Genomic DNA, 540,929 nt, shown 5'->3' with positions numbered 1-540,929 from the left:
ACGATAAAATGCATCAATACTCAAAGTATTTAAACAAGTGCAAAGCAGTAAAATAGTCCCAGGCCATAAATTCTGTGGCTTTTTTTTAATAAGTAATAATTCAGAAATGGTCTTAAAATAAGATGGAAATAATAGTTGGAGAAGTTTGCATTAGCAGTGTAATGAAGTAAAATTGTCAATCAGAAACTTATCGTTATATGCACAAATCTTACTTCAGAAGCATGTGTTTCACAGAAGAAAACATTTGTATGTGTGAATAAGCAAACAAACCAGCCCTGAAAGAAGGGGAAAAATTTAGTGTTACTGTAAAAAGGGCCTACGAAGCTGAACAATACCATTTGACTGTGCTGTTCAGGTGTATACATAAAAATTTTTTCTGTAGGTTTCAAAGACTTTACAGGACTTCAGTGTGGAAGAGCAGCCAGCCAGCATTTTGGAGGAGAAGTATCCAAACCTGAAAGTTATTCATTCGGCAGTTAAAGGCCTCCATGCAAAGCAACATGTGAGTCAAAGCAAAATCTAGAGTGCTCCAAGGCACTGAAATAATGAGGAGAATATGTTACTGACACTGTCTTTACATGCAGGTGTTGCAGACTGAGAACAGGCAGGTATTTCATTATGAGAAGCTGTGTCTCTGTAGCGGCGCCAGACCTAAACTCCTCATCCCGGATAACCCAAACGTGCTGGGCATACGAGACACAGACAGTGCCCAGGTGTGGTAGAGCTTTGCAGTATACAGTGAATCACTGTCTTTTGTATAGAAACAGGAACTTATAAGGATATAAGTACTTTAACAGAATAGTAGAAATAATATTAATAGAATATAATATTAATAGAAATAATTACAGAAACTCTGTGAGTGTTTTATGGACTTCTTTTCTTTTTACAGGAATTTCAGAAGCATTTATCCAAAGCCAAGCGCATGGTAGTTGTTGGAAATGGAGGCATTGCTTTGGAGTTAGTGTAAGTATCAGTTATTAGAATCAACATATTTTCAGCTGCTATCAGAATATTGTCCATTGATGATGGTTCTATCTGATTTTTTAAATAGAACTTGCTAGCAATTATACTGTTGCTTACCGGGGAAGCTTCTGACGTCACTGTGATTAGGTTGTGATTTTTCAGGTCACAATTCAATGCACAAAGACAGCAATACAGTATTGTGAAAAAGTAAGAGAATGTTTTTGCATTTATTTCATTTCCAGTCAAACAGCCATTAAGTACCAGTTATTCATTTTTCAGCATGAGGAAAAAAAGCAGAAAATGCTTATTTAACATAAAATTACGCAGAAGCCTCAACAACTATACTTGGAAAATGTGTCCATCCTTTGTATTCATTACAAGTTCCATTCTTTTCACAAGTTTTTCAAAGAAGTTTGCAGGGATGTTCACACCTCCAAAGTTCAGTCTTAGAAGTTGGTTGCATTTTCCACTTCTTACAAGACTCATCAGAATATCTCCTTAAACCATTTTAGGTGCATGTAAGCAAACATTGTAAGGCTAAAGAGTGTTTGGGTAGTTGCTTGGGTGAATGTTGGTGTCTGTTTTAAGAGGAATATAAATGTCAATGAAAGCTTTTTGTACAGCTTTTGTTGGAAGGGGACAGCTGTAACTGTTTGGTAACATTGGAAGGATGGAAAGAGTTAAAGTTGCAGAAGGTGCACCAAAGTAAACACAGACAGAATTCCTTCAAAACTTGGTGAAGAACGTGTATTCTGAGGATGAAGGTGTAGTGTCTACTACTGCCATCATATCTTCATCAGTATAAAGTCGATTTTGCATTTGAGACCTAAACATCTATTGTCCTTCTTTTTTTTTAAACATCTATTGGACCTTCTTTTTGAGCTTGTTTGTGTGACGTTTACATAAAGACAAATACTGATAGGTTTCCTTCTTTCTTCTAGCACAGAAAAATAACTTGTACTTAATGGCCATTTTGACTAGTAATAAGCAAAAGGTCAGTCCCTGACTTTTGCACAGCAGTGCACAGCAAAATGACTGCATAGTAGAATATAAATGGTACTTTTATTTTTTCTTTGTATTTGAAAATGAATCCAGAATTTTAGCATGGTCAGATAGTATTGAATGTTATTGTAATCAATTGTTAATGACATTCCAAAATCAAAGCAGAATTTCCACCTTCAGCTCAATGCACCATGATGCATCAATGCATTTTTACACCTATACTGTTTCATTATGCAGTATTTGCATATTCTTTTTAAACATGTATTTAGAATTTTTTCGGTATGAGCTCAGTACTGCTTTTGTGTGGTGAAAGAATGCAGCGTTAAAATGTCACATAAATATAGTTTATGAAGAAGTGTACATTTAAAACAGTATGATTTGCAGATATACTGTACATATTAATGGAACGAATCCCAGCAGTCTTACATGATCAGATGCCCCCTTGTGGCTGGTTTTGTGATCGCACTTGTATCCACTATTCCTTGTGCTATGTTTCCTTGTTTGTAGGTATGAAGTGGAGGGCTGTGAAGTGATCTGGGCAATAAAGGACAAGGCCATAGGGAATACATTCTTTGATGCAGGAGCTGCCCAGTTTCTCATCCCCTCACTGGAGGCAGACAAGCCAGAGAAAGCACTGCCGTGCAAGAGAACACGCTACACCACAGCCTCTAAAGATGGTAAATAAAGGTCTAGTTCAGGGCTGATCTCTAAACTGCTGTTGTCTTCTTACTTGTTTGTTTTGGCTTAAAGTGGCACTATGTAAGATTTTTTTTTGTTGTTAAAATGGAAAGAAGTAGCATTACCGAGTCAGTAGGAAAAATAGCATGCTATAATATGGTGCCTTTGTGCCGTTGTGAGTCTGTAAAGCCTGAAATAGTACTTCAAAGGTCAGAGGCATCAGATCAGATAATACAGCTTTATGTAAATGTCACATGCACAGGCTCACAAAGAACATCCAGCATGATGTTTAGGTCTCAAATGCAAAACAACTTTATAGTGATGAAGATGACAATAGTAGATAATACACTTCGATCTTCGGAGGACAAGTCCTTCACCAAATTTTGACTGAGTTCTCTTGTAATTATCTTTCAGACCACTCACAATCATCAGATGTATCCAGTCAGGGAAGCACAGCTGAAGGTACAGTGTTGTTTTGCACATTGCGTGATAGTACATGACGTGCAAACCCCCAAATCTTACATTGTGCAACTTTAAGTACAGTTGGCCTTTTCTTGGGTATGAGCTTCAACACTGAAACCAAAGAAGAGGATCATGGCTTTCATGACGTTCTCTTATATTCAAAATGCTAACTTTGTATGAGAAGGAAAATCTTTAATGCAAAATAATGTGATTTTATTCCAAGTAATTTAGCACCGTGTCTATTAGTCCATTCATGAAATGTCCACATAATGTAAAGCTGGCATTTACAAAATTGTGTAAAATAAAAAAACAAGTAAAAACAGTGATGTAATGTCAATTTATAACCCTGCACTTTTTGGAAAAATACTAAAATAGATTTTTTTTCTGCCCTTGGTGGGCAATAGAACAATGATATTGTCTTTTTCCCCCTATTGTTGGGGGGTTGGTTGTTGCTTTGAATTCTGACCATGCCAGAAGTCCAAGCAAGCATAAACTGGTCCAGAAATCACAGTGAAATGTTAAATTAAAGTCTTTTTTATTTTAGTCATATTTTTTTAAAACACAACACCACTGTATACATTGTCTGTTTCAACATATCAAGCCTCTCAAAAGAACTAAAAATCAAAATGACTTATTTCTATAACTGTAGTATGTAGTATATCATGCTAATGTGTGATGTTTCCTACCAGGATCAGGAGAGCTTGGTAGTGCCTTAGGTCCAGACTGGCATGAGGGCATCAGCCTAAGGGGAACAGAGGAGGTGTATTTGCTTGTGAATGACCATCATAAATTACATCATATGCATCGTAAATGTAATTCTTGACATTCTTCATGTCTTTCTTTCGTTTGCAGGTGTCCCACAGAGTCCATGTAGAATATGAGTGCGAGATTAAAACGATCTACTCACAGCAAGACTTTATGAAATCACCACTCCATACACAGGAAACAGATTTAGGTCAGCAAAAAGCTTATAATACATGATAAACTGTTTCCATATTTATCCAAATGACACAATAGGCATGTAGGCGTGAGGGTCTGCAGACTGTCCGCACCAAGTCATATGCTATTACCTGAAGCAGCTGCAGTAGCACAGATATTGGTGCTGCTAAAATGTTGAGAAACATTGGTGCAGTTTGCTCTGTCTGCTCTTTTATAAGAAAACTAGTAAAATGTTTTATAGGTTATTTAAAGATTCACACCTGAAATAATGTTATTGTTCAAAGGCATTTTATAGATTCAGGGAAAATAAAGATTGAAGCTGTATAAGTGGGTCACTGCTAGTGCATATTGCATAAATTCACAGGGACATTTGTCTATAATAGGTTAAAAATCTGGCAACATTTGTTATATATAATTGATGTCACAGTCCAAATGCTTCTATTGCTTACAGTGAAACTATTTTACCTGAACTACAGAGAATGAAATAGTACAGTCGCAGGGAAGCCCTAATGAACAAACATGAAATGGCACAGCAGGGACTTGCTTTATGTCTAAACTAGATTCCATTGTTCTTATACTGATCAGAGTTACTGTTCTTTTCCTCAGGGCTGTGGCCAGTTTATGCCCATTTAACCAATGGGAAGACGTTTGGCTGTGACTTCATTGTCAGTGCTACAGGTGTGGTGCCAAACACTGAACCTTTTCTCCATGGCAACAATGTAAGGGTTAAAACAACTTGCTCAGTAGAGTCACTCTGTCACTGTCTGGTTGAGATTTTTTATTTCCACTTAACATAAATCACATGAGGGGGCGGCACGGTGGCGTGGTGGGTAGCGCTGTCGCCTCACAGCAAGGAGGGCCTGGATTCGATTCCCCGGCCGGGCGGCCAGGGTTCTCTTTGTGTGGAGTTTGCATGTTTTCCACGTTTCTGCGTGGGTTTCCTCCGGGTTCTCCGGTTTCCTCCCACAGTCCAAAGACATGCAGTCAGGCCAATTGGACATGCTAAATTGCCCCTAGGTGTGAGTGTGTGAGTGAGTTGACTGTCTGTGTCTGTCTGTCTGCCCTGTGATGGGCTGGCGACCTGTCCAGGGTGTATCCTGCCTTCCGCCCGAAGACTGCTGGGATAGGCTCCAGCATCCCCCCGCGACCCTGATGGAGAAGCGGCTTAGAAAATGGATGGATGGATGGATGGAAGTTAATACATCTTCTATGGAGAACACATTTCTGCACATTTTAATGCAAAAATACTGTTTGGAAAAATAAAAACATAAAATGTAGCCTGTGCAAAAGTTACAACTTTTTGTCCCCCAAATTGTTCTCAGCAAATTACAGAAATTGTGCACTACAGTGTGCACCACCATGTCATATGTAGTGTGATCTCTGGAGAGGATTTGTTACCTTATTTTTATTGATACATCTGCTGTCACGAATGTCTTGGATGAGGTAATAGTGTCATAATTGATTCTCAAACATGTGAAAGCAAATACATACGTAATATATGTGTGTATTACCATGCATTGGTTAACCTTGACTATTACAGCTTTCACTCTTAAAATAGAGGGTTCTTCAAGGGTTCTGTAGTAAAGACAGTGGTTCAACAGAACAAACAGAACACTTAAAGAAACATTTGCATGCTTAAACAGTTCTTTGCATCCTGAAAGCATTTTTCAGGTGGAGAATGTTGTATATGTTTTTTTTATAGAACATTCTTGAAAAGGGTTCTTCTATTGTTAGGATGTTAAGCTTGTCACAATAGCAGAACCCTTTTTGATGCTATATAGAACCATATACAACACGTTCTCCATCAATTTGAAGAACCCTTTTATGATGCAAAGAGCCCTTAAATCATGCAAAGGGTTCATTGAGTGTTTATGGTTCTATATAGAACCATTTTCTTTACTAAAGAAACCTTGAAAAACATGTATGGTACCAAAAATGTGTTCTTATATTGTTACAAGCTAGACATTGGAGCAGTAGAAGAACCCTCTTTGTTGCTGTATCAAAACATGATTAGTTGATTCTGCTGTCACTTCCTGATTATGTTGTAGGTTTATGTAACGCGCTAGGCCTTCTGAGAAGCCCCCGAAGGTCTAACGAAGGGCAAATCTGGATTTTTGTTTGTAGAGTTTAAATACAAGCATTATGATTTTATTAAATAACATGTCTCTGTAGGCCTAGTAGGCCTGAGGGTTCCCTGTTATTTTATTGTGCATGCAGGTGGGAGTTTTATTTATATGAATCTAGTTCTGAGGACAGTAATGGTGGTTCAGAATGATTTGCTTGAATTGAGCCAGCCAGTGAAAACGCAGAGCAGGCAAGTCAATTTGGTTTTAGGAAAAAGGAGGAAAAATTGTGTTACTTTGGTGAAGTGAGTGCTGAGGTACCATCAGCTCTGTAAGATGAGCTGTCATATGTGTGAGTACATATACTTTACTCAGTTATGTAATTTGGTTGAAATGATCTAGTCTTTCTAAAGCAGAGTTGTCCTGCCTCCTCTCCAGGTTCACTAGCTGGCTCAAGGTGGCATTTTTTATCTGCCTTGATGTTTGTGTAAGTGAAACTCCAATGTCATTGTGTATATCCTGCAACTAGTTTGAACTGGCAGATGACAGAGGGCTGAAGGTCAACGAGCACATGCTCACGTCTGTGCCAGATGTGTATGCAGCTGGAGACGTGTGCACTGCAGGCTGGGAGCCCAGCGCCCTCTGGCAGCAGGTACAGATTAATCAGTCAGATCACTCTTATACTTTTGAATCTGTTATCTCAGGCTATTTTAAGCAGTTTATTTGAACAGTAGACTATAATATGACCAGTACTATAATAAGACCAGTAAATTAGAGTATTAACAAAAACACAAGAACTTTTCTCGTTTAGTATACAAGACATCATAAGGGCTTCATTAGCGAGTACAGATCATTTTTGCCATGTCCAAATCCCAGCCAGTTATTATGGGCACAGAGTTAAAATCACAAGTGTATTTGTGGGCTGGAAATTTATGTAGTAAGTGTTGAGTGATGACTGTGTCTCCCTCTTGTGGTAGATGCGTTTGTGGACGCAGGCAAGGCAGATGGGTTGGTATGCTGCACGATGCATTGTGGCCGATGTGTTGGAGGAACCTATCGAGCTGGACTTCTGCTTCGAGCTCTTCTCTCATATCACCAAGTTCTTCAATTATAAGGTCAATTCCTTTGTCATGCATCATTTTTCCTTCCCTTCTCACAGATTCTGTGTGTTCTCTTTCCTCTTTGCTTTGAAACTGTGCATAGTTCTCAGTTATGTCCCAGTCTGATCAGGAAAAACTGTCATTGGAGCCAATAGAGGCATATTATAGCAGTTTAGATCGCTAAGCTTTTGTCAAAACACAGTTAAATTAACCACAAGTAAAACGTAAGTGCACCATTTTTATCAATTTTGCGGTAAACACAGTTTACACCATAAATTAAAACACAGACACCATAAATTTAAAAAAAGTGCAAAAACAAATATAGGTTATGAACGTATATGGAATTTTTGGGCCCAATACGATAACTGAAAATTAACGCCCTACTGTCGCAGACAACTGACAATATAAATTAATTACTTATTTTAATGTTTTACATTCCTTTATAAGGATGTTTCACATTCTTTGGCAGATACTCCTATCTAAACCCATTCACAACATTATGCAAATACAAAACAATTGATAAAAATAAAGAATATATTATTAACTCACTATAGCTACTGTTCACAATTATAATTCTCTACCAGTGGTGGGTTCCAAAAGTCTGAGACCACTAGTGGAAATGCTTTTTATATTTTGCCTTTTTTGTAATGGAATGATTTTACTATTATGAATTATAATATCATCCTACAACCTGAGTGAAAATTAGACTTTTTGAATTATTTATTATTAATCAGACAGGCACAGAGTCAGTCATCAGCCTTAGCACCCGAGAGTCATGTGAACATGAGCTTCAATTGGATGAACTGGCCTGAATAGGGCCAGTTCACAAATTTGCTAAAATTGGACAAGTGATCTACAAATAGTACAGCCTCCTTAATTTCTTCTTCCTTTTACTTCTCATAACTGTTCTTTGTTCTAAATATTTCAAAAAAACCTTTTTTTATATTTGCAGGTTAAATGCAAATGACGGTATATTTTCAAAGTGGCCTCAGACTTTCCTGTGTGTATGTGCCTGTGTGTGTATACATATATAAAAAAACATAAAAGCATTTACCCAAAAGAAAATAGTCCCCTGCATGTTAATTTGTTTGTCTCTTTTTGTAACATTCATAGTGAAGTTGAGAGCGTCCTCACTCCGTTTGCCACAGCATATCTGACACTAATCTGAATAGAGATAAAAGAGGTTGTATTTATCTCACTCACAATGAATTGAAGTTTGCTATGGACTAGGCTACTTTTAAATGTTAAATCTGAACAGTCTCAAACTATGTGTATCTGCCTTTTTTGATGATTCATCATGTGTTGCCTTCATTATTTCGTATACAGCAAAATATGAAATATTTTGATTTTAAAACTAAATATCCACTGAACTAAATAAAGTTTGTGATGGACGTTGCTGTGATCGCTGTTTTCTGGCAGAATTCAATTCTATCACTTTGCGGCTGTAACGGCGAAAGTGAGAGGCCTGCAGAAGGCAGGGGAAATTCCCACTATGGGTGACAACACATGCCTCTACACATGCGTGCGCCAGAAAAAATAGTATGCCAAGTTATCAGTTGTTATTACTAGCTGTAATTTCAATATCGGTCTGATAACAAGAATAATAATTGCATTTTTCCCCACTTACAAATAAAATATTGGCCATCAACATATCGTGCATCCTTGCTTATCACAGTGGAGGTCACACTGCACACCAAAAATGGAATTGACTGTAGCAATTTAAAGCTAATGCTTGTCTGTTTAAAGCCAAGTAGCTAAATTGGATAGGTTTTACTATCTTGTCATATTATCTTCTAAAAAACTAATTTTGGATTAGGACTCCATTTTGGCATATGTTCAAAATTAAACTACTCATGGGCAAAGAAAAAACATAATGAGGACATCCGTAATGCTGCATTGTATTACAGCAAAGCTAATCGCTTGACTGCGGATATAACAAAATTGCTTCTAAATTGCATAAAGTTATTAAAGTTGCAACTTCCACAGATCTTCCACAGAAAATGATTGTAGGTGAAAAATTTCTTCACTCCACTGTATTGTAAACACAGCGTAACAGTGATTTGCATGGATGTTCTCCCTGTGTTTATCCTCCAGGTGGTGCTGTTGGGGAAGTTTAATGCACAGGGCTTGGGCTCAAATCATGAGCTGCTGGTGCGCTGCACGAAAGGTCATGAGTACGTAAAGGTGGTGCTGAGTGGCGGCCGCATGATGGGGGCCATTCTCATTGGAGAGACAGACTTGGAGGAGACGTTTGAAAACCTTATCCTTAACCAGATGGACTTGTCCTCATATGGTGAAGAGCTTCTGAACCCAAATATTGACATTGAGGACTACTTTGACTAATCATGCTGGTTTTACCAAGTCAAGAATATTGAGGAATGATTAATTCATGGATTGTGGGTTTTTATCATTATAAGATTCAAATAAACAAACAGGGAGGAAGTGCTCTCAAAGAAATTCAGTGCAATATTATTATCTCAAGATGTTTGAGTGTTTACTTTAAAAGAAGAAACAAGCACCTTACTAGGGCTTTAGGGGTTTTGATGAACATGGTTTAGGAAATAATTTAATATTTTGATTTTTTTGTAAAAAGAGAAAAGGCACCAATAGTGTCCATGGGCTTTCAGATCCAGTCTTGCTGGACATTCAGAATGTTTTTGCTTTCAAGACTACTTGCTGTCCAGTTATGAAATAAATGATTTCATTAGATGGTCATGTTGACTAACTGAAGAAATTTGTTTTGAACCTTCTGCTCTTTGGATGTTTTAGAGTTGCTTATAGAACTGTAATACTAGTACAAGAACAACATTATTTAGCCCAGGGATCTGTAACCTGGGGTCGCAATGTGTTCCCAGCAGGGTTGTGAGAGTGGTGCTACAAAACGTAGGGTCTTGATTGACAGCTGAACTTGAAGCATGTTTTCAGCAACAGACTAAGGATTTATGGTCTGTGGTGAAGTGCTAGCTCAGAAACTCAGTAGATTTACTACTTGGTTATTCCTCTGTAATTTCTTTCATGCATTTTCACTTATTAGCACCCATACTCGAGCAGATACTCAGGATATATCTGATTGGAATCAAAGATAACAAAAATTCTGGGGTACATTTCATTGTCTACACAACTGTCATGTATGTTCTCTTTTTGGTCACCATCAGGTTTGCAGAGATCAGACTGTCCCTGCTTATATTTTCCTACAGTCACACGTGCAAGGAACATTATTTGGAGGGTATTGACTCCTGGTTTGGCAATCAAGCTGTAATTAGCAGCATATGATGCATGTTTTGCAAAGTAGGTCCCTAAAGAAAAAGAGAAGTACATCTTGTGTAATCTCCAAAATATTTTTAACAAGGTGAAAACAAAGAAAATGTCAAAACTACCTTTGCCGAGTATATGAGCACGCCTTTTCTGGTCAGAGAGGTTGCAGTCAAAATTGTACAAACAAATGCTATGTACATTGTCTCTGCTCGTGCCATGAAACAGCATTTGTTCTTCAATGTCAGGTTGACCCTTTAATTTCTTCAGCTGTGCTCTTTTCCTAAGACAACCCAACATAAATAGTGACAGACATGTAGATTTCAGACAAATCTCATTTAAACGAGATGCAGAAGCCACTGCTACACATTACAATATGCACAAAAGTTTACTTACCTACAGTACAACTCCCAGAGGTCCACGTTCTGTATTCTGTAAATGTTTTTAATCGGTTTATGCAGTAAACCCATTTCCTGAATGTATTTCTCCACTTTCTTAAACTCGTTTGTGTCCTGATTCAGACAAAAAGCCTGATGAAGACAGAACAGTGTTTTAAAAGGTTATTACAATAAAAATCATTTTATTAATAATAAGAAGTGCTTTTTACTTTACAGGTTGTATGAAACAACCCTAGGCTTATTTTTCAGTTATTCATATTAAAACCAGGGCTGTACCCACTAAGTGATATAAGCAGCTGCTTGGGCCCCCCTAACAATTTCTGCGTTATTACTATAACAATATATAGCGGCTATGATACCTAAAAAAAAGAATGTAGGGAAGATGAGAAAAGTAAGCTGGGGAAGCAAGCAATTCTAATTTTTATAGCACATTATAGTATCCAGATAGGGCTCCAAAAATATCTAGTCTCACTTTATATTAAGTGTCTCTAATAACTGTAGTTACATGTGAACAACAATGTAACTACTAATGATTTAGTCACTGTTACAGATGGATTACAGCCGTACACTTTATGTAATTACACGTGTATCAACTTCAGTTTTGCCTCATGTAATTACACAAGTGTATCAATAGTTGTAACAGCCGATTCTCTCTTTTATATAAAAGGGTACATTTACATTTACATTTATGGCATTTGGCTGACTCTCTTATCCAGAGCGACTTACAATTGGATCATTTTACACAAGTAGGCGACGGTGGTGTTAGGAATCTTGCCCAATGACACTTATTGGTATAGTGTAGGGTGCTGACCCAGGTGGGGGATTGAACCCTAGTCTACAGCGTAGAAGGCAGAGGTGTTAACCACTACACTAACCAACCACCAAGGGTAATAACACATGTAATTATGTCCCCTTATATTAAAATGTAACTTTAATGACCTTAATTAAATGTGTTTTATTTTCCCCAAATGTGTTTTATGTTCCATTATTACATTTAACATGAGTTTCTTTTGGTGTTATAAAGGCTATTTGGCTATAAAGGTGAGCTGTTGGATGGGGAATTGTTTTGTAAGTGAATAACTGTGAAACTGGATAACCAACTGCCCCACCCCCTGTCACGGATTATGAGTTTCATAGTCAAGCTTGAGTGAAAAAGCTAAATAAATTAGAATAAATATATTTTGGTTTGTTTTAATCATACCTGATAAGGTTTCTCAGGGTCCATGTTTTCCCAGTGAGCTGGAACAGATGGTGCCTGGTCAGCACATTTACATCTGTTACACACAAGGCTCACTTTCACTTTCATTTCATGGGAAAGTGAAACACTCATGTTTCCATCCATTCACGAACAGCCTGCTAGGAAGGCTAAGCAAATTTAACAGGCATATACAAAAATACTGACCTTAAAGTACGTTCAGTAGCAGTAGCGCGCTTTATTTTTCTTGTCTTCCCTGTTGTTAAGGTGGTCTGCGTGTGCTCTGTGATTTTTAGAGATCAGAAAAACACCTGATTCCATAAAGCACGTATTGCCCTACATCCAACAATTAGGACTTTTAATGATCATAATGTCTTGAGAACATTACCTGAGAAATTTATTTGAAAGCGGACTCCTGCTGCAGTAATATCTAAAACTCCTTGGGGGTTTTTCAAGTAATACCTCTCCAATTCTGAGCTGGTGAGGGAACTTATTGGATCGTCCTGCAAGGAAGTTAAAAGCCTTGAGAAAACAGCAAGCTGACAATAAACCGTTTAGAATAGAAATCACATAAATAATACAGTACCTCAATTCTGTGCCAAATGCCACATTCTGCTTGGTAGAACCAGTACCAAGGAGTGTCTGATGTATCCATAGGCTCAATCCCAAAATCCTCATATTCCATATCAGCAAACATGACAGCAGTTAAATAACAGTAATTTTTACTGTACAATACGAGATCACTGAAGACTTCATCTCACTGTTACTCCTGGTAAACTTGGCAAAGGTTTGAACTGGCACAGGTGAAAAGGGAAAGAAAAAACAACTGCCACTCCTACTTTGACATCATGTGCTTGCGTAATGGACGTCCCCTTGACAACCATTTCCTACTGGAGTAAACAGATTTGCCTAGATTATAAACATTTACAGTGTGAACAAGTGAGTCATCAATGTCATAGATGTCTCCAAGTAACTTTTCCCCCATACAAACAATCATATTGGACTGAAAAGGTGAATTCACTTGATTAACTTTCATCTGCACATGAATAAAATATACCAAATATATTACATTAACACAATTCCCGTCAATCAGTAACTGTTAATGTATTACATTTGATTCATGTGAACTGGTGTAGAATCGGGTAAATTCAACCCATTACTGTTTCCAGTGGAGACACAATAACGCACCATCTCAAATTAACCCCCCATTTCTCACACATATAGGACAATAAATTTCTCTAATGTACACGTATATATACAGACCATACAATGTAAACGATTATAGACAGTATTTTACATATGTAAGTGCATGCTGACGTGTGCAATGTGGTTTGAATTTGAAATTGCATTTAAAGACCCCACACTGGGCATTAACATAGGTTTTCTGTTTTGGTTGAAGAAATAAACTTGTTCCCAACAGCTCTGGGCTAGTCCATACATTTGATGCTAAAACCACCTACAGTAAAGCACATGGTGAATCAAGTACAGTAATTACTAAAGGATTTGCTGCTGACAAGTGTAAAGTCAGTGATGGTGGAATTCCTACTGAACTACAGGTGAAATGACAGGGGACCCTAGCAAATGTCTTGTGATCTGCAGGACTACTTGACATGAGGTAGAATTACGGTGAGGTAGATTAATGGAATACATAAATTATCCCCCCCAAAAAAGAAATCAGTTGTGCGCATGGTACATGTACACGCAGTGAATGGACAGGAGCTTCGTACACGTATACTGGACATACTAGGACACACTAGGCCGTCTATGCGTTTCCAGTCCGTTGCCCGATTATGCTGTTTACATCGAAGGCACGCCATAACTAGCGCCATGTCCGCTGAACACACTGTCACTTTGGCACTGTTTCACAGGAAAGGCATGGCTATTCAGGTCAGGACTCCGCACATCCTAATTCAGCATGTTTAATGGAACCAACTGTCCTACATGGTCATTTAAAAAACTAGAAAGCTAATGCTTTAGTCCTTCTTCTTTGACGTCAGTAAAACTCGATAAGGTACTCTGGGTAGATCTGGTTGCTGTCGAAAATCACAAAGATCTTGGGGTTGATCATATCGTCTACGCAGCTGTCAAAGAAGTTGGCGATGCTCAAGTCTTTGGAGGGTGGCCTACAGAAGTGAGGGTGACCCACTGTGAACTCCCCCACCAGCACCCGGGCCAGGAACATGCACTTGTAAGGCGGCTCGCTCTGGAAGATGGGCGGCGCCAGGCCGTGTCTCTGCAGAGTGAAGTTATGCTTGCTGGTCGAGTGACAGAACTTGCTGGAGTACTTGGCATCACGAGCGAAATAGCTTCCTGTGGAGAAGCAGGAAACATTCAGAGAACAGTATCAGTATACAACCGTGTGCAAAAGTTTGAATATCCTTGATCAAATTATGTGGCCTCTAAAGGGAACAAACTTAAATATGGGATTTGCCTGCACATTTATTTATTTATTTATTTTTTGCTGCATAACATATTGCAAAAAAATAAACCACAAACTATGAAACCTGTCACAACATTTGCATAGGCCACATGTTGTGTTATGTTTTTTCTAGTAGGTTAAATTCAGCAAAGAAACAGTAATTGTGCATGAAATTGCCCTTTCATTTTTACACTCAAATAGCAATTTACAAAAATAGCATATGCAGTACTGTGCAAACATTTTAGCCAAAAATTATTTACATCTGAGTAGTAAGTGTGTTTTGCCAGTAAAAACATTAATAACAATAGAATAAAAGCAATTAAATAAATACAGTAAGACCTAACAAGATTTCCTTGTGTTTAAAAACTTCATAATATGTATTAAGTTCATAATAAGTGAGATGAATACAGTTAAAAATACCTGGGTTTGGTTTCTGACAGCACACCTGAATTCATGTAGTGAGAGAATTCCTGTTTCCAAAACAGTTCCTGCTTTAGGGGCAGTCATGGGCTGGAGGTCACCGGTTCAATCTCCTAAGACGACAGTACATAACTGAAGTGCCCTTCAGTTATGTACTTCAGTGCTCACTGCCCTCTAGTGTGTATGTGGTGTTTTACTACATGGATGGGTAAAATGCAAACGTGAAATTTCCCTGTTGTGGAATTAATAAAAGTCACAATATTAATCTTGATTAGATAAACTGAGTAACAGATGGCAACTGGACTTCATTTAAGGAGAGATTTGGCAATAGTTAGGCTAACACATATTAAATCTCAATGGAATGTCTATTTGTGTATTTCGTGTTTTTTGGTGTTTTTTGTAACAGTGTTTTAATAAATGCTCTTTCCTAAAAAATCATAATTAAATTAAATTATTAAATTAAATATCAGGCCAGCTATTTACAGGCCTAACAATAACCACTGCACAATGCAAATGAATATACAAAGATGAGAATCCACATTACTGACCCATGACAATGGGCTTTTAAAATTAAGACTGTGTATTAAAATTAAACTTTTATGGTACCAACTAAATTACTTCAATACTACAGAGTATCAAAAACTTTTGTTTCAAAATCGAAACTGCTGATTGGCTATTTTTAAAACAATCCACATCCATTTCACTTAATGTTAGCACGTCTTGATTAGGCTGCAATCTATTATTGCCAGGAAATATACCCACATGCCAGCAGCTCACACTCCTTTCTGGTTTAAGCCACACCCACTTTTGGATTGTAATTAAAAAGATGGTATTATATAAAGTATAATTCAGGAATTCAAAGCATTTGTGTTGAAACATTTGTGACAATACCCAGCCCTATATATAATATGTATGTGTTCTAGTTTCATTAAAGCCGCACTATGCAAGTTTTGGCGATTTGGAGACCTCCCTTGTGGAAGTGTGTAATTGCACGCAGTGTACAGAAGAACATTTTATAATCTGACATTTCTGAGTGCTTTGAGAGAATATCGAATGAGAACGCAGCCAAAAGCCAGGGACCGACATATCTTTTGAGGATGTAAGTGAACCATCTTCCATTGTCATCATATCTTCATTACTATAATGTTGATTTTGCATTTGAGATCTAAGCATCGAACCAGGTCTTCTTTTTTGAGCCTGTGCACATTATGCTAAATCATAAAGACGTATGACATGATCTGAAAAACTCCTGCGAAATCCAAACCTGACCCGTCTTAAATTATTACTTTAGGCTACAGGGAGACACACCATATTTTATATTTCAATAAAACATCTTACAGTGCTGCTTTAAATTATAATAGATGCCGTATGTGGTGTAATTGGTTATGTTCATAGAACAAGATAAAAAGACTGGACCTTTGCCGTAGACGTCGCCATGGCTTCCTGTAAGCCTCCAGTCAAAGTTGTATGTGCATATGGCCTGAACGTTACTGTGGCCCGTCCCATGAAACAGCATCCTCTCATCAATGTCTATTACACGTTTTATCTTCCTCAGCTGAGCCTTTTTTCTTTAGCAAAACATAAACAAAAGACAAAAACATGGTTAAAACCTCCTGAATAGTTCATGTAAAATTATACTAATAATTAAAAACAGCTTTAAATAGATGACAAAAGATCTGCAAAATGCACTGTATATAGAGTATTTTCACTACTGTATTTCTGAACTCATGAAAAGAAGAAAATTGGTATGATTTCATCACAGTACTTCATTCACACACTTTTATCTAATGGGATTCATTCCATATTAATTGAACCCTTTGAGAAAAATGAATCAATCTGATTCAAGCTTTTGAAATAAGGGTTTTGCATGTGACCTGATCTCACACAGGATAATATCAGTTCATATATTATGTTCATATATTAAAACCTTTACATTAACCCTACATTAAACTTTACTATGGATATTACATCATTAAATTAAATATAGTTTCATAAGTAAATATAATTGTATAATATAAACCTTTCATAAGTAAAATAATTGTCTTTACTAAGTTTACTATGTACTCTCACTGTCCTTACCCCAAGTAATATTGACATAAAAATAGCTTTCATTTTCAGTTGTTATTTTCAGCACTCTGTCAGTCATATACAACAATAAGACATCAGTATTATTGCATGCATAAGTAATTGTGGAGCAAGTGATTGAAGAGAGCTGAATCCAGTATGTGAAAACACAGATAATATGCATTACAAAAAATGAATCAAAGCCTCCGCTTTGCACAAAAAAGTTCCAAAGAACCGAAACGAAACAAAAAATGAAACAAGCTGCCCCTTTTCACTCTCATCACCATTCTCTCTACATAAAAGGTAGTGACACAACATTTGAAACACTTGCTGATGTCTGCAAATATACACTAATTCACTGAAACCACTGAAGTAAGAGCAGAGCACCTGCAGAAAAACTCCCATAGGTCCAGGTTCTGTATTCTCTGGATGGATCTGATTGGCTGGCTCATTGTCCTCTCATACAGCCGGGCCACCTCTTTATACTCGAAAGTGTCTCTGCACAGTGGGATGAGCTAACAGACAGAGAGACAAGGTCACATGGGGAACTTGGTGGATACAGATATGAGCACCATTATTAATGTTGCTGTAACTCTTTTTTTACATGCTCACATTTTTAACAGCGACGGAATAAAAGTGTTGCAAAGAATTTTTCTTAATTCAAATGTGTACATCTTTTCCACATATATATATATATATATATATATATTTTTTTTTTTTTTTTAATTATGCATGCATTTGCATAAATTAAAAAGCAACACATAACTTCTTGCAGCATACAGGCCTTTATACCTGGTAAGGCTCATCAGTGTTAACTCTTTCCCAGTGGCAGGGGACAGGTAGAGCCAAGTTATCACAGATGAATCTGAGCACCATTTCAGAAAAAATATACATTAGTGTATATATCACAATTACATGATGTGATATAGACACTATAAAATACACTGATACAGCGTTTGAGCAAAGATTCATGTGGGGTTTTTTTGTAGAAAATGAAAGTAAAACTTTCCTGATTATGACACACATTATTTTATACATAGATACAAGATCATACGTTAGTGTATGTATCACGTTTACACTATGTGATATAAAAACTACATATAGACACTTATAGACACTATAAAATACACTGATACAGCATTTGAGCAAAGACTAACAACAAACCTCACATTCACTGTCATGTACTATGCATAAATATATTACCTAAATCCAGTGGCAGACTGTAAAGCCCTTTTTATTGGTCTCTGTTTTCCAGTCGTAACGTTGATTTGCTTCATGACTACAAAATCAGAGGCACAGAACAGGTGTAAGATCAAAAATATCCAGACAGATCTCAGTTAAAAAACATCCTTATCGTGTAGTGTGTTATCCCACCTGAAAAGTCTAATCTATATGTATATTTAGGTGTGTAGAAATCCATGGAGCCGTGCTGATTCCTGTTGTAGTTCTGCTCAATCTGATCGCTGGTCACTGAGCATCCTGCACTGGGATCAATCTGCAGAGAGCACAAATGTTGTCAAAATGACTGAGCATGCAAAACAACTAAATACGTGATCTACTTTAGAAACAAATGAGTAGACTACAGCTAAGCAAGAAGCGACCACGTACTTCAAACATATGCCACACTCCACACTCAGCCAGGTAGAACCAGTGCCAGTTGGGTTCTGACGTGTCCATCTCCTCCTCACAGGACTCTTCCTCAGGGCTCTTGGGGCCAAATATTGGGTTCTCCACATGCTGCTGTGCTGCCACACACTTGTCATTTGCAGCGCAATGCATCTACGGGAAAGCCATAAAAGTGAAAAGACATCAAGCATGCCACAACAGCTGGAGGTGGCCAGGTTTCTGACAAATATTGAAGCAAAGGTGGTACTGTTCATACTAATCTGATGCTAATAAAAGCGACAGTGCACCAACTATTCAAACCTTCAGTAGTGTACAGTTGTATGCAAAAGTTAATCACCCCTGGTCAAATGTTGTTGATTTACTAAGTAAAAATAAGTTAGCACATCCTCTACAAGGAACAAATGTAAATCTTCTGTAAACGTTTGCATACAACTATGACTGAAATGAAGAAAGAAAGCTGGTACTGTTTCACCAGTCTGATTATAACTGTCAACACCATGGCACCTACTACTGAAACTTTTTATATAGTTTAGACGTGTAAGTCGAGGCTGAAAGACTTTCTGATCACCATTAGTGTTACAGGCTGGCAGACACTGTGTTACACCATTCGTGTTATACACTGGCACCATTAGTGTTATGCACTTGTATGTGCATATGTCATGCACTGAGGTTCCAACAAGACAATGCAAGAGGCTACACAGCTGATTTGGTGAAATTCAGAGATCTTTTGGGGAAACTTTGGGAAATGTGTAGAGAAAGAGATTCAACCACTACAGATGGTCTGTGGACACAGTAGTGAAGAACATGTGGGAAGCAGTTCCTTCAAATAATAATAATGAGAATAAAAACAAACTTATGAAAACTATAACAAAGCAGTGAAAGGTTGTGTTCAAGATTAGAAGACCTCCAGAATGCTGATAAATCGAACACTGTCAAACATCCTGACAGTGTACACACTAAAAATGGCACAATAGGAAATGCATACCAACAACATTTTATAGATTAACCTCTCATATTTTCTTTGTTATATTTTCTATATATAACAAATGTATGTTTCAAAAGAACCACTTCCCACATATTTTTCACTGCTGTCCACACACCATCCATACCGAGTGGACCTTTCTTCTCCACACATTTCCCAATGGAGCTCAATGGGTTTTCAGCCATGCCTGAGTTCTGCGTAATGAGCTGTGTGGCATCTTGCATTGTCTTAATAGAATATTTGTCACTTGCTGTGTCATTTCTCCTAAAAGTGAACAGACAGGATGAACACATCAGAAACAGTGGTGAGACATACATGCATGAGAGCAAGGCATTTTGACAGCTGGTAAAATTGAGTCCATGATTCGGCTTTTTCCTTGTCCTGAAATGCTCGAGTTGACATAACACAATGTCACATATATTTCCATATGTGACAAATATAAGTTGAATATAAGGGAAATATATATACACATATATACGTCATAAATCTGAAATTCATCTAGAGTATATTTTATATACTTTATATATAGGGTTCGTTCAGAGAGAGAGAGAGAGAGAGAGAGAGAGAGAGAGAGACAGACAGACAGAGTGAGACAGAGAGTGAGACACAGAGAGAGACAGAGAGAGAGAGACAGAGAGAGAGACAAACTAACGTACCCTCCCATGGAAACACGGATTAATGGACATGCATAAAAACGGATTTGTTCAACAGAACGAATCCTTCCTGAAGCTAAAGATGTTAACTAGCTAACTCTGTAGTTTAGTGGGAAGTTCGTATCAACACAATATTTCACATTTCACGGGTGACCAAGTCTCTTATCGTTTACCGTCTATCTGAACAAACTGAACCCATTTTTACCGCCTCGATGCCGTTCCTGGGACTACAGCTCCCACATTAGTCTTCACAGCAGTCATAGCAGCGCTGTGACCAGCTAACCTAACCCACTGCGCTGTGCATCACACCACGTTACCCCACATTAACCCACCTCATCCGATGCGTTTTCGTGCCTCTTGGCAGGACTGATTCAGTCTATTATTTATCAGAGTACGAAGTACAGCTGCCTTTAATTTAAAAGCAGTAAAGCCCTGCTCCCGTCGTTATTAATATTATCGTCATTATTATTTTTTATTTGAGCTCTTGGTTGCTGCACTTCGTTGTTATTGTTTATCTGCCGCTTCCGCGTACGTCACTGTGGACGTAAGGACGCCAGGTCGTGCGTGTCGCAGCCGGACCCAGATGATTCACGAGGGTTCCGTAGAAAAGGAAAGTGGACCGGTCCGGTGGTTTCCGCACTGAGGTCGTCCCAACTGAAAGTACCCTTTACTTTGAAAATAAATAAATAAATAAATACAATAAAACGCTTAAAAGGTCTTTCTGCACTGAATCCATTCGATACGGAGCCCCGCTGGTGACATCCTGTATAAATAAAAATAATGCGTGACCACGCCTTATTAACGCGTGGGAACGAGGTCCATAATGTGGGGCCACGACTTAGTAAGGCGTGGGAAATAGATGCTTAAATCGTGGCCATGACTTACTAAGGCGTGGGAACGAGATCATGGTTTACTACGTCGTGGCCATGCATTAGGATCACGTTCCCACGCTTTACTAAGTCATGGCCCCACATTATGTTTGTTTATACAGGATGTCACCAGCGGGGCTCCGTAATTTAGCTCGTGCTTGAAACCTCATTTTTTTAGTCGTCCACTGTAGGAAGAGAACTCAACCCTGTTAGCTGAACCTAATCAGACATATGGAATAACTGGAATATTCTACAAGTCACATGTTCAGCAGGGATTTGCGTCCTCTGAATTTCCTGAAGATTACGAGAAGAAGAAAAGAAAGTTCTTTCATGATGTGATGAGGGCATTTAACAACAGAACCCCGTTTCATAAATTACATTTCATCAAATTTCTGTAAATCATAAGAATGCCTTTAATGTCCTAATGTCATTAGTAGGGTCAGCCGTTGCTCTCTCTTTCTGTGTGTGTGTGTGTGTGTGTATTTTGTTTATTTATTTATTTTTTCATACAAATTTTGTTTTGCAGTGATGTGTGTTGTAAATCCTCTGAAAACCTGCATCAGTTGAAATCCCACAATCAGCAAGTATGAGATATTTACGAAAAACACTGCTGTTTTACTCTTTAATACATTATTCTTATTTTGTTTTTGTACCCTTTGCTCCGAACAGGTTGCTTAGTACTTTGTGTTTTTCATGTGTTACCTCTGAGATGGAGGATGAAGTCAGGGATCTCCAGCCTCAAAGCTGGTTTTTCAAACATTTTCAGTTATTTATGAATGGAATATACACTGTGTCTGATACACAACCCCAATTCCAATCAAGTTGGGACGTTGTGTAAAACATAAATAAAAACAGAACACGATGATTTGCAAATCCTTTTCAACCTATATTCAATTGAATGCACTACAAAGACAAGATATTTAATGTTCAAACAGATAAACTTTATTGTTTTTTGCAAATATTCACTCATTTTGAATTTGATGAATTTGATGTACACTCAGCAAGTACTTTATTAAGAACACTTCCTGTTTTCTGCATTCTTTGTCCATTTTATCAGCTCCACTTACTACATTGGTTCACTTTGTAGTTCTACAATTACAGACTGTAATCCATCTTTTACAGTAGCCCATCTGTTACTGTACATTTGTGTTGGTCATCCCCTTCATTACAGGATGCTACCCACAGGATGCTGTTTGCAGCATATTTTTGATTGGTGAACTGTTCTTAGACCAGCTCCATTTTTGTTGTTTTTCAGTTTTTGACATAATTTGAAAATGCCTGTTGGCCTGTTTGTTGTGTATAAATTTCATGAAGAAAGAACCAAAAGAAACGGCCCAAATTTACTTGGAAAAATTCTGGTTCCATTGACTTACGTTAAAAGTGAAGCATATTTATTCCTTCTCCTGTAAAGTGACCCTTACAACAACAGCGATATGTTAGTGTTTCTATGCTACAACACATGACTCAACTCAGTAGCTCATTACCACATGCTTCATGAGGTCACAATCAGTAGTGCACGAAATACAGAAATCCAGTACTTCAGTGAAAGTAGAGATACTCTTTACATAAGTAAAAGTAGTAGTGCTCTGTTTGGAGTTAAAGTACAAAAGTATTTGCTTAAGAATGTGCTTAAGAATAAAAAGTCAAAATATGATGAGACATTTTATCAATCCCACTTTTCTCCTCTTGAGTCTTCTGTTTAGGAAATGGGTAAAATTCCACTCTCCATTCAAAAATGATTTAAAAATACCCCACACAACATTACTGCATTTTCTTTCATTCTGATAACTTGTCAGAGGTTTGCGGGCCTTGATTTAGTTGCTAAGCTACGTTTGGACATGTAGGAGAGGGATTTAATAAAAGATGTACTATGACTGCTTTGATTTATTTGTGAAAGTGCTTCTTATTGTTTTGTACATTATAGAAAATCTATTTTTAATGTCACAGGATGTTGCAGAAAGTGCTGCAAATATAGGATATTTTACTGTGAAACATAGAGGAATGAAGGTAAAAGTCTGAAGAAATGGAGACACTTCATAAAAGTACAGAATGAGGGGATGTCATGGGCTGGAGGTTGGGGAATCAGCCCTGTGACCGGAAGGTTGCAGGTTTGATCCCCTCGGCTGACAGTCTGTGACTGAAGTACCCTTAAGCAAGGCACCTAACCCCCAATTGCTCCCCAGGCACCGTGGATAAAGCTGCCCACTGCTCTGGGCAAGTGTGCTCACTGCCCCCTAATGTGTGTGTTCACTAGTGTACAAACATGCTATGTGGGTGTTTCATTGCACAGATGGGTTAAATGCAGAGGTCTAATTTCACAGTGTGCAAACCCAGTGACAAATGGTTCAGTATTTTATTTTAAGTTCTTAAGTGCAGTAATAACATCTATGAACTTCTTTACTGTCTACCCTTGGTTACAACAGAGCAGGGAAACATTACTTTTACAACGAGGGGTATGAATGAGAACAGGTGGCTTGTCATGCTACCACCCTGATCATTTGCTGAAACAGTGAATGCGATATGACTATGACATGAATGTGATCATTTGATTGGTTTGTGGTTTGTCTTCAAAACCAGCAGCGCTATGAGATGCACCACACTAGCAGGAAAATATCACAATGGCTAGTGCCAGAGAAACTAATTACAACATCTTTAAAAATAAAAGTGCTATAAAGGGTTCTTTGGAAGGACCCCATGGAAGAACCACATTAGGAAGAGCCATCTTTGTAAATGAGATGTGAGTGTGAGTAAGCTTTTTAAAGTGTAAAGAACCTCAACATAATGAGAAGCTCCCACACCAGTGGTTTTCGCCCTCTAGTGTGCTGTGGTGGTGCTGCTAGGGGGGCTTTGGCAGTCCATCCATCCATCCATCCATCCATGGATGATGTCTGAATGATCTCCCATTTGAGTTTAATTAGTCTGAAATCCTGAATTCCCTTGATAAGGTTAAATGCTTCCAGTGAACTTCCAAACCAGACACGCGCTCCTGCCAGTTATTTCAGAACTCCGCCTGTTTTGCGTCAAGCCCCGCCCACTGTTCGAGGACTGGCTGATGGATCAGTAATAGGACAAACTGCTAGCCAACCCTGACTAAAAGGGGCGGGGCGTGTAGGAAAACGGGTAGGAAAAGTGGATAGAAAACTATTGGCCAATTCTAGCGAAGGGGGAGTGTCTTGTCGGAAAACGGGTGGTGATAATGGGAATAAAAGGAAGGAGACTCCCACGCAGATTCCCAGCGCATTCCTCAGAACGTTTAGAGGATTTTGTCTTCAGACGCTCATTCTGACACTTACAAGGAGTGAGGACTGAACGCACTAGTGAGTCTGCACTCTTTCCATCTTACCGTTCATGCTGCAAATGTAAATATATAAATATTTTTTTTTTGCAAAAGCCTCTTATGCTTGTAGACATGCAGCCATTTTTACTCTTTTTGGAAGAAATGTTGCACTTTCAAAGCCACGTTTGTACCACCCAGACATAATCCTGAAGTCCTTAATAACGGTCATTCTGGTTATTTGATAACACTTTTGGACACGTTATGATATGTATTTATATATATTTATAATAGATATTTATATACATTGCTTATTAATTCGCTATAACCGAATTAATTATACACATAACTAAGTTCTGATCATTATTCGTCATTCATTGTAACAGGGAGTGATTTATTTGAGTGAGCTTACATGAATTATTGTAACCATTGCATGGCAGATGCTTCAATATAAATGAATAGGAGATAAACACATTGTGCCTTGTGTGTAAGAGACAGGCATTATGGAGGAGAGCAGAGGGGGAGACACTCCTAATGGGCCAGCTGCGGACTCTCACAGAGAGTCTCAGCCCAGTAGACAAGTGCCCAGAGAGAAATGGGCCAACAAGACTGAATTCTTACTGTCAATGGCTGGAGAGATCATAGGCCTGGGCAACATGTGGCGCTTCCCTTACCTGTGCTACAAAAATGGAGGAGGTGTGTATGTTCAGGACCTACAACATGCTCCTGACTTTGTAAAGGGTGTTTAAGTAAAAGCTCCATGTTTCATCTTTTTAAAACTGAAAGAGCAAAACCATTTCTTTTTTGAGGTTGGGATTGGGATCATGCATATGCATGTATATACACCGATCAGACATAATGTTATGACCATCTCCTTGTTTTGATGCTCATTGTCCATTTTATCAGCTCCACTTACTGTATAGGTGCACTTTGTAGTTGTACAGTTACAGACTGTAGTCCATCTGTTTCTCTGCATACTTTGTTATGACCCCTTTTACCCTGTTCTTCAGTGGTCAGGACCCCCATGGACAGAGCAGGTCCTATTTGGGTGGTGGATCATTCTCAGCACTTCAGTAACACTGATGTGGTGGTAGTTGTGGTATGTTAGTGTGTGTCGAGCTAGTTTGAGCTACCAGCGCAACACATACTATGTGGGTCCTGACCATTGAAGAACAGGGTAAAAGGGGGCTAACAAGAAACAGATGGTCTACAGTCTGTAATTGTAGAACTACAAAGGGGGTGGTCATAATGATTGCCTGATCAGTACATACATTTTAAGATACCATTTTGGAGATAAGAGGTTCTCTTCCGACAACATTGATATAAATATATGCATGTAAGGTGTGTGTTTGTGTGTGTGTGTGTGTGTGTGTGTGTGTGTGTGTGTTTGAAGCATTTATGACCCCTATGCCCTGGCAGTGTATAAAAACAAAAGTGTTTGTCTTAGGGTTATAGGCTTGGGTGGGAATGTTGAAGAGGATGTCTTGAGTCTTTTTGGATTCGTTGTCTTTTCATACTAATGGGGGTGGAGGGTGGGGGATTTAATATCTAAGGTCCAGCACATCAGAAAACATCTTTTGACCCAGAGCACTGAACGGGATTTGAATCCATCAATATCTCTCAGTGTTCTTTGAAACCCTCATGATGAAGAGCAGTGCATATCCAAACACAGTCCATCACGCACTTTTATTGAACAATACATTCCTCTTCCTTTAGTCGTTGTTGTCTGAAGCCCTTAAGCCAGTCTATGGATGTTATTTCCTTAACTGAGAAATAAAGAATGTTTATTAGGTTTGCCAAGATCTGTTCTGTTAGCCTAAAGTGTGGTCTTATCGTTCAGTCTCTCACCTTTAGGCTTATTGTTCAGTAATTACTATAAACACAATTGCTATGGTATGTTATGAGAATGAGAAATAATGTCAGTACCATTACATTAAACAGTTAAAACCTTAAATATAACCAGAGCCAGTCTTGATTACTATTTTTTTATTTTTAAATGTAGGTGTATTCTTCATCCCTTACTTTGTCTTTCTCATCTTCTGCGGCATCCCTATATTTTTCCTGGAGACGGCTTTGGGCCAATACACCAGTGAAGGAGGGATCACAGCCTGGAGGAAGATCTGTCCTATGTTTGAAGGTATTTTCTGTCTTAAAAAGAAAACATCTTATAAAGACATAATGGTACCTCATTTTAACAGTGTGAAGTGGCATTGTGTGATAGTTTGGCAAAAATGCACTGGTGCTTAGGGGCTACTGCAGCTATCAAATAATGGAAGCGTATGTATACCAGTTAGCGTTGTGCCTGAATGCCTAAATCTTGCCCAAGACTGCACTGAATTGGCAGGAATTAATTCTTCTTGCTTTTTTTTAAATTAAAGAGTTTGAAACTTTTTTAAAACTGTTTTTGTGATGTCAGAAAAACAATATTTTTACATATACTGTATCTGCCTTTTCAGCCTACAGCAGTTTAGCCCCATCCATTCACGCTGAAGTTCAAAGAATGAGGCACAATACAGGACAGCCAATCAGAACAGATATCATTTTCATATTTCAGTCTTAAAGGCACAGCCTGTTTAATTATAAGGGATAAAAGGAGGTTTGAAAATGGTTGTGTAAAAATGAATTGTGACTGTATTGGTACATAAATTCACATAAAACTGTTGTAAACGGCCCAATGGACTTGCTTGGGTGGGTTCTGACACTCTAGGACTATTATCAGTATCTGTTATCTTCAAAAATGCACAACTTAGGTATGCAGTTTGCACTACACTAATTGGTGGGTTAGAAGTTTCTATTAATTGTTAGCTACATTAACCTCATAGGCATAGTGTAAAATGAAGGAAGCAAACTTTGGGCACCAAAGCCTGGCTGATATTTGAACTATATTTGAGTTTGCATTGGACTATCACTTTAACTATGCATTAGTGGTAGCTTCCCCCTTAGCTAACTTCATGTCTGGTATTTGTAGGAGTTGGAGTTGCCTCTCAGGTTATAGTGATTTACCTGAACATCTACTACATTGTGATTTTGGCCTGGGATGTCTTCTACTTCTTCAACTGCTTCCGAAGCAGCCTGCCCTGGACCACCTGCGACCATGTGTGGAACACAGGTACAGTACCTAGTCCTACACGCTGAGGTAGTTTACTCAGTTACAAGCACTTAAGTGAAATTTAGTGTGTTTAAATTATATCAAATTCAGTTTGAGCACTTTTATGTTTAGCGTATGGTTTAGCTCCTGGATTGCTTACCTTGTTGCTCACACCTCTTACTTTTGCACTTTAGCATTTTACTTTAGATGAAAGAATCCCAATAAGAAAGAAAAAGCCAAACAAATTTATTTCCTATGCTGAAAGGTACTGGATGTACTAAGAAGCACTACAAGCTATTTCATAACATTATTAGGTACAGCATATCTTTGGTGGGACATGCAGCATTACCAGAGTAATGGGCTGGCAGTTAAGGACCTAGAAGAGGCCTTAACAATGCAATAAGCCTCAAGAGGCTGTGCATTACTATGATCTTATAATGGGTGTTTTTAGGCATGATGTGAAAGGATTAAAACAGCCTTATGCATCTTAAAACCACTGTTATGCATGGCCTCAAGTGGCTTATAGCTTTTATACAACAGCATCAAGATGAAATATGATAAAATACACAATTTTGCCAATAAATAGTTAAAGTTATAATGAATTCTGATCCCATTAAGCGATTAAAACCTTTAAAAATCCCATTAGATTTCTTCCACCAAGAAATATAGTTTGTCTAGAGTATGCTACTGTTGCCAAGCAACTATGGATCCCTGAAGGTGGGGCTGTTGGATTCCAGAAACTTTGGAGTTTATTCTGATTCTGTTTCCAGATGACAAGAATTGATACGGTTGATTCCACATAACAATCCAAAAACCAAGGCATAGAGACGGACATCTGGCAAAAATAAAGAAGCATTATTTATATTTGACCTTATTTGAAGGAAATTTGGAGAGCTAAGGGGAGGGGGGGGTCTGCATAATCCTTTGCCTTATAAGTAATCTTTGCTCACCAAATCCCTGCAATCCCTACAAATGCTAATTTCCAATATAATTTCCTGTGTTGCATTAGCGGAAAGAAAACACTGAAACTCATTTGTTTTTGTACACTGGGTGTAACCATTTTAAACATGTTACACATTCAAGTAACTTTATGTTATGTACTTTTATTGTTGCAGTTTTACAGTGAACTACTCAGTAAGTACTTCAAACCTTACACATATTAGTGGAGGAGCGGTTTAGCCTGTTAGCTAGCTTTTAGCCTGTTAGCTAGCTAAAATCTAGCCTTTAGCCCAATAAGTTTTTCTTTATTTTAAACAAAACTGGCTTTTTACTTCATCTATATGCTCAGGGGTCCATGTTCACAGCACAACAGTCCATTTACAGCACAACAGTTTTAGTGACAATACAGAATTGAGTTGTTGTGATGCAGTCCTAAGCATGCGTGTAAAGCTGTGAACATGGCTAAGCCAGATTTCAGGACCAGAAGTATTCATTTCATCATTTTATAATTGCTCATATTAGTCATTCTGCTGTGCATCTGCCAGTACATGTTTGCCCCTATTCAAAAGGCTGGTGAACAGTGCATTATGTTCTATGCACAATGGCTCAAATCTAATCTAGGATTAGCATTATATCCTAAAGAGAAAAAAGCCTTCAGTACTTTGAAAGGTTTAAACGTTTGCCCTTCAACAGGCAGGGACAGCTCCCTATCCCTCCAATTTCCTGTCATCCCACTGAAAGATTTCCACTCTGACTATTATTCCATGTTGTCCACAGACAATTGCCATACTTTCAACCGAAGCCTGCTGTCCTCAGGCCTGCACAGATCAGACTCTGACTGGTCCTTCCTCTACAATGTAACTGATAGCTATGGTAACGACATCGACAGGTAAATAGTCTTGCACCCGAAAGCATGGAATAAAGCTCAAAATGAAAATGCTCAAAAAAAGATGTTTTTTGCAATAATGTGACATGAACACTACCATTTAAAACTTTACAATCAGTGTTTTATCCTAAATAGAAACATTCTTTTTGCAAACAAATGTATAAAATGACAAAATAAAACATTTCAAGTAGTTTGTAAAAGCTAGGAAAAAATAGAAATGAGTTGATGAAATGAGTTGCCAGTGCGTACCGAGCCTTTCTTCTCCTCTTATGACCCCATTTTACCTGTTGTTGTTTTTTGGACCTCCCCCATTAATGCTGCCCTTTTAGTATCTTTTTAATAAACCATATGATTTATTTTACATCCGTGAGTGTCCGATTCGTTCACCCAGCATTACAGTTTGTTATTTAAAGCTGTATTAAAACTGATGCTGCTGTGAACTGTGGAAGAACTGGTTGCAGTATTGAATGTGTATGACGGTAGCAGAACTTTTATTTATTTATCATATTAACATTGGTTGTCCTAATTTAACCAGTTTTGTTTGTTCAGACTGAAATTACAAGTGTTAAATTCCAAGTGCTAAGTCCAAGTCGAGTCACGAGTCAGTGAGCATGGCTTCAAAATAATGTGGAAGAAAATCTTGTTACATTGAATCTTAATTTTCCTTTAAGATTACTGTTCCTGAGAGATTTTTCAAGCAAGGAAACTCCCTTAAATCTTGGACAGATTCATTTGAACTTGGAAAAGAATCGGCGCCGTATAAGTCACAGAAAGATTTAAAACGCCTATACATGACTACACCACCCCCCAACCCCCACCCCTGCCGCCCCACACTCACATAAAACAGAACTTTACAATCAGTGTTTTATCCTAAATAGAAACATTCTTTTTGCAAACAAATGTATAAAATGACAAAATAAAACATTTCAAGTAGTTTGTAAAAGCTAGGAAAAAATAGAAATGAACAGTAGATTGCAGAGGCATGTCACAAATAAACAAATATGTGAATATTTACAATATGAAACTGATAAGGAACAGCACCTATCATTTCATCTAAGAACAATTCATCTAAAAGCAGAGCACAAATGTTACAGCTTACTCTATAGGCAGGGTTCATTGTAACTGAAGAGCTAGTTCTGGGAGTTACTAAAAGTCTGGTAAATCAATGCAAACACAGTTTAGTCAGTCAAGCTCATGTAGAAGTGACAGTCAGGTATCAAGATACTTTTATACCAGATAGTGTATTTATCATTTAATAACAGAATTTTGATTAAGCCATTTAGAATGCAGATTAGTGTGAAGTTAATATTATTTTGATTTGTAGTGTAAAGTTATACTTTGAATGGCAGTGTCTACAGAGGTAATTTTGGTCCTCATTTTGAGAGACAACAACAGTCTCTAAATGCAAATACCACATCTACCATCAACTCTAGATCTAGATCTGAAGTGAAGCCAATTGCCCAGTTATATTTGCTCCCCTGAAGGATGTATGTGTAAAACGAGTTATGATTCCTTTACACTTCACTCACTATAGATGACAACATCTATTGCATATAATACGCCTCAATGGGACATCAACTCATAAAGAGAAAAGGGAAAGACAGTAGCTATAGCTGGATTTATGGGGATTTTAAGTGTGGCTCTTTCCCTCAGCAGCAATTCCAGCTTCTCTGAAATGCTACCATATGAAGTTATTTCCCCAGAGGAGGAGTTCTGGCTGTAAGTACAACATGAAATTCCTCACATTTTGCCTGTTTGTTTTCGTGTGGCCGTGCTTTTCTCCAGTAATTGAGCGCAATCAATTATAATGCTGAATGTGTTCTTCTGGCTAGCTTGTGCTTCTACGCAACACCATTATCTGCCTCAATACACCACACAAGGGATGAGAGAGATTATTTAAAACTTAGATATTCATTTTGTTCTTAATAATTATTATGAAGCCTTGCGATCATTAGCCAAACTCAATGAACAACATATCAACACTCAAAAAAAACCTATACATTTGAATATTCCTGAATGAGATTGATATTGTAATTTGACACAATTATTGCCAAAGAGTATACAGAAAGAGAAAATTGTGTTGATGTATTGTGTTTTATTTGTTTGGAAATTATGTACACATTTAAGCCATGACAGTTAAATGCATCACTTTTTTCACTTTTTAAGAGTATTGAGCATTCACAATAAAAAAACCATAATGTACTGAAGACAGTTGATTTGAGATTAATAGTATTGTTCAGTGTTTTGCGCAAGTTGTAGTGCTTTATTTTCCAGCAAAATAAACCAGTGAATAAATGCTGAAGAACACCAACTTAAAACCAAAATGCAAATGTTTCTTGAACACACTACAGTATTGACATGTCATAGTAACATTGTCTAGAGATGTTCACAAATTGATTCATACAAGTGTGGGTTGCATCTCAAGTCTCTGGGTTGTGAGCATTGAGTAGAGTATCTCAATTAACACCACTAAACAGGCCTTCACATAACAAGCTTTTCAGTACAGAAAAACCTTCAGTCTGGAGAATAGAACTGAAGCACTACACACAGTGAAAACTTCAGAATACAGAAACATCTTTGAAGTTACCAGTAAAATCTGACAACATAAATGGTTTGTAATACCCACAAACATATTTTTCAGCTTTATTGTGGCAATAAATATAAACAGATGCCATGTTGAACGTTACAATGTTCCCATTCATTTCCAATCCAGTAAACTGTCTCCTCCTCCTTTATAATGTCTCTGATGCTAGGCAACGTTTCAAATTGTTTTTGTTTTTTTTTCAAACAGCACATTTTCTGCTTGTAGAGTTTTGTTCTGTCCATGAAGTTTAAAGTTCTTCTGTAATGAAAGGCTCGTGTCATGCTTCCCTGCTCTCAGACAAACTGATTCTCTTATGCAATTCCCAAGATGTATTAGTCACATGACCCAGCAAGCCAATCATCCACCTGTCATCAGATCTCAGTCATTGGAATTCTAATTGCTTTCACCTGTTACCTCTTGTGTATATACCTGTCTGTTTGTTTAATGTATTGTGAAGCATTGCCTCTGTTTTGCCAGTGCGTACCGAGCCTTTCTTCTCCTCTTATGACCCCATTTTACCTGTTGTTGTTTTTTGGACTTCCCCCATTAATGCTGCCCTTTTAGTATCTTTTTAATAAACCATATGATTTATTTTACATCCGTGAGTGTCCGATTCGTTCACCCAGCATTACAGTTTGTTATTTAAAGCTGTATTAAAACTGATGCTGCTGTGAACTGTGGAAGAACTGGTTGCAGTATTGAATGTGTATGACGGTAGCAGAACTTTTATTTATTTATCATATTAACATTGGTTGTCCTAATTTAACCAGTTTTGTTTGTTCAGACTGAAATTACACGTGTTAAATTCCAAGTGCTAAGTCCAAGTCGAGTCACGAGTCAGTGAGCATGGCTTCAAAATAATGTGGAAGAAAATCTTGTTACATTGAATCTTAATTTTCCCTTAAGATTACTGTTCCTGAGAGATTTTTCAAGCAAGGAAACTCCCTTAAATCTTGGACAGATTCATTTGAACTTGGAAAAGAATCGGCGCCATATAAGTCACAGAAAGATTTAAAACGCCTATACATGACTACACCACCCCCCAACCCCCACCCCTGCCGCCCCACACTCACATAAAACAGAGTGGGTTGAAACTATACACCAAGCAATTCCCAAAGTGATTTTGAACTCCCTTCTTTCCAAATGTTCTCTCAGACTCTACCTTTCTTTTTTCAGAGGCAGGGATTTCATAAGCCTGTTTTTTCTTCACTACCCGCCTGACACATCCCTAGCTGCACATGTTGTTGGGAAATGTCTCTCTTAGATGAGAACAACATGTTTATCCTTGGTGACTAGAGCCTCTCAAAACTAAACTTTAGAAGTAAAACATATGCATCCATCATGCCAGTGTTTGTGTTTACGTCCCATGTGCGTGCAAAGGCCACATATGGAGGTCATAAAACTGTATATAAAGCAAGGGCAGCATTTTTCCACCTTTACTCATGTCAGATCAGGGAACACTGAATCTGGGAAGTTTTCAGTGTCAACTGCTCCATATCAGCCTCCATAGACTAACACTTGGGGGTTGATTACAGAATCAGATGCTTTTTGTTCGGCAAGTACAAAGTACAGAAATATAATGTCATACACAACATACAAAATAATCTGTGGATGACAGAAAAGACAAGCAATGAGTGTTTAAGCTGTGAACAGTTTAGTTCAATTTAGTTCATTTTTTATTGTTTTTTAGTTTTTGACAGAAATTGAAAATGCATGTTGCCCTTCACATTGTGTACAAATTTCATGGTGAGTGAACCAAAAGAAACAAAAATACTTGGAAAAAATGTCTGGTTCCATTGACTTACATTAAAAGTAAAGTAGGTTTTTTCCTTCTCCTGTAAAGTTGCTACGTTGGAGATTTGTTCCAACAACAGCGATATATTACTTGTGCATACAAGCTGTCGCTGTAAGAACAAAGCTTCATATCTTCAACATTCGCATTTTACAGGAGAAATAAAATGTTTATACATTTAAATGTACATTAATGTAATTCATTTTAATTATTAGTTATTAATAATTATGAGTTATTAATTATTTACAGCGTAAGATTTTATTTCAAGTCATTTTGAAACATTCCTACTTGTCCATTCCGCATGAAATGTTCACAATTAAAAGTGCTGCCATTTTCAAAACATGTTAAAAAAAGGTTTGTCCAGACAGCAGTGATATATATATATATATATATATATATATATATATATATATTATGTGCATGTGCAACACATTGAATGATCCATGTTCTACATTTTTCTTGCACTTTATATTTCCCTTGGGGTCCATTGATGCCATTTCTGTGGTTTTCTTTCCGAAAAATATTATTGATTCCATTTCACTGGCCATCTACTGATAATTTGAATTTTCTCTGGATTTATTCTTTTATATTATGTGTGTGTTCTCAGTAATCGTGTGCTGAGGGTAACCAGTGATGGTTCCCTGGGCCTGCCACACTATGATCTAACAGGGTGTCTCCTGTTAGTCTGGACTATCTGTTACTTCTGTATCTGGAAAGGAGTGAAGGTCACTGGGAAGGTCAGTAAGCACATATGTACTGTATATCCTGCATGTATTATATATTAATGTGTGTTATCAATATGTGTAGACAGAAAAGTATGACCTATATGCATTATATACAGTTGAAATTAGTTGCTTCCAGCTGTTCTCATTAAACCAATCAAACAAGAACAATTTAAATAGCTCTAAACTAAAATATGAGTGTTTTTTCTAAATTCAACAAAAAATGGCACTTTTAGTGATTACTGCAGTGTCAGAATTATTCAACCCTTCAATATAAGCATCTTTATTACTGAATGCAGCACATTCTGCTGTTCTGACCTGCTGCAGACGAGATGCACAACCAGACACCAGCTTCTGGCAGTGTTCCTGAAGAATCTTAGTCCATTTCTCATGGGCAATGGCCTCCAGTTCACTAATATTTTTGGGTTTGTGAGCTGCCTTCTTCAAATGCCACCAAAGATTTTCTATGGGGTTCAAGTCAGGTGACTGTCCCAGCCACTCCAGAATCTTCCAAGACTTTCTGAAACCAAGCCTTGGTGGACTTCGAGGTTTGTTCAGGACCACAGTCCTGTTGAATAACCAAATAACATTCAAGCTTCAGCTTCCTCACAGAAGGCATGGCATTTTTCCTTGGATTTCCTGATACTTTATTGAATCCATCTTGTCCTCCAAATGCTGCAGGTTTCCAGTGCCAGAGGAAGCAAAGCAAGCCCAGAGCACCACCGAGCAACTGCTTTGCTTCACTGTAATCAGGGTTTTCTTTTTATCCATAAGCCCAAAAGTTTTCAGTAAAGGGTTTGTATCTTTGCTTCATAGAGTAGAATCCCAAAACGTCTGTGGATTGTTTTTGTGGTTTTCAGCATGTTGGTGCCAGATGTTCTTGTCCTTATGGGTCAGTAAAGGTATATGGCTTGGAATTCGGACATGGAGACCCTCAGCATGTAGTACACGGTGCAAACTGATACCTCAGTGCCTGCTGCCACCAAATCTTGCTGCAGGTCTTTTGCAGCCTCTCGAGGGTTTTTGACCTCCTGACTCCTCAGGAATCTGGTGGCAGCCAATGCTAGCTACCTCTGCCTGCCACGCCCAGGAATTGTTCCTTTAATTTTAACTTGAAAACTATACTTTCAATGCATTTGCCATCTTTCTGTACCCTTTTTCTTGTTTGTGCAAGGCAATGATCTCTTAACTGTTTAGACTTGACCTAGCTTCAATCTTGTGCCAATCTTCACAGTCTACAACGTCCTTGCAAATCCAGGTATTTCATGTGTTTTGTCTTAAGCACACCTGATGAAACTAATAAAGCCCTTGTGCTTCAGAAAAAGCCTGATTTGTAAATGTGTGCTGTTATGAGGGATTCTACTCAGGGGCTGAACTGCAGTGGTCAGTAAAAGTGGCATTTTGTGTTGAATTTGGAGAAACCACTTGTTAATATATTAGTATTAGTATATTATATATATTAGTTAACATGATCTATTTCAATTGTTCTTGCTTGATTGTTTTATTGCAAATCATATTGTCCCATATTTAATGTATATATGTGAGTATCTAGAGTACAACCCCATTTCCAAGAAAGTTGGCACGCTGTGTAAAATAAAATAAAATGAAAAAATAATGTAAATACAAACAGAATGCAGTGATGTGCATATCAGTTAAACCCTATATTTAATTGAAATTCAATTAAGTCAATTATATATAGGGCATATATATGTATATAGGAACTTTGGATCAACTTTTTTGAAACATGTTGTTTCATGAACATATATTTTCCAAAAAATCTCAGTTTGAATATTTGATATGTCTAAAATTAAACGTAGAGTTTTTGTTTAAAAACACTAAACAGGTCAGAAGCATTTTATTGGTCTTGTAGGGCATGCCTGTTTTCAAGTACATTTTTGTCCAGCATATGTAAAGACATAATAGTGTTTGTGTATCTTTGTAAGGTGGTGTATTTCACAGCTGTATTTCCATACCTCATGCTGCTGATCCTGTTCTTCAGAGGGGTCACTCTCCCTGGTGCTGGACAGGGCATCATCTATTACCTTTACCCTGACATCTCCAAACTCGCCAACCCTGAGGTAAGTGTAGACTTGTGTGGTTGGAAGTACATCGGAAGCCTGTTTAAATTTACTGGTTTGAGAGACATCCATCCTCATAGTATGTTCACATTTGCTTGAATTTACACACTGGGCCTACCTCTCTTCATATAAATAATGCTTTAAAGTTAAAGAAGTTGCAGCCTACTGTTGAATTGTTTTTGATAACATAACTGGGTTTATATGGTAAGTCAAGGTAGTAGCTGTGGTGTTGTTATGAGATTGCTTTTGTATTCTAGCTAAATCATTGCTATATACCAGGTGGTTGATAAGGTGTTGCTAGGCCATTGCTGTAGTATCCCAGGTGGTTGCTAAGGTGTTGCTAGACCATTGCTTTGGTGTCCCCTTTGCTTGTTAAGGTGTTGCTAGGCTATTGCTTGTGTTTAAATGAATGCTGTCTGAAAACTGTATATGCTATTAGTCCCAAAAGCATAAGCACACTACTTACATATAGGCTCTATAATCCTGCAAAGTTTTGTGATTCTAGCTCAAATGGTTAAAAAAAGATTGAATAATAATAATAATGAGAAGACAATAATCAAGAATAATAAGCTGGCATGGCAAGACCATATTATAAGTTATACATTTAGTTGCATGTTGTGAGTTTCATGCTAAATAACGGAACAATAGATGGACAAACAGATGGCAGAGCAATTAGCTAGTGGGAGGTTACATCTCTTGTACCAGGACTGGGCACCCCTGCCATAGGAGAAAACAATTTTTTTCGAGTTTTATTCTTGCAACCAAATGAGTCCCACAAGGCTCAATCATGGGCCAGTTTCATTTAACACATATATCTAAATGATATTGCCACCTCTGCCTCAGACTGCAAAGTGCACTTGTTCATAGATGACACCATTTTAAACTGGCGGATCTGCTCCAACAACAATAGAAAAACTCCAGTTCTCAGTTAATGCCTTACAGAGTCACATAGAGTCACATAGGTAACCTCACTATCGGTTATGGACTATGGTGATGTAGTTTATACATATGGGTCTACCAGTAACCAAAACACTCGACTCAATCTATCATTGACTTATACTTGTAACACTCACCACTGCAGACTGTATGAAAAAGTTAGTTGATCTTCACTAGCAACATGACAGGAAATATACTCGCTTAAGTTTATTTATAAATTACTCTACAGCCATATGTCAGCTTATATCTTGTCTGTGATCTGTATAAATAATGGTAATGGTAATTATTAGACTCACTCTGGTGACTGGCTCACCTGTCAACTCACCTAGAGTTTTATTAAAGTGAGAAAATCTACAGCTACAGTGCACCAGTGAGGTTGAATTCACTGCAGGAGTCTTTAAAACTTGGCTAGCTGTTCAAACGCTTTAAACTTTTCATGTCTAGCCACTTTCAGACAGTCCGTAACTGTTTTAGTTGAGTTTAAATTCTTCTGTTCTCATTTTTAGTTCATTTTATTATTTTTCTTTCTAATCATTTTATTTTTTCTTTTTTATATCACTTTTTAAAATGGTATTTTACTTTATCTTAATTCTATTATTGTCTGTTTTATTTATTAATGTTTACTTCATTAACTTTTAGTCTGTTTACTTTTTACAGTCTCTTTACTTAATTGCTTCAAAGGTTAGTTTGCATAGTTTATCCTTTTAAGCTTAAATGTATTAACTGGTTTTAACTAATATATCTTGGTTTTATTTATTTTTCTTGTTTCCCTTCTTAATTCATTCTTAATTGCTCTTTAAATTAAAAAAAAATCTTGTTAATTTGTTATGTAGGTCAGCTTGTTTTAGTGTAAATCTGTTCAGGTCAGTTCGTTTAAGTGTAGGTCAGTTCGTTTAAGTGTAAAATCTGAAAATCTATTCGAAATACGGGTTGATTAATTGATTAATTATCCAACATCAGTACCTGACCTCACTAATGCAATTGTGGCCAAATATAACCAAATCCTCAAAGTGATGTTCCACCATCCAGAGTAAATCTTCCCAAAAGAGTAGAAGGTGTAACTGCAGCAAAGAAGGACAAACTAGAGCTGCAATCAGGCTCAGAAGAAGAACAACACATTCCATTCCAGTGAACATTGACCTCACAGTGGAGCTAGCCTGTGTTTCACTCCCCTTTCATTGACTTCCTAGGTCAGACACTGCGGCTGCTAATAAGGCTCATTTTGTTCCTGTGGCTTCTCAGTATTTGGAGTTTCTTAATCCAGCAGCTACAGCTTCGCTGCAGGGCTTATTTCTCTAGCACTCACATGGCAACCACAGGCCTTCACATTAGAGTGGTCTTGACTTTTTCAAACATGGAAAACCCACACAACATCCTCTTTGTTACAGTTCTTGATGGGAGAAGTCTTTATCTCCATGTTAGTCATGAACAACATGCTTTTTGTGGAGGGAGCTCAACTTTGTCCTCCATATGGTTTCACTTCCCGAGTCAATATAAATGAAGCTGACAAGAAGAGGAGGAAAAGGCAAAGGGAAGGGTGTGGTGGGGATCTTCTGTATAAAAGGACAAATTCTATCTGAGGTGAACAAGAATTTACTCGTTGGATATCAGACGAAAGATCACTGCAGAGTAGAGAGAGAGAAAGTGTGAATGACTGTAAATAGTAGTACATGTAATTATATGAGATTACACAGGTGCTGTTATGTAAATAACTAAAAGGGCATTAATAATAATAATAATAATAATAATAATAATAATAAATTGAAAGATCAGCTTTAAAGTTTAACCTCTTAAACTCCAAGCCTATTTTTGCCAATTTTCGCCTGAAATGACATACCCAAATATTAATGCTTTTTACTCAAATATTATATAATCCAGAGGCAATTTTAAGAAGTATTATTACTCAAAAGCCTTTACAAAATTAATTGAAAACACTTGAAATTATTGAAATTAAACTATAATGGCCAAAATATGGTAAAAATAGGAAAATAAACAAGGCGCTTTTCAAAATTTCTTTTTTTGTTTTAGATTTTATGGACCATAAACTGAAGAGGTCATGTCCATGAAATGTTTTTGCAGTTCCATATTTTGCCCCTTGGGGTCAAATTTTTACCATGTATAATTTTAAACTGATTACCCTCACTGATCAGAAGTTATTCAGTCTAGAGTAGACAGTGTACATACATGTCTGTGTACATTTCTCCAAGTGTCCCTTTGGAAATCTCCAAGGAATGGTGGTCCCCGCAAAGGAGCTAAATACATAAAGGACAGAGGGAGGGAGGGAGGGAAGAGAGAGAGAGAGAGAGTAGAGAGAGATGAGAGAGAGAGAGAGAGAGAGAGAGAGAGAGAGATTTTATTGAGCAGGCTAAGGGAAGTGGATAGGAGGCTGCCAGCTGTGCAGTATTGTTGTAAATGATAAGCAGATGTGGTGCTGACCTGCTGTGGTCTGTAGACTGTAACATTTCCCCTCCCTCACTCTGTCTCTCTTTCACTGTCTTTTTACTGTCTTTTTCTTTCTCTCTTTCTCACTCAGTTTTGCTCTCTCTCTCTCTCTCTCTCTCTCTCTCTCTCTCCCTCCCTCCCTGTGTCAGAGTTGCCAACACAGTTAAGCATTCAAATCTGTTATGAGATACTGTTTAAAAGTTCAGAATCACTTCTCATATTAATAACTATTATTCAAAAATTCAATGTTGTAAACTACAAACCCTAAAACATCAGTCAATGGTTTATGCATAGTTTAAAGTATATTTGTACCCCCAAAAAACAGTAAATGTTAAGGAAACAGTAAATGTTATGCCCTTGATCAGTGAGATTTGGTCATTGCTTTCCAAATAAGAGTTCATTACGTTCATTCTTGGTGCTTTACAGCTTTCTCAGTTGTAGTCAAGACCTCTAGAGCTGAGTCAAGACTGAGACCAGGACACATCAATTATGTACATATATCCATCCATCCATTTTCTAGCAGTCTTCGGGCGGAAGGCAGGATACACCCTGGACAGGTCGCCAGTCCATCGCAAGGCATTATGTACATATATAAACCCTGAAATTTGTTTACATTTAATTGTACATTTATTGTCATAATTAGCCATTAAACTTAATGATAACATAGTAACATTAATAACATGTAGCCTGAAATATTAATAATTATTATATTATAGTCTTAATCAAACTTTGCGTTATAATGTTCCTTTGCACCTTATTTAGAATCACCACCTTAAGTCAAATGAAAAACTACTAAACTACGTCCATTTTAATATTAAATGAAAACACAGTAATAATAACACTCTGGTCTTCACTCAGGTTATATTTGAACTTGAACCAATGAAGATAACTGGGGGCAGTCGTGGGCTGGAGGTTATGGATCTGGCCCTGTGATCAGAAGGTTACCAGTTCGATCCCCATTGCCGACAGTCCATGACTGAGGTATCCTTGAGCAAGACACCTAACCCCCAATTGCTCCCCGGGTGCCGTGGATAGGGCTGCCCACCGCTCCGGGCAAGTGTGCTCACTGCCCCTAGTGTGTGTGTGTATTCACTAATGTGGTGTTTCACTTCATGGATGGGTTAAATGCAGAGGTGCACTTTCCCCGTTTGTGGGATTAAAAAATATCACTTATAAAAAAACAAGCAATCATCATCCTACAAAGATCATTTACTTCCTCAACCAACAGATTTTATTTAAACGCATACAGCAGTGGTTTTCAACCTGTGGGCTGTGGACCCCACCAGTTGGCTGTGGTAGTAGTGCAGTTTTTTTACTGCCAACATTAATTACAATAAAGAGATTTAATCAAATGTAATTTTAAATATGACAAATGTTGTTGATTATTTGCAAAAATAATGGATTATATGTTATAATCATCTCAATCTCATTAAATGTACTGACAAAATGTGAGCTGTCATGTTTTAGCATAACTGAAATGAAGGCTTTCCTCCAGGTTCTCCGGTTTCCTCCCACAGTCCAAAGACATGCAGTTCCGCCCGATGTGTGTGTATGCGTGTGTGTGTTTGTGTGTTTGTGTGTGAGTGTGTGTGTGTGTGTGTGTTTGTGTGAAATGAAGGCAATACAGCAGTGAGTCGCAGCACCGGACCTCACATGCATGACATCTGAAAACAGGACTACAGCTCTGTGCTGTTAGCTCACGAGTCTTTTTCGAATGAAGCTTTAAAACCCAACAATTGGCACCATCATTCATAAACTAAACATACTGAATATCGGCTGCTGATGGAACAAAACCTTGTATCACCAGTTTTTTACCATTTCAGTTTTTTACATAATTTGAAAATGCCTGTTGCTCTTTAAATTTCATGAAGAATGGACCAAAAAATGGAACAAAATGACTTGGAAAAAAATCTGGTTCCATTGACTTACATTAAAAGTGTGTTTTTTTTTTCTTTTTCCTGTAAAGCTGTTATTTTGAAGATGCAAGGTTTTGTTTCCGACAACATATAAAACGCTGTATCTAAAGCTTTTGAATTGAGCTGGAGCTCCATTTGCAGCTTTCTTCTCCTAGGCCTGACATCTGGCACTTGTTAGCTGACAAATCAGCCTTCATGTTAGGTGAGTTAGAAAAACACAGTCTGACTGGAAAATCTTGCAGGTCGCAGACACTTTAGTGGTCGTTTGTTTATGCCATGAGCTGCAAAAGTTTGGGAACCCTGATGCTGAGAAATTTGCTCTGGTTTTGTTAATATTCTTCCAGTTACCTCGGATGAAGATATCACACTTGGTTGTTCTCGACAAGCCCACATTATGTTGAGACAAGACTGACTGCATATGAGGTCAAGACTGAGATGAGATTGTGATACTAGTTTATAAGAGCTAGTTATTAAAGAAAGCTGGCCTCTCTCTCTCTCTCTTTTTCTCTCATTCTCTCTCTCTTTCTTTCTCTCTCCAGGTTTGGCGTGATGCAGGCACCCAAGTGTTCTTTTCCTATGCTGTGTGTCAAGGTGTCCTCACTGCACTGGGCAGCTATAACAAATACCACAACAACTGCTACAAGTCAGTGACTCTCTGTCATCTTCATGGTGTATTGCTGTATATGTATTTATATATTTATACCGTTTTGTATTATCCATATCTTCTTATCAGAGACTGCATAGCCCTCTGTGTTTTGAACAGTGGCACCAGTATCTTCGCTGGCTTTGCTGTCTTTTCTATCCTTGGCTACATGTCTCACGAGCTGAGCTTGCCTATGGAGACCATAGTGAAATCAGGTAGACAATGCATTTTTTTCAAAGTCCTATCAACTTCTCATGACTCAGTTTTTTCAGGGGAGCCAGCAGAATCCGAGAGGGGTCTAAGACCACCAAAAACAGTAATGCTTCCCTTGTATAGACTGACACAATTGTATACTGATGTCTCAGAATGATCCAGGTCAACATACAGCATTGTGTAGAAGACACCACGCTTTAATTTATTTAATTTCCAGACCAAATGGCCATTAAGTGATTGATTTCTCAGCATCAAGGAGAAAAAAACAGCACACAACATATATTTAACAGACAATAGCAGTAAATAGAATTAATATAAACATTTAAATTGATGTTAGATGTCAGTGGGAGGAGTTGCATGCCTTGAGATAATCAAATTGAGACAAAACTATATTAGGTAAACATACTTTTGACAGTAACATTGTCATTGTATTAAGTAAAAGTAATTTTCATATGAGCAGACCCAGTATTTCATTTCATTTTATTCATATATGTTTGCACTGGGGTCCAAAGATCCTAGTTATGCTGCTGCTATGGACTGATAAAGAAATAAAAGCTTAAAACCTTGTTACATTCATGTAAATTTAAAGTTAGGAATAAATCTCTTTCCTATAAGCACCATTTCTGAGATACAAGATGTTGTTATGACAGGAGCATAATGAATGTTTTAATAACTGGAAAATGAACTGAGTGAGTATAAAGGCAGTAGTTTGCTACACTCACCACCAGATGGCACCTCAAACCAACACATCAGTCCTGTCTGTCTGTCTAAAAGTGTGAAGCTAACACAATCCTGTGGTTACTTCACAGTGCTATTGAAAGTCATTTGAAATGCATAGTGTTGAATTCAGTCTGTTTCGAGAAGGACAGCAGTGTCAAATCAATATGCAAAGAAAGTAACTGTCATATCAGTTAATATATCTTCAGTGAAATGACTGGACATTTTTGTAATGAACTAAACTGTCTTGCAGGTCCAGGCCTGGCTTTTATAGCCTACCCCAAGGCCCTGTCTCTCTTACCAAGCCCTCAGTTATGGTCTCTCCTTTTCTTCCTAATGATTCTCTTCCTAGGACTGGACAGTCAGGTACATTTACTTGCTTTTGTAGGCCTGTGTAAAAGGGCCGCACTGTATGGGGCTTTTTGTTAAAACTAAACATTAAAATGTGCTCTTTTTTATATATATATATTTGCTAAACTGTCTGGAGGGTCAAAAAATTCTATAGTAAAAAAAATAATAAAATACCTAAACAATCACAAACATACATTAGATATTTACAAGAATGCATTATGATCTATTTAGACCCAAGGCATTTACTGAGATAGTAATACATTGAAAGATTAAGATTGACAATGAGTTTAATGTTTAAGTAAGAAAACATCCTTCAAAAAAATGTCCCATGTTTTCATGTCACTACCAAAACATAAGGAGTTTTAGTCTGTGTGTGGAGCCTTATTCTTATATTAGAATCAATGTATAACACTGAGAATTGTCACTAGAGAAAATTATTTTCTGAAATGAAGAAAGCATTTTGTGTTTTAAAGTAAAAAAGTATGATTTGTAAAACTGTTCAAAGCTGTGTTTGCTAGTCATGCACTGGTTAACATAGTTCATCTCAAAATTAGATAACTTTGGCACTACTAAAACATTAATGATGATTTTTGGTCAAATCCTTTATTTTAATAAAACAGATATAATTAGGTCAAAAGTCATTAGAACTGAAATAAGTTTTGTCTAAAGTCCAAATCAGTTACAAGTCTGAATAGTTTTCAACTCTGACTTTGACCCAAATGATCCCTTTATAAGTATTGGCTAAAGACTCTTGAGAAAACACCATTGACCAATTTAGTGGCTGTTTCTAGGCAAAATTAACATTTTGCTTTAAAACGATTGACCACATTTTCTCCTATCAACACTAAAACAAGAGTGGTACTGTAATAATTCCAGAGTTTAAATAAAATTATTATTCTATTGAATAAAAATGAACTATAAGTTACAAATATATATTTTTGTACTTCCCTGAAATAATTAGGCCTAGAAGGCCCTGAGGCTTTTTCTCTGTATTGCTATATACTTGCAATTGCAACTACAGTTCAGCATATTAGCACAATATCAGTATTGCAAAGGTCAGAATAATTGTGTGTGTGTTTCAGTTTGTGTGTGTTGAAAGTCTGGCCACGGCGCTCACAGATGTGTTCCCTGGAGTTCTGAGGAAACCAAGGCGCAGGGAGATTTTGGTGCTGTTCATCGCTGTGGTCTGCTTCTTGCTGGGCCTTCCTCTCGTCACTGGGGTACAAAGACATAGAGAGACAAAATAACACTGCTGCAACTGGTGCTGCAAACAACTTTTGGTCTTGGCTGTGTTATTACATTACCAATCAAGTAATAGCCCTACTCACCCTGCCCCGAATGTACTCGATCAGACAAGACACGTGTCTGAAGTTTGCTTCTTTCATTTTCCACTGGAGCTCCAAGGCTTGTGTAACTAATGAGTAATTAAAGCCCACTAATTGGCATTGTACAAACTGCATGCCTAAATCATACATTCACACCAGCCTCAGTTTCATAACTTCAAATAGACTCACTTTGTGATTTCTGACGCTGTATACTGTTATCTACAAAATCGATAAATGTACCGAAATTTCTGGCTTCATGATGGCAGCTACTACAGTTTGTGGCTGTGCAATGGGGAGAACATTCTGGTTAGCACAGGGGTTTGTTGGCAGAGTGTTCTGGTTCTGTTACTGGAACTCAAAAGATCTGACCTCTTGAACAACAATATTGCATTTTGTCAGTAGCTCTGGATATCATAATCCGTTAATGTGGAGACATTTTGATTGTTCTGTGTTAAACAAAACAAACAACATTATAGGAGTATTTGAAAGAGAAACTATATATAAATTCATAAATTATATTCATTGTTGCCAACCAAGCCCCCAACTTCTGCCCGTTTTTATAGATAACACCGTATCAAAAAACCACGCAAGCGAGAAAATTTGAAATTATTATAGGTGACCTGAATTATATACCTGAATTATGTGTGACTTAGACATACAATTTGCAAAATGCTAATTGGTGTACATAAACGTCCATTACTTGTTAGCTAGATTAGCCTCAAAGCCCCAGTGCAAGACTAAAGAAGCAAGCTTCAGGCACCACGTCTTGGCTGATCAGCTACCTCTGAGGAAACGGGAAAATAGGGGTGTCATGACGGGTGTTTAATATGAATACAGTTAAATTTCATGATATAAATTCAGGATATAGGAAATGATTTCTATAGTTCTGTTGAGCACAATCTAAAAGTGATAACCATGAATATAAAAACACTCCCTGGAAAAGACAGACCATACTGTTGGTTTGGCTACCTTACCTTGTATGGCTGATTAGCCAAGCGGTTAGAGATGGGGAGTGGAGAGAGCAAACTTGAGCTTGAATAAATAAAATCATCCTCACATTCATGTTGGCAATTCTGAACGGGCAAAAGAAAATAACTCGCTCCATAGGGATGTTTGTAGCTGAGGATTTGCACCACTTTTTGGCTGTTGAGAGTTTTTCAAGGAGTGATTAGCCCCATTAGAAAATCCACTCTTTGATTCATTTCAGCCAGAAATAGCTTTATAATCAAATATATTATGATATGTTTTCAATGCAGAAATAGAAAAGAAATGGCCACATGTATCGTATATTTGCATATTGTTACACTCATATGGAAAATGTCTTTCTTTTTGTAACTAAAAAACAAGATAATCAAATGACCAAAAGAGACAGAGAGAACTACAGTTAAACCATTTATGTCTTCGAGTATAGGCTGATGTCTTTGAGTACAGCTTGTTTTTGCTGTCACCTTGTCGCTCTCTCAGGGTGGGATCCACCTCTTTGTGCTCATAGACACGTACGGTCCCAGCGGAACAAACTTGCTCTACATCGCCTGCTTCGAAACCATCGTCATTGCCTGGGTGTACGGTGAGTTGCTGGAGAAAGGGTTTATACATGGATTAAAATGTTTATGTGGATTACAGGGTGTGTATATATTTATACACACACACACACACACACACACACACACACACACACACATATATATATATATATATATATAAGTTGTATGAAGTTGCAATAGAGGCATGTTAGATTTGGTGCCAGTTTCGTGGACATGGATCAAACAGAGTCTTGCCAGTGGTATTTCACCTTCTAAATAATGGGAGTTCCACCATTATTGCAACTTTTTTCCATGTTAAGTTAGGATATTAAAAACTCAGAGTAGTTTGATATAAAGTCTTCTCATTTTAGAGAAACTTGCTGAGGCAGAATTGTTCACAGTAAATGTGATAGGAACCAGATTCCTTCCCCATCAAGGATTTTAAAGCCTCTAAAAGCTACATCTCAGGAAGTTATTTCATGAAGTTGTTATGAATATTTTGCCTGGCTATTATTAACATTACATATTAAAATTCAGAAGACAACATGTAAGTTCACTGGTCATTTTAGATAGGAAACGAATTGGTTATATTTGAGCTGTCGACATCGAGAGCCGTGGTTCCTATTAGCTCTAACGTGAATAAATGCAAGTCTGTATGTTTCTCTATAATGAACCATTTTACATAAAACCACCCAGTGCAGCTCAATCCACTGTGGCATGATATCATGTTCATAGAGGCTGGCCATCAAAATGCTATGTGTCAAAGTCTTTTCTCAGTGAAATGATTATGATTAATTAAAATGAGGAAACAAAGGAAATTAATAAGCCGGATGGCACTGCAGGTGCGGACCGTTTCTATGACAACATCAAGGACATGATAGGATACACTCCCATGCCTGTGCTGAAGTATTGCTGGCTCTTCATCACCCCATTAATCTGCGGAGTGAGTCACAATTTCACCTCATCTTCTTAATTTTGGGTTTCCATCAATGTTACTAAAGGAGAAACATGTGTGGTGTAAAAACAGGGATCTTTAAAGCAGATGGGAAATACATTTTAAGGCTACCCAAAGTAGCTGGTCAGCTAAGATGTGGAAAGATATGTATAAATACTTATAGCTCACCAATTAGTATTGTGCAAACTGCATGCCCAAATCATCAAATACATAGACTTGCATATATGATTTCTGGCACTATAGTTATGTATACTGTTATGTATAAACCTAAAAAGGATGGAGTTTTTTGGTTTCTGTTTGGTAGCTAGATAACACTGTTAAATCAGAAACCACTTATAAAGAAACTTATCTGCGATTACTTAACATGACATAATTTGAAGCAGCTGTGTGATGACTAGACTTGGGATTCCGTTTGAACAAAGGTTAAATCTTGATATATAAGCTTCCATTTCAGAGCTCCAGTACACAACTAAAGAAGCAAAATTCAGACCCCAGATATATCTTGGCTGACTGTCTAAATTTAGGGTAAAAAATATTTCCAAACTGTGACTTTAAAGTAAAGACACCAAATTACAACTGTTGATAAATTGTCTCTATTAATTCTCTCTGTTGATAAATTGTCTTTATTAATTCTCTCTATACTCCACCACCAGGCCACGCTGCTGTATGATCTTATTTTCAGTAGTCCAGTTAATTCCGCCTTTCACTTTGGGCTGAGCTGGTGGTCCATGTTAACTGTGCTGCTCACCCTCACTCCAATGCTCTGTATTCCTGCTTTTGTCCTGATATCTCTCAGAAGGGTAAGTGAACTATGCAGCAAATCCTGCCAAGTCCATTGCTGTCAATCATCACTTATGTTCAAATTCCTTAGTGATACTTGTAGTATTTTCATACAGGAACCCTCATTGTATAGATGCCAAGATTAAGACTTATTAAGACTTATTTTGCACATTTTGTTATTCAGTACACTTGTATAGGCTGTAGCAGAGAATCTGGTTAGTTGGCACAGGGGGTTGTTGACGCAGTGTTAACTTCAGTGTCAGTAAGGGGAGCCATCACAGAAATGGAATTCAAAAACCATACCCACATCATATATTAGTTAGTAGAAATTCATTAGTTAGTAGAAATGGCAATCAGCTATAATTTGTTTGTTGTTGCAAGCCTACAATAAGAAATACTAGCAAATCCGGGATTACGTCCTGATGTGATTGGGGTTGGTTGGGACCTTAATTTAGGGGCTGGTTAACAGATGTGTCAACCTGTCCAAATATCAGACTACTGTGACAAAAAAATATTTTTTTACATTATATGCTGCAAATCTACTTAATAGAATGAACTAATTTCTTATGTTGCACTAATTCAGAGATTTTATTAGGTTGCCATTCAATGACTGTATTTGTGGTTTGGTTTAAATTAATTAAAACAATGAATTAATATATATATATATTTTTTGCTTCATTCTTTAAAATTATAGCCCAACCATTCTCATAATATTTACCAACTAACCTTGTGTTGGGGCTGGTTGACACAACATGAATTTATTAATGACTGTGCTAAGTCTGAGTAACATTTTCTAACATTAAAAGTGTCTGTTTTTCTTTATCTAAGAAGTCCAGCTCTCATTTTCTCATTTGGTTCTAGGTGGGTTGTCCTAATCTATGGTATGCGTGTGATTTATGGCAGAGAGAACTGTGTCAACCAAACCTGCTGCTCTCTTTGGCCCAATCCCATTTCTTATTTTAACCCCTATCCCTTTTTTTTGAGTGTCACCTTGCCCCTTGGAACAGAGTTGCAAGGGGTAGTGGTTGAATTTCTCCCGTATAGAAAGCGACACTAAAGAACATTACTTCATTGTACTGTAGCATTGCTGTGTAGGCATCCCTGCCAATCTGCAGTGATAGGAGGGTAAAGTTCAGTAACTTTGCTTGCTGGGCTTTAGTTACATTTAGGTATCATTTGCCTTCAAAGAGGGGGGATGCGACAAATATTTAGTATCACCCACCCCTAATTCTTCGATGATATGAAGCTGAAGTCAGCTATTCTCCAGCTTCTTGTTCTAATTTTCCCATTCCACTTTAAATGAAGTGCCAGAATATAACTGCTGCACCATTGAAGGTAAAACGGGAAATTTAGCTAGCTAGCTACCGAGACATCAGCATAGTAATAATGACTTTATATGCTTGTTATGAAGAAAAGGATCATACAACATTGAAACAACATTAAACTAAAATAATACAAAGGTTTACATAGTTTTGTAACTGAGAAAATACACATTTGTGGGTTTCTTTGGTCAATTGATCAGCCATTTTGCCATTTTTTCTGTTTTCTCATTTGGATTGTGCCTTTGAAAAACCTCCGTTTGGGGGTCCATGCAGCCCTAACACTTCACCTTACTCATCTCTTCAACAATAAATCAGGACACCCTACCCCTGGGTGTGAACATGCAAAACAGAGGGGTAAGAGTGGTAGGGGATGACCTTTACAATGTGTTAAAATTTCATGATGAATAGTCCATTGGAGATGCTTCTTCCACCAACTTCCAAAGTTAGGAATGTTTTTTCCTTCTCCTGTAAAGTTACCACTTTGAAGATGTGAAATTTTATCATGACAATACATGAAATGACACTAAATTTGAACTGAACTGAGCTAAAGGTTAAAGCATTTATTTCTTCTTCTGCTCCACCCATGTTTTTCCAGGGTCCTGGTCAGATCTCCCCATCACCTGACCTGCAGCAGGCCAGCCCACACAAGCCTCGGCTGACACTGTGTAACGTAGTCATCATTAAGAGACAGAGGGTCCTCCACAGAGGGGGAGATAAAGGCAGAGAGGCAGAGAAAGCCATCACAGAGGACACTAATGAAGTGTGAGAAGGAGGAGGACATGGCCAGAGAGCCTCTCACCTCACCATGTCAGCACCTCAGTGGATTCAAGAAACCTCAAGACCAGCCTCACACCTGCCTAAAATTCTCATCCTAGAGCAGTGGACCGCACAATATTTATAAGAGCGCAAACTCAACCTCGTCCTTGCCTACCTATTATTTTTAACAAACGTCTACAATCTGTTAGTTTTAGCTAACCTTACATTTTGAACGTTCCTATAAACAGATAAGGAGATTTCAGGCAAAGCCTAGTCACTGAACTTAGCTTTTATCACTAACAATTTGTATATGATATCTAGACACTAAAAGGGCATAAACTAAAACTTCTATATCGTAGCTGACCTTCTGGCTTAAATCTTTTATTTATCAATTAAGGTTGCTATAACTAACTGAGCCAAATTAGCAACTGGTCTCTATCTAATGCTAAACCCGTAGCCTCGATGCTCTCAAGGACATTGTATTGCAAGGGACAAATTACTTTTTTATGACAAAGATTTGGGCAGCATAATTTGCTTTACATGTAAATGTGTATTTAATTACTTTTTTGTTCATTGTTTTAAATTTTATAAGAGTGTATTTTAGAAAACAATCAGATAAATGCCCACATGCACATTCAAGCAGACCCCTGTACTAGATCCTAGATCTGCTCTCCTTGTGCGACATTCTTTTGGGCATGTGAAGCATTTGGCCTCATCCATCACTTAGCATTTTTCAGAGGTTCTCTGTTGCTGAAGCTGAGAGCTCATATTTCAGGGTTTGACTTTGTTGCTGGTTAATTTCACTCATCGTTAAGATGCAACTGCCATTGTTTATATTCTCTCTTTTGGCTTTTGCCTCTACACTGTTAGCTCATTTAACATATATCTTGTAGTTATAATTAGAGATGCACCTGATAGGTGTTGATACTAGTTGTGTTGGTGAAACAGGTGTCGTGATTGTACATTAATGTCATCTCATGAGACTCATGAGATTGTCAGTTTGACACTTCATCAAAAGACAGAAATTAGCATTGAATGACAGTGAACCTAGACCGAGCATAGCCATTCGACTGATGACAAAAATTATACAAATGCATATTTAAGATTTATTTACAAATAGCCAGCAAGTGTTACAGCTGTAATAAGAGTTGGTATTGAGATACGTACATAATATGATATGGTATCAGAATCATTTCTGGCTGTATACAACAGTATCGGTGCTTACATGTAATATTTTGAACAGGTATGGGTTTTTTTTCTCTGCCGCACTGCAACATTGTAAACATTAAGTATAACGTAATTATAGTATTATAAATATGTATTTTTGTGGAGCTCAAGAGCTTGTTTATTCTTTTCAGAACAAAATGTATTTTACTATTAAATTCAGACTTTTATGTCACAGAAATGTTGATTTTTTTTGTTTATTATTTGTTGCTGAAAAAATTCAGGTACTGCACTGAGAGTTTACGCATGAGTTAACATTAGTGACAATATCAGTGTATCTGTGGAATGAAAGCCAAATGCCATGCATGCTACATGATAATGATGATGATGATGATGATGATGCATAATCATGTCGGAATTATATTGGTATTCGTGGAGAATTGTTTATACTAAAACATAGTTTTTAAATGGTTACATCCTCATGCATGGCTTATTATGATTATAATATAATCTTGTTCTAGTAGCAGGTAGCATTCAACTGCAGTAGCTTAACATGCTACAGCTTCTCACTCCACAACACAGGTTTATTCCAGCTCACTGAAGCTTCACTGATGCAGGTTTAGAGAATAAAGATTCGAATCTGAGTGGGTCAACCTGTGTGTTTGTGCATGGGGTTGTTAGGTGTAGCTACTTTTGCTTCAGTGTCCTTGTTAGCACTAGAAGATAGCATTAGCTTAGCAAGAAGTTTGGAGAACAAAGCCTCAAATCTGAGCAGGTAAACCTATGTTTTTGTGGAGCTGTTAGCTTGAGCTGTTTCTTATTCACTATTCTCAACTGTAGTAGAGATTAATGATTTGCACAACCACACAGGATCATTCATACATTTCCTAAACAGGTTTATTCATAAAATTACAATGGTAGCTTTGTTTCTGCTTTAACTGTTCAAGCATAGAGACTTTGCAGGGTACTGAGGGAAGAGGTGGAGTTTCGGAAAAGAGAAGGTGACAGGTCATTTACAATTTGCATAATCATACATATTCGTAGCTCTTCACATTCTGAATAAGTGTTTATATTGAGGGTAACAGAATTTTGAGGTTTGTAGATGATTAATAAATTCTCTCCCTGTCCCTAATCCTAAATTTAACCTTAATCTCAACCCAAAACGTAATCCTAACCATCACCCTGGCCTTAATCTTAACTGTAACATCAACCAAAAACCTAATCCTAACCCCCACTCTGGCTTTAATCCTAACCCTAACCAAAAACTAATCCATTTTAGATCCATATAGATGTGTCTATAACAGCTTGTTGAGGATGCTGAGATAGTCTGTACCTGGGTACCTGATAGTCTGTACCTATTGCCTATCCCAGCGTTCATTGGGCGGAAGGCAGGATATACCCTGGACAGGTTGCCAGTCCATTGCAGGGCAGACAGACAGACACAGACAGTCACTCACACCTAGGGGCAATGTAACATGTCCAATTGGCTTGACTGCATGTCTTTGGACTGTGGGAAGAAACAGGAGAACCTGGAGGAAACCCACGCAGACATGGGTAGAACATGCAAACTCCATATAGAGAGGACCCCGGTCACCCAGCAGGGGAATCAAACCCGGGCCCTCCTCGCTGTGAGGCGACAGCACTACCCACTGTGCCACCGTGCCGCCGAGATTTTAAGATTTAAGAAAAAAAAAGATCACAACTGGTCAGCTAAATTTGAATTAATATTTGATGATGTATTTATTAAACACTAAAAGAGCAGAATGATTATGCAGTGTTACTTAACTAAAATGCTATGTGCAGATTATTGCCAAAAGTATTCAATCACCCATCCAAATAATTGAAATCAGGTGTTCTAATCACTTGAACAATGACTGCGAGCCAGGCCTTCTCATCCTCACAAATGCACTTCTGGAAGAAAGGTAAAAAATTCCCATAAACACTCTCCTAAACCTTGTGGAAAGCCTTCCTAGAAGAGATGAAGCTGTTATAGCTGCAAAGGGTGGGCTGACATAATATTAAACCCTATGGGAATGGGATGTCACTTATGTTCATATGCATGTTAAGGCAGACAAGCAAATACTTTTGAGAATAGTGTATGTATTTTAATACTTTTACATTGTTTGTAACTTTATAGAAATATGCTATATTTCTCTATGATGCTAATAACATTTTAGCTGAATATTCATGTGAAATATATCTAAAAGAGTTGCACGTAGCTGATTTCTGCTGACAAAATATCTGCGCAGAGCCCTGAGAAATCAGGCAGTAGTGCTGGACACACAGCATGTGGTGATGACCAAAAATAGATACGCACTCCCTCAAGTGTTTTTTGTTTATTTTTTTGCTTCACACTAATTTTCAACTAGAGTTGCTGCCATGTATGTCTAAAACACCACAGAACCAGTGATGGACAAAGCAGACGACCTTTTTCATCCTCCTACTCTTGTTTTTGACTATTTCCGTTTCACTTCCTCTCTAATCATGAAAGTAATCATGACCATCTTCGTCACTCATCCATGTAATTCAAACAGGCACTCAATTAACAGATCATTTCACCTGACGGCCTCAAGAGCTTCACTGTCAGTCATTTTAGGAGAGGGCTGGCTTTAAGGAGTGGTTACCTCTGTGAACCAATAGGAGAGTAAGACTGAAAATCGTGTGCATTTTGTGGTCTGCATGGGACCAATTAAAAAGGGTTGAATTAGGGATGGGGTGGTGGGTATAAACTGTCAATAGAGGCTATCAGAAGATATCCTGATTGAGTATAGACTACTTACAACAAACTGGTCCAGTACAAATTACAGTTCGGTTTAATTTATTTACTGAACATAGAAGTAATGAGTGAAAAAGATGTAGTAAAAAAGAAAAAAGAAATATTGAAAAAATACTACTGATATTCTGATTTTAGCTATGCATTTCACTTTTCTTTGTATAAAGTGGCAGAAACCACTGTCTAATCGAGATTACTTATTTAAATCAACTGTGATGACTAAGGCATGTAGTTTACACAGTGCTACTAGCAGGGTATAAGCTTCCATTATTTCTTGTGGGGGTGGGGGGGTGGTTTCAGATGAGGAGCACCACATCTCATCTCACGCTCCTTAGGGGGCAAGTTAAAGCATTTGATTGACAAGTAGGTAAACGTGACACAGCAATGTTAGAGAATGCAAAAGGCCAAAATGATTCATAATTGAAATTGACATTTCATTGCTGTATTTTTGTTGTTGATGTTCATTTTCTTACATAATTTAAAAACGCCTGTTGCCCTTTACATTTTGTGTAAATTTAATGATAAATGGACCTAGAGCAATTACCCAGAATTACTCGAGAAAGTCTTCTTACATTAACTTGCTTTAAAATTAAAATGTTTGCTTTCTCTTATAAAGTTACCATTTTAGCAATATATTATATGGCCAGAAATATGTGACTAACAGACCTATGTAAGCTTGTTGGCTATCCTATTTCAAAACCAAGGACATTAATATGGAGTCAGCCACCCACTCCCCCGCCCTTTCTGGGAAGACTCCCCTGCCGTGTGTGTGTGGGAATTTGTGCTTGTTCAGTAAAGACAGCATTTGTGAGGTCAGGTACTGATGTTGGATGACAAGGCATGGCTCACATTTGACTTTCTATATTATCTCAAATGTGTTCAAAGAAATTGAGGTTAGGCCTCTGTGAAGGTCACAGGAGTTCATACACACCAACACTCATCAAATCATGTCTTTATGGCCCTGGCTTTGTGAACGGGGCACAGTCATGGCCTTCCTCACACTGTTATCGCAAAGTTGGAAGCATATATTTGTCTAAAATGTCATTGTAAGCTGTAGCATTAACATTACCCTTCACTGGAACTAAGCGGCTGAGCCCAAACCCTGAAAACAGCTTCAGACCATTATTCCACCTCGATCAAACTTTAGTGCTGGTATTATGCATTCTGGTAGTTAGTATTATCCTGACATCTGTCGAATCCAGATTCATCTATCTGATTTCCAAATAGTGAAGTTCAATTCATTACTACACAACATTTCCACTTCTCTAGAGGCCTGTGACAGTACAATTTACCACTCCTGCCAACACTTGGCAATGTTCATATTGACCTTAGGCTTCTATGTGGCCATTTCATGAAGGTCCCGACACCTGTGCTGTTGCTGCTTCCAGAGACAGTTTGGAACTCTGTAGTGAGTCATAAAACAGATGATAAGCTATTTTTATGTGCTATGTACTTCAGTAGCTGGCAACCCTGCTCTGTCCGTTTCAGTCTACTGCTTCATGGCTGAGCTGTTGTTGCTCTTCCATTTCACAGTATTAACACTCACATTTAACGAGGTCAGATCTAGCAGAGCAGAAAGTTCATGAACTGACTTGTAACAAACTGGTCATATTTAAAGTCACTGAGCTCTTCAGGATGACCCATTCTACTGCCAGTGGTTGTCTCTGGAGATTACATAGATATAAACTTGGTTTCACACAACTTTTAGAAATAGGTTTGGCTGATACACCTGAACTCAATAATAGGGAAAGGTGTGCACTTACTTTTGGTCATGTAGTGTATATTCCCACTTTCAGATTGTGATTATCTATCTCCATATTAATCAGCTGTAGATGAAGTATGACAAAAATGTAAAGCACTGTGTGCAGGGAAAGGCATGTTCACAGTTGCAGTGCACATTGTTTAATAGAAAACAAATAGGTGCATACTTCAGAGAGGTTGAAAGCCATCTTCTTAATGTTCATTAGCATCCTTACTTTAGTGCAAAAACCTGAGATCCCAAATATGTGTTTGCTGACTGACTTCATTTGGACTAAGGGGGGCTCTGTAACTATGATTTTTGCCTAAAACGTTTAAAAACAAGTTAATAGTTAATGGCATATAATCATAGTCAATAGTCACTATAATTAAGGCTGACTGTTTAAGGTTTTGGGATTGGGAGACCTCTCTGGTGGATATGTGTAATTGCATGAAATTTGTGGAAGAACATTTTTTGTATTGTTGCTTATGCTTCTGATCCCTTCCCCAAGCAGATGAATCTGATGATCGTGAGTGCATTATATAAACATAAGAACTCTCAGTGAAAGATGTGTCTTCTAAGAATGTAAGTGAATTGTCTTCTCTTGTCATCATATCTTCAACAGTATAATGATCATTTTACATTTGAGTCCCAAACATCAAGCTGGACCTTCTTTATGAGCCTGTATATGTGATGTTGATACCCAAATATGTATGACATGATACAAAAAAATCCCAAAATCCAACCCCATACCTGAAAATCTGACTTTTAAATGATTATTTTAGACTTTACAGAGTAACTTACAGCAGTGCATGAACACCGTATTGCTGCTGCCGGATCAAAACCTCATATCTCCATTTAATATCATTTGAAATTGCCTTTAACGTTTACATTATGTCAAACTTTCATCATGAATGGACCAAAAGAAATGGCCAAAAAATACTTGGAAAAAAGTCTGGTTTCAATGACTTACATTAAAAGTAAAGCATGTTTTTTCCTTTTCCTGTAAAGTTATCATTTTGGAGATACAAAGTTTTCTTCCAACAACAGCAATATTTTAGTGTGCTTTTTCTCTCATAACAGTACTGCCTCTTTTTGCTATATGAACAAAAAAACATAGTACGGCTTCAAACAGTGTAGTTTCATCAGCTGCAGTCAAACCCGGCTTACTGTGTTTGAAAGGCAATCAGCACCAATGACAGTCCATGTGCTTTCTCTCATTCAGATCAATACAAACCTGCAATGACACCATACGCTTGGAAAAAATACATCTACTGCATGCTGATAATGACCCAATGAAAATCACTCTTGACATTAGGCCAACTGCTCTTACATTTGGAAATCAAAGATGTATACATTGTTGAAAAGTTGATTCTGTGGATGGTAGACCACTGGCCATGACACTAATTAAGATAGCAAAGTGTTATTGAGGACATTGTGGAGCATTTCATAGCAGCCTCGCTAAGAGAGCATGTGAAACATGTCCTAGTTAAACATCGATAATAGCTTAACACGAATAGTTGTGCCTTATGCTGCAGACTGCCTCCCTAATGAATCACTTCACACATACTTACTTGCATCATCAAGGGTGCTTAGGTCAAAGTTCTTGATAGGGCCCTGCTGAGGAGTGGTGAGGATTCAGAATCAAATGAGAAACCCCAATGTGGTGAGCCTCTAAAGATTTAATCCCTCACAGAAGCCAGTTAATTAGTAGCACCGACAAAATAAAAGTTTATTAGTTACTCAAAAAGTAACCTCAAACTGTAACGGGATTACTTTACTTAGAAATGTAATCTCACTTCTCATTCATTTTACTTCTATGCTGCTCTATAAAAACCCCTATGCAGAGAAATTCATGACTAATTCAAATGCAATCACTACAGTGGAAAAATGTGAAATGCAATGCATGCATGACATTACACTTTTCCATAGTCACATGTAGAATGCATGTCAGAATGAAAAGTAAAACCACTATCACACTGTTTTCATGTGACTTGATTTGAAAATGATGAGGATCAATGCAAAAATATATTGTTTTCCACCACACAATACACCAAATTATATCAAAACAATGTAAAGGATCTTTTAGTTTTCATTTTGGTGTATTTTCTGCATGTCACTACTTAAACACAATTTTACTGTGCATTGCATCTGACTTCATTGTTATTATTGAATTTCAATAAATTCTATTCTGACATTAAGTCAGTATTTCTTTTTTTAACTAGTTTTTACTGATTTGCAATAAAAATGTCAAGCTACATAAAAAAACGTACAAAGCTGTTCCTGAATGAAAATGCAGTCTGGCCTGTTTAGGTGAACTTGATGCTCACTCTTTTTCAGCACAGGGATCTTTACCCAGTTTCATAATAGCAATATTAGAAAATAGATGCTTCAGCAGATTACTCATCAAGTTTACAACACTTCCCATACTCTGCACTGGTGATGGTCACAATCATAGACCATTTAGCCAGCTGACACAGGCAGCACACGCTTGCACAAATTACATACAATGTCAGACACAGATAATCTACATAGAGGAAACATATGTAGCATCTTATATAATTAATATTGATCTCCTAAGAGACAAATAAGTAACGCATGTAAAAAAAATCTTAAGTCAAAAAACTTAATGTCTTACATGACTGTTACTGAAAGAAGTAATAACATTAAGGTAACAATCTTTGAACCATGTTAACCCCAACACAGATTAATTGTATTTAAGAGTGTACTATACTTAAAGGAAAAGTTGTTCATCCTAATCTATATCTGCTGCCAGGACTGGACCTATCCTTTTGGGGGCCCTAAGCAGGATTTTTTTGGGTCCCCACCATCTTGCTACCTGATGTACCGTAAAACTAAAAGCTAACTAATAACAATGATTCTCACAAACTGTCTGAATTACACATTAACTGGCTAATGGTGTATTGCTAATTACTAGATGCTTGTTCAGGGTTCTAATGAGTTACAGTTTAAATAACATGTAATCTCAGCATTCTCGATCCAGGACCTTTCTCACCACCCAGTTCTTCTAGCTTCCCCATCTAACTTTAAGCTTAGTTAGATTTAACCTAGTGGAAGTGGAGACAGCGCTGCATTTTAGATGCTACTTTGGTGACCTCTCTTCATGTCTCACAGGATTGGCTGATCATACATGTTACTTCCATGTGCGCATGAACATTAATCACAGCCTCAGTATCTAAGCCTGGATTAACAGAGTTGCAACCTGCTGTTGTAAAATGAATCAGGGTTTGTGAAGTTGAAAAGTAGTCAGACAGCCAGTCTACATTGACTGTTCCATTACAAAGGCTCCAGATTGAGTACTTGGTATCCAACTACAAGACAAAACAAATGGTTCAATACACCCCCCCCCCCCAAAAAAAAGCTTCTTTTACGTTTGTTATTTGGCTCCAGATGCATGCATTCTTTGTGAAACATGGTTAAGAAGTTGCTTTTTATCACCTCACTCAAGCATCTTAGACAACATAATGACAGAGCAATAACCCAGGCATTGATAGGGAGCCCCTGGTGGCCACAGGACTCTAAGCAAGGTGTTTTACACCCTTACAATGCTTATTAGGTAGAGCTAGTGTTCTCAGCCACACCTATATTATACAGTAATTTACAGTCATTTCTCATACATGAATTCACATAAAACATACTAACTCACAATTATTGCATAATACAATACAAATTATATTATACTATAATTCAAGCTTAAGGTCAAATGCTACACAGGGAAATGTAATGAAACCAATTTTCTCAAGGTGAGCAAAAGCACACAAAAGGTTGGCACTACCTAATTATTCCTAAGACAAAGTTACATTTGTAGGTTGGTGAGAAATGAAAGGTTCAATACTGATATTCCACTGTCGACTTCATATTTGCACAAGTTAAAAATGATCTATGGTGGAAGTGATAATGCTCTTTTACATGACAATGATGAAATACTTCAAAAAACAGACTTGAAAATCTAAAATCAATATAATTCCTACTCACGTCCACACACAAAAATGTAGAAAATGAATCATACCGAGGAGGCGGACACATATGCGGAGATAAGCGAGATTTATTATGGGCAAATCGAGGGTCATGGTCAAGACAGTCCAGGTTCATGTAGCCAACACAGACAGCTTTGGGTACAGGCATGACACAATAAACACAGACTGAAATCTACAACAGAGAAACAGAACAAACAAATGAAACACACTAGACTAAGGAAAACACAGGGCTTAAATACAAGAGGGCTAACAAGAGTTCACAAGACACAGGTGGAAAACACAGGTGGGAACAATCAGGGGCGGATTAACCAAACAAGGGGCCCGGACTGGGATCAAAACAAAAAGCACACGGACTAGATCAAAACACAACACATGGACAAAACTGGGAGGGGCCAATCTTGACAACCAATCTATGCTTAATTTGACTAACTGCATGTTCGTGAGCCAGTTAGAGGAGTAATCTAATGTAAATGCTAAAATACAGTCAACTCTGCCTGTAAAAGACACCTAAACCAAAATACATGTAAATAATCCACACTAACATAAGTGGTTTTATTTATTTATATTATTTATTTTGAATGGTACAGCTTATTTCAAGGATGGTAGCAATACCCTGACAGAAATTATGGTCCACAGTCAATCTGTCAAATTAACATATGCTGTCTGACATGTTCTGCTGGTCCAGAGGGAATATACAACCTTCTTAAATGGCTCACTATAAGGATAAAGCACCAGTCTTTTTTTATTGCACATGCTCACTGCTTTCTCTGGAGCTCTAAGGTGCAAATGCAGCAGCCTTGATCTCTCCGTCTCTCTCTCTCTCTTTCTCTCTCTCTCTCTCTCTCTCTCTCCATTTCATTATGATCATCTGACTTTGTATAAAACGAAAACTGTGGATTAGAGTCTCTGATTCAAAGGTAGTTCAGCATGCATGCTTTAGCTCACCCTCCACCCACAGGCAGTGTAATTTGTGCTTTAGTGCTGTTTGAGAATGGTTTTCAGCGGAGATAGACCACTCTATAGTTCTCTTCATGCCTGTGTTGACAGCTTATACATCTTCATTATAGCCACGGTTCTGAGCGGTTTCCTGCACATGAAAGTGGATCGAATGCAAAGAAATTTAACATGTCTCATTCCCTCAAGACACAAGGAATGCCATTCCACTAGAAATGAGCTGAACCTCGGCTACTACACAACATTACTATACAAAAGAGTTAAGAGAATCTAACAGTACTCATTAAAGCTAACTGACCTATTTATGCTCTGCCCACATGTATTGGACCATTTTTACAAAATTTCACCAAAAATCACATTAGTTTTTGTCAAAACACGTACATTTAGAGTGTATTAATGTGAAGTTATATTTATTGTGCATGTGTGTGAAAGGTCATACTGTTAAAACATATCATATTTAGGTTTTTAAGTGAGGTTTTTAATGATGAACATCTGATTGATTGGCTTAAAGTAGAACGCTCACTGAGTTCAGTTAGTTTAATGTTGCTACACTACAGCCTACAACACTTGCATCTCTGGCATGGCCGAAATTACTCTAAGGACCCTGACACACCAACCCAACAGGTTGTCGGTGGCTGGCCTTTGCTTGCAGTTTGACTCTGGGCTTTCATCAGCATTGTATTGGCTGATTGAGAAAAGGGGGAGAGAAGGGGGTCTGATGACACAGTAACGTAAAACACAAGATACTAATTTTTAATTGTTTTTTTTTTCACATAAGCATAGCTGCTCGTTTAATTTCACAGTTTAATGTTGGACACTGAAACAATATATTACTAACTTTGTATGCTGCAGTTTTACAGACTACTGCTGCTCTTGCTATAGATAACAGTTCCCTTTCATGCAAGTGCATTCATTTTATGAGTGCCATAGAGTTTACTGTGTATTTCAGTACAAATTTTCACAGAAGACATGAGCCAATGGTGAGAAGATGGAAGGCAGTCATCAGTTGGCATTAGATGGCACTAGTTCTTCCTCACTGAGTTGGTGTGACTGAGCCAAGGCAGCAGCTCCCAACATTTGTACCAGTGTGGACTGAACAGTTGCCCACAGCAATTTTGATGGACCGGCAGAAGGCGGGGTGTGATGCCCAGCATACATGATTAGCGCTATGCTTTGCTGTTGTGAAGGACTGCTTTTCTACATATGGAGAAATAACAGGATAGCTTCTTCGACTCATTCATTAGCCTGTCCCGACATAGCACATACAATGCATTTGCTTCATTAGCATTCCCACTAAACATGAACCCATATTTTATGTAGCTGTCAGCATATTTTTGACTGATTGGTACCTTTTGAGTGGCGTTTTCATTCTTGTCTTGGATATTTTTTCTGCGTAAAATGTTAAAATAACTTTTGAACATTTTAATTGCAAAAATGAATCCTTAAAAAATACTGTTCTGATAACATTAGTTACACTAAGAGTAATATTAATAAAAAAGTGGGTCAGCATTTAGGCTACTAACTCTACCCCTACTCATTGCCACATTACCTTGGCCTAGTATTAATCAATCCACAGCTAAGTACCTGCCACATCCCTGCTTTAAGGGATTTGTTTTATATGATAATATGACAAAAACAGAAAGTACAACAAGCATGGACTGGTCAGTGCTTACAGAAAAAAACACATGAACTTCCCATGTGAATAAGCACATGTTATGAATCACATGAAAAATGTGACGAACGTCTTTGCCCTCTTCACATGTGAAATATATGTGACTAGTCTTTACGTGAATCTTAAGCTCATTTTAAAGATTCTTCTTGCTAGTAGATCATCAGAATATGTAGATTGCACTGTCCGGTCACTATCAGCTGGACAGTTTCCTATGTGTGGCTTGGTCTCTAACTAACACAGAGAAATTGGATTTCTCCTCAGTGAGTCCCTTAGGAGAGAAATTTGCTGAAGTGGCGGATTTGCTGAAGGCTGAGTTGTACATCAGGTGAGTAGTACATAACATCACCGTACATCATCACACTCCCCCTAACCTCTCTCTCTCTCTCTCTCTCTCTCCCTCTCTCTCTCTCTCTCTTTCACTGCAGATGGCTTCATTACTGCACCAGATTTATACCCCCTGTCCTTGCATGAGTGGAAAAAATTTAGCAGGAATATTAGCTTCTGATATACAGCATTCAGGCCAGTCAGATGTGGAGTCCAATGCACTACAATAACACTGACATTGATTAATTTAACCAATAAACATGACCTGCATTAGCACACAGATAGAAGGAGGAGCCAACGACAGCAGAGTTGAGGGTGAATGGGATGAAACTGTGCTGTAGTTTCACAAAAGCATGAATACTGAATATGTTTGACAATGGATATGCACAAATATTTGTCCTAGAATCTAGACCATTATAAAGAAGCTAAAATTTCACTATATATTTTGCTGTTGTCAGATCAAAACCTTGTATCTCCATTTTAGTTGTTTTTCAGTTTTTGGCATGATTTGAAAATGCCTGTTGTCCTTTATATTGTGCGTAAATTTCATGAAGAATGGACCAAATGAACCGTGCCACAATGACTTGGGGAAAAATTCTGGTTCCACTGAGTTACAATAAAAGTAAAGTAGGTTTTTTTCCTTCTTCTATAAAGTTACCATTTTGGAGATACGAGGTTTTGTTCCAACAACAGAGATTTACTACATACTAAGTAATGACATAACAAGCTGGCTGGCTTTTTGTAACATTATATGTACGTCCATGCTTGTGTCCCTAGCATTCACAGATAAATCAAACTTGAAAAACATGCCATGGCTACAATTAATTTATATTTTAATAAAAAAATTAGCTATTTTAACAATTAAACTTTCATGTGCCATCAAGAGGCAATCATGGTTTTTAAATCAAGCTCAAAGCACCACAGAAGTGCTCATCCCCACAGTCTTGTGTAAAGGGTGAATGCCATATTTTGAAGTAAAAACATTTTTTTTGCTACTTTAACAGCAATAATCTACACTATTATATTATATATTCTGTCAGAAGTGCAGATTCTAACATATATTATATTGCCAAACGTATTCACTCATTCATCCAAATCATTAAATGCAGGTGTTCCAATCACTTCCATGGCCATGGGTGTATAAAACCAAGCACCTAGCCCTGCAGACTGCTTCTACAAACATTAGTGAAAGAATGGGTCGCTCTCAGGAGCTCAGTGAATTCCAGCACGGTACTGTGATAGGATTCCACCTGTGCAACAACTCCAGTTGTGAAATTTCTTCACTACTAAATATTCCACAGTCTGTCAGTGGTATTATAACAAAGTGGAAGCGATTGGGAACGACAGCAACTCAGCCACAAAGTGGTAGGCCATGTAAAATGACAGAGCAGGGTCAGCGGATGCTGAGGCGCATAGTGCACAGAGGTCAGCAACTTTCTGCTGAGTCAATCACTACAGACCTCCAAACTTCATGTGGCCTTTAGATGAGCTCAAGAACAGTGTAAAGAGCTCCATGGAATTGGTTTCCACGGCCAAGCAGCTGCATCCAAGACTTACATCACCAAGCGCAATGCAAAGCATTGAATGCAGTGGTATAAAGCACCACCACTGGACTCTAGAGCAGTGGAGATGTGTTCTCTGGAGTGATGACGCTTCTCCGTGTGGAAATCTGATGGATGACTCTGGGTTTGGTGGTTGCCGGGAGAACAGTACTCGTCTGACTGCATTGTGCCAAGTGTAAAGTTTGGGGTTATGGTGTGGGGTTGTTTTTCAGGAGGTGGGCTCAGCCCCTTAGTTCCAGTGAAAGGAACTCTTAATGCTTCAGCAGACCAAGAGATTTTGGACAATTTAATGCTCCCATCTTTGTGGGAACAGTTTGGGCATGACCCCTTCCTGATCCAACATGACTGCACACCAGTGCACAAAGCAAGGTCCATAAAGACATGGATGAGCAAGTTTGGTGTGGAAAAACTTGATTGGCCCGCACAGAGTCCTGACCTCAACCCAATAGAACACCTTTGGGATGAATTAGAGCGGAGACTGCGAGCCAGGCCTTCTCATCCAACATCAGTGTCTGACCTCACAAATGCACTTCTGGAAGAATGGTCAAAAATTCCCATAAACACACCCCTAAAAAGAGTTGAAGCTGTTACAGCTGCAAAAGGTGGGTTGACATCATATTAAACCCTATGGATTAAGAAAGGGATGTCACTCAAGTTCATATGCATGAGAAGGCATATGAGCAAATACCTTTGCCAATATAGTGTATATGTGACTATGAAATATATATGAATTAAATTATATAAATCAAACATATGACAAAGAAATATTATAGACTATATGATGAAAGTTGTTGTCCCTTGGAGTCGTGTCACTGGTGTAACCATGTAACAAAAAATGTCTGATGACATCACTTGACTTCCTTTTACCTATTTTCTGAAGATATATGAAGAAAAGCACATGGTAAGTCCACTGTGTCTTTTCAATGATCAGAAAGTTTCGCATTTAGCTCATGATTTCATATGAAGCTTTTAGTTTGTCACCTCTATGACCTACTTTATTCTTAGGTAATTGTAAAAAAAAGGATTAAATTACATATTTTAGTGGATGTTTTATGATTGACAACATGTGGTTTGATGCTCTGTAGCAGGCATTTTGTAAAATGCATTTTTCATTAAAAATGTCACTGGTGTTACGGTCTCTGGTGTTATCTTTGTGTAACACCAATGAGGACTGGTAACACTAGTGACACCTATTGATAGACAGAAAAGTGATTGTTTCTGTAAAATGACACAACTATGAAACTGCCCCATTTTTAACTGGATTACTGTAAACATTTTGCAGTGCAAGACATCGGCTCACTGGATTTTCTGCAGGGACTCTAGCAAAATCTTTCAGTGTGGGCTGGTGCAAAATGGATCATTGTAGAGAAACGGGAAAGACAGATTTCTTTACTGTGGCTGTGAAAGGAACCAGGAGTTACTATGTCTGCAACACAAATATAGCCAATTCATTTCATTTTTCATTTCATTATCCAAATCTACCAACGAACATACACACTCTTAAAAATACAGGTTCCAAGAAGGTTTTCTATTGGACGATGCTGTAAAACCTTTTAATGGATTGTGGCATTTTGTAAATGAGACGTGTGAGTGCACCTTAATGTAAAGATATGTCTCCAATCCATCATAAAAAATGACTCAGGCATCTGGCAGCATATTTATTAAAATTTCATGTAATAACATCTAACTAAAAGCTTAGTCTTTATGTGAAGCTGCAAAAATGTGATGCCAGAAAAAATCTAAGCATTTACATATCACTGTTCTCGGAATACATATCACTGTTCTCGGAATACATATCACTGTTCTCGGAATACATATCACTGTTCTCGGAATACATATCACTGTTCTTGGAATACATATCACTGTTCTTGTATCTCCATTTTTGTTTTTCAGTTTTTGACATAATTTGAAAATACATGTTGCACAATACAACATACACTCACTGGCCACTTTATTAGGTACACCTCTCTAGTAAAATGTTGGACCCCCTTTTGCCTTCAGAACTGCCTTAATTATTCGTGGCACACTTTCAACAAGGTGTTGGAAACGTTCCTCAGAGATTTTGATTGGTTATTTGAGTTACTGTTGCCTTTCTATCATCTCGAACCAGTCTACCCATTCTCCTCTGACCTCTCACGTCAACAAGGCATTTTCGTCCATACAACTGCCACTCGCTGGATATTTTCTCTTTTTTGGGCCATTCTCTGTAAACCCTAGAGAAGGTTGAGCGTGAAAATCTCAGGAGATCAGCAGTTTCTGAAATACTCAGACCAGTCCGTCTGGCACCAACAACCACGCCACATTCAAAGTCATTTAAATCCCCTTGCTTCCCCCATTCTGATGCTCGGTCTGCACTTCAGCAAGTTGTCTTGACCACCTAAATGCATTGAGTTGCGGTCATGTGATTGGCTGATTAGCTATTTGTGTTAACAAGCAATTGAACAGGTTTACCTAATAAAGTGGCCGGTGAGTGTATATTAATTTCATGAATTGACTAAAATAAATGACCTCAAATGACTTGGAAAAAATTATTTTTCTATTGACTTACATTAAAAGTAAAGTAGGTTTTTTCCTGCAAAGTTACCATTTTGGAGATACAAGGTTTTCTTCCGACAACAGCTATATATCTGCCTATTCAGACTACAGCCCATTCATGCTGAAGTTATAAGAAGTGTTTCAGCCCAAACAGTTTTTTGAGTGAGGTGCAATACAGATCAATCCTAACAGAGCTTGTTTTCATATATCAGTCTTAAACACACAGTAACAAAACTAGCCTGTTGAATATTATAAAGGTTGTTGAATATTATAAATGGGTTAATGTGTACTCTCCGTGCTCAAAAGGGTTGATGGCCAATTTCGCTGGTATTTGTGACTAGTGACAATAAAGGTTTCATCATCATCATCATAAAGTTTCATCATCACAAAGAGAGGCTGGAAATTGATCATGTGTCATGAAAACGTACAATCAAGTGGACCTCATGTGAAAAATAATACAATAAAACTGAAGGACCTTTAAATGCTTCAGAATTCTGGCTCCTAACAGCACCAATGTGAGCAATTCTTACTTGGTAAGTTTCTTTAGAACTTTAGAATGTTTTTGCTCTATTCTGAGTGACTTTGTTTACATCTTAACTATTTAATTATACATAAAGTTAAATGTGCAAGTTGTAAGATTTTTGTTGTAAACATTACAAAAATAACTAAAACTACCAACATAATGTGAAGAAATAACAGTTTTGAACTTAACTCAAAGATGTCTGTATATTGTGTTGCGGAGCAACAAAGTTAGCATGCTATCTAGCTAGTCTAGGTCTGTCCTGTCTCGCAATACCACTTTGTACCTCAAGAGGTGATAGTGCGTCACAATGGTGTTGAGTAAATACAATGATGGCTGAAGCACTTGGCAAGCAAGCCTTATCACAACTGCTGCTTGCTCCCAGCAAGAAACCACATTCTGCTGCAAAGAAAAAAAGTGACATAATTAGAAGTAAAATGAGAATTCAAATTGGCTTGGTTTCCACTGCTGTAGACAGTGCTTGGTGTGTAAAGGGATGAAGTTTGATGCTGAATTTGCAACATTTCTTTTAGACTGGTAAGTACACAGCTGTTAATGCTAACATTGGCTATTTAACGATAACAATTTAGCCAGCAGTGAACAGGGAGGAGGAAGGACTGTGCATTTATTTGTCTCTTACATTAGGGGTGGGCACAACAACTTTCTGCTGATGCTGCCCCATATTTGTTTGAAGTGGATTATGAATGTGATAGGGTGTGTCATCTTACATATTGCACTTTTAAAGCATAGGTGGAAAAAAGCTGTCTGTTTCATAAGCTAGTTTGAGGCATAATGGAGATTTTGCTGATTTCAGAGTTAAGCAATATAGTGGTCAGATGTTCTCATTTAAGTGACCAAGTCAATGTGTGTGGTCACTTATTGACAGACCAATAAAGCATTATGTAACCTGTCATTAACATACATATAAAATTCAATGACCTATTTCCAGAAGTATTATGCAATTGATAATCATTTCAGTTTGGACTGCTTCCAATCCACTGCATGAAAATCCATTAGAAGATTAATTACATTATACTGTGCATCCAAAAAAGGGGAACGTATAAGATAGAGGACTACCCCAGTCAAAAAGTGAAATTTGGCAAAGGGAGTTTGGTCCAGACAATTTTGTGTAGAGTGAATAACCAACAAATGTGGTAGATCAGAGAAGCAAGAGAGAGAGAAGCAAGCATAGCTTAGAGAGGCCTAGCAACATCTAGTCTGCCAGGATTATTAGAGCAGACTGAGTGACTAATAATAAGTAGAGGGAAGCTCAAAACCAATGAAGAGAGATGGAGTGACAAATACAGTACTCCACATGAATAAAAATGGAGAGAAGTTCAAGGACTGCAGTGGTGAGGAAGATGAATGGAGGAACGCCTCTGTACTGCAGAGTGCAGGAACACTTCTCTTGTCACACAGCTTCTGATGGCAGCTCCTTTAATTCCGAGCTTGGAGATTCTGCTCTACACTCGAAAAAAAAAAATACATCTTTCATGAGAACATCCTTTCATCTGTTCTATATGGTATCACTACATGTGAAGAACAGAAGTGCCTGATTACATACATTTTTATCAGAACAGCTACACTCCCCAGCCACGTTAATAGGAACCTACCTTTTACTTCCACTCATTGGTCACTGGACCTGAGACTTACAGTTTGTGAAATTTCAACCTGAGAAAAAAACGATAGGAAAGCATGAGAGAGAAACCTTCAATCTGATGGACAGAATACAGCAGTACACACAATAAATATGCTGTTTAAAGGAAAGATGAAAAAACAATGCTTAGGATGCTGCCCCCACAACCCGAACCCCGGAGAAGCGGAAGATAATGGATGGATGGATGGATGGATGGATGGATGGATGGATGGATGGATGGATGGATGAAAAACAACTTTAAACAGTAGGCCAGCATGCTAGTGTGCATAGCGAGTATGTTAGTGTAACAGGTTTTATTTTCTTTCATTACGTTTCCCTCCAAATCTTCATGCCTTCTCTGTTTGCATTTATTTAAATAATAGAGAGAGAAAAAATTGAATATATAAATATATATATATATATATATATATTTTTTTTTAAATATATTTTCATGGGCGTTGCTGTGACGTCATCTGGTGCATCACACACCCTCTCTTGAGCCTGGTTAGAGCACTGCTGAGGTTGGTGTAGCTTCAGCTCTTAGCCATAAAGTGGTCATCACTTGTTTAATATAGTGTAAAAAGTTATAATAATGGTCTAATATGAAGCGAGATACCATTAGGGATCTCAATGTGGATGTTTTATAGATAGATTTTTAATATTGTCCAATGTTTTACAGAGTAAAAAAGAGTGAGGAGTATTAGTATGCTGTAGCTGCCTGTAATATGGGAAGCTAACCCCTCCCCCTGTATATATATATGTGTGTGTGTGTGTGTGTGTGTGTACATGCTTACTATCTTCATGATATGATGGTAGCAACATATACAATAGTCTAGAGATATAACTTTAGTTTTTTATTATTTATAATGTTTATAATGTTTAGACTGTTTCCCGTTTCTATTACTCTGCTGCTGTAATACTGTGAATTTCCCCGCTGTGGGACTAATAAAGGATTATCTTATCTTATCTTATTCATACATCTTATTCAAATTTGTATAATATGGTAAATACCATACCTACTGTGGGAGTGATTATTGGTTTGGTATTTTTTTTCTTTTCTTTTGTCTTTCATATTTATTCTATCTTCTCTTTTTTTGGTGTTGTATGAAAAAAAAAACACCTGCCAATGGTCAAGATAGTACCAATGTATTGAATTATTTTAAGAATTTTTATTTTTGTTATGTCAGTCTGGTTAGAGCACTGCTGGAGAGAGAGAGAGAGAGAGAGGCTAAAGCAAGCAGAAAGGAGTCTGGGAGCCATTTCTCACTGTTTTTCTGTCGTATACATCCAGAGCACGCTTCAAATAAATGATCCATAGAGTTGCCACCAGCATCCAAGTCTCCCTAGTATTATAACGTTACAGATCACATTCCTTTAATACGACCTAAAACTTCAGCTGGGCTAGCTGTTGCTAGCTGGCTAGCGTATGCGCTACATAAACTACAAACTAGCTAAATGAGCTGTTTACCCTCTTTTCCTTCAAACACTACATTAACCGCGTGTAGTGGCTCACTCTGTTTTTCAGACTGAAGGTTTTTCTTTAATAAAAGACTTGAATTTGAAGCTGCATTGAACCTGACAGGTTTTTAGTAGGTGTTTACTTTTGTACAACACAGCGCTTGCAGCTAGTCATTAGACTAAGCTAAAATTCACTACTAAAGGCTGGAGATTCGACCCAAAAGACTCACAACTGGCCACTTTATTAGACGTGTACTTATTTTCATTTAATGATCAGTTGTTAGAAACACCTACCTGATAGGCAGGGCTGCCAAACATGACCACTATTATGGTTGTGTACACAAGGGCCATATTAAAAAATCTCACCAAATCTGTGGGAACAAAATGTTTTATTTCATTTTAATTAACATTTTGCTATAAACTGAACTGAGCGTTGTTTATTCATAATACGCAAAAACAGTCAGATATAGGCACCTGTAGTAGACCTTGGAAAGAATACTTGAAATGTCCATCCATCCATCCATTTTCTAAGCCGCTTATCCCTCAGGGTCGCAGGGGGGGTGCTGGAGCCTATCCCAGTGGTCATCTGGCGGAAGGCAGGATACACCCTGGATAGGTCGCCAGTGCATCGCATACTTGAAATATTGAAAATTTAAATGCAGTCTTTTAAACCTACCAATCTGCTTGAATTAGACACCTGTTGTCTTGTCTTTGCTGCAAGTTCATTAATACCTAATACTGATAACTCAATTTCTGAGCTGCTGAGCTACCATTAGGTGTTTATAGTGGCTGACTTGCAGTTTTGGTGACATGACAGGTGAGAAATTGCATAAAATTGTGGCGTTCTAAGCTGCAGCCGCTGTCCCTTAGATTGTTGTTGGGGTAAGAGAGTCAGAGAACACATAACATTGCAGTGAATGCTGAGGATTGTAGTGCAGTGCTTTGTGAAATGGGCAAATATTAATAGAAAACTGAAATACTTTTGTGGACTGTTTGTGTCATGGGCGTGATCTAGCCTGCAGCCCTTGTGTTTGACACATAGGGTCTACTGTATAGGTGTATCATCCTAGCTAGAGGAACCATCAAAACTGGTCTCCACCAAAATCAGTATATCACCACTGTTGTATTTCTGTTTACATATATAATTTCATATATATCAAATATAACTCCAGTTATGCCTTGCGTTGTGTTAAAATATCATGATAAATAGACCAAAGAAAAGGCCCACAATTGTTTAAAATATGAATACATTAACTTCTATTACAAGTTGTCTTTCTTTCAATAAAGTTACCAATTACAAACATATGATGCTTTGTTACAGCAGCAACAATATGTTTTGGATGCTGGTATGCTGGTCATCCAGCAATACTGGGGAATACCAGCAAAACCAGTACCACACCAGCATAAACCAGCTAACTGTGGGTGTAGATGTAAATGTATAAGGAAAAACTACGAGTACAGACAGAAAGAGAATGAAGAGAAAGTTTAGAATGGTACACAGCGACTGAAAGGCAAATTGTAGAACACACCATGGCCCACATCATTATTTCCTCATTTGTCAGCAAAGTTTGTTCATGTGTTAAGCAGTACTTTAAGTTCTTTAATTCTTTACATCTTTGTGTGAAGATTGCAGGCATATGAAGGCATAATTAGCCTCTATTGATTAGGGGGCACCACAGAGAGTGACGAAAACCAGCTCTGACAACTGCAATTCTGCGCTCGTCGCATAACGATTGTGGTGAATGACAAACCTAATACGAATCACCTCTGATTGGCTATTGATGGGGAAATGTGCTGTGGGCGTAGGCAGACTATTGTCATTTGAATCTTTTTTGTGTGTGTATGTGTGCATAACACAAGAGAGACAGAGAAGCACAAACAATAGAAACATCCCCCACATTCTCGATTTTTCAGTCAATAATTCTGATTATTTGGTTTCGCAGTAGTGCTGGTGCCATGAGCCAGAAGTTAGTGCTCCTGCACTGCACGCCATGAAAATGCAAACACCAGAACAGTCTGACTGTGAAACCAGACCAGTGTCCTTGGTCAGTGTCCCAGCATTACTCATAGCTGAGGATGCTGATTGCTATTATGAGAGCTGTCCAATTCTATCATTAGGACGCCCGACGCCCAAGGTTGCTAAAGCGCTAATCAAAGGAAAAGCTGAAAGCTGGCAGTGATGCCGTTACAGTCATGCTGCCAGCATCTCTCTCACTGCAGGGCCCTGGAGGGAGATGAAACCTGAGGAACAAACCAGGGACCAAGGGTCATATGAGTGACTTGGGATGTTAGAGACCAAATTACATTTTGAAAGTTAACATCAGTGTGAAACAAATCCCTCAGGAGGCATGACTGTAATAGCATATTATTAAACATGCAATGCAAAATGTCAAACATCCACCTTGTGCATCAATTTACTGACCACTTTAATAGAAACACCTGGCTTGTACTTTCACACACTGGTCACTTTATTACAAACAATTACTTTGTACTTATTGACCTCAATTACCTTACTCATTACTTCCACTCACTGGCTTCTTCATTAGAAACACCTACCTTGCACATATACTTGTTGGCCACTCTATTAGAAACACATTCTTTGTACTTCCTCTTATTGACACCTACCTTGTATTTCCACTCACTGGCCACTTAATTATACATACATACCTTATATATATATATATATCCACTCACTGGCCACTTTATTAGGAACACATACCTTGCACTTTGTTAGAAACCCATTCTATGTACTTCCCATCACTGACCACTTTCTAAGAAATACCTACCCCGTATGCCCTCTCACTGGCCTCTTTATTAGAAATACATTCCACATACTTCCGCTTATTGGCCAATTATAGTCCTTATAGGTGTACAATTACACACTGTAGTATTTCATCAGCAGCTTTCTGCGCCATTCACCATTGGTCCATTTCTGAATTCAGGACCACATATTATTTGGGAGGTGGCCCATTCCCAGCATATCCGTGACAGTGACACGGTATATCGGTCACAGTGATGTCGCTGGACATGTCAATGTCATCGCACGGCCCACCAGTCATGTCAATATTAGAAAATATCTTACATTTTCTTTCTCTCTTTTGATCTTCACTTGATCTTATCCCTGAGACACACACACACATCTTCACACACATACTGGGCCTCCAGAGCTGAGTGACATGGCTCATTTGGCAGCCAGGCAGGCAAGTGCAAGCAGAAGGAGAGAGCTCATAGCCTGAAGACTGGGCTTTCCCTACAGCGAGAGATGACTGACATATGCTACTGTTCTTCTTTTTTGCAGCTTTCACAGTGCCTCCACCACCGCCGGCACACAGTCTGTTCTATACACTGTATCTCTGCCACTGCTGTCTATTTATCCACATACAGCCTGTTCACTATAATGCCAAATGCATAGTGGGCCATCAGCTTGGCGGCAAGCTGTGCTTCTCTGCATTCTACAGTGATATAACTTATATAAAGAAATCAAGAGAGAAGCAGCAGTGTGCTTCTAAGTGTATTGTAGTATAGTATGGAAAGTCTCTGGAGAAACAGGATGTTTCAGACAGAAGTGCAAGCAAAGTTCAAGCATGACTTCGGCTTCTGGAACAAATATAACCCATGAAATAAGTTAATATGGAAATAAATAGCTTTGACCATATTTTCTGTGACACTGCAACAGAGATGGTGAATCAACTCACCCTTAAATGATTTCTGATTTGACTTGGAATAAGAAAAAAATGAACTGGCTAAATTAGGACCAGCAACTTTAACATGATAAATGAATGAAACCTTTCTAAACTTACCTGTGCGACTTTGCCTGTCAGATTTGCTGCTAACATGCGCAGTCATTACTGCAATGCCGTTCTCCTTCAGCTCACAGTGGTGTCAGATCAGATGTGGTAGATCTTCATAGAACAATGCTTTCATTAGAAGTTATTAGACTGATAGACAGAACAAAACACTACACAGAGTCAATGTGGTGTTAAATGGAAAGAGGCAAATCTACTTGAAATGGGTTTGGGTATATTTTGGATAGAATATATGCTAGCTAGCACAAAAGCTATTTTAGCTTAAGTTTTAGTATTTTACATTTACATTTACAGCATTTAGCAGACGCTCTTATCCAGAGCGACTTACAAGAACTGCTTTGTGCATTTAGAGAAAGTGTCTTTGCTAGTTATCAATTGGTTAGGGAAAAAGACCTGAGCTCAGATACTGCTAGAAACAAAGAGTCACTGTAGAAACTGAGAGAAAAAGGAACAGAGCTGAACACAGAACTCTGTGCTGTACAATGCAATACAATACAATACCACTAAACTGCAATACACAGTGCATTCAACAATAATCATACAGATCATATTTCTTCACAATTTACTAAAACTTGCGAAAAATAGCTAAATTAGCTGTTGTGTTAGTTATCTAGCATACATGTTACTCATACTACATACTAGCTAACCGTATCAAGTTGTTTTGCGTTTTTCATTTGCAAATATATACTATGTTCATACAGAGAACAATGCGCTAGATTAAAAATACAAGCTGTTAGTTCAGGTAATTAGTGCATTTAACTTTTTTTGAATTGCTTTACATACAAAAATTAAGTAGCCTGAAACTCACTACCTGCATCTAGTCATATAAAAGTTTCAACCTGTAAAGCCAGACTTAATTAATAAAGTTGTGGCTTTGGGCTTTTTTTTTTTTTGAGCCCGGCCTCATGTTGTCTGCATTTCAGGCCTTGTGCCTACTTGATTTTTCAAAATTCAACAAGCTCTTTCACTTCTTGCATGGAGTTTTCATCTGAAGGGATATCCCATGGCAACCGCACTGGCAGAAGCTGGCAAACTAAGCACATGCTGACACACACACACACACACACACACACACACACACACACATATCCACAGATGTAAGCCACCATAATACATATGCATACACACTTACACACACACACACACACACACACATACACACACAGTGTACCAGAAGCAGTAGACTGAGTCCTCTCTGTTAGCCCCAGGCTCTTACTGTGGTGAAGCAATAATCATATCAGACAACAGGTCGAAGCTTATTATCTGTGGCTCGATACCAGCCATGGGCTTTCCAGGGAACAGGGGCCCCAGCAACTGAATGAGAGAGAGAGAGAGAGGGAAGCTTGCCTCAGTTGGAATACTGGGACAGTTTCTTTTGGCTTTGTAATGCAGATGGATGGACTAGTCAACTGGCCATTGGGACTGACTCTCCTCTGGATGTTTTGACTTCACCACTTCTGGCTGTTAGCTCTGCCATCCACTTGACCAAAGGAAAGACACCTTCACATCTCTCAGGTACAATAGTGCTCCCTCTCTTATCAAGCATTCCAGAGAACCACATTACTAATTGGTTCTGGGCTTTTGCATACAGTCCTAAGAAACTTATGCATGGAATTCTAAGAAACTTTACACTCATATTAGTATGAAACATTTACATGATGGATCTTTAAACTTCAGAGAAGAAACATCCATTGAAAGATTCTAAAAGTTGTTTAAAGTGGTTCTACTAAAGAATCACTCCAAAAACCCCTTTTTGACACCTTGCAGAGGTACATGAACAAACTACTGGTTAGACTTGTCTAGAGTTCTCTACTGGTGTTAGCTTCTGTAACTGCAGTTATGTGGCAGTAGTACTATAGTGCAGCACTAAATTGATGCCACATGTAAAGAAACTCTTATACCCACCTACATAATTGGTGCCCAATGTATGGAAACTCATTACTCATTACCTACAGTGGCCATGGTTGAACAACTAAAACACAAATCCTGAAAAAAAAACACACTGATACTTTTTATAAAGTGGCCACTTTGAATTGGATTGAGTTTTGAATCTTCGATTAAATCTGTAATGAGTGATGCTGTTTGAAGCCTGTCAAATTGTTAATGGACAATGCAATTGCATGGGGGTTGACTGAGGATGATTCGAGAGTATTTTCATTCGAGCCAGAGAAACAGCTGTGCATTAAATGGAGATTACTTTCAGCACGATATTTTGGTGAATGAAATCGATGTGTCTGTCACCAGTCGGTGGGAGTAAACAAAAACAAATGTATCTCCACAGTCATAATTTGGCTATAATTGCCATGTTTGTCAGCAAAGTGAACGGCTTATAAAAAGTCATTGGGCAGCTACGCATTTGTGGGATAGGAGGGATAATTCATCAAGGGGAACCATCAAGCAAATACATAAGATATTTCACTCTAATTTTCTTTCTTTGAAAACCGTAGAGTGTAAGAGAATGAAACAGCTTGGGCCATTAGGGCGAAGAGCATAAGGAATCTTGAAGTCGGATGTCTTTCTCAGAAGATTAAATTGCATTACACAAAATGAGGGGAATTTAATGTATGACAATACTGAAGAAACTGTAGAATGAATGACTTGAATGTGATGTTTGGCTTCCTTCAGCTTGGGTTACTTGAGATTAGCTTGGAGATGCTATAGAATAACCTTTAGATTTTTATGGAAATTACAAACCCACAGCTCATTGGAGTGATAGGCATAAAGTATTGGAATAGAGTTTTTGACATTAGGCCCCAAATAAACACTTTCATCTTTCTCTCCTCTTGCTGAATTTGATCTGAATACCATCCACTGAAGAACATCTCAATAGACAAGAGTGAACAGTTGTTTCGTTGTTGTAGCGGAGTACTGGACTGTGTGAGTAGACCCCAGAGGACACTAGCTGGACCGTGGTCCTGCCATGGGGAAGACAGGGCAGAGCACAGTGGACCTCAACTCGCCCACAGAGGTCAAGCAGGCTGTGCCGTTCGAGGAGCTGAACCACAACATGACTCTTCCTGCAGAAGAGAAGAAACCGGACCTTCCTGATCGGGGAACCTGGAAGGGCAAATTTGACTTCCTGCTGTCCTGCATCGGATACGCCATTGGCCTGGGGAACGTCTGGAGGTTCCCCTACCTGTGTGGCAAGAATGGAGGCGGTAAGGATATTTTGCCTCAAGGTGAATGCTGGAGGGTTTAGAGGGTTTTCTCTTACACACTGATCTGGGATAGGCTATTAAAATCTCAGACATATTACCCTCTGGCGCTGCAGTGTACCATTTTCTTTGATCTATACATTGGATTCAACTTGACTTATTTAGCGTTATTTCAAGGCTATAAGATTAATTAGATCAGTGCCACATCAGTGTCACAACCCTGCCACAGTTAATTACATTTCATTTGCCTGAAAATAGGCTTATAACTTATTACACATTTGCAAGGCAAACCCTTGTTACGTTACTAACAAATGAAAGTTCAAGTGTTTGCATTTCACTTTTGAGTATACGTATAACCTGAAGGCTGTAAGAGAAGTCTTTTGTGTACTCAAAGGTTTGCAGCTCTTCTCTTTTCTTCATCTTCCAAGTTATTGTGTAAGTGAGCATGACTAAGTAAACAGATTGGCCTCTTCACTTAAAATAACAACACTTGCATGAAGGAGCATCACCTGCAATTGCTCAACATTTAACCACTGATAATAAACTCGTGCATTGATATTGTATATAGAGCCTGAACCCATACTCCACTAAATACATTCCAAAATCAACCTGAAGTACAAAAGTACTTAGTAAAAAAGACATCAGTAAAAATGTTTAATAACTGACTAAAATGTAACTGAGTAAAAGTTACTTTCCTGTCAATTCATATTAAATGTACTTAGTTACTGCCCAGCTCTGACATTGAGTAAACTTGCTATGCAATTTCTAGTAAGCAGGGGTCATTTGACCTGCTTATGGGCCATGAGGCTGCAGGTGGTCATGAGCCCTATGGGTATAGTTACACACATAGTGCCCAAAAATGTAAAACTTGTTTTAATACAGATGCACATATTGACGCTACCAGTCAGAGACTCCAGCACTGTAACCCATTACTGCACAAACTTAAACCTAGAACCAGAGCGTTAAAAGCCGTAGACAATCATGCTTGGAAATTTGCATTGAACCAGCAATTCATTGCCAAATTAAGTCCGCTTTGCCAGATTGTTTTGAATGGTCTGTTGCACCTTTAATGGTGCTGCAGTTACTGTTGTCTGTAACTGTTGCCCCGGGCACGAAAAATGTTCATGAGCCATTCATGTCTTACCTGTAATGCACTGAAGTAATGACAGACATCTGCTTTGGCATTTTCACAAAACCTGTTACAGTCTTTGTAGTGAAAAAACATTGTAAATGCCAAATTCACAGAAAATTGATGATAATGTTTTTTTGGCTTTGGATGGGTAGAAAATGGCATAATTTACAGGACTAAAACCTTCTTTTAAAATGCCTGCACATTTGTCTTTCAACTTCAAACACTGGTACACTGATAACAAACTTAAGGCTTGGGCAATGGTTGCTGTGCAATGACTGGAGGGCTGAAGAAAGGAGCTTGGAGGAAACTGTATTATTTGATTGGTTATAACACAAAGACAGCACTCACAGAAAATAAATCAAATTTAAATAAAAAAAAAACTAATCTATTTAAATATTCTTTCTATTTTTGATCGGGTAAGCCTGAGATCAATCTGGTAGGCCTATGTGATGCAGGACCAGTGGAACTCACCCCAGAGTGTCAATTTGGGGTCATTCAAGTCAGGGAATGGATAATTAATTCCTGATCTAATGTCAGGAGACTCCGTCCTACACATGTCCTTCTTCATCAGGCCCAGTGCCACAATTCTGCTGCATAGGCTAGTGCCCTCTAAATATACTGCACCGACTGATTGATTTCTTTTGAGCTGCAAATATGTGACTGACCAGTTCAATACGTAGCCAGCCATAGAAACTGGTGGGAAGCCACAGTAAGATTCACTCTGTTCTTGAACTTACTGTAGGACATTTGTATGTGAGTATATATATATAGGTGTGTATATATATATATATATATATATATATATATATATATATATATATATATATATATATATATACCAAACTCAGTAAAGATGAAGGGAGCTTCTTTTTCGCTCAGTTTCTTGTTCAAATTTTCCCATTACACTTTAGCAGTGCAGCAGTTACATTCTAGCATAACCATTGGAATAACCAGAGCCTACACAACCAGCGCACCTAACAGAACAAAACAGTCAAAAACAGATAAATATCTTGTAGATGTACTGTTGATACATTACTTAAGTATTGTACATACTTAATCTTAAAATTAGCTGTAACCTTAACCTCAACCCCTTAATCCTAACTCTCACCCTGGCACCTAACCTCAACCCAAAAACTAATGCTAACCCTAACCTTAACCAAAACCTAATCCAGTCAAACTCCAGTTACAGAATGTTGTGAGCAGCTATAACTGCTTGTTGAGATGGTCTGTATTAAGCCTATTACAGTGACCTCTCAGGTCAACATCTACAGATCTGAATTAGGATTCCATTGACAATTTTTTTTTTATTTCAAGAAAGCTGCTATCTGTTTTTATCTCGACCATCATTGTGGAGAGGTTTTAATAGTTTTCACCAGGATTGGAAGAGATTAAAAGAATGTATGTGGTTATGATCAACGTTATGGTTTATGTCTTACCTTACTGATAATGTGAGCTTTGACATTTTCACAAAACTCTTACCAGCTTTTGTAGTAAATAAGCATTCTAAGTACCAAATTTGCAGAAAACCAACAACAACAATGTTGTTAGACTTGTGTTTTTGGTTTTGGATGGGTAGCAAATGACATACGTAAGCAACATATATATTTTATACATCCTCAATTACATCTTGCAACCACAACTGTAGCTTCAAATAAAAAATACAAAAAACTGGCACATGATAAAGAACTGAAAGCTTGACACAAATGTTACAAACTCTCTAGAGCGCTGTCTGTTATGTCAGCTGGTACCAATCTGGACAATATTGCGGCCAGATTCACACAGTTGCATTGAATTTTATACTCTAACCTCTTGAGGCCTTTAATTTGAATTTCTGGTCCACCTTAAATAGCGCAGTAGCTGCATGCTATTACCCGTCCAGGCATCTGAACATAACTGCTATATCATTTAAGGAAGAACAGAAATTATGAATGGGAAGCTAACTTTATCTTATGTAATCTCTATTTACTGTCTCAGGTACAGTCAGTGAACTGAGGCTGTGCCACTTGAGGTGTGGGCCACAATGTAACATTTATAGCCTGTTCATATGCCTATATAGCTCTTAGTAACCAGCTGAAAGCCACCAGGAATTCTCCGACTGCCCACTCTGGCATTAGTTGTCAATAATGATTAAGTACCTGTTTTAACATATTTGCACCCAAAGTTAAAAAATTATTAAAGAATTTCCACAAATCATTGCTCTCTAGCAGCTCAACACAGAGTAACAACATTTCACACACAGAGCCAACATTGCCCTGGTTAATGGGATAACAGAGGTACGGCAAAATAATTTATTAAATAATTTTAAATTCATGAAAAATTCTCCAGTGGAGTTCCATTCTGCTGGCACAATGACCACCAAGGGAGATACAAAAAGAAGTTAAAGGGCATTAGATTACCAGCATGTGAACACAAAGAAGTTAAATCTCCAGGCACCAAAAGTTTGATTTTGAAACTGAAGACAGAAATATTTGCATGTATCATAGGTCTTACCACATTAGTGCTGGGGCTGTTTTAGTGATTTCTGAACATCTTAAATTCCCAGGAATACTTGCAGGCCAAGGCTTCCATTCCTCACTACTATGACACAATTTGCATCTCCCAATTTATATCTAAATCTCGCAAGTATTTACTGGAAAATAAGCCATAGGACGTAATAAGCCAGGACACCCCCCCCAAAAAAAAAACATTGTTTACATTTTTGCTATCTTTTTCTCATTTCTTGACTTTGAAACAAAGTTAAAAACACTGGATATAATTGAATGTGAACATAAAATGGTGGATATATGAAGTGCTCTTTTAAACACATGTTTAACTGAAAGCTGGACATTAACATTATCATTTCAGGAGCATTTCTGATCCCGTACTTTACTACACTGATTTTTGCTGGGATTCCTCTCTTTCTGCTGGAGACAGCACTCGGACAGTACACTTCAGTGGGTGGATTAGGGGTGTGGAAACTTATTCCCATGATGAAAGGTATGTAACACACATACACGTTTTGACCAAAATCTACACTCTAAAAAATTGTGAAATTTACTGGCACCCAGTGTATATTCAGTATTTTACAGTTCACTCTTATTTACTGTAAATTGTAAGTACTTTTACTGACAACTGCAAATAGCTATGAATTGCGCTGTTTGATATGTTACTGTAAACCGATGCACCGTTTTAAAAAATGTGCAATATTTTAGAGTATGATCTTGTAAAATAACTAGGTATTTTACTGTAAAATACTGTAAATTAAAAGCATTTTTTACAGTGTAAACCAATTTATATTATCTACAGTAAAATACATTTTATTTATATTAAACGATGAATATACATTACTTTTCTGGCAATTTTTACTGTAATTTGTGTCTAGTGTATAAGTATAAAAGTCCTTCATTCTGGTACTGATATAACAGAAAATACTTTTGCCTTGTAAACCTTCTGAAATGAAACTATAGGGGTAAACAAAAAATGTGAAAATGGTATGCATCAATACCAAGATCACCTCATAATCAGGCCTTCCACCAGGGGATCTCTCAAGTTGTATGCTAAAGATAGCTTAGATTCTCTCTTTCTTCTCTCTGCCTCATTTGTGCACAGCAGCTGTGCATGCAATATAGCCAAAGCAATTCCAATATAAAAGGCAGCACTTGACAAGAAAACCTGTTTAGCAGCTGACATTTACATTGTGTGAACATCCACGGTAGATGTACCAATACAAATACTTGGGATAAAATCCAGCTTTCCACAGATACCATTTTGGGTGTACCAATAAAAAATGTACACTTTTACAAAACCAATGATTTTACTCTCTCCCTCTCCCTCCCTCCCTCTCTCTCTCAGGTGTAGGTCTGGCTGCTGCTGTTTTGTCCTTCTGGCTCAACATTTATTACATCATCATTATCGCCTGGGCACTCTACTACCTGTTCAGCTCCTTCAGATCAGTAAGCCCCGCCACTTTCTTTGATCACTAACGGCTCAGTCATCCTCAGCCCATCTATTCATTTGTTACTTTGAGCTCTGAAGTGCATTTTAAAGTGTGTTCAATTGTTCACTTGTCCATTCACTCAAATATGAATGAGCTGATCTGAATGATTTAGGAGCAAATAATGATTATGATTTTCAAAGTTATTCCATCTTTTTGCTCCACGGAGCACAATGTCCTGTTCTTATTGTTCTGAAAAGGGAGTTATTTCTCCAGCTCCGGCAGCCATTGTTGCTTTCATGGAGTTCCCTATCTCCCTGTTTCTCGTTCCTTTCCTCCCCACCCCCTTGACCCGGCTCTTTGTGGCAGTCTCTACTCCAGAGTGCACTTTAAAAGCCGCTGGAGAAATAATAAGCGACTGGATGTTTTTGTGCAGAGCGGAGCACTCGGCGAGGGCTCTCTGCGTCATGGGAATAAAAACTTTCACTCTTCGCTGCAGAACACAGACTTTTAAACAAGCTTCAAATAGCACTCTTTTGGACTTAAGTCTGTTCCTTGACTTCTTCATCTTTATTTATTTTTTATCTATAGCTTATGTACAGTAGTAGCTCTGCTATTTTTGACAGTTTTCTCTCAACACTCATCTTTCCACTTTCTCTGATGTTTTATCTATTCTCCAGCTCAGTGGTTCACAGCCCCAGTCCGGGGACTCAATGTAAAGGCAATTTAGTGTTATCGACACTCTACGCATGTGTCGGGCTCCAGTCCTCACAGGCCAAAACACTGCAGACTTCAGCACATTGCCTTACTAAACACACCTGACACAGCTCATCAGCTAATTAGCAAGGTCTTCATTAACTGAACTCAGAGCATTAGATGAGGGTAAATGCTAAACTCCACAGCACTTTGGCCTGGAAGGTCCAGTTTGACATGCCTGCTCTACACTATGACCGATATAGAGCTATGCAAGTGTACAGGACCTCCATATAATATAGTGGCTCTATAAAGTTTATAGAACTGAATGTTCAAGCCAAGAATTATTTAGAAACTTTCATATTTTAGAGTGAATTCTTGCTCACTAATTTATTATAATTTTTTGTGCTATTTTACTCATTTTGTCCATTTTAACCTTGCCCATTGCTCTCTAGTACTGCTTTTATTGTTTAAGCAATGCTGCTTGTGTCCACAGCATGGCACTATGTGCACAGCTTGTAATGTGTTCTATAGCTAGGTTTTCTGTACTGTAGAGCTTTGGGTTTTAGAAAAATGCTTTAAAACCAACTTCATTATTAGTATCCAGTTTCACATCACCATCTTTGTCCCTTTGTAGGAACTGCCATGGCAGAGCTGTGATAACCCCTGGAACACTGAGAACTGTTTTTCTAACTACAGCCTGCCAGACACCACCAACCTGACCAGCGCAGTCACTGAGTTCTGGGAGTGAGTGAAGTCTAATCAGTCTTGTCATGTTGAATCAGTGGCCAAACTACATATTTTGATAATGTTTCAATTAAAAAAAACACACAACCTCAGCAGAATCCTTTTTAAATATCACATTTTCCTGCAAGTGTAAATGTAGCTACTAATAATAAAAAAAAATAATATAGAAATTCCCCAGCTCTGGACATCCAATATCAGTATTTAGTAACTCCTCCTTTTGGCAGGCCTTTTGCAGCCAGCTAGGATATTTTCTGTTCTTGATCTGTAATATTCATGGGCCAGCTTGCATGTGCAGCACATTTTAGATCTGCCCCCAGAATTTCAATGATGTTCAAGCAAGGGGCCATTCCAAAACCTTCAGCTTGCATTTCTTAAAGTAGCTCATGCTGGATTTTGAGGTATGTTTTGGATGATTGTCCTGTTATAGCAGCCAGCCTCTTTTCAGCTTCAGTCTCATGACTGACTGTGTCACATTTGCTTCCACAGTGTGCTGATATTTAGTGAACTCATTCTTCCCGTTACCTGTGTAATGCCACACAACCCCACTGTAATAGATACAGTTAGTTAGGTGTTAGTTTAATCAAATATTGTTCCTTTTTTTCTCCACACAAACCTTTTGGATTGTGGTCAAAGAGTTTTTTACCAGTCAGTCCACTGCATTTATCTCCAAAATGCCTTTGGCTTATGCAGAGGTAGTTTCAGATATTGACCTATGTAATGAGGTCGCCAGTGAGGTTTCCTTTTGATGACTCCTCATTGCAGATCATTTTTGCAAGCAGCACTGCACAGCAGAATGATGCACCTCCACCTTGAAATATACAGCATGAAACTTATGAGAAAGAACATTTTCAGGAAACACACACATGTTCTACACACACATGTTCTACACACACATGTTCTACACACACATGTTCTACACACTTGTCCATGTAACTGCTGAACAACCAATTGACCAGTTACTTGTGGGCACCTATTGTGATTGCTGTTATGATTGTAATTCCCACACTTGTTACCCCAATTTACCCTCAAATTAAAACTAAAACTCTGCACGTTGAACTCATGTTTAACATTTAATTAACAATTAAAACCTCAATAGGCTGTGATAGACAACTAAATAATAAAACCTGTATGTGCTGTTTATGTGTGTCCCACCAGGAGAAACATGCACCAGTTGACCAATGGCCTGGAGGAGCCGGGGGAATTGCGCTGGCCACTGGCTGGAACTCTAGCCCTGGCCTGGGTCCTGGTCTACTTCTCTATCTGGAAAGGGGTGGAGTGGACCGGAAAAGTATAACTACCAGAGCCTCTTACACTACATATGGCCTTGTTTTAAACTGTGGAATTCTCTCAATCTTGATTTCCTTATCCCTAACCATCATTTGTGCTCATTTGTATGACATTCAAGTTTTTCAGCTACACTGAACCAAATGCTGCATTCGGTTTACTTAATTCAAATGTGTACGTCATTTCTACATGATTCAAATACATTAGATGAATGCAGCAGCCATAATTTTATTTGTGTGGCAATAACTGTGTTGGTAATACATTTTATTCTAGTGGAAATGATGAGTACATTTAATGCATCAGTTTTTTTCCAGCGTAAATAATGTGATTAATCCAGAGACACTGCAGCCCACCAAGCCATAATGCAAGAGAACATTCAAATAGGAGAGAAAATCATTCCCTTCCTGTTGTCAGAGGATAATTCGATCTTAATGTGAACTGTGCATGTGGATTAAATTAACACTCCAGTGGCCTACAGCCTTCATAGACATTACCAATTAAGCATGATCATTAACCTACGATGGGCAAATCATGTTCCTACGCTGAAACAAATCATCATGGAACCATTGCCGTCCGAACATCTGAATTATACTGTCTGCCAAATAGCCTTCATGTTATTCCTCTCTCCATTTCCCTCCTTTTATTACTCCCCTCAGGTGGTGTATTTCTCTGCCACTTACCCTTACTTCATGCTCTTCATCCTGTTTTTCCGAGGGGTCACTCTCCCCGGCGCTAAAGATGGCGTTCTCTTCTACATCACTCCTGACTTCAAAAAGCTTCTGAAATCAGAGGTAAAGTTTGCAGATGTGTGTTATTTCTGGACTATATGGATTTTTTCAGATCTGAAGCAGTGCTGTTTGTCTGATGGTGACAGTTTTGATGGTGTACCGCGTCTTGCAATGTTTTTAGGTGTCCCATTTTCTTGTATCTTACTATTTTTTTTTAAAGTTCAGTTTTCAAACACCTGTTTTTTCATCATTTTCAATTTACTTAAATCTAGGTTGCTTTGGAATAATGTCTTAAGATTAAGAACTATAACTGCCATCTATAGAACTGCTAGCAATAACTTCAACTTCTAAGGATTGATATGACTGAAATAACTGAAACACCCCAGCCAACACATGGAGACAGTATAACTCAAATGTACATTCTCTCTGTGTTCTGTGTTTCTTCAGGTGTGGCTGGACGCTGCCACTCAAATCTTCTTCTCGTATGGTCTAGGTTTGGGCTCTCTGATCGCTCTGGGCAGCTACAATCCCTTCAATAACAACGTCTACAAGTACATCCCTTCTTCTACATGTGCCAGAAATACTGCATCAATGTAGATCACACTTGGGTCATGCAATGTCAGATTTTGGGTTCCACATTTTAAAAAGTCATGGAATCAAATAATGTAGACCATAAGATTAAACATATATGTTCTTACCTGAAAATAAGATGTAACTGCAAATAATATGAATATGTTATCAATTTGTAAGTCTACATGCTACACAGTTATAGTGTCTTGAACATAAAATCATGAGATTTTAACTAACCTGTATACTAACCATAAGACTCCTCCATGTTGTAGAGATGCTGTGATCGTGTGCTGTATAAATTCCTTCACCAGCATGTTTGCCGGCATTGTCATCTTCTCCATTGTAGGATTCATGTCCTACATCACCAAAAAACCTATCCAGGAGCTCGCTGCTTCAGGTTAGAGTCACACTGTCCAACAGCACACACAGTGTAATCTGACCAGCCACTTCGTTAAGTACACCTCCTTGTATGTACAGTCTTTGTCCTTTTTATCAGCTCCACTTAACATTTGATGCCACCTGTAGTACAATTTTAGACTGAAGTCCATCTGTTTTCAGCATACTTTATTAGCCCCTTTTACCCTGTTCTAATAGTTAGGACCCCCATAGGACCACCACAGAGCAGGTATTATTTATTATTTGGGTGGTGGATCTTTCTCAGCACTGCAGTAACACTTTTGTGGTGGTGGTGTGTAAGTGTGTGTTGTGCTGACTGGGTCAGACACAGCAGTGCTGCTGGAGTTTTTAAACACTGTCAGGGTCACTGCTGCCCAAATATCCGTTGCTGGCTGGATATTTTTGACTGGTGGACTTTTCTCAGTGCAGCAGTGACACTGAGATGTTTAAAACTTGCAGCACTGCTATCTGTTCCACTTGCAGAAGCATAGCACACACCACCACCATGTCAGTGTTGCAGTCCTGAGAATGATCCATCACCCAAACAATACCTCCTCTATGGTGGTCCTGACCATTGATGAACAGGGTGAAAGGGGGTCATGTATGCAGGAAACAGATGGACTACAGTCTGTGCACCTATATAGTAAGTGTAGATGCAATGTTGGTGTACTTAATGAAATGGTCAGTCAGATTATATGTGATAGCTATTTGACATGCATTATTGACAATATCTTGCAAGCCATTTGTAATAATGCTACAGTAATTTATCTATTATTGCTGAGTGATGGTCAGTGTTGGTCTGAGAGTGAGTCTGCTATCATTTTAAACATTAGGCCCAGGTTTAGCGTTCCTAGCCTATCCCCAGGCAGTCACTCAGCTGCCCATGTCATCCCTGTGGGCCATCCTGTTTTTCTCCATGCTTTTAATGCTGGGACTGGATAGCCAGGTAAGATGTGCACACTTACACACAAACAAATACTAAGGTGCCAAAACACATGAGCCTATAAATACACAGAAATGTGACAATTAATACTTTTCTCATCTACATCGTGCAAGAACAATTATACATAAAGACCAATTATGAAACAGATAGTTCAAGTTCTAAAATCTGATTGGATGCCACATATTCAAAGGTGTTATCTTATTGAAAGGTATCTTTAGATGTTTATAGTATTTTGGGAATTTGGTGAAGAAGAATGTTCTGCTTACATTGTCAAGTTATCTATCTTGAAGTTTCAGTTCTATTTTTGAGATATAAATTATGTATATTAACTTTATTCGAACTCAGTGTTAACAGCTTTCAAAGTCATTTAGAGTTATCTACAGCCCTGCTTGTTATTCTAGACACATTCAACATTTCTTCTGTTGTGGTCTATGCAATATTAATTTTATTATTGCTCAAACCTTTAGATGAGGGTGTGAGGTAACCTGGATTTATGGAGTCCACAGACCAGGGCAAGAGAGAGAGAGACGCTGGCATTGAGGATGCTTTGAGTTTATTGGCTAAATATTAAACTACCTTGGACTCCATTCAATGACAAATGAAAGAAAATACAACCCCAATTCCAATGAAGTTGGGACGTTGTGTAAAACATAAATAAAAACAGAATACAATGATTTGCAAATCCTTTTCAACCTCTATTCAATTGAATACACTACAAAGACAAGATATTTAATGTTCAAACGGATAAACTTTATTGTTTTTTCAAATATCCACTTTTTCAAAAATCCAGTCTAGTACCCGCATTCTTTTACTATGAAGCCACGCTGTTGTAACGTGCAGAATGTGGCTTGGCATTGTCTTGCTGAAATAAGCAGGATGTCCCTGAAAAAGACGTTGCTTGGATGGCAGCATATGTTGGTCCAAAACCTGTATGTACCTTTCAGCATTAATGGTGCCTTCACAGATGTGCAAGTTACCCATGTCATGGGCACTAACACACCCCCACACCATCAGAGATGCTGGCTTTCGAACTTTGCACTGATAACAATCCGGACAGTCCTTTTCCTCTTTGGCCCAGAGGACACGATGTCCATGATTTCCAAAAACAATTTGTAATGTGGACTCGTCAGACCACAGGACAGTTTTCCACTTTGCGTCAGTCCATCTCAGATGAGCTCAGGCCCAGAGAAGCCGGCAGCGTTTCTGGGTGTTGTTGATATATGGCTTTCGCTTTGCATGGCAGAGTTTTAACTTGCACTTGTAGATGGAGCGACGAACTGTGTTCACTGACAGTGGTTTTCTGAAGTGTTCCTGAGCCCATGTGGTAACATCCGTTACAGAATGATGTTGGTTTTTAATGCAGTGCTGTCTGAGGGATTGAAGGTCACGGGCATTCAATGTTGGTTTTCTGCCTTGCCGCTTACTTGCAGAGATTTCTCCAGATTCTCTGAATCTTTTGATGATATTATGGACTGTAGATGATGAAATCCCTAAATTCCTTGCAATTGCACGTTGAGAAACGTTGTTGTTAAACTGTTGGACTATTTGCTCATGCAGTTGTTCACAAAGTGGTGAAACTCGCCCCATCCTTGCTTGTGAATAACTGAGCCTTTCAGGGATGCTCCCTTTATTCCCAATCATGACACTCACCTGTTTCCAATTAACCTGTTCACCTGTGGAATGTTCCAAACAGATGTTTTTGAGCATTCCTCAATTTTCCCACTTTTGTTGCCCCTGTCCCAACTTCTTTGGAACATGTTGCAGGCATCAAATTCAAAATGAGTGAATATTTGAAAAAACAATAAAGTTTATCCGTTTGAACATTAAATATCTTGTCTTTGTAGTGTATTCAATTGAATAGGTTGAAAAGGATTTGCAAATCATCGTACACATATGAACATCTACTCACAGCACATCTACTGAATTCTGTATTAACGTGACAAGTGCAGCAAACCAGTGATCGATTCATGAAATAATATTTGATTATTATCTTGCTTGGCAATTATACATAGCTTACTGTTAAAGAAATACATTAATTGGCGGAAATGTTTGTTCTAAATATTATTTAACAATAATGCATTTAGTCATGTATTGAACATTTTTTAATCAGATTGTATGTTGTCCCTGTTTTATAAAACCCACTTCACAGTGATCTTACCATGGTTAAGAGGATTTTACTTAACCTTATCTTCACCATGGTAAAATCACTGTAATGCACACAATAAGTGGAGTTCCTTATTGCTTTATCATGACATCACTGTCTCAGCAGAGTATAGACATGACAAAGTAAATGAATGATCTCCACAGTTCTGTACTGTGGAAGGTTTCATCACCGCTCTGATGGACGAGTACCCCACCGTTTTGAGAAAGAGGAAGAAAGTGTTCATCCTGATTGTTTGCATTATATCCTTCCTCATTGGCTTGTCCAACATCACACAGGTGAGTTGCAGCCCTGAAGACTTTCCACTTTGTGTTTGTGATGCATTTCAACATAACAGACCGAGTCACATTTTTAATGTAAATTGACAGTAGTTGCAAAAGTCAAAGACCACCCATCATTTATTTAATTTTCAATCAAAACAGCCATTAAGTATAGCCATAGCATAGTAATGAAGTTACTATAATTAAATTAACTATAGTAAATTATGTTACTGATTTTTCAAGAGATATGTCTGAGGAAATCAGATATAATTCACATGCAGAACAAAAGGAACGTCAAAGGACAATCAATGAAAATAATTTCCAAAACTAGAATTTTTTTTTTTCCCCAAAAAAATTAAAAGACACAGAGAAACAAGCACGCGAGACCTGGCAGACCACCAACACTGTCAACATCAGATAAACAGAAATTTAAGCTTTTATCTTTGAGAGAGGGAAGAAGATCAAGCTCCACTCTTGCTTCAGATCTGAAACAATCCACAAGTGTTTCCATCCATCCTTCTACTGTGATAAGACAACTCAACACTATGAGTCTGAAAGGATGTGTAGCTGCCAAGGAGCCCTTACTGAGAAAAGGAAACAGACAAAAAAAGAACATTTGCAAATCAAACAAATAAGCTGCTGGTCTCATAAGAATGGACTGTCCACTCCAAAGTCCAGACCTTAATGTCACCGAATGTGTTTGGGATTACTTGGATTCTGAAAAGCAGAAAATGCAACCAACTTCTAAGACTGAACTTAATATTCTATTTAGTTGTTGAGGTTAGGTTAATTTTCTTTTTAATACATATTTTGTCTGTTTATTTTCCTAATGGCATAAAATTCTACATTGTAGCATTAAATGGAAGTAATTAAATAAATGAAAGGTGGACTTTCTACAATACTTTGTCTTGTATTTTGTATATATGTTTTATTGGTCTATTTTCTTTATTCTGTGCAACCTGGTGAAAGAAAAATCTATTCTATTCTATTCTATTCTATTCTATTCTATTCTATTCTATTCTATTCTATTCTATTCTCCACTGACAGACATGGTTGCTTCTCCTTTCAGGGTGGCCTGTATGTGTTCAAGCTGTTTGACTATTACTCAGCCAGTGGGATGTGCCTCCTCTTCCTGGTCTTCTTTGAGACAATCTCCATAGCCTGGTTTTATGGTATAAAACTCCCAGTGGTCAACCACATTATTACAATTTGCAGCCAATTCAACCTGATTTAAATGTGTTCATCATTTCTACATGATGTATATTAAAGCAACACAATTATTGCCTAAACTAAGTTAATTGCAGTACAACACGGTTTTCATGTAATGTATTTTGGTTCTGTCACTGGTTTTCAGCAAAGTACAATAGCACTATGGTGTCAGATATAAATGGCTGGACAAATTACGTGAACTTATGTGAATAGGCAATTTAAGCACTTAACCAGTAATGGGCAACAGAAGAAACTGACCCAAAATTACAGTGTGAATACAGTGTGATTCTTCTTGTAATCTTCTTCAATGGCATACAGCGTCTGCAGAGCAAACTGACTTTCTGTCTTTCTCTGCACTTAAGGAGCAGATAGGTTCTATAATAACATTGAGGACATGATTGGCTACCAGCCGTGCAGCTGGTGGAAACTCTGCTGGCTCTACTTCACACCGCTAATCTGTCTGGTATGAAAAATATACTTTATGAAAACAGTCAATGCAATTCAACATATTTATCAATATATATATTTATCTAATCTCGCTGATATTTACAACACACTGTGTTCATGGAAAAGCTATGCAATGCAGCAATTATTTGTTAACCAATATACATTCACTGGCTCCTTTATTAAGTTCATCTCCTTGTTTTTACACTCATCATGCATTCATTAGCTCCACTAACATATAGGTGCACTTTGTTGTTCTACAACTGCAGACTGCAGCCTATAATTGTACAACTACAAAGTGCAAATAGTAAGTAGACACTCTGTGTAGATAGATAGCACACATATATTTATCTAATCTATCTGGTATGGAAATTATACTCTACATGCATGAAAACAAGATCTTTAGCAAAATATATGTATCTGATCTGTCAGGTCTGTTTGCAAAGCTACATAATTGTCATTTATGTTATGGATGCCACAGCAATATCTAATGAAGATCACATCTGTTTACTAATTTATTCCCTCACTCACCCTCCATCCATCTGTTTATCCATCCATCTATTCATCTGTCCTATGCATCCATCCATCTGTCCATTCTTCCATTCCTCCATCAGTGTATTGATCACTTCTTTGATGCAGCTGATGACTCAGTAAAGCTGCCTCTTGTGTTTTCTCTGTTATAGGGGGTTTTCACCTTCAGTGCCATAGAGATGACCCCTCTGACTCTGGGGAAATACGTGTACCCGGCCTGGGGGCAGGGCATCGGCTGGCTCATGGCCCTCTCCTCCATGCTGCTCATCCCAGGATACGTCATCTACATGTTCTTCAGCACCAAGGGCAGCATACGCCAGGCAAGGCTTTTATTAGGGCCTGTTCTATCAATCTGTGGACAAACACAGCTGATAAACACCCAGGCTTTCCCTTTTTGTGCTCCTTCTATGCTATCTTATTCTCTATTTCCTTCTCTGTTTGGTTTGCTTCACAGGATCAGATTATAAGTCTTGGTGCTCAGTTCCTATTTTTGGGTGTTTTCTTGCTTTGATCATTCACATCATTCACATTTGTGTTTGAAGTGACCAATACATGTAATACAGTAACCATGCACTGTAAAAAAGAAAATGTTGAGAGAACTCAAAATGTCAACGGTAACTAAGGTTACTTTATTTGATCAAGTTGAATTATGTTTTTTTGAGAGAATCTAGAGAAGCCTACAATATATTATGGGTAAAGATGTCTGCCAAATGCAATGAATGTAATGTTATTGGCAGCCTAATGTTGGATAAACAAGTAAACTGTACTAAGGTTGACTTTAAAGCAGCTGTTGAAAAAAGCTCAAATATCAACGCATTATGTTGTTGCATTCTGTTGTATACTGTAGCGAATTACTTGGTTCAAAGGTGCACGTAATTTCCACATGAATCTCATATACTACACAAGTTGTGTTTTTCAGTTTGCTTACTTTTGCCAAGTTTTTTGATGCAATACATTTTATTTATGTGGAAATTATTTGAATCATATAAACTTAATGCATCACTATATGCATCACTCGCAATATTTCTTTCTGTCCACCACAGCGCTGGCACAAAATGACCACGCCCACTGAGGAGATCCAGACAGACAAGGACTTCACAGGGCATCAAACAAACATTGGCGAAGCTTCCGTCTGACATTTTTCCTGTCCCGGGTTCAGTGAAGGCCTACTGGGAAACTAAAGAAAAGCATCCTGGCTAACAGCACAGCACCAGCACTGCTTCCTTCTACACATCTCTTTCACTGTGAGCTGGAGAGAGTCTACAAAAAAGACTAAACTGAACTGAATATACGCTCATGCCTATTTTCCAGTCACTTTCAATTCAAAGCATTTGCGTGACTCGCAGTGGGCAGACTGCCAGTGTTTAATCTGAATGTATAAACCAATTTCTCTGCGACATGGACATGCAATTACAAAATATATCCATGCAGGAGAGGCATTTTTCAAGCTTTGACCTTTTTCGTGAGCGTGTAATGGATGGAGTGTTTGTGATTCTGGGCAACATCTTCAAAGACTCAATGTCATCTAAATTATACACAGCTTAGCACATTTTGAGAGACTGCATGACATTTGGGCCATACCCAATACACAACCACATAAAAGAGCCACATTACTGTGATAGTATGAAAGTAACCAGTGGTGAACCTTCTATTCATCTATCCATGCCCCACGCACAAATGTGGTTCTTCATAGCAGTGTTGTTTTACTTACACCTCGCTACATAACATTGATATAACCAGTGAGAGATGTTTGAAGTTGATAAAGCTGAAACATTGGGGATTATCTTAATATTTATTTAAATAAATATTTTGTCTCCCCAAACCTCCTGCATGGTTTTTTTTACCACTCCTCTCTGGTGGCTAGTAAATGGGATATCCTCGCATGTATACCTCATTATTGCATGTGTTTTTTTCCTGTTGTAGTACCAAACTGCCTGCCACTATACATTTTAACTGTACATAAAACGACAGTCTGTGATGGGCTCTTTCCTCTCAAGGTAGGCGGTTCTTGACCACATTACAGAGAATTTCAGACCAAGCCTTTTTAAACATAAAGCGCACCGCTTCTTGTGCTTACAGCCAGAAGAATACTTATCCCAGGTATGCAAACGCTTGTAGTACTCTGAGCGTAGCAGCAAGAGGTGGTATAGTGACAGCCACGCTGTCTTGTCCTGCTAGCATACTTTTACCAGTCAACTCTCACGGCAGAGTCTCTCACAGAGGTATTAAGTGATACATAATCACCTGTTCACTCCAGCAGGACAAACAAATCAAACAAATCAAGCAAACGTTCCTCTGTTGTCTCATGTTTAGTTGTTTTGGCTGTTGGTATAACAGTAAGTCATGTCCACAGATGCTCTAAAGTTCATTGACTGCCCCTTTGAAAACCAAGTGTTTTAACTGTAATGTAAAATGCTTGCAATGCATTGGCCAGACTTTGTCCTTTGCCTTCATGTTGAGTATGTTTCTGACCTAAAAAGAGACCTGAAGCCTTTCTTAGGGTGCAGGTTAATGCATATAATGCAAGACGGAAGACAAGGAAAATGTCATATATACCACTAAGTAGCAAAGTTTTTCATGTGTTCAGAATGTGATAATATTGTGTGCAGTGTTGTACAGGGCCAGACATTCAAACACAACCAATTCTAGCTTTTCCTTCATGTTGGATGAGTGATTAAATAAAAGGTTGACACTTTATTTTGGGTGGTCCGTTTACAAACACTCAACAGACTCTCAGTCACACGTCAGAAACATTTGAGGGTTAGGATTAGGTTTTGGGTGGAGGTTAAGTTTAGGGTTAGGATTAGGGCCAGGGTTAGGGTTAGGTGTTAGGTAAGGTTAGGTTTTGCTTAATGGAAGTAACATATTAACAAAACACTACTACTTCAGTGGTATGTCGTAGATGTGTAACTGATAATCCGTTAAGAGTTTATTAATCACCTACAAAAGACCACTCAAATAAAGTGTTACCAACAAAAGGTATCCTTAATGTTGAATGGACAGTTGTGGATAATGAGGTGCTCTTTCATGGGTTGATGGTTCTCTAACTTAAATGTGCAGCTTAAAAATGCAAAGCCCAGGCAAGAGGAGCATTTTCAGTTGTTTCAGTTGTTTTTCAGTTGCTCCAAAGATGACAATGAAAAAAACGAGTACTTGAGAGAGACTGAAAATGATACACAGAGGTCTGGTCTGTGACACTACTGTTAGCATTGTGACAAATTTCTCATTGTCATTTCCAATCTGCCATGTTTTGATTAGTCACAAGAACACAGTCCAGTTCGGTAGCCTAGCATTTTAAACTGGGCACTCAACATTATATAGAGACAAAAACAACAAAATGGTCCCATTTGAATAATTTCCATATTCTGACAACTGACCTGTGCACTACACATTTCTCATTAGGCTTAATGGGATTTTTTCTAATGTTCTGTAAAGCTTGTCCAATCTAGTAACAGGACGCATTTGTGGGCAGAGCATGGATAGGCCGATTCCACCTGAGACATAGTTTTAATCCTCTGAGGCATCAGATCAGATTGATCTGCCTGAATCAGCACCACCTTTGCTTGTAGTAAAAGGGCTTTTTGACCTAAATCTGTTTAAATGACCACCACTGAATACTTGTATGTATGTATATGTATGTACATTCAGTAGCATTCATTTGAAGAGAGTTATTCAACCTTCCATGAATGTTGTAAAGACTAAGTTAAACTGTTGATTTCTGATCATAATTTTGTACATATTCTAAAGGTTGTCAATGATAAGACTGATTAACCCTAAAGACGTTTCATAGTCATGTTGTGCAAGTGTGTATAGCTGCTCCTTTCAAACAGAGTATGCACAATAAAACACTAAAAGATTTTATTTCAGCCTAAAGGAATCATTATTCTGCTTGTTGTGCTCTCAGAAGCGCTTCAGTCTCACAAATAACACAAACAACATTCTTTACACTATTGCTCTGTGTATGAAAAAGGGATTTTATCCTGTTATACTGAGCAATTTTGCCATTTTCAATAGGCAGCTGCAACTCCTAGACTGTCATTTCTTAAAAGGATTGTTATTGAAAGAGTAATAGCAGAACAAAGATCTCTGATTAATAAGTACTGGATATGAAGTAGAATATATAATCAGCTACGACAGCATCAGCTGCTGAATGAACAACGTTTTGTAATCATCCAGTAAATTATGAGGTTTTATTCATATGGAATTTAGAAAAAAAGGAATAAATAGCATCAGAACCATGCACTGCGTTATTTATTAGAAGCCAAGTTGATTTGTTTAATAAAATGCCCAGAAAATCTTATTTGTTCATTTATCTTGTGTTGATTCATACTGCTGATCCACTAGGGGGCAGCACCACAGTGGATGCCATAGAAGGATAAGATGAACAACACAGTGAAAAGATATCAGAGACATTTCCCTACAGGACAGCTTAGACAGAAAATGCTGTCATTCATCATTACTTAGCTGAAGCTCTTGTGCCTGTGGCCTGGCACCCCGAGTGCGCACTTCAATCGGAATTACCCAGGAGCAGCCTGATTTTATCAGTTCAGAGCTGAGAAGTGAGAGTGGAGGACAGGCATTTGTCAGCCTGATGGATGCAGATATTTAGGTAGTGGTATTAAAGTGATAACGCATAATTGTAACAAATGTCTGAGATCATGTGTCGTTTTTGTAGTTGACATGTCCAAATAAGACATTTTAGTCTATGGAAAAACAAGAATGGAGTTTTTGAAAAGGCCCTGTCACACCCTGTGGTAAAAAAATACCCCCTTGGAAATTATAAGGTTCTATCTGACATTTTTGTCAAAATTGAGTTAGTCACATATTCTTATTCATAACTTCTTAACATTATGTGAGGTGTTTTTTTGAGCTGTGTTTGTTTCAGGACTCTTTATGCAGAAAACAAAAAAAAAGCTCCACAATCAAACTCTAACTACAGTTCTATCTGTGAGGCAATCAGCACTTTCAATACACACAAGAGGCCCAATCACGTTCTGCCTCTTTGTCGTCACCGCACTGCTCAGTGACCGCGGGAAAGGTTTTCAAACTTTATGAAGCATGAAAACATGTCACTGAAACACTGCCTGTCGTCTTGTACTATTAATGTCTTAATTTTAATAATATTAGCCTTAAAGGCCATGAAATACTACATATTTGAAGTGATGACATCTTAATTACAACATAAACATTCATTTTATTTATTCATCCATCTCAAAATTAGACATTTTGATGCATTAGAGTCACATTTCTGATATAAAACAACCTCATACTGCTTTTATACTGTCCTGCTTCACTTACTTGCTAGGACAGTTCATTACAGTAGCTGGTTGCTGTCTCACCTAAAGCAAACTTAAACTAATGGTTTCTGCCTACAACTGACAAAATATTTACCACTGAACTTTATACTTAATCTGCAATGTTTTTTTTAAGAAAATGATTATTTGTTCTAAAACATGAAAAAAGTCATAAAAAATAAATAAATAAAGCAAATAATGTTACAAAATGTCATAGAAAGCATTAGAGTTAACTTTCTGATAATGTAGAAAATATGGTCAAATATAGTAAAACAATATTTTATGTTTAAAACAAATGACAAATAAAATGTTTGTGTTCCTTTAAAATCATAGCTTCTTTTGCCAGATAAAACATTTTAATTCAAAGCAGAAATTAAGTTCTTAGTATTAGAGGGTTCTATATGTATATGACCTGTTCCAAAAACATTTATAAATTTGATAGGATTTTGATATTCTACATTTAGAATACATTTAGGGTGTCCTTCATTTTGATGTATGAAAGACCACACATACCAGTTTTGCTGTTTGGGATACAAAAACTTTGAAGCTCAATAACTCAAAACTGTTCAGAATGCAGTCAGAGCCTTGTAATTACAAGGGAATGATGTCTTGACCAACAAAGGTCACATGGTACAGTCTATGCATTGTATACTCTATACACTATTCTCTAATTTAACACTATTATATAATAACACCAGCTGCTCAAATTGTAGCCTATCACTGCCAAAGCCATTAAACCCCTTAACAGGCCCAAAAGTTTTAATACACACTTCTATAACCCATGAATAGCTGAACCAGCTTGCATTAAAGTCCCTGTAGTTACTATATAATAATCCTTATTATATAACAAGCCTGGGATGTTAAGGGGTTAACTACACTTGACAGTTGCAGGATATTTTGGTGAGGCTGCCAGTCTTATAATGTCAATTAAATGCTCAAGATAACATTACCTAGCATGTAACTTATACTATATGAGGCAAAATTCCTATTTCAACTATGCCATGGTCTTGTTAATTAAACAACATGGTAGCATTTTGGGGAAAAAAGATATATAACACATACATACAGTCTTCAGAACTTGTTGGTAACCAGAGAGCTTCACTATTTTTCCCCATAGATCAAAACAGCTTGGAACCCAGGCTTATCCGAACACTAATGTTGAACTACATGATGGCAACAACTCCTTAGCGGTCAATTTCAAACAGAGATTATAATATATTAACTTAATATATAACTAGATTGGTATAGAAAGTTTAAATACTCCAAAACAAATTACGTTTTGTTGATATTTTAAGTAAAAATAAATGAACACAAAATACAAGGAACTGATATTTCTCAGCAAATTTTAGGACACAATTTTGCCAAATGGGTCACACTTTATTTGGATGGTGTCCTATAGATGCTCTACAGAGACTTAAATCATGATGTTCAGTTGATTATCAACAACGTGATGGTTAGGGTTAGGAGTAGATGTAGGTCTTACTTGAGGTTAAGGTGAGGGTTTAGATTTAGGGTTAGATTTAATACATTGTTCCACACTAAACTTGAAGTTCAGTAGAATTTAATGGATATTTAGTTGAATGGTACTTAAAGATATACTTAACATTTATCAAGAATCTACAGTGAACCATCCAAATAAAGTTTTACCGCTAGATATAAAATGTTTTTTGGTTAAATTGTGCATTAAAATGTGCAAAAGTGTGTTCTCTGCAGAAGATGTCCTCTTACTTCCACATAGAAAATCAACAAAACACATAATTTGGCTGGGATGCCAAAACTTTTGCATATGACTGTACATTGTAAAACCCACAGAAGATCAAATCCATAAATACTGTAGTGTAAAACAAAAGAACCAGGAAAGCAACAGCGTTTACTCACTTTTCCCCAAAATCATATGTTTGCTTCCTGACAGCCAGGAACAGCAAAACATTTAATTGTTTTCCACTTAAAGAACTCTGCCACAGGTTATCTGCAGTAAGAAAAAAAAAAAAAATAAATAAAAACAGCACTGCCCAGGGTTAAGAGTATAGACAGAAATCATTTTAATAGCATGTAGTTAACGCATAGACAGAGAACAAAAAGGGTCGAAGCATATGGTAGAATGTGACCAATTAATTTTAAACCGTGTCTGAGCCCCTCAAGCACACCCTGCCAGCCTGATTTAAAAGTCAGTACCATTGCGCTAGCCCTTTCGTTAGCAGTGAAATTCAGAGTTAGCATTAGCATCTTAGCCTCTTTTTTGACAAGTCTCTACTCTGCACAGTTCTGATTATGTCTGAAGTTTCAGGCACTGCACACCTGTCATGAGTGCTACAACACAGTTCATCAGGATGTCTGCAGAACCTCCATGTTAACCCCCTGAGGGAGTATGTGGAGGGCTACGAGAGAGATAGAGAAAAATGAACTTTATTCATTCAATATTTCATCTGCGTGTTATTACAGAAACTGGTTCGGTTTTGCGACCCTCTTTGATGCTGACTTGGCTGTGGAGCAGCATTTCTTTAAAAAAAAAGAAAAAAAAAAGAATTTTTTTTTTAAAAAGAATTTCAGATCTCCAAGGTCATGTCCTCAAATTCAATCTAGGGAGAGAAAGGGACGGATAGTGTTCTCCTTGATGAAGGACAGAGGTCAGCTAGGTAGCCCATCTTGTTTATTTTGGGGAGGCAGAGTGGTGCTGTCTAGGGAAGATGGGAATAGATGGGAATAGTCAATTTGCTGCTGTCCAATCGACAAGTCTGGGCCGGCTAAATCAACACTGACTTCACACCAGCTCCAAAGAGATTGGCTTACTCTGCTTCTCCTAACAATGGTTTCCAACTGCCTCAGCCATCCATTACGCTATATGGAAATGAAATAAGAGAGTGAAAGGGAATGAAATAAACGAGACGGGATCAGATAGCGGAGGGCTCCAAACAGCAGCAATGTAATTATGAACAAAGCACTCGGCCTGATAACAGAAGAGAGGAGCTCAGAGGAACATCTATTCAGCACATGCCGATGGTGCTCATGATTAATACATTGAGGCTTCCAGACCAGACAGATGATGACCTACCTCAGATAAGGACGGCTTTGTGGACTGTTAACATTTACCAGATCCCAAACGTGACTTTAGCTCCCCAGACTCTGAATATGATATTTACACATTTGGAATAAAACAAAAAAAACAAACACAAACAATGCCATTATTCATATTTTGTTTTCCATCCAGCTCGAACGAGAGCAAAGCAGACAAACATTCAGGTTTAAAGTGTTTTTGTGCCAACGACGCGCATCTCGTGATGTTTCAAGTGTCACTTAGTTCAAAAGGCGAAACAAAATGTCATCAAGAGTTACAGAAAGAGAACAAACTAACAGTGGAACTGACTGAACTGTATGTCTGTTGGGTGACTGTTCAATATAGCCGGTGAGTACTGAATATGATACACTGACAAAAAGAGAGAGACCGAAAGTCTGTATATCTGTCCCAGAAATAAATGAAGTCATTCTGCTGTCTGTCTTTTTGGATCACAGAACATCAAGCAGATACACAATGTCTCCAAAAAAAGGGAAGCTGGATAAAAAGTCCTCTTAGTGAGTGCCTCCTGCTTTCCAAAGATGCTACATAAAGTTCAGACTTGACGAAGACCAGTCTGACGCTGCCTTTATATACGTTCCAGGATTCCTGAGCAAGAGAACAACAGCCACTGCAAAGGGCTCCAGAAAACTGGCTGGGATCGGCTCTTGGTTTGGCAGTGAGCCGTGATTGGTCATCGTCCTCAAACTAGATGCACTTGCTAAGTATGAACATGTGAAGAAAACAGGTTTAATTTTCCAGATATCAAGCCATTACGTTTGGTGTTAAGTCCTCACTTCAAAAGAACACAAGGTTGACCACATAACAGAGGCAAAAGGTTAAAGAGTTTGAGACAAAATATTGCAGGATAAAAGGTTTTTCAACTGATTGGGTTTCTTTGTTCGTATGTTCTTTTTCATCGTAGTCCTTGAGGGAAGCCAAAAAAGATACAGTATAAGCACAAATGTCTGATCTAGCCCTAAGCTTTCAGAGAGTGCAACGGTTCATCGTGGGGGACGTGTTCTCATTTTGGAACGCACATCATCCGTTAGTCCAATGCTCGCACATACACACAACAGGTTATTACAGTAAGGTAATAAAAGACTAAAAGGTATCAGTACTAACTCGTAGACAGGCTGTCGCTGGGATTAGGGTATACTGTTCTTACCTAGCTCTAAAAATGCCAGAGAAATTCCTTCCAAGCAATAAGCAATGCAACCTGTCTGGAGTTTAACTGGTAAAGAAATTTGTTAAAACTACATATCTGTTTTTCAAAATACACAGGAATCAAGTAAATCTTATTTTCACTTATTTGTTATTTGACATATTTGAAAAGTTGATAAAGTACATATTTAATTTCTTCTCTTATCTTTTTTTAAATTTGCTTAGCTTAAATATATGCATATAGATATTATTTTTTCTATCTTTTTTCATTATTTCTCTTTCTGTTTACATATATACACAGGTGACGTCAAGGGTAAGCGCATGAAGGTCTTTTATTTATTATTTAGAATCATTTTCACAGGAATTTATTTTGAGCTCTACACTATACTGCGAGAGCCACTGGGGGTCCTCTGTAGGGCTAAGCGGGGGTCTGGAGGGATGTACTGATGTGGGTGGTTGTAGGGTGGTGGGGGCGGAGGCAGCGGGGGCTGGGAGCCATCCTTGTCCCGCTGAGGCCCGGCCCCATCCAGCGAGCGTACAGGCGTGGAGACGACGGACTGGATGAACTGCTGGTGGTGGTGGGAGGGACTGTGGCTGAGGAAGGCCTCCACGCGCCCGTGGCCGCCCTTGTCCAGAACGATGACCTTGACGATCTGCTGGCACTGGATAAGCGTGTCGGGCCGCAGCTCGCTCAGGGCGGCCACAGGCTGGTGGGAGTGCAAGGGCGTGGGGCTGACGCATTGCAGCGGCGGCTGATGCTGGGGCTGCTGGTAGAGCTCCCCCCGATGGTTAAGAAGGGCCACGCTCTCGGGGCTCCGTGGCTGCACCGCCGCTGCTGCTGCTGCTGCCGCGCTGAGCTGGTACGTCTGAAGCCTGTTGTGAATTGACACCTAGTTTAGAAAACAGCCAGAGACAGCATCACATGTTATAAGACTCTCCTCCTTCTATGGCCATTAGCCCTCTGGTGAAAACACATCACAACAGGCATGCGTGGGGAGCTTGGCGTGGGGGGGAGCGGGGTCACAGGGAGGTGGTGGAACACCTCCTTAGAGTGGGACAAGAAGTGGAGGTCTGCATGTAGGTCACTTAGAAGGTGGGGAAGTGTCTGCATCTCTTATGTGTTGGTGTGTATGTGGCTGTATGAAGGTGGTTGTTAAGAGGACACTGAGGGCCCCTGTGTCTCCCTTGGAAACCACCCCAGCATCACGGGGGGCAGAGGGCATGAGGAACATTCAGCTACACGTGGGGTGTGAGGGGTTGTGGTGGGGTGGGGTGATAGGGGGTTAGAATAGGAGGTCAAACATGGGGGCAGGTGAAAGGGGGTGGACATCTACAGACGTCACAGGAGACACACGTCCGAATGCATGCCTTCATTTCACACTTTAGTTCGATAAGCCTGCTTAGCCCCCCACTGTGGCTACACCCTCAGCAACTGTCTCCTGTTCTCTTGTTAGGATGTGATATTTCAGTAGCTCTGCTGCCTCTGGGCAACGTGATTAGCTGAACTGGTGAGACTGTATTCTATGTTTTTCACTTATTTCAAAAGTAACAATAAATGAGTCTACATTACTACGTTTCAACCATCTTCATGCTTTTGTCACTGCCTTTAAGAAATATGTAAATGTCCTCTGTTCTGATAGGCTGCCCTTACTGTGCTTTTTTCAAAAAGAAGTTCTAGCTCATATGTGGAACAAACTGCTAAGCCTGAGCTGAAATCCTCAGGAAGAAAAGTTCACCTGCCCCTTTTGAATGTGTGGATCTTTTGTAAGGCTACAATCATGCGTTTGCTTCCTGACAGCCAGGAGCAGCACAACGTTTAACCGTTCTTCCACTCCAGTGATTCTGCAACAGACTGTCTGCTGTGACAACACTCTGCATCATTTCAATGACTGGGCTGCTAAACTAATGCAGGCTGAATCGAAGGTCATATGAAAATGTAAATTCAAAACATGGATGATCAATTGCCTTGTGCCATAAGTACAATTAACGATTTATTTATTTATTTTTTTGTACACTCTATTAAAGTACAGCCTAAAGTGGCCAAATTAGCTGGTTAACAATTTTGCTACTCAGCTGTCAATAGCTCCCAACTGATGACAGAAATGACTTAAGCTCAAATAAACAAACATTACTCATACCCTCTAAAGGTGTAACAGCACCAGCCAGGCATATGATGTCCAAAAAATACTGTTTTGTGCTTTGTTTCATTTAAATGTATTTGTCAGAACCAAATACAGATTTTGTTTGTTGCAACATAAATATATGATTGTGAAAGCTAATAACTGTGGAAAATAACTGGGATTAGCTGAAAAAACTGCAATCAGCTGAAGGGATTCTCTCAGGCCTATTAACAATGTTTATATGGTACAATCTCAAGGAAAAGCAAGGAAAACTCCATGACATGGCCCCTTTAAATTCACACTTCAGAACACCCTGACTTCATAACAGCACAGGTATAAATTCTCAAAGGTTAACTCCAGCCCTCAAGGCCCATCACACCCCCCATCCCAAGAACCCATCACTTTGACTGGTGGAGACAGCCGATGGGCCAAATGAGTGACAGGCCTTTGGCCTATCCAGAGGGAAGAGGGGATGAGGCAATTTCAGCCAAAAGGAGAGAAAGTGCGGAACGTTCCGGTGATTATCTGTGCTCTCCGTGCTGGGCTGGCAGGGTAGAGTTCCTTGGGGACCTGGCCTGAATTCTCCATCTCCGGCTGACTGATGGACAGAGACTGCACTTGGTGAACACTCTCTCTTTCACACACTCTCTGTAAGGCAAACACTTGCATACGCATTCTCTGAAGGAATGGCCCAACAACCGTTTCAGCTTCAGCTCAATTATTTCCAGCCACGATAAAATATTAATGCAGAGAATGCTTTGCCAGCGAGTGTGGCTTAGTTATCAGAGGATTGCTTAGGGTCTGTTTGCCTAGTCTAGGGTCAATGATATGGTCTACAGTACAGATGGTGGAGGTAATTATCTGACAAGGTACTTTAAGAAGCTTGAGGAATGTAACACAAATATGCTAATTAGCTGATCTCGAGATTTCGTTGTGTCCTGAATAAGTGTGGCTTCATTATGGAGAAAGTGCTTCCCCAAAAACAAGCAGGAAAGCCCTAATCAAACTTTTTCTGTCACACCCACCCACTCACATATTATGCAAACCACAGTGTTTATTCCTCTTGGGGTGAGTCTTTAGCCTTCATAAGCTTGCAGGCTTGTGCCGAGGTAGAATACATTATCGTCATTAAGGCAGTTGCAGCGCACTTAACATGGCAACACCAGAATTAAAATAACATTAAGACATCGCCACAAGCGATGCTGATAAGATCTCAAGGGAGGACATGATATTAAAAATGACAATGATGAGAAAATGGCTTAAAAGCCACTTTGTAAACCATATTTAATTAGCAGTTTTGCAAATGTTTAGTCTGCCACTGCAAGTTCAAGGGGAGTTTTTATATGTGTGTTAAATAGATTACAACTCTAACAACTCAGAAAAGCCTGGTGAGTCTAGATATGGGCTCTAGCTCTATTTAATTTGGTTAATTATGTGTCTCTGATAGTAGGTAGGTATTGCAACATATTTATCTTACTGAATATGTTTTTGTTTATTTTTGTACCATGTAGCAACCACACTGACCTGCAAAGGCACTTCATGTCCACTTATTTATCTCTGCTGCTGTACTGAATCAATGCCTCCACTGTATCACCCCTACACATGTCACTTTAAACATGTCACTTTATACATTACCAGTATTAAGACATACACCTTCTACCTCGTCCTCATGCTGCTGTGTCTCATGCTGCTGTTATTTGCACCTTACTATTTATTGCTTATTGTTACTTTTGGGATCATAAAGATGCAAATGTGTCTGTAAGGTCAACCTGGACTGGCTAGTAAACAACTTAAAAACAACCCATTCAATCCAATGTAATTTGTGTCAGGTTTTGAGCTCAGTTATTATGGAGCATTAAGTTCACATTTTACATGTAAGTTTTTTTTTATTTTACCCTGCATTTCCCCCTGCTTTAGTTTTTCCCTTACTTTACATTTACATTTACATTTATGGCATTTAGCAGACGCTCTTATCCAGAGCGACTTACAAAAGTGCTTGTCATTACTTCAGAATATCTCATGTTAATAAAGGTCGACATAATTTTAAAGAGCTTTGCTCTAAATTGCTACCTGAATTTATCTATGCATTGAGACCTAAACAAATACAACAAGTAGAAAAATACTATAATATAATAGTGAACAATAAAAGAGGTGAAGATCTTTAATAGACATTCAGTCACAAACAGTGACCGTTATTGCTAGGCCTGCAGTTCGAGCCATGAATGTAGAACACTTTGACAGAAAATTATACTTTCTACTAGCACCCCTATGGGTCTGTAGCAGGTTGTTAGCACTAAGCTAACAGCAATTCTCAGGACCATTGATTGGTCATTCTAGATTAACCCCTTAAAATCCCAGGCTTACTACATACTAAGGCTTATTAATCAGTAACTACATGGACTTTGGCCCTGCAGTCAGGCCATTTAAGGGGTTAAACATGGACATCTGAAGCTTGTAAAAGACATTCCATGGTTTATTTGAAGCTTGCAACAGACTGTAACATATATTTTACTTTGTATGTTGGAGTTTTACAATAAAGAGTCCTGGCACAGAGCTGCTCTTTTCCATTTCTAACAACTGACTGAAACACGTTGACGTATCTAGGACTTCCAAGAAGACCTAGGTTGACATTTTCACACATAAATGGACACATTGTAAACACATGAAACCTGACTGGTTGATTCTTCTGTTGCTTTCTAATTATGTTAGTATTAAATCTGATGCACGAGGCCTTCAGTCCTGCCCTCAAAGTCCTATCCAATAAGAGAGAGCTCAATTGGCTGTATCTGGCTTGGCTTTATCTACTTTGGGAAAGAAAAGTCTGATCTAACACTTTTCTGTTTGATGGTTCAAGGACTTTAATTTTCAGCCAAAAGGTAACTATGAAAATATACTTCTGAAGGCCTAGAAAGCACTGAGGCATTCCACTAGGTTTCACCATTATAAAAGTCTTTGTATTTTGACACGCTTGAGTCACAATGTGAAACAATTCACTATCAAGGCCCACAACTGTGAGCAAAAGGATGCTCAGGAAATGAAAGAGATTTGATTCAGGGCAGCCACAATATTATTGTTTGGACAAATTATTTTTTATATGTGCAATATATTAAACAGAATATTTTCTATTTACGATTAAACAGCTATATTAGCACTGCACAATAAATAATATATTTGTTAAAAATCTTAATTTTGGATACCTTGTTATTTTAACATTTTATTTAAAGTTATTTTTTATCCATGATCTAATGGCAGTTATTATTGTCACTAATTTAACCAGCTGCATCATTACAAATATCTCAAAACATGCCTCGGGTCAGGTTGGAAATCTTTAGTTTTGGGTTTGGAAGATTCTGTGGGTCAGTCTGGGAGGTTTTCAGAAAGGGCTGTATTCTGTTTCAGACCAAAATTTTAGATCTGACTGAAATTCTACTGTCAGCATTTCAAATCTCTCTGTCACACAAATGTCAGTGTGTATTCCTGTCCTTGTGAGGCGTTTCTTCTCTATGAGTTTTTGCAATTGTGGCTGCACTCCACATGACTTAACTCTGAACTTAACCTCAGCAACCAAAAGATCAGTGTTGCCCTCTCTTCCTTTCTTTAATAAACAAGACAAATGTTCACAGTTTCCATTATTTTGGGGACAATGGGTCCCCACAAATAGCTAAATATGCACACACACTCTCCCTCTGGTCTCTAGGAGACGGCTGGCTTTTTCTCTGACCCCCCGTCCGGGCTGCAATGTGTTCCGACAGCACCGTAGCCCTCTGGGGAGGCTTGACATTTACGTGCAGTTTCACGGTTGGCGGAGGTGGGGGTTCTGCACCACTCACTGAGCCCATGCTGTCACTCTGATCAAGTCAGCATACAGCCACAGCCAGGCGCTAATACGCTACGTCAGGCAGGGGCCAAGACCCAAGCCTGGTCCACTGCAACCTGCTCCACCCCTGTAATCTCCACCTCAGTAGTAGTTTTTGCCAACAAGCAATGGAAACTTACAAAGACAAATTAGCACTGAGTTGTTATCTCTTACAGACTTGCTTATGTGGTTTCTAGCTAGTGTTGGCATTTCAGTACCGATGGTTATGAGGGTCAGGCTGATATGGGCGGAAAATGCTGGATTTGATAGAGAGAAAAAGAATGAATCGGATCAAATACTATAACAAATCTGTCCTCAAATAGCAGATACTCACATTGTGTGATATGATGTTGTCAGCTGTGCATTTGATCCTGTGAGGTGGTAGAGTATTTGAGTAGTTTGATAATGATAGACCGCTCATCTTAAATCTTAAAAGTGTTTCAAATAAAAAAGGTCATTTTAAGGCTTTAGTTGTTTTTCAAAGAAGAAATATCAGCTGATACTCAATATTTCAACATGGGTACTGGAATTGGAAAAGTTTCTCACATTATGGCATACTGTTATCTACAAAAAATTGACCAATGCAGTATATCATGCAGTAGAAGCATCATAAGCAAGTCCAGAACAAGTATTTTCAAATCATATTACTTTTGCTCCTATTCAAGCATTTTAGTGATTGAGTCCACTTTTTACTCAGTTACGCATCATATCACATGACTATAACCAAAAGTATGTGGAAACTTGACCATCACTACTATATAAGCTTTTTGGACATCCCATTCCAAAATCATGGGCATTAATATGGAGTTGCCCCACCTTTGTGGTTATAACAGTCTCCACTCTTCGGAGAAGGATTCTGTCTATGGGATTTTTGTGCCCATGCAGTCAAAGCAGAATTTGTAAGGTCAGGCACTGATGTGGGACAAGAAGGCCTGACTTGCAATCGACATTTCAATTCATCCAAAAGGTGTTGAGTGGGGTTGAGGTCAAGGCTCTGTGCAGATCACTTGAGTTCCTCCACAACAAATTTCTCAAGACCGTGTTTATGGACCTTGTAATGTCTATGGAGACTGCATGGCTATGTGCTTGATTTTATACACCTGTTAACAATGAGTATTGCCATTCTTATCTACAACCCCATTTCCAAAACAGTGGAACTTTTTTGGAACATGTTGTTGGCATCAACTTCAAAATAGGCATATATATTTCAAAAATTTACTATGTACAATTAAATATAGGGTTTACATTATTTGCACATCATTGCGTTTTGTTTTTATTTACATTTTGCACAGCACGTGCAGTTTTTTGGAAATGGGGTTGTAGTTACTAGTTATTCTTTTGTGTCTTATTTCATTATGTTTTGTTGGTGACAGCATTTGTCTTTGGGATGGTGACATGTCTGACTTTGGGGTTTTAGTATTTCACTGTAGACTAAAAGAATCCTGAAAAGAGAACAATAAGGCCTAACAATCTTCAGTGAATATGATGATAGATGCTGTACATACTAAAAAGCTCTATTGCACATACTCAGTACTTAAGTAGTTTTTTGACCTGATACTTTTGAACATTTACTCCAAGTGTTTTTTTGGGAAGGTACTTTTACTTGATTATTGATTCAGGCTACTTCACATACCTCTAAGCAAGTCTATCAATGTGGTTTGAAGCAAATTTGTAATGATTTAGGCATGCTGTTTGCTCAATAACCTCAACAACATGGCAGCTAAAAGTTTTGCAGCTTCAATGCAAAACTAAAGAAGCAAATGTCGGGCACCAAATATGTCCTGGCTGATCAACTACAATTGAAGGATGTGGAAAATTGGGTAAAGTTGTTGCCCAACTATCACTTTGAACTCCATTCTTATTATTCAGTAATTAATCTTAAGGTTTTGAGTAGCTACTATGAATAGGTTGTTAACTGCTTTGAAATCTTTATGTAACATTTGTAGTTAAGAAAGTATAATTGACAAGAAACTTGTCAACGCTTCAAAGATGAGCCTCGCCATGTTGGGAAGGAAAAGAACTAGAGAGAACTAATTTATGTGAAATAGCTTGATAAATAATATAAAATAATATGTACACACATATTTACTTAAAACAGTGGATTATTATGGTGCATTATTAAGCCATTAGATGATGGTGGAAAAAATTCCCTACTGTCTCAGCTGGTTTCCCAGAGTGCAATATATTGTCTTAGGAAACTTTTTCTAGAGCTAAAGAGCACCTTCACCATAACAATCTATTATATATATATATATATATATATATATATATATATATATATAAAATAGTATTGTAAAGCACTTGTATATGGCTTTGGAACTCATTCATTTAGAACATGTCTGGCAGTCAGCATGAACCCATACCAGAAGGAGTTCATGAATGCATGTGATTGCAGTAGCAGCTTTCAAAACAAAAGGTGATATAATTTTTAAAAGATGCTGAATTACTCAGTATTGTTATATTTACTTGACTGTTTGTTGATTGTATTAAGATTTAACTTCATTTGATTTAAAATGTTTCACTATAGAGAAATTTTCAATTTCTTTACAGTGGTGGTTATAGGAACCAGGGGTTGCAGTGTCTACAACACAAACATTGCCATTTCATTTACTTTCCAAATCCACCTGTGAACCTACATGTGTCTTCTGAGTTTAATGTGTAATGTTGATGATGGTAAAATAGTCATAAATCTGAAAAAAATATTATTGTGCTACGTTCTTCTCCGCCATGAATGACCAAAATAGCTATCATAAAACTGTAAGTTCCTCTAGAATGGAAACACTCTGAATGACTTTGTTTACTTATATTAACTATTTAATTGCACAAAAGCTTGGAAGAAATCAGAGAAATTCTCAATTTATAAACAACGAAATGCCATACTATTCTATCGCTCAGGCCTAGTAAAGAACAGACTTCTGGACCCACAGAAAAGTAAGAGAAAAAGAGGGTTTCTAAGTATGGTAATTGACTTTTATCCTAGGAGCCTGCTGAGATATGACAAGCCATTAATCAAAGCTGTCATGAAAGGCGCTGCTGTTTAGACATTCATCTGGCGTTACAGTGACCCTGTGTGCTGGCTCTGTCCCCTTTTCTCCTTAAATACATACACTTACACACAGTCCTGGGGTTACAGAGGCAAAGTTAAGGTCACGCGGCACCATCAAGATGCTAAGTGTGTGGCCCCCTGGGTAATGTAGTTTGAATTGGATTTGGCGGCTGAGGAATGTTTAATATTCCCACAGAGAGGTTGCAGAGGAGATTGTGACTGCTTGCATTAATGTTAGTGTTAATGCATGTGCTAATTTTGATGCTGCAGTAGGAGCGTGCCACTCACGCACACACACACACACACACAGCCGCCCTCTCTTTTGTTCTTTTCCCCTTTTAATTTCAAGCACTGCCCTAAAAATCTAGAATTCATAAACAATAAACCCATTTGCATGTTTTGTCTCCTTGAAAGCACTGCCATAGAGGCAACGAGCTCACATACAAATCATTTATAGCAGGCTGCCTGCAAGTTCTTCATCATCTCTATTGCATACAGCAGTGTTTTTTTGGTCGTGGTCCTGAGATACCCCTGCCTTGCACACATTAGTGTTACCCTGATCCAAAGCTGTATTCATGACAACTGGGAACTCCCACCTCCCACCTCAGAGCATTCACACAACCTCAACTATATGCAGTAAAAAAATGGATGTTCCCAGTGACCTATTACTCATACGTGCTGTGTGAGTATAAAAACACAGCGTTTAAACTCTTTCGAATAGCTCTGGAAATAAAGAGTTGTTTGGTTAGTGCTCCATTCAGTTTTAAAGAGCAATTTAACATTATGGGTGCTGAAAATGACACGTAACCCTGTATTTAGTAGTCCTAAGACATATCACACACAACCCCCCTCCCCCAACAACAGCTTTAAAGTTTAGCCTCATAACTGCACCCTAGGGGCCCATACGTCAATTCCCCACTCTCATAATTTACATATGAGCTTCATACTTAGCTGAATAATTTACAGCTGTTACTGAATAATTAATATCAGTTGCTAAATAATTCATGGTAGCTAGTAATTAATTCGCAGTGCATAATGAATAATTCATTATATTTACTAGTAGTTACTGAATAATAATTTTAAAGGGTTACAGAATAATCCACAGTAGATACCAGATAATTCTTACTAGGTGCTAATTAATAGTTAACAGTAGTTAATTAATAATTAACAGTAGTTACTGAATAATTGATAGTGGTTATTGAATAATTCATAGCAGTTACTAATTAATTCATAATAGGTGCTGAATATTTTATAGGAGTTATCAAATAATTCATAGTAGTTACTACTTAATACACAGCAAACATTGAACGATTCATAGCAATTACTAATTAATGCATGCTAGGTACTTAATAAATCATAGGGTTTACTAATTATTTACAGCAGTTGCTAATTAATTCACAGTAGGTACTGAGTAATTCATAGGGGTTACTAATTAATTCACAAAAGGAACTGAATAATTCATAGGGGTTACTGAATAATTTACAGGGGGAGCTAATTAATTCACAGTAGGTCCTGAATAAATTATAGGAGTTACTAAATAATTATCATAGGTACTGAATAATTCATGGTGCTTACTAATTAATTCACAGTTGGTACTGAATAATTCATAGGCCATACTGAATAATTCACAGTAGTTGCTATTTAATCCACAGCAGACACTGAATTCATTTATAGTGATTACTGAATAATTGACAGTGGTCATTGAATAATTCATAGTAGTTACTACTTAATACACAGCAAACATTTATTAATTCATAGCAGTTAATAATCCATAGTATGTACTAAATGATTCATTGTAGTTGATAATTATTCATAGTAGTTGCTAATTAATTCATAGTAGGTACTGAATAATTCATAGGGGTTACCAAATAATTAATGGTGGTTACTAATTAATTCGCAGTAGGCGCTAAATAATTCATAGGGGTTACTGAATAATTCATAGGGGTTACCAAATAATTAATTCATAGCAGACAGTTCACAATGTTTGCTGAATGATTCATAGTAGGTACTAATTACTTCACAGTAGTTCATAATCGTTACTGAACAATTCACACAGCAGACTCATTCATAGTGACTACTGAACAATTCATAGCAGCTACTGAATAATTCATAGTAGTTATTCATTATTTATCCATTATAACACATTTCTATTTCCTGCTCTTGCTTTGCACTGTGAGTGCTGCTATGTTGAAATGACATCACATAACTGTAACTTGAAAAAGTTGGTGCTTCTATCCAAGTGGCAATTAGAACCGGAGACCCACTTTCTACTGTGTTCTACTTTATATTTAAATATTTTTAATTAAAACGTGATGATCTTGTGCACTGTGCTGTGTGGAGGCTACCCTTCATTAATGTATCAGTAAAATTGTGCATGCTTGTGGTTTTATTGATCTGCTGTTTGTACTGTCAGATTTTAAACTCACTTTAAACGGTTTCACTAGAGAAGAAAAGGAGGTGAAAAGAGCAGAAATAACCGCCTGAAGCAGTCGCGTTAGCTAAATCCGAGTCTGTGTGGATTTTGTGCTCAATATTTTTTTAGCATCTGATAATTTAACCTGCTCCCCTGCATCTAATTTCTCAGGCATTTAGCTTTTAGCTTCAGTAGTAATGCGGGAAGCAATGTAGTTTGCGAGGTGATGTAATGCCTGGCAAGATTTTATGATTTATCCAAATAAACCAGCCATTAATTCCCATATATTAACAATCACTGTTCCATCTAAAATCATTTGCCAAAGTTAGGATAGAGAAAACACTACAATATGCAGGGAAGTGGTTGGAGGATTAGGAGGCGCTGGCCTACAGGACGTGCCTTCTGAGCTACACCAACATATACACATGTCAGTTTCTGCTCTGTCTGCTCAGCGTAAGTAACTCTGCTAACAGAAGCATAAGGCTGTTAAAATGCCCTATTCACAGACTGTATTCCCCAAAATGTCTGAGAGATAACTGCTAAAGGACACAAACGTTCCCCTTCTCACTGCACTTAACAGGCTGGCTCGAGCAGCAGGGAGACTTAGTATGCTCAAGTTTGACCTCCAGTGGACCACTGTTGGTTTTGGCTCCAGGGCAAGTCTGTCTGAAACAGCTTCAGGGGTGATGTACGCTCTAGAGAATGGGGCACTACACCAAGCTTTTAATGCCAACCCAGTCTATGGCTATTGTGGCCCATTACAATACATCAACTACTAAGCGTGCAAAACATACTATCTGCTATGAGCTGACCCTTCTGCTGTATAAAAGGCAGTGCAGGGACTTACCTGAGGAGACAATGGTCACTTACCTCTACCGCATTGTGTCCAGTCTGTGCCGTGTCAATGTCCTTCTTACCTGACCAACAAACAGAAATTATACATCAGACAATGTGAGAGTTCACAAGCGGTCATAAGTAATATCCTACACTAATCTGTGCAGTTCACTGAAGCTCCACTCATAGCCTTATGAGATCAACCACATCTGTATCATAGCATGCCTGTCAAAAGTTAGCTTTTCAAGCTTAGCTTTGATTACGTCACCATGCACTAGCGGGAGGAAAAATTATGTTACACCTCCTCCTCCCACCATCCCCACCTACCATCAATAGAAATCACTTAGCATTTAGTGACTCTTCCTCAAATGCGATCACCTCTGTTTCAAATTGACTTTGAACAAATGATTGTCAGTTTGCACCAACGTAAACGTATTAAACAGATGTTTAAATCTTGCCACATTTCTTTGTTAAAAAACCCTGTCTTGGGAAGGATTAGCTCACAAAATGTGAATAGCGTCTTCTTTGATAACATGAAATTTGTGTTAATTTTACGTATTTATGATTATTTGCATCTATTTTAATGACAGTGTTTAATGTCTAATGTTTAACTGGTACAAAATAATTACTTTTTCATGATGTGATTAGTTGACTAAAACATTTTTACAGTATTGTATATTTAAGAGACCACAGGAACCTCCAACACCACATTGATATTATACTATTATATGAGTATAATATCAAATTTATCAGTATTTAACCCCTTAAAATCCCAGGCTTACAACACACTATGGCTCATTATTCAGTAACTACAGGGACTTTAATGAAAACTAGTTGAGCTATTCTTAGATAGTAGAACTTGGTAATAACAATTTGGCCATTTACGGGGTTAACTGGTCCACTGTGTCCTTTGTGTTCCCCACTGATATTATGGTCCCCTTCAAACAGTAAAGTTCACACAAACAACTACCCAAACACTCCTTAACTGCATATCTTCCTCATGTGCATCTAAATGCCGAAAAATCTACAAATGAGAAATTTCTGAGATTAGATATGAGATAATCCACTTGCACAAGTAAGGGGAAAGTAAAAACTACTCAAGTTCCTAAAACTCAATTCTTATTTCATACAGATACAGAGAAAATGACCCCCAACAAGACCTAGTAGATCAATAAAACTACCACCAACTGATGAACAGTTCTAAAATCAAGCTCCACTCTTAGACATCTGATTTGAGGAGTAAGGTTTACAGACGGATGAGTCTAAGTTTGAATTTTGGATCATTGCGACATTTAACCAATTCTACAACTAAATTTCTATGACCGCTAAGACTTTGGAGGTGTGGAAAAATATTCTTGCAAATGAAAAACTAAAGCAAGTCCACTTGGATAAAACTATAATAAATATTGAAAAAAGCCATTATTATATTTAGTTGTTGGGGATTCTGTGTGATTTTCTGTTTTGTTTTTTTGGTTGTTTTTCTGTTTTATTTTTTTCCTGGCACTGAAAAATGAATAACACACTTGGAAAGGCTGTATTGAGTGAAGGTTAAATAAACAAAAGGGTGGTCTCTGACTTTTGGACAGAACTGTTTATAATTAGCTATGTAATTACTTTGTTTATATATATATATATATATATATATATATATATATATATATATACTGCTCAAAAAAATAAAGGGAACACTTAAACAACACAATGTAGCTCCAGGTAAATCAAACTTCTGTGAAATCAAACTGTCCACTTAGGAATCAACACTGATTGACAATCAATTTCACAGCTGTTGTGTAAATGGAACAGACAACAGGTGGAAATTACTGGCAATTAGCAAGACACACTCAATAAAGGAGTGGTTCTGCAGGTGGGGACCACAGACCACTTCTCAGTACCTTTCTGCTTTCTGGCTGATGTTTTGGTCACTTTTGAATGTTGGTGGTGCTTTCACACTCGTGGTAGCATGAGACGGACTCTACAACCCACACAAGTGGCTCAGGTAGTGCAGCTCATCCAGGATGGCACATCAATGTGAGCTGTGGCAAGAAGGTTTGCTGTGTCTGTCAGCGTAGTGTCCAGAGGCTGGAGGCACTACCAGGAGACAGGCTAGTACACCAGGAGATGTGGAGGAGGCCGTAGGAGGGCAACAACCCAGCAGCAGGACCACTACCTCTGCCTTTGTGCAAGGAGGAACAGGAGGAGCACTGCCAGAGCCCTGCAAAATGACCTCCAGCAGGCCACAAATGTGCATGAGTCTGCACAAACGGTTAGAAACCGACTCCATGAGGATGGTATGAGGGCCCGACGTCTACAGATGGGGGTTGTGCTCACAGCCCAACACCGTGCAGGACGCTTGGCATTTGCCAGAGAACACCAGGATTGGCAAATTCGCCACTGGCGCCCTGTGCTGTTCACAGATGAAAGCAGGTTCACACTGAGCACATGTGACAGACGTGACAGAGTCTGGAGATGCCGTGGAGAGCGATCTGCTGCCTGCAACATCCTTCAGCATGACTTCAGCATTGGCAGTGGGTCAGTAATGGTGTGGGGTAGCATTTCTTTGGAGGGCCGCAGCCCTCCATGTGCTCACCAGAGGTAGCCTGACTGCCATTAGGTATTGAGATGAGATCCTCAGACCCCTTGTGAGACCATATGCTGGTGCGGTTGGCCCTGGCTTCCTCCTAATGCAGGACAATGCTAGACCTCATGTGGCTGGAGTGTGTCAGCAGTTCCTGCAAGATGAAGGCATTGAAGCTATGGACCGGCCCGCCCGTTCCCCAGACCTGAATCCGATTGAGCACATCTGGGACATCATGTCTCGCTCCATCCACCAACGCCACGTTGCGCCACAGACTGTCCAGGAGTTGGCGGATGCTTTAGTCCAGGTCTGGGAGGAGATCCCTCAGGAGACCATCCGCCACCTCATCAGCAGCATGCCCAGGTGTTGTAGGCAGGTCATACAGGCACGTGGAGGCCACACACAACACTGAGCCTCATTTTGACTTGTTTTAAGGACATTACATCAAAGTTGGATCAGTCTGTAGTGTGTTTTTCCACTTTCATTTTGTGTGTGACTCCAAATCCAGGCCTCTATTGGTTAATAAATTTGATTTCCATTGATGATTTTTGTGTGATTTTGTTGTCAGCACATTCAACTGATTTGTACAGAACAAAGTATTCAATGAGTATTTCATTCATTCAGATCTAGGATGTGTTATTTGAGTGTTCCCTTTATTTTTTGAGCAGTGTTTATATAATTTTGTAATGTAATTTGAATGCATAGCAGAATGTCAACTCATAGCAAAAAAACTCTAGATGGGTTTAAGTGACACACACACACACACACACACACACACACACACACACACACACACACTCATTCCTTTTCCTATTTCCTTTACTTCTACCCATCACAGACACACACTTCTCATTTACGCATTTATGTGTGTGTGTATGTATGTATGTATATGTGTGTGTGTGTGTGTGTGTGTGTGTGTGTGTGTATGTGTGTGTGTGTGTGTGTGTGTGTGTGTGTTTTACCCGATGGAGAGCTCTGTCTCCCCCGGAGCTCCAGCTGGGTGCCGTTGTTTTTGGAAGAGTGAGTCTTCACCCCCTGCTGCTTCTCCAACTCCCCTACACAGAGAGAGTGTGTGTGAGAGAGAGAAAGAGAAGAAGATGATGAAGAAGAAGAAGAAGAAAAAGAAGAAGAAGAAGATGAGAAAAAGATAAAGAGACACACAGAGACAATGAGAAATGTAGTGTGAGTGAAAGCTGGTAACACAGAGATACAGGCATAGAGAAAAGAGAGAAAGAGAGACACAAAGAGAGGAACAGAAAGAGAGATATGAATGAAACAAAGAGTAAGTAAAAGAGGTAGTGACAGAGACTGAGAGGGTGAGAGAAAGAGAGAAACAAAGATAGAGGGAGATGAAGAGATAATGAGACAGATAGGAGAAAGATCAGGAGTGATACAGAGACACAGAAAGAGCATAGAGGAGACAGACAGAGAAATGGAAAAAGAGAAAGCAGGACAACTGAAAGAAAACGAGAAGACGAGAGGAAAGAAAGATACTCTCTCTTTCCTTTTCTCTCCCACTCTCAGTGTATCACTATCTTTCACTCTCTCCTTTTCTCTCCCACTCTCAGTGTATCCCTCTCACTATCTTTCAGTCTCTCTCTCGCTCTCTCTCTCAGTGTTTCACTGTCTTTCACTCTATCTCTCCCACTCTCTCTGTGTCTCACTAGCTTTTACTCTCTCTCTCTCTCTCTCTCTCTCTCTCAGTATCTCACGATCTTTCATTCTCTCTCTCTCTCTCTCTCCCTCTCTCTCTCTCTCTCTCTCTCTTTCATACAAATACACAAATACACACACACACACACAAAAAGTATCAAAACACCATGTCCTCATAACTGTAACTCTGCAGCCTCTCAGCGTGATTTTCTCAAAATCAGTGCAGTTCCACACATACTCAATATGCAAAAAGCACAGCAAAACACTCACACATTTCTAAAGACGAGAGAGAGAGAGAGAGAGAGAGAGAGAGAGACCTATAGCAGTGGAATATCTCCTTTACCTCTCCACTGAATGCTGAAAAAACACACACACACACACACACACACACACACACACACACACACACACACACACACACACACACACACACACACACACACACACACACACACACACACATTATCAAAGCTGCTTATCCTCCTGAGTTGCAGGGGCTGCTGTAGCACATCCCAGTGGTCATTGTGCTAGCCACTGCACCTCTGTGCTGCCCCTCAATAAACACAGATGAAGTTAAATAAGTAATTAAAGGCAATAAAAAAATAGGCAAAAAACAAATTTACATAATTTCCACATTAATATGTTTGGAGTCTGACGTTTGCTTCTTTTGTTTAAGACAGTTGACTGTTTGCAAATTCAGACTAGTTCCTCCTCTGCAATTTACTGTCACTAAATCGGTCGACCTTTCAGCTCAGGCAACAAGATAGCATCCACAACACTTGTGCTAACAGACTAAAAAGTTCTGCAGCACAAAGTAAAATGTAGAAGCACTCAGTGTACCATGTTTACATTAATCAAAACATAGAAATATCTTGGCAACTGGGTTTGGACTAGATTTTCAAAATGTCTAATAGTCTAATAAGGAAGAGGCTTGTGGAACAGAAGCTACTCTGTCAAATTAGTTAATAGTAAAGCCAAAACTAAAACTAACACTGGAGCTAACTGATGTAGCATGGCATGCTGAGGAGTTCTCATTTTTTACACTTAAAACAACATAAAAGCATGTGCACAAGTGCATTAAGTTATGAAAAGCTTGGTTAGCTAACTGATATTGACATTGTTCTGTAACATTATTGTTAGAAATCACATTAATATCAGAGTTAGCAAATACAGTAATCCAGAAAAGGCTTAACCTAGAGTTTCCTAGTTTTTCCTTCGCTCGACTGAAGAAGTAGCAGTCATTCTTTTGCAAAGAGTCAATAAACCAAGTCGTGCATCATTCCAGTGTCAGCAACATGAAGATATTTACAACTCTGACTCTAAGCTTAATTGCTCTATGAGAAAAATGAATGGGATTTTCAGAAATCACTACTACAAAGTGCTGAGGTACACAAAAAGCTTCCAAACCTATGTATATTTTTCCACTGAATGTCACTGCATCTTCTCAATTATGAAATTGTTATGAAGTCAACATATGAATGTTGCAACACTGCTGCCATAAGTAAATCTATTATTAAATGTTAACAATATTATATAATAACATCAGCTACTTCTAATGTACACTACTACTACTGCCAAAGCAGCTTAACTACCACACTTGGTAAAGCTTATGTGGGTCATTCTTGTGTACTTTTACTATCTTATCATGTTAGTTTAGATAGCAGTGTTGGGCTGCATAAAGCAGCATTCATATTTTAACTCCTTTATCCTTTAAATGGCCAGGGCTCAAAGTTTTGTAACACACTTTTATAATCTAAAAGCTCAGCCAGTTTGCACTGAATAATAAGCCTTAGTACGTAATAAGCCTAGGATTTTAAGGGGATAACAAACTCATAACTCCGAGTTTCCAGAGACATTAAGTGGAAAAATGTATGTAGGTTAAAATGTATCAAGTTTGTAGCTGCTGTGTTAACCACAGGGCATGATAGTGGCAATTCCCATTAAAAGCATGTGGATGGACTGGCTTGAGAAATCAAGCTCAGACCCAGAGTTTCTAATGTGGGCATGAAGCCAACTACAGAATGATGACATGCCTTTAGTGGTCTATTAACTTTGTGCAAACTGCTGTTTTTTAGACAGCAGTATGCTTCTTCAGACTGGCTGTCTAACTGTATGAGTAAATAGAACTCAGAGAACTTGGATGCTGTTCTGAGCAGCTTCTGCTTTAAGCTAGAAGGCCACATCCACCCCTGCACCCCAGCACAGTAGTAGGGTATTTCAGCACCAGCCACAGTAATGTTTTTTAAATGTCACATGATGCATAACCAGACTGATAAACCTGAATGTATATGTGTGTGTGTGTGTGTGTGTGTGTGTGTGTGTGTGTGTGTGTGTGTGTGTGTGTTCTTGCTGTGTCTGAAATAGAAAAAAGGAGAATGTGTCAGCTCTCCTGAGAGAAGAACAATGGAGAAGTTAATCCAGAGAGAGAGACAGGAGAAGACAGCTGTGATCAAAACATGAAAGGAGAGCGAGAGCAGAGAGATACAGATGTTTTCTTAAAGGAGAGTAAAGGTGTTTGTCTTTATGTTTCTGAAAGGAACTGCTGACACACACACAAACACACACACACACACACACACACACACACACACACACACACACACACACACACACACACACACACTCACGCATAGAAGCCAACAGATTTCTCCTGGATCTGCAGTGTCTCTGGATCTAATAAACACTGGCCAAACTCAGCAGGACATTCACTTTGAAGTCCACTTATGCTACAGCTGCACTCCCTCTACCTCCCTCGTACTTTCTCTTCCTACCTGCCCCCTTTTTTCTCTCTTTTTTGCCTTAAAAAACACTTTTGGGTACTTCCAGAACCTCTCTATAATGGTTCTATACAAAACATATGATAAGGTCATGTGGTAGCATGTCTATATTTTAACGAACCTCAACATAATATAAGGGTTACACACAATACCTCATATACTATATTTCTCATGTATGTGTCAAAATCGACAATATTTCATTTCCATTGTTATTTTCCATCCTCTATTTAACCCTTAGAATTAAACAGGCTGTTTTGGTTACTGTGCCTTTATAATTGAAATTAAATACAGGATTGTTTGAACATTAAAGCTTATTATTCTTTTATCTTCAGTCTAAACAGCCATTAAGTAAAAGTAATTAATTTTTTAGCACCAGGAAAAACAGAAAACATATATTTAACATAAAATTGCACAACCAAAATGTTCAGCATTTTTTCTGTCACACATCCATTCAGACTCATAGTGTTGTCTTCTCACAGTGGAGGGATGGACAGAAACACCTGTCTCTCTCAAAGATAAAAGCTTTAAGTTCTGTTCATCTGAGAGTTTATTTTACTTTTTAACTCCAGTTTTGGAAGTTCCTGCATTCCCCTTCATGCTTCAAGTAGATTATCTTCTATGTAATGTCCTCAGAAACATCTCCTGTAAACAGTGCAACTGTGGGGGGGGGGGGGGGGCATCTCTGACATTTTCACAGTTCTCAATCAGTAGCAGTCTGGGCTGAAACATTCCTTATAACAGCAGCATGAATGATTGGAGCTAAACTGCTGTAGGCTGAATAGGAGGCTGTTGGTGAATTCAAACAAAAACAGGAAATTCAAAATGGAATATGTTTTCAGCTTTGTTTCCAAATACTGACCTTAGGTACAAATTGAAACTACACCTACTATAGTAACCTTTTTTTTTAAGTATTTTTTTTATATGAAATATAAATAAAATAGTCTTTATTAGCACAAAATAGTGTATGTCTTTTAGTGTTACCAAGTGTCAGCCCAAAAAAGAAGGGTGCTGTCCAGTGTGCTGAACATGCATCCTCTGATCTGGGTTAGCACAGGCATTGTGGACAAACCGATCCACGTGGCCTGACCACAGCAGTCACTAACCCGAAACAGCTGTGACTAATTCACTATCCCATGAAGCTTAGGCTTAAATGATGAAGTTTTCTTTTTTGATTGCATTTTGTTTAGATAATAGAGCTGTTGTAAGAAAATCAAACCTTAACTATAATACATTATTCTAATTTTCTTTTCATCATTAAATGTTCATATAACAGACAGCTGTCCTTTTTAATGATCCAAAAGTATCCAGACACCTCCTCGAATAAGTGATGGTGCACCCGTTGCTGGCACAGGTGTGCATTTATGCAGACACAATTTAGAAGATCATTGCCAATAGAATGGAGCAGCTGCACATGAGCCTAAAATCATCACGCCCAATCCCAAGCATCACCTAGAGGGGTATAAAGCTCCCAGCATTGGGCTATGAAGCAGTGGAGCTGAATTGTCTGGAGTGATGGAGCACCATCCAGTACCTTTGGGATGAGGTAGAGTGGAGTTTGCAATCCTGAACTAATCATCCAACATCAGTACCTGACCTCACTAATAGCTGAACGCAATCAAATCCTCATAGCTATCTTTGATGTTCACACCTAGTGAGAACATCAGAGACTCTTACTGCAGCAAAGAGGGAACAAACACTCTCATTTAGTGTCCCTGATTTCAGAAGAAATGCTGGATAAGCAGGTGTCTGCAGACTTTTGGGTAAAGGTACATATCTTACGTACATACTTTCTCGCGTTCTCTTTTCCTCCCTGACCCTTGTGATCTGTTTCCAGATCTAGAGCTCTGGTCCCTCGCTCTCTGTCTTCCTTGCCTCTCTGTTTTTATCTTTTGAAAGGTGCTTGGAAGCTTGACTGCTCTGCAGCAGAGGAAACAAATAAATGGAACATCAAAACATCTCCACTTTCTCAAAGGAGATGCACACGGGCAAAACAGAGACCACACACACATACAGACATAAGCACATGCACCTAATCTGTTTCAGGTGTTGTGCTGAGAGAATAAAGACGAAAAGACAAAAAGATCAAAGAGCTAACTCCCATGTAAGCACTATATTAAAATACCTTAATATCTCTCACACGCACGCTGTACCTGCACCTGATTAGATTACAAATCAGGACCTGCCTCTCAGAGGCATGGAGCTTTGGAAGATGAAACAAGGTGCCTGAAGAAGTAAGAATTATGTATTAAAATGTGGTTTTATATGTGCTGGACACAGCATTAAGGAGTCAGCATTAAATTCAGTATAAGCAAGTCTCTTAGCTACAGTCCACACCTCACACAAACACATATTTACATTATATTTCCAAAAGTATTCACTCACTCATCCAAATCATTGAATTCAGGTGTTCCAATCTCTTCCATGGCCACAGGTGTATAAAACCAAGCCCCTAGGCCTGCAGACTGCTTCTACAAACATTAGTGAAAGAATGAGTCACTCTCAGGAGCTCAGTGAATTCCAGCGTGGTACCATGATAGGATGCCACCTGTGCAACAAGCCCAGTTGTGAAATTTCCTCACTACTAAATATTCCACAGTCAACTGTCATTGGTATTATAACAAAGTGGAAGCGATTGGGAACGATTGGGTACAAAGTGGAAGTGATTGGAAGCACCGCCACTGGACTCTAGAGCAGTGGAGATGTGTTCTCTGGAGTGATGAATCACACTTCTCCGTCTGGCAATCTGATTGATGAATCTGGGTTTGACGGTTGCCAGGAGAACGGTACTTGTCTGACTGCATTGTGCCAAGTGTAAAGATTGGTGGAGGGGGGATTATGGTGTGGGGTTGTTTTTTCAGCAGTTTGGCTCGGCCTCTTAGTTCCAGTGAAAGAAACTCTTAATGCTTCAGCAGACCCAAAGATTTTGGACAATTTCACGCTCCCAACTTTGTGGGAACAGTTTGGGGACGACCCCTTCCTGTTCCAACATGACTGCGCACCACTGCACAAACAATGTCCATGAAGACATGGATGAGCAAGTTTGGTGTGGAAGAACTTGACTGGCCTGCACAGAGTCCTGACCTCAACCTAATAGAACACCTTTGGGATGAATCAGAGCGGAGACTGTGAGCCAAGCCTTCTCATCCAACATCAATGTCAGACCTCACAAAAGTGCTTCTGGAAAAATGGTCAAAAATTCCCATAAACACACTCCTAACCCTTGTGGAAAACCTTCCCAGAAGAGTTGAAGCTGTTATAGCTGCAAAGGGTGGGCTCACATCATATTAAACCCTATGGATTAAGAATGGGATGTCACTCAAATTCATATGTGTGGGAAGGCAGATGACTGAATACTTTTGGAAATATAGCGTATTTGTCAGAGCTAAATTAGTGCTAGACCTTCAGTTCAGGCCATAAATGACAAAATCATAGTAAAAAAAAATCACCCACTTCAACAATAATGCTGTATTGCTAGCATCCCTATGAGGTTTCTTGGGGCAGTTGTGGGCTGGAGGTTAGGGATCCAGCCTCGTGACCGGAAGGTCGCCGGTTCGATCCCCAGAGCCGATAGCACATGACTGAGGTGTCCTTGAGCAAGACTCCTGCTCCCCGGGCGCTGCGGATTGGGCTGCCCACCGCTCTGGGCAAGTGTGCTCACTGCCCCCTAGTGTGTGTGTGCTCACTAGTGTGTATGTGGTGTTTCACTTCACAGATGGGTTAAATGCGGAGGTGAAATTTCCCCATTGTGGGACTAAGAAGGGTCACTTTTTTTATTTTATAATATGATAGCGCTAGACTAACACTGGTGCACAGTAACTTTTTTTCGGCTGTTTTATATTAAACACAGAGTTTCTAAAAGACACTCCAAGACACTCCAAGACTCCAGACACTCTTTTATTTAAAGCATACAACATAAGTTAACTTAAATGTGACCCTGTATGTTGCAGTTTCATGGTGACTTTTTGAGTAAAGAGACCTGACAAAGTTGCTGACACTGTTTTCTATTTCTAACAACTGGCTGAAACCTGGTTATGCCACTGTTCGTATCTAGAACCTTTCTATCTAGGTCTTAGAGAAGGTCTGGAGTAATGTCCTTCTCATGATCGTGGTCCCACTCGTTGTAAATCAACATGACGGGTTGATACCATAGTCACTTCCCAATTATGCTAGTTAATCTAATGTGTAATGAGAGTGAAAAATCCTGACTGGGCAGTTTTCCTTTTGGTGTTTCAAGATTTTAACCCCTTTATTTCCATCCAAAGCTTAACAATGAAATCAGAGCAGCACTACAATACTTGCAGAGTTTAAAAACAAAAAATCATGATAGTCACATTAAATACAAATGAACTAAAAATCTCTGACGTGTATTTTTATATCTGCCAGAAATCATTAGGCCCTCTGTGAAAGCCTAGAAGACCCTGAGGGTTCTCTACTGATATTTATACTCCTGTGTGTGTGGGGTATTTGAGTGACCTTCAGCGTTACTAAATACTGCTCTGATCCACATAACCCAACCATACCCTTAACCTTAGCAGCCAAAAGATCAGCTTTGACTTATATTGTTTCTTTTTAAATAAAAGCTGCAGTATTTTTGAGGAAAGTATTTTTTTCTGCTGAAGCAACCAAATGTCCCCACAAAGTCAGATGTTCATGTTCTTATCTTGGATGCATCTGGTACTGACACAGAGCTGAATACACAAGCATACATAACTGATTATGGCTGAAAACCTAATATGTTTATTTTTGAATGATATCTCAATCATTATCTTGAATATTTATGTATTCTACATACCTGTTTCCAAAAATCAAAGAGAAATGTTATTATATAAAAATATACACCCACTTTGGAAACAGTGCTGTATAAAAAAAGATGTTTCATTTAAATAACTGAAGAGAAAAACTTTTATTCTTATAGATATTTAACAAATACTTAAAGCATGCACATTTTGAATGAATTGCTTTTGGCATGTCACAAAAAAATGGTGCACTTACATACACCTGCCTATTCAGTCTACTGCAGTTTAGCCCCACCCACTCTCATAGAAGTTAAAAGTAGATCGCAGGGGAAGAAATAAAATGCAAGTAAAATGCAGGATATTGTCCCTTTAATTATTGAGATGCAGGAGAAGATATCGCTGCATTTCAAGCAAGATTTTTTGCTTAGCTGAAAAACGTCAGGAAAAGCCAGCACTGTCCCTGACCTTATTCTCCTAATGGATCGTTTCTTAGGTTATATAACTTTTGCTTTAGGGATCCTGCACTCACTTCTCCACTGGATTAAAGGAAAACGTGCAGACACACACACTGCTCTCCACTTCAGCAGTCGTGAGCTCTGTAATGGTGTCTGGATTAGGTACAATTTTACTGTGCACTTAAGCAGAGCCAGGCTGATTGGTTGTGTGCAACATGCGTGACCAATCAGAGAGCTAGAAGGTGTGACTGACAGCTGTAAATCCCACCCTATCCCATCTCTGTAGTAATTTGATTCTCTAGACTGACTCATAAGATGCTTCCTCATCCCCCAAATCCTGATTTCATGGTGGAGGTGCTACATGTCCATAGTACAGCCCTACCTATTTTTATGGATACAGGTAGAGAATTTAAAGGAATACCTCAGTGTTTGTCTAATCTATATCTACTGAATCTGTTTTATACAATCAATTACCATAGATTTAAACTTCCCTAAAGAGATGAAGAGAAAACTCATTAACTCACTCCTCTGTTCTAAAACTAAACCAGTATATGCTTTAGCTTTTGATTTTTATTATTTATATAATAAAAAATAAAATAAAGAATATTAAATGTGCTATTATATTTGCAGAGGCCACATTTCCTGAAGGAACTGCAAGAGTGCTTGAAAAGAGCTGCAAGTGTGTATGTGTTTGTATGTGTTTCTGTGTAGGTGAACAACACCTCCTTAGGTATGTGTCTGTGTGTGTGTGTGTGTGTGTGTGTGTGTGTGGTGTGTGAGAGAGAAAGATGTATGTGTTTGAGGGGGGGTGGGGGGAGAGTCATTCAAATTAACTGTCACTCTGTTATTATGCAGCTCTTAGTGGAGAAGCCTTGTTTGAGTCTGATTTGCACCCTCTGATCAAACAGTCATAACTCGGGGAATGTTTACTCTATCGCTTAACCAGATAGATGGTGTGAGATAAGACCCCTTGAGGATTATGTTGGTCTAATGTTGTGAGTATTGAGAAGAAAATGTCTGAGTTATGACAAGTTAAACACAGAGAAGATCTTGAAATGAACTGATTCTGATTTTGAAATTTACATGGGAGTGAATGGGGCAGTTTTCTGTGCCTAGTGCCAAACAAATGCTCATAACTCTAAAGCTAACTGATAAAATGATGAGATATTTTGAGGTTTCAGAAAGGACAAGTTTCTCTACCATTTAAAACTGGCGTTTCTAGGTGAAAGTGTAAGGATTTTAAAGCAGATTCCCTGCGTGATCAGCTGTGTCTGTGAGACTGAGTGGCCTGCTGTGACATCATCGATGTCAGAATTTGAAGTTCTGAACATTCTGCCATTCATTCTTATGGGAGGTTTTTCATTTTTAAACTTAATTTTATTAAAAACTGCCAATCCGATCGACTCCAGAAATACATAGCACAAGTCACAGCGCTGAGACCTTTGAAACGCAGTTTGAATGGAGTCTGTATGTTATGCGGTTTGGGCTGTATTAATCACAGAAATGTGTGGAAGAAGAATAAGAAGAAGTATGAGAGATAACAATAGCACTCCACATTTAATACACACACACACACACACACACACACACACACACACACACACACACACACACACACACACACACCTTCTAAACTGCTTATCCTTCTGGGCCACGGGGTAGCTGGAGCCTATCCCAACAGTCATTGTTGGGATAGGTGGAAAGTAGGATGCACCCTGGAAAGGCCACCTGTCCATCGCAGGGCAGACAGACAGACATATACAGTCACACCCACACTCACACCTAGGGGCAATTTAGCGTGTCCAATTAGCCTGTCTGCATGTCTTTGGATTATGGGAGGAAACTGGAGAACCCAGAGGAAACTCACACAGACACGGGAAGAACATGCAAACTCCCTACAGAAAGGACATGGTTCACTCGGCCGGGAAATTTCCCATATGTAATTATGCATTTTTACACATTACAGTGGCAGTGGCACATCATCTAAGAGTTAGCACTGGATGATTTTTCCAGCTGAATGGTATTGATTTGGTCTATGGACTAGGTCCAGAAACAATGATAATGATGTTCAGGCAGTGGTTCACAGTGTTGCCTGGACACCTCTACAGACACACACCACTCAAATGTTGGAGAAACACACAAACATAGGCTGTCCTGCATTGAACGGTGTACTCACATTCGATTCGTATCTGTTCCATCTCAGTCACCTCAGCAATGGACTCCTTCAGGTCTTCCACAAACTTGAGGAGCTCCTCTGAGCTCTGGGCACAGAAGTTCAGAACCTGCTTCTTATCTGAGCCGGAAATTGGAGACACGATGGTTATCGCATGAGGATAGTCTGCCAGAGAGGGAGAGCGAGGGATAAGAGGACAAAAGAGATGAGAGGAGTTCTCTTTTATGTTTCTCAGTTTTTCTTATCTGCAGATCATAAAAGTGAGTTCCATTTTGTGTTCAGTCACTGCTTAAACTAGCACTAGCAAAGTTTATTTGAGTCCAGCTGGAGTTGATTCAAGGGATTCTCTCCATTCCTACTGCCAAAACAACAAACTAATCCATTTTACTAATGTGCTTTCTCAAGGCTATTGTGGTAATCATTTTAATATGTAAACAATCAGATTCAACAATGCTACTCTGCTTTTAAGCAAGTAAACACACAAACAGGAATATACTCTACTTCAAACTTTAGGTGACTTTTATTGTTACTCTAATGAAACAAATCAATAAGTGTTTTCACAGTGATGCTAACTGCATTCTAAATGTAGGAGCATGCTTATTTACATTCTATCACAGTGCATCCAACAGTAAAGGCAGTATTAGCACTGGAGGAGGACAGCATTAAAGGTGTTTTTTTCACTGCACATTCAGCAACAAGAAGTGGCCCAATTGTGAACCTAATTCTAGTTTATGGTTCTAATTTCCCATGAAATTGAGAGACGACTAGAATGGTAATGACAGAAATGACAACAAAAGAGACTCCTAAATGATAGTGATGTTAGTATTAGCTACATAGCTTAGCTAATACCTTACAAATGGATAATTCTAAAGAAACACCACTGGTGAAAAAGGTTATAATTAAAATTATATTACCATCAAAACATTTAGAGAGACAATTAGAATCTTTGAATTTTTACATACATTTCTGAATTTCTCATTATTTCTTGGTATGTCCCCCTTTTGCTTTAATGACAGCTTGCACTCTTGCTGGCACTGACTTTATAAGTTTGCACAAAAGCTTCTGATCAGGAAAAAACAAATATACAAATTAAAAAATCTGACCTTTTTGTCCTTAACATGGTCAATTTCACAATTTGTTTTTAATAGTGAGCTATAATATTGCATCTTTATATTTACATTGCATATTTCTACTGCCTAATCAGCACTTTATGCAGAAGGTCGCCGGTTTGATCCCCTGAGGTGAGAGGACATGAAGTGCCCTTATGCAAGCCACCTAACCCCCCCCAGATGCTCCCCAGGTGCTGTGGATAGGGCTGCTCACCGCTCCGGGCAGGTGTACTCACTAGTGTGTGTGTGTTCACTACTGTGCATGAATGTGGGTGTTTCACTGCATGGGTGGGTTAAATGCAGAGGTCTAATTCCTCTGTGCGCAGTGGTTCTAAATTCTATTCTGCTTTGTTTTTATTGTAATAACTTTCCTTTGTTTCAATTTTTTTGCAAAATCCAAAAAAAAATCTTGTTTTCTTCCAGGTTTAAAGAAAAAGTACAAGATTTTCAATGCAGTCTCAGACTTTTGGACACCACTCTACACTTTTGTGTACATTTTCTTCATCTTCACCTGGAAGAGTAAATAATTTGCTTAATTGTCTGTGGGCTTCAGCTACAAGTGTTGTTGATGATCTAGTTAGTTTATGGCTTGATTTCCCACTTATTCCCAATGTCTTTGTTAGAACTGTATTAAAACTATGCTTCTTTCTCATCACCAGAGACCTCAGATGAAGAATGTTCCCCTCTGGTGGCCACCTGTATTTGCAAATAAATTACACTTTCATCAATCCAGGAGCTGTCTGCATTTACTATGGAGTTCTTGATAAACTGCGATCTAACAGTACACACACACACACACACACACACACACACACACACACACACACACACACACTTCCTAACAGTGTGTTTATCAAAACCTCTTGACAGTAACTGATTTGCTGTTATTGCCTATTGCAGCACTCTCTGTCCCTCTGGACATGTGTGCTTGATTGTTTGGATTTTAGTCTCTTTGAGTCTGATCAGCTGAATCAATCAAAGCAGAGCTGAGTAAAGTGGAGGGGAAAAATATGCGCATGACTTGCAATGATCTCACAGCGACTAATTAAGGCAGAGCTACTGAGAGGGAGAGTGGGAGAGAGAGAGAGAGAGAGAGAGAGAGAGAGAGAGAGAGAGAGAGAGATGTTTTTGCTACTGTTTATGGGAAAATGACAGAGCTAGTTATGACTAAATACATTTCTGTCCAAGAGAAAATTGCTATAGATTCACAGGGCGGGGTCTAGAAAGAGGCAGGGGATTACTACATCATACATTTCCAATACACTACAGCTTGGCAACGTGACGATGTATTGACTCCTCTGGGGAGACTCTGTTTGGACCTGCTCAGCTACTGCCTCCACCCCTCCATCATTACACACACCTACACACATCTGAGGCTGATCAAAACTCTTACATATATCTCACATCTTGCAAAGTCCAGGGCAGTATGTGCAATATTTGTGGTTTTAATTAATTTATTTAGTTTTAGTCTTTTTTTGTAAATATATACTAATTTCAAATTTTATGCCTGTAACTTATTCCAAGTTGGGACAAGTTTCTTTTTGACAATCCATCTGGGGTTTGAAGGCACCAACTGATCCAGTTTTGAAAAGGAATTGTTGCCATTACTTTGTTATATAAGTCTTTAGCTGTGCAACTGGGCTTTTGTTGACATATTATCAATGATAAGCAGGACTGTACTGGAATTAGGCCACAGCACTTCCTCCCCAGCTTTTTGTGACTTGCTGCTGTCATGTTGAAATAAGCATGCACATTTCTGAAAAAGACAATCTAGAACGTAGCATATGATGTGTTGCTCCAAAATGTGCACATATCTTTCTTCAGCGTTAACAGTGCCTTCACAGATAATACAGTTACCCATAATATGAGCATTCATTAATTATTCAATCATCAATTATTTAATCAATTATTAATTATTTCCTCATCAGACCGCAGTATAAATTTCCACAGTCCATTTCAGATAAGCTTGAGCCCAGAGAAGTCGGCAGCATTTCTGGACATCGCTAACATATGGCATCCGCTGGGGCCATTTGCTGATTATGATGCTCTAATGTGAAGGGAAGCTATAATGTTCTCATAAACGCTCCCAAATCAAAATCAAACCTTATGAGCACATCTCTGTCCATTACCGCATATCAAAACCCATCAGACCGTAACTGTTAGCACAGCTTGTATCTATTACATTTATTTTATTTGCACAGAAAAAAAATGAGAGAATAATTGGAATGAATTAAGAAAATGTACCCACAAAAGAAAAAAAACGTGCATGATTCAAAGAAAATGACAATGAATTATTCATTCTGGGAATTAAGTAACTTTATTTGTGGCCAAAGATATTTTACCCTGGTCCCCTCTAGGACTTTGCATCAATAATAATAATATGTTATATAACAATAACGGTGTGTTTGTGTTTTAAGAAACAACACGTAAACAGACAAACAATGATGACAGCAAGTACCATAATAACAGTAAAATAAAACGGTGCCAGGCTCTTACATTCGTTCTCGAAGAGGTGGAACTGCATGCCCAGCAGGCCCATGGCTTTGCAGAAAGTGTACGCAGCAGAGCTCTTTTTCTTTGGACACAGCTTCAGTATCTGAGGGTCAAAGCAAGACAATTATTAGACACATACATGAGCAAAAACTACATAGCATGATGGTTGCTGCTGATTTGTCTTTCGAGAGCTGAAGTTCTGACTACAGCAGTGCTTTTCTGCTGTTACAAACCTGTAGCAATCCTGCATTTAAATAAATAAAAAATTTAGACCAAAACAAAATTGATCAGCCTTGACATGCTTGGTAATGTATTATAGAGTTCCCTCAACAGCTGTTGGCCACTATAGAGGCATGTCGCTACAACACACACAGGTTGAGGTTCAAAGAGAGAAATGTGTGCATGTGGTCAGTTCTGAACCCCAAAGCAGCCTAATATTGTTTATAAACCAAAAAATAATAATCTTCTATAATAATACCATCTTATCAACTGTTATTTTTCGCCCTCAGTGTGCTTTACAGTGTCAAATCACACCACATGGCTGTGGGTGTGACATCATCAGTTACCGTACCACATACAAAAACTCCAGCAGCATTGCTGTGTCTGATTCACTCAGACCAGCACAACACACACTAACACTCCACTACCACATCAGTGTTACTGCAGTGTTGAGAATGATCCACCACCCAAATAGTACCTGTTCTGTGAGGGTCTTTGGGGGTCCTGACCACTGAAGAACAGGGTAAAAGGGGGCTAATAAAGTATCAGAGAAACAGATGGACTACAGTCTGTAATTGTAGAACTACAAAGTGCACCTATACAGTAAGTGCAGCTGATAAAATGGACAGTGAGCATAGAAACAAGGATGTGGTCATAATGTTATGTCTGATCAGTGTATATGAATACATTTTGGTCTCTCACTTCATCACAGTGCATTATGACACATTTTGTTGGATGTAAAGCATGAAAAAATTCAAATGGGCAAAAGGCAAATACTTTTGCATGACATTCTAGTCCAAATAATCTAAATGCTGCATGAAATTTCACCATAAAAAGCTTAAAATGCTTTCCTGCATATCTGCTATTGTCTATAGAAGTGGACAAAATTATGGACCAAATTCATGCATCAAGACAGGTGTTATTACTGTTTCGTGTACTCTTCTCTGCAAAACTACCAAAACTAAAGAAGTAAACTTCAAATACTGGACGTATCTTGATCAACCACGCTTGGACCTGAGGGAAAACTGTAAATTTTATTCCTCTCCAAAATATCCCTTTAACTCAAAGCAAGGGGAAAAGAGCTAGACAGAGTAAACAAAAGAGAAAAGGAAAGAAAGAAAGTGGGGTACAGATAGGAGAGATGAGAGCCTACTGTCTACTTAGTGTACCTCCCACAGGCCTACTCACAAAGCTGGAATATTAAAACTATACATCACTCTGACACAGACGTCCAGGAGTGCCAAGCCTCTTTGAAGAAGAGTAATGATCGACTCTCTAATGTCAGTCTCTTCGCAATTAATACCTCAAACCCCGCGTTAGCTTAACTCTGAGCAGCCATCGTGAGAACAACATCATAATTACATAACTGGAGCATAATTATGTGTAATTGACTCATTCTTGTTAGAGCTTTGGATTTCCTTTCCTTGTTTCATATCTCTCAAACCTCATAACCTTCATATCGAATTCAAAATAAGAAGGTTAGTAATTTGGTTAATTAGGACTTTTTTCCTCCCTCTGAGTCACGCCAAACTGGTTTTGTCCTGAACGTGATGCGTGATTTGGAATTAGCGTTGGAAACACACCCCTTCTATGCACAATCACTCTCCTCAGCACTTTTGGGAAAAAAAATGCAATTGTTGATTTTTTTTTCTTGCTGGAAGATTAAGATGGGAACTTGTAATTATGAGAATAGTTTAATACTCATGTGCGATAACCTCTCAAGTCGCCCTAATGGCTACATTAATTATAATAGATGTTTAATCTGTGATTAATTTCAGGAGCCATTCTGTGTGACTCGGACAAAATTAATGACTTAGCTAGACAAGCTTGTGTGGGGGGAGCAGAGAGAGGACTTTATTATTGACTCCGAAGTTGTGTCCATGCAGTGGCCGATGGCTCGACATGACACCTTTAAACACAGACCTCGCCTCAAACTGTCCATTACAAAGATGAAAACAAAAATTACAGCACAAAACAGTGAGAGAAAAAAAGCAATAACATTTTCTGCTCTGAAGAAGGCTGTAATTACCAGCTCTGAGGCACAGAAGGACACTTAGCACTTACATAAAAAAGACATGAAAATGAAGCAGCTGAAAGCGTTTATTAGGTCAGAAGGACTGCGTATCCCACAACGCAAAAATGACCAAATGTTCAATGACCAAAAAAAAAAAAGAACATTTAGAAAGCGTTCTGCTTGAAAATATCTAAAAAATAAAAATGCTACAAACAGTTCTTTGAAAAATGCTAAAAAAGCATCATTTAGCTCTCAAGAGAATCTTCCCAATCTTCCAGTGGAACCATTTACTGTAAATGGTGTGTGCATGTCACGAACCTTTTTAAAGTTTAACAAACTGCCACATAAGGTGAAGGTTCTAGGAAGACCTCTTGAATATGCCTAGAATCTGTGCAATATGTGAAGGCTTGTGGTAGAGTGGACTCAAAGTGGCCTGGAGTTACCGTGTTGGCATGTTTAGAAGACGTTTGAGCAGAAGGCTGGTTAAATGATTCTCTTTCCCCGTTTCTTTATTGTGCACATTAGCAAAAATCCAAGCAGCACTATAAAAGATCCTTCACCACCTAAAGGTCCTTGCACACAAATATTTACACACAAAAAAATAATCAAATGCATGACAGGCATTTTGTTACTCTTCCTTGACTATTCTCACTTAATGTCCCTTTCTACCTCAGGGTACATATCAGCAGCAGTTAGTCCCATTTTCCTAGACTGGGCCTCTCCTTAAATACCTATAGCCCCTCCCAGTGGACTAAACCAAAACTAAATTCAGGTATTCATCAGGCAAAATAGTCACATTCCCATTCACAGTACACACATACTCAACATTTACTTCAAGTACATATATCTACTGATGTCATTCATGGCCAGTGTTCAATATTAGTAATTCATTAACAGTCTTGTTCTTCTTTTTCCCAGGTCGACCTATGCAGACCCCCCCCCCCTCAAGAGAACTGCATTGAAGAACATCCTTATAAACTTGTTCCTACATTGGAGCTGACCAAACTATGCCTAGGCTACAGTCTGTAATTGTGTATGTATACAGAGGATCTAGAAGGTAGGTTGATCTCATAAAGTGACAATGAAGTATAAGCACAAGGTCAATGTTTCTTATAAAGTGCGTCATGAATGTATATAATAGTACTGTTTGTTCTTTTTTATTGTGTTGTCATAGTTTTTTCAAAAGAGGTGGTAATTATCAATGATGTACAGGCATTTTGTACTGGTAGGGGCAGGGAATTATGCCTGCTAGCTTTAATGTAATTAATGTAATCAACAAATCGTGGCTGTCCAAAGAAAAACAGATATCTTTTTTTTCGATTTTTACTTTTATACATCATTTGAGCATGACAGCTGTCCTTCACATTGTGAGAACATTTCACGATCACTGGGCCACTATAAAAATAAATATATATATTTTGGAGATACTTGGGGGCAGTCGTGGGCTTGAGGCTAGGGAACCCGCCTTGCAACCAGAAGGTTCCCGGTCCGATCCCCTAAGCCGACAGTACGTGACTGAGGTGCCCTTGAGCAAGGCACCTAACCCCCAATTGCTCCCGGGGCGCGATGGATAGGGCTGCCCACCGCTCTGGGCAAGTATGCTCTCTGCCCCCTAGTGTATGTGGTGTTTCACTGAATGGATGGGTTAAATTACGGAGGTGAAATTTTCCTATTGTAGGATTAATAAGGGTCACTTTATCTTGATACATGGTTTTCTTTGGACAGCAACAATATGAGCAGCAAAATCTAAACCCCTGTTTAACTAACATCCTTTGTCTCCCCTCTTTATTTAGCGGAGGTGTGTATACAATTTTAATCAATGACTTTTTATCTCAAAATAATGACTTGCCTTACTCCAATACTTTGACTTTGTCAAAATAGTGACTTTCTCAATTTGCACTTAATGAGATATTAGTCACTGAAATTGTTTTATATAATATTGATATAATATTGACATATTATTTTCATAAAATATAAATTATTTGAACTAAGCCAAAATATTTTGAGGCCAAACATAATCCAAAATTGAACAAAATTGCTCCCCCATACCCACTAACACAAGGCAAAATGTAATATGGATGTTAGATTTAGTTAAAAAGGTTCAAGGAGAATGTACTTTTAAACATGTTCTCATATTCTCATAGCAATGTTTTCTGCATGTAAACTGAAAACTTCAGAGTTAGCCCTGCTAAAGTGCAGCCTTCACAAGGCTGGATTAGCTCTGCATTTGATACAGAATCTTTTTGATAGTCACATTAATTGTGATGCATATTTTCTCTGTATTTAGTTTGGAGAGCACATCTGGTTCAAAGTGTTCCTAAATGGTAGGAACTGGACACCAATTTCACGTCACTTTTTAATGCAAAAAAATGGGTTTGTGACTGTGTTATGCAGCTGTTGTTATTTGTCCCCATTTGTGCCAATATGTTTCACTAATGTTACACAACATGTTTCACGTCTCCATAGAGAAAATAAAATTTCTTGATGTGCACCTTGATGAGCACACTTGATGTTCACCTGCTGGGAGTGTAAGGAAGACTTTCCCCAAACTCCTCAACACCACAATTTTTCCTCATCAGACACCTTTCAAGTCTCAGGGTCTTACCACAATGAGGTCGTTGAAGAGGAAGACCTCCCTCTGGTGAGCAGCTTGTTTCTGGGCCTTGTTGATGTCGGTTACTTCGAAGAGGCGGCTACAGCACACCAGTCTTCTGTGGGGCACTGAGAGCACCTGAGATTGAATGGACAAACAGAGGAGGATGAATATTGATGAATATTTAAGAAAAACAGTGAAGCAGCATTGCAAGGATAAGCATGGGCATTAACCATAAGTTTACTGCTAGAAAAAAATAAACTTTTCCAGACTGATTACATGTGTAAATACATTTGTGTTATTACCCTTGTATAATTACATGAGAGAATAGACAAAGCTATTAAGATACGCTTGTGTAGTTGCATAAGGCTAAACTGAAGTTGATACACAACCGTAATTACATATGGCGTACTTCTGCAATCCATCCAAAACAGTGACTAATGTATTACTAGTTATATTGTTGCATATGTTGTTCACATGTAACTACACAGTTATTAGAGACACTTAATATAAAGTGGGACTGATGTAAACTATATTTAAATATTTTTTTTACATAACTAACTACGTGATTAATTATGCAATAACCTAAGGCATCTAAGGATTTCTCAGTATCTCAGTAAGTCAAACCTCCGTAACTCCAGCTATGACAACACTTGAACCTTATTAGCTCCACAGTAATATTTGGTAACACTTGAGTGGTTCTTTGTAGATTATTAATAAACCCTTAACAGAGTATCAGTAACACATCAGGAGGGAAAGGGTGGAGAGCCCTCTCTGGGTCTGGGATAAGCTCTTGCCTCAAGTGGAGGAGTTTAAGTATCTCGGGGTCTTGTTCACGAGTGATGGTACAAGGGAGCGGGAGATTGACAGGCGGATTGGTGCTGGGTCAGCAGTGATGCGGGCTCTTTACCGGTCTGTTGTGGTAAAGAAAGAGCTGAGCCATAAGGCAAGGCTCTCGATTTACCGGTCAATCTACGTTCCCCCCCTCACCTATGGTCATGGGCTTTGGGTAATGACAGAAAGAACGAGATCGCGAATACAAGCGGCCGAAATGAGTTTCCTCCGCAGGGTGTCTGGACTCTCCCTTAGAGATAGGGTGAGAAGTTCAGTCATCCAGGAGGAACTCGGAGTAGAGCCGCTGCTTCTCCACGTCAAGAGGAGCCAGCTGAGGTGGTTCGGGCAGGGTGGTTCTTGTTAGGATGCCTCCTGGACGCCTCCCTTGAGTCCACCCGGGAGGAGACCCCAGGGAAGACCCAGGACACGCTGACGTGATTATATCGCCCAGCTGGCCTGGGAGCGCCTCGGAACCCCCCCAGGGAGCTAGTGGAAGTGGCTGGGGAAAGGGAGGTCTGGGCCTCATTGCTTAGGATGCTGCCCCCGCGACCCGAACCCCGGAGAAGCGGAAGATGATGGATGGATGGATGGATGGATGGAGTAACACATCAATAACATATCAGTGAAGTAGCAGTACTGCAGCATCTGAATACACTGAAGTACATGTTTTGTAGATGTTCTGTTGATACATTACTTACATTAAGTAGATGTATAGATAATATGTTACTTCCATTGCACAAAACCTAACCTTACCCAACCTTATCCAAAACCTAACCCTAAACCTATTCCTAACCTTAACCTTAACCTCAACCCAGAACCTAATCCTATCCCTCATGTGTTTTAAATATCTTACTGAAAGTCTGTTGAGTGTTTGTTTCATCTGAAAAGGACCACCCAAAGTAAAATATGTAACAGCAACAATCCCACAAAGACAATCTAACTATAACCACGCATTAAGACAAGCACTATAATTTCACTGTAAATGAGAGAAAGTGAGGTGCCAGAGATGAAGAAATAAAGTAGTGCCAATGAGACTTCTTTAACAATGAGAGTGGTTGTTAAAGAAAGCGTGGACTGGGTACATTGATCCCTCTCTGCTCCATTGGCTCTCCTAAATGAACTCTGTCTCTCTCTCTCTCCATCTCTCCCCCCAGCCCTGACACACACAAACACACTGCCTCTCTCTAGGGGTAATAAGCCTAAAGTCAGGCGTGTGTGGAGGGACGAGGCAGAGAGAGAGCACAAGACAAATAGCAGTGTGAAGGCGACTGATGTTGTGAGATGCTGATGGGAAATCTATAGTGTCTGTACACACACACACACACACACACACACACACACACACACACACACACACACACAGAGCTGAGAGAGAGAGGAGAATGAGCAGTGTATCACAGGCTAACACACAAATATTGGAACTGTGGTCCCAATGCAGGCAGTTGTACGTCTCTTCAACTGGAGCTTAAGGTTCACTGAACTTCAAATAAAACACAGATTATTGTTCTGTTAACTGACTAATAGATGTTCAATACACTTGAAATATCAAGGCAACCAGGGAAAAACTAAATTCGTCACCATGCTAACATTAGTTTGATTATTACACATCAAAAATGCATGAATAAATAAATAAATAAACCCAGCTCACATTTGTTCCTTGAGACCAAGATTTTGGTTTAGGACAACATATTTTGACCCAAATAGCATAGAATGCATGAGAGCACTGACAAGGAATGCAAGGTATACAAGGAATACAACTTTAAATATCATTTATTAATTTAGTTCAATTGGTATCAACTAACTTTTCATGAACTCCTATCTTCTAGCTAAATGATATAAGGTGAAAAAACACTAGAAACATTACTTGTTGGCATTTGTTGGCATTTTAAGAACTGCCTTTCATGACTTATGCAACATGCGGCTTTTGTGGTCTGGTTCTGAGTTTAATCAAGTTGGCTTGAAAAAGCCAACTTACTTTAAATTATTTTCTTATTATTATTATTCTATGTATCAATGATACATTTGCATAATTACTCCTCCTACTGCTTGAGCTAGAACCATGAAACATAGAGGATTGTAGGCTAAACCCCCAAAAAAAAGACTTTTTGGTTAACCTTTTTTTTAAAACCAATTTGGTATTTGTACATAATGCTTTCAAACATTTTTTCCCTGGGAATTAATGGTAGAATGCTCCACCCACTCATATAGTACATCATCACTGTCTAAAGAAAATCTCTCTAAATTGATAAGTTTACAGGAGAGGACCTATAAGCAATGCACTAATAACAAGCTAGAATTCCATAGCAAACTTGCAGCAAAACCATAAAAACTACAAGGAATTTCTATAAAAATCCAAGTTTTCTAACACAACCAACAATTGTCTGAAACTGCATTAATGTTTTGAAGCATTATTAGTTGGCCTTGTCAAGTCAACTTAAAGTTTCACAAACTTTCCCTTTCTAGTTTAATACAGAAATGACAAAATGATAAGGAGTGCACTGGGGCACAGAGAATCTGAGCAGTGGTTGTCGACACAGAATGTTGGCAGTTTTATTGAAAACAATACTTCCTCAATTTTTGGATGCTGCATGATGCTCCACCATGCGGTGGTCCTAACTAAGCCTGCTAAAGAACTAACCTGCAATGCTATGAAGTCTCATGGTTTAGTTTAGAACTGCTGGTTTACTGTAAGACTCACATTTTTTGCCTTTGCTGTGACACCATCACATTAAAGCAAAGTGTGTTGATTTTGCACGCTATATTTAAACAGGCTACCATAATGGGTGCTAAGCAATACAATCAGCAGCTAATGGCCCTCCTATATAATAGGAAAATCTCCAGAATGGAGCATTTAATTTGATTGCATTAAGAAGTTAAAACTAAGGGAAATTGCGTTTGAATTGTTTGTAGGGTGCTGTGAAGATCACAGCATCAGGGATATTTGAAATTAAAATGCAGTGGAAAGCAGCATGCACACTCATTAATCTTTAAGGACTTAGATAATGTAGGAAGAATCTGATTGCTGAATTAAACGTCCTCGCTGACTGATGGGAATATAAAAAAAAGTTCACTCGATCTATCCTAACGATGCTATTGTTGTTATTGTATCCTAACAATCTTTCACATGGAGAGAAAATACAGCTGGTGTTCGAGTTCAGTTACGTGACCTTTAATTGCAGCGTCATAGTAGTGACTGAAAAACATATGTTCAAAAAACATGAATAATTGTTTTGATTCATATGTAGTTGACAGTAGTTATGGATGTGGACAACACACTAGCCAACCTACAGGAGACCAGTATTTTCCCCATTCAGACACAAACTTCGCTGTGATAATGTTAAGATAATATAAAGTTATCAAAAATATTTTTCTTTCAAATCTCTATAGATAACAGTGACGGCTTAAGACACAAATATAGAATACTAGACTATACCAATGAGTCCTTGGGCCAGACTCCCAATGCTACATACACTATAACATGGTTTAACTGGACAAGAGTGTCTGCCAAATGTAGTAAATGTAAAATCATAATTTGCCCAACATTCCAACAGCTGCCATAAAAGAAAGTATTTGATGTCAGTGATGTCAACTGAGCATGTGTGCTGAAATGCTTGTGAGACACCAGCATTCAAATGATTTTTGACTTTTCAATGGTAAGAGGTTGTTTTTTTGCCAGTACCATGTTACTGAGACATGACTTGGAGTTAGGGACTACGCTAGATCAAAGCAAATCACTCTAAACCAATTTGACATTGCATTCCATGCCAATTTGAAGTTTCATCTCACTCACAAAATAGTGAGGCTGCAATTTAAAGAGCACAGCTACATTTGATCAAATCCCCAAAGGAAATTCGGAATAAATGCTGAGTTTGATTTAAATTTCATATGAAGGACACTTGCGCTGTGCTCAAAAGTGATGGAGGTCAGTAAATTCTATAAGCTGCTGTTCTGCTACAATCAAAACAAAACCATAGGTGGGCAGTTCTGGCATAAGTGAGGTTTAGTCCAGGTTCCAGGACAGAATATCCTCCTCCAATTCAGCATAAGGGAACAAAGAGAGAATGGCCTTAATCTCAACACAGCAACCAAGCTGACCTCTGCTGATCAGCGGATTGCTCTCTCTCCCCCTCTCTCTCTCTTCCTCCATTTCCATGGCCTTCTGTATGAATGCATGGAAATCCTATAGTGCTATACTGAACCCAACCACAGCCTTAAACTCAGCTACTAACAGATCAGATTTGTCCTCGTTTACTTTCAAAAGATAAAAGCTGCAGTTTGGGGGAAAAGCATACTCATGTCCAGCTATACAACCCCTAACTGTTCCACATGTGTACGTATCAGTGAATCCAGTTCACTGACAAATACAAATGCTCATACAAAGTATCACTGAACCATGTGAAGACAATGTTTTCCATATATAGTACTGTGCAAAATTTGGAGACCACTCTTTCCTGTTTATTTTCCAGTCAAACAAGCCATTGTACAAGTTCATCTTTTTTCAGTCTCAGGGAAAAAACAGACAATAATATAATACCATTTATACAACAGTTAGTTCCAGCCATGCAAGCAGATTGGTTTAGAGGCGTTCTAACTGGCCTGTTATTTCGCCATAACATCACGGTTTTTTCACAAACATCGTCTCACTCTACTAAGACGCTGTTGCTAAGCAACGAGTTTGACAGCTGTAGGAGCCAACTGAACATTTCTACTTCTTACTTTGTGAACGTACAGAAAATGGATACTTTTAAGAATACATTTGACCGATGGCCGATTTGAATGAGAGAAGATGACTCTGAAGATGAGACTGAGCAGCTTTTCAGTCAACAGCTGTGACAGAAGAACACCTAAACAACCTGGAATCAGCCAGAAATGAACCAAATACCATTCACCAAATGTGTAGTCTGATGTTCAGCGTCTGACCAAATCAGACTGAGCCATAAAACTGACGCAATAAAAAACAAAAAAGCTGCTCAGTGGTGGTGATTTTGAATGTACTGTAAGGAGCTGGAGAACAAACTGCCAGATGTGCAGTGAGTGAGCGGAGCTTGTTACTCTGGCGTAGCAACAAGCTGCTTATTAAGGAACTGTAATTCAGCAGAAGGAACTGCTGACATTAAAACATATTAAACGACACGCTCACGGACCAATTTATTAATTTCTTTCTTTATATATTTAACTGTTGTGTAAAAGCAATTGAACACTCAAGGTCATGTGTTATCGCTATAAAATCACATCATGATCTACTCTGACCTAATCATAGCTGTGATGTTATTTCGTGGTAACACACTCCCTCTTGTGTCCTATTGCTTAAATGAAATAATGCAATAATTATGAAAAATGCTATTTTGCTTATTGCACTTTCTATTCTTTATAGTAGAGTTTTTATATAGTAGATTTTTTCAAAGAAATCTGCAGGCATACTTTTATACACCTCTGAAGTTCAGTCTTAGAAGTTGGTTACATTTTCTGCTTCTCATCATCATAATCCTCATTCAAAATTTAGGCTCATTGGACCATAAAGGTTTACTCCACATCTCAGATGTCCAATTTCAGTGTTCTAGTGCAAATGTTCGTCTTACTTTGTCTAATCTCTTTTCTCAGTGAGGGCTTTTGACAGCCACATGTCCTTTCATTTACTTCTCACAGTGAAAGGACGGACAGGAACACCTGTCACTCCTTGAAATCCTTCAGGGTAGAGCTTGATTTTCTGCTCTCAACGATGAAAGCTTTAAGTGTTGTTTAGCTGATGGTGACAGTTTTGCTGATCTACCAGGTCTTGCACGACTGTTAGGAGGCCTGTTTTTTCAACTCCAATTTTGAAAACTTTATCAGGTTTTTCACTTTTTATATTATCTCATATCAAATATCACAAATATCTCCTTTAGCCTTTTTAGATGCACATGAGGATGAAATACAGTTATAGAAGTATAGCATAGTATATAGAGTTTGGTCAGTTACTTGAGTGAATGTTAGTATCTGTTTGAGGGGGGAACATAATGTCAGTGATATCTTTGGGAGCAGCTTTTGTTGGGAGGACACAGCTGGAACTTGTTGGTTTTAAGATTGGAAGGAGGGAAGAGTTAAAGTGGCAGAAGTAAAGAGTGGACAGATAAATAGTGATAGATTTAAAATGACACAATGTTGGAGGCTTCTGTGTTTTTTTTTCTTCAAATTAGATGCTTCTTTCTTTACTGACATTAAAAAATGAAACACTTAATGACTGAACATTACATAAATGAAAGGGTGCCCTGTGACTTTTGCTCAGTACTTTAAAGCAGAACAATGACTATATAATAACGTAATGACTTAAAACCCTTTAAAACCTTAATAATTAAGGACCTCTTTGCAGGTCCAGAGTTCAGGTCCCCACTCTGATAACAACATTCTAACAATGAGTTTCACAGTACACTGATTAAAATGCCAGATTAATAACTGAACAGTTTGTTTAAAATTGGGGCAAAGAAACTGAAAAAGATAAAGATTCAAATGCAAGTGAAATGTGGATACATGTATCCATCAGTGACACGGATCATTGGCTACAGGCTGATTTATACTTCTCTGAAGATGAGCGTAAATGTATCTGCTTTGCGAGGCAGATAAGAGGGTGATGGGAGACGCTTGCAGAAGCCACGACATGCCACTAAACTATGTTGTGTGAATCTGTGGAAGCTGTGCCTCAAACTAATGCCGATTGGTGCTTCAGTTACACTGAGGGAGGAATGAGTAATAAAAAATACCCAACCTGAACCAAAACTGGAGCAAAATCAAATAGAGCAGCCTGAGGCATCTTGACGACCCCTCTCTAAAAGATTACAAACACAGTGACATCAGTATTTATTCTTGGAGCGAGGGAGAAAAAAAGAGACAGTCCTATTTGTTTTCTGAAGACTGTTGTTTGGATAAACATGTTCATTTCTTCCTTCCTTCCTTCCTCCCTCCCTTCCTCCTTCCTTTTTCTTTCCTTTCTCCTTCCCTCCTTCCTCCCTGCCTTCTGTCCTTTCTTTCTCCCTCCCTCCTCTTTCCTTCCTCCCTTCCTTTCTTCCCTTATGCCCTCCCGCCCACCCACCCTCCTTCCTGTCTCTCCTTCCTTCCATCCTTCTTTCCTCTCTCCCTCCCTCTCTTCCCTTCCCTTCTTTTCTTCCTTCCTTTCCCTCCTTCTTACCTTCCTTCCTCTCTTCCTCCCTTCCCTTCCCTTCTTTTCTTCCTTCCTTTCCCTCCTTCTTACCTTCCTTCCTCTCTTCCTCCCTTCCCTTCCCTCCCTTCTGTCCTTCCTTCCTTCTTTCCTCTTTGACTCATTGCTTTATTGCTCAGAAACATTATTTTACAAACATTATCCCATTTTCTACCCTACAAGCTCTGTATTTCCTTCAGGGCTTTTCCTTTAGCTCAGACTTCTGAACCCCACTGTATTTGACTCCAGTATGAACACTGTCTCAACATGAGTAAAATGTATGTTTTTAAAACAGTTTTGTCTTTCAGTTTACTTACTTTTGGCAACAACTGAAAAATATAACAGCTGGAGTATAATATAAAACATGTTTATTTCTCTAAATGGTGATGGTGGTGTTAATCATAGTATAGCACTGTATTTTTATATGTGTAAAGCCCACATCCATCAACTTTCATCATGAAAAAAGAAGAAAATTCTGCAAGCGGTCTCTGATGCATTTTGCTGTTTTGCTGTCAGCCAATCCAAATGCAGCTGCTGCAGGCAGTGGAGGGTGCAGATACTGAGCATGCTCAGTAAAGCACACAGTGTGTGTAATTGGAGGCAATATTCAGTGAGGCTGTCTGTGTGTGTGCACTAAGGCAGTGGTGTTTGTGATGATTAAGCTAAGCAGAGCTGAGGTGATGTGTTCATTAACTGACAAGAAATCCTGTGTGTGTGTGTATGTGTGTGAGTGTGTATGTGTGTGTGTGTGTGTGTGCGTGTGAGTGTGTGATAAACTTAGTGCTGTATTGCCTGAGAGCAGCCACACTGCAGCCTGCAGTTACACTGAATCACCAGAGTGTGTGTGTGTGTGTGTGTGTGTGTGTGTGTGTGTGTGTGTGTGTGTGTGTGCGTGTGTGTGTGTATGCATGTGTGTGTATGCGCGTGTGTGTATAGGTGTGTATGTGTGTGTGAACTTTAAGTGTGTATACTGAAGCATATGAGTCGACACATCATCACAGTCACGTGTGTGTGACACCCACACCCAGCAACTGACAGCGCTTTCACTCTCTCTCTCTCTCTCTCTCTCTCTCTCTCATTCCTGCTCTCTCTCATATTCTCTCTCACTTTTCTTTTTTTCATTCTTTCTCCTCTCTCATTCTCTCTTTGTCCTCCTCTCATTCTCTCTCCTCTCTCATTCTCTCTTCCTTTCTCTCTCATTCTTTTGCTCTCTCCCCTTTCTCATTTTCTTTCTCTTCTCACCACCCTCTCCCTCTCTGATTTTTTTTCCTTTCTCTCTCCTCACTCTCATTCTAAACCCCTTCCTCTTTCTCTTCCCTGTCTTTCTCTCTATTTCTCACTCTCTCTCTCTCAATTTTCTTTATCTCATTCTCTCTTTCTTTCTCTTTCTCCCTTTCAAATTTTCTCTCTCTTCTCAGTACCCCCTCACTCTCTGATTCTCTCTTTCTTAGTCTGTATCTTTTTGCTCTCCTCCTCAATCTCTTTCTTTCTCTTCCCTCTCTTTCTCAATTTCTCTCTGACTTACTCTCACTTCTCTCTCTTTCTCCTTTTCCTCCCCTCTCTTCCTTCCTCTCCCATTCTGCTCTTCTAACCCCACCCCCTCTCTGCCATCTTGTTAATATACAGAAGTGAACCACTGGCTTCATAAACACACTCACAAAAGATGGACACATATGGGTGGAGCAACGTCTATTAATCAGTGCCCATTCAGTGACAGGCACTCATTTATCCACAGAAGTGTGTTCACATTCCACACACTCCCGCTATAATCCACTGTGTGTAAAAAATAAGAAAGCACTTTGTCTTTCTTCACTGCAACTCAGACTACATACTGATACACATCTGATATTTCTTCTTTAAAAACTACTAAGCTTTAAAAATAATTATTATTACTTGAAGTGCTTCACATAAGACGATCATCTAAAAGTAGTCTATCACACTTTTTCCACTATCACTCTGTCTGTTAAGACTTGGAACAAGCTCAGTGTGGGAATGTAGTACTTTGTCATGAACTGCCACTGAAAGAAACTAACAAACACAGAAAAATGTAATGTTTCAGGTGTACTTTGTTCTCACTCTGAAGGGACTCGAGTTTCCGACATCAAACAGATGCCATTTATGATCTGAATATGGTGCTGAATATGGCTGAGCGTGTTCTATAACCAGACTGCATCCAATAGCCACAACATCAGCATCCTTCCTTTTTATATAGCAGTTATATAGCAATGTACAACATGGATATTTACATTGTTATTTTGTAGATCCCACCATCTCAAACACTAGGCGGTCTAACCATTAACTGGCCAGGACGTGCAGCATGTCCAAACATCTGTCACATACCTCTGTACATTAAAGTGGCCTATTGTTTGCTATCTGGCTTCCTTCAACATTCACCAGTTAGCAAAACAAACAAAAAAAGCAGCCGATCTGCAACTGCAGTTTTTCAAATGTTTAAACATTCAAATTGTGCATTCAGATCTCTGTATTATTATTTTTATGTTTTTTAATAGTACTGAAATCAGGGACTCCCATCAAGACCCCCCCCCCCCTTTCTGTGTCCCTGGATGAAGCTGAGGGATGCAACACTGCACTATAGAGAACTGCATAAATGACGGTATGTAAAATAACTAGTTTTAAGCTGACATGCACCTTTAAGAGCAACTCAACCAGTTTGCATTGTATTCAGTGTAGTTACTTAATAATAAGACTTTAGGATTTTAGGGGCTTAACCAGAAGAATCTGAAGCTTGCATTTTGTCGGCAAACATGTAGGTATCTTCTATCCTTCAAAGTACTTCAGAACTATTTAGGCTACAGACATGATACACATATTAGACCATTCTGCAGATCCAGTTGAACATCAATGAACTGTGACACCAGTAACAATGAGTAATTTGGCAAGGAACATCACCAAAAATCCTGATATTATTTCTTTGTTTTTTGGCCTTTATATTCCAACAAAGGGGTAAAACAGTGACATCACTCATACATCCGATGACTCATCAGACTACTCACCATCCAGAGAGATTTAAACTACCACTGACCCTCCATCAGCCAGCAATTCAGCTCCAAAATCACCCAAATCCACTTATTACTGTTCACTTCTCTGCTTTTAGCCTTAATATTATAAATAAAGGGTTAAAAATAGTAACATGATTCACACACCAGGACACTCAGAGGAACCTGCCATCACTAGCCAGAGTGAGAGAAACCAGCTCTAACATCCCACAAACCACAAATACAGCACCTGACACAACCATAGCCACTGTAAAATCTGCTAGCAGCTCTCTGCTTTACCCTTCATATGACAACGGAAGGGTTAATCAGGAAACTTTAAAAGTATATCAGAGCTTGGACTTCCACCCACAGTAAAAACAAAGATGGCATCTTTTCGGTCCTATTATTCTGCACCTATGTTATCGAACACTGTAAAGCAGATTTATTTAAGATGATTTTATACCTTACTACATCTGTTGTAAACATCCTCACTTCCTACGGAGGAGCTATAGTGGTCTCTAGATTAAGAATTTCCAGTTTAAAGACTAGAAGAACTGCTGATGTACATTGAAGGTGGGAGGAACATTTTAAAAACTGAGACTGTAGGCAGGCTGCTTGAGATGTGTGTTTTTCCTGCTAGCTGGCGAATGTAGAAAGAAGCCAGGTAGTGAAAAATATTGTATTTCTACAACAGTGCATGCTGGGTACTGTAGTGAGAGAACATTGATGGTCGAAAATGCAAAAAAGATGGAAATTACTTCCATATCAAATTAAGGAAGCCAGAGATGCAGGAAGGTGTTTTAATTTGGGGTGCTGAAATGTTAAGCAGTATATATATATATATATATATATATACTCCAATAGTTAGAGACAATAAAATGTTCATATTTACAGTTACAGTTCCTGAATTCAGAGGGTGCAACATTAGAGTACAACATAAGCTGGTATGCCTCTTTAAGAACAACTCAACTAGCTTGCATTGTAGTCAGTGTAGTTACTGAATAATAAGACTTAATTTTTATTTATTTATTTATTTAGAGTAACTGAATAACAAGACTTGTTAAGAAGGTTGGCTTTCAGGAGTTAATCAGGAAACTACTTGGAAAGCATATCAGAGCTTTGACTTTCACCCAAAGCTAAACAAAGAAGACGTCCTCTCTGGCCTATGATTCTGCATCAGTGTTAGTGGACACTGTAAGGCGGATTTATTTAAGAGGATTTACAGTACCTGTGAGCTTTAATCATGGAATAATGGTGGACTGGAAATCAGTTTCTCTGGGTTTAGCTAGTGCACTGTAATAACAGAGCATTTGTTGGGGATGGTGAGAAATGTGTTAACCCTTAGAAGCCACAGGCAGCATTAACAAAAGAAGGCTATGGACATTATATATTAATTCATTCAAGACAGTGGTGTAATTCTAAAAAAGCAGGTATACTAACAAAGGTTGATAGGCTGATCATTAGAAAGAAATATACACAAACAGCCTGATAAATGTGAGTATATGGTGAACACAACCTTTACTCTCAAACACACCACTGAAAGTTTCAGTCTATATTGTTTCAATCTATATGTATAAGTGGAAGATGATTTTTTTATAATGATTTGAACTGGGATTGATTACATTTTTGCCAGGTTTTTTCCTTTTTTTTACATCAAAACAATTGTCAAACAATCCAAAGTGAAGTATCAAACCAGTTACTACAGAATGTAACTCATATAAAAATGTCATTTTTTATTTAACTATGTAAGCAATTATACGATTATCTAATACCTTTAAGCTTCTCAGAGTTGATCGGGTATAAGTAAACCTGTGTGACTGTGAATATGGTGCTGTGGGGCCTGTCCTGATGAAATTACAGAAATTGTTGTTATTACGGAGATTTCATTAAATTTGCTCCCTGAGAATGATTACAGAGTGACTTACTCAAAGCTTTTAGCTGAATCAAACAGCCTGAGCGAGAGGTACCTAAAACAAGCGTACTGCAGCTCCAGGCCAAATACCAGTCTTTACCCTTTCAAGTAGTTTTGTTTATTACCAATTTGCAAAAAAATGGCATATTTAAGTTCCCTGTAGACTATATTTAACTTATTTTCATTTACAAAATCAACAAAACATGTACTTTGGCTAGGCATGTTCAAACTTTTTTCCACACCCCTGTATAACGTAGCTCATTGCTATAAAGTAAAAACAATAGGTCTGAATGAACAGCATCAGGGGCTCACTGAGTTTCACTCAGATAACTAATTCTGCTGGGTAACGTCTCTGAAGATCAACGATTCTTAGCTTAGACAGGCAGCAGTCAGGAATACAACGAATGATATTTAGTAAATTTCACACAGTGTGACAGACGTGCATAAATATTAGATTGTGCTGCACAGTAAAGAACACTTAACACATTACAAGCACTATAGTGAGCTGCAGCAGTCCTCTCACTGAACACAGTCACACATGTTTTACTTTTTTGGGAAATGTCCTGCTCCCCATCTAAAATGAAGACTGTAATTGGTTGTGCAACTGAGTTTGACAGTTCTGATCTGTCTTCTTGTGCCTATATATCAGTGGTCAGTGCAGTTGGGGAAAGTAGAGACTTTTGTGGATTAAGCAGCCTGAATTTCACCAAAAAGTGGAGGGGCATTGACCCAGTGCTTTTAGAAGTTCTGGGTCAGTTACGTCATTCCAGCAGCCCATGGGGACGATGCATTCTCAGTATTCAATGTTGCAAGCTATAGCATTCATATTTCTATCACATGACCAAAATACAGTTGCATAAACTTCAAAGACTGTAAGTGGATGGTAACAGTGTAAAAGCTATGTGGAGGAAAAACAGCCTCACCGTCTTCATTCCCACAATGCTCTGCTCCACCTTGGTGACATAAGTGACGTGGTCTTCATTTGAACGGAGCTCTCTCTGCTGAATTCGCTCATAAATGCCCACCACCATGTCCCGAGGGATGTCTGCTCCGTCATCTACTCCTGTACGCAGTGCACACGTGCACACACTCACACACACACACACACACACACACACACACACACACACACACACACACATACACAAAGCACTGATTAGAGCACGCTCTGCGTGTTGCTCATGCAAACATCAGTAATCAAAAATATCCATGTGTTTAGAAATGACATCCATGATTTTTAGAATTTTTAGTGCCGATGATTAAATATTCTGATCAGGTTAAATTGGATTTTCCCCAATGTTTTGTGAAAACTGTTGAACCTATGAAATGCATTGGTGGGTGGAGTATAGTTGGGTTTATATCTTGCTTTTCACAACAGATGCTGTCCCAAAGCAGCCACCAAGAGAGACCAGTGAGAGAGACCAGTGGAACATTTTTAAAGAGTTTTAAGAGTGTTTGAGAAACTTTATCTTAGAGAAACCTTGTCACAGCTGCTAAAATAATAACACAGCAGGGTTTACTATTGAAATTTACACTTTATAAGCAGCCTGGGTACCACCACTAAGCTAATGATTATCCCTTTTCAGTGACTTCACACTGTACACACTGTACATTGTAAGGTGCTGTGTCCCTTCGCTCTGTTCTCCTCCTACATGGCCTGCTGTTAGTGTGTGTGTATGTGTTTGTATATGTTTGCATGTGTGTGGACAACATGGACAGGCTGCTGACTGGCTACAGCTGCTAAAGTAAAAATATTTAAGTTGTGATATTTTAAACATCTGGTATTTTTACATAAATTGTTATGGTTACATTGATTAAAAAAAAAAACAATAGTGTGGTGGGTCCACCAGACCACTGAGTAACAAAAACATCAATGCCACACAAGGGTTATTTCTACTAGTGCTTCTATAATAAGTGTTTTGTAAGAAGTCTACACTTTAAGTAGCCTGAGTTCCACTACTAAGACAATGCTAGCTTATGCTAGTGCTTCTACAGGAATTTCAATGTTTTTTAAAAACTAAAGTAGCTGGGTTACCACAACTAAGATAATGTTAATTTACACCAGTGCTTCTATGGGAATTGCAATATTATGTTGGACATCTACACTGCACAAGTAGCCTGAGTACCACTGCTAAGATAATGCTAACTTTCATGAGTGGGAGTTTTGTTAGCATCAAGACAGTGGTGGTGTTCAGGTCCTACACAGGGTTTAATATTACTTAAGCCATCTCTGATTAAACAGAGATATCTTAAGCATTTCAAGCTTGCAACACACATTCACGTAGCATATTTTTGACTTTGTGTATTGCAGTTTTACCATAGGTCTTTTGATAAAGTGTAACTGAATATTATTGGCCCAGCGATGGACTGGCGACCTGTCCAGGGTGTATCGTGCCTTTCGCCCGAAGACTGCTGGGATAGGCTCCAGCACCCCCCCGCGACCCTGACGGAGAAGCGGCTTAGAAAATGGATGGATGGATGGATGGATGAATATTATTGGAGTAGCCTGTTAGCTTGTTAGGTGTCTGCTGAGCTTTTCTGCGCAGACCTAACTAAACAAAACCTTTCACTTCATGTAAATGCAATTTGTAATATTAAACATTTCATTTTACTTTATATACATTCAAATCCTGCTAGTGTGGGTTTCCTCTCTTTCAGTGATGCTCTCAAAAGTGTTTAACTTAAGTGTTAATAGCTCCTCCTTGTGGAGAGTCCTCAGCCTGTCAAGTCTGCCTCTGTTTTAAATGATCTGTGGATACCTGTTCATCATTTCAATTGCAAACTAATCACTAAATGGATTAATCAAGAATATAAATTTGAATTTTGTAATTGATTAGAATAGAGCAATCATAACAACCCTAAGCCACATTTTAATTTCCAAGCATATTCATTCTCTGCTGTGCTAAAAGTGCTTCAGTAGTGCAAGTGTTAAGAATGCACTCTCATTCTCTCTCAGTCTCACAGGAAGAGATGAGACATGAAAAAGGCCTAGCATCATCTGGAGCACACGGTGTGCGTGTATGTGCTCGTGTTTCCAGGCAACCATGCGTGGGTACCTTCAGGCATCCACCCACACACACCTAAGGTACACACTGGAATGTGCCAGCAGGCAGATGCTGCATCGACCTGAGGAAATCCCAAGATTAATAAATGTTTGGGGATGGCAGATTAGCAGCCGTCTAATGAAATCTAATATAGAGGTTAGGAATCAGCGAGGTGAAATAAGTTGGGGCAAAAAGGTAACATTAAGTTGAGTCATTATGTTCCAAAATGTCTCTTATAGTGCAAAAGCACCCACGCAAACAAAACTTTAAATTTATTCCACTCTACTTTTGACAGGAGAAAATAACGAACAACATTTTTGAGAATTGGTTCATTATGATTAACTCATAAAAATTACATTCACATTTGCTATAATGATGAAGCCAAGCTCTTCATAAATCATAGGTAAGTTCTATTAACAATGTTTGGCACAATGAATCATTTCATAGCTGATTAACTAGTCAAATGTAATCAAAATGTAAAGAATGTACAGCAAAAAACAATAGCTTTTAGAGACCCGACAAAAACCCTGGGGCATTTAATACACAAACTTGGCCAATTTGGGGAATTTTCGAAATAATATTTGCAGATTTTTATGGGGAATCCCACTAGTTTTTCAATTATAATTAAATCAGTAAGGTGTACAGAAAGTAATTCAGAGTGGTTGATGTGAAATGCTTCATTCTAAAGAAACTTCCTGCATCAGAATTCTTCACATTTGTGATGAAGGAAACTAGATGTCTAAAGAGTTTAATGTCTCTAAATGTCACCTCACAGAAAGTTATTACATTAAATTGTTAGGCATATGCTGCTTGGTGCCGGAGACAATTGATTTTTCAATAGTTTTGAGATCAAGTTTTGGCAAAAAACATTTTCTGAATGCATTCATGGTTGAGGCATACATGCAGGTCATTGTAAGACAATATATGCCCCTCAGAAAACCTTTCTTTTTCTATGATGTTCAACATCACATATAAAATTGTACATGAACATGTAGGTTCACTGGTCATTTTGGACAGTAAATAAAATGCATATACTTGTGTTATAGGCATCGCAACATCTGTAAAGAAATCTAAGTTTGTAATCCAAATACTAATCTCAAACAGCAGAAACTCTACTATTTAAACTGTAAAGTTGGAAAAAGTCACCTTAATACCAAAAAGGTTGGGACACTTTAAAACAAAAGCAATGATTTTTATAACATGCTTTGACCTGCATTTGAGTGAAACAGTGCAGAGATAAGATGATCAACTTTCATTTATTTTTTTAATAAATATATATTCATTCTTAAATTGATGCCTGCAACACGTTCCAGGAAAGGCCTAGTCCTTTATGAGTAAGGCTTAATCAAGGCTCACCACCTTGTAAAAAACTGCATCATCAAATAATCCAACAGTTTCATAAAAAAGTTCCTCAATGCAGGGATTTTAGTTATTTCAATCTCCATGGTACATTATATTATCAAAAGATTCAGGGAATCCAGAGAAATCTCTGCTTAAAGGTCAAGGTCAAAAGCTACAACTGAATGCCTGTGACCTTTAATCCCTCAGACAGCACTGCATTAAAAACCAGCATTTGTCTACAATGGATATCACCATATGTGCTCAGGAAAAGTTTGACAAGCTGTTGTCAATAAAAGTTGTTTATCAGTACATCCTCATATGCATCCATATGTCAACAACGTCCAGTAATACTGCTCACTTGTCTGAGCCCATGCTCATCTGAAATGGACTGATGCAGGATGGAAATGTAATTTGGTCTGACAAGTTAACCTTTCAGATTGTATATGTAAATCATAGACGTCAACCAGTGAAGACAATGACCATCTCAGATGTTACCAATGTAAAGTTCAAATGTCAGGATCTGTCATGGTATGAATGTTTGTCAGTGCCCACTGTGTGGGTGTGGGTGACTGGCACATCTGTGAGGGCACCATTAACGCTGACATTCCACATGAGCAACAACAAAAAAACAGCATAATCAGAGTGTGGGTGCTAGACTGGCCCGAGTGCAGTCCACACCTGTCTCCTATGGAGAATGTGTGGCACACAAAGTGCAAAATACAACTTATTTACAAGACTTGTATAATGGAAGAATAGCATAAAAGGTGCTGCCTTTCCAACTGTGAGTGTATATTTACCAAAAAATAAATAAATAAACATCAAATATCACATTTTTATACTATTTTCAATGTAATGCAGGTCAAACAGAAATTACTAATCACTTCTTTCTGTTTTACACATACTGTTCCAATTTTTTTGGAACTGACGATTACAGAAGTGATGTACATTTATTTACATTAATTTACCACATTAAAAAGCTTCATTTTTATTCATTATACTTAGTGGAAGTCAGAGGCATATATTTGTGTTTTAAGTGGCAAAAATATTTCTGAAAGTGAAAGAATGTCATATAATATTTTGATGAACATGCCAAGAACATGAACAAAACAAACGAGCGTGATCATGTGGCCTCAACCATTTGCCCTTAGGCTACTACATCATCATGAAAAATAGCCAGCTCTAAGGGCAAATAGCCCATGACTTATTTAATCTTACATACACCCCTTTTAATGAGCACTAAGCCTACACTGACCCAATGAAGTAGAGGTCATCCATGCGCAATCACCTAATATTATAAGTGTGTGAATAAGCATTCTGTTGAAATATGGCTGCAGGGAAGTGCCTGAAACAACCATTACTAGAGGTAAGTGACATTGGCAGGCCAATGAAGCTCAGTGTGTTTGGGAGAAATGATGGCAGTGATAACTGCAGCAAAGCACAGCAGGGGACATCACTCACAGGCAGCATTACATACAGGTACAGATAGAGGAGCCACGAAGAAGAGAGAGAGAGAGAGAGAGAGAGAGAGAGAGAGAGAGAGAGAGAGAGAGAGAGAGAGAGAGAGAGAGAGAGAGAGCACTGAGAATAAAGCAATACTAAGACCTGTCTTTCATTCGTTTTCTTTCATTGCATGATGCTTTTCTTCAGTTGTCATGTCACTGTCACACACTCGTTCAATATTTCTGTCATTTAAAAAATAGCATCAGTTTTTGATCTGCCACTTCTTTTTAACTCATCTCTTCATGTGCATGCACTCTGAAATGATGGGACTTCAGAAAGAAATAAAAAAAAATAAATAAAAAAAAGAACAACACAAGTAGAGAGAGAGTTAACGAGACTAACCAGCCATAGATATTTCTCTCTTTGCTTTCTGTTTCAACATTATTGCCACTATTGATATTAATAACATTACAATTCATGCGAGTAAAGCTATTAGAATTTAGATATGAATCTGACCGGGGGGGGGGGGGGGGGGGGGGGGGGTATCAGACTACAGTATGACATCAGGAGCCTCTTCACACAGATGGTTTGTACGTTTCGGCTCTGCTCTCATTAAGTTAGCGAGCTTTGGAAGGTCGTTCATTAACGTCCTTTTTTGATTCTTAATTGCATTTCGTCCACTCAATTAGTCAAGTGAATAATGATGCCTTCTGCACCAGGGAAAGGAAGAGAGAGAGAGAGAGAGAGAGAGAGAGCGAGAGAGAGAGAGAGAGAGAGAGAGAGAGAGAGAGGGAAAAAGGCTACTAAAGAAAGTTAAAGTCAGACTGAAGGTGTAGAAAGAGAAAATGGAGTGAAAGTCCAATCATGCAGCATATTCTAATCAGTTTTGGGTGCCAGCATCGATTTTCCAGTTTAATCTAATAGTTAGCAGCAGTTCAGCTGAATCCATTAAAGACATTCACTATTGATTCAGGCTTTTCATTGATTCTTTCAAAGTCAAATTGAGACCGTGATGCTTTGGAATTTCCAATGACAAACTAAGCATGATATCATCTACCGGCAATGTTCCAATGAGTCAGACATTGGCTCCTCCCACATCACGTGTAGCCACACCCACTTGTGGAGCTCCCACCTTGATAGCTCACCTCACATCATTTGCAGCAACTCCTCAACCATAGATATGTCATGAATGTGCTGTTTTAATGTACAGTTACTGGCTATTTTATTAGAAGCCCCTATGTTTATATCCACCATGCTGGGACTGTGCCCTGTATGTTGATGCACAGCTTGAATCAGGCCAGAAACAGTGTCAACGCTTCAAGATACACAGACACGGTTTTGTGCATTGTTGCGTTCCAACATGTGTCACAGCACAATTCAAAATGGAACACAAGTGCGAGCTGCACTGTGAGTGTTACAAAGGTTTCGGCAGTGATGTGTTATCATATGTTGTTATCATATCTTGTTCTATACAGCAAATATATAGCTCTTCTCTGCATTCAACAGCCTGTGTTTGACAGCGACACTATACTCTGAAGGAGCTGCATTTTTTTGTCAGAATACTTGCTTTGATTATTACTAATAGTAACTTACATTATTTTCTAAATTAATTTATTTATTTCATCATATTTTTATGTTGGCCGCAACAATTTTTAATTTTAGAATTCTTTGCGTCATGCCTAGGAGCACCCTGCACCTGTGGTAAAATCTCAGTAACACACGACTTTTAAACAGTATTATATTAGTTCATGACATTTTGTTGTGTTACACTGCAAAATAAAGCAATTCCTTCAGAGTAGGTCTATAACTTTAGTTACCTGAGCAGTTCCAAATGTCACTGCTGTCATATCAAAACCTCATAACGTTTTTTTTTTTTGCCATTTGAAAATGTCAGTGGAGACGCGATGGAGTGCATGACAAATGGACCAGTAGGAATGGCTGAAAATTGCACGGAATAAAGTCTTGTTACATTAACATACATTAAAATTTTATATATATATATATATATATATATATATATATATATATATATATATATATATATATATATATATATATATTTTTTTTTTTTTTTTACTATAAAACTAACATGTTACAGATATGAGGTTTTGTTACAACAGCGACAATATGTAAATCAGAACTGACCCCCATCTCTCCCTCTCTCACCCCTCAGATTGCGAATAAAGTCCTCTAGCATCATCTTGCGGTCAGGTTTGATGTTGGGGCTGTACATGTCCGTGTTGAGAAGGATGATGGCGAAGGCCAGGATGAAGATGGTGTCTGGGTTGTGAAACTGCTGCACCACATCCGGGTTGCACATACAGTAGCGCTGACTGTTAATGGAAAAAAAAGGAAAGTGAGCACACAGAGACAACATACACAGCACCAGTCAAATGTATGTCGTGTGTGTCACACGACTGAATGTATGTTTTGTAAATCTGCATTACGTAAGACTTTAAATGAAAGTTCATAATAAAAGTTTAAAAAGGCATATGATGCATCACGTGACTTCACAGTCATAATGTCCCACTATATACAGCACCATTCACAAGTTTGGACCCACTGATTGAACTGGTTTTCATATTTATTAAATCTGCACTATGTAAGATTTTTTTGTTAAAACCAAAAGAAGTAGCATTACTGAGTCAGGATGAAATATGCTACAGTATATGCTCTGCGTGCGCTGCTGTACGTCACCTTGTAAAGCCTGAAATAATCATTTGAAGGTCAGAAGTGTCGGGTCGGATTTTGTGGGTGTTTTTTGACCATGTCATACGTTTTTATGTATTAACGTCACATCCTCAGAAGATACCAAGTTTTAACTGGGCTCTTATTGCATACACTTTCAACGCATTCACAATCTCCAATTCATCTGCTCAGGGAAGAGATCTGAAGCACAACCCACACTACAAAATAGTCTTCCCCATATTGTTTCAAATTATACATTCCCAGCAGGGAGACTCCATAATCCTACATAGCGCAGACTGAAGATCATTTGATTTACAGGATAATTCATAATGCTTGCATTTTATTGAAATGCCCCCCCATTAAGTAATTCTCAACAGCCAACAAAGTATCTGTGTAACTTCTTCTGGTCTGTAGGAAAAGCATCCCAGGTGGCTGCTGAAGCTGCTTGAGAAAGTGACCAAGAGTGTTTAAAAGCTGCTTCAAAGCAAAGGACAAGCTTCTTTGAAGAGTCTAAATTGCAAGATATCAGAGGGGTTCTCGGGCGGCACAACCATGAAAGTATTGGTCCTATTGTTTGATCCCTTGTGATGCCACAGCCATCCACAGATGACAGTCCAAAAAAAAACATAACTGACCTCACTCTCTGAGTGGGTAATATCGTCTTCCCTCTCCCTCATCACTCTACATGAGGCTAGTCAATGCTCATGTAATGGAGCTGGTAGTTAGCCTTTTTTTTCAAGTGTGTTGAGCTGTCCAATAACATCATTAGCAGCAGTCTGAAAATATGTGATGGTGCTTCATGTGACATCATGGCATCATTGTAGAGCAATGCTCAACCAACCAATCATAAGACTTTACGGTCTTTAGTTTAAGGCACTATTTTGTACATGTGTCTACAGTGGCAAGCATTAAAAACAGTGAAAATAAACAGTTTTTGCTGTGTATTTGCAGTGTCTGCCAGGTATAAAAGCATAGGATGGCCTGCATGCATCACTTTATACTGGCTGCCATTTAGAAATATGTTGTATGTTGAAGAATTAGCATATAGATGTTTGGAGATTTACAGTAAATGTGACTCTCCTGCTGATTTTCTCTTCTGTGGACACCTGTGCTGGCTCTGGGGTCATAGTAACATCATGTGGTTGGGGGAAAGCTAGCTAGTGAGAACATGGACATGACTATTACATTACATTACATTACATTTAGCAGACGCTTTTATCCAAAGCGACTTACAAATAATGAGGTACATAGAACAAACATAGTCAGGCCTTAAAGGAGGCCAAAGGGTAATAGCGAGGTAGAGAAGGGAAGGAGATCAGGTTGGTAGTGGTTAGATTGCAAGAGGCGATTAGAGTAAGTGCTCCCTGAAGAGCCTAAATTAAGGGGAACATTTTTCAGGCCTTTTGATGACTTCACTATTGTTGTAAACATGTGAAAACATTAAAAATATGTTTTTTTAATAACAAATTGGTTGATAATATAATTATTACTTGTGCATTTATAAGCTACTACAATTTTATTATTAACCATTTAAATTGTGCATAATCATGCAAATCATTAAAGCACTGTTTTTCATAACTGTAACTAGTAATACAATATTTCTTTATAAATACATCATAAAGATGCAACTTTATATAGTGTTTCTGTTCAAAAAAGTATATTGTCATCTCAGAACAAAACCGTGTATTTTCAAACAGGTAACTTTATAGGAGAAGTAAACTTTGAATGTACATTAATATAAAAAGAAGAAAAAAAAACAAAAGCTATAAAAATAGAGATACAAGGTTTTGTTCAATAGATAAAGACATGATTATAAACAATCATTAACAGAATATTAGATAACTATTAATTATTCCCAAACATTTTTTAGAAGGAGGTGAGTACTAGACAAAAACTCTACAAAACAGACCCAAATGGCAGGTAGCCTAGAGGATTCAAATCTTAAGACTAACTCAGTATTCCTGGTTGTGCCCTTGGGCAAGGCACCAAACCCCCCCCACTGCTCCAGGCGGTGCTGCTCTGCTGGCGATGCTGTGCTGCTCCCAGATTGAGCATAGTTATGCAGCACAATGACAAATTTCCAATAAAGTATTTAACAAATAACATTAACCCAATTTTTCAATGGGTTAATTTGTCCAAAGAATTGTCTCCAAATTGTGTAAAAAAATCTAAGTAAATAAAATGAAAAATGGAATTATGATGGTTTTTTAATGACAGCATCAATATGGCAATTCTACACTACAGGCTTTTAAAGGCTGAGGCTCCATTGCCCTGGCAAACTCCAGTACAGCCACCCTCTAATAGTCGCAGGTAGAATATGTCTCGGGGGTGGACAGCAGACCTTAAACATCCCCAACAGTGCGGCAGAAGGATTTACAAGTGTGGACATGAAGCAGAAATTCGAAAGCCCTTAGCTCTGCACTTCCCTGGTGAAGATGAGCCGTACATCGATGTCTTGTCGCTCGCCTCATCCTTCAATCTGATCTCAGAGGGGAAATGCTGCTGGTCTGGCAGGCAGCACTGAGCGTGTCTAATCTAATGTCTTTAGACACCTGAAACACTGTGTGCTGGCCTGGGATGGGTCATTACAGGCTAAAGCTGACCTTGATAAGAGGCCAGGCTGAGTGTTTCTAGCACAGGGGATGCTGAGTCAGAGAAGAAAATGGACAAATAAAGGTTTCAGCTTGTTATTAGAACTGTAGACATCCCAATTTCAGTTGGACCTGCTCTTATCACGGGTCACCTTTCTGCTTTTTTCTGCCTTATTCTTTCTCGCGATCAGATTTTTGCTGCTAACAGTAAAGTCACATTCAATCAAAGCAGCAGACTTCAATAAAGGATTGAAAAATAAGACAAACACAAACTCTAAGAGTCTCATTATTGTTGTTTTGCTATACGTTGGAATTAATAACATTTTGCACTTATATATGCACATATTCACATTCTATACCATTTTACATTCTGTTTTTAATGTAAGAAACTGTAAGAAACACAATTATGACTTTTCATTAAATTCAAATCATAATAAAAGAGCTCTTCTACAACCCCAATTCCAATTAAGTTGGGACATTGTGTAAAACACAAATAAAAACAGAATACGATGATTTGCAAATCCTTTTCAACCTATATTCAATTGAAAACACTACAAAAAAGGTTTTGGAGCAACATATGCTGCCATCCAAGCAACGTCTTTTTCAGGGACATCCCTGCTTATTTCACCAAGACAATGCCATACAAGACAATGTTGTACATGAAGCAATGGGAAAGAATTCCACCTACAAAGCTTCAACAATTAGTGTCCTCAGTTCCCAAACGCTTATTGAGTGTTGTTAAAAGGAAAGGTGATGTAACACAGTAGTAAACACGCCCCTGTCCCAATTTCTTTGGAACATGTTGCAGGCATCAAATTCAAAATGAGTGAATATTTGCAAAAAACAAATATCTTGTCTTTGTAGTGTATTCAATTGAATATCGGTTGAAATGGATTTGCAAATCATCGTATTCTGTTTTTATTTATGTTTTATGCAACGCCCCAACTTCATTGGAATTGGGGTTGTATATCTTAGCTATAATTTGTATCTCTGCTACTATAGACACACGTGTGAAGTGGATTCTGCATTTTCAACAGAATTTCTGTGCTTGTCTTAATGAGTTATGATTGAAAAATAATTCACATAGATTTAAAATATACTTTTGTGATCATAGATGATTGCTGCAACTTCAAAATGTTAACATATCATTGGTAATTTCATCAGAATCTCTGTCTAGTAGATGATGAGTGTGCCCACATTAGTAAGAGTAAAATAGATATATAATTGGAGCTTACTGTGTGATACTGTGTTTCCAATCACTGTATAAAAGAAGCTCCATGCTCCTTGTATTGTTGGAAGCACTGTGATAAGCCACAATAATCCTACAAGGTGAGATTTGTTTTTCTCCTCTATGGAGTCCATACCAGTTTAAGAGCATGCTGTCATTAAAGCAAATGGGGAGATACAAAATGCTGAGAAATTATGAAATTCAAGTAAACAGTCAAAAATTCAACTTTTCATTCATATTGTTATGCTGATAATATAATGTGCAATAGCAAATGTTTTCAATTAGAAAAGCGGTGCAAAATAGATGCATTTTCACTAGTGGTATCAGACTTTCTGACCCAACTGTAGTCTAGATAACTGTAGTTTATTACAGTTAAAGAAAAAAGTATGAAGTAAAAGAGCATTAATTGAGTTACAGATACATCACTTGTATAAATATTTTACTTGGATTGCATTTAAACCACTCTTGATTTTTATGATGTCGAAAATGCAATATTTCGTTCATCGCCTTTCAACCTTTCACAAGCAATATGACCTCACTCCACCCATGTCTATTGTGCTGTGTGCGGGTAGCACAGCAACAGTCAAGCTCACCAGACAGTTATGTCTCAGTAATTTTTAACACACCTCAAGTTTGTCCTCTGCTTTGTCACCTATAGAGCATATTTCCAAAAGTAGCTTAAACTGGACAAAGCCATATGTGAAAACTCTCAAAGCTTCAGCTCCTGAATGAGGGGGTGAAACTGTAAGTGCTGCTTTCACTTTTTCAAAATGAAAAACAGCCCACTCGATGAACCTGCCTTTTTTAAGGAGCAAAGGAAATCTTTAGCTCATGAAAATCTTCTATTTCTTTTTTTTCTCTTCATGGCATGAACAACAGAGCAGAATCAAAAAATATTAATGAATACATATCTCCCAGCTTCCAGGGTGCAACCTTGGGAAACCTGTATCATTATTAATTTTAGAATTATTTAATTTGTTAAACTGTTAAACTAATGCTCAGCCAGGCTTGTTGGATGTTTTCATTTGGATGGTCAGAGTGTTTCAGGTGTTCTGTTTGTTTCCATGACTTGAGGGCATTTTTTATTTTTACACAACAGCAAACATCAGAATTAATGCAGGGATACTAATCTCAGTGCACATATGGAAACCAGTGATCTCCAAAGGCTGCTTCTGGAAAGTCACCGTGTAACATACCTGACTCAAAATCTCATTGAAATTCTCAAAAATACAGCTTTAGAAAACTTTGAGTTGAATATCAGAATATAAAAGAATACAGTCTGTTGATAAAATATCTGAGAGAAAGATTGCAGGTACATAATGAAATAAAAATGTACTGAAGTCATGGAATAAAAATGTACTGACATCATAAAAATAAAAAATGCCCTCAAGTCATGGAAACAAACAGAACACCTGAAACACTCTGACCATCCAAATGAAAACATCCAACAAGCCTGGCTGAGCATTAGTTGCACTTAACACCTAGAAGACTTTAATCTGTCTGACTATCCCAGGGGTTGGCGAACAAAATGTTAAGAAGAGCCATTTTGCCAAAATAAAAAAAAACAAAACCACCTTGGGAGCCACCACATTTTATGTCCAAGTAATGTTTTACCTTTAATCTTGGTGGTAAATACAGAATGTCTCTGTATGTGTTGATGTACTGTACTAACACAGCCTGACATTGCTCTGCTTTAAGATTTAGCTCAGATACAGCCACTTTTCTTGCATCTCTGGCAGAAACCATTTCCACAAAAGTAAAATAGTCTCTCGATGTCTGTGTCGTGATTGGCCCCTCCCAGTCCTACATCTGCTTCTGTTTTGTTTTGGTCTTGTCCATGTGATTCCTTGTTTTGTTTCTTCCCGGTCCTGCCCCTTGTTTCCAGATCCTGCCCCTGATTGTAACCACCTGTGTTAAACACCTGTGTCTTGTTTACCATCGTTATTCCTTGTATTTAAGCCTTGTGTTTTCCACTGTTAGTTTGCTGGTGTCACGATTGGCCCCTCCCGGTCCTGTCCATGTGTTTGTGTTTTGGTCTAGTCCACGTGTTCTTTGTTTTGGTTTCCTAGTCCAGCCCCTTGTTTTGTGACTCCGCCCCTGATTGTCTCCACCTGTTTCCCGCCTGTCCCTGGTTTATGCTGTTATTTAAGCCCTGTGCTTTGCCCTTTGTTTTGGCTGGTCTTTGTTGTTTGGATGATTGTACTGTTTGGTTGTGTTTGTATGTTGGTTCGGTGTTTCTGTGTTTATCATATCTGACCTGCATTCTGTTCGTGTTGGCTATTTGAACCTGGACCGTCTTGACCATGACCCTGGATTTGCCCACAATAAAAGTCGCTTATCTCAGCGTATGTGTCCGGCTCCTCGCTCCCCAACCGTTACAGCTGGTCTTTGTTTGGTCTTTGTATTGTATTGGTTAGCATCATTCTTTCAGCCTCTGTTGTGTTTTTCCTGTGTTCATTTTTGTCATGTCTGTCCCATGTTCTCTCCATGTTGGCTCGTTGACCCTGGACCGTTTTGACCCTGATAATGGATTTGCGCTTAATAAATCTAGCTTCTCTCAGCATGTGCGTCCGCCCCATCATTGCTCCCCGGCGTTACAGTCTGGTTTTTTTTCACGAGCTTAGGTTGGTTTCTAACTTGCAAGCTTGCAAGAAATACAAACCTAAAAACAATACTTAAAACTTATATGTAAATAAAAACTAATGTTTGAACTCTTACTTGTCTTATTTAAGTTTTCTGTTAATAACTGGGATCAGTTTGAGTTTCCATACACCTGGTTGTTTTAGCTGGTTGTTCTAACTTTTCTCATGTACAAAAGAATAAATGATAATTATAGATTGGAAAGCAGTAAATAAACAAGACATGTATTCAGAGAGTGGTGCTTCAGAAAACAGTTCAATCATCTTTGTCTTGTTTAAAGACATCTTGTAAAAAATAAATTTTTACTTAATTTTATTAAGTTGTATGTCAGGTAATCCAAATGTAATGGAAAGTAATCATCTTATGTTAATACCATAATCCTATAACAGATTACATTTTTCAAAAGGCAATCAGAAATCTGCACCCGAATACATTACTAAAATAACCCTCCCTACCCAGCCTGTTCTTTTGTTTATGCAACATCACTGAGAAATCACATCATTAATAGAGAAGTGTAGAATAAACAGCAGAAACACTCTTTATTTGCATTGACCTAAAAGGGTTAAAGGTGATAGCCTTTAATGTGTAAATCTAGAGCAGATGCTTGTGCAATTTAAGGATGCGATTTATTTAGTCTAGCATTTGTTACATTATAGCACTACAAGCTGTCAGAGAAGGTATAAAAAGAGACCTGTACTGTAATAGAGTTGCAGAATTGTCTTTTTAGCGCCCATAAAACCACCAACTGAGCATAAAAGTTATCACTCTGAAAACGCAGGCATGAGCTGAGCTCATATTACACCTCAGTCAAATGTTTTATTTAAAAAATGATCAACATTTTTTATTATCAAAGGTATGAGCTTGTGACCTTCTCTCCTCCAATATTTCTTCACAATGCACAGCACTGTGTAGGTTATAGGAAAACTACACTCATGCCTTATTTCTCTTCATGCTCATGTATCAGATTTAAGAATTCTTCTAAAGCGAGTCTGGCTGTGCATATGCAGATGGACAAATGTTGCATATAAAAGATTTTAGTTGTATTTTGCCAATATTTTGAAAATGGGGCTTTGGTATTACTAAATGAACAGCAAACCATGCTGACTACAAAACTTTAAATTACAAAGAACACAGCTTGGAGAAGGCTTGAAATTAACAAAACTATTTTGCTGCTGTGTTATTTTTGCACTGCGGAGTTGCTGAGGGGCGTGTGCTCAAGTGAAAACTCTAATTTCATACTAATAACTCAGCGTTTCCAGGTATGGTTTCACCCCAAGGCCTGTGTCCACTGAGCTGGATGATTGGAACTTACATTACCAAGAGCCAGAACACACACGCACACACAATTATTTTATACTTCATCAGGATGTTTATATATATATATATATATATATATATATATATATATATATATGTATATATGTGTGTGTGTGTGTGTGTGTGTGTGTCATGCTATATACATGTAAGCATCTACAGTACTGTGCATAAGTAATCTTATCAGTAATTGGTTTTTGACTTAAAACCACCAGATACCATTATAATACATTCAACTATACATGAATACAGTAAAAAAAAAAGTAAAAAGTATTTTGAAAAGTAGTGAATAACTTGTTCTAGTTTGAAGAGGAAGATTTTGCCCCCAGCCATCACATGGATCCTTTCATCATCTCATCACGAGCACACTTAATTCAACACAGTACTGGATAATAACAACACTGGTACAAGTGGATCTGTCACGGCAGTGCAGCTGGAGTTTTTAAACACTGTGTACACTCACTGTCCATTCTATTAGATACTCTTATCTTGATGATACACACTGTAGATGTAACATCAGAGACAGAAGCTCATCTGTTGCTGTGCAGTTTGTGTTGGTCATTCTCTAGTCATTCATCAGTGGGCACAGGGTGCTGCCCACAGGACACTGTTGGCTGGATCCAGTCGTAACAGTGTCACTATAGTGATGAGTGACCCCACCCCTCAAATAGTACCTGCTCTGTGGTGGCCCTACAGGAGTCTAGACTATGGAAGAACATAGTAAAAGGGGGTTAATAAAGTAAGCATACACAGAAACAGATGGACTAAAGGTCTATAATTATAGGAATAAGAAAAGAGTTGGTGGAGCTGATGAAATATATATATATATATATATATATATATATATATATATATATATATATACATACATACATTGTATACTAAAACATGCAGAGAAATGTCACATTTCACTGTTTAAACTTTTCTTTTGCTTATTTGCTTATGTGTATATAATGCGTGTGTGTGTGTGTGTGTGTGTGTGTGTGTGTGTGTGTGTGTGTGTGTGTGTGTGAATACAAGATATCAGTATCAGCTTATTATTAATATGATGATATTGATACAGCCTGATCTGCTGTATAGTTCATTCAGAAGAGAACCACAGTGATATCAGCATGAAGCAGTTCATCTACCCAACACCTACAAAAAGTCCACACCGCTCAGCACTGCTCTTTACATCCATTGTAATGGGGAATATGAAGAGCTGACAGTCACTGTGACTCATTTATTTTCTCATTCATTAAGAGAACAGCCGCTTTGGGTGCCATTGTTTTTCTCCTCACATCCATTTGTCTCTTTATATCTCCATCCCCCTAGGTTTCTTTTTTTTTTTGTGAAATATCAAAGGTAGCAGTAGGGGGAGGCAGGCAGAGACAGACTGGGTTCTGTTACGCAATCACAGTTATTTATAAACCAGCAGCACACACACACACACATATGCAAGCATGCATGAAGCACTAAAGACTCACAAACATCTCTGTGGTTTCCAGCATTTCAAAACAAATGTGTACTTTTCCTAACCGTGGAAATGATGAGAGAAATAAACGGTGCATTTTTCACAACTGCACCCAAATGAGAGTGAAATGACTTATCCAACCTTCTTAGGATTATTGGTGCAAAGCTCTTTTCATAACAATTTAGCCAGTGGACTGAATAGTGGAAATGCCGGTGAAACACTCTACCCTGCAGCGTTCACTCAAACATGTAAACACATCATTTTAGCCAGAATGTTTTCTCTACAGGTTATCATTCTCCAACAAATAATAGTCCAGACATCCTTGCCTGAAATACAGTAGTATGAAAATATGATTCTTTCAGCAACATACGTTTTCAATCTCTTTCTAACGTATACAGCTTGTCTCTAAATAGGTCTACATGAGAGCTAAAAAGGTCACCTTCATCACAGCAGAGGCTGAAGCCCTATTCAAGCTGAATTGGTTTACCAGAGGAGGTCTGGTAATATAGATCCAATTCGCTACACCCTAATTTCCCCAATCAGCCTGGATTGAAACGTCATCACACAGATGTTGACGTCAGCATTATGCGACAGGTGACACTTCTGAACAATAACAACATGTTCTGCGGCAACTGGCAAACTGACTAGCATTAAACTAGTACAGTGGGTCCATTCAACTTACAAAATGCCACCAAACGTAACAGAAAACATACTACATTTCAAGAGGTGCTTTTGAGTTAAGTTTCCTTTTCCTTGTGATTCAGAAGTCTCGTCATGAACTTCAGGATTATATTAAAATCCGAGGCTTATGACATACTAAGGCTTAATATTCAGTAACTACAGAGACTTCAAATACATTTAGCTATTCTTAGGTTATAGAAGTGTGTAATAGACCTTTTGGTCTTGCTAGTGTGCCCATGGCCATGTAAGAGGCTAAGGAATTGGGTAAAACCAAGAAAAAAAGATAAATATGTTATATGTTGTTATAACATGTTTTGGGCTGATCGACTACAATTAGTTTGAAGGGATCTGGTAAAATTAGATTTTATGCCAAACTTTTGGATGCATAACATACAAGAGTTTCATCCAAATGCTGGTGTAAAAAAAACACAGGAGTGGGGTCTCTGTGCATTTTCTGAAGTAGGCTGTGCTCTATTTTTCAAATAGAACTTATTTGGGAAATTATTGAGACTCAGACTATCACTAGTGGTGAACATGAATGGTCACTGGGAAAGAAAAAGCTTGATTTATTTTGCATCTTAGTAAGCCAGTGCTGAATGGGTTTAAAACAGGCCTAAACACCTGGCTTATTATTCAGTGTTAACTCTTAATCTGACCTTTTTACTCTGTACATATTCAAAAACATTAATCCAGTATAGTCCAGTAACCTTGAGTAAATAATTTGGTATCTACTATGACACTAATATGTACGAATTTAAGTGTGGGCCCACATACAGAACCTTACTATTTAAACCAGGACCATCTAAAGTGTAGTCTGCAGGCCAAAGTTGGCCGTAAGGAGGTTGATTTGGCCCACTAGAAGATAACTCTAAACTCATCCCCCCACCAGCATTGACGTATTTTAGTAAGAAAATAGAGTGTAATATTATAACATACAATTTTTACTCAATTCTAAGCCCCTTACCTTCTTAATCTGTATGTTGTTTTGTAGTTTTTGCACCTGGCAAAATTGTGGCTCCATGAGACAAAAGGTTTAAGTTCTCCTGGTCTAACCTTTTATGATCAAAAAAGAGCCTATGGCTGCATTCAGACAGTGTATTCGCAGTGTATTCTGTCCAAAACGGAATATCATATCCTATAGCAGGACGCAGATGTTTTTTCTCCCCGCTGATGAACTTCTGTGGGAAAGCTCTGCTCATTGCCTATCAATTTTCAGGTTGTAATCAATCAGAAAAGAAGGTGGGTCAAACAGAATCAGAGGGCGAATATAGAGCTGGACAGTAGGACAGATTTGCTTGTACATTTGCAATGTAAAAATATTCACTGCTTAGGGTTCCTAACATTCTGTACGCTGGTATCACTGAAGTTTGCTAAAAAAAGACTTAAAACAGACTACAAGTGCTCTTCATCCCAGCTTAGTGAGTAGTTTACTTTAGACCCTTAAAAGCCCAGAGTTATGACATACTAAGTCTTATTATTTAGTAACTACAGGGACTTCAGTGCAAACTGGCTGAGCTATTTTTGGGTTATAGAAGTGTGTAATAAAATTTTGGGGCCCCTCGTGCTCTCACTCACAGTGCATCCACCAATAAAGGCAGCACTGAGCTTCTTTTGCACAGTGATTGGAAACACAGTAGCACACAGAAAGCTCAGATTTCACAAGCTGATCCATTTTGCTATCACCAACATGGACATGGATGCTCACAACTACTCTGGGGCAGGTTTTACTGAAAGGGGATAAAGAGTCTGAATGGATCGCCAGCGAGACATTAGTTAGGATGAAATGAAATGTAATTTTTTAGTATCACTGAATAAATACATTCCAGTTTTATGGCAGCTGGGTCTGGCGGTTTTGGCCCGAGTGAATTTTCCTAAACGCTGCATTAGAGGTATGAGCTCTGGTGTATAATAGCTTTCAGTTCTTATCTCAGCCTCGCATATGGAGGTGGTGAGGGCACTGAGTGTGTGAGGGGCAGCAGAGCCAGGTCTGTGTGTGTATGTGTGGTCTCACCTGAATGCCTCAATGAGCCGCTCCACTTTCTGCGCCTCACCCTGCACACGGATATGAGCCTGGAACTTTCTCAAAGCCTCGTCTAGCTCCATTCCAGAAAAATCCATCTCATCCACCACACAACTGCACAGAGAGGAGGGAGGGCGAGAGAGAGAGAGAGAGAGAGTGATTAAAAGCCACATAATCATCAAAAAGTGAATATAAGAGAGGAAGACATACAGAGAGAGAGAGAGAGAGAGAGAGAGAGAGAGAGAGAGAAATTGAGAAAGAGAGAGTCATATTGAGAAGGGGAGAGAGAGAGAGACAGAAAGAAGGAGAGAGAGGGGGCAGAGAGACAGGCAGAATGAGAGAGGGAGAGATTGAGAAGGAAAGAGAGACCTACTGAGAAGGGGAGAGAGAGAGAAAGAGAGAGAGAGACAGAGAGAGAGAGAGAGAGAGGGAGAGGGAGAAAGAGAGAGGAAGAGTGTGAGCAGAAGAAAGAGAAGGCAAAAAAGAGAAGGAAACACAGGAAAGACAGAGACAAACAGCAAGAGAGAGAGAAAGACAGCAAGAGAGAGAGAGAGAAAGAGAGAGAAGAGAGAGAGGGGAAGAGGAATGTAAGTTGGAAGAAAGAAGGAAGCAGAAATAAAGAAAAAAGAGAGGGAGAAGACAGAAGACAGAGAGATGAGAAAGAGAAAGGAGATGGAGAAAGAGTTGAAAAAAGGAGAGAAAGAAAAAAGGAAGAGATGGGGAGAAAATTGCAGAAAGACAGAGAAAGAGACTGAGAGAAACAGAGGGGGACAGAGACAAAAAGAGGAGACAGCTATAGAGACAGAGAGAGTGAGTCAGAGAGAGAAAGAAAAGATATAGAGAGGAGAGAAAAAAGAAAAAAGAAAGAAAAAGATAAAGAGAGGGATAAGGAGAGAGATAGAGAAAAAAGGAGACAATTGTAGAAGGATGCTGAGAGAGCAAGACAGAGAGTAAGACAGAAGAAGAGATAGAGAGCAAAAGAGGCAGCGAGAGGAGGAGAAAAACAAGAAATAGGAGAAAAAGAAAGAGGGAAAAGAAAGAGAGAGATAGAGAGAAAGAGAGAGAGAGAGAGAGAGAGAGAGAGAGAGAGAGAGAAAGAAAGAGAGAGACCTATAGCAGTGACATCAGTCTCCTTTACCCTTTAGCATCAAGGAGGAAATACACACTCATACAGACACATAAACAAAGTGTGCCACATGGTTGAACTGCAATTATAAAGATCACGACACTACTGCCTGAAGACTCCTCTGAAAGAATGGCACCACACTGTTTGGGAAATTCAGGAACTTTCTACTTTCTGCAGAAGTGATTAATAAGGAGAAAACATGAGCATCACGATCCAGTGCAAAACGACCTGCAGTGCAGATCCAGACTGGGAGGAATATGCTAATTACCGTCTGTTGCTGCGGTGCTGTCCATAAGTAACTGAAAAATATATGAATAATGACACACTTTTTGTGCTGGATCTGGAACAAAATTATGACTATGAGCTTGAAGTGCAGCATGTCAGCTTTAATTTGCTGTTTACATCTATAATACACTGGGCACAGGTATAAATCTCTGACCTCACAACCACTCAGCTCCAACTCCAAATACTTACTGCTGAATGAAATCTCAGACAGCAGAACGAGTGACAGAGAAGATTTTTTGCTCAAATTCAATCTCTGTGACATGATGGTTCACACTTGTTTAGGTAATTGATTCAAATCTGTCATTAATGTGAACAAACCAGTGCCCTGAGATGACCTGCATGCGCACAACCTACTCAGTAATGTTACATGAATGAATCAAATGCTAAGATCTAATTCCGATCTAAGTGTTCTCATTAAGGTCGTATGGCCACAGCCCAGATATGCATTCGAACTAGGACCACATATGAGAGGCTATGTTCACACCAAGTTGAAGTGGTGCAAATGTGATTTTTTGCCCTAATGTGACTCAGATCTGATGTTTTCAGGGCTGTGTGGACACACATATCTGATCTTTTCAAATCCGACATATGTGGTCCTGGATCACATACATATCCAAATCATGGCCATCTGTTCGAATGATCGGAATTCATGTGCTTTTTTTCCCACTGAGCATGTGCCATCATCCAGCATTACTATGGCAGCAGCGCCAAAAAGTTTGTAAATGGTGGAAAAGCAACAAATATCATCCTTTTCACCTTTGTTTCGGTCTAATAATAAAGAGCTGAGACCTGCTTAGAGTTAATTATCTTTGCAGCAAAGGATAGGTCTCATTTTAGGGTGCCAGTTCGTTCACATTAACGACAGATTTGAATCACGTACCTAAACGAGTGTGCGGATTTGAGCAATTAAGCTTATGATGTGAATGTAGCCAAAGTGGCTCAGGTTGGATTTGAAAAGACCAGATTTGTGTGTCCACACAGCCCTGAAAATATCAGATCTGAGTCATATTAGGGCAAAAATCAGATTTATACCACTTTAAACTGGTAATGTGAACAGAACCAAAGAAAGAGAGAGTGTATGTGAGAGAAAGATGGAAAGAGAAAAGACAGAGAGAGTGCAGAGTAGAGAAAGGTAGAGAGAGGCAATCTATAGGGAAATAAATCACTTGGAACAGAGGTAATCTGTTTCTCCCTCTCTCTCTCTTCTGTTCATCTATCAGTATTGGTGAGGAGCTGATGAAATGAATTTCAGTTAGAAAGAGAAAAGCACTCTCGTTAATGGTTGAGCCAACTTGGGAGTCAACAGCAAACATCTAAGCAATGATGCACACACACATGCACTAACACACATTTTCTTGGTTAAAACTTAACATATTACATTTAAAGCAATTTAGATGTTTTGCTCTTTTGAAGAACAAACTGATAAAATCAATGACAACATAAGTTAGAAAGAGCCTGCTCTACATGTCTAATGAGCATCTTAATGAATAGTTGCTCAGAGATCATAAGATCACATATACATGTGTGTGTGTGTGTGTGTGTGTGTGCGCGCACACAGGCTGATCAGAACATGCCGCGAGCATTACACAGGTCTACACAGCGCTCCAGATGGTGTGCTGTTTGTTCCGATGTAAAAGTGACAAGCAGAACATCAACCTCACTTTTCTCTGTAAACAAGACTGACTACATGCTCACACACACATGCCTGTTATAATACACTGTCAGTACATGGGTAATTCATATGGCCCATTTGTATTATTTATATTTACCTATATTTACCGGCTAGTAAACTCCCATCTGAAGCTGCTCAGCCTCTCTGTATACATACTAAAGTGCACAGTCACCAGTACACACACAGCATACACACATATCACACACCCCGGCACCCTAAAATAGCCTGCCTCTGCTCCTCCGTGTGGAGCTAAAAAGCAAATCTCTGTAGCCAAAACACACAGCACTTTACTCAAAGTAGTAAAGCCAGAGCTGCCTCAGCCTTCCAAGAAGTCTCCAGCTTCCAGACTTTTTCTTGGGCTGTTCAGACGTCAAGAAGATACTCAAAGAAAGAGACTCAAATACAGATGGCCTAATCAAGTTTCTTCAGTCATATTGGAGATAGATTAGCTTTATCTTAGTATGTGCTAAAATATGAATTACCAATGAGATCTGTGATTTCAATCCAGTATGAATCTGGGGTTTGTGTGGTTTATATAGACTGACAGTAATGATTGTGGAGTGATCTCAATCAAGTATGAAATTGCAGTGTAAGAAGTTTTTAGAGTCTGACAGTAATAACTGTGGAGTGACTTTAATCCAGTATGAATCTGCAATGTGTGCAGTTTTAGAGTCTAGCAGTATTAACTGTGGTGTGACTTATGTATGAATGAAAGTATTTGCGTAGTTTTTGAGATTAATAATTGCGGAGTAAATGGTCCTCCAGTCTGGGCCTAGTAGTCCTGTTTCAATCCACCTCAAGCTTTTTGGACCTGTGAGCAGACAGGGCTGTGAGGAGTGTTGTTATTGTTGTTGAGTGTGTCGAGCCATAACGCTGATGAGAACATCTGGAATATGACCAGTCTGGGCTAGCTGTGGGAATTTGGTTACACACAGATCATTTAGTCTGTACCAACCTTCTCTGGTACAACTAATCTAGCTCCGGTAGTTCTTTTATCCTTTAATGTTGAATATCTGCTGATTTCAAGACAGGTACTTTATATTATTTTCATGCATAATACAGCTGCACATAAGTACATTATATGTAGCAAAATCAATACAATTTAGGTGGGAAGTGTTTCAGTATGAGCACACTTTTTTTTTAATAACATCTTAGGGTTTCTTGAATATGTTACTTTTGTACAACCCCATTTCTAAAAAAGTTGGGAAGGTGCAATTGTATCATATGCAATCATATGAAAATCATGTAAACCATATTTGGAGCATGTTGGGTGTCACTGTACTCACGGATGTTGTAATGGTATTTTGGAGATCATCCAGTGTTGTGAAACGATGAACGCTCTGAGCTGTTGGAGGTTCATTACCAACAAAAATCACATTGCACAGTTATGACGGATTCACTCTTTCTGCTCAGGGGTCGCATCTCCCTGCAGTCTGAAGGGAGCCATCTTCAGGTGACAGTCAGAAACTCTATGACCCCCTCTTTCTATTGGTGTGTGGGTGATTCCTAGGTGGTGCCATGTGGTTGTAAAAGTATGGTGCATTGAAATTGGATGAATCTTTTTAAAATCATCCTGCATTTCTTACAGCTCAGTGGCTAGGCTGGCGAGAATTGGTCGACGCCACAGGGATTCCTAGTGGTTGTATGATATTTTGCATAATGCATGCTGGGTATTGTAGTGATAAAGGAAAACATGAAAATGATATAAAATCATGAATTCCGTCAAACCAAAGAAGCCAAGGGATGCAGTGCTGCATTTCAGAATACACAACAAATAACAAACTTTAGCTTTAGGCCCCTTTAATATAGCCAATACAGATCAACTGAACATGCCCAAACCAGCTCCAACACTCATCTTTCAAATTGAATAGGCACATCCTTAGACTCCAGACATTAATCAGTCAGTATGAGGCCTTTTGGAAAGTGAGGTACTTTGGCTCTACGGGACAAATAAGGTCTGCTGCTGAGCTCTTGTCAGAAATGCTTTCATTTTCATCGCAGAACAGCGAAAAAGTTAAACCAAAGACTACCTGCTGTGTCTGTGTGAAGGAGAGATGAAAGAAAAGGCATGCTAATGGATTTGCGTGAGAGATGTTGCCTTCTGTTTTTTGTCTTTTTTTGTTTTTGCTCCTATTCCAAGGCCAGACGTTCATCCTCCTGATCTTTAGGGAGTCTGGTAGACACATAAACACACACCTGAAAGACTGAGTCTGTCCCATCTGTCTTGCTGTCTCCAAAACTGCTGGTGGTTTTCAGCTTTTTAAAAGCCTCCAATAACAAAAGAATCATTTCTTTCTTAAAACTTGCCCCCATCAACAGCTTTTTCAAAGGGGGGAAAAAGTCACTCTGAAGCGTTTCTCTATTACAGTTTAATCTGCTTCTTACGGAGTGTGTGATGATAGACACAAACACACACACACAGAGTAAAATGGCTGTGCGCTTTCATCCCCACCTCAAAGCTGAAGGGTACAGAGCGAGGCCGTTATGTTCTTTCTGAGAGCAATCAAGCAGCCCACCGTACCTCTGATATTAAAGGGCCTGTCGATTGAGGACAGTTCAGTTGATTTCCCCCATCACCACTCTCCCCATCGCTAAGACCACATTACCGCTTTCTAGCTTTTTTTCTTTCCACGCTCACTTTCTGTCTCTGTCCATTTCTCTAGAGAACAGGTTTTAATGGCAGCACACAGGCCAGTGTGTACGTGGACTCTAAAAGCTCTCTAGTGTGGACACACACTGGCACAGTAATGACAGTGTCTGCACACACTGAGCACAGTATAGTGGAACAGTTACACTAAGCCAGGAAAACAGCATTACCATTAATCCAAATATACACAATCTTTCATTCATTTATATTTCATGCAATGAATCTCACTCAAACATACACATACTCACACATACAGTGACTGCCAAAAAGAATCTGTGCCTCTATATGGCCAAATGTAGGCAGATGACAGACTATCACACCTATATGAGCTTGTGGGACATTCTATTCCAAAACCATGGGCATTAATATGGAGTTACTTTCCTTCTGTGGCTATAAAAGCCTGCACTCTTCTAGCAAAGCTCTCCACAAGCTTATGAAGTGTGTTTGTGGGAATTTCTGGCCCTGGCTCGCAGTTCATTGCAAAGGTGTTTTGGGGAAATTGAGGTCAGGGCTGTGTGTAAGCTACTACTGTTCCTCCACACAAAACTTGCTATGCCAAGTCTTTCCTGACCACGCTCTGTGCACATTCAAGCTGGACCAGGAAAGGGTCTTCTTACACCACTCCAGCTGATGCTTGGTATTGCACATAGTGGCCTGTGCAGCTGCTCAGTCATGGAAACCCATTTTATAAAGCTCCTGGCACACAGTTCTTATGCTGATGATGCTGAAACTCTGTAGTGATTGACGCAACAGAGGATAGATTTTTATGTGCTACATGCATCTAAGTCTGGTGGCCTCACTCTGTGACTTGGTATGGCTTACCATGATTCCTAGACACTTCCATTTTACAATAATAGCACTTACAGTTGACAGGGGTAGATCTAGCAGGATAGAAATTTTATTAACTGACTTGTGGCAGAGGTGGAATAATATGACAGAGCCAGGTTTAGTCAATGAGCTCTTCAGTACGGCCCGTTCTACTGCCAGTGGCTGTCTATGAAGAGTGCATGTGCTTGATTTTATACAGATTTTCTACAGCTGTAAGCAATGGGTGTTGCTAAAATGCTTGGACTCAGTGATTAGGAGAGGTGCCCACATGCTTTTGGCCATATAATGTATGTGCCGTATGAAAAACCTCCACCTTTGCGCATTCCAGAACCTTTAACGCAGTCTAGCTGATGTCCTTTTCCAGTCTTTCTCCACACAATGAGTTTACCATCAGCTTCATGTTATGCTAAAAGTGTTTTTCTCAGAAACATTCTATGAATGTCTTTAAAGTTTACCCATGGTTGAAGTGTGAAAATAATTTGTGGGCTCCTACAATAAGGGGAAATAAGGGGAAGTATTCAGACATTTTTGGTTTTATTTTATATATTTCCACTCCAAAATATGTTTAAAGGATATATATTTTATATTCTTAAGTAAATGCGTAAAGCTAATCACTGAATTGCAGAAGATTTTAATATTCACTTTGAGAACACAGCAAATCCATTAAAAAAGGCATTCTCATCTATCTTGGACTCTGTACGCCTTACTCAAAATGTAATAGGGCCTACACATGACTGTAATCACACTTTAGATTTACTTTTGACTCTAGACTGCCTCAGTCAGTAACTGCCTCTACCAGTGCAGTTTCTAAAGCTTTACCATCCAGTCTTCAAACAGAGATCCTCTTAGTGTTGACATACATAATCTCACTGTTCTTCCACAAACTTAAGTAGGTTCAGATCATTACCTAATTTCTTATGAACTAGGACTTAGTGAAAATGTATATACATCACCCCGTTATTACATGAAGCGTTCAATAATGCCAAATACAGCTCAGCACTTTTTTGAAATCATTCCAGACTTATCAACCATAGCTTTTCCTTCATCAGACCAACAGAGTTAGACAGATTAACAGACTGCCTAGAAAATATGTTTCGATCAACCTTAAATTAAAATGATGAAACAGAAAAGGCCCGCTCCATGGTACAACAATGAAATACGCACCTTAAAAGTACAGAAATTAGAGCCCAAATGGCAACTAACCAAGTTGGAAGTATTTCACTCTGCTTGGAAGGACAGCCTTAGCAGGTACAGAAAGGCACTTATCAAAACACGCTCAGCATACCTGTCCTCACTTATCCAAATCAACAAAAACAATCCTAGAATTTTATTTAGCGCAATCACAAAGCTCACCAGAAACCAGGCCGGATCTGAACCTCAAATACCCGCCAACTACAGCAGCAATGACTTCATGGACTTTTTCAATAACAAAATCGAGAATATTAGACAAAAATTCAACCGATACCAGTAACCTACCCATCATGTGGTTTGGCTGAATCAACACAAAATGTAGTTATAGAACAGAAACCACTTCAGCAGTCAAAACTAGAAAAAATGATCTCTTCCTCAAATTCTGCAACATGCACACTTGACATGATTCCAACAAACCTATTTAAACAAGTACTACCAGCTAGAATTAAACCCATTTTAACAATAATTAATTCTTCTCTTAGCCTAGGTCATGCACCCAAATCATTCAAACTAGCAGTGACTAAACCTTTGATAAAGAAGCCAAATCTTGACCCCAGTGAATTGTCAAGCTACAGACCTATTTCCAACTTATCATTTATTTCTAAGATTTTAGAAAAAAGCTGTAGCCCAGCAACTCTGTTCCTATCTACATAAGAACAACATATATGAAAAATTCCAATCTGGTTTTAGGCCCCACCACAGCACAGAGAGGGCTCTAGTTAAGATAACAAATGATCTTCTTCTTGCCTCTGATCAAGGCCACATATCTCTTCCAGATACTATTCGATCTAAGTGCAGCTTTTGACACTGTAGATCACTCTATTCTCTTAGCGTTATCCTGGTTCACATCCTACCTCACTGACCAGTTTCAGTTCATACGATTAAATAATGTATCATCTAATTATACAAAAGTGAAATATGGAGTTCCACAAGGTTCTGTTTTAGGTCCTCTGTTATTCGCGTTATACATGTTACCATTAGGCTTAGTTATAAATAGACATGGAATTAGTTTCCACTGCTATGCTGATGATACACAGCTGTACATATCAGCCAAACCAGATGATAAATCCAGATTAAATAAAATAGAAGATTGTGTAAAAGATATAAGAAACTGGATGCTGCAGAATTTCCTTCTTTTAAACCCAGATAAAACAGAAGTTCTCCTTCTTGGTCCAAAGGCTGCTCGGAATAAATGCTCAGATTTAATGTTAAATCTTGCTGACTTCTCTGTAATACCTGGTTCAATAGCTAAAAATCTTGGTGTGACGATTGATTCAGATCTAACGTTTAATCAACACATAGGTAATATTACAAGGACAGCGTTTCTTCACCTCCGAAACATTTCAAAGTTAAGAAATGCATTATCCCTACATGATGCTGAAAAATTGGTACATGCCTTTATAACTTTAAGGCTAGATTACTTTAATGCGTTGTTGTCAGGATGCTCCAACAGGAACCTAAATAAACTTCAATTAGTTCAGAATGCTGCAGCTAGAGTTCTCACTAAAACCAGGAAATTTGATCACATCAGCCCAGTTTTATCAGCATTACACTGGCTTCCTATCAAATTCTGTATTGACTATAAAATTATCCTATTGACGTATAAAGCCCTGCATGTTATCTCACTGGAGTACCTGCAAGATCTTATTTCCCATTATGAACCATTTCGTTTACTCAGATCCCAGGATGCTGGTTTTCTACTGGTTCCTAAAATTCAGAAGACTTCAGTGGGGGGAAGAGCTTTTTCTTACAAAGCCCCCAAATTGTGGAGTAATCTCCCAGTTAATGCTCGGGACTCTGACACAGTCTCAACCTTTAAGTCTAGACTGAAATCATATTTGTTTAGTTTAGCTTTTGATAATTAGCCTTCCCCTTTAGATAAGGGCAGGAGATCCAGGGGTTCATGGGCATAGAGGCTTATGGTAAACTGAAATGTTGGTGCTGTTGACCCACCACTTCACGCGATAACACAGGTTTGTTGGTGGTGGAGTGGGGGGATCCCAGTGTTTCAGGGTGCTCTCACATCTATGTTACCTTCTGGTTCTCTCCTTTTAGTTTACGCTGTTATAGTTAGATCTGCCGGAGTCAGCAGCCACACTCTGGGGGAAATCATATTTATTACAGTCATACTCCTGAGCAGAACTAATTTTGTCTCTTTACTCTTCCTGAAATAATGACTGCCCTCCCATCCTGCTGAACACTGTTGGAAGACTGACCATCAGGGCCTCCTCACCAACCCGCTCTCCTGTTCATTTGTGCCAACTGCAACACCCTCAATTACATCACTGTGCCATCCAGATGTATCAGCATTGAGATAGGATGGGACTGTTTCAGCTCACTACCACTTTTCATAAAGACTCAATCAGAGACTGCTTCGGTCAGAAACTGCCTCTACCAGTGCAGTTTCTAAAGCTTTACCATCCAGTCTTCAAACAGAGATCCTCTTAGCTTCTATTTGGTATTTAGCTTATTAAATTGTAAACACTGTTTGACCAGAGGAGGATGGATCTTCAGGACCTCTGGCTTGCTCACTGGGGATATATGTTATAACTGTATGTTTTCAAACTTCTGTAAAGCTGCTTTGTGACAACATCATTGTAAAACACTCTATACAAAAAAACGTGAATTGAATTGAATGTTTTATATATATATATATATATATATATATATATATATATATATATATATATATATATATACATATATATATTGTGCTATGCTACTATGCTGCTTGGATGGACCACCAAGTCATTGATAACTAAAGCGAGGACCTTGTTTTGTTTAAACTGAGAGGCTGGCAACTTATTTTCTGAATAGCTTGGCTGCATCAACAAAGAAATCAGTTGTTGTGCAGCGGTCATAGGAGTACATGCATCGAGCATTTTACAACAGCTTTGATCGCAGCTCAGCTACTCAGATTTTAGGGCTGGAACTACTTGTCATAGAATGGTCCTATATTATTAAAACAGTGATTCCAATTGTGTGAACAGTAGTTATATTCACAAACATGTACATACATGCATAAACACTTTCACACATTCCCACACAGACACACACACATATACACATACATATACTGAGTATGAGAGTCACAGTAATGTGAGCAGTGCAGCATTCCCCCCTGTGTGTGTGTGTGTGGTGGGCTCAGCTGTTGAGGAGCAGATCTCATTAAAAGATGCCACAGCTCTATAGAGCCACTGAAAAAAACAAACCAAATGAATATCTCCATTTCCCACACACTACAACCCCCTCTCTCTTTCTCTCTCTTTCTCTCTCTCTCTCTCTCTCTCTCTCTCTCTCTCTCGCTCACACTCTGTCTCTCTCTCTCTCACTCACTCTCTCGCTCTGTTTCTCTTTCTATTGACTCTGACACACCATTCCTGTTTTTCTCTCCTTCTCTTTTTGTTTCTCTCTCCCTTCCTCTCTCTCTCTGTATGTCATTCTCTCTAGCCCTCTCCCTCCTCTCTCCCCTTACTTTCTCTCTTCTTTCTCTCTCTTTCTCTCTCTCCTTTTGCTTTTTCTCTATCTGTCTTTCCTTCCCTCTGTCTCACCCTCTCCGCCCCCCCCCCCAGGTCTCTCTCTCTCTCTGACTCTCTGATGCTTGTTCCTGTCTTCCTCTTTTTTATTTTTTATATCTCTCTGTGTCTCCCTCACTCTCTCTCTCTCTTTTGTTCTCTCTATCACTACTTTTCTCTCTCTCTCTCTCTCTCTCTTTTGCACTCTCCACTGCTGTTCTATCTCTCTTTCTTTTCCCCACCTTTTTCTCTCTGTCTGTCTCATGTTCTATTTCTTCTCTCTCTCTCTCTCTCTTTTTTCTTCTCTTTGATTCTTTCTCTTCCTCCTTCTCTCCATTTGCCCAACCCCGCCCGACCACCAACCCCCCCCCCCTCCTGTCCCCCTCACAAGGCCTTTTGCACAATATACGTTTTTAATCACTCACTCCAGGACGTCTCTGTTGAAAGGTTTCTTGCTGTTGCCAAGGAATTCTCCAATCATCTGCCGGCTCAGTCCCTTCCTCTGCAGCAGGAAGTGAGCCACACCTATGGGCGTGTCCGGAATGAAGCCACGGGAGATGAGGAACTGCAGACCTTTATCCGGATTACTGTAGAAAGAGAGATCGAGAGGATGGAAAAAGAGAGAGAGAGAAGGAAAAGAGAGAAAAGGATTGGAAGACAGAAAAAGAGAGAGATAAGAGATAGTTCATATTTATCAGGCATAGAATAGGACTCAACCACAGTAATCAATGCACTGCATCATTAGCCACATCAAAATGACTGTGGACATAAATGGCGCTAATAAAGAGAATGAAAAATGAAGGCTGTAAAATTACAGTGTGGGAGAAAAAGCCAAGACTGCAGGCTTACAGTCTGCAATAAAAATTGCACTGAATTTACTTCACATCATTTATTTATACTAGGGCTGTCAAATGATTAAAACAATTAACTGTGATTAATCACATTATTTTTGTGTAATTAATCATAATTAATTGTGTTTGATTGCCTCAAATTTGACCCTATAAAACATGTTTTTCCTTTTAAAAAGCAGGGCATTTTGTTATTGCAAGCTTTGTTAAAATGTATTACTTTCAATAATTGAAAAAAAAGAAAAATTATTTTCATTATATAAATGATACTTTTTGAAAAATAAAATCTCACCAGGTTAACTTTTTATACGATTAAAACTCAACGAATAGTCATGGAAAGTTAATAACATTTCATTCTCCTACCAGAAAGTTACCATTTCTGTGATATGAGATTTTGTTCCAGCAGTGATGATATATTATTCATGTGGAAATGATGTATACATCTGAATAAAGTAAAGTGAATTCATCCTTTTTTCTTCTTTCAGTGTGCTTCCAGCAGTCAACAGTCAACTCCAACTAAATGCTCAGCTTCATTTCTCACCATCATGCTGGGCTGAGGTGGTACATCATCAGCAGAATTCAGAGCCCACTGCTCCAGCTCACACAGCACACAGACGACCCTCTTAGCAAAGGTCTGATTTTCCCAGCTTTATCTCTCCATATAGTACAGCGGGGCGATCACTGTATTAGGCTTCAAGCCTCTATCTGTCATACTGCATTTCTTTTGTTCTTTGCAAAGCGTGACTGCCAGCCATGATGAAGCACTCCTTCTGTGGCTCTGCAGCCTGCTTTCAGATACGGCGGATATTTATAGCAGAGAGAGACAAGCTGGAGAGGAAGAAAGTGGCCACTGCAGCTCTTCTCTCATCCTCTGTCTCATATTACAACTGTTACATAAGCAAAACAGATAACAACAGAGCTCAGAGGGAGAGAGAGAGAGAGAGAGAGAGAGAGAGAGAGAGAGAGAGAGAGAGAGAGAGAGAGAGAGAGAGAGAGAGAGAGATAGACAGACACAGAGAGAGAGACAGACAGACAGAGAGAGAGAGAGAGAGAGAGAGAGAGAGAGAGAGAGAGAGAGAAGACTCATGCAGATGTAGTGCTGAATGGACAGCTCCTTACAGCCATCATTCTTCAAAAGGAAAACATACACAAACAGGGTGGGCATGTTGTTCTTCTTGTATATTTTAGGCTACATAGTATATTTTATTTCTACTTGTATATTTTACTTGTATATTTTAGTTCTACTCACTTACAGATGTTCACTTGATTAATGCTTTGATTAAAATTCTACAGTAAGAAACAGGACCTGAGGCTCTGTTCTATATTAATTTTTGCCACATTTTATAAATTATTATATCTTCTTACTTTACTGTGTGAAAGATTCTCCTTCATTTCTTTAATTACCAGCCAAAAAGGCCATTAAGTACAAGTTATTTATTGCTGCTGTAGAAAACCTTGTATCTCCATTTTTGTCGATTTTTGTCATAATCTGAAAATGCCTTTTGCCCTGTACATAGTGTGTGAATTTCATGACAAATGGACCAAAAACAAAGGCTCAAAATGACTTGGAAAAAAGTCTCGTTCCACTGACTCATATTAAAAGTAAGGAACACTATATTTCCAAAAGTATTCAGTCACCCATGCAAATAATTGAATTCAGGTGTTCCAATCACTTCCATGGCCACAGGTGTATAAAACCAAGCACCTAGGTCTGCAGACTGCTTCTACAAATATTTCTGAAAGAATGGGTCGCTCTCAGGAGCTCAGTGAATTCCAGCATGGTATCGTGATAGGATGCCACCTGTGCAACAAGTTCAGTCGTGAAATTTCCTCGCTTCGGTAGTGTTGAAACAAAGTGGAAGCAACTGGGAATGACAGCAAGTAGGCCATGAATGGTAGGCCACATAAAATGGCAGAGCAGATTGGTGCTTGTCTGACTGTATTTTGCCAAGTCTAAAGTTTGGTGGAGGGGGGATTATGGCATTGGGTAGTTTTTCAGGAGTTGGGCTCAGCCCCTTAGTTCCAGTGAAATGCTTAGTTTCAGTGAAATGCTTCAGCAGACCAATAGATTTTGGAGAATTTCATGCTCTCAACTGACAGAGTCCTGACCTCAACCTGACAGAACACCTTTGGGATGAGTTAGAGTGCAGACTGCAAGCAAGGCCTTCTCATCCAACATCAGTGTCTGACCTCACAAATGCGCTTCTGGAAAAATGGTCAAAAATTCCCACAAACACACTAACCCTTGTGGAAAGCTTTCCCAGAAGAGTTGAAGCTGTTATAGCTGCAAAGGGTGGGCCAACATCATATTAAACCCTATGGGCAAAGAATGGGATGCCACTCAAGTTCATATGCGTATGAAGGCAGACGAGCAAATACTTTTGGCAATATGGTGTATGTTTTTTCCTTCTCCTGTAAAGTTATCATTTTTGGAGATACAAGGTTTTGTTCCAACAGCTATGTTATGTTTTAGACTCAGGAAAACATATACCCATTTGGGTAATGGATGTTTTTCCACACTTCCAAAGTTCAGTCTTAGAAGTTGGTAGCATTTTCTGCTTCTTACATTCAAACTAATCCTAATTATACATTTAGATTTATCAGTTCATTACAACTGTGCTCTACATCTCAAATGTACAGTTTCAGTGCTCTACTGTAAATTTTTGTCTGTTTCCTTATAGTGTTGAATTGTCTTCCAACAGTGGAAGGATGTACATAAACACCTGTGGATATTTTCAGATCTGAAGCAAGAGTGGAGCTCAAAGCTCTCAAAGATGAAAGCTTTAATCTCTGTTTATCTGATGGCATCAATTTTGGTGGTCTGCCAGGTCTTGCGCGGTTGTTAGGAGACCTATTTTCTCTGTATCTTTCAATAACTGTTTGATCTTTTCACTTACTTTCCTTTGACTTTACCCTTCCTTATGCAAGGTGATTATCTTATATGTAATCTCTTTAGAAGTTGGTCTCAGTACTGTACACTCACTAGCCACTGTATCAGGGACACCATTCTAACACTGGGTAGGATCTTCCCTTTACTCTTAGAACAGCCTCATTTCTTTGTGGTATGGATTTAACAAGATGCTGACATGACTGCGTCTCATAGTTGCAGCAGACTTGTCAGCTGGAGAGTTATGTACATTGTCAACTACAATTCTCAGAGAGGCTGTGCCCTTCAAATGATGCTTCAGGAAGCAGGAAACCATTCTTCACAAGATTATACCACCACCAGCTGCATGACCAGTTAACACATATATAGTTGGATCCATGGATTCATGCTGTTTAAGCCAAATTTAGACCATCTGCATGTTGAAAAATGAAATTTACCAGTCCACACAATATTTTTTCCAAGTTTCTTGAAGATGAAGGTTTTTGCATGACAGCAATGGTTTATTAAAGCTTTTTGAAGCTTTCAATGTTTTTTTTTTCAGAAAAGCATTCAGTAACATGTGGAACTAACTATGAATGATTTGTCATTGTTCAGTTAAGACGATTTTCATTTCACTGGCCTGTTGTTACAGAGTTAATTCATCTATCATCAAAATAATTGGAAGATTATATAATTTCTAGTATAATTGATAGCATAAAGTAGTGTACAGCACCAATGACTATAACTGAACACTGGAATTGTAACCCACTCAGTCTAGTCAACATCAAGAAAAGTCTACAATCTGCATTAGTTAATTTATATGGTCAGTACGTTTCAGTTGGCGCACAATAAAACCAGCAGCGATGCAGTTTTATAACGCTGCTCTTGACATTGCTGTATGCGGGGAAGTCCATGCACTGGACATAAACTGGATTTACACATAGACAGCAGCCCTACATCTGATAGAGAGTCTGTTAGGTCCTTCCATCCTACAGCCCCCCTCTCTCCCTCTCTCCCTCTCTCTTCATTACTGGGATTTACCACTTACACAAAACGGTCTTTTACAAGCCGAGACTTGCCAGAGTCAGCGGGCAGCTGACATGCACTCCCTGACACTTTATGGACAGAACATCCAATTCAGTGGAAGAAAATGGCTTATCGTTTTCACACTCATCATATATCATGCGTTACGTTTCCAGGCTGGTAATCATTCAGTGAAATGCAGACTGAATATGTTCCTTTTCTGTGTGTTAAGCAGCGTTTCAGAAATTTAGCTGGTTTTACAGAATAAAAAGCACTTTCTGCTTTCTGCTGCCACCTTCTTTCGCCCCAAGCTCATTTAAAATGGACTGAGGGGAAGTGGAAAAGTGTCCTGTAGTCTGATAAATCAACATTTGAAATTCTTTTTGGAAATCATGGACACTGTGTCCTCCGTGCTAAAGACCACTCAGCTTGTTATCAGTGCACAGTTCAAAAGCCAGTATTCATGATGGTATAGGGGTGAATTAGTGTGCATGGCATGGGTGATGTGCACATCTGTGAAGGTATCATTAACGCAATTGATAGATACATGTTTTAGTGGCATATGCTGCCATTCAGATGATGTCCTTTCAGGAAAGGCCTTGATTATTTCAGGAAGATGAGGCCAAACCACATTCTGCATGTATTACAACAGCATGACTCTGTATTAAAAGAGTCTGGGTGCTAAAATGGCCTGTCTGCAGTCCAGATCTGTCACGCACCGATAACTTTTGCCACATTATTAAATGAAAAATACGACAAAGATGACCCCGAACTGGTGAAGAGACGAAATCCTATATCAAACAAGAATGGGAAAATATTTCACGGTCAAAACTACAGCAGTCGGTTCCCAAATGCTTACAGAGTGTTGTTAAAAGAAGAGGTGATGAAACACAGTGGTAAACATCCCCCCATCAGAACTTTTTTGGAACCTGTTGCTGGCATCAGATTCAAAATGGGAATATATTTTTCAGAAAAACTTTTTTTTTTCAGTTTCAACATTTGATTTGCTGTCTTCGTAGTATTTTCCTTTAAAAATATGGTTTACATGATTTGCACATCATTGCATCCAATTTTTATTTACATTCTACACAGCGTTCCAATGTTTTTGTTACATATACATATATATATATATATATATATATATATATATATATATATATATATATATATATATATATATATATAAAATATACACCCACACACAAACACATACATACATATATATATATATATATGATGTGTGTATGTATGTATGGAGAGAGAGAGAGAGAGAGAGAGAGAGAGAGCTAAGCTCAATACTTAAATTCTAGCACATTTTTCTCACAATGTTAAAAAAAATAACAGTTCTTGGGATAACAAACACTTTGTGATTCTTTTCTCACTTTTGGAAAGTGATTCTTTTCTCACAGCATTACAAAACACTCCTCCATCAATCAGCACACACACAGACAGCAATGACACACTCTCTCACTCTGCTTGTCCCTGGTCTCTTGTGGTTTCTCTCTCTTCTGTGAAAAAGAGACACACACAGAGTGAAAAGTCATTTCAGAGAGTTGTACTCTCTCTACTTAATCCTGAGGCCAAAAAGGCTATTTCTGCCCGGTTAATCTACTCTTCTCCTTTAATAAAGTGATTTTTCAATGCCGTTCCCACATTTCTTAAAGACCATATAGAATATGTCCAAAATGTCTTCTCATCCAGCATTATTCCTGAGATCAAAGGTATTAATAAACAGTTCACCCCCTTCCACTCTTCTGGCAAGGCTTTATACTAGATGGTGGAATATAGCTCTAAGGATTTGACTGTATTCAGTCAAACATCACACTATCTCAGCTCATCTCCGAGGTGCATTGAGCTCCATCACTCAGAGAATGTAGCTACACTGCTCCACAGCCACCAGGAATCATATGAATACACTTCACACTTTGGTCTCGTTTTATTGTTACTCTGATAAAACAAATAATTGTGTGAAACATGAATTGCATTGTGAATTAACTAGGATAGTCAATCCAACAATAAAGGCAGCATTGAGCTTCTTTTATACAGTGATAGAAAACACAGGAGAACACAAAAAGCTCAGATTCCACATGATGATCCATTTTAATATGACTAAAGTGAATGTATACACTCACCAGCTACTCTGGGGGCAGATTTTAATGAGTTAAAGGGGATAAAGACTCTGAGTAGATCACCAATGACGTGTTAGGTACGGTAGGGTTAAATTAAAGGTAGAGGTAAAGGTAAAGTTCCCAGACGTCCTTTATTTCTCCTTTTCAAGGCTTTGAACCACACACACACACACACACACACACACAGATGCAACCCGACTCCACCTCACACACACCCACCCTCTCTCCGCTCCCTGCCCTTTCTTAATTAGCTATTAAGGGGAAGAGCACGCGGCCCCTCTATTCAGCCCCTTAATCCCAGCCTATCTGTCCCAGTGCTGTCTCAGCCCGCAGCACACACACCTGCTTCACATGCAGCTGCAGCCTGCCACACGTATTAGGCTGAAAAAAAACTGCTGGAACTAATAAGAGTCTCTCTCTCTCTCTCTCTCTCTCTCTCTCTCTCTCTCTCTCTCTGTCTGCCAAACATCAGTTTACAATGATTAAAACGTAGCTTACGCTTATCTCTCAGAGAACGTGAAGCGAAACAGTCTTGAGAATGAGAGTGATAAAGTTTACTTCCTTCGTCTTTAGTTGTTTCCAAACTTGAGAAAACTGCTGTGTCGATAGTGTACGTGGCATACCAGACGTTTCAGTGATGGAAGTATCACTGGAGGGCATTTTAGTCATACACATATTGAGACCCCATTGTTTTTACTGCCAAGCTGGCAAAAAAATAAACATGAAAGAAGCCATTGCGCTAACCCACACAGTTGGGCCCAGCATGACACAGCTTGGCAGTGGTGTTATTGCCTTACATTTCATAGACATACACAGATGCGGGATGTTCCCATTGATGCTCCATTCCCCACAATACTGTAGCACTTGCACAGAAATCAGGATATCACAACGATCTGAAGTGGAAATTAACGCTGCTATAAACTCACTGAAATATAGCACATCTCTTGCGAGGAAAGACTACTACTGCGATACAAGTTGGAGTTCTAGTTCTCATGCTTTTAGGGAGTTTATCCTTTTGGGTCATGACTTCTCTCAGTGGTTCATCTAAAGGCTCCTAATGAGTTTTTTCTTTTGAGTCTTGGTTCCTCTCAGTGGCTCTTCCATATTAATTTACACAGCTTTTCCTTTTGAGTCTTGGTTCCTCATGGTGGCTCTTCCATATTAACTTTTGAGTCTTGGTTCCGCTCAGTGGTTCTTCCATATTAACTTACACAGCTTTTCCTTTTGAGTCTTGGTTCCTCTCAGTGGCTCTTCCATATTAACTTACACAGTTTTTCCTTTTGAGTCTTGGTTCCTCGTGGTGGTTCTTCCATATTAACTTTTGAGTCTTGGTTCCTCTTAGTGGTTCTTCCATATTAACTTACACAGCTTTTCCTTTTGAGTCTTGGTTCCTCATGGTGGTTCTTCCATATTGACTTTTGAGTCTTGGTTCCTCTCGGTGGTTCTTCCATATTAACTTACACAGCTTTTCCTTTTGAGTCTTGGTTCCTCATGGTGGTTCTTCCATATTGACTTTTGAGTCTTGGTTCCTCTCAGTGGTTCTTCCATATTAACTTACACAGCTTTTCCTTTTGAGTCTTGGTTCCTCTCAGTGGCTCTTCCATATTAATTTACACAGCTTTTCCTTTTGAGTCTTGGTACCTCTAAGTTAATTCCTCATGCTCTCAGGGAGATTTTCCTGTTAATTAGGGAGTTTCTTCTTTTGAGTCTTGGCTGCCTTTAGAGTTCCTTATTCACATACTTAGGGGGCTTGTCCCAACAATGTCACACTTGGAAATGCTTATTAAGGGACGGGACTAACTTTTCTGGAAGTGTCTATGGTAAAAAGCATTACATAGATTGTAAGTCAAAGGTTTGGGCACACCTTGCCTCCTTTTGTTATTTTCCAAGTAGTGCATGAGCTTCACTGTTACTCTAATTATTTACAATCAAGAAAAAAAAATCCTGAAAGGGTTTCATTAACATAAAACAGCTGTAAAATGTGCCAATTTTACTTTGGGTATATTTAGCTGCAAAGATTTGAAAGTTTTATTCCAAGCTGTTAAAAGCACATATCGAAATTATTTTGGTCTACAGGTGAATTCAACACCTGAAAGCACTGAGTATTGATAAGACATCACAACAAGTGGATACAATGCATGATCTGTGTGGTAGGTCTCAAGGTTGGACAAACACTTTGTCATAAATATTTTTCTAAAACCTGCTTAGTATTTAAAATCTTACATCCTTTCATTACATTATTTTTTTTTTAAGAACTTCTGAAAAATCTGAACGTTTAGTGTCTCCTTTGACTTCACTGAGGCTGGTGGTTATGAGTATATTTGATGACCAAAAAAATCATCCTACACATCAGTGGCATTTCTGTGTGACGGAGACAGAAAATTGGAAATCATCTATAATAATCAAGAGAAAGCAAGAACAAATGAAAAACAGCTCTGTACTCTGTGTTCTCTTGAGCTGCGAAATAAACAAGCAGCAGCAAAAAGGGAGAAGAGGAGCTCCTCGTGAATGACATAACCATCAGAGTAATTCTGAACAGCCGTTCTTACCTGGGGCCTCATGACTCAGCCCGGCCTATGAGGACCCCTGCTCTCCTTCTTCTGCTGAGCTGCTGCACTCACAATTACTTCCAGTACAAAGAGCATTCATTAAAAAGGTAGGAACAGCATGTTGTATTTTGGATGCAGAAGTTGAAATGGAGGGACCAGAAAAATCGACTTGGAACGGGGAGAGAGATCTAGAAACAGGGCCGGCGGGAAGAACGGAAAGTGCTATGTCATCTCCAAAGTTTTTCAGCAGTGCTCCCTTGATGGCCATTTTCACAGTGGCTGGAGAACTTTTTAATTACTACGGCAAGATTAAGGTCCTTGCTTTAACGGAATGACTAATGAGAAATCGGACTTTGAACCGCTCTTTCTTGCACTGACCTCGGGTCAGTGCGGTGTTGATTGAGGGCTGAGGCTCAGGAAGGTGACTGGGTTCTTTCACTAGCTATGCACAAAAGAAAATTGTAGCAATTCACAGTGGGAAACAATTAGGCTACAGAAACAATTCACAGGTCCTTATCGTCACCAATGACTGCAAAAATCATACTGCTATAAATTAGGCCTGTCACAATCATGAGGTTTTAGTTCACGATTAAATGCCATATTAAAGTGTAAGCCTAAAGTAGTCAAATTGGCACCAAGTCAGGAGCAAGAATGCTCATTGTTTTTGTAAGACCCTTGATGTGTCTCAATAAGTGTATTTTCCACTTTCTTTTATTATTGGCATGTATTTGCCTGAAACCAATTGGTGAAAATGCATGTAATTCACTTTGTGTTTGTTGTCACATAAACTAGTAGTGGGAGTATACAAGTTCACCCAGGATACCAGTTGAAATTCTTCCTCAGGTATGAGTTTTGTTATAGCAGTATGCCACAACAAGTGCAGATAACATGGCATGCAAACAGTGTAATCTATGTTAAGCTGGTACGCTGTTTACTTGAGTGGCTGAATCAGAGATGTTTCACTCACATTTCAAATGTAAATGAAACCACAGAAGATCCTCGATCGTCTCCCACTGTCAGTCTAACACATCTGAAGTAGTCGATCTTGTCTTTGAGGCAGTGGACATATAGGAATGGTCAGTCTTTTGGGGTTAGCCAAAAGACCAGCTGTCATACTCCCTGATGTACCACCTGAGAATCCACTTGACTCAGTCAGCTACTTTAGATGAAGCCGCCATGATATAAACTGGATCAGCTGGTATTGAAGCATGAATGACTGTAATATTTTCCAAATTCCAGCAGTGTCTGACAGTCAGAGGTGCAAGTTTATAGGACATATATGAAAATCACCTGAGAAATTCTATGAAGCTGAAGTTTTCCATTCCACCTTAAATGGTGCAGCATTTACATTCAGGTAACTCTGCAGGTGGTGGAATGCCACTGCAGAAAATTCAAACAAAAAGCTCCCCAATAAGAAGCCACCTTCAGCCATGGGCCTGCAGAGCTAGTATTGGAAAGCAATACTGACAGAGGTTTATCTATACATTTTTTGGTTTTGTTTTTATTACTTTGCTTAATGTAATATTTCAAATTTACTTTGGTTATTTTTTATTTAAAAACTAAAAAGGTACATCTCAGAATAATAAGACACTGTTAACTAAAAAAAAAATGGTTTACATAAGCATCTAAAATGAAACCTCAGAAATTTTCATTATAATGTGACATATATTTTTGGCCATACCACCCTCAAACATAAGCATATGATTGCGAAAGCCAGCTGCGCAAAATAAATGTACTGCACTGAAATAATTGTGGTTGTTGTGGTGATTATGTAACAACTGTGACAGGCCTACTTGAAACTGAAGCATGTAAAACTTGAACTGCTTCACTGCCTAGTGTGCATGTATATATATTAGGCATTAAAGGTGCCCTTACACATAGACAGCCAATTATTTCACCATTCTCAGCATCCGCTTGGGTGTCGCTTTGGAGTAGAGCTCATAGTAGGTCCTGTGACCTTCACTCAGGGAAAAAAGAGGAACAGGTAGTGAATTTTAACAGGCAGTGAGGCCAGAAATATGTAAAAATATGCACAGTGGAGAATGCAATTTTGGCTACACAACTGCTAGAGATGGGCACTGTTATTCAAATATATTAATATCTCAACTCATCTTAATGTTTGTGTAACTAATCAATTAAATGAATAAGTCATGTGTGGTTTAGACTAAGAAGGAATGAATTAAACCTCCCTCAACGTCAACCTCCTCCATAAGAGAAAACTGCTGCATTGCATAATTGATAAATCTATAAGGCATGTGAAAGGGTCAGGTGTCAGCGTACCCAAAATGACTCCAAATAAGCCACACAATAAGCACAATCCTGAACTACACAGAGTTGTGCCAGAGCGCTTTTCTTCAACACAAAACTTGCAAAGAGCTTGGGCCTGACACTTTAGGCATATAGTGGTGTAGTATAGTGTGAGCACATCCTTAAAGAAACAGTATCAAGTTCTTGACAGTGGTGGTGATGGGAACCAAACGTCTAAAGTGTTTAATGCCTCTAAAGTTTCCCTCACAGAAAACTATGACACAAAATGATAGCAAACATTTTGTCTGATACCTGAGATTTTCTTCATTGTTTTGATTCGATTAAAGTGTATCTTTAAAATCTATTCATAGTGGAGAGGCACATAAGAGTCCAGAAAGAAAACTGGTCTCAGATGGTTCCCTATTTCCTCTGTAGTGCTCTGTGTGTGTTATGAAATATGGCTTCTTCATTCAAGTGACTAAATCCAATCCAAATAGCTTTGTGAGACATATGATTCACTCTTTAGGTGCAGGAGTCATTGTTTAATTTTTCCTTTTTAGTGTCCTGTGTAGAGAGTTAGGAGCCAACTGAGATTCAGCCTTAGGCTGTCTTCGCACAGCTGGTCAAAGTGGCCCAAATCCAATCTTTTTTTCCCCATATGTGACTTAGATGTGTTATCTGTGTGGTAGTGTGAACAGCAAAAAACACACTGAATCTGACATTCACAATTCCCATTTGAGATGCTTTCACAAGTAGTACTGAAATCTGGTCTGTATCTGTAGCAATGTGACTCAGTCTGAACAGCCAGATTGGAATTCATGTGACTTTTATGACAATCTGAGCAAGCCCGAACACATTCCTGTTGATGAGCCCAGCTTTTATTCAATGAGGCTTCAGACGTTCGTTGGATGGTCATGATCGTTTACCTCTGGATGAGGACCCCACATGAAGCATTGTTCTGTTTAGGAGTAGTTCCTTGTTTGGAGCATCATCTGTTCAGACTAACATCGCATATAGGTCATGTTTAAAAGATATTGTGAACAGCCAACCAAAAAAAATTGGATTTGGTGAAGGGCCACTTTTACCTGCTGTGTGAACATAGCCTTAGTTTTCCAGATTTAATTAATTCATATTTTACCTTCACCAACATTACATATGAAAACTCACATGCAGACATGTTCACATTCATAAATAAAAATGATTATATTTGTGCAAAAGACATTGTGACCCCTGGTTCCTATCACCACCATTGTAAAGTAAATATCAGTCAGTAAGGTGCTCTAACTACTTCATTAACTATTAGCTACTTCACATAAAACTATGACTGAATGACGTTGACATTACCACAGATTAAGCATGCAGAAATGTTGTTAAATATGTGGTTGAATTTCCCTTTAAATTACATACATCTACTATACAAAATTAATCAATTGACTGAATGGGCAGGCATGCATCATGTTTTATGCTGGCTGCATGTCAAAAGGAAAAATTAAGCCTTATGTGCTTTCATTGTTTTAGTTGAAGTGATATATTTGCTCCTGGAGATATTCAGATGCAATTAATTCAGAAACGCAGAAATTCAAATAACAAACACGGTCAAAATGCCCATCTGTACTACATATTGAAGGAAGTGGAAGGAATCCAAAATGATTTTGTGTTGATTGCAAGTGCAGAGAGAACAGCCACTGTTTGTAAGAATCACTGAAAAAGCACAGGAGTTGACCAAATGATGCAGTGCTCTCTTACCTAATTACATGCTTAACAATTCATAACACGTCGATGTTGGCTCTTACGTACAGTAAATCTCTCGATTTATCTCCTCAAAGGTAATTATGTTGCGTTATCCTGCACGGTTTCTTCGATCAATGACTACAGCTATTCATGCACTGATCTGAATCTCCCTATGGGTTGAGTAATCTGCTAATATTATGCTTGTTATTGCCACTAGCACTCAGGTGCAGACTCAACATCATATTCCAATGTTTGCCAGGAGATTACCATAATTTCCTTCATGCATGAGCTCATGTTCTTTGAGTGTAAACCCACATAGTATTGTTGTAGTCTGACACAGATGCAATAAAAAGAACAAAAAAAGTAACACACTACAAAAAAGAGGCATTCTTAATCTTTCTGATCACTTTCATAGTGATTAGTTAAAGGGCCTATATCATGAAAAATCATGATTTAATTTTACTTTCTTTAAATAAAAAAAAAGTTTGTCATTTCAAAACATACCATTTACTCTCCAGACCAAAAAGACCATATTTGGGAGCTAAGCTGCAAAAACAGTTCATGTTTAATTCATTATTTTGGTGATGCCACAAAAAACACCACACACACACACACACACACACACACACACACACACACACACACACACACACACACACACACACACACACACAGGCCACTTTATTAGGTACACCTTGCTAGTGAAAGGTGGGCCCCATTTTGCCTTCAGAACTGCTTTAATTCTTCATGGCAGACTTTCAACAAGGTGTTTTCGTCCACACAACTGCCGCTCACTGGATATTTTCTCTTTTTCGGACCATTCTCAGTAATCCCTAGAGATGGTTGTGCATGAAAATCCCAGTAGATCAGCAGTTTCTGAAATACTCAGACCAGCCCGTCTGGCACCAACAACCACGCCACGTTCAAAGTCACTTAAATTACCTTTCTTCCCAATTCTGATGCTTGTTCTGAACTTCAGCAAGTTGTCTTGACCACCTCTACATGCCTAAATGCATTGAGTTGCGGCCATGTGATTGGCTGATAAGCTTATTTGTGTTAACAAGCAACTGGACATAATACCTAATAAAGTGGCCAGTGAGTGTGTGTGTGTGTGTGTGTGTGTGTGTGTGTGTGTGTGTGTGTGTGTGTGTGTATATATATATACACACACACACATATATATACACACACACACACACACACACACACACACACACACATACATATATATATATATATATATATATATATATATATATATATATGTAAATAACTTACAAACCTGTAAAAACAAAAGTGCATTTTTCATTATACTCCACATTTTTCAGTGTTGTCCTAACAAGTTTAACAAGTTTTAAACTAATAGAGGCTCTATACTGTCAGGTTCACGCACTAAATTCGGCATTCAAGTAAAAAAATGCAGGCATTCTTGGCAATAACTTAAATTGTAACACTTTTAGCTTAAAATTGTAACACTTAAATCTGTAACACTTTATTTGGATATGCTGTGGATACTTTGTAGATGCGTATCTTGTATTTAACTTTTTTTTTACTTCCAAGTATATATTCATGTCACCTCAATTTCCTAATGCTGATCCTAATCCAAACCTTAAACACAACCTAAAACCTAAATATAATCCTCCCAATTGCACAAATCCTAACCTTAAACTTAACCTCCACTCAAAGCCTAAACATAATCCTCACTGTGGCACAAATTCTTGACATAAACTTAACTACAACTTAAATCCTAAACCAAGTCCACATCTTAGTGCTAATCCTAACCATAAACTTAACCTCAACCCAAAACCTAAACCTAATCCTCACCCTGGTTCTATTCCTAACCCTTACCTTAACCTCAGCCTAAAATCTAGACCTAATACGTCCAGCAATATGAAACATAATGAACAAGAGATACAAAACATGACAGAGAGGCAGCAGGTACCAGTGAACTAATGAAGAAATTAAAATTTAACTTTATCTTTTTTAAAATAAATGCATAACAGCGATATGAGATGGTAAACAGACATGCAAGTGATCTTGAGCCTTAATATTTTGTCTTCGTATTTCTCTGTAGACTCCAGAACTAAACTGTGACATATAAAGTTATAAGGTGACATATAGAGTATTCAGTAACACTTTACTGTAGGGTGCTGTTCATAAGGCTACATGACACCTACATTTGGTTGTCATTACATCTGATGTAACTCTACATAACTGTTCATAAATGCTTGTCAATAAGCACTATTCGCAATAAAGGTTACATTTGCCAACTTTAATCAAAGTCAGCTAAAGTAGCCTTTATGAAAGATGACCCCTGTTGTAATAAGCATTTATAAACAGTTGTGTAGGGTTATGTCAGTTGTAATGACAACCTTATATAGGTGTCATGTAGCCTTATGAAGAGCACCCAACAGTAAAGTGTTACCGAGTTTTCTTCTATTATACAAAGAGAGCTGATGGAAACTCAGCCTAACTTTTTCTTTGGCAACATTTCAGCTATTCTTGAATCTGAATTTAATTCGACAGCTGGATGGAAACTTGGCTACAGACTTGGCTACAGCCTGCTAATCTTCAGTAATATGGATGTGAACCATACAGACGTGTGATGAGAGAAGCCGTCTTCGGACAGAAACATGGCTATTTATAGAGGTTCAGGCAAACTCAAGGTGACAGACATCAGTGAGGGGGTGTTAGCCACAGCTGGAAACATGTCGGAGGGTGGCGAGTGTGTATGTGTGTGTGAAAGAGAGAGAGAGAGCAATGGAGAAAGAGAACGGGGGTGGGGGAGCAGAGATGTGCTGTAAACCTGAAACTGTAAATCACTGTATTAAACAAAGGACAGGGCACATAAAGAGAGCAAGAGCACCTCAAAATATTACATCAGTGACACACTCAGTTTACGGATGTTATTTCATAGAATTACACATCAATAAACCTACAGGTGCTTTCAGTAGCAAGTGCTACATGAGAAGCACTGTAAGTAAAAGAAGTACAAAGCACTGAGAGTACTCACATGTTGAAGAGGTTGAGGCCGATGCGGTAGAGGCGCTTGCGCATAACGTCCGTGGAGAGGGTAGGGGATTTGCAGCTGGCAGGGTTCTCACAGTGGTAACGGGGTAGACTGAGCATCATGGTCTGCAAGGCTTCTTTGGACGAGGCCTCAGAGGCAGATCGGGCAGACGTAGATGTGCTGCTGCTGCTCATCTGCTCTGAGCTATTGTCCGCTGGGTCTGATTCGCTACGCTTGGCCTCTAGAACCTCCACATTGGGGGCCACAGTACTTCCCACCACCTCTGGCGGAGGCACATCCTCTACTACTATCTCTGCTTGGGGTGCTACCTCTGGCCCTGGGACTTCCGTTTTCTCCAGGGTAAGAGGCGGCAGATCCTCTGCAAACTCCTCCTCGCTTGGTGGTGGTGCTGGGAAGTCGCCATCTGGTACTTCCCCAGGGTCCAAATCTGGTGGCGGGGGAGCCGGCTCCTGGGGAGGCTGTGCAGGTGGTTCTTGTGGTTTTGCTTCTTCCACGGGGGAAAGTTTTGCACTCTCAGTCACTGTGGCCCCCTGCTGAACACAGTTTCCGAGAGATACTGAGGTGGAGGACTCCATGACGGAAGAGGACATGCGGAAATTCTGACTATCAATCTGGACTGTCACATCCCGGAAGGCCATCATCAACTTGCTGGCACTCCGGGACACGTTCTCAGGGGTGTCCCCCTGGCCCATACCAGTCTGAAGGGCAGTCGGATCTGTGAGACCACTCTCTCCGATAGTCCCTGTCACTGCAGGCTTGCCACCCGCAGCACTGAAGGCCTCTGAGCTGAACTGGTAGGTGCCTCCCTCTTGCAATGAACACATGGTCTTCAGGCTCCAGTTGCTGAGGGCATCGTCGATGGACTTGGCTAAGGATTGCACCTGCTCAGTGAAAGAGTCCTCCAGGTTGGTGAGGGTGCCTCCTACAGTTGCAGGAAGGGAAGGGGACCGGACCAGGGGGATACCCGCCATAGAGCAGCCTTCGGCCAGCGCTCGCTCAGCCGAAAATCCCTCAGCATTTTGCACGCGCACCTTGCGCAGGGATATACGACGAGGCAGGCGACTCTCCAGCAGAGAGTTGCGGATCTTCTCAAAGTTCTTGCTGAGCTGGTACTGGCGGAAGGCTGTCTGAATCTTGCAGGCAGCACGGCGCGAGATGAGGTGGCCTCCATATTTGTGCTCTAACATTTCGATCTGCAGGGAGAGCAAAGGGGGAGAAAGAAGAGGAGAGAGGTCAAACAGGGTGATGCGAAGACACGCATGAACAGCTGCAGACATGATAAGTACAAAGAGCAAGAAGCATGAAATTAAATCAACAAGGAGAATCGAGCAGAATCCGCTAAGTACCATGACATGCTGAACATTAACGAAAATCTAAAAAGAGAAAAACAGTCATTTCCACAACAGTACAACACAACAAATCTGCGGTAAACTCTTGCCGTATCAAACAGGATCTTGGGTGCATAGATGCAAGAATTGAAAATAGTAAACAAGACAACAATTGCTAACAGCATGAATGTTAAAATGATGCTTAATCTAAAGCTGATATTAATCTTCAGACAGATTACTAAAGTCTAGCAAAAGGTAAAAGTATCATTGTTGAAATTAATGAACAACAGTAATAGACTGCACATATTTACCATTCACATCATATTTCACACACCCAGAAATACTCTTTCAATATTAATCTAACAATCTTGACGGAGGCTGAAACTGCAGATGAAGAACAGGAAACACAATGTTCAGTGTGGAATGCAGTAAATGAAAAACCACAGAAGATGATCTATGACTTCTGCAGGAAGACGCAGAACCATCTGGGTTCTATTAGACTACACAAGCACTTCATCCACAGCTAGTGATCAGACCTCTGCTTCACACAACTAAAGCCTCTATTCAACTTCACGTCTGCACTGCTGTGCATCCTGCGAATCATCAATCTCGCTTGCAAAAGAAAAGCTTTATTCCTTCGTGAAAGCACACTTGCGGTGGATGTGATTTGGCTGCAGCTCAAAAAAATAAATGAAACTGTCTTCCATCTCTTTCCTGGAAATGATTGGCTTTGGAGCTTCTCTGACACATTGGGAGGGAGAGAGAGAGGGAGGGAGAGAGAGAGAGAGAGAGACACAGGGGGAGAGAGAGTGAGATAGAGAGACAGAGAGAGAGAGAGAGAGAGGGAGGGAGAGAGAGAGAGAGAGAGAGAGAGAGAGAGAGAGACACAGAGAGACAGAAAGGCTGTCAGAATATGTTCCATTGTACCCTGCCCGCTGCTTTGTTAAGCAGAAATGACAGAGTACGGCACACAATATGCCATTTATGCACTTAGATGCTTCTTGCCATTAAGGCCATATTTGAGAGAGTCATCTTCCCTAATCAGTCTACTCTCTCGGTGAGTCATTACTGGGAGATGGACAGTAAAATAAGAGAGGTTCTTTCATTTATAAATAAGATGTCAGGATGTTGAAAAAGCAGCTTTCTAGTATCCATCCCTAATTTGATGTTTTCATATTTTTTTCTATCAGGCTACAGAATTTGTAATGCATGTACCAAACTTTGAGGAAGTCTTTTCTGTTAATACTCTTGACAACCATATGGCTCAGAAAAGGAACGGTGTGTTCTGCTTGGTATCAAATAGAGAGTAGAAAAACATCTAGGCAGGTCTGTTTGATGCTTCTAGTGAGCATCTAAACTACATTCATATGTGGATCCCAAATTAGTTAACAGCCAGATAGGACAGTACAGTTTTGCTTTGAATATACACCAGTTCTCAGTTCTGTTTCTTGAGCACCACTGCTCCATACAGTGAATGATCAAACGTTTTAATATTGAAATAGCAAAATGTAAGTGTGCAATGTAGAATTCAGCACTACTGTGGGATTCCTGCTGGACCCTGGGGACCCACCACAATATCTTGAGGTGCGCGAATAATTTTCAGCTTTGTGCGCAGGAGCAGGCAGGTAATCAGTCCACTGCAGGTGGGAGCGGGACCAAGCATGCAGGAAAAGAAATCCTGCAAATTAATGAATAGCCTAAATAAAGTATATATGTATATTATATGTATATTAGGGGTGCAGGAAAAACTCGATTCTTAGATGCACCGTGATGCGGATGTGAATGATTCTGAATTGATTCATAAATGTCAAAAAGCGATTTTCTAAATGTTTAATTAATGCCATAATGTTGACGGAGTGTAAAAAGCAGAACTTGGAACTGGGTAAGGACAGCGCCCAGACAGTCTGTGGCAGCACATATCAAAAACACAGCTGGATGAGTGAGAAATCCGACTAGCACACTGTGCATTAAAGCCAGGTTTGGTCAGGAGTCACAACCCAACTGTTAAGAAGAGCCATTTTGTCCTTTCAACAAAAACCACCTTGGCAACCACAACATTTGCTGATGTCCTAGTATAGGATAAAAATATAAACGAGAGCGCAGGTTTACTTTGCTTTTAGCTACAGTCACTTTCCTCCCATCTTGGCCAGAAAACTTTTTCTGAGAAGTAGAGCAGCTTATTGTAAAATGTCTCTCAACGTTCGACTGATTTATGAGGCTGAAGTCGCTTCTTATACTTCAGCTTCTTGTTTGAATTTTTTTTTTTGAATCTTCGCAACTGTTTAGTGTTTGACAGTCTGGTTGCAGATTTAACGTTACAGAAACGATCTGCGAAAAAGTCCATTCGCCAAGTGTTCGTCTTAAATCTATTTGCCTTTTTTGTAGCTACTAGCCAGTCGAGACTCTGCTATGTGACCTGCAGTCTTCTCTGTGGTTGAGAAAAAGGGCTTTCACACTATTTACTTTATTAGGTACACCTTGCTAGTAAAAGGTTGGACCCGCTTTTGCTTTCAGAACTGCCTTAATTCTTCATGGCAGACTTTCAACAAGGTGTTGGAAACGTTCCTCAGAGATAGCTCATTAGATATTTTCTCTTTTTCCAACTGTTCTCTGTAAACTGTAGTGATGGCTGTGCGTGAAATTCCCGGTAGATCAGCAGTTTCTGAAATACTCGGACTAACGACTTAAATCATCTTTCTTTCCCATTCTGATGCTTGGTTTGCATTTCAGCAAGTTGTCTTGACCACCTCTACATGCCTAAATGCATTGAGTTGCGGCCATGTGATTGGCTGATTAGCTTATTTGTGTTAACAAGCAACTGGACATAATACCTAATAGTACCTAATAAAGTGGCCAGTGAGTATGTGTGTATATATATATATATATATGTACAGAGTAAAATGATAACACTGAAACAGTTACAAAGTTAGCAACAATGATAAAAAGTTTTGATGTAATGGATAACGTGAACAACATGCAAATTCTTTTAGCTTACAGAGATGGAGGAGCCTCCAGTACAATGGCCACAGCTGCCAAGCCAAGTAAAATACCAAAAATAACCAAATTGTGGTTTAATTTTTACTTGGTAAATACTATTTGGAAAAGTTACTTCGACTTTTACCATGTCTTAACGGAATTGGTGAGTGGGAATGGGCAAAAATGTTTCATTTGCAGGCAGAAATGGGACAAATCATCCCAATTTTCTGCTGGAGTGGGTGGGAGTGGGCTAAAATCTTGTGTATGTGTGCGGGAGTGGGGTTGAAAAAAGTCCTGTGCAGATCTCTAGTGCAGTTTTCAAATCATAAGTGCTGCACTTTTAATTATAGTCTATATTCTTAACAGTATTCTCTTAAAGGTGGCATATATGTCAGTAGAAAAAAAAAACTATCACAACAAAAATTGTCTCAAGGCAACTGAGGAACCTAATGAACTAATTAAAAACCCTTCTTGACATGAACTTCGGTGTATTAGAACAGGGAGATGTCTACAACATGCAGGGCAGTGGTACTCCAGGACCAGGATTGAGAACCACTGCTCTAACCATGAGCCATCCAGACCTACACACAGCATCAATGCTGAAGCAAGCGCTAATGTGTTCTGTCAGTCAGAGGCACGGACCTTCACCTGCTAATCTGCTCACCGTCAGTTGATGGACATACGCAGAGATTAATCCAAGTTAAGACCCACTGTGTGGTAACGAGTCAGCTGTGGTCTGTTTGATTGACCTTTGCAAAAATGCCCCAGTTAAAAAGGTCTAAAGAGAGCTTAAAAAGACTCGGAAAAAGGCATCTTATCTATGCAATGTATATTTCAGCTCTGCTCTGGTAAGAAAAGAGACGTACGCCTGGGGAATGCTAAGGCCTACGTGAATAGGGTGTGTGCTTTGAGCTGTGGTTCATCTCTTTTCACAGAGAGAGGCTCGAGTCGCGCACGTTATCCCTCCTGACTGGCAGAACCTGCCTTGAATATTCATCATCTTTATCAGAAATTTTCGGCAGTGCAGACTCAATGTGACAAGAACTCAAAACTTCCTGAGAAAAATACATAAAAATCCAGACCTCAAAAAGAGGGAGTGTGTGGTAATAACCGGTGACTGTGAACCTGACTCCGGCCAAAATGGAAAATGAGGTTGTAATGCACAGAGGTGGCCTTGAACACTAGATGGGGTCTTTGAGGGAGTGGTTGATTAGCCAAGGCACATTGGATTATTTGTTTTTTCCGCTCTGTGGAAGCCTTCAGAAAAAATGGTGAATAAAACAGGGCATTTCCTGAAGAATATATCCCTTTGACATTCACTGTTTGTCTACCTAGAACTCCAGGAAAGGTAAGCCTGAAAATAAAGGCTATGAGTGATAACCATACGCTAGAATGGCTAGGATGGAAAGAGTAAAGACGTAAATGAAATAAGGGGAATCTTTACAGATCGGGGAGAGGAAGTTGTTGAAAATGACAGAAAGGAAAAGAGAGAGAGCAAGAGAGAGAGAGGTAAAGTGAGAGCTGCAACTGGCGCAGTCCTGCTGCGAATCCACCCATTAGCGGGCTGCCAGTTCTACTTCTGATCACTTCACTAAGCACCGACGGATGGAAAGATCATTCCGGAAACGACGTGGCCGTGAAAGGAGAAGGAGTGTAATTGTGAGGAGGGCAGCGATGATATCGCTCACTTCTAATCAGCATGCCAAATGCAGCCTGGCAGCTTGATCAAGTCTTTTGGCCTGTCACCATCCCAGCAGAGTATGACTTACCACCCGCACCCAAACAAGACATGCCCCAGAGGGCTGAGTGACAGGCATTGTCACTTCTTTAAAAAGCTTCTTACATTTGGGTAATTTTTACTGTTGATAGCAGAGGCGTAGGTTCCATTTCAGGTTTGGGTGGGACGCACTGCTCAAACCACCTGACCCATGATGACTGCTTCATATGAATGATAAGCGCTATGTTGCATTTGTTACATTCAGAATGAGCTATTCAATACATTCTTACCTTGTGCACTCCAAATGGCTGTAATTACATTTCAACAAACATCCTGAAGAATCAATCTCCCTGTCAGGAATAGAACCAGGCATCTGGCAACCCTAGCTGGATATACGTTGGTGTCACACATATGCAGAAGTGCAAGCTTGCTTCTAGGTTTAACAAAGTAAATAAATCTGCTAGACTTTCTGAAATAGCTTGCTAGCTATTACTCACAAGCAAGGCTACAGCATTAGTGTCTTTACTCCTGGGGAGAGCTACAGCCTACAGTAAGCTGACAGTATCTTATATTATTACTTTTAAACATCTTTGACAGTGTTAAATATTTGAATAGTTGAGCCTAAAAATATATTACAAGCTTCATTTAAAAATGTTGTACATGCATTTGTGACCATCTTGGATTTAAAGAGCTGTTGAAAACAAAAACAGTTGACTTTAATGGAAAACAGATTTTTTAAAAGTATGTATTATTTGTAATATAGCATTAACATTTCTTAAACATGTAACGGTCACTCCAAAAATGTACATTATAGAAAAAAAGGTACCTTTAGAACATTCTTCACATTATGTGAAGTTTCTTTAAACCTTTTTCACACTCACAAATCTCATTTCCAGCATTATTCTTTAGTAGTGATGCACCAAAATGAAAATTCTTGACTGAACCCGAAATTCAGGACACAGCCAAAAACCAAGACAAAAAAAGAATGAATTTTATATATAATTTGCCATTACATTTTTGAAAATGGTCAATTATGTCAACCCTTATACACACACACACACACACACACACACATATATATATATTTTTTTTTTTAAGTGAAAGAAGTTTCCTCATAATAATCTAGATTTGCTTAAAATGTAACATTTCTGTCAGATTTCTATGGACTTTGCTTAGTTAATTTCCCAGCCACAGGCTTCTTCAAATCAGATTTTGTAATCTCAGCATTAAAACATGGACCAAGCCTAAATATGGCAAAACATTAGGCTTTGAATGGTTTTAACAGCAAATCATTAGACAATAAATTAGCAAGAAGTAAACAAGTAGACACAGTAACTTAGTATAGGGTAGATTTAACCTTTGATTTCTTTAGTCTTGTGGGTAAACATGCAGACAGCTTTTTACAGGAAGAAGAGTTAATAATGTTCCACGCATTAAAAACATTAAAACATTGCCAAGGTAGTTTGTGTTTAACATGAGAGCAAATATTCTCTACACTCTCAGAAAAAGGTACCAAACTCTCAAAGCTAAGAAGGCAAGATCTGAGGCCTTTGTGTTTGAACCCTGTGTATGGCTTTGTACACTATCAACTAGTTCAAGACTTTGAAGACCTAGAGTTGCACTTTTTCTGTAATGGTCTCATGGCGCTCTCAGATAGACCAAATCCTGAGCCTATTTAAAGGGAAATAAGATTATTGTTGTGTTGGCAGAAAATTGAAAAGATTTCCAGAAGGAAAGGTCAGCCGGAGCACAGCTCTCTTCACAGATTTAATCTTTTCTTCGCCGCTCTGTTTAGCTGATATTGTTTTCCAGCTAAATGAAGTACAGATGCCATTGCTTCATCTTTCTCTCTCTTTCTCTGTTTTTTTTATTTATTTATTTTTCTATTTGCACAACTCTCAAAGGACGTTCTAGCTGCCTCTGCCACATTATGCTACATTTCTCTTAGCAAATGTCACCATACAAGTGGACCTGAATTTACTCATCTGGCTAAAGTCATGTCTGAGAACTGGCCGTGGTGCTTAGGTAAATGATTGTGAAGCAAATACATTCATGCTGGAGTGAACTGAAAACTACTGGTTTTCTGTCGCATGCGTCCATTTTTGGTGCTTGACATTAATCTCTCATTTGCATCAATGCGTACCTCACGGATGCATGTATATTTATGAGCCGATCAGCATGAGACGGGGTAATCAAAGGTCTCATTGGGAGGCTACATGGGCCTTGATTAGCATAAATAGGCAATCACGCAGAAGAAGTGTGGTTGTAGCTATCTGTGGAGCCATCAGAATGCAGTCTCTGAGAGACTGTCTGGAGTTACAAACACTAGATTGTCAGCATGTATGCATATGCAAGGGAACTTGCTTTGTTTGCAATGAAGCACAGAACGTTGATAGGGAAGATGAACATAATGTGGACCTTACTGGAGAAACTTAATCTGATTCCTTAAGGTAGAACGTTTTTGAGCATTGATGAGATTTTTCAGATACTCTCTAAAAATAAAAGTGCTTTGCAGTGCCATGGAAGCACCACTGTGAAGGGATGGTGCTTTAGAGAACTGTTTGTAAATCAATGATTCTAAAGAACCTTTTTAAGGTTCTTACAACAATGTAAAATAATGTTAAAGTTCTAAAAAGTACTCTCACACAGTAACTTAGTATAGGACACAGTCACTTAGTATAGGACAGACTTTCCCTTTGATTTCTTTAGTCTTGTGGGTAAACTTGCAGACAGCCTTTTACAGAAAGAAGAGTCAATATTGTTCCACTCAGCACTGACAGCTTCAAACAGTTGAAAAAGTAGTTTTTGTTTAACTTGAGAGCAAATATTCTCTATAATTCTCAGAAAAAGGTATCAAACTGTCAGAGCTAAGAAAGCAAGAGCTGAGGCCTTTGTTTATGAACCAGGTGTATGGCTTTGTACTGTATCAAGTAATCAAAGACTTTGAAGACCTAGTGTTGCACATTTTCACTCTCAGATAAACCAAATCTTGAGCTTTTTTATTTATTAAAATAATGAAAAAGTTCTTGAAAGAACCCTCACATTGGTTCAGAACCTGTATATTATGTGAAAGTTCTTTAAACCATTAAAAGATTTAAAGGAACCAAAATTCAGGCCAACATCCAATACTGGAAATCAAAAAGAATTTCATATATAATTCACCATTTTACTTTTGTATTAACATAATAATGCTGACCTTCAAAGGCAAAAATCACTGTTCTGGAAAAGAGATCTGAGAGAACTACAAGAGGAATTTAAAACGGAACAGCTTGCTAAATAATATAAAATATAATACTTTTTGGTTTCCCAAATGCATGTATATATATTTGAATTCCAGAATCCCTGTGCTATAAATCACAGAAATCACCTGCCTACTTAATATGTAAAGCATGTGAACATGGCTTGTTTTCCAGCAAGGGGGCATGCAAGTCACTTTAGTGTTCATCACTTCAGCAGGATCTAACATGTTTGCATTAACGACTTTCAAATTGAGAGGTAATTTTTTTAACAAAACATTAAGTTACTCTGTATTATTTGTGATTTCCATGTACAAATTACATTAAATAAGTTAAAAAGTATGTAAGCTAAAGACTGTTTAAAGCACAGCTCCAGAGGATTATGTTTGTGTTTCACTGTTGATCTGCTGCCACTCAAACTGTTTGAATGCATCTGTGCTGACCATTGCAGGACAGCAAAAGGCTTTTTTCTCGTTCTAAACCAAAACTGTCACTTTTAACCACTTCTGACAGAAAATGTTCAGTGGCTGTAATTTCAGGGCATCCCAAAGATGGTTCTTCAATTACTCAAAGAACCATTTGCTGCAGTTTGTAGTTGGACTGTAATAAAGGCCTTCCACTTCCAAATTCCATCGTACATGACCAAGAACTATCAAAGAACCCGACATGTAGGGGATTATTAGCAATCAACAGTTCTTAATGTAGTTTCAATCACTGAATTCAAACATTCTCCCTTTTGCTGTAAAATATAGGTTATACATCTGAGACTAATCCAAACCAGTGACCATACGTGAAGAAAAATTGGACACAAAATCTGGTGGCAGGGTCTTATCGACCCACTGTGAGGGAGAAATGTAATCTCAGGACTGCAAGAGCGTCAGGGGAATTGCGCACAGAGGACAGGAGAACAAATGCAGGATAAGATCTATTTTGGGCTCTCTCAGCACTATGTCATCAAATTTGCTAATCCTCTTGCTTTTTTTAAACATCAGCAGACTGGAGACAGACGTGCAGATAAACACACTGAACATTTCCCCTGGAGAACCTGTTGGGAAGTTTGGTTGGGGGTGTGAATTAATTTGTCTAGGACATTCTCAGATCTCATTAATACTTCTTTCTCCCCTGGCCGGGTTCGTCAAAATCAAAATCCACATCACTGATGAGCATCATGCCCCCGAATCTGAAGTGCTTTAAAAAACTGTTGTGGTTTGATAGAGAAGCTAAAACAAAGAAGGGTATTCTCCAGTGATGGTAATTCTTCCAGGAGGTAATCTGAATGGAAATCTGGTAACTAAAATCTTGACGGAATAAAATTAGATAAACGTTTTGCTAAGGAGATTGAAGATTCTTTAAGTAGCATATTTGCAGCATCTAATCCTAGTAATAATAATGATAATTAATCATTATAATAGTCTAGGTCAGAGGTCGGAAACATGCAGCTCTGGAACAGAAATAGATTTTTTTAGGTAAAAATAAAATAATCCTCCCTTGCAGTAAAATTAAGCTCTGCTGATTGTTCAAACATAGTTGTAACAGTAAATGCTCTTAAATGCTAAAGTTGTAGCCTATATCTGCTAATTCACCAACCTTTAATCCTGAAAGTTGCCATGCAGACTGCTGGTCATAATAGCAATGCAGACAATGATCACACCTAGCTAGTATCCAATGAAATGGCAAACAGAAAGATTTAAGAACTCTGGTAATTCGGTGACGAATGAACTTACACCTTCAATGGTGCAGCAGTTACATTCTGGCACCTCAGGCATCATTTAAGGTGGAAAGGGAACATTCAAATAAGATGCTGGCAAATGAGAAGCTGGCTTCAGCCTCGTAAAAAAAAAAAAAAAAAAGATTCCTGCAAGAGATGTGAGAAAAGCGAATGTTGAGAGATGCTATACAAGACACTATTCCACTTTTGCAGAAAGGCTTCCTGCATGTGAGACAAGCGACTATAAGTGAGATGAACTGAAGCTTAAAGCAGAGCAAAGCAAATCTGTGTTTTAATCTATATTATATATATTTTTAGCCTATACTAGCACATTAGCACATACTGAGACATATTTAAAGCTAAGATAAAATGTTGTGGCTCCCAAGGTGGTCTGAATTTTGTTGAAAGGACAAAATGGCTCTTTTTAGCATTTGGGTTGCGACCCCTGGTCAAGGTCAACATCCAACTATTTGTATGAAAAATCACTGCATATTGCAACTGGTATGACAAAGTCAATGTCTGCACAAATGCTACTGTTTGTGTGCATTTATGTTCTGTTTGTGTTCTTGTGGTTATGTGTGCAGCCCAGGGGTCTGTTTCATGAAGCAGAATTTATTGATTGCCCAGCTTCAGACGTTCAATCTAACCTTAGTTGTTCTGTCTTACAGTGGTGGAGGGTGCATCACCATGGCAACCTATGCTGCACGCCAAACCTGGGGCTTCCCTCACAAAGAAAGTTCAACAAAAACAGAGTTCCAGGCTAAGTTTCAGAGTCACAAACCTAACAAACACAACAACAGTTAACTCATTATACAAAGACGTGATAGACAAAACCTTGTGCCAAAATGGTAACTTTACTGGAGATGGAAAAAACATAATTTACTTTCAATGTAAGTCAAAGGATCCAGAATTTTTCCCAAGTCATTTTTGGCCATTTCTTTTGGTCCATTTATCATGAAATTAACACAGTATGAAGGGCAACAGGTATTTTCGAATTATGAAAAACAACCAAAATGGATATTTTTCGTTCAACAACAGCGCTATGAAAGCATGGCATTTATGATGAACAGCCAGCCATAGCAGTGGAAGTGAGTGCTGTTAGTGTCATTATTTACTGGAGTAATAATCGTTTTATATTCGTAATATTTATGTAGTCTAATTTGTTTCTCTGCTAAAAAGTGCCATTATTCAAGTGCACAAAAGTCACATAAAATGTCAATCTATCTCTATCTGCCTCCTCACCCAAAAATGTCCCATACATTTCACACATGAAAAAATGCTGTTTCTGCACATTTCACATGTTAAAAATGTATTATTGTATAAAAAAATAATTTTAAAAAATATGCTGTTCACACGTCATGCATTTATTCATGTAAACAAATTTTCACATGGTCATATTTTTTTCAGTTTTTATTTAATTTATTTTTACTACTGTAAAAAGAACTAACACAAAGGCAGTGTCCAGATCATTTTGTTGTATCATCATAATTATTGTCTGTCACTGTCTGTGTCTGTCTGTCTGCCCTGCGATGGACTGGCGACCTGTCCAGGGTGTATCCTGCCTTCCGCCCGAAGACTGCTGGGATAGGCTCCAGCACCCCCCCGCGACCTTGACGGAGAAGACGAAGAAATGGATGGATGGATGGATAATTATTGTATTCTCTACAAATTTTTGATTATTTCTTTTTCCTTCTTTGAAAATCCTGCCACTTGACTCCTAATGTTTCATGCCACTGGCTGTTCATCGTAAACGTCACATTCCCATGTACAAGTGCCTGAGCGTTAATCACAGCCTCAGTATCTACAACTGGGTTAACAGAGAAAGTCGTTAACCTTATCTAGACCACTGTACTGGTACCGGCACACTTGTGTCAAAGTATTCACATCTGGTTTTAACTGCAAATTGCCCAACAATACAGAAATGCAATATGCCATTAGAAACCATGTTTCTGCAAAACACCATATGATCCACAGTCACAATCAGTTCATTTATGACACAAAGAATGAGCAAACACTAGCAAATCTGTGGGTCTTTACCTTCAAGATCTTGCCACTATCCACAGAGACATCATAATCCAAAACATGCAGTCTGAGTCAGGGATCAGTTTAGAGATCTATGAGTCAGGAAATAAACTCCATTCTAGGCGCTGTTACTGTGTGTCAGTAATTCATACAATTATTCTGATGGTTGGGGAAAAAGCGCAAGAGTGTTACCTTTAAATGAGACCAAAATCATGACAAGTACGTGAGAACAGTGCTCCTTTAACATGAGGTGTGCCGTTTCAGGCAAAAACAGGCTGACAGTTAACAGGTTAAACACTGTAAAAGGAGTGAAGCTAGATTCCGTGAAGCCTGAACTTAGTCAGGAACCCTGTCTAAGGTGAGCATGCTTTGTGAGACAGGCCCCAGCTCTGACACTAATCCACAATATCCCACAACACTTCCACTTACTTTAGAAAAAAGACCCTCGCTGAAGCTCAGCATATCTCTTGACAGACAGAAGATCAATTAGGACATGCAGATAGACAGCCTCACACACACTTGCGTGATAGTCAACTGCAGAGACAAAGATAATGAAACTGTGATAGATACAGACAATTGTATGGCCCATATAAACAGAAGAAAGATGGCGTGCCAATGTCTCCACATTGCAGCCCTGCTGATGCAGTTTTTTGATTAAACAGTTATACAATATGGTTCATTTCAGATGTCGATAAGGAAATCATGCAGCTGAAATGCAAGCAACTTCAGCACTTATTAGGAGGTAGAACGGCTGTTTATAAGCCTTGGTGAGGTTATACAAAGAATAATAAAGTTATAATTAAGGATATGCCAATCCAGGTTTTGGCCCCCCAGTGTGCTTTGTGTATTTTTAATGCTGAGTTTCAGCAAATACTTATCTGGTCTTTGTATATAGCTTTGTTTGTAGCTAATTTAGGTAAGATATGCTAAACTGCTAGTTAACACCACAGTAAAATTATGTGTGAGATTCTGCACTGACATATTTTGATTGATTTAAAATGACTATAATATATATTATGCTTAATATTGGCTTTCTATCAAATTTGATTAACCAACCTGGGCTACTACATATTCAATGCTTTGTTTCTGCTAACGCAAAATACTTCAACTGTAGGTTTTCAACCTAGCTGTTCACATTCTACATACCATATTTGTGAATAAACGTGGTTTAAACATAGTAGAAACAGCAGCACTGCATTATTACGCTTTCATATCACAGCTCTCTCCATTTTTGCCATTTTCCATTTTTTTTGACTCAAACACCTCCAATAGCAAAACCCCACTGCAAAGGTTCCCTCTTATATATCTTTCATGAAATTTGTCAGTAAAAATGTTGATTTAAAATTCAACTCAGGAATTATTTAAAGCCTCATGACCAGTACAAAGTCCAATAAAGTCCAATAAAGTCTGGTGAAGACAGACATTGCATGTTTTAAAGAGTATGCTATTGTAGTGTTGCTGTGGTATCAGAACTTTCTCTCCCCAAAAAAGGGAAAAGGTCTGGTTGAAACTAAAGTGGTTCAGAGGTCAAGTAGCTTTCACTCTGTATGATTTTACAGGTCACGGCTTGCTTGAATTAGGCCCAATCAGACAAACGCAGAGCACGCTAACCTCTAATGATCTAAGGCTGCCATCAAGACAACTGCTTAATCTTCTCTAAATCAAATGCAGTAATAAAGTACACAATATGAATGCTCAGCACGAAGGAAGTGCAGCCATGGGAATTTTAGGCCCCCTCCGTTACCATGACAACACAATCTCTCTCTCTCTCTCTCTCTCTCTCTCTCTCTCTCTCTCTCTCACTCTTTTCAAAAGTCTCAGGTTTTCTCCTGCAATATCTCTCCATCCTTCTGACATTAACTTGTATTCTTCCCGGGTAACATCTGATACCAAACCTAAAGGTGAAGTTTATGTTCAGTCTGTAAATTCTGGCTGTCCTCTGATAGGCAGGGATAACAGAGCCCTGTTCATGAAGGCCCAGGTATGGAAAGAAATACAGAGAGAAAGACACATATCCATGTGTATCCATTCCACAAATGCATTCTTTTGTAGTGAGTTTGTAAACTTTACAGAGCGCTGGCAAAGTTTATTATAAGAATTTGGTAGAATAAAACTCAGTTTTTACATTTAGATAAAGTTACTGATTTGAAATCTCCTTCAATTTGCATGTGCGTGAAAGGTCACATTGTTAGGGTTGATCAATTTATTTTGCTATGCTATGATGTTAGCATGGTTGCAAATTCCATGCCACTGTCTTTTCAAACCTGCCTATTTTCAATTAGCCACAATAACACAGTCCAGGTCAGTAGCAAATCATTTCAATCTGGAAAGTCAATGTTAGCAACTGTACACAAACATCTTAGCAGCCCATCTTAGTGTGAAAAAATGTAGGTATTCTTACAGTTGCTACAAAAGAACGCATTTCTTGGTGGAGCAAGGATAGTTAAATTATTAGACTCTTAGTGCCAAACTGATGGAAATGATGAAGATTAGCAGCTAATTTTGACGGAGATGAATGGAAATGAAGGAAATGATAATGAATGATCAAACCAGAAGAAAACAGCCAACTCCAGCATAGCCCCAAATGACCAGCCTGATGCTAACCTTTAACCATTTAACCAGCATTGACTAGCTTTTTGCTAACCCCAACTGTAAAACTAGAATCCACTAGGTGGATGCTAATCCGCAGACGTTTAACCAGCATTTGCTAATCTGATACAAACCTCCACAAACAACATTCTAAATTGCCAAGACACAAGTCTCACAGGGAAAAAGCCTCAGATGCACACATTCCAGCAAGCCTCCGACAGCACATCAGCAACCAAACCTTCATGAGCCACAGTCACACACACCCAAAAACTCCATCCCCCACAGTGCCTTGCGGCCTACCTGCTTGTTTTTGAGGTCGAGTGAGAGTTCGTAGTCGGAAGCGGTGGAGTGGCTGCAGGCCCCGTTCCTCTGCACCCTGATCGGGGAGGCTGTGTGGTGCAGGCTGGGCCTCCTGCCACCCCCCGCACCTCCTCGTCCTCCTCCGGCTTCTTCATCCTCAGCTTCTTTCTTCACTTCCTCCTCCTCCTGCTGCTCCTGCTGCTCCTCCTGCTGTTGTTGGGCTTGAGCCTGATCCGGAGTTTTGTCTTCCTGTTTTTCACTCTCTCGCACCTTCACTTCCACCTCTGCCAGCTCAAGCTCCTCAGCTCCTCCACCGTCCCCCCCTCCTCCTCCTCCATCAGCAGGCGTGGCTGGGCTCCCTCCATCCGGAGGCTGCTGAGGGCCCTCAGGGACCACTGGGGCCCCGGGGGATGCTGAAGTGACTGGAGAGGCGGAAGGAGTCTCTTCACTGCTTAAAAAAGGAGAAAACGCAGAGTCAGCCTGCATCCCTGGCCATCGTCTTCCAGCTCAGTCGGCTCTCTTTCTCCCTCTCATCCTCCTGTTTGCTCCTTCTCTCGGAGGAAGAGGGCAAAAAGAGAGAGATGAAGGAATCTGGGTGGCTGCGGGCCCCAGCATCCACTGTGCAGGGCAAGCCTTGCACAGTTAGCCCACAAGCAGACGGAGAAGGGGAAGGACACACAGTGACTGACTTGTGACACCCCACATGTGACACACACACAGACGACAAGACACAGTCATGCAGCTATCAGTGCGTGTTTGACGGCAGGTGTGTGTGTGTGGAGGGGGTGGGTGTATGAGTGTGTGCGTCATGACCCGGTGTGGCCGTGCTTTCACTCTGCCTGACTAAAGTGACCCTGCTGGGGGAATAGCGTAAGCTATTTGTGCGCTCTATAGGGATGTAGATGACAGCAGGATGGACTCTTTATTTTCTTTTTCTAGTGGCCTGCTGATATTAGTGTGGGACCAGGGGACTCCCCGTCTGACATCGTCCACCTCCTCCACCCTGCCTTTCACTTTTCACTGCTTCACTGCCTGGATTTCTCACACCTCAGTTCACTGAAATGATCACTTCTGAACAGAGGCACAGGTAAAGTAAGGGTGTTTTTCCAAAGCACAAAGTGGAACTTGAACCGAGCTTTTTCCATCTGTCCAATACTATAGGTTTCAGTTTCATGTTTTTTGGTGGTCAACATTGGTACCAAAAGCAATACTACTCAAGGACGCTCTCCCCTGTCTTTGGTAATAGTTGCATGAGAAGCAAAACACTGAGCCAATTCTTTACTCTTACAGGTGAAGATAAAGTCACCAAGCACTAATACATGACCAGCAGTGCATCATAATGTAATCTAGAATGGTATGTTGGTGTGCTGATTGATAGTTTTAGAAGCGTTACTTTGTAAAGAGTTCATAACATAAGCTAGTTATAAAGCTAATGCTAATGCTTTTAGCATTTCTGCTAGCCTCTACACAATTAACGTTTTTGCTCACTTTTTCACACTTTACATTTCCGTAAATTCCAAGCTGGTCTAAGCCAATGCTAGTCTGGTGCTGGTTTAGCTGGTCACTCAGCATGGCTGTGCCGACCAGAATACCAGCATCCAAAACACAACATATGCTGGATTTGCTGGTGACCATCTATGGTGGTCTATGCTGTTTTTCTATCTGGGATGTGCAGGCAGGGGAAATGCACCATAGTATTTCATATCAGCACAGCTAGTGCTAAGCTCTAATAAACAATATTGTAGGTTATGTAGGATATGAAGGTATGTTTTGAGTGTGCACAGGACAGTGCAGTATACTAGAACTAGAACTATACAAGAACTAGAACCTTAAGTACTGTTGGTTACTATTTAGATCAGTTTTTGTTGTTGAATGTGCAGTGGAAAAGCACCCAAACTAAACAGTTCCACAAGCTACTATCTGAAATATGAGTAGGCTATATTATATTTTTATAGAGCCCTCCTGTTGACATCCCATATAAATAATAAAACATGGCCACGCCATATTAACATGTGGGAATAAGATCCTAATGTGTGACCTTAGTATGGCATGGCAATGAGATCATGCCTTATTAAGCTATGGTCAAGGCTTATTCATGTCATTCCCACGCCTTACTAAGTGGTGGCCATGTTTTAATTATCTTGTTCCCACAACTTACTAAGTTGTGGCTATGTGTTATTTTTATTTATTAAATGTAATAAGTAAAGATTGATTCAAAAGCACTCAAATTAGCAGATGATAATTTGAGCAGTGACATAAAGGTTTACAACAATAGGCTACAATAATATGTGGAGCTTGCCTAACTACTGTTTGCTCATTCATCCTCTAAATGACTAACATGAGGGTTGCTAGATTGCTCATCCTCTGAATCTGGTGTAGTTGTGGTAGATACATCCAACAGGCCTAATCCTAATCTCTCCACTACATTTGCAGTGCATGAATAAAATAAAGCTATTTTCTAAAAATGTTTTATTTTTCAAAAACAATGTCTTAAGTAGTGCATCATCTCATTGGCTAGATTTTGGCTATATAACAAGAGAGCTGAACAGAGCCAGTCTTTCAAGGAGGCTAGGAAGGAAGCTTAGTTCCTTTACCCCAAATACTCATTCAAAAGTGCAAATCAGTTGCTGATCACCAACCCCTACATTCACGCTCCTGCACCTCTTTCCCTGAGTGCCCACCACTCGTTCCATCCATTCCCTCACCTTACGTATTCTCCTCACTCGCTTCTCTCTGAGTGCGAATATATGTGTGTGTGTGTGTGTGTGTGTGTGTGTGTGGTAAAAGAAGCACTCAGGGCAGCGTGCTCCTGTCTTAGTGCAGGCCAATATCAGAGAGTGCTGCTGTATTCAGACAGGTCACAGCTATAGCTGCCGTTCGCCCAGGCTTTTAACAGAACGTCTTCCAGCGCCTGCATGAATCTATGTATGAAGCAGAAACTCAATTATCCTCCCATCCTGATACTCAGCCCAGCAGAGGGGACGGCACACAAAGAGCTGCTGCCTCCAACTGCAATCTGATATGAACTTTTGATACTGTTTCTTTCTTCCCCATAAAGAACTGTGTGTGGCGTGTGCTAAGACGTCGAGTGGGATGCTAAAAGTGGAATGATTTTCTGACATGGCGAGCAGAAATGGGATGTGCATGGTCACACGACATGCCCTCAGAACAGTCCTGTGAATCGGAAAAGGCAGCTTATTAAACATAATATGATGATGCCATTGTAAGGCAGATGGATATGGCTAAAACCTTAGCACAATGTAGTTTATTATTATTCCATACTGATAAATATTATAGAAGCACCGTAAAGTTGAATTTAAAGTCTGAATAATATTTTGAACCCTAAAGAAAACTAAAGGCCCCATCTGGTTGCCCTGCATTACAAAATGCAACACAACAATTCATCAAATTCTTATTTTTGTTTCTCTCTTATTTAATTTTAATAGTCAAAATATATAGTTAGCTTATTCTGCTAACTATGCCGCGTTTTAATCTTCATTTTAACATGCCCTCATCAGCTTGACTTGTCGTTTGCCTTCAAGGGGATCCCTAACGTCATCTGAAGGGGAATTCCATTACTTTATTAGATCAGATTTTGATTCAATCCAACTCTTACTTGGCAGAGGAAAAATGTCTGGGGATTCCTGAGAATTGGTTGGATAACCACTGTCTTAGATGAGCCGTTGGAGGGGCAAGGGACTGAGTGAAGACAAGTGCTGTCCTCAAGAGAACTTCCTTTTCAAACTCCCCAAATATAGTCGTATGCAAAAGTTTGAACATCCCTGGTGAAATGGCATGTTTGTTGAAGTGAAAAGAAGTTAACACATTTTCTACAGAGAATGCTTAGTGAACAGTTTAATATACTGAAAAAAAAGATAAAACATAAAATAGAAAATGTGCTGTTACTTTAGCACAGGCCTTAATTTGTTTTATTTTTTCCAATATGTTAAACTGAGCAAATGAACAGGAATTGTGTATTAAAATGTGCAGTAGTGTAGGTATTTTTCACTCAAACAAAACTTTTACTCTGACTGGGGTGCCAGAACTTATAGAACTACAAATGGCAGACAAAGCTGTAAAAGCAACAAAATACTTTTAAAATGCATAATATTTCAGAACTATAGCATTCATTTTGCTATGTTAATATAGGGATTTATGTATCAACCAACTCCATCTGTCATACATGACTGCTGACACATTACTCAGTGTGTTAGTTAGCATAGGTAACTAAGAAGCTAGCAGAGCAAAGTAACAAAGTAGGCTATAAAGCTGGCAACAACAACAGAAAGACAATACACCTAGTTTTAAAACAAATTTTATGTAAGTAGGCAAAGCAGTTAGTCATACATATGTAGGTTGTGTTCAGGGAATATTTTATAAAAAATATTGGTGTAAGTTGTGTTGTAAGTGAATGGCTAGACTTCGTCTCTTATTCCCTTCGAGTGAGTGAAAGTTTCACATTGCCACCTAGTGTAGATAGAAGTAGATATTGCCCAACATTTGAGTTTGATATGACTGGACTGGGGAATAATGCAAAATAATTTTATTGAAAATTGCTATAAAAATGTTTGATCATCATAAACATTTTTCTCCCCCAGGCCTGTGTACCTCAGAATTTCTTGAGTCATTTTTCCTACACACTGTCTGCTGCCTAGAAGCAAAAGCACACCATTATCAGTTAGCATTAACACGACACCCTTAAGGAATCATATTTAGACACGACAGAGGTTTAAAAGATTTTTATCACGGAAAGTATTGATCAAAAAAATATATAAAAGTTATTGGTTGAAATGAGCAGGGTTAAAGGTATGAGCCACGGCAGTATCTCGTTTCAACAGGCGTTCCCGGCATCACCGGAGGGCCACAAGATAAAAGTCAAGAGATATAAATCTGTACCTTCCCGAAATGGCTGAGGAGATAAGTTGGGAGTCAGTGAGCACAAAATCTGAACATTACTGTGAGCATATGCAGCACTGCACACATACAGCACATCTCCCCCCCGGGTGTAGAGCGGGCCTGCTGGCCAAAAGATGAAACTAGAGCCAGCCAAAACGAAACCATACTGCAGCACTGTACACATATGGAAGTGTATAACGCAAAGTGACTCATAAAGCTCACAGATGCCTTGAACATAAGTAACAGAAGGTCCTTATGTGAAACTGCAGGAGTCTTTCTTTTTTCCTCCACAACATGTATCTAAATACAGTATAAAATAGAATGAAGTAGCTGTTCTTCACCCTTAGAAGCAGCTATAACAAAAGGATGTTGTAATAGTATATGAATAATTTACGCTCAGCTGGCTCATCATTAAGAATGTGAGAGTAATCTGTGATGACCATTCTTGCTTTACCTCTTAGCATGATTATAAAGTACATCTGTTTGATGTGATCTTACATTTAATTACAAAAGAAATTCTTTTGAAAGAGTGAATTCTGAACTTTCAATCCACATTGAATGTGTGTTTATAAGTGGTAGAGATGTTTTATTATGATTTGAATTTGATAAAAAAAACTTATTGCTGTTTGGACAGCACTGTTTTGCATTCTTTACACTTTTTCCATGTTTTTGTTATTTCTTTACATTGAATCAAGTAGAAATGTGCCAAAACTGACTCTAAATTGGATGTAAACATACATAAACAGCTAGATAGTAATTAACACTTTTAGGCCAACATAAAACAAGGCTTTGTATTTCATTGTGTTGACTTAATATGTAAAGTATATAATCTAACAAAGATGAATATTCATAGATTTTTATGCAGTATGTGTTACAATTTACATTTTTGAACAACAAAACATGAATAAGAATATGTTGCATTTTATTGCTGTTGTTGCGAAGGTTTATACTTAAGTCCTTAGTTAATAGCTAGTTTCAAACTATCCTTTTACTAAATTTGGTTGCACTGCAACTCCCCAGGTAATTTTTTTAACTAGGAACAAGAATCTAATGTGTATGTCACTTTAACATGACAATAACATGAACGCCATGGAAACACAACAGCAGCTTGTAGTGACTTTTTCCATTAAAAAAGTATCTAGCCTAGAATGTGTGTACCAGTTAAACTGAATATAGCTAATTATCTGTTTATTCTTTAATATTTCCCTGAGATAAATACACAGCTTTTTAATTGATGGTTTCTGGATAACCGACATAACAGCAGCCTCTGTTTAGCAGTTTTTGCAGCTGCCAAGTCTCACTGAGATGGAGCTGTGGATGTTAAGCTTCATGCTTGTGAGTTGCGTATGCTTCATGGGTTAAAACCAGGCCATGATTAGAGCTGTAAGTAAAATCACAGCATATTGCATTTAGAATGTTTAGCTTAGTTAACCAAAAATATTCAAGTTAGTATTTTTTGTGCTTTCTATGTGATTTTTGATGGTTTCTCCAAAACTTGCACCTGCTCAGGATGAGGTGTAAAAATAACTATTAAGTATGATTGCAGGTATAAATAACTATAAGTATAAATTTAACTACTAAGCTCAACATTAAAACTAGTTTGTTTTAGTCGGATTTAGTAATATATAAACCTGAACTTAAATAAATAAATAAACTTAAGTAAATACTTACGTTACAATTAGCCTACATTTGAACTTATATAATATCGGCCACTAAACTGCAAAATGTGCCTCCATCTATAAATGAAGCATCATGCATCTTTTTCTGCAGTGACAGGCAAAAACATAAAAAGGGCTGAATGACCTGCTGACGTGTTTTGGTCTTTTGCCTTTTGTCACTAGAGTTACAGCTCATGCGTGATCCATAACTCTAGCAGCAAATGAGTTTAAGAGACCACAATGGATCATCAGCAAGACGCTCATTTAAACAAGATTACTTGTATAATTATGTAGTTGTTATCGAATGCATAGCAAAAAGTCACAATAACTAAAGGCTATTAATAGCTATTATTTTCTTAGCACGTTAGCACATACTACAATTATTACGTTTACCAACACATTCCAGCAAAATCTGGTGGATTTCCTGCAAAAACACATCTGATTCAACTCATCAGTTAACTGCCAGATTTAGTTGAAATATTAGAACAGGGGAAAACACCAAAGTGTGCTGGACTGTGCACCTCAACTCCCCACCCCTGATTTATTCTTTTCCGTGTAAAGACGAAGCATGAGGATGAAGAATGTCTGGTTCGGTGTGGATTCAGAAAACTCCATACAAAATATACCCATGACAGCACTTTCTATACTTGTGCATTCACCATTCAGCTATAAAGAGCAGAATCCTGTGAGTGTGTGTTCTGGCTGAGAACGAGAGGAAGACGGAGGCTCTGTAAATAATAAATGCAGAAATAAAGTCTCTCTCCTCAGCAGGTGGCTCAGGGGTTGGGGATTAAAAATAGGCAGAGATTTAAAAAAAAAAGAAAGAAAGAAAAAGAAAACGCTCCCGTTATCTGAGGTCTCTTTTTTTGTTGTTGTTCTTCAGAGCTCTTGTTGTGTCTGACAAGGGTTCAAACAGGCGGGTCAGACACTGAAGATTTTGTTCAATTTGTCTTTCGTTTTAAAGCGATGGGGTGACAGATCCTTCTGACAAAGAGACAAACACGGGATGAAGAAAGAAGCAGAAGATGAGAGAGGTGAAAGTAATGGCCACCGCAGCAGCGGGACACCAAAATACACTGACCAAGAAGAGGAAGCACACACATATAAACAAGTTTGCTTTTAAATATCATCAAGATGTGTGTCTTATGTGTTATGTATCGGTCATATGTAAGTACGTACATGTATATATCCCTGCTGCTGTTTATTTTTTTTAATAATCTGAAAGTGTTAGTTGACACTGCAAAAGTTCATGAACAGACGAAAAGAAATGGCCCAAAATAACTTGCAATTAAGTCTTGTTACATTAACCCACTTTAAAAGAAAGTTTTTTATTCTTTCTCCTGTAAACTTTACAGGAGAAGACAAAAATCTGAAGTTTAATGTAAAGAAGTGTTTCTCTAATCTATTTTGGAGGATTTCTATTTGTCCATTCACCAAGAAGTTTTCACACAGGGTAAAGGACAACTGCCAAGTTCAAATAGTGTAGAAAAATAAACAAAAAAGGGAGGGATACACTCACTTTGGACAGCAAGAAGAGACGCTAGCCCATGAGACATCAACTACATTTTTCAACTACTATCACTTTTTACTGTATACTGTGCAATATATATATATATATATACATACATACACACATACACACACATACATATACACATGCCATGGGCACTAATGGAACCATGGAACCCCATAGAATCAGAGATGCAGGCTTTTGAATCGTGCACTGATAACAAGCTGGATGTTCCCTCTCCTCTTGAGTCCACAGGTCTCTAGAGTCTCCATGGTTTCCAAAAAGAATTTCACATTTTTATTCACCTATTGATGAAGTCAGTGCAAACCACATATTGCTAGGCAACAAGAGCTACACTGAATGTATATTAACATTGCCATATTGATAAGGTAATACAATATGGAAACTTTCAAAATAAAACCTCCCGACATTAAGACATGAATGTCAGGTTTATTTACAGAAAAAACAAAACAGCTATTGCTGAAACTCATGAAAGCCATGAGCCACTAAGGCTACATTTAGCCTTAGTAATCAAAGAGACATTAATGTCTACAGATATATACACTGAATGTTTTAAGGTTGAGGTTAGGTTTAACTAACCTGAAAGTAAAAGTGTACTGTATGTAAAATGCCTTTTGTCAGTTTGGTGTCCCACTTTGGCTCAAACTTTTTCTGTCTCTTTTTTCTCTTTCTCTCACCATCATCACCAACTCTTCTTTTGACACGTTCTCAGCTCCTGGGCTCTAATGGATCGCGTCTGTGTTCTGACCTGCTGTGTGTCTGAATCTCCAGAGGGTGTGAGACAGATATATTTCTTCTTCTGTGTCTGTCCTCCTCTCTCACCTCCTCCTTTTCCTGTCTCACAGCATCAGAGGGTCATTTGAGGGATCTATCATCATCAGGCACCGCTGAATGCTGATTCATTTTGCACTTACTATTATTATGATGATGATGATGATTATTATTATTATTAGTATTAGTATTACTGTTATTATTACTATTGTTGTTGCTGATGACCTTTTATTACTAAAGTCATCAGCTCACAAGATAGAAAAACATTTTTATTCTCCTTTTATTCTCCTCTTTTTATGATCTGAAGCACCCAGTCATTTGTCTTGTCTTGCTGTCCGTGTTTAGATCTTTAACTGCCTTTGTTTATTGTTTTATTTATTTAATGAATTTATTTCATCCTCATTTCAGTTTTATTTGTATTTTGTTTGGTATTACTTCATTTTATTGTGCGACACTTTGACTAGCACTGTTTTTGTGCTATATAAATAAAGGTGATGACTTCATTTTAAATACAACTGATGTGTAAGCAAATCTATACAATAAACATAAAATATATGAATGATATTTGTGAGCGATTTTATATCATTTCTTTACAGTAGGACACTTGCTCTGATTTATCCACATTCTCATAAGTTGGCACTGGCTTGCGTATTTCCACTAGCAAACTAGAAATTGACTGCTGAAATGAGAAATGAACAGCTGATGTGCAACTTGAAACATTTGATAATATCGTCTACACAGATACGGCTACTTTATAAAGTAGTTTTGAACCACTAGCTGATTCTATTGTGAGCACATTGTTGCCTGTCTTGTCTTTATCATTTCTTGTTTGTATTCAGGGTTGTGTATTGCTCCTGTACAGCTCCCCATCTATGAGTATGCTGGACCCTCAGTGCCTTTTTGGATGTCCTGGTCATGGTTTAGTTCTGGCACCGATCCCGTAGCCATTGTAGTGCATTGTGAATGGAGATGGCTGCTTAATCTCACTATAGGAAGTGACTGCATGGCTGCGGGACTGGAAGGACCGCAGTGTTCTCTGTTTCCTCTGCAGCAGATTATTGGCTTGAGCCTCATGCTGCTGGGAGGAATACTGATAGATATGCACTGCACACACTCTACCACTGAACGCTGGCACTTTACCACTGCAATGCAACACAGGGATGCAGGGAGCCTCTTGCTTGCGTGTAAATGCATGCGTATTTCTCTATACATTACACTGTATGTGAAAATGCACTTAAACATCATTTCTGACTCCATGAATGGGCCATTTAAGGCACACAATCATCCATCCACAACATTTTTGGGGGCTACTGATGCAAGTCTGGACAAGTTACAGAGGACGAGGCCTAACAGGAATTAGTTGGAAACAAAAATGTTAAGATCTTGAAAGAAAATTGTCCAATCAGGAAGATTTTTCTCCATGATATCCTGGCTGATGCAGCCAACAAGGCTCTCCCATTGGTTAGGACTTAAAAGCTGGTCAGAAGGTCCAACATAATAAGGAAGAGACAGCGGAATCAACCAATCAAATGCATATTCTGTTTTTCGTCTGACACTGAAAAATCAATGACTTGCGCTTAATGGCGGTGTGGAAACCAGATGAATGAATGGTGGTCTCTGGCTTTTGTACAGTACTGAATGTTAGGGATCATTACTGAAAGAGCTGCTGTAAAACTGCAGCATATAAGGCAAAATGTATTTTAATGCCTGTAGTAAAGTTTATTGCAGGCTTTAAACACCAAAAAGTATTATATTTTTTACTTTTTTGAGCATAAACATCTGCTTGATATGCAATATGTTCAACTACTTAAACAAAGCTAACTAGCTAAGTTAACACTGTAGCCTACACCACTATCTAGAGGTGGGCAGTACAACAATATATTATCATTATCGTGATGAATTGTGTCACAATACTGATACAAGCACATCATGGGTATCGTCTTTAAAGAACACTGACCAATTATGTTTCATTCAAAAGTGAGCAGAATTAGGCCTGTTTAATTGAATTTGGTCCAGTCCAGTTTACAAAGCGCTGAATAAAAATCACTGTAGTTGTATGTTTATTATTTTTATCATAGTGTAATAAGTGGCACTACAGGTTCCATTTTGTCTGTTACATTTTATTACATCTCAGAAAAATGAAATATCATGATGCATATAATGTATTGTGAGAATATCTTGAAGTATCTTAATATAACATTTTTGCAATATATCACCCGCCCCTACCACCAGCTAATGTAGTGTGGTCATCTCTCACCCAATAATCACACTGTACGTAGTAACATTGTAAAATATTGTATTTGTATGGTTTATTTACATGCATTTAACCTTAAATCCTTAACCTTAAAAAAGGATATTGACCATTAAATTTTACAGAACTTTTGCAAGATTTCTTTACTGTGTAGACAAGCTAAATAAAAAATGAATTTTCAGCTTTGTTAGATCCTATTTGTTATATATAAAATAAATGCAACAGCACCACTGAAAAACCAAGTGATTAACACAGAAGAGCAGATTAAATGGCAGAAATAGCCTTTTTTTTTTTTTTTGCAATGGCTTATTATCACTTCAGCCTTTCACCAGCCACACATGCCTAGAAGTAGAGCAGTACAACTCAAGCCAGTTTACTGCCCCTTGCTGCAAATGCAATGGTAGTGAAGTTTACCTAGAAACATCACATAATACAACATACATGTTATATCGTCCACTGTAGGCCCACAATCCTAACAGCAGGTGGTATATATTATAACTTGTAGTACTACTGCAGCAACAGTAGCCCTAGTAGGCCGGGCTGGTGGTAATCACAGCAAGCTAGCCTGTAGCACACACCCATCAACAACAAATCAAACTGTTCTTGGGGAAACACTGTATAGTATATCTGTGACTGTGTGTGTATTGTGTGTTTGTGAGTGTGTGCATGTGTAAGAGCCCCCGCTGCTTGCACCTCCCCCGCATTGTCACAGAAACAGCTTATCTGCTAGAGGAGAGAAAGAGCAATCTCTTTTAATGATTCCCAGTCCACCCACAGCAAGTGTGAAACACTAACTGAGACTGCGCTCTTGGCACCCCGCGCTCCCAAACGAAACGCCGATTATTAATGAATTTGATATCCCGCGTCTCTGACCCTGCCCTACGGACAAACGCCAGAGCCTAACGCACCAGTTCACTCACTCCCATAATCCCACAATGCCCTGTGTCTGGCAGGCATTCTGGGTTGCTGTGCGACAGTTAAAGAGCCCCCTGTGTTGTTGGAGCTGCTCTTCTGCGTGCTCGAGCCACAGCTTCTTATTTGCATGATACACTCTTTCAATGGAGTATTTTTGTTGTCTGTTTCTCATGTTCTTTGATCACTGATCTTGTCCAGCCGGCGAAAGTCTTTCTGATCATTAATTGACATTGTTTTTAATACTCTGTAACATATTTGCTTTTTTTAATCTCACATTTTGAATATTTGCCAGGTGTTTTTTGCTATAAGTGTCAAACACCGCATTTTTACAATACTATGCAAATACCAGTGACCTCCTTCATTTATTGAACTTTCAGTCAAAACAGCCAACAAGGACAAGTTATACTTTTTCCCATTGCCAGGTTAAAAATGAGAAATACATATTGCAGTTTTCAAAGAAACCTGCAGGGATATTTTCCGACTAAGTTCAGTCTTGTTTGCATTTTATGATTCTCACTGTCCAATAAATCCCAAACATATTCAGTCATGTTGAGGTCTGGACTCTGAGGTGGTCAGTCTGTTGAACATCAACAGCTTCTTTGTTTCATTTTCTATTTCCTTTTCTCAGTGAGAGCTTCTTAACAGCCACACATCCTTTCAAATTCAGTTGTCTTCTTACAGTGGAAGGATGAACAGAAACACCTGTGGATGTTTCCAGATCTGAAGCTAAAGTGGAACTCGATTTTCTCCTCTCTCTCAATAATGGAACCTTTAAGCACTTTTTATCTGATGGGGACAGTTTTGGTCTATCGAGTCCTGCATGTTGTTATGAACCTCATTTTCTCCAAAATTTGAACCATTTTTTGAACTCTAGTTTTGGAAGCTCCGGTTCTTTTCACTCCATTTTGTTTGACTTTATTTATCCTTACACAAGTGGATTATCCCATATCCGATCTCCTCAGAAATATCCCTTAAAAGTGAATGTCTTGTACTTAATGGATGTTTTGTCTGGAAATGAATTAAAAGGGGTGATCTCTGACTTTTGTACTGTGTATACATTGCTAATAGTTTTAGGGCCACATTGACAATTAAGCAATACTGATAAAAGCAAGGTGTTAAATAAACCCTCTCCACTGTGGCTGACCTGATGTCATGCTGCTTTTATTTCAATTATTGGTCTAGGTTACAAGCTAATTTAGAGACTGTTTACTAGACAATGCTTAAGCTTCAGCTTTGGGGCTCCCAAGGACACCGTATGTAAAGTCCTGTATTGTCTAGCAATCCCATGTGCATGATTTGTAGACTTCTGTCCCAGTAGCTAGCTACTAGTTAGAGCAAGGCCAAAGGGCAATTTGATTTTCTGCAGGTTTTTGGCCTGGATTTGAGCCAGGCCAGGCTGTAGGCCAGGTTTTGGGCAAGGTTTGGACTAGAACAGCAGCAGGCAAACTGGGGTGTACATCAGCAAAAGCTAGCAAAACAATACTGGTGGTGTTAAGGTCAGCGAAAACTATCAGAACAACACTGGCGGGATTTAGGTCAGCAAAAGTTGGCGAAATAGAGCTGGAGGGGTTTTGGTCAGCAAAAGTTGCCGAAACGGCACTGCTGGGGTTTAGCTCAGCAAACAGCACTGAGGTTGCACAGTCCTCCGATGCATTCACTCTAGTTTTGCACTGCAGAGAATACCTTACAAGCCAAATCAATGGAAGTAACCCATAACTTCTGGTACATCTGCTGTCCTGCTCTCCTCCTACATCCCTCACTTTTACTGTCTTCCATAGCCAACACCCCAACACTTTTCAAACAAAATAGGAACCTTTTGCCTCTCCTCTTTTCTCCTCTAAAAACAATCACATCTCCATGTTTTTCTGCATGCTTATGAGAAAAAAACTTTAACTGCACTGCTGTGTGCAATACAAGGACAACCCCAAAAAGCAGTTAGAGCATGAATCCACATAAATCAGTGCAGGTCTGTTCCTGTCGTCCTTGGAGGAAGTGGAAGAGTACAGTGTATCTGTACACAGCACAGAGTGATCCCGCTCTCTCTCACCATTATTTATACAACACGCTGAATGGACAAAGTGTAGATACGTCATCAAGAGAAGAGATTTGTATCAGGGAAAACTGTGTTAACTGGTGGCTGCCACTGAGGATGCTTGTATATGCTGAAAGTTGGAAAAAGCTGGGAGAGGAAAACAAAGGGGGGTGAGTGAGGGAGTGAAAAAGAGAGATGCACAGCAGGAAGTAGAGAATGTTATACATCTGTGAAATTATGATGCAAGATGAAAAGAGCTGACGCTACAAGATCAGTGAGCTTACCACTAAATATCATCTGTTATCTCAAAGGAGTGGAAAAACATCACAAACGCGTGACTTACAGGCACAATAAATACTGATAACTGGGTAACAAGCTACTATAGCTTAGGGTAAAATGAATTAGTAAAGCATCTTTTGTGGATTCATGTCACGCATTTCCCTGCTTTGTGCTGCTATAGGGAAGGAAAGTCATTAGATGGACCCCTGCTGTTTGCATTCAAAATGTAGGTTAACAATTGGTTGTATATAGCGTGCAGTGTAGCCCCTGTATTCAGTTGCATTTGCCACTATGCAATTGTCAGTGTTCTAAATGATTAAAATAGACAGAAATAAAATTTTTACGAGTGTTGTCACACATCCGACCAAACCATGGGTTTTGTAGTTCAACTGCTGGGGTGCATAAAATTATGATATTCTATTATTAGCTCATAATCTGCTTTTTTTAGTCTGTACTTACAAAAACACTACACTGCACGTTTAATTACAATAAGAACATAATTAGTCAGATCAGTATATGAAACACTGAATAAAAATGATTGTATTCATAGTTTTGGATAGCGTTTTTCAAATGTGGCACTAGTGGCTCTTTTGTGTCTTGTTACAACTTAACACACCTCAGAATAAAATTAAACATATATTGTATATTATATATAGTGATCAGTGATATTGGCATTTCCAGGTGGTCATTCGGCTCGAGGGGACATGAGGATATTCCATCTTTAGTGATTATCAAATCGTACCATTTAAATGTCATCATATTTGTCTTGTGATCCATTTTTTTCAGGGTGTAGTTCCCGTTCTAGATCAGCCCTGATATGTGCAATATTGTCTAGCTTCAGAAAATGCTGTAGCAGTGCAAGGCAGCACTTTTATCCCCGCTCACAGTGGTGCTTGTTAAACTGAGTGCTGTGCCGCAGCCAGCCACACATAGAACACCACCTTCTCTCTCTCCGCTTTGACCATCTGGTTACATTAAAGTCAATAAAAACAACAAAAAAACCACTATTATAATAATAATAATAATAATAATAATAATAATAATAATAAGCTACAGTAACAACAACCTTTAGGCTATTTTTCACAGTAAGTATCTTATTGATAGACTTATAAGGAACAATAGATATGTCAACATGCAATATCTTAAACATATAGCATGAACCAAACCAAACCATACCAAAAACTATGAACTACATCCAAAACGAAGAGTAAATTTAACAACATTTCTGAGCAGAAACACGAGTGTGTCTATTTTATCATAAGCAGCATCTCTGTGGTGTTACCACACAACCTGCTGTGTTGAAACGGAAGGTACCACAGATCTCAATTAAGAGGATCCTCAGCTGGTGTTAGGAGCAGCCTTTCAAACAGTATTTGCGGATCCTTCTTTCTGTGTGTGCTCAGATGACGTGGTGATGAGAAAGCAGCCCTTTTTGTTTTTTGGGGGTTTTCGTGGTAGAAAGTGGCTCCAAACAATAGTATTGTGTATAGCATGAATGACGGTCAACTAGTGATGGGTAGGGGGGTGTGATGTACAATAGTACAATAGTACAGTAGTGCACACGATTTCACCTGCCATGGTCATATTCTTTCATGAAGGTCTGTCTTTGTTATAGCACAGTTTTGACAGCTGTCCGCCTTTACACGTCACAAAAAACACTTCTTGTTTGCTTTGTGTGTCAGTAAAAGCAGGTGGTTATGATTACTTTGAACAACAAATTTAGAAGACCCTGTGGCCATGGCCAGAAACTATGGAGGTGGCCTCATGCAGCTTTGATTCTTGCCAAAGGACTCTACTTTGTTTGCTACATGGAGGGCAGCAGTGTTATCCACTGCACTATTCCAACTTTCACACTTGTTTTTGCACTTTGTTCATTCTAACTTGGTGGTGAACCTCAGAAAAATGTGGTTTTCTAATGGAAATGTCTTCAAATCTGGTGATTAGTTTTGTCAAACCACCAACTTCTACACCTCTACTCCAAGATAATGAATTGAAATCCACTGTGATATAGTACAGTAATGAAATAATAGGCATGTAATAGATCAATCAGTGTACATTCAGTGTAAAGTAAGACAAGCTGCTGTTGGAACAAAACCTCGTATCTCCATGTTTTACAAAATTAGAAAATGACTGTTGGCCTTTATATTCATGAAAATTCATGATAAATAGACCAAAAGAAACAGCCCAAAACTATGTAGAAAAAAGTCTGGTTACATTCATTTGAAAGAAAAATTAAGCAGGTTTTGTCCTTCTCTTATAAAGTGATCATTTTGGAGATACAAGGTTTTGGTCCAACAGCAGCAAAATATTGGTTAGTGGACATATTTATAACAAATATAAGAACAACCTTTTGTCCACTAAAAGACTTCTTAAGCTCTTCATTGTCTCAGTTAGACACAAAAGTCTACATGAGCTCAGAGCTCAATATCTACCCTGATCGATACCTGCCTGGTCTTTTCTGACTCTCTTTTCTTCTCTCTCTCTTTTTCTCATCTCTCTTATTCTCTCTCTCTGCGTCTCTCTCTCTGACTCTCTCACTCTCACTCTCCCCTATAATGTCTTCAGGCTGGGTGTGATGGGAGCACGTCAGCGCTGGGTCTGACGTGGTTGTGACGTGGTCTTAAGAGAGGGGTCAACACTATGGTAATGGATGATAATGGCAAATTTCCAGAGCCAAAAAAGAGAAAGAGAAGGAAAAAAGAGGAATAAACAGGTTCACATCGTCATCAGGGCACAGTTATTTAGGACCTGTGACATTTCGCAGCGGCACATGACTCTCTTATCTGCACACACACACACACACACACACACACACACACACACACACACACACACACACACACACACACACACACACTTTCTAAGCCACTTCTCCCTCAGGGTCGCGGGGGGGGTGGTGCTGGAGCCTGTGCCAGCTGTCATCGGGTGGAAGGCAGGACACACCCTGGACAGGTCGCCAGGGTGTATCCTTATTTACTCAATCACACAAAAACACACAGGAGTGGGGACAAACACACAAAGGCAGGCACTGGGTAAAATTAAGCTGAGACCATTTCTTTCTCTGCACCATACAAACTATGTGCAAACACAAAGAAGACATCAACAATGACAAACACTAGAAAACATGACTTGGCACATTTTGCCGCTCATCATGCACCAACAAATGCAGCCCTAAATGATTCTCCTCTCGTCTCCTCTGCAGCTTTTTTTTCTCCACTGATGATTGGACATTAAAATGTGCATTTTTGAGGACCAGCAGGCTCCAAGCAGGAAAACAAGCAATTTTTTTCGCATTTGATCTCATCACAAATTATGGAATCTCTCAAAACCCGTGCCCGGAGTCATGAACAAATAAAACACAAATAAATAAATCCTTTACATTAAACAGAAAAAAATATAGCATATATTTATAATGAGGGAGTTTTTACTACTCCAGTCCTTTTGGAAATTATTCAGATTCAGATTCAGATTCCTTTATTGATCCCAGGGGGAAATTGCAGTTGTTACAGTTGCAGCCATTGATACAAAAGAATAAACACTTTAATAATTTAAAACAATATAGAGAAATTTGCAGTATGTACACAAGATTTAAGTACTTATGAATACAGTAAAGTGGCGGTGATTGTGATAAATATGAAACATCTGGTATAAGCAGTTCAACTATTTAAGTTATTTAAATTAGGTTAGTGTCCCTCTGAGTTATTGCACACACAATTGTTGTTATTGCACATATGAACAGTTTGGTATTGAGTTTATCTTGTTTCATTCCATTTCCTCAGGAGCCAAAAGGCCAAAGAAACATCCAGCACCTGCTCAGAGAAACAGGCCATTTGTACCACCTTCAGTGACTTGCAATTTCTGTGACCTTGGCTAGCTAACTGATGTTTTGGGGGGATAGTGAGGTCTCAGAGCAGCATGTTGGCCTCTGCACTCCTCAATCAAATTCAATCAGTTCTTTTATCAGGGGAAAGTCACTTATATGTGGCCCATTTTTACTCCTCCCCTGAACAAAGCATAGCAAAATTCAATGAACAAAAACAAACATACTCTACAGGTCAAAGACAACTGTTATAAAAGGTCATGTGGATGGACAGATCAAATTAATAATCATATACTAACCATTTGCCAATGCTGTTTTCCATTTATAACAACTGACTGGAGCTAGTCAGGCTACTGCTTGTATTCACAGTCAGTGACAGATCTAGGACTTCCAGAAGGCAAAGAGTGGTTTTTTCTCACAAGTTTGATCCCATCCATCGCAAATTAAGTGGGATTCTATGATTGAGACTGCTGTCACTTCCTAATGATGTCTGTGGTTAACCTAACATGTAAGGCCTGCAGTTCAGCTCCTGAAGGCCTAACCAAAAGGATAGCTGGTTTGGCTGTGTCAACCAACACACTGTTTAGACAAAATGATTGGACTATTTGCCAATAGATGCCTTTGCTATTGTAAACATACTATTTAGCTCTGAAGTGTTTGGATTGCCTGTCACTAAGTAAATGGCTGACTTAATAATTCAAAAGGTACCATTTATTATTATTATCATTATATAACTAATTCAACTATTAGATTATTAAGTTGCTGTTTGTAGGACGATTATCAATTATTATTTCTGATTATTGATTATCAAACTGCTTTAACCACAAAAACACAAGAGAAAAGACAGAAAGAGGGTGATAAATACATATTGGATGTTATGCTTGTTGAACAAGCCGCGTTGTTCAGTTCTGCAGCCTCTGAAATCTGGCAACCCTCCTGGAACCTTGTAAGTTCCTTGAGGTTTCTTCAGCTGTTTCTTCTACCACAAATGAAAGGCAATTAAACAAGAGAGCTCATATGTGAGTCTATTTATGAAATCATTTATAGGAGGTACTGGGAAAAAAAAGTGTTAAAATTGTTATTCAGTCAGATTTTAATTCCCAAAGTCAGCCTCTCAAAATGAAAAACACCCTCACAAACATGATTGTCCACTTCCATTTGTTGCTGAAGCCCCAAAGAACACAAAGGTCTATGAGCAGTCTATGACCTTTATGAGAGTGCCTGCTTCCATTTAGATCGGACCACCCTATTCTCTTGCTGTGCTGAATCCCAAAGCGGGCTGAGATGGCGTGAGGCACTGAAGCATTCAAAGTGGATTTTTTTTAATGACAGTCTAAAGCAGGCTGGGTGAGTGAGGTGAGCTGTGTGCCCCCTGCGTCCTCCAAACTCTACTCACTGTAATTAACTCTCTGATGGCTCATCTGTTCTGCTGTCTCAAACACACACATACACACTTTAGCCTGCACCAGCACCTCTAAAAGCCCTCACGCCGCTCCACTGATCAGTCACAGGATGAATGATTGATAGGACAGCTGATCAGACCTCAATGAGCAGATCATGGTAGGATCACAGGAGCTGAGGCAGCACAATGAAATATTCATTTTGTGCTTAAAGCAACGCTTAGCTGGCTCACTACAATGAGCGTGAGAACAGTCTGTGATGCCCATTCATGCTTCATGACACTGCTTGATTTGATTCGCTTGTACTTGTAGAGACTGTTCAATGTGATTGGTTAACCATGTTAGGTTCCCCAGAGCTTTCTGCCTCAAAATGCCTCTTTTTACATTGTGTTTCATTGTTTTTTACTCACAGCTCATTAAAACTCTATCAAAAGTGCAGATTTCACACTTTCAAGTCATACCACATTTAAAATTGTATAAGCAGATATGATTTGTATTGACAAAAAGCTGTTTAGCAGAAAACCTTGAAATGTTGTTACACATTTGTTTTTCCTGGACATTGAAACAAACAGAAAAAGGTCCAAAATGCAGCTTCAAATTCTGTCAGTAAAGAACATCAATTTAATACAAAAATAATTAATTACATTTATAGTCATGTAATTAACTCATTCATTTCCAGCAACTGAGGGAAATACTACGCTTTTGTTCTGACAGTCTAATTTCATATTGTTATATCTTGGACAGCCACTTTGCCACAGTGCAGCACCCATTTTAATGTTTTTAATTGTGTGTAATTTTCATATATTTATTCAGAGCCAAATTTGGATTGTGTCATTACAGTCCCATGTGACCAAAAAATAAAATGAACGTGGCCACATGTCAAATTTGATGTTTCTACATATGTTTCTCATCTTTGTGATGATATAGTGCAGAAGTACATTTCCTGAATCTGTAGAGTCTGACCTTTCAATCCCATCACAAGACTGTACGTGACTCACGTCTGTAGTTATGTGGCCATGAAAAAGGGCTGAGATACACATCATCTGCCTCTCACTGTGTGTGATTTGCGGATTCATGTGTCTGTTTACATTTTGTATGAAACTGACCAATAGACACTCAGTAAATTAGGACTTCCCATCCTGTCAGAAACCCTTCGTTCAGTCGACATCGGAGACACATGAAAGGGCATGCAAAAAGTTGAAGTTGCCGCAGCAGTTTTGGAAAGTAGCAACAAAGATAATGGAGCATTTTGATATGAAACATATGGGTTTCATGTTACATGCTATTGCCTTTAAAGGCCAAGTTAAGAAGATGTGCAAAAAAAAGAGAAAATGCCCTCAAACCCCATTTTAATAAGAAAATCTGATAATCACCATGTGGTTTGATTTATCTGAAAACCTTCATTAGATTTGAGCTTACAGAACGTATAGACCAAAGGAGATGCAAACCAAACATGACGTGACTATGGATATACTGCCTGAGAGCTGAGACACTGAACTGTGATAGTTTTAGATAAAGTTTTCACTTTTTAAATTATTTTTTAAAACAGAAGTGTGCATTGCACAGAAGCTTTTTTCTAGATTTAACACTATTTTACTGTCATTAACATTAAATATTTAAACGCAGAAGACACATGTAGGTTCACTGGTCATTTTAGGCAGTAAATAAAACATATTTGTGTTGGTGTGACACCTGTTCCTATCACCACTACTGTAGTGTTGGCAAGTTTATTCTACGATGCATCACTTCACATCAAACCACCCTAAATCTCTAAATGCCTTCATGTTTACATCTTCATGGAACAATTGGTTGAATTTCCCCATTGGTCTGTAAGTGGCTGAAAGACTGAGGCTAGAGAAACCTCAACAAGGATGAAGAGCTGGAGGCTGCGTGTCTGGATACCATTCAAATTGGCTGGCATTAGACATATAAACGTCTGCTTTTTGCCACAACTCACCCAAATTTGGCACCCTGTGAAAGTCTGCTATGCCAGAGCAGGTGTGAAGGAGCCACAATACTACAAAGGAGATTCTTTCTTAGTTGAAAGCCTTTGTAAAAACCACCCAGAGTCACTGCCACATGCGTGCAGATGAAGGACTGTGAAGATGAGGGAGCTATTTTTTTTATTATTTCTGCAATATGAGTAATAAAAATGAAAAATGATGCACTGAGACTGAAACATGAAACCGCTCGAATCACGCAATGTCATCTCGACCCGCTCTCAGCCATTATTCATTTGTCACCGAGAAAGGCATGGAAAGTTCTGGAATATGCACGGCACGATTCAAAACTAATCCCTTCCCATACTGTCTGGTCAGGAGCAAAATAAAGCCAGTGTAGGAAAATGAGGGAGACGGAGAGTAAGAGAGCGAGGAGAGGAAAATGGCCAGTGTTTAAAGATGTATGTCTGACATTCAGTGAAAAAGATTCCTCAGAGGCTGCAGCTAAATCACAATAAATCAGCACCAAAGGGCTTTAAACGCATGGCTGGATTTCGCAAATACAGCATACATGACTCCCACAAGCACTAACACCTACAAAAGCGGTATTAAGAGCAGATCATTACTCAAAACAAGAAAATACTTGCCCTGCTACACAATCTAAATATTACTCTGAGCCACTACGAGGCCTGAAAGTGGCGCCTGAGCCAAGAGAGAGGCCACGGATGTCGAAGCAGAATAGCTCGCTTTGATGTGGCCTATAATAAAGCGCTGTTTGAATTTTTAACATGGTTTTTGTAGCTGCCGTTCGCCTTGGTGCTGGAAAGCTCTGTATCATTATCCTAGCAGGGACCCTATTTACAGCCCTGCATTCTGCTGGGTTCATTCACATCTCAATAAGCACAACGTCGCAGGACTATTTTTACTCTCTGGCGCACAGGGGTGGGGTGGAGGGCGGGGGGGTGAGGATGGCATGACTGCACGGAGGACAGGAAACACAATTTGACAGCCTGATTATGAGCATGGGGGAGAGGATAAAAAGAAGGGGAGGAACAAACAAAGAGCAAAGACCTGCTAGATTTCACTGCTATGAGGCTGGATGTCATTTAAGAAGGCACAATATATCATTTGTTAATTGTTATCTTGGTAATGGCCTCTAGAAAAGTATTTCAGAAGGCTGTAACGTTCAAAAGCCATCCGACCAATCACAATGCTTTTTGCTGTGTGCTGTGAGCATTTTATGCTTCAGTGTTTCACACGATTAAAAGGAAAAAGTATTTTGGGCAAAGTAGGCAACAAATCTTTAACTATGTTCCATTATTGTCATACACTGTAATGCAGTGTAATTAAAATCTGTGAAAGATTTTACTTGTTTACTTTACCTTGTTTTTTAATAACATTTTCCGATTCCAAAAGTGTCCGAAATGTCATTATAGCAACACTAAATACATTCCAGCCAAATGTTTATATATTGTTTTTTTCTTCAAATGTACTTTTCATAATCATAATAAAGCTAATTATTAAAACACGTTTTACAAAATATGATATTTTGCAATGCCCTCTCATTAGTGTAACAGACTGACGGCCACTGAGCTTTTTCTTTTTATCTGTGCCTCGCTTTACAGTTCCTTACAAAGAAAACTAAAATAGAGATTCAACAGTTAGAAGTAATACACACCCATTGTTCTAATTACAAAAACTAATAAAAACACTACAGCACCGTGCAGAGGTCAGAGATTACTATTCTGCTTAATTTCATTTCATTTCCAGTCAAAACAGCCTTGTGAGTCATTTTTCTGCATCAGAAAAAAGCAGGCTTTGTAAAAAAGTACCATCCGTCCACTGGGAGAAGAAACCTCAACACTATGAGTCTGAAAGGATGTGCACTGTCTAGAAGTCCTTACAGAGAAAAGCAAATAAACAAAGGCAGTACATTTGTTAGAATCCGTTGCAGTGTGATATCAACCCATCAGGAACACACTAAATACCACTAGTGGACACCCCCAGGAACCAAACGAATGGTTTCTGTGCTTTTTTCCAGCAAGGATCTGAGAAGTGGATTAAGCTTCTATGGACTGAGGAGTCTTGGTATTTGCAATTGGGATTATTTGGAATGTCAGAAGCTGAAAACCAACGCCTAAGACAGAACTTTAGAAATGTTAAAAAACATCCCTGCAGACTTCTTTGAAAAACTGAAAGCAAGACTCCTGAAAAGAAGTTGTAATAAAGGCAAAGTGTGGACACACTTAGCACTGAAAAAGCTCATGATGTATTTAGCCGTCAAGATTTTGTGTAATGTTCTGCTAAATGTGTGTTTTCTGCTTTTTTCTGATGCTGATTTTTGATGCTGAAGTAAATGAAAGGGTGGTCTCTGAATGGCATAGTTCTGGAGGTAGATGCACTGCAGTAAAGAGAATTAGGGCAAAAAATAACAATAACTATTTTTTTTCCTTTACAATACAGGGTTCATAGTTAATCCTCATATTAATTATAAAGCGCAAATAATTATGTGCATAGTGTGAGACCCTTTCATGAGAATGGCCATTAGCTTGACTGTGGAAGCTTGAAAAAAATACAAAGGCCTCTCTACAACTACACTGTGAATAAAGACACCAACATAAACTAAGCTGCTGTTTCCTGCATAATCTGTAATGTGTAGTCAACAGATGTTTTTCATTTTTATGTGACGTTTAATAGCTTTGATTCAGATGGCAGTAATGTTATGGAATAGGGTTTCAATGTGTTTCAACTGCGTGCGAGGGCTGAATGGAAGAAGCCGGCAAGTGACACGTCCTCTTGCAAAAGGCAGCACGCTGGTCTGGAAGCACATAAAACACAATCCAATCAGCTCTGCTTCTGTGTCACCATCTCACACATGCACAGAGAGAGGATAGAGAGGAGAAAGGGCTGTTGAGAAAAATGAAGAGAGGAGAAGATGGGAGAGAAAAAGAGTGAAAGAGACAAAAGGGAAGGAGAAAGAGAGAATAAGACTGAAGAAAATGGAAGAAAAACAGTAGAGAAGGAGAAATGAAGATCATGGTATTGGCTTTTCCAGTATATGGATCACAAATCTGCATATACAAATATTGGATAGTGAATAAAATGGCTATGTATGCACATAATCTGAGAAGAAATCTGAGTTGGTAAGTCTCTCTACAGTGAACCACTTCATGTTAAACCACTCTACATGACTTTGTTTGCATCTCCACAACGGAGTCGAGCAGAAATATTGAAAAAAAATCAATGGAATTCCCCTTTAAAAGGTACAAAAACAGCAGGTTAATTTCATTTGGATGACAAAAGCTTGGAAATGTGGTCATGTAGAAATGCATGGCACACAAAACCCCTGAAACATCTTCAGGGAAGTGAAAATGAATAAAATCCAAGAAAAATGGTAGCATAGGAGCCCATTAGAGGAATAATTTGGTGAAAAATCTTAACCCAATTTCCACTTACCCCATACGTAAACAAATAAGCCAAGACATGCTTGGTGTAAGAGTTTTAATTTAAGACTTTAGTTTAGCAGTGAAGCAACAAAGCTAATGTAGCTAACAAACAAGAAGTCAAGACACCAAAATCTTTTCTGTAAATACATCTCCAAAAGTTCTCCTTCTCAACCCACATCCAAGTCATTGATGTGGTTTAGGACACAGCGTGACTTACTCTGAACTATAAAAATGAACAGAACCTCCCCGTGTAGTTAAATGCAGTGGACATTCATGTCAGACAACAAGGTTGTTGTGCCAAATTTAAACTTTCATCTGCGTGTACATCACATATATAGACACTACAGATTAGCATCACAATATCTGTTATTTTTATTTATAAATAACTGTTAATTTCAAATTCTCAAACTGGATATATATGCTCATTAACAGAGGCAACAGATACTGGAAAAGGTATTCAGAGGCCTTTTCGAATTGAGCACAACATCTGTGGTGTGAAGTGTCTGCCCACAGCACTCAACTAACATGGTATTGTTTTGTTCAGTTTTATAGTCATCATGTGACCATAATGAACATTGCTGCTAACACTGTGTTTACACCGTTTTCCTACCTCAGTAACTGCTGTGTTTCTGTATGTTATCTGACTGTGTTTACTCACAGATCACAGCATGTTATATATCTCTGCATCTTATTCCACTACATCATGCCCAGAAATGAGTGCTGTGTCGGTGCTGCACTGTCCTGTCTGTTTACTGTGCCTAAAGTCTGTTCATTTATCATATTCATTATATTGTTTCTAGCTTAATTTTTGTTGGCACACTATGTCTGCATGTTCGCACTTTGTACTTTTGTTCCTTGTCGCACCGTGTTGTTCCTGGAGGAACGTAATTTCACTCCACTGTGTACTTGTATATAGATGGAATGACAATAAAAGCCTCTTGACTCTTGAAGTCCTAGATGTATCTATTGGGTGTCTACTGACTTCTAGTGTTCGTTAGAAATATTCCCCTCATAGCTTCAGCACTAAAGAAGCAAAATCTGGGCACCAAACCAGTCTAGGCTGATCAACTACATCTACTTATTTTGTTTTTACGCTAATCTTTCCCTTTAAAGGAATGTCACATAAGGTTGACTTATGTGCTTTCAGTGTATGGAACATTTGATTTGTTGCAGTCGCAACGTGCAACAATTCAATTACACCGCAAATGCCTCAATTCAGCCTGTGTTCAGTTCCTGTAGCATTTTCTTCTCCATCCCTACTTTCTTAAGCGATTTATCATCACACTGGAGTCAGCGGTGTTGCTGGCAGTCATGTCCACAAGGTTCACCTTTGAAATGTTGCAATATTTACACAAAAACCTAAAATACTGTGATGCGACTTTTTCACCAGCATCATTCAAGTCCTTGAAAAAAACTGTAATGCGCAATATTTCTCGCAAACATTTAAGTTATAAATAAAGCGCTTGCTTTCCCGAACAGCACTAAGCCTTTACCGAGCCTCGTCGTCTCCAATGTGCTTTGTGTGTGAGAAACAGGACTGGAGGCAGGCGTGTGCGTGTGTCATGATGTCTTCTCTCCTTTCTTTCTTCAGTTCCTTCTCTCACAATCTTTTCATTCTGTTCCCTCCACCCTGGGGACTGGAACAAACATGCTTATGTGGCTCAGCTTGCCTGCCGTGTTAACTTCAAGGACGCGCTTCCTCTCCACTTTCTCGGATTGGGCTGAGGAAGACGAGTCCTGCTCAGTGTTCAGTAGAGTTGAAAGTAAAAGAGGAAGAAGATGACCAGCAAGCAGATGGATGGATTGTGGACAAGCCATTCAGAAGCTTGAAGACCCAAACAGAATACAGGATACTCTGGAGAGACAGTGTCCATATGAACATGATGTTGTACGATCAGTTCTGGATCACAAACCCAACTCCAACTCATCCCAGCGGTATTGGATGGAGCCCCATCACTCCAGAGGATGCAGTTCCACTGCTCCACAGACCAGTGCTGAGGGGCCTTACACTCCAGGGTTTAAACTATTCTCTGTCCCCAATACACTTGATCCAGCTCATGAAGAGCTAAATAATGATCTGATGGGATCAAGTGTGATGGGGCAGGAACGGAATTTGAAAACCCCTGCTCTTACCAATGCTTGCCATTGGTGACCAGTGTTCCAGTTCATTGAAACTTTATTTAGAGCCCGATTCCAGCCCCAACCCACACACACACACACACACACACACACACGGGACTTACAATCAAGAACCAATCATAGATACAAAATAGGACACATGAAAATTGAATTACATCATTCACAACTTAAACAAATATTGTTGAGGTAGTATAAGGGTCCTGAATTCAGACACACTGTAAATCCATGTATGAAGAGTTTTAGGGGCAGCATTGCTAATTCTTGCAGATGATAGTTCCAGATAGAAGATATCCAATAAGGTATGGAGCCAGTGATGTATGGACAGATTGTGAGGGGGCAGCCAGTGCTGGATGATAAATTTTTTTGCTGCATTAAGCCAGCCAGCCATGTTTTCCAGGATCTTTCCATAATGGGGAATTTAGAGCTATCATTAAGTAAATGATGTTCAAGGTCTATGAGGAAGTATGTTGGTCAGTGAAGAGATAAAAAAAAAAACATGCGCCCAAAAAGCATAAACTTTTGGACTACCCCATATAAAGTCGATAAAAGCCCCCAGAGTCCCATCTGGACCGAAAGTAGAGAAGAGGTGATGGCTTAACCCCATCAAGTGTCTTACCCTGGGTGTCAAATAAGCCCTGTGCCATATGTTCAGATGAATGAATGGATGACTGGGGTTATGCGACGCCCATCAGTATTTGACTCTTGCTTTTCAGGGTGGTATTTGGGGAGGCCTACTTCAAGATATGTCCAGAATTAGGCAACATCCTAAGCTTAACAATAAGACTAACTGCTAATCAAAGACAAACAATACATGTACCAGCTAACATCCATACAAACACAATGAGAAACTCTTCCTACATTTATGCAGACAGAAACAAGATTTTATATAGAATAAGTTAAAATGGCAATAGCAACACCTAAACAATGTCTGAGAACAGCCAGAACATAAAGAGGCATGAGGGAGGCAGGAGAAATGGATACTCCCCACATCTGCCACCACCTTTCACTCCACAGGCCAAACTTTACATTTTAATAAGGGAGGGAGCTCAAGTCTATTTGGGGAGCGCTAAGCACCTCCTATCTCCCCTGTTATCAGGGTGCTGATGGTGATTCTTTTCTCCCATTCTACTAGCAGTGATTTTCTGATAATACAAGCTGTGTGTGTACAACTAAACACCTGTCATGCACCTTTAAGGGCACATATCATTGAAAACTCAACACACAGTAACAAGGCACAGTAACAAAAACAGGTTAATGCTAAGGGATAAAGCAAAGCTTGAAAATGATCCAAATGACCATTTTTGTTACAAAAATTCAAAATCATACAAATGGCTAAGACAATTTAAAGACAAGAAAAATGCAGGATGTGGGTCTGTTAAAGCCACTTAATTCATTCAGTATAAGGAGACTCTGGATACATTTAGACATACAGAGTAAGATTAAACAATACTTATACATTTGTAATATTTTGTGCATGCATTTTTTAAGATGTTCTGGTGGGTAAAAAAAGGTAGTCTGTTGGTGGACAGTCTCAAACACTGACCATTCTTATTTACAATATTGCTTCTAGCATGAAGTGTGAAATCACAAGGCCTTTAGGCAGGGTTAGATATATATAAAAGGTTGATTTGGTTTGGACTGGTGGGGAAGTTCTCTTAAGCAAAGGCCACATATTGCATGGATGGGTGGGTGGTGGAAGATACGATGAACTGAAAGAAATAAATCCAATAATGTCAGGGTTGGAAAAGAGGTTACACCTCCAAAGTGGCAACCTTTTGAAGCATCTTGGTTTGTCCTGGGTCATAGGTCTGAGACTTTATTTTCCCAGCATTCAGAGCTGGCAAAGACTGATATCTTGGTGGATATTAAAGGTGAATAGAGGAGGTTACGAGACTAAAAAGCACTCTCTACACCATTTCACCACTGAGAGCCTTGGGAATCAAAAAGAGAAAAGCAAAAGGAGAAAAAATTATGCTAAAGGGTGCCAATTCAAAAAGGTGGAATGCAATCAATCAATCAATCAATCAATTTACTTTGCCTTGGAGGTACACTAAGGGTGACCCTCATTTGCAATGTAGGTAGATTAAACAGGCAAAATAAAAAATAGAACAGTAAAATAATTAATACGTATTAAAACAGTTGCAGGCTGACTGCAGGAGGTTGAAGACTAAAAGTCTAAAATGGTCGAGTGACACCAGTGAGCAGAGCTTAGAGTTTCTTGTAGTGTATTCTAGTTCACTGGTGCACTGAAACTAAAAGTAGATTCTCCCAATTCAGTAAAAACTCTCAGAACCTGACAGATACTCACATCATTAGAGCGAGTCTGATAAACACCTCCCTATAGATAAAAACAAATCGATGAGTTTCCTGTCACACCGTTAGTTAGAGAGTTCCAACCAACATTTCCACACAGGGCGCCGTGATGAGTTCTGATTGGATCTCCAGTGATGAATCTCAGAACTGAGTGACAGACTGAATCTAGTGGTTTAAGGTTACTGGTAGACGTGTGTCTATTGATTACATCACCATAGTCTAGTATGGATAATAAGGTTGTTTCATCATCCTCTTCCTAGTGTGTATGGGGAAACGCTATATTCCGGTATAAATATCTGAGCATTCGTCTATGTAAACAATATGAGTGGATGCACACCAAAAAGTATAATTCTCCTGCCTGTCCTTAATGAATAAATATCAAAGGAAAACCGTACAAAGCCAGCCTGTATCCACTTTTCTTTCCCACTACTGGAAATCACTGGAAAGGCAAACATGAACCCATATTAAACTTTAACCCATCCCAAACTTTATCTAAATCTGAAATCAAAATAGACCTCAACCTAATCTAACTAGCTTACAAATAAAAACATTTTCAACAGTTTTTAAAATGTTTTTGCTTATTCCCTATATGTAATTAGTATTTTATGATATTATTAGTAATAAAAAGGTGTATAATAAGTAATAAGGAGCAAATTTAATAATAAGAGCAAAATGTAACAACTGGACTACATTTCATTTTTATTGTGGCTAAATACAAAGGCTAAATACAGAACAGCTTATCTGCACTTATGGAGCTAAATATTGTTTTATGTCTAAATTTCTCAAGTTATTTGTCCGATATGTGCATATGTCATAAGGTACACTCACGCTTGCATCTGCGACCGTCAGACTCTGCTGGAATTTGTACATATTACAGTCACCAATACAAGAGTCTTTCAGTAGCACCTGTTTTCAGTGGATTTCTCGGCTTGATAGCACCATGCTGCTGTCTGACGCAGCTGAATGACGGAGGTGCACCTCAGGAGGGGTTGGTGGGCCCACTAGACTAGCTATTGGGCTGCTATTTGAAAAGCTAAACCAAGGCTAAAAGCTACCATTACCCAAGAGACCAGCAGTTCCTTCCATATGTTTCTCTGATGTTCGCTCCCTCACTAACTCAGACTGAAACTGACTACACAGCAGGGAATCAGGATTACTGAAAACCGTTAAAGTAAAAGGCTAAAGTTAGTGTGTTTAGCATCGCATGTACATTATTTTATTTGAATTTTTTGTGGAATAGTGATGAAACTAATATCTCAGCAAGTATTATAACTAGTATATCATCCACCACTGCCTTCCTTCAAAACACTGGTGCTAAAGATTTTGCCATGAACACTAGTAATACTGCTCGTCATCCAGCACCACCAATGTGTTGCTTGCTTTAGTGAGGTGCAAACATCACTCAGTATCATGCGTTCACAATAGGATTCTCTATTGCCAATACCATTAAGTTTAAGTACGTCTAAGTGCCAGTATTGATGCGAATGTATAGCCTATACTATCATGTTTTACCTCCCCCTCTCACCACCCCTGCCTATCATTGACAGAAAACACTCAGCTAGCTCAGATTCCCTCTCTGATGCTGTGACTTCTTCTGAAATACATCACAGTACAGGAGAGAAATACATAATTTCCAACACATGTTGACTAATATTCTGGAACAGACGCATCAGGCCAGTGTAATCATAACAGAAAGCACAGGTTTAAAAATGAAAATATGCAGCAATAAAATGCCTATTTTCTTCAAAGGACATAGAGCACTGTGTATTGCACAGGGAGGTGTTGTGTTTATGTGCTCTTAATAGACATTATTAATGGAAAATAATTACTACCAGGCACGTGTAATTCCCAGAGCACCGTTCTCTCAGTGTGACATGACTGTGTAATTATGAACACGATGAGGGAGGAGCGTGAGCGTGGATCATCACTATCTCTTACTCTACTGCTTCAGTGGAGTGCATGTGACTTACAGCTTGAAATATTTGTCAACAGGACCTGACAATTCACTTTCAGTTCAGACATCATTTCTCAAATCACTGTCAAATCAAACATTGTTCTTTTTATCTTTACATAATTTGAAAACACCAGCTACGTTTTATGTGATGTGAGCACTTAGTGAAGAATGAACCACCAGAAATAAAATACAACAAAAAATGCACAATATTTCTCTCAATTTCTATAATATTACCACAAGGCTTTGATACTACAGCAACAAAATATTTCATTGAGGTTAAATTTCATAGCAGGGTTTCACTGTTTTCATGAAAGTATTGTATTTACCCCCATTTTAGTTTTCCCCAGTTTGATTCTTTCTTCATACTAATGCTAATATAAACTTATATACTTATTACTTTGTATATACTTATAAATGATATAAATGCAGATATACAATCTTAGTCTGCAGAATTATTGGGATGGGAGATATTATTGTGATCTAAATTCAGTTTTCTTGATGATGATATATCTATCATATAACCACCAATTAGTATAGCTTCTTATATTACCGAACAATTTCTAATGACTACGACTATATTCTAAACAGACAGGAGGTCATGTTGTTAACAACCAGTAGCTTTGCATGTTTGTTTGGTTGGTAACTGTCAAGATAAAATGGTAAGAATTTTTACAGACAAGCTCATTCTTTACACTTTATTGGAGAGCAGATCTCATATAGCACAGTTGTTTTATTTGCATAATTCTCAGTATTCCCATCATTGTTGTGGGCACTGAGGGCATGAGGACATCACGCATTTTTCCAGATTACTTTTCATGTAATTATTGCTCAATGTTGGTGAAGTTATCCATTACAAATTACTTATTACTTCTCTCACAACTGCTTTTGGACCTGGAAAAGGTGAGCTCATTACTCACTACTTTTCCTTATGTTGCTCTTTGAACCCCAAACACATCTGTGCCAACTGTACAAGACAAACCCAGCAGTCATTTCAGTACTTTATTCAGAAATCACAATAAACATCATTTAAAAGACATGTCAGTACTCCTGCCTTTGAACAACACACAGTATGTTATGCTGGTTAAACTTATGAATGGATGACGTTGTTTGAAACTTGAATTAACAGAAACAGATCAAAAACTGTCAACATCTTCATAAATAAAATGTAAATGATTGCTATTTCTGAAGGAAAACTGAGTCTGGCCTGTTTAGGTTTAGAGGTTGGGGCTCTCTTCTTTATCACAGGGGTCTTTTTTGATCATTAGCATGATTAGATACCTTGACAGACTGCTTGCTGACCCAGCTTTCTGTGTTGGGCCAGTCAGATTTACAATCAATGTAATGCAGTTAGATGTTGCAGGAAGCACATGTGGAAGAGAATTACATACAAGGACAGGCATGAACAATCTACATAGAGGAAATACGCTTTAAAAGCATTGTGTGTAATTACTATTCTTCTCTTAAAGACGCAAGTAACATCAGTGACTGCAATGTGATTACAAGGATTTAAACTGTATCATGTTATACTTCTAACTTACAGGAAAATAATCAAATTACTGTAATGTGTTACTCTGTACTACATTGATACCATCGTGGATGCGCATGGGTACTCAATTTCGCAGTTATCTATGTTTTAACTTCCTAAACTTTAAAAGTTTTGCTCATATTTACAAGTGAGTATGTATGGGATACTTCGTTACTCCAAAACACGAGGGCCTCAATATAGGAACACAAGAATGTGACTGAGAAAGCAGAAGCAGCGTGGCTAAACAGACTAGGCTAATGATACAGAAACAAATATATTTGACTACCATATTGGCACTGAAAAGCAGTAATTACCAGAGGACTGGTCACCATCAGCCTCCACTGTTGTAGAGATTGGCTGCTAAATTTTTGCACAATGCCAGTGCTGTCACCTAAAAAAGAGAGTCATCTCAACAAAAGCTTCAGTGAAAGGAATAAGATTTCTGCACACAGTCCATTTAACAAATCTGATTCAGTTTGAATGGTGACCTAAAAATTTAGAATGTTTAAACATGTAGACCTTAGAATGTGTTCTTTATTTTAATTATTAGAATTAGAACTTTTAATGTTTCATAATACATTTTTCAAGATCCTAAAACTAGTTGTTTATTTCCAGGTTTAAAGGGAAAAAAAAACAGTTTTAAATGTGATCTCAGACCTTTGGGCTCCACTGCTTGAGTTCAGACAAATTTCAGGCCAGTTCAAAGCTGTAATGTGACTGAATGCAGGCACTCAAAGACTCCGGAAAGGTTAGAAGAGACACAGAGTCAAAAGTTTATCGGTCATCTCTTAAAAGCCTTGTGCTGCTCCAGCTCCTATCTAAGTGTCGTGTGTGCGTGTTTGAGTGTGTGTTTGTGTGTAAGGGCAGGCTAGTCCTGTCAGAACGTGGCAGAAGTGAGTTATGTGCAGAGGAGTGTGTGGGACAGAAAACACTCACACCTCTCTCCACAGAGAACACACTGTACCCTGACTGCAACACTCTCATCACCGATTTCAGAAGTGTTCAGTGTGTTTTGGCCAACGCTGCTAACGTATCTCGAGTGCACACTGTTAGGACAGTGGGGGCGGCAAACAATGATGACTAACTGGAGTTCACAGATGCCACTCTGAAAAAAGCGTGGTCATGGTCCTGCAGATCGCCCCCTGCTGGCAGTGGCACAACAGAGCTGTGTTTCTGAAAGTCTGGGGCAGTTTGTTCATTCATAAGAACTTTAAAGTTTACTAGTTTGAAATTCACTTATGATGTTTGTCTGTTTTTATGTACAACAGCATCATAAATCATTTTTACATGTTCATTTTCCAGCCTCCCTTAGAACTAAACAGCAGTCACACAGTCGTATGCAAAGGTTTGGTCACTACAAAAATTATGTCAGCACATCCTTTAGAGAGAACACACTTCTGGTCAGTTTAATGCACAATTACTATTAATTTACTGAATTTAAAATACAGGCAAACATACAATATAAATTGTTGATGTGCAACAATTTAAGGCAAATTTTATATTTTGCATGTTATTTTCTCCTGTTATGTCAATTTCAGCAAATAAATAGAAATTATGCACTAAAATTTGCAGAAAAAATGTTTTACATTAAAATTTGTTCCTGTAGATTATGTGCTGTTTGTAAACAGCGGTATGTAAATGTGCTCATAACTGTCATGACCACCATGATAAATTCAACGCAGGCTGCAGTTCAGATTTCCATATTTGAACTGTACTGACTGGTAAGTAAACATTACCAACAGAGTTGCCAAATGTGTTACCCTGCTTACAATACCAACAGCTCACAGTCAATAGAAGTAGACCTGTGCTTCTCAAACTAGTCTTCAGAGATCCCCACCCTCCAAAGACACCTGAACCTCAAGCCAGTAAGACCACTATAGCACAGGTGTGTTGTGAGTTGGATTACACAAAATGTATTTCGAGACAGCAGCTAGCTTCTAAATTTTAATGTAGCTATTCATAATTATAGTAAAGCATAACTGTCTTGTTCAGATGCCTTTTAAATGATGTGTGACTATTTTAACTTTTTCATCTCTAACTAGATCTCTAACTCAGCCTACTGTGGTTTTATTTTATATTTTATTCTTTTAGGGCGGCACGGTGGCGTGGTGGGTAGCGCTGTCACCTGGGTTCGATTCCCCGGCCGGGTGACCGGGGTCCTCTGTGTGGAGTTTGCATGTTCTCCCCGTGTCTGCGTGGGTTTCCTCCCACAGTCCAAAGACATGCAGTCAGGCCAATTGGATGTGCTAAATTGCCCCTAGTTGTGAGTGACTGTCTCTGTCTGTCTGCCCTGCGATGGACTGGCGACCCATCCAGGGTGTATCCTGCCTTCCGCCCGAAGACTGCTGGGATAGGCTCCAGCACCCCCCCCGGGACCCTGACGGAGAAGCGGCTTAGAAAATGGATGGATTTTATTCTTTTAGTTGGTGGTCAGATTTACAAGTAAAATTTTAATTGAATCTTAGTTGCTCATTATCCTAATTTTCATTATTATTATGTTTACATCTACAGAAGATCTAGCCAATATTTTATAAACACACTTCACTCACAGAAAAAAAGTATAGTAAACGGTCACTTGGCTGGCACCCATAATCTTCAGTATCATATTTAATGCAATTTTTTTTAGGTTATGCGCTTTTTTTAAAAAGTTATCCTTCAGCAAACGTGCCAGCATTGCAGATGACCACACTGCATGTCCTGCACTTTAAATTCTTTGAATCCTGCCTTCACCACTCACATTCACCCATGCATGGCTGTATACATACAGTGACTGACCACTTCATTAAATGCACTTCATTGTATCGACACTCCATGTCCACTCTACTTACTATATAGGTGCACTTTGTAGTTTTACAATTACAGACTGTAGTCCATCTGTTTCTCTGCGTAATTTGTTAGCCCCGTTACCCTGTTCTTCAGTGGTCCCCAAAGGAGCACTACAGAGCACGTATTATTTGAGTGGTGGATCATTCTCAGCACTGCAGTGACACTGATGTGGTGGTGGTGTGTGTTGCAGTGCTGCACTGTGTCCACTCACTGTCCACTCTATAAGACACTGCTACCCTGTTGGTCCACCTTGTAGATGTAAAGTCAGAGACAGCAGCTCATCTGCTGTTGCACAGTTTGTGTTAGTCATCCTCTAGTTCTTCATCAGGGGTCACAGGATGCTGCCCACATGACACTTTTGGTTGGTGGCCTGTCAGCACTGTCAAATAAACATGCCACTGCCAGTGCAGTGCTGAGAATGATCCACTATAAAAACAACAAAAAAGGCCCCTCAGATGTAGAGAAGGTAGACATATCAAGAACCTTAAAGTTATCACTCATATCACTAATGTCAGCTGGCTAGCTTGTTGTTAACTACTCAGGTTCATGGAGGCATTCATGTTTTCTCACTTTGTAGCTTGAATGTGCCCAAACATGACACAGTTAATGCCTCGACTTCCCACCTTCAAGTCAAGTTGATGATAAGTTGCTAAGCTAGCACTAGCATAATAGACTTTGCTTCCCTTACCGCTGTTTAACCTGTAGTTGTTCAACTTGAATATTTATGCTATATTACAACCAAAGGTAAAAAACACAGGGTGCCTGGTAGCAAAGGGAAAGAGGGAAATGTGGGGGCCTGGTGGCAGGGGGCGTGTACAATTTGCATAATCATGCATATTCATAAATCTTCACTTTACACATTGATTTTTTTATGGTTTATATTATGACTTCAGAGATATTTTAAAACTTATTTAAGGTACATCATCAAACCGTGAGACCTCTCTTGTACCTTTGAGGGTACAATGATATTGTTTGTGCCTTGATAAACAAAAACATACTTTTTTTTCTGACCCAATCAGTTGTCATCATACAGAAAGAACAGTAAATAGTCACAGAGCCAGTAGGATGGCTGGACATTCACTGGCCTGAGATTTCTTTGCACATCGTGAGCATGAGTCTCCTGCCAAAACCATGAGACTTGGCATCGCTCTTAACACGTTGATGATGTAGGAAAAATTGCAGGGCCCTGGTTGGTTAGTGTAGTGGTTAACACCTTTGCCTTCTACGCTGTAGACTGGGGTTCATTCCCGCAGCAGGGCAAGTACCCTACACTATACCAATAAGGGTCCTTGGGCAAGACTCCCAACACCACCTTCGCCTACTTGTGTAAAATGATCTAATTGTAAATCGCTCTGGATAAGAGCGTCAGCAAAATGCCATAAATGTAAATGTAAAAGGCTGCGCGAAGCACTGTCATTAGTTATCTTTATCATTATGAAAGGCTTCATGTGCACAGGTGAAAAAATATATGAGTCAATTTACCAGACTCAAATTCATGTTACCGAACCAGACTTTTTACTCTGAGGTTTCACTTTTTCACTTTAATATTTGTGCCATTTGCACTAAAAGTCATAACCAACTTAATTTAAAATGAAAAGCAAGTGAACTTAATGGAGTGGAGTAAGTGTAGGGGGGTGCGTTAGCTCTAAGAAAAAGCTCTTGCTCTCACTACGGCTGCACATCAGCCCCAGGAGACAGCAGTAGAGGACTTATCGATGAGCTCTGCCCCTGCACCCTGCATCCACAGCCTATGAGTAATCTCACAGCAGGCCATTAGAGGGAAGAGAAGGGAGAGATGGAAGGGGGAAGAGGGACAAAGTGTACAGTGTGAAAGGCTGCAAAGCCAGCCCTCTCCCTGCTTCAGCTCAATGGCTGAGTGTTAGCGCAGCGCTAACACAGGACTCTGATCAGACCTAGCATCACACTGATAATGATCTGCTCTTCATTATACTCCATTTGCGTCATAACTTCCACCCAGGTGTTCAATTTGAAGCCCAGAGTGGAAAAAAATAGCATTTCCCGCCCTGTTTTCCATCTTCCTCCAGCCTTTGCTATCGCCTGTATGGGGCAGTTATCAGTGAGAAATAAGATGCCATAGTAAATTGACCAGAACAGCCAAGACCCCAAGAGGCTGGAGAGTTAGAGAGACATACAGAGTTAGTTTAGGAAGGCATTTGTCTTTGGCTGGGTAATAAAGAAGAAGTCCCTCAAATGAAACAACTCAAGCAAAACACATATTTATATATTATTTACACATATTTATATACTAGGGTGGCATGGTGGCATGGTGGATACATGCTGCAATCCCCCTAGGGTGGTTGTGTGTGTCTGTCTGTCTGCCCTGTGATGCACTGGCGACCTGTCCAGGGTGTATCCTGCCATCCACCCGATGACCGCTGGGATAGGCTCCAGCAAAAGAATATTTTGTTTGATTTGCAAATTAAGTTCTCAGAACGAGGTACTGACCACTGACCTCAACATCAGTGAATGTGTTTAGCATTATTTAGACTGTAAAAAACAGAAAATACAACCAACTTCTAAGACTGAACTTTGGAGGTGTAGGAGAATGTGACTGGAGATTTCTTTATAAACTGAAAGCAAGTCTCTTAAAAAGAATGAACGCTGTAATAAAGGCAAAGGCTGGACATACTAAATACTGCAAAAACTGATATTTAGTTGAGGCTTCTGTGTAAATAAAAATTAATTAAATATATGTTTCTGCCTTTTTTCTGATGCTGAAAAATTAATAACTTGCATGTAATTGCCATTTTGACTGGAATGTTCCACAGTACTGTACATCATTACAATTTTAAAACACTTGAAATATAAGACTTCTACAAATGTATCCTGGTTTAGTCTATAATATTTCAGACTGTACTGTATTTATTATTACATATAAGAAAACAAAAATTATTAATCAACAAGCTAGATTTGAGAGGTGCAGTGGTATACTGTCCCCTTAGTCCAAAATAAATCCCCCTTGAAAAACTGCATCATGTTTTATATCCGCTTTGTATAAATGTTACATGATATAACCTGAAATGACTATTTTTCATACCATTTAAAGGTGTATAACTATCTAAGCATTGCACCTTTTCTCACAAGTTCGATCCCTGATGATGCCACAGCTATATCTGGTAGGTCCTCTTCCCGTCACACAGTGAGATGCTAGCCAATGTGGGTGTCTGTTAGCTGAAGTTAAAGGCTTAGCACTTAGTGTTCTCCTCCAAGCATGTTTAGCTATTCAATGAAGTTGTGTTTGTGGCACTTGAAAAGATATTGTGGCGCTTCACATGTCTTGGATGAAGCACGTGCCAGACCTCACCCTCTTAAATTGGCAGCACTGAGCAATGGATGAGACCCAACTAGCTGGTGCAATTGGACATGACTAAAAAGAAAAGATTTTTTACAGCCTTATCACTATTAATAGCGCACAACAAGTGATTCCAATACTTTTATATAGTAGTGTAAATTCCTCCCAATCTTTTCTAACATTCTTTCGCGGGAAGCTTTCTCAAGTCTGCCCCTGTGAATGTCTCTCTCACCCACACACTTTCGTCTGGTGCCTTGTAGTGGCTGCTGTAGTGCCTCCAGCACAGTGCTGGCTGGCTCTACCGTGGGCCTCTGCCCTCCCTCCGTGCCGCCTGAAAGCCCATTCACTTTGCGGGGCGCCTTTAGCTCCTCAGGCGGGATGAAAGCGCTCTACGAGAATGAAAGATTTATTCACATTTCGCAAGAAGGAGAGAGTCTTCTCAGATATCGCCGCTTCCCCAGCGATCCCCTGAGCTTGAAAGCTCTTCAGACCACCACCACCGTGTGTTGGCTTCACTACATCAGACACAGACATTGGCAAAGTCATCAGAATGATGCAGAAGATCCATCCAATCTGGCCTTCTCCCATTCTTGACAGAGCTGGGAGAAGAGCTCCATCTGACCGATGCCTCTCGGCCGGGCCAAAATAAGTGAATAGAAACAATGCTCTTTGCAACAGGGATGCTGTTATTGTATAGAAGAGAGAGTTATCATTAATATGGTCATTATCTGTCTGTATCACAAAGACTAAAAAGCAATTTCACAGTCTTGTCCAGGATACGCTCATCACTATGAAAGAGAGTGAAGACGATCAATACAAACGTGTGGAATGGCTGCTGAGGTGTTGAAACCACAGCTGTGATGCAAAACACCTCTAAGTAAAGCTAACATTATGATTTGTCTTTTTGTATGCGTGTAGCGGGCATCCAGCAGGAGCAGAGATGGAGGGGAATGTTTTAAAAGTGCATGTCCTCTGGGGCACATTCAAAACACTTGATGCTTGCAACTGATTTGACAGCTCAATGATGCATGCATGCACACCAGTCGCTCTCTTGCTGAAAGGAAAATGATGCCCAGGAGATTTAATCATGAGATTTCACACTTTGCATACTATACACTGAAAAAATGATGCACTGAATTTACTTGATTCAAATGTGTACATCATTTCCACCTAAATAAATCATTATCATTTTCATCATCATCTAAGCTGCTCATCCTCCTGGGTCACAGCAGGTGATGAAGCTCATCTCAGTGCTCATTGGCTGGAAGGCAGGAAACACCCTGGACAGGTCACCAGTTCATCACAGGGCAAACAGACAGACATACACATTTACATATACATATACATTCACACCCAGAGGCAATTTAGTATTTCTGTCTTGCCTGACTGCAAGTCTTTGGACTGTGGAAGGAAATTATATTTTATAGTATTAGAAACCATTGTTGAAGAAAAGAAAAGTTGATTGAGGCTTCTGTGTCATTTTCTGTTAAATATATGTATTCTACTTTATGCATTCATTTGTCAATGTAAGATGAATAACTTATTATAATGTGTTTTTTACATAATGCTGTATTTAGTGAATAACTTGTTTGCACATGAATTACATTGTCAATTCAAATAAATATATAAATAAAATGTGTGAAATGTTTTAAATTGACTTTTTTGGTACTTATACACTTGTTCTAGATTTTGTCTATGTTTTTATATTACTGTTCCTCATATTTCAAACATACTCCTTTACACACACACACACAAAAAAAAAAAAAAAAAAAAAAAAAAAAAAATATATATATATATATATATATATATATATATATATATAAATATATAATCAGTTTCAATTAGTTCATCTTTGTGTGTTAACAGTGTTACTACTGGTGCTAATCTAAGCTATCAGGCTCATTTGGATGCTAAACAGGTTGGTGGAATGATTAAATGCAATGTGGCGGATAACTGAAAGGGCTCGGTGTAACAAATGTGTTCAAAAAGCTGTTAAATTCAGCTGCCACCTCCTTCTGGTTTGAATAATTTTACTTGAGCAGAGGCCAGGGCTAATTGGCTGCGGTCTTTGGATGCCATGAGCAACATCTTGTGCTACTGGCTGAGAGGAGAGTCATTTGCGAAAAAGCCAGGGCTGATTGGCTGACATTCAGGCTTGTTTATGCCATGCAAGACTGAGGAAGAGGGGCAAAAGATGAGCAGATGCTTTCAGCAATCATAGCATCACGCACACAATGCACGAAACGTCCATCCCTCTGCCTGTCTGTCTGTCTGTCTGTCTGTCTCTCCCTCCCTTCCTCCCTCTCTCCCTCCCTCTCTCCCTCCCTCCCTCCCTCTCTCCCTCCCTCCCTCCCTCCTCCCTCCCTCTCTCCCTCCCTCCCTCCCTCCCTCCCTCCCTCCCTCTCTCCCTCTCTCCCTCCCTCCCTCCCTCCCTCTCTCCCTCTCTCCCTCCCTCCCTCCCTCTCTCCCTCCCTCCCTCTCTCCCTCCCTCTCTCCCTCCCTCCCTCTCTCCCTCCCTCCCTCTCTTTCTGTCTCTGTCTGTGTATCTCTCTCTCTCACAAACGTGAGCAGATCTTATTTAAAAGCTGATGTACAGAAGTGAGAGAAATCAGCTCCTCCTCCTGCTGCCCCTTCAACCCCCCGTTCCCATGACAACAGCACAGCAAGCCTGCAAGGTCACATTGCTGGACAGAGGTAGCACACAGTCACTGAGAAAGTCACAGCGAGAGAGAGAGCGAGGGGGGGGAGATCAAGAATGGCCGTATAAAAGGGGGCATGAGGAAGAGGAAGAGGAAGAGAGAGAGGAAGAGAGAGAGAGAGAGAGAGAGAGAGAGAGAGAGAGAGAGAGAAAGAGAAAGAGAAAGAGAAAGAGAGAGAGAGAGAGAGAGAGAGAGAGAGAGAGAGAGAATGAGAAGGTAAGACAGAGTGAGAGACAGAGAAGAGAGACAGAAGAAGAAAAGCATAGCCATGAAAGTAAAAAGGAGAGGGATAGAGAGAGTGAGCAAGGGTTACAGTAAGAAAAAGTGTGAGGCGGAGTATGAGAGAGAGAGAGAGAGAGAGAGAGAGAGAGAGAGAGAGAGAGAGAGAGAGAGAGAGAGAGAGAGAAAGAGAAAGAGAAAGAGAGAGAGAGAAGGGGAAAGAGATAGAGGGGGGATACTGACATTGAGAAAAAGAGACAAAAAGTGTGTGAAAGACATGGAGGTATAGAGAGAGAAAAACAGGGATAGAGAGGGATTGTGAGAGAGAGGAGAAAGAGAAAGAGAGGGAGAGAGAGAGAGGTATTGACAGTGAGAAAAAGAGAAAAAAAGAGTATGAGAGAGATGGAGGGATAGAGAGAGAAGAGAGGGATAGAGGATGATAATGAGAAAGAGAGGAGGAGATAGAGAGAGACAGGGAGGGAGAGAGAGGGGAATAGAGTGTGACAGTGAGAGAGGGAGCAAGAGAGAGAAAGAGAGTGACAGTGCGAAAGGGAGTGCAAGAGTGTGTGAGAAAGAAAGATAAAAGAAAAGCAGGAGGGAGAGAGAGTGAGAAAGAGAGGGAGGGGTAGAAAGTGAAAGTGAGAAAGAGATGGGGGAGGAGTGACCATGAAAAAGAGAGTGAGGGAGTAAGAACTGAAAGTTTAGAAGAACTTTGATTAAACAGAAAGCAGTGCTCTCCTCAGCCTCACTGCTGTAGCAGCTGTGCTTTACCCTGGGCTGCCAGTAGAAGGCGATGTGTCTCCTTTGTCTCCTCCTACCTCTCTTATTGAGCATGCAGCATGGGCGTGAAAACTGGCTTTAAACTGAAAATGGCCAGCAATAAAAAAAAAAACAAACAAACAAACAAACAAAAAAAAAAGGTAGGGGCGAAACAACAAAACAAGCAGCGAGAGAGCAAAAGAAAAAACAGTCAAAGAGCAAAAGGACAAACAGTAGAAAGAGCCAGCAGGACTTAGAAAGAACACACTCATGTATCTGATGACCTTCAGGAAACAACTGAAGTTAAAAGAATACTCCAGCACTCTGTCTGCTGCATCTGTACTGTTTGCTCCATTTACCATGGACTATTAGAAAATATAACTTCCAACACCTCTATAACCAGTGACTGATTTGTGCCAGAACAAGCACGATCCAGATTCGGGACCAGACTAGACCTATTTATTGGATCCAGCTTCTCTTTCATGTATTAGTTACATTTATGCCCATTTTTTGGATTTTGGCACCACATTTGCATAGTAAATACATTCACCTCACTCCATGGCCTGCACACACTTTCACTTTCAGTCCCTTTTTGTGTGTATGGAATTACAGAAGTGGCACTAAAAAAAATGAAAACAATACTGGTGCTGTTTATCACTCGCAAGTGCGAGTGTTCATCCCTCAAGAGAGCTCAGTGAAAAAAGCACCAGCTTGTGATATTGATTTATTGACTATTCATGCATTCAACGTTTTTTTTATAGCTGTTTGATGAATAATGAAATGAATGCAATTTTCTACGTGCCCTAAATGTAGCCAATCACCCGAGACACTTGCGGAGCCCAAATGTTGCTTCTTAAGTTTAGCAATGGAGCTATGGGGCTAACATTGTTTACAAAACACCAGAAGTCAACAGTCTCTACCTGAAAATGAGTCCCTGAAACGTCTATCAACCGGCTGAAACTGCATCTAGTAGTAGAAGCCGATGAGCAGGTGCTCCATCAGCTTCTCTTACAACTATATTGTGAGGCAACAGCCTTTCTGTTCCTCAGTACAAGAAAACTGTTGTCCATGGTAATCAAGTGTGCTACAGATAACACTGAAACATTCTCTTTAGGTGAACTTCACTGTAAGTTAGACTGAAATTAAGCTTTTATGCACACCAAATGAAGATCAGCTGTCGCCTCAAGGTGGTTCTTATTGTACTGATACAGACAATAAAACAAAAGAGTTATGAGGGTGATGGTATGAGACATGATTGCTCAGAGGAGCTCTCTGCATGGCTTCAGTCAGATTGCTGAATCTCTGCGTCATGCTTCATTTGCATAAAGTGCCACCGTTTCGCCTCGCAGCCTGTCACTGCCGCGGCAACTGTAGCTTTGAGTTCATGTGGGGGAGTGAAAGGTGTGTGTGTGTGTGTGAGTGAACCTAAAACAAACTTTGGTCCTTGAACTTTCTTGCAAATCCACATCAGAAATGACCTGTTTGTGTTTGACCTTCAAGCAATAAGGCCTTCATCCTGTTTCTCTCACATGTGCACTTGTGTGGTGTGTGATATCTGCTGTAGGGTTGCAGTCAAGACCACCACAAGTGAGTCCAAGACAAGACTGAGACCTGGACACACTGAGTCACACTGAGACTTTGTAGTGGTCGAGACCAGAATAAGATTGTCAGACTACAAAGGGAGAATTTTTAAATGTATTTGTAGTTTATACATTCATTATGATTCATTATACATGATACATATTAATACATTATAGCATATTTTATATATTGTAAAAAATAATGTTAAACAATATATAGCCTAAATCTAAGCAAAGATTATCTATCTTTTCCTCAAAACAAATTCTTCAGAATCACCACGTAAAGACAACTGAACATGAACCAAACAAACACACAAACATTTTTATTATTTCATAAAAACACACTAATTATTCCATATGCCCTGAGGTGCTGTTGGAATTTTGTAACCAATGAACAACAAAGAAATAACACACAGTTAAACCATCATGGAACAGATCAATTAAGCGAGGACTATTTTCTGTTTAAAAGGTATTGTTAATATTCAACAATGACAAACAAAAAGTTTCCAGTTACTTTCAATAGGGGCATTTCACATGTCTGGCCTTGAGAACAATTTTCAAGCCTATCTTACCCCGGGGCCAAATGTCAAAATGATGTTGAGAATGAGAAAAGAATGATTCATTTACAATCTCGAGATCAAGGCAAGACACTAATTTACAGAGTGCATAGTGCTCTTAAAGTTCAGTGAACACTCAAATACACCATTGTTCTATTCCTCTAAATGTAGTCAACTAAGATATGTTAGGTGTCTAAAGTTTGTTTCTTTGGTTTTCTACCCATGGACCAAAAATGGTTGATGCTGTTAAATGTTGTCGCAGGCTCTCACAGAGTCATCTCACACGTAGAACTGTTAATGGTAAAAGCTGACACCAAAAAAATGCCAATGCACAAACATTTATTCTAAAGTATTACAGGTAAGTCTCATTAGCCAGTGAGAGGTACAAGGTAGGTGTACCTAATAAACTGGCAGCTCATTTCTCGCTATAATGTAGTGTCTTGTATGATTGTGCCATATTCAGAGTGGTAAGACTGTTTATAGATAATGCTACATAAAATATGGCGCTTTTGGATACTTTTGTGTTTAAAACAAGCTGTCCATGTGCTTCACATTCTTAAATGTACAGTCTTCTTCTCAATGCAGGACTCTGTAAACTCATCGTTTTTGCCATAGCAGCATGGAACTTTGAATATGCCAGATATTTACTGTGTGCATTTGGAGAATTTATTCTTAAAGTTTCAATATTTAAAGTCTAAGCAGTCATTCTGGGTGGCCATATGATAAAAGTGGTTGGGCCTAGGCCAGAGGTCTATAATTAAAATAAAAAAAAATATATAATAATATTTCAACAACATTTATTGTCAGTTTTCTCTTTTTAGAAGACGTCAATTAAAATAATCTGGCTCACTTTCTTGCTGCCCGTCTCGTATCGTCCTTCCCCTGTGTGTGCGTCACTCACTCGAGACTCAATGACTCAACATTGCTCAATGTAATACACAGATCCGATTGGCTGAGTAGTGTCCCGTGTGATATTTACAACGAATGAGATTGGTCTGGGAATTTCCTGGGCCACTAAACCTACCGTAAGCTACACCAATTAAAATGGGACCATCCAATCAAAAATAAATAATTCTCCATAGCTTACCAGTTACAGGCCCAGATCCATGTAGGACAGCTTGGGTCTGGACTCGGACCGTGCTCCACCTATCACTGACCTCTGGCCTAGACCCAGTCACAGCACCACCACTGATAGCAGCCTGAACTTTGTCCCAAGGTTTTTATACATAACAGTATGTTAGACAGTGTCAGAAACCACATAAGCAAGTCTATTTGAGATAACAACTCAACACAGTTTGAAGCAATTGTGTCATGATTTAGATATGCAGTTTAATCAATGCTAGCTGCTGTTTGCTACGTTAACCTTGCAATTTCAGTGAAAAACTAAAGAAGTAAACTTCCGACACCAAACGTCTTTGCTAGTCCACTCTATTTTGTATAAGGGCATTTTGGGCTAATTTGTTTTTTTTCACCAAACTATACCTTTAAAGGAGAGGTGAAGCAGATACTATCCTGTTTCCAAGATGTGTTATGTGGTTCATTACAGTAACTATCACAACCGTGCCCAGCCATTAAAAGTGATAACAGTTGAGTGCATCAGCATCCAGGATGTTTAAATGAGTAATTAGTTTGTTGTTACAGTTAAGGACAGCAGAGGGTAAGTCGGTAGACCAACGGCTGAAAGAAACATGTGAGAACTTGCAGCCTGTGCCAGAACACAGGACGCTTCCAGGCTGAGAATTAGAAACTAATTACAGCGTGCATAACACTGATGGGGCTACAGCTGAGCCAAGGTGGCATGGGAAAAAAAGAAACTGTTAGCCATGTGACCTTTCTCGTCTCTACAGAGTCCTTATTAACTAGTCACATCGAAATTTACATATGCTACACCAGGTACACTGCACTGTCTGTCTTTCATTACCTCTGTCCACTCCCCATATCTGTCCATGATGTGCATACATATGCAGTATATACTGAATAAACTTTCCTGTTAAATAAAAGGTCCATCCATCCATCCATCAATCGTCATCCTTATTTCCTTATAAATAAAAGGTATTCCTATTAAATCAGCTCAAGTTATTAATAAACTTGGTTTCATTTTGAATTCTTTACATGCATTCAAGTTCCATATTCCACTAAGACTGCATTTTATCATCTGCATAATATTGCACGTCTCCACACTCTGCTCAGCAGCTTTGATACAAAAATGATGGTAAACACCTGCTTTTTCGAACACATTGATTATTATAAACCCCTCTTTAATGGTCTCCATGTTAAACTGCTCAGCTGGCTTCAGTTCATTCAAAACTCAGCAGTCAGGATCCTCACTTTTACCAAGCACACTGCACACATCACTCCCATCCTCTATCAGCTTCACTGGTTACCAAGATCTTCCTGTTTCAACTACAAATGTCTCCTGTGAACTTTCAAATCCCTTTAATGTCTCATCCATACATACTGTACCTTGGATGGCTCCTTCATCCATACTCGCTACCTTAGGTCTTCTGGCACTGGACTTCTTGAGGTTCCACATACATGACTCTCGTCAGTAGGTCTTTCTGTGCTGCTGCACCTAAACTTTGAAACTTTCTCCCACAATATTTTCATGCTCTACCCTCTCTTTCTTTAAAGCTCAGCTGAAAACATTCCTCTGCATGCTCTTCTTTCTTCGAGTATTCGTTGTGGTTTTGATGGTGTGCTGCTGTTCAGCTTCTGAATGTAAAGCATAATGGGTGCTATAGAAATAAAACTTAAAATGTATTGTTTTTTCTCTCAAGTACAATGTATAATACAATGTTTGATTTTAAAGTAAATTAAACCACTCTAATACTATAATTATATAAAGAATTATTGCTATGGCTCCTTAGTGTGGAACCATCTAAGAGTTGGCCCTATCATTAGAAAACTGCAAGTTCAGTCCCTGGTGATGCTACAGCCCTCCGTGGCTAGGAGTCCAAGAGAGCACAACTGGCCTTTGTGGCCTCTATGGGTGGGTAGGATGGCCCCGCCTCTCCCCCTTCACTGACATAACAGAACAGGCGGTTGGCACTTTCCTACAAGCGTTTTCAGCTGTCCAATGACGTTGCCCAAACAACTTCTTCTTTAGGCTGCTCCCTTTAGGGGTCGCCACAGCGGATCATCTGCCTCCTCTACTTTTACACCAATCATCTCCATGTCCACCTTCACTACATCCTCTTTCTCTGAGGTCTACCTCTTCTCCTTCTGCCCGGCAGCTCCATCTCCAACATTCTTTGACCAATATATCCACTATTCCTCCTCAACACATGTGCAAACCATCTCAACCTGGCATCTCTGGCTTTATCTCCAAACTGCTCCACCTTCACTGTCCCTCTGATCTGCTCATTTCTAATCTTGTCCATCCTTGTCACTCCCAACGAAAATCTCAGCATCTTCATCTCCGCCAACTCCAGCTCAGCCTCCTGTCTTTTAGACAGAGCCACAGTCTCCAAACCATACATCATAGCAGGACGCACTATTGTCTTGTAAACCTATTAGAGCCCTAACTAGTGAGTGGAATTGGAGGCACCTAAATTGGGGAATAAAATTGCAAAAAAAATTATATATATATATATATATATATATGTGTGTGTGTGTGTGTGTGTGTACACACACATACATATACACACACACATACAGATAGAGGTTCTGAGTTACAAGCTTTTATGTGAACACTGCATTAACTTCAACACTCAGCTCCCTGTTCATAAAAGTGTCTTCCTTTGGTACGAAGATTAATTTTGTTAAAATCATAATTTAATTTAATCATCAAATGATCAGACCTCTAAGATCACCACTGACTGGTCAGATAAACAGAATTAGCAGCAAGCATGCTGTTCAAAACTGAAACAAGCTGACAGAAGATCTCATAAGTCTCAAATCTGGTCCTGGCCACTTAAGCACACTTAAACACACTTTCTGTCTAGACTTTGCACTTGTTTAAAGCCATTTATATGTCTAATTTGGTTTTTGTTTCCTTTTTATACTGTTTTTAGCTTGCTTTTATTTATGTAAAGCACTTTGATTTACCTCTGTGTACAGACTGTGCTATTTAAATAAACTTTGATGGTTTGCTTTTTGTTTAAAGCACATATTGAAACTCTTGACTCAAAAGGTGGTTTAAACACTTAAAAGGTTAGAGTGCTGATGAGTGCTGACATCACAACAAGGGATAAGCTGTGTGAACTTTTCCAAAGATAGCACTGTCTCTGGTACACATGTCATACTGTTTCCTTGAAATAAACCCGTTTAGTCTTTTATATATTAAAAGTCATTGAAAACTGTCAAAGAACTCTGTAGGATGTTATTATTCAAGCAATCTATCAATTATTTTGATGACGAATTAAACTAAAGACAAACATTAAAATTGGGTTCACTCAAAAGCACAACAATACATATAGACTGCTTCACTGGAAAAAAAGATGACAAGCTAAAAGACTCTCAAAAGATGTAGCACTTAAATGTCCATCAGCCTGTTTCTTACTGTAGGAGAGAGCAAGAGTATTTAAATATACATTACTAATCACTGTTGACAAGTTTGACTGAACAATGACGACAGTGCTGTTAATTTCTGTTGAGATTATTTTGAAAAGTGAGGGGACCCCCAGCTTTGACAGGCAGTGCACTTCAAGAGAACTGAGAAATGCAGAGCTTCCTTTCATATGGTCTGAAGAATAAACTCAGTAAATATGAAAAGGTAGCAGAACACCTGGGGGGGTGGGGGGGGTGGGGTGGGAGGGGATTAGCTCCAGTTGTATCGGCGTGTGGAGAAAGCGGTGTAATTGTACGCTGTTGGGAGGTTTTCCAGGGATCAGCCTGACTTCACCTCAACACTCAGCACTCCCAGAATACAGCCATAAGCTAATCAACATGACACTGCAGCCTCCAGAAAGAGAGAAAGAGAGAAAAAGGGAAGAGAAAGAGAACAGAAGAGGAGGAAGACAAAACAAAAAAGAGTAAAAGAGTAAGAAAACAGAACAAGAGACAGAGAGAGGAAGACGGAAAAAGGGAAAGAGAGAGAGAAAGAGGGAGAGACAGAGAGAGGGAGTAGAAATAGGGAGTGAGAGAAAGAGAGAGGGGAAAAGAAGGAGAGAGCAGAGAACGAGAGCTAGAGGAGACAGAATGACAGAGAAAAAGACAGAGTCGAAAGAGGAGAGAAGGATGGTGGCAAAAACAGAAAAAAATGCAAAGTTGGCATGAAGAAAAAAGAAACAATGAATAATTAGATGCATAATTAGAGGGAAAAGCAACAGAGAGAGACAGAGAAAAGGAGGTGGGAATAATCTCTGGCATCGGCACACAAAAATAACTCAGAGTGGATTCCTATAGTCACCCCAGTCTGTTAGCATGAGTGAGCAAACAGTGAGGAGAGCTCAGCTTATGAATTCAATTTACTAATTGCCATTGTGTTATTAGCAGTGCGACACTGAGGATAAATCCACATCTATCAGTGTATAAATCTATGATCATTAAAGTGCCTCCACAAAGGAAAAAGTTTAAGTCGACCAATTATCTGTTCAGCCAGTCAGTCCATTATTGGACATTGTGTGAGGTAATTAGCATACGGCGGCTTGTTAAGGTGTGTCTAAATGGTGAAAGGAAGCACCGCTTAATTAAGATGCAGTCGCGCTGCTTACTGAGCCAGTGCTTCATTACAAGCTACCATGGTGAACTTGCACTGACCCCAAACCTGTCAAGTCTTACTGTCAGTTGGTTTTATACACACACACCTACACAGACACACACACAGAATAAAAGAAGCTGTGTGTAGTCTCTGTACTGTCAGGCAAGACACACTGCACTGAAAGTTCCTTTTAACCCTATTAAACTTTGTCAGCGATAGACTCAGAGAATCTTCCTCCCCTTTAACTTATTAAAATCAATGTGATTTGAAAATTGTGATGCATTTTCCTTCCATACTGTGACATACATTATTGTGCAAAAGTGAGGCCACCTTTCATTTTCTCAACATAGTCTCAACAACTAAACAACAAATTTCTCAGTATTCAGTCATTACTTTTATTACACTTCATTCTCAGGCTGTGTACTGACGTGTTGAGACTTCAGTTAGACAGCCAGCCAAACTCCGTACACATAACACTGGTGTCAGGGAATAGCCTTTAGCTCCTTTTATTGCAGACTCACTGAGAGTGAAGATGGGTCACAAGAGTGAAACTGAAAGGACAACAAATAAAATATTCTTAAAACAAGTTCCAAAATAAGATGTTTCAGACACATAAGCATTAAAGAAACCCACTGGTACACATCTAGCATATGTTTTAAACAGGCAGCTGCATGTAAAAAGCCAACACAGCTAGCATGCAATAAAGGCTCAAATCTAACATTGTTTTTCCTCTCCTGACCACTAAATATGACTATATATCTATAGATAGCATATCAAACAACATAATTTCTACTTACAAGCAACACCTCCACTGGTACATCAACAGGATGGCTACTGATTGTCTCCAGCTCTACTAACAGCTCTACACATGAATATAGGCTTCCTACTTCCTGCTTCCTGTCTAAACAGGAAGTATAAAAAATATATACAAATATTGCCTAGATTTTCAATAAGGTCACACAACCCTCAAGTTCAAAACATTATGAACAGTCTTCCACAGGAAAGAGCAAAACAACTTCAGAGACATGTCTCAGATATGTCTTTGCAATGCCTGTGGTTGCAGTCCTGACTTCAATTTTCCGAACCTTACCATCCCTACCAGAGAAGACAGAATTGATAACAGCAAGGGGCCATTCATTGCAAGCGACTTGATCATCCCTAAATAGGACGACATCGCCTGCTTGCAGGTCTCTGCGAGAAACATTACACTTGCGACGTCTCTGTAGAGTTGGGAGATATGGCTCCAACGGGTCCAAAATCTGTCAGCAAAGGCTTGCACTTGTCTCCATGTGGGAGGCATAAGGGGGGCAGAACTCCCACGTGCAGCCCAGCATGCCAAGGTACTGTGGCACGGCCGTGCTCTGTGGATTCTTTCCCAGACCCAGCTCCCTAGCAGCACCTACAAAATTTGTGCCACAATCAGAAAAGAGGCTTTTTGCTGGTCCACGGATTGCGAAAAATCGCCTCAGTGCATTAATGCAGCTTGAGGTATCCATTGACACCAGTAACTCAATATGTACTGCTTAAACAACTGAAGAGCAATGCCCATCGCTTGCTTTGGGCTTGGCTTCCTCTTGTGTGTCTGGCAGTGACTGCCCAGGGACCAAACACATCTAACCCAACATACGTGAAGGGTGGGCATGCGCGACTTGAAAGATCTGGGATCTATATGTACAAGGTATGCCATAGCTCTAATGAGTGAACGAAGGGTTGAAAAACACCTGAAACATTCAGGTCTCAGGTTCCTCTCGAGTTTTGCTATTGAAATTGCTTACTTGCAGACGAGTCTCTGGGTCATGCTCAGCATGAACTAAATCGAACTCTGACTTATCAGCTGAGTCATCCGCAGGGAGTTTGTGAAGGAATGCAGGTCCAGTTTGCCATGTTGTCTGCACCAGGCGTGATGCTGGAACTGACCTAGATGCGTGATCAGCTGGGTTATCCTTAGTGCAAATGTAGGACCACTGTTCTGGCTTTGTCGACTGATGTATGCGCTGGACTCTATTATGAAGCGCCTAGTCTCGTTGTAGATATAGCCAAGTACCACTCTACTGTCAGAGTAGAATTTATGTTGCGTCCAGTTTGAGATCCAACTCATCTTGGATGAGTTCCGCCATTTCAACAGCCAGCACAGCGGCACACAACTCCAGCCTTGGAATGGTAGGTTCAGAAGGTGGAGTGAGCTTAGCCTTACCCATTACGAACCCAACGTCAACACGACCATCTTTGCAGATGACTCTAAGGTATGCCACAATGCTGATGGCCTTTGTTGAGGCATCTGAAAACACGCACAATTCTTTATGCACTGCCTTGGATAGGGATAAACGTGTGTATGCTCATGGGACATGAAGTTCCTTCAAATCTTGTAATGAGTCTCTCCAGGTTTCCCTTCGGGTAGCAGTGCATCCCAATCATTTGTGTCCATTGTAAGTTCCCTTAGGAGAGCTCTGCCTTGGATAATGATGGGAGTCACTAGACCAAGGGGATCAAAAACACTATTCACCACAGACAAGACTTCGCGCTGAGTGAATGGCTTGTCACCAGTGGATACCGTAAAGGTAAGTGTCCTTTGCTATCTCCCAGCAAAGTCCTAAACTACGCTGAATGGGAGGTGTTTCTCCACCAAGGTCCAGGTCCCTGACACCTGCAGCACAGTCCTCAGGTGGGAATGCATCCATTACACCTTGCTGGTTTGAAGCAAACTTGTGCAAGCGCAGGTTAGACTCACCAAGGGATGCCTGAGTCTTCTGCTGCAGATCAAGTGCCTCTTCTTCAGAGGGCAAGGAGATAAGCCCATCATCCATGTAGAAGTGGCGTTCTACGAACTCCACGGTGTCCACTCCATGTTCTTGCACACCCTCTTTGATGGCTCTCCTTAAACCATAGATGGCAACTGCTGGTGATGGACTGTTGTCAAAAATGTGCACCCTCATTCTGTAGTCCATGAGGTCTTTAGACATGTCATTGTCTCTATACCACAGGAACCTAAGAAAATTCCTGTGGTCTTCACAAACATAGAAGTAATGAAATTTGCTGTATGTCTGCCATTAGAGCAACTTGTTCCTTTCTGAATCAGATTAAAACTCCTACAAGGGAGTTGGTGAGGTCGGGGCCAGTGAGGAGCACGTCATTGAGTGAGATGCCAGAGTGCTTGGCACTAGAATTGAAAACTTTTCTAAGCTGGCAAGGCTTTTTGGGATAATAGACACCAAAGGTTGGCAGATACCAGCATTCTTCATCTTCCCTCAATGGCGGTGCTGGTTCAGGATGTTGATTTGTGATCATGTTCCCCATAAAGGTGACAAATTGCTCTCTCATTTCAGGGTTTCTCATCAGTGTGTGCCTTAGTGTGGAGAGCCGATTCAATGCCAGCTGTCGGTTGTTGGGTAAACGCTGTCTCGGTACTCTGAAAAGGAGAGGCGCAACCCACCTCTGCATCTTGTCTTGGTGGACTTCTTGGTTCATGATTTCTAAGAAATTTGTGTCCTCGACAGATGGGGCAAGTTTGTTGTTTGTCACGGTCCTGTTGAACACAGTTTGTCCAAAATTGTTCTCTGTTACTCTCCTGATCTGAGAGGATTTTGCTGTTTGCCAAGACAAACTTTCTCTTTCAGGCTTATGAAGCTTTCACAAGAGATGAGGTGAATACAATGACCATTTTCCAAAATGGTTGTTTTGAATGTACTCAGTGTTGGCTTGTGTGTACTTCCCAGGCATACGTCACCCACCAGGACCCAGCCTAGATCCACCCTTTGAGCAAACGGGGCATCTTGTGGCCCGTTAACCTGCTGCCTGACCTTATGGACCCTGATGATATCTCTTCGAAGCAGCACTAACTCTGGAATGTGTGCTGTCAAGTGCTTCAGATGCGGATGGTGGAGAGCAGATGGTGGAATGTAAAAAGCCAACACAGCTAGCATGCAATCAAGGCTCAAATCTAACATTGTTTTTCCTCTCCTGACCACTAAATATGACTATATATCTATAGATAACATATCAAAAAACATAATTTCAACTTACAAGCAATGCCTCCACTGGTACATCAACAGGATGGCTACTGATTGTCTCCAGCTCTACTAACAGCTCTACACATGAATATAGGCTTCCTGCTTCCTGTCTAAACAGGCAGTACAGGCTGTGCTCAGACTGCAGGCAAATCAGATTTATTTCTCAAATCACATGTTCTGAGATGACTGTCTGCACCGCTTTTTCCAAGCAATGAGATCAAATTTTTGTGTCCAAACATCATCAACCTATCTGCATGGGTTACTTGAGGTAACAACATAGGTGTCAGTAACTATATAGCTATGCTGGTGATGCAGATTTCAAACATGGATGAAGGAGAGATGGAGGTGCATCATCTCGCCCTCCAAACTCTTCAAAACTCTCCGGCATAAGCACTCTTCTTGAATCTTGGCACATCCATCACTAAATTGACATCGTCATTGATTTTTGCTCTGTGAGGGACACAAAAGAGACTCTGAATCTGATTTGAGTGGTCAGAGCGTCCAGACTGAGACACATCTGTAATAATCCAATTGGAATTGCATTTCAAACTCCAAATGTGGTTTACATCTGATTTGCAAAAATTGTATTTCACGTGCTTTCTGCTGATCAAATTATCAAAAGTCAATTTGGATACAATCTGGATATGCCAAACATCTGGGCTGGCAGGCTGAACAATGTGAGTCTGAAAGTCTCCCCATTTAAAACTGTATTTGAACAAAAGGGTTAAACTCTTGAGCAGCTGAGCTTTATCCTGCTCTACCATGGATAGTTCAAAGGGTCATACTAGGAAAATGTGTTACCACTGTAAAAAAAAAAAAAGGACACTGTTGGTGATAGTACAATGGATCTGCATATGGAATTTGAGCTTTCTGTGTGCTACTATGTTTCCTATTACTGTTAAAAAGAAGCTCCATGTTGCCTTTATTGTTGGATGCACTGTGATCACTGATCAGCCTTAAGATTAAAACCACCTCAGTGTATCGACACTCACTGCCCACTTTATCGGCTCCACTTACACAGGAGCACTTTGTAGTTCTACAGTTACAGACTATAGCCCATCCGGTTCTCTGCATACTTTGTTAGCCTCCCTTTCCCTGTTCTTCAATAGACAGGACCCCCACAAGACTGCCACAGAGCAGGTATTATTTATTATTTGGGTAGTGAATCATTCTCTGCACTGCAGTGACACTGACATGGTGATGGTGTGTTGCGCTGGTATGAGTAGATCACACACAGTAGTGCCTCTGAAGTTTTTAAACACTGTGTCCACTCACCGTCCACTCTGTTAGACACTAGTACCCTGTTGGTCCACCTTAAAGATGTAAAGCCAGAGATGATAGTTCATCAGTTGCTACACAGTTTGTGTTGGTCACAAACTGTGACTGTTGCTCTAGTCCTTTATTCAGTGGTCACAGGATCATGCCCACAGGATGCTGTTGGCTGGTTGTCTTCGGTTGATGGACTAGCCCAGCAGTGACACTGAGGTGTGTAAAAACTCCAGCAGCACTGCTGTGATTGATCCATTTACATTACATTTACGGCATTTGGCTGACGCTCTTATCCAGAGCGACTTACAATTTGATCATTTTTACATAAGTAGGCCAAGTCTTACCCAAGGACTCTTATTGATATAGTGCAGGGTGTTTGCCCAGGTGGGGATTGAAACCCAGTCTACAATGTAGAAGGCATTGGTGTTAACCACTACACTATCCAACCACATCCATGTCATATTGTATATTCCTATGTATATGTTTCAATGCTCAAAATGACAGTGACACATAAATCTATACATTTTATGTTTTGTTAGATGATGTTTTTCACATATCAACATTAATGTGACCACAGTGCTGAGAAACCCCAATATTAAAAAAAAAGGAGTGGAACAGATATAGCAGTTTTTTGTCTCAGCATTAAAGGGTTACATAATGTCTATAAATTAATAAACTGCGATCAATACACTGTGACCTCCTGAGAGTGATTTGATTGATTGTTGTTTTAAGAAGAACTCAAGTGACAGCACAATAAAATGCTCTGTTTATGGTACAATTACATTGATGTGTTTTCATTTCTGACTAAATGGAGCTCTATGAGAACAAAACCTTTGCTGCAGGTAGGTACATCCATCTAAAATGACCGATGGCTGCTGACTAACACCAATTCACTCCTATTTCCAGTACTGAGTAAAAAAGCCCACACCCTACATTTTTCATATATTTTATTTTCTCCTGAGAGCCACCTTTGATGTCTGTGTGTGTATGCTTACTTTAACATCACCATTTTCCAACCTCCCTTAGAACCCATGTGTCAAGCACAAGGCCTGCAGGCCAAGTCAGGCCCATGACACAGTCCTATTTGCCCTGCAAAATTATTTAAATTCTCTATTCTTATCAGTCCATTTCACCCTAACATGCACTACAGTCCCCAGCATGCACTGCAGCATATGGGTTAAACAAAAAGAAAAGATGCCTGGAGTCTAACTTATGCAAATAGGCAATAAAAAAACTACATAAAACAATTAATTTTTTTAGAATTATTTCTGAACAAGTATTCAATCCCAATTTTGCTGTTGTAATTTGGCATATTTCAAATAAACAATGGCCAGTTCAGGTCATGGCAAAATGTTAAGTAAAAATAAACACAGCTGGCCCATTTATTTGCTGAGATTTGGGATATGGCCCTTTTTCCTGGTTGAGTTTGACACCCTACCTTAGAATATTTCCCTACTCATGCAAATGACCTTTGCTCTGATTGGCTGCCCTGTATTATGCCTTTTCGAAAGGCAGTCCAGGCTGAAACACTCCTTATAACTTCAGTATCAATGGGTGCTGACATGCTATAGGCTGAAAAAGCAGATATAAATGTCTTGATTTTTGCGACATCACAAACACATGAATTTAAAATGGGCCGTTTCTCAGCTCTGTTTGCATATATGGACTGCATTGACTGGGGACTGAATGGTACATTTTGAAACTTTAACAATATTTATATACTACATCAAACTCACACACACACATTTTCTAAGCTGCTTCACCCTCAGGGTCACAGGGGGTGCTGGAGCCTATCCCAGAGGTCATCGGGCGGAAGGCTACATCAAACTCTTTTATTTTAAAAAAATGCCTATATACACATTTTCATGATGTGGGCCCTGTAAGCATAACTGCCTGGAAAAGCTGAATTTTTCAAAAGCAAAGCAAGTGAGAAAACTAGCACGGCAACAGTTGTGTTCCTGTCTTGTGCTCACTCATATTTCTGTCCTTCGGGGGCGAGAGGGCAGCCTCTTAAAGCTACGAAACGATATCAGAAGTGACTTGTTTATCTGAGGGGGAAAACAGCCAGTGCTGATTCGTGAATAACAAGCCCTCCATCCTGTTCCTCTGTTGCACAAGGGTGTGTGTATGTGTGTGTAATATCCGCAGGAGCGCATGTGCTTTTTAAAGAAGGCCGCAGCTGCTGCTTGTCCTGGCGTGTTTGAGTTGGAGTGTGGTTTTTTCTTTCTCTGACTTCCCATCCCAGACTTGGAACCATATTGCTGTAACTATACCTCCTGCAGCAGTGCTGCTCCAAAATCCCCGTGCTACGATGCCAAGGGATCAGCCAGAATTCCTCACAGCCCCCAAAACACACAATACATGTGCTACAGGATTGAATACCACACAGTGCAAGTATTCAAAGTGTTCTTCAAAGGATTTTCAATGTAAGACACTCATACTTGATGTAATCAGACTGTGTCCAAAAGCAAATGGTCAAAACACAGCAAATATAACTATCACATCATTTCGAATGACACCACATTGAGTAATAGTAAAGGAACCAGGGCTGGAGCAATTTGATATGTTAAAAACAGACAAATATATTGAATTTTACATATTGAAATAAATATAGATTTTTTTCATTTAAAACCACAGGTGCATCACAGCTATATTCAATATACATGAAGGTGGCAAAAGACCGCTCTCACATGATGACCAGACTAACAGGAGTCAGTGGAATTCACACATGAGGCAGTTAACTTCCATTCAATTCTTAATAAATGATTGAACTACAGTAGGAGTATTCTTACAACTCCACACCTCATTAGTTAGCTTGTGCCTCTTTGACCACCTTTAAAGGTGTAAGAACTGCAACCTCACTATTACTCCTGGACCCCTCAACAAAGAGGCTATTACAAGATATGCCAGCTCAACTCTTCACTAATATAACCCTCCCATCATTAGAAGAGAAACCATTGTTCCACGGCAGAGTGAAACAGCCCATCAGCGGCTGTGCTGTTTGGGTCATTGGTCCGATCTAATAGGGAGGGGCTTCATTATTCCCCAAGCAGAGATTGTAGGGTGTGGAGAAGTGATAGAGGGGCTCTTTTATATGCTAATGAGGCCTTGTTTAGGCAGATAACTGGAAGCACCTCCAGTATACAAATGCACTATTTTCTGATTTTTGGTTTCTGAGCCTAGCTTCCTGACCCACAAATGAACGTCCCTTAACAAGGCAGGCCGGCCCTCTGCCACTCATAGCCAGTGGCAAAAGGTCTCAGAGTCATGGTACATTTTTCTGTCCCACAATGCGCTCACTTATCCCTCATCTCCTTTCCGTTTTCGTGGAATGAACATGATTGACGCTTGCCGTCGGGTATTCGCTACTTGCTGGAGTATGTGAAGTGTTTGGGACAAACATAGAAACAAAGACAAGGAGCCACTACTCTCTACAGAGCCACCAGCATGCAGGATGTAGCAGGACGATTACCATTTTCCCCCCTAGAGCTGGTCATGATCCACACAGAAATGTTTGACATGTACAGCGGGTGGATTACTGAGGGGATTTTGTGTCGACTGCTGCATGTATGAGAATTATTAAGCAGAAATGAGAACTGGACCTGATGTGGTGATGCGTAATTAAAAACGCAACATATGCAGCATTGAAACACTGAAAGTAGAGACAGAATGTAAGAAGAATGAAAATGACGTTTGTGAATGCACTGAGCATGTGAAAGCATGATGATGAGGAACAATTCCCTGACAAACATCAAGGTCGAAAACAAAAGACAAAAAAAGAGCTGGATTGTTTTTAATTAACCAAAAAAAGCAAACATACTACAACCAGCAACCCACATACTGCCTTGAGCGTTCTGTTTGAAGTGGTTTGTCATCAAAATCCTTTCATTTCAGATGCGATGCCTCTAAAGCTACCAATAAAATAATTCAAGTTGGATCTGCGATGACATTATTCTGGACATGGATGTTTATTTGGTTTGTTTGAGATGCCAGACAGCTGCTGTGGTTCTGAGATTTCTGTCCTTGATGGATTCTTTTAGCACTGTCAGTTGATTATATTAATAATTAAGTAATTGACTAGTTAGTTATTTTGATTATTGGTCATGTCGCTGTAACTGAAATTTTTTAAATTTGAAAATAGTATCTATCCAGACGTTGCATTTACTATTGACTGCAGGTGACAAACTGAATGTTTCACGCTTTTCAACGGAGCTGTGATGTAAAATTCCACCACCGCCAGTGGTGATGACCGTGTGCCACAGCACCCAGCAAAATGTTTTTGTTTAATTTTCTCAGCGTTTGCCATCAGTGGAATTTGTGGCAGTGGAATAAAATGTATGTAGATTTTTTGGGGAACTTTGAACTGATTCTTCTCATTGTTGAAGTCCAGGCAACCTCTGTATTATACCACAAAAATAGTATAGAAGCCTATAGAACGTCCTCCTGCCATTTTCCAGCTTAAATAAACAATATAGATCATTCACATTTTTACTATTTATTGTGATGTCAGTAAATTAATTCAAACATGCTTATAACTGATGATCTTGCATAGTAATCAGCACTATTTTTTTTTGCCTCTTAAGTTTTTGTCATAAACTTAATCGACCAGTCACTGTTTTGTCACAAGATCTCCAGCAGCAGCTCGAATTTGTTTACAGACATCTGAGCTGTGTGTAAAAAAGCTCATAATGTTGAAGCTCTCCGGCCTCCTTCTACTTCTCCAAAGCCATGTCTCATCCAACATAAACTACACTCCCAAAAGTATTCGCTCGTCTGCCTTCACATGCATATGAAATTGAGTGAGATCCCATTCTTAATCCATATGGTTTGATATGATGTTGGCCCACCCTTTGCAGCTATAACAGCTTCAGCTCTTCTGGGGAGGCTTTCCACAAGGTTTAGGGGTGTGTTTAAGGGAATTTTTGACCATACTTCCAGAAGCGCATTTGTGAGGTCAGACACTGATGTTGGACGAGAAGGCCTGGCTCACAGTCTCCGCTCTAAATCATCTCAAAGGTGTTCTAGTGGGTTGAGGTCAGGACAGTCAATTTCTTCCACACCAAACTTGCTCATCCATGTCTTTATGGAACTTGCAGTCATATTGGAGCAGGAAGGGGCCATCCCCAAAGTGTTCCCACAAAGTTGGGAGCATGAAATTTTCCAAAATTTCTTGGTCTGCTGAAGCATTAAGAGTTCCTTTCACTGGAACTAAGGGGCCGGGCCCAACTGCTGAAAAACAACCTCACACCATAATCCCCCCTCCACCAAACTTTACACTTGGCACAATGCAGACAGACAATTACCGTTCTCCTGGTAACCACCGGATTGCCAGATGGAGAAGCACAATTCGTCACTCCAGAGAACACATCTCCACTGTTCCACTGATGTAATGCTTGGATGCAGCTGCTTGGTCATGGAAACCCATTCCATTAAACTCTCTACGCTGTTCTTGAGCTAATCTGAAGGCCACAAGGCATTTGGAGGTCTGTAGTGATTGACTCTGCAGAAAGTTGGCAACCTCTGCGCACTATGCGCCTCAGCATCCGCTGTCATTTTACGTGTCCGACCACTTCGTGGCTGAGTTGCTGTTTTTCCCAATCGCTTCCACTTTGTTATAATACCACTGACAGTTGACTGTGGAATATTTGGCAGTGAGGAAATTTCACGATTGGACTTGTTGCACAGGTCTTGTCCTGTCACTAGTCCTATCACTGAATCTGGTATTCACTGAGCTCCTGAGAGCGACCCATTCTTTCACTAATGTGTGTAGAAGCAGTCTGCAGGCCTAGGGTCTTGGTTTTGTACACCTGTGGCCATGGAAGTGATTGGAACACCTGGATTCAGTGATGTGGATGGATGAGTAAATACTTTTGGTAATATAGTGTACTTCATAGTCCTAAAGGGCCTACACCATAGAATACTGAATTTTCCTTACTTTTTTGAAAATAGTCCATTCCAGTCCATATGTAAAATCTAAGCTACAAAGACAGTCCAATTTGAATTAACTGTATTTTTGTGATGTCACAAAAACCAACACATTTAAATATACCTAATCATTTAGCCTATAGTAGGTTCAGCTGTCCATGCTGAGGTTATAAGCAGTGTTTCTATGTTTTACAATATAGGGCAGCCAATCAGAACAGAGGTCATTTACATACATCACTCTTAGAGGCACTGTAATAACAACTGCCTGTTTAATTCTAAGGAATAAATAGAAGTTGAAATAAATTTTCTTGCTATATAAAAACCACAGAGGAAACCACAAACTACAAAAAATTGAGGATATGGGCCTTTTTTTAAAAAAATTCTTTCCTAGGTTCTATTTGAAGGAATCAAGAAATCCCTTTAATAGATATAGAACATTTATATCTTCACACTCATAAATCTCATTTGCAAAGAACCCTTCATGGCACCTTGTTTTAAGAGTGTAGGTGCAAAAAGAGCTGTGAATATTACACCATTTCATATCATTCATTCACATCGCATTCAATGTGTAACAGCCTTAAAGAGGAATTCCTTCTGTTTTAAAATGTCCTGTATAATTAAACCACTAAGATCTAAACAAAGTCATTCAGAGTGGTTTGATGTGAAATGCTCCATTCTAGAGAGACTCACCAAGTCACATCTGTCCACAGTGGTAGTGATGGGGAGCCAGAAGTCCACCTCTAAAAGCTCCCTCATAGGAAGTTATTAGATAAAATGTCAGTGAATACACTACCAGATGTCTGAGGCATTTCGAGAAAATGTTCAATATAAAATGTAATAAGCGATGCACTACGGTGCTATGAAAACTTTTTTTTCTTCACATTTGCCACTGTTTTATCATCATCAACATTACACATGAAACTTATGAGACACGTACAGGTTCACTGGTGGTTTTGGACAGTAAATAAAATGCTATATGTGTTGTGTTGTAGACATTATGACCGCTGCTTCCTATCACCACCACTGTAAGGAAATCAGAGTTGGTAAGTTTCTCTAGCATTTCTCATCAAACCACTTTGAATTACTTTGTGTACATCTCAACCACTGAATTATACAGACATTTTGAAAACTCAGTGAAATTAGACAGGGGAGCAGAAGACAGGGCAGCAGGAGAATCTGAAATATTTATCATATAATTATAATTTTTAACCAATTATAACCAAATAACCGATTATACGATTAACTGCTAAATCATCACAGACCTATAATCTTACTCTGGATGAGATGTGCCCTCATTCAGGCTCATAACCTTCTCATAGTTTCTCACTGGCTGTGGTAACTTTGCGCTGTCACGCCTACCCAACCACACATCTCTTTGATAAACTGTGTTTTAATTCCGCAACTGCGGAACATGAAACCTAGACAAAGATACTATAGTGGTGCGACTACATCTCTCTTCTCTGTTCCTCTCTGGCCTCCTCTCTGGGACTAATTCAATAACGGCAGGCCTCTGCAGCACTTAGGCCGTGATTTAGAGGCTGCTTCTCAGACCACCGCTGAGTTCTAACCGCTACTTATTGTGACCAGCACCTCGGGGGGGTGCGGTTGCCATCAATACTGCTTCGCCTTTGTTTGCTCGTTTCTGCCAGCTTTTTTTTTTTCTCTCTCTCTCTTTGATTCAGTTCTTCGACAAACCGCAGCTTCTGTAAACACCCAGCATGCACAACAAACATTGCAAACATTTTGCTTAATTACTATTGATGCCTTTTTTCTCCAGTCAGTGCAATTTGCAAAGTTCTGCAGCTGTGGGAGATGAGAAACTGAAGAACTAATGAGTTTATTAAAATGGCTCGGATCCAAAACCATATCGGTATGCACTTGTTGGTCATTTGTAATACGAGCGTGCATGTTCATTTGCATTCTTTGCTGCACATGTCTGAGGAAAACATATGCTCTGTGCTACGGTGTGTTCTAGAGAAGACTAGGGCTATAAACAAAAATGGATCCCTACTCCATCATTAGTGTTGTGCCAGGGCTGGGACAATTAGCAGTTTAAAAAAACAATAAAATTGGAGCAAACTGGCAATAAATATTTATTTTTTATTACTATCTAAAACCAGGGTATTTTACAAAATCGGTATACCTAGAATAGTTTCCATTTGCTTCAGCGAAGGGATGACAAAGCCAAAAGACTGTCTGAGCTTTAGACAAAAAAGTCCAAGTTTCGGGAAAAAAGGGTCAGGATTTTAAAAAGTACACGTTAACACTAATAATAGCATCATCAGAGCTCATATGCTTGTGTCTTGTGGCTTATGCGGTTGTTGTTGTTTTTTAGCAGAATGGGCTGTAACCAGTCTTGAGAACAGACATTTTGGGGTGCGTGGATTCAAAGGAAAACATGAAAATGACCTTAGTTTACAGTATATTGCAATCACTCTTATGAAGAAAGACAGTGAAACTGTATTTCAGAGGAACCCAAAATGCAGTGTTAAGAATTTAGGCAGCCAAAGCACTAATTTATATGCAGGTATTTGAATCCCAGCTTCCTTCTAGCTACACTGTGGTAGTATGTAATTATAAGTAGTGTGTGGTTGTCTTTGTCTACATAGTATGTGCGTAACATTTAGTTATAACTCTACTTAAGAGCTTTACAGCCTCTCAAATAATTCCTTTTTTCACACTCCTCAGTGCTCACATTATGTTTGGTTGTTGTTTAAATAACCATGTTACTGTGAATGTGCCCAAGACTGATGAATAGTAAACCAAGCAAATAGTAAACCAACTTTATTCCAAGGGGGGAGTTTCATCTTGCTGAAACAGATCTTGGAGAATGGCGAAAGCAATGTCATATTATACAAATGATATTACTCTAATATATATAAATTAAATTAAATAATTAAATTATTCATATTTTTCTATTACCCTTATTATACACACCAACCAAAGGGCATCATCTGAGGGCAAATTGGTAGGGGAGGAAAGTCCATTTTGTGATTTGGATTAGCCAGATGTATGTCACAGCACCCTCAAACAGATAGGGATCCATTTCTGTCACATCCTATAAGCATGTTAAAGTCTGTCTAACTGCTATGCTAAGCTAATTATTGTGCTTATAATTGCGCTGTAATGATTTATGTTCAGCATCAAGGATTACTATCAATTGTATTGTAATAATTCCCTCATCTATTTTATTTTGCTTCTTTAAACCTTGATTTGAGTTTGACTTGAATGCTTGCCAAGCAAGAGAATCCCCTGCTGACTATCTCGTAACAGTTGTAAACAATACAGCACATGCTGAATGAGAAATTACTTTGGCCATTTTCTAAATTCTAAAGGCAGCCAGAAAGGTAACATTTGGGCTGTCTATTTACGTTTTAATCACACTCTTGGCACATTTTGTCCTATTTTCTGAAAAGCTCAGGTTTGGACTCGTCTCACAGCGGATGGAGAGCAGTCGTGCAAGGAATGGGCATGAAAGGACTAACAACCACTTCAAGACAGACGTAACTGGGGCAGTTGTGTTGCCTAGCACCACCATAAACCAGAGAAGGCCTGTGAGTGCCGTGGTAACGGCGGGGTCGGTGAGGAGGCAGGCAGCAGCTCTTACCTGGGCACGCAAGCCTGAGATTCAGCCTCTGGAGCGTCCGGGGCGGGGCAGCAGAACTGGTGCAGCACCGTCTGGTTCCTGTCCGAGAGAGAGAGAGAGAGAGAGAGAGAGAGAGAGAGGGAGAAAGAGAGGGGAGGTAAGCATTAGGGATGAACAATATAACATTTGTTAATCGTTACTGTGATATTTGTCTTTGCAATACTGACATCACAAAAGGCAGCAACATAGAAATGAGGCCTCTAACCAGTCACAATGTGTTTACTGTGTGCTATGAGCTTCCTGACCAATCACAGCTTGACCAATCACAAAAGACTCTTATGAAATTAGTATGTAAGTAGTTATGAGAGTGAGCTGTAGACATTTGGACCTGCTGAAGAGTCCTTAGAGTTTAAGGGGTTAATAATGTGCAAGTAGCGCAGAGCAGAGAAAAAGCCAGTGGCAAAGATCAACTCATCGAAATGCAGCTGCAAGGTCCATGTAACATGGCAGGAAAAAAAAGGCAAAATTATACTTTGACATACAACTAAACCCTTTACTTTATCTCCAATAACTGCGTACTTACATGTCAACAACACATGCAGCAATAATGCGACAACTTATGATGTATTCATTGTTATAGATGGATTGCAATAGTACAGCTTATGTGCATAAGTACATGTGTGTCTGCATAATTGCAAAAACATATTATCTCATATGTAGTTACGCATGTATATTAGGAGCAGTACGCGTGTGGCATAGTAACCCAACCATATTTCTGGCTTTAAACCATACTGTAATACTGTCTTTATTATATGTTTGTATCTTCTAGATGTGTTTGTATCTTCCAAATGTAATTACTCTCACTCAGTCATGCATGTGTAATTACAGACAATACTGCTGTAAATTTGCTTCTACTTGTTGATACCCATGTATATGCTTAAGCTGTACTGCTGTAATTTGTCTGTTACAGTGAATACACCCCAGTAGTTACACTGTTGTTACATGTATTATTTATGTACAATTACACAGTTATTACAGACCCTTCATATGAAGTGGGATCAACCAAACCATTCTTTCAGCTTCAGTATTTAGCTATGTGTATGTGTCTGCTTCCACACTCTACTATCTGGCTGAGGCCAGGAGGCTCTCGCCAAGTGTATGAGGACAGACACAGCAGATGGTCATGGAAGACAGAGAGACAGATTCTACTCAGCCCTTTTTCCATTTGCATGATGCAGGGGGTAGAGATGACAAACTGTATGTCAACAAACACAGCATTTCCTCCTAGGCTTTAAGAAAACATGCCATAACAAATGGAATATGCTCTGGCAGAAATTAACACCATACTTTATATACAGACAGTTCTTTATAGGTATTTTGTTTAAGAAACAGAATTGTTTGGGGAGGATTCACTTTATATGTGTAATATTCTGTAAATTTAGTCTCATCTGTAAAAACGTGTACTACTTTGAATCTAAGACAGAAAGGTATAATGAGTGCAGATATATGTTATCACCATAAATGTTTCATTCCTTGAGCTACAAAGGGGGAAATGGTTTAGTTTATTGTGTATCTTTCAGCCAGTATTGTCACTATAAGAAACAGTCCCAACAACAAATATGATACAGCAAAAAAGCAAAAAGTCACTGAATGACTTAATCTCCAGAATAAATGCAATAAACAACCCTTCCTCCATGTGATATAAGCCCTGTTCAATAACTGTAGGCTATTTTTAGATTTTAGAACCAGAAATGGCCTGTGTTATAAAGCAGTGTTTCCCAGTCCTGCTCTTTGGAGTCCCTCTTCACAGCATATGGTAATGTTTCCCTGCTCTAGCACACCTGATTCAACTCAGCAACTCATTAACAAACCCTTTAAAGCCTTTATAAGGATAGACTGGCTGTGCAATAGCGGGGAAAATACTGCTGCACATAATACTGTTTTCACCACTAGGTAACATTAAAGAATATGCAATATGGCAGTTCTTATCACTGTTGAAGGAACTAACACATTTAACTGGTAATAAACTTCAGCTGTTTTACAGTCACCAGTGTGGTTTACTGGCGTTAAACACAACAGACATAGTGTTCAGTCAAAACATCTCATTTGTAACTGGGTGCCAATGGACTGGAATGGCTTTTAGTAACTTGCTCATTCCAGAGAGGGAGGCCTAATAACAGTTTGCAGAGCTGTCAGTTCTACAAAACACACTTGTGTTTTATGCACAACAAACAAATCCCTTTTATGTACATATTGCTCTTGAACATTTGTTAATAAAACACACTTCTTCTAGGGTTCTTTAATAAAGGGTAAATGACAAAACGTTATATATATATACACACACACACACACACACACACACACACACACACACACACATATATATATATATATATATATATATATATATATAGTTTGAGTCCACCCTTTTCCAGTCCCTTATTTCCTTCACCTGTTTTTTGTTTGTCTGCATTTATATCTATGCACATTTTGCATCTTAAATATAGTTAGTGTTGTTATATTTAATTTAAAAAAAAACTGTGCTGGTCTGGTTGCACTAACTGACCTATCTGGTTGTGCCACCTGACTTTTCAAACAAATTTCATCTTAAACAGGCATCTACTTAGACACTCCTAAAACACTTGTGCTTGAACTTGTGTTTTTATATATATATATATATATATATTTTTTTTTTTTTTTCTTACATTTTATGTAGCATATAAACAATGTAACATATAAACATTGTTATCATTTGTATTGCATTTGACCTTGGCGCTGCAGCATGAAGGTCGCTTGGGGTCTTCATTAACATGCAATATGCCGGCCCCTCTTTTGTAAAGGCATGTCAAAAGAAAAGTAATTTTTTTTTGGTTGAGGAACGTAAGAACTTGTGGAAAAATGATTTTTTCAGTGACTTGAGTACTTTTAAAGTTGCCTTCTATTGCCACATAGTTTTCATTTCAATGTTTTCAAACAAAATGATGTCTATATATATATATATAGTTTATTATTTTATATTATATTTTATTGAGTTGTCGAGATTTTCTGTTCAATTTATGCTTTTCTGATGTTGAAAAATGAATAACTTGAACTTAATAGCCATTTTGACTCCCAGTTAAATAAATAAAGGGTGGTCATTTTTGTTTAGTCCTGCACGATGTACCTGGTAAAATAAAAATTCAGTCTATTGCCTGGAAAACCATTAGGCTCTCATAGCAGTGTCGACTCTGACGCCTTCTGCACTATGTTACAATGGCTCGAAGGACAGCAAGTAACAGCATGACACAAACACAACTCGCCACAAACTGTACAATGCTGAGAACATGTCAGAGTGAGAAAAAGACAGACTGAGACAGAGCATTTCAGTGTAAGAGGAGCTGACGGATCCATACACAAGGGGCAGATTCTCCAGTGGCCGTATATAATACCAATGCAGAGAAGACAATGGATAATTAATCATTATTGTAAATGGCTTTGCTAATTGTGTTTTCCGTAATGACCATGACCCGAAACAGCTTTAATAGGCCTTGCACACAACCTCAAAAGGGAACACATTACTAGGGCGAGATGAGAATCCGTGTTGACTTGGATAATGACTGTGTCTTTTTTCTTTTGAGGTGTAAAATAAACGCAGGGATGGGATGCAGTCATTGATCAATGAACTGACAAAAAGCTGTGCCCACACAACTGATTAAACTGGCGTAAAGGTCATTGACCTTGAAAACACGCCCATACCATATTTGCATTTCAATTTGCATTTAATCTAGTAGGCCAATTGTTTGCTTCATAGTGATGGCTTTTTTTATGCTGTATTGTAACGGAACAGAACCAGCCAGACGCTTGCAGTAAAAAAAGGAATTAAGATTTACTAATTAAAAGGGCTTCACAATACTTGTAGTAAAAAGACAGGTAGTGGTCAAACCCAAAGAGGCCAAAATATATAAAAATACAAACATGATCTGAAAGGGCAAAGACAAAAGGCAAAGTCAAAAAGTCAAACACAGAAGGCAAAATATAGAATGAAACACTCAGTAGCTCTACAGAGAGAAGCAATGCCTCGCAGTTATCCCATACTAAATCTTGGGCTTATATACTAAACTACAGCTAGTCATATGACATACATCACAGGTACAACAGGTAAGAATTTGGGAGAACTGGAGCATTAAATGGTGGATCATGGAAGTACCTGGTTCATGTGATCTTTTGTGTTTCATGATGTGCTACACATTTTAATGGTAGACAGGTCTGGACTGAAGGCAGGCCAGTGTACACTCTCTGATTACACAGCCATGCTATTGTCACATGCAAACTGTCTTGGCACTGTCATGTTGCTATTAGCACAGACATCTCTGATAATGACGTCTAGAAGGCAGCTTATACTGCTTCAAAATGTGTAAATATCTTTCAGCGCTAATGGAGCCTTCAGAGATCAGCCTGTCAGCCTATGGCATGGGTGCCAATGCACCCAAATATCATGAAAGACCCTGGGTTATGAACTTTACACTGGTAACAACCTGGATGGTTCTTTTCTTCCTTGGCTTGGAGAGCATAACAATTGTAACAATCATTTCCACATACAATCTGAAGGGTCGACTACAATACATACAGTTAAGGTCAACATTTTTAGCTACCCTTATGAAATCAAACAAAACTCTTAGCTTTTCCAAGGAAATGACCAGTACCGAAAGTCTTTATACTTAAATTGCTTTCAAAATACAAAAATGTAATTACAACCCCAATTCCAATGAAGTTGGGACGTTGTGTAAAACATAAAAACAGAATACAATGATTTGCAAATCCTTTTCAACCTATATTCAATTGAAAACACTACAAAGACAAGGTATTTAATGTTCAAACGGATAAACTTTATTGTTTTTTGCAAATATTCACTTATTTTGTATTCGATGCCTGAAACACATTCCAAAGAAGTTGGGACAGGGGCAACAGAAGACTGGAAAAGTTGAGGAATGCTCAAAAAACACATTGGAATGTTCCACAGATGAACAGGTTAATTGGAAACAGGTGAGTGTCATGATTGGGTATAAAGGGAGCATCCCTGAAAGGCTCAGTTGTTCACAAGCAAGGATGGGGTGAGGTTTACCACTCTGTGAACAATTGCGTGAGCAAATAGTCCAACAGATCAATGTTTCTCAACGTGCAATTGCAAGGAATTTTGTTAAAAGGAAAGGTGATGTAACACAGTGGTAAACATGCCCCTGTCCCAACTTCTTTGGAACATGTTGCAGGCATCAAATTCAAAATGAGTGAATATTTGTGAAAAACAATAAAGTTTATCCATTTGAACATTAAATATCTTGCCTTTGTAGTGTATTCAATTGAATATAGGTTGAAAAGGATTTGCAAATCATCGTATTCTTTTTTTTTTTATGTTTTACACAACGTCCATTGGAATTGGGGTTGTATTTCCCAAAAGCTAAAACAAGAAAATAAAAACTGACAAGGCCAAAATGATTAGCCTTCTGACAGTTAACTGTCAATAGTGTAACATTTCTGACTCACAAGTGACAGCAACTTTTTATCGTAGTTCCTAGGTTGTAGTAACTGGGTGGCATATGTCTCTTGAGGAATCTTAGCCTATTCCTTCACGGCAAATTGTTCCAATTCATCCAAATATCATGAATTCCCAGCATGGACCTTAACCTTGAGCTCATGCCAGGGCTTCTCAATAGCCCAGCTCTGGGCTTTAAGAGGGCCACTCCAGAACCTTGATTTTGGTGTCCTTCAAAATATTTTGAACCAAAATGGATTTGCACTTTGGGTCACTGTCTTGCTGGAAGACATAACTGCAACCTAAAGCCAGACAGCAGATTTTTTCACATTATCAAAATGTCAACATAACCTTCTTCCTTCATGACCCCATGTACCTGAACAAGGCTCCCTCTGCATGAAATAGCAAAACAGCCCTACTGCATTGTGCTCCCACCACTATCTTTAACTGTGGGAACTGTGATTTTAGTACAGAAGGCCTCTCTGTTCCTTCATCAAACAAAAGCAACATCCACTTGCCTTAAGAGTTCCAGTTTAGTCTCATCAGACCAAAGGATAGACTTCCAGAATTCATCCATATGTTTCAAATGGTCACAGGCAAATTTCAGTGTCCGTTGTGTGAGCAACGGAGTTGTCTTTGGGCGATGACCTTGATGCCCACCACAGTGAAGCCCTCACAACAGTCTTTGCGAGAAATCCAGGGGTTTTTATTGACATTTCTAATCATTTTTTTCTCAGAAGTCTTTGACATCTTGCACTTGTGACCATACCAGAGTTTGTTTCTAACAGAACATGTCTTCTTTTACTTTGCGATGATGTAATGCACATCTGTTTGGGAAAGGGCAGTATAGCCTTCTCCCTTGAAATGAGCATCCACTACCTTCTTTCTCAGGTGCAGACTTCTTTCTTTGCTTTTTGATATGATGAAATTACTTGTTACAAAGAATGTAAGAGTGGTGCCTCTCAGTCTAGCTTTCAAGTGCCACTGTCCCTGTTCACTGGAGTCCATTTATTAGAGTTCAGTGCGGACTGATTGTGCAAATCAAGTCAGATGGTGTTCAGGTGTGTTTGTCACCTTTCCCCCCAATTTTCAACGCGTTTGTTACACAGCAATTTTGCAAAAAATCAAAATGTACCAAAAAGGGGCTTTGGATGGATAAATGTTTTACTCTGTAAAGTTTCATAAATGATGTTAGCATTTCACAGAATTTTAGGAAAATGTTCAGTATCTCTTTGGGGGCCATTATTTACATCCTTAGTGGTGTTTATTGACAACTTTGTGAAAGTATTAAAGTATTCCTGAGCTCATGTGGTGATATCCATCACAGCAGCATACCAGTTTTCAATCCAATACTGTCTAAGACATCGAAGGTCACAGTTGTGGTTTTCAGCCTTGCCCTTTATGCACAGAGGTTTCTCCAGATTCCCTGAATCTTTTGATGATATTGTGCACTGCAGAGAGTGAAACACCTATCATTCTTGCAACTGCTTGTTGATTAATGTTGTTCTTAAACTGTTGGATTATTTGCTGACGCATTTTTTGGCAGAGTGGCATGCCCTGACCCATCCTTGCTTTAAGGCTAGACCTTACCTGGATGCTCCTTTAATATCCATGCATGCCCCTGCTCTGTCCCAGTTGTGATTATCAATGCATTATGCTTGAATGTTATGTATTAGAGCACAGCATTTGGAAATCCTGAGGGATATTTCTCCACTCACAGGACAGAAGAGCACAGAATTGGAAGTGTCAGGACAGGAATGACTCATTAAATATTTAGTATTCTCATCTTTGTGTTAATTGTACCGTAAAGCAGTTGGTATGAGCCTGACAGTTCAAATGACTATTTCAAATATTCTGCCTCAAACTGCCTCAAAGAGCACTTAGAAAATAAAATGGAAGAGGTATTTATGACATGGCCCAAGTGTTTTTCCCCCACAGATTGTCAGAATGCATATTCACTAGCCTTCTAAAGTGTTTTAGATGGCCTTTAGAATGAGTTTTCATTCAGTGAAAACTACACAAACTGTTTCTGAAAAAAAAGAGATAAATGTTTGCCTTTGCACAGCGACAATATGTTTCCTGATGAAAAAGACACAGCTGTGTAACAGTTCAAGATACGTTTAGGTCGAGCAGATCTATTTAAAGTCTATTCATGGTGGAGAAGTACTTGTAGGATGTTCCAATAATTTCCAACTGAAACAATAAACAATTTGAACATATGCACTGGTCATACGTGATGTTTTATATTTATGTTCAGTTGTGTCCTTCTGAATTTCAAATAGTCTTCAAAGCTAACTGAAGATTAGCTGTTGTTCAATAAGCATAGTTTACTCCTTACTGAAACTCTTCTGACATACAACTAGTGTTACGCTATGTCAAGTTATGTGACACTGTCGTTATTGATGAAACAAGATTTTTTTCCTGCCTTATTTTATCTCCTGAATAAAAAAAATAAAGTTACCATAACACTTTGTTTTACGTAGACCTTATAGGACCCTTATTAAGGTTTATTAAGCCAGTAGCTGTCAATTAACTGTCTGCTTATTACTACTTTATTAAGCAATAACTGTGCTACATTAAGGATTTTCCAAAGCAGTTTTATTTGTATATTATAACAGACACTCTTTGGTAGATTATTTACAAATGTAGACATCCAACTACTGTTTTGCTAAACAATCTGACAAGACAATTTCAAAGAGAATTTTCTGAATAACTACATGAATAAATCATTAAGATGTAAACAAAGATATTGCATTTTATCAAAACTTACCAAGTCAGAACTGCTTGCAGAGGCGATAGGAATCTAAGGAATCTATAGGAATCTCTGTCTAAAGGCTCATTCACAGAAAGCTATTGCACAAAACGGTTATAAATATTGTCACTGTGCAAAAGAATTTCCAAAATAGTCATTTTACAGGAGAAGACAAAAATATTCTTTACTTTTAATGTCAGTGAACATAAAGAGATGATTTTCTAAGTAATTTTTGACTATTTCTGTTGGTCTATTCATCAGGTTTGAAAGGATGTAATGGATAGTGGCTGCACTGAAAGCATATCAAGAAATTGGAAAAAAAAAAACAGAAATGCATGCTTTTTATTTTGACAGTGATGATATGCTTCCAGTATGATATATCACATTTATGTTTGTTTATGTTTAAGCTAAGCTTCTGGCCTAAAACATACAAAGTCTATTTATAGTAGAGAGGTACATGCTGGATGATGCTCGGCAAAATAATTCCCTTTTTTCATATTCAGATTTACCACTACTTTACTATCATCAACACTTGAAAACTCAAAAGTTTTGGATTGTAAAGAAGGGCTATAATGGATATATTTACATTGTAGATATGTGAGAAATCAGAGCTGCTTCTCTGCAATGGCACTCTGAAAAATTGAATGCAGAAATTTTGAAAAATGGCGGAAGTCTCATATAACAGCTTAGTTAGTTAAGGGTTACGCACCAGCACTGCTAAGTAGGTTTAAGTGTTAGCTAGAAATCAACTTTTAGCTTGTGGCTATTTAGGGCTGAATGTTAATTACTGAGGTATTCAGTGATTCAGCATGATACTGAGGAACTGACAATAATCTAAAGAAAACAATCACATTCCTACAAAGCAAGACAAGACAAGTCTAGACTGTCAATACTGAAGTGAATTTGCTTTCCTGATCATAGTCTATAGAACACACACACACACACACACACACACACACACACACACACACACACTTTCATCTTCAGTGTGACATAATCATGACAGTCAATATGCTAAAAAGCAATGTTAGCTAAGTTAAGAGCAGTATTTTGTATTGCCCACTTGCTCGGATATGTCCTCATCTTCCTAAAGTAGTGTTTTTAAAGTAGCTTTTTTTTTTTTTTTTTTTTGCAATTCTTTGTAACATTGGATTTGTGTGTTAATCTGATGTTGGCTTCTTATTCAAATTTCTATTCCACCTTAAACAGTGCATCAGTTACTCACAGGCACACACCAGCCATCTGAATGTAACTGCTACATCACTTAAGGTGGAATAGGAGAATAAGAATAAGATAACTTTGTTAAATCTCTATCCACTGTACAGCACTCAGTCAGTAATCTGGGGCTGGACCACTTGAGGAGTGGGGCCTCTGGTTTAACCCCTGCATTAGTACAGGTAGCCACTTGGATGTGGCATGTAGTTGTCTGGACGTTCTTGTGCTTATATGCTTGTGTTTATTCAGTAGCTCACAGTAATCAACCCAAAATGTTACCGGCCCAATAGGAATTCTCTTGACCCTCCTGATTCCCCACTCCGGCCTTGTGTGTTAGTGTGTGTGGAACAGGGCACGTATATTCCTCAGTGGCTCAGTTATCATGCTTGTCTCTGTTTATTCCCTCATCACCTTCCTCCCCATTACTGCACTGTGACTGCTTGTCCATTGGCTGTCATATTTGATTGTAGTGGCTAATCGCTGAAATGCCGGCCGCTTCTACCTTGTCATTTCATTCGCAGGGGATGCTCACACTGAGCCTTTTTCTGTAGGTAGACAGAGGGCACCTTTGTGTCCTCCCTCTCTGTCAAAGTCGTTAATTAAAAATCAAATGAGTCCTGCCTTTATTCACTGCGAAAAGACAAAAAACCATTAGCAAGCGAACAATGAGGAGTGTGGAGCTGAGAGCGCCAGGGGGATGCCAGATCGCGTTTAATTCAGAAAACCACAATTTAGCTTTGAAGTGATAAGATTTCAATTACACAAGCTTGAGACTAATGTTGCGTTTCATCCATATTAAAAATGATGTGTCCCCTGCTTTGTGCTGGAGAAAGGGGTCTGGTTGGATAGGGTGAGTGTTCAGGGGCAGTGGTCCTGAGGCTTCCCGCAATGGTTTAGAAGCAACAGTATTTAAAGTGATAGTTTAGTCAAAGAAACTAATGTTGCCAACATCAAATGAAAGTAAAGAGTCATCAATGCTTTGCATTTGCATTGCATTGCAACTGCTCTGAAACTGCTTGTGAAAATGCCTAAATTTAGAGTTAGATCTGCTGTGTATGTATTTGTTTGTCATACAGTGCTAACATGGCTGAAAAGTCATCACTGTCTGATCTGTGTAGTTACCATTAGCTGCAACATCATAGTCCAGCTTGGCAGCATTAGATACTTAAATTTATGTAGTGACAAATAAAAATCGCCACTATATGCCTTTATATTGAAAGTGATGATAACCATCCATCCATCCATCCATCCATTTTCCAAGCCGCTTCTCCGTCAGGGTCGCGGGGGGGTGCTGGAGCCTATCCCAGCAGTCTTCGGGCGAAAGGCACAATACACCCTGGACAGGTCGCCAGTCCATCACAGGGCAGACACACAGACACAGACAGTCACTCACACACTCACACCTAGGGGCAATTTAGCATGTCCAATTGGCCTGACTGCATGTCTTTGGACTGTGGGAGGAAACCGGAGAACCCGGAGGAAACCCACGCAGACACGGGGAGAACATGCAAACTCCACACAGAGAGGACCCTGGTCACCCGGCCAGGGAATCGAACCCAGGCCCTCCTCGCTGTGAGGCGACAGCGCTACCCACCACGCCACCGTGCCGCCTGTGATGATAACCAGTATTCTTTAAAACATTTCAGTCTAGCAATCCACAAACAATGCATTTATGAGCAGGGCCAGTGGTGTAGCAAGTCAACCCTGGTCCTGTATGCAAAGCTTTTAGAATAGGTTCACTTTCTCTGAGTAAACAAGTTTGGAAGTATCCACTGATAATTTACAACCCTATTTCCAACAAAGTCGGGATGCTGTGCAGAATGTAATCTACAGTAATTTATTGTAAGTACAGTGTAATGATATGCAAATCATGTAAATCATAGTCTTAAATGAAAATACTACAAAGACATAATACATGCACTGCAATACGTGAGCTCTACTGTATTGCTGGGTGATTTGATGCGTAAAAAGAATGGAAGTGAACGCTTGGATGGAAGTGTGCTGGTACCTGTACAGTGATCTAGTAAAGGTTAATCTGCACACCCAGTTGCCATACCATAGATCGGTTGGTGTCTACTACCTTACACTCATTGTTGGCCTTGTTAACATGTTTGATATATTCCTTGGTTGATATATTCCTTTGAGAGCATGTTAATGATTCGAGTGCTGGTGTTTCCCCAAAGCTTCCTGCCTGTCTCTCTCTAGAGCTGTTATGTTGGCATAGCTAATTTGCTTAATCAGGTGATTGGTCAAGCTTTTGATTAATTTAATCTCATGCTTGTCTGTGTTTGTTTGTATATGTGTGTGTGTGTGTGTGTGTGTGTGCGCGTGTGCGTGTAAGGGGAAATACACTTCGCATCTGGGGATACGCTGGACTTTTTCATGCAATTGATGCACAGTAGTTTGTAGTTAATTTGGGTGACTATTGACTTCTGTTATTTGTTAGTAATGTTAGCCTCATAAGTCCAGTGTTAAACTATAGAAGCAAAATTCTAACACCAAACATGTTTTGGCTGATGTTTTGCATTTTCATGACGTAGGAGGAAACTTAAAATCATTTAAAATCGTTGAAATCTTTTTTTAAAATACAAATTGTAAAACAGCCATCCCTTGTGTTTGGTTTTTTATAGTTGACAGTAAGTTAAACTGTGTCCTAACCAATATGGACAAGTCTGCGTGACCTTGATTAAGAGAATTCACATTGTATTAATGTGTAATTCTGTATTCTAGCAGCATCCAGCACCATGCAGCCATTTACTCACAGACAGACTCTTCCCTGATAGACAATGAGAGGACAGAGGATCACAGCATGAGTTTAATACCCAGTAAGAGCAGCTTAGGACTGGCGAATATGTTTGAATGTTTAGGTGTGTGTGTGTGTGTGTGTGTGTGTGTGTGTGTGTGTGTGTGTTGGAAAGGGGATTTAGAGTGAATTTGTACAAGGTTAAAGAAAAAAAAAAGGAATTGAGAGACCCAGGCTCTTTCCTGAATTCGTGAATTTAAGCCCTGAAGTAATGTTACACCTCTTTCTCTTTCATACTTACATTTATAACCATGACTTCAAAACTCAAATTAGAAATTGCAAGTGACTCTCTTGCTTCCTTTCCCTTGAAGTACCTTCCTCTCTGTGTTTGCTGTTGGAATGTAATTACTCTCTCTGGCTTACTGGGTAAAGTCATGCACACAACAGTGTCACTTGTGATGCTCATCATTGTCACGACTGTCAGTGTCAGTGCCTGTTTTAGATTTCATTTATCTGAGCCTCATTTTGATGAGGTCATCACTTCCTGTGCATCTTTTTTGAAGGGGTCAGCGCTGGCCACGTCTCTGAATATCAGGTCAACGGGCTCATTCTGAGATGTGATCAGTGTCCAGGATGAGTCTGAGAGCACAAATGCATTGCCAGTCACTCTCCAATCAGACAGCTTCACCCTGTTTTGTGTGGTTAATACCTCATAGAATAAAAAATCCCCTAAAAGCCATCTGGAGGATTAACCTGCATCCAGAGCTCCATTGCACTCTTTTACATTCATTTTATTCACTCTCTTTCATTCCTCTTACAAAGAACCTCTACTGTCTAATATAAGGAGGACTGAAGACCTCCACAGTTTACTGCAATTGCAATTAGTTGAAAATTAAGTCAAGCACTCGTCAATGATGTTGATTATGGAAAAAGGGAATGCATCAACTGGTCCTTTACTTAAAAGGCCCATAACATGAAAAAATCCACTTTATTGCTACTATTTCTTTAAAAAAAAAAAAGTTTAATGTCGACTGTACTGTTCAAATTTCAAAACATCACTTACTTAACTCTGTTTCATCTAGAGAATCTATAGAGCACAACATTTGACCAGACAGTGTTCAGACGCTTACATATGACTGTATATCAGAGTTAAAGAAACAGTCTACATAAGTCGAATGAATAAAGACAGATAGGAAACTGGTCAGGTTGAAAGGTTGTGGTCAGGTTATGACAAGAAACAGTGCAAACTGTTCGTGATCTCATCATTATTTAGCCAACATTGACTCAAACCTAACTTAAAGTTCAATGAAACTTTCAAGGGAAACAGTTTCCAGTTTCCAACCCTCATCACTGACAGCTACTGAGAGCAAATGACTGAGAAAGAATTCCTGAGGAAGAAAGAGTGAAAACTGAAGTAGGGCATCAAGCATTTCACCAACCAATTACTGCATCACCAATGTCAGTTCTTATGCACACATTGTGACGACTTTTTAATAAAAGGCCAACTGAGTGAAAGCTGTACATGTCATTTATAATAACCACTTCTTTAAAAGTATTGCCTAAACTATCTCCAGCTGAACACTTCACAGAGGTGCAAAAATCGTCTGAAGTGTCCCGAAACATCCCATCCCCTCACACGGGACACATAGCTGATTATTTCCTGTCAGTCTCAAAATGCGTCTTCCTTATGAAAAGCTGACAGAGCCCAACATGGAATCATTTTTGCATTTAAGCTATTTTGGTGAACTGAAAAAAAGAAAGAGAAGCAAGCAAGATCAAAATTTGACCATTAACTATTAAGTATCCTCTTAGATTTCTTGACACTTAATAGAACAAATAAACAAGCCCATCTGAAAAGAAAAAAACAGAAATGTTTAAGGATTTAAATAAAGGCTTGGTCATACTAGCTTTTTTATGAATGATCTCCATGGAAATCACTGCATCTTTGACTTTTAACAGCAATGAAATTCTGTATGCGAATTCAACACAAACCTGCCCTACTGACCAATAGCACACTGCTTTGGCTGTGTTGACCTCTGAAGGGGCGAACATAGGGAGGCCTGACCACTTCCTACTCCACTCACTCTACCAAAAACATGACTGCAAAATGCCAGAAGGTGCCTGTGAGTGAGTCCTAAATAAACAGAGGTGAATTGAGTTCAATGGCTAAAAGTCTACTCCTTGTCCTTCTTTCTAGTCCTTCTTGTGGAATATACATGACGGACTGATACTGTCCTATAACTGGAGTTTAAAAAGGTTCTAAAATAGAAGAGCATGCAGAAACACTGAATGCCATTCTTTGTTGACACAACAAGTGCATTTATCTGTATTAAAAAAATCTACTTACAAATGATTATTTTGCACAAAAGCTTCATAGGAACCTATTCGTTCTCGGTTTTCTTAGGATCACCCTGTCATATTTGAACAACCCAGCAGAATTACTGCAGGGGTCACAGACAGCTTCCTACATCCCAGCACATATTTAAAATTCATTCTTAAATCTGGGCAAATCATATTTAAATTTTTTTGTGGATAAATATTTACATTTGACAGGTAGATTTGATTCACCCACCAGATACTGTGGCTGGTTACCCAACATCAGCTATGGAAAATCAGCTTAGACTGGAAGCACAAATAGAGCACTGCACACACAATGAATAATTTAAAAGATAACTGGACACAGCATGAATGATGCACACTGAGCAGTCATGGCTGTAATTTAGCTACAGCTAACTTAGCTATGATTCTAATTTAGACTGATTCTAATTTAGACTGATAGACTGATGATAGAGATTAGTAAAAAATCCACGAATGCAGAATTAACTGCTCTGTATTTACCTACAGACCACTCACAATTCATTCACATTCAGCAGGAACACCAATGTTGTCACATTAGGAGTCCCACTTAATTCTAATGTTAAATGTACATTTCTTGGTTAAATTGAACACTAAAATATTTAACAAAAATTCTAAGCATTTACACTATCACTACTACCAATAATAATAATAGTAATAATAATAATAATAATAATGACATGGTAATGCCTTGCACCTGTGTCTTGTCTGTTGCTCTGCTCTGAAATAGTTCCCAGGTGTTTCTCATTTGTTTTCCTAAGTATATTTTCCCCTTTGTGCCTTGTTTGGGACTGTTTATTCTCAAGCTCTGGTTTTGTGTCTTTATTTCATAGTGTTTTGTTCGGTTGTGTTTGTTAGTTCTTTGTTTAATAGTTCTTAAAAAGTCTTTGTTTGGTTTTCATGTTTAGCTCTTCCTTTTGTTTATGGTCTACCCTGCTTTCATCCTGGACAACAATAAAAGATCAAGCTCGCATCTGCATCCTGTCACATCGTCTCCTTCATCTCCCACATCACACTAATAAACAATAACTAAGATGCACCAACGTGTGTAGTGTATACATTTATGTAATTAAAACTCATTTGTGGTAAAAAAATAAAAATACAAAATCCAGGATACTTATTTTCCTATATTTTTTCAAGCTGCTCCTCTATTTTATATAATTCTCCCTGACTCAACTATAAATTAGTTGTAAACTTTATTTGGAGTGGTCATTTGACAATGATTAATAAACTCTTAACAGATTATCAGTAACACATCAACAACATATCAGTGAAGTAGCAGTTGTGAAGCATCTTAATAAACTGACGTAAATATCTTGTAGATGTTCTGTTGATACATTTTGTGGCATGCGCCTGCCCCACCGAGCCCCGACTATGACGGCCGCAAGAGTCGACAGGAAGGCAGGGCTCGAACACCCAGCGGTGACGAACCTCGGCGAGGATGCCAGGGAGAGAGCTGCGAGTGTGGAGAGGGAGGAGCGCAAAGCCCAAGCTCCCCCGCCTGGGCCCTTCCCCCAGTTACGCAGCAAAGCCGTCTCACTACACCTCACGTTCGACCCAGGTGGCCGAGCTGCCAGCTGGGGGCGGTAGCGGGGAGGCGGAGCGGCGAGCTCTCGTTCCCTCTCGGTTCCAGTGCTCAACTTTTTCAAAAAGAGCTGAGAGGGAACAGAGAGAGAGAGAGAGAGAGAGAGAGAGAGGGGGGGGGGGGGGGGGGGGGCGAGCAGCAGCAGACTGAAGAGCTGTAAAGCTTGAGGCAGAGACTGAAAAGTCTAGCTTAAGCCACTGGAAAGTGGCCAGCATAGCTTTGGTTTTGATTGTTTGGGTTGTGTATATTTGGTGTGAAAATAAAGAAACACGGCTGCTACAACCCTAAACCGTGCCTCCAGCGTCCTCCTTGAGCTCGGGGTAGCACAAGCCATGCTACACATTGCTTAGATTAAGAAGATATATTACTAATATGCTACTTTCATTACACAAAATCTAATCTCACCCTAGGGTTAACCACTACCTCTAACCCTGACCATTAATCCTAACCCTAACCTTAACCTCAACCCAAAACCTCATCCGAACCCTCATATGTTTTCTGAAATGTTACTGAGAGTCTGTTGAGTGCTTGTTTCATCTAAAAAGGACCGATCCAAATAAAGTGTGACCATAAATTAATACATAAAAGTGAAGCAGCATGGTTGACGGCATCAATGAGCTTAATTAGATGCTGTTTATTGTATTATTGTATTATGAAAGAATCTCTAATGAAAGAATCACAAGCAGCAATTATGGGGTCCAAGCACTTTCTGGCAATAAGGTCCCAATTTGCAATTACTCTTTATAGCGCTTCCTGATCACATAAAGCTGCTAACTTCATACTAATGTGGCACAAATGTGTTGTACCATGCATGTGATGTGATTGTACCTAGGACATTCTGTTCTAACTATTTTTGTCTAACACTACATGGTCATGTCTGTCACACCTGTCACTTGTCATGTACAATGGGGGCCTAACCTTGACATCAGTCCAGCCTACAAAATTGTTACCATCTACTTTTCAGTGGGCTGGCTTAACATCTGAGGCCTGCACAAAAGAAATATACTTAAATTCCCCAGACATACGACTGCACGCTGGTTTTTGGAAGGTTTGGATTCTTCATTATTTACTACATATATCCTCCTCTCTGTATAAGAGATGCAGAATATGCCATCTATCTCTGTAATGGCATCCTATTTTGAACATATCCTTGCTCTGCCTGCTTTGTGCTTCAGGGTGAGTGGAAAAGGCAGTGTTGGCATGACAACACTTCTCTAGCTCAATACCCAAAGATGACTTTGCCTCTTAACCCCCAGCAAGCAGGTAGCATGCCCCACCTCTCTCAGGGTAGCAGGTGCTATCACACTGAAACTCTCCTGGTCCTCTGCAGTAAGAGGTTGGAGGTAGAGTAACCAAGTCTTGAGCTCAGTTTTGGCTGACTCACTGTATTACGCATCATTTTAATAAGTTTTACCAGTACAAGCAGCAGCAATGTTCTCGAGAGAGGGGGAAAGTGAAGAGCACAGAGACAGCACTTACACTGCAAAGAGCTGCACACCCACTTCTACTGGGGTGAAGAAGAAAGCATTGCGAACATCAGGATTATGCAGCGAAAATAGCAAAGAATCGAGCCCTGCTGGCCTGCACTCAACAAAAAACCTCTCAGCTATGCCTCTATAACTTCACACACATACACACAGGCTTACTTTCATTCAGCATCAGTATACTAAGCTTCCATGTAAGGCTTGCGTCAGCAGAGAGGCTGGAGCTCTGATCTTCATTCACAGCAGAGACCGAGAGAGAGAGAGGAGGTGAGGATTAGGGCTGGAATATATTCCATTCGTTAAGTGTTATCCAGATGTTGGCCTCTGCAATACAGATATTGCAAAAGGCTATGATATATAAGTGAGCCCTCTCACAACATGTTTAATGCATGCTGTTAGCTTCCTGACAAATCAAAACTGCAGTCCATTGGGCTCCCGAGTGGTGCAACCATCTAAGCGTTCACCTTATCATCAGAAGATCACAAGCTCGATCCCTAGTGATGGTACAGCCATCTGTAGCGTGGAGTCCAAGACAGTATGACTGGCCTTGCTCTCTCTGGGTGGATAGGATGGCCTCCCTTTCTCCCCCCATCATGCATCAGTTAGCTGGTGTAACAGATCTGGCGGTTGGCACTTTCCTCCAAGCGCATTTAGCTGTCCAATGACATTGCGTGAGCAGTTTGAAAAGATGCAGTGGTGCTTCACAGGTCTCAGCAGAAGCCTGTGGTATCCTTCACCCTCCTAGTGTTGGTAGTATTGTGTGTTAGGGGAGTCCTAGAGGGTGGAATTGGAACCGGGAAAAAACTGGATTAAAAAAAAACTGTAGTCCATTCTTTAACCCTGTCACATTACTGATTCCCCAGTGTGTTTGTCATATATTGCATAAGACAAGACTAATGACAGCCACAACATTCAGAACTCCTGCATGATTACATAGTTAGGATGTGAAAGTAACATGTAAGTCGTTCAGAGTGGTTTGGTGTGAAATGCTCTTAAAGAAACTTATAGATGCAGAATTGTTCATAGTGTTGATGACAAAAACCAGACATCTAAATAGTTTAAATGCCTTTGAAAGCTAGAGAGAATGAAAGAAAGAAAGACAAGGGTAAAAGGAATGAAAGAAAGAAAGAAAGAAAGAAAGAAAGAAAGAAAGAAAGAATTACAAGGTAGAAAGAAAGAAACAAAGAAAATGAAGGAAAGATGTGTAGATTGACAGAGAAAGATAGAGAGTGAGAGAGATAGAGAAAGAGTGAGAGAGAGAAAGAGTGAGAGATAGTGAGAGTGAGAGAGAGTGAGAGAGAGAGTGAGAGTGAGAGAAAGAGAAATAGAGTGAGATAGTGTGAGAGAGATAGTGAGAGGGAGTGAGTGAGAGAGAGTGAGAGTGGGAGAGAGAGATAGTGAGAGAAAGAGAGAGAGATAGTTAGTGAGAGAGAGTGAAAGAGAGAGTGAGAGAAAGAGATAGAGTGAGAGAAATAGTGTGAGAGAGATAGTGAGAGAGAGTGAGTGAGAAAGTGAGAAAGAGTGGGAGAGAGAGATAGAAAGAGAGGGTGAGATAGTAAGAGAGTTAGTGAGAGAGAGAGATAGTGAGAGTGAGAGTTAGTGAGAGATAGTGTGAGAGAGAGATAGTGAGAGAGTTAGTGATAGTGAGAGAGAGAGTGAGAGATAGTAAGAGAGTTAGCGAGATAGTGAGTGAGAGAGTTAGTGAGAGAGAGAGAAAGAGTGAGAGATTGTGAGAGAAAGAGAAATAGAGTGAGATAGTGTGAGAGAGATAGTGAGAGGGAGTGAGTGAGAGAGAGTGAGAGTGGGAGAGAGAGATAGTGAGAGAAAGAGAGAGAGATAGTTAGTGAGAGAAATAGTGTGAGAGAGAGATAGTGAGAGAGAGTGAGTGAGAAAGTGAGAAAGAGTGGGAGAGAGAGATAGAAAGAGAGGGTGAGATAGTAAGAGAGTTAGTGAGAGAGAGATAGTGAGAGTTAGTGATAGTGAAAGAGAGAGTGAGATAGTAAGAGAGTTAGTGAGAGAGATAGTGAGAGTGAGAGAGAGAGTTAGTGAGAGAGAGATAGTGAGAGTTAGTGATAGTGAAAGAGAGAGTGAGATAGTAAGAGAGTTAGTGAGAGAGATAGTGAGAGAAAGAGAAATAAAGTGAGATAGTGCGAGAGAGACAGATAGTGAGAGTGAGAGAAAGTGGGAGAGAGAGATAGTGAGAGAAAGAGAGAGAGATAGAGTTAGTGAGAGAGAGTGAAAGAGAGAATGAGAGAGAGATAGTGCGAGAGAGAGATAGTGAGAGAGAGAGAGTGAGTGAGAGAGAGTTAGAGAGAGTGGGAGAGAGAGAGACAGCTATTGAGAGAGAGTGAAAGAGAGAGTGAGAGTGACAGAGATAGTGAGCGAGAGATAGTGAGATAGAGTGTGAAAGAGACAGATAGAGTGAAAGAGATAGTCAGAGTGTGAGAGAGTGTGAGAGAATGAAAGATAGTGAGAGAGAGAGTGAGATAGTGAGAGAGAAAGACAGTGAGATAGAGAGAGAGATAGTGAGAGAGAAAGAGTGAGAGAGATAGTGTGAGAGAGTGAACGAGTTAGTGAGAGACAGAGTGACAGAGAGTGAAAGAGTAAGAGAGATAGTGAGAGACAGAAAGAGAGATAGTGAGAAAGGAAGAGAGATAATGAGAGAGAGTGAGGGAGAGAGTGAGAGATAATTAGAGAGAGTGAGAGAGTAAGAAAGTGAGAGAGAGAGCAGGTGAACACAATCAGAGGTGAGTGAGTGATGGATGGACCAACACTGAAGAAACATTCAGTTCATGACTCTTTACATTCAGCTCCTTTCCTAACAGTGATTCAGAGCCATTTACTCTCACTGCAGGAATTTAAACCACTCAGCCTCAGAGCCGGAGAGAGCAGCACTCACACACAGAGTTAATCCACACACAGCGCTGACTGTGGAGGAAAAGTTAACTCTTCTCTTATCAGTTCTTGTCCAACATTAGAGAACCACTGGGATACACACTGCTCACTACACTTGCTGCTGCAGTGAATTCAATTATAGAAGTAAATACAAAGATGAACAATGTGGTCATATATGTTGTTAGATGATATAGATACACCATATTTCCAAAAGTATTTGCTTGTCTGTTTTCACACACATATGAACTTGAGTGACATCCCATTCTTAATTAATTTAATTTTATTAATTTGATGTCGGCAAATGATTGCAGCTATAACAGCTTCAACTCTTCTGGGAAGGATTTCCACAAGGTTTAGGAGTATGTTTATGGGAATTTTTGGCGGTTCTTCCAGAAGTGCATTTGTGAGGTCAAACATTGATGTTGGATGAGAAGGCCTGGCTCACAGTCTCCACTCTAATTCATCCCAAAGGTGTTCTATTGGGTCGAGGTCAGGACTCTGTCTGGGCCAGTCAAGTTCTTCCACACCAAACTTGCTCATCCATGTCTTTATGGACCTTGCTTTGTGCACTAGTCATGTTGGAACAGGAAGGGGGCATTCCCAAACTGTTCCCACAAAGTTGGGAGCATAAAATTGTCAAAAATCTCTTGGTGCTGAATCATTAAGAGTTGCTTACTAAGGGGTCGAGCCCAACTTCTGAAAAACAACACCACACCATAATCCCCTCTAGACCAAACTTTACACTTGGCACAATGCAGTGAGACAAGTACTGTTCTCCTGGTATCTGCCAAACCCAGAGTCATCCATCAGATTGCTAGACGGAGAAGCGTGATTCATCACTCCAGAGAACAAGTCTCCACTGCTCTAGAGTCCAGTGGCAGCGCTTCACACCACTGCATTTGACGCTTTGCATTGTGCTTGGTGATGTAAGGCTTTGCAGCTGCTTGGCCATGGAAACCCATTCCATGAAGCTCTCTACGCTGTTCTTAAGCTAATCTGAAGGCCTATGAAGTTTGGAAGTCTGTAGTAATTGACTCTGTAGTAAGTTGGAGACCTCTGTGCACTATGCGCATCTGCTGACCACGCTCTGTCATTTTACGTGGCCTACCACTTCGTGGCTGACTTGCTGTCGTTCCCAATCGCTTCCACTTTGTGTTAATACAACTGACAGTTGACTGTGGAATATTTAGTAGTGAGGAAATTTCCCGACTGGACTTGCTGCACAGGTGGCATTCTATCACGGTACCATGCTGGAATTCACTGAGCTCCTAAGAGCGAGCCATTCTTTCACAAATGTTTGTAGAAGCAGTCTGCAGGCCTAGTGATTGAAATACCTGAACCCAGTGATTTGGATGGGTGAGTGAATACTTTTGGCAATATAGTGTAAGTGCACTTTGAAGTTCTAAAATTACAGACTGTAGTCCATCTGTTTCTCTGATACTTTGTTAGCCCCCTTTTACCCTGCTCTTCAGCGGTCAGGACCCATGGACCCTCACAAAGCATGTACTATTTGGGTGGTGGATCATTCTTAGCACTGCAATAACACTGACCTCTTGATTGTATATTAGTGTTTCTTGCACTGGTACGAGTGGATCAGACACAGCAGCGCTACTGGAGTTTCTAACTCTTGTGTCTTCTCACTGTCCACTCTCTTAGACACTCCTACCTTGTCAATCCACCTGGTAGATGCAAAGTCAGGGACGATGCTGCACAGTTTGTGTTAGTCATCCTCTAGTCCTTCATCAGTGGTCACAGGATGCTGCCCACAGGACGCTGTTGGCTGGATATTGTTGGTTGGTGGACTTCTCAGTCCAGCAGTGACACTGAGGGGTTTAAAAACTCCAGCAGCACTGCTGTGTGTGATCCACACAGAACAGTGCAAGACACACACACCACCACCAATATATACAATATCACAATATATTGCACCATGATTTTTTTTTTTCTGAACATATTGTGGGAGCTGTCAGAAAGAACACACATCAACTGCATGCTTTAGGTGGAGTTCCCAACCTGCATTAAGCTGTTTTAGGTTTCACCACGTTATAAGGTCAAGACAGTACATTTGGTTGTGTTTGTGTGCTTGTAGTGACGTACAGTACAAAAAAACATAAACATCATTGCACACAGTTTTTGACAGCACTGTTATGAGAGGCACTACTGTTTTAGTGGTGCATTGCATTTTAAGAATACTGTGAAATGTACATATTGTGATATATGTTTGTTTTAGCCATCCTGAGTAATTCATTTCATTTTCCACAGCAAAATAATACTCATGCACAAGCATATGCAAGCAATGTATGTACAAGCAGCTGTAAATCAGAGGTCTTTGTGCTTGGAGGTAAGAATGCAGATGATGCTGAGCTGTCTGAGCACTCAGGAAGGAAAGAGGAGGAGGAGGGACAGAGCTGAAGGACAAAAGGCAGATGAAAAGGTGATGAAACATACAAAAACTGTGTAATCCAAAGTGTGGAATGCACATGAAAAGAGAGGAGCAGGGTATGGATAATGCTGGAACAGCTCTAATGAAAGAATCACAAGCAACAATTATGGGGACCAAGCACTTTATGGCAATAAGGTCCCAATTTGCTATTACTGTTTATAGCAGTCCCTGATCACATTAAGCTGCTGTCTTCACACCAGCGTGATGCAAAGAAAGAAGAAAGAAAGAAAGAAAGAAAGAAAGAAAGAAAGAAAGAAAGAAAGAAAGAAAGAAAGAGAAGAGAAGAAAGGGCCAAGTCGTAATCCTTGAACCATGCTGACTTCAGGCTTCACACAGCTTTCAGATCCTCTTCCTGGGCGCTGCCAGGCTCTCCAAACCCTCTCCATACAAAACGCCTTTGGTCTGGTGTTTAAATGAGGAACACACAATTGCTCCCAAAACTGCAGCACTGCAGGCTACAGCAGCAGCAGAAGCTCCTCATGGCCTGTGTGTCTGATGATGTAACGTTCGGAGGAACATTGGGAGGGGGGTTCCTTGAGGTCAGAACACAGAGGGGCTTATAGCGCCCTCACTCTGCCCCTCATTCACAACCCCACTGCGAGTAATACTCACAATTTCTTTGCAGTTTGGCATAAAATTCTGGATGTCATTTCTGTGAACTGAGGTTTTTTCTGCATCTCTGAAGACATTTTTCTGACTGTTTTAGCTGTCATTTCTTCACAAGGGCACAGATATCTCAAACTGGTAAAACAGAAAACAATAAACACTTTCCTTTCTGCACAGTGAGTCAAAATATAAAGCACTGTGCAAAAGTCAGAGACCACCTTTCATTTCACTTACTTTCAAAAAGGCCTTCATTTTCTGGGAGCGCCCGGCATTCTACCACAGGGATGGACTACACCGAGCTGCCATGGGCCTGTTATCTGGGAATATCGAGAAAATACTACACCAGGCCTGACTGGACGTAACTGCAGTAGACAACGGAGGAGTAAGTAGTATCATCAGCAGACAGGTTAGTGCCTTTATTGATATAGAGAATGGTTAATTGCTTTAACCATTTAACCTTAATTGCTACCATTCCCCTCTGTTTCTGCGGTCTTAACACTAAAGCTTCGGCTAGTTGTGTAGGGAGATTTTGCTCCAAAAACGTCATTAGAGTCATCAAACCCAGTGTAATTAAAAAATCAAAGAAAAACATGCGCGGTCAAAACCCTGATCATTTAATTTGTGCAGACCTTAAAAAAAGCAGTCCCCCTAAATACATAGTGTAACTAGCAGAAAATCAAACCTTGCTCTACTCAATGTAAGGTCACTAAATAACAAAACCCTGCTGATTCATCCATCCATCCATTTTCAAAGCCGCTTCTCCGTCAGGGTCGCGGGGGGATGCTGGAGCCTATCCCAGCAGTCCTCGGGCGGAAGGCAGGATACACCCTGGACAGGTTGCCAGTCCATCACAGGGCAGACAGACAGACACAGACAGTCACACCTAGGGACAATTTAGCATGTCCAATTGGCCTGACTGCATGTCTTTAGACTGTGGGAGGAAACCCACGCAGACACGGGGAGAACATGCAAACTCCACACAGAGAGAACCCTGGTCGCCCGGCTGGGGAATCGAACCCAGGCCCTCCTCGCTGTGAGGCGACAGCGCTACCCACCATGCCACTGTGCCGCCCCTGATGATTCAGAATCTTATTAAAGAGCATAAGCTAGATTTTATGTTTCTGTCAGAAATGTGGCATAGTGATAATGGCATAACAGCAACTCTACTTGAAACCACCCCTGAAACCTACAGATTTATGCATACAGTAAGACAGGGCAGAGGAGGAGGAATGGCCTGAATTTATAATAGTGACTTTATCTGCAAAAGTACCTCTGTTGGTGAATTCATGTCTTTTGAGTATGTTGCAATCAACCTTTTTGATGATACACCTGTGTTAATAATCGTAATATACAGACCTAGTGATAGAAATATGAAAATAGTACATTTTTGTCAGATATTGCAGAATTATTATCAGTAGCATCCACAAACTACGAAGATCCTTCCATCTGGGGACTTACATATCGATAGTCCTTCAGATAGTAATTCATTAGAATTCATTAGACTACTAGAGACATTTCATTTGAAGCAGCATGTGGGCAGCTCCACCCACAAGCTAGATCACAACCTGGATCTGGTCATCACTAAAGGTTTAAACACAAAGGTGTCTCAAATCTCTGATGTTTTCATATCAGATCACTTCTGTATTTTCTTTCAAATCAATTTAGAAGTAAAGAAGAAAGTGCCTGAAAGTTACTTTGAAAAATGCTACGCTGTCTCAGAAATAGTTGAGGAGTTTAAAACTGTTTAAAATAGTTCCGCGAATACAGATACGACTCCATCCTGTAATGATCTAATCTCCGATCTAAGTGCTAGATTACGGGAAAGCCTTGACTTTCTCGCTCCAGTAAAAAGGAAGAAAAGCTTGCGCTCTCTTAAACATCCATGGATGAATGCGGGAAATATGCCAGCTTAAGAGAAATTGTTGTAAATCAGAGCGATTATGGAGGAAAACTAAACTGCAGGTACATTATGATATTCTCAAAGAGCAAATCTCAGTCTATAATAATGCTATGAAAATATGCGACAGTCATATCTCTACAGTGTAATCAACAGACACAAAGATAATACTAAAATCCTTTTTTCCACCATAGACCAACTAATTAACCCTAACTTGTCTGCTAGTGCATTTAATGATGATTTATCTTCTAAAGTCTGTGAAGAGTTCGCAATTCATTTTCAAAATAAAATGGACCTTATACGACAGGGTGTAGCTCAGCAGACTCAAACAACACCTATAATCAGTAATGACCCCCTACATCAATAATGACCCCTTTTTCTGCTATCAACTATGAGGACTCACAACTACTTCAAACAAAGTAAGATCATCCACACGTGATCTTGACCCTGCTCCTACTTCATTCCTTAAGATGGTTTTGATTATGTGCACAATGATGTTTTAACTATTGTAAATTGTTCTCTGCCAACAGGTGTTTTTACAGATGCTTTTAAAATTGCCCTGGTGAGCCCTCTGCTAAATAATTTTAGACCAATTTCAAACCTAAGTCTAAAGTCTAAGTAAAGGTTGTTTTCAAACATCTAAACAATTAAATGCGTATCTAATATCAAAAAGTTTGTCAGGTTGTCGTTCCAGCCTTAGTACAGATTCGCGTTATGAATGACACTGATGCACAAAATCCTTTTGTTTTGGTTTTATTAGATCTTATTGCAGCCTTTGACACTGTTGACCATAAGATTTTAATACAGAGTCTTGAATGATGGGTCGGCCTCTCTGGCACATTTTTAAATTTGGTTTCAATCATATTTCAGTAATAGGCAGTTCATGGTTTCACTTGAAAATCATTAATCAAAAAGATTTGCCGTTTCTTGTGGAGTCCCTCAAGGTTCAGTCCTATGGCCTTTGCTTTTCTCTTTGTACATGCTACCCCTAGGTGATGTCATTAGGAAGCAAAATATTCGTTTTCATAGCTATGCTGACTACACTCAGCTATACATTTCTATTCCTTCTGAAGATCAAGACTCTGTAGACAGACTAACCAGCTGTGTGTCAGATATTTCTCAGTGGATGTCGCAAAATTTTCTACAATTAAATCATGAAAAAACTGAATTACTGATCGTTGGTACAGAAACTCAGAGAAAAAAATGTTTTTAAGAAACTTGTTTCTTCCTGCGATGGACTGGCTCCAGCACCCCCGCGGCCCTGACGGAGAAGCGGCTTAGAAAATGGATGGATGGATGGATGGATGGATGGATAGAAACTTGGTTCTTTAGCTTCATATACCAAACCTGAAGTACGAAACCTGGGTGAGACTGAGCTCTGTGTAAACACGGTAATCACATGTAAACGCGGTCACTAAAGTAGCTTTTTATCACTTAGGAAATAGCGCTAAAATTCGGCCTTTCCTTTCTCAGAGCGACACAGAGAAACTAGTTCATGCATTTGTTACAAGCAGATTTGACTACTATAATGCTCTTCTTCCTGGACTTCCTAAGAAAACTATACATCCCTTACAACTCGTACAAAAACAAAAAATAGAGATCACATCACTCCCGTTTTGAAAGAACTGCACTGCCTGCCTGTATCATTCAGAATAGATTTTAATGCTCTGCTACTAGTCTTTAAAGCTCAAAACAACCTACGACCTGCTTACATCACAGACTGTCTGTCTGTTTATGTTCCGGCATCTAACATGAATCTTAATCTAAGATCTGCAGATAGTGACCTTCTACAAATACCCTCTGTAAAACACAGAAAACATAGAGGCCTCTTTCAGTTATTATGCTTTTAAACTGTGGAACTCCTTTTATTAGACAGTCAAGCTCAGTGCTCACTTTTAAATAGCACCTAAAAATGTATCTCTTTAAATTATCATTGAATTAAAACTGATTGTCTTGTGGTGTTTATCTTTATCTTGTAATTTAGTCTTCATTTTCTTCTGATTCCAATTAAATACTAATGATCGCTTCTAGAAATATGTTTAGTATAAGTATGTAAAGCAATTTGAGCTGCCATCAGCATGAAAAGTGCTACTTAAATAAAATTGTTGTTATTATTATTATTATTATTATTTTAGTATTAGGAACAAAAGCAATAAACATATTTAAGAGAAAATTACACAGAAGCCTCAACAACTAAATATCAAAGCTTTCAGTATTTAGTGTGTTCACCCTTTAGCTTTATTACAGCTTTATTTCTTGTCAGAAAACTTGCTTTTACATGTTTCTTGCTACAGAAATCTGTAGATAGTATAATTTTAACATATCCAAAGTTTAGTCTTAGATGTTGGCTGCATTTTCTACCTCTGGTATAAGAGTCCACCTCTGATCAGTTGTGGATTCCATAGTTTGCTGAGTGATTAAGCATGTTAGAAAAACTGGTAACACTTTCTATGAATCCTGCATTCATAATCCTTTATAAACTAATTTATAAAGCATTATATGGCATCAATAATACCTTATAATGCCAGATACAAGTTTGTATAATTGCTTATAAGTAGTTAAGGGTACATGCATAGCACTTTATGCACTATAATAACAACAGCCATACGTCCATTTCAAATTTTGTTGGGTGTAATCACTTCTGCCCCCAGTATATATGGGGCAGACATATGAAAAGACAATGTACTTAGTGAGATAACAAAGGCAGATTTTGGTGGATCTGGTAGTGCTTTAAACATGGTTTTCATTTGCAGTGAAAATTGACTAAATTGGTTTAGTATTAACTGGAAACTGTAATGCTAGGCTAGCTGGCTACTAGTGCTAGACTGTAGCAGTTAACTACACTGTTAGCACAAAGAGCTGCTTTATGACAACCAGTACATAACATCTGGCTTGTTTAGGAATACAGCCAATGTTAGCTATGGTTTTAAATTGCTTTGCTAATTTAAGCCTTAAACAAGTCCTGAATTTGGAAGATAGAGCAGAGAAACATATTCACATTGTACGACCTATATTACCAGTAGTGGATGTATGATTTCAGATTTTCTAAAGCAGACAGTTATGTGATGAAATTTTAGTCGAGATTGATTAATCTGCCCTGGATTACTTTACTAGTCTTCAGGAAACTGGAGATATGGACCTGGGATTCTTGCAAATTTGTACCTGACTTACGCCAATCCAGGATGGCCTTGCTGAGACGCCTGCCAATGGCAAGCGTCTGGAGACCCAATTCTGCCGCAATTCTGCAAAAATACTTCATACTTTACAGGATTACAGGATGTTATGCCCCCTCTCCAATCACTTCAATCACATGGCTTTTATTATAATCTTCACTAAACTGGAGATAATGACATTCAGTATCTGATCTTTAAAGCACTGTAGATCAGCAGAGAAACCAAACTCCACAGGTCAGTACAGCATGATGTGCCCTTTCCAACTAACTGCATTGCTAACCAGAGATATGGACCCAGAGAGTCACCTGTTGTCTTCTCTGAGGCACCTATTTTGTTAGTGTCAATCACATGATCAGCTACTAGTCAACGTCAAGCTTAAAACTTCATTGCCGGACAGTAAAGTCAACAAGTCGACTAGTCTGTGGAACCGCTAATTACCGGTTACATATGATAACCTCACTTCACTTCTAACACCCTATGAAGTATCACATACTGAAATGAACTTCCCTTAACATTTAAAATACAATTCCTTAAACTTAAAAACATTTAAAATACAATTAACACCAGAATGACTAAAGCTACGAACATTTTCCTAAGGGAAAGCAGCCCCCATGTAGCCCACTCCCCTGCTGTGAAGCGATTAACACCTATTGTCCTGGTAATGATAAGGAATGGGTTGCAAGCACCCCCGACCCCCCCCCCCCCCCCAAACCCCCACACACACACACACACACACACACACACACACACACACACACACACCAACCCCCAAAGCACCTAACCGTGACACAACTTGAAGGTGAACTTGCAGTTACAGCCCAGTGGGTATGTTACCGATCCTACAGCGCGACGGAGAATCTGTAGTGTTCTAAGTTATAATTCAAGGGCGCGGAGCAGCGACGGAGCAGCGGCGACTTCTCTAAGACTGCAGGGGAAGCTCAGCTTCCCCTAAAATGTCAAACATTAAACGGTCAAATATGTGCAGCTGTGTTAACATTTCATTGACTACAAAAGCGTCAGAACGCTTTAATCTCGAAGCCGAGCTCGTTCAGAATCAGCTGCTTATCCCGTAGCGTCAGTGCATCCGCCCGGAGAAGGTGAGCGTCTGTTCACGTCAGCGGGACCGCATGGACCGGGTTTTTTCACTGCTTCGAAACTCGCCGCTCATTGGATAAACGCCACGATTTTGCCCCGCCCCCGGACGCTGAGCGTCTCTGGGAGTGAATGGAGCTGTGGGCGGGTCTGGACGCGGAGCTTCTGCAAGATGATTGGAGGATCAGTCGAAAAGCTGAATCCTGTTTTGATTGACAGCTATTTTGACCTATTTACGTCGAAAGACAAAATACAACCCATTTTGCTTGGTGAAATTACTCATGCATTTCCACTGTTCGCTGTGTGAATAAAACACACTCATAGTATTTCCTTGTTTCAGTTTTTGGCAAATTTAGTAGTACTGTATAACTGTATCCAAAAACGGCATTTATTTATATATATATATATATTATAAGGCATTATAAGGTGTTATGCATGTTATCAAACACCTCATAAATGCATTTAGTTCAGCATGAATACAGGATTCATACAATGTATTACCAAAAATCCTCTCTGACATTCATTTCAGCCAGAAAATAACATTTCATATACAAAGAGAAGATAAGATTATAATTTTTTCAATATATTGCACTTTTGTTTATATTTGTTTTTGGAATTATTACATGTTCTAACTCTTATTTCTTTTCTAACTCATTATCAAAAATGTATCATATTGTATGCAAAAATGACAATATGCATCATATCATGACGTGAAAAGTACCTATTCAAAGTACTGATGATTCCTACAGGGCTATTAAGCACTTGATTCTATTCCCAACTTAAATTCCAAGACATACGACTCCTCCAAGTGAATAAAAACATTGGATTAATCTCCTGAAGTGTCCTTCAGTCTTCTCACTGATAATGTCTGCTCACTCACTAACTTTAGGTTTCAGCTCCATTAGCTCTGTGTGTTCTAGCTAATCACACTGTCTGTTCTAGCTAATCACTATCTTCACCATCTCCTATCATGTTTCTATCACTTGAAACATTCCTTACAGCTAACATGAATTCATTTGCATGAGCAGAGAGAATTGTAGAATGTATTTACATGTAAGGCACTTAGTGACAGTTACAACTTTTTGTGTTGAAACTGCACCTCATAAGAGCTTTTTATTCAATTTAATGTGCATTTCAATTGGTAGGTATTTAAAAATTTTAACCCAAGACTTTTTAAATCAGGGGATCTCATTTGAACAGATTGTAACCTGAATTAATCATAAATAATTATGAGCCTGGTTGCTCAAAGCATATGAGCCATCAAAGCGTATCAGTATTGGTCTGATTAATCATTAACCAGCCTTTTACATGATCTCCTTATTTAATGGCTTTAGAAAAAAGCTGGCCCCAATAATGTTGAATTCGTTAGGGGTGAGGGTTGCAGACTGCAGCACTACAGACTTAGACTTTCTCTTTTTTGGTTCTTCTGTCCTACTAACATTAAAATGACAAGTACACCTTAGAAATGGGCTGAATAGTTTCAACCTGACTTTCTGGCGTGTGGATGTGGGAACCCAGAGATTTTCAAAACTGCTATCTATAGTTCTGTGATAAGAGTCTGATTGTCACACGATCACAGTTCAAACATATCCCAAATTGATCTGTGCTGTCTGTTGTGGTCACTCTTTAACAACTGAACACAGCCATGTTTACAGCATTCCTTAATAAAAGAAAAAGTTCTTTCTCATTGTCCATCCAAAGAAAGCAGTCTGACTTGGTTCTGTTGCTTAGTTTAGCCATCTTTGCTGGTGCACACTACAGTGACCCACTTGAAGTGAATGGCTAATGCTCACAGCTGTAAATTTATAAGTAAAAAAACAAATGGACTAACCAACACAATATTACATTTCTTCACTTACTGTACTATGGTAGTGCACTAGTTTTGAAATAATGCTTGTTATGGTCGCATGCGGGGTGGCACGGTGGCGTGGTGGGTAGCGCTGTCGCCTCACAGCGAGGAGGGCCTGGGTTCGATTCCCCGGCTGGGCGGCCAGGGTCCTCTCTGTGTGGAGTTTGCATGTTCTCCCCGTGTCTGCGTGGGTTTCCTCCGGGTTCTCCGGTTTCCTCCCACAGTCCAAAGACATGCAGTCAGGCCAATTAGACATGCTAAATTGCCCCTAAGTGTGAGTGTGTGAGTGACTGTCTGTGTCTGTCTGTCTGCCCTGTGATGGACTGGCGACCTGTCCAGGGTGTGTCCTGCCTTTCGCCCGAAGACTGCTGGGATAGGCTCCAGCATCCCCCCACGACCCTGACGGAGAAGCGGCTTAGAAAATGGATGGATGGTCGCATGTAGATGTAACTTTGGTGTTTGACCAGCCTTTTCTGACTGCATATAACACACCTGAGGCACACAGACAAGGGATAAATGTGTAGGGATATCGATATCTATATCTATTTCTATATATATATATATATATATATCCATTTTCTGTGGTTTCTGAAATGTGGTTCATTATCCACTGAATGCTTGATTTTGATATACATCTTTTTTAAGATGTCAGTGAAGCACCTGTTAGTTGGCTATCCTATTAGTATCCTCGTTTCTATTGCTTTTCTTACACTTTCACTGAAAAAAAGAGACAGATGTTTTGTGTGTTTGTGTGTATGTGTGGACATGGCCCTTCATCAGCTGATTTGTCTCACAGCTTACTAGAAAACTTTTGAGAACAGTGCAAAAACTGACTCGTGATGGGTAACTGATGGGTTTGTTTTTAAACCAGTTTATCAAGCGAAAGTGGATGTGAGAGTGAATCAAGTGATACAGCAGTGCCTATGAAGACAGGAGAATGTCTGCAACAGGCTAACCAACTGGCATAACTGAGATAATGACACCATTTAAGTATTCATTAAAGCTGTTAAAATGATGGTAAATGTATGAGTAACAGTTAAATATTTTTGTCTAAAGATGTTGAAAAGGTTCATTAATACAACAATAGAAAGTTCTCAGTCTACTAAATTGTCACCCCCTCCCTCATGATAAGAGCCCTGAAGGAATGGAGTTAAATATTTAAATACAATAGTCTCTATGCATGTTACTAAGGAGACAAACTGCTGTACTTTGGAAAGTAAAATGTTTTTGCTTTCTTGCTTGATATATGATTTCAGCTGATCAACAGTTCAGGGTCTTCTTGTTGTTTCACAAATGTTTCCAATGAGCGACAGGTCTGGACTGCAGGGAGGCCAGCTTAGATCCCAGACTTCTACTACAGACCCACGCTGTTGTAATACATGCAGAATGTGGTTTGGCAATGTCTTGCTGAAATAAGTGAGTCATCTAGATGGCAGCATATGTTGCTCCAAAACATGTATATATCATTCAGCATTAATTCAACTCATTAAAGCAACTCATCCATGCCATATGCACTAAGGCATCCGTATACCATCACAGATGCTGGCTTTTGAACTGCGTACTGATAGCAAGCAGGAAGACATCCATCCATCCATTTTCTAAGCCGCTTCTCCGTCAGGGTCGCGGAAGCAGGAAGACATGATTTTCAAAAATAATTTACAATTTTTTATTCGTCAGAGCACAAGACACTTTTCCACTTCACCTCAGTCCATCTAAAATGTGCTTGGGCCCTGAGAAGGTGGCAACGTTATGTATCATAGATGATGAAACATTATTCTTGCACTGTTGTGCTACTTGCCTGCACTGTCTTACAGAGATTCAGCCTTTCGGGAATGCTCTTTTATTCCCAGTCATCTTAGTGACATTTTGCCACTTGTCAAGGATTTTAACTTAACTGTGTACTTGCTTTACTGCATTTATTTACAAATATTATTAAGGTCACAAAAGGTCAAGCACACATATATGTGTCTGTTCCTTTTGAGGTTCCTTCCAGAGTTGTTGACTAAAGGTTCTGATATGTATGATTCATCAATAACACTACAAACATCATGACAGGAAACTAAAGGAAGTAAGATCAGTACAGGGACGTATGATTAGACTCCACACTAACTGTGCAAACTAGACTAGCCACCTATGCAACAGAATGCTCTGGAATCACATCAGATAAAATGTTATTATGGGGAAAACTACTGTGGCGAACTCTGACTAGTATACTGCAAGCCTATGGTTCAGGCCATAAATTAAGAGACCCTTATTAGTCCCACAACAGGGAAATTTCACCTCTGCATTTAACCCATCTGTGAAGTGAAACACCAGGTGCCTTGCTCAAGGACAACTCAGTCATGTGCTGTCAGCTCTGGGGATCGAACCAGCGACCTTTTGGTCATGAGGCTGGTTCCCTAACCTCCAGCCCATGACTGTCCCCTTCTTCTTCTTTCAGCTGCTCCCTTTAGGGGTCGCCACAGCGGATCATCTGCCTCCATCTTGCCCTATCCACTGCATCCTCTACTTTTACACCAACCGTCTCCATGTCCACCTTCACTACATCCATAAACCTTCTCTGAGGTCTACTTCTTCTCCTTCTACTACCTCTTCTCCTTCCCCCAAAATGTCAAAACTCAATAACTGATTTCTGCTAACAACTCTATGGGATATGGGATATATATGATAGTGCTAAACTAACAACAATTCACTAGATTTTAGGCTTTTATCTAGATTTTAGTTTTACCTTGCTTACAGTGACAGAGCTGCTAATGTTTTCCATTCCTACCATTTGACTGAAATGTGTTGGTCAGGCTGCCACTCAAAGTCACAGTCAATGTTATATCCAAGACTTCTAGAATTCCTAGAGCGACGTTTATTCTCACAAAACTGGTCCCACTGACTGGACATCAAATTGTGACTGAGAAATCAACCAGTCACTTCCTAATTATGCTATTGTTTAATCTGACAACTTCTATTTTGTTCCTTAAGGCCTAACCAATGGGAGAGCTCACCTGGCTGTATCTAAATAGAATGAAATAAAATCATCAATCCTTCTATTGAGTGTTTCACCTTTGTTTTCAACCAAAACTTAACAATGGCATACCTGGATTACCATAATACCTCTAAAGTTTAAATGCAAGAAGCATGATAATATGAAATAAAAGTGCAGTTTATTACTTCAAATAGTTAAAGACAAAGTGTATTAGAAGGTTATATGATTACACAGATTCTATTATAAGTAATTTCCTTCTCTATCAAATTATACAACAGGAGCGCAACTCTAATTGCTTTGCACTTAAACCAAAGGTGCCAGAGCACAATTCAGGTGCATTTTGTCCCAACTTGATTGCTGGTAGTGGTGAAGCAAGCAGATTATGCCCTGTCTGTGTTTTACAAACTGGAGTATTCCAAAAGTAACATGACATACATGACATAGCCAAACGTATGTGGATGCCTGACCATCACACCTAACTTATTGGACATTCCATTAGGAATCTAAAAAAGAGCACTTGTGAGGTCAGGCACCGATGTTAGATGAGAAAGTTTGACTCAAAATCAACGTTTCAGTCATTTCAAAGGTGTTAAGTGAGGTTGAGGTCAGGGCTCTGTGAAGACTCCTCATCATGTCTTTATGGACCTCGCTTTGAACACAGGGGCACGATCATGCTGGAAGGAAATTACCTCCTCCAAACTCTTGCCACAAAGTTGGAAGCATATAATAGTCTAAAAATATCTTTGTATACTATAGCATTAACATTACTCTTCACTGCAACTAAGGGGGTGAACTATACCCTGCAAAACAACACCAGACCATTTCCCTCCTCCTCTAAACTTTACAGCTGTCACTATACATTCCAGTAGGTAGCATTCTCCTGACATCTGCCAAACCCAGTTTGATTCATCACTCTGGAAAACATGTTTCCACTGCTCCAATGTCCAGTGATGACATTCTTTATATCACTCCAGCCCTTGCTTGGTACTGTGCACAGTATTATTAGGCTTGTGTGCAACTGCTTGGCCATGTAAACCAATTTCATGAAGCTCTCAACACACAGTTCTTTGCTGATGTTGCTTTCAGAGGCAGTTCTCTGGAAGCGTTTGATGCAACAAAGGACAGGCGGCCCTGTTCTGAAAGGTTGTGTAGTCAACGGCTTGTTATTAGCATTTACAGTTGACTGGTGCAGCTCTAGCAGGCCAGAAATTTAATGAGCAGACTTGGCAAATGTGGCATCAAATATCAGAGCGTTCAAAGTCGCTGAGCTCTTCAGTAGGAGCCATTGTACTGCCAATCCTTGTAGAAGTGTAGGTTATATTCATACCAGCATACTAAACAATACACACTGAGAAATAATGGTTAACAAACCCTTCACATGCTCAGTAACTAAGTTTAAAAAAGAAGGCGCTCTGCTAGCTAGGCTTGTCCTTTCACAACTGCAGCTGTAACATGACAACATCCTGCGGCAATTACATGACCTCTTGTAAATACCTGAGGAGTATGCGCATCGTTATGTGTGAGTGTGCATGAATGACTGTGTCAGATATAGAGAGAGAGAGAAAAATCATGAGGCAAACAGAGAGAACATGGCAGTGGAATGGAAAGGGTACATAAATCATACGACTAGAGGCTGGGCAATGGCGGGGAAAGGAAGGGGGAAAAAGGCGACTGGACGTTTTCTGTCGGCTTTGATCACCTGTGCAGTTCCCTGCAGGATGCAGTGGATGGATTTTGCCATTAGTCTTGCTCAGAAATATAATATCACCTGACATTTCCAAGGAAACAGCCAGTGAGCTGGGAAAGAATACCCTGTTCTACGTGATCTCATGGCTGTGGAGATCACTCGGGGTAAATCACAGCACGGATCAGCTCCGATTTCACAACATTCGCAAACAAATCAGCAATAGTATGAAAGGTGAAGAATGCACAGTGTAATACAAATGGACGGTGCTCTTGCAGGACTTTTTCAGTAATTGGAAACTGATGGCATTGCAGTAGTTGTTATAACATCTGTAACCAATTACTTTATGATCGTCTGATAGATTCCTGAAAAAGACTCACACATTGAACTGACCTAATTCAAACATGTACATCATTTCCATGTTAATATAATATATTAAGTCAACACAGTTTCACCTTTCCGTTTAATTACTTTTGTGGAAATGAGGTATACATTTACATCAAATGCAATCTATTACTGTATTCATTCAGAGGTGGCAGTTTGAAAGAGTCTAACCGTGTGACAGTGTAAATGAAGTACAGCCTAAGTGAAGAGTGATTCTCAGTGTCATTCTGCATTCTGAATTTGTCCTAGCTGAGACTGCATGTGATAGAGATTGTTGTCTTGATTGCTTGGTAAAAGAATAGTTGATCCCATGCATAGCCTTTCTGGAGGCACATATATTTTAGAGGGCAAAGGCTTAAGAGGACAAAAAGAATAACATGAACATTAATAACAATTGAATTAACTATATATTGCAATAGCTCTTATCAAGAAAGATAAAACTTTTAATAGATAAAAAGTTTTAGATAAAAAATTTTTTGCAAAGGCACCCAAAAGCAATCACATTGCTATCTATGTAGGGATTTGAACCCTAGAAGCCAATGTGAGCCACTGCGGTGTTGCTCACTACCCTATTAATTACTGGCACTATGTAGTTATAAGAGCTTCACAAAACCTTGTATGAATCTGTTTTTTTGTAATAAAGAAACTTGACAGAGTCATTAATACCCCTTTGCTGACATTATGTTTATTTTTTTGTTCAAAATAACCATTTTTTTTGGATGTGGTGCTTTCTTATTGAGTTTATCTGAGTCATATTGTTGGGATTTCCAGTGCTGTGGTGATGCTTTCATGTTTTTAAGAAGAACCATAGGTGGGTCAGTATTGCACCAGAGTGATGAAGCTTGTAGAATCCAAGCCAACTCATAAGCACTATTCCCAGGGCAAGACTGAGTTCAACCACACAAAACTGGATTTTGAAGAATGTATAAAATACATTTATTATACACACCAACAAAAAGGGCACAGTCTGAGGGCAAAGTAGCAGCAGTTTTGGTCTCTCTGTGCATGTGTCTGATCCTAATTACAGATACTGTTCCCTTGGAAGGATAAAGCTTGGATAAGCTTGGTTATGTGCAAGTCAACGGACAAACACTCACCAAACAGTGAACCATTTCACAAATCTATCTTGGGACAGTTGGAGAAAGTTTCTGGTTGGCTGTTTTTACCAGCTGGAAAAGCACGGCCAAAATTTTTGTAATGGTCATAATTTAGGAAAGAAAACAGATTATTTTAGTTGTGTGGTGACGAGCACTCGGTTATCCCGTTACAAATGCTAAACAAGGCCAACAACAGTGTTAAACTGTTTAGTTTAGCAACAATGTGAACTTAGTACAAACAGCAAACATTAGCTTGGTAGGTCAGTGATGGATCATGCCTTACTGCCATCACTCCTACAACTTCCATGTCAGACCATATCGCGGTATTCAAACACCAGCTAGCAAACATCTGGATTTCTCTATAGTAATTTGAGGGGTGAACTGCAATATCTCTGACATCAGTCAATCAGAGACCTCCTTTTAGGTATGTTTAAACTGAAAGCGGTGCTTTTGTGTATTGTTTAATCTACAGTATCATCTATTTGCCGTATTGTGTGAGTGAGCTGTTGGAGCGCTGCCTCAGCCAGCTGCTAAAAACAGCTAGCCAGGAAAGATAGCGATAGATTTGGTGACTCATTTTACCCGTCGCCCCCTCCCTCTCTAATCATGTTGAAAAATTTGGAAGTGTGTCCTCTCCTGGTGACAGCAGAGTAGTGTTGCTTTCCTTGCAGTAGAAAATGCCACCAGGGCAGTCGCTAGAACATGGAGGTGTGAGAATGGTGTATTATATTGAAAAGTTATCGAACATTTCTTATAGTTCTATCGAGGAAAGTTATATTGTGATAATTTTAATAATCATCATTTTATCGCCCAGCCCTACGTAGTGGCTAACCTCATGGTCAGCAATGCTACTGTCACACCAGCAATGCCAACAACAATAGCATTGTTTACACGGCTACATACAACCTTCTACTGTGTACTATTGCAGTTTATACCAATACAATCATACGCAAAAGTTTGAAACATTCTGGTCAGATGCCATATTTTGTTAAATTTGTAAGTGAAAATAAGTCCTAAAATCCCAGGTTTATAACATACTAAGGTTTATTATTCAGTAACTCCAGTGACTATATGCAAACTTGCATATGCAAAAGATTGAGCTATTCTTAAGGGGTAGACACATCCTCTAAGGGGAGTTCATTTAAATATGCAATTAATCATATGAAACTACACAATATGTTTGTTTTGACCGGTCATAACTGTGATTTAAGCTTAGCATAACCCACAGGTGGTGAACGCAGAAAGAACCTCAACATTTATTACACTTGAGTGCTATATATACATTTTCTTCACCGATTGGGGTGTAGTGGAGAACAGGAAGAGTGTTTGACCTTATCGTCTCTTCTGAAAACACTGTGTAGGACACAGATGACATTATTCAATACTTCGCAGGCTGAGTGCATCACTCGCTTGTTTAGTTCACTGCGATAAACAAACCATGACAAAAGAGACCAGCCGAACAAACGATTCACAAAATAAAAACAATCAGAGCTGAATTACTGTCATTTTCTGTTAGCATTTAGGAAATTGTCTCTGAATGACACTTATAGGGGAAAAAGGCGAAGGCTAAAATAGAGCAATCCAGTTTGAACTGAGTGGGACTGATGCACAATTGCACTGTTCTTGCTGGCATCAGAACAGCATCATCCTTGAGATTTTTTATACCCTCCCGTCCTCTTACAGATTCTCTGCTGCATTACTCACTTTACAAAAATACAAATACATAAAGAAAACCTTAAGAGTTGAGCAAATTAAGGCAAAGAGAACTCCAGTGTGCATCCCATACATGTACACCACGCTACAACAACTAATGATAAGCTTAAAGAGTATATTGTTCTTGTGGTTGTACTGCGTTGTATAACCACAAGGGTCCAGCAGTCGAGGCTTCACTCAATGTCTCTAAACCAACAGTTTAAACCCCTGAGCCTCTTAGAACCAGTTATTAAGTATAAAAATAAAGTCCTCTACACTTTATTGGACAAACTCCAGCAGTTCTGCTGCAGAACTGCTGTGCCTGATCCACTCATCCCAAAAAACACTAACATGTGGCCACCACATCAGAACTGTGGCAAACAAAACTGACAGAGAGGGACCACTGACGTGTTTCACAGCTTGTGAATAAAAACTGCTTGATAAAAACCGATGTCAACGGAGGTCCTTCACAACCAATTTCTGAAAGAACACTCCTCAGGGAACTGCATACAAAGAACATATGGAGCAGAGTGTCACCCAAGAGGGCTTTGCTCACTCCTGCTCACAAAGTTGCCCGGTTACAGTGGGTGAAGAGACACAGAAATTTGACTGTTCATGACTGGAAATGTGTTATCTGGTGAGATGAATCTTGTTTCTGTCTGTATTAAATGATCCTCGGCATCTTGTTCATCACAGACCTCAGGAAGCCTTCAATGAGGACTGTGGCTCAAGCTGGAGGAGCTCTGTGATGAATTTGAACCACAGTTCCTACATTGAGCTGCCAACCAGGCTTTGCCTTTTATTTCATCATCTTACCAAGGAACATCTGATTCCTATCCCTGTATTCCGAGAAGACAATTTCATGTTCACTGGGCTGCTCATGTAACTGATCAGCATGATGAACACTCAGGAGCATTCACACATCCCTAGATTTGAATCCTCAGAAAATCTTTGGGACAACCTAGAACAACATGCAAGACACCAGGGAAGGCATCCATGGAATCTGGCTGTACTGAACAATTCTTTGACGCAAAAGTGGCTGAACACTGAAGTTGCCTACATCTAGAAACTTGTCCAAATCATGTCAAATCGAATCACAGCTGTTATTTGTGCTCGTAGAGCACGCAATTATACATTACAGTCATAGGTGACTTATTTTTTTGTCCAGTTAACTCTGCTATATATAGAGAGAGAAATCAGGTGGAGCCACCTTCTCCATTACAATGATAAAGAATCACCAGCTTTAATTACAGCTTCATTTCTAAACATTTGACAAAATTCATGATAAAATGCAACTTTCACATAAACCATACTGATGGACAAACCAGGGCCCCATCCACCCCATCATATTTGTTTGTTTGTGTATAATTAATAATTTTTCAGTGTATTTGCACCTTCCAGAATGTGTGCAGGCTCACCACTCTCACTTCTGTCAGATTGCAAGTCAAATCCATCTCATCTGCTGCTGCTCTGTTTGTCGTTTTCCCGCAGTGAACTGTAGAAATGTGCAAATATATCTCAAGGAATCATCAATGCCCCCAGTTCTGGTTTCATTCAGTAGGCTCTCAATTTGCTAACAGTTTGCTGCTTGATGAGGTGGCTTGACCGAGTTACCTGATTTAAACGTTTGCCTGGTTTAAACATACAGTGAGTAGAAATGTAGTTTGTTCTTCTGAAATGTATCTCTGAAGGGACAGAGAAACTCAAGTTACAAAATAACCGTACTTAAGTAAAATACAGTACAGTTTAATGTGCAGTACTTACACTTTATTACATCCCAGGTTTCTGTTTTAAGAAATGGGTTTGTTGTTCCTCTTTACATACATACAGGAATGAAACAAGTGAAAATTCTAGTCCATTATAATTGACCTCATGCTACAGATACAGCATACTAAAAAATGCTGAATTAATCCTTGAACAACTAAATACTGAGCCCAGGGGGGTCAACTGAAAACTGCTTATATTAGTATGCCACAGATTCACAGGCAGAGGAGAGGCCTGACACATTTACTGTGGTGCTAATGAGAGAATAAGGCAAATATATATACACACATATGTATATATATATATATATATATATATATATATATATATATATGCTTTATTCGCTCATTAGCACCACAGTAAATGTGTAAATGTATTTGATCATTAAACATTGCATATGACAGCAGACAGAGCCCTTGCTGTGTGATGATTGTATTTCTGTCATTATGCTGACATCTAGCTGATTAAACTCCATGGTTCTCTCGCATCCTATCTGATGTGCCATGATTAAACATACACATAGTTCAGTTTTAGCCTAGAGAGCAGTGATTTAATTTTTTTTAAATATGTAACAACGAAGGAAGTGATTCTGTACTTGCTGAGCAGAGCAGTGATGCAAGCCTAGCAACATCGCTTGCTCGAGTCATGATTTAATTGTTGATGACAGCTCAGCTAGTCAAGGACGAAGTCCCATCTAGCGCCCGCGCCTCTGAATGGTGTTCAAAGGACATGCAGTGTAAGAGCATTTCTACAGTACATTCCTTGAGATGAACGCGAACGTGACACTGCAGTGTCTCCCAAGATTCATAATCATAGGCCAGTGTAAACTGTTATTCAAGCTGAGTCATGCCTAATGTCAAGCCAATTCAAATTCAGCCTGTGTACCCTTAATCTCTCTCTCTCTCTCTCTCTCTCTCTCTCTGTCTGTCTCTCTGTCTCTTTCTTTATTGCTAAACCATTGTGGAGGATGTCACGTACATTCATTTGTACAGTCGCCTTGACTATAACTATTCAGTTTCTCTATTTCTCTATTTCTCTATTTCTCTCTCTCTCTCTCTCTCTCTGTCGCTCATTTTACCTTTCACTGCCATTCTTTTTCTCTCTCATTCTCCTCTCTCATCCCTCTCTTCTCTTTCCCTCCCTCACCCCTCACTCTCTCCATCCTTCATTCTATTTCTCTCCATCCTTCTCTCTCTCTCTCGCCTACCCTCAACTGTTTCTTTTTCCTTCCCTGACCCACTTCCTTCTCTCATCCCTCATCTCTCCCTCTCTCTCCATCCCTTACTCCCATCTCTGTCTCCATCCATCTCAATCTCTCTACTTCCCTCTACTGTTTCTCTCTCTCCATTCCTCCCTATACTCTTTTAACATCCCTCATCCTTTCCTCTTTCTCCATCATGATTTCTTCTTTCTTTCTTTCCATCCCTTGTCCTTCCTTCTCTCTATATCCCTTCTTCTATCTCTCCTTCCCTCAACTGTTTCTCTCCCTCGTTCTTCCTGTTCTCAATCACTCATCCCTCCTTCTCTATCCACCTCTCCTCTTCTTTCTCCTTCCCATCTCTCTCCATCCCTGACTGCCCCTTCATTCTCTCTCTTTCTCTAACCCCCTTTTCTTTTTCTCTCTCCTTCTTTTGTCTCTATATGCTTCTTATTCATCTCTTCCTCACTCTCCATTTCTCTCTCTATCCCTCCCTCAACCCATCATCTCTCTCTCTCTCTCTCTCTCTCTCTCTCTCATCTCTCACTCTTCTTATGCTTATCTATATCTCACTCCACATTACCTACTTTTCCCCTTCCTCCTTCTGTTTCCATCCCTCATCCCTTATTCTTTTTCTCCCACCTTCACCACCCCTTCCCCAACTTGCCATCCTTTATCACCCATTCTCTCTCCCCACCCCTTCCACCTATCCCTCTTTTTTCTCTCTCCCTCCAGTCCCTCTTCTCCCTCTCCCTATCCCTCTCTAAACCACATTTTAATTCCTCACCCACCACCCCTTATCTCTCTCTCCTCCTTTTCTGCCTCTCTCTCTCACTCTCTCTCTACTTTTCTCTCTCTCTCACACTCTCTCTACTTTTCTCTCTCTCTCTCACTCTCTCTCTCTCTACTTTTATCTCTGTCTCTCTCTCTCTCTCTACTTTTCTCTCTCTCTATACTTTTCTCTCTCTCTCTCTCTCTACTTTTATCTCTGTCTCTCTCTCTCTCTACATTTATCTCTGTCTCTCTTTCTCTCTATCTCTCTCTCTAGTTCAGTGCCACTTCATTGACATGACTGTAAAGGACAGTGACCACAATGACAATAACAATATGAACATACAATAATATCAAACAATAACAGTAATAACAACATTGTTGACACTATTAAACAAAATTTGTATAATTAATAAGTATAAGAATTTTTTTTACCTACATTATATTTCCAAAAATATTCCCTCACCCATCCAAATCATTAAATTCAGGTGTTCTAATCACTTCTATGGCCAAAGGTGTATAAAACCAAGCACCTAGACCTGCAGACTGCTTCTACAAACATTAGTGAAAGAATGAGTCGCTCTCAGGAGCTCTGTGAATTCCAGCATGGTATCGTGATAGAATGCCACCTGTGCAACAAGTCCAGTTGTGAAAATTCTTTGCTGCTAAATATTCCACAGTCAACTGTCAGTGGTATTATAACAAAGTGGAAGCAACTCAGCCACAGTCTTAGGCCACATAAAATGACAGAGCAGGGTCAGCGGATACTGAAGCACATATTCTGCAGAGTCAATCGCTACAAACTTCATGTGGCTTTCAGATTAGCTCAAGAACAGCATAAAGAGCTTCATGGAATGGGTTTCCAAGGCTGAGCAGCTGCATCCAAGCCTTACATCACCAAGTGCAATGCAAAGCGTTGAATGCAGTAATATAAAGTGCAGCCACTGGACTCTAGATCAGTGGAGACGTGTTCTCTAGAATGACGAAACACACTTCTTCGTCTGGCAATCTGATGGATGAGTCTGGGTTTGACGGAGAACGGTACTTGTCTGACTGCATTGTGCCAAGTGTAAAGTTTGGTGGAGGGGGGATTATGGTGTGGAGTTGTTTCAGCAGTTGGGTTCAGAACCTTAGTTCAAGTGAAAGGAACTCTTAATGCTTCAGCACCAAGAGATTTTGGACAATTTCATGCTCCCAACTTTCTGGGAACAGTTTGGGGCGCCTCTCCAATAATTATTCTCAATTTGCAACATTTTTTAAATTTTGGGCTCAGCTTTTAAATTTGTGTAAATATTCTATGTTTAATTTTTCACAGTGAAAAAGAAAGTGCATCGTTGTCTCAATGTCACCTGCCAAATAGTGACCACACAGCCTCTCCTCTCTGGGCAGCCAGGGCTTTTTATACCTGTCCTATTATATGGCCAGGTTGTGGTCACTGAGTTTGCACTTGGTCAGTACCTATCTCTGCTCTGAATCTCTTACAGTCAGGAGCCTCTCTTCCCATTCATATTCTGTTTTTAGAGCCTGGCAGTGATCTAGCTTATACTGAGTTTTAATTTCTTTTTCCCAATGTTTCAGATATTCATTCTTACTGTATTTGACGATGTGATTAATGTTCAGTTGAAGCTATATAGCAGTGCTGGTATGAGGCTGCTGTGTGTTAGTAGCCGTTAGAGGGTTAACAAACCTCAGAACCAGCTGTCTGAGGGAGCTCCTCAGGGTTCAGTTCTTAGCCGTGTAGCACTCTTCAAGCTCATCCAGAAATTTAGAGCTCTATTTTGAATGTTTATTAACAGAGGGAATTGGCCTAAATCTGTCCGGCATGCATTAGTTTGCATTTTTCTTGTCCTATCTAGTGTAGCTGTGCTCACTGAGTGGTACCCACACCTCACTTTCGTACAGTGAAATGAGCTGGATCACACTATCAGACAGTTTACACCAGACTGAGATGGGAATGTCAATGTGCCCCCCCCCCATCCCCCCACCCCACCCCCTTGCTGTCCATACAGAGCAGTGGGGCGCACTGCCAGGATTTGTAAGTCACCTTTGTACAGTTACCTCTTCACAAAGCGTGACAAAACCTCCCACTCAATTCACATGGCAGATATATCAGCTGGCTAATCATAGTGAATGCCAGGACTAAACAGAGGCATCACCGCTCCTATGTCTATGGCTGTGATGAGAAATACAAGGTGCCAACCATTTTGACTAACTACAGACGTGTTTGACTGCCAAGTGTAAGTGCATGTGGCTAAAGTCTTATGAGCTTTCCATCGAGATACAGTCCAATGAAATGACCAGGTATAAACTGGGCCTCATATACCTCAGTTTCGGTACTGCTGACAGAATGATTAAACAGATTAAGTGACCCTTATTAGTCCCACAATGGGGAAATTTCACCTCCGCATTTAAGCCATCCATGAAGTGAAACACCACATACACTCTAGTGAGCACACACACACACTAGGGGGCAGTGAGCACACTTGCCCGGAGCGGTGGGCAGCCCAATCCGCAGCGCCCGGGGAGCAGTTGGGGGTTAGGTGTCTTGCTCAAGGACACTGTTGTTGGCTCTGGGGATCGAACCGGTGACCTTCCGGTCACGAGGCTGGTTCCCTAACCTCCAGCCCATGACTGCATGTGTGGTTGGTTATTGTAGTGGGTAACACCTCTGCCTTCTACACTGTAAACTGGGATTCAATCCCCACCTGGGTAAGCACCCTACACTACACCAATAAGAGTCCTTGGGCAAGACTCCTAACACCACCTTCGCCTACCTGTGTAAAATGATCAAACTGTAAGTTGCTCTGGATAAGAGCGTCAGCCAAATGCCATAAATGTAAATGATTAAAATTACTTGCACTTGAAAACTCTGCCTTTCCTCTAGAAGACAGCCCACACAAGATCAAAAATTCTTTAAATATTTCCCTAATTAAACATTTAATGCTGGATCCACAATTTCATAAATAGTTCCACATCCACAGTTTCATAAATATATGAACACGATGAGCAGAGTTGCAAAATAACACTTGAACACCTTTAAAATAAAGGTAAATAGAAAGGTAAATAGGTCTGTATGACCTCATATCCTCAAGCAAATAAAACTGCAATTAAATTGTAAACAATCAGGTATTTCTTCTTTTATAAACTTAGAAATGATACTAAATCAAGCAAAACTTTTTTTGAAGTTTTAATAATATTGGGGTTAGATTACATTTGAAAATATTTGACTTGTTTATAAATATTTGCACCATCAGGCTCCACATGTTCTTCATGACCTGGTAAAGCCTCTTCAGGCTGCGGCGCTGCTGTAATGGCAGAACATCCTTTGCTCAAACAGTTTTACAGTAAAGGGTGCTAATGTCCGGCATTCCATTCCTAATGAATTGAAGAGCTTCCAAGAACAGGATGAATGTAAAGGCAAGTTTTAAAAAGTACATAAAAAGCTGCTGATTTTGTGATCATGTGTAAATTTCCTTAAATTTCATTTTCTTTTACTTTGTTATCCCCTCCTTTTAAAGAAATGGTGTGTAACTAAAGGCCCATATAGAGACAAACACTGCATCAGTACACATCAGTGTAATGTTATGATATCCGGCATCAGACAATTCTTTGTAATTTTCTATAAATTTTCTGTAATTTTCATGTTTATGTCAGTAATGCATGGTGAGCTTGTAAATATATACATAAAAACCGTTATGGTCAGCCAAATGGCCAAAACACATAAAACATATCCAAGCCTTACACTTAGTATGCACAGCAGTGAGCTAGTGACTATCAGAGCTAGGCCGTAAATTTTTGCGGTAAATGTCAAAACCCAACCTCAATGAGAGAATGAAAGAGCTCTGTTACCACAGCTGTTTTCCGTTTCTAACAACCATTAAGCCGCTGCTCATATTCACAGTCAGTAATGTAAGTATGACTTCCAGAAAGCATGACTGGTAGAGCCCTGTGTCACCTATATATGCTGATGGTTAATCTTCTGCATTAGGACTCTTCAACTCTAAGTCTTAACCAGCAGAAGAGCTCACTCAGCTATACTGTATCTACCTAGACATGGAGAAACACAATTTCGGTTTTCAGCAGGGCAGTTTTAGCAATTTAACCTTTTTGTTTCCATCCTATACTTAACAGAACACTAGTAGAACCAAAGAGTTTAAAACAAGTGAAAGAATGATTCTTTTGACTAAAAATGAATGAAAACAAAAAATTATAGGCAGGGATTTTTAGTTCTGGAGATCATTTGGCCTTCTCTGAAGGTCTAGAAGGCCGGGTGTTTCCCTGTCATAATGTATTACTAGCGATTGTACAATACCACTTTTTTTGTCTGCACCTGTATTCAAACTTTGAGTACTGGCCAATCACCTCTCTTAATTATTGAGATCATATGTTTCTGTCACACTCTTTGCTAACAACTGTATAAATTCAAGCACATAGCCATGTGACTTCAAAGAGTCGTGGGATGGCCTTTGCCACAAGTCAATGTCAATGTGAAATTTCTGCCATGCCAGATCTGCTGAGGTCAAATGTAAGTGCTATTATCGTGTAATGGAAGCATCTAGGAGCAACAACAGTTCAGGTTCAACTGTGCATTAATCTGAAGCTGTTTCCCAGGGTTTGCTACAGCATGCAAAGACATTTTAAACATTTTACATGCTTCTAACTTTGTGGTAACAGTTTGGGAAAGGCCTTCTTTCAGCATGGCTGTGCCCCTGTGCACAAAGAGAGGGCCATAAAGACGGTTTGACGAGGTTGGCATGGAAGAACTAAAGTGGCCTGCACTGAGCCCTGACCTCAACCCCACTGAACACCTGAGGATGAACATCCATTGAAAGCCAGGCCTTCTCATCCAGCATCAGTGTGGGGTGGGGGGAGGTACCTTCATATTAATACTTCATAATAATACATATTAATACATATTAATATTTTGGAATACGATTTCCAACAAGCTTAGCATAGATGCGATGGTCAGGTGGATCATACTTTTGACCATATAGCATATGTTCAATACAGGTACTAAGCATTGGTCATATCATTGGGAGCTCGAACTACAGCCATCCATGGCCGGGAGTCCTAGACAGCACAATTGGCCTTGCTCTCTCTGGGTGGGTAGGATAGTCAGCGCAGGCGTCTATTGGCTGATGTAGCAGATCTGGTGGTTGCCGCTCTCCTCCGACCACGTTCAGCTGTCCAATGACGTTACATGAGTGGCAAGGAGGAAGCCTCCTAGCGTTGGTAGCATCATGTGATTGAGAGAGTTCTCAACGGGTGCAATTGGAAACAACTAAATTCTAGAGAAAATTGAGTTTAAAAAAACGGCAAGGGCAAGGGGAGGGATCTGGTGCTGAAAAGTGCAAGTAGACACGTACCTTCTAAGTCTGTGTTACCCTAAATCTTTCAAACTAGATTTGTTACAGGATTGTATTCATTATTTTTCTGTTCATATTAACTTGATACAGATGTCCTTTGATACCAATATGGCTACAAAAAAAAAACTTACTCACACAGAGAACAGACTAATAAAAGTTAAAAAGTACATCTGAGCTGAAACAGGCTGCACACACGCAGGCCTCAGCTAATGATGCGAGATGAATTCACAGATGCAATTCTATCTACAAATCCACAGAAAAAGGAAAACAGTAAGGAAGCAATCTAAAACCACTCGGCACAAAATGTGAGACTCATGATTTGAATTTTTGCAGAGCGCAAGCTCAAGCCAGTCACCTTGTCATAAACAGAGAGACGTGCTTAGCATCAACACAGACAGAAAAGCTTGATGGTCGTCTGCTGGGCAAAAACACAGAAAGAGAGAGAGAGAGAGAGAGAGAGAGAGAGAGAGAGAGAGAAAGAGAGGGAGACAGAGAGAGAGAGAGAGAGAGAGAGAGAGAGAGAGGGAGACAGAGAGAGAGAGAGAGAGAGAGAGAGAGAGAGAGAGAAGGAGAGGGAGACAGAGAGAGATAGAGAGAGAGAGAGAGTGAGACAGAGAGAGAGAGAGAGAGAGAGAGAGAGAGAAAGAGAGAGAGAGAGAGAGAATGAACATTAACATAGCTGCAACTTTAAATGCTTCCTTTTATGATCATGTTCGAATACATTTGATTGTAACCTGTGTACAATGTTCTGCTGACATGTTAGCTCCCTTATCGCCTCAATGGAAAGATTCCTAATAGTTTATTTCTATCTTTATTATTTCTTTATTCTTTTATGACCACACCTGTAAACCATCCCAAATGATGCTGTTTAACATTACAGAAAGTCCATTTTCAGTCAACAACATTTGCAGATATTCCAGAGGAATTCCTAGATATCAGCAAAATAATGTTCTATCAAACTTATGTAGCCACTACTGAGTGTTCTGCATAGTCTCATTTTTAGGTAGCTGCACTGCAGCACTGAGGAATATTCCCAGCGCATCTATGCGACTTGACAAAATAGCTTCTCAGCCAGAAAGAAAACACTCCCCAGAATTAACCTGGAGTGGGATTTCATCGCTGCACTGATGTTTCCTTAAAGTCTCTATGAAAAGTTATGCAGAAAGTATGTGTATGGAAATTGTTTCTGCATAATGTTCCATTTAGGTTCACGCAAAAGAGAAATAATATGTTTACATCTTCACGTTTATTAGTTAAATATATCTTTAGACTATTGTCAGGCTGTCAAGAAAGTGTTGTTGTCTTGATCTTCTCAAAAAGATCCCTGGAGATTCATGAATTCCAGGAAAATATAGCTTGTTCAGTCATAGAAAACTGCAAAACATAACCACAGCCAAATGTTCTAAGGCTCTTTCATGGATAGCAGCACTTTCTACATTCCCGGAAGATTTGTAGAACTGCTCTCTTGAAAGCAGACAACAATTAACAAGGATCATTTTTGCACAAACAAGTGCCAACAGCGCAAGGAGCAGTTTTGTGCAGGAAGTGGGCCGCCTCTTGACTTCATCATGCAGTGCTTTTACAGCTGATGAAAAACCCAAAGATTACAGCCTACTTTAACAAAACATTCAGGAAACAATGCACTCACGTGTGCTGCACACTGTGAAGAGCACATTTTTTTACTTAGTCATCTTCAGTTCCCAGAGATTTTCTTAGTGTACATGAGTGCAGTGCGTCATTGTGTGTCAGTATCGGTAGACTAGACAGAAGGCAGCACACAGACATTTTAGCATAAACAATTCACCAAATAATATTCACCAGGCATCACTTGTTACTAGATTTAAAAAGCAGCTGAAAACTGTTTTATTTAGCTCAGCATTCTGTTTCTGCTCCATTCTGTTCCTGTTTTTATTTCAAATCGTATTCATCCTATTGTTCTTATATTTTATTTTTCACTTTCATTATTTTCATTAAGTTTAATTTTTCAGTTATTTCAATGGGTTTTATTGTGCTACATAAAGCTATTATTATTATTATTATTATTATTATTATAGCCATCAGATAAACATTCTCCTCTTCTGGAATAAAATAAGTTAACAACAGTTAACAGTCCCAGTACCAAAAGCCAATATCATTGTGATACAGAAATAAATTTTATTCACAATTAAGTCACAATAAATAACTCTTCTCCACCTCTGGTATGGATTGAAAGCTTAGAATCAGCACTTTCAAGGGAAGTAATTGGCTTGTTTCAATGAGCTACGCCTGAGAAAACAAAATGAAAGACGAGGGTTTAATGACCTATTTCGATCTGCGGTGATACCACAGCCATTCATGGCCACATGTCCACTCACTGAATAGATAAACCCCCTCCCACACCCACCCACACACACATACACACACACACACACACACACACACGGAGATCACTCAGTGCAATGTTAGCCAGTGTAATCAACTATAAGCTGATGTAATAGAACATGCATTTAGTGTTCTCCTCCAAGCATGTTTGAGCTGCTCGATGATGTTGTGCTTTAAGAGGCCGTCTGATTGTCTGAAGGCTCCAACATCTTTGTAGCCTAAAAGAAAGTAAATTGCATGTTGCACAAGTGATTGGTTGCTTAATTATTTAGAATGAGTTGATTAGTTCGTCAGTTTGCTCTGGTATGTTATTTACATATCATCCCTATCAGGGCAAAACCTTGTATCTCCATTTTTGTAATTTTTCTGTTTTTGGAAATGCCACCTTCTTTCCTTTTCCTGTAAAATTATCTTGGAGACATGGTTTTTGTCACAACAGCAATGATAATTATTAATGTACTGATCATTTTACTTGGGATATTCATTAATTTGAGATTTCTTTACTCATATATGTTGTCCTGCTCCCACTCACATAAAATAATAATAATAATAATAATAATAATAATAATAATAATAAATATAATATAGTAAACAAGTATTTAATTATATATACTGTCATATACAAAAGTTTGAATAACACTGGTGAATTACAGGTTTTATTGCTTTTCTAAGCAAAAATACGTCAATACAATCCTTTATACAGAACTTAAATATGATATTTTTCTGCAAATTGTAGTTCACAATTCACATTTATTTAGTGATTTTAATATGGAAAAAAATTCCATAACATTTGCACAGGCCACATTCATTTTGTTGCATTGTTTTCCAACATGTTACATTCAGCAACTAAACAGTAATTGTGCACATTCATGTAAAAGACGTGTTCACTTATTTTCACTTAGAAAATCAACAAAACATAATCTGACTGGGGTACCCAAACTTTTGCATACAGCTATATGCTGTGGAGGATCTAGGAGGGTTAACAATGATGGCTGCTGCACAAGCAGCTACTGCACTGCTAGCTGTGAAGAGATAAACAAATATGCCACTGACTGTTATGGCCTTCCTCCAAAGAACCTGTGAGGAATCGCAGCCTCACCACAGCTCAGAGAACATTTACTATCTCACTGACAGGATCCTGTACAGTATAATTAATCTAAGTGCATAAACGCATTGGTCTAGAGAGAGCGAAAGAGAGACATGCAGGCTCTATAATTGATTAGTGAAGTGGTGTGCACAAGCGGTGGTGGGCCACTCGTAACATAAGCTCAAACAGATGCAGACCACCACGTCCACTCACGGCCATACCTCCCTCAGTCCTGGCATACAATAGGCAACAGCCTACAGCTCCTAAGGTTCAGAATGTTCAGACATGCTAGGGTGTCCAGACATCTGGTTCTAGGCCAGACAGCCTGGGTTTTTGTTATTTCTCTACCCTCCATCTGGCACAGTGTCTACATGGACACCTAATTGTCCCCCTTTTGGAGCACACTGAATAAAAAAGTGCTTCTCGCCAGTGATGTTATTTCGCATGTTATTAGCTCCACTTCCCTGTCAAATTAAATATATTGTATTTCTCTGCTTTAGCTGTGGCACCTCATGACAATGTAAGTTATCTGTACTGTTTAATCAAAGAAGAATCAAGCTGCAGAAGAGGGGACACATAGGTCCTCTAGAATACTCAAGTGACTGCATTCTGATTGGTCAACACAGAAAAAAGTAGCCTGGAGAGTTGACCAAGAAAAAACATCTCTCAATATCCAAAATTAGATAAATATTACTTTTACTATACTAGTTGCTTTGCCTACACCAGTAAAAATAAAGGTTCTGTGAAAGCACTTTTTTCATTCATCAAGGAACAAACGATGTAAATGTACCCTCAAAGGTACAACAGTGGTTTTAGGATCCAACTGTGTACCTTACATAAGTTTTTCCCAGGTGAAAAGTACGTTTTGTACCTTTTCAAAACAGAATGCTTTAAAACAGAACAATACAATAAAAAGCCTGGAGACAAGGCAGGGTTTGTGGAGTCAGTAAAACTTCATTTCAAATATCATTTCAATGGATACCTTGATTATTGTACAATTATGTTCCCTGACTGAAGCTCTTGAGAGGTACCTCTGAGGGTTCCACACCAGTGACAAGAGGGGTACTGCCCCAATGACACTTTCCTACCTTTTTTGTGAGAGTAGTTACTAAACCCAATGGTTCTCAATGTCTGTGCTGTTGACCCTCAATTTCTGTCTACTCATTAATGACTTTGTGTGTGTTAAATGAGTAAAAGAACAAGGATGTATGAATTATAGGTTCCTGAGAACGGACTTTGGAAACCCTTGGTGACCTAATGTGAAGATGTGAACATGAGTATTCAACACAATATCCGTTCATTCTAAAAGCTGAATAGACATGATGTCTTTATTTCTAGAGCTGACCACCCTAACCAGCCTGTGGAGCTGCACCAAGCATATGGAGACAGGTCTGGAGACGTACGTGTGTCTGTGTATGAAAATGAGAATGTGCTCACTCTGGCAAACACCTGTGTGTGTTTTAAATGAGGTTAGATGCTTCAGAGCTATAGAGGTTTTGAGCTGCACCTGCAGCTATACTCCAGAGCCTGGGGGTAAGCCTACAGCAGCCAGGCCACCTGCCACACACAAACACTTACACACACACATAATCAAAACAACTTCTGATAAAATCCTGGCACCGAGTGAGCAAGGCCAAAGCTATGGAGCTGGTCCCAGACCTGCAAAGGCACCAACAGGCCAAATTCAAAAACAGAATCTGAAACCACAAGCTGATAGCACTGGCCAAGGATAACTTAAAAGCAATACATAAGGGAGAGGAAGCATTTGATATGCCTTGTGGCTAAGGATAAATTCCAATTGCTGAAATAGATATTGCAGGTTTTTAACCCTTATGCTGTGCTTACTTGTTCACTGTCCTGGTCCACATTGTGGTACATGACTGATATAGCTGTGTAAAATGGTTTATCATCAGAGGAGATTATCGGTGCTGATTGTTTATTTAAGGTGGAAAAAGACAGGTGGATACTCTATACTGGGTGCACTGGACTTCAGGCTTTGTTTGGCATCCCTGCAGACTTTTTACCATTTTTTCACTGTAAAACCATCTGTAAATCTGTATGTTTATGCAATGACATGAGCAGGATCATTCATTTATACCAAGATTATATGTAGGTGTGGGAGAGATATAGAATTTATACACGGATAAGCTTAGGATGATATTCATTGATCTATATTGAAGGTAAGATTTTTTTTTTTCCTTCTCCTGTGAAGCTGCCATTTCAGAGATGTGACGAAATGTTCCAATACCTGGAAACGTTATTGGTACTACAACCCCATCGACATCTGTCACATTCACTTAGTCTGTTCTGGAACGCGCTAAAAAAGCAGAAGTGATGTCGGGCCAAGCTGCCCTCTTCCTCCCCCCACCAGCTCTGTCCACCTGTCCATCACAGAATCGAAGTGGAAACACACCCCCCCCCCAGCCCAGCTGTGCAAGCCTGGTGCACTGAACAGCACAGCCAAATTAAAGCCGCACTCATCTTTGAGCTACACGGTAAAACAGGCTTACCCATGCTTTCCCTTTCTTCCCAGCTTGGAAACGAAGACAAACCCCTGTCTGGAGTTTATTCAAATTCGCCTTTCTGAAGCTTTTTTCCACCCTACTGCGTCTCAGCAGAGAACAGACCAGCAAACACGACACCTTCGGAGACATCTCTGAGTCTCTAAAGTACTAAGAGGATCTGTGCTAACTGCTGAAGCACTCCGATTGCACCGCAGGACATGGTAGCCAATCTGTTAAAAATAAAAGCTCCTACAAGGTTCTGGGCTTAGCTGTACAGTTGTACCAATAAACCTTGGTGTAGAAACTTCATATTATGTGGAGGTTCAGCTTTTAAAGGGTTTTTTTTACCTCTTGTACATCTCAGTCACATACTGTATAACTAATGGACAAAGTGCGTTTAATTATTATTTTGAAAACTCATCAAAAGAAAATCATACAATGGGTCTCAATTTAATTGGTGGACTGGAACATGGAATTGATGTGTGCTACAAACTCCAGCTGTCCACCAACACAAAGCAGACTGTCCATAAAAGTTTAAAGGTATAGTTAAGGTTCTCAACCTAATGGCTATGCTTTACAGTTACCCAATATGAAGGTGAGGTGCGTGAGGCAAGAGTGCAGGAGGGTGAGGCAGTCCACTCAGGAATGGACTGATCATCAGGGAGAAAGGGATAATTCTGAGTGAGAAAGAGAGAAAGTGTAGTATTCGTTTGGCACGTGTGCTGCATTGTCGTTTCTGATGTAGTCCCAGATAAAATGAACGAAGTTCCTCAGCACTAACAACATGTACTGGGAGCATACTGGAGCACACATACCTAGACAAGTTAGTGGTCCACTGTATCAGCGTGTGGCCACTGGCCGATGACACCATAAGGTAAATTAGCCTGGTCAGAGGTCAGTATACACCATATACCTACATACACGCACCAATAGACTAGGGACTTCAACTCAATTTATCCCAATATAACTAACGTCTATCTATTTAGTCCCCTGTTGACAAATGTAGTTAATCTGATATCATTGCACTGTGACATGCATAGCATGAATATAATGAATGTGAAGGACGAAAATAATGTTAGTGCCTGGTTTCTAGTACCATGTCACCTGATACGTACTAAACAACGTAAATCACTTTTTTGCTCATGTCTTTCAAAGAAAGAACATGAAAAAGCGAAGCTGAAACCAAAGTGGGTCTTTGTTTCCTTGTTAGTTTGTGCCTCTGAGCATGATTCATCATAGTATTCCATTTAAAAGACAAAATCCCTGCAATCTTCTATTGAAAGTGGCGTTTCTAGTGACGTTTTTACCTCTCATTTTAGGCCAGCCCACTACAATCATATTGACTTTTGAGTTTTTATTTACAAAAACATGCACCAGCCGGCAGGACAAACTAATATTAACCAATAATATAATTTTTCAGTAAACACTTTCCAGTTAGCTAAGAGACCCTCCCTGGTTCCACGTACTTGGAAAATGCCTTATGGCTTCAGATTCACATTGACTTTAAAGAAAAAATAAGGCATTTGCTTCCAGCCTCTGCCACTGTTATGATGTGTTATCAAACTTTGTGGACAGGTCTTATGACTCATAGCGTTTAAATGTCTGCTATATTTTAAAGAATTAGCTTAAACATATAGAAACAATAAGAAAACTGTTGGATCACTTAATAATTTGTTCTGCATAATTAAATCATTGAGAAAACATGTAAAGAATGTCATTAAGACTCCATTCTAGGGAAACTTATTTACATGTACTTATCAGTCTCATAACTGCAAAAAATCAGATTCTATCAGTAATTCATTGGATGCATTTACAGGCACTTGGTTAATCATATAATGAGTAAATGAGTCAGACAATCAGATTTCTGCTTTCTAGCTTGCCAGCAATGTGAACATATTTATTGCCCTTTTCATTAAGCATGTAGTTGGTTTCAACTTGGTTGGTTTCAAAAGTGTTTTGTTGCCATTGGCAACTGTGTTAAATGCTGCTGTTTCCAGGAGAACGCTACTCTCTTTTCATCTTTTGTGCATGCACAGACTAGGAAAAATAAAAGAAATCAGAGTAAGGATATGCAAGCAGTGAAAAACCTTTCCTTATTGAGCTAAAATCCAGCTCTCTTTATTAGAAGTCTTGAAATTTGATACTGGCCTTTTTATTATTTTAAGAGTCTAAGAAATCAGAATATGTTTGACCACATGAATAATCAGATAACTGCTGAAATCTGTTAACAATCATACTATTAGAATAGAATAGAATAGAATAGAATTCAACTTTATTGTCATTGCGTATGTCACAGGTACAAAGCAACGAAATGCAGTGTGCATATAAACACATTCACTGAGACAGAACTTTTGTCTATATGTCTGAAATATTTAATTATAGTTTAAACCTACTGTATGAAATTATTATGAATTTGCTGATTGTTGAGACACTGTTTTTGACAGCTTTCAGATAAAGTTTGGCCTAAAACATATTTTTAAAAATCAATTCATGGCAAAAAGGTACATGCAGGGTAGCGTAAGGCAAAACAGTTCCCATAGAAAACATTATTTCTTATTTTTCTCTCTATAAACGTATAAATATACATAAAACCTCAGAAGACGTATAAAGATGTGGTTTTGTGTTGTACACACCGAAAGCCCTTGCTCCTATCAGCACCACTGGAAAATAAGTTTCTCTACAATGCTTCACTTCATATCAAACCTCTCTTACTGACTACATCTCAACCATTGAATTATGCAGTATTTTGAAAAACAAAAAAACAAAATGGGAAAATTCCCTTTTAATGACCATTTACAAATCATTTATTCAAGTATCTGAAAATGTAATCGGTTTTTAATGTAACAGTTTAACGTAAAAAGCTTTTGGTTCCTGTCAGTTCAACACTTACACTGTCACATACGTTTAAAATATGTCAACTGTGATGAGTTTAACAAGGCAGAAAAATAGTGAATGGAAAAAAATGGAATATTAAATGCAAAGCAACATCATGTGGGTGTGCATATCGTAATGACACTCTGTGTGATTTCATTGCTCAGTGGTATTTATAGTTTGTAGACGAGCACAAAACAGACTCACCACATTATCCTTAAACCCTTTTCCTGACTCGCTCTGGATATCTGAGCAAATATAGATGCCAAAGAAAACAACAGATGGTGTGATGGTGTGTGCATGAATGTTTGTGTTTGTGGGATGGGTCACATGACGCAGGCAGAGACAAATCAAATGGACAAGGTGAGAAAAACAAAAGCTGAGAAAGGAGGTGAGATCTACACTTCAATCAATTCTCTCATTAATTAATCGTTTAAAACCTTAATACGATTAATCAAAGTGATGCTCAAGATTTGGCTGGTCGTGTCGCGCTTACATAGCTAAATCAATGCTCTCCTATATAGCGTGTCTCCATTGACCTCAAGATAGGGGAGAGGGGGCACAACCTAACACATTTTGTCTTTGCTAAATACTTTTTAAAAGTATTTAAGCATCATTTTTAATACAAGTATTAATAAATACTTGTAAATATATGTAAAAATAAATACATACATCAAGAGAGTTTTGAATTGAATTCTATGACATACCTTTCTTCTTAAACAGACACTGTACATACTTAACTCAACAAATGAAAAATCAAAAGTTGGAAACTAATCGTTTGATGAAAAAACTTTCATGACAGAAAAAAACAGTCATCAGCATGAATCTCGGAAAATATCTGTCTGGCTGCTTTCAAAATTCAGAGATAAGGCTGCTGCAGTAATATGAAAAGATGACCAAAAGCACATAGTACTTGATCTACTTAAAGAATTAACATTATTTTTACTTTACCACACCAGTTTGTGCCCTGTACCTCTTTACAGCTAGAATTTTTAAACTTTGCTCACTTCATAAATCCTGCAAACTCTTGCCCGTTTTGCAAAAGTCTGCCATCTGGTATGGAATATTTAGTACATAACCACAACATCTGTCCATGTTTTAGGACTACAAGCAATTCTCTGAATGCTGCCAGCGCACACCATCTGACTCCTGACCAAATGACCATGACCTACGATCAAATAAATTCTGTCAAAATCAAACCAGTAACCAAGTAAATAGGCTCACACACCTTTTCACCAAAGTACAAACATACATCATGCAATGCTTCTGAAGTGCACTACGGACACACTTCCACCAGCACAGCACATGCTACCATGTCAGTGTCACTGCTGTGCTGAGAATCATTCACTGACCAAATAGTCTGGTCAGTGGTGGTCCAACGGTTGCTCCTTTCCACTGTTTAGAGGGGGCATGATAAGCAACAGATGGGCTACAGTCAGTAACTGTAAACCTAAATACAGTCTTAAGACGTTCAGAAGCCTCAACTGCCTCACTGCATGTTGGGCCAAAAAAGTGGATATGATTGGTCATTTTACATGTGAGTCAAACGGCCTGTTCCTAACAAGTGAGGCAGTTCTTGGTCATGTTATGTAGTGAAAAGCCACGTACACTCTGCTGATAAACTTAAGTCTGGTTTGTGAGACTACAATAAATCATTGCAGTCCAAAGAAAAGCAAAGTACCTCGAAAATAGCAACTTTACAGAAAAAGGTAAAAACACTCTTATCTTGTAATGTAAGTTAATATAAAGAGGTTTTATTCCGATTTATTCCGAAATGTGATTTTGGAGCATTTCTATTGGTCTATTTATCATTAAATGTTTACACAATGTAAAGGACACCTGATATATTGAAATTAAATTGGACAAAAATTAATTAAATTGGACAAAAAATGGAGATACTTTGTTTGAGATACTTAGTTTTCTTTGGACAGCCACGAAATGTACAAAGTGCACCTACAGTTGTACGCAAAAATTTCAACACCCCCAGTCAAATTACGTTTTGTCGATTTTTCTAAGTAAAACTCTTTCAACACATTTTAGAGCACAATTTCTATTTATTTGTTAAGCTTTAACGTGTAAGTTTAAAAATGAAACTTGTGCAAATGTCACATTTTATGTTTTATTTCTAACCCTGATATGTTAAATTCCACAAATAAACAGTAGTTAAGTGTGCACTAAAATGTTCATAGGTGTGTTCTTTGTTGAGTATGTGTACATACTTTAACTCAGAAAAACATGGCAATATAGGAGTGCCCAAACTTTTGCATACACCTGAAATGGTTGACAGTAAGGCCAGAAAGATACTCAACGCAAGGACGTGAATGCAAATGCGAACGCTCGGTCCTTCTGTACAAATTCACAGATCAGAGAGGGATCTACTGTTATTCCAGCAGCCTCAACGGCTAAACGTGGACAGTAGAGGGCGTGAGCTGCTTTACCTCTTCTCTTGGATTGGAAATGTGATAGTTCATCATATTTTTAAGCCATCTTTGCGTGAGACTTAAGTGGTCATCTGTTATGGTAGCTGAGAAAGCACGCTGGCATTCGTTACAGCGCCCCTTGCTGTGACGCTCAGAATGCAGCTCACGTTTGCTTCACGTTATGAAATGCGTCGTGAACTTCATGTGAAACCCCGTCTGCGTAGCTTGAAACGTCTGCATTCACGTCCTTGCGTGGAGTATGTTTCAGGCCGAAAGAAGGACATATCCTTCATTCACTTGTCAAGTATCAATATTTTATTAATGGTTTTCCTTTATTTGAGAGTTTTACTTTCACTCCATCATATTTCAGTAAAATATTGTACTGTTTTATTTCACATCCTTCTGCAAGATACTCTGAATTTTTCATAATATCTGAAAGAATATGAGGCACTTTCACAAAAACATAAAACCAATTATAGTGCACCTTTCACTAAATCCCTCCCCTAAACATCCCTCATACATTAGTAACTGTAACAAGGTTTCAGTATTAAAGAAAATGGTATAATATTATGCAGGGACTTCAAATCAGCTACTCGATATTCCAAGAGCATTTATGATAATTTTACTCCTTTCCTTCAAAGATTTGTCCACATTTGTCCACCACTGCCTACATCGTAGGTGTTTCTCATGAAATGGCCAATAAGTGTACATACAAGGTATGTGTGCCTAATGAACTGGCAACTCAGTGGGCATACCATTATAAAGAGATACCTCTATTATCAAAATCCATTTATATTTAGTTTTAAGATCAAGGCTTATCAGGAAAGCTATCAGAGCCTCGACTGACCGCCCGAAGTAGTGATCTCATTAATAAATTTGTGCTACGCTGTCAAACAGTCAGCTGCTGGAGGCTTCAAAAGCGATTTAAATAAAATGTTTACCGGTTCTGAAGTTGCCTATGTAAATAAATAAACAGTGTAAAACTGGCATCAAAGGCAAATCAAAGTAACGCTCGAGCAGAAAGCTAAGGCTGCCTTTCCAGATTATGAAGTAAGCTAAATCTAGTTTGGACTACATGGAAGGTTAATTGGCATTTTTGAGTAAAAGTTATTTTTAGTCTAAGGCTAAGCTTCATCTACAACTACAAAATGAACCAAGGGCCATGTTTAATAGAACTGGTAATGCAGTTCTGATTTGAGTGCGCGAAAGCTGAATTGAAAAAAGTGTTTCTGCAAAACATTCAATTTACACGATTTCCCTCGCAGCCCAAATGAAGACGTTTGGTATCCAAGATCCGCTGCTTCAGTTTTAGCACTGGAACAACAAAGTTCACAATAGTTCCAAACCACGTTGAGTTTTTAAGTAATCTCAATTAATATTTACAATATGGTTTCTGACACAGCGTGACATACTGCTACCTAGAAAGTCAGCCAAAAGTACACTGTACGCCTAATAACAGTAGCAGCAGCCATCTTAAAGCCTGAGCTTTGCCTGTATTTTTGTCAGAAGATGAAACGTTCAGATGCTAAACATCTTGACTAATCAACTACATTTGGGAACTTTTGTGGTCAGGGAACAAAAACATAGTTAAGGGATTAGAAATTTTGAGTCAGTGAAGTGCAAAATGCTGGTAAAAATGAAAAATGAAGCTGTTATGTGTAAGAAAAGAAATTGTCATGACTTCAGAAAGCACACCTACGCTTTAAAATCTAAGATCAAAAGATGCCTCAAGCATTTGGGAAGCATGAATACATGCTAAGACAGCTATGGATTAGTCCACCTAGTCATTTTAATGGCAGCTGCCTCAGAGCACATGAAGCAACAGACTGAAAGCTAACATCCTGCTCCTGAGCAAAGAGCCAGCAGGTCCATTCAAAGCAACCAAAATATCAATGGCCTCATTGACATCAGCCATCAATGTCATATGATTTATTATGACGTAAACAATCATAATAAATTCCAAACTCCCATATGCTGTCTACTTATAACTTGTACTGAAGGCCAAAAAATAAATTTTTCTTTTTTTATAAATCTTGAAAAAGAAAGATTGGTGCACAGTGATGCTAACAAATGCAGAACACCTGCTGTTTTACTTTACTTAATGCTGCCAGACTACATTCTTAAACAGACGTGCTGGCCAAAAAGAAAAATGTAACCATTGCTACATCTGTTGCAAACACCCCTCCTTGCCTCTAATTGAGGTGCCTCAACAGTTTTCAGAGTGACATTTTTCAGTTTAAAGACTAGGAAAATGCCCTTAGGATGATGTATCTTGAAGGCGGGATGAACTTCTGAAAATCTACAAGTGTTTTGGGGTTGAGTGGGCTGGTTGAATTTATATATATTTTTACTGCTATCTGACTGATACACATGGAAGCAAGATAAGAAAGCCAGATAGCTAATACTACTGCTACCAAATTTGATGTCTATATTTATTAGCCTCATCACACCAGTGCATTTATTTCTCACTAAGCAAGGAAATTACCACTGGTTGAATAACATATCTGGCAGTGCATGCTGGGTATTGTAGTGAAACACTGATGCTGTACTATTGAAAACTACATAACATCACTAATGACAAATTAAATGCTAGTTTCGGGGCAGAAGGCCCATTTAGTTTGGCACAAAATTTGCTAAAATTTCGTTATATAAAAATAAATGTTAAACTGTTTACAAATGCAATCTTCCCTAGAAACTACTGCATAAGATTTACAGACAAATCCCATTCTACCTAATGGGAGACTTGGGGTAATGGACCTAATGGGAATTTTGGTATTGCAATAGTTCTACATTTGGTCTTAAGTACATTTAAAAGCAACTAAAAAAATCTAAACAGAGCATTTATGAGTAATTTTACCAAAAGCCTATGTTTCAGGTGCTTTTGATAAAACGGCCAATAAGTGTACATACAAGGTCATACCTTTATAAAGAGATGCTTCTCTTCTCAAAATCAAGCCATGTTGGAAAAGTCCGTTTGCCACTATGCTACTGTTAGCTTGATTACCTGGAGAAAGACTACATCCCAAGTACACATTTGAGATCAACTGAGATAGATGACATGCTCTAAATGGAAATATTTTGACAAACCCTACAATTTCTAATGGAGGTGAGCATTATTTTCAGGATCAACGTTCTAGCAACAACTGCATTTATGAACTGAGCAAGTTTTCTTTTTTTGGAACATCATCCGTTCTGTGTGCAAAAGGTTATCTTCACTGAAGGTCATACTGAAAAACAGTGTAAGCAAAAACTGCTTTGTTATAATAGCGCAATAGCCATATGCAAACAAAAAAAATGTAAAAAAAGAAAAAGAAGCATTGACAGCTGGTCAAAAGCCAGACCAAAAAGACCTTTCTCTGGAAATCTCCAGCACAAACCTGCGTTCTGGGTGAGTCCTTTATTAATCTCCACCCTTTAATCTGTGAATGTGATTTATGGTAGTCATTAATCTCTGCCAGCGCATTAATTCTTCCACATGTGGCTGATCTGCCCTGTGTCCTGCCATCTCTCAGCCGTGCCTACAGGCTGTGTCAAAACCTATTTGTCATCTTGCCCTCTGGAATGCAGGTCTCTGAGGAGACTTTAAGGAAGCAAAGAAACCTAATCATAAAGCCCATTCGCTGCAGCAATCCTGAGTGGAAAACGGGACTTTCTGATGACTGGAACTAGCACTTGTTCTTTTTGATGAGACTGTACCTCACCATTTTGATGGAGGTTCTAAAGCCAACTGACATCTTGTTTAAAGCGATAAAGCGTTAGGCTACACAGCGGGTCAAGAACAGTTGCAATGAATTAGAAAAGCTGCATCAGCCATTACGATCTGCATTACATTGCAGTGCACTCTGCCATACATGTCTGCGTGTACACATAGGCAGTAATACTGACTGTGCAGTACTAATGCTAGACCACATCTGTTTCCTTCATCACTAGACTGGATTAAACACATTTCAGTTTCAGATCTATTTCTACTGGTGTCACTGCACCACAGAAGAAAGAAAACTTCACAACAGCTCAGTAAAGACCGGCTACTGGACAGACGATCATTCCAGCTTTTCTCACTGAGGAGCATTTCAGAACATCAAGGGGGACCCAGCTACCGAGGTACACGTGGTGCCAGACGTTCAAAATAAATAAATACATTAAGGTCTTAGTCGTGGTCAGTGAACAGTATGGAGCATGTCGCAGTATTAAATGCAGCTAGTTTTACACAGCCCAGCTGCAAAAAAGCCACGAAGTAGCCTCGTTTTATTTCAATTGCATGTATCACTGACTGCGCTGTAGCCTCGATATACTGACGCTAAATGAAGCTCATCTTGCGAAGGAAATGGACATTAAGTACTTTTTTGTGCAGATGTGCCAACACGCAGGATGTTGGAAATAAGGCAGAACAGGCGAGTCTGTGCAGCTAATCTGGCTAAACACAGCTACTCCGGCTAAGAAAAAGACGTTGACTACTTTTACAGATGTTTAACACGCAGTGTGGGAAATTGATGAGGCAGCAAGCAGGAAATCTGGCTAAGAAAAAAAGACGTTAAGTACTTTTCAGCTGTATCGCCACAGCGAGCTGGAAATCATGTAAAATATGACAGCATGCGCGATAAATGCAGCTAATCTTGCGAAGCTGAACAGAACCAATAGGAAGCGATGCGCTCAAGGTTAACAGCGTTACAGGGAAACAGACTCGCGTTTTGAGAAACCGCGGCTTCGGACTCACTCGGCTTTCCTGGCGAGACCGACTGAGCGGCACAGGCTGGTGGGTGTCTGCGGCAGAAGGGACTTGCAGCGCGGGCTTCTCCTCTCGTCCTCCTCGGTGTCCGGGCTCGGCTGGCCGGGGGAAGGCGGCACCGGCGGCGGAGTCGAGGCAGGCACGAGCTGCAGCTGCTGCGGGGGTGGAGGTGGAGGAGCAGCGGCAGCAAGCTGGGCCGGAGCTCCGCCGGCTTTGCCCGCGGCCGCGCGCTGAGGATGTGGAGGAGGATGAGGAGGAGGAGGGTGGTGGTGATGGTGGTGATGCTGGTGGTGGTGGTGCTGGTGCTGCTGCTGCTGCTGCTGCTGCTGCTGATGCGGATGAGGATGCGGGTCCCTCAGCCGGCGGTTCTCGCCGATCAGATCCTCCACCTTGCGCTCGAGCTCGTCGATCCGCTGCCTCTGCGTCTGGATGAGGCTCTGCTGGTTCTGCACGATGGTGGTCAGCTCTTTCAGGTAAAGCACGGCTTTCATGGGGTTGTCCAGCAGACTCTCCATGACCAACGAAGGGAGCAGGGACGGAGAGCGGCAGCTGCCTCAAGCCTCAGGCGTCTCGGGGAGGAACCTCGAGCGGTTCTGGGTGGCAGGATTGGGTCGCTGAGTGGCTTTGAGGAGCGATTTCCTTCCCTCTCTCTGAAGCCCCTGCTTACGCCGCGACGATGCGGATGACGGTGCTGATGCGGGGCGTTAGTGGGTCTTTGCCCCCACCCGTATTCGGAGAAACCACGCCCTCTTTCGATTAGAGACCACTCCAGCGGCGCTGGATGGAGTGATGCGTTAGCTGCTCAGACTTCATTCAAATGTGTGTATAATTTCCACATTAATGAAATGTATACAGTCAACGCAAATGTCTCTTTCAGTTTGCTTAGTTGTGGCAATAAGTGATGGACTATATTTTATTTATGCCGAATTTACACGCTTTCATTTTGACTGGATTCGTTGCATTATTTTTTTTAGCTATTTATTTGTGTGTATTTGTATTTAAATGCTAACGTTTTTGATACAGAGGCGGGTTTACGCTGCATTTAAAAATATAAATTGATTAAATAGCTTGCAGCTGATGGAGGTTAAGATTGGCTAGAGGTGCCCCGCCTCCTTCACTACGATTGGCTAGCATCTTATTCTCACCAGTCTCTGATTCAGCAGCGCAGTAAACCACTGACCAATCCTAGCCAATTGGGCGAGGTTTGTCGGAATACGGGTGGGAAGAAAACAACACTGATGCGGAGGATCAGCATCAGAAGAGAGAGGAGGAGCTGTAGTAGGAGGATGACGCCTGCTCCGTGACCAACAACAGAAGAGCGTGTTTTGATCTTAACACTTAACCCCATCGACACCTTTATTTCCTCTCTTGGCAGATGCCCACCACCACCACCACATGAAACAAATTAGTTTAGAAACAAATTACTTTTAAGCTTGAGTGCCAGACAGTCCTAGACTGAGCCACACAGCCAAGAGCAACAGACGTAGAAACTGGAAATCTCTACTTTCTTTTTAGTCTAAGATTGAGAACTGCACACTTAAAAAGACGCTTCTCCATGGGTTATTTTAGTAAACGCAATTGTTCTAATAAGAACAATGAATTCTACACTCTCAAAAAGATGTTTCTTCAAGGGTTGTTAAGTGGGCAGTGGTTCTATATAGAACCATGAACACTCAAAGAACCATTTGTATGCTTTTAAAGGGTTATTGTTCTTCAGATTAATGTAGAATGTGTTGTATACAGTCCTTTGTAGAACCCTTTTGAAAAGGATTCTACAAAGCAGCCAAAGGGTTCTGCTATTGTTACAATGTCAAGAACCCTTGATTGATAATGAACTGAGCTGTAGATGATTCCATAATAACTGAGACAACTGTATAATGTTGAGATTTTACTTATGACAAAATTAAAATCCACAATGCCTCACACTGTATTTTGAAAAACAATCATAACATGGCATGTGATTGAAAGATTTTCAAATGGTACATTATGTGAGAACTAGAAACTGATGAGTGCAGAACCAAATCCAGGTGATAAATTTCCAGTTTTTTTTTATTTAACAGCGTTATGTAAGCCTTTTCTATTCAAAAGGAATAAAAGCAGCATTACTGAATTGGGAGGAAAAAACATGCTAAAATATACTGTGCATGCACTGCTGTGAGTCACCCTGTAAAGTTTGAATCAATCATTTAAAAGTCAGAGGTGTCAGTCAATTTCTCAGAAGTTTTCTAGACCCCATCGTACGCCTTTACATACTAACGTCATGTGCACAGATGTTCAGGTCTCAAATGCAAAATTAATATTATACTATGATATAATGATGACAGTACACAGAGATGTACTGATACCAACTCTTTCTTACCAAACTATCTTATTATGTCCTGATATTTCCTGATAAGTCCACTTTTTAAAAATATTTCTTTCTGGTAAAGCCATGTTCTGTGTCATGCATAAAACACACACACACACAATATATACCAATATATACCTAACAAAAAAAATGGTGCTGAATGTCATTTCACATCTATTTCACATCTAAGTTCTCAGCTTGTTCAGGCAGAAGGCCATGAGACCATGCTGCTGTGTGATGCTGCTGACCAATGGCAGTACACCACAAGTGAGGCAAGTGGAGACACTAGTCCAGCTAGCACGCTGTCATTTGTGTTTACATACTTGCATTGAGTATGTTTCTGGCCTACCATTCACTCCCTGATTAAAAACTTGGATTAACTCTTTACTGACTTCTAAAAGAAACGGCTCAGCAAGTGCAGGTACAGGGATCCCATTAGCATGTTTTACACTGTTTGTGTGTTGTATTATCTGTTTTATGTGTTAATTCAGTGAAGATAATAATCTTTGGTAGACGTCCAACTAGTATACCCACTTTTATACCTTCCCCTTAAATGCTTGTGTTATAAATTTTGCCATCAGCATTTTTGCTGCTGCTTGTCTACCTACACCACCAATGAGCTGGTAAATTCTGTCTACTTGTAGACAATTTACTTACATCCTCTGAGAACATTGTCAAAACCTTGTGAAGAACTTCTCTTTGAATACTCTTGGAATAATTTTAGTGCACTCACAATCATCAGATTCATTCACTCGGAGAGTCCACTACAAAATGTTCTTCCACACACTGTGTGCAGTTACACATTTTTTAAATCTTATATAGTGTAGCTTTACCAATCACAGCTGTAACTACTATCATAGATCTAACTATGTTACTAAATGAATCATTTGAATGTATGTTTAAAACTTTATTGTTTTTGCTTTATAAGTGGCAATGCCTAAAATACTGCCAAATTCCTACAGTTACTGTTTATGGGCTAATTCACATGAATTCAAGTGATTTTAACATCAGGGAGGTATGGGTATGTTCCTCTATCCTCCCTTAGACTACACCCCTGGCTGGACTTCAAGCCCTATCCTATAAGCAGCATCCCCAGGGACTGAGACTGCATGTTAAAATGTGCCTGTAGGCATAGCCATGCACTGCTATTAAACACTGACGGGATTATTCCTCTGCCTTGAGGAACAATCATTAGACCTACTGCTGTAATACTGGATTCTACACCTCACTTACGAATGCAAACATAGTTATCAGAACAAAAAAATAAACTTCGCTATGTAAATCGTCTAATTACTCGCAGCCATTAATACATTCTGTTCGATTATAGCCCATTGGCTCTGTAACATTTACTGTTACAACTCAATAAAGAGCCTACTGAATTAAGATGCAATTGAGTATCGGCAATTAATCTGCCCTCTGCTATGAATCACATTGATAGAGCCACAATTAAGAATTTTGAGACAACCTCCAAAGACTCAAAGATATGCTGGCCATTGATTTCTAGCCTATTCATTTCCCACTGTTCACTCATTTGTGCAAATGCTGGACATTGAAATGATGAATCTCTGTTTGCGTTCCCTGGATAAATTGACAATGCATTGCTCAGTGCGCATGTCTCGCCAGATCTGGCAGGATGTCCTCCATTTCTCCAAGAGCACTGCCAAAGCCGTGATTCATGTCACTGGAGCTTGATTGAGCTCAACAGCAGGCATTTTAGTACAGTAAATGATCCCTTAGTGTGGGAAATTTAAGCTTTTTTGCTCTGACTACTCATATAGCAGTTCTGCCTCAAGGCAATGGAGAAATCCTTCAGCAGAACATGAAAGGTCTTAGTTCCAGATGTTCATTCAAGTTACCTCCGTTCATACTTACTTAAGATAAGCTTGCCTGAACCTTGCTAATGAAGCCATTCACCACAGCTGCACAACTTGCAATACAAATAAAAAGAAAAAGAAACTGTCCAAAGTATGTGATAGGCCAGTGATTAACATTTCCTTAGGCCAGTCATTATGCACTTATTTCATTACAGTACACAGTCTTTTACACAATGTGGCAGCATATAAGTGTTTATAGGCCTTTCATGTTCTATTCAAATTATTTGAGAACTTGAAGGGCTCTCAAATCAAACATGAGTGAACTGCTGCTAATTAACAGACCAGTGCAGAGCATTTAATGATGTTCTTTTATTATTGGTGTATTTGACAGTATTGATGAACCAAATCTCCTACAATAATATGCTTATGTTAATATGTTATGTTACTTTCACAAAGGTATTCACTCACCCATCCAAATAATTGAATTGAGGTGTTCCAATCACTTCCATGGCCACAGGTGTATTAAACCAAGCACTAAGGCCTGCAGACTACTTCTACAAACATTTATGAAAGAATGATTCGCTCTTAGGAGCTCAGTGAATTCCAGCATGGTACAGTGATAGGATGCCACCTGTGCAACAAGTCCAGTCATGAAATTTCTTTGTTACTAAATATTCCACTGTAACAAACACAGGGGCAAACACAGGGCTTAAATACATGAGGGCTAACTAGGAATAATAGGACACAGGTTGAAACACAGGTGGCAATCAGGGGCAGAGTCACAAAACAAGGGGGCTGGACTGGGAATCAAAACAAAGAAAGCACATGGACATATAAACAGATGCATATACACAGGCTAATTGTGACAGAAGCTGAAGGCACAGACACAGAAGAAGAAACAGAAGACACAACACCAGACACAGGAACAGACGAAACATGAACAGAACAAGGACGAAACACGGGCCAGGAGGGAGGACAAGAAGAACGTAAAATGGACCACGCAAAAGACAAGGGAACAGGAACCAAAACGGACACAGGCACAGAAATAGAAGAAAAGAAAAAGACAGACACCGCGACAGAAACGGAAGGAGAGACAGGAATGGCAACCACAACAGGAACAGACACAGACACAACAGAAGGGAACAAGACAACACCAAGGACCGAGGAGGGCAAAAACACAGGAAAAGGCAAAACAGGGGACACAGCAGACACAGGCAGAACAGAAGGCTCAAAGGGAGCAGCAGACACAGGCGAGCTGTGATATCCTCAGAGGCAGGTGGACCTGCAGCAACAAGGCTTGCTCCGGGATGCAGCCACGAGATCAGGAACTTGGGCGGCAGACTGCTACAACAACCTGGAGGAGCACACAGAAACAGGACCCTCTTGGCCACTCCCAAGGCTCACTTGAGGTATAGGAAGCTCGCAGAGGTGCTTGAGAATGAGCCGAGTACCATAGTAAGGGCTATCTGAATGTTCCTTTAGTCTGACCACATCTTGAGCTGCAGGTCGCTCCTACCTGCAGCATTGCTCAAGATGGGCAGACCAAAGTCACTTACCTGAGCTCTCGTCATCCTAATAGAAGACAGGATGGTCCTTCACCTTCTTACGGGACTGACAAGACGCTCGTGTCCCCTCAGCGCCAGAGGATTTGCTTTCTCTGGCTTGGCAGCGTTAGCACATGGGTAACTCAGGCTGTGTAGAAACAGCCACAATGGAACAGCCAAAAACTAGAATCTTGCTTTCTCGATGCATCCTTGATAGGTTGGTCTTTCTGTAACGAGGAGTGATGACGCGCACGCACGTGCTGAGAAAATCCAGGGCTGTGGTCAGAATAGTCCAAGGTCAACAAGCCAAGACGAAGAGACCGGTGGGCAGACATAACGCAAAGAACATACAACAGAGGCTAGCAGAGAAACAATACATCAAACATACAAAACAATCAGCACATATCAACCAAAGACCAACGACAACAAGGCGCAAACACAGGGCTTAAATACACGAGGGCTAACTAGGGATAACAGGACACAGGCTGAAACACAGGTGGCAATCAGGGGCGGAGTCAGAAAACAAGGAGGCAGGACTGGGAATCAAAACAAAGAAAGTACATGGACATATAACAGAGGCACATGGACATGACTGGGAGGGGCCATTAGGACATCCACAGTCAATAGTCAGTGATTTTATAACACAGCGGAAGCAACTGGGAACGGCAGCAACTCATCCATGAAGTTGTAGGCCACGTAAAATGACTGGGCAGGATCAGTGGATGCTGAGACGCATAGTGCGCAGAGGTTGCCAACTTTCTGTAGAGTCAAATGGCTACAGACCTCCAAACTTCATGTGGCCTTCAGATTAGCTCAAGAACAGTGCAAACCTTCATGGAATGGGTTTCCATGGCCAAGCAGCTGCAAAGCCTTATATCACCAAGCACAATGCAAAGCGTTGAATGCAGTGGTGTTAAGCACTGCCACTGGAGATGTGTTCTCTGGAGTGATGAAACACACTTCTTCGTCTGGCAATCTGATGGATTAGTCTGGGTTTGACGATTGCCAGGAGAACGGTACTTGTCTGACTGCATTGTGCCAAGTGAAAAGTTTGGTGGAGGGGGGATTATGGTGTGAGGTTGTTTTTCAGCAGATGGGCTCAGTCCCTTAGTTCCAGTTAAAGGAACTTTTAATGCTTCATCAAACCAAGAGATTTTAGACAATTTCCTGCTTCCAACTTTGTGGGAACAGTTTGGGGATGGCCCCTTCCTGTTCCAACATGACTGCACACCAGTGCACAAAGCAAAGTCCATAAAGACATGGATGAGTGAGTTTGGTATGGAAGAATTCCTAAAACAGACATTTTGCACTATTAATCTTCATCTCACCAGAAATACACAGAGAAGCAGTTCATACACTTCTGTTTATTATTTAATATAGTTCCACTGTATATAAACAAATTTTTTTGACATTGTACATGCAAGTTTTCAGACACCAAAATTAATCACATTAGTACTTTTAGTACCAAAATCTCTCTGTATATAGTGGAATTCATTATTTCACAGATTTTCACAAAAGCCACTGGACCACTGGCAGCAAAACAGCCCCAAAGCCTCAATGACCCAACGTCATATTTGACAGTGGGTTGATGGATGTTGATAGATGACAAAGGGATTTTACATGTGTAGTACTTTATATTAAAATCCCAGGGAAACAGGAAATGGTTATAGACAACAGACTTCCTAGTAACAAGGAGCAATTAAAAAAGGATTTTTGCACAAAGGATGCACATTTATTTGGTCTAATTTACATTATTCTTTAGCCAACAGTTCTTCTCCAGATATATATTTCTAATTAATACTGTATTCTTGAAATAAAGCAACATTCATGTGGGAATGATTTCTATTAGATAAACATTAAGCAATTTCTCTAAACATCTGAGGAACACATTGATCATTATTAATATTCTTTTTGCCTAGTTTCTTGAGGTGTGCCGGTAATTTTGGAGTTGACTATATATCTATGGTCCTACGGCACCTGTCTTTTTCCTTCTGCTCCAACACACCTGATTCAGCTAATCTGTTAATTAGCAAGCCCTTCATGAGCTGAGTCAGGCGTGTTCGATCAGGGAAAACAGGCATGTGTGTGGAGTTTCCAGGACTGGGGTGGAGAACTGCTGATGTGAAGCATTTTTATTACCTTAAAACATGCTGCCAAAGTCTTAAGGCATTTTTAAGGTGATTTTTTTAAATTACATCTTCTGGATCATCATACAAAGGTCATACTGGGGTCCTAGAGAGATCATAACAGCAGCACAACCTTGAAACTCCATGAAGGTTGTCAACCAATGGAAGAACAGCCAGGCTCTTTCATCAGCCTCCATATGGTCATCGCTACAGACTAATATCCAAAAGTGGCCTAATCATCCATGCAGCCAAATTTCATTTATACCGCAAGTAGGGCCAAAAATGCTTTTTGCAGTAGTGCTGCAAACCAGAATAGCTGGAAGTTGCCGAGCACAGCTAAGCAATTATTGTCCAGCTTGATGTTACAATGTGCTTTCCACGCTTGTAATGTTCAAACATAACACGTTTAAAAAGGTATTGAATGTCACCTTTAGTATGCCAGGCATAAGCCAGTTTTTTTTTTTTTTTTTGAAAGGCTATATTTTACTTTTGCCAAGCAGTGGCTGCAAAGCTTGTCATCCATCTTCACCTGTTTACCATTTTCAGTGCTTCTTTGACCGACAATATGCATGAACATTCTATAATCTCCAGTGAGGAAATACAGCCAAAGGCTTTGGTTGCTATTATTTCTAATGCAGAGAGTTTTCACACTTCTCAGACAAATTGTTCCTTAAGAAATATTATGCCATTTGTGGCAAGTATCCCTGTAGCTTTGTACATGTTCAGATTTGCATGTGTATTTGACCAATTTTCAGCCTAGAGCGCACCAGTATAAGTACAAGCATTTACTCACTGATTTTGCATAGTAGTGAATGTCATTAATGCATACCACTTTATCCAACGACTGATCTAAAAATCTGCATATGTAGATAACCTTCTAGATTATGGTTTCCTTTGGGCATGTTTTCACTGTAACAGGCTTTAGATAGATTCACAGCTTTATAATTCTCCACTGAGCTCCATAAAGAGCCCTTTGTTGCTTCTATAACCACAACATGGACTTTTATTTTGTAGGCAGGTATGCAAAGGTTCATCATAGGATTTAAATAAGACTTGGTTTGTTCACTCATGTTGTTTGAGCAAATCTTGTAAAGATCAAGCCTGTTGTGTGCTGTTGATAGAATTACAGTTATAGATTTACAGATGGAATTACATGTTGATACAATTACAGTGCTGTGAAAAAGTATTTGCTTTCCTCCATGATTTCCTCACACTAAATAGTTTCAGATCTTCATACAAACGGTATTATAAGACAAGGAGATCAATGGGGAAACACAATCCTGGTCCTAGACATCTCCCTGGAGTTCAGAACCAACGCACCTCGCTTTAATACTCAGATTCCTTTGAAAACCTACACTGGATTGGAGTTGTAGCTCATCTAAACATGGATCTCCAGTACCAGGACTGGGCACACTTGCCTAAAGAATAGTCCCTTGGCAGGCAAAAAAGAAGACCTTGAGAACCCAGCATCTAATGCATGTTCCGAATGTCATCTTTGTTTCCTCTTTATCTCACACTGTAAGAAATTAATTTGTTCTTCGCTGAAGTGTGGTCACACGTCCATATGCTCTAAGAAGTCTTTCTACATCTTATAAATCAGTACAGGATTTATGAGCTGAGGACTTAAGCTGATCTCAGAGTAAATTGTAATGCTTCCTTCTCAGGTTTGCTTTTCATGTTTTGGTCTTTCAATTCATTTTCAGTCCTTTCGTTTCTCCTGGACTGCTTTGGCATTCCACATCGGGTTTGTTTCAGTTGAACACCTTTTAGTTGAGGCAAGAGTGATGCATGCAGCATACTGCTGGTCTGCTGGAGTCCAGTTTTGCGTGTTTTAGTCTTTCAGCAGTGCATGAGTCATGGTCAAAAGAGTCCATGTTGCATCAGTGTAACATCCCGAGGCCTTAGTGAGGGAGAGTAAGAATTTCCTCATGAAATGGTAAAATGCACATAGTCTTTGTTTTCAGTGTGGACTTCAGCTTTCAGACTTTGTCTAGAAAACTGGATTATTTAAAACCTTACTCTGGGTTTGGATGTGGCTATCTGTTCTTCACAATTCTAAGGAGGTAAAACTGCAGTCATGCAATTTGGAGATGCTAAACTGGCATGAGTGTGTGTAAGAATGTGTATGTCTGTGTCTTCCCTGTGTCCGACAGGTAACCTGTCCAGGGTGTTTTCTGCCTTCTGCCCACTAATCACCGAGATATGCTCCAGTAAGCTCTGCAACCCAGAAGGATAAGATGTTTAGAAGTGTGTGTGTGTTCCTTTAGCCTCATTAAATTAAGCAAAAAGTTACATCTTAAACCCTAAGGGCCAGTATGGGAAATTAACCTGAGTTCCTTATGCACAGAACTACATAACTTACATATCTGCTTGAATGTAGGTAGCAGGTACACTTAACATACACACAGAATTAAACAAATAGTGAACCTGCCATTTTAGCAGATAAGCTATTTAGTCCCATGTAAGTATGTGCATTTTACTCCTTGGACAGCCCCATCACACAAACTGTATGTCTTTTATGAAAATGTTTTGGAAAAGTAAAGTAGAGGGTGAAAAGATTTTTCATTGCAAAATAAACTGTTTTTTATAAGATGTTCAGTGCATACACATGTTAGAAACTTGGGAAATATGGATGTTGACCAATTTTGATGAATTTAGAGGTTTAAATTATTTCTAAACTCTAAATGGTGCATCCAGGTCGTTAATTTCATCTTTATTTATCAAGCTGGTTAGCTAACTGATCTTAACACTTTTCTGTAATGTTATTTCTCATAAAGCATCATATTGTCTTGATTTTTTTAGCAAGGATAACTCATAACGTTTACTTTACCTTAGAGGCACCACAAAACTGCCTTTTAATAGTTTTACCACTGATCTGAGAGAATGGTCCCTCACATGTAATAATGAGCTTCAGGAATGAAATAACAAAAATCATCATATTTACAGATGATCAGGATAGCATGTGGCAGCTTCCTCAGCAACATCTTTCCACAATTTCTAAGCCTCAAAACTCAGATAATCTGACCAATTTACTGCCTGCACCACTCTCACTGCAGATTTGTTTCAAAGAGTCCCTGACAAAGGAAGGAAAGCTCAGATACTGTTGTGAGAAGCATGTCAGTCATAATTTTGTAGATGGTGTAGTGTGAGCACATTTTCTTGCTTCTCTTGTTTGTTGGGGCAGTCGTGGGCTGGAGGTTAGGGATCCAGCCTTGTGACCGGAAGGTCACCGGTTCAATCCCCAGAGCTGACAGCGCATGACTGAGGTGTCCTTGAGCAAGACACCTAACCCCCAACTGCTCCCCGGATGCTGCGGATTGGGCTGCCCACTGCTCTGGGCAAGTGTGCTCACTGCCCCCTTGTGTGTGTGCTCACTAGTGTGTATGTGGTGTTTCACTTCACAGATGGGTTAAATGCGGAGGTGAAATTTCCCCGTTGTGGGACTAATAAGGGTCTCTTAATCTTAATCTTTTATGTCTGCCTCTGTCAGGTGTGCCTGTTTTCTGCCAACAGTCATGTGAGGAGGACCTATGGCTCGTGTGACTGGGGGAACTAGCCTAATCCTTAGACTCCATTCAAGACAGCTGAATTAGAGAGGATTACTGCCACATGTGTGCTGTGTTTTAGCTTGTTTTTGTCTTTAATCTCTTGTGTTAAGAATTTGCTTTTGTTTTAGTGATGGCAAAAAGGAAGCTTCCTAAAGTAGTGAAGTTTTCCTTCAAATTGTATTGAAAAAGGGTTCATTTCACAAAGCTTTAAAAACTAGTGCACATTAATGACACCTGGTGGTTAAAAACATGAGCAGCAAAAAGTACTCTGCCCAATGTACTCTACTAAACTGTCATCACATTGTGATTTAAAAGTTTTATTATTAATTCCTAAAGCACTAAAACAATTAGTATCATATATATATGACGCAGGTGTGTTACATGTCACCCTAGAGGCAATATTTACAGCTGGTATTTATCGTAAATCCCATGACAAACTTATGTATAACCTTATTCACATGTAACTTTGCCCTATAAATTCTTTCATAGTCAGTGTATGGTCTTCATGTATGAAAGCCAAAGTAAGATATGAATGTTTAATGCATGAAAACCTGCACCAGTTCATTTCTGTTGCATTAGTTTTCAGAGCAGGTATGTGTGTTCTTGGAAAGTGAATCAAGCATCGATAGACTGTTTCAAAGTGAGGTGGTTTTTTGACATGTGCGCCTAAACTTCAGCACCAGGGATAACATCACTAACTTTACCAGTACTTCGTTAAACTCAGTTTACAAAAGACCGTCTCTTGTGTAAGTGGAGTACTTCTGTTTTGGTTTTGCACCACCTGGGGTTTTACAAACAGGTACGAGGGGCACATCCACACAGAGGATTCTGCTCTGTCTACTTACTTAAGTCAGAAGACGAGCACCTTGTATTTTTGATTATGGGGAATGTAGAGTAGTTGGATTTTGTTTCATTTTGTTTTTTGTTGTTATACACTTATATGCATATGTTTCGTTTTGTTCTTTTCTTTGGTGAAAATTTGAATTTTGAGATATCACTAGATATCATTGCAGAGTGTTTTTATGCGTTTTTTAATGGCTTCAGAAGATTTGACTATATATCTTTTCTTCACCAATTCAACAATACAGTATTAATGCCAAGTTATAGATCCCACAAAATGTGAGGTAACTGTGGTCACTTGTGAGCAGTGAGAAATAAGTCAAAACTTACATTAATTGAATAATCAGACCCAACTGTATCAGAAGTAAGAAAGAAACTGAAGTGGAAAAAACAAATGGAACTATTATACTGATAAAAAAAATGGAAAAGTTTTTATTCGGAAGGTGTATCTAAAAATATGCATCTAAAAAATGACAAATTTACATGAGAAGGCAAACCGTTTATTACTTTGAATGTAAGCTAATGGAAAGAGATTTTATTTCAAGCAATGTGGGAGCATTTCTATTGGGCTATTCATCTTTAATTTTGAAGCTTTGTGAAATGTGGCTGCTGTGCTGACATGTTTGAAAAATAAATAAACTGAAAAATTGAGATATTTGCTTTTTTTGTTTGTTTGTTTGTGACAACATCTAAACCAAAAGTCAAATCATGGAAAACAAAGCAATTGATAGGATTATTGACAGCACATGAGCCACTGTGTTACCCACACTGTTTAATGTTTTCATAACCTGGTTACCTTAACATTGAGTTCACTGAAGCTCTAATAGCAAGTTAACCGAACAACAATTCTGTTAACTTATTATTTGAAGTTCTATGAACTCAAAATTTAAGGTTACTTACTTTTTTGGAATGAACTTACTTTTACAGGTTACTTGCTTTTTTCCCATGTTTCTTAAACCCATCTTAAACCCTTTAAACATTTTATAAAGTTACTATCACAGTCGTATGTTTTTATTTTTGTGGCTGCAGACTTCTCAAGTGCATGCTAAATGGCTATGGTCATGTGACTAACTAAACCACTGACATAAAATGCTCATATGAAATCAACAGAATCTCTAATTTAATTCTGTGTTAATTTTCTAACAGTTAGTAGAAAACACATCAACAACTGCTTTAGAGCTTTACATGGAACTTTGGGATTTAAGGAGTTAATTTCCTGCAGTATCACAGTACATGTATCAAGAGAATTGTTGAAAACGGACTTGCTGTTATGTTTGATTTAAAGAATATATTTCCACCACTGCTGCATCACTTATACTAGCAATATTGGCATTGAGCCAGAGCCGTTTCAACCAATTTGATGTTTGATCCTTACCAGAACATAAAAAGGTCTTTCAAATCATTTAAATGGTGGTGTAATGCATATTGCTGTGATGGCCATTATCAGATGGTTACTGTCATTTAGTGATGAATTGTTGCCTACAGTAATTTTTAATGATTGATACTAGAGGTATCTGCAAAAATACTGTTCAAGCACTTTTCCATATCAGATCCTGGTTCAGTCTATCCTCTCAGATTCAGATTTTCATCATTTCTGATCTCTGGTGGAATGATCTGCTTCACCAGGGTTGGTCTGAAATATGAAAAACTCTGTACTCCTGGGGTTGGGGTATGGAGCTTCTTAGTGTGGGCGCTGATGGTGTCAGCTGTGTGACATTACCTCCTAATGAGGACTCGCATCACTCCGGAATTCACCTCTCACTTTCTCTTAATGAGAACCCCCAGTGTCTTCTCTCTGTCCTTCGTCACTTCAAAAGCGAGCTGACACGACTCCTGATCACAGCCTAGTCATATCTACATTGATTCAGAAGCTTCTGGAAGAAGCGGCCATTTTAACAAAGGACCCTCCTCTCTGCTGTCCTCCTGAGGAGCAGTCGGAGAGTCCCAAGGTTGCATAACACTCTCATTTGTGCCTCTCTTTTTGATCTCCAGCACTTTGTCCCAGCTCGTGGATTTCAGCAGCCTAACATCAGGCCTCTGCAACAGGAGCAGTTGGAAGTGTGAGTGCTAAAGCCAAAAAGTGAGCCGTCACTAACGCTCCACTTGATTCATTTCCACTTTTGAAGGTGAAAGGCCTCAGGGTACCTTTTCCCTTTCTCTTGATCAAAGCAAAGATGCTCAATCAGAAGCGAATATCCATGCTAATCTGTAACGCACTGAAGCATTTACCCATGCCAGAGTTTCCCCAAGCCTAGTTTAAAGTGCCTGGGTTGCCGGAAAGGGGGAGTACAACCTAGAAAACAATATATTTAAGTAGAATACCTTCAGTTCAATGTGAGTTCACAGCACACAATGTCCTTGGATATTCAAAACTAGTCCTAAAAAATGAGCAAAACAAAACAACTCCATAAAACTAGTCCCACAGATTAGCAACGCAACACAGTATTTGCCCTACAAATTAGCAAAACAACAGTCCACAAATTAGCCTCACAAAATGATCCCTACAAAATTAACCACAAAACTACAGCTAGAAGTTTAAGATCTCAATGTGTGGAAGACCACATTACTTAAACTAGAAAAGATCATTTCCAAAAGAATTGCTAAAACAAACATTTTGTTGCCATTGAAGTTAGCATCAGTGCCACTATGACAAGGGAGTTAGCAGGTAGCCACTGGTGGAGTAGCCACCCAACATTGGAGCTACAAGGGGATATTTCACACACTGGTCCTCAGTGTATTCAAAAACACACCCAGAGATGCGTTGCAAATAATATACAGGCAAGAAGCATTAGGTGATGCGAATAAAACAGTGAGTAATGTCCACAAATTAGTTGTGCAAAATTACCTAAACAAAATTGTCCACAAAACTACTCCTAAAAATGAGACGAAACAAAACTGTTCACAAATCAGCCCCACTAAACTACTCCTAAAAATGAGATAAAACAAAACTGTTCACAAATCAGCCCCACTAAACTACTCCTAAAAATGAGACGAAACAAAACTGTTCACAAATCAGCCCCACTAAACTACTCCTAAAAATGAGATAAAACAAAACTGTTCACAAATCAGCCCCACAAAACTACTCCTAAAAATGAGACGAAACAAAACTGTTCACAAATCAGCCCCACTAAACTACTCCTAAAAATGAGACGAAACAAAACTGTTCACAAATCAGCCCCACTAAACTACTCCTAAAAATGAGACGAAACAAAACTGTTCACAAATTAGCACTCATAACAGCACAACACACTAACACACCACCAACACATCAGTGTTATTACAGTGCTGAGTGTTACTACAGTGCTGAGAATGATCCACCACCCAAATAGTACCTGCCCTGTGGGGGTCCTGAGCACTGAAGAACAGGGTAAAAGGGGGCTAACAAAGTATCAGAGATACATATGGACTACAGTCTGTAACTGTAGAACTACAAAGTTCACCTGTATAGTAAAAGGAGCTGATAAAATGGACAATGAGTGTAGAAACAAGGAGGTGCTCATGATGTTATGTCTCATTGGTGTAGTCTACATATTAGCCCCACAGATTGTTCAGGGCTGGTAATTAAGCATTGCTGAAGAAATGACTTGCCAACATGGAAATCAGCATGGATATGATATGTTTATATATATGCAATAACATACATGCATAAAGCCACTACGGTGAGTCATTAGTCATTAACATGACCCTCATCTTAAAATACCTTCCCACTTCACTGATAAACTGCCAGACCACAGAGGACTGCTTGTGCTTGTGTTCTATCAGGTCCCACTTCCTTTTCACATGCAAATTCACTCCTGGCCTTTTCTGGGAGCGCCTGAGAAAAATTAGTCATCACAGCTCATCACATGTCTCTGTCCTACAGAGCGCCACACAGGCCACTGATGAATGTATGAGACATTCTACAGATTATTTTACAGTGAGATCGATTTCCAGTGTCTCTTTTCACAGGCACAAAATCTAGTTAATTATAGTTGCTAATTGTCTAGTTTTGCATATAATGTGTACAGTTATAGCATAGAGTCATAGCATTTCATGATGAATGGACCAACATAAATGCTCCAAAGTAGCTAGAAATAAAATATTTTTGCATTAACTTACATTAGAAGTAAAGAACGTTTATGCCTTCTCCTGAAAATCTGTCTTTTTGGAGATAATTGTTTTTTGTTGGACGACAACGGTACACAAAAGTTTAAACCTCAGTCAAGCCACAATTTTTCGTTGATTTTCTAAATGAAAATAAGGTGAAACATTCTCAACAGACAACATGCTAAAATATGGCATATTCTGCACATTTTAGTGCACAATTTCTACCAATTTTCTGAATTTATGATTGGGAAAAGAAAATACGCACAGAAACAGAACTTCTGCACTTTTGCACAACATTTTAAATTTAGCAATAACAACGTATTATTTTAACTACTTTCACTCATAAAATCAATAAAACATGTCATATGACCCTTTATATAATTTTGGATTGTTTAAGTGGTCAATGTGTCCTTTAGTGGCAAGAATATTAGTTTGTTTTATATTTTATAAACTTATCTTTTAATCATAATGATTATGCACTTGTGTCACATTCTATTCCGTTAACAGGACCGTGACAGTTATTACACTGCTGGATCCCAATCAAGTTTATCATAATTATTTTCCACAGGTTTTAGCTTTCATATCTTTACATCGCAATAAACAACGTGAAATGAGTGCATTTTCATCAGTTGAGTTGAGGAAAATGCATGTAAACAAAAGAAAGCAGAAAACGCATTTATCAAGAAAGTCATGGGAAGTGACTAGAACTGACAATAGCAACTAGCTGTTTGATGAGTTCTTGTTTGTCATGTGACTTAGTGTTTTTTTCTTCCTTTAAAAGGGTAAATACATTGAGAACATTGGATACATTGTGTTTAATTATTCTAGTCTGCAATGTAAACTTTGGGGACTTGGCGACCTCTTTGGTGGAAATGTGTAAACGTGTGGAAGCACATTTTGAAACAGGCCCCTTCCCTGAGTGGATGAATCTGATGGCTGTAAGAGCTTTGAAAGAGCATTCAATAAGAACTCATTCAAAACTGAAGGACGTGTCTTTCGCAGAAGTGAATTATCTACTATTGTCATCAAATCTTCACCAGTATTATATTCTACTGTTGTAACCTAAACATTTCTGTTTGAGCGTTTGATATTAATATGGAAAGACATAAGATGTGGTCCAAAAAAACTCCCACGAAATCTGACTCCTGAATCAGGAATGCTATTTCTTTCAATTCTATCAAACATTCTTACATAGTGCAGCTTTAAATAGGCTAGTAATATAATATTTTCACAATCAAAGGTTACATGTACCCATTATTTTAATTAACATGGTTTCACATATATTTCTTTAATATTTTTTGTATATATTCATCAACAAAAAGTCCTCTATAGATGTAATGCCCCATCTCTCTTTACAGCTAGTAGATTTGATTGATGTTCTTCTTTTCTAACGTGCCCCTGGGGGTTTGGAGGGGTGAAACCGCACCTCCATCTTGGGGGCAGTGGATTTCTCTTAAAGCCACCTCTGCCGTTTCCATAGTGACAGTTTGGCAAATGGCAGTGTTCTCATATGCTGTGTTATATGATGAAAGAAAAGGAAACAATGAAGAAAGAAAGAAAAGAGATTAGATAAGGAGTGCGAGGAACTAATGAGTAAGCTAGCAAGCATCACAATACCTTTTATCCATCTGAATAGGTATAAAAATGAAATGGAGTTGCTGTCTCTGTCTGTGCGTTTTAAGCCTCTTCAAAATGTTTTCTGTTTGATAGAACGAGAGGAAATTACCTGCACTGTGCATTCAGATTCTGATTAGCAGGAGCATGGCCTAAGAAGTCAAACAGGAACTAAATATGAAAATTAACCAAGAAGTAACAGCATGTGATAGTTTCAGAGGCCTAGAGAAGGCCCATGGAGATCAGTACTGATTTTAAGAGTGGTCTGATGCCAAAGTCAGCCCTGAACGTTTGTCTAGACCCACCCACTTCTACCACAGTGACCCAAAAAGTTACAAAAGAATTTATTTCATTTCAGTTTTTCATAATAACACTTTTGTTACAAAATACAACAAACTACGGCTTCTCTAAGAATACTGACAGGCTGCATGTCCAGCAAGCTCCAATATGTAGCGTTTAAGTTCGCGCTGCTCTATTAAACTCAGTGTGGGAAAGTGCATGTTCACCACTGTAAGCTTTGTGCTAACACGGCATTGCCAATCCCATAGAGGCTAAATCCCATAGCCATCTTAAATTAGCATTACTGCAGCTGTGGTAATCAGATATATACAAAGAAAAAGGACACGTACATAGTCAAAGTTTCTACATTAAAGTCTGCTACATAATGCCATGTATGATAAAAACAAAGTTCATAAACTCACTTAAATACCCCTTACTTTTGCGTTGGTGCAGGTTGTGCTAGGTAAGCTAGCATGCTTTAGTTGTCAAGATAATGCTTAATTTTGACCAAGTTTATCACTAGTTAAGTATGAGCTTGATGCATTTAGTCTGGGTTGCGGATGCCAGGAGAACACTACCTAGTGGAAAGCATAGCGCCAAACAAAATTTGGTGGATACGCACAGCAAAAAATGGTATCTTTATCCTAATTTTAAATTATCCTAAATCTAGTCAAATCTAATATTTTTTCATCATTTTGAGATTCCCATAGTGTTATTATAAGATTATTAAACTTTGAAACATTAAACAAAAAAAGTCTAAACATTTGTACTTGAGTTATTTTAGTAATTCAAATTATCTCCCTATATTGGCAGGTAGTTTTGCTTGTTGCAAGAAATGTGCTTGAAACCAGCCAAATTATGTTCCAATACAGTGAGATTAGACACTTAGTAGATTCACTAAAAACAAGTAATAAGTGAATGTAAATAAGTTAAATAATCTTATGAGGAATTTACTGAATCCAAGATAACTTCGCTTGCCACGACCCAGTGAGGGATAGTGGTCTGGGGCTGTTTTGCATATATATATATATATATATATATATATATATATATATATATATATATATGCAGATATATCCTACTTTCCTTGTATTAACAGTTTGAGGAAGGCACTTTCCTATTCCCTGTGCACAAAGTGAGGTGTCCATAAAGGTATGATTTAATGAGTTTGGTGTGGAGGAACTCCAGTGGTCTGCACAGAGCGCTGACCTCGACCCCAATGAATACCTTTTAGATGAGCATGAATGCTGATTGCAAGTCAGACCTTCTCGTTCAACATCACAAATGCTCTTTTGACTAAATGGACACAAATTCCCTACTCCAAAGTGTTGTGGAAAGCTTCTCTGAGGCTATTATAAAAGCAAAGGGGCACCAACTTCATAATGATGTCAGTGGTTTCGGAGTAAGATGCACCTACAAGTGTATATAGGTGTGATGGCCAGGTGTCCACATACTTTTGGCCACATATTGTCATCACATGGTAAGTCTTTCCTATGAGTTTTCAGCTTCATGTATTACATTTATGGAGGCATTAATAAAGTAGCAAACTAACATGAGGTTGTTCCCTTCTATTATTTGCCAATAGTTCTCTCTCCATCATGTGGTGAGATGGAGAATTGCCTTTCTGCAGCAGAGCTTAAGAGTCTATACTATGAATATAATTGAATTTTTTTTGAGCATTTAGTGAGTATGTACCATTTAGTGAGTATGTGTTATTTCATTTTAAATAAATAAAATGTTGCTACAAATGTGCAATTTCCACACTTTTTCCACATTGAAAAAAGTGCTGTATTGAATGCATTTCATGCTAATGTGTACATCATTTCCACGTTAATAAAATCAGCACAGTTTATTTTTCAGTTTACTTACTTTTGGCAGGAATTGTGTTGATGGAATATTCAGTCTTCAGAAGCTACCTTGTATTGTACAGTGCAAATGTCAAGCAGTGTTTTCATCTGTGTGTGAACACATGTTTCTGATGAACTGGATGTTTTGCATATTTTTTGCACATGTAAATGTATTATATGTACACACAGAATTAGAAGTGATTTAAAAGGAAGATAATTGTGATAATTCCTAAAGCGAGAACAGAAAGGCTCCTAGCTGCAAAGAACGTTTGCAAACTGTGACATCTGCAAAAAGGCATGTTACTAAGTATTTTTTTATTGTTGAATTTAATCATACGTAATGTAATTTTTTTTCAATAGTTTGCTGTAGAGGTTGTATTTACTTGTTCCAAAATCAACAATAGTCAACTATACACATTAACTTGGAAACAAGAGAGAAACAAAAAAAGACAGAACTACAGACACTACTGAACTAGCAACAGACAGATGAGAGCAAAAACATACTACGCAGGCCAACAATTGAATATGCACAAATCATAAAACAAACACAGGACTCATTATATTAGATCTTGAGTTATGCTCCTTGCAGCACTGAGTCTTCTAATATGTTTATAAAGTGGGAGAACAGTTTAGTCATTTGTTTGTTTTATTGCCCTTCACTGTCATCAGACATCAAATTCTAAATTTGTTTATATTTACAAAATACAATTATGTTGGTCAGGGAAAGCACTGGAAATCTTTTCTTTTCCATTTTCTTACTTAAATAAAGATTCGATAAAATACTTGTTTTTATTGCATTTTACAAAATGTCCCAACTTTTCCAGAAGTGGGGTTAGTTTTTGTGGTAAATAAAAACTTTGATTATATCCACCTGTTTCCAGCCTTGTCTAGCTGAGGTCAATGTTTAATAAGGTCACCAATTTGTTAACACATTGCATTGTACGCCTCACTGTACATCTCTGAACAATTTTCAACCTCCCATATAGTCAGTATCAGATCTGCTAAACATCAGTGACATTTTTTCAGTGATTTTGTTCTCTTCTTTTCCATGAGTGCCAATTTATTTTTTATGTAATCAAGGTCATCTAATGCATTCTTAAATTGTATGCTATTTGTAAATTCAACAAAGAGTCCAACATTAATTTGCAAACTACAAATCAAAAGCATGAACCAAAATAGGAGGAAGTCGCTAATGTAAATCCTTTGGACTTCCTTTCTAAGCAGCCATTTGCTGTTGCCTGTGTGTGTTAAAAAGCTGGAAAAGTCTTAATGAAAAGTCTGGATGAAAAAGATGTCAGGCCTGTGGCTGTTGCCTTCATGAACCAATTGAACTCAACAAAGAACATCAAGAACATTAGTTTAGCAGCAGCTTAATCTTGTCAGTCTATGACAAGGGTTGGCAACATGCAGCTCTTTTACTGCCCTGTTGCAGCTTCACAGCACAATTAGATTTCTAGGTAAAACTAAAATAATCCTCCTTTGCAAAAAAAATAAAGCTTCGCTGATCATTCTAACAAAGTTTTAACACTAAATCATCTTAAACGCTGGAGTTAACTTAGCCTATATGTGCTAATTCACCAACCTTTAACCTTGAAGGCTGGCATGCAAGCTGCTGGTCACCATAACAGCGCAGACAACAATCCCACTTAGTTAGTAGCTAACAAAAGGGCAATGAGAAAGAGTTAAGACAAAAATCATTCAGTTAGAGATGAATAGACTTATTTGCATTTTCAAGCACTCAGCTGTGTTTTCGTTTATATTATACAATGCCATTTCCAAAAAAGTTGGTAGCTTGGGTGAAATGTAAATGAAAACAAAATTCAATGATGTGCAAAATCATTTAATATCATATCAATACCCTAGATATCATTGAAAATAGTACAAAGACAACATATGAAATGTTGAAACTGAAAAATTTTATTCTATTTTGAAAAATATTATGCCCATTTTGAATTTGAACCTCTTTTTTTAACAACACTCTGCAAGTGTTTGAGAACTGAAGAGACCAAATCCTGTAGTTTTTAAAGTGAAATGTCTTCCTGTTTTTGCTTAACATAAGATTTCAGCTGTCCAACAGTTCGGGGTCTCCTTTGTTGTATTTTTCATTTTATTTCAGTGGTCATAGGTCTGGATCTGCAGGCAGGCCAGTTTAGCACCCTAACTCTTTTAGTATGGAGCAATATTGTTGTATTATGTGAATGCCATTGGACATTGTTTCAGGAAGACAATCAAGGCCTTCCCTGAAAAAGACACCATCTGGATGGCAGCATGTGTTGTCAAAACATGTAGATATCATTCAGTATACCTTTACAGATGTGCATGTGCACTAATGCACCCCTATACCATACTGGCTTTTGAACTGTGCACTGATAATAAAGCTGAGAGATCTTTAGCCCAGAGGACACAGTGTCCATGATTTCCAAAAATAAATTAAAATGTTGATTTGTTGGACCACAGAACACTTTTCCACTTCCCCTCAGTCCATTTTAAATGAGCTTGGGCCCAGAGAAGGTGGTGGCATTTCTGGATCCTGTTTATGTATGCTTTTTTCTTTGCGTTTATGAGTTTTAATTAGCATTTGTGGATGCAGTGCAAATAACTTTTTCATCATCTACAGTACATAATGTTATTATGTACCATAGATGATGAAAAGCAAAAGTTCTTTGCTATTTTATGCTGAGAAACTTTATTCTTGAAGTGTTGCACTATTTGATCATGCCGTCTTTCACAGAGTGGTGAAGACATCCTCATCTTTATTTCTTTATTTCCACTCTGAGATGTTAATTTTATACCCATTCATGCTAATGACCTGTTTCCCATTAACCATCAAGTGTTTTTTTAAGCATTACACAATTTTACTAGCCATTTGTTGCCCGGTCCCATCTTTTTTGGAACATGTGGTTGGCATCAAATTCACAATTGGCAAATATATTTTAAAAACAATAACATTTATCTGTTTCAAAATTTCATATCTTGTCTTTGAAGCATTTCAATGAAATATAGGTTTAAATTATTTGCACATCATTGCATTTTGTTTTTATTTACATTTTTCATATATACAGCCAAGATGTTAAGATGACATAAAATTTTGTGGTTCCCAGGGTAGTTTAATTTTGTTGAAGGGACAAAATGGCTCTTACCATTTGGGTTGCCAATAGTTGGTACAGGGATGGGGTTTGTAAATTTGCAAGTTGTAAATCTGTCTTTGTTTGTCCATGCATGTTTTCATTGGTTGACGTGCCTTACATCAGTTGCAGCAAAATTTTAAATGGTTTATTTATTTATTTATTTATTTTAAACAGATGCACAATGCAGCTTCATTTCTCTACATAGAGATATATTTTCTAGTCCAAGAGAGCAAAGCAGTGTCCTAACCATCAAACGTGGAATGAGCTATCTTTTTGACACTGTATCAGCTGGACAACCTCTCCTGTAAGAAACCCACATCCACACCACTGGCCGTATTACTGCATGCAGACATTGCAGGTAATGAATCCTGCTTTGCAGTCACTGCAAATCATTTTTAATTGCTCGGCCTGGGTAGTGAATTGTTTTTTCTCCCTTTCTTTTTCCTTTTTCTATGGAATGGTGTGGGGGAGCGAGGCATAAAATGTTTGCTGAGATGATCTGCATGTCAGGTACATTTTGAATATGTTCTGGAAGAGCCTAATCAAGACTGCAGGGACTAATGCTTCTGACTAATGCTCTAGTCGATTATTGTACCCCAGTGTGTGTTTAATTTTAGTTTAGTTTAATTAAGCAATATAGCATTTAATTTTAAAACCCTGACCTGAAGTCCACAAAACAATATGGTAGAAGGTATATAGGCCTATAATTGTGGGATATTTAAAATATCTGATGCTTTTCAATTACAATAATCTTGCCTTAAACCTCAGTAAATCCAAGTCTCCATTAGGTATAAGGTAAACCTTCATTAATCCTGAGATGCAGTGACATCTAATGGCAGTTAAAATCGCAGGTTTGGTTTAAACTTTAAAGCAAGGTTTTATTAAGGTTCAAACTCAGATTACATTCGAAACCAAAGCAAAGCTAATGACAGTGCAATTGGGTCGCTCATTCTCTAGTTGTTAGCATACACTCTAACAGTGTTGGCTGTCATCACCAAATTTTCTATTGATACACTGTATGGACAAAACTATTGGGACACCTAAACATTACACCTAGAGGTGCTTTTACGACATCCCATTCTAAATCCATAGGCATTAATAGATAGATAGATAGATAGATAGATAGATAGATAGATAGATAGATAAGGCTTTATTGTCATTCGCATCACATGTGGTACATGAGGTGGAACGAAACATTGTACTCACGGTCCCAGTTAACTCCCAAAAGTAACATAAAAAATAAATAGAAGGCGCAGATAAAAGGTGCAAATAACAGCAGCATGAGTACGAGGTAGAAGGTGTACATCTTAATACTGGTAATGTATAAAGTGACATGTATAAAGTGACATGTGTAGGGGTGATATAGTGGGGGCACTGATTCAGTACAGCAGCAGAGATAAATAAGTGGACATGAAGTGCCATTGCAGTGACAACCAATTGCAATTTAAGAGTCTTACGGCTTCAGGGAAGAAGCTGTTCCTCAGTCTGGTTGTTTTACTCTTAATGCTCCACAACCTTAATATGGAGTTGGTCCCCATTTTGGAGCTATAAAAACTTCCTCTCATCTGGAAACTTTTGAAAGATTTTTTGAGTGTTTCTGTGGGAATCTTTTCACCCATTCATCCAGAAGATCACTTGTGAGGTCAGACACTGATGTTGGACAAGAACACCCAAAGGTGTTTGATGGGTTGAGGTCAGGGCTCTGTCAAGTTCTTCTATACCAAGCTCACCCAACCATGCCTTTATAGACCTTGCTTTGTGCACTGGGGCTCAGACATGATGGAACAGAAAAGGTTCTTCCCCAAACTGTTCTTACAAAGTTGGAAGCATACACTGTACATGTACAAAATGTCTTTGCATGCTGAAGCATTTAGATTTCTCTCCTCTGGAAAAAAGCAGCCTAGACCTACCCCTGAAAAACAACCCATAGCATTATCCCTCCTCCACAAACTTTACAGTTGGCACAATGCAATCCTGGCAGGTAAATATTCTCCCAGCAACTGCCAAACCCAGACTTGGCCATCAGACTGCCAGATAGAGAAGTGTGATTTGTCACTCCACAAAATGAACTTTTATTTGGAAGAGTGACCTAATACTTTTGTCTATGTAGTGGATCTGTAGACAGATCATTCAGTTCAACAAAGGGAGTACATTTTCCAAGCCACAGGATTTGACTTCAGCATTAATGTTGTAAATTACAGCAGTATTGACATTGATATACACGAGACAATTATACAATGTTTTATGTGACATATTTTGTGGGTGGTTTATTTCCATGGATTAATTCTGCAACTGTGCAGCTACCAGCACTGGAAGCTGGAATTAATCTTCCTTAAACAACTTCCTAAAACAGCAACTGATCTTGTCAAAGAAAAGAAAAAAAAAAAGTCCATAAAAAGCATCATGATATACTGAGAAGTGCACCAGCCCACCAATCTTCAAAATAGCACAAATTTATCAGGGACTCGCCTGCAAGATGCTGAAAGCAGGAATTTTGTATCATATAGGTATGATTGTGTTGTGTAGATGTTGCATTCTAAACAGCTGTGCAGTCTTCCTCATCTGAAAAATACTTATAGGCCAGGAAACCAATAAAAGCTCACTGTTTTATCCTGTGACATGAATAGATAATTAAAGAAAAAAAATTATGCACCAAGTGTGGATAAACTGCAGGCATGAAGGAATGATCTTGGTTGGAAATGCTGTTTAAATACAATGTGAATTTCAAACCTTCCTGAGAAGGCGTGGAGGGTCTTAATGTGTGCCAGAAAAGCACTGTCCACATTGTCACAGCAGAGGGTGACAGCAGCAAGCGGTCCAGCCTGCACCACCTGATGCCAGCAGAGGGCGACGGCAGCAAAAGGACCAGCCTGCACCGCCTGCTATCAGCAGAGGGTGATGGCAGTAAGCAGTCTAGCCTGCACTGCCTGCTACCAGCAAAAGGCAAGGGCAAGGGGTCCTCAGGCTGATTAGGTCCAACTCGACACACCTGCGGACTCCTCTACTTAAGGGTGTGGCTAACAATAGTGCTTTGTCACACCTTAGTAGAGGGCTGACCAGTATGGTACTTAGTGTGGTTAAAGAAAGGATGGCTGAGAAAAGAAATTGCCCCAAAACTAAAGTGAGAAAAGAGGGCCACAAAGAATAAACTGTCCCAAAGCTACAAACAGCTCCAAGAAATAGAAAGGGTGTTTGCTCAACCAAGAGCAAACAGCTCAAACAAAGTTGGTCTTCCCTTCGTTCTTACAAACGAGGTGTATTTCCTTTTCTCTCTTTTATTTAACCGTTGTAGTTCAGCTTTTGTTTGAGTACGTTGGTTTCAGCCTTTCTTTTGTTTGATTGTTTTTCCACCTTTTCATTTCCCCTTCCTTGAAATGTTTTACCTGTTATGACCTGTGCGTCCCAATGGTTCAACAGTAACTCCATGAACCGTTGGCCAGTATGGCGGCGGTTTGAGTCTGGCTCCGTGTCACCTCAATCGCAATGTCCCAAACAATATATGCCCCAATAAATGTATATAGTCCTCTCTCGCTGGTTGTCATTTCTGCACTTGGGTCTACCTCCCTGCCATCCCGTAACAAGTATGAAGCAATCTGAACAAATCAATGCACAGTGTGCTCCTCAGTATATGTAGCTTCGAAAAAAGGCAGGGTGCCTCTGCGTCGGTGCGATGAGGCCTCCATTTGGAACTTCTGGGTGCATACCCCCATAACCCCCAGTATTGAGCAGCGCGTCTTTGTGATGCAAACCTACTGGGCCATCAATTTATTTAAGCGATGTCCATCAATTTAGGAAGAAATATGCTGCCTTATTCAGAAGCGTTATTCAGAAAATGGAACAGAAACTGGAAATGACAGGATCCTTGATCCCTTCTCATGGCGGAGGCCATCTAAAAATGTCACAGGACACAATTGATGATGTGCAACATTGTCTACAGCAATTGCCTATCACAGCAGACTGGGAGGTCTTATTTTTTATTTTTTTTGGTTTAGATTGCTTCATCCTAACAGGAGTTACAACAGAATATTTGGGGCCTCTTTCAAGTGAATCTCCCTGTACAACCAGTCTGTACCACATGACACAAAACAGGATGGCTCAATGGACCTGTTGCTTTTGGCAATTCACAAAAGTAAGTTCAATGCAAAAAAAAAAAAACTAGATTGTGTATTTTACACTTCCAAGTGATTCAATATTGATACTCTGTGCCCACCGGAGACTCTTCTTTCTTCTCACTGGTGCTTTCTTGTTCCTTTTTAACATTAGTAACATGGTTGGAGGCCTTCAGCTTTGCACTCTACTAAAAGCCTTGGCTGGATGACATGGAAACTAGTGAATTGAATTAAACCCAATCATGGATTTAATTCTGTTTAGTGCTCTCTAATCTTGTATAGGTTTCTAGTCATTGGGCTTTATTGTATTTATTATAAGTGATGAGTGAAAGAGTTTCACATTCAGCTTGTTGTGACTTTCTGACTAGAGGCATGCTATTAGGTGCTGTGCACATTGCTTCACAGGCAAAAATGAAAAACATGCTTGACAGAGCTAGAAAAAGGCTTCAGATGAATACTACCTTAACCTTTCTGCGGTTGTGCTGTTTATCATGTCCCAGCTTGACCTTTTGTTATCTGTGACAGGTTTCTGGAAAACTGATGGTTCTGGTCTGATGGGAATTTATTAAACAGGCATAAACCGCATTTGGAGGCAAGGCATTAACACTAGAGACTTCAAAAATAAGTGGGGAGGAGTGGACTGGGAGTTCCTAGATGTTCAAAAGTATGTGCACGCCCCTCCTAATTATTGAGTTCAGGAGTTTCAGCTACAATAATTTCTCAAAGGTGTATATATCAAGCACATAACCATGCAATCTCTATAGACAAACACTGGCCGTAGAATGCGTCGTACTGAAATGCTCACTGACTGTCTTAGGATGCTGCCTTGGCCACAGGTCAGTTGGTGAAATTTCTGCCCTGGTCAAATTTAAGTGTTTTATTTTTCTGACATGGAAGCATCTAGGAGTAACAACATTTCAGCCATGAAACAGTAAACCACACAAACAGTAAACAACCCTGTATATACACTTCAGAATGCCTGTATTCATACATTCTTTGTATGAATACTTGTCCTTCATTTATCTTTCACTTTTTACTACATAGACCTTAATTCATTTCAACCCCTCTTGGTACATACACATGCTGTTGTACTTTCTCTCAGTGCTAACTTTAATATACTTAGTTTAAGTGCTCCAACCCACAGAAATCTGTTGCTTTGAATATTCAAGATTGAGCCATTAAACTTGCCATTACCATCTGCTGAACAGAGCACAAGCCTAGCACTCCTCTAAGTCTTCTGTCCTTTCTTGCATCCCACCATCCTCCCTTTGAGGCCCAGTGATTTTGGTCCTTCTTGAATTACCAGGATAGAGATGACCAGGCATTCATAACTGCCCACAGGAATGAAGCATGATGTCTTGCTAAATGTGCTGCTGAAAAAGTAACAAGCTTGAATTCCAGTTCAATGGCAACAGCAAAACTATATCATTCAGCCACAAGGTGGCAATCAGATACTTTTGAGCATAGTTTGTCAAGCTGATTCTTCTGGAAATTCTTTGTTTTTATAACAATGTGTAATGTAAATGGTGAGAATTCTACCTCTGCTGTGCTGACTTGATTGATTCACCATAAGAACTATGTATTTATAAATGAGTAAAATCTTTACGTAGGTGTACCTGTGGGAGTCACTTTTCTGCATAGTGGAGGGCTCAGCGATGGCTGGTCATAACATGGGTGACGGGGCTAAAAACAATGACACATCATTTGTTCCCACATTTGCAGCATCATATCTGAACTGTCTGGGTAGCTACTGGTCGCACTTCAGTGTTCAGATGTTGAAGTGGACACCCTCTCAGAGAAAAGTCACTTGTGTGTCACACAAAGTGTGCAAAAGCCATGTATTTACAAGTAATCACAAATCCTCCCTCACATGAACACAATTTCACAAGTAATCCCAGGTTTTTTTTTTTCTTTCACATGTCCACATTATGTGAATACACATTTGTTTGGGACAACACTTAACATATGAAGTGTATCTTGTTTCAAAGGGATTACCTTACAGCTACAGCAAACTAACATAGCTGTCAGTGTTTCACAGCAGCACTGCTCTTATCCATCACAGCATGAACAGAGCATAACAATAACATAGCTTAAACTGACAGGTCAAGCTTTTACAGTTGCTGCAGCAACAGGCATCCTCGGTGACCTTTATAAATTTCAAGTTTAGAAGGCATGATAAATGACTTGCTGATTGAGGACCGAGAACCGAAGGGGGACAAATTTAGCACATTATTTGTACAGCATTTGTTTTTAATCTGCTATATGAATAAAATGTATGTACGTACTTACTTACTGGTGCTATGGTATGATGTTTATATGTCATAGTATGGTGTTTGGAATAATGTTTCTCAAATTACAAAAAGCTTAAAGGGGAATTCCACCAATATTTCAATTTATTCCACCAATATTAATCATAAGAGTACCATCACAGAGAGTGATATGATGTGAACTGCTTTGTGCTACAGAAACCCAGTCAGAGCTGATCACAGTGGAGGTGATGGGAACCAGACATCTGAAGAGGTTTCTTTTTGTATATGGAAGTGATACATACCTTTTCCCATTATAAGCATAACATATAAAAACTGAAAGACATGAAGGTTTTGGACAGTGAATAAAATGGCCATATTTGTATAGGACATTGGAATCACTTTCTCATTAATAGAGCTATAAGGAAGTCTGAGTCAGTATCTTTCTCTACAATGAACCTTTTCACATTTGTTTCACTCCAAATTATTTTTAAACCATTAGTTATGCAGGCATTCCAATATTCCTCCCTTTTAATAATAATTTATTACTCTGGGATGTCCCCTCACTTTCAACAAGTCCTATTTTCTATGTTTTATTTATTTATCCATCCATTATCTTCTGCTTCTCTGGGGTTCGGGTCGCGGGGGCAGCATCCTAAGCAATGAAGCCCAGACCTCCCTTTCCCCAGCCACTTCCACCAGCTCTCCAAGGGGGATTCCGAGGCGCTCCCAGGCCAGCTGGGCGATATAGTCGCGCCAGCGTGTCCTGGGTCTTCCCCGGGGTCTCCTCCCAGGTGGACTCGCCTGTGACACCTCCCGAGGGAGGCGTCCAGGAGGCATCCTAACCAGATGCCCGAACCACCTCAGCTGGCTCCTCTCGACGTGAAGAAGCAGCGGCTCTACTCCGAGTCCCTCCCGGATGACTGAACTTCTCACCCTATCTCTAAGGGAGAGTCCAGACACCCTGCGGAGGAAACTCATTTCGGCCGCTTGTATTCGCGATCTTATTCTTTCGGTCATTACCCAAAGCTCATGACCATAGGTGAGGGTGGGAACGTAGATCAACCGGTAAATCGAGAGCCTTGCCTTATGGCTCAGCTCTTTCTTTACCACAACAGACCGGTAAAGAGCCCGCATCACTGCTGACCCAGCACCAATCCGCCTGTCAATCTCCCGCTCCCTTGTACCATCACTCGTGAACAAGACCCCGAGATACTTGAACTCCTCCACTTGAGGCAAGAGCCTATCCCCGACCCAGAGAGGGCTCTCCACCCTTTTCCGCCTGAGAACCATGGTCTCGGATTTAGAGGTACTGATTCTCATCCCAGCCGCTTCACACTCGGCTGCAAACCGATCCAGCGAAAGCTGAAGTTCGCGGCCTGATGTCCCCAATAGGACCACATCATCTGCAAACAGCAGCGATGTGACCCTGAGGTCACCAAACCGGACACCCTCCATCCCTTGACTGCGCCTAGAAATTCTATCCATAAAAATTATGAATAGAATCGGTGACAAAGGGCAGCCCTGACGGAGTCCAACTCTCACTGGGAACGAGTCTGACTTACTGCCGGCCATGCGAACCAAACTCCTGCTTTGTTTGTACAGGGCCTGAATGGCTCGTAGCAAAGAGCCATGTACCCCGTACTCCCGAAGCACCTCCCACAGAATACCCCGGGGAACACAGTCGAATGCCTTCTCCAGATCCACAAAGCACATGTGGACTGGTTGGGCAAACTCCCATGAACCTTCCAGAATCCTGGAGAGGGTGAAGAGTTGGTCCAGTGTTCCACGACCAGGGCGGAACCCGCACTGTTCCTCCTGGATCCGAGGTTCGACTATAAGCTGGACTCTCTTCTCCAGTACCCCTGCATAGACCTTGCCAGGGAGGCTGAGGAGTGTGATTCCCCTGTAGTTGGAACACACCCTCCGGTCCCCTTTTTTAAAAAGAGGCACCACCACCCCAGTCTGCCAATCCAGTGGCACCGCCCCCGATGTCCACGCAATGTTGAAAAGGCGTGTCAGCCAAGACAGCCCCACAACATCCAGAGCCTTGAGGAACTCAGGGCGGATCTCATCCACCCCTGGAGCCTTGCCACCAAGGAGCTTCTTAACTACCTTAGCGACTTCGGCCTCAGTAATGGACAAGCCTATTCCCATGTCCCCAGACTCAGCCTCCTCACTGGAGAATGTATCGGTGGGATTGAGAAGGTCCTCAAAGTACTCCTTCCACCGCCCAATGACGTCTTCAGTCGAAGTCAGCAGCACACCATCTCCACTATATACAGTGCTAGTGGCACACTGCTTTCCCCTTCTGAGTCGCCTGACTGTTTGCCAGAATCTTTTCGGAGCCGACTTAAAGTCACTTTCCAAGGCCTCACCAAACTCCTCCCATACACGGGTTTTTGCCTTGGCGACAACTGAAGCCGCAGATCGCTTGGCCTGTCGATACCTGTCAGCTGCCTCTGGTGTCCCACAGGCCAACCATGCCCGGTAGGACTCCTTCTTCAGCTTGACGGCATCTCTCACCTGGGGTGTCCACCACCGGGTTCGAGGATTACCGCCCCGACAGGCACCAACTACCTTACGGCCACAGCTACAGTCAGCCGCTTCAGCAATGGAGGAACGGAACATGGCCCATTCTGAGTCAATGTCCCCCACCTCCCCCGATATCTGGTCAAAGTTCTGACAGAGGTGTGAGTTGAAGATCAATCTGACAGGTTCTTCTGCTAGACGTTCCCAGCAAACCCTCACTATACGTTTGGGCTTGCCTGGTCTGACCGGCATCTTCCCCCACCACCTGATCCAACTCACCACCAGGTGGTGATCAGTTGACAGCTCAGCTCCTCTCTTTACCCGAGTGTCCAAAACACATGGCCGCAAGTCCGATGACACGACTACAAAGTCAATCATTGAACTGCGGCCTAGGGTGTCCTGGTGCCATGTGCACTTATGGACATCCTTGTGTTCAAACATGGTGTTCGTGATGGACAAACTGTGGTTTGCGCAGAAGTCCAAAAACTGAACACCACTCGGGTTCAGATCAGAGAGGCCATTCCTCCCAATCACACCCCTCCAGGTCTCACTGTCATTGCCCACGTGAGCATTGAAGTGCCCCAGTAGGACAATAGAGTCTCCAGGAGGAGCACCTTCAAGCACCCTTCCCAAGGACTCTAAGAAGGCTGGGTACTCTGAACTGCTGTTCGGTGCATAAGCACAGACAACAGTCAGGACCCGTTCCCCAACCCGAAGGCGTAGGGAAGCTACCCTCTCGTCCACCGGAGAAAACCCCAACATACAGGCACCGAGTCGAGGGGCTATGAGAAAGCCCACACCTGCCCGCCGCCTCTCACCATGGGCAACTCCAGAAAAGAATAAAGTCCAGCCCCTCTCAAGGAGATTGGACCCAGAGCCCAAGCTGTGTGTTGAGGTGAGCCCGACTATATCTAGCCGGTATCTCTCAACCTCGCGCACCAACTCAGGCTCTTTCCCCGCCAGTGAGGTAACGTTCCAAGTTCCAAAAGCCAATTTCAGCAACCGAGGATCAGAACGCCAAGGCCCACGCCTTTGGACACTGCCCGATCCAGTTTTATTTATTTATACAACCCCAATTCCAATGAAGTTGGGATGTTGTGTAAAACAAATAAAAACAGAATACAACGATTTGCAAATCCTTTTCAACCTATATTCAGTTGAATACACTACAAAGACAAGATATTGTATTGTATTGTATTGTATTGTATTGTATTGTATTGGCTAAGCTGCCAATATAAACCATTTGACTGGTACAGAATTGAAGTGTAACTGCTGTCCCATAGACTGGTGTTGGAGTAGGAGAGTTGGAGCACATTATGTTGGAGTGCATGCTGGGGACTGTAGTGCAGCACATTGTGAAAAGGGCTTACATTAACAGAAAATAAATACTTTTGTGGGCCAGATAGGATTGCGTGGCAGGCCTGATCTGGCCTGAGGGCTGCATGTTTGATTGTTTAATATGAACTAGCTGACGGTCCGTAACACACAACCAAATAAAAAAAAAAAAAAATCTCAGCAACCCATTCAAAATCCATGCCAACACACTTCAAACAAGTCTTTGCCTAAGTACTCCAACATCTACAACACAATACAATTCTTTACACCAAATCTATTACATAAACTCTGAAAATTCTCACTGTTTATCTGAAGTGAGCCTTCGCTAGGAATACATAACAATCTCTCAGCAGCCTATTGGTGCTTAAAGAATAGGAAGATAGATGCTAAAGCTTACAGCCTGTCAAAATATCAAACCTCATCAAACAGCAATCCATGTAGTGGTTCACTGGTTCTACCAAAAATCAAATGACCTTGGGAGCCACAAAATTTCATGCAATAACATTTTACCATCTTGGTTGGAAATATGTCTCTGTATGTGCTGATGTCCTAGTATAGGCTGAAAAAGAAAATTGAAATGAAAATGCAGACTTACTTTGCTCTGCTTTAATATTTAGCTCAGCTTTTCTTGCATCTCCAGCAGGAAACATTTCCACAAAATTCGAATCATTTCTTGTAAAATGCCTCAACGTTCGACTTCTTTTAACAAAGCTCAAGTCAGTTTCTAACAGCTTCTTGTTCATTTTCCTGTTGCACCTTAAATGGTACCTGAGCCGCCAGAATGTGGCTAACTATGTAGTGCACTGTTGCACCATTTTAGGTGGAACATAAAAATTTGAGCAAGAAGCTGGCGAGTGAATGAGTGACGAGTTTCTTGTTGAAGATTAAACATTTCAGGAAACCAGCTAGAGTGTTTGTAAATGCAAACAATTTGCCTCTAATTCCATTGGCCTCAAAATTATCAATGTTCATCTTAAATCTTTGTGAGGAAGACTCCCCAGACTGATTAGAATACATAATCCCATTTAATCCAAAATACAAGAACCAGAGTCAGTCAAAAACAGTCCAAAGGTCAAAACACTAGAAAAGCTCAAAACCAGCAAAAGCAATAAAAGGGAGATCCAGAAGCAGTCAAAGAGTATAGAAAAGGGTCAAGGCAATCCAAAAACCATCAACAAGGCTTGGTATGCCAGTAAACTGGCAATACTTTGCACTGAGTCAGTGTACTGAAGGTCCTTAAATAGGCAGGTGAAATGAGCTGCAGGCGAGGGGTCAGGGTGCAACTAGGGAGTATGTCAGTAATCAGGTGAGGCTGACGGGTGAGGTGAGGACTGGTATTACACCGGACAATCTTTCTCTTTGCCTTTTCTTTAGCTACCAACTAGATGAGATTTTGTGTGTGTGTGTGTGTTGCCAGCTATATGACCAGCAAGTCTGCAGCCAACCTTCAGGGTTAAAGGTTTAAGCAGTTATACATAACTCCAGCGTTTAAGACCATTTATTGTTAAGAAGCTTTATTTTACTGCGAAAAAAGGTTATTATTTTTACCTAAATACGTAATTCTGCTGTGTATCTGTGTAAATCATGTTAAATAAGAAAGTAACTGCACATTTTACAGCTTAATTAAAAAGATTCGAGTGGTCTGTCAAGGTATAAAGTTCTACAGTGAACTGGGCTGAGCCCCAGATCTTTACATGCTCAGCCAACACATCTTCCCATCCGTACCTCTACAGAGTGGACGCAAAAGTTTTTATCTGCTTGTGAATTTCCACCAAGTGCATGATGGGAAATCATCTCAAAAATCTAGTTGCAGTCTCGTACATAGTGACACTGCAAGATTCCTAGTCCTTGCAAAGTCAATTGTCTGTGACTAAAAACCGTGACACTGTCTTTAGATATGAGCGGGTATAAGACTTTAGTCTTTCAAAAGTCTTCTCAGAATCTTCTAGTGTATGATCAGCCTTAGCTACACATGACCTGTGCCTTGACCTTTTTTATTTTCTCATGTTTAAATAGTCATGCAGTGTTCCACATTGTTTAATCCACAACCCACCCCAAGCAACTGAGTACAATTAGAGTTCCTGTTGCGAAGCCACAGTTGGTCAGTCAGTGTTTAGGGCAGGTTTTAGTAAAAGGTGGGGCGTAGGATAAGAGCAGTCAAGAGGTGCCATTCACAGCTTGACAAATGCTGTTCTCTGTGATCAAGTTCCTCATAGGTGACCAAATAATTTGGTACATTTGGCATGTATGCCTGTTTGGACATCCCGGCCTTGCTTGATAAGATAACTACATACTGGTCGTATCTTTTGTGTTTCCTGTAGACTTTGTGCCATTTATGAGAGAGCTTTAACCAAGGTGTGTCCTTAACTTGTTCCTTGTATGGAAAGAAGATGGCTGTCAGATGTCATTTTCATATGTGGGTGTCAAAGGTATTAGTTCCTTCTACAAACGAGAACTTTATCATTTAACACATCCAATAAATGAAGCATTTGAAGGATATTTTAGCTTTTTACAAATACATCTTTAACTTTTTCACCCTCAGGGCAGCACACACAGCATTTTTGGGGAGAAGGATGGAGGTGCTGAGAGAGGCTGTACTCTTCAGATGGATGAAGTAATTGTCAGTCTGGGAGAATAGAGAGCCGACACAGATGAGTGTAAGAGAGGAGAGCCTTTACAGATTCAATTATGCACCACTGAATCCATGCCTGCCAGACCTGCTTACCATACTCGCCAGACCTGTTTGTGAGCCGTTACAGGTGAAGACTATTGTACAGAGGAATAGACTGAAGCAGTCAAGCTTCAGTACATTGTACCAGGAAGTCTAGCAAGATTTGTAGGGCTGGGCCCTCTAGTGCAGAGGCTAAACGTGGTGTTTTTATCCCTGTATAAAAAAACAAAAGCATTACTCACTCTGTCTTTTCTTTCCTAATCCTACCACCACACCTGTCTTCAGGTACTTTTAGAATAAAGGTCCCTATCTAACCCACCAAAACTAGACTAAATATTTGTTGCTTTTTATTTAGCTGCCTACATGTGGCATCAGAACAGTTATTTTGTAATTATTAATTGTTTGAAATTTTAAAATAGTCTGGGTTTTTTAGCTGGTCACACACACACACACACACACACACACACACACACACACACACACACACACACACACACATCTTCTGAAACTGCTCATCCTTCTAGGTCACGTGGGGTGGTGGTGGGTTGTGGCATATCCCAGCAGTCATTGGGCAGAAGGCAGGATACACCCTGGACAGGTCGCCAATCCATTGCAGGGCAGAGGTCAAACAATCTGGACAAAAAGATTAAAGCAGCAAAGAAAATACTCAGAAAAGCCACATTGCTGCTAACGATCCAACATCAGTCTGGTGGAAGCTCAAAAAGACCATCAGCTACAAGGTGAGAGACTTCCTTTCTCTTGAATGACCCAAGCTCCCCAATGACCTGAATGAGATCGACTGCAGATTTGAAGACACAAAGGACAATCTTCAGCCTCCGTCTTTGTGCCAGCCCACCGCATTTCTCCCCCTTCCCTGGCTCTCTCACCTCCTCCCTCACTCATTGCAGAGCTGGTAAAGGCCAAATGGTCCCAGCTGTCTGTACCAGATCCCATGTGGATCCTTTTGGATCTTACTAACAAACAGGAGACAGCAGGTATGGCTGCTGAAGATCCTGAAATTTGTGTTTTCATGCACTTTTTTTATGGTTGAAGCCAGATCATATTAAATTGAAAGTTTCATAGTAAGCTGACAACTTTTACTTTGTGATGTCATGATCAAGATCAGATAGGTAGTATGGGTAACGTTAGTTACTAACAAGCTCCAAGTAACCAGCACAGCTAACTAAATAGTATGATGACCTTATGATGAACCTCATTACACGGCGGTTCACTTTATTTTCCTGCATGTCTTTATATGTTGCTTCTGTGTGAGCCATTGCAGTGTGTCACTGTAAACCAGCAAATCAGAGCTGAACTCATCAAATTTTTCATGACCCCCCCGAAAAAAAAGAGAATTTTTCATTCTAGGGCCAAATCATAGGCTTGTATAAAATGACATATGGTCATTTTTCACCTCGACCAAAGTCTCATGCATTCTATGCTCACATCAGAGAACAATTAAAAAAACTGAATAAATTGTTTTCTTTGGCACCTTCAAAACAAAGGTTACCTAAAGGGAAAGAAAAGTTCTTAATTAGACCTCCTCATATGCTTTTCTTGTAGACATGGTTGAGTCCTGCTTGAAATCAGAGAAAGTCTAATTTTTTTTTATTCAACAGCAATTTTCCAGAAATGAGAACGCTTAGATTTTCTCTGCTCTAACCTAGGTGACCTCAGCAGTGTCACCAGAACCATGGGAGCAATCCCAATTTCAGAATCTCCAATGCAGTGGCAGAACCAATCACAATCCTCATTTAAACAGAACTAATCAGTCCCCCTTTCAGCAGCAGAACCAGTCAGAATCTCAGTTTCAGGGGTGGAAACGATACGAATCTGTTTCAGTGGCACAAACAATCAACATCTCCTCCAATTATTTTAGACCTACTTTGGTTGGTGCGGACCTGTCAGTTTTTCTTTAGTTTGGTGTTTTAGTGTGTGAACACTCCACAGCCCTACTGAAAAAAACAAATGTTTCATTATTTCTCAAATCATTATTTCAGTTGCAGATGTTTTTGTAATTGATATTGTCAAGGATCCTAGTTGTTGAATAGGTGCATAGTATAAAGCTTATTTTGGTAAATAAACTTATGAATGTCTCAAATTGCGAACAATTGGTTCTCATAGAAGACCCGATTTGACTTAGATAAGGCCAAATTGTTATGGCCAGACGACTGGGTCAGAGTATTTTCAAAATGGAAAGGCTTATGGGGAGCTCTCAGGCAGCGGTCGGCAATACTTACCAACAGTGATCCATAGAGGGATAAACCACAATCCGTCGTCAGCATGTTGGGCAGCCGAGGTTCATTGATACATGAGGCCGACAAAAGCTATCTTCTCTGGAAATCACAGAAATGTTTATTTACAGCTATGGAAGGAATCTTTCAACAGTGTCTCATCCTGCTGCATATAGAGCTGTGTAGCCACAGCCCGGTCAGAGTGTCCATGCTAGCCCCTGTCCATTGTCAAAAAACCTACAATGAGCATGTTCGCTTCAGAACTGGATCTTGAGAACTGGAGAAATGAAAAGGATGCCTGATCCAATGAGTGCAGAGTCAGCTGAACGTGATGTGAATAGTCAGGTTGTATGGGGATGTGATGGCACCACAATGCACTGTGGGAAGAAGCTAAGCTGATGAAGGGACCAGATTCCTGACCCCTAGAGTCAACTGCATCACTATTGCCATTTCTGAAAACATGGGGAAAAATGTCTCTGGTTAATTAGCTGATTAATTATTACAGTGAAAATGGGGAAAAATCTGGCCTTTGAAATAAATTTAGTCAAAGAAAACTAAAATACAATGAAGGTATTTCAACATTCTAGGATATTTAACCATACTTAATCATTTTGATGGCTAAGTCATTCAGACAAATCATTCATATATGGGGTGGGCAAATCTTTTAAGGATTATTTACAGTTCCACAAATATGTTAGAGTGGAAGCAAAGTCCTTGTAAACTGAACAGAGAGGAAGCAATAACTGCACTTATACTTTATCATAAGCATTCATGAATAAATTTGGGGCTCTTACTAGTGGTTTGCAATGCTAAACACCATTATTGTTATCGGATTTATAATCTGCTTCTTATTTTTCTGCCTGATTTTTTTTTTGTTTGTTTTTTTGTATGGTTTTGTACAGGTTTTTTTTTTTTTTTTTTTGCAGTGAAATGAAATGGTGTAAAAAAAAAAAAAATTCAACATCCAGCTACTGCACTTCTGCTCGACCAAAAGATGCCATTTCGCATATGCTATCTCAGGGCAGGCCCTCGAGCACGAATTCAGTGCTCTGACCTGAACAGTGAGCAAGCCATGATTCACAATGAATGTATTTCAACACCACAATAGCCTTTACTATCATAGACAGCACTGATGAACAAAGCTGGGAATTTCATTTAATTTTATTTCTAAATGCATGGCATTAAAAACTTAACAAATTGGGCCGTGAACGTGTTTAATATGTTTTAATGTCAGCAATTCCTTCTGCCGAATTATAGTTCCTTAATAAGCAGCCTGTTGCTACGAGAGAGTAACGAGCTCCGCTCCCTCGCTGCTATAATGCGTGGGAGCAATGATGAGGCGGACGCATATGCTGAAAGAAGTGAGATTTATTAAGGGCAAATCCAATATCAGGGTCTAAACAGGCCAGGGTCAAGGAGCCAACATGGAGAGCTGAACGGACAGACATAACAAAAAGGAACACAGATTAGACGCAATGGAGGCAGGAAGAAACGACACCATATAATACAAAGGCCAGAAAAGTCACAGGGGAAAACACAGGGCTTAAATACAGGCACAGACTAACAAGACATGGGTGGTTAACAAGAGAGTTGACCAGAAACAGGTGAGAACCAATCAAGGGCAGAGTCTAGAAGCAAGGGGGCAGGACAGGAAAGAAACAAAACAAGGAAGCACATGGACAAGACCCAAAGGTAAGCTGTGGTCATGCTGTGGAAGGAAACTGGAGCACCTGGAGGAAACCCACGCAGACACGGTGAAAACATGCAAACTCTGTACAGAAAGGACTCTGGTCGCTCGGCCGGGAAATAAACCCAGGCCCTTCTTATGAAAATGACAGAGCACCCTAAATGTATTCTAAATGAAGAACATCAAAATCTTATCAAATTTGCAAATGATGTTTTTAGGAACAGGTCAAATACAAATAGAGCCTTCTAATCCTAAGAACTTACCTTCTGCTTAGAATCAAATCATGAAAAGAAACGATGGTTTCCAAGGAACACAAACATTTAACATTTTAATGTATTTCAAAACCGAATAAGTGCTATAATAGAGTTTCAACATGTCTACATCAGTTACATTTATCACTTTCTATGACACTCATTTTTATTACTTGTTTTTATGACATTTCTTGTTTTAGGACAAATAATCTTCTTATTAAAAAAAAAGTTGCAGATTATGTATGAAGGTCAGTGGTAAATATTTTGTCCAGTACAGAGGTCAGTTGTAGGTAGAAACCATTAGTTTAAGTTTCCTTTAGGTGAGACAGCAACCAGCTACTGTAATGAACTGTCCTAGCAAGTAAGTCTAGCAGGACAGTATAAAAGCAGTATGAGGTTGTTTTTTATCAGAAATGTGACTCTAATGCATCAAAATATCTTTTTGTAGAAAGAAGAAAAAAAGATGAACGAATAAATGAAATTGATGTTTATGTGGTAATTAAGACCCAATCAATTCAAATGTTCACTATTTTATTTCCTTTAAGACATAATGTTTATCAAATAGGGCAGGCTGAGCTTCAGCAACATTTTTTCATAACCTTTTACACAGTCACTGAGCATTGCTGTCACATGACAAAGAAGCAGAACCCGATTAGTCATTAGAAGATAAGAGGTAAGATAATACTTCCTTAGTCCCACAATGAGGAAATTCTCAGTGTTACATCAGCAAAGGGTGACCAAGGCACTCAAATATTTTATACTGTACAGATATTTCAAAAATGCTGCACGTGGAGTAATTTATTGTATTGCATACAGGAAATGGTGATGAATTCCACAGTTCAACCTAAAACTACAGTGGGGCAAAAAAGTATTTAGTCAGCTACTGACTGTGCAAGTTCATCTACTTAGAAAGATGAGAGAGCTCTGTAATTTTCATCATAGGTACACTTCAACAATGAGAGACAAAATGAGAAAAATCCAGGAAATCACATTGTAGGATTTTTAAGGAATTTATTTGTAAATTATGGTGGAAAATAATTATTTGGTCACCCACAAACAAGCAGGATTTCTGGCTCTCACAGACCTGTAACTTCTTCTTTAAGAAGCTCTTCTGTCCTCCACTCGTTACCTGTATTAATGGCACCTGTTTGACCTTGTTATCTGTATAAAAGACACCTGTCCACAGCCTCAAACAGTCAGACTCCAAACTTAACCATGTCCAAGACCAAAGAGCTGTTGAAGGACACCATGAAGAAAATTGCAGACCTGCACCAGGCTGGGAAGAGTGAATCTACAATAGGCAAGCAGGTTGGTGTGAATAAATCAACTGTGGGAGCAATTGTAAGAAAATGGAAGACATACAAGACCATTGATAATCTCCCTCGATCTGGGGCCCCACGCAAAATCTCATCCCGTGGGGTCAAAATGATCATGAGAACGGTGAACAAAAATCCCAGAACTACATGGAAGGACCTGATGAATGACCTGCAGAGAGCTGGGACCAAAGTAACAAAGGCTACCCTCAGTAACACACTACGCTTAGAGGGACTCAAATCCTGCAGTGCCAGGCGTGTCCCCCCCTGCTTAAGCCAGTACATTTCCAGGCCCGTCAGAAGTTTGCCAGAGAGCATATGAATGATCCAGAAGAGGATTGGGAGAATATCATGTGGTCAGATGAAATCAAAATAGAACTTTTTGGTAAAAACTCAACTTGTCGTGTTTGGAGGAAGAAGAATGCTGAGTTGCAACCATACCTACTGTGAAGCATGGAGGTGGAAACATCAGGCTTTGGAGCTGTTTTTCTGCAAAGGGGACAGGACGACTGATCAATGTTAAGGGAAGAATGAACGGGGCCATGTATCGTGAGATTTTAAGCCAAAACCTCCTTCCATTAGTGAGAGCATTGAAGATGGAACGTGGCTGGGTCTTCCAGCATGACAATGACCCCAAACACACCCCTCGGGCAACGAAGGAGTGGCTCCGTAACAAGCATTTCAAGGTCCTGGAGTGGTCTAGCCAGTCTCCAGACCTCAACCCCATAGAAAATTTGTGGAGGGAGTTGAAAGTCCATGTTGCCCAGCGACAGCCCCAAAACATCACTGCCCTAGAGGAGATCTGCAGGAGGAATGGGCCAAAATACCAGCTACAGTGTGTGCAAACCTGGTGAAGACTTACTGGAAACGTTTGACCTCATGTCATTGCCAACAAAGGTTATGTTACAAAGTATTGAGTTGAACTTTTGTTATTGACCAAATACTTATTTTCCAGGATAATTTACAAATAAATTCTTTAAAAATCCTACAATGTGATTTTCTGGATTTTTTTTTTCTCATATTTTGTCTAATAGTTGAAGTGTTCCTATGATGAAAATTACAGAGCTCTCTCATCTTTCTAAGTAGGAGAACTTGCACAATCAGTGGCTGACTAAATACTTTTTTGCCCCGCTGTAAATTAGAAATGTCAAAGAAAAAGATTATGTAAATAATTAAATTGTGACAAAAATACCAGATAGATATAATTCCCAAGGGACAATTTCAATAAAATCAGCTTCCTGTGTTAAGATCTATGCTCTGAGATTAAGGACTAGATTTAAATTAAATATGGCTTTGAGCCTTCCCTTTTTCAGGGTGAGCCAACAGCATGATACAGCTTTAACTTGCATTTGTGGATTGCACAGCGAACTGTGTCCAGAGACAATGATTTCAGAAGGTGTTCCTGAGCCCATGCAGTGATTTCCAGTACAGAATCAAGCCTGCTGTTAATATAGTGCCACCTGATGGCCTGAAGATCACAAGCATTCAATACTGCCTGTCAGCCTTGTCCCTTGTTTTCCCCCTGTATGCTTTTCCCTTGATCTCAGTCCAGTCCATCATCTGTAGAATGCTGTAAAAACCAGTCAGACCAGTGGTGGCTCCACTTTTCAGCTTCAATGGGCAAAAGCCACCAGGCAGGATGTCCCGAGGAGTCCATGCCTCGGCAAGTTGGACTTTTTTTGGAGGCACAAGGAGGAATTATATTATATATTGTATTAGGCAGGTGGCCATTGTGTTTTGGGCTTAATGGATGTATGTGAACTTGTGTTGACCCAAATGCAAGATGAAAGTAAACATCAAGGCTAGTCACAAAGTACTTAATACAACAGACCTGACATTAGTCAACCCACTTGAAACCTTGAAAGGAGAATAAAACCTCTTTTGTTGCAGATAAATGCGCAAAGTGATACTACTACTTCAAAACTTCATGGATTAAGACTGCGTAGGAAACTGTTAAAATGAAAATATTTTAGGTGTGTCTAGATTGAGGCACAGTCAATGTTACAGATGTTTATTCTAAAATGTTGGTTAAAAGTGTCCGTCAAATCTCAATGCAGATGATATCATAGAAAAAGTCATCACGTCACTACTGACAAAAAAAAAAAAACTAAACTTTTTTTAATCTTTGTTCATAGCATTTCAGTCTACACTGGTAACTGTGGCAGCTGATTCATCCAGTGATAAGATTTTTTCTGCCTCCTTTTGTACACGCCTACAACTACATGTTGTCCAGCAGGCTTTGCATGTCTCTTGTGTGCATGGACAGCGCCCACAGTCGAGAAACTTTCCAAATGACAGCGCTGAGAAGCTGACAGCAGTATTCTTGTGCTGAGGACAACTCAGAAAAACCCCCCAAAAAAAACATGAAGTATTTTTTATCAGAACTTTCAGGGTTTTTTAGCTACAGAAAGTTGAAAAATTATGTAGTGATTCTGGTTTTGAGTGTGCTGATCTTTGTCATCTACTTGGCTTTCCATGGCAATTATATGGAGCGAAAGGACTTCATAAAAAATGGTGAGTATTTCATTTTTATTTGTGACTGTGTGAATTTCATATCTATGATTACTTCTGGTACAGTTTTTATTCATTGACATACAAGCAATGTAAATGTTCCCTCAGAAAGTACAACAGTGCTTTTAAGGTCTGGTTGTGTACCTTAAATATGTTTTTCCAGGTGAAAAGTACATATTTTATACATAAAGTACATGTTTCATAACCTGATGTTTAAAATGGAGCAATGAAATACACAGCTTGATGATGAGACAGCGTGTGTGAAGTCAGTACAGAAAATATAATTTCAATGGATTATGGTACAATTATGTTCCCTAACCAAAGGTACCGAGATGTACTCTCGAGGGTACCACCCCAGTGACAAGAGGGGTCCTGCCACAGTGACAGTTTTGTACTTTTTTCTGAGGGTGTAGTCCCTCATCCCACTGTAACATCCCACTGTACTACAATTCAACTCTGAGTTATGGTGAAATGACTGAATTCAAAGATGATGCCCAAGTTAATGCTTTCTGCATTGCATGGAAGTTAGACACTCATGGGTATAAACCAATTTTGACATTTTAATGAAAAAAGGGAGAGTCGTTGTTAAATGGGTGAAGGTCGCAACCAAGAGAGAGTGAGCAAAATCCAAAAGGGAACCAGAAAAGACAAAACATTACAAAAAGGTTTAGAGACAAATAACAAATCAGGTCAAAAACACTAGGACAGACAACTGAACAGTGCTCAGTATGCTCAGTGAAACTGAGGCAATGCTTTGAAAAGAAATTAGGACAAACATATACAGGGCTAGACCAGGTGAGGGGAATAAGTAATTGGCAAAGCAGTCTAATGTCTGATCAACTCAGAGTCCTGTGATCCTTCTCTAAATTCTAAGAACTGGAGTTTCAAGAGTCTGAGAAGCTTCAGCATTAGAGGAAGGTGTGACAGCTGGTATAGCAAAAACTGGTTCTCTGTTTCCCAAAAATTTGGCATGCTGTGCACAATGTCAATGAAATCAAACAGCGATGATTATGCAAATCATTTACTCCTACGTTTCATTAAAAACAGTACAAAGACAACATATCAAATGTTGAGACCGAAATTTCGTTTTATTTATTCATGTACATGCATAAAGATGTGCAATCCCATAAAAGATCCACTTTTGATTCCCTAAAGAACCTTTTTCTATGTTGTTTCTAAGTTGATGTTCTACTATTGAAGTTTAAAAACCTTTCAGGAAGAACGTTCATGAATCCTTTGGTGAATTATTTGAAAGTTTTTTTAAACATTTAAATGGTTCATCTTCTGTTCAAATATGGTTCCATGATTCTTAGTGAATCACAAGTGGGGCGTACACTCTCAGAAATAAGTATGAAACTGTCACTGGGGCAGTAGCCCTCTTGTCACTGGGGTATTACCTTTAAGGGTACATCTTAGTACCTTTAGTCAGGGAACATAGCTGTCCCCATGTCACATGGTAACTTGCTCTTACCATTGTATTTTACTAAAGCACACAACAGATTCTGTTCGACATTTACATACATTTGTTGATGTTAACAGAAGAGGCAGTATTAAAACGAACAACAGTGAGATTTTATCATTAGCGCAGTGTCAGTGGGGGGGTGGGGGTTTCACCAGGAAGTGCACTGTAAAATTTGCATATGGGCAGAATTTATTAAGTCTTTTCTTCTAAATTATAGATACAACCATCTTGGCAAAAACATAATCACATGTTAAAAGTTTAGGTGCATCTTACATTGTTTTGCTATTTTCACAATGATGGTTTTGTGTTGAAGTTTACCAGTTTAGCTGTGAAAGCTAACAGAATGGCAAATAGGAGTCAAGCTGTTGGAGTCCGCAGACAGGAGCTTATAGCTTTATCTAGGCCATTTCTTTATTAGTCTACAAAGCAGTCCATTTAATTTAGTGGAATAGTTTAAATTAATGCTTATACATTTATCAAGGAAGAATATTTGATTCAAATCAATTTAAGTGTGAGCTGATGTTGATAAAGCGGAGTACTTATTGGTCAAAGGCATGTAAATTACTAATTAAAGTCAAATTAAATTAATAAATAACTAATTAAATGGCCAGTTCCTGAATATCAAAGCCTGGCATTCATGGCAGGGTTTGCAAGTTGCCAGTTTAGGTTTGGCAAGTGTTTGTGTGGAGGAAATGGTGAGAGAGAGAGAGAGAGAGAGAGAGAGAGAGAGAGAGAGAGAGAGAGAGAGAGAGAGAGAGAGAGAGAGAGAGAGAATGCGGGCCTTTGTTGTTTGAGAATTTCATGAAGGATGGGACTAAAGAAATGGCCCAAAAAGCCTTGTAGCTTTGTAACTGGAGGCATACCACCCACATGTAGTCTCTCACTGCATTTGTTGTCAGACAAAAGTGTACCACAAGTCCATTTTTCATAAAATGTAAGGGCTGTTACAAACAATTAGACCATATGCGCTGCTAGTGCGACTTGTAAACAAATGGTAGAGGAGACCAAAGATGAAGCTACACAGCTACTTTAAGGTGGTCCTTTCATGCTGTTAAGGGTGTATCAAGACTCTTTAGCCTTCACACTATTAATCTTATGTGATCATATGCATCTCTGACCACCTCTGAAGGTGGTGTGGGTGATCGGATCACAATATGTCTCTGAGGCACAGTATACCCTATTCATCAGATCGCCCAGCATCCATGTTAAGGCCAAGAGACTTAAGATTTAAATGTTGAAGTTTTAAAATGCTGAATATACTCGTGTGGTACCCATGTGTGGGATCGATGATGAGGCGGACGCATGCGCTCAGATAAGCGAGATTTATTAGGGGCAAATCCATACTCATGGTCAAAACAGTCCAGGGTCAGAGAGCCAACATGGATAGATCGGGGAACAGACATGATGAAAGGAAACAAAGACTAAACACACAATGGAGGCACAGGGCTTAAATACAGGCACAGGTGCTTCAGAGTGGCACAACTGTCTAAGCGTGGCCCCATCATCAGGAGATTGCGAGTTTGATCCCTGGTGATGCTACAGCCATCCGTAGCCGGGAGTCCAAGAGAGCACAATAAGCCTCGCTCTCTCTGGGTGGGTAGGATGGCCGCCATCACTCAATGCGATGCTAGTCAGTACAGGCATCTGTTAGCTGATGTAGCAGATCTGGCGGTTGGTGCTTTCCTCCGAGCGCGTTCGGCTGTCCTGTGACTTTGCGTAAGCGGCAGGAATCATGTGCTACCCTCCACCCTCCTAGCGTTGGTAGTATCGTGTGATGAGGGCAGTCCTAAGTAGCGGGTGGAATTGGAGATGATTAAATTGGGGAGAAAATTGGGTAAAAAAAATAAAAAATAAAAAAAATAAATACAGGCACATGTTAATGAGACACAGGTGGTTAACAAACAGGTGAAAACAATCAAGGGTGGAGTAGAAACAAGAGGGCAGGACCGGGAAGAATCAAAACAAAAGCACACGGAGGACTGGGAGGGGCCAATCGTGACCGTATATATCTCTGTATTCATCTGTGGATTTTTAAGAGTGCGCAAGCTTTTCTTTCTTTTTATTGGAGGTCAAGGCTTTCCCATAATCTAGCACTTAGATCGGAGACTAGATCATTACAGGATGGAGTCGTATCTGTATTCGCTGAACTATTATAAACAGTTTTGAACTTCTCAACCGTTTCTGAGTCAAAATAGCATTTTTTAAAAGTAACTTTCAGGCACTTTCTTCTTTACTTCTAAATTGATTTGAAATCAAATACAGAATATGAAAACATCAGAGATTTGAGACACCTTTGTGTTTAAACCTTTAGTCATGACCAGATCCAGGTTGTGATCTAGCTTGTGGGTGGAGCTGCCCACATGCTGCTTCAAATCAAATGTCTCTAGTAGTCTAATGAATTCTAATGAATTACTATCTGAAGGACTATCGATATGTAAGTCCCCAGATGGAAGGATCTTATAATAGTTTGTGAACGCTACTGATAATAATTCTGCAATTTCTGACAAAAATGTACTATTTTGCTTTGGATGTCTCTATATTATAATTATTAACACAGGTGTATCATTAAAAAGGTTGATTGCAACATACTCAAAAGACATGAATTCACCAATAGAGGTCTTATGTGTGTATAAATGTCAAATCAAAACATGTCAAAATGAAAGAAGCACAAAGCAAGAACATCAATGAGGGCACAGCTCGCACTTTGTTTTGAGCTTATTTTGACCTGTTGGACATACTGACCCAGTGCAAGTGTATGGTTCAATGTCAGTGCAGCAGCGTAAAATTTTGGGAGAGTCTGTTCAACATAAATGATGGAACTAACCGAACTTTGTGTAAATAGACCACAATATAGAAATATGTCCACATATGCAGTCGTGACTGATGTCTTTTTTCTGAATTTATAAAAATACTATTTTGTTTCATAGTAAATTTGTTTTGGCTAGGTTATGTTTATGAACAGAGACCTACAGATGCAGTCAGGAAAATAAAACTCATTCGTGAACCTGTGTTTAAAGCAAGTTTTTATTAAACAAAAACTTGTAACTAAGTTGCAAATAAATCTTAAACTGAAACTTTGCTTGTTTGCAAAAAGTTATTTCAGAGACACTCAGTTCTACTTGATGGAAATGGTGTGCCTTCAGGGTTTTGTAATAATATGACAGTCATAATTACTTAATAATTACATACTTTGACTTGTGATACTTAATACGTTTAACGGCAACTTCTTTTGTACTTTTACTCAGGTGGAGGTCTCCTTTCACTGGAGAAATATTTTACCTTGAGAATCTCTACTTTTAACTCATTTGCATACTTCAACCACCATTGATTGTTACTAATAGAATCTAACAATAAAAACCTATGCACAAATGTCCACATGATAGTCTACCATGACAGTAATCAAATTCTTCCACACTGTGCCATCAGCTTTACTATAGAGAATGCGTTACTGCACTCATTACTTTGATGAAACTACTTTCCTTCAATTATTTGTTCTAGAAGTTGTAATGACATAGATTTACATGTATTAGATCATTCAGATGATAGAAAGCCTAATACTAAAGTCATCAACTTAAAAAAAAAATAAAAAATAGAAGGATAAATCCTGGATTACTCAGGGCAAAAGCTGCTTTGAAGAGTAATAATATAAAACAAAGGGTACAAATGAGAACAAAGTTTGGTATAAATGACAAACAGTTGTTGCTATTCATTTTTTTAGAACATAATTTTATACAGCTTTTTGAGTCATGTTGCAATTATCTACAGATCTGTCCCTCATCGGACACATTTCTTTACTTTTAATAAAGCTTAAATATAAATGTAATATAAACAAATCTTACACAGGAGACTTTCTGTTTACTTAGTAAACTCTTTCCAAAGAGACTCTGAGTGAACTAAAAAAGGCACTTGTTCTGCAAATACAGAAAAAATAAAAACCATTAAAGAGAGCTTCCTTTGCAGAGAACACACTGACATTTTTCTGTAAATTTTAGTGCACAAGTTCTTATTTTTTGTTGACTTCAACATATGGGACTTTCGCACAGGTCACGTTCTATGTTTAATTTCTTTACTAAATATGTTACTCAAATTAAATCCAATGAACAAATTATGTATTATGTTTTTTTTTTATACAAAGAATGTGTTCTACTTATTTCACATAGAAAACCAACAAAATCTGGTGCATTTGAATAGATGCACAACCTTTTCATGCGACCATATAAAAACAACAATTTAACTGCAGTTATCTTTCTGAAGAATACGGCCCAGTTTTACCACCTCAGCTCTCAGCCTGTTCCCCCTAAGGAATCAGTTAGCTTTCTGGAAACAAACGTATCTGCTAAAGTATACTTGAATTCCAAAAACCAAACCAAAGGTCAGTCCATTATGTTTGTCGAGTTTCTTATGTTTTTTTTTCTACAGCTTATTGCAGACATCACTGGAATGCTGACTAACAACTCTAGGCAAGTCACAGAGAGAATACAGCTTTAGAAGAGCTAAAATAAAATGTAGACCCTCAACTTCTACAGTCACACATGCCTAAGAACTCGAGAGAGCAATTCTAGACAAATAAAAGCAAAGGAACTTTAATGGTCCATTGGTGTGCACAAGGATTGTCAGCTTTTGGATAACATAATGAAGCTTTAAAGCTCATTTGTTTGCAGCTAGCTTACCCAAATTCACAGTACACTTGCTCTACAACATCTATCTAATGTGTTCTCTTGTGTTTCAGTGCCCAGAGAAAGTCACCAACAACAGCCTATCGATGATGAGGTGAGATCTAATTTTCCCCTACTTTTCCTAAAGTTTGGCATTTTGATGAATAATATTCCTCTCCTTCTCACTGTCTCTCTATCATTCAGTTTATTAAGCAGGAATTTGAAGAACCAGATAACGAGAGTCTGCCACCTTGGAGACCAGAGGTGCTAAAATACATATGCATGCAAATATGTGAATATGCAAATATACTTTCAATGCAAATATTTTTAACATTTTCTGTAATGTGACCAGCATAAAGGAGGAGTGAACATGCACGTGTTTGAAGACTGGTGTGCAACTTCCATATTACAGCTGAGGAAGAATGTGCTGTACCCTCTGTATCCACATGTTAGTGTTCACACCCACAAATTCCACAGATCCATCCACCATAGCTTTTTGAATTACATATATTGATGATTAGAGATTATAAACAAATTAAATGTTCATATAAATGAATCATTCCATGGCCACTCGCCTAAAAGCAATTTAATTCATGCAACCATGCAAAAGCTATGCTCCAGTTAGTTTGCTCCAGCAGGTCCCATTTAACTGCTTACTGAATAACAGCAATATTAACTGGATATAATTACAACACCAAGAATAATATTTTACATAAAATATTAATATACCCAGTTAATATTTCAACTCTGTCTAGTCAGTTCTGTCTAGTCTAGTAGTTCCAGACATATAACAAGATTACATATCTGGGAGCAATTTAAGTTTTTAGTGGTAGACTGCATCAAAATCCAAGGCCTCTCTAAAACACCCCCAAACTCCTCTAGTCCATGCTCCTTTAACGTCTGCAATACAATTGATAACATACAGTGTTGGCATGGAATGATCCATATGCTTTATGCTATACATGTTCACCAAAGCAGACGTGTGTCATATTCTCAGGTCCGGACCACAATAAAGACGCTTGCGATATATCCCAAATCGACAAACTATGGAGTAAGGATCTTCGGCTATATTCATCCAAATGTCAGTGGTGGGTACAACATTGGAAAATAACTAGAACTTCTGCATTTCTACTTTTTTCTAGTTTGAGTGCATATTATAATAACTGTGATGATCCACAATCTGCTTTTGTGACTTTAACCAATTACAAATAAAAACTCTGATGTTATACAAATGAGGACACATGATGACCATTTACTTTTAAAGCATCTGCAGAGTGGCATTGTTGACTATCTTCTGCTTCTGTTTTCCCAGGCGAGTACATTTTTGCGATTTCCTCTGATAAGAACTCTGAGTTCTGGCTAAGTTCAAATGAATCAACCAAAGGCCTCAGACTTCAGGCATATGTTGGAAAAGTAAGTGTTACTGCCCCAACTACACTGTACTGTGCAAAAGTCAGAGACCATGCTTCATTCATTTAATTTCCATTAAGAACAGACATTAAGTGCAAGTCATTTCTTTGTCATGAATATTATTTGTTGTCAGTGCAAAAGAAACTCAGGCCATCTTGCATAGTGCCTAGCGCTGACATGGTGGTGGCCTGTTAGTGCATGAATGGATCAGACACAGCAGTGCTGCTGGAGTTTTTGTACACTATATCCTCTCACTGTCCACTATATTAGACAAAAAATTAAATTTTTTGTCCACCTTGTAGATGTAAGGTCAGAGACAGTAGCTCATCTGTTGCTGCACAGTTTATGCTGGTCATCCTCTAGTCCTTCATCAGTGGTCACAGGACGCTATTTGGCTGGATATTTTTGGTTGGTGGACTATTTTAGTCCAGCAGCAACACTGAGATGTTTAAAAGTCTAGCAGCACTGCTGTGTAAGATCCATTCATACCAGCACGACACACACTAACAAACATCCAGTACCACCTCAGTGTCACTACAGTGCTGAGAATAGTCCACCATTCAAATTATACCTGCTTTGGGGGGTCGTGACCACTGAAAAACAGGGTAAAAGAGGGGTAACAAAGTATGCAGAAAAACAGATTTTAGACCTACAAATTGCTCCTGTATTCTAAGTGGAGCTGATCAAATGGACAAGTGTAGATAAAAGGATATGTATTTAATAAAGTGACTGGTCAGTGTGTATCCATAATAAGCAAATGCTGTCTTTTTTACTTGCACCTTGCAAGACATGTTACATCATATCCTCATGACTAAAGCTACTATTCTATTTCTGGTCACTGTGAGTTAAACAGAGATATCATGGCACAGCTCAGTGTATATTTGACTAGGCAGATTAAGCTTGAACAGAGCATCCTTGTCACTGACATATAATGTTATGAACAGTACTTATAATGTAGACAATTTTCAACTTGGTTATAAAGTATAATGCATTTTATACATATTTATATGTGAATATTTAACCATGTTTATGAATCATTATATATATATATATATATATATATATATATATCATTATTATTTGTTTTTTTAGTATTATACACTATATGTAATTCAGAAAATGACTAAAGTTAAGGCATAACTAAGGCCTATTTCTAAAGTTGTTCAAATGTTGTTGTTATACCAGACAGGAATGGAATGGGCAGGTCCAGGAGAATATGGGAAATTTGCATCACAGATATCGAAGCCTGTAAAGTAAGTGACTGTTTTTACCAGTTTTGAGCTGTTTGTTGCTTTTTTTTTTCTAACCACTTGATGGGACCCAGATTTAAATTTCCTAATATGCACCTAAATGAAGGGTCTAGAAAAAAAATTGAGCTCTTCTACTTTGAATAATTTGTGGGTCTACATGAATTCATTACATCTCTTTGTTTTCAGGCTGTTGAAACACAAGCAGTATTTCTTTGAAGTCCTCTTACAGCACAATGAAGGGGTAGACCATGTGGAAGTAGCAGTATGTCACTTCACTTTCACTTAGATATTTTAAAAGCATTGTTGCCCAAGCTATGGGAAACAGTCATTTTATTCCAGTCTTCAACAGAAGTCTTTTTTTCTTGAATGTACAGCCACTTAACTAAAATGTTTGCACTTTTTTTTTCAAGTGGCGTCTGAACCAGAGAAACAGCATCTTTACTGTTATTACCTCAGAGTATCTGTCTCTCTATGTCAGTAAGTTTCAGGACTAGCAAAATGTTCCTCTTTACACACATAACACTACACAGCACAGCACAACACAAACTTGTAAAGTAACATGCTTGTAAAGTCCTCACCTATGGAGCAAATGAGACTCATTATAGAAGCATCTTGAAAGATTGACTTGTGACTGATTTTAACACCTTTTAGCCAGGCAAATACATAGAAACACACCAATTGTCCTGGACCAGTCTCTTTTCACACTTCAAAAAATCATATCTTGGAAAGTGAAATTATCATAAATCTAGTTAACATACATACAGGGTCCTCCACAAGTATTGACACCCCTTGCAAACATGAGCAAAAGAGGCTGTAAAAAACATTGTTTATGGCTTATCCTTTTGACTATATGTATATATATATATATATATATATATATATATATATATATATATATGTACACACATATATACATATTAGGGGTGCTGGAAAAACTATTTTTAGATGCATCGCGATGCGGAAGTGAACAATTCTGAATTGATTCATAAATGTCAAATTGATTTTTCTAAATTTCAATTTAGAACGTAATGTTGACGTAAAACGTAAAAGGCGGAACTTAGAAGTGGGTAAGCGCGGCACCCGGACAGTCTGTGGCGGCACATCACAGAAACAGCTGGATGAGCGAGAAATCCGACCGGCACTGTTTACTTTGTTCTGCTTTAAGCTTTAGCTATAGCTGCTTTCCTCCCATGTCCCAGAAAACTTTTTCTCAAAGCTAGAAGTTTCTTGTAATATGTCTCTCAACGTTTGACTGGTTTACGAAGCTGAAGTCACTTCTTATTCTCCAGCTTCTCGTTAGAATTTTCCAGTTCCATGTTAAATTCGGCCTAAGCCACCGAATGTAACTGCTGCACCATTTAAGTCGGAACAGGAAAATTTGAAAGAGAACTTCATCTTCGCAACTTTTTACCAGGCTCTCGTTACAGATATAACGTACCAGAAAGCCAACTGCAGTGCTTATAAGTCTGAAGTCCATTCGTCTCTAAATGTACATCTTAAATCTCTGTCTTTCCATTCTCTACTAGCCAGGCGAGACCTCGTTGTCATGTGACCTGCAGTCTGCACGACAGTCCTCAGTCATTGAGAAAAAGGGCTTTCGCGCTATGCTGCACACTTTGTAGGCGAGATTCAGCGTCCAGTCTCGAATATTTTACTGGCACAGCGATACCCCCAGCCTCTACAATGAGACCAAAACTGAGGTTATAAAATCACTAAAGAAAACAGGCAGGACGGCTGTAACGTGCTGCGTGGACATCCACTGCCACTGGATCTTATTTCATTGTAACAGCGCATTTTATCGCAGATGAGTGGCAGCAGCATTTAATGTGCTCCAAACAGCAGCAGTGAATGAGAGCCTTCCAGTTCACTTCCATTTGATTTATTAATAAAATATATTGCAAGTAAATGCATTTTGGATCATTACAAATGATTTGCATTTAAACTACCAAGAATGTAAAAAATATATAATAATTTTATAATATAAGATAGTCGTTTTATAATCGCATTGCAGCCCTTTGAATCGTAATCGAATCGTGAGGTGCCTAAAGATTCCCACCCCCTATATATATATATATATATACACACACACACACACACACACAGTGGGGCAAAAAAGTATTTAGTCAGCCACTGATTGTGCAAGTTCTCCTACTTAGAAAGATGAGAGAGCTCTGTAATTTTCATCATAGGTACACTTCAACTATGAGAAAAAAAATCCAGGAAATCACATTGTAGGATTTTTAAAGAATTTATTTGTAAATTATGCTGGAAAATAAGTATTTGGTCAATAACAAAAGTTCAACTCAATACTTTGTAACATAACCTTTGTTGGCAGTGACAGAGGTCAAACGTTTCCTGCAAGTCTTCGCCAGGTTTGTCACACACTGTAGCTGGTATTTTGGCCCATTCCTCCTGCAGATCTCCTCTAGAGCAGTGATGTTTTGGGGCTGTCACTGGGCAACACGGACTTTCAACTCCCTCCACAAATTTTCTATGGGGTTGAGGTCTGGAGACTGGCTAGACCACTCCAGGACCTTGAAATGCTTGTTACGGAGCCACTCCTTCGTTGCCCGAGCGGTGTGTTTGGGATCATTGTCATGCTAGAAGACCCAGCCACGTTCCATCTTCAATGCCCTGGAGGTTTTGGCTTAAAATCTCACGATACATGACCCCGTTCATTCTTCCCTTAACACAGATCAGTTGTCCTGTCCCCTTTGCAGAAAAACAGCTCCAAAGCCTGATGTTTCCACCTCCATGCTTCACAGTAGGTATGGTTGCAACTCAGCATTCTTCTTCCTCCAATCACAATGAGTTGAGTTTTTACCAAAAAGTTCTATTTTGATTTCATCTGACCACATAATATTCTCCCAATCCTCTTCTGGATCATTCATATGCTCTCTGGCAAACTTCTGACGGGCCTGGACATGTACTGGCTTAAGCAGGGGGGGACACGCCTGGCACTGCAGGATTTGAGTCCCTCTTGGCGTAGTGTGTTACTGAGGGTAGCCTTTGTTACTTTGGTCCCAGCTCTCTGCAGGTCATTCATCAGGTCCTTCCGTGTAGTTCTGGGATTTTTGTTCACCGTTCTCATGATCATTTTGACCCCACGGGATGAGATCTTGCGTGGGGCCCCAGATCGAGGGAGATTAGTAATGGTCTTGTATGTCTTCCATTTTCTTACAATTGCTCCCATTAATACAGGTAACGAGTGGAGGACAGAAGAGCTTCTTAAAGAAGAAGTTACAGGTCTGTGAGAGCCAGAAATCCTGCTTGTTTGTGGGTGACCAAATAATTATTTTCCACCATAATTTACAAATAAATTCTTTAAAAATCCTACAATGTGATTTCCTGGATTTTTTTTCTCATATTGTCTCTCATAGTTGAAGTGTATCTATGATGAAAATTACAGAGCTCTCTCATCTTTCTAAGTATGAGAACTTGCACAATCAGTAGCTGACTAAATATTTTTTTGCCCCACTGTATATATATATGGAATCTGCTATACGCATCCACAGTATCACAGATCCACCACCATACTTCACAGTAGGGATGAAGCAAGTGTTCATTAAGCTCCTTCTGCTATGAACTGCAGAATTAAGTGCTTTTTTCACTTGTTTAGATGAAACCTCTGTCCTGGCGGGGGACACGGATAACATCCCCCAAACGGTAGCCAGTCATGAGATGCATCCTGACCTCATCTACATACAGCGTGACCCTGTAGTGGACATGGCCAGAGAAGACCTACGGGACTACATCTTCCAAAGTAAGTATTTTTAAATCTTACAAAATTACATGTAAAGACCTACTGATGGTGTTAGGTGAAATTCTGAAAATATTGTAGTGTTCAAGAAAATTGAAGAAGAAAGTTTTGTCATGCTAGTTTTGGGTAATGTGTTCTCCAGATTTTATTGCTCTTGGTTAATTTGATACGGACCCATACTGTAGTTGACGAGGCTGGGAATTACCCAAGGTGTGTGTGTGTGTGTGTGTGTGTGTGTGTGTATGTGTGGGTGAGTCATAGAGCAAGCTCTTGAAAAAAGAAATCTGATCATGTGCATGCCTGTGGCATGGCGTGGCTGTGACCAACAACAAGAGCTGGAAAATAAAGCACATTGACTTTTGCAAATAGTGCTACAAAATGTTCCTTGCACCATATGTTCCAGATCTCATTAAAGTAATTCCAAGCTTGAATTTGTGGTAGTACCTTTTAGCATTAAATGCTGCTTATGCTGGTAAGGAGATAAGTCAGAATAAACCTGCATAAGAGCATCTGCCAAATGTTGTAAATGTAAATTGTCTCTGTTGTTTTAAAAATTGGTATATGTATTTGTCATTTTTTAAACCTTTTTTTGCATGATTTGAAATCTCAACCTGCCCTTTACAGTGTGTTCAATGTTACTGATGAATGGGCCCAAAGAAATGGCCTACAATATTATTATGAAAAAACTTTGTTCCATTACCTTTCATTATAAGTTTAGGAAGTTTCTTCCTTTTTCTGTGAAGTTACCATATCATACATATGAGGTTTTGTTCCATCAATGATAATATGCTGTGAAACATTTAACATAATCATCCACTTGTTCCACTTCATCCTTTTCTTCTCTCTCCAGTACCCCTGATGAATGATTCCTATTTGAAAAACATCTTTCCTCAATGCAACTACAAGCCCATTAATGTATTTGACGGAGCACAAATGCAAAGATTTCATGGTATATACTATGTGAGTATGCCTTCACATCCTGTTGTATGAACTTAGAGTTTATCAAATGATGACATTTCTGGAGATTAAATGGAAAATATGATACGCTATTACAGTATGTCACAGACAGTTATGCTGTGTTTTGTGTATTCTTTTTTAAGGTTCACTACTCTAGAGTGTACCCCAATGACCACACAAGACAGGCTCATTCAGCCGTTGATGAGATGTGTTTCTACAACCAAGATAAAGTATTTAAAGAAGGGTAGGCTTTCACACTAAACTACTTCATATCTTGCGTCGTGTAAATTCTTTTATAAAAACACTCTTTAAATTAGTTTATGCTTGAAGTACAGCGAATATTTACAGCAATGTATTTACTGTTTTATTCTTGTATGTGACATGTTGTTTCCATGTTTACCTTTCAAGAGGCGGGTTTGTCCAGTATCTGAAAACTGTGGACGGAGGTAACTAATCTTTCTTACGTGACTGAGTACATAAGAACTACAGCGTTCTTGTAATTACTAGCTATTGTTTAGTTGCACAATGCCAAAAATGAGGTTTGGCTTTCATTGGCATTCCTATAAGAAATACTTTGACCTTCTGTTACGTTTGATAAAGATGAACAGATTTTCTTCAAGTAGGACTTCCAGTTTCAAAGTCACAGACAAAGGTCATATACACAACAAAAGATCCTTGATCAAAAACTATAAAACACAAAGTAGGGTGAAGGGAAGGGAAACAACAAAAACAAGAAACCAGAAAAAATGGCTCAGAATTGCATAGACATATCTGGGAGACTTTGCAAAGAGAGAGATTAAACACCTAGCTATACTACTCAGATATGAGTGGGTGGAGCCAGGGTGTACATGGGCCATTCCCAGAAAAGCTTCCAAAAGACATGCATAAAACCACAACACTATATTATATGCACTACACTAAAGGAAGCGCTGCTAAAAGTGGTGTACAATTTTGACATACTACTAAGTGTGGTAAAAGTTCTGGGTTTAACCACAATAACAGATGTGTTCTTGACTCAGGTTTCCTTTGTTGTTCTTGGAACAAAATTCCTTTTTACCAGTATGATAGAGAAAGAAACAGTAAAACAGACATTGATGAGGCCATGATACCAGGTGACCACATAATAACCATTAAATTGCAGGAAGGCCTAGCTGCCTTTGCAGAGCATAAGGGATGCATTCAAAACAATTCCTGCATAATAACAACTATGCATGTGAGAAGGTACGATATCTGCACTGTTTTACTTGTTTTAGCATCCCTCTCCTGTACTTTTTCAAGCTTATCTTCTAGTCTCCTCTTGGTCTCCATCATTTCAGATGATTGTTCTTACATATCTTGGAGTAGTTTGCAAAAGTTTCAACCACTGGGGAAATTATATTTTCTTGTTCTCTTGATTTTTAAGTGAAAAATATAACATATCCTCAGAGAAAACCTTTAAAATGGTATTTGTCTGCAAATTTTAGTGCACAATTTCTGCTTATTGCAGTTTCACATATAAGAAAAAATAAGCCATTACTACTGCAGATTTTATGGTTGACCTTTTCCCTGATATGTTAAATTCTAAAAAGAAAAATAAAACGGTAAATGTGTATTAAAGTGTGCAGAAATGTGTTCTCTGTAGAGGAGGTGTTCATTTATTTTCACCTAGAAAATAAACAGAGCAGGTCATTTGTCCAGGGACACCCAAACTTTTGCATACAACTGTATATTATCTTTTTTAACAAAATAAAAGTAAATAGGAACATTTAAAATTTTCTTTCTACTCTCTTTAAAATTGTGCAGGACAAACATTATATTCTAGGACTGTCCCACAAAATACAGTATGGATGGCCGCCCTAAATGTCATATATTGCTGTCGCATATCTTTAAGTGATATTAGCAGGTTCTCTATGTGCCAAATGGGCTATATTCTGTACCACAGTAAACTGACCAGCTGGAAAAATCAACATCCAAACATGAACTTCCAGTGCAAAGAACATCTTACCTGAATGTCCTTGAAGAAGCTTTGAATACCTATGTTTGATACAGAGCTGCTACAAAATGAATATACAATATTATTAGCTTGGAGCTAACATAACACAGAAAATAAAAATAAAGTTCAAAGTCACTTGAAAAATGTCTTGAAACAACTGAGAGTGGCCAGATGCTCCTACTCATACCTGTCCTACTTGATGAAATCATGTTCACCCTTTCATAAGGTATTAGAACATGTAGTTAGGGATTTCAGGTCATTCCTCACTACTGAATATCTTCAGATACTGCTCTTTGTCCTCATTTGGGAACATGTTCTTTATTTCACTCCTAGATTTTCTGTAAGGACTAGTGATGCTGATTACAAAAGCTTGATATTTTTTTTTCTGAACATATAACCATCACCAATTTCTAATCACAAAATATCGTCTACTTGCAAACATGAATGTAATATCAATTGAAAGTTTTGACTGGATTTGAGATATATTGAGATTTTTTTTTATATTAGAACGTGCTCATTATGGGTTAAGTGGGTAATCAGTAAGTGCTCTTATTCATCACTTTCAACTGTTTATGAATTCACTGAGGTGCCTAACACTATTTCTCAAATCAAGGAGAAAAGTCTGATTTAAACTGGGAGCGGTCCATCAATGTAAATCCCACAGACTTCAACTTAAATCAGCCCACTGTTGTCATCCATACCTGCAAGAGAGTTGGAAATGCCATACTAAGTGAAGAAGACGTCATGCCTGTAGTTGACGCTGTCATGAATAAACTGCAGTTAACAGAGCACACCAGGTACATACTTTTGCATACTTTTAGTTTACATCATCTTTCTCTATTAAACTTTTTATGATGTGACAGTCCATTTAAACAGTTGGAACTGGTTCCTTGTGTGCAGTGAATTGGTTCTGAAGCGTATAGTGAATGTGGAGAAGAGGGTGGATGGTGATGCAGGTGGTCGTTACCTGCTGGAGCTGGAGTTGGAGGATGCGAAGGGCCAGAACATGCTGCTGTCTCGTTATTTTCATGTAACTACGAATAAGGAGGGTAGTCCAGAACTACCAGAGCCAATTTCTTTCTGTAGCCCAGAGGACTTCTCCTGGAACCCAGCAGCCAGAGTCCATGTCATTCTGCCAGGTCAGAACTCTAGCTCTATCTTTTCATATATTTGGAATTTATTTGTTGCATCTGTTGAAATCCACTAGCAATTCTGTACTGTATGTTGGGGTTCCTGCATCATGGTTATACTGGAAAAGCCTTCAATCAGCTTTGTTTTTCATAGTTGCTCACCGCAAATCAAATGGCTGGAAAACACAACGTGATTTTTTTAAACATCTATTTGAAGTAGCATTTAGGGAAAAAAAACAAAAAACAAATATATTTCACAGAAAGTTACACAGATTCTTTTTTCAGTATTTAGTGTCCAGCCTTTGCCTTATGCAGCTTTCACTGTTTTAGGGCAAGTTTTCAGAGAAATCTGCATTGATATTTTTCCACACTTTTAAAGTTGATTCTTAGAAACTGGCCACATTTTCTGCTTTTAGATGATGTTATATGTCCCTAAACGTGCACTAATCCTCCACTTTGCCTGATTGATGGTTACTATATACATTCTGCCTATACTGTTGCTTCCAAAGACTTCACATTTTGACTACATAAAACTTTGCTCCGCATCACAGCTGTCCAGTATTCTAGTGCACATGTGTTGGGCTCCAGTCCTCGCGGGCCAAAACACTGCAGACTTCAGCACACTGCCTCATTTAACGCACCTAATTCAGCTCATCAGCAAATTGATGAGGCCTTCATGAACTGAATTCAGAGAGATAGATGAGGGTAAATGCTAATCTCCGCAGGCCCAGAAGGTCCCCAGTTTGACATGCCTGTTCAAGTGCAAGTTCTGTGTTTTTTTTCTTTTTGGTTTATTTCATTTTCTCAGTAAGGGCTTCTTGACAGCTAAACCTCCTTTCAGACTCAGTGTTGAGTCGTCTTCTCACAGTTGAAGGATGGGCAGAAACACTTTTTGATCATTTCAAATCTGAAGCAAGAGTAGAGCTTGACTTTCTCCTCTCTCTCAAAGCTGAAAGTGCTGTTTAACTGATGGTGACAGTTTTGGTGGTCTACTAGGTCTGGCATGATCGTTAGGAAGCCCATTTTTATATCTTTCAACATTTTTTATTATTCATTATTATTTTAATAATTGTTGAGTTTGATATTTGATATTATATTTAGTTGTTAAGCCTTTGTGTAATTTTCTGGTAAATATATGTTTTCAACTTTTTTCCTGATGCTGAAAAACAAATGACATAATAATAAATACTTAATGGTGGTTTTGAATCGAAATCTAAAGAGGGTGGTCTTTGACTTTTGCGCAGTACAGTAGCTTTGTGCTTTTGTTTTAGTACAGATACTGCAGGCAGTTTTTTAAGCCACTGTTTATTTGTTGTTTGTTCCATCCATCCATTTTCATATCTGTATCCTAACAGTGAAAAAACAGGGCAGATGGGTCATTCAGTTCATCAGACAAATGGAGAAAGTGTACAGAGTCACAAAAGATGAAAATTTCAACGTCATCATCATTGATTACAGCAGTGATGATGTTGACATACACAAAGCACTGAAAAAGGCAAATCTACCAAGGTGCAACTTCTTATTATTCTGTAATTATGTTCTATTTCTGAACATCTTAAATTAAAGCAATCAGTCAGATTTTGTTTTGAGAGGAATGTGACATGTGTATGCTCATTTTCTAATACTGCTACTATATATTTGCAGCTTCCAGTACAGGAGGCTGGAAGGAACTTTCCTGAAAACAACAGCAGTTCAAACAGCAATTGAACTTATTGAAGTACGGAACTGTTTTTCTCTAAATCGAACTTCATGATCACTTCTACAATGTTTTGTACTCTCGTTTCCTTTTAACATTTTGTATTAGATTAGTCTTTAACTAGTTGTACTCTTTTCTTTTCTCCTCTTAGGATGAGAACAGCATTTTGTTCACGACTGACCTGCATCTCAATTTTCCAGTATCAATAATCCACATGGTGCGTAAACACTGTGTACAAGGGAAAATGATTTTTGCCCCAGCTGTAATGAGACTGGACTGCGGAATCTCAGCACATGATCCCACAGGTACTGATCTAATATCTCCTATGTTCGGTTATGGACAGCTAAATGACCTGAAATTTTTTTCACATGAAACTAAAAGGAAGCTGATTGTTTTAGCTACAAATAATTCAGAATTTACACATATTAACATTTTTAACTCATCCTTAATCTATTGAAGAAAGACACCATGGTGAAAATGAAATGCCCTTCACGAGACTGTGCTGTCTTTTTTCAAACTGCTAGTTAAAACTTGTCAGGTTAAAGTTTTCAAGTTAGATTTTATTTCCACTCAAACTGTAGAATGTTACAAAGCATCAAACGAGAATAAAGATCAAATCAGCCTGCAGCTGTAGAACCTGGTGGGATGGAAAGTCAGGATAAATCTCAGTTTTGTTGATAAAAATGAAATGCTTGCTTAAATTTCTAAAGACTGGCTGTATAAAACACCGTAAACTGCTGCGGAGCAGAGGATTCTTCAGAATTCTCTCCTGGCAGCAGGAGCACTCCACCGTCTTCACCCGAAATGAAGAACTATTCAAATATTTATTATTAAAATGTTGACTTTCAGGGAATGTGAAGGTTTGCATTTGAATGTAATCCTGTTGGGAATCACCCTGTTTTTATAATGTACCTGTGATCTAACTACTGTCCTTTTTTCGGTAACTGTATTGGAACACAGTTAGCTCTTTTTGTATTCTGATTACATTAATTCAACTTTATAGTCATTGTGCAGAGTACAGGCACAGAGCCAATGAACTGCAGTTAGCATCTACCCAGAAGTGCAACATACAGTATTATTTATAGTAAAGTGTAAGAAAGTAAAGTGAAGCTGTGGTTACAATATGTACAATTCAGGACACTTGAGTAGTAAAAATATAGATTTGCAAGTATAAATGTAATATACAGAGTGAGTGGAGTGTAAATGTAGGTAGCATGTAATGTGGAAGCAGCGTATATACAACAAAAAGCACACAGAGTAAAAACATGTACAGTGGCTGTGCATATATGAACGGTGCTGCAATAGACTGTACAAATATTAATAGTGCAATAATACTTACACTTAATGTACAGTAACAGTGCAGTGAGTGAAAATATTTGATTAAAGTAGTGGTGTGGAGTTCTTCAGCGACACAGCCTCAGGGAAGAAGCTCTTCATGAGCTTGCTGGTCTGGGATCGGGGGCTCCTCTAATGCCTGCGTGATGGGAGAGGGTAAAAAGTCCACGGTTAGGATGAAAAACGTCCTTGATGATGTTCCTCGCCCTGCTAGGGCAGCGCTTGGTTACTTGGTTGCTCAACCCTGGAAATTGATTCTTTCTGCCACAGCTATTCTGATCTTCAAATAAATAATAGACATAAGTTTATAACACCCAGTGGTGGCCCTTACCCATCTGTGGCAGTAGGGTAGCAGGTGGCAACCAGTAAACAGGGTGGTTAAATGGAGAGTAAACGCGATGCCCATTGTTCTAACTGAAGACCTCATTTACTATGTGTAGACTTTTTCTGAGGACCTTTTTCAAGGACAACAAGGAAAAGGTCCTAAGAAAAAGAAAACTTAAACAGAACTAAGCAGAATTGTTCATACTTTTGTGAACTTATCCCAGATGTGAAACACTGGTGAATGTCAGAATCTTTGTGAAAACTACATAAGTGGGTTTTGAGAAGAATGGTTGGTGAATGAGGCCCAATGTTCCTGATTTGTAGAAATCACATTTGAGGAACAACAATAGTTGCAGGAACAACAAAAGGACATGGCTCCACTTCCTTCTGTTGTTGTTCCTGCAACACAGTTTCTAAGAAGCATCACTGCCATCTGATGTCATTAGTGTCCACCGGCTACTCCTCCCTAAAGCTTTTTAAAATGCCTCCCTTTTGGAATTTTTATTACTTTTTTATTTTCATGTTTTAGTTGATGCATTTGTTTTTAATTCTTTAATTTACTTTTAAGGTTCTAGTACTGAACCAGTTTGGTTGTTTTATTATTCAACTTATTATCATTTCTAATACCTAGTAGTTTCTTATTTGTGCTATTGTCTAGTTTTCTTAAATCGTTTTATTCTTATTGTTTTACTCGACCATATTGTAAATTAGGCCTTTATCTCAATGGACCTCTGAGTTTAAATATGAGTTGCATAAAAGAATGAATGACTTTTGATTTTACATTTCAGTTAGTTTCAGGTACAGAGTTCCTTTAAATTTTTAATTTTAGTTTTGTATTCCAAAAATAATTTTATTTATTTGTTTTTTTTGTAGGTTTTACTATTATGGTGACTATTTAGTTTAAATCAAAGCATAAACTCTAGGACAGTTTGGATCTGTTATTTCCTTTTGATGAGTTTTGCTGTGCTTAATTAGCATAAGAATAGATTGTGCTTAGCTATGCTAAGACATGGTATTTAAGATCTGAAAATGCAAAAAATATTTTTTTTCATAATACTGTTTAGTTCTTGTTCCTGTTTAATTGGACATTTTTGTACAGTGGTTTTGAAAACTGTGAATTTTATTTTTTGTCGCAGTTAATGAGTATATTTTTTCATTTATTTTAGTTTTTGTTAACAATAACACCATAATAACATTCTGCACTGAAAGTCATAAAATAGAACAAAATTGTTTATTAGCTGACAATAATGAAACATTTACTACGCTTTGATGCAGTAAGCTATTGAAAGTAATTGGAAATCATAGCACATCAGAATCAGAACACTTTATTGATCCCAGAGGGAAATTGTAGTTATTACAGTTGCAACCATTTATGTAAAAGAAGAAACACTTTAATAATTTTAAACAAAAGACGACTTTTCCTTCTGTACCATGAAGGAATCTTGGCTAGCTTGAGTGTATTTGCTTGATGATAGGAGGGTGGTAGCAGGGGGAGATGAAATATGATAGTACTTTAGTTACAATTTAGTAGTCATTTTCAAGACTCAGGAGTCGCTCAAGAATTTTGTTTTTAAGTTGATGTAGAATGATGTGTAGTTCTTACCCTGTGGCAGAATCCCATTAAGCCCATTCTGTGCTGGTAGCTGGTTTCAGATGATCTAAGTTGGTCTTTTATGGTCCTGGTAATGGTCAAGTTTGAAAGCTTCTCATCCAGTTGAACTTGGTGGAAATAGAGTAGACAGAACCAATTCTGGCTCACATCCGTGAGTGTTGGTTGACTTCCGGATATACAGTTGGCATGTGGGCCACAACTGGGCCAGATGCTGGACAGCTGTGTATGACTGTGACTCATATCTTAGTTCCTATTAGCATATCCTTATATCATATATTAGTTCCCAATTCTGGTGTGAATGTTGCGGCCCAGCAATGTGGCTGAAGGAAAAGGGCCACAGCACAATTAAGCTGCTGCAGATTCAGACTCAATTGATTTATACCTCAGTACTTTTGGCCCTAGTCTGGTATGTCATAAGTGGCCCACTAGAAAGCAGACAGTTTTGGGACGATTTTGGCTTACATGAGTGTTAGTCGACTTCCAGATAGATATTATGGCATGTAGGCCAGAACTGGGCCAGATGTTAGACGGCTGTGTATGGTTTTAACTTTACATTAAGGGTCAATTCTGGCATTAACATTGTGGCCCAGCAATGTGGATAAAGGAGGAGGGCCACACCTTTATGTTGCGTTAGATCAGTGCTTGGATGATTTATGCCTCAGTACTTTCGGCCTAAGTCTGGCATGTTATAAACGGCCCATTACTGAAGTTACGCAAAACAGCTGACACTCGCCGTTTAAGAGTAAAAAAACGTTAATTTAACAAATTTTTCCACACAAGTTCATCATTTTGATTGGACAAGCCAGCAGCTTGGTCTTGAAGAGAAGACAAATGGAAGAAGGTTTTAAAAAGGTAAGTAATGTTTTACGTACATTAACCTGAATTATTTTAAAACTATAAGGTTGCAATATGGAAAACAGTTATAACTACAACAATACCACTACACTTTGACTTGAAAAGCACATGGTAACTAGGTTAATGAAATGGCTTTCTGCTCAAGGTTTAGTTATGTTACCGTTAATTGCTAATTCATCGTTGCTAATGTTAACTTATCCTTTTTAAATTATCAGAGTAATTAGTTAGCCTTAAGAAAAAATTAGTTAGCTTGGGGCTAAAGTGCTGTCCGTGAGCTAAGGGGCCAGGTCAGAGCCGAAGCGCTGTCTGCGAGCTAAGGGGCCAGGTCAGAGCCGAAGTGCTGTCTGCGAGCTAAGGGGCCAGGTCAGAGCCGAAGCGCTGTCCGCGAGCTAAGGGGCCAGGTCAGAGCCGAAGCGCTGTCTGGGAGCTAAGGGGCCAGGTCAGAGCCGAAGCGCTGTCTGGGAGCTAAGGGGCCAGGTCAGAGCCAAAGCGATGTCCCGCGAACTCAGGGGCCAGGTCAGAGCCGAAGCGCTGTCCGCGAGCTAAGGGGCCAGGTCAGAGCCGAAGCGCTGTCTGGGAGCTAAGGGGCCAGGTCAGAGCCGAAGCGCTGTCCCGCGAGCTAAGGGGCCAGGTCAGAGCCGAAGCGCTGTCCGCGAGCTAAGGGGCCAGGTCAGAGCCGAAGCGCTGTCCGCGAGCTAAGGGGCCAGGTCAGAGCCGAAGCGCTGTCCGCGAGCTAAGGGGCCAGGTCAGAGCCAAAGCGCTGTCCGGGAGCGAAGGGGCCAGGTCAGAGCCGAAGCGCTGTCCGGGAGCGAAGGGGCCAGGTCAGAGCCGAAGCGCTGGCCCAGCAAGCTAAGGGGCCAGATCAGAGCCGAAGCGCTGTCTGCGAACTACTCAAGGAATAGCTCTAGCCTGACTTTTCAAGCGGTATGTCGTAATGATGCACTTTAGTGTGTGGTTGGCGTTTTAGCTCAGAGCTAGCGCGTTGGTAACTGCAGTTGCGTGTCCCCCCGTTTGTACTCACAACACCAGCAGTAGAGCTAGAAAACAGTTTAAATACGGGTGCTGTGGTTGTTTACCTGAGGCAATATGTCCTGGCTCATATGAGGATTCGTTGTCAGGATGCTTTGCATTAGTTTGAACTGCAAGTAGCTTAATTCTGATTATGAGTTTGTAAATGTTAGTTAGAACAAAAGCGTTCTTGTTGTTTACAGATCTTGCTTCTTTATTCCGTTTCTAAAGTAACACTCCTCTCTTTCAGACCAGCTGTTATTGGAGCTCTGTGACTGCCTCCAGCGTGTGTCAAGTGACAGAACTCGTTCAGGCTGCAGACAGATCTGATGGAAAAGTTGATTGTAATGTTGTTCCAGATTGTCAGATAAAGAGGTTGATTGACACCCAAACTGTTTTATCTACCGCTCGTTTTAACTTGTGTCTTTACGTAAGGTTAATCTACAACAGACCAGAACATTTCTGTTTTGAATATCGATCATTTTTGTAATTTGAAAAAATAAATGTATTTATTGTGATGCACAATAAACACATTGACTACTTTCTGTCGTTGTTTAAAGGATTCTGTGCTGGTGAAAATGATTGTATGCAAAACAAAGTATTATGATTATAATATATCTGCCTAACATCATGATGAAAACAGTTAAACGTCTCTGAATAACTTCATAGGCTGCCACCACCAGATGAGGGTTTAGAAACCCCCGCTTGCTGAAGTGGGGGTCCAGTGCTCAGCCCAAAAAGGTCTGGGTAGCTTGTAACATATCGGGTGACATTATGTACTCAAAACCATCAGCAAAGCAGCAGTTTCTCCAGTTTTGTGTTTTGTTTATTTTTTACCCGCTACTTATTTCACACAGAATCAGAAAGTTTTAGTACGAAGCCGTGTCTCTCACACAGTTCGTTTGACCTCGTGTGTATTTAATAAAGGCGCACCGAACCGGCTGAGACTTTTCCTTCACACATCTGCTTTTATTAAGTGTCATTTTTCAGACATCTCTGCTGTAAAATGAAATGTGTGTGAAGTACATTCTAACCCTAGTTGATCAGCCAAGTCCTGATATTCAGGGTGTATTCCAGTGGCCCCTCAGGAGTTTTTCTGCCCACAGGGTGTATCCTGCCTTACGCCCGATGATACCCCCCCCCCACCCCCCACCCCCCGGAGCCTGAGGGAGAGGCGGTGTGTGTGTGTGTGTGTGTGTATAAACTTTGATTCAAGGCAGATAAATAACAAAGATGAAGCCCTTTATTTTTTTGTTTATTTATTTATGTACCGTTTTTGTTTATTTAACCGAGGGCGTTGAGAATCTGAGAAGCGGCTGACTTGCAGCGGTCAGGAGAGCGACTTGACGTGGACCCTCACATTATAAACATGTCGACAGCTCTTCTCGCCCGTGTTTTACACGCAGCTCCTCTCTCCTCTCTCCGCGTTATTCGGTCACGGCCGCTCCTCTGGTTCGTGTCCTCGGATTCTCTAAGCGCCGCAGCCGATTCTCGGGCTTCTCCGGCCGCGCTCGGCCGTTTCGTTCTAAAGCTCTTCGAGCGGCTGCGATGGGTTTCTTCTGTTTTTTGGTGCAGCAACATCGGCCTGAACGTTTCTGAGCCTGAGCAGCGCCACATTATGGCGAATGCCGAGTCGTATTGGCGTAAAAGTCGCATGAATTCCGATGTGGCTGTTCAGACCGAGTCGCGTCGCCGGATACGGATCGGATTTCAGCAGCGCATGTGAAAGCGTCTCAGATCGGAATTAAAAATGTCATATTCAGTGCGGTTTTGCTGTTCACCCTGCCACACAGATACACATCTGTGTCACATATGAGATAAAAGATCTGATTTGGGCCACTTCTACATGCTCTCTGAGCGTAGTAGTCTGGACACTGATCTGCGCAGTCTGAAGGTGGACCAGCTTGACAAACTTGACAAACTTGACAAACTTGAAATCTTTCCAGAACTTGCCTCTCTGCAGAGATGAGAAATGATGTGCATCATCCTGCGATTCTTAAAATGTGGAGATAAAGAAAAATTCCTGCAGCTTAATCTAGAACACTTACAGAACCTAACAGTCTTAGCTAACATTATAACTTTAGCTAGGCTGGGTAACATGCTAGATAGGTTAACTTGATAAGCATCATTGTTGGGTTGATCCTGGAAATATTTGTTATACTTATTAACTCGCACTTGCATTTAACATGGCAATGATGGCCCTGAAGCAGCACATCGCTGCAGTCTCCACTGCATATCTCCATTTTTGACGTTTTTCAGTTTTTAATATAATTTGAAAATGCCTGTTGGTCTGTACGTTGTGTGCAAATTTCATGATGAATGGCCCAAAATTGCTTGGAGAGATGTCTGGTTCCACTGACTTCCATTAAAAGTAAAGTAGGTTTTTTCCTTCTCCTGTAAAGTTACTATTTTGGAGATTGGAGGTTTTCTTCCAGCAACTGCGATATACAGAGTTGGTGTGGTGATGATGGTCCTGGGTCAGCATTGTCATTGCTAATGCCAAGGTAGTAGTAAGCTCACTCACTGACATAACTTGCATTCTCCCTGGGCAGATAAGACCACTAAGAGTCCTTATTTAAAAGAATGACTGACTGAATACATGCAGCTTCAGTATTTTCAATGAAGCGGGGATCATTTCTATCATGTCTAGGAGCTGCAGTGAGCTTTAGAGTGCTCTCTTTCTGCAAAATGATTTTTTTTTCATAAACACTGAGCTCACGCTAACTAGCTATGTATTCAGTCTATTAATAGTGCTCCTTTGGTTGACTGCAGCTCAATATGAATATAGTTTTAATATTTTCAATAATCTGCTAAAGCAAATCTGCTTAATTTTGTGAGCTAGAATGCAGACGCTGACTGGTGCATTCTGGGAGTAATTTAAAGTGGCTCACCGAGGAGTAGCAGACACACAATGGCATGAAATGGCACATATGGATTAAAGTAAATGTTAGTACAGGAACAACGAAGGGATGTTGATCTAAGAAAATGTTGTACTTGTAAATCTGGTTCACCTCTGAAGCAGGAAAGCTGGTGTGATGACACATCATCACAAAATTTCAGGAGCACCTGTATCGCACACAATATGTCAGTTTGTCTATAAACATTGCTTTTTGCAAGTTTCCAAGAATTTTGTTTAAACTTAACCTTTGTTGTGTATGACAGGTTTCTGGGAAATTGATGGCTATGGTCTCATAGGAATATATAAATCAGACATGGATCGAATTGGTGGCATGAACACTAAAGACTTCAAAGACAAGTGGGGAGGAGAGGACTGGGAGTTGCTTGACAGGTAAGATGAGACTGAGCTATCAGAGAAACTTTAAGGATCACTTGCTTATTATGGCAGGTGTATTGGTTGATTGATTCATTGATTGATTGATTGTTGTAAATGTTAGAGCTCACCATTAACTCTGACCATGTTACATATTTTGGTGATTTCTGAAGAAGTCAACAAAACCCCTGTAACAAACTATCTAAAATTTCTGCAAATGGTAATGCACAGTATATTTGATTGAATAAAAAAAATAGTAATTGTGGCATCTGCAAAAGTTTGGACCCCCTTCAGGTTGTAAAGTCTTTGAACTTAATTAACTCATTAGGACTTAAGTGACTTGTTAGGAGGGTCAAAAATAGTCATTAAGAATTGTCAGCTGATCAATTTCAGAGCGTAATAAATTCTCTGACTCTTTAAACTTTGTACCTTGTGCTTGTTGATCTGAAAGTAGAGCTAGTTGAAGCAGCAGGGGAGGCTGCAAAAAGCAATCAAAGCATTTACGGTTTGCCATTTGTAGTGTCCAAACAATCAACAGGAAATTGCAGTTAAATGCGTTATGGTTAACTGGACTTCATCTACAACAATACATAATATACTTCCCCTCAAAAGACTTGCTTGGAGAATAAAAAGATTAAGACGTTTCGGACGTGTTCTTGGATTACACCAAAGCTGCTTTCAGAAAGGTGCTACAGTGTTGAAATGGAATAGCTAATAATGAGTGGCACTGTCTCATTGTACTTTTGTGCTACTCTGAGTATTAATGTTGATAATTATTGATTGCAGCTATTATTACTGTTGTTCCCTATTTAAATTGTTGATTTCTATTATTCAATATGTAACAAATGTCATCACAATGCATTGCACATCATGTCGTCATACACTACACTCTGGTTGCTATAATGAAAAACGAGGCAGTTAAGGGGAACGGTAAAAGTCCAAGCAAGAAAATTGGAAAAACAAGAAAATTCTCAGATAGAATTGCATGCAGGTCAGAAAGGTGACTGCAAAAAGATTCCATTGACACAAGAGTGGTGGGCCCAAATTCATCCAACCTTATCTACACCCTCAACGCAAAGGTCCACAGGGGTGGATCTATTACACTTCGGAAACATTGCATGAGTAAACGGAAAATTGGTTTCATTAAGTTTTGGAAGCAAATGTGACAGTCAAGACACCGAAATTTAAAAGAGGCTGGCTTTTAGAAAAATGATCCTAAACATACCTAAAATCCACCCTGAGCCCTAGGAATGTAAATTGAAGCTGTTGGAATAACCCACAAAGACCCACTGAAAATCCCTAGGTAGATCCAAAGAATGTCACAGAATAGGAAGTGAAGAAAAAGTGGGTGAAAATTCCTAAAACAAGAAAGGGAAAAATCCCAGCTAGCTACAAAAACCTGTACAAGCTGTCTTAATTAGAATGACTTAGTAGGACGTCCAAGCTTTTACACTCGCAAGAATCACTGTTTATTTATTTTCTGTATTAAAATTCAAATAGAAAGAAACTGTGCATTAATATTTGCAGATGTTTTTTATCAGTCCACCTAAAAAATTTTGGGGTGCCCCAACTTTTGCGTACACCTTTAGATGCACCTCTAAAGACCCCCCTCACAATCAATCAATCAATCAATAGATAAATACAATCAATGTCAAGGCCTTATCTGTCTCTTAGAATCCTAGAGAACAGGCTGGAGGTGGAGCGACTAAATCTGAGGAACTTCTTACACCATCACCATTCAAAGCGGGGAATGTGGAACAACTAGCTAAATGGATTTAATTTTTCTGCTCAAGGAAGTCGTCTTGTGATTTACAGACAGTGCTTTTCTTTTATTTATTCTTTCTTCTTCCGTTTTTTTCTACTTTTTCTTATCATCTATAAAAGAAGAAAAGTTATAAATGCCTTTTTTACAGGGCATAGGTCACAAAATTATTAATGCTTTCCTGTATCAAGAGAGGATATATGTGATACAGACGGGGGGAAAAGGGTAAAAATATAAAAATAACCTAAAACCACACAGAAGAATCAACAGGAACAGGGCATAAGCTCTTCAGAAAACACAAGTACATGTAGAAAAATTCAAACATGACATCATTGATCAATCATTTGGTGTGTGTGTGTGTGTGTGTGTGTGTGTGTGTGTGTGTGTGCGTGCGTGTGCATTTTAATGATGAATGAAAGGAAGGGGGCGGGGGGTTGATTGTAACTTGCAGAGTGTGTGGTATAGTTTTTATGTGGTGTGGTCTAGTTGTGCTTAGTTATTGTAATACAGATTGTGATAAATAGTTGTAAGAAGTGTCCAGCCTAAGTCAAACCGGGAGCTTTTGTTTTTGAGAGATGCAGGTAGTTTTTCCTTTTAATATGTGAGTGTATAAGTACAATGAAATGTTTTGATTTCCAGTTCATGAGGACAGGCTTCTTGGCAATGATTAGAACTTCATAGATCTAGAATAGATAGAATAGATATAGATAAAGAATATTTATATCAGTTAAACTGATTACTGATGTGTATCTGTGCAGAAAAGTGTTGGATATAAGAGGATATGGGCATGTAATGAGAGTGACAGGGGATTAATAACACTTACCAGAAGTGTGTGATAGGTAAGCAGTGCCAGATGGCATGGTTGTAGATATCTGCAGTGTGTTAGTGCTGGTGGTCCTGTGAGAATCATTCTTACATATCTGAATCCAGAAATCGGCCTTGGGAGTAATTGATAGTGTTCTTCCCATTGTCTATTTGGTAATGTTATAGGTAGATAAATAGACTTGAGCCTTAAGACTTGTACTGTGTTTTTAGCATCTGTGATTGTATTTTCTGGGATACCTGAGAATATGACGTTGTCTCTCATAATTCATGCTTGAAGTTCAAGTGTTGTCTTTTGAATTTTTTTTTTATTTGTATGGGATGAAGGTTGCATTGCATTTGATTTGCTTTAGATAGGACTTTAAATTCTTTATGGAGGACTTCTATTAGTGAGATCCTTGCATCAAGACTGAACAGTTTATAGAATGTAACTCATGCCTGTATGGAACGAGGATGTTACTTGGTCTTCTGAGACACCGGGTGAGCTAGGTGGACGTGGTCTCTGCAGTAAGGGAGTTGGGTTTTTCATGCCTTTGTTCTTTCCTTCATTTTTGGCTTCATTTATCCATGCTGACATTGCAATGGTAGAACTGGTCGAGGAAGTCTTTCTTTGCTTCCAGCACATAAATGAATTGACTGATTGAAGAGGTACAATAATGATTAGTTATTCCGATGTTTGCTTGGGTTTTAGTTCAGGGGCTGGAGGCCACCATTTAAATTGTTGCACTGTGTTTCACGAGAGTGTGCTAGTGCAATTCCCATGGAGAGACCCAAGTACACTCTTCTGTTTGATGAGAACTGACGTGGCATTCTTTTTTATCCCTCCTTTATAACATTTTCAGCCCTACCAATAGACTTTAATGCATATGTCAACTGACATATGAATTCATACGCTCAAAGTGAAAATGGACATTTTGCTCTGAATTCCATGTGTGTAAATTCCCAGCAGGAACAGTGAAACATTACGGCCAAGAATGTTGTATATTGTTGTACAAACATGTGCCTAAAAATGTTATAATGTTGTTACATTTGTAATAAAAAAAATGCAGACAAAAAAATGACTGTGGTCACTGAGTATCTGGGTTCAGCATTAACAGTTGCCTGATTGTCTGCACAAAATGCTGGGATTAAAGTGCACTTGCCTGGTTGGGCAGGCTGACGTTCAATCATAGAGCAGTTTTGATAGAATTGGGTTTCACAACAGAATAGAATTTGTTTTTCTTTTCGCACATAAGAACTAGGACACAATGCTGAATTAAAGTTATCTATTTTCACCTGTCTCTGTGAAAACACAGATTTACCTATTTACTTTCCATCAGTAATAATGTTTAAGGTTGACTAAACAAAGCTTCATAATATGTATGCTACATCTGCTTTCCAGGACAATAAGGGTCAATCAGGAACAGTAAAGGTTAAGTAAGTGTGTTGAAAGAAAAACACTTATTGTAACAGTAGTGAATGCATTACAGCAATACTCATTTGCAGTATCCCATGTAGTGGACCATCCCCTGAGCCACCATCCCATGTAGTGGACCAATGTCAGAACTGCTTCCAATAATAATATTTCTCAGCAATAAGGCACAGAATTCAAATGTAACAAATGTAATACCATATAAAAGTCAAAAACATCCACGTCACCTCTTGTTTCAAGGAAGTATACACATTTATCCGTCCAGCAACTTCCCTGAAAATACTGGACTAGTCATTATAATGTCAACCACTGAAAAACAAAATGTTACAACTTACCATGCAATCCTGATTGTAAAATATTACATCTCAACAACAAATATGTCATCAGTAAATAAGTTGATTTCAAGTTACCTCATTTGGGTTGTGTAACATCATGTAGTAATGACAAAAACCTTAATAGATGCAACTCAGGCCATGGTAATGCACTTATATTAAGTCGTTCTGTGACTGTAATGTGTTTATTTATTTAATCTCACTGTTATGACACATTGTGTGATATGCAGTGACTTTCTTTATTCCCTCACCCCCTTTATTTTTTGTTACATTGTGTTTTTGTGCATATCTCTGTGTTTGTGTTATACTGTGAAAAAAAACAATAAACAGTTATTAACAAAAAGAAAAAAAAGCCTCATATTTTGTATGCATACAGCCATCGTGCAACTCCTCCTTATTTCACACCCACCATGTTGAGAACCACTGGAGGTTGGTTGTGTTCTGATGGGGGAAAAATAGGGTAGTTTTGGTTAAATAGTAGACAATCAGGCACAAATGGCAGAAATAAAATGGGTCAAAACTGTCCCTCTAGCAAGCTCCTGTACAGTTGTGAGCCCTAATAAAAGGGTTATGCCTTTTTCCCATAGAGAAGAGAAGACATGTAGCGGTTTGCTTATCCAAAGTCTAAACACAGCACATTTTGTATAGCAGCCAAAAGTGGATTTGACGTGCACTGGTGCCTGGTTGCCTTGAAGCAACCAAGAGTGCAGATCTCTTATACACTAATCAGTAGCAGTAAGGTAAAGAAGACTAGGGAATTGAGGATAATCCACCTGCTGAATGCTGACTGCTGACTGTGCTAAGATTTATCAATGATGACCCATTCTGACAGTCTAGCACTTACCAGTTTTTCAGAGAGAAGGTGAGATGTAGTCCTCTAAATGGTTTAAGAAACATGGTATTCTTCTTTCAGCTTTCAGCAATTATTTGATAAGGACATGTAATATTTGTAATATTTTCTGTTAAGAAAATCAAATTTGAAATTTCCAAAAAAAAGTTGTTTGTAAGGTCAAAATATTTTTGTACCATTTTAATAGAGGTCAAAAGATTATTAGCTTCCACATAATGTCCCAATATGTTGAGTAACATATTCAACATTATTTAATTGACATACCAAAAATAGACTGAGCTACATATTAAGTTGTCATAACATGCAATGTCATTTTGTCAACCCTATGACAAAGCCTAATGTCAGCAAAATCCTATGTCACTTGGCATAGATGTTATGTCAACTTAATAAAAGCAAGCTTATTGACAACTGCAGTTTATTGGAAGAAGGCTTTATGCCTGTTTATTGCTGCTGTCGGAACAAAACCTTATATAACCTTGTAGAAATATAAAAAACTTTCAATATAAGTCAGTGGAATCAGACATTATTCCAAGTAATTTTAGGTCTTTTCTTTTGGTCCATTTATCATGAAATTTACACACCATATAAAGAGAGGCATCAGGCATTTTAAAATTATGTCAAAAGCTAAAAAGCAGCAAAAAATGTAAATGAGGTTTTATTCCAACAGCAACATCATATCAAAAGTCATGATATGATGAAAGTTTTTATTAGCAGGTGAGGTTGGGAAAGTTCACCTCAAACACCCAGACCATCAGTACAGGTGCTCCACAGGGCTGTGTCCTCTCACCATTGCTCTTCTCTCTGTACACGAATGACTGTACCTCCACGGACCCCTCAGTCAAAATCTTGAAGTATGCAGATGACACTACAGTCATTGGTCTCATCCGAGATGGTGACGAGTCTGCTTACAGATGGGTGGTTGATCAGGTGGTCCTCTGTAGCAGCCACAATAACCTGGTGCTGAACACAGTGGAGATGACAGTGGACTTCAGGAGGAGCCCTCCAGCCCTGCCAGCGCTCACCATCCTGGACAGAACTGTGGTGGCAGTGAAGTCTTGCAAATTCCTGGGCACAACACTTACCAGGGACCTGAAGTGGGACAGCAACATGAGCTTCATCATCAAGAGAGCCCAGCAGAGGATCTACTTCCTGCGTCAGCTGAGGAAATTCAACCTGCCCCAGGAGCTGATGGTACGGTTCTACACAGCTATCATAGAATCTGTCATCACCACGTCTATCACAGTGTGGGGCAGCTCAGCTACCAAGCATGACCTCCACATACTGCAGCGCATCATCAGGTCTGCAGAGAGGACAATTGGGGTTGAGTTACCTACAGTGCTGGAGCTGCATGCCACCAGAACCAGGAAGCATGCAGAGAAGATCTCCACAGACCCCTCTCACCCCGTACACCACCTGTTTCAGCTCTTTCCTTCAGGCTGGCGCTCCAGCCAGATGAGGATCAGGACATCCAGGCTACAAAGGAGCTTCTTCCCACAAGCCATCACTCTCTTGAACAGTTAAAATATTACACAACAACGATATTCCAGCTTCAACTGCACTTCCAGATACACTCGTATATAGTATCACTCCATCCTCTGGAACTGCTGCTCAAAACAGTGTTTATTCTAGCATCTTTTCACCTGCCATATTACCCCACCTGTCTGACTGTCACCTCATTGATCTCTTTCTCTGCCACCATACACCCTATAAATGCTGCTGCACTCAGCACTTTAACTTTAGACTCATACATTGCACAATGTAAGGTTTACAGGTATGACTGTGTGTATGTGTGTGTGTGTGTATGTGTGTGTGTGTGTGTGTGTGTGTGTGTGGGTGGGTGGGTGGGTGTGTCTGAGTGAGTAGGAATACAGGTTGTTATTTTACTTTATTTTGTATTTATTTTATCTTATTCCCTATATGTGAATGTCTGTCTGATACTGTGCACTGTGAGCTGTAACCACAACCAAATTCCTCGTATGCATAGCATACATGACCAATAAAGCTTGATTCTGATTCTGATTCTGAATCTGAAAGGTTTATGTAATTGACATGTAGCCTAATGAACGTAGTCTACAGTCAAGTGTTACTGAACGGTGCTTAAAGAGGTCATTGAATTTAAAATTAGGTCATTTTGATGGTTTGCCTAGTGTCTATCAGAGCAAAGCCAAACGAAAATAAGTGAATAATTAAAGAGAAATGTCCTTACTGAAAATGGCAGAACCTGCTCAGTGTGTTTTCTGCCCTCCGCCCAATGACTTCTGCGATAGGCTCCAGCAAGCCCCACAACACAGAAAGCTAAGTGTGTGGGTTTTGGGTGTGTGTAAAAATGGCAGTGCTACTTTTCATGTTATCCTTTTCACAGATGAGGAAGAATGTGCTGTACCCACTATATCCGCATTTGTGATGACACATACATGACTGGAAAAACAAACCAGCCTTGTTTTCCCCATCAGCTTCTAAATAACATTATAAATTATATTAAAGGGGATTTTTCAACTATTCTACATAATTACATTGTCAAAATATAACCAGATTCATTTAGAGTCAGGTTCTAAACTACAAGTGCACATAGTGTATGACCTCAATTCTATTATATCTGATATTACTTTCATTTGGTATTCACGGTACATCTGCTGATCCACAAAAAGTTTTCATGACTTATTATGAGACATGATTAATATAAAGCATGAGGATCTTTAACATTTGTGAACTTTGCTGGGTGGCATTGTTGACTCTCTAACATTACTGTAGGGTCAGCATAGACATGGGGAGGCCATGATTCCACCCTGACAAGTGCTCTTTCTTAAAGCCCAGGGCAGAAAGACGCACACAAACCACTGAAATCGTTAGTCACCACCAGCCACAGGCTTTACCCTGGTAGTATCTCCACCCACACACTCATACAACCCCAATTCCAATGAAGTTGGGACGTTGTATAAAACACAAATAAAAACAGAATACAATGATTTGCAAATCCTTTTCAACCTATATTCAATTGAATACACTACAAAGACAAGATATTTAATGTTCAAACGGATAAAATTTATAGTTTTTAGCAAATATTCACTCATTTTGAATTTGATGCCTGCAACACATACCAAAGAAGTTGGGGCAGGGGTATGTTTACCACTGTGTTACATCACCTTTCCTTTTAACAACACTCAATAAGCATTTGGGAACTGAGGACACTAATTGTTGAAGCTTTGCATATGGAATTCTTTCCCATTCTTGCTTGATGTACAACTTCAGTTGTTCAAAAGTCTGGGGTCTACGTTGTTGTATTTTGCGCTTTATAATGCGCCACACATTTTCAATGGTAGAGTCTAGTACCCACATCTTACTACGTAGCCACGCTGTTGTAACACGTGCAGAATGTGGCTTGGCATTGTCTTGCTGAAATAAGCAGGGACATCCCTGAAAAAGACGTTGCTTGGATGGCAGCATATGTTGCTCCAAAACCTGTAAGTACCTTTCAGCATTAATGGTGCCTTCACAGATGTGTAGGTTACCCATGCCATGGGCACTAACACACCCCCACACCATCAGAGATGCTGGCTTTTGACCTTTGTGCTGATAACAATCCAAACAGTCCTTTTCCTCTTTGGCCCGGAGGACACGACGTCCATGATTTCCAAAAACAATTTGAAATGTGGACTCGTCAGACCACAGGACACTTTTCCACTTTGCGTCAGTCCATCTCAGATGAGCTCGGGCCCAGAGAAGCCGGCGGCGTTTCTGGGTGTTGTTGATATATGGCTTTCGCTTTGCATGGCAGAGTTTTAACTTGCACTTGTAGATGGAGCGACGAACTGTGTTCACTGACAGTGGTTTTCTGAAGTGTTCCTGAGCCCATGTGGTAACATCCGTTACAGAATGATGTTGGTTTTTAATGCAGTGCTACCTGAGGGATTGAAGGTCACAGGCATTTAATTTTGGTTTTCTGCCTTGCCGCTTACTTGCAACGATTTCTCCAGATTCCCTGAATCTTTTGATGAAATTATGGACTGTAGATGATGAAATCCCTAAATTCCTTGCAATTGCATGTTGAGAAACGTTGCTCTTAAACTGTTGGACTATTTGCTCATGCAGGGAGGACTTTAAATTCTTTATGGAGGACTTCTATTAGTGAGATCCTTGCATCAAGATCGAACAGTTTATAGAATGTAACTCATGCCTGTATGGAACGAGGATGTTACTTGGTCTTCTGAGACACCGGGTGAGCTAGGTGGACGTGGTCTCTGCAGTAAGGGAGTTGGGTTTTTCATGCCTTTGTTCTTTCCTTCATTTTTGGCTTCATTTATCCATGCTGACATTGCAATGGTAGAACTGGTCGAGGAAGTCTTTCAGTGCTTCCAGCACATAAATGAATTGGCTGATTGAAGAGGTACAATAATGATTAGTTATTCCGATGTTTGCTTGGGTTTTAGTTCAGGGGCTGGAGGCCACCATTTAAATTGTTGCACTGTGTTTCACGAGAGTGTGCTAGTGCAATTCCCATGGAGAGACCCAAGTACACTCTTCTGTTTGATGAGAACTGACGTGGCATTCTTTTTTATCCCTCCTTTATAACATTTTCAGCCCTACCAATAGACTTTAATGCATATGTCAACTGACATATGAATTCATACGCTCAAAGTGAAAATGGACATTTTGCTCTGAATTCCATGTGTGTAAATTCCCAGCAGGAACAGTGAAACATTACGGCCAAGAATGTTGTATATTGTTGTACAAACATGTGCCTAAAAATGTTATAATGTTGTTACATTTGTAATAAAAAAAATGCAGACAAAAAAATGACTGTGGTCACTGAGTATCTGGGTTCAGCATTAACAGTTGCCTGATTGTCTGCACAAAATGCTGGGATTAAAGTGCACTTGCCTGGTTGGGCAGGCTGACGTTCAATCATAGAGCAGTTTTGATAGAATTGGGTTTCACAACAGAATAGAATTTGTTTTTCTTTTCGCACATAAGAACTAGGACACAATGCTGAATTAAAGTTATCTATTTTCACCTGTCTCAGTGAAAACACAGATTTACCTATTTACTTTCCATCAGTAATAATGTTTAAGGTTGACTAAACAAAGCTTCATAATATGTATGCTACATCTGCTTTCCAGGACAATAAGGGTCAATCAGGAACAGTAAAGGTTAAGTAAGTGTGTTGAAAGAAAAACACTTATTGTAACAGTAGTGAATGCATTACAGCAATACTCATTTGCAGTATCCCATGTAGTGGACCATCCCCTGAGCCACCATCCCATGTAGTGGACCAATGTCAGAACTGCTTCCAATAATAATATTTCTCAGCAATAAGGCACAGAATTCAAATGTAACAAATGTAATACCATATAAAAGTCAAAAACATCCACGTCACCTCTTGTTTCAAGGAAGTATACACATTTATCCGTCCAGCAACTTCCCTGAAAATACTGGACTAGTCATTATAATGTCAACCACTGAAAAACAAAATGTTACAACTTACCATGCAATCCTGATTGTAAAATATTACATCTCAACAACAAATATGTCATCAGTAAATAAGTTGATTTCAAGTTACCTCATTTGGGTTGTGTAACATCATGTAGTAATGACAAAAACCTTAATAGATGCAACTCAGGCCATGGTAATGCACTTATATTAAGTCGTTCTGTGACTGTAATGTGTTTATTTATTTAATCTCACTGTTATGACACATTGTGTGATATGCAGTGACTTTCTTTATTCCCTCACCCCCTTTATTTTTTGTTACATTGTGTTTTTGTGCATATCTCTGTGTTTGTGTTATACTGTGAAAAAAAACAATAAACAGTTATTAACAAAAAGAAAAAAAAGCCTCATATTTTGTATGCATACAGCCATCGTGCAACTCCTCCTTATTTCACACCCACCATGTTGAGAACCACTGGAGGTTGGTTGTGTTCTGATGGGGGAAAAATAGGGTAGTTTTGGTTAAATAGTAGACAATCAGGCACAAATGGCAGAAATAAAATGGGTCAAAACTGTCCCTCTAGCAAGCTCCTGTACAGTTGTGAGCCCTAATGAAAGGGTTATGCCTTTTTCCCATAGAGAAGAGAAGACATGTAGCGGTTTGCTTATCCAAAGTCTAAACACAGCACATTTTGTATAGCAGCCAAAAGTGGATTTGACGTGCACTGGTGCCTGGTTGCCTTGAAGCAACCAAGAGTGCAGATCTCTTATACACTAATCAGTAGCAGTAAGGTAAAGAAGACTAGGGAATTGAGGATAATCCACCTGCTGAATGCTGACTGCTGACTGTGCTAAGATTTATCAATGATGACCCATTCTGACAGTCTAGCACTTACCAGTTTTTCAGAGAGAAGGTGAGATGTAGTCCTCTAAATGGTTTAAGAAACATGGTATTCTTCTTTCAGCTTTCAGCAATTATTTGATAAGGACATGTAATATTTGTAATATTTTCTGTTAAGAAAATCAAATTTGAAATTTCCAAAAAAAAGTTGTTTGTAAGGTCAAAATATTTTTGTACCATTTTAATAGAGGTCAAAAGATTATTAGCTTCCACATAATGTCCCAATATGTTGAGTAACATATTCAACATTATTTAATTGACATACCAAAAATACACTGAGCTACATATTAAGTTGTCATAACATGCAATGTCATTTTGTCAACCCTATGACAAAGCCTAATGTCAGCAAAATCCTATGTCACTTGGCATAGATGTTATGTCAACTTAATAAAAGCAAGCTTATTGACAACTGCAGTTTATTGGAAGAAGGCTTTATGCCTGTTTATTGCTGCTGTCGGAACAAAACCTTATATAACCTTGTAGAAATATAAAAAACTTTCAATATAAGTCAGTGGAATCAGACATTATTCCAAGTAATTTTAGGTCTTTTCTTTTGGTCCATTTATCATGAAATTTACACACCATATAAAGAGAGGCATCAGGCATTTTAAAATTATGTCAAAAGCTAAAAAGCAGCAAAAAATGTAAATGAGGTTTTATTCCAACAGCAACATCATATCAAAAGTCATGATATGATGAAAGTTTTTATTAGCAGGTGAGGTTGGGAAAGTTCACCTCAAACACCCAGACCATCAGTACAGGTGCTCCACAGGGCTGTGTCCTCTCACCATTGCTCTTCTCTCTGTACACGAATGACTGTACCTCCACGGACCCCTCAGTCAAAATCTTGAAGTATGCAGATGACACTACAGTCATTGGTCTCATCCGAGATGGTGACGAGTCTGCTTACAGATGGGTGGTTGATCAGGTGGTCCTCTGTAGCAGCCACAATAACCTGGTGCTGAACACAGTGGAGATGACAGTGGACTTCAGGAGGAGCCCTCCAGCCCTGCCAGCGCTCACCATCCTGGACAGAACTGTGGTGGCAGTGAAGTCTTGCAAATTCCTGGGCACAACACTTACCAGGGACCTGAAGTGGGACAGCAACATGAGCTTCATCATCAAGAGAGCCCAGCAGAGGATCTACTTCCTGCGTCAGCTGAGGAAATTCAACCTGCCCCAGGAGCTGATGGTACGGTTCTACACAGCTATCATAGAATCTGTCATCACCACGTCTATCACAGTGTGGGGCAGCTCAGCTACCAAGCATGACCTCCACATACTGCAGCGCATCATCAGGTCTGCAGAGAGGACAATTGGGGTTGAGTTACCTACAGTGCTGGAGCTGCATGCCACCAGAACCAGGAAGCATGCAGAGAAGATCTCCACAGACCCCTCTCACCCCGTACACCACCTGTTTCAGCTCTTTCCTTCAGGCTGGCGCTCCAGCCAGATGAGGATCAGGACATCCAGGCTACAAAGGAGCTTCTTCCCACAAGCCATCACTCTCTTGAACAGTTAAAATATTACACAACAACGATATTCCAGCTTCAACTGCACTTCCAGATACACTCGTATATAGTATCACTCCATCCTCTGGAACTGCTGCTCAAAACAGTGTTTATTCTAGCATCTTTTCACCTGCCATATTACCCCACCTGTCTGACTGTCACCTCATTGATCTCTTTCTCTGCCACCATACACCCTATAAATGCTGCTGCACTCAGCACTTTAACTTTAGACTCATACATTGCACAATGTAAGGTTTACAGGTATGACTGTGTGTATGTGTGTGTGTGTGTATGTGTGTGTGTGTGTGTGTGTGTGTGTGTGTGTGTGTGTGGGTGGGTGGGTGGGTGGGTGGGTGTGTCTGAGTGAGTAGGAATACAGGTTGTTATTTTACTTTATTTTGTATTTATTTTATCTTATTCCCTATATGTGAATGTCTGTCTGATACTGTGCACTGTGAGCTGTAACCACAACCAAATTCCTCGTATGCATAGCATACATGACCAATAAAGCTTGATTCTGATTCTGATTCTGAATCTGAAAGGTTTATGTAATTGACATGTAGCCTAATGAACGTAGTCTACAGTCAAGTGTTACTGAACGGTGCTTAAAGAGGTCATTGAATTTAAAATTAGGTCATTTTGATGGTTTGCCTAGTGTCTATCAGAGCAAAGCCAAACGAAAATAAGTGAATAATTAAAGAGAAATGTCCTTACTGAAAATGGCAGAACCTGCTCAGTGTGTTTTCTGCCCTCCGCCCAATGACTTCTGCGATAGGCTCCAGCAAGCCCCACAACACAGAAAGCTAAGTGTGTGGGTTTTGGGTGTGTGTAAAAATGGCAGTGCTACTTTTCATGTTATCCTTTTCACAGATGAGGAAGAATGTGCTGTACCCACTATATCCGCATTTGTGATGACACATACATGACTGGAAAAACAAACCAGCCTTGTTTTCCCCATCAGCTTCTAAATAACATTATAAATTATATTAAAGGGGATTTTTCAACTATTCTACATAATTACATTGTCAAAATATAACCAGATTCATTTAGAGTCAGGTTCTAAACTACAAGTGCACATAGTGTATGACCTCAATTCTATTATATCTGATATTACTTTCATTTGGTATTCACGGTACATCTGCTGATCCACAAAAAGTTTTCATGACTTATTATGAGACATGATTAATATAAAGCATGAGGATCTTTAACATTTGTGAACTTTGCTGGGTGGCATTGTTGACTCTCTAACATTACTGTAGGGTCAGCATAGACATGGGGAGGCCATGATTCCACCCTGACAAGTGCTCTTTCTTAAAGCCCAGGGCAGAAAGACGCACACAAACCACTGAAATCGTTAGTCACCACCAGCCACAGGCTTTACCCTGGTAGTATCTCCACCCACACACTCATACAACCCCAATTCCAATGAAGTTGGGACGTTGTATAAAACACAAATAAAAACAGAATACAATGATTTGCAAATCCTTTTCAACCTATATTCAATTGAATACACTACAAAGACAAGATATTTAATGTTCAAACGGATAAAATTTATAGTTTTTAGCAAATATTCACTCATTTTGAATTTGATGCCTGCAACACATACCAAAGAAGTTGGGGCAGGGGTATGTTTACCACTGTGTTACATCACCTTTCCTTTTAACAACACTCAATAAGCATTTGGGAACTGAGGACACTAATTGTTGAAGCTTTGCATATGGAATTCTTTCCCATTCTTGCTTGATGTACAACTTCAGTTGTTCAAAAGTCTGGGGTCTACGTTGTTGTATTTTGCGCTTTATAATGCGCCACACATTTTCAATGGTAGAGTCTAGTACCCACATCTTACTACGTAGCCACGCTGTTGTAACACGTGCAGAATGTGGCTTGGCATTGTCTTGCTGAAATAAGCAGGGACATCCCTGAAAAAGACGTTGCTTGGATGGCAGCATATGTTGCTCCAAAACCTGTAAGTACCTTTCAGCATTAATGGTGCCTTCACAGATGTGTAGGTTACCCATGCCATGGGCACTAACACACCCCCACACCATCAGAGATGCTGGCTTTTGAACTTTGTGCTGATAACAATCCAAACAGTCCTTTTCCTCTTTGGCCCGGAGGACACGACGTCCATGATTTCCAAAAACAATTTGAAATGTGGACTCGTCAGACCACAGGACACTTTTCCACTTTGCGTCAGTCCATCTCAGATGAGCTCTGGCCCAGAGAAGCCGGCGGCGTTTCTGGGTGTTGTTGATATATGGCTTTCGCTTTGCATGGCAGAGTTTTAACTTGCACTTGTAGATGGAGCGACGAACTGTGTTCACTGACAGTGGTTTTCTGAAGTGTTCCTGAGCCCATGTGGTAACATCCGTTACAGAATGATGTTGGTTTTTAATGCAGTGCTACCTGAGGGATTGAAGGTCACAGGCATTTAATTTTGGTTTTCTGCCTTGCCGCTTACTTGCAACGATTTCTCCAGATTCCCTGAATCTTTTGATGAAATTATGGACTGTAGATGATGAAATCCCTAAATTCCTTGCAATTGCATGTTGAGAAACGTTGCTCTTAAACTGTTGGACTATTTGCTCATGCAGGGAGGACTTTATATTCTTTATGGAGGACTTCTATTAGTGAGATCCTTGCATCAAGACTGAACAGTTTATAGAATGTAACTTATGCCTGTATGGAACGAGGATGTTACTTGGTCTTCTGAGACACCGGGTGAGCTAGGTGGACGTGGTCTCTGCAGTAAGGGAGTTGGGTTTTTCATGCCTTTGTTCTTTCCTTCATTTTTGGCTTCATTTATCCGTGCTGACATTGCAATGGTAGAACTGGTCGAGGAAGTCTTTCAGTGCTTCCAGCACGTAAATGAATTGGCTGATTGAAGAGGTACAATAATGATTAGTTATTCCGATGTTTGCTTGGGTTTTAAAGGGTGAAAGGGTTATGCCTTTTTCCCATAGAGAAGAGAAGACATGTAGCGGTTTGCTTATCCAAAGTCTAAACACAGCACATTTTGTATAGCAGCCAAAAGTGGATTTGACGTGCACTGGTGCCTGGTTGCCTTGAAGCAACCAAGAGTGCAGATCTCTTATACACTAATCAGTAGCAGTAAGGTAAAGAAGACTAGGGAATTGAGGATAATCCACCTGCTGAATGCTGACTGCTGACTGTGCTAAGATTTATCAATGATGACCCATTCTGACAGTCTAGCACTTACCAGTTTTTCAGAGAGAAGGTGAGATGTAGTCCTCTAAATGGTTTAAGAAACATGGTATTCTTCTTTCAGCTTTCAGCAATTATTTGATAAGGACATGTAATATTTGTAATATTTTCTGTTAAGAAAATCAAATTTGAAATTTCCAAAAAAAAGTTGTTTGTAAGGTCAAAATATTTTTGTACCATTTTAATAGAGGTCAAAAGATTATTAGCTTCCACATAATGTCCCAATATGTTGAGTAACATATTCAACATTATTTAATTGACATACCAAAAATACACTGAGCTACATATTAAGTTGTCATAACATGCAATGTCATTTTGTCAACCCTATGACAAAGCCTAATGTCAGCAAAATCCTATGTCACTTGGCATAGATGTTATGTCAACTTAATAAAAGCAAGCTTATTGACAACTGCAGTTTATTGGAAGAAGGCTTTATGCCTGTTTATTGCTGCTGTCGGAACAAAACCTTATATAACCTTGTAGAAATATAAAAAACTTTCAATATAAGTCAGTGGAATCAGACATTATTCCAAGTAATTTTAGGTCTTTTCTTTTGGTCCATTTATCATGAAATTTACACACCATATAAAGAGAGGCATCAGGCATTTTAAAATTATGTCAAAAGCTAAAAAGCAGCAAAAAATGTAAATGAGGTTTTATTCCAACAGCAACATCATATCAAAAGTCATGATATGATGAAAGTTTTTATTAGCAGGTGAGGTTGGGAAAGTTCACCTCAAACACCCAGACCATCAGTACAGGTGCTCCACAGGGCTGTGTCCTCTCACCATTGCTCTTCTCTCTGTACACGAATGACTGTACCTCCACGGACCCCTCAGTCAAAATCTTGAAGTATGCAGATGACACTACAGTCATTGGTCTCATCCGAGATGGTGACGAGTCTGCTTACAGATGGGTGGTTGATCAGGTGGTCCTCTGTAGCAGCCACAATAACCTGGTGCTGAACACAGTGGAGATGACAGTGGACTTCAGGAGGAGCCCTCCAGCCCTGCCAGCGCTCACCATCCTGGACAGAACTGTGGTGGCAGTGAAGTCTTGCAAATTCCTGGGCACAACACTTACCAGGGACCTGAAGTGGGACAGCAACATGAGCTTCATCATCAAGAGAGCCCAGCAGAGGATCTACTTCCTGCGTCAGCTGAGGAAATTCAACCTGCCCCAGGAGCTGATGGTACGGTTCTACACAGCTATCATAGAATCTGTCATCACCACGTCTATCACAGTGTGGGGCAGCTCAGCTACCAAGCATGACCTCCACATACTGCAGCGCATCATCAGGTCTGCAGAGAGGACAATTGGGGTTGAGTTACCTACAGTGCTGGAGCTGCATGCCACCAGAACCAGGAAGCATGCAGAGAAGATCTCCACAGACCCCTCTCACCCCGGACACCACCTGTTTCAGCTCTTTCCTTCAGGCTGGCGCTCCAGCCAGATGAGGATCAGGACATCCAGGCTACAAAGGAGCTTCTTCCCACAAGCCATCACTCTCATGAACAGTTAAAATATTACACAACAACGATATTCCAGCTTCAACTGCACTTCCAGATACACTCGTATATAGTATCACTCCATCCTCTGGAACTGCTGCTCAAAACAGTGTTTATTCTAGCATCTTTTCACCTGCCATATTACCCCACCTGTCTGACTGTCACCTCATTGATCTCTTTCTCTGCCACCATACACCCTATTAATGCTGCTGCACTCAGCACTTTAACTTTAGACTCATACATTGCACAATGTAAGGTTTACAGGTATGACTGTGTGTATGTGTGTGTGTGTGTGTGTGTGTGTGTGTGTGTGTGTGTGTGTGTGTGTGTGTGTGTGTGGGTGGGTGGGTGGGTGGGTGGGTGGGTGGGTGTGTCTGAGTGAGTAGGAATACAGGTTGTTATTTTACTTTATTTTGTATTTATTTTATCTTATTCCCTATATGTGAATGTCTGTCTGATACTGTGCACTGTGAGCTGTAACCACAACCAAATTCCTCGTATGCATAGCATACATGACCAATAAAGCTTGATTCTGATTCTGATTCTGATACTGAAAGGTTTATGTAATTGACATGTAGCCTAATGAACGTAGTCTACAGTCAAGTGTTACTGAACGGTGCTTAAAGAGGTCATTGAATTTAAAATTAGGTCATTTTGGTGGTTTGCCTAGTGTCTATCAGAGCAAAGCCAAACGAAAATAAGTGAATAATTAAAGAGAAATGTCCTTACTGAAAATGGCAGAACCTGCTCAGTGTGTTTTCTGCCCTCCGCCCAATGACTTCTGCGATAGGCTCCAGCAAGCCCCACAATACAGAAAGCTAAGTGTGTGGGTTTTGGGTGTGTGTAAAAATGGCAGTGCTACTTTTCATGTTATCCTTTTCACAGATGAGGAAGAATGTGCTGTACCCACTATATCCGCATTTGTGATGACACATACATGACTGGAAAAACAAACCAGCCTTGTTTTCCCCATCAGCTTCTAAATAACATTATAAATTATATTAAAGGGGATTTTTCAACTATTCTACATAATTACATTGTCAAAATATAACCAGATTCATTTAGAGTCAGGTTCTAAACTACAAGAGCACATAGTGTATGACCTCAATTCTATTATATCTGATATTACTTTCATTTGGTATTCACGGTACATCTGCTGATCCACAAAAAGTTTTCATGACTTATTATGAGACATGATTAATATAAAGCATGAGGATCTTTAACATTTGTGAACTTTGCTGGGTGGCATTGTTGACTCTCTAACATTACTGTAGTGTCAGCATAGACATGGGGAGGCCATGATTCCACCCTGACAAGTGCTCTTTCTTAAAGCCCAGGGCAGAAAGACGCACACAAAGCACTGAAATCATGAGTCACCACCAGCCACAGGCTTTACCCTGATAGTATCTCCATCCACACAATCATACAACCCCAATTCCAATGAAGTTGGGGCGTTGTAGAAAACACAAATAAAAACAGAATACAATGATTTGCAAATCCTTTTCAACCTATATTCAATTGAATACACTACAAAGACAAGATATTTAATGTTCAAACGGATAAACTTTATAATTTTTTGCAAATATTCACTAATTTTGAATTTGATGCCTGCAACACGTTCCAAAGTTTGATTTAATTTTCATTATTTGTCTTTGCAACATATTTTGCACCTTCTAATGCTTAATATTTTGTTTGTGGATTTTATCATTTTATTTGAAACTTTTGGCAGGAACTTAACTCCTAATCACAGGTTTTTCCACAGTTGCACAATTGTGTGTTTACATCACCACAAATAGAATGTTTCCATGCGTTTTCTTCAGGTGGGTAGAGACAAATGCTTATCAAAAATGAGAAGAGGCCTTTATTGAGACCATTAAAGATCAGCGCTGAGTAATGTTTTTCAGTTAAGAGGTACTAAGTATGGATATCTAGCAAGACAGCTCATCAGCCAATGTGGCCATTTTAGACTTGAGTTTGAATGGTTGCACAAAATGAACAAAAATACAGTTCAATTTTTGATCACTATCACTTATATGTGGCTTAATTGTCAGCTACATTTTTAGGAGTTTAAGAGGCCTCATAGCATCACTATCACTACCAATTTAATGAAGGTACTGGGAGAAACAGTTGAGCAACTGTTTCTGACAACGTCATCATGTAGGACAAAAATATGAAAACGTTAAGAGCCTCAATGCTCCCTAAACCGGATGAACAACAAGTACAAGGGAACAGACAATACAACATTAACTATGCAGTGACATTTCTGTTAGTCACCCAACAAAAAAGAGAACGTAACTGTATCATAATCCATTGAAATTATATTATATATATATATATATATATATATATATATATATATAAAACTCATTTAAGGTACTCAATTGCACCTTAAAACCACTGTTGTACGTTTGAGGGTACATTTACATTGTTTGTACCTTGATGAAATTTCAGTGAACGTGGATCAGTACTGCACACAAGAGGGCAGACAAGCCCTAGCCGTCCCACAAACTCTATTGCTTGAGCCTCTCTTCACTGAAACAGATGTTGAAGAATGGCAGAGGTGATGTGAAACACAATTATTATAACACACAGACCAGGAAAGCACAGTCTGAGGGTAAAGGGACCGGGGCTCATGCCCCCTCTGGGGTCTGTTCATGTACCTGATGTCATGTACCTGATGTCAGTGATCGTAATAGAAGGGGAGAACACACTGATTAGTTGTACACTGTTTAATGTGATATAAGCTACACATCCTTAAGACTTTCATTCAGTGTACGCATAACCATGGGGCATTGCCTGGCCTGAGCTTCCGGGCCTATAGCCCTGAATAACCAGCCTTGAACAAGCCCTCATTACGTTAACATTTGTCATGAATTATTCCAGCTCCTACACATTCTCATGAGTCATGGTTTCAGTCAGGGTTGCAGTCCCCAACTCTTCAAGCTCAGAGAGAGAGAGAGAGAGAGAGAGAGATCAGAAAAAAGAGAATGAGAGACTGCAAGCGAGAGATTGAAACAGAGCAAATGTCTGAGTGCCTAAAATCTCTGTGAAACAGACAGATCTACAACACTGAGACAATAACCATTTCAACATTACTGAATATGTAAGAGTAAGATACATTCTGTCAACTCATTAAAAGAAGCATAATAATTTAAGGTTTAAAGCAGCCAGGTTACTTTAAAACTTTAAAACAAATTATTGTTTTTAAATGTAAATAAAAAACAACTCATTTGAATACCAGCTCAATCTGAGCCCAACAGACATGTAAAAAATGTTTACATTTTTTCTCAGGTCTGTTGAACTGATGAAATGCTTTAAATGAGAGTTTTAGGTGAGAAAAATTTTACTGAATGACTTTTCAGCTTCAAAAATATGTAAGAAATGCAGATGAAATGTTCCTCTGTTGGTAGGACATTAGAAAAGAAATATAATTTTATAAAATATATATATTTTTTCTCTTTCTGTTATAATGCTGTCTTTTTTTTAACAATTCTGTTTATAGGACCCAATAAACATGTCGTAAATGTGTAAATCCTTTTATTAAAACAGTTCTGGGCAACGATATCCCAAAACCATTTTTTCCGTTTTTTCAGGCCCAGGCTACAGCCCTACACATAACTGACATTCCCAGAAGTGGGATATCACCCTGTGAAGAACCAAGCCTTTTCCTTTATATCTTCTGCTGCATCAACACAATCATATACACTTTATAGACAAAAGTATTGAGACACACCTTCTTAATTATATGTTACAGGTGTTTCATCCACACTCACTGCAGGTGTCTCGATAGACAAACACCGGCAGTAGAATGGGTCGCACTGATGAGCGCAGTAAGTTCCAGTGACGGGAATTCTTAAGGCTTCAGCATACCAAGGCTTTATGGACAATTAAATGATTCCAAATTTGTAGGAACAGTTTGAGGAAGACTCTTTTCTGTTTAAGCATGACTGTGCCTCAGTGCACAAAGCAAGGTCCTTAAAGGAATGGCTGGGTGAGTTTGGTGTGGAAGAACTTGACTGGCCAGCACAAAACCCTGACCGCAACCTGATCACATTCCTCTGGGATGAACTAGAGCGGAGACTGCAAGCCAGGCCCTCTTGTCCAATATCAGTGTCTGACCTCACGAATGCTCTTCTGGGTGAATGGGTGAAAATTCCCACAGACACACTCCAAATTCCTGTACAAAGTTTCCCAGAAAAGTGGAAGCTTTTAGAGCTGGAAAGGGGGGAGCAACTCCATGTGAATGCCTATAGATTTAGAATAGTATGTCATAAAAGCTCCTGTGGATGTAATGCGTAGGTGTCTCAATACTTTTGTCCATATAGTGTAGGTCTGAGCATTTCAAGGCAGAAACTACTAGCAGCTTCACATTGAATAGGGGTGAAAAAAATCATATTACAGTATTTTGGGATTAAAAAACTATTGATCCACAGCGACTCGAGTTGATATTGATTATTTAATTATGCATGAATGCTTTTATTAGACTAGTCATTTAAGTGCATTTCTATCTTAATCCACAAGATGGCACTCATTATCTCAGGAGATGCCAAGGTTTCTGTTGGGGCAGTTATTTCTGAGAACGATCGGATAGTGCAGTGGATTACATGCTCGCTGGCGTATTTATTGATTGAGGTGAGGTGAAAGAAGTTTAAGCTTCATTAGATAAACAATATTTTCTTATGAATTAATCATCTACAGTTACAGAAATAAATGGCAGTACATCGCAATGCTTAGCATATTTCAAAGTTTTAAATATGACAACAGATTTCTACATGGCTCAAGTATTGTGATAATGTCATGTCAGGGAGAAATTCACACTTTATTCTAGTAGACAAAACTATTTATTTTGAATAATTACTTTTGATAAAGAAGTAAGCTAAATTCTACCTTTAATGTGATTTTAAACTGTTTTAACAGGAGCTTTATTAATGAAGGTTTGGCTGCAAATATTTTAATAGATACATGCTTAAAAATAAAGGTTCCTTTGTAGTTCTTTGTTTTGGACATCTGTCTTTAATTGGGATTGAACCTTTCCAGTACATAGTGATTTGTTTTAACTTTAATAAGGTTCTTCACATTCATTTGCAAAAGCAGCTTTTTAAAGAAGCATCACTTGACAGTGTTTTAGCATCGTAATGAAACGTCTATGGCTTTTCAAGAACCTTTTTTGCCAGGTTTATTTTTAAGAGAGAATCCACTAATTAACCAGGCCAAGCAAGTACTGGAGGCTCCAAAGCTTCCTTTCTTTTTTCTTTTCTCCTGTCTGTGCCATTTTGTGCAGAATCTCTCCTCACTGCCCTCCAGACAGTCCTAGTTAGGATGGTATGTAGTTCACTGGCCTCCACCAGCAGCATCAAACATCTTCTTCCTGCCTTCCATACCAGACATGGCCTCCACATTCTTACGCCAGTCTCCAACTTCAGTAGTCAGGACCTGATAACAAGGAAAAAGTATAAAACAGTAGGTTGGTGTTGAGACTTGGTACTGGAGTGGCCAGTATTAAAAAAAGAAAAATGAACTCAGAGACAGAAAACAGGACCAGTAGCTTTGACTGATTGTTATTAATATGAAAAGACGTCTTACGCTTTGGGTCAACGGTTAAATCTGTTTGTTCCTTAAAAAAGTGTGCTTAAAGTATGTTTTATTTCCTGAAGAACCATGTTTAAAAAAATATTTGCGAGTGTAAAGATCCTGTAAAACTTCCACATAATGTAAACAATTTAACAAGGGTGTGGTTAATTACATTTTCCACCAGAATGGAACTACTGCATCCATAAAGGTGGAACAGAGAATTCTGATAAGAATCTGTCAAATAAGAAGCCAGTTTCTGCTTCATGCCAATTTAAGCAAATCTTCCTAGAACCTTTACATTACATGGAGGTTCTTCAAATTTTCAAAAGGTTCTTCACACTCACACATTTCATTTCAGAAAGGGTTATCTATTCATCGAGTTGTTCTTTATGGAACGAAAAGTGGTTATTCTATGGCCTCATGCACAGAGCCCTTTTTGATTCATTAACTCTTTGTTCATTAAGACAGAAGAGCCTTTACTGAGCAGTGAAGGGGCCATAAAAATGTATGGTGCTATATATATAACATAATAAAATAAAAAATAACATAAATACAGTAAAAAGTAGGGGGAAAAAATTAAAATAATAGTTAACAACTTATGAACTGGTTAAAAGTACACAGGTTTGTTTCACGAGTTCTCCTCAAGGTCACTAGCCATTACAGAAAATCAACCATCAATACACTTGATTTAACTTAATGACGGACAGACCACCAGGTGCTAGATAATTCATACTGGCTTTCCTTGAGGAGAGGGTTGGTTAAATGAACCCAAATGAAGCCCATCACTGGACAGAGAATCACTCTTAAAAAATAAACTCATTGAAATCAAACTATGCGTTGGCGCATTCTGCAGGACGGAAGCTGTAATGATGCAGCACATACTGTAATAACTGGAGGTTTATTCAAATAGTTTGCCCCTCTCAAGACCTTAAAAGCTAAAAGGTATATGTTGTGAGTCCTTTATACCTTCTCTTGTTTGATGTCCTCCTTCTTGACTGACTTGAGGTTAGCTCGGAGGTCCATGGAGCCCTTGTGTTTGGAGCCCAGCAGAGCTCGCATCATCTCATCAGCAGACACGCGCACCTTCCGCAGAGCTGGCTTCTTAAATTTACCTCCCAGATCCTGAACTTTCAGCTTCAGCTCATGAATCTGGAATGAGAGAGAGAGATGACTACAGAGGGCAGGGTGTGAAATGATCCTGCTGTGGAACTCCAGCTGTCTACCACTGAAGAATAATATGATGATGAATATGATCATCTTATTTGTGCCTTTCGAAATAAAAGTTGCACTTCAAAGAAAATGAGTTAGACAGTAAATAAACCACCAAAAAACTGGATCAAAAAGATGTCAAGACACTAAAAGCTACACAGTGTATTTCAGGTGTGTTCAAATGTTTTGTCGACATTTGTTGTTTGTGGTGGAACTCAAATTTGCAGAAAAAAAAGTTATATTCAAGTTTTTTCTCTGTAGATGACGTGTTCACCTAGAAAAACCAGGAGTGTTCAAACTTTTGCATAGGACTTTATATCGCTGTTGTCAAATCAAAACCTTGTATCTCCAAAATAGTAACTTCATAGGAGAAGGAAAAAACAGACTTTACTTCAAATGTAAGTCAATGGATCCAGAATTTTTACCAAATCATTTTGGGTTGTTTCTTTTAGTCCATTCACCATGTAATTTACACACAATATAAAGGGTAACAGGTAGTTTTAAATTATGCCAAAAACGGAAAACAAGGTTTTCTTCCAACAACAGCGATACAGTATAAAAATGTGCTTGTTCTCTTATTGGGTGAGGATTCAGTGCAACAAACATCTTCACAGGCTAACTTTATATAAACCCTGGTTCCTATTAAAAACAGAGCCACTGAGCAGAAGTTATGAGGTCAGAGAGAAAGCCAGCTAGAAGAGAGAGGTTTCGATGTAGTCTAAAAGTCTTGTGATGTAGTTCATACTCACATCTTTATTGTTCTTGTCCACTTTCGACTCACAATCGAACCGCTCTTCATCCACAATATCAATCTTTGCATGGAGCTGCTTGCACAGATTCTGAAAGGAATGAGTAAAGCAGCAAGCATTCCATGAAGTACAACACATTATGGAAAACGCTGCAGCATTTGTACTTTCTACAGTCAAATTAGATCGGAGACGCTGTCCAAGAGCTGCTAGAGCTGTTTTTTCTGACTGAGTGAGAAGGAAAGGTTGGCGTTAAAGAGCCCATATCATGAAAAACTGTTTGATGTACTTTGCTAATATTGTTACCATTTAAAACATACTATTCATGGTCCAGTCTATGTAGTCTGTATGTGGAAACTAAGCCATGTTCGTTTGTTTTGGTGTTCTAGTCCTGCCCCTTGTTTGGTTACTCCTCCCCTAATTGTCTCCACCTGTTTTCCACGTGTCCCTTTTATCCCTGTTGTATTTAAGCCCTGTGTTTGTACCTGGTCTTTGTCTTTGTTTGATGTATTGGTTTTGTTGTTAGAACTGTTTGGTTTGTTTCGTCATGTCTGTACCTGATTCTTTACATGTTGGCTCATTGACTCGGGACCGTTATGACCCTGATTTTGGATTTGCCCTCAATAAAAGTCGCTTACCTCCGCACATGCATCCGCAACCTCGCTAAATGTTACAGTATGGTTTCTGTGATATCACAGCAACCAACACATTTACACATATTCACCTATACAGCATTATTAAGTTGACATTTAAGCTCTGCCCATTCACATTGAAGCTTGAAGTCTTTCAGCCTGGACTACTTTTTAGAAAAAAGCATGAGACAGGCCAATCAGAACAGCGCTCATTTACATATAACAGTCTTAAAGGCATAGTAACAGTAACAATCTATATAAAAAGGAGAGGGGAAAAATGTAGAACATGGGCCCTAAGGCACTAACTTTTTTTTTGTAAAACCATTTTTTCTAACAGTTTTGTATATTGTGTTATTTATACCTGTAACTCAGCCAATGAAAGCCCAGAGAGCTGTAGAGCAGGCATTTTCTCTCCCAGGTAACGCACTTTCTCCTCATCTCTTTCCAGCTTCTCCTTCTCTAGCTCCTCAATGGCTCTGTTGAGGAGCAGCATCTGATTGGACGACAGGAATGTAGGCATTAATAGAGCAATCTCTAATCTTTAAAAAACTGCAACACCGTCATTTACATTAATTATTTGTTTTTAGCCCAAATTAGAGATTTGGTTTACTCATTATTAATTAAAATATTTAAATACCCTGAAAATACCAGCTAATGTGAGATAATCTTGGGTCATAGAAGTGTGTAATAAAGCACAAAGCCATGAGAGGCTGACCGTTGCAGCAATTTGGGTCATTTGGGACTCATCCATACTCGATAAATGATGTACCATTTGGCTGTAGAGGCTAGAAATTCTAAACTTTCACATCTAGCACACTGTTTAGGAAGTACAGAGCCTTTTGGGCTTTCATCCTTCTGACTGAAACACAGACATATGAAGCATGTAATCAACTCAAATGACATTTTTAGACTTTTATACTGACATTTTATAGTTAATCATACTGTAAGTGTATGATTCAAGCCTGTGATATTAATGATGGAGTTGTTTAGGCGGTTGGCTATTTTTTACCCTGTTAGCTAGTTGACCAGCCTAATTCTATTCTGTTTAAACAAAAAAACGGGTTCTTAATTCATGAATATACTTGGTGGTCCATGCGAGCAGCATGAGAGTTTTTTTCACTGTGCTCCATTCGGTTGGTTTTAGGCGGACTTAGATGTAAGTATATTGTAGATTTTACAACAGCTTCAAATATGATTCATGGCAATCAGATTTTAGGACTGGAACTATCCATTTTATTATAAAACATTGAGCCCGTCTGCCAGGGCCATTTGAGGATTATTCAGTATGACTTAAAAAAAAGACTGAAAACTTTTCCATACAAAAGTTTTAGTAATTCTTAGCCTCTAATGAGTGAAGACTAAAACTACACTTTACAATATGGAACACATCTTGAAGTATTAGTGACTTATGATGCAACTCTTATGAGTTCTAATGCAGTAATTGTGTGCTAATAGATGTTATACTGAGTATGGCTTATTCCATAGTAAATAAACTATAGAATTGTCTAATTTGGGCTTTATTCAATAAAGAATATGACCTTAATTAACCCTAAATATACATTAGTAAATAAAGCAGGATCACTGCCTAATGTTTTATTTTATTATATTTTTTGTATTAATTAATTCATTCATTCATGTATTTGTTTATTGGCACTGAAAAAAGGGCATCATTAATATATACATAACTAAATATTTAGTTTAGGTCTACACTTCAATTACTTACCCCCATATTTACCTTAAAATACTTCATAGTTACTAAAATACATAAAAGTCACCAGCAGAGGTGGGTGGTTTAGGGCCAGAAAGTAAAATTCTCACCAGGATTTACTTCCAACTGTCAGGCAGCAGAGTTATCCACACTGTTAGAACAATATACCAGAGAGGATTTTTGTTTTCTGGACCTAACTTACCCTCTTCTGGTTACCAACTACTTTGTAATACTCATTAAGTAATATGTAAATTATTCACTTTCTTATAGTCACAATTAAAGAGTAGTAAAATTGTTTTAATGGTCATAATTAACTATGAGGACACTGAGTTCAGGACCTTAGTGGTATATGAAGAGTTTTTTTTCCATATATTTTAATGAATGAGATTTAGATTTGGCGGCACGGTGGCGTGGTGGGTAGCGCTGTCGCCTCACAGCAAGGAGAGCCTGGGTTCGATTCCCCTGCCGGGTGACCGGGGTCCTCTCTGTGTGGAGTTCTGGCATTTTCTCCCCGTGTCTGTGTGGGTTTCCTCCGGGTTCTCCGGTTTCCTCCCAGTCCAAAGACATGCAGTCAGGCCAATTGGATATGCTAAACTGCCCCTAGGTGTGAGTGACTGTCTGTGTCTGCCCTGCAATGGACTGGCGACCTGTCCAGGGTGTATCCTGCCTTTCGCCCAAAGACTGCTGGGATAGGCTCCAGCACCCTCCCACGACCCTGACAAAAGGGGATTAAGCTGCATTTTGATGAAATTTGATTTGTTTTGTGTGTGTTGACACTGTATTATGGCTAATCAAAGTCACTGCATTGTCTGCCAACCTCCACCAGCCCTCCAGCCTAGCAACTGTTGCTACCCACCATTGCCCTCAACCTTCAGTCTACCTTCAGTGTACCTAGCATGAGGACGCAGAGGTCCTCAGAAGTTTCAGAAAAGTTGTATGAGATTTAATGTGGAAGCAGAAATGAGACCACCCAATCAGCGGTCACAGTCTACAAGCTCCATAGTTGACTTATTAGCGATTAGGAGAGAAATTGGTGTAGGATGTTACCTATGATAACTGTTAACAGCATATTGATAAGCACAGTATCATTTTTTAGTTAACAGGAACATTAGACTGGGTATTTCTGGGTAACTGTGAGTACCCTGTCCTTCCTGTCACCTGCGGTTTGGTTTAAACAGACTATAATGTATCTATATTTGGTTTTACTGTAATGGGCTCCTAACTGGACTCCCAAAAAAGACAATCAAACAGCTTCAGCTGATTCAAAACGCAGCTGCCAGAGTTCTCACTAGGAGTAAAAGAAGGGAGCACATCACTCCTATCCTTAAATCCCTACACTGGATACCAGTATGTTACAGGATAGACTTTAAGGTACTATTACTGGTCTATAAATGTCTTAATGGTGCAGGACCAGTATATTTATTAGATGTGCTCCAGCAATATGAGCCGGGCAGAACTCTCAGATCATCAGGAACTGGTCAGTTAGTGCAGCCTAAGGTAAAAACTAAACACGGAGAGGCGGCATTTAGCTACTACGCTGCTTTGAAATGGAACCAGTTGACAGAGAGCATCAGAAGAGCCCCAACACTCGACACTTTTAAATCCAGAATGAAAACCTTCATGTTTGAGCCTTTAGCTCAGTTTAATCCACTTTTATCCCGTAACGGCACTCTTATGCTCATTCATTTAACTTCTTTATATCTATTGTTTTAATCATGTTTCTTATTTTTATTCTAATTTACATAAATTACATTTTTCTGTATTTTTTCATTTGTAAAGCACTTTGAATGACCATTGTGTATGAAAGGTGCTATATAAATAAACTTGCCTTGCCTTGCCTGGCCTATAATGTGTTTTTAATGTATGATTATTCAGTAATCATTGAGGACTGAGGTGTAAGAAAGAAAAAGAGCCAAGTGAAGAGAGAAAAAGAGGTAGATGAAATAAAATCTGGAGTCAGGTTAGTTTAGTAGTTTAGAACAGTAGTAGTTGTTTATGGAGTGGAAGAGTGGAAGGATGGGAAAGGGACAAATAAAAGGAAAAGGTACCTGGTATAAAAGTTCAAATATTTGGTAAAAAAAATGTGAAATTTGCAGTTGGTGTAATAAACATATTAAGCAGTTAAAAAGTTTTAAACAGTTAAAAAGTTTTTTAGTTTTAGTTTTCAAAAGTTTTGATAAAGTTTCTCAAAATTATGGCTACTGTCTCATAAATATGATTTAGTGTCTCATAATAATGAGAAAGTTTTCAACAATTATGACCTTAAGTCTCGCAAGAATGACTTACTATCTTATAGAGCTTTTGTTAAATATAAGGACAAGTTATCCTGAGTTCTGTCTATGATTATCAGGAGGTCAGCATACCTCTCCCACCCAGTCTCCCCCCTTCTCATCTCTTGATCCCTTAAATGGCCAGGGCCCACAAAGTTTTATCACACACTTCAATAACCTAGAAATAGCTCAGCCTGTTTGCACTGATGTCCTTGTAGTTACAGAATATTAAGCCTTAGTATGTAATAACAGTTGCCGTCATGCTGATTCTGCTTAAAGAAATTGAAAATTTGATTCATATTAGACAAATTCTATGTAAATGTTCTATAATGAGGGAAACAAACCTTAAGCGAGAGTTTTCGAGATGCAGAAATCTTGCATTTTGGCTGTGAAGATTAAAATGCACATTAGACAAGTGCAAAACATCTGATATTCATTGGCAACTGTTTTATTAGCTGTCAACTTGTTGTAAAAGTCCAGTATGTTGAACATGAATGAAATCATTTCTATAAATACCTTGTCAAATGCTTTTGGGTTCCCTTTTGGGCGTCCCTGGAATTACAATGCCATGACAAAGGGAAGATCCCACATGAACAATTACTGCAGAGTACTGTCCAAATATGTGTTAAACCTACAAAATTTCACTTTTATAAACAAAACAGATAAAAAAAAGACACAGTATCCAAAACAAGCTGCAAAATGATGCTCACCTGACTGCCATGGTCAAATGATGAAGCGCAGATAAGAAAAGAGACATTCATCATTGAGTAAAGTAGTTATTCAGTGTAGCATAATAAAAAATAGCATCACTTTTAATAACACAGGCCTTACAGTGGAACTAACAGAAAAGAGATACTTACATTGACATTGTGACAAACTTTATCGCATAAGAAAAGAAAAAATAAAATCTGTCATTTCAAAGGAAAACTGCACTCCAAAGTTTTATAGCCAAGCTTAAAATGGAAGAATCAGAATTCACAATCAGGACTTACCTGGCTGTTGTCTATAAGATGTGCACTGACTGAGGCCACAACAGACTGCTGAAACAATGGTAGCTTTTATGTCCTGGCTGCTGTCAGCCAGCAGATATAGCCTAGTGTCTGTCCTCAGGAATGACCTGGCAGGCCTCCAGGGATGAAATATCACCCAGCGTGGAGCTCTGACAATACATTCAGTGCATAAGAATACTCCATGAGCATCAGGCGGAGGGATTGTGTGGAGATCATAGGGATTAGGGGGGCCCAGAAGTATGTAATATTTATTTTATTTTCCTGTTTTTATATGTATTTGTGTATTTTATATGTATATTTAATTTAATGCATATATTTATTGTTGATTCATTGTCTCTATCCAGCCTATAATTTATTTATTGTTGTAGTAAAACATATAAATGTGTAAACTTTAGCAACCGCCCCCCCACCCTTAATCTTACTGTTACAGTATATATACAAAATTCAACATGTCTGAATGTGTTTTGGATTAACTGGAAATTGTATTTAGTTATAGAGTATTTTTTGTATTTTTCTGTCAAATATATTTCTGCTTTTTTCATGATGCTAAAAAATGAAGAACTGATGGTATTTTCTACATTACTGTATGTATATATATATATATATATATATATATATATTTCATTCATGTAGGTGTCATATAGCGGTCATTTACAGTTGGCCTTATGTGGAGTGTGGGCCACGTCCTCCATGTCTCTATCTTCTTCTGATGTTTAGGACTGGGAGTCATTAGCCCCTTGAACCTTTGACCTATTATTCAGCTATAAATATTAAGACTTATTATTCATTAACTACGGTAGCTATATGTAAGTTGTTTGGATATAAGTATGATTAAGGGGTTACAAATGCCAAACATACACTTTTTCATGTATACTTGCAGCTGTAATTAATGCATCCTATTCAGCCTCCTTCCTTTAGTCATCAAACTATGAAAGTGACAGTATTGAACACTACCTGTGTGTTTGTTTAACCCAGTTTTACACATGTCTGCACAGACACATCTTTTTAAAAGTTTATATCGTGTAGATGACAAGCTAGAAACTGTGTTACGTAATACAGTAAAGAATTATTTTACGTGTATGTATCTGGATGTATTTGGGATGAACTGCCATTTAAAGCAATAAAGGTAAAGTAATGCCTTAACATTGACAATCCTAGGAATAATTATGCATGATATAAAAGATCAAAAGGACAGACTGTCATAAAAGGTAATAGGGGGCCCCATATTCGCTCAGTAAATTATCAGTAACGGGGCATGTGGGCAAGCATACTGTCTGTCAGTAAGTCAGGAGTAATGCCACGCTAAGCATGCCTCTAGCTACATTCCAAATGCTACACCTCGTCAGGAGGTTTCACCCAGAAGTAGCTGATACAGGGGTCAAATTTTCTAAAAAGCAGCCATTAAGCCAAGGTTTTGAAATGCCTCGGGGTCAAAGAGCCTCATTTGTGTGTTATGCAACAATGTTAACTGCTGACTATTTTAAGTTATAGCTTTATCACATTGCTTACATTTATTGCCCTGTGAACAATTTATTGTCCTGAGTCACTGTAGAAGGCATTAGAATCAAACACCATAAGATAATTGCGGACAGAACATCACAATAAACAACAACAGTCAAAGGCAGTACACAGGCCCTCATAGCCAAATGCTATACTCTGAAAAGAACATATAGCCCACATGGAACATGATTGACAGTATAATCCAACTACTCATATGTCACATCTTTGAATCTCCCCCAGTGACCACACACACATACACAGACTCCTAGGGGACAGTAGAGGGTGCACACAATATTCTTGTTGTTATACAAGTGTTTATCCTGAGCAGGTGGCTCTGCTATTTATTCAGAAATATGATGCTAGAGCAGTTGTTGGGGCCTTGCGCATCACAAACTTTTTTTTTGCGGTGGTTATCTTTCTCAGAAAGCCACTGATGCCTCTCCTTTTCAACACTTATGAGGTATGACAGCACAAGTCCAACACTGAGCACTGCAGCATACCCATATAGGGAATCGAGGTCATGTCGCACTGCATTATGGGCTCATTCCACCATATTGGCAAGGTTCTTCTTTTGCGTACACACACTGCAAGATTTTAAAGAGACTCTTTTTCATTACGTTTTTCAGGCTTGTCATGATTAAACAGTGAATCAAATTGAAGAAGAGCAATGTCTAATAACAATTGTAATGATAAAATTATACTGCTTATATATTTATATACTATGAGGGAGTATTGATTTGGCAACATAGCCTCTGTAGATAGATGGTATGTGGCTTGAGTGCCTATTTTTTTAACTAATTAAGAATGTTTGAACCACTTGAAGCCCATGTACAGTTTACAGACGGATATGCTCAGCCACATATGTATCACAGCTAACTTAACGCTGTAATTTACTCAGATCTAACTCAGTTACTGCTGTAGTCCACTCAGGCAGAGAAAGTCTGTGACTTTAGATTTAACTCAGTCACTACCATGATTATGAACAAGATGAATCTAAATAACCCTGAAAGTTTTATTCCATTAAATATATACAATTAGATCTATAAAATGAGCTTAAGCTTTATGTTTATCTGCACTCTCGCTGTGATGCCTCCAATTAAACTTTCTTATGTAACTAGATCTGCTAATAGTTGAATGAACCTTATTTTCTCTCTGTTATCTGATTTTGTTCTGGTCTTTGATTTGGTAGTCATGCAAACCTTTTCTGTCCATGGATTTTAGATCAGCCAAAATGAAAGAAAGCACGCATGAATTTAAGATTCATTCAGTTATGCCACACGATGGTAGCTCACCCATAAGACACTGCATCATGACATCACATTCCCAAGCCCTGTTGATAGAGTTACAGGCTGGCTAGCTGCTGACGCTAGTGCTATAGACAAGGCGCTATATGCACTATAACTTTTCTCTGCAATGCTGCATCAATGGCCAACACAAGCATAACTTAGTCCACAGCTTGGTTTAATGTGTATCTGTTAAGGGTCCTTCAGATCAATGCCATTGTTTGCTACATTTGCCATTGCCTATGTCTCTCTCTGCTAGCATTACAAACAAGTGGAAACAGTTGCTCTTGCCAGAGGTTTATGCACAAGGATAACCTTGATTTGTAGCCCTCCTCAACCCCCCCTCTCCTTTCCCGCTTCCTTTCAAAGGATTCCTCGGATGGTGGACACTGTCCACCAGCTTCCATTTCACATGCTAATTATATACCTCTACAGGAGAACCCTGCCTGCTAGCATTGCTAGTAAATGTGGCTGACAAGCCCCTGGACATGGGTTGTTTTGATTCTTATCTGGTGGTGCAGAATTAGGGGGCTTTTTCCTGCACCAAGACAGCTAAATCCCTCTGCAAACTTCTGCTCACAACCAGACTACAGTGCTAGTCCCAGTGGAATCTTGTGTTCACACAACCTTTCACATTTCATCAACGCCTGACCTCACAGATCACGACAACTATCCAAGTCTATAAAAGGTATTTCTGGGCCTGATTCTACAACTGAACAGTAACGGTTGATAATGCTTAATGACTTAACAGCTCAAAAAACGTTACTTAGTGCTGCACCAGCCGTTCATTAACTAGACTACTCATATGAAAAAAGTTGAAAGCCTTATTTATCTGCAGGAACTGGCTTTGACAAGAACATGGTAACACCGAAGGGCTTCTTAAGAATGTATTGGTGCAAACCCGCTCCGTTACACAGTGAAGCAAGTTCATCAACTGATTCAGAGTATGTTTGTATACATCTTAGTCATCTTATGTCAGTCAACAATTGGTGGAATTTCCCTCTACATCCTGCTTCCTGGCTGTCCAGAAGCTTCTCTGCTTAGCTCTGCTATTTTTATTTTCATGTTTGTACTTCTGTCAAGCTACATGGTTTGAGCTCGTTAAATTAGGAAGGTTAGTGGTTAGTTAAGATTACGACCTTATTAGAAAGGTCAAGAGCACTAGAAGCCAAAGGTGTTTTTTACAGTACTACTTTTAAAACACATGTGCTGTCAGAACTGTTACAGACTTCTTCAAAAAATGTCAGTTTAAGAAGCAAGTTTTTAGAGCTTGTTATTGGAGTTTAAGGACGAGCATTGCTGTGTTACATGAGAAGTAGCATGTGGGAGTTTTAGCAGCAGAGAACGGGCAGAGGACATAACATAGGGGTGGGCTAACCCTGTGGAACATGTGGGAGGAGCTGCTAATGTGAGTACAGCTGGCAGAAATGGGTTCGCATTGGAGCTAAACCCAAACACTGTGCTACCAGTAGCTCTGTAGTCTCGTCCTCCACTCCTGCTAACACAGCCTGTTGCGCTAATGCTAATGTTGCTGTTCAGAAACCATGGCACAAAGCCAGAGCAGAATACTGGTCCCAGTCACTCCATTGGCAGAACAGATTTGACCCACTGTAAGGTCTCAGTGAGTCTCCTTGGCAGTGATCATAATGCAGAAAGAACCAGAAGTGTCCACCGCTCAGAACACCCTGGTAGAGCCACAGTGTCTCGGTCTGCGGCCAAAGCGGACACCCTTGTTTTTGGGGATGACTCTGTTAATGGTGTAAAAAAACCACAAACTCATAGTTTGCCTGTCATTCATCAGTGGTCCTCTGCCTGCAGGGCGAAGCACAATGTTCTCAAGGCTACTTAGATTAAACAACTGGCTACATAAAAGCTGCAAGACACAGACTGAACTTCACTGACAACTGTAACCTGTGTTTTGGGAAGAGAGAATTTTTTAGGCCTGTGCAATTTCTCCACCCCCGCTGGTGGAGACACTTTAGCAGTAACATCCAGTGTTGTCTCTGAACCCTTTTTTGAAATCCTTTATATCCAGGGTGTATTTATGTTTATAGACTGGGAGGATTCACACACAAATAAATCTAAAACTGCCTGGGAGGGTGAATTGGGCCTATCTCAGATCTCTGGTGCAAGTCGTGCGGGGCGCACTTGTACACCCTGCACAAGGCTTCAGTTAATCCAATTCAAAGTTTTCCACAGAGTTCACCAATCCAAATCCCAACTGTCTAAATTTTATCCCAACACAATTAACGATCAGTGTGACAGGTGTTCGATGTCTCTTCATGACCTGAGCCACATGTTTTTCTGCTGTCCCACTTTGCAGAGGTTTTGGTTGAACTACTTTGATACCATGTCAAAGGCTCTGGGTGTTGGGTTAGATGCTCTCTGCTTGCAATCTTTGGCCTTCCTGCCAAATCATCCACTTTCACCCAAGGTCAGATAGAGATTCTAGCTTTCACATCTTTGATGGCAAGACGACGCATTTTGCTTTTGTGGAAATCTTCAAAACGACCCTCTATTTCATCATGGTTACAAGATGTGTATTCTCTCAAATTGGAGAAAATTGCTTATACTCTGAAAGGTAATACTGACTCCTTCTTTTCCACGTGGAATTCTTTTATGTTGTATATTGATTCGCTATCAATACGACCCACCAACTGATTATAAATACAATAAAGAAAATTAATTAATTTGATTTATTATTATTATTATTATTATTATTATTATTACTATTATTATTTTCTCTTTTTTCCCTTTTTTGTGGTGTTTGTATGTCCCTATGTATAGATGTTAATGTATAGACGTTGTTGCCTTTGTATTGTCTTTTGGTCATGTCTGTTGGTGCGCTTGTCTTTGTGTCTCTGTACGAGTGGGTGCTAATGTATATGTTTTGTTTGGCACAAGCAGATTTTTGTAAATGCTAAATGGGGATTGTGTGGGGTTTTTGGTTTGTTCCCTTGTATTTTTGTATTTTGTTTGCTAACTTGGGAGAAAACAATGAAATCTAAAGCAAGGACTGGAACAAATTATCAATGTTACCATCTTATTTTTATTATGATTGCTGCTCCTGCTTTATTTCAGTTCTCCTTTACTTTTTAAATGACTGTATTTTTTTATTTGTAAAGCCCTTTGAATGACAGCAGTGTATCAAAGGTGCTGTGTAAATAAAACTGCCTTGCCTTTAATTCCACTCTCATAATTATTTCAACCCTTTTCTCTGCTCTAATGTCTTCCCCCTTGTATCTCTCATTCTCTCCCGCTCTCTTTTTCTCTTGCAGGAGAGAGCTGGAGGCATACAAGGCTAGTTGAGGGTAATGGGTGACTTTCTCTTGCTCTTGCCTCAGAGCTTCATTTGGTTTGACCTTTTGTTTTTAGTGCATGACACCATCCACCTCCAGCAAATTAGCTTGAATGTGACATTTTAGATCCATTTTCAGTTCAGGGGTAATAGACTCCCTTTGAAAACTCCACTGAATTACACACAGCCACACAAAACCATGTCTGATACTGCATTTCAAAATTGTACTTACAAGTACATGTTTTTTAAACTTCCCATCTGTTCAAGATTTTCATGGATTGTCCTGGATTTTGGTCTTCTGTCTTCTGTCTATTCCATTACTTGATATAAATGTCCCTTAATGTTGCCATTTTCATATGTTATCATTTCTTATGAAGTTTAAACTGCTCCTGGCGTGCATTTTTTATATCCACTAAAACAATTTCCACAGAAAGAACAGTTTTAACTATCGTCTGTGTGGGTATCCAGGAATATTTTTGTTGGGCTGAGGTGTTAGCTCTGATTTTAACTTTCATTCCTTGCTAAGTTAGCGTGTCTGACTAAGCCCGTGTTTGACTGTGTAAGTAAATTGCATCTTCTTGTTACTGAATGACCAAAAGAGGGCATTACAGGAGGCCGGGGTGTTTTCTGTCAGAGGTGAGAGATGTAAATTTTAGGACTAAACAGAATCTTTTTCTTTTATCTAAACAAAAGATACTGGATTTCCATCATTTTAGAAAGAATGTCTTCCAGACCATCTTCCAATCTTTGCATTTTTCTTTTTTAAATAGTCTGGAGAATTGAGATAATTCCAAAGTAGTTCTAAAAAAGCTTTACAACCTCTGAAAGTGCAAAACAACCATGCAACCAACCTTTCCTTTATAATTCCACATGTCACATTTTCCTTCCTCTGACACGACTCAGAAAAATCTAGGACATTAGCTGAAGAGATTAGATCAAGACCAGGCATGTTAGAGTACACATAGAGACTTGTTGGAAGTGTTTCTTGATATGTGCCTCCCATAAGCAGTATTTCCTCAGTAAGTGACAGACCATGTGATCCTATAACTATTTAACTAGAATCTTCCAGCACTCAGAGTCACAGGATACACTTAATGCTGAAACATTTAGGAGTAAAGCAATGTACTCTGATCTGATGTTGACGTTCACTTTAGCTAGGACACTAGGTGAAAACACTCATCAACATCTCTTCACTAACAGATTATGTGACCCTGTGATCTTGTTCCATCAAACCTTCTAAATCATCCATCAGTTCAAAAAGACTCTGTGCAGAAATAACTGATCAGCTGAGAGAATTATTATGGATTATGCAATTGTGTAGGAGTATGGAGTACAGTGCTGGAAAGTTTAGTGTTCAATTCCTCCAGGACATCTACTTCAGGCTGTGTCACACTACTGAAAACATAAGCAGTGCTGCAGTCCTCCAGGGCTCCATCTGCCCATCATTGAGACACAAGGCGTATTATCCAGATTTACCACAAGAGGGCACAAGAGGATTTGTTGTTGATCAAACGTTGGTCCTTTGGGAAGACTAGGATGCACCACAAACACTTACAGCTACCAAAACAAAAAGGGGGTTCAAATCCACAAAACCCTAGCACATGTTTTTCACCACAGAAAAGGCAGATGGAAGACAGATACATATTTCTATATGGAACCCCTCCTAAACAGTGCTTAAAGACGTGAAGCTTAAGGACATAAAATTCTACAAACTCTTAAGGTACAAAAGCTTTACAGTATGTGACATTTCTTTGTACTTTAAAAAGGTTATTCATCTTCATCAACCTGTTTTTCAAACATCGTTCTTTAGAAGCAAAACTTTGTCTATGGATGAATGGATAGACTGACAGACAGGCACCTTGAATTTTAAATGTATATAAATAAGCAGATGGATGGATGGATGGATGGAAGAATGGACCAACAGACAGACAGACAGACAGACAGACAGACAGACAGACAGACAGACAGATTATTACATTACATTACATTTAGCAGACGCTTTTATCCAAAGCGACTTACAAATAATGTGGTACATAGAACAAACATAGTCAGGCCTTAAAGAAGGCCAAAAGGTAACAGCGGGGTAGAGAAGGGAAGGAGGGCAAGAAGGCGATGAGGTTGGTAGTGGTTAGATTTGCAAGAGGCGATCAGAGTAAGTGCTCCCTGAAGAGCTCTGTCTTCAGGAGTTTCTTAAAAATAGCGAGGGGCGCCCCTGCTCTGACAGCGGAAGGTAGCTTGTTCCACCATTGGGGAATCAAGTATGAGAACAGTCTCGATTGCTTTGTGTGAATGTTTGGCAAAGCTAAGCGACGTTCATTGGAGGATTGCAGCGGCCGGGCGGTGCTGTAAGCCTTTAGGAGTGAGTGCAGGTAGGAAGGAGCCTGCTCTGTTAACACCTTGTAGGCAATCGTAAGAGTTTTAAATTTGATACGAGCAGCAACCGGTAACCAGTGGAGCTCAATGAGCAGTGGGGTGACATGCACCCGTTTTGGTTGGTTAAAGACCAGACGCGCTGCAGCGTTCTGAACCATCTTTAGTGGTTTTACAACACAGGCCGGGAGGCCCATCAGTATGGCATTGCAGTAGTCGAGGCGTGAGATGACCACTGCTTGTACCAAGAGTTGGGTGGCTCGTTGTGTTAGAAACGGCCGTATCTGTCTGATGTTGTACAGCGCAAATACAGACTTTCTCTCCCTCTGACACACAGGTTTCCAGTCGTATCTCGGCATGCCTGTCTGACATCTCTACATGGATGGCAGCCCACCACCTGAAGCTCAATCCCAGCAAGACTGAGCTGATATTCATCCCTGCGACTACAGGTCCTCATCATGATCTTGCCATCTCATTCGAGAACTCCCTGATTGTTCCATCTGTAGAGGCAAGAAGTCTTGGTGTGACTCTGGATGGCCAGTTATCGTTTTCGACTCACATTGCGAGCCTAACTCGGTCATGCAGGTATCTCCTGTACAACATCCGGAGGATCTGACCCTTCCTCACCCGAGAAGCCACCCAGGTGCTAGTGCAGTCTCTGGTCATCTCAAGGCTTGACTACTGCAACTCACTCTTGGCTGGTCTTCCCATGCAGACCATCAAGCCTCTGCAACTCATCCAGAATGCGGCAGCACGGCTCGTCTTCAATCTGCCCAAGTTCAGCCACGTCACCCGACTGCTGCGCTCCCTTCACTGGCTTCCTGTAGCTGCACGCATCAAATTTAAAACCCTAATGCTGGCCTACAAAGCCAAAAATGGACCAGCCCCTACCTACTTGATGGCAATGGTGAAATCTCGAACTGTACCACGAGCCCTTTGAGCTTCGAGTACAGCTCGGCTTGACCTGCCATCCTTCACGGTGCACGGAAGACGAGCGTCGAGAATGTTCTCTGTACTGGCACCCAGGTGGTGGAATGAACGCCCACTGGCTGTCCGAACAGCAGAGTCTCTTGCTGTCTTCAAACGTAGACTGAAGACTCATCTCTTTACACAGCACTTAAATGAGCACTGAATTATAAGATGCACTTATCTTATTGTACTGCACTATGTATTGTAGTTTATTGTATTGTATTGTATCTTATTGTTATTGTATTGCATTGAATGGCACAGAGTTCTGCGTTCAACTCTGTTTCTTTTTCTCTTGGTGTCTGCAGTGACATTTTGTTTCTAGCAGTATCTGAGCTCAGGACTGTCTTTTTCTCTAAGCTATTGGTAACTAGCAAAGACACTTTCTCTAGATTGACAAAGCACTTCTTGTAAGTCACTCTGCATAAGAGCGCCTGCTAAATGCTGTAAATGTAAATACAGACAGATAGATAGATAGATAGATAGATAGATAGATAGATAGATAGATAGATAGATAGATAGATAGATAGATAGATAGATAGATAGATAGACACACACAGACAGATAGACACACACAGACAGATAGACACACACAGACACACACACAGATAGATACAGACACACAGATAGATAGATACAGACACACAGACACACAGACAGATAGATAGATAGATAGATAGATAGATAGATAGATAGATAGATAGATAGATAGATAGATAGATAGATAGATAGATAGATAGATAGGTAGGTTTATATATTTACACAACTGTAGTATTTACACTATTACACGTGTATACACAAGTTGCAAATAAAACGTTCATAATGATGTAATTACATATTACTTATAGCATGAATAAGAGCAGAGTGTGAATGAGAATCAGGGTGTGGCTGCATCTACCCCACCCCAAGCGTTCTGTACCAGCGGGACAAAGAGGGTCGCTGGGAGTGGGGGAGGAGGCTTCTTATTCCCGCGGGAACGCGGGAATCTAACCAGCAGGGGGCGGCAAAGCTTCGGCCAAAGCTGACTCAGTGGCGCTTGCAGTGAACAGTGTCCAAGCATTTGAGGGCTGAAACACGGGCGCTTTGTCTCGCTACTGCAGCCACTCAGAGGGGCTCTGCGACTGAGGGATCTCTCCGGCATTCGGGGGGCGACGGAGGGAGAAGGCAGGGAGCAGCGCGCATTTTGGACGCTGAACGGTCTCGGGATGTGTGCGTGAAGGGGGCTATGTGGCAGCGGAGAGCCAGGCACAGATTTTCGGAAGCGCCAGGGGAGCGTGAGCAGACGGGCCATCTCGGGGTGATGGAGGGAGCGCTGCTGTTTTGGCTTTCACACGATAATGAAACCCGGATGCTGCCGGCCGGGCCCAGCTGAGTCTGTGTTGTTATTTTGTTGTTGTTGTTGCTGTTTTTTGCCCCCTATTTGAATCTGGGCCACGCATGGAGAAAGGGTCTGTACATTTGTCCTTTCACGAGCGATGGTCATCGGGCACTACGGTCAGCCTGCAGCGCTGCAGAAACAAATAGGGGATTTGATGGACGCATGAAGGGCCGAGACACCGGCTAGACCCATCTGACTGACTGACTGCAGGCTCCTGGAGGGAGTAGGGATGCGGCGCGTTCTTAATTCAAACCAGTTTGCGGGGGTACCTGAATAATAGAAGCACTCAGCCTGTACGCGTGTGTTTGATTGGGAAAGGATTGGGATCTAAGCTCTGCTGGAGGCGTCATGATGTCTCTGAGATGCCACAGAAGCAAGCCCGTTTGGGCCGCCCTGTGCGTGCTGGTGCTCTGCTGGCTCTACATCTTCCCTGTCTACAGGATGCCCAGCGACAAGGAGGTAGTGGAGGAGGTTCTGAGGCAGGGCCAAGCTTGGACCAGGAACCAGACTGGCATTGATTTGTACAGGTACTGTACATGCCCCAGTGCCTGTCATTTTAAGATTTGCTGTTATGTAATGTAGTAATTACAGCAACATGGGTGAGCCTGTTTCATATCCCAGACAAACACATGAAGAATGTCTCTCCCAGGAGGTCATTATCTATCAGTCACTTGTTTTCGGGTGCCTGGAGCCATGACCCCATGCATTCTGCACCATAATTTGTCCTGCTTCTTTCTGATGCAGCATAGAGTGAGCTAGTCTCCCATGGTCTGGTCTGTTACTGCTAAACCGCCTTCTCCAGAGGATGTGGCGCAGACAACGCAGTAATAGGAAAGCCGATTAAGATAATGCGCAGAGCGTGACACCTGTGTGTGGCTCTGCAGTGAGTTTAGTTCAGGACAGCAGTTCACTCTCAGCTTCTTTTAGGCCAGGTAATGACACGTGCAAGGACATTGCGTGGGAACGGCAGGTTACCACTTTTTCTTTTCCAATACTGATATTGAAATCCTGAGTATTGGCTAAAATCTAATATATCGCCACTGTGGAAACAAAACCTCGTATCTCCATTTTTAGATACGATCTGTTTTTAACATAATTTGAAAGAACCCATTATGCTGTACATTGTCTGTAAATTTCCTGATGAATGAACCAATATTAATGTCCCAAAATGACTTGGAAAAAAGCCTGGTTCCATTGACTCACACTAAAAGCAGAGTATCTTTTTTCCTTCTCCTGTGAAGTTCTCATTTTGGAAATATGAGGCTTTAATCTGACAATAGCGAAATGCAAAACTACGGTAAAAACTACTAAGCTTTAAAATGAGTTATTCTTAATTAAAGCATTCTGCTTAAAAGAAGTAGCATTACTGTGTCAGCAGAACTGGAGAGACATTAAGATTGGATTCATATTTAAAATCAATATTTGGTGACATATTTTTTGTGCCCTGAGAGCAGAATGTTTGGCTACCTTATAGACATAAGTTATATTTCTTAACGTTAATCCAGGTAGATCCCAGTTTTTAGATTTTATAAAGGGTTATAAACACTATCAGAAAAAAAAGTGACGAGTAACTTTTTTCTGAGAATGTATCACCAAATATATGTACCTGAAATATCAGTGCATCCCTGCAAAGTATCTTAATGTAAAGGTGGCCTGACAAGTTAACACTTTCGAGATACAAGATTTACTCTGGCAATGACTGAGTTTCAAACTTCAGTACTCTTATGTAGAAATGGCACAATACCACAGTTTCATTTCTGATACCAATACTGATATTGCAAGTTTAAGTATCAGACAATACTAATATGATATTTCAGTGTATAGAGATCTGAAGTAATTGCAGTTATTTTAAGATAAGCATCTAATATTCAACACAGTTAACAACATCACATCACAGAATGTGAATGTGTGCTGTTTCGGGGCAGATTTCTTACAGGATTGCTTTCGTTGTCTCCGAAATCTGATCCAGCATTTTCTGCTGATTGGCCTGTTACCGATACCTGGTATTGGATTGGTGGCATCTCTGCTTGGGAATGGGAGCGTAGATGGGTTCATAAGTGCACTTATGGTCAAGCATGACTATGCAGCAAGCCTGAGGTATTAAAAGACTTGTCTTTTCATTCACTCTCAGTCACTAATCTGACTGAAGATGTGTTCTGTGTCAGTCACATCAGTCAAATGCTCTGAGCACTTACTCGGGCTGCACGATATGGAAATATTTACTATTATTAGGGGTATAAATCACAAGATTCATCTCGATACGATCTTACAACGATTCTTTTAGCCAACGATACAACAATTTTTGACAGTTTGAAATTTGCCACAATGTGATTCAGTTCGGTACTGGTTTGTTTCGACCATGATTCGATGCAATTCCACACACTCTGTTATATTTCTATGAACTCACAAATTACAGGCAAAATATAATTTGACTGTTTTATTATTAAATGTCAAATACAGCAGCCATTAGGAAACTCTGACTGATGAGTTCTCCACCACTCCTATACCTTATCACCTCGGTTCAAAGATGCAGTCTCTCTGTGCTTTACAATGTCAGCTTTGGGCTAGCTCTCTGCAGATTTTGATCGTTTGGCTAGGGTTCACAGTGCCGAATGCATCACTAAAAAGAAATCCTAGTGTCTTTGATAGATATTCTAGAGTGACACAAAAACACAACAGTTGAGTTGGCCAAAATAATAGTGCACTTTCAATTATTTAAAAAAAAAGCAGTACACAGCTTCTTCAGTGATTTCAACTTGAGGTGCATTAGTAGTGTGGTCACAAGATGAGGTAGGTGTTTCCTCACCCTGTGTCACTGTGTCATCCTGTAGACACAAACATTCATTCTAGTAAATGGAAAGGCGTGCAAGGCTGATGCTTGCTGCACATCCATATACCGCAATTCAAACTTCCTTGTCATAGTTTGTTTCATTTCTGTGGTTAATGTGCAGTCTTCATCGGCAACTCTGAAACGATGGTGGTGCGATGACTGAGAGAGTGGTCTGCTCTTCCTCACACATGATGGTTGTGGCGGCTTTCGCTTGTCCAAGTAGCTTCACCATTTCTTCTGCTGTAGTGATGTGTTCATTGAGCGTGTGCACATCACTTGCACCTTTGCGGAGTTTTCTGTCCAGGAGTGAAGCACACACTGCAGCTTGCTCTTCCAAAAATTCCAAAACTATTTCTGCGAGTTATCACGTCCTGTTTTAGCTTGTGTTCTGGAACCTCAAGTAACTTCTGCTTCTCTTTCAAAACTGCAGTAGCTATTGTCCTGCAATGAAAAAAAGTCACGACCCATCTTACTCGCACCAAGAGCCGTACTGCACTGGCACATTTCAGGCCTTTCTGTGTTGCTAGGTTAATGGTAGGCGCAAAGCATTTAACGTGCAGAGATAGATTTGCCTCTTGTCTGGCTATGGATATGTTGCTGGCATTATTGGTCACAAGAGCAGGTTTTTTGTCTTGTAAATTCCACTCTTCACCTGTTTCTCTCAACACTGCCCCAGTATTTACTCCTGTAGGTGTGTCGGCATTCAAAACGAGTGTTTGAAGAACGTAATTCAAATGTAACTCGCCCTGCATCCATTGGCTTGCGCTTATTGTCATCTTGTACTTCTTGATACAGTTGAGGTAGGCTGCTTTCACTGAACTGTTGTCGAGAGGGAATGTTGTAGGGCTGCATATCCTTGCAAATGAAATAGGAGATGGCAGACGTAATACTCATCGCTCTTTTGGAAGTGTGACTCAATTTTTGAGGAAAAAACGTGGTCAGCGGTGATGCGGGTGCCTCTCTGAGAAACGCAAGCACCATTGTTTATGCGTCACATTGATGCACCAGATCATTTCATGTTTGGGTCGATGCATCGATACAGATCTATGGATTGTTCCATCACTAGTAATAACTTTCTGTGAGGGAGCTTTTAGAGGCTGCAGATGTCTGGTTCCCATCACCATCACTGTCCACAATTCTGATTTGGTGCATTTCTCTAGAACAGAATCATTTTTCATCAAACCACTCGAATGGCTTTGTTTACATCTCAGTAATTAAATAGTGCAGAATAAATTATATACCACAGGTGAAACTGTCCTTTAAAAACATGTGTATCTATATTTTGTAGGAAGCTGATAGCAGAATGCTGTGACCCGAAGAAGATGTTTGCAGTCACCAAGGAGAATTCACCGATAGGGAAGGTTCTGTGGTACGATGGCGAGTTCTACCACTATCACACAGTCAACAACGAGACCTATCAGTTCTTCGTACAGGTACAGTTAGTTCTTCTCCATGAAATATAATATTTATGATGTGCCATCAAAATGATGAACATGCTGGGTAATTTTTAACATGTGTTTAGCGATCATGGCTGAAGTTTTATGTCACCATGCTCATAAACTTAAGAGAAGTTTACAGTTGTCTGACATCTGTTTGCTTCTGGTGTGGTGAGCTGTTCTTACTGTCCTGAAAGATTTGTTTTTATAGTGTTTTATGAGCTAAATACAACTATACTGTGTATATGCAATACCCAGAATAGCACGATTGAATGCTGTTGTTTTAAAAGAGCAACACTTTGTTTATCTTTTCATTCATCCACCTCATTTGTTCCATTTCATGTAACTTGGCTTAATTAAATGATATGTTAAAGCATCATTACCCCAGTGTCTGAGTAGATCACGTATCTTGGGAATAAATGACTTCCTTTGGGAAAAGCTCCTCCAAGCTGCCTGTTTCTCTGACTTGGGTTCAGGTTCATTTCTTTTGTAGCTCACCAAATGTTGTGGTTATTACTGTAAGAGTCTCGTATGAGCACTTTTAGAGTTTGGTGCCAACACAGAACCTGTAGGAGCACTGTCCAAGCCTCTGTTACTTGCTTCAGTGGTAGTAAAACCCCCCATACCAGATATGGCACACCTCCTCTGGGCTTCGTGTGGTGGTCCTTATTGAGAACAAATAGAGACTGCAGATTGAGTCACGTCTCTATAGAGTGAATGTGATATCAAAATCTTGATATCACCACCCAACACCATTTTCTTTTTCCAATAAACTTTGCATTTCAGAGATACAAGGTTTTGTTATGATAGCGACAGGCTTTAAATCCTGCCCCTCACTGCTCCCATTCTTGAGGCATTGATGTCTGGGTCTGGTGCGGCTTCACTGTGAAATTAAGTAGATGTTGACTGTGTAGTTTGTACATCATGATGAAGGCTTGACCTTCATGTTGAAAGTCTTAGTATATTAGATCTCTGTGACTGTTTTTTTATGTGCTTAATGATATAAAAATGAATTGCATGCTCCAGAGCTTGAGAGCTTCAGCAGTGCAGGATGTACAGATGAAAAAGGCTTTTATTTGGAAACCTTGATTGCTGGGTGGGATGCTAAACCATCTTTGATGCCACTGTTGGTTACACTTTACAGTAAGTATTGATAAATGCATTGGTTATCGTAACCCATGAGGTACTACATTAACAATGATCAGATAATATTAGGTGAAAATGTCACAGCTACATTAGTTTATGTTTTCACTAGGTGTTGACTAACTTTAAAAACATATAGTTTTTCTAACTTTTCATCATAGATAGATTACGATTCAATGAGCAATGTTGAATAATAGCTTTATTATCTGTAATAACTTTCACTTCCTTTTTACATTGTCAGCCTGTACTTACTTTTTTGCTGGTGTCAGAAAGACAAAGACAGAATTGGTCCTTCTCTAATACAAGAAGACAGTGTTGACTAACAAACACTAAGTAATGCATTTCTAAACATGAACAACATGTAAGGTAAACGATTAATTATGCCTAACTAATGTGAAATAAAAAATAAACAGCATTATGACACTGTATTGATTATTTGTTGTGCATTACTGCATATATAAACTCTGACTTAATAAGAAATGCCTAATGGTTTGAGTTTGTGTAAATCCACATTACATGACAGAAACAAAGGATTTATATAATCAGATAACCATAAATAATTATTGCATACTTGTAAATTACATGTTTACCCAGAACAAACTCCCAACAGGATATCACCCACTTTAAATGAAAACTAATTATATTTTAGCAATGCATCAGTACCACCTAATAAACATAACTAAATGTCAATAAGAATTCAACAATACATTTAAAATACCCGATGTAAGGTGAAACACTCTTGTTTTAATAATTTATATTTGTTTAAATTTGTTACATAGCTAATCATTATTAACATAGTATCTCGTGAGTTTTTAATGTTAATAAATACATTGGTTAATATCAGTAAACGTTTTAGGTAAAAACAAGTAATTAAGTAATGCACCTGTTGCTTGTTTACTTAATAATCAATAAGCATTATTTATGCCCCTGCTGGAAAAAAACAGCACGAAAACAGCATCAATTACAGCTCCATTTAGCTGATAGTCTTGTCTTCAGGTCACAGACCAATAAAAAAAAGCCTCTTTTGGTTTCCCAGTTTTGTTATTATATTCCTGTGATGTCAATTTGAACAGGCCTGCTATTACTGAGGGAACTCTGAGTTCAGAGTATAATAAAGGGCAACTCAATCTTTATTACTTTCAGAATTTTAAAAACTACATGTTTTGATGGTTTGATGATGGTTTGGACATGCGTTGAGGAGGAATAGTGGATATATTGGGCAAAGAATGTTGGAGATGGAGCTGCCGGGTAGAAGGAGAAGAGGTAGACCTCAGAGAAGGTTTATGGATGTAGTGAAGGTGGACATGGAGACGGTTGGTGTGAAAGTAGAGGAGGCAATGGATAGGGCAAGATGGAGGCAGATGATCCGCTGTGGCGACCCCTAAAGGGAGCAGCCGAAAGAAGAAGAAAGAAGAACGACGGGGTAGATTCGTACTGGATTAAAATCAAGGATCTCATCTGTGATCATTCAAATTACAGCACCTCCCAGGTAAAACTGATCCATCTCCAGTAGAGCTTTAGACTCACATGAATCGAAATACTGGGAAAAAACACTGAGCTGTATTAAAATAAGTACGAAACTGTCCTGACGTCTACATACAAAATGCAGTTCTTATCAGCATTTTTTCCCCCAGATAACGCAGCATTAATGTTATATGCAATTCATTTGCTAACTGAAAATTTCATCTAGCCAATCAAATGCAGTGTTGCTGGTTTATTTACTTCAGTTTTATTATGGGTGAATGTCTGACCATAAACCAGTTACAGTATCTGTGCCGTGTCTAAGCAAGAGAAAAACAAGAGGACAGGTTGGCTATGCAGTTATAGTTATGAATATGACTAAATAATTAAAACCCATAAATGATGTCATGATTCTCACTGCAGTTGGGATTGTTCCTAACTTCATTTGTAAGGTTGTTGCTTTGAATTTCTGAAGCAGCAAAGCAATCTAAGCTGTAGGTCTATGCTGTAAATACTAGTATGTGTGCGTGGGTTCACTTTTGGTTCAGCGCTGCTGCCAGAAACTACCATGCTATGTTTCCAAAAGAAGAGTGTGCAGCAGTTGTAAACAAAATGAGCAGTCCTTCTGCTAGCACCTTCTGCTACAGGCTTTCAGAAAAAAGTCTGATTTCAGATGAATGACACATTTAAAATGTTTGAGACACAAAGATAAATAGCCAAAATGCTGTGGTTGTTTTCAAGACCATCGTTCAACTTTATCACATGACATGTATTGTATTGTTTTGTATGAGTTCTGTTTTCAATTCTGTTCTTTTTCTCTGGGTATCAACACTGACTTTTTGTTTCTAGCAGTACCTAAGTTCAGGACTGTCTTTCTCTATAACCTGTTGGTAACTAGCAAAGACACTTTCTGTAGATGGACAAAGCACTTCTTGTCTGGATAAGAGCGTCTGCTAAATGCTGTGAATGTAAATGTAAGGTTCTCTGGAATCATTAATGGAGCTGGAGATGCAAATGGCTGTTATTCACAGTGACCCTGTTCATTTTCCAGATAACATTTACACTTTTAAACACTGCATCATCGTGATAACGTAGAGGCCGCCGGGACTTTCAAATACAGCAAACACAGGAGAGCAACTACGTACAGTTTTCTAATTTCTGTGAACATTTGGCTCCACTCTCAAATAGTTTAAGGAGGCAGATCTTTGTGAACACACAGGGTAGCTGGAAAAAGGGTTACAGTGGAAATGAAGCTTTTGCATAAAATTGTTAATATTTAAATATTCATAGAGAAGTTTGCCACAAACAAAGAGGACAGGTGGGCCGTGTGGTTATAGTTCAGTAGAAAACTAACATCATTCATAAGCTGTGAAGATTATAAAGAAAGCAAACCAATCCTATCTGAGAAATGTGTCATGTCTTTTTTTTCGGAACTTGTGGCGAAAAAGCCTCAGTTAGTGTCAGTTAAAGACCTGTGATTGTAAAATTTAGTTGCAGCAGAGTTTAGACAGACAGCAGAATGCACACACCACAGACTGCACTGTTTAAAATTAACATTTAAATGTATATATTTTTTATTGTTTACTTGATTAAAGAAAATCTGATTGAGATTTGCTATATTTTATTGCTGCTACTTTGCACATCCTTGGTTTTAAAATTTGACAGGAAGCATTATTCATTTCCAGTAATCAATAGATTATTTGACTATCAAATTAGTTGTTTGTGTGATTCACAACGTGTAATTTAACTATAAAATGTTTTTTCTATCAGCTATGCATATATGTGGTATATATGTGGTATCTATGTGGTATATCTTCACCATCAGTTCTAAACCTTCCCCACTTTCTGATGTTTGCATTATGAGAACAATTTTTGGCAAGAAGACCAATTAGATCTACAGCACTGTGCAAAAATCAGAGACCACCCTTCATTTGTTTCATTTACAGTCAAAGACACTGTTAAGTACAGGTTATTCATATTTCTGGAGCTATTTCTGAAGAGATTAGATATATGACTTTTTTTTCTAATACTGAAAAATGAATAACTTGTACTTATTGGTCATTTTGCCTGGAAATTAAATAGCGTAAAGAGTGGTCTCTGACTTTTGCAGTGCTGTGGCCTGGCATTTTAAAGATACAAGGTTTTGTTCTGATGATGACTAGGGCTGAATATAAGAACTCAGTCTTGTTATACAGAGATGGTGTTTTACTATTTTTCTTTTCCAATACTGAGACCCTGAGTATCAAGATTACGATACGAAAGATTCCATGTCATTTGATATCAGATGTCAATAAGCAGTCAGAGTTAGCATCAGTGATCCAATAAGCGCGCTTGTTTGAAAATCTTTGAAAATCAAACTGCTGATTGGCTGTCTAAATGACATTCTGTATGCACATTAATGTTTGGTTCATGTGTGATGTGCTTCAGTCAGTAAATATGGCCACTTTAAGCTCCTCACCTTTAAGTTTGTAACTTTAGATTAAGTAACCCTTATTAGTCCCACTATGGGGAAATTTCACCTAAGCATTTAATCCTTCCGTGCAGTGAAAGACCACATACAGACTAGTGAAGACACATTGGGGGCAGTGAGCAGCCCTATCACATCCTGTTGAGTTAGATTTGATGATGTACTGATTAAACTCTGGAAGAGCAGAACATTTACATGATGAACTAAAATGTCTGCACTACAACCTTTACTGTAACCCTGTAGAAATAAGTGTTATTTATTTCTGTAACAGCCTTCCAGTTATCTGTAGCCCCAGATTTGATATTTTTATAGAGGTAAATGTAGTAGTGGGCTTATTGTTCTGGGATGTCCCTTCACTTTTAGCAAGAACCAATTAACACCCAAAGTAAATCTGAAATGTGTTTATTGTGCAAAATTGCAAAAACAAAACTGAATAATACATAGAAAAATGTGTCAATACTGTTTTCAAACACTGCCTCCACAGAACTAGTGAAACAGCACTAAATATTGTTTCACATCTGAAATTCCACACGGCTGAAGTTGGCTTCCTATCGGGCAAATGTTATGTTCCGCCTTAAATGTAGCTGCAGTTACATTCTGGTATATGTACAGGCTCCTGAATGTGTCTGCTACACCATTTAATGTGGAACTAAAATTTTAAATAAGTAGGCTTCAGCTTTGTCGGATTTCTCAAGTCATTTGGAAAATATTACAGTTATACAGCTATCTGTAGCGGCTGGTTAACGGCAAGATTTGCATGCATGGCCCCGAGACTGTGGGTCATTTGGCTTCTCAGGCAGTATAAGATGAAGTGTGGCAATCACTGGAACAGACTAGACAGCAGTACGATTGAAGGTCTGCTGCGCTTTCATATTCATTTGAAACACACCTGAAACATCCCTGACTCAGTCACTCAGCTAAAGATGTTAACGTTAGAGTGATTTGTACTGTTTGTATGTTGTGTTATATCAGTATAATGTTTTGACAAAAACTCAAATGGTAGGAATAAATATCAACTGTTATACTGGATAAACCGGTATATCACCCACTACTACATTTACGTATCGACATCGGCAGATGCATATGTCGAAATATCTGTCACGATTGTGTTGTGTTTTGATCTTCCATGTGCATTTGTTTTGGTTTCCTAGTCTGGCCCCTTGTTTTGGTGACTCCTCCCCTGATTATTCTCACCTGTGTTTCCACCTGTGTCTTGTGAACCCTTGTTAGCTCTCTTGTATTTAAGCCCTGCATTTTCATTAGTCTAGTGCTGGTCTTTGTGCTGATCTTTGTATTGGTCTCTGTAGGTGTTATCTGCTGTGGTGTTTGTTCTGTTCTGCTCATTCTGTTGTTGTCTGGTTTATGTCATGTCTGCCCCCCGATCTATCCGTGTTGGCTCTATCAAGGATGAAAATCAAGGTATCGATACAGAGCTCAGTACTGAAAAATGGTAAACGATACCCATCCCTAACAACAACTACACATAAACTTGTGATATATGGTTAGTTGGTTAGTGACATAGTTTTAGCAGTTGCAGTGTTAGCACAGTTCCACCCACTTACTCAAGCAGTACGTAAAACGTCTACACGCAGCCTGTTAATTTCACACAATGAAAGATAAAGAAGGAGGCTAGAAGGTGTATCATTATGTGGAGTCTCTTAGAGCAGCATGAGCACTGCACTTATCAAGTGGTTGCTACGTGGGTGCATTTGTATGTGTGTGAGAAGAAAGAGAAGGATATATAGAGGAGAAGATGGAAAAGAAGTGAGTGCTTCATGTCTGCGTATCCACTCCCACTCTCCAGCCGGTGCACTCTAGAGGACAGAGCAGCACTGTGCCTTCCAGAAATAAACAGGCAAGCAAAGGGACACTACAGGGGTCCTGTTCGCCCTGTACTGGGCGTCGTGCCCACGTCTCACACTTACTGTTCCCACAGCTCTCGCTCAGTGTGCTCTTCTCATTAGCGATGAGCACAAAAACTACAGAGTCTAATAATCACAGTCTCAGTAGAATCACAATACATCCTCACAGCCGTATCAAAACCTTGCAACTCTTAAACCGTTTGAAAACACGGTCTCCTTTACAATGTGTGAATGTTTCGTGATGAATGGACCAATAGAAATGGTCCTAAATTTTCTTGTTATAAAGTCTCACATGAAAGTGAAGGTTTTTGCTCATTCATAAAGACCATTTCTAGGATTATTTTTTTTTACAGATTTGAAGTTGTAATGACCACAGCAGCTATATTTTGGACTGGCTTCCATGTCTTGATACATTGGGGGAGGCAGTGTGGAAAGAACATTAAGACACTGCTAGCACAAGGTTAAAAAGGTTACATACAAACACTTTTTATGTACATGTTTAATTCATGTCCTGGTATGTTTTAAGTGTGAATTATGTTTTTTTTTAAATACATAAACTATATCCTTTCATGTAAATATACATAAAGGGATGGCCTGACCAGCTGCTTGTCCCAGTTCTTATTTTATAAGTTCTGTAAAAGATTTAGATCTGTTTCTGAGCCTTTTTGTTCCAGGAGGTCACACTAAAGCCTACCTGCTGTTTTTATTTGTTCCGGCAGAAGAATAATAGTGAACTAAAGTGAAAGGGGTTAAACACCAGTGAAAGGGGTTAAACACAAGCTATATTCCAATACGCAAATATCAACTGCTGAAATGTCAAAAATGCACTTCTCTAAGACGTTCACAGTCTTTTCCTCTAACTGTATTACAATGAGGTTCCAGGTAACTTAATGACCACAAAGCACTTCTCTGTGAATTTGTACATCAGCATACCTAACCTAGTCTTTATTCTTCGCTGTGCAGCTTTTTGAGAAAAATACACATCTGTTAAGCAAATATTAGATGAATTGTTGTAAAGTAAATTTGGCCAAGCTAACTTTGCTAGTTATGTGTAGTATCTAGCTAACTTTATGCAGGTGCTGCTCACTCTTTCGCTGCCTCCTTCATTCTCTCTCATGCTTTTGCCGCCCCTGCCTGAGCTGCATATATGTAGCAAAGCATGTTTTTTCAAAACAGGTTAATAAAAATGCTCAGCGTTGTTTTAAATGGTTGAGTGTGCATTTACCTGCCTGTGATGCCAAAGTATAAGCTATGCGTGGGAAACACAGATTTTCTGTTTTTTGTATTTGTACTAAGTAGAAACTTAGCAATGGGTAGATGCACATCAAGAGTCATTACTTACGAACCAGTGCTCAGCATGGTTATACTGTTATTGTGGCAATATATTGAACAAAAAAGTTAAATTGGAAAACTAATTTTAAAAAATTACTTAGTTAAGTGTTTGAGATGTAAACAAAGTCATTCAGAGTGGTTTGACGTGAAATGCTCTGTTCTAAAGAAACTTGCAGTCAGAACTGTCCACAATGGTGGTGATGGGAACCAGATGAAGTAATTGCATGAAATGGTTATGAATATGCTGCCAGATGTCTGAGACATTATTTTATGATAGTTTTGTGATTATGTTTTAGATTAGAATGCATTTGAATCCATTTATTCTTAATCCAGTCATGGCTAAGGGATACATGCAGGTCACTGTGAGGCAAAATAATGCCCAAAGAAAACTTATTTTTCCCAGATTATCTGTTATTTTACTCTTATCAACATTACATATTTAAGTTAAGAAGACATGTCTAGGTTTACTGGTGGTTTTGAATGGTAAATGGATGGTGAATGGTGTTTTGAATGGTGTTTATGTTGTAGACAAGATGACCCCTGGTTCCTACTGCCAGCACTGTAAAGAAATATCTACAGTAAACCTTTACACACCAAAACATAATGAAGGACTCTGTTTGCATCTCAAGGACTTATTCAGAAATTTTGAAAAATAGGTTGGAGTTCCCCTTAAAATCCCCCTTTAACCAATCAGATTGTGCCATCAGAATAAACTGTTGCACAAGATGTATTTATAAATACAATAATGATTCAATTTTACCCACCGTATTTTTGCACCTATACACAAAATGTCCAAAATAAATTAAAAAGTTTAATATTTATGGTGTATTTTGTCAAGTTTTGTTAAAGCTACTCCACAGGCTTCATATATTGAGTTCATGAACATCAAATAGTAACTGAACATAGCAGTCTGCATCTTCTATAGTTTGAATATGTGGCTGCATATTGCTGTTGTTGGAACAAAAACTCGTATCTCCAAAATGGTAACTTTACAGGAGCAGGAAAAAACCTTCTTTATTTTCTGTGTAAGTCAATGGAACTTTTTTCCAAGTAATTTTGGGTCGTTTCTGTTGGTCCTTTCTTCATGAAATTTGCGCACAATGTAAAAGACAATAGGCCTTTTCAAATTATGACAGACACTGAAAAATGACAAAAATGGAGATACAAGATTATTTAAATATGCTAGTCGGATATGTTCATTGAATAGTTTTACAGTATAGAAACCAAAGCTCATGTGGCAAATACTGGGTAATATGAATGTGTGCTTAAAAAACAGAACAGAAGGTTTAACAAAATTTAAATGTGGCATCCTTAAAATAATGAACTACAGTGTTGTTATTCCATTTATCAGAACATAAAGAGGACAGTCAGTGCAGCAAATATCTGCATGCACCATTGTCTTTGCTTGTCATCTATCCACTGTTATTTCCTCAGCAGTGGCAGTGTATGAAGCAGACTGCAGGATGTGTTCAACAGCACAGTCAGTGTGGAAAAGTGCAGTGTGGTTTCCTGGCAGACACAAATGACCTCAGTCAGGTGCTGTGGCTCAGATAGACTGTAGATGTTGTCTGTACTAAGCTGACACTATTATTTCTCCTCTTGAAGTGACTAAGAAGCACTTTTCTGTTTTTAGTTCAGGAGGGTTCTTAATCATAAGCTTGGTAGCTTCACAAATCTAGGTTTGGGCCAGTATGAAACAATTAAAACTGCTAAAACTGTATTTGGAGTGGTCTTGTGTACATGATTAATGAACTCAGATTCTCAGTAACACATCAGTGAAGTAACATATCAGTGAAGTGTATCACATGATCAATTACTGTAGACTCAAACATGCTCACTGCTTAACTGCAAAAGCACCTGCCCACTGGCTTCACTTATAATTTTATTTTATTTTTTTGAGTCAATGAGTTTTCTGTTCTGGTAGTTAGTAATAAGCATGTGCTTATGGTGATCAACCACATGACACACATACAGCTGATAAAGACTAGGTGGAAATGTTGCAGTGTACCTTTATACAATTCAGTAATTGCACTAGCTGTTGTCATAACATTTGATCTAAGCTCTCTCAGGGGAAAAGAGTATACTTGGCAGTCTCTTTATGACAGGTCTCCTGACCCCCCCCCCCCCCCCCAGCTAATTTTGTCCTCCGACACGGTCTCAATGACTTCTTCCGCTTTTTTAGTCGGGTATAGTTAGTTCTCCTACTGTCCCTTCTCCTCATCTCTCTCTGCGTATCTCTCTGTTTTTCTTTCTTTTAGTTTGAAATTTTTCTTATTTACATCTCCCACTAAAGGAGTGTGCAGTGCCTTGAATTCACCCGCTTCCAAAGTGTTCATCATTTTCCACATGCATTAAATACACTAAACACCAAACTCCAACCAAAGGTAAATAATGTGATGGACAAAACTTTGCTAATGTAATATATTTTATTCATGTAGAAATGATGAAAACCACTGAAGCAGATAAATTCAAGGCTGTTTCCAGTGAGGGTTTGCCAAGTACCTGTACAGAAAAGCTTACTTTCTCAGTAGTCCATCAGTCCATTTCAGTCCACCCCCCCCCACACCCCTTTTCACTGTATTGTTGTGAGTGTAGCTTCATTCAGAGCCCTGTGATCCGAGGATAAAGGAAAACAGACTGTGTGTGAGTAGGAGGGGGGATGGGTGATCCCTCTGGAATAATGAGTCCAATTGTTTCTTCCGTGACATATTGAATCTCTGCCCAGCTTCTTATCGAATTGACTACTCTTAGTGTGTGAATGTGTCTGTGTGACCACTCATTGTCCCACAAAATGCAGCGATGGATAAACTAATTCTCATGTTTAGAGTAAAAACCTAGTTTTCACTACATAAAACATATTGTTATTGGTGGAATCAGTAGCACACGTTATAAATGGCTGTCCTGTTTTTAAAGGCTTAAGTTAATACGTCCACTGGTATGACCACATTGTAAATCTTGTTAGAAGAACTATTTATTACATCCCAACTGCAAAAGAGAAGCTTCATTCATGAAACGATTCGGATCGGTTTGTATTGTCTCATCATATATCACAACAGTGGGAAGTGTTACGAGTGTGGAAAACGGTTGCTCTATGAATACATGTATGGATCACTGTCACACCTGAAGTGCTGTGTAAAAGTCGGAGACCACCCTTCATTTATTTAATTTCCAAAGAACACAGCCATTATGTACAAGGTATTCAGGAAATATCAGGAAAGAAGCCTCAACAACTAAATATAAAGTCAACTTTTTCAGTATTTATTACAGCTTCTGTTCTTTTCAGGAGACTTGCTTTCACTTTTTCTAAGAAAGAGAACTCCAAAGTTTTCAGTGATGTTGAGGTCTGGACTCTGTGTTGGTCAGTCCATTGTTTTGAGAACAAGTTTTGTTTATTTCCTGTTCTCAGTAAGGGCTTCTTGAAAGCTGTACATCCTTTCAGACTCATAGTGTTGAATTGTGTTCTCACAGTGGAAGGACAGACAGAAACACCAGTGGATCTGTTCAGATCTGAAGTAATAGGCAAGCTTGATTTTCTCCTCTTTCCCAAAGATGAAAGCTTTAAGTAATGTTGGTCTGAAGGGGACAGTTCTAGTGGTCTACCAGTTTTTGCGTGGTTGTTAGGAGACCCACTTTCTCTACATCATTTTTTAAATTCAGTTTTGGAAACTGCTGTTTTGCACTTTATGCACGGTGATCATCTGACTTGTAATGTCCTTAGAAATATCTCTTTAAAATGAGTAACTTGTACTTAATGGCTGTTTTGATTGACTATTAACTAAACAAAAGGCAGTCTGTGACTTTTGCACAGTACTGTATAACCCTTTAAAGTATCTGCCTCTATCTGATGTTCTGAATGCATATGGTTAAAAGTGCAAAATGATTGCTTTGGCAGCCATGGGCACATATATAAAATGAATATGTGGTCTGCAAATAGCTGGACTTGAGAAAAGAAAGGCCACACTATTAGTAAAGTACTGCTCAGTCTCAGCTGTCACAGGCAGCCTGTATCTCTGGAGAATACACTGTTTCCAGTATGTGTAATGTTTACATTATGTGAACTTGGCATAATGACAATAGTATGATCATAATTACTGGACTACCATTTAGATTTTGTTGTGACTATGTTATCTTACTTGTTAATCCAAACTTTAAATGGGTATGTGAGTTTGTGTCAGTTTGTCTAAATGAGAGGACCCCTGGTAAAAGAACTGCTGACTGACCTCACTGCTTCCTGTCTTCTCTGGCATGTTTTCCGTGCTAGCCGAAATAGCCAAGTGAAAATATGTCCACATGCCCAAAAGGGAACCAACTTAAATGTGGCTTTTTCTGCAAATTTTAGTGCACGATTTTGTTTACGCGTTACTTGAGTTTAACAAATAAATCAGACGATATAAAATAAAAGTACACGAGAATATAAAATGGCACAATCTATGTTTTATTTTTTCTCCACTCTGCTAAATTCAGCAAATAAGCAGTAACCGTGCATTAAAATGTGCAGAAGTGTGTCCTTTCTAGAGGATGTATAACTTATTTATATTAGAAAATACAAAAAAAAAACATGCAAAGAGAATAATTGCCACTGAAAAGTCTGGTAAATCGATGCAAAACATAATTATGTTGTTACAGTTCTTTGTTGTTTGAACCAGAAAACCTTTCCATCCTAACTAGATAAGGGCTACAGATATATTAATCAGCATCAGTGTATTTAGTGAAAACAGGCTGTGGTGCATTTATTGTTGACTATGAAGCTGTGAAGCAATTATCAAAACAGTAAAGATTACATATGTATGATGTTTATAGTACATTTTGATGATCATATTCAGTAACAGCGGTGCACCCGAGGTGAGGCACCTCTATACTAGAGTTAAAGTTTGTGCACCCCTGGTCAAATTAAATGTTTTTTGTTGTTTTTCTAACAAATACACCTAAATAAATACACATCCTCTACTTCTGCACATTTTGGTGCACACTTAATGTTTGTTTGTTTAAACAAAAAACAAACAAACGAACATAAAATGTGGTTGTGGCATGTCGCCGTCTCCCGGGCACTGATAACTATTACGAGAGTTGGCAGGAAGGCAGGGCCCCAAACCCCGGGCGAGAGCGAAGCCCCGCAAGGGTGGCAGGGAGAGGAGAACCGCGACGTGAGCAGGGGGCGATGCACTACTGCCTTTGTAAAAGCACATTTAATAATTTTGTGTTAATTTTTTTCAAGATGTTAAACTAAATCTAACTACTAATTCCTTTTCAATTTAATCAGTATTACATAAAAAATCTATGAATTGTGCACTGAACTTAGAAAAGGAACAAACTGCGTGATTTGACAGTTTGACTAGGGATGTTCAAACATTTGTACACAGACTGTCACACTTTCTGTCACACCTGCTACCAGTTCTCATAATGATGAGAACTGCATTACCCAGAATCCGTCACGGTCACGTGAGGAGGAGCTGTTCCCTTTGCTCTTGTTCACAGACACAAATCCACTTCCCAGAATACTCAGCACAGTCAATCTCGAGTATCTCGAGTATCGAGATCTCAATACTCACAGCTGTGTTTATGATCACGTGACTAAACTAGTTAGTATTTAAGCCTGGGCTTTAGCATTAGGTATTTGCGAAGTATTGCCAGTTTCACCTGCCTAACTGAGCGTTATTTTCTGGTTCTGATACTCTGTTTGTTCTGACCTTTTTGCCTGACCTGTTTGACCCTGATTTTTGGACTTCCCCTGTTTTTACTGTTGTTTGGTTTACTGGATTTTTGGCTGATGACCTTTCGTTTGTTTCATTGACTCTGCCTTGCCTTTCCACTTCTTACCTTTGGTTTCTGTTTTATTGCTAAAATACTTTTTTGTTTGCAAGTGTTGTATAACAAATTGCATGTCCAAAAATATCTAGACACCCCTTGTAATTAGTGATTTCAGGCACTTTAAGGTGCACTTATTGCCATCACGTTTAACTGCACACACACAGCTTGTATAATCTTGAAAGCAAAGCATTGCTAATCGGATGTAATGCCCTAAGGCAGCTGCACAAGAGCCCATGGTCGCCATGCCCAAAGCCATGCATCATCTAGATGGATATTAAGCCTACCAATATTGGGCTGTGGTGCAGCTGAACTGCATAAGAGATGGAACTCCATCAAATACTTTTGGGATGAGCTGGAGTGGCATTTGTGAACTAATCAACATCAGTACCTGACCTCACCAATGCTCTTGTGGCTGAATGCAATGAAATCCTCACTGCAGTGTTCCAACCTCTGGTGTAAAGTCTTTCCAGAAGTGTAAAGGCTCCTGCAGCAGCAAAGAGGAGCAAACTCCTGACTAATATCCTTGGTTTCAGATGAAGTGCTGGATCAGCAGGTGTCTAGGTATCCACAGTCATATAGTGTGTGCAGGGTGAAAGCAAGCATGGTTGTTTTTTCCAGTGTGTTCATGCTTGTGATGTGGAAATGTTTGAAAGCCTGTTGTTTCAGTTGATAAGGAGCACTACAAAAGGACGTGTACATTAGATGGGCATTCCGGCTGAGATGTGTGTGTATGGCATGATTGTGTGTGTATCGCTGTCTTCATTTCTGTGTCTTGGTTGTATAACGAGTGCTGTTTTTGGTTGCCAGGATACTCCTCTGCAGCTGCCGCTAAAGAAGTGCTCAGTGGTGGGGAACGGAGGGGTTCTGAAGAACAGCGGCTGTGGCAGAGACATTGACCAGGCCGACTTTGTTATGAGGTAACACTGTCTTTCTGCCTCTCTGACCATCTAAAACCACTGGATGAGTTAAACACAAAAGGACACCATTGACAAGTGCCCAAGAACAGAATTGCATTCTTTTGTAGCAACTGCTGCTAGATTGGAAAAGCTGTACAGAATGCTGGAACAATGCCATTTAACATAATGAGAGACTCTAGCACACATCAGGTTTTGTCAGAGAGTGTTTAGAGTGCATTGATAATCAGGCGTCCAGTTCCCGGGTTCGAGAAACCAAAACAAATACCAGAAATAAGCAGTGCAGTCATGCTTATCATGGAGAGCTAGATAGTTGAATAAGGTATCATTGCTGTACATGTCCTTTTTCAGTATTTATAAAAGGGCTTGTGTCGAAGCACTTGCTATAAGCACGGAAATAAAAACAACATATTATTCTAAAAAGTATCTCAATATGTGTGAAAAACTGAAAAAAAAAGAAGCAGCATGTAAAATATTTATACAGTATTTTAATGTTTATTTTAATGAAATATGCATATAATTCATAACGGGGTGTTATGTGCACTCAACTAGCACTTTTCAGCATAGATAAGTGTGAAGAAACTGACATGGATGAGGAAATATATAATGTTATTTAATACATAGTTTCTAATTTAATCAGTTCATTTTAAAAAACATTAGACAAACCATAAAATCCTAAAATGTCTTAAATGTGACATTACATCCTCAATCTAAACAACTTTTGGGCATTTTGTACATCGTGAGGCCCTTTGTTTACACACATCTTGATTGTAGTCAGGACATAACAGATGGAGCACAACACAAGAACTTAACCTCAGCTCACTCAACGTTACTGAGTTGCCTTCAGTAGCACAGATGTATTTGATATTGTGCACACCTCATAGAACAGTTTATAAGAAATTGACTATGATTAATTTACTACAACTTTCTTCCGCACTTGGACTTGGCAAAATATTTAAATCACAGATGAGGGATTCATGGGATTCATTTCTTCCAGCACATGCATTGTACAGCCCTGAGAATGTGAACATTGCTTCAGAACATACTGTTCACTTCCCAGGGCATATAGTACATGCTTTTAAACTAAGCTGCAAAAACAGCCTGTGTTGAATTCATTGTTTTTGTGACGTTATCAGTGCATTCACATATTCAGCCGACAGCAGATTAGCACCCGTTCTTGCTGAAGTTATAAGGACTGTTTACGCTTGGACTTGTCTCTAAATGAAGCGGAATACAGAGAAGTAGGGCTGCTCGATTATGGCAAAAATCATAAAAATGATTTTTATTTAGATTTTATGTTGAGTTCTTGAATATTTAACATAATTATTAATCATGCATCAGTTATTGAATGTAAAAAAATTCCTAAAGCCTTAATTCAAGTGAAAAGCAAAGAAAAATAAGTATAAAAAATGATATATATGAAAGTAATTAAAAAAATTAATAAGTAAGATTTATTATATAAAAATAATAAATAAAAAGATTAGACCAAAATGATTAGATGAGTTTGGGTGTTTATTGAGGGACAAAAGCATACTGTAAAGGCAATGAGTGCGCATTGTAATGCAGTACAATAATCGTTTTATCTTGATTATCTTTTTTCATTATCTTTGGAAGCTAAAATCATTGAGAAGATAAATCAAATTAAAAATGAAATCTGATTAATTGCCCAGCCCGACAGGGCAGTAAATCAGTGCTTATGAAACAGTTTGCTTTAAACCATCTCTTATAAAAGCACATTAAAAGCAGCCTGTTGAATTCTAAAGGGTTAAAAGGTTGAAGTTGGAAAAGGTTGTGAAAAATGAATTGTTTAAATTTTGTGCTCCAACTCCAACACAAAGTTCCTAAACCTAATTAGAGATTAGGTTTAGAATCAGCTGCAGTGTTCCTCTAACATTCTCAATGTCTGCAAAGAATTCATTCATTTCTTCCTAGTCTTTGTTTCTTATTCTAGATGTAACCTGCCTCCACTGTCCAAAGAATACATTGAAGATGTGGGTATGAAGACACAGCTGGTGACTGCTAATCCCAGTATTATAGAGAAGAGGTATGTGTGGGTTGGCTGTATTTCAGTCCATTGCCTAGTGGATGAATACACATTTTACGCAGTAGATGCTGATTCACCAAGACCACTGAGAAAGTAATGTTCTATACAGAATTGACCCCACCAGTCTCCCTTTTGTCCTTATATTACTTTCTTTATTGGTAAAGGATTATAATCATCAAGTAAGTGGCAGTACTCAGTTTCTCCCCAGTAAAGATATTAAATTAGCACTCAGTAGATTCAAGCACAGCTAATCAAATAACTACAGAAACATACTCCTTCGACGGTAAACACTGATTACCTGTTAACCCCTTTTTGTTGTAAAACAATTACGGCTGGTATGTTGTGTAGGGAAAAAATCTGAACTCTTAGGGACATATAAGTAGGTCCAGACTTTCATCCCTCATTCTTTTAGCTACATAACTCAGATAATAGTTCATAATATGTACTAAATAGTTTTTGGGTAACCTCATAAATGGCCAAAAACATTTATTACATACCTGTATAACCCAAGAATAACTTGGACAGTTTGTACTGTAGTCCATGTAGTTACTGAATATTATAAAAACATTCAGATTTTATGTAAGACCACGCATTACAGTGATTTTATCATGGTTAAAGTGATAAATTTAGCTTTGATAAAATCATTGTAACGCATGGCGTATTGCTTTAATCCTAAAATCTGATGCTGAGGCATGTTTAAAGCTGTAATACTTGTTATATGCACACATTAATGGCCAAATTTCAACATCTTAGTTCTGTATTAAAGCACCAAGTCACTAAAAATCCTTGTGCTGTTGTAGAATCATCTTTGACTGTTGTGCTGCTAGCATGGATAACCAAATGTACTGATGAAATAAGTTGTTTAAACTGAAGGGTTGACAACTTATTTTCTTAAATAAGACACTGCTGATCAGATAACTATATGCTAAAAGATATGATAAAAGATAACTAACTCTCTAAACAACTCTTTGATTAATATCACTGATTTTGAATTAATGTACTTACTATATGATTCATTCGTTTTAAAACTGCGACATGAAAAAGTGAAGAATGTGTTACAACCCCAATTCCAGTGAAGTTGGGACGTTGTGTAAAACAGAAATAAAAACAGAATACGATGATTTGCAAATCCTTTTCAACCTATATTCAATTGAACACACTACAAAGACAAGATATTTAATGTTCAAATGGATAAACTTTGTTGTTTTTTGCAAATATTCACTCATTTTGAATTTGATGCCTGCAACATGTTCCAAAGAAGTTGGGACAGGGGCAACAAAAGACTGGGACAGTTGAGGAATGCTCAAAAAAACACCTGTTTGGAACATTCCACAGATGAACAGGTTCATTGGAAACAGGTGAGTGTCATGATTGGGTATAAAGGGAGCGTCCCTGAAGCAAGGATGGGGCGAGGTTCACTACTTTGTGAACACCTGCATGAGCAAATAGTCCAACAGTTTAAGAACATTTCTCAACGTGCAATTGCAAGGAATTTAGGGATTTCATCATCTACAGTCCATAATATCATCAAAATATTCAGAGAATCTGGAGAAATCTCTGCAAGTAAGCGGCAAGGCAGAAAACCAACACTGAATGCCCGTGGCCTTCGATCCCTCAGGCAGCACTGCATTAAAAACTGACATCATTCTGTAATGGATTTTACCACATGGGCTCAGGAACACTTCAGAAAACCACTGTCAGTGAACACAGTTCGTCGCTCCATCTCCAAGTGCAAGTTAAAACTCTGCCATGCAAAGCGAAAGCCATATATCAACAACCCCCAGAAACGGTGCCAGCTTCTTCAGAGGAAAAGGACTGTCTGGATTGTTATCAGCACAAAGTTCAAAAACCAGCATCTCTGATGGTATGGGGGTGTGTTAGTGCCCATGGCAGGGGTAACTTGCACATCTGTGAAGGCACCATTAATACATACAAGTTTTGGAGCAACATATGCTGCAATCCAAGCAACGTCTTTTTCAGGGACATCCTGCTTATTTCAGCAAGACAATGCCAAGCCACATTCTGCACATGTTACAACAGCGTGGCTTCATAGTAAAAGAGTGCGGGTACTAGACTGGCCTGCCTGCAGTCCAGACTTGTCTCCCATTGAAAATGTGTTGTGTATTATGAAGCGCAAAATACGACAACGGAGACTTCGGACTGTTGAGCAACTGAAGTTGTACATCAAGCAAGAATGGGAAAGAATTCCACCTACAAAGCTTCAACAATTAGTGTCCTCAGTTCCCAAGCGCTTATTGAGTGTTGTTAAAAGGAAAGGTGATGTAACACAGTGGTAAACATGCCCCTGTCCCAACTTCTTTGGAATGTGTTGCAGGCATCAAATTCAAAATGAGTGAATATTTGCAAAAAACAATAAAGTTTATCCGTTTGAACATTAAATATCTTGTCTTTGTAGTGTATTCAATTGAATGTAGGTTGAAAAGGATTTGCAAATCATCGTATTCTGCTTTTATTTCTGTTTTACACAACGTCCCAACTTCATTGGAATTAGGGTTGTACTTAAAAGTTTTACACTTCAGATGTCCATGTTGTAGTTAGACCTGCCTTGCGTAGCATCACACCCAGGCTGAATCTCGAATGGCTCCCTCCCATAGGCACTCAGGGAAATAAGTGTTGTTGTAATGTTAGTAATTTGGTGAATAAAAACTACTTAGACACTTATAAAGCAATACTTTTATAACTATACAACTGCTAAATAAAAAGCTAACGAAACATTCTTGTTTTCTTTTAGCAGTCCGTGTTTGCTTGGCCACAATAACATGCTTCAAACATGTTAACTTTAAACTAATTGATCTTGATTAGTATTAATCAAAACTTGGGATATTTATTTTTTTCTTAATCTTTGTATTTTGCTTTATTTTATCAGGCCATTCATTACAACAATTATTACGGGTAAGGTGATCAATTTACTTACAGTAATAAAGTTAATAAGCTTTAATAGGCTTTGGCATGTAATAGGCTGGGGAATTTAACTGCTTAAACTGTGAGATTAACAACTAAATAATTAGCCTAACATTTAAGGGGTTCTTTCATTTGTTTATTTTTGTGCAAGTTGTAGTTTAACAATGGGTGGGACCCATTTCATGAGAAAATATGTCACTCCAAGCCTTCTGGAATCCCTCGATATTACTGCCTGTGAAAAACAACAGCTCCTTACTGAAAGAGTCACTGTTAAACTGTTAGGATTAAATATTTATTAATATCTCTTACAAGTTTCAACTAATATGTTGAATGTCCTTTACAAGCTTAAAATGCTTGTATTTAGTCTAGAACAGCCAAGCAATGTTTGTGTAAATCACTTTTAGCTTTGCACTAATGTACTACTTTTAAAGGTAGTAAACTGTCACTGGGGCAGTACTCTTATCACTGGGGTGGTACCCTCAAGGGTACATCTCAGTAACTTTAGCCAGAAAACATAACTGTACCATGATCAATTTAAATTTTAAATGATATTTCAATAAGTTTCACACACCCCATCTCATCTCCAGGCTTTTTATTGTATTGTTCTATTTTAATCATTAGGTTATGAAAAGATACAACTATGTACTTTTTCACCTGGAAAAAACTTGTAATGTAATGTACACAATTGGACCCTAAAACCACTGTTGTACCTTTAGGGGAACATTTACATTGTTTGGGTCTTGATGAATGAAAAATGTACGTGCACAGAGCCTTTTTTTCTAACAGTGTAAGTAGAGCAGTGATAGCTGTTTGCTTCACTACAGAGTGCATGTACCTGCCTGCGAATGTGGACTTTGCAAAGGATGAATTGCTATCCAATCATAATAGCTGGAATATCTTCACCTAGCTTGCAACATCCTCCAGCTCATGTCAGACTCAGTGCCATCACTGATAAATACAATGCTGGTAAACACAACACAAGACTGTGAAGTTGTTGTCACAGCCTGCCTGAGCTATCAAACGCACCAGACCTGAACTCTTAATAAAGCACATGAGAAATGAAAGAATGTCATGTGCAATATGTCAAGGACAGAGGAAGTTCAAGTTATGTTATATGCATTCATACATTCATTATAAACATGGTTATACATTTTTATAAAAATGAATTTCACTGAGCTACACTTTCTAATTGAGTGTGAAGTCAAGCACTAGAACCCTTCACTCTGTAACACTACACTACAATAATGCTAATTTCTGCTAGCATATTGGATATGTGTTAAGTGTAAGATGTTTAGGAGAGAAGGCAGTGGACTTTTTAATCAGGTTGTTTAACAAAATCCTGGAGAGTGAGAGGATGCCTGATGAGTGGAGAAGCAGTGTACTGGTCCCCATTTTTAAGAACAAGGGTGATGTGCAGAGCTGCAGTAACTACAGAGGTATAAAGTTGATGAGCCATGAAGGTATGGGAAAGAGTTGTTGAAGCAAGGCTAAGGCGAGAGGTTCAGATCAGTGAGCAGCAGTTTGGTTTCATGCCCAGAAAGAGTACCACAGATGCAATTTTTGCATTGAGAGTGTTGGTAGAGAAGTACAGAGAAGGTCAGACGGAGCTGCATTGTGTCTTTGTGGATCTAGAGGCATATGATAGGGTGCCAAGACAGGAACTGTGGTACTGTATGAGGAAGTCACGTGTAGCTGAAAAGTATGTTAGGGTAGTACAGGGCATGTATGAGGATAGTGAGACAGTGGTGAGGTGTGCAGTTGGAGTGACAAATGGTTTCAAGGTGAAGGTAGAGTTACATCAGGGATCAGCTTTGAGCCCCTTCTTGTTTGCAATGGTGATGGACAGGTTGACAGATGAGGTCAGGCAGGAGGCTCCATGGACCATGATGTTTGCAGATGACATTGTAATCTGTGGTGAGAGTAGAGAGCAGGTGGAGGAGAATCTGGAGAGGTGGAGGTTTGCGCTGGAGAGGAGAGGAATTAAGGTCAGTAGAGACAAGACGGAATACATGTGTGTGAATGAGAGGGAGACAGGTGGAAAGGTGAAGATGCAAGGAGTAGAGGTCGTAAAGGTGGATGACTTCAAATATCTTGGGTCAACCATCCAGAGCAATGGACAGTGTAGAAAAGAGGTGAGGAAGAGGGTGAAGGCAGGATGGAGTGGGTGGAGACAGGTGTCAGGGCTGATGTGTGACAGAAGGATAGCAGCAAGAGTGAAAGGGAAGGTTTACAAGACAGTAGTGCGTCCTGCTATGATGTATGGTTTGGAGACTGTGGCTCTGTCTAAAAGACAGGAGGCTGAGCTGGAGGTGGCGGAGATGAAGATGCTGAGATTTTCATTGGGAGTGACAAGGATGGACAAGATTAGAAATGAGCAGATCAGAGGGACAGTGAAGGTGGAGCAGTTTGGAGATAAAGCCAGAGATATAATTCATTTTTATAAATATTTATAGCCATGTTTATAATGCATTATGAGTGCATTATAGCATGTTAAGAATGAGTTTATAGATGCTTACAAAGGTGACATTCATGGAAAGTGTTACCAATATCTATCAAAAAAAAATGTGACAAATCTTATTTGATCTTATTTCAATGGATTGGGTGTCTGCTATATTAAGCCAAACCCAGTTTCCTTCCTTCATGTATTGTTTTATTGTGTGCTATGTACTTCACTGTTGAAGAGATGACGAACATTGTTCACAACTCGCTGGAAGGAGGAGTGTTTTCAGAAATAAACAGGAAGATGTAAATGTGTTAACAGTGGATCATGAAAACTGAAATATCTGCAATGTCATGTTTTGTTAAACACCAGCAAGTAAAATGTAAACCAAAAGCTATTAAGTATACATTCTACCCCTGAGCACAAGTGGCGTGTCACCCAAAGCATGCACAAAATACACTCCTGTCACATGTTGTAAGTTTGCTTTACTAACTGTGCCATTTCTGGTTTCAAACTGCAGTTAGCAAAAACAGCACATTCAAAATCGAAAGAAAGCTATAAAAAACTGCATTTCTAATTTGTTAAGCATTCTGCCTTTAGATTTATAACTCAAACTCTATGGAAGTGGAACAGATTCTCTTACAATGGCATATAGTGTCTAAACAGTAAGTCTTTAATCTGACTTTTAATACAATGCTGCTGCTGTCTGTGATATATTCTGAGCTATACAGTAACAAAAGTATTGAAAATTATTTTATTATAATGATTATCATTATGAAACCTGAATATAAACTCTTTTTTTTTGTTTGGGTGGGTAGGGCACACAGCTGTGTTAATGCCTGTTGCCTGTGAAATATCACCCTGTACTTACACGGCTTTGAAGAAGAGTAGTATTTGTCCTCGAAGACAGATTGATGGTATGGCCAAGAGATACTGGTAAAAAGAAAAAGAAGAAGAAAGACGTAGTTACTACCCGTACAATATGAATAAGTGCAGTATGAAATCATAGTGTATTCAGTACACTATAAAATTAATAACAAATTTAAAATTTATACTACTACACACATATCAAAAGTAAAATTACTGCAGAATGCTAAAGTAACTGGTGTAGCCACATATCATCAATATTAAACATGCTATAAAATGGTCATTAGAAAAATAATTTTAAAAAAAACATATCAGTACAACATGTCACATTATACACATCCTACAAATGTATTCATTTTACTGTAGTAGTAGTTGGCAAACTAGCATTATCTTACCTAAATTATGTGGTGATTTTATTTATGAAAACACGACAATCAGAATGGCATCATCATTAAAGTATGGTATGAAAAAGTGGATCAGTACATTTTAATTTTAATCAAATCAATTCTAAAAACACAATAAGCCATGTCAGACCATGCTTTACATTTGTGATGGGTCAGGCACATTTTTCTTTATTAAATGCTATAACATACATCAATGTTCAATTAATAATTCTATTTATTATTAATAATCATTATGATAAAACCAAGCAGTGTACTTTGTTCACACTAGGCCACAGTTGACAAGAAACATAAAAGCCATCGATTATTTGGCAAACAGCAAAACAGGCATTTTACTACAGCTCTGAATGCGGTTCAAATCCATTTTATAAGCACTGTTTTTAACTTCCCTCTAAATGAGACGCTCATGGGAGGTCGGTGTGCCATTTGTCTCCCACTGATACTACGCTTACAAATATGTATGTAAAGATAAAAGCTATTAAAAAGAAAAGTCTTATGTGCATCTATTTTAGATAAATACTTAAAAAATATATAACTTTATAAATAAAAATACAACATTTTGGCAGCATTTTTGCCATCCCAGCCTTTTATAGTACACTTTACCTTAAAATAGCAATTAAAATACTTTACAAATAAAATAAAATACTATTTAAACCATTGTTTTCCTGAGATAAAAGATCACATTTTTGAATAGTTTAATGTATCTTTTTTTGAATCCATGCTGAAAAAATGGTTTTAAATTGTTTCATTTGTAATGCTGCGTTTACATGTTTGCGGTAGATGGACATCAGAAAACCAGATATTCCATTGTTTCAATGGAGCCTTGACAAAGAAAGGATGCCAAACATTTCTTTGTTGAATTCCAGACAAATTTAATACTTAGTAAAACAAAAAATATGTACTATGAGGCATGGAACGTCGTTTTTTTCCAGTGCAAACATGTGAACTCAGCAATAGTGTTACAAAGACACAATGGCACCCCAATCATAGAATAACGCTCATCTTTTTTTGCCCCTCCCCCCACAGCTTTCAGAACCTCCTGTGGTCTCGGAAAGCCTTCGTGGAGAGCATGAAGGCCTACGGCTCCAGCTACATCTACATGCCTGCCTTTTCTATGAAGCCAGGGACTGACCCCTCCCTCAGGGCTTATCATGCCCTGGCTGACTCCGCCTCCAATCAGACCTTGCTGTTTGCCAACCCGGACTTCCTGAAGAACGTGGGCCGCTTCTGGAAGAGCCGTGGCGTGCACGGCAAGCGCCTCTCCACTGGCCTCTTCCTGGTCAGCCTTGCGCTGGGCCTGTGTGAGGACGTCACAGTCTATGGCTTCTGGCCATTTTCGGTGGGGCTGGATGAGCGGCCAGTCAGTCATCACTACTACGACAACATCCTGCCCTCGTCAGGCTTCCATGCTATGCCCGAGGAGTTCCTGCAGCTGTGGCACCTTCACAAGAGTGGCACACTGCGCATGCGCATAGGTCATTGCGCACAAGGAAAGGTCCAATAAGAGGAGGAGTGGTTGCCCTGGGCAGCCATCTTAGAGTTTTTTCTGTTAGTGGCTCCGCCCCCCACCACCACAACCACCACCACCTATTCTTCAGATTAGCATAAGAATAAGGGGAATACCCCCCCACCAAACTGATACCACCCATAGTCTCTGCTTGATTGCAGTAGAAAAAGACTCAATACCGCCTCCTAACACACACATCCACACCCACATGCACTCAGTCACGCAAATACACACATTTTCTTTGCTGTTGCCAAGGGGATGTCATTTAGACCTGCATGGACATCCATTTCCACATTTCCATTCACCAGGCAGCATTTGATGACTGAGGTAGGGGGATGCGGGGGCCGTAGGCTTACAGTTTGAATGCTATAGCCATAGCTATGTTTTTTTTATGGCAGCTGGGCTCCAGGACCCCCCGGGCCTTTTTTTTCTCTAAAGCCAGAACAAGAGGACAGGGCGTGTGGGGGTGGGTACTAAAAGACGTCTTGAATGGATTCAGACGAAGGAGAAGAAATAATAAAAGCAGGCTCTTTGCCAAGGCAACAGGGTTGGAGAGGGGGGGTGGTTAGGGTGGGCAGATCTGGGCTAAAAATGGACAAGAGAAAAAAGAAACAAACTAGAAACACTACAGCGATAATTCTTACATTTTTTTTGTTTTGTTTTTTTGTCACATCCTGAGGATTCGTTATTTTAAGCGTGGGGAAATAACAATGAGGAAAAGACTTGAACTTTGTTTTGTCAAAATTCTCAGCGCAGATCCAATGTACAGACCAAGTTCTAGCTGCCAAAAGGGAAACATGAACATTTGAAATGAAGTGAAATGAATGTACTGCAAATGCACTGCTGTTTGGACCACCATTTGAACATTCTTTCATCACACAACCGTCTATTTTAAGCTGTACTTCTGTATATCCTGTGTTTGTGTACTGAGGTTTCAACCCATAGTCAAAAGGAAGGTACAAGTGGAACCTGTGAAGAGCTTCACATCAATCAGGGGTGGATAAACAATGTATTTGATTTTTTTTGCCAGTGGAAGTGCTATGACCGCCTTTAAAGTGAAGTAATGTGAGCTGCAGCCTTGCTTTGCGTGTGATTTGTGCTGCAAAAGGTAGCAGTGGTTGACGCAGGATCAGATGTAGTGATGCTGTAGGTACCCTTGGAGCAGTAGTGCTGCTCCTGGCTGCTTTGGGTGCTGGACACCTTGTACTGGAACCAATTTTGTACATACTTAGCATTACTTTGGTCAGTGTTTTGGTCACCATTCTGATTCCTTTGAATGTAAAGGCAGCCAATGAAGTAATCTGCTACTGGAATAGTTTATATCTGTACACCTTTTAGGTAGACAGTTTTTATTTTCTTAAAGGAGTGCTCCAATGTTTTCAGCATCTGTAATGTTTGTTCAGAACCACAGACAATAAGTGTGATGCATTTTTCTGTGTTTAGTAAAAATTGTTGCCTTAAAACACAGGAGGTTCTAAAGGCCCAAAAAATGTGAGATGTGCATTGCAGTCTTCGTTTTCATTAAGAACTTCACACTGCGTTTTTTTCAATAGTGCTTCTGGCAGCATGTCTCCCTGTTGCTTAGCAACAACAGCGTTGGTCAGCTGTGTTATTGCTATCATATCTACATGCAGAAAGTTGAACAACTACTTAACTAGCCTACATCACAAAGCCAAAGTAAAGAATTTTTTTTTTATTCATGTAATGATGTGATGATGTAATAACCCCTTCTTCATTATAGCTGTTACTGAAAGCCCAACTTACCTGGGATCTGATCGGTCATCACAGAAAAAATGCACAAGCTATATGGTACTTAACCACTTTCAGGTAAATGCCCTTCAGGTGAGGCAGGCCTGCTTCAGGCAGACATAGCTTGCCACTTGGTGTAAAAGACTACATAGATTAACACAGTAGGGTTTGCGTGTATCATTTCATATCTGCTGCATTTTAAGGGTGTACTGCATGTTGAGGGAATATGCATCAGCCGACACATTTGCTAAATGGGTCAAGCTATGGTGATTTGCTGTAAATTTTGAATGTGTGGCTCCTTTGGACAGATCTAGCATGCATATGTCATCCCAGCCAAATTTTCTTTTTTGTTTTTGTTTTTTTTTTTTTTTGTTTTGTTTTTAGGGGTTGGGGGGGCATTGTGTGGATACTGTCCTCCCCCCTGAACCTCCATGGTTTCCAGCCAAGCCTCCCATGATTAGGTTCTGGGACAGGGCCCGAGCACTCCACACAAAAGATAAAACAATCAATGGGAGCAGAGAACACTGTGTTCATATACTTTTAAGACCAGAGGTGTGACCATCACACCTACATGAGCTTGTTACACATCCGATACCAAAATCATAGACATTAATTTGGAGTTAGCCCCACCTTTGAAACTAACAGCATCCACTCTTCTGGGAAGGCTTTCTACAAGATTTTGAAGTGTGTCTGTTGGAATTTGTGGCCATTCAATTCAGAGGGCATTTGTAAGGTCAGGCCTGGCTCACAGTTAATTCCAGTGGTGTTCAATGGGGTAGAGGTCAATTCCTCCACACTAAACTTATCAAACCATGTCATGAGGGGCCCTGTTTTGTGCACAGTCATGCTAGAATAGGAAATGGCCTTCCCAAAACTCTTGTCACATAGTTGGATGCATATAATTGTCTAAAATGTCTTTGTATGCTGTAACATTACCCTTCACTGGACCTAAGGGACCAAGGCCCAACCCCAGATAATAGCCCCAGTCCATTATCCCTCCTCCATTAAATTTTACTGTTGGCGCTATGCATTCTGGTAGCATTCTCCCGGCATCCACCAAACCCAGATTCGTCCATCAGACTGCGATAGTGAAGTGTGACTCATCACTCCAGAGAACATGTTTCCACTACTTCAGAGTCCAGTGGTGATGTTCTTTACACACTCCAGCCCATGCTTGGCATTGCCCATGGTGAGCTTAGGTTTATATTCAACTGCTCAATCCCATTTCATGAAACCCCTGATGCACATTTGTTAAGATGATGTTGCTTCCAGAGGCAATTTGGAACCCTGTACTGAGTGATGCAACACAGGATAGGTCATTTTTTTATGTGCTACACACTTCAGCACTCAGCTGCCACATTTTATGAGTTTGCATGGTCTACCATGTCATGGCTGACCTGTTGTTGCTCCTAGACATTTCACAGTAATGGCACATACAGTTGACTAGTGTACATCCAGCAGAGCAGAAATTTTCCAAACCAACATGTGGCAAAGGTGGCATCCTGTGACAGTGCCCCATTTAAAGTCACTGAGCTCTTTAGTTTGACCCAATCTACTGCCAATGTTTGTCTGTGGAGACTGGATGACTATGTGCTTGATTTTACACACCTGTTAGCAATAGGTATGGATGAAACCACACTATCTAGGAGTGGTGTTCACATACTTTTGGTCATATAGTGTATCTCCCATTGAAAACAGTAAATAAAAGGCTTCTCTGCTTCCAAATATTTTACAATGTGATCCCCTTTAGTACATTTACATTTTTTTACATTTACAGCATTTAGCAGACGATCTTATCCAGAGTGACGTACAAGAAGTGCTTTGTCTATCTAGAGAAAGTATATTTGCTAGTTAGCAATAGGCTAGAGAGACACCACTAGGTCTAAATTGTGGTGCAGCTATCTAAGCTTGATTCCTGGCATCCATGGCTGGCTATCCAAGAGAGCTGACTAATGCGGACGTCTGTTAGCCAACATAGCAAAATGCAATTCCTTACTCAAGCCCATTTGTTAGCTAGGTACATCTTGATCTACTGGGTGAAATTGAGTACTACGAGGTAGGTCTCCCACTTTCTCACCATAATACCAAGCTGGGAGGGTGAAGACTAGCATGTGCTGCCTCTGAGATATGAAGCACCTGCCTCTAATGCACATACAAAGGAAACACCAACTGCCATTTCCGGTACATCAGCTAATAGAAATCCTCTCTTGGACTCTCATGTGTTGGACATGGACCCACTTAGCTAGTGGGTGGAATTGACTTTGACTACAAGTTAAAATCAGTAAAAAATAGTAAGAGAACACACTTAATGTAGAAGCCAATGATTAGATGCTAAAGCAAATTGGCTTCTATTGAAAGCGTGTTTTGAGTCAACCTTTTTGCGTTACTTTTCCAAATACATGGAAATGCATTAAATTTATTGTCTGTGGTAAAGGAGCATGTGCTGTAAATGTGATGTTGAAAAACACTAGAGTATTCCTTTAATATCTTAATATAACATTTTATCTGGCCTTTGGTCTCTTGGCAAACAAGGGTATACACTTATCTTGTAGGTGCTAGTTTTACTATGTCACTCATTCAGAGCCTCTGAAAACCCATATATGGTAGCTATGTTGGAATAGATTAAAAAGAGGCCTAAAGGTCAGATAAGTGCACAGCTGAGGTGAATGATACAGCATAGAGCCATATCATGTTGTTTGGCATGCTCCGACACAAAGGCCACTGTGTTGAAAGTCATGAAGGAAACAATATCCACACGCACTCCAGCGTGCTTCGACCAGGCTTCTGAAATCCATCCTCACTGTCTGTATATCATCCATTCACATTCCTTGAAAGGTTGAGTGCCTTTTTAACGTAAAAGAAAAAAAAGTCTAAATAAGCATTATTTTTTCTTTTTTGTAAGTGACACTGAAAGCAGTATGTAAGGACTAAAGATTTATCTTGCCTTTTTTGTTCCTTCCTGGGAGTTTTCCATATTTTTGATTCTGTGTTAGGTGATGTATCCAGTGGGATGATGGTGATTGCATACAGTTTAGTGAGAAGCCTCAATGGAGTCCTATAACTAGCTGGTTGCAGAAGGACCAAGTTGAATTTAATACATCTTAATGTCGCAAAAGTTGCCAATTGAAGGCATCTCTTCTAACTATATTTATGATGGAGGATATTGGTAAATGTTTAAAGAGAGAGTAGGCATTTGAATTTGTGTTATTTACACCTTTTTTATGTCTTATTCAGTGTTGTGAATGAGTGCGACCGTAGCTTGTATTGCGGCATGCATGACTGTGGTACATGTATTTGTTTAGTAAACTGAATTTGAGTTGGGAGATATTTTATAGCTCATTTTCATTTCTGCCCCCTTTTGATTTCTGAGCCACGTCAAGCTGTGTACCCAAAGTGTAGCAGCACTTACCTCAACTGTTTTCTCACTACTAAGCCCTTCTACGAAATATGAAACATATTTATTCAGCCCAGGAGTGTAGACCTCTTTGAGCTTATGACAAATCAAACTATTTGTACTGTTCAGTGTTGCTGAGCCTGGATGTTGAGGTAGGAGTCTGTCCTCATGGCTGTGAGGGCAATGCTTGTGTAACTGCTTGGTTAAGTTCACCGTAAATAGGTGTGCTGTAATTTGCCTTGCTTGAAAAGAAAACCTAACATATTTGTAATGTGGACGTGAGTGAAACTGAAAAAACGTGGAAGCAGTCATGTCTCAGATCGGGGCACAGGGCAAGAGCTTCTGTTTTTTTGAGCATGTCATACTGAAAAACGGAAATGAACAGCTTGGTCTGAACGATGTTTTTCTGCCACTTGGGTTACGACAATAGAAAAAAAACTGAATCAAGCAAATGATGCATCTAAAATGAAGGAAATTATTGATATTAAATAATAAAGCAACCCAGTTTTAACTGTCCTGGTTTTGTGCACCACTGCCTTTCTTTTTACGTAATAGTTTCAGTAGTGTGCAAAAGTCAGAGACCCCCCCCCTTTCAATCAGCTAAATAAAAATAAATAAGTGAAGGGTGGTCTCTGACATTTGCACAGTACAGTGTGTTTTGTGGAATGTTCAAATCTTTTCACTCCATCTTAGGATGGTTAGTTTAGTGTTCGCTCTCAACAAATGTACAATATGAAGGTTTTACCAATGTCGATTTCACGCTCTAATATCGCTTATGAGGCTAATGGATGTTTTCATAATCGATGAAAGACTTCACTGTGATTAGTTGACCAATAATTAAAAATAAATAAATAAATAAACAATGTTGTGCTTAAACATTCAGATGGCAGCACCACTTTACTTTTGGTCCAACTCCCTCTCTGAAAGTCCCAAAAGCTGCCAAATATAGGCTACTTTACTTAATGTGAGAAGCCACATGGCGCTGACCAGGAAATTCGTATTGCAGCCTCATAAGCTCCCCAGGCTGAGATAAACACACTGTGACCATCACAGAGCAACAAGAAAGACTCCACTCATTTATGTTCAAAGCCTACTTTAATGTCTTCATTCTCTGAAATGCATTGTTCAAATGGAAGAACTAAAACATACGAAATGTGTAAGCACATCAGCCACACCTTACCAAGTCATTACTTTTATAAAATAAGAAATATTATGTCATCTTATAATAACAAGATAATTTAGACGTCACCAGCTATAACAGATAATAGTGTGATTTCACATTCATTCCTGTCCCTGTCTGTCCATCTCCTCTCCTCCATCCCATCTTCTATCTTTTTGCGGTCCAATCTCCTGCCCTTGTGTCTGTCAGCTTCTGTTCCTCTGCCTATCCTATGTCCTGTGTCTGTCCCGTCTACCGTCCCTCTCTATCAATGTCACAGTTTCTGTTTTGTCTTCTGGCCTTTTGCTTATCTCATTTTCTGTCCCTGTGGCCATCCTTTTCTTCTGTCTCAGTATCCTTCCCATCTCCTGTCCCTGTGTCTGTCCCATTTCCTGTCTCTATTTCCATTCTGTCTCCCGTCCCTTTGTCAGTCCTATCTCCTGTCCCTGTGTCCGTCTTCTCTCCTGTCTGTGTCTGTCTATTCTCTTAACTGTGTCATTTCCTGTCACTTGTTCCCATCCGTATATGTCCCTGTCACTGTCTCTGTCCCATTTTTGTTCCTCTGTCTAGCCCTTCTTATTTTCCAGTTCCTACCATGACTTCAGCTCTGTGTCTGCATCCTTTGTATTCACTCTTCTCTCTTCATCTCTATAGCTCCATGGCAGTTAACATCAAATTATACATTATTTCAGGTTATCAACATTATAAGAATAATAGAGTCTTCAGGAAGAAGGTGACTCTTAGGTCAAACACTCCTAGTTATGCAATGCCCTTCACAATCATTTGCACCCCTGTTAAAGGTGACTAAAAAGAGTAATTAAGAAATTCACCAAAAGGCAAAGCTTAATCTCACACTGAAAAAACAACCTTTAATTGTAGTAAATTTCAATCATCAAGAAGTATTTTTTAAAAAACCACATGTGCCACAATTATTGGCAATTAAATAAAATTAAATTGAGGCCTTTTTTCCATTTAGATTTTACTTTTTTTAAGTTGATCAGAGTGTGAGAACTAAGAATTTTCAAGCAATAATCCATGACTTCCTATTTCACTGGGGTATATGTATGAGGTGACACAAAGGTCAAATTCCCTTAGTTGTTTTTCAACACGAGACAGGAGAACACACAGCTCAAATATGAGAAAAGTGTGTTGACCTTCATAAATCAGGGAATGACTATAAAAATGGCTACTCACCTGGAAATCTACAGTTAGAGCAATAATCAAATTGACTGGAACTGTGACATACTTCCAAGGACCAAGTTGGCCCCCACACACAGTGAAGAGGGTGACAAGAGAGGTGAGAAATCCCCAGGGATCACTGGTGAAGAGCTGCAGAAACAAGATGGTATCTTGATGTCATAAAGTCTCCAACACTACCATCAGATGTCACCTCCATCCCAAAAGATTATTTGGAAGGCATGACAGGATAAAACCTTTACTATCATCTAATTACAAACCTAAGCACCTGGAGTTTGCTACTAATTTGACTGGAACCATTCTCTGTGGTCAGTTGAAACAAAAGTGGAGCTTTTTGGCAACAAACACTTGAGGTGGGTTTGGTGTAAAAAGAAGGATGACTACCCTGAAAAGACCCTGATGTCCACAGTTAAGTGTGGAAGAGGGTCTGTGATGTGGAGATGTTTTTTTCCAAGGGATGGAAAAGGGTTTTTGCAAAAACACAGTGACATACCTGGCCATAAGTCACATGGTACATTTCATAATGTTGTTTCGCTTCCACCAGACATTTCGCCTACTTCTCTATATACTGCACAAGGGATCATATTATATGATGCAATGGTGATTCTGTTTTCAGCTAGACATGTGGCCAGTGACTGGAAACGATGGGCCCTACAGATGAACCAATCATAGTGCATAGCTTTTCAAGGCCAGCTTTTGACATTCTGAACTTCCTTATCCAAAGTTCATATAAAAATGGCTCTGCACAATCTACTCCCAGAATTCTCTGGTGTGTTTACATTCCCAGATGCAAAGTGGACATCATCGGGGTTAGATTTCAGCCCTCATTAAGTGGGCCATTCCTCCTCCTGCACAGGGTCTCTGAGCTGCACACAATACGACCATGAAAAAAGATAGAAATGGCTGTAAGGATAATTCTTCTTTAGTTAAGTCTCTCCATCCATCTTGCTCATTTGCAGCCCCTAATCCTGGTAGCCTACGTCATCTAAAGTTTCTTCGTATAACTGTAGTGAATGGAAACATGAAAACTTTGTCTGTCAAACTTTTGTAAATTTCGATGTCATGGGAGAAGACTAAGTGCTGTTTAAATCGGCAAAGGGAGGTTGTACAAAGTTTTAAATGAAGAGGTTCCAATAATTGTGGCATGTGTGGTTGATGAGGGATTATTTTTTTCTCAGAACAAATTCACTTTAATTGAAGGTTGGAATTTTCTCATTTTTTTGCCGTGAGATTAAGTTAATTTACCAAAAGGTGGATGTTGTATAACCCCTTTTACTCATCTTTATTAAGGTTGTCTATAATTGTGATGGGGTCTATAGATTGTGTTAAAGAATACCATAGAATAAACAAAACTAAGGCTGTAAAAATATCAATTCAAACAAGCAGAGTTGTGGCGACTCTGCCTGGAACAGGATGCAAGACCTTTTTTTTCAAGACCTTGCAAGTTTTTTCCCTGACAAGGTTTGAGAAGAAGTCCTTCTCCAGTTTCACAGCTGCACAGTTGCAGGAAATGGTTGCATTATTTTTCACTTTTCAGTTTGCAAAACTACAATTAGACACGTCCTCCATTCCAACTCAGCAGTTTTCAAGTGGTAGATGACACCAAAATGAAGTTTGGAAAGATCTCCTTTTTATAATTTCTGACACTTCATCCAGCACTGGAAGACTTGGTGCTCTTATCTTGGCTTGGGGAAGTCTGTCAAGAATGTCTATATTTGTCACGTCCTTTTAGGAATATATACTGCTCAAAAAAATAAAGGGAACACTCAAACAACACAATGTAACTCCAAGTAAATCAAACTTCTGTGAAATCAAACTGTCCGCTTAGGAAGCAACACTGATTGACAATCAATTTCACAGCTGTTGTGTGGCAATTAGCAAGACACACTCAATAAAGGAGTGGTTCTGCAGGTGGGGACCACAGGCCACTTCTCAGCACCTTTCTGCTTTCTGGCTGATGTTTTGGTCACTTTTGAATGTTGGTGGTGCTTTCACACTCGTGGTAGCAGGAGACGGACTCTACAACCCACACAAGTGGCTCAGGTAGTGCAGCTCATCCAGGATGGCACATCAATGCGAGCTGTGGCAAGAAGGTTTGCTGTGTCTGTCAGCGTAGTGTCCAGAGGCTGGAGGTGCTACCAGGAGAAAGGCCAGTACACCAGGAGACGTGGAGGAGGCTGTAGGAGGGCAACAACCCAGCAGCAGGACCGCTACCTCCGCCTTTGTGCAAGGAGGAACAGGAGGAGCACTGCCAGAGCCCTGCAAAATGACCTCCAGCAGGCCACAAATGTGCATGTGTCTGCACAAACGGTTAGAAACCGACTCCATGAGGATGGTATGAAGGCCGACATCCACAGATGGGGGTTGTGCTCACAGCCCAACACTGTGCAGGACGCTTGGCATTTGCCAGAGAACACCAGGATTGGCAAATTGGCCACTGGCGCCCTGTGCTCTTCACAGATGAAAGGAGGTTCACACTGAGCACATGTGACAGACGTGACAGAGTCTGGAGACGCCGTGGAGAGCGATCTGCTGCCTGCAACATCCTTCAGCATGACCGGTTTGGCAGTGGGTCAGTAATGGTGTGGGGTGGCATTTCTTTGGAGGGCCGCACAGCCCTCCATGTGCTCGCCAGAGGTAGCCTGACTGCCATTAGGTACCAAGATGAGATCCTCAGACCCCAACGCCACGTTGCACCATAAACTGTCCAGGAGTTGGCGGATGCTTTAGTCCAGGTCTGGGAGGAGATCCCTCAGGAGACCATCCACCACCTCATCAGGAGCATGCCCAGGCGTTGTAGGGAGGTCATACAGGCACGTGGAGGCCACACACAATACTGAGCTTCATTTTGACTTGTTTTAAGGACATTACATCAAAGTTGGATCAGCCTGTCGTGTGTTTTTCCATTTTAATTTTGTGTGTGACACCAAATCCAGGCCTCCATTGGTTAATAAATTTGATTTCCATTGATGATTTTTGTGTGATTTTGTTGTCAGCACATTCAACTTTATACAGAACAGTGTTCCCTTTATTTTTTTGAGCAGTGTATATTTCAATGAGGACTTTTTTAATTTGAACTATTTTACCTCCCTCAAAGATTTCACTCACGTTTCAATAATCTTTTATACCCTCAAATCATTGTTGGTATTTGCATTTGAAAGATCTTTACTGTGTATGTAAGCCCACATAGAAACAATGAGGTAAATATGTGCATGACAAGACAATAGCTGCAAAACAACATGACAAAAAAAATCTCATATGTTTTAAGTAATAACAGAGATATTAAGGTGAAACATAATAATGCAGATGTTCTTTAACTATAGCAGAGTAACACAGTATGGTGTATTGCTTAAAAAAACTAAATTGGTAGAGATTCAATTTTTTACATATTTTTCACTGATCTTTCTCTAATTCTTCACCCTAATTCTGAGGAGAACAGATCAGAGAACTGACTATGCAATTTATATTCATGAGGGCACCACCCTCCCAGACCACAGTGACACTAACATGTTTTAATTCTGCAATAAGTAGAGCTTTGGAGAAGGCTAAGCTGAGGGTAGTTGTTAGCTTTTTCAAAGCATTGCTTTGCCCATGGCAGCCCGTGTGGCTGCTCGTGTGGGTGGAGGCTGTGCAGAGCCTTTGAAACACTGAAAGAAAAGCATGTTTTTGTGACTCTTTCATTTGATCCTTTTGCTCGTATGTAATTGATCGTATGTAAATAGAGGTTGCTGTCAGACTTGGATTAGTGTCCTTTAAAAATTTTCTGTTTCCTGTCCAATGCATTTTTAATGCCATGTCAGGACAGTGCATGTGTCTCCTTGGAGACACTCAGGAGCCATAGAACTATTTTTCATGATCAAAAGCATCATTTGCACTACTGGCAACACAAAAGATCACCATGATAACAAAACACCGGTTTCTTCTTCACTGGAAAGTCAAAAGATAAAGGTGAGACAAGGCAATTAATTTGTTTATTGGGTTGTGAAGTAGTGAATAACCCAATAAGTCTTTACTGAGGTGCATATTAAAAAGAAACTAATATTTGAAGACTAATTATTTGTATATGCAATGCTTCTCTTTGCATTAAGGAGGGGCGTAGCACCACAGTATGGGCGCCAGGCACAGTAGTATAGTTAGATGTCCTCTCAAGAATAGAATGGAGCACAAATATAATGCTTTTAATATGCTATTATAGCAACTTTTGATATTATCAGTTTTTGAAAAGCTGACAGCTGACATAAATGATGAAAGTATGTTATTATTTTTTGAATGGTGTAAAGGCTCTAAAGCTGGTATTAATATCAGTGTAGTGATTAACAATGCGTTTTAGAACAAAACATCAGTTATTCATTCATCTATTTATTTGTTTATTTGTTTGTCTGTTTGTTATTTGTTTAATCATTTATTAAAGCATGGAGGGGTGCATGGAGGGGGCTTGAACTTTATGCATACGCTAAGATGTATTCTGCGGTATAAATAAGATTGAAAAATGTCTCACCATCTCTTCCTGTCACTTAGACAGGAAATATTGGCAAGTGAGCTGCATGTCTGGGTATAAATATGTGTTTCAGCAGATGATAAACCAAGAGTGGACCGAGAACTTGTGTATGTGTGAATTCATTCTCCTCTCTGGGCCCAGAACACTGATCATCGCTCTGCCTGAGAGGAGAGGGAGAAGAGGGAGATTCACAAAAACTTCCACAACAATATATATGAATATATATATATATATACAACCTTCACTAAAAATCAACCACTTTTTAAGGGTGTACTACCTTTAAAGTGTTAGAATATATGCTAGCAACATTTGTTTCCATTTATCTTGTTGCCCAGCAACACAGTACTTCTGATGATCTACTGATCACATTTGTGAGGTCATTTACGATAAAGCACTCATTCTTGCACTGTTATATGTGCTATAAATAATATTTCCATTTTTCTATATTTCACTATTTTCAATTCTGCAGATTTTTGTGGATTTTTTTTAAATGTGTTGACAGATATCAGATCTCCAAGCATTGGGAGTCTTGGCTGGGGGGTTGGGGGGGTTGGTAGTTTATACCAGGGCACCTGAAATATGAATATTGTTGCATGTATTCATATGCAAACAGGGATCTGAGGAAAACAAGCTCGGTTCCTGCTAGGAGAGGTTATTTAACACACCCACGCACAGATGAGAGCAACTGCATGTGTTGTCCCATGAAGCCTGCTGCTGCACGCACACGTTATGAGACAGTAGCATTTATGCAAACCTTCTCTGCTAAGACTGCACGTCAGCTGTGGCTACGGGTCGTTGTCCGGCACCGGTCTGTCTGAAGATGATTTGCACATTCCCTTGTCGCCCACTCTGTACTTAGCCTCTGGTTTTAGTATATCTAGAGGGAGTTATTCTGCGGCTAGGCTGACAATCATTAATGGTCCTTACTCTTTTATTTGTGGAATTTCTTTATAGCAGAGTGGATGAGCTGTTGGTTTAGAGGCACAATATTTGGTATTATTTGTTTTTGTTAAGATTAAGCCTACAGTTGTGCAAAAATTTGGAAATTCCTAAAATAAAAAACGTGTAATCCAGGTTAATCTTAGGCCTCATTCACACGTGTTTTTTTAAATGTCATGTTTTTTTCTCTTCATCTTCAAAAATCTATCCATTCACAAACAAACACAAAAACAGATAAAAACATTAGCATGGCCATGACAGCCCAGTAGGGATACTACCACTGTGCAGAATATAGTGCACAAAATTACATTACATTACATATATACAGTACAAAATACAGAGTTCAGCATAAAACTGAAGCAGAGATTTTCTAACAGCGTCACAGCAGCGTTTCAAAAGACAGTACACTTTGAAATGCAAGCCATCAGACCTGACCAATTCAACATTTCAACCTAAATAACCCCACGGCAAGCGGTTGGTTTTCTTTGACTTTGTAAAGCTTTTTTTTACTGTACTGTCACTGGTGCAGTACCCCTGTTGTCACTGAGTTGGTATCCTCAGGGGTGTATCTCAGTACCTTTAGTCAGGGAACACAATTGTATCATAATCCATTGAAATGCGATTTTGTAAGTTGTATTGACTCTACACACCCCATCATATCTCCAGACTTTTTATTTATTTGTTTTTATTTATTTTATCCTTCTGTTTTAAATCATTAAGTTATGAAAAGGTACAAATAAGAAAGTGGAAAGTGGAAAAAGTGATTATTGGGGGGAGGCTAAATGTGACTAACTATCAAAGAGATGCATGAGAATTTTGTTGACAGTTGCTGTGCAGGCTGGTAATATGAACATCTTGGCAATCATGTGTGGCTTTTTAGCCTTAGCTACTATATTATAGCATGCTATACTATCCATCCATCCATCCATTTTCTAAGCCATTTCTCCCTCAGGGTAACGGGGATACTATACTATATTACTATATTATTTGATAGTATACTATATTACTATATTATAGTATAGTATACTACAGCCACTAGATAGCTAGCCTCTGACACTTTTTCACACTTCATCATGTCTTGTTCTTGTCGGTTGTGTTGACATTTCAAATGATAAAAATATCCTGCACCTTTCCAAACTAATGGATGATTTGTTGTCAGGAGTCTTTTAAGTTTCCTTGGAAATATTGCTTAGTTAGACAATTTCATTCCACATACCAGGCAATAGGGAGAGGGCACGGTGGACTATGTTTCCTTTATCTTGTAGCTGAAATCTAGAAATCTCTTGAGCAGGTGAGAAATGAATTAGAACTAGAACTGTTTTTTTAAATGTGCCGTATAAAAACACCTTTACATGCTTTTTATTAATTCCTGCAATGAAATGTATGGGTGGGGCATTTTCATATGATGAGAATGAATCATCATCATCACTTTTATTTATATAGCACCTTTCCCTTGCTCAAGGACGCTTTACAATCAAAGAACATCAACACATTAAACAACAACATATTAAACAAAAGGGTAAACATTCAAGTATAAACGGAACAACGTGTCACGATTGGTCCCTCCCAGTCCTGTCCATGTGTTCGTGTTGTGTTTTGGTTTAGCTCTGGTGTTTTTGTTTTGGTTTTTAGTCCAGCCCCATGTTTCGTGACTCCGCCCCTGATTGTTCCCATCTGTGTTTCCACCTGTGTCTTGTGATCCCTTGTTAGCCCTTGTGTGTTTAAGCCCTGTGTTTGCCTTGGTCTGTGTTGGTCTTTGTTGTTCTGGTTGTACTGTTCGATTGTACTGTTTAATGTGTTTGTCTTGCTAGTCGTTACAAATAAATCTTTAACAGAGATTTGAATGAAGGGAGAGTATTCCATAACTTGGGAGCTACTACACTGAATGATCAACCACCCATAGAAACCAATTTAAATCTAGGAACATGAAGAAGGCCTAGATTTCACAAGCTCAAAGTATGGGATGGAACATGTAGATGAAGAAGCTCTGCCAAGTATTCAGGAGCCAGACTGTGCAGAACTTTTTATGTTATAAGGAGAACTTTGTACTAAATACGGAATGTAATGGGTAACCAATGAAGACTCTGAAGGACAGGGGTGATGTGGTCATTCTTTTTTGAAAAGGTGATGATCCTAGCAACGGTATTTTGAACATACTGTAACTTAGTGAGCGTTTTGACAGGGAGGCCAGAAAAGAGAACATTGCAGTGGTCTAGCCATGATGTCACTAATGCATGCACAAGTGTTTCTACATCGGCTTGACTGAGAAATGGTCAGAGGCAAGAAATATCGCAAAGATGGGAAAATGCTGTCTTAACAACGGAATTGATGTCGATGGCAACACAAGTGAGTCCATCTCACAGTGAACATGTCCAAATACTGCCCAATTGTGTCGTTGTCCCTCCCTGGTGTCATGTAACTTGTTAGAGTTACAAGGTTCTAGGTGTGAATGGGGAGCAGCACTGTTAAATCTGATGTTTTGGGTACAATTTGCTCAGACTGGCCACTGGATATTCAGCGTGGCACCTCATGGCAAAGAACTCTCTGAGGATGTGAGAAATAGAACTGTTGCTCTCTATAAAGATGGCCTAGGCTATAAGAAGATTGCTAACACCCTGAAACTGAGCTGCAGCACGGTGGCCGAGGTCATACTGTGGTTTTCCAGGACGGGTTCCACTCAGAACAGGCCTCGCCAGGGTAGACCAAAGAAGTTCACATTTTCAGTGTCATCGTCAGATGTTGGCTTCAAAAAATAGACGCATGAGCGCTGCCAGCATTGCTGCAGAGGTTGAAGAAGTGTCAGTCTGTCAGTGCTCAGACCATACGGCGCACAATGCATCAACTCGCTTCTGAAGCTGACGCACAAGAAAGCCCAGAAACAGTTTGCAGAAGACAAGCAGTCCAAGAACATGGATCACTGGAACCATGTCCTGTGGTCTGATGAGACCATGATAAATTTGTTTGGCTCAGATGGTGTCCAGCATGTGTGGTGGCGCCTTGATGAGGAGTACTAAGACAGCTGTCTCTTGCCTACAGTCAAGCATGGTGGTGGTAGCACCATGGTCTGGAGCTGCATGAGTGCTGCCGGCACTGAGGAGCTGCGGTTCATTGAGGGAAACATGTATTCCAACATGTACTGTGACATTCTGAAGTAGAGCATGATCCCCTCCCTTCAGAAACTCTAAGGTAGTGCTAGATAATAATGGTGGTCACACAAAATATTTACACTTTGTGCGCAATTTGGACATGTTCACTGTTAGGTGTGCTGATGAGTGTTGCCAGCTATTTAGACATTAATGGCTATGTGTTATTTTCAGAGGACAGTAAGTCTGAACTGTTATACAAGCTGTACACTGACTACTTTAAGTTATATCCAAATTTCATTTCTGTAGTGTTGTCCCATGAAAAGATATGTGTATGATAGATAGATATGTGATTGGAAATTATTTTGCATAATGTGCAAAAGACCATTATTTAATTCCCAGTTAAAACAGCTTTAAGGTTTTTAATTTTTCTTCAAAAAAACAAATTAACACAGAATTATATAGAACTATAATATATAATACCAAAATGTTCAGTATTTAGTCTGTCCACCCTTTGCCTTTATCACAGCTTTCATTATTTTCAAGAGACTTCCTTTCAACTTGGATTATCTCATATTTAAGCTGCTCAGAAAGATCTCCTAAAAATGAATAACTTAATAGCCCCCTTGAGCGGAATGAATAAATGAATGAAGGGTGGTATATGACTTTGGCAACGTACTGTATATAAGGTGCTTTGAATTCAAATGATTCAAATATATCAGTTGGCCGCACGTGATTAAAAGTGAAGTCAACATTGTTGTTGTTTACTTCTTTTGGCCAGGATTGTGCTGATGTAACACGTTTTATAAATGTGCAACACTTGAATTAAGTTCATTCAAAGCAGTTCTTCACAGTGCTTAATTTTCTAAATAGGTTTTAAAACCCACAGCATGAGTTGTGGGTTGTGACTTATTTAAACATAAAAATGCTTTTTACATCCAGAGTGATCCCTTGACTTCAGTGTAGACATAATTTTCACATGAATGAAATATATAACATTAAGACAGTTTCACGTTTCAGTTTCCAGTTTACTTTTGGCAGTAATTGTATTATGTAAAACATTTTATTCATCTAAAAATGATGTATATATGATTTGATATATATGATATATACTTTTTATCTGTGTGGTTCACCTCTTGTTCTGCAGAACAAAGATGAAAGTGTAAAGGGTGAATTGAGATTGGAGGTGAAAGAGGAGCTGGAGAGGAACATCAATACTGTACCAATGAGAAGATGATGACCTCATGATCAAAGACTCTAATACAGCACTGACCTATTAATTTTCTTTCTTGGCATGATTCTGGAGACAGCAAAAGTCTTGGGAATCATTCAGGAAGTAAAAATGATTTTAAATGACTAGTTCAGTCAAATATGCTAATTATGATATCCTTGAATAAAAGCAAATATCAATCAATTAGCATTATGGAAATGACATGCTAAGTACTGGCGCTGAAAAAGTGCTGCACTGAATGTACTTGATTTAAATATGTACTTCATTTCCACATGAATAAAAATATATTACACCGTCATAATGATTTTGGCTTTCAGTTTACTTTATTTGTGTGTTGATGTAATATATTGTAATGATATTGAAATGTTGTACACATTTTGAATCAAGTAAATGTAATGCAGCACTTTGTCAGTGCTGGATAAATTAAGGGAAGAAGTCCCCCAGGGCGAGATGTCCCTCTTAAATTTTTTGGCAGCCAAATCTAATCTCAACACGTTTACTGAATGGCTACTGAATTCTATTAAATTCGTATATGCATACAGACACACATGCGCACACACATACACAAATTTTATCAGCTCCACTTACTGATACAGGTGCACTCTTGTACAATTACAGACTGTAGTCCATCTGGTTCTCCACATACTGCATACTTAGACCCCTTTACCTTGTTCTTCAGTGTTCAGGACCCCCACAGGACCACCGTGGAGCATGTATTACTTGGGTGGTGGATCATTCTCAGCACTGCAGTGACACTGACATGGTGGTGTGTTAGTGTGTGTTGTGTTGGTCTAAATGAATCAGACACAGAAGTGTGGCTGGAATTTATAAACACCTCAGTGTCACTGCTGGACTGATAATAGTGCATATATGGGGAAATGGAAATATACATATATGACATATATGGGGAAATGGACTTGTGTGTGTATATATGTGCATGTGTGTGTATGTGTAATATATATACTGCTCAAAAAAATAAAGGGAACACTTAAACAACACAATATAACTCCAAGTAAATCAAACTTCTGTGAAATCAAACTGTCCACTTAGTAAGCAACACTGATTGACAATCAATTTCACAGCTGTTGTGCAAATGGAACAGACAACAGGTGGAAATTATTGGCAATTAGCAAGACACACTCCATGAGGATGGTATGAGGGCCCGACGTCCACAGATGGGGGTTGTGCTCACAGCCCAACACCGTGCAGGATGCTTGGCATTTGCCAGAGAACACCAAGATTGGCAAATTCACCACTGGCGCCCTGTGCTCTTCACAGATGAAAGCAGGTTCACACTGAGCACATGTGACAGACGTGACAGAGTCTGGAGACGCCGTGGAGAGCGATCTGCTGCCTGCAACATCCTTCAGCATGACCGGTTTGGCAGTGGGTCAGTAATGGTGTGGGACTGGCGTTTCTTTGGAGGGCCTCACAGCCCTCCATGTGCTCACCAGAGGTAGCCTGACTGCCATTAGGTACCGAGATGAGATCCTCAGACCCCTTGTGAGACCATATGCTGGTGCAGTTGGCCCTGGGTTCCTCCTAATGCAGGACAATGCTAGACCTCATGTGGCTGGAGTGTGTCAGCAGTTCCTGCAAGATGAAGGCATTGAAGCTATGGACTGGCCCGCCTGTTCCCCAGACCTGAATCCGATTGAGCACATCTGGGACATCATGTCTCGCTCCATCCACCAGCGCCACTGGTCCAGGAGTTGGTGGATGCTTTAGTCCAGGTCTGGGAGGAGATCCCTCAGGAGACCATCTGTCACCTCATTAGGAGCAGGCCCAGGTGTTGTAGGGAGGTCATACAGGCACGTGGAGGCCACACACAATACTGAGCCTGATTTTGACTTGTTTTAAGGACATCACATCAAAGTTGGATCAGTCTGTAGTGTGTTTTTCCACTTTAATTTTGTGTGTGACACCAAATCCAGGCCTCCACTGGTTAATAAATTTGATTTCCATTGATGATTTTTGTGTGATTTTGTTGTCAGCACATTCAACTTTGTACAGAACAAAGTATTCAATGAGAATATTTCATTCATTCAGATCTAGGATGTGTTATTTGAGTGTTCCCTTTATTTTTTTAGCAGTATATATATATATATATATATATATATATATATATATATATATATGTATTTCTAAATTTGAATGGGAGTTTTAAATTATTATTATTATTATTTAACTACTAATAAAAGCTAATATAATCACAAAGTATTTTGTTTTTTGTTGAAGCTTATTAAAATGCTAAAAGCTAAAAGCTTTTATTTGATTAACTGAATTAATTTCATTTAGAAATTATGACATTTTTAGTGCTGCACTTTGATGAACAACACAATTTTCGAAAACTAGAAATATCCATCCATCCATCCATTTTCCAAGCCGCTTCTCCGTCAGGGTCGCAGACTAGAAATATGTGATATGTAAATTATACATTCTGTAAAACCTGTGTGTGTGATATAAAAATAAAACTGTCCGCAGTTTCAGATTATGTCCCTTTACTGAGTGTAGGTTTATGTATCATCATCCTGTACCTGCTGAACTTCTTTACAGTAAATGGGCATTGCTTATAACGGGTTTGGTGCTTCTTCTAGTTTATCCCTACTAGCTTTTATTCACAGTTAGCCATGTTTCTTTATCAGTCTTATTCCTTACATTTGGCATACTTCACATTCTACACATAATTAACCATATCTCCTAAAGATCTGGGGTGTAAATGGGAGCCAGAGAGAAAAGCATACTTCAGTTCATTTTCACTCTGATTACTCTTTTTCTCTTTCTCTTGACATGCTTCAAATAATCATGTTAAATTGCTCCTTTATATGCCTCTACACACTCAGTGTAGTCATTCCACAGCCTGAAGGCATAGCATTAACAAAGAATGTCTGTCCAGGGCAAAAAGTCAGGAGTTTGCTGCAGAAAGCCCATAATAGTTCTCTGAATCAAATGAGATTTAAAAGAGCTTTGCTTTCATGTTATGTCTTACTGAAGAAATTAAATAAGATGAAAAGTAAGTTGCTTAGATGTCTAGGGGAATAACTGGATCAGTTAGATTTAGCAGTAAATAGTAAAAGAATTCTGATTGTGTGTGTGGGTGTGTGTTCAGCTTTTACTGTTCATTTTATCTGCCACCAGTCTGTCTAGTGAGGACTTTAAATACAACATGAAATAAAACCATGAAGACATTTAACCATAAGTCTAAAGAGAATACTGTTAAAAGGAAATGTGATGAAATTCAGGACATGTGACAACACAGTAATGTACACAACACCAGGCAGGTGATGTTTCTTTTGGCTGAACTTCTACCGTGTGTATGTGTATGTGTGTGTGTGTGTGTGTGTGTGTGTGTGTGTGTGTGTGTGTGTGTGTGTGTGTGTGTGTGTGTGTGTGTGTTCTTTGTACATTTTCAGGAATGAAAATGTGCTGCCACTGAATTAAAATATAACAAAAAACCGTTTAACTTTCTTTATATGTCTTTCTATGCTGCAGCACTAACATTACCCTTCACTGGAGCTAAGGGGCCGAGCCCAAACCCTGAAAAACAGCCCCAGACCGTTATCCCTCCTCCTCCAAACTTTACTGTTGGTACTATGCTTTTTGGAAAGCCACATTCTCCTGGCATTTGCCAAATCCAGATTTGCCCAGTTTGCCTCTGGGTTCAGTGGGGACATGCTTTGCCCCACTGTTACTGCCAACACTTGGCATTGTGTATTTTGATCTTAGGTTTGTGTGCAGCTGCTTGGCCATTGAAACCCATTTCATGAAGTTCTTCACACAGTTCTCTTGCTGATATTTCATCCAGAGGCATTTTGGAACTCTGTAGTGAGCGATGCCACAGAGGATAGGTTTTATATACACTACACACTTCAACCCTACACTTCAGTCTAACTGAGCTGTTGTTTCTCCAATCAGATACTTCTATTTCACAATAATAGCACTTACAGTTAAAATTTGCAGAAATTTCACAAACTGAGTTGTGGCAAAGGTGGCATCCTTTGACAGTGTTACATTTAAAGTCACCAAGATCTTCAGTATGACCCATTCTACTGCCAATGTTTGTTTATTGAGAATGCATGGCTTTGTGCTTGATTTTATACTGCTGCAGTGTGTGGGACCAAAACACCTAAACTCAGTAATTAGGAGGGGTGGTCAAATTGTCAAAGACATGAGCAAATTAGACACGTTCCAGAACATTATGGTCAGGAGACTGAGTAGGGCAATCTCTGAAAGTAGTCTTGTGGGGGGCTCCCAGTCAGCAGTGGTGTGTAGTCACTGAAAATTGTCTGGGCAGGGACAAACCAAGAACTCATGACAGGATGTTGGGTGCCCGAGGCTCAGTGATGCAACAAAGGACAGACGATTTCATGTGCTACAAACTTAAGCACTCGGCAGTCCTGCACTTTGACTTTGTATGGGCTGTTTAATGGCTGAGCTGGGGCGGAGTATTCCTGTGTACAGTACCCCTGTTGACCACTGTCCACCATTGAAAGCACATACAATGAGCACACAAGCCCATATATATACATACACATATCTATACTTATGTGTGCATGTCCGTCTATCTCTGTCAGAGAACCCCTTCCACCTTCAAACTGCTATGTACCATGACTGATTCTCAACACCAGACAGTGTGTATACAAAAAGTCAAGTATACTAAATATACTTGATTACCTAATATCCCAAATAAACTTTAATTAAATATGTGCATAGTTTCAACATTAATAAAAATATCGCACTGACACAAGTGCATGCATATAGTTGTGTAAATCATGGGAAAAGTTAAGTGCAGCACTTTTTTTTATAGAAGTTCCTAAGAAGTCATGGGTAAGAATAATTTTTGTAAAAGAACAGAGAGCACAACCTCTCGCTCCAGCAGCTGCTGGGTTGGACACATCTTAATCTCCTTATCATGTAATTATTGTCATTAACTAAGACTATAATTAGCCACTTCAGGTGCGGTGTTCTATTTCTGAAACAAAAATGTAGGCTAGTCCTCTAGCAGCACCTTAAAATATAAATCATGGTCCCAGGCTTGGAGCGGCTGGGATTCTTATTTAAATATTCATCATCACTCTTTTTAAAGGGAACAAACTAGGAGTTTTTTCAACCTACTACCTATTTTTGTTTTTAATAAAGGCTTCAATTATGTGTTGGTGTCTAGAACACGCAAGAAGGCTTTGTTACAGCCCCCCTGGGAGAATCTTAAGGTTTGATTGCTGAGCTTCAAGATGCTCCATCTGTCACTCTGCATCTGCCATTATCAGTTTGTGACCAGAGGATCACAGCTCAGTACAAAGGGCTGCATTGAATTTGCTTGATTCAATTGAGGACATAATTTCCTCCTGCACAAGAATATATTTAATCAATATTGGCACCCCTGGTAAACATGTGTAAAACAGGCTGTACAAAAAACATTGTTTCCTGCTAATCCTTTTAACCTTTCATTCAAAATATTAACAAAAATATCATCTTTATTTGAGGTACACAAATTGAAAAAAAAAAAACCAAAATCTTATGCTGAAATTAATATTGTTGGCACCAGTTCGTTTTCTTTACTACGTGAAGGCTCCCTTTGCAAAAACAACAGCTCTGTGTCTCCTCCTACAATGCATAAAGAGACTAGAGAACACATGGCAAGTGATCTGAGACCATTTCGCCATACAGAACCTCTCCATATTCTTTAGATTCTGAGGTTGATGCTTGTGGACTCATTATATGACGTTTAGGTCAGGGGACTGATGGTCATGGAAACCTCAATTCTGTGGTTCGTGAGCCATTTTTGTGTTGATTTTGAGATGTGCTTTGGATTATTGGCCTGCTGGAAGCCCACAGCCCAGATTAATCTTTCTGTCTTAGGCATTCAGGTTTTAATTTAATATCTGCTGGTATTTTCATGACACTGTGTATCCAAATACGTTGTCTATGGTCTTTGGAAGAAAAACAGCCCCACAAAATCACAGATCCACCACCATACTTCACAGTGAGGATGAGGAACTTTTCTGCATGTATACCTTAGTCTACATCAGACCCACCTCTGGTGTTTGTTCTATTTTGGACTTATTCGACCTGAAAGCACAGGCTCATTAAAAAAACCAAGTAACCTCTGGAAAACTGTAGGTGCTTGAGTTTGTTGGTCTTTGATAGCAGAGACTTAGTAGTTTGAAAGACATTATGACCTAGTGACCTAACCACTGTCTGCAATTCCTCATCTGTAATCCCTAGAGATTCCTTGGCCTCCTGATTAAGTGTGGGGTCAGTATAGACATACATCTTGGGGTTCTTAACATCTCCAGTTGCTTTAAACTCCTCAATTATTGCACCAATAGAGGAAATGTGTATTTTCACAACTAGCTAGTGATTTTCTTGTAGCCATTTACTGATTTGTGCAGCTTAATAATTCTTCATTGTATTCATTGCTTTTGCTGTGTATTGCTGCATTCTCTGTTTTTTGTTCATTTAATGGACGATTAAGGGAATTTGGCCTGTGTGTCACCTCATATTTCTACCCTAGTGAAACAGCAAGTCAAGAATTTAAGTGTTCCTTATTGCTCAGGCGAACATTAAAACATACAATAAGAATGGAAAAGTACTTTAATAACAATTGTGGCACACGTGGCTTTGAGAAAAATATTTATTTCATGATAAGATTTATTTTTTTCTTTCATTCATTGACTTCAAATAAAGGTAAAGTGTTTCTTAGTATTTTGAATGAAAGAACAAAAGGATAAACAATAAAGATTTTTTATGCCATTTTGTTGATCACCTATCCCTCTTGCCTGACCTTATGATGCTCTCCTGCTCGTCAACCTGCATGACTAGAATTATCACAGTCGAGCCACCAGCATCTGGCACTCAGCATCATGAACTCAATCCTCTACTTTCACAGAGAACCTAGGAGATAGACCTCACTTTACATTACCTCGTCCTGGATTATTCATAATATTTCTGAAAAATGTTCAAAGCACTAAGCTTCTTTGTTGTATCCTGCCATAAAATCTGATAAAATCTCATTAGCTATGTTATTCTCTCCTCATCCGGTTTCGACCAGAGGAGGAAGGGTTCCTCTGTTGAGCCTTGGTTCCTGTTTTTTCCTCTTACTCCAAGGGAGTTTTTCGTTGCCACTGTCACCTCTGGCTTGGTCACGGGGGCTTATACCTGGTTTCGGTTCCTTTCGTCTATACGTGGACTTTTCATTGTTCTTTAATTTTCTTTTTATTTTATTTTTTATTCTTTTGGTTCCTCCACAAGATGCTTTTCTGTAAAGCTGCTTTGAGACAACACTAGTTGTAGAAAGCGTTATACAAATAAATTTTGTCGTTGTAGTAGCATTATGCTGTTGCAACCATATGATTGTATAACACAATTATGTTCATGTTTTTTCTGTTTAAGGTTAGCAAATTGCTCAGTGCCCCAAAATAGGCTCTGCCTTGGTCACGCCTGTTTCACAAGGTGACATGAATTGAAAATGTCAAATGTGATGGCAGCTTTAAAAGTCACATTTATCACTGGCAATAACCAAAGACTAAACAAACAATTTGTGTTAATGATTTCTCTCTTTACCTTGAACAGTACCTTTTGAAACAAGTGGAAAAATGCTGTGGAAAGTGCAGATTCTACATTTTTTGCAGTGTCAAGCCTCAACTCATTCTTGCTCAAAAAGGACTAGGCCTTTCATGAATGCTCTCGTTATACCCAAGCATGATTGCATCACCTGTTTAGGATGTTTTTTGTTAATTCCACAATACTTCTGGTCTTAAGTGTTTTCATTGGAGTGTGTTACAGTTCAGAATGTGCACAAATTTCCAAACAAACAATAAAGTTGATCAAGTAAAACATTACATATCTTACCTTTGTACTGTTTTCATTCAATTACAGGTCAAAGTAGATTCATAAAATACTTTTTTCTGTTTTTATTTGCATTCCACATACTGTGTCAGCTTTTTGGGAGCTGGGTTTGTAATTATAGAATGGAAATTCAATGTATAGCAAAACAATAATAACTCTAGACTTCTAATTGGTAATTTGGGGGTTTTCCACATATTATCCCTGCTGCTAAACTAAATAGCATTAATCATAGTTGTTCTAATCTAAATATCTTTGTAGGCCAAGATTTGACTAAGAAAGCTCAGAGGAAGACCTGGTTCAAAAAGCTGTCCTCATTTTATGCACCAGAGTTCATGGCCTGGTTGGAGACTTGCTCTAATTGATTATACTCAAGGGATGCTTGATTTTAAAATATTAGACACAAAACTGATGATATCTTTAGCAGGGTCATTATTATAGCACCAAGTAGGCTTTGCGCTGTCTAATGAATTGCAGCCTATGTTCACTGTTTTTACCACTTATTATGATGGATAGATTTTACGTATAGCATGACCCATTTCTGTTCTGGCAGCCCAGCAGGTTCTCCAGAAGGAAATAAAACCTCCTTCTCCTTCTCCTTCTCACCCTTCCTCCTTCCCTACCTCCCTCTATTTTTCATACACAGCCATTTATTTTTAATCCGGATAGTTGATGAGATGACTCTTACTGTGGCTCAGCTGCGGGATTACATTAGTTTGATTTGGGAGCTAAGCTAACACAAGCTACCAGCTTCATTGCTTGGGGCCTTCCTGGGTTTTGATTAGCAGCAGCTGAGGGCCCTCAGGGCCAAATACAAGCCAGAGATGACCTCCAAATGGTACTGTGACTGGCTCGGTCAGCTTTAGCCCCCCATTTTGTGGTAGCTGCATGTCATTTATGGTATATGGTGAATATATATGAATATATGGTATATACAAATATCGTATGGAGTATATATAAATCCCTATTTACTGCGCAAAACATCAGAGACCACTCTTCATTTATTTAATTTCCAGGCAAAATGGGCAGTAAGTTCAACAACTTATTCATTTTTCAGATGATATCTCTGAGGTAATTAGGTACAACATAATCTACTTGTACAAGGAAAAAGAGATAGGAGGAGATAGATAAGTAAAATGAGCTTCCAAAAATTTTGCTTAAAGAGAAAACAGATCTCCTGACAGCAGACCTGGTAGGCCACCAAAACTGTCCCCATCAGATAAACAGCACTTAAAGCTTTCATCTTTGAGAGAGAGGAGAAAATCAAGCTCCACTCTTGCTTCAGATCTAAAAAAATCCACAGATGTTTCTGTCCATCCTTCCACTGTCAGAAGACAACAGAAACGAGTCTCAAGGATGCATAGCTGTGCGCATTAACTGACCACCTCAGAGTTCAGACTTCAACAAACAGTGAATGCGTTTGGAACTGCTTGGATCATGAAAAGCAGAAAATACAATGGTGTGGAAAAATATCACCACAGATTTCCCAGCAGAAAAACTGAAAACAAGTCTCCTGGAAAAAATGTGATAAAAGCAAAGTGTGGGCACACTAAGCACTGAAATTTTTCATTATTCCCTGATTATGAAAAATGAATAACTTGCAATTAGTGGCTGTTTTGACCAGTTATGAAATAAACAAAGGGTGATCTCTGACTTTTTGCACAGATCTTTGTTACTGATTTCATGTAAGTTACCTCCTCACTGGGCTCCTCACTGGGCTGCTATACACCCATCTGTTTGACATGCTTAGTCCAAAGACAAAAGAGAAGGGGTGGGGTAATATTGATTTATTAGGATCTCTGTTGACTGTGCCAAAGACAATGGCTATTTCACCTGGGATCTACATGAAAATGCTATATATTATATAATATAAACCAATAAAAAAAATCACAAAAAAATCAATCAATCAGAGTGGATCCATTTGTGGGGCCAGAAGAAATCTTACTAGCCCCTTAAGTGCCTCTCTCCAACCACTTGCCTCCAAGCATGTCCTTGATCAAAGTACAGGCTCATTAATATTTTCAAAGAAATGTGTTCCATTAAGGCATCAGTTTTCAGTAACTTTAGCTAAGTTAATATTATCCAGCAGCACTCCTTTAACTCCTTTAATCTGCACAGTTGAAAGAGCTCAAGGAGTGCTGCTGGATAAAATCAACTTAGCAAAAGTTACTGGAAATGAAAGATTAAATGGTACTTCTAAAAGAAACCTCAGTGAAACAGAAGTTCTTGAGCAGTTTGTTTCATTTTCACATATATATCCTTCTGCAATAGCTTTAGAATTGTGGTACCATCAAGGCAGGTACCAAGCAATTATGCCTGAAATTGATGTACAACATGATGAAACCACTATGAGATCTAAGCAGTCATCTGCAAATGACATTGCAAGTGGCGATCACAGGGGTTCAAGCACCACACAAATGATAGGCAGTTTTTTAATATATTTATATAAACTGTTGATGATGAATCCTAAAAATGTGCACATCCTGACCAGTGAAGTAGTTCAAATATCTGGAAGTATTTGCACTGTTTTAAGAAAACCTTTTTCTACATAACACGCTGTCAGAGCATAGATATACGTATCTAAATGTCACGTTGTCTGTTCTCTAGCTGAGGTGACACGTCTGGAGTGCTCAGTGTCCACTTGTGAACTTGCATTGAGACATGATGAGTCCCAGGATTAAATCGACCACAACTTCTTTAATACTCAACCAATTTTCACCAAGTTTGTTCTGTTATAATCCTCAGACATCGGTAGCTTTTATTTCTTTAACGACTGATCGTGCTAATTAGCCATCTGGACCACCAAAAAAGTATTCAGCCTGCACCTCACATTGAAAACTGACTTCAGCGCAAGCCCCAGTAGAAACACAGTCATACACACATCAGCAAATCCATCACTTTGTGTATCGTTTTTAATCTTAATACACAATACATAAAATTAAAATAACCCCCCAAGAAGGTGCTAACATTCATGTATTATGAGTATCTACATGGATTAAGAAATGTTATAACTTACATTGCTATAAAGCATCACCAGTATTGTGTCATTTAATAGCCTATTAAATGAAATAAGCTTAATATAAAACCAGAGGAAAAACACGCACATCAAAAACACGTCCCTTGTGCATCACCAACCACACGGCCATATCTACACATAAACATCACACAAACAATACGCATCAAACAAACATGAGTGTGGATTCACTCTGTTATATAATCCTATACCATGTTCTGAGAGCAATATTCCTGAAATAGTATCATTTTGGACAGTATCTTTCTCAAACTGGTGCTCTGTAATGCAGTCCAGCAGCAAAGTTGACTGCCGCATTGTGTTCATTTTAAGCTGCTTTTTATGATCCAATTAAATCAGACAGAAAAAAAATTATGTCCGACCCACCATTATTTCCGGTCCAGGTTTCCTGTTTCCTTTGGAAATATGCCAAGCCAAGAAGGAAAACATGGTCTGATTTCTGTTGACTTTAAATGACACGTTGACTTTAAATGACAGGATGTATTGTGCTTAATATAACCAGGGACAATACCCAACTGCTTTTCTGTTGTTTGCATGTCTACACTAAAGGCTGCGTTCATATCTATCACACTTTTTTATTTATTCTGGCCTGTTTTGCCAGGTGTGATCAGGCCTGGATCATCCTTTGGGTTTTATGGGCATCTGTCCAGCTGCCCAAGCTCCAACCATTTATGACAAAATCTAAACAGCTGTTCTGACTCGTGATGGAATCCTTATTAGTAAACCACAAAAAATGATTTTAAAAGTGATTTTAAACTTGTCATTGTGTTGTAACCAGTCATAATTTACTGATGACTTTGATTACATTTTAATAATTGAATTCAAATATAAACATGCATAACGCATCATGTGATAGAAAAGGTGAGCTATATTCAGTTCTTTGTAGACCTCCTTGCAACTTCACCACGTCACAAACACACACAGCACTGCAGGCTCTGGTGAGCATTTTGCCTTCTCTAAGCAGGTCATGCGTGTTCTAATGGTAGATTACTGCAGAGGCAGGAAGGATGCTGATGTGTGCAGTGTTTTTTTCGTTTGTTCCAAAGTAGTTTAGTGGTCAATAATGTTAAATAACAAATCAACTTCACAGTTTAGCTGGAATAACCCCTTGGCCTGATTTAGATTTTATGTAATTATACTGAGGTAAATTTATTCTTGTCTTCTGACTTTTTTGCTCCGTTTTGTGCTACAATTGCTGGAAATCTGTCCAAGTAAGGAACGGTAATCAAACAGGAGAGGACTGGAGGAAAAGCATAATAGCGGAGGCTAACCCTGTTTGAAGAGAAGAGGAGAGCGTGATAGCTGAAAGACAGAAAACTGAGCCAAATATGATCACTTCTCTTCCATCTCTCTATCTCTCTCTCTCTCTCTCTCTCTCTCTCCCACTTTCTGTTTCTTTCTCCCTTTGTCATCACCTCTCTCTCATTCTTTCAACTCCCCCTCTATATATATATATACTCTCTTAACTCCCCTCTTTGTCTTTCTTTCTTTCATTCTTTTGTTGTCTCCCTGACATTCTTTGTCTCTCTCTCTCTCTTTATCTCTACCTCTGTCATTTTCCTTTTTTCACATTTTTTCATTCTTACACTTTCTCTTCTTTTTTATGTCAGTCTCTTTTATTTCTATCTCCTTATCTTTCCTTCATTTGTTATTTCTCTCTTCCCTTCTCTTGCCCCCTCTTTCCCTCTACCCATACTGTTCCTCTCTCTCTTCTCTCTCTTCTCTCTCTCTCTCTCTCTCTCTCTCTCTCTACTGTTAAGAGTCTGAGGAAACCACCTGGTTCCATCTTTAATTGCTCACTCAGTATTGTGTTAGCATGAGCATGAAGGTTGAACTGTGTGTGTGTGTGTGTGTGTGTGTGTGTGTGTTTGTGTGTGTGTGTGTGTGTGTGTGTGTGTGTGTAGCTCCTTTAGACTGTATTTAGACTTAGCACACCGTGGAGACCCCACATTGAACTTTACGGTAACATATTTCTGAAAGTGGCCTAACAACCTCTTATTATTATATTACACACACACACAGACAGGCACACAGAGATGTCATGCTGTCTCATAAGCAGCTCTGATTTAATACAGCTTTGTGACCTCAGTAACACAGAATGAAAAACCTCTCTTCATGAATCCACCAGTTATACTGTCTCAAACAGAACATTCGTCTAGCATCAATAGCTAAAAAATTTAGCTCAACTTCATGAAATGTTATTGGTGGAGGCTACAAATTCAACTTCAACAGATAAAATGATATAATTTAAATACCAATTCAATTCCACAAAATGCCCCTAGAGCGGACTCGGAAATGTTAATATATGGATCTAACATAATATTTAGCAATTGTTGAGTTTAAAAGTTTAGAGTTATTGTTATTTTGCTCAGGCCCAGTGCTTACAAAGCCACACAAAGCATGTAGACCTACATCAATCCCAATGATCAACTGAATTATAACAGAACAAGGATCCATCAATGAACACTGATGGCATAGTAAACAGGTTTGTAATAAGATTTTTTCTTTCAGAAGATGTTATCTATGAAGAAGGCTATTCACTGGTAAAATGTGTTCATTTGCATTAACATATGCGATATGCAATACAATGCGTTTCAATAAGTGCTAGATTAGTGCTCACTTAAGTGCTTCACAAAGAGACAGGCCTTAAGTTTGCCTTTGAAAACAGCAAGGGACTTTACTGTTTGGATACCCAGTAGAAGCTCGTGGAACATCTGAGTGCCAGGACAAAGAAGAGCCTTGATTCTTAAATCTAATCCAGGCAGCTAAAGGAAGCCAGTGAAGGGAACGCACCGGTGGAGTGACATGAGTGAACTTTAGGAAGATTGAAGACAAGCTGATCAGCAGTCTACTGGGTTGAAGACACGTCTGCAATCATTAGTATTGCAGTCCTAATTACTTTTTACAGCTGAATACATGTGTGAGTTGAATAATGTAGGCTAGATTCTATACAAGCCAAGTCTAGTGTAAAATTGAAAACGTTTGTTATAATGCAAAGCAGGATAGTCTGTTAGTCTGTTAATCTAATGACACTTGAATGACCAGCCATTCACTAGGTGAAGCTGTGCCCATGTGTAAATGTTATGATGGACATAGCTGGATAGCTGATCTGGATGAGCACTCTCTCGGCTAATTAATCTTGTTGCCAGGCCTGATTATACTGCTTACTCAATTTACAGTGTACGATGTAATTACTTCACTGTAAAATTAATTGCATAGTTATATAATAATTTTATTTCATTACTTTGCAGTCCTTTTTGATAGCTTCTAGTTTGTCATTCTGTTTGTTTTGATGCCACAAAATGTCAAAACATTTTTTCTTTCTGCCAAACCACATTGCAAGACTGTTCAAACAACAATTACTTATAATCAAACTCAAATTATGATAAAAGAGCTCTTCACACAGATGTGACAAGGATTGGAGGTTTAGAATCTGAACTTTCATTTCAGTGAGCTAAGAGTATTGTAAATGGGACCTTTAAGGGTATTATAAATGGGCCCTTTAAGGGCTTACATAATGTATAGCATAGTCCCCCGCCCTCCCTCATTTCAGTCCATTTTCTGCTGCCTCAAGCATTAGGGAGAGTGAGTAGTTACAGGCTACAGAGCTCATTTGGAGAAGAACCATTAACCATTAGCCTTGATGAGAAAAACCTGGCATTGGCACTTTTACCATCCAGCCCCACCCCCTCACTTTCTTACCCCCAACCCCCCCACCGTCCACATCACTGCTGGCTTGATTTTTACGCGCATGCAATTTGTGGGCCCTTTCATTTCCTTTTATATTAATCGATCACATTAAGCAGACCACAAATCACTAAAGGGATGAATAGATGAAAGTAATCAATGTGTCAGCATACAGTCCACTGAAAAGTGTCACAGATGGCAAGAGCAAATGACACCAGCAACAGTGATAAGTTGATTTCATGCCATACCAAAGAGAATAGATGAAAAAATATTGTTATGCTAACTGACATTGAAAGTTAAAAACAGTTTTCTGTGCTTAACTGTACTTTGAATGTAAGTCAGTGGAACCACGCTTTATTCAATGTAATTTTGGGCCTTTTCTTTTGATACTTTCATCATGAAATTTACACACAATGTAAAGGGCAACAGGTACTTTCAAAATAAAACTAATGGCCAAGATGGAGATACAAGGTTTTGTTCCCCCAGCAGTGATACAGTAGATGTTGTAACAACATGTAGTATATTTCTTAACATTTTGATGCTGATTAAAAAATAATGTGTGTATTTCACATGTATGTTAAAAGGATATGTCAGGACCTCACTAAAAGAGACCGAGAGTCTGATCATCCTTCTCGTCTCTATGTCCAGTCATCTGACCTGCAAAAGCTGTCTGGGGCACCTCTTATCAGGCAATGAATGTACTCTCTGTCTCACTCTCTCTCTTTCACTCTCTCTCTTTCTCTCTCTCTCTCTCTCCCTCTCCCTCTCCCTCTCCCTCTCCCTCTCTCTCTCTCTCTCTCTCTCTCCCCAATCACTCCACTAGGACACAAAATAAAGCGTTGTCTGAAGCTTCACCAATCACATCCCCTTCTCTTAAAGTCCTCCACCAATCAAGATCAACCTGAATTAGAGCTGTGCCAAAAAGCTCACAAAGGGGGGGCTGGGTGTCCACCAAGGGGAGTAGAGAGCATAAATGGATTGGGTTGTGACCTTCCGAGGGCAGCACTTGCAGAAATCAATCCACTTTAATGCATCAGCAAGTGGTAGGCCAGCATGACAAAGTGTTCCAGCACAAAAGTAAATCAACTGATTCAATTTTGGTGGCCTAACAGGAATCAATGCTGGCTTGGTATTTTATATATATGATGCAGCCAATAGATTCATCACTTAAAAGCTGCAGTCAGAGCAGCTGTCAGTCTTCAATTAGCATGATGGTTGTAATGCGTGGTGTTGGGCTGGCCCTACACAGTGAATCTTTAGCTGTAAGCTACACTAAATGAAATTTCGCTTGTGAAACAAAGCCTCCTGCAACTCACTTCTTTGTTATGCCACCATCTCAACTTGAGCATGTTCCATCCAAACAACTCAACAAAACACTGATACTGCAGCGGATGATAGTATTAAACAATGTCATTTTATCTAACTGACTATTTATGAAATGATAACAAATAAGGAAGAATCCTACAGTTTTGCTCATGCATGACCAGACTCATTAACATGAAAAAACACCCCAAGGACTATATCTGATAAACAATTTCACTTTAAGACTCTCCAGTTAACTGAAGCAAAGGAAATTTTAACTGTTACATGTAAACATGTAGTTACATGTAAAAGTGCAACTTTGTATCTTAACCCATCCATCCATCCATTTTCTAAGCCGCTTCTCCATCAGGGTCGCGGGGGGGTGCTGGAGCCTATCCCAGCAGTCTTCGGGCGGAAGGCAGGATACACCCTGGACAGGTCGCCAGTCCATCGCAGTGCAGACAGACAGACACAGACAGTCACTCACACATAGGGGCAATTTAGCATCTCCAATTAGCCTGACTGCATGTCTTTGGACTGTGGGAGGAAACCAGAGAACCCGGAGGAAACCCACGCAGACACGGGGAGAACATGCAAACTCCACACAGAGAGGACCCCGGTCACCCGGCCGGGGAATCGAACCCAGGCCCTCCTCGCTGTGAGGCGACAGCGCTACCCACCACGCCACATTTAATCAATTTAATAAATACATTTTCAGTGCTAATGGCTTAATTTCAATTTCAATTTTATCATAATTACTCATGACAAGTAAATTACTGCATGTTAGAACTGATTTCATATTTAAAATTTGATTTCATTTTTTTTTTTTCATTAAGAAGAATTAGGATAAATCATAAATTCTTAGGACAAGAATTTTTGTTGTATGATGACATTCTGTAGTTGGTTTCATGCCCATATTAGGAACTCCAGGTCTAAGCTTTTTTCTATGGCAAAAGTGAATGATGTATTGGAAAATGATGAGTATCTCACCCTGTGATAAACTCTTACAAACCCGATGCATTTTGCCGTACGGGCATTTTTTTCTCTGAATGTCGCTGAATACTCAAATAATTAGATTGTTAAGGAGCCAAAATACAACTAGTGTTACATGAAATAACATATTAATGTCAATATTCAAGGATTCCATTCATTTTTTATCCAAATATGGCAACTGCAGAAGGACACACAACTTCAGAGGTCTGTGATGTACATGTTTGAATTAAATAAATTTAATCCATTTTTTTTATTATGCATTTCTGAGTTTCTGTAGTCTGCTCATACCTTATCTCTCTCTTTTTCTTTCTCTCTCTCTCTCTCTCTCTCTCTCCCTTTGTGTTTTTGGTCACAGTTACACTCCTGTTTTTTTTTTCTTCTGCATAGTAGAGTTTCTTCTTATTCGATGGAGGTTTTATTTAGTTATTTACCATTCAGATGCAGTTCTAGTAAAATAGTGCACAGGAAGCGTTGAGGAAGCAGTGAGATGGCTGATAAACATCACGCTCAAGCTCATTTTATACTCTAATGTATTTAATTTAATGGAATAAAACAATTATCTCTTCATATGTTCCTGTTTTCCAGCTAAGAGATTTTTTTAAGGCTAATAATGTTAGCTGGAGTAATAGACAATTAGCGTTTGACTTTACATTAGGTGCAACCTTCAAGCCATCTGTGATCTGCAATGAGAGATTTGTGAGAGTGTTACAGCACTATAAAAGTGTTGTTCACTATCTAAGCTATCAGTATTTGCTAAAAAGGCCAACTACACCAATAACGTGACCAAGGGGATTGGTGGTTTGGAGGCTGGCGGCTTGCTGAGACAACTGTCCTTGGAAGGGGTTTCAAGGGTTGGGCTATGACTCAGCAGACATAGCTATGCAAAGTATGTAATATATAGTAATGTTAAAGTAATGGTAATATATATATATACACACATATATATACTGATGTATTTAAGGATGCACAAGCCTGATTCAGACATAAATCATTGTTTTTTTTTCTTTTTATGGTCACAGCTGCAGTTTGGATTATTGGCTGTTCTACCACAGCAACATATTTCATTATACTAACACCAGAAATACACAACAGCTGACTAAGTGTAATAGAAGATTCTACTGTATGCAAAGAAAAATGTAGTACAATGCTGTTTACTTAGTGCAGCTGGCATTTGGAACAGAAAAGGATGCTGTTTGTTCTGGTTTATAAGGTACATTAAGACTTGCTCTGCTGTCAGCAGTTTCTCTGCCTCTTAGAGTCTGTTCACACCTTGTATTAACATGGGCTTCAAGTCTGAATCATAAGTGGAAAAAGTCTGGCTGAACTCCATTAACACGTTTCACTAAAATGCCCCCACAGCATGACCAGATAAGATCCTATTTTACTTTTCCTGCGGAAAAGGCACATCAGCACACATCTTTCAGTTTTAGTTTTGTTGGCTGGCTTGGCCAAGCTTGGACAAGCTTGTCTTGGACGCTTTCATCAGCGTGGAGTGCATGATGGCTCTGTGTCTGGGCCTAACTTCAGCCCTGCGTATCGTACCTCTTTCATTTCATTGTTTATTGCCTCAACTGCTAGCCAAAACTTGCCTGACTGCTCAGCTAATTGGAAATAAATAATGAAAATCGATCTTGCTTGCACGTATGTTCAATATGGTCAGGGTCCAGCTCTCCATCTGACCATCTCCAAATTCAATCCCATTGCTATCCAAGCACAATGTATCCTGAGGGTGTTCACATCTATCTTTTCATGTGGTCAAGTGAAATCTGAATGGAATCTGATCACTAAAAAGACATGTCAATGCGAGGTGTAACAGGCTCTTTCTGAAGTGCTGACGACCAGATTATAGACAAACAGAAGTTTTTATATGTTATAAATTGGTTGACAGTGTGTGACTCGTGGCTTTTGGAATTAACCTGCTAAACCCTCTGGGGTGTAAGGACATTGTCTCCAATTTTGTATATCTTTTTACCTTGGCTCTTAAAGACACCTGTATATAATATAACATGTTAAAAAATGCCAAGTTCCTTGTAGAGATGTGTTTTCTAAAGTTTGAACTGTATTTAAAGAGATGTTTGGCTTGTATTACTGCACTGTAGTATCGCAAAGACAGAAAAAGATCTGTAGAAACATTGAATTTGGATGTTCACGGTTCATTCAAAATCTGTCACAAACATTCACAAACAGTTTAAAGATCTAATTAAACCCAAAATAAATTGTTATTGATTTGTTTATTTATAATTGCAATGGCATTTTTCTCCCTTCTGTGGTTTTCGTTGTTTCTGAACATGTTACTAGGCAGTCTGGAACATACCAGAATCTGCAACAATAAATATTGTAACTACGTAAATATTCAAATTGACATTTTCTATGTTCAAATGTGTTTATTTTCATTGGATTGCACAAATATTTGAAAATCAAATTTTATTTTGTGTGCCTGTACACTGCCTGACTTTGATGTGGACAACATTATTATAAAAATTATTATAAAATCATTTTTCCATTTCTTGGTGCAGATCTGCCCATGCTCACTTTGATTTGTATTGAATTGTAAAACTGGGAAACTGTATACAATTTTAATACTTTGTTGTGTCCAACAACATATTGTTTACGTTTTCTTCCGCTCTCTTCAGCTTCTTGCTCTCATGTCGATCATCACCGTCAGGTGTTGCTGCTGAGGGAGGTGTAATGGACTGCGCTGATTGGCTGTACTGAAATCGGGGCAATAGCTTATAAGCCCAGTGACCGGATTCCTAAGGGCTCCTCCTCTTTCTCCTGATGTTGTTGCCAGACCAGCCAGACCAGCCAGACCAAGAAGTTCTAACATGGAGTAGATGGGCCTGGTCTGATGGGTTGGTAATGGGAAGTCGGGAGGGACACTTTTATGTTGCAGCTGACCCTCGACGAGTTGTAACAACTTAATACTACTAGTAATTATTGTTAATAATACTAGAAATACTTTTTGAATGAAGCCAACTGACATTTAAATTAATGTACACATATCAGTCTTAAAGGCACAGTAACATAGACTGTTTAATTCTAGGGGATAAATAGGTTAGAATTATGAAATACACACATAAACCCACATAAATTCCACGAGCGCATAATAAAATGCACTGAAACACTTAAAGGGCCCATATAATGGGTAATAGAACTCTGCTCACTCCACAGTCCATACAGTCCACACATGTTAACTAAGCTGCAAAAACAGTCCATTTTGAATTCACTGTTTTTGTGTCGTCCCAAGAAACAATGCAATATCCACTTTCAGCCTCCATTCACACTGACAATAAGGAGTGTTTTAGCTTGGAGTGCTTCTTGAACTAAGCATAATGCAGGACAACCAGTCAGAACAGAGATAATTTACATATACTGTCGTATGCAAAAGTTTGGGTACCCCTGGTCAAATGGCATTTTGTTGATTTTGAAAATAAGTGAACACATCCTCTACGGAGAACACACTTCTGTGCATTTTAATGAACAATTACTGTGTACACAAATGTGGCATGTGTGAAAGTTATGGCACATTTTATGTTTTATGCTTATTTTTTTTTCTAATATGTTGGACTTTGAATAAATAGAATGAATAGAAGTTGTTCTTTAAAATTTGCAGGAAAATGCCAAGTTCTCTGGAGAGAATGTGGGAAGTTATTTTCACCTGGAATATCTACAGAACATTTCATCTGAACAGGGGTGTTTAAACATTTACATGCAATTGTAGACTCTACAGTAAAAAGTAGAACACAGTAACAAAAACAGCATGCATAATTCTGAGGGAAGAAAATAGCCATGTAAGAGTAAAATGATGGCTGTTTTTTTGTACATGAAACCACACCAATGTCCTATCTAGACCTCAGAGAAAAAAAAAACTAAATGCACAGATGAGCCTTTAACATGAAATTAGAAAAGAAAATAGGAGCATGAGTGACTAACACTGCAACAGTCTGAAGCAAAAGAACAGGCTTTCCTCCTCATGTACCAGACTAATAACACCCTGCCCTAGTTAATGGCTCTCAGTTCTGCTGTCTTGCATCCTCGTGGTTTCCTTTAGTGTCTCTTTTTCATAACATTAAGAACTCTTTTCTGCCACTGTCAAACTCAACAATGCTTATTAAGGACCTAAACTGACATTACATGAATCTCAGAGCAGCAGGTGTTTCATTTGATTAAAAGGTGTCGGCCACATCTTTGGCTCGTGTTATATTAGACACAAAGGTGAACCAAGGAACCAATCAGAAATCTTTCCACTGTGGTCTCTAGGAGAAAACTGTCCTGGCCTCCAATCCTTCAGTGTCTCAGTAGCATACCTTTGCAGTTAACATGAAGTAATGCTATCATTATGGATTGACGGTAATCTCATTTGGAGTTATGTGGGTGTCCTCCAGGCTCTCCAAAGAGCTCTAGTGGGCCCTTGTACATAAGCACTATGTGCTTGAGTGCATTGTGTGTGTTTAGTGTGCAAGCAGTATTGTGAGAGGCAAAGTTTCTTTTTGCCTCTATGGAAACAACATTTTCTACAATCAAACATACTAAGACCTATGCAAGTAACACATCAACATAGTCCCAGCTATCTGCACTGACTTCAATCCTATTCTTTTGGAATTGAAAGGTAAGGAGCAGCTGTATGTTCGAGTTATAGAATGGCTATGTGGGTTTAACTGTTTCTGTTTTTATTGCTTGCATTGCAACAGAACAGCTAGATGCACTATTATATTAAATTCTGAATAATTGTCGAGTTATTATTGATTTGTTGACACTTGTGAAAGTGCTTTGCTTTGAGTGTAACTGGCATTTGGTCTTTGGTTGTATGTTGCACATATTACACATGAATACAGTTACAATTGCATGCAAGTCTCTTTATATTATATTTTTTTGTCTAATGTCCAAAGAAAGCCAAATAAGTACAGGCCATCACTGATACATACTCCTCCACCCACTCACACTGAAATTATAAGGAGCAATTTTGCCAGTAATACTTTTTGATGAGACACAAGACAGGACAGCCAATCAGAACAGAGTTCATTTACAGATAGTCTTAAACATGCCATAACAAAAAAAAAAGACTTTTAATTCTAAGGGCTAAATAGGTTAGAATTATGGAATTATATATATATATATATATACATTCACATAAATTAAAACTTAACAGAAAAGAAAATAGGAGAGTGAGTGACTAATGGTACAGTGGTCCTCATGTACCACTAATAGTGCCATGCCCTAGTTAATGCCTCACAGTTCTGCTATCTTTCATACTCCATCTTTTGGAGTTATGGGTTCCCTCCGTAAGTTTCCCTCTTTCCTGCCACTGTCAAACCAAACAATGCTCAATAAGGAATTAATGAAAACAGAAAGCTATGTATGTATTACATGTAGTAATAGAAGCTAAAAAATTCAGTACTTTACATTATCTAGAAAAATCACAGACAGTATAAATGTTACTCTGCCTGATCTGTGTTATTTGGCCACATGTTCTCATTAATATCACACTGAATGTTCTCTCTTGCTTACATACATATAAATAAGGCCTTGATGGAATTGATTGAGCAAAATGGTTTCAGAAGTGACTCCTTTTTATAGATGGTCAGCACCCAGCATCAGTTGTGACTGTAATATGTTCAATCAGCAGTTTGTCTCCATAATCATTAGAATTACATGGGCTTTGATTGTTGTCTGTATTTGCTGTAGAGTATTTGTAATTGAGTAAATGTATATGCACTTTGTATTTATGTTAGATCCTGGAGAACAGTGTAACAGTTATACAGTGTTAAAGGCAGATCCTGAAGGAGAAGAGAATTAAAGAACTTTAGAATCACTAAATCACTATGATCACTAAATGTATGTTTTATTGAAGCAAGGAAAAACTGTTCAGGCTTCAGTCCAAACAGAGTGTTGCTGTATTAACTATAGCATAGAATTTTGCAGAAGAGAGCTCAGGACTGAAAGAGTCAAGTACATGCATGTCTGAGTGTGTGTGTGTGTGTGTGCATACATGTGTTTGTGTGTGTGAGTATGTGCAAGTGTGTCTGTGTGTGTGTGTGTGTGTGTGTGTGTTTGTGTTTGTGTTTGTGTGTGTGTTGGGGGGTCTGTCTGTGTGTCTATATGTGTGTGTAAATATGGGTATGTGTGTCCCTGTGTGTTAGCCTGAGAATGTGTGTGTGTGTGTGTGTGTTTGTGTGTACATGTGTGTGCAGATGGTAACTTTAACTGCTCTAAATCTCTCCTTCCGTCACTGAACATGATTGTACATATTGATTCTGCATACTGCACATAATTTACTTGATTAAAATGTGGACATAATTTTATCAACAAAATCAGATTTTAGCTTACTTACTTTTGGCAGTAATTCTGTTAATGCAATATATTTTTTAACGTGAAAATGACAGACACATCAAATCAAGTCAGTTCAGTAGCGTAGCAATGCACATCTAGGCCCCAAGTAAGACTAAGGCCAGCGCAATAAACATTTGAGTGTTCTTTCCTTCTCGGAGTGGCATAATTACATCCACAGCGTGTCTAAGCTTCAGTCACTCGGTGCTCCACAGCGGAAAATTCCCCACACTGAATAATTCACTGGCCTTCAAGAGGGCAATGGTGCTTATGTAAGACTCATACAGACGGCCTCAAATGCAAACACCACTGACCTCTGAACATTATGAACATTTTGGGGGAGGACGAAGAAAAAGTGTGCGTGATGGTGGGAAGACAAATCAGAGTGCTGAAAAAAATTAGTGTCTGTTGCGTGGGGGATGGGTGCTATTCCAGGCAAAGAAACTTCAATATCAACTGCAGTTCTTGTGTGTGTTGAACCACAAACCCACATTTTGGGGAAGTGAAGCAGGTTTCAGCACACACCAGCAATTTACCATGGGAAAACCAGATGGTGAAAGACATGACCTGTTGGTATATTTCACTCTTAAAAGAATAAGCCAAGAGTGTAAAATGAGAGTAAACATTCAGGTAAAATTCAATTAATTGTAGCAAAAGTTTCTAGGTAAGATTATTCAAATTACATTTACTTAAAAAATCATTTAAATATATGTTCAAAATGAATCTCATTGGTGACTGTTTTGCAAGTTGAATGTCATTATAAAGCAGTGTTTGGCAGGTGGAAGATTCTACACAAAGGAGAGTTATTAGCACTCAAGTGACCATCAAGTGATGTTTTGTGAACATCACTGAATGAGAAGAAACCCACACCAGCAGGATCTCAGGAATGCATGTATGTATGTAGTCACAAATTGCATATGTATTAAGTAAACGTAAATGTGAACTAAAATGTTTTGATTGAGTAATTTTAGGCTGAGAGCTAACAGCCTGACAGACTACTCCAATAACATTTTACTAGAGGACTCGTTGTTAAACTGTGATGTACAAAGTAAAGGATATGGCATGAATGTGTGTAACATGTGTTAATGTACATATGTAAGTACAGTTGGCCTACGTGGTATTATTGAGAGTGGATATATGCCATCAAGTGACATTGACAATAGACAAAAAAACTACATCCGAATTCAAACTTGGGACCTCAAAATAGGATACAACCCTTTTAGCAAGTCGCACTAAACAGATAGGTGGGTGTGTCACTGAGGGATATATTGTTGCATATATGGAACAGCTCCATAACAAAGTGTAAAATTCATACTCAAGTACAAGTATTGCTACATGGTTCATGAAAGACCCTTTCAGTGGATAGTTACTTAGGAAAGATGCGGAAGTGATCAGTGAGTCATGTTCCACTCCAGCCATCCAAGTGTGAAATGGCCCATTTCATGAAGAATCTAATTTCTTTCGCTTTTTTAATTAAAAATACTACAGAGTTTGATGTAGGATGTATACATTAATAACATTTCAAAATATACCACTGTTCTCCAGTCCATACATTCGGTACATAAAAATCTAAGCTGCAAAAACAATCCATGTTAAAATCACCGTTTCACTGAAATCACTGTGTAAAAGTATCAATAAAAAAAATCACAGTTCAGTGATATTCATTATATTGGATATTGTCTTGCCCACCTCTGGTTATTGTTTCTATAATGTCCACCAAACTCCATGTACCTACTTCAAGGACAGAAATTGTAGTCATCTCATTTTCACACACCACAGATTTGCTGCACACAAATTTGTTGTCTTGACGTGCAGTAGTGGACGCTGGTCAATGTACACTATGAGGTGGCACCCCATAGGCAGTGCTTACACTTTAATGCTTTACGCTTTACACTTTCTCTCCATTAAAGTATGTTTTAGCTTGAATGCACTCACAGTCATTTTTCTCAGTGCCATAAAGGCTTCAGTTAGCGCATGCCTCAGCTAGCATCCTTTCATCCTTAGTATTTGAATTAGGTAAAAGAGAGAAAATGAAGCAAGGCAGTCTCATAGCTAATGGGAAAACAATGACATTCCAAAAGCAAAGTGTATATCACGGCCTGTGTTATTTTCGAAAAATTGCGATATAGGCTATAACCCGACTTCTGATTTTCCAAATGCCAAAGGTCATCTAACCTCAGTCCTGTTCCAGGTTAGCTTATAAAGACACAAAAATCATCTCACACCAAAAAGTTTGTTCAGTCTTTGTCAATCTCATACAAACTAGAACTTGTAGTATTACTCTACCTTGTACGGCAACATGTTTTTTTTCTCTTCATATGTTCTTTGTATATTGTGCCAGATTCTCCCTGGTAGAGTCTGACTCTCTTCTTCGTGTGCACATTACAGACTACACTCACAATTTTGGTTACTTACACATAGAAACAGAAATTGCAAGTGTAATCTCTCATCCAGTGGCCTTTTTAACTCATATTTTCACATTGAGAGCAGAGTATTTAATGGGGTTTTTCTTGTCATTCATTTTATTTAACCCCTTAAAATCCCAGGCTTATTACATACTAAAGCTCATTATTCAGTAACTGGAACCTCAATGCAAACTGGTTTACAATTCTGTTGTATGTAATACAATCTGGCCATTTAAGGCATTAAATTAAATTAGCCAGGCGTACATTTATATAATTTAGACAGTTTGTAGTAGTCATTGTTACTTGTTAGCCTTTAATTTCATAGTAAATCAGCTAGCAAGATAGGGTGCTTCCCAAAAAGTCCTGCTTAAGGTCCCCAAAAGGCTAGAGGCAGTCTCATTTTGTGGCTCCCAACCCAATGAATTCCACTAAACCCAAACCCTCACCTAACTGCTGATATAAGAACAAATACTTTGTGCTTATGCCACTTTAACACATTCCTCCAAAAGTGGGGTCTGTTTAGAGTAGCTGATTGTGGTTTGGTCAACAGTAACATAGCTTTAAAACCATAACACACACATTCCACCAGTTTCCATAAAAGTTCAGCAGACACAGTCCACCACAATCAGAGCTCTGGGTGTCTTGCTGACTCGGCATAATGTGCAGCAAGAAAACAACACACAAATTAGAAGGAGTACTTTAAAAAGTGACTCCTCCACATTTCCCTATTAGGTTGGTGCACATCCACCACGCAAAAGAAAATTAGAAAGTTTAAAATGCAGCAGATGGCACGAGAACTCGCCTGACCAGCCAGCAAAACAAATCCTAAATCAGTATAGAGTCCATTTACACCACCGCTCAGGCGACTTGGCCACCATCCGTTCGAAGGCAACCAAAATCCACAGGATCCTTGTTGCCAGTCAATTGTTTTTCACTCTTTGTCATACTCTTGACAGCTTCTGGAGCTTCTCTCACCAATGTCCTTCATCAGATCTGAAAAATGCGGCTGTGAAACAAACAGCAGTACTGAGCCACCATCTATATCTGAGTAACAGCCAAGGGTGGATGATATGAATTCAAATTTATATCACAGTATTTTTCACTAAACTGTAACAACAGGAAAACACCATATGCAGAAAAAATATTATTATTTTTAGTAGTAGTAGTAGTAGTAGTAGTAGTAGTAGTAATAGCAGTAGTAATGCTGTTACAAAGTAGAAGTTTAAAAAACTACTGCAAAAGTAGCTTTATGGGAAAAAATCTGGGTCGGGGCCCCCATGAGCAAGCCACAGCAAGAGGAAGAAACCTTGAGAAGAACTAAAACTCAAAAGGGGAACCCATCCTCCTATGGTTGACACCAAACAGAAACAATAACAGCAGGGAAAGAGGTTTGACCATCAGTATAAGACACAGAAAAGCAGGAGAAGTAATGGCTATGATTAAATAGTTAGAGTCTGTGCAGCAGTATCATCAGGAGGGTCAATTCATGCAGGTAAGGTTTACATAGCATTGTGCAGCAGAAGTTCTACGGTGGTCAAACTGGTCCAGAAGGCTGGCGAGCAGTGGGCACCCAATCAAGGCAGATGAAAGATCAAATTTGATGAAAGAGTGAGCGCAACAGGACAACAACATCAACAGTCCCAGTTTACCATAATACTCTACATCCAATATAGAACCCAAGTATCTACATTTCATTATTTAACATTATAAATAAATATTAAATCCCGTTGTTAGTCTAATCCACAATACAACACACAATAAACCACAATACATGTTCATAGATTGCCTACATACATTACTAAGACATATGTTTTAAGACATATGTCTTAACAGAAGTTTTAAATACGTGCATCCAAAATGCCATTCAACACAAGCTCCCTAAGAGCACTGTAGTCCAAGATTTTGACGCTTCTATATTTGTGCTTTACAGCAGACTTAGTACAGAGTTAATTCTTCTCCAGACCACCACACGGAGAGTCTACCATCAGTATGATGTTGAGTCCACCTCATGCATCCAACCCAAAGCAGAAGAACAGAATCATTTTTCATAAATTCTCTTTATGGAGCTCAGTGTGTTTTCTTTGAGCATCTATTTTTGTATTTATACTCTACACTCATAAAAAAGAGTGCAGAGTAGAAATCAAGGGTTCTTTAGTAAAGGCAATGGTTCTATGTGGAACCATGAACACTCAAAGAACCATTTGCATGCTTAAATGATTCTTTGTGTGGTAAAATGGCTCTTTAGATTGATGGAGAAAGTGTAATAGATGGTTCTGCATAGAACCTTTTTGAAAAGGGTTCTATACAGCATCAAAAAGGGTTCTGCAATTGTTACAAGCTTGATGTCAGAGTAATACAAAACCTCTTTTTGGTGCTATGTAGAACCCTCATAGAACCATTTACAAGACATTCTCCATGAATCCGAAGAATGATTGCACCATGGTTCTTTAAGTGTTCACGGTTCTATGTAAGACCATTGTCTTTACTAAAGAACCCATGAAGAACCATCTTTTTAAAAATGTAATTGTTTATTTGAATATGTGCTTATATGTTTGCTACACTCGATATTTGAGAGTAGTAATAATGCTTTATTTGAGTATGTGTCAGGCTACTCTACCCACCTCTTACTGCAGCAAACCTTCATTTTAATTCTGATTCTCCTTTATGTTGGCACTTAGATGGTTCTCCTTTATGTTTGTCCACTAGATGGCATCCTCGTTTCAGTAAAGGAATATTACATCGCCTCTGTCTCCACCAAGCGTCAGGTTAGCTCTACAGTCCCTTTCAGAAGCACTGTACTGCCTCGCACATCCTCAGAAAACATGCTTATGTACAATATACAAACATGCAGCTTGGTTGCAGTATGGCCAGATTTTTTTCAACAACTTTCTTAAAAGCTAAAAATACAAATTAGCAAACTTTCCTGATGCTGAGAATCTGAAGAGAAATGACTATAAACAGACTTTTGATTGCTTGACTTTGGTGCCATTTAGCTTAACTCTTAAATATTAACCCCTTAAATGGCCAAGGCCCATCAGTAGGTCCAAAGTTTTATTACACACTTCTATAATGTAAGAATAGCTCAATCAGTTTGCATTGAAGTCCCTGTATTTACAGAATAATAAGCCTTAGAATGTACTAAGCCTGGGATTTGAAAGAGTTAAGCTTTATTTACTATGATTTTTCAGTATTAAATCTAGGAACACATACATTTAAACATTCGAAAAACGTGCGACTCATCTAATTTTTACATGGTTGCTTTACAGACAATTGCTTATGTAACTGGGGAGAAAGTAACTGGGTTGAGTTTGTAACACAGAATCAGCAAATACACAAAATATGGTTCACTAGCACACATGCTAAACACATGAGGACATTCTAATGATGGTTATTCTAATGATTTACTGTTTAGGTAACAGGTTTAAACTTTCACAGTGACCTCATCAGTGAATATCTCACTATTACTGTAAACAAAGAAAACACTCTGTTAGGCGTTTCTTTCCATCTTCCATTATAGATCAGCTTTCTGTTGAACATATGACTTACTGTTCAATAGGGGAGGATGTGGTCAGCTAACAAGACTGAATGTCGAGGGACACTAAACTGCATTAATCAAAACTAATAATAATAATAATTGTAATAATATTTGAATGCATTTATAAAAATATAGAGATGCATAAGCATACAGGTCAAATAGATTTGCACATTAATGCAACATTTTTTTTCAAGGTAAAGTACTTATAGAGGGCTGGGACAGGCAAAAACATTGTTTTATAAGTGCTGTAGACAGGTTGTATTGATGATTTAAGCTATTTATCTGCACCTACAATAAAAGTAATGCAGGACAGTTTATCATACTATCTACATATGAATTATGAAGTGATTTTACTGTAGCATTTTAAGTAATGTGCAATTCCCTCAATTTTCTGAGTATTTTAATTATTAGTAAAACTAAACACATTATAGAATGGTCATTTCTAATACGTAGCCCAAAAAACCAACAGGTATTACTTTAGAGCTTTCCATGCTATCTATATAATTATGAAGTGATTGTACCTTAGAATCTCTACATCACTGGCAGCCGAAATTCCTACAGTTGCCAATGTACTTTAAAAAGAAGGAAAACTAACATGTTAAAATTGTAATTTAAGCAGTCCATAAAACAAGTTCAGAGTCTATCATACTATGTACATATCGAACATACTGTAGCATTGTTACGTAATTAGCAGTCAAATTTTCACACTGATCAATATTTTTGACACATGAATTAAAATCATTTCATAAAACTGATGTCCTTCCAAAACAGGTAAGCTAAGAAGAGCAGCCTTGTGCACGATTCCTCCACTATCAAAAGGTCAGTCTGCATGATTGATTGCAAGTCAAAGAGATAATTGGCTCAGCCATCCATTTCAGTAGCAGGAGAGGGTTCAAAGCAGCAGATTACCCCAGACTCTGTGCATGGTTTTGACTACTTCTATAAAGAATCTTGTATCCACTTACTTGAAAATGCATGATATAATAAATAAAAGTATGATTTATTAAAATCTTATTTGTGTAAATAAAACGTTAAATTGTATCCAGTGGACTGGTCTCGGTAAAACAGTGTGACTTGATATTTCAGGTTGTTGCTTGTTATCTTTACTACAGTTATTGTCAGTAAGCGCAGTTAAGAGTTCATGAATTGTATGCAAATTAACTAAATGTCAGGCTTTAATATTGTTGTTTCACACTGAGCAATTTACGATTAATACATGTCCAACACATGCAAATCCATGGATCACCACCTTATCGTGGTGGAGAGGTTTGTGGGCTTGAATGATCCTAGGAGCTATGTTGTTTGGAGCAAAAGCTCATGGTAGGGACTCCCATGGCAAACTGGTCCTAGGTGACAGGCCAGACAAAGTGTGATCCACAATCACCCCTATGAAACCAAAAAGGAAGGACTTGTGTACCCTGCCCGGATCAGGGTTACCGGGGCCCCACCCTGGAGCCAGGCCTGGGGGAGGGGCTCGCCAGCGAGCGTCTGGTGGCCGGGCATTCACTCATGGTGCCCGACCGGGCCCAGCCCGAAGGAGCTACATGAGTCCCCCCTCCCATCGACCCACCATCGATGGGAGGGGCAGTAGTAGGGGTGTGGTGCATTGTGGATCGGGCAGTGTCCGAAGGCGTGGGCCTTGGCGTTCTGATCCTCGGTTGCTGAAACTGGCTTTTGGAACTTGGAACGTTACCTCACTGGTGGGGAAGGAGCCTGAGTTGGTGTGCGAGGTTGAGAGATACCGGCTAGATATAATCGGGCTCACCTCAACACACAGCTTGGGCTCTGGGTCCAATCTCCTTGAGAGGGGCTGGACTTTTTTCTTTTCTGGAGTTGCCCATGGTGAGAGGCGGCGGGCAGGTGTGGGCTTTCTCATAGCCCCTCGACTCGGCGCCTGTATGTTGTGGTTTTCCCCGGTGGACGAGAGGGTAGCTTCCCTATGCCTTCGGGTTGGGGAACGGGTCCTGACTGTTGTCTGTGCTTATGCACTGAACAGCAGTTCAGAATACCCAGCCTTCATAGAGTCCTTGGGAGGGGTGCTTGAAAGTGCTCCTCTTGGAGACTCGATTGTCCTACTGGGGGACTTCAACGCTCACGTGGGCAACGACAGTAAGACCTGGAGGGGTGTGATTGGGAGGAATGGCCTCTTTGATCTGAACCCGAGTGGTGTTCAGTTTTTGGACTTCTGTGCAAACCACAGTTTGTCCATAACGAACACCATGTTTGAACACAAGGATGTCCATAAGTGCACATGGCACCAGGACACCCTAGGCCGCAGTTCAATGATTGACTTTGTAGTCGTGTCAGCGGACTTGCGGCCATGTGTATTGGACACTCGGGTAAAGAGAGGAGCTGAGCTGTCAACTGATCACCACCTGGTGGTGAGTTGGATCAGGTGGTGGGGGAAGATGCCGGTCAGACCAGGCAAACCCAAACGTATAGTGAGGGTTTGCTGGGAACGTCTGGCAGAAGAACCTGTCAGATTGATCTTCAACTCACACCTCCATCAGAACTTTGACCAGATATCAGGGGAGGTGGGGGACATTGACTCAGAATGGGCCATGTTCCACTCCTCCATTATTGAAGCGGCTGACTGTAGCTGTGGTCGCAAGGTAGTTGGTGCCTGTCGGGGCGGTAATCCTCGAACCCGGTGGTGGACACCCCAGGTGAGAGATGCTGTCAAGCTGAAGAAGGAGTCCTACCGGACATGGTTGGCCTGTAGGACACCAGAGGCAGCTGGCAGGTATCGACAGGCCAAGCGATCTGCGGCTTCAGGCAAAAACCCAGGTGTGGGAAGAGTTCGGTGAGGCCTTGGAAAGTGACTTTAAGTCGGTTCCGAAAAGATTCTGGCAAACCGTCAGGCAACTCAGAAGGGGAAAGCAGTGTGCCACTAGCACTGTATATAGTGGAGATGGTGTGCTGCTGACTTCGACTGAAGACATCATTGGGCGGTGGAAGGAATACTTTGAGGACCTCCTCAATCCCATCAACATGTTCTCCAGTGAGGAGGCAGAGTCTGGGGACACGGGAATAGGCTTGTCCATTACTGAGGCCGAAGTCGCTAAGGTAGTTAAAAAGCTCCTGACGGATGAGATCCGTCCCGAGTTCCTCAAGGCTCTGGATGTTGTGGGGCTGTCTTGGCTGACACGCCTTTTCAACATTGCGTGGACATCGGGGGTGGTGCCACCAGATTGGCAGACTGGGGTGGTGGTGCCTCTTTTTAAAAAGGGGGACCGGAGGGTGTGTTCCAACTATAGGGGAATCACACTCCTCAGCCTCCCTGGCAAGGTCTATGCAGGGGTACTGGAGAAGAGAGTCCGGCTCATAGTCGAACCTCAGATTCAGGAGGAGCAGTGCGGGTTCCGCCCTGGTCGTGGAACACTGGACCAACTCTTTACCCTCTCCAGGATTCTGGAGGGTTCATGGGAGTTTGCCCAACCAGTCCACATGTGCTTTGTGGATTTGGAGAAGGCATTCGACTGTGTTCCCCGGGGTATTCTGTGGGAGGTGCTTCGGGAGTACGGGGTACATGGCTCTTTGCTATGAGCCATTCAGGCCCTGTACAAACAAAGCAGGAGTTTGGTTCGCATGGCCGGCAGTAAGTCAGACTTGTTCCCAGTGAGAGTTGGACTCCGTCAGGGCTGCCCTTTGTCACCGATTCTATTCATAATTTTTATGGATAGAATTTCTAGGTGCAGTCAGGGGATGGAGGGTGTCCGGTTTGGTGACCTCAGGGTCACATCGCTGCTGTTTGCAGATGATGTGGTCCTATTGGGTACATCAGGCCGTGAACTTCAGCTTTCACTGGATCGGTTTGCAGCCGAGTGTGAAGCGGCCAGGATGAGGTACCTCCAAATCCGAGGCCATGGTTCTCACACGGGAAAGGGTGGAGAACCCTCTCTGGGTCGGGGATGAGCTCTTGCCTCAAGTGGAGGAGTTTAAGTATCTCGGGGTCTTGTTCATGAGTGATGGTACAAGGGAGCGGGAGATTGACAGGCGGATTGGTGCTGGGTCAGCAGTGATGTGGGCTCTTTACCAGTCTGTTGTGGTAAAGAAAGAGCTGAGCCATAAGGCAAGGCTCTCGATTTACTGGTCGTTCTACGTTCCCACCCTCACCTATGGTCATGAGCTTTGGGTAATGACCGAAAGAACGAGATCACAAATACAAGCGGCCGAAATGAGTTTCCTCCGCAGGGTGGCTGGACTCTCACTTAGAGATAGGGTGAGAAGTTCGGTCATCCGGGAGGGACTCAAAGTAGAGCCGCTGCTTCTCCACGTCGAGAGGAGCCAGTTGAGGTGGTTCGGGCATCTGGTTAGGATGCCTCCTGGACGCCTCCCTTGGGAGGTGTCACAGGCAAGTCCACCAGGGAGGAGACCCCGGGGAAGACCCAGGACACGCTGGCGTGACTATATCGCCCAGCTGGCCTGGGAGCGCCTCGGAATCCCTCCCAGGGAGCTAGTGGAAGTGGCTGGGGAAAGGGAGGTCTGGGCCTCATTGCTCAGGATGCTGCCCCCGTGACCCGAACCCCGGAGAAGCGGAAGATGATGGATGGATGGATGGATGCAAATCATATTTCATGTTTTTTCTGATGCCTTTCTAATGCAACAAAGTTTTAATTATTTCCTGCCTTTGGTTCAAGCCATTTGAAGTTGGAAAACTGCATACATAAAATACACACTAGACAAGTACCTGTTGCACAGTATTCTTAAAAGATTGTGGAAACTTGATTATATGTACATTTTTCATGTTCAGTGAACCTCACTCTTAAAAAGATGGTTCTTCAAGGTTTCTTTGCTAAAGATTTTCTAAAGCGCTCAAAAGGCTTTTGCTACTGCTACAAGCTTGACCTTGTACCAATAGAAGAACCTTGTTTGAGGCTAAATAGGACCATTTTTAAAATGCTTCTGTATAGAATTGCACACAACACATTCTCCATCAATCTGAAGAACGATTTCACTATGGAAAGAGTCATTTAAGCACACAAACGATTCTTTGGGTGTTCATGGTTTTATATAGAGCCACACATTTTTGCAATGTCCTTCAGAATTATTGTCAACTTTTGAAAAAAAAGAGCAGATAGTCCATAAAACAAGGACACAAATGTTACCTTAAATCTTTAATACTTATTTATCTCTCCAATATACATGCATCCTTGTTTTTGCCACCCTTGCATTTCACAACACTGGGTTAAGTTTTACTCCTACTTGCTTAAAAATGCTATAGTAAAATTACTTTCTTCTTCTTCTTCTTTCGGCTGCTCCCTTTAGCGGTCGCCACAGCGGATCATCTGCCTCCATCTTGCCCTATCCATTGCCTCCTCTACTTTCACACCAACCATCTCCATGTCCACCTTCACTACATCCATAAACCTTCTCTGAGGTCTACCTCTTCTCTTTCTACCCGGCAGCTCCATCTCCAACATTCTTTGCCCAATATATCCACTATTCCTCCTCAACACATGTCCAAACCATCTCAACCTGGCCTTTCTGGCTTTATCTCCAAACTGCTCCACCTTCACTGTCCCTCTGATCTGCTCATTTCAAATCTTGTCCAGCCTTGTCACTCCCAACGAAAATCTCAGCATCTTCATCTCCGCCACCTCCAGCTCAGCCTCCTGTCTTTTAGACAGAGCCACAGTCTCCAAACGATACATCATAGCAGGGCGCAATACTGTCTTGTAAACCTTCCCTTTCACTCTTTCTGCTATCCTTCTGTCACACATCAGCCCTGACATCCATCTCCACCCACTCCATCCTGCCTGCACCCTCTTCTTCACCTCTTTTCTACACTGTCCATTGCTCTGGATGGTTGACCCAAGATATTTGAAGTCATCCACCTTTACGACCTCTACTCCTTGCATCTTCACCTTTCCACCTGCCTCCCTCTCATTCACACACATGTATTCCGTCTTGTCTCTACTGACCTTAATTCCTCTCCTCTCCAGCGCAAACCTCCACCTCTCCAGATTCTCTTCCACCTGCTCTCTACTCTCACCACAGATTACAATGTCATCTGCAAACATCATGGTCCATGGAGCCTCCTGCCTGACCTTATCTGTCAACCTGTCCATCACCATTGCAAACAAAAAAGGGCTCAAAGCTGATCCCTGATGTAACCCTACCTTCACCTTGAAACCATTTGTCACTCCAACTGCACACCTCACCACTTTCTCACTATCCTCATACATGTCCTGCACCATCCTAACATACTTTTCAGCTACACCTGACTTCCTCATACAGTACCACAGTTCCTGTCTTGGCACCCTATCATATGCCTTCTCTAGATCCACAAAGACACAATGTAGCTCCTTCTGACCTTCTGTGTACTTCTCTACCAACACTCTCAATGCAAAAATTGCATCTGTGGTACTCTTTCTGGGCATGAAACCAAACTGCTGCTCACTGACCTGGACCTCTCGCCTTAGCCTTGCTTCAACAACTCTTTCCCATACCTTCATGGTGTGGCTCATCAACTTTATACCTCTATAGTTACTGCAGCTCTGCACATCACCCTTGTTCTTAAAAATGGGGACCAGTACATTGCTTCTCCACTCATCAGGCATCCTCTCACTCTCCATGATTTTGTTAAACAACCTGGTTAAAAAGTCCACTGCCTTCTCTCCTAAACATCTCCATACCTCCACAGGTATGTCTTTACTGTCCAGCCTCTCATACAGCTCATCATAGGCCTGAGCCTTTGCCTTTGCCACCATTCTTTTCGCTATGCGACTAGCCTCACAGTACTCCTGCCTACTTCCCTCATCTCTCTGGTTATTCCACTTTTTCTTAGCTGCCTTCTTCTTCTGAATACTCTCCTGGACTTCCTCATTCCACCACCAACTTTCCTTGTCTTCTTTCCTCTGACCAGACGAAACACCCAAAACATTTTAGTCAGTTTCTCTCACCAACTTAGCTGTAGTTTCCCAGTCCTCAGGTAGCTCCTCACTACCCCCAAGGTACTGTTGCAATTTTTCCCTGAACTGCCTGCAACCATCCTCCTCCTTCAGCTTCCACCATCTAATCTTTGGCTCTGTCTTCACTCTCTTCCTCTTCTTTGTTTCTAATCTTATTCTACAGACAAATGCTGCCTTGCTACACTTTCCCCTGGCACCACTTTACAAGCTCCAATCTCCTTTAGGTGGCATCTCCTGCTAAGGATATAATCCACCTGTGTGCACCTCCCTCCACTCTTGTATGTCACCCTGTGTTCTTCCCTCTTCTGGAAATACGTGTTCACCACAGCCATTTCCATTCTCTTTGCAAAACCTACAACCATCTGACCTTCTGCTTTTCTGTCTTTCACACCATACATACCCAGCACCTCTTCATCCCCTCTGTTCCCTTCACCAACTTGTCCATTGAAGTCTGAACCAATCACCAATCTCTCCTCTCTAGGGACACCATCTACCACTTCATCCATCTTACTCCAAAATTCCTCTTTCTTCTCTAACTGACAACCAACCTGTGGTGCATATGAACTGTCCACATTCAAAATCACACCATCAACCTCCAACTTCAGGCTCATGATCCTGTCTGACACTCTCTTTACATCCAGAACACTTTTCTCAAGCTGTTACTTTAGGATTATCCCTACTCCATTTCTCTTCCTCTCTACACCATGATAGAACAGTTTGAATCCACCTCCAATGTTTCTGGCCTTGCTTCCTTTCCATCTGGTCTCCTGACACACAGAATATCTACCTTCTTTCTCTCCTTCATGTCTGCAAGCTCTCTGCCTTTACTTTATAGTTGGTAAATCAATGGTATGTTAGTTTGACCTGACATCTGTTGGATTATGGACTATTTCTGGAAAATGATCTTTTCATGTGATTGAATGTGATGTAATTTAATCTGGCAAATGTTAAGCATTTTACTGACGATTACTTTTTTTTTACTGACAGTACGTCTACAGTACAATCACTCTATGTTTCATGTTTAAATTCCAGTACTGTCTTAATGAATCTTGTTGGTTTTATGAACTGCTTTGTGGAAATAGTGGTGAATTTTAGTTATGATTCAAGTTACATTGGCCAGTGTGAGGATTTTGACCAACAATTACTCAAAAATGCTACAGTAAACTCACTTAATCTCATACACACATAGTATCTTAGACTCATACATCGATATCTGTTGATATTATAGACTAGCTATAGGTAATATCCATTTTATTTGATTTTTCATTTATTTATTTGACTGATATTTCAGGTAAATTTAGTCATGTGAACTGTGAACTGATATGTGTTGGTTTTATGAACTACTTATTAGAAATTTGAGGCAGTCGTGGGCTGGAGGTTAAGGAACTGGCCCGGTTCAGTTGCCGGTTCAATCCCTAGGGCCGACAGCACATGACTGAGGTGTCCTTAAGCAAGACACCTAACCCCCAATTGCTCCCCGGGCGCCGTGGATAGGGCAGCCCACCGCTCCGGGCAAGTGTGCTCACTGCCCCTAGTGTGTGTGTGTATTCACTAATGTGGTGTTTCACTTCATGGATGGGTTAAATGCAGAGGTGCAATTTCCCCGTTTGTGGGATTAATAAAGTATCACTTAACTTAACTGAGCTTTAAAAAATGTGTAAAATTTAGACTTATTAGGAAAATACGTGACAGCTGTGGGGGGTTTGGTTGCCAATGAGTTACATAGATAGCCTCATACACTGTAAACTGACATCTACGGACTGCTCACTAGAAATGACAATGTTCTTATTTAAATACATTATCCAGATTTTGCCTGCGAATTACTTAAAGATTCTACAGTAAAATCACTTCATAATTCATATATAGATAATATGATA

The 540,929-nt window shown here is 39.3% G+C and overlaps 9 protein-coding genes and 4 long non-coding RNA genes across 23 annotated transcripts in view; 5 read left to right on the top strand and 8 right to left on the bottom strand.

The window, feature by feature from the left end:
• Positions 1 to 9,922, top strand: part of pyroxd1 (pyridine nucleotide-disulphide oxidoreductase domain 1) — a 14,303-nt gene extending 4,381 nt beyond the window's left edge. For 2 of the 3 annotated variants that reach the window (XM_017696979.2, XM_017696980.2), the window contains exons 4-14: positions 383 to 502; positions 585 to 713; positions 890 to 963; positions 2,473 to 2,642; positions 3,058 to 3,105; positions 3,795 to 3,865; positions 3,958 to 4,060; positions 4,651 to 4,763; positions 6,637 to 6,759; positions 7,085 to 7,222; positions 9,302 to 9,922. In XM_017696979.2, the coding sequence (XP_017552468.2) occupies positions 383 to 502; positions 585 to 713; positions 890 to 963; positions 2,473 to 2,642; positions 3,058 to 3,105; positions 3,795 to 3,865; positions 3,958 to 4,060; positions 4,651 to 4,763; positions 6,637 to 6,759; positions 7,085 to 7,222; positions 9,302 to 9,550 (1,338 nt within the window). In that variant the 3' untranslated portion in view covers positions 9,551 to 9,922. The remainder of the gene's footprint in view (positions 1 to 382; positions 503 to 584; positions 714 to 889; positions 964 to 2,472; positions 2,643 to 3,057; positions 3,106 to 3,794; positions 3,866 to 3,957; positions 4,061 to 4,650; positions 4,764 to 6,636; positions 6,760 to 7,084; positions 7,223 to 9,301) is intronic. The other variant, XM_017696982.2, reaches the window with a different exon arrangement.
• Positions 2,014 to 3,917, bottom strand: LOC119263616. The gene is made up of 2 exons (XR_005130391.1): positions 3,792 to 3,917; positions 2,014 to 3,216 (listed from the first exon to the last, which is right to left on the bottom strand). It is a non-coding gene; the product is annotated as an uncharacterized LOC119263616 (long non-coding RNA).
• LOC108427063 (protein mono-ADP-ribosyltransferase PARP11-like) lies at positions 9,548 to 12,782 on the bottom strand. Of its 2 annotated transcripts, XM_017696986.2 has the most exons (7): positions 12,639 to 12,782; positions 12,441 to 12,555; positions 12,260 to 12,335; positions 12,059 to 12,131; positions 10,856 to 10,989; positions 10,585 to 10,742; positions 9,548 to 10,503 (listed from the first exon to the last, which is right to left on the bottom strand). In XM_017696986.2, the coding sequence occupies exons 1-7, from the start codon at positions 12,747 to 12,749 to the stop codon at positions 10,238 to 10,240; spliced, it is 933 nt and encodes a 310-aa protein (XP_017552475.1). In that variant the 5' UTR covers positions 12,750 to 12,782; the 3' UTR covers positions 9,548 to 10,237. The 2 variants fall into 2 exon arrangements, with proteins under 2 accessions (XP_017552475.1, XP_017552474.1); XM_017696985.2 differs by having other exon boundaries at positions 9,548 to 10,742.
• LOC108427062 (protein mono-ADP-ribosyltransferase PARP11) lies at positions 12,758 to 20,759 on the bottom strand. Its single transcript, XM_017696984.2, has 8 exons — positions 20,549 to 20,759; positions 18,564 to 18,734; positions 18,330 to 18,450; positions 18,159 to 18,234; positions 17,748 to 17,820; positions 17,343 to 17,470; positions 16,308 to 16,459; positions 12,758 to 14,362 (listed from the first exon to the last, which is right to left on the bottom strand). Exons 2-8 carry the CDS (start codon positions 18,732 to 18,734, stop codon positions 14,046 to 14,048), a joined length of 1,038 nt encoding a protein of 345 aa, XP_017552473.1. The 5' UTR covers positions 20,549 to 20,759; the 3' UTR covers positions 12,758 to 14,045.
• Positions 20,760 to 24,297: 3,538 nt separating this feature from the next.
• LOC108427059 (sodium- and chloride-dependent GABA transporter 2-like) lies at positions 24,298 to 51,732 on the top strand. Of its 4 annotated transcripts, none has more exons than XM_017696975.2 (16): positions 24,298 to 24,402; positions 24,854 to 25,055; positions 26,362 to 26,496; positions 27,328 to 27,468; positions 29,164 to 29,275; positions 30,926 to 30,991; positions 34,256 to 34,385; positions 36,314 to 36,448; positions 42,282 to 42,385; positions 42,476 to 42,600; positions 43,569 to 43,681; positions 44,749 to 44,886; positions 46,456 to 46,558; positions 47,357 to 47,457; positions 48,123 to 48,269; positions 50,167 to 51,732. In XM_017696975.2, exons 2-16 carry the CDS (start codon positions 24,863 to 24,865, stop codon positions 50,335 to 50,337), a joined length of 1,914 nt encoding a protein of 637 aa, XP_017552464.2. In that variant the 5' UTR covers positions 24,298 to 24,402; positions 24,854 to 24,862; the 3' UTR covers positions 50,338 to 51,732. The 4 variants fall into 4 exon arrangements, with proteins under 4 accessions (XP_017552464.2, XP_017552466.2, XP_017552467.2 ...); XM_017696977.2 differs by having other exon boundaries at positions 24,325 to 24,402; positions 24,852 to 25,055; positions 30,929 to 30,991; XM_017696978.2 differs by having other exon boundaries at positions 24,325 to 24,402; positions 24,852 to 25,055; positions 42,506 to 42,600.
• Positions 51,733 to 75,644: 23,912 nt separating this feature from the next.
• On the top strand, positions 75,645 to 96,494 carry slc6a1l (solute carrier family 6 member 1, like). 2 transcript variants are annotated; one of them, XM_017696974.2, is made up of 15 exons: positions 75,645 to 75,982; positions 77,329 to 77,625; positions 81,599 to 81,730; positions 82,586 to 82,686; positions 83,998 to 84,107; positions 85,263 to 85,395; positions 86,048 to 86,182; positions 86,567 to 86,670; positions 86,962 to 87,086; positions 87,919 to 88,031; positions 90,336 to 90,467; positions 91,519 to 91,621; positions 92,021 to 92,121; positions 92,786 to 92,953; positions 93,677 to 96,494. In XM_017696974.2, exons 2-15 carry the CDS (start codon positions 77,388 to 77,390, stop codon positions 93,767 to 93,769), a joined length of 1,788 nt encoding a protein of 595 aa, XP_017552463.1. In that variant the 5' UTR covers positions 75,645 to 75,982; positions 77,329 to 77,387; the 3' UTR covers positions 93,770 to 96,494. The 2 variants fall into 2 exon arrangements, with proteins under 2 accessions (XP_017552463.1, XP_017552462.1); XM_017696973.2 differs by having other exon boundaries at positions 77,285 to 77,625.
• Positions 96,495 to 99,945: 3,451 nt separating this feature from the next.
• Positions 99,946 to 344,562, bottom strand: iqsec3a (IQ motif and Sec7 domain ArfGEF 3a). 4 transcript variants are annotated; one of them, XM_017696969.2, is made up of 14 exons: positions 343,866 to 344,562; positions 279,399 to 279,476; positions 214,127 to 214,577; positions 198,233 to 199,443; positions 182,252 to 182,413; positions 170,554 to 170,676; positions 158,093 to 158,280; positions 151,046 to 151,185; positions 137,222 to 137,347; positions 132,387 to 132,486; positions 128,785 to 128,946; positions 117,950 to 118,042; positions 114,449 to 114,495; positions 99,946 to 103,033 (listed from the first exon to the last, which is right to left on the bottom strand). In XM_017696969.2, the coding sequence occupies exons 1-14, from the start codon at positions 344,390 to 344,392 to the stop codon at positions 102,521 to 102,523; spliced, it is 3,921 nt and encodes a 1,306-aa protein (XP_017552458.1). In that variant the 5' UTR covers positions 344,393 to 344,562; the 3' UTR covers positions 99,946 to 102,520. The 4 variants fall into 4 exon arrangements, with proteins under 4 accessions (XP_017552458.1, XP_017552460.1, XP_017552459.1 ...); XM_017696971.2 differs by having other exon boundaries at positions 151,046 to 151,179; positions 158,114 to 158,280; XM_017696970.2 differs by having other exon boundaries at positions 158,114 to 158,280; positions 343,866 to 344,561.
• Positions 264,962 to 265,461, bottom strand: LOC108427057. The gene is made up of 2 exons (XR_001857820.1): positions 265,388 to 265,461; positions 264,962 to 265,141 (listed from the first exon to the last, which is right to left on the bottom strand). It is a non-coding gene; the product is annotated as an uncharacterized LOC108427057 (long non-coding RNA).
• Positions 344,563 to 387,693: 43,131 nt separating the features above from the next.
• b4galnt3a (beta-1,4-N-acetyl-galactosaminyl transferase 3a) lies at positions 387,694 to 419,279 on the top strand. The gene is made up of 20 exons (XM_017696967.2): positions 387,694 to 387,942; positions 394,131 to 394,171; positions 394,261 to 394,320; positions 394,409 to 394,504; positions 395,054 to 395,144; positions 395,369 to 395,469; positions 396,652 to 396,719; positions 396,903 to 396,978; positions 397,127 to 397,193; positions 400,336 to 400,479; positions 401,327 to 401,436; positions 401,577 to 401,677; positions 401,842 to 401,879; positions 404,019 to 404,202; positions 404,306 to 404,544; positions 405,891 to 406,044; positions 406,180 to 406,252; positions 406,383 to 406,536; positions 414,528 to 414,654; positions 416,311 to 419,279. Exons 1-20 carry the CDS (start codon positions 387,792 to 387,794, stop codon positions 416,399 to 416,401), a joined length of 2,166 nt encoding a protein of 721 aa, XP_017552456.1. The 5' UTR covers positions 387,694 to 387,791; the 3' UTR covers positions 416,402 to 419,279.
• Positions 419,141 to 422,130, bottom strand: LOC119262259. Its single transcript, XR_005129515.1, has 3 exons — positions 422,020 to 422,130; positions 420,548 to 420,902; positions 419,141 to 419,404 (listed from the first exon to the last, which is right to left on the bottom strand). It is a non-coding gene; the product is annotated as an uncharacterized LOC119262259 (long non-coding RNA).
• A 3,339-nt stretch (positions 422,131 to 425,469) lies between these two features.
• LOC119263224 lies at positions 425,470 to 428,477 on the bottom strand. The gene is made up of 3 exons (XR_005130206.1): positions 428,367 to 428,477; positions 426,877 to 427,231; positions 425,470 to 425,733 (listed from the first exon to the last, which is right to left on the bottom strand). It is a non-coding gene; the product is annotated as an uncharacterized LOC119263224 (long non-coding RNA).
• Positions 428,478 to 435,102: 6,625 nt separating this feature from the next.
• On the bottom strand, positions 435,103 to 445,603 carry tnni1d (troponin I, skeletal, slow d). Its single transcript, XM_017696966.1, has 9 exons — positions 445,517 to 445,603; positions 445,385 to 445,401; positions 445,235 to 445,238; positions 445,041 to 445,076; positions 444,869 to 444,910; positions 440,908 to 441,039; positions 439,918 to 440,007; positions 438,926 to 439,108; positions 435,103 to 437,821 (listed from the first exon to the last, which is right to left on the bottom strand). The coding sequence occupies exons 2-9, from the start codon at positions 445,390 to 445,392 to the stop codon at positions 437,720 to 437,722; spliced, it is 597 nt and encodes a 198-aa protein (XP_017552455.1). The 5' UTR covers positions 445,393 to 445,401; positions 445,517 to 445,603; the 3' UTR covers positions 435,103 to 437,719.
• Positions 445,604 to 455,992: 10,389 nt separating this feature from the next.
• Positions 455,993 to 491,422, top strand: st8sia1 (ST8 alpha-N-acetyl-neuraminide alpha-2,8-sialyltransferase 1). Its single transcript, XM_017696964.2, has 5 exons — positions 455,993 to 456,856; positions 460,448 to 460,592; positions 475,476 to 475,585; positions 477,534 to 477,626; positions 485,283 to 491,422. The coding sequence occupies exons 1-5, from the start codon at positions 456,678 to 456,680 to the stop codon at positions 485,758 to 485,760; spliced, it is 1,005 nt and encodes a 334-aa protein (XP_017552453.1). The 5' UTR covers positions 455,993 to 456,677; the 3' UTR covers positions 485,761 to 491,422.
• The last annotated feature ends 49,507 nt before the right edge of the window (positions 491,423 to 540,929 follow it).

This window comes from Pygocentrus nattereri, chromosome 1 (genome assembly GCF_015220715.1).
Source record: "Pygocentrus nattereri isolate fPygNat1 chromosome 1, fPygNat1.pri, whole genome shotgun sequence".
Taxonomy (NCBI): Eukaryota; Metazoa; Chordata; class Actinopteri; order Characiformes; family Serrasalmidae; genus Pygocentrus; species Pygocentrus nattereri.
This window is presented reverse-complemented; position numbering and strand designations above follow the sequence as displayed.

What these genes read in the sequence shown, in the direction of transcription:
- LOC108427063 (XM_017696985.2), bottom strand. Translation starts at nt 12,749, where the DNA reads ATGTTTGCTGATATGGAATATGAGGATTTTGGGATTGAGCCTATGGAT. An exon ending in CTTTCAAATAAATTTCTCAG is followed by an intron (nt 12,336 to 12,440) that starts GTAATGTTCTCA and finishes TAAAAATCACAG; the next exon opens with AGCACACGCAGACCACCTTA. An exon ending in ACCCTGAGAAACCTTATCAG is followed by an intron (nt 10,990 to 12,058) that starts GTATGATTAAAA and finishes TGTCTTCATCAG; the next exon opens with GCTTTTTGTCTGAATCAGGA.
- LOC108427062 (XM_017696984.2), bottom strand. Translation starts at nt 18,734, where the DNA reads ATGCATTGCGCTGCAAATGACAAGTGTGTGGCAGCACAGCAGCATGTG. An exon ending in CAGTCTGCCACTGGATTTAG is followed by an intron (nt 17,821 to 18,158) that starts GTAATATATTTA and finishes AATGGTGCTCAG; the next exon opens with ATTCATCTGTGATAACTTGG. An exon ending in ACACTGATGAGCCTTACCAG is followed by an intron (nt 17,471 to 17,747) that starts GTATAAAGGCCT and finishes TCTGTCTGTTAG; the next exon opens with CTCATCCCACTGTGCAGAGA.
- LOC108427059 (XM_017696975.2), top strand. Translation starts at nt 24,863, where the DNA reads ATGGAGGAGAGCAGAGGGGGAGACACTCCTAATGGGCCAGCTGCGGAC. An exon ending in GATCTGTCCTATGTTTGAAG is followed by an intron (nt 26,497 to 27,327) that starts GTATTTTCTGTC and finishes TGGTATTTGTAG; the next exon opens with GAGTTGGAGTTGCCTCTCAG. An exon ending in CCAGAGGAGGAGTTCTGGCT is followed by an intron (nt 30,992 to 34,255) that starts GTAAGTACAACA and finishes GTGTGTTCTCAG; the next exon opens with TAATCGTGTGCTGAGGGTAA.
- slc6a1l (XM_017696974.2), top strand. Translation starts at nt 77,388, where the DNA reads ATGGGGAAGACAGGGCAGAGCACAGTGGACCTCAACTCGCCCACAGAG. An exon ending in GCAGTCACTGAGTTCTGGGA is followed by an intron (nt 84,108 to 85,262) that starts GTGAGTGAAGTC and finishes GTGTCCCACCAG; the next exon opens with GAGAAACATGCACCAGTTGA. An exon ending in TTCAATAACAACGTCTACAA is followed by an intron (nt 86,671 to 86,961) that starts GTACATCCCTTC and finishes TCCATGTTGTAG; the next exon opens with AGATGCTGTGATCGTGTGCT.
- iqsec3a (XM_017696969.2), bottom strand. Translation starts at nt 344,392, where the DNA reads ATGGAGAGTCTGCTGGACAACCCCATGAAAGCCGTGCTTTACCTGAAA. An exon ending in TGAGAGAGGGAGAGATGGGG is followed by an intron (nt 151,186 to 158,092) that starts GTCAGTTCTGAT and finishes CACTGCGTACAG; the next exon opens with GAGTAGATGACGGAGCAGAC. An exon ending in GGAACAGATACGAATCGAAT is followed by an intron (nt 118,043 to 128,784) that starts GTGAGTACACCG and finishes CTCTCTGTGTAG; the next exon opens with GGGAGTTGGAGAAGCAGCAG.
- b4galnt3a (XM_017696967.2), top strand. Translation starts at nt 387,792, where the DNA reads ATGAAGTATTTTTTATCAGAACTTTCAGGGTTTTTTAGCTACAGAAAG. An exon ending in CAGCAATTGAACTTATTGAA is followed by an intron (nt 406,253 to 406,382) that starts GTACGGAACTGT and finishes TTCTCCTCTTAG; the next exon opens with GATGAGAACAGCATTTTGTT. An exon ending in GACTGGGAGTTGCTTGACAG is followed by an intron (nt 414,655 to 416,310) that starts GTAAGATGAGAC and finishes TCTGTCTCTTAG; the next exon opens with AATCCTAGAGAACAGGCTGG.
- tnni1d (XM_017696966.1), bottom strand. An exon ending in ACCCAAAAGCATTTGACAAG is followed by an intron (nt 444,911 to 445,040) that starts GTATTTATAGAA and finishes TAATCTTCACAG; the next exon opens with CCAAAATGCAAGATTTCTGC. An exon ending in AGGACATCAAACAAGAGAAG is followed by an intron (nt 437,822 to 438,925) that starts GTATAAAGGACT and finishes CCTTGTTATCAG; the next exon opens with GTCCTGACTACTGAAGTTGG.
- st8sia1 (XM_017696964.2), top strand. Translation starts at nt 456,678, where the DNA reads ATGATGTCTCTGAGATGCCACAGAAGCAAGCCCGTTTGGGCCGCCCTG. An exon ending in CCTATCAGTTCTTCGTACAG is followed by an intron (nt 460,593 to 475,475) that starts GTACAGTTAGTT and finishes TTTGGTTGCCAG; the next exon opens with GATACTCCTCTGCAGCTGCC. An exon ending in CAGGCCGACTTTGTTATGAG is followed by an intron (nt 475,586 to 477,533) that starts GTAACACTGTCT and finishes TTCTTATTCTAG; the next exon opens with ATGTAACCTGCCTCCACTGT.